This window comes from Cervus canadensis, chromosome 6 (assembly GCF_019320065.1).
Source record: "Cervus canadensis isolate Bull #8, Minnesota chromosome 6, ASM1932006v1, whole genome shotgun sequence".
In the NCBI taxonomy this organism is placed as follows: domain Eukaryota; kingdom Metazoa; phylum Chordata; class Mammalia; order Artiodactyla; family Cervidae; genus Cervus; species Cervus canadensis.
The window spans coordinates 55,864,252-56,366,799 of NC_057391.1; the positions used below are offsets into that span (position 1 = coordinate 55,864,252).

The 502,548-nt window shown below is 39.5% G+C and overlaps 3 protein-coding genes, 1 long non-coding RNA gene, 1 other non-coding gene and 1 pseudogene across 9 annotated transcripts; 3 read left to right on the forward strand and 3 right to left on the reverse strand.

Annotated features, from left to right (window-relative positions):
• The first annotated feature begins 795 nt into the window (after window positions 1-795).
• Window positions 796-5,926, forward strand: LOC122443620 (histidine decarboxylase-like). Its single transcript, XM_043472020.1, has 4 exons — window positions 796-906; window positions 987-1,085; window positions 4,529-4,630; window positions 4,764-5,926. Exons 1-4 carry the CDS (start codon window positions 808-810, stop codon window positions 5,493-5,495), a joined length of 1,032 nt encoding a protein of 343 aa, XP_043327955.1. The 5' UTR covers window positions 796-807; the 3' UTR covers window positions 5,496-5,926.
• Window positions 5,927-13,830: 7,904 nt separating this feature from the next.
• SLC27A2 (solute carrier family 27 member 2) lies at window positions 13,831-62,922 on the reverse strand. The gene is made up of 10 exons (XM_043472021.1): window positions 62,095-62,922; window positions 47,713-47,922; window positions 43,909-44,067; window positions 38,204-38,328; window positions 28,348-28,542; window positions 24,558-24,648; window positions 23,628-23,826; window positions 21,835-21,932; window positions 15,254-15,384; window positions 13,831-14,303 (listed from the first exon to the last, which is right to left on the reverse strand). The coding sequence occupies exons 1-10, from the start codon at window positions 62,570-62,572 to the stop codon at window positions 14,127-14,129; spliced, it is 1,863 nt and encodes a 620-aa protein (XP_043327956.1). The 5' UTR covers window positions 62,573-62,922; the 3' UTR covers window positions 13,831-14,126.
• Window positions 62,923-89,965: 27,043 nt separating this feature from the next.
• Window positions 89,966-90,162, reverse strand: LOC122444493 (annotated as a pseudogene).
• A 41,568-nt stretch (window positions 90,163-131,730) lies between these two features.
• ATP8B4 (ATPase phospholipid transporting 8B4 (putative)) lies at window positions 131,731-396,268 on the forward strand. 5 transcript variants are annotated; one of them, XM_043472025.1, is made up of 28 exons: window positions 131,731-131,845; window positions 149,524-149,592; window positions 173,449-173,507; window positions 201,844-201,957; window positions 204,864-204,962; window positions 209,773-209,834; window positions 252,479-252,551; window positions 260,643-260,713; window positions 265,681-265,763; window positions 275,908-276,066; window positions 283,619-283,707; window positions 284,875-285,071; window positions 290,732-290,940; window positions 294,254-294,297; window positions 298,515-298,680; window positions 307,061-307,249; window positions 316,498-316,613; window positions 319,719-319,883; window positions 320,849-320,960; window positions 325,129-325,234; window positions 334,473-334,620; window positions 337,406-337,589; window positions 338,237-338,460; window positions 364,053-364,136; window positions 369,933-370,178; window positions 374,866-375,004; window positions 377,876-378,006; window positions 382,221-384,403. In XM_043472025.1, the coding sequence occupies exons 2-28, from the start codon at window positions 149,565-149,567 to the stop codon at window positions 382,500-382,502; spliced, it is 3,579 nt and encodes a 1,192-aa protein (XP_043327960.1). In that variant the 5' UTR covers window positions 131,731-131,845; window positions 149,524-149,564; the 3' UTR covers window positions 382,503-384,403. The 5 variants fall into 5 exon arrangements, with proteins under 5 accessions (XP_043327960.1, XP_043327958.1, XP_043327957.1 ...); XM_043472023.1 differs by lacking the exon at window positions 131,731-131,845 and adding an exon at window positions 131,915-132,064; XM_043472022.1 differs by lacking the exon at window positions 131,731-131,845 and adding an exon at window positions 136,165-136,270.
• LOC122443624 lies at window positions 377,875-378,838 on the reverse strand. The gene is made up of 2 exons (XR_006270072.1): window positions 378,787-378,838; window positions 377,875-378,067 (listed from the first exon to the last, which is right to left on the reverse strand). It is a non-coding gene; the product is annotated as an uncharacterized LOC122443624 (long non-coding RNA).
• Window positions 396,269-463,900: 67,632 nt separating the features above from the next.
• LOC122444417 lies at window positions 463,901-464,007 on the forward strand. Its single transcript, XR_006270258.1, has one exon. It is a non-coding gene; the product is annotated as a U6 spliceosomal RNA (small nuclear RNA).
• Window positions 464,008-502,548: the final 38,541 nt, after the last annotated feature.

The window sequence follows — 502,548 nt, forward strand, 5'->3', positions numbered from 1 at the left end:
CAGAGCTTTCTGACACTTGAGGAGGAGGTCATTTGAACTCACAGTACTCATCAGGACAATTGCAAATATTTTCCAAACCCTTTGCTCTGTTTTCAGACCCTAGAGATCGGTGTGGAATTGGTTTGAATGTTTTCAGCTCTTTGGTGCCCGCAACCTTGAACTTTAAGCTCTGTTGGACTTGGTCACCAGGAGCAAAGGGTCAGTTTGAGTCTAACAGAGGCCGAGATGTGCTTGTTTATTTGAGATCCGAGGACTGGAATGCTGCCTCCTGAAGACATGGGGATGTCACAGGGAAGATCAGGACAGGACAGTAATATTAAATAACCATCATCTTGGTTCTAGGCAGAAATGCAGCTGTGACTGGTGGCTCACATTTTATCATCTAAATAGCCAACACCTACTGACAGTTTCCTGTGAAGCTCTTCACCATGGTTCTCTTCACGCCACTTCACTGGAGGTGCTGCTCATTCTTGTCTCACGAGGAGCCAGTGAGGCAGCAGTGCCCAAGGGCACAGGTAGCAAGAGGCAGAGCTGGAGGAGAAACCCAGGTTTTCAAGACTCAAGCATCTGAGCTCTTGACCCCCATACTTTACATTTTTGTAATAGAAACAAAACTTTATTTTCTGCAATTCAAGTAACTTAGGTTATTTTTAGAGAAAGTTGTATTTCACCCTATCTTGAATTTCAGCCTGGGATGAAACGTTTAAAGTAGCATTTAAAGCAAAATGTCTTCTCCTTGGTTCAGGGTCATGGACTTGGTGTCCACCTGTGCTGCTCTTAGGGCCAACTTCACTAGGGTTTGGTCACATGATGAAGCGGCCTCCGGGTAAATTGCCTGGCTTCTTACCAACAGGCTCGGGAGTCATGGTGACAGCGTGCATCCCTGGAGGGCTGTGTGGGCAACAGGTGATGAAGCCCGGGGGTGTGTGTGGGAGGAGCAGGGGTCCCTGTCTTTAACCACTGTGCACTGTGTTCCTTTGTTCTAGCACTGGCAGATCCCCTTGAGCCGGCGCTTTCGCTCTATTAAACTCTGGTTCGTGATCCGGTCCTTTGGGGTGAAGAATCTTCAAGCGCATGTCAGACATGTATGTAGTGGGCAGATGTGGGCGGAGCCTGGGCTCTCTTTGTAGCCTAGTGGGGAGGAAGGCTGGTTTCTGCTTTGCAGACCTGCCCTAGGGACTTGTGATGTATGACTCAGATGTCTGGGCCTGTTCCTGAACTCCTGGGACTTGATTATTCAGGGTGGCCATCTGTTTGTTAGCTAGAGGATCACTGAGCAGAACGTGACACCAAGGGCTGGGTGGTGTCTGTCCTGCCCACCTGAGTGTCTCACCATCCCTTCTGCTACTATCGAGCACCAGGGAGGCATGGCCCGAGAGCCTGGTTTGCAGAGAAAGAAAGAGAGAGTAAATCAAAAGGCGGCATGTCCCCAGGGTAGGAGCCTGTGTTTTAAATAATTACTTGGATCGTTATAGCTGTCTGGAAATGTTAGTCACTCTCATGGTTATGCCAGAAACCTGGCTCTCCTGGCTTATACATGTAGACTGACAAAGTCTGGAACAAACTTCCCTGCATTATGTCAATAGGTATTTACTGAAGGTGTATTTGGTACAATTTATTTCAACTCAATTCAACAAAAAAATTATTGGGTTAGGAAAGAGACCCAGAGGTGACTGAGATAGGTACAGTCCCTCTGTCATTCTTGTTTTTGTTTGTTTGTTTGTAAACCTTCATATGTATTAAACCTGCACATGTGATAAAATTGCACTGAACAAAATACACGCAAGCACACACACAGGTGAGTATTGGTAACTCCCAATCTATAAAATTCATAGATTGTGTCCATGTCAATATGCTGGTGATGATACTATAGTATAAATTTGCAGGCTATCATCATTGTAATAAAATGAGTAAGAGAGCATGTGGTCTCTCTATGATTTCTTACAAGTACCTGTGAATTTATAACTACTTAAAAATAAAAGTTTAAATTTGTTCAGACCACATTTAAACCTTGTCGGTAAATTTCGCAATGACAGTCTCACTGTGACACCTCTGTAGGGGCACTTCACAGGTAGGAAACTGAGGCAGGTGGGCGCAGTCTGTGTTATGTCTGAGATTTTTGTCAAGCAGCACTAGACAAAATGGCTAAGGTTCTGTCATATTCTTCCTGGAAGGGGTGGAACTTAACTAAGAATTTTTGTCAGCAGTGTTTTCCTCTCATTTTTACAAGTGCCCATGAGAAAGACAAGGTTGTTGAATAAAAGCAGCAGGCTTAATCCAAAAATGTCATCCTTTGATCTTCTGTGTGTCTTTTCCTGTCCACCTTTCCTCTAGGGAATTCCTTCCTCCTTTAACAAACACAAAGCCAAATGAAATGGCTGAATCACTAAGGATGACTGGCTTACTGTTGGTAATTTTACATTTGTTATTAATATCAAGGTGTTGGTTTACTGGGTGCTGATCAATGAGCCGCTGTCACCCAGCCTATTGAGGGACATGAAGCACTTTTGCTCTCTCTAGATTGATCTTCAGACTCAAGACTGAAATGTAGTTGCTAGGGGATGAGGTGGTGGAGGCTACAAGTTGTCAGGAAAATGCTTTTGCTTCCAACTTAGGACTGGATGTTGACCTGCAGGTGCTGGCCCACTCCCCTCATGCTGCCTCTTTCCAACTCAAAGTCCCCGATTCCCATCAGCTCCCTTTTTCCTGCTCTAGGGCCAGACTCTGGAGCCTGGCTTTCAAGGACCTGGTTATCAGCCTCTAAGCTCAGGCTTGTCCCTGGCCCATTCCAGCTCCATCCTCAGCGTGCCTCTGCACCTTCACCTGTGTGTCACCCTCCTGAACCACCCCCTCCTCTCCAAATGATGGAAGGAGATTAACTTCCGCTTCTCCCAGGAGCTTCCCTCACTATTCCACCTGCCGTCATCTCTAGATTTGTACCCGAGAGGTCTTACTCATGTAGATTTAAGAAAAATTTACACAGAAAGTTCTCAAATTGGTAGGGCAAGAAGGAAATGGGTTTGGAGGGAAGGAGGTACAGGGGGAAATGATGACAGAATTAGAAAGTAAATTGCAAAAGATAAAACAGTTAGAAAACACTTAGTGGAGTGCTTCCCCTGAGAGAGAGTTTTAGGACTTGAAAATGAAAAGTGCTTAGGCAGAGATTGGAGATAATTTTAAACAGACCATGCCTTGGAGAGAGAAAGTGGTTCTGGATCAGGTATGTAGCAAATCAAAAGGATTGTTGGCTAAATACTTTTGACTTCTCTTGAAATAGAGAAGCCAGTGTGAGAGTCAGGTAGTAGCAATTACTTAGCAAATAGTTTATTAAGATCCTTCTGGTTAAGTAGGGAAATTTTTAAAAATGAAAGAAAGGGCAAAAAAAAAAATAAAGGGCAAGTTTTAGCCTTATTTAGTTAATAATTCTAAGAAAAAAATAGGAAATTAAAAATGATAACTTCAGTGAAAGATCAATATGGTACAAAGCTTTAAAATTATTTTATTGTGGTAAAATATAGATAACATGATTCCTTAAACTTTAATCTTAAAAAAATTTTTTTTCTTTCTTTTTTTGAAAAAACTTATTTTGTATTAGGGTAGAGCCAATTAATGATGGTGTAATAGTTTCAGGTGAATAGCAAAGGGACTCAGTCATATGTATACATGTATGCATTCTCCCCCAAACTCCCCTCTCATCCAGGCTTCCATATAACATTGAGCAGAGACAACTCTAACCATTTTTATGTGCACAATTCAGTGACATTAAGTACACTCACAAAGTGTGCAACTGTCATTACTATTTCCAGAACTTTTCCTTCATCCCCAGCAGAAACTGTGTACCCATTAAACAGGTTTAAAGCCTTCTCCATGAGGATAATAGGTAAAAATATATTCTTTGTGGAATATCAGAAAAAAAGAGGATAAAGGGCATTTGAGGTGAAAATGTTCCAGAGGTTAGGGGAAGGTGGAGACTTAGGATACGGGGGCAGGGCTGTCAGCAGCCCACATTGTGCCTTTATGTGCAGGAGAAACAAATGTTGCTTCCTCTGAGCATGTGCACCCTGCAAGAGGCACCTGGCTGGGACTGTAGAATGTGGGCTGGGTGTGGGCCCTTGCCAGCCCCCTTGGCCAGTCTGGAAGGGCCATTGCCTTGATGGCAAAGCAAGTGCCTTCTGGGAATTCCTTGGTGGTCCATGGTTAGCACTGTGCTTTCACTGCTGAGGGCCCGGGTTCAAACCTTGGTTGGGAAACTAGGATCCCTCAAGCCTTCTCTTTCTGGGGGTGGGTTGAAAGAGGGCCTTGAGACATGAGTTTTCAAAGTGGAGCTAATGTGACAAGAAATACAGAGCCACTGGAGGTTTTACAGCTTGGAGCAAAATCAAATGGAGAAGAAATTTCAGGCAGAAGTCATTTAGGTCTCTATGGTTCAAAGGTGTGATAGCTTTAAACCTGTTTCCCAGGGTGAGGTTTATGCACAGTCTTCTCTTCCTGTTAATAATCTCAGTTCTCTTGATGTTCACAATTCTAGGGCACGGAAATGGCTAAGTATTTTGAATCTCTGGTCAGAAATGACCCTTTCTTTGAAATTCCTGCCAAGAGGCACCTTGGCCTGGTGGTTTTTCGTCTGAAGGTAATGCCATCTTCGGTCTCAGGTGGAGGGTGTTATTTGGTGACTTTCAGCCTCTTGGAAATGTAAATACTGGGCTTCTGGGGATGCTTACTGGGAATAATGTGGTATGCTCTTGTCTTTATCCTTCAAACAGGGTCCTAACTGCCTCACAGAAAGCTTGTTAAAGGAAATAGCTGAAGCCGGCCGTCTCTTCCTCATTCCAGCCACTATCCAGGACAAATTGATCATCCGTTTCACTGTGACATCCCAGTTCACCACCAGGGATGACATCCTGAGAGACTGGAATCTCATTCAGGATGCTGCCACTCTCATCCTGAGTCAGCATTGTACTTCCCAACCCAGCCCTCAGGGGGCGAACCTCATCCTCCAAACCAGGGGCCCCAAAGCCTTGGCCAAGGAGATGTCCTTTCCCCCTGTCAACGGGGCAGGCGATGACCCAGCCCATTTCAGCAAGATCGTCAAGCAGCCTCCGCGTGTGGGAGCCAGTCCTGTGAGCCGCCATCTTGAAACTCTGCAGCACCCACCGGATGACTGCTTCTCTGAAGAGGCTCCAGACGTCACCGAGCACAAGCTGTCCTTTCTGTTCAGTTATTTGTCTGTGCAGAACAAGAAGAAGGCAGTACGTTCCCTCAGTTGCAATAGCGTGCCTGTGAGTGCTCAAAAGCAACTGACCACAGAAGGCTCTGTGAAGAATGGCGGCTCCTCCCGGGTCAGAATCTTTTCTAGGTTCCCGGAAGAGATGATGCTGCTGAAGAAGAGTGCCTTCAAAAAACTAATCAAATTCTACAGTGTCCCCAACTTTCCTGAATGCAGCTCTCAGTGTGGGCTACAGCTGCCCTGCTGCCCTCTGCAGGCAATGGTTTAGACCAGGGGGTTCCGCCTGGGTCCATAAATGTGTTTCAAGGAGTCTAACCTCTTAAACTTGATTCTGAATTTATGTGCTTATATGTATGTGCATTTTTCTTGGGAAAAAGCCAGTGATTTCTCATGAACCTCATAGAGGTTCATGACCTATGATAGGATTCAAATAGAGAATTTAAGCCAGCATGGTCCAGAAGACTCCAGCAGGCTGGTCAGAGAGAAAGGGTCTAGGGTGGGGCATTGATGGGCAGCTTCTGTGGTTTAGCTTCTGACACTGAGACTTTGAAGTCTCATGAAACATAATGTGGAAATAAATTGTGCTTGTCTCTGAAAAAAATTATTCTGTGTCACTCAATTGACCACTGAAATACTTGTTTTTCTTTCTCCATTATGGTTTATTACAGGGTTTTGAATATAGTTCCCTGTGCTATGTAGTAGGACAGGGAAGGATTTTTTTATTTATCCATTCTGGATATAATAGTTTGTATCTGCTAATTCCAGATTCTTAATCCATCCCCCCACCCCTACTCCCATCTTGACAACCACAAGTCTGTTCTCTATGTCTGTGAATCTGTTTTTGTTGTGTAGATAAATTCATTTGTGCCATACTTTAGATTCCACATATAAGTGATATCATATGGTATTTGTCTTTCTATTTCTGATTTACTTCATTTAGTATGATAATGTCTAGTTGCATCCATGTTGCTGCAAATGACAGTATTTCATTCTTTTTTGTGGCTGAGTAGTATTCTGTTGTGTATATATATACACACACACACTGTATCTTTATCCATTCATCTTTTGGTGGACATTTAGATTGTTTCTATTTCTTGGCTATTGTAAATAGTGCTGCTGTGAACATTGAGTTGTATGTATCTTTTTGAATTATAGTTTTATCCAAAGATATGCCTGGGAGTGGGATTGCTGGGTCATATGGCAACTCTAGTTTTTTGAGGAACCTCCATACTGCTTTTTATGCACCAATTTACATTACCATCAACATGTAGGAGTGTTCCTTTTTCTCCATACCCTCTCCAGCAGTTATTGTTTGTGGACTTTTTAATGATGCCATTTTGACCAGTGTGGGTGGTAGCTTACTGTAGTTTTGATTTGCATTTCTCTAATAATTAGTGATGTTGAGCATCTTTTCATGTACCTGTTGGCTGGCTGTATGTCTTCTTTGGAGAAATGTCTATATAGGTTGGGTTGTTTGTTTTTCGTTATTGAGTTGTATCAGCTGTCTGTATATTTTGGAAATTGAGCTCTTGTCAGTCGCATTATTTGCAAATATTTTCTCCTAGTTTGTATGTTGTCATTTTTTTGTTTATGGTTTCTTTTTCTGACCACTAAAATATTGATTTATTAACCAGGGCATGTGCTGGAGCCTAAATGAATGTACTTACAGATTTTTAGTATGCTAAAGATCTGACTTTAATGTAAGAACAAGTTTGGAGAAGCCCTTGGTAGGAAAAATGCAGACAGTTTGAGCCAGACACTGTGACTTACAGTTTATAAATGAGGAAATAGAGATGCTAGGTCACACAACTTATAAATGGGCAAGCCCAGGCCTCCTTATCTTCATGCTATTCCCACCAGACCATACTGTTCAAGGTTGTCCTTGATCAGAATCTGACTATCCATCAGACCTCTCTAATTCTTCATTACAGAAAAATGTTCCCTCTCTAGGTTTGGAACTTGTGCATTTTCGTTTTTTTTTTTTCTGGACCCTGTAGTCAAATAAAAGTTTTGTTCCCAAGCAGCTTACCCATGGTGAGTTCTTTCCATTTCAGATGGTACTTTTGTAGGGAGTAGTTCTGAAATTGGTTATATTAACACTGTTAAAGATAAAGTGGCTGCTAATTAAAATGGTAAGGATACATTTTTTGCTTTTATTTTGGCTGCTGGGTCTTTGTTGTGTGCAAGAGCTTCTCTCTAGTTGCCATGCGCAGACTTAATTGCCCTGTGGCATGTGGGTGGGATCTAGTTCCCTGACCAGGGATGGAACCTGGATCCTCTGCTTTGGAAGGCGGATTTTTAACCACTGGACCACCAGGGAAGTCCTGGTAAGAACAGATTTTCAATCAGTAATAACTATTTGTTATAGAAAAATGAGTTCAGTGTGAACTAGGCTTAACTATACTTGTACAGAGGTCACTGGACACTTTAGAGGGAGGACGCCTGCAGGGGCTCAGTAGGGTTAGGGAAGTGAAAAATTACCAAAAACAGGAGAGGGGTTTGGTCCATGGAAAGCCCACCTGGGTTTGCTAACTGGTGCTTATCGAAGTGAGGCCCCTACCCTTCCACAGAGGTTGGGAGATAGGGACCCTATCTTCAAGTGTTGGCTGGAATAAGTGGTAAATACTTCGGCAGCCTTGGGTTTCTCAGGCAGGCACTTTAACGGGGTGTAGGATCATCCGAGGGGTGTGGCCTTGAATTCTTAGAAACTCTGCTGCTATTTTGTTCAAGTCTTTATAAGCCAAGGTTGTGGCCCAGTTGAGAAGAGGACTTGGAGGAGCCTAGGTAGAGTTTTGGTCAGGGTAAGAATCTTTGTCAAGAGTTTATACTTGCGTATTACCCTTGTTCTCAATTGGTGGTCCCTGAACTTTGCCCATACTGGAATCACCTGGGAGTCTTTTTTTTTTTTTTGATTTTTCTCAGCTCATTTTATTGAACAACTGAGTGTATAAAAACCACATAGAGCACATTACTAGAAAAAGTATTTTATTTTTCAAATACATAATGGATTCTTTACCCTCTTTTATCTTTTTATTAAGACTAAATACATATAAATAATTTCATCTTTTCTCAAATTAATGACAATGGTGTAATTGTGATTATCTTTTAGCAACCAAAGTCTATTTCCAGAGGTTTGAACTTGATATGAGAAAAACACTGCATCAAGTCCATTGTACCTGATTTGATGCTGAGGTTGAACTGGTGAAATGGTTTGCTCCAGGATCCAGAGGCTATTGTAAGCTTGAAAGCAAAGTGAAACGCTTAGGTTGACCTTGGCTGCTTAAGGATCCTCTGGATGGGGGTGAGGGGTGCCTGGTTCTGTTTTGCACAGGACGGCTCGTCCTCAGGCCAAGCTGGAATCTCTGGGAACAGTGTGTGTATGTGTGTGTTGCTCAATCGTGCATGCGCATGTGTGTGTGTGTGTGTGTGTTTGTTGTTCAATTGTGCCTGACTCTTCACAATCTCACGGACTGTAGCCCACCAGGCTCCTCTGTCCATGGGATTCTCTGGGCAAGAATACTGGAGTGGGTTGCCATTTCCTTCTCCACCTGGGAGTCTTTAAAAAAAAAAAAAAGTACTGATACCTGGTGCTCATTCCCAGAAATCTTGATCTAATTGGTATCAGATGGGCCCAAGGCTTTGGATTTTTTAACAGTTCTCCAGTGATTCTAAAAAGCAGCAGTGTTCTAGAGTCGCTTGCTGTTCCAAGAGGGGCATGTGCACCAGAAGCACTGGCATCCCCATGTACTTCTTGTGCAACTTGAAGCTTGAGAAGCCCTGCTCCAAGCCAGTGGTTGAGCCTGCTGCAGAGTCACCAGCAGGGCTTGTTAAAATGTAGATGGCTGGGCCTCTCCCCAGTGGTTCTGATTCAGTAGGTCTGAGGGGCCTGATAATTTGCATGTCTGACAAGTTCTCAGCTGATACTGATGCTGCTGATCTGGGAATACGTTCTGGTCTATAAAGAGCTGGTCTCTTCTGCAGGTGCTGGGTGGGAGCTTAATGATGCTAATGAGCTGCCTATATATCACCTCCCCAGGCTTTTGTTGTTGTTGTTTTTTTTTAATTAAACAAAGAGGTTTGACTAGACACGCTCTAGGATTGCTTTCGGTTTTGCTGTAGCAAATAATACGTGTATCTAGTAAATAGACACTGTCAACATGAATTTTCAAGAACAATTGAAGGCTAAAGATGATGAGTGCTGCTTTATGCTGGACCTTCCCTGACACCTGTACTTTGAGTCACTCCAAATATAAGATCTGAGCTTCAGTTAATGAAAGATAATCCACACCTGAAGAACTGAATTACACTAAGCACACATGATGTGTAATTCAGGAGGCTTTTTTTTCTGTGTCAGTGGTTCTCAAAATGCAGCCCCTGATCAAAAAGCAGCATCAGCATCACTTGGGAATTTGTTAGAACTGCAAATTCCAGTTCCAGTTTCAACTCTGGAGAATGGGTCCCAGCAGTCTGTTTCTTTTTAAAAATATATATTTATATATCTATTATTGGCAGGGATGGGTCTTCCTTGCTACGCAGGCTTTCTCTAGTTGTGGCGAGTGGGGATACTCTAGTTGCGGTGCATTGGCTCCTCATTGCAGTGGCTTCTCTTGTTGCAGAGCACGGGTTCTAGGCGTGCGGACTTCAGTAGTTGCTGCATGTGGGCTAAAAGTAGTTGCGGCTTGCGGGCTCCAGAGCACAGGCTCAATAGTTCTGGCACACAGGCTTAGTTGTCCCACAGCATGTGGGATCTTTCTGGACCAGGGATCAAAGTGGTGTTCCCTGCATTGCAAGGCGGATTATTAATCACTGGACCACCAGGGAAGTCCCAGTCTGTGTCCTACCAAAACTTTTTGGTGAAGGTGATTCTCAGTGTTCAAGTTTGAGACTCACTGCTGTACCTGAACTAGAAGACTCAGATCATCTATTTAGCTCATCCTCTCTGCCTCCAACACACCTCCCCACTCCCTATATATATATATATGTATATATATATATATATATATATTTATATAAAAGCTTGCATGTGGAACCAGATATTTATCAGGGTTGCCTGATTAAAAAAAACAAATAATTATTGCCTTCCATGTATAAGGCACTAGATATATAATGATGAACAAAATAGATGAACTCTCTACTCTCATGGAGCTTACAGCTTCATAGATGTATGACATCTGTGCAAAAGGAAATTGACCATCATAGTTGAATGCACCATCAGCTGTATATCCACATGACAACATGGTACTCTGTGCACTCTGGGGAGAAGGTACCCATGCTGACTAGAAAACCTGTGTCGGCCAGGCATCCAACTTCCCCCTGCACGGGGCTGCAGTGATCCTGACTGACATCTTTCCTCTTAGCTGTCTCTTTACAGTCTTCATGCAGACCCACCAACTGTAATGACAAAATAATTATTTTCAAAAAGTTAAAACACTTGGAGAAGACTCTGGCCTTCCTTCTAGGGGTCTTCCCAGTCAGCTTTCCTTGAAGGTCTGACCTGACTTCTTAAACAGCAGCTTGGAAAACTCTATCACACTGTGCCGAGCTTATCTGTTGGTCCTTAGCAGGGACCCACTAAATGCTTGTGGAGCTGGTGTACAAATGAGTAACACGTGTAACAGATCATCGCTTAGGGAGGGTCACTGTGTTTTTATACTGATTCTTCTTAGTTTCCATTTCAGATGCTGACATTCACTAGTTTTACCCCCAAATTATTTTGGTGCCTGTAGCAGCCTATCTATGCACTCATTATATGTCTCCAACCAGTGCACTTGAAATCAGAGACCTGTTGAATGATTTACATGGGTGGTGGTGGTTGTTACTATTTAGTCCCTCAATCCGACTCTGCAACCCCATGGACTAGCCTACCAGGTGCCTCTGTCCATGGGATTTTCCAGGCAAGAAAACTGAACTTGGTTGCCATTTCCTCCTCCAGGGGATCTTCCTGACCCAGAGATTGAACCCGGGTCTCCTGCATTGGCAGGCAGATTCTTTTCCCACTGAGCCACCAGGGAAGCATTTACATGGGTATCAGTGTATTAAAAAAATATCCATTTGTGCTTTCAAATCAAGAAGGTGATTTATACGGACAATTCTACGTACACAATTTTTGACCCTTTTAAAAGAGAAAAATCAGTCTTTAAAATTGATTACTTGTCACAGGATGGGTTGCTTAATTTTGTTTACACAAATGCAAACCCAGGTATTGAGGGTATTGTGGTGGTGCCTCTGTTCATCCCAACAGAGCTGTGGTTCCTGACTTGAATCTCAGAGGTTTGGGGAAGTGGGAGACTGAGGAGGTCATCTGAGTTTCTTGGGAAGTCTTAAGATGTGGGTCAAAGGTGGTCAGGCCCCAGCAGGTTTTGGTTCCTGGAACTCTAATGGCCGTGGTGTAAGTGCTGACCTCTCACCTGAAAAAAGGTCCCATGTGAGGCAGAATGACAGGACTGCTTTAACATAATCACTACTTACAACATGAGTCACTTTAACAAGATTCCAAATAACACAATTGCACAATGTTATATTGTCAAAAGCTTGGCGATCTCCCATCACCTGGGTTAAAATTTTCACAAGGAGATCAATAAAGCAAAGGCAGAGGTACCTAGTATTTTGCAAAAATTCCCACAAGCCACCATCATTCTACATTATTGGCAAAATTCACATAGATGCAGTGGCATACGGAGTTTTCCTTAGGCCATCCCCAAGTACCTGGGCTGTATAGCCCCATGACAATAATCAGCTGACTGAAGCTGTTCCGTGGCTGTCCCCAAGTTTTCCATGTTCATTTGTGACCTCTCTCCTCATTCACATTACCAAAACAAATCCTGAAGACACTTGAGTTTGCAACCCTTGCTATAGCTGAAAAGTTTGCTGAACACCTTTTTAGGTATAGAACTCTGATACTCTAGATTTAAGCCTCTTCTGAGACTAAAGGTGGCTTTATCACTTGGTGAATAATTCTGTAGACAGTGGCCAGGATGCTCTTGGAGAATAGGGTTGACCTTCCAGTAGATCTGGACTTCCATTGGGTTGTTCACTGGGGACCTGCCCCCTCACCTCCCACCTCCTTATCCTCCTTTACTTAAAATACCATTAGCATTATAAGTAGGATACCTGTGAAAAATGACCAATTAGGCTGTCAGTTTCAGGGTTTGCATTTATTTTTCAGTCTTGTATTCTTTCTTTTAAGATTTTTTTTTATTAGAGGATAATGACTTTACAATATTGTGATGGTTTCTGCCATACATCAACATGAAACAGCCATAGGTATACATATGTTCCCTCTCTCCTGAACCCCCTCCCATCTCCTACCCCATCCCACCCCTCTAGGTTGTCACAGAGCACCAATTTTGGCTTCCCTGCGTCATATAGCAAACTGCCACGGACTATCTCTTTTATTTCTGGCAATGTATGTATTTCAATGCTATTTTCTCAAATCATCCCATCCTCTCCTTCCCACATTATATCCAGATGTCTGTTCTTTATGTCCTTATCTCCTTTACTGCCCTTCAAGTAGGATCATCAGTATACCATCTTTCTTGATTCCATATATATGTGTTAATATACGATATTTGTCTTTCTCATTCTGACTTACTTCACTCTGCATAATAGGCTCTGGGTTCATATATCTCATTAAAATTGACTCAAATGTATTCTTTATAGCTGAGTAATATTCCATTTTGTATATGTACCACAACTTCCTTATCCATCCATCTATTGATGGACATCCAGGTTGCTTCCATGTCCTAGCTGTTGTAAATAGTGCTGCAATGAACACTGGGGTACATGTGTCTTTTTCAATTATGGTTTCCTCAGGGTGTATGCCCAGTAGTGGGATTGCTGGGCCGTGTGGTAGTTTTATTCCTTTTTTTAAAGGAATCTCCATATTGTTCTCCATAGTGGCTGTATCAATTTATATCAGTTTATCAGTGCAAGAAGATTCCCTTTTCTCCACATTCTCTCCAGCATTTGTTGTTTGTAGACTTTTTGATGACAGCCATTCTGACCAGTGTGAGATGATACCTCATTGTAGTTTTGATTTGCATTTCTCTAGTAATGAGTGATATTAAGCATCTTTTCATGCATTGATAAGCCATCTGTATGGCTCCTTTGGAGAAATGCCTGTTTCGGTCTTCTGCCCACTTTTTGATTGGATTGTTTGTTTTCCCAGTATTGCGCTGCATGAGCTGCTTGTATATTTTGGAAATTAATCCTTTGTCAGTTGTTTCATTTGCTATTATTTTCTCTCATTTTGAGGGTTGTATTTTCACTTTGTTTATAGTTTCCTTTGCAGTGCAAAAGCTTTTAAGGTTAATTAGATCCCATTTGTTTAATTTTTGTTTTTATTTCCATTACTCTATGAGGTGGGTCATAGAGGATCTTGCTGTGATTTATGTCAGAGAGTGTTCTGCCTGTGTTTTCCTCTAAGAGTTTTATAGTTTCTGATCTTACAATTAGGTTTTTAATCCATTTTGAGTTTACTTTTGTGTATGGTGTTAGAAGGTGTTCTAATTTCATTCTTTCACATGCAGTTGACCAGTCTTCCCAGCATCACTTGTTGAAGGGTCTGCATTTAGTATCAAGTCAGGAAAAAGTGCCATTTCATATCTTGGTGTTCATCTATTTTATTGTATATTAAAAAAAATAACATCCTCCCTCTAACAAGCTTAGTTTGTAATACAAACAGTAGGTGCAAATTGAAAAATAATTATATCTAAAACATTTCACTTACAAAGGTTCAGGTGTAATTTTAAAAAGTCTTCCCTTACTGCTATACATAAAAAAAAAAAAATGCACCATACAATCTTCAGTCAAATTAAAGTTGGATTATATCAACAGTTGGCTGTACTAGATCCATTCAGTTTCTTTTTGGAAATACATTGAGTTATCCTGCTGGTAATAGTCAGAGTTTCAGAATTTTATCACTAATTGCATTATAAATGTCCTCAGTCATAGGCACATACATTTCTGCTTTGTCATCCAAGAAATACAAGGCATCTTTGATAACTGCAGGGTTAAAGCCTTCTTCCACGAGGGTCACTTTTCGGTGTTTAAAAGTTCCAGTGATCTCAATGGTGTCCTGAAAAACATCAATCATTTGAGAGCTGTGAGGCAGGTTCTGTGTGATACCAGTGTAGCCTGTCTTCAGAACCTCCACTAGGGGGCCCTCTGTGGACGTATTTTTCCTTCCCTTAAAGCTTAAAGATCATTTGTGGGGAGGAAGGGGCTGTGACAGTGGAATATGAAGCAGAAGCATCTCTTGCTTGGCAAGCTTCAGGTATTGCTGGAAAATTCTGATTAATGGTGAAGTGGGGAAAGCAATCATCTACACACAGACAAATCTGCTTTTTCACACTGTTTCTTGTTTCTGCTTCAATAAATAGGTGTTGATTTGAGGATATTTCAACTCTGATGTCTCTCAACGTCTCATTGTAAAGCAAATGTCAGGGCTTCATGAATATCAACAGAGATAATTGTATAACCTTAGCAATATCTGGTAATCTAACACTGCTTGTCTTAAATCCTCAGCTGCAGAATCACAGCGCTCAAGGTCCAAAAGTGAGTTAAACTAAGGGGTTAATGTTTGAGAAAGAAAACAGCCCCTCTATCAGTGATAGCTTAGCTTTGGAGTTCCGACTGGCTAATGATGCCCAATTAAATTTCAGGCTGTAGACAGGTGCAGGACTTCAGTGCGTTTTTTTTTTTTTTAACAATTCTTTAAAACTGGAAACAATAAGAAGGTCAGAGCATTTCTATTTTATGTGTCTGTTATACCGCATCAAACAGACATTGTGAGTTATTTGCTAATGTTCTTGCTGAATAAGCTGTCTGTTGTTTTAAGGAGAAAGGGATTAGGATTTGGTTTCAGCTAGTTTTATCTTCTGGTATTTCTGCTTCCTCACTGAGCTTCCTGAAAAGGGTAGTGAAAATTTGGCTGGCAAGGTTGCCATGGTAAAGAAGAGTTGTTTGCTAAGAGGCAGGGGTCTCTAAGAGAAAGGATAACTGAACTTGATAACAACGGGGTCTCACCTGTATTCTTAGAAACCGCGGCCTTGCATAACTAGGCAGGTAATCGACCACGTGCTTAAATAGTTTCCGTCCATCAAATTCATGGTCTGCCTTTATCTTGATTGAGGCCATGCCAATTCGACCCTCATGACCTAGAGTTAAAGTGAATAAAAATTAGGTGTGTTGTAGCTAGTTTATTTTATGATGCTTTGCTAGGTCAGAAGATAGTGAACTGAGACAACATTATGGCATGGGTTTCTTTTGGATAGCTGGAATTTGTATATCAAAATATATTTTGAAGTTAAATTCTGAAGTAAATTAATGATAACAAAACAAGCTATACATTGATTGAATCTTTAGTATATGCCAGGCCCTTTACGAAGTGTGTTTTCGTATCTATTTATTTTTTGACATGTACACACTGCTATACTTATTATTTTTGGCTGTGTTGGGTTTTCCTTGCTGCACGTGGGCTTTCTCTAGTTGCGGTGCATGGGCTTCTCATTGCAATGGCTTCTCTTGCTGTGGAGCGCAGGCTTTAGGCATGCGGGCTTCAGCAGTTATGGTGCGAGGGCTCAGTTGTTGTAGCCCATGGGCTCAGCTACTCCACAGCCTGTGGAATCTTCCCGGACCAGGGGTTGAATCCATGTCCCCTGCTTTGGCAGGCAGATTCTTACCCACTGCACCACCAGGGAAGTCCACGAAATGTGTTTTATGTACTATCTCATTTAACCTCATGACAACCTTATGAAGGGGTACAAATGTTATCTCCATTTTACAGGTGAAGAAACTGAGGCTTAGTGACATTAAAAGACTTGTTCAGTGGATGAACCTAGAGCCTGTTATACAGAGTGACGTAAGACAGAAAGAGAAAGATAAAAAAAAAAAAAAGGAAAGAGAAAGATAAATATCATATCCTAACACATATATATGGAATCTAGAAAAAAAATACTGAAGAATTTATTTACAGGGCAGAAGTGGAGAACCAGACGTACAGAATAGACTTATGGACATGGGGAGAGGGGACGAAAGGGTGAGATGTACGGAGAGAGTGCCATGGAAACTTACATTACCATATGTAAAATAGGCAGCCAACGGGAACTTGCCGTGTGGCTCAGGAAACTCAACCAGGGGCTCTGTATCAGCCTCGAGGGGTGGGGTGGGGAGGGAGGCGGGAGGGAGGTTCAGAAGGGAGGGGATGTATGTATATACCTATGGTTGATTCATGTTGAGGTTTGACAGAAAACAGCAAAATTCTGTAAAGCAGTTATCCTTCAAGTAAAAAAATAAATAAATTGAAAACAAAAAAGACTTGTTCAAGTTTCTGCAGCAAATACTAGACAGGGCCAGAAATGGAACTGGGTTAGACTGCCTCCAGATCCTATGTTTATTGCTATCATCCTTCTTGGTGGCCTAGATGTAAACTACCGTATGGACAATAGGTTGAACTAGTGGCTAAAGGAAACTTTTTGAACTCTGATGAAAAACTCTTGTTCCCCTGTCAGGGATAACTGGGCTCAGGTTGTTCTTTAGTTAGCAGGTCAGATTTATTGTGCTTCCAGGTACAAATGTCACCTCTGAGACTTAGTTATTTAATTGTGGTTCCTAACAGCTTTGCCTCTGCATTTCAGAGAGGCTGACGGATGGGAAGGTGAAGGCAGATCGAGGGTGAGCAGTGTCACCGCTACCCTACCTTGCTGCCATCTAGTCCTGAGAGGTTGAACACTCCGCAGAGAAAACAGATCCTGTAAGGTTGGGCCGTTAAGTGGAGAGGCATTCAGAACAATTACCATTGTTTTCTTGTGAGGACAGTGGTAATTACTTATAAATACATCTTCTACCTGATCCAGGAGACCCAGAGGGAGTCTGGGTCCACTTTTCTGAACTACTTAACTGTAACCAGAGAAGAGATTAAGACACCCTTCGTCACTTGGGCCCCAGCTTTCGAAATCTCTCCCATGGTGATTGCATGTTTACCTACGACTCTAAAGAAAACAAGAGGAAAGATTACAAGAAAGGAAATGCATCCACATTTGCTTTGCCTCTTATCTGTGTGAGGCTGCCAGAGTTAATACCATGACGGGCGGCCTGGACCTAAGTTTTAGCTTCCCCCGAAATGGTAAGATTCCCTACCCCCATCAGGTAACCTGGAGCCAGCCAATCAATATGCGCCCAGTAAGAACAAAGGGAGAGCTGAAAAGCCCGCGAAAGTCTGTACCGATAGAATTACTTTGCAAACATGTAACCAATCCGCTTAAGCCAGCTACTAACCGCTTTTGCATATCTTATAAATTTGTGTACCTAGCTTGAGCTCGGCGCTTTCTGACCCTGCACCACTGTGATGTTTGTGGCAGAAAGCCCTGGCTCGAGACAGTAATAAACTTCCCTTTTTGCGAGTTGCATTGTCTTGGAAGCCTTCTCTCTTCCCGCTCGGGGATTCGGACATCGGGCATAACAATCTGAAGGAGGAAGGCAGGCCAACGGACCCTCTTTCTTTAGGGGCCCCTGGTAGCTGTGTCAAAGGCACTAGTCTCAGGAATCTTGAATGTCTCCAGTGAGCTCCTTTTAGAATGAAGGCAGAGGCTGATGGAACAGAAATCTTCAGTGTCAGCTGGCACTTTGCTTCTGAGAGGCGAATGGGGCTGATGGATCTCAGGTCTCTGTCCTGATTCCCAGAGGTTGGTTGGGGCTAGTTCAACTCCAGGGGGAAGGCTCCTGTCTGCAGCAATTCTAGCCAGGGGTTCTTTAGAGCTGTACTATCCAACATGGTAGCCACGGGTCACATGTAGCTATTAAAATTAATTAAATAAAATGAAAAAATTCAGTTCCTCAGTTTCACCAGCCACATTTCAAGTGCTCAACAGCCATATGGTAGCAATTGGCTGCCATACTGAGAGTGCAGATATAGAACATTTTCAGAACATTGCAGAAAGTTCTGTTGATAATATAAAGTTCTAGAGAGGAGTTTGGCAGTTCTGGTGTCATCTCTATTTTAGACCCAAACTTGGAAGTTCTCTCCTGGTTCAAAGCTGAGATCTGTGAAAGCCTTGTTCAGTCCTTTGGAACTGAGAATCACCCCAGCGGTGATTCTTATGTCTTTCTCTATATGGACCTGCCACATTTCAAGGCTGCTGGGATGAAGCACAAGCTGGAATCAAGATTGCTGGGAGAAATATCAATAACCTCAGATACGCAGATGACACCACCCTTATGGCAGAAAGTGAAGAAGAAATAAAGAGCCTCTTGATGAAAGTGAAAGAGGGGAGTGAAAAAGTTGGCTTAAAACTCAACATTCAGAAAACTAAGATCATGTCATCTGGTCCCATCACTTCATGGGAAATAGATGGGGAGACAGTGGAAACAGTGGCTGATTTTATTTTTCTGGGCTCCAAAATCACTGCAGATGGTGATTACAGCCATGAAATTAAAAGACACTTACTCCTTGGAAGGAAAGTTATGACCAACCTAGACAGCATGTTAAAAAGCAGAGACATTACTTTGCCAACAAAGGTCTGTCTAGTCAAGGCTATAGTTTTTCCAGAGGTCATGTATGGATGTGAGAGTTGGACTATAAAGTGGGCTGAGCGCCGAAGAACTGATGCTTTTGAACTGTGGTGTTGGAGAAGACTCCTGAGAGTCCCTTGGACTGCAAGGAGATACAACCAGTCCATCCTAACAGAGATCAGTCCTGGGTGTTCATTGGAAGGAGTGATGTTAAAGCTGAAACTCCAATACTTTGGCCACCTGATGCACAGAGCTGACTCATTTGAAAAGACCCTGATGCTGGGAAAGATTTAGGGCAGGAGGAGAAGGGGATGACAGAGGATGAGATGGTTGGATGGCATCGCCGACTCGATGGACATGAGTTTGAGTAAACTGTGGGAGTTGGTGATGGACAGGGAGGCCTGGCGTGCTGCGGTTCATCGGGTCGCAAAGAGTTGGACATGACTGAGCGACTGAACAGAACTGAGACTCACAGAATCTGAAAACAGGAGAGATGTTAGGATTTGTACCTGATCTTTCACTGCTGTGAGAATTCTCAGAGGATTCCTGGACAACCAGCCTCTTTACACATTGGTGGGACATTGTCTGTCTCAGGAATCAGTGCATTTTGTTGCTGGTCCCTCAGGTTACAGGAGAGTTCTCAGGCTAAAATTTGCTCCCTGGTCATTTCAATCCATCCATTTTCGTTCTGTTCTCCAGAGCAATATGAACACACCTGCTCCTTGTTCTATCTGATGTCTCCCAATCATTTGAAACCCTATTAGTCTCCCCTTCTTTGTTCTATATCAGTGGCTCTGAAACATTACTGGTTGTTAGACCCACTTGGGAAAAAAATTTTTAAAAAGACACAAAAGATTGAGTCCCAAATCCCAGAGGTTCTGATTCGTTAGATCCTGGCTTAAAAAGTTTCCCAGATGATTCTGAAGACTGGCTAGATTTTCAGAACCACTAGGCCTCCATGCTTCTCAGACTTTAGTGTTTTTTAAAAATTGTGGTAAAAAAATGAATAATTATTTTAACCATTTTAAAGTATACAGTTCAGTGGCATTTACAATGTCATGCAATTCTTACCAGTATCTACTTCTAGAAAATATTCATCACCTCAAACCAGACTTGATTGTTTTTAAGAATCACTGGAGGGCTTGTTAAAACACAGCTTCCTGGGGCCTAGCCCAGAGATTCTGATTCAGTAGGTCTGGGGTGGGCATTTTTAATGAGAAATAGCACATTTTTAACAAGCTTCTAGGCAATGATGCTGTTGATGGTCCAGGGACCCCACTGTCAGCCAAAAAAAAAATACGCACAATGTAAGTGGTGGTTTAGTTGCTCAGTCATGTCTGACTCTTGAAACCCCATGGACTGTAGCCTTCCAGGCTCCTCTGTCCATGGAATTCTTCAAGCAAGAATACTGGAGTGGGTTGCCATTTCCTTCTCCAAGAATTGAACCCAGGGATTGAACCCAGATCTCCTGCATTGCAGGTGGATTGGTTGTGAGTTAAGTTTTATTGGAGGGCAAAATGAGGACTATAGCCTGGAAGATAGCATTTCAAATGGCTCTGAGAAACTGCTCCAAAGAGGTAGCAGGGAAGATCAGTATATACGAGATTTTAGTGAATGGGGAGTACATGCAATCAAGCACATATTTTTTTTGACAGGTTACTGCTAGTCATGAGGAGCAGATGTCACCATGAAGAATTTTAGTGCTTTTCTATGATAAAGGAGATGCATGAATTGGGTTCATAAAATCATCTGAAAATATCTATCTGAAGACTGGCTCCACCAGCTTTTCCCAAAGCACAGATTGCCTAATTCCTGATCTCTATCCTGAACTCCAGCTATAGAAGCTCATAATGTGATCCTTGTAGAGGCAGATGGCAAGTGCCAATTTATAGGTGACACCACTTTGAAGAACATGGATTAGGCCTTTCATTCTATTTCCCATATTCTCTTACCTTGTCATACTCATTCTTTTATATTGTTACTTTAAAAAAAATCCAGCATTTAGAAGTGCATGCAACATTTTGGGTGGGGTCTGTGAGAACATGGTGTGATAGCTGACAACCAGGATATGGGCCCAGCCTGAAGTTCAACATGAGAAGTTGGACTTGAGTCAGACTCTAACCCAAGATGTGGCTACAGTTCCTATCATATCACTGTCACAGAGTTGGAGAGGAACAGGCAAGAGGAAGCCTCAAATAGTCTTTAATAAACAAAAGGACAGCACGATGTCATGTGAAACCATCATAATTCAAGAAAAAGGGACTTTGGGATTTCCATTCTGAATATAGATGAGAATCCCAAGTACTGAATTCTAGGAAACACCATTACCCCTAGTACCTTAGTGATTTGGAGGGTTTAATCCTCTTGACATCTATAATTATAATGATTTCATGACAACCCTCATGTACATATCTGATAAACATATATTTAGTATTTATGTAATTAAAATGAATTTGTTCTCTTGGCAATCTTAACTGCAGGGTTGGTATTATCCCTAATTTAGTGGCTTGCCTGAAGTCAAACAGCCAGCAGGTGTTGGAGTCAGGACCCAAATCAGACCCCACACTCCCCTCTCTCTCAGCAGAGGGTGATCAGCAGACAGAAGCTTGGTGACAACACTTTGTGTGACGCTTATCAAACTCAGTGGGGCAAGCACGGATCAGGAACTTGCTCTAAGAGTCTGGAAAAACTCAGCCCCTTCTTGGCTCTTTTCCTGTAGCAACTGCACTTGCCTGTTATTTGTGCCTTCCAGTTCAGAGGCCAAGACACCATTTCTAAACTCTCAAGTGTGACACATCTTTTCTCAAGGCATGCCAAATGCTGCATGGACCCTTCATCTCTGGGAGATCTGTCTTGCTGGAGAGCCTCAGAACAGCTTGGGGGCTGAACCACAGAGGAAGGCCAGGTTCAGAGGGACTCACGTGGCTGGTTTAGAATGCACACAAACCAGGCATGAGCCCCTTACTCCCAGGAGCTGGCAAAGAGTTGCTTGCTTTTCCAGCTGGCAGGAAAAAGTAATGACAAACTTTCCCTGGGGTTAAAATTATGTTCAGTTAGTGCAGGAGTTTTGGCTTTGATTTATAATGTATTGTGCATACCTGGCACAGACACACCATAAACATTCACTTCTTCGACGAAATCAACCAGTCCTACTGTGTCAGCGACTTCAGTGGTGGCCACATTTTCCCCTTTCCACCTGGAAGAAAAGGCAAGGTTAGCAGAGGTCACTGGTGGTCTGTGGTCCAGGTGGTCTGTGACAGGTGTTTTCTCCAGGTCTCTGTGGGGTGGCTGCATTTGTCTTCCTCCCCTTGGTCCTCAAACTCTCCAACTTAACTCATGGGAGAGGCATCCTGCTTGAGGCATGAAAGACAAAGGCCTAGACCTAAATAATAAAATGTGGAATTTTAACCTCCCAATGTGAAATGTGGTTCACTGAATGATGTTCTAATGTTAAAATACAGGTTTGGCCTAAGAAAGGCACTAGGAATAAAAAAACAAATCTCAGTGACTTTTTGCTGTGTTTAGGTCTCTCCCTCTCCTCATTCACTAACTTTGTTATTTAATTCAGTTAGCAAATTTCTATTAAATAGAATTTCATACTTGTATTTCAGGGTCTTATGTCTATGAAAATGCTTTTAGTAAGAAAGAAAATATCATACTTTATTTGTAGGGAGAATAAAATGTTGAATTTTAGTTAAATTTTGACTTACATTTAAAATTCTTTAGATCTCCCAAAAGTATCTTTTTAGTAACATGAAGGCAGCATAAACTAATGATTTAGATCCAGAGTCAAGGGATGTTAGAGATGGAAGGAACCCTAAGGATCATTGGGACCTTCATTTCATGGGTGAAGGGACTGAGGTGGAGAAAGGTTATCTGCCTTGATAATACATCTGCTCACAGGCAAAGGAAGCCTGGGGGCTGAGTTCTCATTCATATCCATGCTCTTTCTACTAGACAACTCCCATCTCTTCCTTATTCATTCATGCAAAAAGTAATCACTGTGTTAGGTGCTGGGGTCGGGGGTGAACAAGCAGACACAGAGTCTGGCCTCAGGGAGCTTATACAATAAGGAAGCTGGGTTAAACAAAGTGTCCTGAGGCTGGAGGACAGTGCTGTTGCTGAGAATTAATTTCATGGTCTATTACAATGATTTTCAATGTCCATTGTGCTGACGTGGGGGTTCTGTGGGAAACCATTTGGTTGGGGATGGAAAGTGAGAGGGAGAGGCCCAGGTGGGGCTCAGAACCCTCGCCTCCTCTTCAACTAGATCATCTTCACATTAATTTGCATTTGATTTTATCTGAAGAAAAGCCTTATGATAGAAAACAGGGTGAACATCTCTGGATGACCCGAGTGACTGGTAATAACTGACGATAAATGAGAGGAATTGAAGAGACTGTCATTGAGGTGCCCCAAATCAAGCACTAGCTATTTTCTCTCCTAGTCTCATCTGGTTGCTCAACCAAGTTCACTGCACATTGCAGAGTGACACCCAATGTATTTTGTTCCATATTTTCTGGGAATGTGTGTGTGTGCTAAGTTGTTTCAGTTGCGTCTGACTGTTGGGAGGCCCTGTGGACTGTAGCCCGCCAGGCTCCTCTGTCCATGGGATTCTCCAGCCAAGAATACTGGAGTGGGTTGCCATGCTCTCCTCCAGGGGATCTTCCCCACCCCAGTGATTGAACCTGTGTCTCCTGCATTGCAGGCAGATTCTTTACTGCTAAGCCACCAGGGAAGACCTTTCTGGGAATACAGGAGGTTGAACTGACATGACAAAGAGATAGAAGGAAACGGAACACCACAACCAAAACGGAACATGACTCTAATTTAGGAGTAGGCCAAATTGTACATGTGTTTGTTTTGGGTTCAATAATTCAGAGAAACCAACCGGAATGTGTCTCCAACTCTGTCGTGGAAGTAGATAAAATTTTCGTGGTCGATCATTAAGAGATCTCCACTGTTGAAATACAGGTCTCCTTTCTTAAAGACATCTCTCAGTTTTTTCTTCTCTGTCTGACTCTTTCCTCCGGCATAGCCATTAAATGGTGTGAACTGTGTGATTTTGCAAACCAGGAGTCCAGGTTCACCTAAGACAGAAGGAAGTACATAGCTATTTTATGTGCTGCTGCTGCTGCTAAGTCACTTCAGTCATGTCCGACTCTTAGCGACCCCATGGACTGCAGCCTACCAGGCTCCTCTGTCCATGGGATTCTCCAGGCAAGAATACTGGAGTGCGGTGCCATTGCCTCTCCGATTTTATGTGCTAGCAGTAGGCAAATTTTATTATTAACCTGCCTTTCAAACAGATGGCATACAACCCACTGGTAACAAGTTGACTGCAGAAAGTATCATTTTACATGCACATGTATGTGTATTTCCATGTACATCATACACAGACATATATACACCATGTACACACACACAGAGTACATATTCTCTATGGTCACACATTTGTAATTCTTTTAATACTAATATTTTACTGAATAATGATTTATACGCATAATTTGACAAATGTTTGGTAGTTTAAGCGTAAAAGTAAAAGCCCCCTAAAACTAGCTATAGTTTTGCAACCATAATTACATATCCCCTTAATAATTGAGAAGTTATTAAGCAAGGTTTCAAATTATAGTTATATTACATGTAGTAGTATATTATTATCTTTTGGAATTTCTCTATTTCCAGGGGTACAAAGTAAACCTCTTCCCCCACCCACTCTGAAAATTTTTACATGTTCATTTTAGCAGTGATATGTTAGTTCTTAAGGTTCACTCGGTTAAGATAAGACATGACAGGTTAATATAACAAAATTTTACTGTACCTTTGGGAACCTTGATGCAGTATCCATTTCCATCTCGAACAGGTTCATCTTTCTCTACGTCGTATTTAATCAGCTCAAAATTTATGACTTTCTAGTAAAATTAAAATGGATCATTTTGAGTACATATTCTTTCACAAATTTTTTGTTGTTTATTGTGTTATAGCATACAGAAAGTATATAAAGTACAGATACCTTAAGTGTACAGCTTGATGAATTTTTACATATGCATACACTTATTTAACTACTGCCCAGATCAAGATACTAAACATTTTCATTACCTTAAGAAGTTTCCTCCTGCCCCTCTCTCTCAAGTCACTATTCTGATTTTTATTACCATAAAGTAGTCTTAAGCATCAAATACATGAAATAAATATATGCCTTCGTATCTGCTGCTTTCACTCAACACGTCTGTGAGATTCCTCCCTCCCTGCTGGTGTTTCTGTCCGTGGTGTAGTTTTTATGCCATGCAACTTTCCTACTTTCCTTGTATGAATATACCATACTTTATTTATCTCTTTTCCTGTTAATGGACATTTGGATTATTTCTAGTTTTAGACTATTAAATATAAAGCTGTTATGAACATTCTCATACATGTTCTTTGATGGATATATCACTAATGGGCTTTTAAAGTCTTGTTTAATACCCACCCCCTGCAAAAAAAAAAATCTTGTTTAACCTTAATACACCACTGTTAAATGTTTTGTGTTCCAGGGTGTCCTCAAATACATTTAAGATTCAGTGGTACAATGGTATAATTTGTTTCATGCCATGGCTATAAAATTATTTAAATTCTACTGTATTTCTTGTTACTATAATCCAAGGGCATAAGAATTTAAATTTATGTAACTCAGTAACAGCAATAAGTATATCATTTTCTATACTTGCAGCAAAACACAAACATCATAGTATTTAGACTTAATTATTAACTATGATTACTACGTCCATTTCAAATTTATATTCAAATCTATACATAAATTAACTAATCATATGCTTTTGTAGTAGCAGAAAACCATTAAAAACCAAAAAGCATACATAGTCAACAAATGTATATCTTGTTTATTTGCAAGAATGTAAAAAAAATTAGGAGTGGTAACTATTGCTTCTTTCCCTATCAGACGTATGGTAATCTTTATTTTTTACTTAAAAAAATATGGTTTTGTTTAAAGTAGAAAATGACAAAACATGGCAATCAGTGGATGAGGAGGAAAGAACTAGTAATACCCAACACCAACTTCTCAAGTGCTCAGGTTTGGTTTGAATGTTTCCCTGCAACTCACTTTTTTAAAAGATATCTCTTTGGATGTGGACTATTTTAAAAGTCTTTATTGAATTTGTTATAATATTATTTGTTATAATAATTGTTATAATTAATATTTTATATTGTTTCTATTGTTATAATAATATTTGTTTTATGTTTTGGTTTTTCGGCTGCGAGGCATGTGGGATCTTAGCTCCTCAACCAGGAGCTGAGCCTGCACCCCTTGCCTTGGAAGGTGAACTCTTAACCTCTAGACCAGGAGAGAAGTCCTTGCAACTCATGTTTTTGAGTCAGTACTGCCCTGGTGGCTCAGACGGTAAAGAATCTGCCTGCAACACAGGAGAATCAGGTTCAACTCCTGGGTTGTGAAGCTCCCCTGGAGAAGGGAATGGCAACCCTCTCCAGTGTTCTTGCCTGGAGAATCCCATGGACAGAGGAGCCTGGTGGGCTATGGTCCATGGGGTTGCAAAGAGTCGAACACATCTGAGTGACTAACACTTAAGTGACAACATAGATATCTTGCACCAGGCCTCAACTCAGCTTTCTGCCCTCTCTTGTTTTTGAACCGCATTTATCCTGGGTCTCCAAGGTTTGGACTCATCCAGGTTGGCCTGACCCTAACTAGAGAAGATTGACCCTCTCAACAGTTGATTCTCAAGTCTGTAATAGAGCTGCCCAGTAGAATCGTCTATGGTGATGGAAATGTTCTATAACTGTACTACTCAACGTGGTAGTCACTAAACACATGTGGCTACTAAGCATTTGAAGTGTGGCTAGGTCAAATGAAGAATTGATTAAAAATTGACATAATTTAAATAGCCACGTGTAGTTAGTGGCTACTATACTGGGTGGCACAGGTGTAGAGGACAGTGGAGGGACATGTGTAATGTAGGCTTGGCTGTTATTGTTAGAGAGGTGCCTTGGACTTGGAAATCCCAGGAGATCAGGCCAGGATACAAAGAATGGAATGACAATAATCTTTACAGCTATTCAAGGCTATTATATGGCAGGCACTGGGCTATATTCTATCTAATATAATTCTTTCAACAACTCTTTCCCCTTATTAAATAAGTTTGGGCCAGGCACTAGGCTCTATATTTTCCCTTTTTGTTTTATTTCTGAAGTTGAGGCATGACCATGGGAAAAGGCATGACCTTGGGATAGTCTGGGATGGTAGTGGAATTTGGTCTCTTGGGCCAGCTCTCTTATGCACAAGGACTATTGTCCTGTGTACTTGGCTGGTCAGTCCCTGGGGGCATCAGTTGCCTGGGAGCCCTGGTGTGGCCGTTTCATGCCCAGTCAGGATGAGGTACTTGAGGCATAACAACAGTAATGACTGCTGAAGCCAGTGAAGATTCAGTATTTGCTGAATGTTTCTGGAATTTTGCAGAATAGGTAGTCATCTGGAAGACTGTTCAGACACAATAAAAGGCAAAGAGATTGTCTGGAGATGAGGCAATAAATTGACTGAGAGGGAAAAGAAAATGCTGCATGAGCTGGCTTACACACAAGAAACATACTTCTGGTATGGTTACTGTGGCGTGGTGCTAAGTCACTTCAGTCCTGTCCAACTCTGTGTGACACTATGGACTGTAGCCCGCCAGGCTCCTCTGTCCATGGGATTCTCCAGGCAAGAACACTGGAGTGGGCTGCCATGCCCTCCTCTAGGGGATCTTCCCAACCCAGGGATGGAACCTGCATCTCTGAGTCTCCTGCATTGGCAGCCGGGTTCTTTATCACTGGCACCACCTGGGAAGCCCAGTGTGGTTATCAGGTGAACACAATTGTTTATAAGATCCTAGAACGTGGATGCATCCTGGTTCTCTCAAAGGAGCAGTTCTTAATCTTCGTTAAATAGCTTTAAAAAAATACTACCTAGAGGGGTGGGATGAGGTGGGTGGGAGGGAGGTTCAAGACAGAAGATTGATCTATCTATCTATATACACACACACTCATAGCTGATCCATGTTGTTGTATGGCAGAAACCAGCACAACATAATAAAGCCATTATCCTCCAATTAAAAGCTTTATTTATAAAAATGCTAAAAAAAATACTGATGCCTGGGCCCACCCTCCTTGTGAACACAAAGGTGAACACAAGTTGTCCCTCCTTCCAAAGCTCTGGGGACAGGGCCCTGCACCTAAATGTATAAAAAGACCCCCCGACCAGCCTCTTGATGGTAACACACATCACAATGAAAGAGAAATACCACATTTCACAGTGTGTAGTTAACATACAGAACTGGTAACCTTCAAGTGTTTTAACGTATACAAGTATAAATGGCATTAGAAGACTTCACACAAGTTACAGATGGAAAATCATAGTGGGTTGTCATTAATAGAAATTAATATGTTAAAATTAAAGGACCCTGTCATTTTTAGGTCATTGTCATAGAGAATGAGCAAAACCTCCTTTGGTGATATGGATGGGTCATGGAATTCTAATAAGAGCATCATCATGATACAGTTTTCAAGAAATCCCCATGTACTGAAAGCTGGCTACAGATGCCCTCATTCTCCAATATACTTACTCTCTGTAGGTAGTTTACTCTTCCAACAGCACCAATTTTTCTTGTGTAATTCATAAATCCAATATTGCCTTCAGTGGAAGCATAGAACTCATTAATGTTAATATCCCCAAATCTCCTGACGAATTCTTTCCACACATCTGCTCGTAAGCCGTTTCCTAGTGCCAGTCTGACTTTGTGGTCACGATCGTTTGGTTTCTGTAGCAGGAGGAAGAGACCAAACTGAAACATCTTGGGAGGCTGTACTTGCATATTAACAATGGCCTTTGTGTTTCTTCATATTTATGTTGGTTATGAATTGACTTTAGTGCACGCCTTCATTATCCCCCACACATATTATACCCACCCCTCTCCCCGACTCCCAAACACAGTATGGGCCGACACTGGGAACTTTCCCATTTTGATTTTTAAGAGGTGATATGAGACAAGTGGACAGAAAACTAAGTGATGCCAGTATTTAATCCCCATCCAATCTGAAGCTTGAGTCATATGTTGTTTTCCTTTTAAGTTTTATATTGGAATATAATTATTTTACAATGTTATGCTAGTTTCTGCTGTACAATGATGTGAATCAGCTATATGTATACATATATCGCCTCCCTCTTGGACTGCCATCCTACCCCTCTAGGTCATCGCAGAGCACCAAGCTGAGCTTGCTGTGCATGTTGATTGTTCTCTTGATGAGGCTGGAGAATCTCAGTGAATTGTAGAGGTCTGTCAGAGAGTGACACAATCTGAAGCTATAGTCTTCGCTTGACATTGAAGAAGAAAATGGGAACACAGTCCAGGGAGAGGGAGAGAATCATTTTCTATAGAGTCATCCAAGAGCACGCATGTGAGGGGCTGGTGGGATTGGAGAGGACTCTTGTTCACGCATTCATTGTCTAGAGAGACCAGGTGATCACAAGAGCAGGTGGAGCTGAACCAACGGGGAAGGGGAAAAGGGGGAGGGAACTGGCTTCCAGCTGCCTCAGGTGGCCTGGAGGAATACGCTTTGCTATAAATAGAAATCACAATGGAAAAGCTGTTTTGAGTATAAGAACTGAAAGCTGAGCTTGTATCAATCAGCAAAAGAGGTGGATAAGAACTGGGCTGTTTTCCATTCAACCACATTTATGAGGCCCGACAAATATGTCTGAACCTTAGGTAATTTTAATGATATATTAATGAGGCATTTGATTGAGGTCAGGAGATCACAGCTTGGAGAGAGGGGCAGGTAAATAAGTATAATTTTAACTTGCAAAATGTGTAGCTTGATGACCTTTACTCTAAGAGAAAACAGGATGGACAGAGGTGAAAGTGCTAGGTGACTATGGTTCTCCTCTCCTGTCAAACAACAATCTCTTTAACTGAACAGCGATCTGCTTAAAAGAGCAAACATTCTGAAGAGCATTTCTACATTATTTCTTACTCTGTGAAATCACTGTGAAATGATTTTGGAATAAGAGACCTTTTTTTGGAAAAAAACTGTTTGCAGTGAGAGGCTGGCAGTTCTCTGACAAGGGGAGGACCTTTGATCTGGTGGTTAAAAACCAAACCAAACCAACCCTGAATGGTTTCCACGTGAGACGTGTCAAGGAGCCAGTGGAGCAGTGTGTGAGCGTTTAATTTTTAAGTAGCTCCTTGGTCAAAATTCAAGTGATAAAGTTCTTTCAGGAGACCTAATCAGAGAGGTGAACAATACCTGTCCCTAGTTAAAACCGGGCCCCGTGTGCAGTCTTATAAGGAGGAAATGTGTAGGCAGAGAGACAGACTAGGGGCTTCATGCCAGTGGCTCTTTTTTTTGGCCCCATCACATGGCTTGCAGGATATTAGTTCCCAATTAGGGATCAAACCTGCACCCTCTGCAGTGGAAGTGCAGATTCTTAACCACTGGACCACCAGGGAAATCTGAGCCAGTGGTTCTTAACCAGTGTATTGAGGAGTCTTACCTGAGAAGCCTTCTGAACTTGCACGAATCTACTTGTTCTGAGTGGGAACCTATTTTCTTCATCAGCTCTCTTGGTCCCTAGGTTACTTGGATCCCTTTTATAATTATCAAGTACTGATAAGTCAGGATGGGCTTTGCAGGTGGCTCAGTGGTAAAGAATCCTTCTGCCAATGCAGGAAGACACAAGTTTCATCCCTGGGTGGGGAAGATTTCCTGGAGAAGGAAATGGCAACCCACTCCAGTATTCTTGCCTGGGAAATCCCATGGACAGAGGAGCCTGGTGGACTATAGTCTACAGGGTCGCAAAAGAGTTGGACACAACTTGGTGATTAAAACAACAGCAGCAGTCAGGACACCATCCATCTGGCTTGCCAGGGCTGGTCCTGGTTTACACCTGTTGTTCCGATGTGCTTCTTAGCGACACGCCTTCTGCTCTCAAATGGCCCTGTTTGCATAGTGATTTATAGATAGGGTCACCTTGTCTATAAAGCACTATTGCTCAGCAAGGGCTGTCAGTTTTCCAGAGACTATCCTTGCCCCCACACTGGTGTGCCGCACTGCCACTCTGAGAATAAAACATCAAAAATGTTTGCTTAAAAATAACCACCTGACTTGGGGCTGACTTGGTCTCCAGGCTTGCGTGGAATGTTCAAGAGTAGCAATTCAGTGTGCAAAGCCGAGTCCTTACTTCTTCTACATGCAGCCCACCATTGCCCTCTTAGTTCATTTCTTTGTCTAATTAGACTGTAAGCTCCTTTGAGGCCAAATCTCTCTATATATCGTCCATAGTGCCTGGCCTGTGCTTTGCATAGAGTGTAATTCCTGTAGTAAAAGAAGACATAACCTCTGCCATGAAAACACCAGCCCACCCTGTTCAACAGCTCACAGGGGGGACATGCACACCAGGGAGGGCTCAGGCTGCAGGAGGCTGCAGCTCTGAAATGTGGGAAGCGGGCTGGCCTCACGGGTGCACCTGTCACCTGCAGCTGCCAGGTAGCTGGGCTCACAGTCACAATACCACCAGCTTAGTGTTCATCACAAACCGAGAGATCCAATTACACCAGCAAAAGGGATTAAGGCTGTAGGCCTGGAAATATTTGAGAGTTCCTGGAGCCTTCGGAGATGTCTGGTTCTCACCTAAGCTTTTGATCACCAAGGCCTGAGAGTAGCAGTATTTCTCTTTTTGGAATTTCCTTATCACCAGAGCCACTCCCCAAAGGAACTGTATTTTAGGTCAAGGGTCACCTGCTCATTTTCTTTTTTTAAACAAAGATCACTCTATTCCACGTTACAGGTGAGGTGCAACATGCAAACACACCCGGATTTTAATCCACCGTGGATTGAATGACTGATGAAGGGTCAGAGGTCAGGGTGTTCAGAGAGGGTGCAGGGTGCCAGGTAATCAGAGGAAGCAGAAGACTTTTATTGAGGGTTTTGCTTTGTATCAGGCAATTGCCCTGTATTATCTTAAGGTCCGAAGGAGCCCTACTGAAATGTGAGAGATAATCAAGTATTTGCCTCAGATTACAGTTGAGGAAACAGAACTTTGAAAAGTTTAAAGTAATTTGCCCAAGATCACACAGGTAGAAACACAGTTGCCTCAAAAATTCAAATCCAAATCTATATGACTACAGAGAGCATGCTTTTTCTTAGTTAAAAAAAAGCAACACACACACACACACACACACACACACACACACACACAGAGTTTAAGAACCCAAAAGTACTGAAAGGCTTTTACATGAAGAAATGTCATTCCATTTATCTGTCTTCATCCTTTGCCTCCAGCCTACTACCCAGAGGCAGATGCTTTTAACGCTTGTTGCTGCTGCTTCTCACCTCCATGTTTCTAAATTAAAAGATCTGCTATCTTTCGAGTAAACACGTTAGACATTATTTACTGATTTCCTATTGTGCTGGATGGGGATTAAACTCTCTCTCACTTTTCCAAAATCACAATTTTTGGTTAAATCAATATTCAATGTTCACATTATTCTGCCCCTAACTCACCACTGATGAACTCAGTAACATACTATGAACAAATTCTTGAACAAATGTTTGTTTTTCCTAGGAATAATTTCCTCCCTGCCCATTTGCTTTATTTTCTTAGTTTTTATTTGTAGTTCTTTCCTTATCCCCCCAAAGCATCTAAATACAATGATCCTCCTTCTATCAGATGATAGAATTTCCTTTTTTCCATTTTTCTTCCTTTTATACTTTTGTTCCAACCTGGACTAGCTGTTCTCCAGGCCTGGGAATATCCTTTGCCTCTTTTCCCTGGATCCTGGGTCTTCTTTTTTTACTCTCCTGTTTGGATGGAATACTTTCTCTAGGAACTTCCTAAAGGAGGGTATACAGGAGGTAAGGTTTTTTTTTTTTTAGACTTTGAATGTCTGAAAATCTTATTTTACACTTAATAATTTGGTTGCATATAAAATTCTAGATAGTTAATAATGTTTACTTAGAATTTTGAAGGCACAACTTCCTGTGTCTTCCAGCTTGAGTGTTGCTGTTGGCAAGTCAAATGTTATTCGTATAGAATATTCTCTCTCTCTTGATAGTCTTAAATAACATCATAGTGTAGTTTAAGCATTAAAAAAAATTCCACTCATTTTCTTAGGTATTCAATTAGCCTTTTCAATGCATCCTTCAGTTTTGGGAAGTTTTCTTGTGTTATGTCTTAATAATTTCCTCCTCTCCATTTTTGCTATCCATTCCCTAATGTCCTATTAACCAGATACTGAATCTTTTGGATCCTCTAATTTTCTTATTTTGTCTCCACTCATGTCCATCACTTTATCTTTCCTCCAATTTTCTGTAAGATTACTCAACTTTATCTGCCAACTTTTCTATGGATTAAGTAATTTTTAAATCATATTTTTATTTTTCAGGAGGCATTATTCTGGCTTTTTTAGTAGCATACTATTTTTGGTTTATGGATATAATATCTTCTCTAACATTTCTGAGAATATTAATTATTGATATCTAGAAGTCTTCTCCTACTGTCTGCTCTTTCTTCTTCTTTTTTTAAAATGATCTTTCCTGTTAGATATTTTCCTTTGGAATCTGTTCCTATTTAGGAGTAAGACAACCCAGGTGGCACTAAGTGGTAAAGAGGCAGGAAGATGCAGGTTCGATCCCTGGGTTGGGAAGATCCCCTGGAGGAGGGCATGGCAACCCACTCCAGTATTCTTGCCTGGAGAATCCCATGGACAGAGGAGCCTGGTGGGTTACAGCCCATGGGGTCACAAAGAGTCAGACACCAACGAAGCAACCGAGCACGCACAAGGCAACAAAAAGATGCTTGAGCTGCTCTGTCTAGGGAAGTGGTAGTGAGCCAATGTCCAGGTTCTTTTCTGGGAACGTTAAGTTCTCTCTAAGAATAACTCCCTAAGATGGCTGGATGGCATCACCAATGCAATGGACATGAACTTGGGCTAACTCTAGGAGATGGTGAGGGTCAGGGAAGCCTGGCATGCTGCAGTCCATGGGGTGGCGAAGAGTCAGACACAACTAGGGGCCTGAACAACAACAAAGAGTAACTCTCCTCCGACATCTTGCCTGCAAGCATCACTGACTGCTAGAGCTCTGAAAGCTGTGCAGGGGAAGGGGGCTGGTCAGGAAGCAGGCACCTACTCAACTGCTCTCAGCGCCTCAGCCCCTGCCCTCCTCTGCTCCTAGGGTCCTGGAGAAGTTCAGAGCTTCTCTAGGGCTTTCCCAGACAATAAGTCTCCTGTCTCAATAAAAGATTGAGAGGGGTCGACCATGCTGCTCAATGGTCAGAGTTCAGACCTGCTGCCTCCAGAGTCCTTGCTCTTAAGCACTACATTAAGTCTGTTGAGCCGGAACTGAACTCCCGCCCTGAGGAGGCTGGTGCATTTCTCCCCAGTCCTCTGCTTTACCAAGGGAGCTACTGAATGTGACTCAGAAAAGGGAGGAGAAGCATAGTAGCTTCCATCTTCTCAACATTGCCCCAGATTCTCCTGATGAACCAGGTCCTTCTGGGATGGGTGTCATTAGGTTCATATGCTTAGCTAGGGTAGGAGTTGCCTCCTTGATATCCAGTGCCTGGGGGCTGATGGCAGAGCTAGCTGCTCTAGGAGCAGCTTATTCCAGAAGCTCGAAGGCCGAGGGCATTTCTGATGACATTGATGCAGAGTCTTCCACCATCAGTTCTAGTTTATATCCACTTTTGTTGTTATTGCTGAAAATGGCAATATTTCATTCTTTTTTTATAGCTGAGTAGTATATTATTGTACATATATATCATCTCCTCATTTTTAACTGTTTAGTTTTTAGTGGAGTATAGTTGATTAACAATGCTGTGAAAGTTTCAGATGTACAGCAAAATGATTCAGTTATACATATACATGTTTCTAATCTTTTAAGAATTCTTTTCCCATTTAGGTTGTTACATAATCTTGAGCAGAGTTCCCTGTGCTATCGAGTGGGTCCTTGTTGGTTATCCATTTTAAATACAGCAGTGTGTACATGTCGATGCCAAACTCCCTAGTTATCCCTTCCCCTGCTGGCAACCATAAATTTGTTCTTTAAGTCTGTGACTCTATTTCTGTGTTGTAAATGAGTTCATTTATATATTTCTTTTAAGATTCCATATTTAAGTGATACCATAGGATATTTCTCTTTCACTGTCTGACCTACTTCACTCAGTATGACACTCTCTAGGTCCATCCATATTGCTGCAAATGGCGTTATATCATTCTTTTTAATGGCTGAGTAATATTCTATTCTATACATGTACCACATCTTGATCCATTCCTCTGTCGATGGACATTTAGGTTGCTTTCATGCCTTGGCTATTGTAAACTGCTAAAGTGAACACTGGGGTGCATGTATCCTTTTGGACCATGGTTTTCTCTCTGGATATAAGCCCAGGAGTGGGATTGCTAGATCAAATGGTAGCTCTATTTTTAGTTTTTTAAGGAATCTCCATACTGTTCCCCATAGTGGCTGTACCAATTTACATTCCCACCAACACTGTAGGAGGGTTCCCTTTTCTTCACACCCTCTCCAGCATTTACTGTTTGTAGATTTTTTGATGATGGCCATTCTGACCACTATGCTACCTCATTGTATTTTTGATTTGCATTGTCTATACAAAAGATCATAACATTTAAAAAATCTTTAACTGAAGGTTTTTTGAGATGACTTTGAGCATTTCTTACAATACTAATAAGTATTTTCCAGACAAACCAGACCAGAACTCAGGGGTGGGATATATCAAGGGCAAACAGAAACTCCAAATCTATTTCTAGATTAGAAGTTGTCCATGTACTACTACTATATACCAAATCATAATATATTTTGATGATGTAAAACCCCAATCAAACTGAATGTTTTCCAGCATCTGAGACAATATTAATAAAAAGGAAATGTGGAAGTGTGTGTATGAACCTGAAAAAATGACACATGAACATGTTTATTTTCCTCAACGCCAAAGGTGGTCTCCCTTAGAACTAACAGAAAAAAACCTAAATTCCCCCTCCCCCAGGAGACTTCTAACAGACAAGGAGGTGTTTTTAAGGCAGAGAAGAAAAGCCAAACAACAGGGCCTTATATGGATTTCTGGGGTTTGATAGAGAGGCATGCAATCTTCCAGACCAGGTAGAATATTAACGTGAAAAGCACTCAATAATGACATCAACAGAAATTGCTATGGGAAAGGTCCTCACCCAACTCATAGCTAATTATGACCCTCAGGAGTCTGTTGCATCTGCCTCATGAATTAGAATAATGTGTGCTAAGCCCAAATATTTTGGGGGAACACATTACTTTCATCAAATCAATTATACATCTTTCAGGAGCAAGAATTTAGAGGTTCATTCAGCAAAATTTGTTGATGCCTAGAATGTGCCAGATACAGATCTCAGTGCCAGATTCTGGCAAAACAAAGCCCCTGGTGATGGAGCTTTCATTTAACTGGAGGAGAAAGACAACAGTCACACTGCCCTGTGTCAGGAGTGACAGTGCCACAGAAAGCAGTAACCCACGAGATGCCCGGTAAGGGGCAGGATGGTACGTTTGAGAATTAGTAGGAAGGATCTCTCTAATAAAGTGATATGTGGGCAGAGACCACATGAAGTAAGAGGAGAAAGAACTAAGGCAAGAGCATCTTATACTTCTTTATGTCACACTGTTTCTATTACAGGCATACCCTGCTTCATTGTGCTTTGCAGATACTTCCTTTTTTTCCCACAAATTGAAGGTTGGTGGCAAGCCAGCATTGTCAGATGATGGTTAACATTTTTAGCAATTAAGTATTTTCAAATTAAGGTATATACACTGCTTATTAAAGATATAATGCTATTGCACACTTAATAGACTACAGCATGGTATAAACAATTTTTATGTACACTAGGAAACCAAAACATTCATGTGACTTGCTTTATTGTGGAATTCATTTTGTTGTGATAGTCTGGAACTGAATCTGCAACATTTCTAAGGTAGCCTATATATAAACTGAATATGACTGGTGCTTATAAATAGCAGTTGATCAACTTAGTGATCCTTTAAGTTTGTTTTCTTTTGATGAGTAAAAGGATTAAAGAAAGTAGAATCTGGTGAGTTTACTGTGTTGTCTAGTTTAGTGGTCCTAAGGAAGGGTTGATTTTGCCTGCCAGGGGATATCTGGCCATGTCTGAAGATATTTTGATTATGATGACCTGGGAGGATGGGGAGGGTATCACTGGCATGTCCTGCATAAAAGCCAAGGATGCTACTAAACATCCTATGGTGCACGGGATAAATTCATACAGTAAAGAATGAATGGGTGCAAAATAATGGGTGTAAAAAATTGGGACCTTGATGTGGTCCCAGGCACGCTGCCGTCTCTGATGAGAGCTGAGAACCTGGGCAGAATGAGCTCTTTCAAACAACCTCATCAAGGTATGTGGGTATCTACAGGCAGGGCAGATCCACAGTATTTGGAATTATTACCTTGGGACATCTGTTCTAAGCTTGGTAACAGATTCGGTCAGATGGTTCCTAGGTTTATTCACTAAGTAACATTAAGTAAAAGTTTTCTGCATGAATGTGGTATAAGAGAGGGCAAGGCGACGAGACGTGGTCCCATTGGAAGCATGAAGACCAACACCTGCAAAGTGACAAGGGCCACAAAGGAGGAGAAAACAAATGAGGCCCAGGAAGGAAGCAATGACTTCTGTTCGGGTGACTCACATAAGTTTAACATGTGAGGTATCACTGAAGCTGGGCTTTGACAGTGAGTAGGGTTTAAACAAGTAGAGAAGGAAGCAGAGGATATGCTGGGTAGAGGGTAAGATATGAAAACAAGTACAAAGGTAGGGAAAAATGTTATCACAGCAACTTTGCTTTGTGTGCATGCTCAGTCATATCTGACTTTTGTGACCTCAGGGACTGTAGACTGTCAGGCTCCTCTGTCCATGGAATTCTCCAGGCAAGAATACTGGAATGGGTTGCCATTCCCTTCTCCAGGGGTCTTCCCGACCCAGGGATTGAACCTGTGCTTCCTGCTTGGCAGGCAAATTCTTTACCACTGAGCTGCCTGGGAAGCCCTATTACAATGACTGCCATCAAGTAATGGCTTTCCTGGTGGCTCAGACAGTAAAGATTCTGCCTGCAATGCAGGAGACCCGGGTTTGATATCTGGATCTGGAAGATCCACTGAATAAGGGAATGGCTACCCACTCCATTATTCTTGCCTGGAGAATTCCATGGCCAGAGGTGCCTGACAGGCTAGAGTTGGGCCACTAACACATTAACCAACAAATTGCCTATTGCAGGTGTGGTGCCAAGAACTTTATAATGAAAAACTATAGTATAAACTGAAAACGGATATATAAGAAGCAGTTGAAACCTAGCATGATCCAAAGTGACTTGAATTCCCATCTTAAGCATTTCAAAAAGATAATGAAACATAGGAAGTGTTACCTGAGGACAGTTGCATAAATATCGAAGCAGTTCACCAATATACTGAATGACAGTGATGTTATATTTTCTGCAGTCATCCCAAAACTGGCTGGCTGAAAATTTGGTCCGCAGAACAAGAGTAGCACCTAGCGAGAAGGAATAGAAGGTACCAATAAAGGAATGCTACCAAAAAAGCCCCAAGTTATATTTTTCAGTTTTGAAATTTGTATGTGAATTACATTCATAAACAAGTGTTAGGGACCAACTATATTCAATGCAAAAAAAAAAAAAGAATAAGACATGGTTTTATTCAAAAGGAGATTGCAGTATAGTGGGGGAGAAGACATAAGGTTTTCTAGTAAAAGTCAGCTTGCAATAAATAAACACAGTTCAGTGAAGCCCTAAGGGTGTGTGTGTGTGTTGCAGGAAGGTAGATTAATTTTTCCTGGGCAAGGGCTGAGAAAGACATATTTTTTAAAAGGTAGGACTTGAACTAGGTCTTGAGAAATGAATATGGAGAAAAATGAGAGAATTCCTGGCAGAGGAAAAAACATGAACATAAAGACAGGACGGTCCAGAAGGTTGGGGGATGGCCAAGATTCAGTTGGTCTGTAACCAGAGTGGTGAAAGGTGGGTGGGTCAAAGGCAATGAACCTGGAGAAGCAGCTAGGGTTGCAATCTTGGAGAGTTTGTAAGTGTCAGGTGGAAGAACCAGACTTAATTTATTAGTTGATGGAGAGCCAAAGCCTTGAGCAAGCAGGAGATATTCTTCTATGGTGGGTGATATAGACAGGATAATGGTTCCCAAAGATATCCACATCCTAATGTTTAGAACCTGTGAATATGCTACCTTACATGACAAAAGGGACTATGTAGATGTGATTAAACTAAGGATCTTGAAAAGGGGAGATGATCCTTCTCCATGGAAGGGCAGACAGATTGAATACCACAATCACAGAAAACTAACCAATCTGATTACATGGACTACAGCGTTGTCTGACTCAACGAAACTAGGAGCCATGCCAGGTAGGGCCAACCCAAGATGGATGGGTCATGGTGGAGACTTCTGACAAAACATGGTCCACTGGAGAAGGGAATGGCAAACAACTTCAGTATTCTTGCCTTGAGAACCCCATGAACAGTAAGAAAAGGCAAAAAGATAGGACACTAAAAGATGAACTCCCCTGGTCAGAAGGTGCCCAATATGCTACTGGAGATCAGTGAAGTAATTCCAGAAAGAATGAAGAGGTGGAGCCAAAGCAACAGCAACACCCAATTGTGGATGTGACTGGGGATAGAAGTAAAGTCTGATGCTGTAAAGGGCAATATTGCATAGGAACCTGGAATGTTAGGTCGATGAATCAAGGCAAATTGGAAGTGGTCAAACAGGAGATGGCAAGAGTGAACATCAACATTTTAGGAATCAGTGAACTAAAATGGACTAGAATGGGTGAATTTAACTCAGATGACCATTATATCTACTACTGTGGGCAAGAATCCTGTAGAAGAAATGGAGTAGCCATCACAGTCAACAAAAGAGTCTGAAATGCAGAACTTGGATGCAATCTCAAAAACGACAGAATGTTCTCTGTTCATTTCCAAGGCAAACCATTCAATATCACGGTAATCCAAGTCTATGCCCCGACCAGTAATGCTGAAGAAGCTAAAGTTGAACAGTTCTATGAAGACCTACAAGAACTTCTAGAACTAACACCCAAAAAAGATGTCCTCTTCATTATAGGGGACTGAAATGCAAAAGTAGGAAGTCAAGAAATACCTGGAGTAACAGGCAAATTTGGCCTTGAAGTACAGAATGAAGCAGGGTAAAGGCTAGAAGAGTTTTGCCAAGAGAACACACTGGTCATAGCAAACACCCTCTTCCAACAACACAAGAGAAGACTCTACACATGGACATCACCAGATGGTCAACACCAAAATCAGATTGATTATATTCTTCGCAGCCAAAGAAGGAGAAGCTCTATACAGTCAGCAAAAACAAAACCGGGAGCTGACTATAATCAGATCATGAACTCCTTATTGCCAAATTCAGACTTAAATTGAAGAAAGTAGGGAAAGCCACTAGACCATTCAGGTATGACCTAAATCAAATCCCTTACGATTATACAGTGGAAGTGAGAAACAGATTCAAGGCATTAGATCTGATAGACAGAGTGTATGAAGAACTATGAATGGAGGTTTGTGACATTGTATAGGAGGCAAGGATTAAGAGCATCCCCAAGAAAAAGAAATGCAAAAAGGCAAAATGGTTGTCTGAGGAGGCCTTACAAATAGCTGAGAAAAGAAGAGAAGTGAAAGGCAAAGGAGAAAAGGAAAGATATACCCATTTGAATTCTGAGTTCCAAAGAACAGCAAGGAGAGACAAGAAAGCCTTCCTAAATGATCAATGCAAAGAAATAGAGGAAAGCAATAGAATGGGAAAGACTAGAGATCGCTTCAAGAAAATTAGAGATAGCAAGGGAACATTTCATGCAAAGATGGGCACAATCAAGGACAGAAATGGTATGGACCTAACAGAAGCAGAAGATATTAAGAAGAGGTGGCAAGAATACACAGAAGAACTATACAAAAAAGATCTTCACAACTCAGATAATTACGATGGTGTGATCACTCACCTAGAGCCAGACATCCTGGAATGTGAAGTCAAGTGGGTCTTAGGAAGCATCACTACACACAACGCTAGTGGAGGTGATGGAATTCCAGTTGAGCTATTTAAAATCCTAAAAGATAATGCTGTGAAAGTGCTGCATTCAATACACCAGCAAATTTGGAAAACTCAGCAGTGGCCACAGGACTGGAAAAGGTCAGTTTTCATTCCAATCCCAAAGAAAGGCAATGCCAAAGAATGCTCAAACTACCGTACAATTGCACTCATCTGACACGCTAGCAAAGTAATGTTCAAAATTCTCCAAGCCAGGCTTCAACAGTACGTGAACCATGAATTTTCAGATGTTCAAGCTGGATTTAGAAAAGGCAGAGGAACCAGTGTTCAAATTGCCAACATCCGCTGGATCATCGAAAAAGCAAGAGAGTTCCAGAAAAACATCTACTTCTGCTTTATTGACAAAAGCCTTTGACTGTGTGGATCACCATAAACTGTGGAAAATTCTTAAAGAGATGGGAATACCAGACCATCTGACCTGCCTCTTGAGAAATCTGTATGCAGGTCAGGAAGCAACAGTTAGAACTGGACATGGAACAACAGACTGGTTCCAAATTGGGAAAGGAGTACCTCAAGGCTGTATATTGTCACCCTGTTTATTTAACTTATATGCAGAGTACATCATGAAAAATGCTGTACTGGATGAAGCACTAGCCAGAATCAAGGTTGCCAGGAGAAATATCAATAACCTCAGATATGCAGATGACACCACCCTTATGGCAGAAATTGAAGAGGAACTAAAGAGCCTTTTGATGAAAGTGAAAGAGGAGAGTGAAAAAGTTGGCTTAAAACCCAACATTCAGAACACAAAGATCATAGCATCCGGTCCTGTTACTTCATGGCAAACAGATGGGGAGAGACAGTGGAAACAGTGACAGAATATTTATTTGGGCTCCAAAATCACTGCAGATGGTGATTGCAACCATGAAATTAAAAGATGCTTGCTCCTTGGAAGAAAAGTTATGACCAACCTAGACAGCATATTAAAAAGCAGAGACATTACTTTGCCAACAAAGGTCCATCTAGTCAAAGCTATGGTTTTTCCAGTCATCATGTATGCATGCGAGACTTGGACTATAAAGAAAGCCGAGTGCCGAAGAATTGATGCTTTTGAACTGTGGTGTTAGAGAAGACTCTTGAGCATCCCTTGGACTGCAAGGAGATCCAACCAGTTCATACTAAAGGAAATCATCCTGAATATTCACTGGAAGGACTGATGCTGAAGCTGAAACTCCAATAATTTGGCCACCTGATGCGAAGAGCTGACTCATTTGAAAAGACCCTGATGCTGGGAAAGATTGAAGGTGGGAGGAGAAGGGGATGATAGAAGATGAGACGATTGGATGGCATCACTGACTCAATAGACATGAGTTTGAGTAAACTCTGGGAGTTGGTGATGGACAGGGAGGCCTGGCATGCTGCAGTCCTTGGGGTCGCAAAGATTCGGACACTACTGAGCGACTGAACTGAACCGAACTGAACCGAACTGATTGGGAGAGACAATGTAATCACAAGGGTGCTGATAAGAAGAAGTCAAGAAGGTCAAGGGTAGTAGGAGAAAGCATGACAAAAACAAAAGACTGGAGTGAAGTGCTTTGAAGATGAAAAAAGGGGCCACAAGTCAAAGAATGTGAGAAGCCTCCAGGAGCTAGGAAAGGCAAGAAAATGGATTCTTCCTTACAAGCTTCCAGAAGGAATGTAGCCTTGCTGACACCTTGACTTTCGGACTTCTGACTTTCAAGAAAGGGAGAGACTCGACCTGTGTTGTTTTAAACCACAAAGTTTGTGGTCATTTGTTACAGTGGCCATAGAAAACTAATACGATAGGTAAAAACAATGTACCTATCATATCCAACCTAATATAAGCATGAAATGTAGTAAAGTGAAATAAAAATACCACAGATATTTTTCATGTTATTAGTTTATTTCTACTCCTAAACATGAAAAATCAAGTGTTTTAGGAGAAATTTTTAAAAAATACTATATTTTCCTTTTTAGCATTTATCTATTGTACTTAAGTAGATGTATGAGTGATTGATTTATCCCCAGGAGGGCTTCAGAGTCATTCTGTTTTTGAAGGGCCCAACAGTATGATCAGACCCAGGCATTCCTTACTGATTTGGAGGCTGGTGTTGATGCTGGATTAAGTGTTTTATAGCCGATCAGTAAGCTGATGAGGAAAAGGAGCAGAGGCTTGGGCAATCATGTGTATTTGTATATGAATTAATATATGCATATGTTACTATACATACATATATAATTACTTAAAATGTCACATGGGAAAAAAGCTAAGTTATTTAGTTTAGTTGGAAAGTTAGAGGTAGTCTCCTGGAAGAGGTGGATATTGGACTGAGACTTTATGTACACAAGCGGCAGAAATCCTGTTGACAGTAGTAAGAATGGCAATTCTAATTTAAATGGTAAAGTTTCAGAAGGAAAGAGGAGATGGGGAAATCTAAGTATTCTGACCAGAGCTGAGAGCCTGTGGGAGGAGGAAAGAATAAAGTAGAATGTGCCAACTGAATGAGAAGTTTAAACCAGGTGCTAATGGAGATCAACACGCAGATTTCTGAAGATAGAAATGACATAAGAGAATTATTTGTGGAATCGAAGGATCAAGTATCTTAACCTGTATAAAGACCTAAAAGATTTAAAAGAAGCCTGCTGTTTGATATGCTGAACAATTAAAGCATTATATTAAAAGACATGCAGGCATGAGGAAATAAAAGTTTTATTTATTTATTTATTTGGCCTCGGGGCTTGTGGGATCTTAGTTCCCTGATCAGGAATTGAACCCAGGCCCTCAGCAATGAAAATGTGGAATCCTAACCAATGGACCATCATGGAATTCACTATAAATTCTTTTAGATTTTGTTAGATGTTCTTTTAGATGTTTACTATGTGTAAGCCAAACAACCTCAGTATTAACATGGAATTAAACACTACTCCTAGCACACAGGAAAAGAGCAAATTTTGTATTACTTTTCCTTATGAGCACATTGAATGTGTACTGGGCTTCAATACCCTGTTGAGAGGAAAAGCTTACCAGTCACGATACACCCATGTAAGCCAATCAAAAGCGCAGCACTGTGGTACAGGGGTAAGGGGGTATAGATTACATCATCCTCTGTAATATCGCAGGCAAGAGCAAGGCCAATTCCGTACCAAATGCGATGATGATTGATCTTTGCAGCTTTCGGGAGACCTACATAAAGGCACAAGAGAAGCATGAGTGAATCAAGAGTGGTTATTCACAGACACATGGTCTGGGAGAGAGATGTGTCTTAGGAAGATTCGTCATCTAGTGATTAGAAGATTGCATTTGGTGAGACCAGAAGTTCAGAGTTTTTTCTGTAAAGGACCAGATGGTAAACGCTTTAGGCTTTGCAGGGTCATAAGTCTCTATTGCAACTACTCAACTCTGCTATTATAGCTGAAAGCAGCTAAACACAAAAAGTAATGAACTTGGCCCTGTGGACATGAAACTTTATTTACAGAACTGGTGGTGGTGTGGTGTTTGTGACCCACAGGCTATAGTTTGCTGACCCCTGAGTTAGCTGGTTATTAGAGTAGTAAGATGAGGAAAAATGAATGAATGTCTATTGAATTTCTGCTTTGGGTCTACCATCTTGCTAAGTATCCTTGAACGACAGGGGTTTGAACTGCTTGGGGCCACTTACATGAGGATGTTTTTCAGTGGTAAACACACCCATGGTTGGTTGAATCCATGGATGAAAAATTGCAGATGCAGAAGAACCTATATGGAGGGCCTTCTATAAGTTATATGTAGATCTTCTGCTGTGTGGACCCTTGTATTGTTCAAGGGGCAACTGTGTTGTCAAATTTTCACTCAATTCTCATAATTAATGATATAAGTAGAATTATATTCTCTAGTTCACAGATGAGAAAACTGAGACTCAGAGACAATACATGGCCTATCCATCCTATCTCTTTCCTTCATAGCCACGTCTATGAATTTCTTATGTACTTTTCTAGAGTTTTTTATGTAAATATAGGCTCATTTGCTCATATGTTCTTGCCCTTTCCCCCACTTAAAAAAAAAAAAGCATACTATTCTGCACTTCCCCCTTCACTTAACAAAGTATTTTTAAATTCTGTCCATATTTGTAAGTAGAAATTTCCCTTATTTTTTCATCCATTTATTCTCTCTGCATCTACTCCTTTGTGTGTGCACTTTATAGTTTGTTTACACTATTTTGCAATTTCAAATGATGCTGGTCCACATGTGGAAAAACCTGGCACTTCACACTGTGAATGATGCTCCATCTGTAGCATAAATTTGCTGATGTGAGACTGCTGGGCCAAAAGGTATCAGACCTTGTAATTTTGGTAGACACTGCCACTTTGCCAGTTATTAGAGCTGTCCCCATTGACTCCCCCCATCAGCAATACATGAGTGCACCTGTTTCCTCATAGCCCTTCAAAGGTGTCCTTTCAAATGTTGGAATTTTTGCCAATCTGAAAGGTGAAGAAATGGTATCTCAGTGTATTTTTAGTACACTAAGTACATTTCTATTTTCTTAACTATAATTTATGTAAGTTTTTTATAAGACTCAATTGAAAGAGTATGCTTATATTGTTGCCCATGGGAGTCAGTTTAGTTGGGGAGGGCATGAAGTCATTGCAAAGCAGATGGGTCTAGAGTTTAAGACCTGAGTGGGTCAACTGGCTTTGTGAAGAGAAAGGCAATTCTGTTTAGATTAAGATGCTTCAATATTTGATGGTATTGCCTAAATAAAAGCAATTTGTTATAAAACAAAGCAGTATGACTGGCAAACTACCACCATTGTAAACACAGTTCACAATTCATGGTCTTTGATGTCATTAGTATTAATGCTCCATTCTATACTAATAATGAGAAACAGAAGAAAGCACCAACAAATCAATTGTATTCACCTTGAAAAAAATATTATCCAGATAGTAAAAACTCAGAATTATATATTTTAAAAAAGAAACATCTTTTGCTGGTCTTAAGCACTTTCAGAAAACTTCCTAATTTAAACTTTTGTATTAATGAAGAAATAATATTTGGTAACTATTACATAATTTTGTGCTAATGACTGCCTTTGAGGAACAGAGAAAACATTTTGTTCTCTGATTGCTTAAATGAATTCTTTTCATTAATGTTTATGCGAGTAACTTGGCAGATATTTTATTCAGAGATAAGAAGAAAGGTAAAATAAACATCAACCCAATTATATTCCAATTAAATATAAATTCTGAATTATGGGATTGGATGAGAGTGCTTATTCTCTTTTCCCCCTAAAATGGGTTTTATACTTCATAGCAAACCTGCAGTTGTGAACAAGTTCTGTATTTATCTATTTAGTATTAAGACTAGAACTCCCAGTTACTAGTTAAAGGGCTTGTTTTACCTCAATTACTTCCCAAATCAAAGTTTCAGGTTAGTTTTACCATTCTATTAAAAATGAGGGTCTAAGTTCCATATATTGAGGTAGTTCTGGATGTAGTGGAAGCATCTGGTTAAACCATGTCATCCTACCATTCTGTTGACATGGTGAAATAGAACTTTTGACAAATAAAAGAATGATAACTATTATGCTCTGGAGATTAGTTTTAATAGGTCATCCCAAGCCACCCCTCCTCATAAGGCTCAAAGTAACCTTTCTCTCTAATGTTTGATTATTTTACAAGTAGAATGCATGCTAGAATTATCTGCTTGAGTTAAAATTTTAACCAAATGACTCACATATTCAACTTCCCAATATTATTAAGAATAATTAGGATACCGGGGGTAGCTTCCTATCCTTTCTTAAATGTATCTCTCAGTCTTCATATGATTACATTTTGGTAACATTTCCCCTGACCTTGAGTAGGCAGACACCAAACAGCTATCAGATGGATGAACTAGGAGGTATACCGGCAGAGAGGTCAGTTGTACGAGCTGTGGAGTCAGCCTAGCAAAGTGAAGCCTGACACTTCTACTTCCTATCTTGGAAAGTTCTTAAACTCTCTAGGCATCAGTTTCTGAATCTGTTTAAGACAGGAATATGAGTAGTACCTGTCTTAAGAGTGGTGGGAGAAATGTATGAACAAATGCCACAGAGCTCGTAGAAAGAGCACCTGCTACATCCTACCTTTAATGTTGCCCTTTCCACGTAGCAGTGTTCCAGTAATACTGACAATTGGCAGTGTTTTCTCCTGGCAGCTTATGTAAAATAATAGTATAGTTTACACCAAAGGTGTAAGACATCCTAGGTTTGACGAAATACACCATTTTAGGCCCTGAGCTAAGAGCCACTCTATGCCCACAGAACCAAACAGCTTCAAGTCATTGCTGCATGGAAAGATAGTGGTCAAAATGTTTGTACAAATATAACCCCATTATTGTTCTATAGTCTTCTTTGGTGATCCACTTATAATTGGTTACACATTGTATATGGATGCTGGATAGAGTATAATCAAAATGCTGGATAGAGTATAATCAAAATGCGATCATTAAAAAAATTCCAAAACCTGTTCAGTGCCAAATCTTAATCAAAAAGCAACAATCATTTTGAAAAAAATCCTAACAACCTATTCAGTGCCAAATCTTATCATCACCATAATTATTTTTGTAGTTCTTGGTTAACCTTTCTACCTGTTCTATACACCAACTGGGGGAAGTATGCGTACCTTAGAGAAACCCAAATGGTTTCATGTGCTATGGAATAAGATCATACTTCCCACAGGCAATGAGCTAAATCCCCTGAAGTATTAGTTATCTGATAAGCTTTGCCAAAGAAAGAGAGCATTTAAAAATCTAACCCAACATTTAACTCTTTCAGGATAGGTCCATTGCTTTGAGAATCCTCTCTTTATTTTTTACCTGTGGTTCCAGAAGTATAAATATATAAGGCAGGGGTGAAAAAGGTAACTTCCGACCTCCAGGATTCTGGGACAGGTTCACTTGACACTTCATCCACTTTGTCTAAGAAAGAGTTGACCCCATCTGTGTTAGAAGTTCTGCTCACATAATAGACAGCCACATCATCTTTCTTCAAGCTTGGCAGCACCTCTTCAACAGCGGCTTGTAGTTCTTAATTTAATAAGAGAAAAAAATCCAAGCAAATTAATTAGTCCATTCAAGCTCTATTAGTGCAATAAATTTTGTAGTGATTGTGTTTCCACTAAGGGTTGTTAAAACATGTAGACACAGTAATGTTTATAGTTATGTATTTTTAACATGGAATTTACCACATCTGAAAATATCACAAGATCCCAATATTTAAGGGAAGGCTGGGTTCTGATGGTTTAAAAAGCGACAGATAATTGAAATCTGTACATTACATGGCAAGTGCAAACAAAATGGATATAAGGGTAAAAACCAAGATTATATGTGTATGACTTATATGCATATCTGATATATAAATCTCAAAACACTCCAGAAATGAATTTAGTTACTCCCAATGTATGTCCCACAGGACCAGAGATTGAAAAAAAAGAAAATTTTAAGGAAAAAGAGAAATGAAAAGAAGGGAACCATGCTATTGAAAGGATAATAGAAGCTAACTTTATGTAACACATTTTTAAAATATCAGCAACAAGTAGTTCTACTAGGAAGGTTCAGCTGATCCGAGACATAAGCTCCAAATTTCATAAGCACATTATCTGACCTAAGAAAAAAAAGGACTGATTAGCATGTTTTTCAAACTCTGAGTCACAATACTGCAGTGGATTGTTAAAATCATTTAAAGTGATGATTATTCTAAAAAATAAAATAGAAAGCATATCACACATAGGAAGAGGTAAGTATTCTTTTTTTTTTTTTTTTGAGTTTCAGCTATGTGAGTGTGTGAGTGCTGAGCTACACACAAATGTAGTTTTTATAGGGGTCAAGGTAAAAAATTTTAAAGGCATTGATGTAATGTGCAACCACATTTCAGGTTTGTTACTTGAATTTTTGTGCCATTTTAAATTTTATTTTAAATTTTAAATCATAAGATGAGACACTCTTTAAGCTTCTTTGTCTTGAATTGTGATAACTGAAGTGAATAGGCATATTCTTAATAGGAAGGTGACTCAATATCCCAGGGAATTACCTTAGGGAGGCTATATCTGATTCATATTATATGCTTTGTTTTTCAGATATTTACATATGATGTCTCCGTCAAGACATGAGATAGTATCTGGACAGATGCATTTAAAAAATTTAAAAATTTTTTAACCAAAGCAGTCATGCACCTGATAAATATAAATGAAATAGTACAAAAGAATTTATAATGCAAGTCAGTAGGCCCTTATCTCACAAATAAACCTGCTGCCTGGAGGCAATGACTTTTAGGGATTTTTTTTTTTTAGCTGTTTCTTCTAGCAGTCACTTCTCCATCACCAAATTACATACTTTTCCTGCTACCTTGTGGCTTACCATTTTTGAAACCCACCCCCATTCCCCCCTTGTTCACCTTCAACAGTTACTATTTTCACTTTATGTTGTCAGGGTTAATGGTATTTTTAAATCTATTCTGAGACTACAATTCTGTCTTTCTAGCTTTGTCTATGTGTTGACTCTAGAAATTCTAAAATAAATAATCAGGATTGATGCGATTATGACAATGTAATTATTTCAAATAGGACTGTAGAGCCAAGTAACACACTATAATCATCTTTCCTTTCTTAAACAGTTTTCTCCTGGAGTGTCTACTGGCTATCATTCCTTAATGTACTATCTGTCTCAGTTCTTTTTCAACCTCCATCAGATCAGCTTATTCCTTTTGCTGCTCTCTTCTCCTCTTTCATTTTGAATGGTTGCTCTCTAGTTCTTCAGTATTTCGAGAAGATCATCAGAAATATTACTGTTGTAAAAACAGTAACTGGAGTGCTAAGGTCCCTTGCCAGTGCCGTGGTTCAGATTCTCATTATTTCCTATCGAAATTGTCACAATAGCTTCCTGACCAATCTCCTTGCCTCTAACCTCTCCCTGCTTCCAGTATCAGTGACACTACTGCCTGACTTCTTGTTCCTGCCTTGTTTAAAGTCCTTCAGTGGCTGCTTATCCCTTGTGATAGAATCTTTCTAATGCAGTAGATGGTTCTAAGGTTCTTCTCAGCCTACATCCCCCGCCCCGATTTTTCTGATGTCATTTTCTTAACTATCTTTGTCCCCTTTCCTCTAACCACACTGATTTAAGTGAAGTGAATGGAGCCATAATTCTCACATCTTATCACCTTTATCCAGGTGGTTTCATCTGCTTGGAATGCCCTCCTGCCCACCCACCCCCCCCAACCCGGTCACTGGAAAAACTGTTCATCCTTCAAAACAGCCTCATTGCATTTAACTCTGTGGTCTTCCCACAGGAGTTTGCATTATACGTCTAGCAGTGTGTTTAGTATGTAGTGTGACATGCTTCACTTCTTTTTCTCCTCTATTTGGCAGTGAAAACTTTGAGGTTAAGGGATTATAACTTGATCATCTTGCCCCTGCCATAAGTGCTGAACAAATGTTTACAGCTAAAAGAATCTACACAAAGTATCGTATTAGCCACTGGGGAAGAGACAGAGGAATAAGCTAAGGCTGTTGACTTTAAAGGATTTAGATATTGCAATACTGTGAGTTGATAAATCTCCAGTAAAATGCAAAATTAAATCATTTTTGTGATAGAGGTATGTCTTATATCCAAGTAAGGGATACGAAAGTAAATTAAAAACAAAACTACTATTGCTACTTAAAGAATTAAGAAATCTCTCTCCCTCCCTCTCTTCTACCTGAGACTGAGCCTATTTAGTTAAATAGTGTGTTCATAAATTACCTGGATTATTTCCTATTCCTCTCCTCCCTCTCTCCCAACAGTTACCTGACATCTATTTAAAGTGTGTCTCCTGTCTCACGGTTCTCAGCACTGGAAGCAACAGTGTGTACAACAGATACTGTTTTCACAGAGCCCAGGTCTAAGGGGGAGAATTAAGAAATAACCCATTAAAATAAGGTGTCATAGGTGGTGCTTTGGAAGCGCGGAGGAGGGGCACGAAAACAGCCCAGAGGAAGTGTTAGCTAAACTGAGACCTGAAGGGTGAGTAGGAGTTGGCAAGATGAAGATCCACTGAGATGGACTGAGCCTGTTTGCAGCCAAGGGACAGCTTATGTAAAGACTCACAGGCAAAGAAGTGAGCTTTAGTCACTCAGTTGAGTCTGACTCTTTGTGAACCCAATGGACTGTAGCCTGTCAGGCTCCTCGGTCATGGGATTCTCCAGGCAAGAATACTGGGGTGGATAGTCATTCCCTTCTCCAGGGGATCTTCCTGACCCAGGAATCGAAACTGGATCTCCCGTGCTGCAGACAGATTCCTAACTCTCTGAGCCACCAAGGAAGCCCAGAGGCAAACAGCAGGATGCCAGAGCAGCTCAAAGAGGCTAAAGCTGACTGCTACGTAGAATAAGAGGGAAAAGGTTGGAAGAAGAAACTGGATGTAGGCAGGGACCAGGTCTCTGGCTTACGTCAGGTACATGGGCTGGAGAAGGCAAGGACCAGAGGTAGGGAGGCCATTTGGTAGATCAAACTTTGCATTAAGGTAGCCACAGAGCATAGAGAGAAGTACATGCATTTAAGAGATGTTTGGGAGGTAGAACAGACAAGATTTGGTAAGTCTTGATGAGAGAAAAATTATAAGTCAAAAGAAACTTTAATTTTTTCTGTAATTTTTTGAAAGAAGATATATGCAGGCATTAGTGATATATCTAAAATTAGTAGTTTCTTATATAATTTATAATTATTATATAAAATAATAATAGTAATAATAAAATAAACAGCCAACTCATTGGAAAAGACTCTGATGCTGGGAAAGAATGAAGGCAAAAGGAGAAGAGGGCAGCAGAGGGTAAGATGGTTGGATGGCATCACCTGATTCAATGGACATGGACTTGGACAAATTCCAGGAGATAGTAATGGTCAGGGAGGCCTGGTATGCTTCAGTCCATGGGGTAACAACTTACTGACTGAACAACAACAACAGAATAATAAAGGTAAAAGGAAATGCAATTAAGCAGGTATCATTCTTGATCACAAATTCAAGTAATTTGGACAATTGTGGCTTCTGTTCCCTCATGTTTCCACTTGGTCCTCTGCATGCTTTTGGTTTAGAATCCCTGACCTTTCACAGAGATCATCTTATCTGAAGGGAAGGCCATTGACCCTGCCCAGCACAGTTTCTTTACTTGACCTCTGGGCTGTTGGTGTAGAATTTACGTTTGGATATTGACTTGAGGTTCCAGTGGCTCCCAATCATATCAAGGCATACCTCATATGTCCTATACTGACCTTTACTTTGCCTACCGGCTGCAAAGAGCCAACTCATTGGGAAAGTCCCTGATGCCGGAAAAGATTGGGGGCAGGAGGAGAAGGGGGCGTCAGAGGATGAGATGGTTGGATGGCATCACGGATTCAATGGACATGGGTTTGAGCAAACTCAGGGAGATAGTGAAGACAGGGAAGCCTGGTGTACTGCAGTTCATGGGGTGCCAAAGAGTCAGACACAACTTAAAGACTGAACAACATATGTCCTATGGTAGCAGACTTTTCCCCTTTAAACTAAAGATGCAATATTTATAATAAATACATCTATATACACATATATAAAGTGAGATTGGAAGGGAAATTCTGGATGTGAATGCAACTCATTAACTGTGTATTTAATATTTAATGTCTTTTCTTAAATCTGTTATAAATAGGGGACTGGTCCCACGTTTTCTGCTTCACACATGAATTTTTTTGGTAATTATTACTATAAAGTCTGCTTACTTAAGATTAAGTGAAAAGTGAAAGTGTCAGTTGCTCAGTTGTATCCATGTGCCCATACTGTTGTGTCTTTCTGTGCCCATGGACTGTAGCCCACCAGGCTCCTCTGTCTATGGCATTTTCCAAGCAAGCACACTGGAGTGGGTAGCCATTCCCTTCTCCAGGGGATCTTCCCAACCCAGGGATCAAAGCCGAGTCTCCTGCGTTGCAGGCAGATTTTTTACCATCTGAGTTACCAGAGAAACCCACTTAAGATAGATGTGGCAATCAACAAGGACATATAAGATCAAATAATTCTACTTGACACAGGTTGAGCTCCCTGGAATTCTGAGATTTTTGTGTAGGGGTACTCTTGGGAATGATGCCTGTGGGGCTGCAATGGAGACAGACTGGATGGAGCAAGAGATTGGAAAGAGATTGTGCTTCGATGCAGCCACACAATGGCCTCCCTCAGTTGATCTTACGGGGACTCTGGGCCCAGGATGGCCCTTCAGGCTGTCCCAGATGAAATGAAGTGGGTTCTACCTCTGTGTCTGCCCACCAACCAGTCACTGGATGCAGATTGGGGCGATAGTGCTTGACCTTGGGCAAAGCGGCTTTCTTCACCCAATGGCAAGTCCTGGAATGGTTCTCGGCTGACAGCTGGCAGTTGCCAATGCCTCCAGCAGCAGAGGAAGCAGCACCTCAGTCTTGGAGCGGGGAACTGGGCAGTGTATCACAGCATCCACCACACCTTTCATTCTTACTGATTAAAAACTTACAAATTTCTTTTGTGGAGGACAGCTTGTATAGTAGCTTTACATACATCACCTCATACAATTTTTACAACAACCCTGTGTTATAGACGATGGTAACCTTGTTTCTACAAATGAGGACAGAAGCTCAGTGAGTCTCTATATGGATCATTACATACAAAATGAAAAGAATTATACCGGGCTTCTAGGATTACCACTTTCTTGTACTAGTCATTCAAGTTCAAGTTTCGGTAAAGGACCTTGAGATTTTGGAAGAAAACTGTCTACTTGACATGCTCAGTGCTTGTGAAAGCATTCAGATCTGCCTTTCAATAGTAATATGGATCATCTCTTATTTGTCTTTCTGATGAAGAGAATCAGTTCAGTTCAGTTCAGTTCAGTTGCTCAGTTGTGTCCGACTCTTTGCGACCCCATGAATCGCAGCACGCCAGGCTTCCCTGTCCATCACCAACTCCCGAAGTTTACTCAAACTCATGCCCATCGAGTCGGTGATGCCATCCAGCCATCTCATCCTCTGTCTCCCCCTTCTCCTCCTGCCCTCAATCCCTCCCAGCATCAGGGTCTTTTCCAATGAGTCAGAATAACCTCAAGTTTTATGAAAAGCATGGGTATGAGAAACAGTATTCACATCAAGTTGCCTGCACCTGAAGGGTGTACAGTAGATCTGTCCTTTCTTCATTAGCCTGAGCTGAAATCATGGATAGGTGTAGAACCTCAGAGAGCCCCCTTGGTGGCTCAGATGATAAAGAATCTGCTTGCAATGTAGGAGACAAGAGTCGGACACGATTAAGTGACTAACACTTTCACTTTCACTTATAGAACCTCAGAGAAAGCAGTACACATTTGGATGATGGAAAATCAACTGATTATAAAATCTGCACTCCTTAAAATCCATTTTATAGAAAAGAAAAAAATCAGGTTAGCATATGAAGCTCCTCTCCCACTTACAACTTTTTTTTTTTTTTTTAAAGAAGGTCAGAAGAGAAATTTCTGAGGACACAGGCCCATTCCTCAAAAGCAGGTAGAGGGGGTGGGTAGTAAGCTGAATCAATCTTCATCACCAAAGTGGCAAAATGCTACTGGCTAAACCCACTGCTTTTAAATAGGAAAAGCATTCAATCTAGTAGCTTGTTTTGCTATTAGATTGCCTCATGGAGCGAATAACTAACCAAGTTAGTTACATAACACCCCAGAAATGTTTACCAATAAAGTAAGATTTGAAAAGAAGGCAGTGAAAGGAAATGGTTTTGATCAGAATTTCAGGATGATGTGAACTGGTTGGCGGATGAACAAATCAGGATTGAAGACTTTCCTTCAGTCAGAAAGGCAACTGAAACAAACTGGTTCTAACACAGATCATGGAGACAGTCTGAAAATAGTTTTAAAAATACAGTTTGTAACTGTGACTTCTCATTTCTATTACTGGCAGTTTGGAATTATAGTAATTAATAATCTAGCATATAGTCTGTACATCAACACAGTGTCATAGAACACCCTTCAGAGAGAGGCATGCATAACCTCCCCTAGGGCTTCCTTGGTGGCTCAGATGGTAAAGAATCTTTTTGTAATGCAGGACACCTGGGTTCAATCCCTAGGTCAGAAAGATCCCCTGAAGAAGGGCATGGCAACCCACTCTGGTATTCTTGCCTGGAAAATCCCTAAGACAGAGGAGCCTGACAGGCTACAGCCTATGGGGCTACAGCCCATAAATTCTCAGAGAGACACAACTGAATGATTGATACTTTCACTTTTCTCATACCCTCACCTTCCCTCCACAATGCAAATCACCCTGAGGTCAGAAAGACATTTAACCAAGGCTAAATCCCTCAGAAGCAAAGAAATTTTTAGCAGGGAGCTACACACTCATCTCATATTTATATAGTTAGATAATTTCTTAACATTATTTTTCACTTCTCTCAGTTAAAGTTCTTGGTCAAAGTATCTTGCTTTCTAAATAGCCCTAGAATCAAAGGTAATTCCTTGTCAGAGATTACCAGATCATACCAGGCCGTATATAATTATAATCATTTGATATCTGTGAGCAAACAAGTCACCTATCTACCAACTGTGTGCTTCCCGGTTTCTCAGAGGCTCTGGGAGGTCTTTTTCAAACACTGGCTGCTTACATTCGTTATGCAGAATAATTTGAACTCAATCCTTCTTCCGGATTCAATAACATTCACTGTGGATTTAGAATTTATTTTGTCTTTACCCCTTCACTCCTTTTTTATTGTTAAAGAAAATAAACATAAACATTCCCAAACATGCCAGCAATGTGCTGGTTTGTTTTTGAATGGAGATGGACAATCGTCCTCCCTTGCAAGCTCTAGTTATGAGCAGGTCAAGAAGAAAAATTTCACAGAACGTCTTTAAGCGAGCTCTCTCTTCAGACCGTGGGCTACTTGGCTGGGATCCTAGCTCTTGAATACCCTCCTCATTTGTTGTCTGGGTTTCTGTGCCCTTCCATCCTAGGCACAGACTCTCCCCAGCAGCCCATTCTGTGCCCATCACCAGCTCCCTCTCTGGCAGTGAGTCCTGGAGAGAGTGTCTCTCTTGTAGCCCTCTGCCAGAAGAAAACTGGGAGGTAAAACAAGTCTGTGATATAAAAAAGAATGAAATAATGCCATTTGCAGCCACTTGGATGGACCTAGAGAGTATCATACTGAGTGAAGTAAGTCAGAGAAGGAGAAATATTGTATGACATCCCTCATATGTGGAATCTAAAAAGATGATACAAACGAACTTACTTATAGAGCAGAAACAGACTCACGACTTAGAAAACGAACTTATGGTCGCCGGGGCGGAGGCGAAGGGTGGGGAGAAGGGATAGTTAGGGAGTTTGGGATGGGCACGTGCACACTGCTATATTTAAAGTGTATAACCAACAAGGACCTACTAGCACAGGGAACTCCGCTCAATGTTATGTGGCAGCCTGGATGGGAGGGGGATTTAGGGGAGAATGGATACATATATATGTATGCCTGAATCCCTATACGGTTCACCTGAAACTATCACAATATTGCTTGTTGATTGGCTATATCCCAATATAAAATAAAAGAAAAAGTTAAAAAAAATGTCTGTGGTAGGGAGAGGCTGGGCCTGGGGCAGATCGAGTCTAAATGGATTTTCTCAAATCAGGATATATTTGACTGTTTTAACATCATTTTTTTTCATGCCCTCATGACCATCCCAATAGTTCTTAAACTTCAAAGAAGAAAGCCTGTTACAACCAACCAAAATAATGGAACTTTTTTTTAATGGAACTTATTAATGCCACCAACAAAGGTCTGTCTAGTCAAAGCTATGGTTTTTCCAGTAGTCATGTATGGATGTGAGAGTTGGACTATAAAGAAAGCTGAATGCTAAATAATTGATGCTTTTGAACTGTGGTGTCAGAGAAGACTCTTGAGAGTTCCCTGGACTGCAAGGAGATCCAACCAGTCCATCCTAAAGGAAATCAGTCCTGAATATTCATTGGAAGGACTGATGCTGAAGCTGAAACTCCAATACTTTGGCCACCTGATGAGAAGAGCTGACTCATTGGAAAAGCCCCTGATGCTAGGCAAGATTGAAGGTGGGAGGTGAAGGGGACAACAAAGGATGAGATGGTTGGATGGCATCACCGACTTGATGGACATGAGTTTGAGTAAACTCTGGGAGTTGGTGATGGACAGAGAAGCCTGCAGTCCATGGGGTCGCAGAGTTGGACTTGACTGAGTGACTGAACTGAACTGATTAATGCCACAAACATTTACTGAGTGACCACTATGTGCTAGGTATTATTCAGGCATTATTCAAAGGTATTACTAAGGTATTATTCATATTATTATTATGAGGGAACTGTAAGCCGTTGAGACAAAGTACATTGAAGCAACACACCTAAGTTGCAACACACCTAAGTTACTCCTTGAGCAGCCCAGAAGAGGAATGGAGACAGGCTATCTCTATGCCCTGATTCTTGACTGAAGTTTGCACTAGAAAATTATCTCCTTACATGAGTGTGAGGCCACCACTGTTGGCCATTCCTTGGGTTCTCTGAGTCCTATTTTCTCTACAGTAGAGTTTCCTCAGTAAACAGTTTAAAAATGACTAACATTTAAGTCTAGCCTGCTGTAGTCCTTACATAGTAAAACTCTTTAACAAAGCATCTCATTGTGTTGGTGGTGGTTTAGTCACTAAGTCATGTCTGACTCTTGCGACCCTGTGGTCTGAAGCCTGCCAGGCTCCTCTGTCCATGGGATTCTCCAGGCAAGAATACTGGAGTGAGTTGGAGACCTGATGAAAAATGCCTCTGGGCTCCTCCTGCCTAGAATTCCCACTCCCCAATTGCACTTACCTAGCTCTGTTCTCACGGAGAAGGAAATGGCAACCCACTCAAGTATTCTTGCCTGGAGAATCCCGTGGGCAGAGGAGCCTGATGGGCTGCTGTCCACCGGGTCAGAGTCAGTCACGACTGAAACAACTTAGCAGCAGCAGCTCTGTAGTCAAGGCCCCCAAGAAACATTCATCCTCTGTTCTTTTTCCTCTACAGAATTCTGAAGCCCTCCCAGTATACTTATCACATTCTCCTGGGCATCCCAATCATTTGTGTACATGTGACTTAGTTCTTCAATTGGACTGTAAGATCCTTAAACTAATTTAGCTTTTTCTCTCTGCCTCCCACCAGGGCAACTAGCTTGTACCTTGTGGGAAATGTTTCTTGATATGATATCAAATTGTTATACCATCTGCTTTTCTGTATCTAACCTCAAAAGTTTACTTGACAAGAGTTCTCTTTGGTCCTGACACTAGTTTTAGAATGTTCTCCTCTTTTAGAACTTTCAGTGATGCAATACTTTTGAAAGCTACTGGAAGCATTTTATCTTATCACATTATTTAAAGGAGGTTAAATTTTATTTTTCACAACCCTGAAAGACCAGGTCAAAGATAATTGGGAACATTTTATAACCTCTCTGGATCACCATCTTGAAACACAAAGTACCTTTAATTGTTGCGTGCGTGCTAAGTCACTTCAGTCGTCTCTGACTCTGTGTGCCCCTATAGACTGCAGCCTGCCAGGCTCTTCTGTCCATGGGATTCTTCAGACAAGAATACTGGAGTGGGTTTCTGTGCCCTTCTCCAAGGGATCTTTCCAACTCAGAAATCAAACCTAGGTCTCTTATGTCTACCTGCACTGGCAGGTGGGCTCTTTACCACTAGCGCCACTTGGGAAGCCCATCTTTGTTACTAAAGCCTTATACAAGAGTAGTACCAACACTGGGGGTGCATGCATGATTGGTTGAGCCATGCAAGGTAGACCTGACCAGTGAGCTAATGAAGGAGTTATCCTTCCAGGAGAAGAGCTAGGTTAGCAACAATCTTAACATTAGCATAAATGGAAACAAAGCAAATTCACTATTTGGGGGACCCTTTTTAAAAAAAAAAATATTCTATGTTGTATGAAATTAAACATGGCTTCCTGTCTTCCCTGTTTTGGGAAACTGCTTGAAAAACTATTGGCCCAACAAATTGGTTTCTATCAACTACAACACTGATGGAGGTTCCAATAGCTGAAGGTAATTTACCATGTGATTACTTACATTAGAGCCTTCTATGGAGAAGGATCCTGAAATGCACCACACAGAGAATATCCTGTTCTCCGGGAGACGGGTGTTTCTGCTTGATGTGGGGAGGTGTTGTGAGTCTTTGGCTTTCTCTAAGTATAGTAAGTTCTGATGAAAAAAATTGGGCGCTGAAATGCCTGACAGGGTTGAGCCCTGTTAAGCTCTGTGAAGAGTCCCCCAGATTCATGACAAGGGGATCAATCTTCATCATAAACACCACTGTGCCAGTCCTTTGCATATGCTCCAGAATTTGACACAGTTGAAACTCAAGAAACTCATGAGCCCTGAGGTTGAAATTTGAAGTGAAGAATCAAACCCTGTTGAATTGTCACCCCTCCAACATTTGTAAAACTTCTCAATCTTTCTGTCCCATGTTTAGATGGTATAATAGAATATAAAAAGCATCCTAGAAGTGAGACAAAAATCATTGGGTTCTGTCTCCAGCTCTCTCTGACCCTGGGCAATTGATATCATTCCTCTGGGCCTTCGTTCATTCAACTATTAAACAAACAACTATTAAACAAAGTGGGAATTACCAGACTCAAAGCCTATTCCTTAGATGATCTGCTTCCAAATCATCTAGGGGTGGGATGGGGCTTGCTATAAAAATATACTTTCCTGCCTCCCCCACGGTCCTGCTGAATCAGTGTTTTTTTGGGGATGAGGCTCAGGAAATTGTTTTTTAAAATGAGCTCCCCAGGTGATTCTTCCACTCATTAAAGTGACTCTTCTAAACTTTTTACTGCAGTATAACACACTTGTTAAGAGTTATATAAACAACACACTTATTATATAACACACTTGTTAATCTTAGGATATCTCTAAGATTCTTTCCAACTTTAAAGAATTTGAAGAATCAGTCCACTCAACACATTTGCACATTTTGCACATTTGCACATTCAACACATGGGCACATTTACTAACCAGCATGCAACTTTGGACTCTGTTACCCCCATGGCAGTAACTGTTTCGGATCAGAGTAATTCTGCACGTGATGTAACAGTCTCTCAGTGATTTGGAAAAACAGAATGGTTTTCAAATGTGTGGCCTCTCTCAAAGGTCAGTTTACTGTCAGAGTGTTGTAGGTCCACTGGAAAGTCGTTCAAATTTGACCTGAATATTGGAATTTCATTATACTATCTATGTATGCTGACCAAAGCATAAAACTCAGTGACAAAAGACCGTTGCCTGGGCAAAAAGGGAGATATCTGGTTGTATTTCTGATTTGATTACAGAACCAAACTCCAGTATAGTCATTCAAATTGAAGCTTCTTTGTCAACAAAACTCCCAGGCCTTGACTCCCTCACGGGGGGACCTGGGATAATATGCAGGTAAAAAGTACTTAAATCCCTCCTGAAGTGGTACACAGATCACTGTGTTAATAACTTTCCTCTGAATCAACTGGTAAATAGGTTTAAGAGAGTCTTCCAGTTACTAAATAGTGAAGTTGTCTCTTTTCCCAGGCAACTAGAAATTGTTGGGAATTTTCTTCAAAAGGCTCTCCCTTTCAAAATAATGTGTGTGTGTATGTATGCATGTGTGCGTGTGCATGCACGTGCGTGCTCAGGCACTCAGTTGTGTTCAGCTGTTTGTGACCCCATAGACTGTAGCCCACCAGGCTTCTCTGTCCATGGGATTCTCCAGGCAAGAATACTGGAGTGGGTAGCCATGCTCTTCTCCAGGGTATCTTCCTGACCCAGGGGTTGAACCTGAGTCTCTTGCCTCTCCTGCATTCACAGGCGGATTCTTTACCACTATGCCACGTGGGAAACCCTCAAATAATGCCTTTAAAATTATCCCTTTCCTTTTCAGCTTTTATACAAAGCCTTCATTTCTTTTTGGATTATTTATTTTATGTCCGATGAAACAGGTGTGTAGTTTCCTGGCTTCCCAAAATGAATAGACATGTTGACTTACTGTAACTAGGCAAACTCCTTAGTGTACTTTAGAGTCCTCAACTATGAAATGAAGGTGGAGAAAAGATGGATGCTTAGTCTCTTCCAGCTCTAACACTTTTCATTTGTGAAGAGAAAGGTAGCATGGTGTAGGGAGAGTCATGGGCTCTGAAACTAGACAGATCTAGGCTGGAATTTTAAGCCTCAGTTTCTTCAGCTGTGTGTCAGGGGGTAATGATATATTAATTCTCAGGGTAATATAAGCATCCAGCATAGAGCTTGGCACAGAAAGAAAGACATTCCAGAAAGGTGAGACTTCCTGGCTCCCTATTTCTCCACATCTTTTAGCCCACACCTGTTTAGGCCTCCTCTTACTGAGAGAGTGAAAAGCAATCCCTGGTCCTTATTCAAGTGTAGGGACAAGCTTCCTGGGATAGGAAACCCAGCTAGTCCTTTGGGTAACAGGTTCTCGGATTCTTCCTGACCTGGTGACCACTGGAGCATGAAGTTACCATTTCAGGTCTTGCTGAAAAGTTGCAGGAGGCAACTACAGAACCAAAGGTCACTGTTGCTATAAACGTAATGAGGGCTCACTAGGGCTTGCAGCAGGTGATCAAAGTCTTCTTGGGGATCAGGTGGATTCTCTCTCTTTCTGCAGTGAGAATCCAGGGAGGCTAACAGAATTTGAGAGCTGGAAGCAGTCTTGAAGACCATTACAGAGGAGGAAACCAAGATATGGAGAGGGAAAGTGACTTGCCCAGGATTATACAGTCAATCAAGGAGCAGAGGGGAGAACAGTCTCTCTGGATCCTCTGGACTTCACACTCTAGACCCTCTGCATATTAATGCAGTTATTGTCAGCACCGGCTAGGAACTTGAATTCTGGAGGGAGACAGATCTAGTTAATCCCCTCCTCCCAATTCTGTGATCTGGGATATAAGGCTTCACCTCTCTGGCCTGAGTGGTCTCATCTACAAAGTCAACCCTATCTGTTTTAAGTATTACCAGCAACACTATATGTACTGTGATTCACATAGTGTCTGGCTTGGTCAGCTCCTACCACATAAGGTTCTAATGACCATTAATTAGCGTTTGGAGGAAGGACTGCCATCCCCTCTCTCTACATCTCCAGTTCCGATCTGAACCTTCGTCCCCCGCAACCCCTATGCCAGGCTGTCGAGAAGAGAAGGAGCCCAGTGCCAGGGTGAGGTGGTCCCCAGGCTCACCTGGTGAGACCAGCAGAACCTTCGCCCCAGAGCACTGAAAGCAGTGCAACAGGGACTTCCCGCGGATGTTGTAGTTGAGGCACGCCATGACACAGCCCAGCTTCATCAGTCCCAGCCACAGCCATATGTAAGCTGGTTCATTGCTCATGAAGATTGCCACGCAGTCTCCCTGGCGCAGGCCGAGGTGGTCGCGCAGCGCCCGAGCCACTTGGTTGCTGCGTCGGTCCACCTGCGCGTAGGTGAGCGTCTCGTCCCGGAAGAGCACGAAAGGCTTGTGTGGAATCTGCTGCACTTTCTCCAGAAAGGCGAGGAGGATGGTGCGCACCGGCCGGCGCTGCCCGTTGCTGCGCGCCCGCCGGGCCACGCCGGCTACCCGCAGGAAGTAGCGCAAGTCCTGGAAGAAGTAAGGGCAGCACAGGTTCACCAACAGCGGGAGCATCAACAACCCCGCCAGAACCGCGTAGACGACTGGCAGCATGACGGCGGCCGGGCCCCCTGACCCCTCCAGGGCGGTGGGCGCACTTCGGGCGTGCAGGGCGGCGGCGGAACGGGCTGCGGGCGGTGCGGGGATGCACAGCGAGGAGGGGGCGACGGTGGAGATTTGCGGCCGCCCGCGCACCGCTGCGGGATCTCTGGCCGAAGGAGCTGGGGTGTTTGCTGGCTGCTGGGTGTGACAGGCCGGCTGAGCCTGCCCCCACGTGAGGGTGCAGTCTCCCGCGCGTATGCCCCGCCCCGGCGGTCCTCCGCTGGCTGGGAGGGCGGCTCCGCGGCTCCCCGACGTGTGACCTTATAAAAATGGTGACCGTAAGACGCCTTAGAAGACGCTGAGAAGATTAGAGGGGATAATACAGGCGGAGCGCTAGTGTTCCTTTTAGAGATGACTGATGGTTATTACCAACAAAGTGCCTTATAAATATGAGAACGGTCCTGTGATTTCCTAGTAGCGGGTAGCAGGTGCCACTGCCAAATCAGAATCCCATCTCTTCTTCCTGGTCTCAGGGGCTTTCCTCCTGGTCTTTGTTTCTCACATTTGCTTTCCGCCACGCCCCCGCCCCGCGCCGGACCCCGCCCAACCCCGATTTAATTGCCAGGCAGGCTCTAGTGATAAAGAATTCAAGGGTGGGAGAAAAAAAAAAAAAGAAAAAAAAAAAAAAAAAAAAAAAAAAAAAAAAAAAGAATTCAAGGGTGAACAAAAGCGCCTTCGATTGCCGCCTCCAGCTCATCCCAGCCCAGGGGGCAGTTCGTGAGGCCCGGCGCTCTAATCCGAGACGTCCTGCAGGGCCCAGCTAGCCCAGATTAGGCTGGAGGTGGCGCCACACTTTGCCACATGAAATCAAGCTTCGGGGAAGTTTTGATTTGTTATGATACGTTGTTCTTTAAGTGCCCCCCCCCCCCATATAGAAAATTCTCAAGTATTTTCAGTCCAATTCAATTCTGTTTACTAAGTGGTTCCGTGAGAAACAAGCACAACGCAGAGGAAATGAAGCAATCGTTGGCATTTTTCAGAAGCCATTGCTTTGAGTGTCATCCTTTCTTTTGACTTCCTCAAGTGCTGCTTCTGTACTGAGTGAACCCTAGCTCCTTGCTATAGAGGAGGAATTTAAGTAAAGCAGCATTTTCCTCTCTTCCTCGCCTGTCTTCCTGCTGTTTATTCATTTTATTCTTATGCGACAACCAGGAGTAATGAATGCTCACCCCTCTCTGCTAGGGGCTTCCTTGTATGATATTTTTGGAGCCTCACAGTCATCTAAAAGTGGAATTTTCAAGCTCATTTATAGACAGGAAAGGGACACTTAGAGAGGTGAATTAAGACAGCTGCTAAGTGATGCTTGGGATTTGGGAACTGGTGTATCTGTTTGGTCCTGGGCCCATTGCTTTATTAACAGCAATGTGTTAGGCTGTTCTCTTCTTCTTGGGTTTCTTCTTTCTTTAGCAGTTTTCTCCCCCCACCTCCTATCACAAACTCCCCTTCCCTCATTTCTTTTTAATCCTTCTTTTTAAATCCCTGAACCTGCCGCAACGACCCTTTCTCTTTTCCATGGCTAAACCAGCTACTATCTAATGACTGGTTGCATCATTTCCCTTGGGGGTAAGAGGGGGAAGGAGCCCTTGGACTTGGTTATCCCTGAGGGGAAGGTTGCAGTGTTAAAGTAGAAGCCAGGACAGAAACCATTCAGGTGTGTACCTCTTCTTTTCATGTTGAAGCGAGATCCAGCCCTCCTTTTCCAGCCCAATGCCATCTGGTCCCTTCATGACCAGTCACTTTAGCATAGCCTCCTCGACCGACCTCTCTTGTCTTGTCCTTAAACAGTCACCTCTTCTCCAGAGTGCTTGATTGCCCCCAAATACCCACTTTCTCCTCTCTTACTCTGAGAATCACTTTAGCCTTGTGCATCCATAGTTTTTCAGTGGAAATGAAAGAGAACAAGACCCAAACTGGATTAAGCAGACATGGGAATTTAAAACTCAGGGTCCAGGGCAGGGCTTCAGGTAAGCCTTCCTCTATGGCTTAAAAGTACTGAGATCTGGACCCAGTTTCCCTTTCTCCATTTCTCTGCTCCATCAACTCCTTTCTCAGGTAAGCTCTTCCCTCACGGTCCAAAGATGGCTGCCAGCCCCTTAGAGTGACCTGTTTCCTGTGTCGACTTCAGACAGAAATGTAAGAAACTTTTCCTTAAAAGTCCTCATTAGAAAGAAGGAAAGAAAGAAAGAAAAGAAGGAAAGGGAAAGAAGAAAGAAAGCTCTTCCTGGGATATGTGTCTGTCTTTGTGGGATGGGGGAAGAGAAGTGCTGATTGATTTAAACCAGTCAGGACTCATTCATGGAGCTGAGGGGAGAGTCAATTCCATGTACACCATACTATGGAAAAATCAGGGTCTTATTAAAAAGGAAGTGGGGAGAAGAAATAAATTTGGAGAGATAATTAATGTTTGTTGTATATATCTTGGAACTCTTTTTACCAGTGGTTCTAGCTTCCAACTTGGGCTGTACTTAGTGCTCTACCACCAGCCTGATGGTCTTCATGGAAATGCCGCTATCATCAATCATCTCTCCAATGCTCCGTTATCTTCAGTGGCTGCCTCACTGCCTCCCACCCACTTCCACTCATGGTGGCTATAGACAGCTGTCATATTTGTTCAGCATACCAGAACACATCTAGGCTAGAGCTGGCTAGATGGCCTGGGTCCTGCCTGCCTCCCATGTGGAGGGAGAAGATTGGTAGCTTAGCACATTGGTTACACATTCTAGAAACATCTGCGGTAGGAGCTCTGGTTTATAAAATGAAGTTCAAACTTTATTTTCTGGTTCTTCTGATGCTGACTTGAACTTTCACTGCACTCAGTTAACAAATCTGTGTTGAGTTTCTACTATGAGCCGGACATCATTAGACACTAAGTATTTGAAAATGGATCAAAACTTAATTGCACTGTTTTCATGAATCTGGTCTATACCCTTCAAAAAAATGCCCTGCATATTCCTTTCTGTATGACTGTTCTTGCCTATTTCCACCCCTGAACTCTCTGTCCCTCTAAATCCCAACTCTTTAAGGTAATGGGTCATAGATTTCTGGTTTTCTCAGTCCAGAAGCATTTCAAAATAAAGCACCAACTTAAAAAATTTTCAAGAAAACTCAACTCCCCAGCCAACTATAGTCTGTTTTTACTACTATTTCATAAAAAAAGACATTTTAAGCATTAAAAAGGCAAATATAACTGAACTGTATACTCAAAAATGTTTAAGATGGTTAGTTTTATGTGTATTTTACCACAAAAATATACACAAAAAGGAAAGATATACACCAAAAGAAAAGTATAGACCTTTTCAAGGAAGGATGAAGACTACATTATACCAACATATACAAAAGATAGAACTTAAAATATTTTTGAATGCAGAATAAATACAACTTTTATTTATTTTTTCTCTATAGATACTGTTTCTATGTAAGTTTGAACATTTAAAAATACAAATTCAACAGTGACACATGAATTACAACCAAATCTCTTGGATATTAAGTCAGGATGGTTTCATCACTGAAGTCTCAATCATGGTGCGTCCTTACCCCACACCCTTAATGAAGCCACCTAGTTCCCTCCTCTCTAATGCCCCCATGTCCACTGAGCCTGTTACCTTCATCGAGAGTCTAGTTCCTTCCTGACCAGTCACTTCAATGCAGCCTCTTAGACTCCTCTTTTTCTTAAACTTTCTTCACAGAGCACTCTGCTGTGTTTAGTGACTCAGTTGTGTCTGACTCCTTGTGACCCCATAGACTGTAGCCCACCAGGCTTCTCTGGGGATTTTCCAGGCAAGAATACTAGAGTGGGTTGCCATGTCCTCCTCCAGGGGATCTTCCCAACCCAGGGATCGAATCCAGGTTTCCCACACTGCAGGCAGATTCTTTACCATCTGAGCCACCAGGGAAGCCCAAGAATACTGGAGTGGGCAGCCTATCCCTTTTCCAGGGAATTTTCCTGACCCAGGAATTGAACTGGGGTCTCCTGCATTGCAGGAAGATTCTTTACCAGCTGAGCTATCAGCAAAGTCCCACAGAGCACTAGGTTACTGCAAATCCCCACTCTCTTCTGATCTATTCTGAGTCACTGCAAGAAGAATTCAGGAGATAGACATGGTCACTGGAGCACATGTTGACACCTGCTAGTATTGGTCGGGACTTTCCTGATGCTTCACCCTCATTCATCCATCTCTGCTGTTGTCTTAGAGAAAGACTCCAAGTGGCAGTTCCCAAATCCCATCATGTCCCCAGTGTGTGTGCTAAGTTGCTTCAGCTATGTCCGACTCTTTGCGACCCAGTAGACTGTAACCTGCCAGGCTCTTCTGTCCATGGGATTCTCTAGGCAAGTATACTGGACTGGGTTGCCATTTTCTTCTCCAAAGGATCTTCCTGACCCAGGGATCAAAACCTAGGTCGCCTGCATTAGTAGGTGGATTCTTTACCACTAGAGCCACTTGGGAAGCCCCAGTGTCCCCAGTCCCAACCTCAAATGTTCTTCGTTGTTGTTCAGTTGCTAAGTCACGTACAACTCTTTTTGACCTTAGGGACTGTAGCATGCCAGGTTTCCCTGTCCTTCACTGTCTCTTGGAATTTGCTCAAACTCATGTCCATTGTGTCAATGTTGCCATTCAGCCATCTCATCTTCTGTCACTCCCTTCTTCTGCCCTCAATCTTTTGCAGCATCAGGGAGGGTCTTTTCCAATGAGTCAGCTCTTTGCATCAGGTAGCCAAAGTATTGGAGATGGTTTCTTTTTTTAAAAATTTTCCTAATTATTTTATTTTAAAATTTTATTTATTTATTTATGACTCTGCTGGATCTTTGTAGCTGTGCAGGATTTTCTCCAGTTGTTACGAGCAGGGGCTACTCTGCAGTTGTGGTGCCCGGGATTCTCATTGCAGTAGCTTCTCTTGTTGCAGCTCCTGGGCTCTGGAGCACAGGCTCAATAGCTGTGGTGTATGGGCTTAGTTGCTCTGAGGCATGTGGAGTCTTCCTGGATCAGGGACTGAACTCATGTCTCCTGCACTGGCAGATGGATTCTTTACCACTGAGCCACCAGGGAAGTCCTCAGATGCTCTTTAAAGGCGGATGGTCTGCCCTCCTACCACATGGTTCTCAAACTTTATGAGTGTCAAAATTACTGGGAGAACATGCTAAAACACAGCTTGCTAAGCCTCATCTCCAGAATTTCTGACTCATGCTTGGGTGGCGCCAACGAATTCACATTTCTAGGAAGTTACCAGAAATGCTATAGCTGTCAGTCCAGGGACTACACATTAGGGACCACCGATTTAACCCAGTGGTTTCCCAACTGTTCAGTGGAGCCTGAGGACTTCTGAGGAGCTGCTGAGAAGTCATTACAGAGCATGGAATAGGGCTCATGGAATAGAGCTCAGAGGAGCTCTGTGTGTATTTGTTTTACATATTGGACTTTCATGTAGACCTCACATGAAAGGAATGTTCCCATAACCTTCTGAATACTTTCTTCTAAATTCTCCAGATCTACAAGATCCCTTGTACTAAGAAACCTACTGCACAGCTTGGCTCTTTTTTTAAAAAGTTAAATTTTATTGGAGTATAGTCGTTTACAATGTTTTGTTGGTTTCTACTGTATAGCAAAATGAATAATCTATACGTATACATATATCTGCTCTTTTTTTGAATTTCCTTCCCAATTAGGTCACCACAGAGCACTGAGGAGAGTTTCCTGTGCTATACAGTACGTTCTCCTTAGTTATCCATTCTATACATACTGTCAATAGTATATACATGTCAATTCCAATATCCAAGTTCATCCGTCTACCCCACCACTTGGCTCTTGATTATTTCATGCCTGGTAATTTTGCCTTCCCAACTAGGATTCAGTTTCCTGGAATGAAGTAATGGAGCAGGAGCCTTGAAGTCAGTGGACCTTGGTTCACGTCCTCATCTGTCACATATTGGCTGACGACTCATAGGTAAGTTACCCGAGCTCTCATAGCACCTCGTATTAATTTTGTAGACCTCGAGGCACCTAATGCACAGGGACTATTATTGACAAAAATGTATAGGTTATGAAGCCTGTTCCTTATGTAACTGTGCTTAGTACAGATAGGAATTTTGTGTGACTGATCCATTCAGTTGTTTACGGGAAGGTTCATCTCTGTTTTCTGCCATGAATCAGATTATATTTCTTGAAATGTGGGTGCCTGCTACTCTGTTGAATGCCCAACGTAGTGGCATTCAGGAATAGATGTACAGGATGTGTAGGGAAATAGTAAGAATTTGGTGAAGATGGCATATGTTGAGATTAGCCCCTTTCTTGGAAGTTTTAGACATTAGGGAGCATAGCTCCCTCTTTTTTGGCATCCCATTGATGCTTACTACCTACATAATCACAACAAAATACAATTTGATAAAAAGGTGTTTGCTCTCATTAGTTCTAATCAGAATAGCTTTGATTTGGTATTGAATTCTAACTAGTGAGTTATTATTCCTTCTAGTGCTAACGTGTGCTTCACAAAATTTGGTTTCTCCTCATTCAGCAACCTTCTCTTTCCTCTTTCAGTATCTCACAACAACCCACAGCTCCCTGTCCCAGTCACAGCATACTCTTCCATTCCTGAATGTATGGGTTACTTCTTTACCCCTTTGTCCTTCTTTTTGTCTACTTCTTAAATGCAAAAATTTCTCAGGGTTGTGTCTTTCACTTTCTTTTCTCTGTCTCCTCTATAGGTAGCCTCATCTATTCCTGTTGATGCTGAGGACTCCCATGTCTAAATATTCAGCCCTCACTTTCTGCTGAGTTCCAAATCTGATTTGACATGGCACGCTGAATACCTCCACGTGAATTCAGTTATTCAGTCATTCACTCGATAATTTATTCATTTAACATTTATTTAAAGTGTACTAGGTGAACACTATTTCACAGTGAAACTGGTAGGGCAGATATTATTATTCTTATTGTCAGGTCAGTGAATTGAGATCCAGGGAGGTTAGCCAATGTACTGAGGGTCAGATAGGGCAAGTCAGCTGTGGAGCAGGGACTATACCCCCAGTTTTGTGACTCCTATAGGCACTAGTATATAAAGTGTTGTGGGTTGAATGGTGCTCCTGCCACAAACTCTCAGATCTTCAAATTATTGCCCCATAGCCCACTGCGTGGATTCTGCTTAAAATGGTGTCTTCTATTACCTTACATCATGTGGTTATTTCTTCTCCTTGCAAATCTTTCAGCGTGGGCTCTCTTCTTGCTCAATTACACCCTTAATTTTATAGCTCATCTTCTTTTTTTTATATTCATTTTGTAATTGAAGTATAGTTGATTTTCAATGTTACAGCTATATAGCAAAGTGATTCAGTTATATATGTATCTATTCTTTTTTTAGATTCTTTCCCATTATAGGTTATTACAAGATACCAAATATCTCGCTCATATTCTTGAGCTAACAAATTTGGTAGCCCAAGCAAATCACTTGTATACACAATAGTATAGAATTCTTAAAGCAAATATCCATAGGTTGCTGTCCAACCTATAGATAACTGCAGTTGAATTCTAGTCAGTTCTGTTTATTCATGGAGATGCAAGGAGGTGGGAAGAGGGAGGGGGTGGAGTCTCCCAATTCAAAATACCATCACTGTATAGGTACTCAGCTGTGGAAACTTGGCAGTTTTCCTGTAAAGGGACTATGGGCATGGTGTATGTGCGTGCGTGCTAAGTCACTTCAGTTGCATCCTATTTTTTGTGACCCCATGGTCTGTAGCCTCGCCAGGTTTCTCTGTCCATGGGATTCTCCAGGCAAGAATACTGGATTGGGTTGTTATGCCCTTCTCCAGGGGATCTTCCTGACCCAGGGATTGAAACTGCATCTCTTGTGTCCCTTGCATTGGCAGGCGATTTCTTTACCACTAGCGCCACCTGGGAAGCCCTAAAGATAATCTTGTCAGAAGGAAAAGAAAGAAAGAAAGTGAAGTCTCTCAGCCGTGTCCAACTCTTTGTGACCCCATGGACTGTAGCCTGTGAGGCTCCTCCATCCATGGATTTTCCAGACTGAAGTATAGTTGATTTTCAATGTTACAGCTATATAGCAAAGTGATTCAGTTATACATGTATCTATTCTTTTTTTAGATTCTTTTCCATTATAGGTTATTACAAGATACCAAATATCTCGCTCATATTCTTGAGCTAACAGATCTGGTAGCCCAAACAAATCACTTGTATGCACAATAGTATAGAATTCTTAAAGCAAATATCCATAGGTTGCTGTCCAACCTATAGATAACTGCAGTTGATTGCCATTTCCAGTGGGATTCAAACCCGTGCCTCCAGGGGAGACTGCAACCTTACATATTAATTGGCTTGTCTTATGTGTCTCTTCTGTTTGTTCAGATTGTAATGTCTCCACTGAGTTCTGACTACTATATACAGCAGTTATGGGTAACTACCTTCTATTCGCTAATAAATTATAATTGCCATACTTATGTGGCAAGATTATTTGTATAGATCCAAGTTTGGTATCATGGTCCTTCTGTCTGAAGAACTTCTCCTTAACATTTATTGAACTATAGGTCTTCTGGAAATAGATTCTTTCAGCTTTTGTTTTTCTGAAAAAGTCTTTATTTAACCTTCATTTCTGAATGGTATCTTCACTGGGTAAAGAATTCTGGTATGAACAGTACTAATCTTTTCGGTACTTTCAAGATATCACGGTTGCCTTCTGGTTTGCATAGTTTCTAACTGCTGTATTTCTTTTATCTCCTGGTAATTTTAAAGATTATTTTTATTTTAAAATAGCACATGAGCAGGGTTAAAAAAAATAAGAATAGTAAAAGTCAGAGTAGAAAATTGTGTAAAGTAAATGCTCCTCCCATCCTGAACCCAAGTCCCTCAGATTCTCCTAGAGGCAATTGCTGTTAGTAACTTGGTGGTGATGGTTTAGTCAGAGTCACGTCTGACTCTTTGCCACCCCATGGACAGTAGCCCTTCAGACTCCTCTGTCCATGGGATTTATCAGGCAAGAATACTGGAGTGGGTTGTCATTTCCTTCTCCAGGGGATCTTCCCAACCCAGGGATCGAATCTGGGTCTCCTGCATTGCAGGCAGATTCTTTACCCACTGAGCCACCTGGAAACTCCTAGTAACATGGGGACATACATAAATTTTGCTTAGAATCTTCAAAGATGAAAGAATGTACTTTTTACTCAAGAGAGTAGTCCATAATGAATTTAAGTTACATCATTTAGTAGGAATGACTGAAAGTGTAGAAATTACCATGAATGGCAAGTAGAAGAGTTTAGATTTTCCTTCAAAGCTGTTTGGACATAAAGCTGTTAGGTCTGATCACAGACCATGTTGAAAATATTGCATGGAGGAGACAGAAGTAGACTACTGAGATCAGTCCAACACAGCTTATTGAAATGAAGCCTCTGCACTTGATTGGAATTTTTCATTAAGACATAGGTACAAAACTTATGCTAATAATTTAGCTTGCAATTAGGAGCATTACCCTCTGTTGACTGCTTTACATATACTTTAAAATGTAGTTCTCTTAGTGCCCCTCCAGAGTATACATGGAGTAGCTCCTCTCGGCCCTCCTACGGCTGAGCAGCAGCTGCTCCTTGGAGGTGGGGAAGCTCCTCTTGGCTGCCGCCCCTAAATCCCAAAGAATGCTCAAACTACCGCACAGTTGCACTCATCTCACATGCTAGTAAAGTAATGCTCAAAATTCTCCAAGCCAGGCTTCAGCAATACGTGAACCGTGAACTTCCAGATGTTCAAGCTGGTTTTAGAAAAGGCAGAGGAAGCAGAGATCAAATTGCCAATATCTGCTGGATCATCAAAAAAGCAAGAGAGTTCCAGAAAAACATCTATTTCTGCTTTATTGACTATGTCAAAGCCTTCGACTGTGTGGATCACAATAAACTGTGGAAAATTCTGAAAGAGTTGGGAATACCAGACCACCTGACCTGCCTCTTGAGAAACCTGTTTGCACGTCAGGAAGCAACAGTTAGACCTGGACATGGAACAATAGACTGGTTCCAAATAGGAAAAGGAGTTCGTCAAGGCTGTATATTATCACCCTGCTTATTTAACTTATATGCGGAGTACATTATGAGAAACGCTGGGCTGGATGAAGCACAAGCTGGAATCAAGGTTGCCAGGAGAAATATCAATAACCTCAGATATGCAGATGACACCACCCTTATGGCAGAAAGTGAAGAGGAACTAAAAAGCCTCTTGATGAAAGTGAAAGAGGAGAGTGAAAAAGTTGGCTTAAAGCTTAACATTCAGAAAACTAAGATCATGGCATCTGGTCCCATCACCTCATGGGATATAGATGGGGAGACAGTGGTAACAGTGTCAGACTTTATTTTTCTGGGATCCAAAATCACTGCAGATGGTGACTGCAGCCATGAAATTAAAAGACGCTTACTCCTTGGAAGGAAAGTTATGACCAACCTAGATAGCATATTGAAAAGCAGAGACATTACTTTGCCAACAAAGGTCTGTCTGGTCAAGGCTATGGTTTTTCCAGTGGTCATGTATGGATGTGAGAGTTGGACTGTGAGGAAAGCTGAGTGCTGAAAAATTGATGCTTTTGAACTGTCGTGTTGGAGAAGACTCTTGAGAGTCCCTTGGACTGCAAGGAGATCCAACCAGTCCATCCTAAAGGAGATCAGTTCTGGGTGTTCATTGGAAGGACTGATGCTGAAGCTGAAACTCCAATACTTTGGCCACCTCATGCAAAGAGTTGACTCATTGGAAAAGAATCTGATGCTGGGAGGGATTGGGGGCAGGAGGAGAAGGGGACGACAGAGGATGAGATGGCTGGATGGCATCACCGACTTGATGGGCATGGGTTTGAGTAGACTCCGGGAGTTGGTGATGGACAGGGAGGCCTGGCGTGCTGCAATTCATGGGGTCTCAAAGAATTGGACACAAACTCAGTCAGAGTTCTGAACTGAGTGATAGTTGGAGCGACTGAACTGAACTGAAGAGAGTATACATCATTATCTCTGGTTGATAGATAGGAAAACTGAACGCAATTGGTCAATGACATTCAGGATGGATTTAAGGTTTGTCTGCCCCCAAAGACCATGCAAGTGAACTACTGCACAAATATGCCTTCCGAGCTGCAAGGCATGCTTTCATCCTCCCTTTTTCTTACTGTCCAGTGATCTATGACTATACTTCTTCCTCCTTAGAGGTATTTGACGATATCTAGAGTCTGTACAGTGGGTACACAAATAAGATTGAGCATGACTCCTTTATTTCGTATCTTTGTGTGTTTTGTTTTTTGTATGTAATTGATTTTTTTTTCTGGCTATCTTCATGATTTTTTCTTTATCTTTAGTTTTCAGCAATTAGACTAGTGGCATGTGTGTGTGTGTGTGTGTGTGTGTGTGTGTGTGTGTGTGTGTTTGTGTATGGTATTTAATTTATCTTATTTGGGGTTCTATGAAATTCTGATTTATGGTTTGGAGTCTTTCATAATTTTGGAAATTTTTTTATCATTATCTCTTCAAATATTTCTTCTGCCCTAAGTTTTTACTCTTTCCCTCTATGGCTCCAGTTACTCATATACTGGGCCATCTGACACTTTTCAACAGTTTTTTATGCATTCTTTTTTTAATTCTTTGTGTTTCAGTTGGGGGAATTTCTTGACCTATCTTCATATATTGAGTTTTCCCCTCAGCTGTGATAAGCTTATCTAAATAATTATTTCTTCCTGGTATTATGGTTTTTTTTTAATCCAGCATTTTCATTTGACTTTTTCATATAGTTTCGATTTCTACTAGTGTTCCTCACACTGCCCATGCATTTTTTTTTTTTTTTTTTAACAGTGGCTTTACTCTAAAGAGCTCTTCTCTACAGCTATTTCTTACCCACCTGAGTGGACTCTGGCACGATCAGAATTCTTGAAAGTTTAAAGCACATACACATATACCCCTACCCACTTGCCTTTTGTTTCGTTACAATGTTAGTTATGGTACTTCCCTGGTGGCCTGGTGGCTAAGACTCTGCACTCCCAATGCAGGGGGCCTGGGCTTGATTCCTGGTCAGGGAACTAGATCCCACATGCCACAACTAAGAGTTCAAATGCTGCAATTGATCCTGCATGCTGTTACTAAGACCCCGAGCATCCAAATAATAAATACATAAATATTTAAAAAGTACTATTAGTTGTCATAACTAGAAAAGCAGATCTTGTCCTCATTTCTTTGCAAGGGAGGAGGTCAGCTAGCTAAGAAAAGTTTTGACTCAACTAATGGTGCTGGGATTTCCTTTTTATCTTCTAGCTTGTAGCTTGCTCTTTTCTATCTACATGTTTCATGCTTATGACATGCTCCAGATAATATATAGGAACCTTCTGGGCACCATGGCAACCAATCATGACATTCTCTCCTAAGCATAGAATCATTTTTTAGGACCTCTTATATTTTTGAGATACACACTAGTTTGTTAATGGATCTTAATTTGCTGTTTTGGAGTAGAAAATGGCAACCTATTCCAGTATTCTTGCCTAGGAAATCCCATGGACAGAAGAGCTGGGTGGGCTATAGTCCATGGGGTCACAAAGAATCAGACATGACTGAATAACTGAGCACATTTGTTGTTTGGTTGCTCAGTTGTGTCTGACTCTTTTGCAGCACCATGAACTATAGCCTGCCAGGCTCTTCTGTCCATGGGATTTCCCAGACAAGAATACTGGAGTAGGTTGCCATTTCCTTCTCCAGGAGATCTTCCTGACCCAGGGACTGAACCCGTGTCTTCTGCATTGCAGGCAGATTCTTTACTGCTGAGCCACCTGGGAAGCCCATATTAATGAACAAGACCATGCTAAACCATTTGAGAGATAGTTACAGACATTGTGACATTTTATTCCTAAAGACTTCATCATGTGTCACCTAAAAAGAGCATTCTCTAATCTAGCTAAAATAGAAGTATAACACTTGGGAAATTTAAAATTGATACAATTCGATGATCTGATATTATATTTAATATCATTTCCTAAGATAAGTACTTATTTAAATGTCCCTAATTATTTCAATAATGTCTTTCATAGTATTTTAATCATCTAAGAGCCAATCAAGGATTACACATTGTATTTAATTATCTGTCTCTTTTTGTCTCCTTTAATCAAGAGCAGTTCTCCAGTCACTTTTAGTCTTTTATGACATTGATGTTTTTGGAGTCCTGGCCAGTTGTTTTGTAGAATGTTTTGCAATTGAGTTTATCTGATGTTTCCTTAAGAATAGGTTCAGCCCAGGCATTTTGGGAAGGAATATCACAGGAACGAAGTTGAATCCTCAGTGTGTCCTATCAAGAGGAGCCTGCTGATTTTTACCCATATTAAGTTCAATTACTTAGTCAAAGTGCTGACTGCCAGATGTGTTGTAAAGGTATATTTTCCTTTGTAACAAATCTATATCACTGTGGAGTGATGCTTTCAGACTGTATAAATATTCTTTTATGCCCCAGTGTTTCACTGAATGGTTTTAGCATGCTTTAATCATTCTTGCCTGAATCTATTATTCCTATGGTGGTTCTAGAATAATGATCTTTCGTTTTTATTATTCCTTCTGCATGCATTCATTGGCATTTGTTTCTTTTTTCCTTTCTTTTTAAGGATGGGTATACACTCATGGGTTTTCGAAGAGTTTAATGTGTAATTATTTTCTGTTGTCTATCTTGGCTGGCTTCTGTGTCCTTTTGCATGTCCCCCTCAGCCTGTGAGGGGCTTCCCTGGTGACTCAGTAGTAAAGTCACTCAGTCATGTCCGACTCTTTGAGACCCCAAGGACCTCAGCACAGCAGGCCTCCCTGTCCATCACCAACTCCCAGAGTTTACTCAAACTCACATCCATCAAGTTGGTGATGCCATCCAACCATCTCATCCTCTGTCACCCCCTTCTCCTCCCACCTTCAATCTTTCCCAGCGTCATGGGTTTTTCAAATAAGTCAGTTATTCACATCAGGTGGCCAAAGTATTGGAGTTTCAGCTTCAGCAACCGTCCTTCCAATGAATAGTCAGGACTGATTTCTTTTGGGATGGACTTGTTGGATATCCTTGCAGTCCAAGGGACTGTTAAGAGTCTTCTCCACATCACAGTTCAAAAGCATCAATTCTTCGGCTCTCAGCTTTCTTTATAGTCCAACTCTCACATCCATACATGACCACTGGAAAAACCATAGCCTCTTTTGTCGGCAAAGTAATGTCTCTGCTTTTCAATATACTGTCTAGGTTGGTCATCACTTTCCTTCCAAGGAGTAAGTGTCTTTTAATTTCATGGCTGCTGTTACCATCTGCAGTGATTCTGGAGCCCAAAAAAATATAATATCTGTCACTGTTTCCATTCTTTCCTCATCTATTTGCTATGAAGTAATGGGACTGGATGTCATGATTTTAGTTTTCTGAATGTTGAGCTTTAAGCCAACTTTTTTACTCTCCTCTTTCACTTTCATCAAAAGGCTGTTTAGTTCTTCACTTTCTGCCATAAGGGTGGTGTCATCTGCATATCTGAGGTTATTGATATTTCTCCCGGCAATCTTGATTCCAGCTTGTGCTTCATCGAGCCCCGCGTTTCTCATGATGTTCTCTGCATGTAAGTTAAATAAGCAGGGTGATAATATACAGCCTTGATGTACTCCTTTCCCAATTTGGAACCAGTCTGTTGTCCCATGTCCAGTTCTAACTGTTGCTTCCTGACCTGCATACAGATTTCTCAAGAGGCAGGTCAGGTGGTATTCCCATCTCTTTCAGAATTTTCCACAGTTTGTTGTGATCCACACAGTCAAAGGCTTTGGCATAGTCAATAAAGTAGAAGTAGATGTTTTTCTGGAACTTTCTTGCTTTTTGATGTTCCAGTGGATGTTGGCAATTTGAACACTGGTTCCTCTGCCTTTTCTAAAACCAGCTTGAACATCTGGAAGTTCATGGTTCACGAACTGTTGAAGCCTGGCTTGGAGAATTTTGAACATTACTTTGCTAGCGTGTCAGATGAGTGCAATTGTGCAGTAGTTTGAGCATTCTTTGGCATTGCCTTTCTTTGGGATTGGAATGAAAACTGACCTTTTCCAGTTCTGTGGCCACTGCTGTTTTCCAAATTTGCTGGCATACTGCGTGAAGCACTTTCACAGCATCTTCTTCTAGGATTTGAAATAGCTCAACTGGAATTCCATCACCTCCACTTGCTTTGTGTGTAGTGATGCTTCCTAAGACCCACTTGACTTCACATTCCAGGATGTCTGGCTCTAGGTGAGTGATCACACCATCATGATTATCTGAGTTGTGAAGATCTTTTTTGTATAGTTTCTGTGTATTCTTGCCACCTCTTCTTAATATCTTCTGCTTCTGTTAGGTCCATACCATTTCTGTCCTTGATTGTGCCATCTTTGCATGAAATGTTCCCTTGCTATCTCTAATTTTCTTGATGAGACCTCTAGTCTTTCCCATTTTGTTGCCTTCCTCTATTTCTTTGCATTGATCACTGAGGAAGCCTTTCTTATCTCTCCTTGCTATTTTTTGGAACTCTGCATTCAAATGGGTATATCTTTCCTTTTCTCCTTTGCCTTTCATTTCTCTTCTTTTCTCAGCTATTTGTAAGTCCTCCTCAGACAACCATTTTGCCTTTTTGCATTTCTTTTTCTTGGGGATGCTCTTGATCCCTGCCTCCTGTACAATGTCATGAACCTCTGTCCATAATTCTTCATACACTCTGTCTATCAGATCTAATCTCTTGAATCTATTTCTCATTTTCACTGTATAATCATACAGGATTTGATTTAGGTCATACCTGATTGGTCTAATGGCTTTCCCTACTTTCTTCAATTTAAGTCTGAATTTGGCAATAATGAGTTCATGATCTGAGCCACAGTCAGCTCACCATCTTGTTTTTGCTGACTGTATAGAGCTTCTCCATCTTTGGCTGCAAAGAATATAATCAACCTGATTTCAGTTTTGACCATCTGATGATGTCCATGTGTAGAGTCTTCTCTTGTGTTGTTGGAAGAGGGTGTTTACTATGATCAGTGTGTTCTCCTGGCAAAACTCTATTAGCCTTTGCCCTGCTTCATTCTGTACTTCAAGGCCAAATTTGCCTGTTACTCCAGGTATTTCTTGACTTCCTACTTTTGCATTCCAGTCCCCTATAATGAAAAGGACATCTTTTTTGGGTGTTAGTTATAGAAGTTCTTGTAGGTCTTCATAGAACTGTTCAACTTTAGCTTCTTCAATATTACTGGTCAGAGCATAGACTTGGATTTCTGTGATATTGAATGGTTTGCCTTGGAAACGAACAGAGATCATTCTGTCGTTTTTGAGATTGCATCCAAGTGCTGCACTTCAGACTCTTTTGTTGACTATGATGGCTACTCCACTTCTTCTAAGGGATTCTTGCCCATAGCAGTAGATATAATGGTCATCTGAGTTAAATTCACCCATTCCAGTCCATTTTAGTTCACTGATTCCTAAAATGTCGATGTTCACTCTTGCCACCTCCTGTTTGACCACTTTCAATTTGCCTTGATTCATGGACCTAACATTCCAGGTTCCTATGCAATATTGTTCTTCGTAGCATCGGACTTCACCCAACAGAACAATATTTCTAGTCAGTCAAAAGTGATTTGGCAGAACCACATGTAAGAGAAAATTAAAATTTAAAAATACTTGTGTGAATAAAAAATAATTTTAAAAAGTGAAAAACAAAATATATATGGTATACTACCTTTTATAAGAAAGAAGGTAAAATTTAAAAATATGTGCTTGCAGGAATTCCCTGAAGGTCCAATGGTTAGTGGCACTTTTACTACCATAGCCCAGGTTCAATACCTGTTGGGGGAACTAAAGTCCTGCAAGCTGTAGGGTGCAGCCAAAAAAATGTGCTTGCAATGTTGTATATCAATTGTATCTCAATCAACCTGGGGGAAATACATTTGCTTATTTTTGCAAAATGAAATGCAGAAAGGATAAACAAGAAACTAATGGGATTGGTTTCCTAAAGAGAAAAGAAGGAAATGAGTAGAAAAGATACAGAAAACAATGGAACTACTCTGATTATATATTTGATTTTTGAACCCTGTAAACATTTATATTTTTTAAAGATAAAATTAAACCAACAGGTTGCAGGACTCTAAATTGAACAGAAACAAACCAACCTGAGCATGAGCACATCAAAAATATGACTACTTATAAGAAGAAAAAAAAACTATTACAAATAATTTTTGAATGTAAAACTAACTTTCCATCTTTAGGGAGCATTCTAAGAATAATAAGAACTGTGAGAAAACCTTGAACCTGGTAAGTTTACTGTTGGCAGCAGTAATCATTCTGACTCTAGTTTTGTGTGTATATTAAAATGCCAAATAAATATATTGATATTATTGGAAACAAGTTTTCCTGGAGAGATTTTTTTTAAAGTCATGGAATGGGGAAGAAGATGCAAACCATAAGGCATTGGATTAAGGAATTAGTGGTATTATTACAAATCCATGTTTTTTAAAACTACGTGTTTCCACCTATATGGGAATAGAATCTAAAAAAGAGTAGATATATGTATACTCCAATAAAAATATTTTTTAACTTGCAGGCATCAAATATATAATAAAAGAAATTAAAGTATGTATTTCCTAGGTTTGTCTGTTGAAAGAGCTTAGACCCAATGAGTCTCCTGTAACAGGGAATACACCTTATATCCTGATCTCAGTGTCCAAATGCCACAGTCCAATGGAAGGAAGCAGGGTCCCATGATGAAGTAACTGACTCCAGGCTGAGTCAGGGTAATCCTGGAACATATTCTCATTTCAGAGCATAAGAATGTGCTCAAAGGCTGATCATTCTTGTTGTTATTTAGTCACTAAGTTGGTCCAACTCTTCTGTGACCACATGGACTGTGGGCTCCTCTGTCCATGGGATTCTCCAGGCAAGAATACTGGAGTGGATTGCCATTTACTTCTCCAGGGGATCTTCCTGACCCAGGTATGGAACCTGTGTCTCCCACACATTTCAAAGATGGCCCTAGTGACTGACCAAACATTTTCTATTCTGGGTGCACTGGAGGCAGCTATCAGGTAGAGGTACAGAAAAAGAAATGCATGGCTGCTTAGAGTGGTGGGAAAGTAGGGAAGAAAATTTGCCTTGAGAGAGCATTTAATACAATTTCCACTAGATGGCAGTAACACCCTAGGAATAAGTTTTCTAAGTTCTAGAAAGGGATAAACCTGCCAGGAAGGAACTGTGGAGCACGCCCAGTGCAGAAATCTTTTAAATGGATTTTCTTTTTTTTTTTTTTTTTTTAAATTTTTTTATTAGTTGGAGGCTAATTACTTCACAACATTTCAGTGGGTTTTGTCATACATTGATATGAATCAGCCATAGATTTACACTTATTCCCCATCCCGATCCCCCCTCCCATCTCCCTCTCCACCCGATTCCTCTTCTCTTCAGATCATACCAATTTAATTTTTAAAAAATCTCATGCTCAATCCTTTTCATCTTTCAGTAATCTAATATTATACCAGAAAGAGAGAGAGAGAGAGAGAGAGACAGAGACAGACAGACTGTGACCCTGAATCAATCTATTAGTCGTTGTTATTGTTGTTTAGTCGCTAAGTCATGTCTGACTCCTTTCCGACCCCATGGACTGTAGCTTGCCAGGCTCCTCTGTCCGTGGGATTTTCCAGGCAAGAATACTGGAGTGGGCTGCCATTTCCTTCTCCAGGGGAGCTTCCCAACCCAGGAATCAAACCTGGATTTGATCAAACCTCCTGCATTGGCAGGTGAGATTCTTTGCCCTTGAGTCAACAAGGAAGCCTGAGTTAATCTATAGGTTCTCAAATCAGGCAAGATGCTATAGAGGGAAAATATTAATACTAATTTTAAGATTCAGAAGACTGTATTTTAAACCTAAAGTTAATTGAAATTTCTCTATTAAAAGTGATCTTAACTCCTTTCAGTTTTGGTTTGAGCCTGATTTTTAAAAAAGTTTTTTAAAAAAAGGACAAAATTGAAAAGTAAACTAAACAACAGGATTCATTTAACTCAGATTAGGAGCTGGCAACTATTTTCAGAAATTATAGAGGTAATACCATACCCTGGTTAATTTAGCAAATCTCACAAAAAGTACTATTTAATATCACTTATTGTCTGTTGTGACTCTGTTAGGCTAGAAGGACAAAGTATCTTCCGATTGCAGGCTCATGTCAATAGCCAGGCAAGTGTAGAATTAGTCTTACCTCCAAAAGTCACATATTTGAAGGCTTGGGAACAGGCCTGGAAACTCCACATCAGTTATCAAACTGCAGGATTCCCCTACTTTTCATCCTGTTCTTTGTCTGCCTCCCACTTGCTAGCTGGCTGCTGAGAAGAGCTGACATGATAGCCCTGACTGGGCTGAGGCATGAAAGTGTGACAGTGTTAGTTGTTCAGCTGTGTCCCACTCTGTGAGACCCCATGGACTGTAGCCCGCCAGGCTCCTCTGTCCATGGGATTCTCCAGGCAAGAATCCTGGAGGGGGTTGCCATTTCCTCTCCAAGCCATGGGGGTGCAGCTGTTTAAGAAGTCTCCTTTTGTTGGTTACAGACCAGGGGACCCACAGGTATAAGCCACCTGGCCACCCTCTGGTGTCCCGTGGTGGCAGTCACAAAAAACTGGTGTGCAAGACAAGGGCACGAACTCCTTTCTAGGAGATGCCAGCTAATTGGAGCAAGGCAGAGTGAGATTGCAAAGACAGTGTCTCGGGGTTCTAGAAGTGTGCCAGAGCAGAAGCCTGGCCCTAGGCCAAAGCTCCTGGGCAAGCAAATAGGCCTCTTTCACAGAAAGACGGGGGAGTGTGTCAGCTGGCTGTGTGTGCAGTGCCCTGGGGGTACTAGCTTGTCAAGAACTGTCTCTCTGACGGTTCCTGTCCCATGAGACCCAGGATTGAAAGCCTCCTGCCCTCCAGAAACAGGTGATCAAGTGAATCCCCTTGTGGCAGCCACAAAAACCGGGCCATCAGATGTGAGTCAGAGGTCCACTGTAGGAGCAGTGGGGCTCTGGAGCGTGGAGGAGGGAGTGTGACGTTGACGCCCACCAGCTGGGATGAGGCAGAGAGATGGTGCTTGGTGGGAAAAGGAGATCAACAACAACAACAAGATCACACCCGCTGGCTGGAGTGAGGCAGAGGGAGCGCTCAGCATGCGCCTGCAAGCCGGCAGGGGCTGGGGTGTACTCAGTCAGATGCCTGTCTCAGCGGAACCTTTAGGATTAGCAGGTGAGTCTCATCCACATCAGATCTGGGCACCTGCCGCTGAGCCCGAGCCCACGGGCGGGGCCTTTAAGAGCTGCTTCCCCCGTTGCCTTGTGGGATTCCTGGGCGGGACTTCGCTTGGTTTTCAAAGCCAGGTGTTTTGGGGATGGTCTCTAAGGCACAAGTCTTAAAAGCTGGGGTGCCAGATATGGGGTTCAAACCCTTCACTCCTCAGGGGGAGGCTCCTGGTCTGAGTTCCTTCCCAACTCTGGGCTCTGCAGCACCAGAGGTAGGGTTCCTGGCAGAGTCGCAACCCAGGCCCTCCTACCCGCTTTCGTGTGGGCCTTCCCTGCTTCTGCCTGACGTGTAGGAGTTGTTAGACAGTTTTTAGGGTTTTTTGGCGGGGGTGGGGGTGGGGGAGAGGAAGTTGTTTCCCGTGTAGCCTTAAAGTCAGTGCTTCGCCTGTGAGGCGGTGAGTCCATCTTCCTCCCACGGGTGCCATCTTGACGCCATCAGCTCTTCATTACTGGAATTCCTCTCTGGCTCCTCTCTCTGGTGGGAAGCAAAAACCATGAACCAAGTTTGTGACGGTAAGGCCTTGGGCAGTCTGGAACCTTTTTCTCTCCCCTACTTTTTTCTCCTCCCACCTACCCTTGTAGTAACCGTCAGTTAACATGCCTTAAAAAGGAAGTGGCCTGCGTGCTGATTATCTGCAAGCTTAGCCAAGCCGGAAGAGGCAGAGGATTGGCTGCTCTTGCTGCAGTTGATTTTGGAGAAGGGCAAAACCCCAAGGGTTGGGGTAGAGGCAGGTTTTAGAAAAAGAGGGAAGAAAACCAAAAGAGGTGGGGCCTGGGAGGAGGTGTGAACCCGGAGTGTACAGGGGCTCACACATACTGTGGTGGAGACTTTTGACTCACAGTTCCTTCCGTGGTTGAGTTCTAAACGATGCTGGTGGCTTTTTGCTCTTTTGAGGACAGTCCAATAATGGAATGAGAGGCATCAGTCCTTATGTAAAACGTTTGTACTTCCCAAGCTGCCTGCACATTAGAATTGCCTTAACAAATTTATTTTTATTTTATTTTTCCCAGAAAGGGAGCATGGGAGTTAATTTATTTTAGAGCCTGTCTGTCTGAAATGTCTTTGAGCTCTCTTACGCATAGTGGGCTGTTTGGCTGGACATAGGCTTTTTTAAATTGAGATATAGTTGGTTTACAATATTAGTTTCAGATGTGCAACATTGTGATTCAAAATTTTTGTAGGTTATACTCCATTTAAAGTTATTATGAAATATTGGTTATATTTGTGTTGTATAATATGTGTGTGTGTGTGCTTAGTCGCTCAGTCATGTCTGACTCTGCGACCTCATGGACTGTAGCCCACCAGGCTCCTCTGTCCATGGGGATCTTCCAGGCAAGAATACTGGAGTGGGTTGCCACACCCTCCTCCAGGGTATCTTCCCGACCCAGGGATCTAACCCAGGTCTCCTGCATTGCAGGCGGACTCTTTACTGTGTGAGCCACCAGGAAAGTATAATATATACTTATATCTTATTTCTTTAATGTTAATACATAGTAGTTTGTTCGTGTTAATTCCCTACCCCATCTTGCTCCTCCCCCATTCCTCTCCCCACTGTTCACCATGAATTTGTTCTCTGTATCTGTTGAGTCTGATTATTTTTGTTAGATTCATTAGTTTGTTGTATTTTTTAGATTCCACTCGTACATGATATCATAGTGTTTGTCTTTCTCTGATTTATTTCATTTAATGTCATATCCTTTAAGTCCATCTGTGTTGCTGCAAAGGGTGAAATTCCATTCTTTTTTGTGGCTGGGTACTATTCCACTGTATGTTTGTGTGTATATTTATCAATCAATTGATAGATAATCTCACATCTTCTTTATCCACTTATCTGTTGATGGACATGTAGATTGCTTCCGTATCTTGGCTATTGTAAATTATTATGCTTTGACTATTGGGGTGTATGTATCTTTTCAAATTAGTGTTTTTATTTATTTCAGATATATTGCCAGCAGTGAACTTGCTGGATATATGATAGCTCTATTTTTAGTGTTTTGAGGAATTATCATACTCATGATCATGAGTGATCATAGAATTATCATACTATGATAGTATTATCATACTATTTTTTATTTCCCACAGTGGTTGCACCAATGTGTATGAAGGTTCCCTTTCTCCACACCCTTACTAACACTTGATAATTGTGTTCATGTTGATGATGGCCATTCTGACTGGTGTGAGGTGGTATCTCATTGAGGTTTTAATTTGCTTTTCTCTGATTCATGATGTTGGGCATCTTTTCAGGAGTCTGTTAGCCATCTGTATGTTGTTTTTAGAGAAATGTCTATTCAGGTCTTCTGCTTATTAAAAACATTTTTTTTTAAATTGGTGGAGAATTGCTTTACAATGTTGTGTTGGTTTCTCTCATGTAACAATGTGAATCAGTCATAATTATATACATATCCCTTCCCTCTTGAACCTCCTCCTGATCCCTCCATTAAAATTTTTTTCTTCATATTCAGTTGTATGAGCTTTTTGTTTTGGATATTAACCCCTTATTGGTCATATCGTTTGCAAATATTTTCTTGCATTCAGTAGGTTGTCTTTAGTTTTGTCAGTGGTTTCCTTTGCTGTGCAAAGGTTTTTAAATTTAATTATGTCTCATGTTTATTTTCTTTAATTTCCTTTGCTCTAGGAGACAGATCCAAAACATATTGCTACAATTTATGTCAGAGTGTTTTGCCCCTGTTTTCCTCTAGGAGTTCAGTGGTTTCAGGTCTTACATTTAGGTCTTTAAAACATTTTGAGTTAATTTTTGTATATGATATTAGAGAATGTTCTAATTCCATTCTTTTTTTTTTCTTTACAGTAGATAAAGTTTTATTAGACTGCAGAATGTTGTTTCATGGAAATTAAGATAAACGTGTTTCACACAAGACATTTTGCCATGAAGTGAAGTGAAGCTGCTCAGTCGTGTCCGACTCTTTGCAACCCCATGGACTGTAGCCTACTAGGCTCCTCGGTCCATGGGATTTTCCAGGCAAGAGTACTGGAGTGGGTTGCCATTTCCTTCTCCATAATTCCATTCTTTTACATAGCTGTCCACGTTGTCTAACACCACTTATTAAAGAGACTGTCTTTTCTCCATTGTATATTCTTGCCTCTTTTGCCATAGATTAGTTGATCTGTGACATAAACTCATAAGTGTGTGGTTTATTTCTGGGGTTTATATCCTGTTCCATTTATCTGTATGTCAATGTCAGTGTTTTTGTGCTTGTCCCGTAGTGTTTTGTAATGTAGTCTGAAGTCAGGTGTGTGATTTCTTCAGTTTTGTTCTTCTTTCTCAAAATTGTTTTCACTGTTTGGGGTCTTTTATGTTTCCATAGAACTTTTAGAATTTATTCTAGTTTTGTGAAAAATGCCATTGGTAATTTGATAGGGATTTCATCAAATCTGCAGATTGCCTTGCATACTATGATCATTTTAACAATATCCATTCTTCCAATCCATGAATGTAGTGTATCTTTCCGTCTGTTTGTGTTATTTTCAGTTTCTTTCATCAGTATCTTATAGTTTTCTGGGCACAAGTCTTTTACCTCCTTCTAAAGTATTTTAGTCTTTCTCATGTGATGGTAAATGAAATTGTTATCTTAATTTCTCTGTATGGTAGTTTGTTGTTAGTATATAGAAATGCACAGATTTCTAGATATAAATTTTGTATCCTGCTATTTTACCAGATTCATTGATGAACTATAGTAGTTTCTGGTGGTGTCTTTAGGATTTTCTATTTGTAGTATCATGTCATCTTTAAACAGTGACAGCTTTAATTCTTCCTTTCCTGTTTGGATTCCTTTGATTTCTTTATTTGTCTAGTTGCTATGGCTAGGACTTGAATAGTATGTTGAATAAAAGTGGTGAGAGTGAGTATTCTTGTCTTATTCATGATCTTAGAGGAAATGCTTTTAGCATTTCACTGTTGAGTATGATTTTAGCTGTGGGCTTATCATATATGGACTTTATTATGTTGAGGTATGTTCACTCTATACCCACCATGTTGGAGGTTTTTTTTTTTTGAATCATAAATAGATGTTGAAACTTTTTTTTAATTGAGAGATACTTTAAAAATTATTTTATTTATGCTTTCTTTTTTCCCAACATTTTATTATAAAAAGTTTCAAACATAGGAAACCATAGACGTGTATGATGAATTCCTGTATATCTACCATGTAACTTCCATGATTCACTTTACCACATTTTCTTTCTCACATAACTCTCTCCCATTGTTTATCCACAAATCCACGTAAGTTTTTGATGCATTTTTTTAATCTGTGTTTATTATATAACCAACTTTCAGTCAGCATTTTACTTCTATTTTTGTTTCCTATTAATATTTGTTTTTGCTTACATTTTTATCTCACTGCATCCTAATTTCTTTTCTCCCCCAAATTTATATTTGGTTTACTTTTTTTTTCATTTATTTTTATTAGTTGGAGGCTAATTACTGTACAATATTGTAGTGGTTTTTGCCATACATTGACATGAATCAGCCATGGATTTACATATGTTCCCCATCCCTATCCCCCCTCCCGCCTCCCTCCCCATCCGATCCCTCTGGGTCATCCCAGTGCACCAGCCCTGAGCACTTGTCTCATGCATCCAACCTGGGCTGGCGATCTGTTTCACCCTTGATAGTATACTTGTTTCAATCTATTCTCTCAAAACATTCCCACCTCGCCTTCTCCCACAGAGGTCCCAAAGTCTCGTCTGTACATCTGTGTCTCTTTTCTGTTTTGCCAATGTATAGGTTATTTGTTTACCATCTTTTAAGAATCCATATGATGTGCTGTTAGTATACTGTATTGGTCTTTATGCTTTCTGGCTTACTTCACTCTGTATAATAGACTCCAGTTTCATCCATCTCATTAGAACTGATTCAAATGAATTCTTTTTAATGGCTGAGTAATATTCCATGGTGTATATGTACCACAGCTTCCTTATCCATTCATCTGCTGATGGGCATCTAGGTTGCTTCCATGTCCTGGCTATTATAACAGTGCTGCGATGAACATTGGGGTGCACGTGTCTCTTTCAGATCTGGTTTCCTCAGTGTGTATGCCCAGAAGTGGGATTGCTGGGTCATATGGCAGTTCTATTTCCAGTTTTTTAAGAAATCTCCACACTGTTTTCCATAGCGGCTGTACTAGTTTGCATCCCCACCAACAGTGTAAGAGGGTTCCCTTTTCTCCACACCTCCTCCAGCATATTGCTTGTTAGACTTTTGGATAGCAACCATCCTGACGGTGTGTAAGTACCTCGTGTGGTTTGCATTTGCATTTCTGTGAAATTGATGGAGTTGAGCATCTTTTCAGTGCTTTTCTCTTTTCATGTTGTTGTTTAGCCATCTGTATGTCTTCTTTGGAGAAATGTCTGTTAGTTCTTTGGCCCATTTTTTGATTGGGTCATTTATTTTTCTGGAATTGAGCTTGCAGGAGTTGAAACTTGTCAAAAGATTCTCTGTATCTACTGAGGTGATCATGTGATTTTATTTTTTCAATTAGTTAATATGGTATTATACATTGATTTGTAGACACTGAAAAATCTTTGCATTCCTGGAATAAAAACATTTGATCATGGTGTATGATCTTCTTAATGTATTGGTGGTTTCATTTTGCTAATATTTGTTGAACATTTTGTATCTGTGTTCATCAAGATATAGGCCTGTAATTTTCTTCTTTCTTTTTTTTGTAGTATCTTTGTCTGGTTTTGCTATCAGGGAAATGCTGGCCTTGTAAATGGGTTTGGAAGCATTTCTTCTTCTGCAGTTTTGGTGGAATAGTTTGAGAATGATAGGTGTTAGCTGCTGCTGCTGCTGCTAAGTCACTTCAGTCGTGTCTGACTCTGTGCGACCCCTTAGACGGCAGCCCACCAGGGTCCGCCGTCCCTGGGATTCTCTAGGCAAGAACACTGGAGTGGGCTGCCATTTCCTTCTCAGTGCATGAAAGTGAAAAGTGAAAGTGAAGTTGCTTAGTCGTGTCCGACTCTTTACGACCCCATGGACTGCAGCCCACCAGGTTCCTCTGCCCATGGGATTTTCCAGGCAAGAGTACTGGAATGGGTTGTCATAGGTGTTAACTCTTCTCTAAATGTTTGGTAAAATTCACCTGGGAGGCCATCTAGTTCTGGACTTTTGTTTTCTGGGAGTTTTAAAAATCATTGATTCAGTTTCATTACTGATAATTGGTCTGTTTATATTTTCTATTTCTTCCTGATTCAGTCTTTGGAGTATGTACATTTCTAAGAATTTGTCCATTTCTTCTAGGTTGTCTATTTTATTAACATATAATTGCTTGCAATAATTTTCAATGATCTATGGTGTAATTTTTTTGTTTCTGATTTTATTGATTTGGGCCCTCTTTTTCTTGATTAGTCTGACTAAAGGTTTATCAATTTTATTTATCTTTTCAAAGACCAGTTCTTTTCATTGATCTTAGTTGCTGTTGTTTTTAGTCTTTATTTCACTTATTTTTGCCGTGATCATTATGATTTCTTACCTTCTACTAACTTTTGGTTTTTTTCTTTTTCTAGTTCCTTTAGGTGTGAGGTTAGGTTGCTTGAGATTTTTCTTGTTTCCTGAGGTAGGCTTGTATTGCTGTAAACTACTCTTTTGGAACTGTTTTTGTTGCATCCCATAGATTTTGGATTATTGTTCTTTCATTTTCATTTGTGCTCAGATATCTTTAAATTTCTTTTTTGAGTTCTTCAGGGACCATTGGTTGATTGTTTAGCCTCTGTGTGTTTGTGTGTGTGTGTGTGTGTGTTTTTCCTTGCAAATTTTTGTTGTAGTTGATTTCTTGTCTCATAGTATTGTGGTTGGAAAAGATGCTTGATATGATTTAAGTTTTCTTAAATTTATTGAGAATATTTTTGTGGCTTATTATGTGACCTGTCCATTAGGATATTGGGTTAGATGTCCTTTAGTACATTCTATCCAGTAGAATGTTCATGTGCACTTGAATAGACTGCGTATTCTGCTGTTTTTGAATGGAATGTTTTATATATATATATATATATATGTATATATATATATATGAATTTTGACCAATATATATATTAAGTCAATGGTTTTTTTTTTTTTTTCTTTCCACTCAGATGGTGTCCTCTCCCTCTTACTCTCCCAAAGGAAGAGAAGAACGATCATCAATGGCCAATAGCAGCTGCAAAAGCAACACCAAAGACCCGCTTCACGCTCAGGAGAGAACACTGCACCTCCTCCTCATGGTTTCGGGTGCTCTACACAATCAGAGAAGGTCAATGGTTTAATGTGTCATTTAAGGCCAGTATTTCTTTATTGATTTTCTATCTTGTTGATCTGTTCATTGATGTAAGTGTGATGTTAAAGTCCCTGACTCTTACTGTGTTGCTCTCAATTTCTCCCTTTATGTATGTTGATATTTGCTTTGGGTAAAAATACTTTTATTGGGTACGTGTATATTTACAATTTTCACAGCATCTTCTTGGATTGATCCCTTGATCATTATGAATGTAATGTCCTTTATTGTTTCTTTTTGCAGTTTTTGTTTTAAAGTTTATTTTGTCTGATATAAGTATTGCTGCTCTGACTTTCTCTTGATTTCCATTTGCATAGAATACCTTATTCTAATTCTCTCACTTTCAGCCTGTGTGTGTCTTTAGATCAGAAGTGAGTCTTTTTCAGGCAGCATATATATATATATATATATATATATATATATAACTCTTGTATTTATGTCCATTTGGCATATCTGTTTTTTTCTTTGGAGCATTTAGTCCATTTACAATTAAGATAGTTACTGATACATATGTACTTACTGCCATTTTGTTAATTGTTTTGGAATTGCTTTTGTAGTTATTTTTTGATTATTTTGTTCTTCTTTTGCTTTCTTCCCTATGATTTGATGACTATCTTTACTGTTATTCTGGGCTCTTTTCTCTTTTTTGTGTGTGTCTTTATTATAGGTTTTTGATTTGTGGTTACCATAAGGTTTATGTAGCTATCTATGTTATTTTAAGTTACTAATCTCATAATCTCTAATGCACTTTAACACCTCTACATTGTTAGGTCCCTCCCCTACAATTACTGTTTTGACATCATATTTTACATCTTTTTGTTTTGTGTGTCCCCTAACTACTTACTGCAAATATAGGTGGTTTTACTATTCTTGTCTTTTGACCTTTTTACTAATTTTGCATAAGGTTGATTTACTATCTTTACTAAATATTTCCTCTTACCAGGAAGCTCTTTCTTTCTCTTTCCCCTCCTCCTCCCTCCTTAGAGAATTCCCTTTAATGTTTCTTGTTAAGCTGAATTAGTAGTGATGAACTCTTTTAGCTTTTGTTTGTCTGTAAAACTTTTGATTTCTCCATAAAATCTGAAGGCAAACCTTAATGGGTAGAATATTTTGGTTGTAGGTTCTTCCCTTTCATCTACTTAAATATATTATGCTACTCCCTTCTCCCCTACAGAATTTCTGCTGAAAAGTTATCTGATAACCTTATGGGAGTTTCGTTGTATGTAACTTGATTCTTTTCCCTTGCTGCTTTTAATATTCTTTCTTTATATTTAATTTTTACACTTTCAATTAAAATGTGTCTTTGTATTGACCTCATTAGGTTGATCCTCTTTGGGACCGTCTTTGCTTCCTGGATCTGGATGTCTGTTTTCCTTCCCAGGTTAGGGAAGTTTTCAACCATTATGTCTTCAAATATGTTCTTAGTCCCTTTTTTCTCCTTGTGGAACCCCCATCATGCAAATATTAGTATGCTTGATGGTGTCCCTGAGGTCTCTTAAACCACCTTCACTTCTTTTTATTTTTTCTTTTTCTGTTCAGCTTTAGTGGTTTCCACTACTCTTTCGTTCCACTGACCTGTTCTTCTGTATCATTTAATCTACTGTTGATTCCTTCCTCCTTTTCATTTCAGTTATTGTATTCATCTCTGTTTTGTTCTTCTCTATATTTGCTAACTCTTTTAAGCACTTGTAACTCCTACTCTGTTCATCCAATCTTCCTGAGTTATTGGATCATCTTTATGATTATTACTTTGAACTCTATTGGGCAGATTGGCTATCTCTACTTAGTTCTTGTGGGTTTTTAAAAAAAATTATTTATTTAATTGGAGGCTAATTACTTTACAGTATTGTAGTGGTTTTTGCCATACATTGACATGAATCAGCCATGGGTGTACATGTGTTCCCCATCCTGAACTCCCCTCCCACCTCCCTCCCCATCCCATCCCTCTGGGTCATCCCAGTGCACCAGCCATGAGCACCCTGTCTCATGCATTGACCCTGGACTGGCGATCTGTTTCACATATGATGATATGCATGTTTCAATGCTCTTCTCTCAGATCATCCCACTCTTGTGGGGTTTTGTCTTGTTACTTTGTTTGGAACATGATCCACTGTCACGTCATTATGCCTGATTTGCTGGGTTTTATTTTTCCCTGTAATGTGGTAGATTGTTTACATTTCTTAACCTTTTGTAGGGTATGTCATACATGCCCCAGCAGTATAATCCTCTTTGATCACTAGAGCCCTGTGTTCTAGAGGTGTCATTCATCTGGCATGTGTGGGTCCTGTGTAGTAAGCTGACTACCATGGTGGTCAGGTGGGCACAGCTGACCCCTGGCCTAGCTGGTTGCCAGGAGTGAAGTCTGCTGGCCACTGGTTGATGAGGCTGGATCATGAGGCAGCTGGCTGTGGTTTAGAGGGTCCTGGAGCAGGTTCCTGCCTACTGTTGGCTGAGGCTGGTCCTGTGGCTAGAGCTCACTCACCTGTGGGTGACGTCCTGGGGTTGTTGCCTGCTCACTGGTGGGCAGAGCTGGGTCCGAGGGTTTATGCACTGGTATATGGAGTCAGGCCCTGGGCCTTCTCATGGACAGCACCATGTCCCGTGGTGGCTGTGGGCTCAGAACTTTTTAAGACAACTGTTTTCTGGTTGTTGGGGCTATGTTCCCACTCAGCTAGTTGCTTAGCCTGAGGCATTGCCCTACTGGTGCCCACACTCTGGTGGGCAGGAGCTGGGTTGTGTCCTGAAGCTAATAAGCTCAAGGGTGCTTGTCAGCACCAGTGTTTGCATGGTAGAACAACACCCCCCCCCCCAACCCAAAATGGCTGTCACCACTGTTTTTGTACCCAAGGTGAAGAGGTGGCTTCCCACCTCTCTGGGAGACCCTCCAAGATCAGTAAGTGGGCCTGACCCAGGTTTCTTTCAAATTATTTCTTCTACCCTGGGTCCCAGAGCATGTGAGATTTCGTAAGCATCCTTTAAGAGTAGAGCCCCTTGGCACTCTCAAAAGTAAGCCCTGCTGGCCTTCAGAGCCAAATGTTGCGGGGGTTTGTCTTCTGAGTGTAAGACCCCCTAGGGTGGGGAGTCTGACGTGGAGCTCAGACCCCTCACTTTGGGGAGAAACTCTGCAATTGTAATTATCCTCCTGTTTGTGAGTCACCCACCAGGGGTATATATAGATCTGACTAAACCGTGACTTTGCTGGTCTTATTCTCTCATTGTGGTTCCTTCTTTATATCTTTTGTTATAGAAGCTTTTTTTCTGCTAGATTCTGGTCCTTCCCATCAGTAGTTGCTCTGTAGATATTATAGTTATAAATTCTGTGTGCCCTTGAGAGGTGGTGAGCTTGGGGTCTTCCTACTCTGCCATCTTGGCCATTCCCTTGCCTTAGGAACTTTAAGTAGTACTTTAAGTACCCCTCATCCCCCCCATCCCCAGTCTGACCTCAGAACTACAGAATCAGAGAATCTCCAGAAGTACAGCTGAAGTACAGTTTTGAAATGTTCTGCCGTTGATTCTCTTGTAATTTATGCAGTTGGATATTTAGATACCATTGCCCTAAACATATTAAAACTTATTTGTAAGTAATTTTCCCTAGAGATGAAAGGTATGTTGTTTCACTCCATGTATATTTTAAGTTCAGGAATTAGAATAAATGAAGTCATATTATGACATTAACACATGATAAATATTGATCTACATTGACAAATAACATTGACTGAATAATGACATTTATAGCACTCTAAAACCTTCCCACATGCTTTCTTCTTTTTTATATTCTCATAACTATTCTGCAAGGTAATCAACCAAGGGATATTTAATGAGTTTCTGGTGGTGTTCAGGAACAGTGCTGGGTATACAGGGAAATGATTATTGGTCCCACATTACGCATTAGGATATGGATTGCGAGTGATTAAGTTTCCAGGGTCAGTTGATGGAAGACTCAGGACCGGCAGTTGATGGCTCAGTACATCCTAGGCTTTGCTGCCTGGAAACTTGCCAATTCACCTACTGCTGCTGTGATTACTCTGGGGAGTCTCCTAGATACCAGTGAATTCATCTTTCTTACCCTTTTGTTCTCTTTCTGTTGTATTCAAGCTTCCAATTATATATGAAAAAAATATTCTTTTTTCTTTTCCAGCCAGCTACCAGATCATCTCACTTTTCTTCTATTCTTTTAGAACAGATGATCTGTAACAACAAACTCTAGCATCAGCTTTCTCCCTTAGTCTTCATAGGCTCTTTCCTCTCCTCGTCACTCCACCCAGATAACTCTAATTCAGGTCACACAAATACCGTTCACAGTTAATCAGAACAGACCCTTTTGAAATCTTACTTTTCTTCTTACTCTTCTTTCTGAAAGAACCTTTCTCTCTGTCTTCCAAGTCCTCTGTCTGCATGTGCTGTCAGTCTTTCTTCAACCTCTCCTTTTCCTTCCTATTCTTTCCGTTGTTTCTCTAGTCATTCCTCACACGAGGACCTAGATGGGTCCCCTGCTTCTACTGTCCTCATTCAGTCCCACGTCACACACAGCTTCCAATAAATAATTCTCCTCAGCTAGTCATTGTCCAACCCAGAAGGCGACATGAGCTCTCTAGAGCCTGTGCTATTAGATGAAGTCTTACCCCTTAAGATTTTCAGTACCCTCAAGTAATTGTTGATTTATTCAACAACCTCATGCCTTGAAACCAACCCAAGCAAATTTCCCACTCCTGCCCCCTTCCAAAGCAGGAGATGTAATATGGGTTCAATCTCTGGTTGAGAAGATCCGCTAGAGGAGGGCATGGCAACCCACTCCAGTATTCTTGCCTGGAGAATCCCATGGACTGAGGAGCCTGGCAAGGCTATAGTCCATAGGGTTGCAAAGAGTCGGACACGAGTGAGCGACTGAGCACACACATACCATGTGCCCATCCCAGACGTGACACCCACCTTGCACAGAAGCTCTTTCTTATTGCTTACCAGGACATGTCACCCAGCATCAAACTCTTCTAAAAGCAGTGTGGAGTTCAGATAAAGCATAGCCTTTGTCCTTTTTTCCTTTTTTAAAAAATTTATTTTTAATTCAATAATTGCTTTACAATGTTGTGCTGGTTTCTGCCGTCCAACAACATACATCAATCATAAGTCTACATATATCCTCTTCCTTGAACCTCCCCCTGTCCCACCCCTCTAGTAGTCACAGAGCCCCTGGTAGAGCTCCCTGTGTTTACAGCAGCTTCCCACTAGCTGTCTATGTTACATATGGTAGTGTATATATGTCAATGCTAGTCTCTCAGTTCATCACACCCTCTTCTTTGTCCACTGTGTCCACAAGTCTGTTCTCTATGTCTGCATCTCTATTCCTGCCCTGTAAACAGGTCTGTCAGTACCATTTATCTAGATTCCATCAGTCAGTCAGTTCAGTCACTCAGTTGTGTCCGACTCTTTGCGACCCCATGGACCGCAGCATGCCAGGCCTCCCTGTCCATCACCAACTCCCAGAGTTTACTCAAACTCATGTCCATTGAGTCGGTGATGCCATCCAACCATCTCATCCTCTGTCATCCCCTTCTCCTCCTGCCTTCAATCTTTTCCAGCATCAGGGTCTTTACCAATGAGTCAGTTCTTTGCATCAGGTGTCCAGTATTGGAGTTTCAGCTTCAACATCAATCCTTCCAATGAATATTCAGGACTGATTTCCTTTAGGATGGACTGGTTGGATCTTCTTGCAGTCAAAGGGACTCTCAAGAGTCTTCTCCAACACCACAGTTCAAAAGCATCAATTCTTTGGTGCTCAGCTTTCTTTATAGTCCACCTCTCACATCCATACATGAGTACTGGGAAAACCATAGCTTTGACTAGATGGACCTTTGTTGGCAAAGTAATGTCTCTGCTTTTTAATAAGCCGTCTGGTTTGGTCATAACTTTTCTTCCAAGGAGCATTAATAGATTCCATATATGAGCATTAATATACAGTATTTGTTTTTCTCTTTCTGACTTCACTCTAGGTTCATCCACCTCAGTTCAACTGACTCAAATTCATTTGCTTTTATGGCTGAGTAATATTCTGTTGTATATATGTACCACAACTTCTTTATCCATTCACCTGTCAATGGACGTATAGGTTGTTTCCATGTCCTGGCTATTATAAATAGTGCTGCAATGAACATTGGGGAATATGTGTCATTTTCAATTATGGTTGTCTCAGGGTATGTGCTCAGTAGTGGGATTGGGTAGGTCATGTGGTAGTTTTATTCTTAGATTTCTTTAAAGGACTCTCCATACCATTCTTTATAGACTGTATCAATAGCTTTTTTCCTTTTTCATTACATTCCCACTAGCAATACAAAAGGGTTTTCTTTTCTCCACAACCTGTCCAGCATTTATTGTTTGTAGATTTTTTGATGATGGCCATTCTGACCGATGTGAAGTGATACGTCATTGCTGGCCTCTTTTTCTGCCAGGACCAAGAGAGGATCTTTGTCCACTGTCCATATACCATGAGTATATGATAAAGTTACTAGAGGTAGAACCCAGACAATTTTATCACGCTTCACTCCCCCCCCCCCAAAAAAAAAATTAAGACCTCTAGAAGTTCTCAGTCTCATGCTAATGCATACTCTACCTCCAGTAATTTTCCCACTTACCACTTGACTTCTTGTCACTGTATGACTCCAGGGGCTTCTGCTACAGTTCATGGTATGCAGCAGCTTCTGCTCCAGTGGAACAACCAAACAAATCTTGGGATTCGGGCATGATGACAAGAGATTAGAAAGACTTCCCTGGGTCCTGACTGTGGAGACATCGGTAACATGGTGGAGTAAGAGATTGCCTTTCTCTGCCCCTTTCAATCTACAACTGCATAGCAACCACAAGTCAACAAAGGTGCCTCTGGCAACACAATAGGATGCTGGATAACGGCCACACATCTGTACATATAAAGGTCGGTGATGGGAACAGATAGAAGTGGAACCGAGGGAACTGCGAAGTCAGTGCCTTCAGTCCCTGCCCTCTGACCATGCAGCTGACTCCCAGCTCCAGAGAACCTAGCAGCAACAGGTGAGGTGACTGTGCGTGACTCTGACCTCCTAATTACAGCAGCACCAGAGCCACAAGTGACTTGGCAACAATGGCAATGGGGTCGAGGATCCCATCCCTCCAGCCACTGGGCTGCCCACAATCCAGCCTCCACCTCCTTCTTCAATGGTGGAGCCCATGCACCTTATAGCACCTAAGAGGTAGAGGTGCCTATGCAACCTTGGCAACCATTCCACCAGTGTCCTCCTTCCCCCATGGCAGTAAAAGCTGCAACTCAAAGGATGCTGGATATGAGGGGAGAGCCCACCATGTCAGTGACTACAGTGGTTGTGGCAGAAGCAAGGCAGCAGTAACCCCAGAGGCATAAGAAACAATAATTGAAGGCACAGAGGCACACCTCTTTCAAAGAGGTGGAGGCTGGAAATTGCCCACTCTTCAAAGTGGAGTGGAGTGAAGGATTGCCTTTCTCTGCTCCTTTCAACCTACAACCATATAGCAACTACAAATCAACAAAGGTGCTTCTGTCAACACAATAGGTTGCTAGATAACCCCACACATCTGTACATTTATATATAAAGGTTGAATGCAACCAGGGGCAGCTCATTTAACAGAAACCAAAACTTGTGTTATAGCACCACCTACTGGAAACTTTGGCCACCGGATGCAAAGAGCTGACTCATTTGAAAAGACCCTGATGCTGGGAAAGATTGAGGGCAAGAGAAGGGGATGACAGAGGATGAGATAGTTGGATGGCATCACTGACTCAATGGACATGAGTTTGAATAAACTCCGGGAGTTGGTGATGGACAGGGAGGCCTGGCGTGCTGCGGTTCATGGGGTCGCAAAGAATCAGACACGACTGAGCGACTGAACTGAGACTGAGACTGGAAAACAGAAGAAAGTACTCTAATTTCTTAAAAAAAAAAAAAAAATAAGGTAGGGTGAGTATTAGTCACCCTGTATTCTGACTCTTCTTGAGGCCCCTGGACCTGTCAGGCTCCTCTGTCCATGAGATTTCCCAGGCAAGAACACTGGAGTGGGTAGCCATTCCCTTCTCCAGAAGATTTTCCCAACCCAGGGATTGAATCCAGGTCATTAATATATGATATTTGTTTTTCTCTTTCTGACTTCACTCTAGGTTCATCCATTTCAGCCTTGCTGTCAAGGCTGTATATTGTCACCCTGCTTATTTAACTTTTATGCAGAGTACATCATGAGAAGTGCTGGGCTGGGTGAAACACAAGCTGGAATCAAGATTGCCAGGAGAAATATCAATATCACATATGCACATGAAACCACCCTTATGGCAGAAAGTGAAGAAGAACTAAAGAGTCTCTTGATGAAAGTGAAAGAAGAAAGTGAAAAAGTTGAGTTAAAGCTCAACATTCAGAAAACTAAGATCATGGCATCTGGTCCCATCACTTCATGGCAAATAGATGGGGGAACAGTGACAGACTATTTTTTCTGGGCTCCAAAATCACTGCAGATGGTGACTGCAGCCATGAAATTAAAAGACGCTTGCTCTTTTAATTATGACCAAGTTATGACCAACCTCAGTTCAGTTCAGTTGTCTCAGTTGTGTCTGACTCTTTGTGACCCCATGAACTGCAGCATGCCAGGCCTCATTGTCCATCACCAACTCCCGGAGACCACCCAAACCCATGTCCATCAAGTCGGTGATGCCATCCAACCATCTCATGCTCTGTCGTCCCCTTCTTCTCCTGCCTTCAATCTTTCTCAGCATCAGGGTCTTTTCCAATGAGTCAGCTCTTCGCATCAGGTGGCCAAAGTATTGGAGTTTCAGCTTTAGCATTAGTTCTTCCAATGAATATTCAGGACTGATTTCCTTTAGGATGGGCTGGTTGGATCTCCTTGCTGTCCAAGGGATTCTCGAGAGTCTTCTCCAACACCGCAGTTCAAAAGCATCAATTCTTTGGTGCTCAGCTTTCTTTATAGTCCAACTCTCACATCCATACATGACCACTGGAAAAACCAAAGCCTTGACTAGACGGACCTTTGTTGGCAAAGTAATGTCTCTGCTTTTTAATATGCTGTCTAGATTGGTCATAACTTTCCTTCTAAGGAGTAAGCGTCTTTTAATTTATTGCTGCAGTCACCATCTGCAGTGATTTTGGAGCCCAGGAAAATAAAGTCAGCCACTGTTTCCACTGTTTCCCCATCTATTTGCCATGAAATGATGGGACTGGATGCCATGATCTTAGTTTTCTGAATGTTGAGTTTTAAGCCAACTTTTCATTCTCTTTCACTTACATCAAGAGGCTCTTTAGTTCTTCTTCACTTCCCCACTTCTTCACCACCGATAAGGGTGGTGTCATCTGCATATGACCAACATAGACAGCATATTAAAAAGCAGAGACACTACTTTGCCAGCAAAGGTCCGTCTAGTGAAAGCTATGGTTTTTCCAGTAGTCATGTGTGGATGTGAGAGTTGGACTGTAAAGAAAACTTAGTGCAGAAGAATTGATGCTTTTGAACTGTGGTGTTGGAGAAGACTCTTGAGAGTCCCTTGGACAGCAAGGAGATCCTAAAGGACATGAGTCCTGAATATTCATTGGAAGGACTAATGCTGAAGCTGAAACTCCAGTACTTTGGCCACCTGATGCGAAGAGCTGACTCATTGGAAAAGACCCTGATGCTGGGAAAGATTGAAGGCAGGAGAAGAAGGGGATGACAGAGGATAAGATGGTTGGATGGCATCACCGACTCAATGGGCATGAGTTTGAGTAAACTCTGGGAGTTGGTGATGGACAGGGAGGCCTGGCATGCTGCAGTCCATGGGGTCGCAAAGAGTCAGACATGACTGAGTGGCAGAACTGAACTCCTGCATTGCAGGCAGATCCTTTAATGTCTGAGCCAACAGGGAAGTCCTAGACCATCACTTAAATTCATATGCCCCAGCGAGGAACAATTCATCAGGCCCCATGAAGAACACAATAACGCTGTAACACAAAAAGAAAGTGATAATCCTTTAGAAAGGAAACTTAAAGTCATGGAATATTGTGATCTGACTGATAGAGAATTCAAAATAGCTGTCATGGGGATACTCAGTGGGCTACAAGAAAACTCAGAAAGGCAGTTTTGTGAACTCAGGAATAAAATTTATGAACAGAAGGAATACTTTATCAAAGAGATTGAAACTCTTAAAAGGAACCAAACAAATTCTAGAGTTGAAAAACTCAATAAATGAGATGAAGAATGCACTGGAAAGCAATGGATATAGAGCAGATACATGTAAAAAAGAATTAGCAAACTCAAAGATAGACATCCAGAAATGATACAAGTAGAAAAGGAAAGATAAAATATTAGAAAATTAGGAAATCCCGTGAGAGCAGACTTTTTTAGGAAAGGCAACATTAGGGGAATGGTTATCTGAGATGAGAGGGGACAGTTCTTAGTTCTCTCAGTTCTGAGTTTCCTCAGTTCTGAGGGAAGAGGGAACAGTTTATTTAAGGAAATAATAGCTGATCGAATTTCCTAAACTTGAGGGAGGAACTGCGTATACAAGTCCTTAAAGCTAAGAGAACACTTAATTATCTCAGTGCAAAAAGACCTTCTCCAAGACACATAATATTAAAATGGTCAAAAGTAAAAGAAAGCATTTTAAAGGCAGCTAGGAATAAAGGACAGTAACTCATTGGGTTATCAGCAGATTTCTCAGCAGAAATCCTCTAGGCCAAGAGAAAGTGGAATGGCATTCTCAAAATTCTGAAAGATAGGCTTTCACCCAAGAATACAGAGCAAAGTTGTCATTCAGAGGTGAAGGAGAAATACTTTCACAGACAAATAAAAGCTGTGGGAGTTCATTAGTATTAGACCTGCCTTACAAGAGATATTGAAAGGAGCTCTTCTAAGTTGATTAACAATGTGTTCATTTCAGGTGTACAGCAAAGTGATTCATTTATACATATGTATCTGTGCTTTTCCAAATTCTTTTCCCGTTTAGGTTATTACGCAGTATTGAGCAGTTTTCCCTGTGCTATACAGTAGATTCTGTTTGGTCATCTGTTTTAAATTTAGTAACGTGTACATGTCAAACCCAAACTACCATTCTCTCCTTCCTCCCCCATTCTTCCCTTCTGTAAGTCTGTTTCTGCTTTGTAAATAAGTTCACTTGTATCATTTTAAAAAAATTTCACATATATACAATATCATATACTTGTCTTTCTCTGTCTGACTTACTTCACTTAGTGTGATAATCTCCAGTTCCATCCGTGTTGTTTCAAATGGCATTGTTTCATTCTTAATGGCTGAGTAATATTTCAATGCCTATATGTACCACACTGTGTTTATCCTTTCATCTGTTGATGGACATTTAAAATTTAGGTTGCTTCCAACCTAGATGCCCATCAGCAGATGAATGGATAAGGAAGCTGTGGTACATATACACCATGGAATATTACTCAGCCATTAAAAAGAATTCATTTGAACCAGTCCTAATGAGATGGATGAAGCTGGAGCCCATTATACAGAGTGAAGTAAGCCAGAAAGATAAAGAACATTACAGCATACTAACACATATATATGGAATTTAGAAAGGTGATAACGATAACCCTATATGCAAAACAGAAAAAGAGACACAGAAATACAGAACAGACTTTTTGAACTTTGTGGGAGAATTGTGAGGGTGGGATATTTCAAAAGAACAGCATGTATACTATCTATGGTGAAACAGATCACCAGCCCAGGTGGGATGCATGAGACAAGTGCTCCGGCCTGGTGCACTGGGAAGACCCAGAGGAATCGGGTGGAGAGGGAGGTGGGAGGGGGGATCGGGATTGGGAATACATGTACATCCATGGCTGATTCATATCAATGTATGACAAAACCCACTGGAAAAAAAAATAATAATAAAAAAATAAAAATAAAAAAATAAAATTTAGGTTGCTTCCATGCCTTGCCTATTGCAAACAGTGCTGCAGTGAACATAGGGGTGCATGTATCCTTCAGTTTTACTTCTCTTATTCCAATTTGGATTCCTTTTATTTCTTTTTCTTGTTTGATTGCAGTTTTTAGGGCTATCACTAGTATGATCAAACCATTGATTATGGTGTATAACTTTTTTAAGGCATTATTAAATTTGTTTTTGGTAAAGTTTTGTTGAGGTTTATTTTTGCATCTGTTCTTCGGGGATATGGACTTTTAAATGTCTTTTTTTTTTGGCAGTGTCTTTGTTTTGGGTATCAGGATGATGCTGGCCTCATAAGTAAGTTTGGGAGTGTTTCTCCTTTAGTTGTTTAGAATAGTTGAGAAGAATATGTGTTAACTCATCTTTGAATATTTGGTAGAATTTACCCATGGAGCTGTCTGGATCTGTACTTTTTGTTGTTGTTGTTTTTGGGAGAATTTTAAAAAATTATTGATTCAATTTCATTATTGGTATTTGTTCTTTTCCTGTTTTCTGTGTCTTCTTGATTCAGTCTTGAGAGATTGTATATTTATAGAAATTGTCCATTTCTTCTATCTTGTCCATTCTATCAGAGTATAGTTGTTCATAGCAATTTCCAACTATCCTTTGTATTTCTGTGGTATCAGTAACTTTTCCTTTTTCATTCTGATTTTATTGATTGGGCCCTCTTTTTTTTCTTTTTGTTTTTGGTAAGTCTGGCTAATGGTTTATCCATTTTGTTTATCTTTTAAAAGAACCACCTGTTTCATTCATCTTTTCTACTATTTCATTTACTTTTGCTGTGATCTTTGTTTTTTCCCTCCTGTTAATATTGGGTTTTGTTCTTGTTTTTCTAGTCCTTTTGTTGTAAGATTGTTTATTTGAGATTTTTCTTGTTTCCTGAAGTAGGATTTTATCACTATAAATTCCCATCTTAGATATGGTTTGAGTGTGTCCCATTGATTTGGAGTCATTGTGTTTCCATTTTCAATTTTTTTCAGGTGTATTATAGTTTTCCCTTTGAGTTCTTTAGAGATGTATTGGTTTTTAGTAGCATATTGTTTAGCTTTATTGTGTTTATGCTTTTGCATGTTTTTCTTACAGTTGTATTAAAGTTTCATACCTGTTTAGTCAGATAAGATGCTTGCTATGATTTCAGGCTTAACATTATTGAGACTTGTTAGGTAGTTAGCGGGTGATCTGTGCTGGGAAGTGTTCCATGGGCACTTGATAAGAATGTATATTCTGCTGCTTTTGGATGGAATGTTCCATATATATTAAGTCCATCTGGTCTAATGTTTCATTTAAGGCCATTCTTTCCTTATAAATTTTCTGTGTGGGTGACCTCTCCATTGATATAAGTGGGGTGTTAAATTGCCCTAATATGATTGTGATACTGTCGATCTCTCCCTTTATGTTTGTTAATATTTGCATTATGTATTTAGATGGTTCTGTGTTGGTTACATATATATTTACAGTTGTTTACCTTCTTGTTAGATTGATCTCTTGATCACTTTGTAATTTCTTCTTTGCCTCTCTGAGGCTTTGTTTTAATGTCTATTTTTGTCAGTACAAATATTGCTACACTAGTTTTCTTTTTGTTTCCATTTGTATGGGAGACGTTTTTCTATCCTCTCAGTCTGTGTGTTTCTTTAGATTTGCAGTAAGTCTCTGGTGGGCAGCATATATGTGGGTCATTTTCTTGATTCATTCAGCCATTGCTTATCTTTGGATTGGAGCATTTGGTCCATTTATGTTTAAGGTAATTATTGATAGGTAAGTACTTACTGCCATCTTGTTAATTGTTTTTATAGTTCTTTTTTGCTCCTTTTTTTCCTCTTTTTTCTTATTTGATGACTGTCTTTAGTGTTATGTTTTTTGTATGTGTATCTCTTATAGATTTTTGGTTTGTGGTTATCATGAGGTATGTATGTCATTACCATGAGGTGTGTGTGTGTGTTTACGTGTGTGTGTGTGTGTGTGTGTATATATATATTTTTTTATATATATAAAATATATATATATTTTCTTTGATAATCTCTTAAGTTCAACCATATTCTAATACTGCATTTTTACTCACTCTTGCCCATGTTTAATATTTTTTACATCATATTTTACTTCTTTTTGTTTTGTGTATCCCTTAACTATTTATTGTTGATATAGATGGTTGTGCTACTTTTGTCTTTTAACCTTTCTACTCACTTTATAAGTGGTTAACCTGTTATTCTTACTCTATATTTGCCTTTACCAATAAGATTTTGTCCTTTAGTAATTTTTGAATTTCTAGTTGTGGTTTTTCCTTTCCATTTAGAGAAGTCAGTTTAATATTTCTTGTAAAGTTGGTTTAGTGGTCGGAACTCAACTTTTACTTGTCTGTTAAACCCTTTCTCTCTCCTGCAAATTTAAATGCTAGCCTTGTGGGGGCGAGTATTCTTACCTGTAGGTTTTTTACTTTTATCACTTTAAATACATCCTGGTCCTCCTGTTGGCCTGTAAAACTTTCACTGATTAACCTGTGGGAGTCGCTTGTATGTAAACAATTGTTTTTCCCTTTGCTGATTTAAGATTCTCATTCTATCTTTTAATTTTTGGCATTTTAATTACAGTGTGTTTTGGTGTGGTCCTTTTCCAGGTTAGGGAATTTTCAGCTATTATTTCTACTAAATTCTCTGCCCCTTTCTCTCTCTTCTCTTTTTGGGACCCCTATCTTTCAAATTTTTGTATGCTTCATGTTGTCTCACAGGTTTCTTTATCCTCATTTTAAAAAGTTTTTTTTTTTTTCACCTGTTCAGCTCATGTGGTTTCTCACTACTCTGCCTTCCAGTTCCCTGAATCATTCCTCTGTATCATCTAATCTACTGTTGGTTCATTCTAGTGTAATTTAAAAAAAATTTTACTTACTATATTCTTCAGTCTGTTTGGTTTTTCTTTATATTTTCTAATTCTTTGCTAAACTTCTCACTGTGTTCATCCTTTCTTCTCCTGAGTTCACAAGCAGCTCTATAATCATTGCTTTGAACTCTTGATAGATTACTTATCTTCGCTTAGTTTTTTGTTCTTTCATCTCCTAATTTTACCTAACTCTCTTTATTTGTATATATCAGGTAGGTTGTCTACATCTCACGATCTTGAGATATAGCCTTATGTCAGAGACATAAGGGGCTTTTGAGGCTCAGAATCATACTCCCCTCTTGTCAGCAGAGGTATATGCTCTAGTGAAAGTGAAGTGAAATTGTTGGTCTCTCAGTCATGTCTGACTGTGTGACCCCCGCCTGGACTGTAGCCCACCTGGCTCCTCTGTTCATGGAATTATCCAGGCAAGAATACTGGAGTGGGTTGCCATTTTCTACTCCAGGAGATCTTCCCAACCCAGGGATCGAACTTGCGTCTCTTGTGTTTTTAGGTCTAGCTTGCCTCCTTCTTGGTTAACCGACAGGTCTTGCCTTGTGCTGAGGCTATTGGTTACTGGTGGGCGGAGCTAAGTCATTGGGTGCCTGGCTATATGGGCTGGGTGTTCTTTGGTTTGGTGGTGGCCTGCCAGTGGGTGAGGCTGGGTCCTTGAGCAGCTGTCTACTTGATCTTAGGAGTCCTGGGACTGATGATGACCTGCTAGTGGATGGATAAGCTCCTGACACTAACAGGCTAGATTGGGGACTACAGAACGGTGCTTGTTAGCATCACTGTCCTTGTTGTAGAATGAGCTGCCAAAAATGGCTGCTGCCAGCCCATGTGTTCACAGGGAAAGTCCTCATTGTCTCTTGCCTCTCTGAGAGGCTTTCCAAGATCAGGAAGTGGGATGACTCAGTCTCCTTTCAAATTACTGCCTCTGTACTGGGTCTTAAAGTGTATAAGATTTTTGCTTTCACCTTTTATTATTTATATTTTTAGAAAAGATATTTATTTATTTGGCTGTGTTTCTTTGTTGCAGGATCTTCTTTCGTTGTGGTGCGCAGACTATTTATGGCTTGCGAGCTCTGGAGCGTGCATGCTCAGTGGTCATGGCATGTAGGCTCTTTAGTTGTGGCACACAGGCTAACTTGTTCCACGGCTTGTAGGATCTCAGTTCCCCAACTAGGGATTGAACCTGCATCCCCTGCACTGCATGGTAGACTGTCTATCTTTGGACCATCAGAGAAATCTCTGCACTTATCTTTTAAAAGCAGAGCTATCTCATACACAATTCCTGCTAGCTTTCAAAGCCAGTTCTTGGGGCTCATCTTCCCAGTGTAGGACTCCCACCCTCCCCTACCCCATCCAGCTTGAGAACCTGATATGGATCTCAGAGCCTTCACTCTTTGGGAAGAACATCTCTCTATCCTCCTGTTTGTGGTTGCCCACCTGAGGGTATGAGCCTTGACTATACCATGTCTCCACCCCTCCTACCCATCTTTTTGTATTTTCTTATCTAAAATATTTTCTGCTAGTCTTCAAGTCATTCTTATATAGTTGCTCTGTAAGTAGTTGTAATTTTGGTGTGCCCCTGGGAGGAGGTAAGCTTAGGGTGTTCATATGTACCATCTTGGCTATAACCCTCCCATCTTGGCTACTTCCTCCTCTATTAATATTTGCACTATTTTAACTGCATATTATTTTGCTTCACTTGTGAATTTTTGAAATATTTTATGTATGTATCTGTGAATAAACTGTGTTCCCAAGTAGACTGTGTTTAAATGCTCTTATTGAGTCTTTTGTTGGAGTTTCAGACAGTTTAGTACATTGTAGTGGGTGACTCAACATAACTTTCTTTACACTGGCAACTTGCATCACAGTATTTTTCTCCGTACTATCTCAGGTCTTGAATTTGGGGACTCTCTGAGGGTCTCTTTGCTCAGACTCTCTCTTGAGGTCTCCACACTGAGAATTGGAGCTCTATTGGTATTAAAAGAGGCAAGATAAGGAAGAACCAGTGTTGTTGTTGTTCAGTCACTAAGTCATGTCTGACTGTTTGCGACCCCAAGGACTGTGGCATGCCAGGCTTCCCTGCCCTTCGCTATCTCCCAAAGTTTGCTTAAACTCATGTCCTTTGAGTCAGTGATACCATCCCACCATCTTATCCTCTACTGTCCCCTTCTCCTCTTGCCCTCAATCTTTCCCAGAATCGGTGACACTTTTTCAGTGAGACTGGTAGATAAATACAGCCTGTGAGGAGATGAGGCCTGCACCAGGGGAAAGATGCAGCTGTTGCAAGTGAGCAGAGTGGAGCTTGCAGAGAGGTGGAAGCCAGCATGATTTGGATGCCTAAGGATGCTCAGAGATTGGACTTCAGTCCCTGGAGGTCGAGGATTGCCTGATAGGAGCAGAGTAGATCCCCAGTCTTCAAGGGGTGTATTCCAGACAGAGGCTGGGTGTGGGAAAGAAAGTTACCCAACTTCTGTGGTACTTGGAGGTTAAGGGGTTGCACTGAATGTCACAACAGTCTAATTAGATGGTAGGTTCTATTGGCAACAAGCCCCCCATGGTTAGATGCTCTCCAAAAGTCACCTCATTAACATAACAAAAGACAAGCCACCTCAATTACTCTTATCACTTAGGAAATTGCAAGGGTTTTAGGAGCTCTATGCCAGTAACAGGGATGAAGACCACATATATACTTCAATTAAAAAAAAGTTATTTGACTACATCAGGTTTTAGTTGCAGCTTGCAAACTGTTAGTTGGGGCATGTAGGATCTAGTTCCCTGACCAGGAATTGAACCGAGGCCCCCTGCACTGGGAGCATGGAGTCTTAGCTACTGTACCATCAGGGAAGTCCCTATTCTTCTTATTATAAGTCACAATATCCCAGGAACAAAATTGATTAAACCAGCAATATGCTAGGCATTGTGCTAGGTACTGGGGATAAAGCTATGAATGAGACAGACATAGTCTCTATTCTTAGGGAGTGTATAGTCTTAAGGAGAAGACATATTATTAAACAGAACATTACAGGTAATTAAATAAACACTAAGAGTAAAGGAGGTAGATTCTTCAGAAATGTATGAGCCTTGAGACTTAGTAAGAGGGAGATGTGCAAGATCAGAAAAGGACTGGATTGGCCCTGTGATCTTGTGGGTAGGGGCTGAGTTGAAGAGTCTACGGTCAGAGGAGGCTGAGCCCAGACAGTGGAAGCTGGGTTTTAAGGTTCTAGGTACTTCCTCTCAGAACCCCCAGGGGATAATCTTTCTGTACTGTTTGTGTTATCTTCTGTGCAAGAAGCTGCCAGTTTGTGCTTTTCCAAGTTTAATTTCTGCCCATCAGGTCGAAAATATCCTACTGTGCATGTGAACTCTAGGATTCAAGATAAAATGTGATTTCTAGTAAAAATACTTTCTCTAGAACATAGTGGTTAAATGAAGTTTCTTCTCCTAATATGTGTAGTCTAGGGTAATATGAATTTTCTCAAGTTCAAGCTTGAGGTTTTATAGAAGGGTGGTAGGCAGTGAGAACTATCTAATGTTTGCACTGTTAGTTTCACCCTGATACATCAAAGTCACTCAAAGTAGTATTGACTAATCTATAGAATGGATACATTTATTTATTCACACAGTTTTCTTCATACCAGCAATTGAGTCCTGTTCACGCCTACTTTGACTTTGGAAAGAAAGAAAGGATTTACAAGGCAGGTAGACTTCTCGGGTAATGAAGGTGGTGTGCTCTCAGTGGTTGGTATGGGGAAGGAATAAGAGTGGCAAAAGGAGAAAAGGCTATATATAAAAAGTGACAAAGTGATTTTTTTAATGTATTTTTTTCCTAATATCTGATTTGAAATTGGGATATTTGCAGTCAGTGAATTCAGTTGACTTACATGATAGTTCCTCCTTGGTATTGTATCTTCAATTCCGGTATCTGCCAGCAGTTGGGCAACAGTGCCTTTCAGGGTGTACCAGTGTGACTAACTGCCTAGTGAACACGTATTTCATTTGGTTATATATGTAGCTGAGCGCCAAAAAATTGATGCTTTTGAGCTATGGTGTTGGAGAAGACTCTTGAGAGTCCCTTGGACTGCAAGGATATCCAACCAGTCCATCCTAAAGGAGATCAGTCCTGGGTGTTCATTGGAAGGACTGATGCTGAAGCTGAAACTCCAGTACTTTGGCCACCTCATGCGAAGAGTTGACTCTTTGGAAAAAGCCCTGATGTTGGGAGGGATTGGGGGCAGGAGGGAGAAGGGGATGACAGAGGATGAGATGGTTGGATGGCATCATCAACTCGATCGACATGGGTTTGAGTAAACTCTGGCAGTTGATGATGGACAGGGAGGCCTGGCATGCTGCGATTCATGGGGTCGCAAAGAGTTGGACACCACTGAGTGACTGAACTGAACTGAACTGATACCTGTATAGGGCTTCCCTAGTGGCTCAGAGGGTAAAGAATCTGCTTGCAAAGCCAGAGACCCAGGTTTGATCCCTGGGTTGGGAAGATCCCCTGGAGAAGGAAATGGCAATCCACTCCAGTACTCTTGCCTGGAAAATCCCAGGGACGGAGAAACCTGGTAGGCTACAGTCCATGGGGTTGCGAAGAGTTGGACACGACTGAGCGACTAACACTTAGACTTCTCAGACCTATATATGAACTAGGGATGCCTTGTGATTTGCTAACCACATATATATATGTATACATATTTGCCACATCGCCGATCATTTCTTCGTGAACATTTCCAGAAATGGGAGGATTAAGTCCCAAGGTGGAACACATATGTAAGTTGTTTGGAACACTGCCAGGCTGCCCTACAGAGAGGCTCTACTCACCTCCAGTGTGAGAGTGTTCCAGCGTGGTTTATAGATTATAAAAGGAAAAAAAGTGATAGATGCTGTCAGTGATACTGAGATGAGCATTGCAGTTGGCAGGCTGTGCTCAGTCTTACCAAAGTCTTGATACTTAAATTGTGATCAGTGGGAAATTTGGCAGAAGATGTGCTTAGTTGCTTCAGTCATGTCTGACAAATCTTTAAATCTTGCTACAAGGTGTGATACAGTGGAAAGATCATTAAAGTGGCATTTGACATTTAATAAATGTTAGATTCCTTTCAGTCCCTCTCTATTACTTGTCTCTAAAATGCTGCCCCTCCCGCCTCTGAACCTGTGAACAGCTTTAAGGAGCACGGGCAACACTTCATGAGAGAAACCTGGTGAGTGTTCTTAACAGGGGAGAGACAGCAGACACTCATGGTGCAGAGTGACAAAAAAATGACACTATTTTTGTGCCTCTCTGCCGTGGACTTCCTGGCAATATGTGTTTATACCCTCAGAGGCAGTGAAAGTGTGATAATCGCTTAGTCGTGTCTGACTCCTTGTGACCCCGTGGCCTGTAGCCTGCCAGGCTCTTCTGCCCATGGAATTCTCCAGGCAAGAATTCTAGAGTGGGTTGCCATTCCATTCTCCAGGGGATCTTCCTGACCCAGGGATTGAACCTGGCATCCTGCATTGCAAGCAGATACTTTACCATCTGAGCCACCAGGGAAGCTGATGATTTCAGATCTTATCCCAGGACCGTGTTCACTCTGAGGAGCTTCCAATAACTGGAGCAAAATGCTGCTGGTAGTTGGTCAAGATGTTTAAATGTCACTTGGTAACTGATCAGTTTTGAGTCATGATGCATGTGATGCTCAGTCACACAAAGGCCCAGTGGCTCACCTCAGCCAGCACTGCACAGAGAGTTAGTTGCATAACTTGCCATCCCTTGGAATGTGTCCTCCTAGAACATTCTGGCATAGGGAATCTAAGCCTTTCTCTAAATGTTGCTTTTCTAGAAAAGTTTACTCATTGGTAAAAGCCAGGGATATTGGACAACTGCATTGGCTAGCCCATTGACTGGCACATAACAGGTGCTTATTGGGTGAACAAAACATAATGAGAGAATAAACAGGAGAGTATTCATGGAGACATTGACATTACGTTTTGCTTGATTTCATGTCTATACTGTATATGAGAAACCTCTGTCAGTGCTTGATGCAGAGGAGGGCATCAGTATTCCAAGTGTTCTAGTAAAGTATGAACAGAATCTATGGGAATAGAGAATTCAGAGTCCTCTCAAAAATAGATTCTATTGGTCCTTCAGGGTCTAATCCCTGAGGTGAAAAGTATATACATTTATTTCTTCTGTCTAGTGTTTCAGTTATAATAATAGTACTCATTGAATACTTTCCATGTACTATACACATACTACCTTATTCGGTCTTCACAGCTTGATAAGGCAGGATCCATTACAATCATCCCCACTTTACAGATAAGGCAGCTGAGACACGAAGGGTAACTTAGCCAGTGGTAATTGGCCCCAGAGCAGCAGGGGTGGGCTTTACCCGCCTCTGCTCTTACAAAGCCTGCTTTGTGTTCTCAGAACCCTGTCACAGAGATAATTCCCCCAAATGGGACATCTGGTCACTTTTAGAAAGGAGAGTGGAGAGGAAATGAATTCATTTCTACTTACCAATTAAACATCACTCATTTAGCAAAGGAAAAAATTAGGATAAAATAACTTGATCATGGAAAAATTAAATGGCCCTTTCAAACCAATATTTAAGTCACATTTGCTCCAGCCTGGCTCTCTCCCTGTATGGGTGGTAGACCAACTAGCCTTTCTATTTTACTCTTGGACATTTTGGCGTTTTATAGACATACAAAATGCGTTTGTGAAGTGCTCATAATTTACAGTCTCTGCATAGCACTTCTACCTTTATTCCCTGCTATGATAAACATAACCAGATAGCAAGTTCACAGAAGGTTGTGAGCTTTGAAGTCTTTGAAAAATCCGAAAATTATATGAGAATATTGTATATGTAATCACTGCTGAGAGCAAGCCAACATCTTCCCGAATGCCAGACACATGGCCCCTATAAATCCTCTGCTAAGAGCAGAGAGAGGTGGTCCTGTTTATTTAAACTCCAGAGTGGAATGGACATGGTTAGCATCACGATAATTGACACAATCAGGATATTCAAATAGAATTGCTGCTACTCATGTGTATTTAAATGTCATGCTTACATCAATAGTTCAGAAGAAGAAAATCTCCACACTCAAGGTTGGAGTAAATAAAACAGCTTCACCTTTCATTCAAATGTATGTGAGAGGATTAGTAAATGTCTGAGGACTGTATATTTAATCTTGAGGAGATAAACTTTTATCAGTGATAATTTGCACACTTTTTGAAGCTCTTTGAAGTTACATTTGTGTTCCCTTAACTGGATCAAAAGTGTCCTAGTTGAATACAAGAGGAGCCTAAGAAATTTCTCTTTATGGTGCTCTGCTCCAATGGCATCAGTATTTACCTGCAGTTTTATATATGTCAGGTTTCAATTATGATGATCTATAAATTTATGTCCAGGAAGGAGACTCCATTGCTCAACACAGAGTTATCTTCTTGTTGTGTTGCTAGATACAATCCTGTGTGGAATTCTTGAACTTGAATTTTCACTTTGCTCTCCACACTTTTGGAAAAATATACAATTTGTGCCCAGATTGTTTTAAACTTAAAAGACTCTAGGAGCATAGATAAATGTATACTGAAAAGGTTACCCAAAGCAATTTTGATGGACAGATGTGACATGTCAAAAGCTCTGGGTGTATCTCAATCAGTTCCCACAAACCAGGGTGAGAACGATTCATGGAAACAAGGTTAGAATGAAAGACTCTCTGACGTGTAACACCATCAAGTGATGGTGGTGTGGCTAGAGATTAAGAGCAATATGGAAAAAGACTATTCAGAATATTAACGGAGGGCAAAATCAAATCTAGAGTACCTCCTTGATCAATTTAGAAGTTGAGACTATGTCACGCTAACTTTTTTTTTAAACTGTGGATGAAACTGAAAGTTTGGAAATATGTCACAACTACGTCTCAAAAGAAAAAAGATAGCTTTCAGGTTTCAACTAGTTAAGGATTAAAGAGTGGGAACATAAAGCCTTGAAAACTTTCCTCTGAGGTTAGATTTTGAGGCTCTGAGTTAAGACTGAGTCATTCTAGACAGCCCACTTCAACATTTTCTTGCTCCTGAAAGATCTGGCTAATCACGTGTAGCTTTTGTTTTATTTCTGTGAGAGAAAGTAACTTCACCCTCAGGTCTAATGAATCACAAAGTGACTGTTGGGTTCCAAACATTGCCTCCTCCTCCTTGGTGATGAGTTAGCTGAGGCTGGTACATACAGCTCAAATAGATGGATCAGAACTCCTCCCATCGTCTTTCTCACGATTTTTGTCAAGGTCACCAACATTATCTTAGAATTAGGGCTCAGAACTCGGCATCTCTTTGACTTTTCCCCTCCCTCTTTCCTCCCTGTTGCCAAGCGTTGTTTCTATCTTTGGAATACTTCTTGAATTTATACTTTGTTGTGCATTTCCATTGACATTGCCTTAAGTTAGGTGATTATTACTACTTGCCTAGATAATTGTAAGAGTCTATAATCTAACCCTATGTTTTTCTTCCGTAATTTTTTTCAGTGTCTTCTGTATGCTCAATCTGGCAGACTGAAGCACGGTATTTGTTAATTCATGCCCAGACTGCTTTTTGATTCTTTCTGACTTTGCTGCTGTTCTCTCTGCCTGAATGATTTTCACCCTTGTTATATACATAAATCATACCAACCTTCAAAGCCCAGCTCGAATGTTTTCTATCCTGAGTTTGTCCTGATTATGAATCTCTTCTCTTTCCCTTCTTATTGCAACTTTTTTTCTCCCTTTATACAGGCGCTTATCACTGCATAGTTTGTCATAATAATTTATTTTATGTTTTATTTCTCTACTAAACTCCAACATTCTATGTAAGAATCTATGTCTAATTAATCTTTATATCTCTGGCACAGACTTAGGATAGTCAGTTCTGTACTTTTCATTATGCAAATAATGCAATTCAGGAAATAGAATACTAATTACTTAATAGTACAGTGTATGTCTAAATGTTGTCAATAAATTGTATATTTTTGTGTCAGTCCAACCATAGGCCAGTTGCTAAATTACTATTATAGTGTGACTGTTATCATTAGGCATAGAACCAGTGTTTTTTTCACATTAACATTTTTTAATCATTAAAGATAATTTTAATAATGCATTTTATTCAATTCAATACAGTATATCTGAAATACTACCATTTCAGCTTATAATCAATATAGACATTTACTAAAGAGATATTTTACATTCTTTTTTTTTCATACTAAGCCTTTAAAATCATGTGTCTATTTTATATATTTATGTACCTTGATCGAGGCACTTAATTTTCACTGGAGATATTTGGTCTGTTAAATTTCATAAAATTTACCACTGGAAAAATATATTCACATGCCCAAGTTGTTCCAAATATACTTCAAAGTTTTACAGTAACTGAATTGAGGATGGATCAGTTTTTAATTTTAGATTAATAATACATTTTAATTCAGCAATTAAAAAATTGAAGTATAGTTGATTTACATACTGTATTAGTTCCAGGTCTATAGCAAAGTGGGCTGAGATATAAATGTACATATAAGTGTATTTTTTCCTTCACAGTAACTTAAAAAAATAGCCTAAAGGACAAAGTAAATCTGATAAACCACATAAAAGTTTGGTCTAATATAGTCAGTTAAAATTTCTAGAACAGAACATTTTTATTTCTGATATTGGGTAAAAATCTGAGAACATGCAAGAGTAATAGCAGCATGATTTTATAATCTTTTTGAAGGTATTACTACTTTTAGTTGTTGCTAATTAATACATTAATACATATTGTTAGCATCATTCCTAATAATATTACTAACAGTGTGAAGAGGAGACTATTGAAGTATACCAGTGCTTTTAGATATTGGTGTTAAGGATTAAGTTATAATGTTTTGGGGTGCTGCTGTCTTTCAGTTCAGTTCAGTCGCTCAGTCATGTCCGACTCTTTGCGACCCCATGGACCGCAGCACGCCAGGCCTCCCTGTCCATCACCAACTCCTGGAGTCCACCCAAACCCATGTCCATTGAGTTGGTGATGCCATCCAACCATCTCATCCTCTGTCATCCCCTTCTCCTCCTGCCCTCAATCTTTCTCAGCATCAGGGTATTTTCAAATGAGTCAGCTCTTCGCATCAGGTGGCCAAAGTATTGGAGTTTCAGCTTCAACATCAGTCCTTCCAGTGAACACCCAGGACCGATCTCCTTTAGGCTGGACTGGTTGGATGTCCTCGGAGTCCAAGGGACTCTCAAGAGTCTTCTCCAACACCACAGTTCAAAAGCATCAATACTCAGCCCTCTTTGTAGTCCAACTCTCACATCCATACGTGACCACTGGAAAAACCATAGCCTTGACTAGATGGACCTTTGTTGGCAAAGTAATGTCTCTGGTTTTTAATATACTGTCTAGGTTGGTCATAACTTTCCTTCCAAGGAGTAAGTGTCTTTTAATTTCATGGTTGCAATCACCATCTGCAGTGATTTTGGATCCCAGAAAAATAAAGTCAGCCACTGTTTCCATTGTTTCTCCATCTATTTGCCATGAAGTGATGGGACCAGATGCCATGATCTTAGTTTTCTGAAAGTTGAGTTTTAAGCCAACTTTTCATTCTCCTCTTTCACTTTCATCAAGAGGCTCTTTAGTTCTTCTTCACTTTCTGCCATAAGGGTGGTGTCATCTGCATATCTGAGGTTATTAACATTTCTCCCGGCAATCTTGATTCCAGCTTGTGCTTCCTCCAGCCCAGCGTTTCTCATGATGTACTCTGCATATAAGTTAAATAAGCAGGGTGACAATATACAGCCTTGATATACTCCTTTCCCTATTTGGAACCAGTCTGTTGTTCCATGTGCAGTTCTAACTGTTGCTTCCTGACCTACATAAAGATTTCTCAGGAGGCAGGTCAGGTGGTCTGGTATTACCATCTCTTTCAGAATTTTCCACAGTTTATGATTATCCACACAGTCAGAGGCTTTGGTGTAGTCTATAAAGCAGAAATAGATGTTTTTCTGGAACTCTCTTGCTTTTTTGATGATCCAGCGGATGTTGGCAATTTGATCTCTGATTCCTCTGCCTTTCTAAAACCAGCTTGAACATCTGGAAGTTCATGATTCATGTATTGCTGAAGCCTGGCTTGGAGAATTTTAAGCATTACTTTACTAATGTGTGAGTCTTTACCTGATTGTAATGAAGTGAGTTTATATTCCTAGCACATTATTGGACAACCAGACACATCTTAGTTTTTGGAGATGAATAAATTCACACCAGCTCCTAGAAGGAGTGAAAGGAGGTTAGAAGCAGAAAGAGGTTAGACACATGGATTCCAGAACCAGACTTGCAGGTTCAGTTTCCAGTTCTAGCTCCTTCTAGCTCCTTAATATCTCTGTTTCTCCAATTTCTGATCTGCAAAAAAGGCTTATAAGTAAGTAAGTAAGTGAAAGTCGCTCAGTTATGTCCTTCTCTTTGTGACCCCATGGACTATCCAGTCCATGAAATTCTCCAGGCCAGAATACTGGAGTGGGCAGCCTTTCCCTTCTCTAGGGGATCTTCCCAACCCATGGATAGAACCCAGGTCTACCACATTGCAGGCAGATTCTTTACCAGCTGAGCCACAAGGGAAGCCCAAAAAGGTTTATATGTCACAGTATTGTTTTAAGAAAGAACTGAGTGGCTATATATAAAGCACTTAGAAAATTGTAAGTACTGTATAGCTATTAGGAGTTTGTACCTATTGCTGTTACTATGGAATGTTAGATTTAGGATGGTTGCTTAGGCATTGTAGTCTGAGACTCTTATGTTGTGGATGAAGAAAGTGAGACCCAAAGAGGGGTCATCAAGGCCTAGGAAATCTCTTCACAGGGTCCTGGGCTCTTATATTCCTTGATAGGCCCAGTGCTATGTGTGAGACCTTGAGTTGTGGGTGTTGCAGACCCTCAAGTGTTGCAGGCTTGGACAGGTGGAGATTACAGCAAGACCAACGCCATGATGGGCAAGTGCAGCTTCTTACTCAAGAGGAACTCCAGATTTCTTAGGTTCTTCTTCTCTCCCTGCCCCTTTCCAAGATGGCATCTAGGGAAATGGAGGACTCATTTGCCTCTGTGACAATGACAAGGTGAGAATCTTGGATCCATGCTGGTGATCTTGAGTGACCTCAGCCTGCAGCACCATGAAGCAGGATTTCAGTTCCGTGGCTAAAGGTTGAAGTCAGGTCATGACAGTGAAAGAACTGAATCTTAGCCACAAGATCACCAGGGACTAGAGATCAGTGACATGGCTCTGGCCCATTGGCTTTGCAGAAAATGACTTTTTACAAAGAGGCAGAAAGTAGTGAAACAAGCAAATGTTTATTAGGAGGAAAAGAGTAAGTATGGATATACACACAGGTGGGCTCAGAGAAGAAGTCACACCCTTGGGGTAGTTTGAATCACTTATATGGGGCATTTCTTCTGGGTTTCCTCTGGCCAGTCATTGTGCTTTGCCAGATTCTGTGTCCTTATTTGGTTTATCTCAGGGTCCTCCCAAGTGTGCATGTGCATCTCTTAGCTAAGATGGATTCTAGTGAAGAGGCCTATGGGTAGGTTGACATTACTTGCTTTGAGGTGACATGCCCTCTCTTTTGACCTCCAAGGAGCCTTTCTCACATGTGTGGTCAGGAAGGACTCCTTGACCTCAAGAGTGAGAAAAATGTGGTCTCTTATCTGAACAGTGTTCAGCTTTTCTTCCTCTTCATCTTGGAGTATCTGTCCACAGGAAACATTCTGGTTGCTCAGCCTGGGGCCCATCTGTCTCCTGCCTCATGAGGTCCTCTGGATTCTCTTTGTACAAGGAAATCTCTTCCTCTTGACCTAGATCTTGCTCTTCATCAGCAACCAGGAGGCAGGAATACAGGCGTAGGTGTCTGAAGCCACTGTCCTCCTCCAGTGCTCGCCTGCTGTTTCGTTCTCGCTGGATGCAGGGTCATGGTGGACAGGGCACCCAGTCTAGCTGGAGGACACAGGACACTCAGCCATATTTCCCAGGTGCCTCTGTATATCTCAACTCTCTCTTGAAAACTTAGGCCCAAGCTAGGAAAAGCCAGGACTTTAGTGTCTGCCTCCATTGTTTCTCTCTTCCCTCTGGTCTCTGGTGAGACGTAACCCCATATCTCATTCTCCTTTTCTGGGAATGTATTCTTGCCTGCTTCCCTTAAAAGACCAGATACAGATGAAACATTGGCTTACCAATAAGGGAACTTCTGAAAAACACCTTCCTTACCTAAAAGGATGCGTAGGAACATGAGGATGCGCCAGAAGTAGCTGTGTCATCCACTCAGTCAGCGTGGGTCCTAGGCCTGGAGACTGGAGCATGTTCTACCTCAAGGTGGCTCAGCATTTGTGGGGATGTGTTCAGAAATGGGGGGGGGGGTGTACTCTTTGTTATTGTTCATCTGGAATATATATTTTCCCAAAGAAAACCTTTAGTGGGGTCTGTTTACCTCCCTTAGGAGATATCTCTAGAGGGTGGGATAATCCTGTAGCCACTTCAGATAGCTTGGCCTCCCTCCTTCCATCTTGAGCTTTCACCGCCTACACCATGCCCCCTGCGCAGTATTCCAGCCTCACAGCAGGGTGCGTTTCCTTACACTCTACAGTATAGCACAGGGTCAGCACCTCATGCAGGTAAGAACACATTCATCTTGCTTTCCTCAGAGGTCGAGTGCTCAAGGCAGCACTTGAGGCTTTCAGGACTCAACTCCTGCCTAACCCCTGCCTGGTTTCTGATCCCCAGGACCTAGTAATTACCTTTACCGATGTGCTAAAAGTGATCACTTTTGTCCTCCACATTCATTAATGCTGTAGGATGCGTGACTCACGCCAGCCATTTGGAATGAAAACCCAGGTGGCAGTAGAGGGCAGCTGTTTTTTGAGGTGGGATGGAGTAGTAGATGAACAGAGGATATAAAAGCTACCAGTGACATTTTCCTCTTGGACTGTTAGCTCATGGAACTACACACATCCTCTCTACTCATCTCTTGGAATTCAGCTTCAAGTGATATCCAGAGGTTTCTCCCTGATGCTTCCACACCCACAGAAATAAGTTCTCCTTCTACCTATGTTCCAAAGCATATTTGGAATAGGGACAGTTCTCTTATTAGACTTTCTATTATATTGTATCAAAGTGACTTATTCAGAACTTCTTTCTCTTCCACTAGAAAGATTCTTTCTAGGGCAGAGACCAGGTCTTGGTTATCTTGGCATCCCTAATGTCTTACAGAGGTGTTGGTTCAGAATTGGGCCTTAGAAAATGGTGACAGATGTGTGAAATAGAGTTCTGATTAGGAGCCTGAATTTCTTTCATCTTGAACTTTGATCCTGCACTTTCCAAATGACATGCTAGGAGTAGGGAGTGTTCATACTTATTGATGTTGCAGGGTACGCTAAAGGGTATAGAAGTGAAAGGAAGAGCTTTTTAAAAGCCATATGGCCATAGTGCTTCTTTCTTCTGCTAAGAAGAATGTGGGGCTGTAGTGAGTGTCAAAGAGTGTCAGGCTACTCCTGTGTATTGAAGGTGACAAGAACCACTAGAACCCTGAAACCATCCAGATCGAATCCTTTCCAGATTGACTGCTCCTTTCTGGTAAATGCCCCCTATTGTTGTAATGGCTTATGATGTCAATCTATTAAAAAAAAACAGAGCCCCAAAATATCTCCTGGTCACTTATTGTGTTCAAAGAAGACACCATGCTCCCCTGATCGCAAGAGGTACATTGTCGTGGGGAGTGTTCCTCTCACTGGTGCCAGCAGTCTATCCCAGGATCCAGTTTTGTCTGTGGAGCATTTGGAAATGAACCTTTAGAATGACTCTTACAACTCAGGTGCCAGTTGTCTGGCTTGGATTAGGCCATCGGGTTTAGGGCTGGGTCATCTAGCTCTGGAACACATGATTCAGAACACATCTGAAAGGACAAGTGAAATGCAAATCACCTAGTTTTGGTGAGTGGCCTTGGATAATAGCAGACTTTCTGGACCCCTCTGTTCTGCCTTGTGTCTGAGTGACTGCACTGAAAGGGATATTCAGGAGAGCCCTTGAAAGACGTCCAAATTGCTGGGAAGCGTTGGTCCCCAGAAGTACTTTTAGCATCCAGGAATTTATGTATCTTATTTTGAAAATCATACCAGCTTAATTTTAGTATAGTAGTGGATTTATATTATTTTTAGTTTACTTTTAATTCCTGAAATTTTAATAGTAGAGGAGGAATCTCTTCTCTTCCCAAATCTGGGTCACTATGAGGGCCTAACTTATAAAGAAGTGTCTTTCTTCTTGCTTTCCCTGGTTTCCTTTCTGGTCTTTTTGTGAGTTAGTTCAGTAATAACTGAAACTCAACCATGTGTCTCTTCATCGAGGATGGAAAGTTCCACATAGGAAATTACTCTATCAGTAATGGGTTAGTCGTTGATGTTGACCAATGTAAGGAAACCTACTTCCTTACACAAAAGGTTAACTGACCAACGGGAAGTAATTGGTGGGGAGATTGGCGGCGGAGGAGGTGAGTTACAGTCTCACGGTGAACTTAGCTAAACACACCACGGAAAGTACCAGGCAGTAAATGAAACTATAAGAGGTTAGAAAACTCTCCCTCTTCTTTTGAAATTAAGGACCGTGAGGGTATGTATGATTTCTAAGTTTGGCGAACACGTTGCTGAATAGGAAGTGGGTAGGTTGCAATCACTGAAAAGAAAAGGACAAGGTGGGGCAGGAACATTTTCAGAGCACTTCTCTCACCGGCTGAGTCTTGCCATGGAGCAGTGGTTTTCAAACAATTCCTTGGAGTGTAGGAAGAAAAACTAAGACTTCTGCTTATCCTTACTGAGCTCATTCTTTACAACTGTCTGTTTCTTGTGCTGTTTTATGGTGTATTGAAAGGAAATGCTACAGAGAAGAGGAGAAAGCAGGTGGTTTTATCAGGATGGGAAGAACTGGAGATGTGGGGATAGCTCAGAATTTGGAAGTCTCCCCACTCTTCCAATCTGGGAAATGTAGCCATTTGGGAAGATTCTGGAGAGATAGCAGAAAGAACGTTGACCATTGCCTAGCAATGACCGTGTGACAAGTACTGGGGTTTGTGTTATTTATTCCTGTTTTATCACTGCACATGCAATTTGCTCATGCACTTATACTTCATATTCATTTATTATTTGTTTAGTGAATATCTCATTTGATCTAGACAGATTAAGAAGGTCTTAATTTTCCTAATTTTATAAGCAGAGTTTAAGGCAGTTAAGTATTTGCACAACACTGTATGATTTATAACTCAGCAATTCCCTTGTTTTGCTATGTAGGTTTAATGTAAACCTACAGATCGTTTCTCAAAGAGATTCTTCAGTAGGTTCAAGATGGCTTCTTGTCTACACATAGCAGGTGGATTGTTTATAGAGTCAAGGTATAATTTGTTCTGATTTTCTTTCCTTTTTTATTGTGTATGTCCGAATTGTAATATTAGGCCAGAGACACTTCCCTGTCATTCAGGCTGACACCAAGTTTTGGTTTGCTATTTCAGTCAGCTGAATCTTCCTTTCTGGGTATTAAAAAAGTGAGCAAAGAAAGAAAGAGAATAGCTTAAAACTCTTGTAATGGCTAAATTCCACGGAATCTGTTACCTCTTGGTCTGTTTCATTGTGTTGTTGTTTTAGTTGCTAAGTCGTGTCCGACTCTTTGCGACCCCGACCCCGTGGACTATGATCCACCAGGCTCCTCTGTCCTTGGGATTCTCCAGGCAAGAATGCTGGAGTGGGTTGCCATGTCCTCCTCCAGGGGATCTTCCCAACCCAGGGACTGAACCCATATCTCCTGCATTGGCAAGTGGATTCTTTACAACTGAGCTATTAGGGAAGCCCCCGGTTTTGTTGTTTTGTTGTAACTGGATTTCAATCAATATAAAGTGGCTGACACTCCTGTTCCACAGTCTCTTTCTCAATAGCAGAGCCTGCTGTTTTTCCCTTTCCTGGTAGAAACCTCTCATCTGCATGTCTGTTGTTTCCCAGCATATGACCAGGGTCTCAGGAGCAAAAGTCACATTTTGTTCATCTTTCTGTGTTTCACAAAGTGCCTAGCAGAGAGAGTATCTACATTTTTTGAATGAAAAAAATCTTCGTTAAATGCATTTCTTACAACCGTAGATTTCAACTTATGGATCAGTGCATTCCACTTGATGTATAGGTGATTATTCTGTTTGGTAAAGAATCTGCCTGCCAGTGCAGGAGATATAAGAGACATGGGTTCGATCCCTGGGTTGGGAAGATCCCCTGGAGGAGTGCATGGCAACCTACTCCAGTATTCTTGTCTGGAAAATCCCATGGACAGAGGAGCCTGGTGGGCTAAAGTTCGTGGGGTTGCAGAGAGTCAGACACAACTGAGCACACACGCAAGCTGTTTACTTAAAACAGTAATTTTTCAGCTCTCAGCTGTCTTGGTAGTAAAGCTAGACATATTCATAGGTTCTAAGAAATATAATGCTATTCTTTTCAGAAAAACTGTGGACTTAGAATCTTAAGTATAAAGAATTCCATCTCTTTCTTATGATGAAATGTGTGTGAAGTTGGAAGACCAACTAAGAGAGTGAGTAAATGAGGAAAGAAAAACTTTTCTCTCAAGTGTTCAGGCATTTAATCAAAATTCTTTTAACATAATTTACTGAATTGTTGTGAGTACAAATCAGAGCAATCATTGAGAAAGTTTTTTTGAAACTCTAGATTACAGACATGAAGGTCATTTGTAAAAAGTAAGGTTTTAAAGCAAAATAAGGCCTTCAGAAAACACAGAACTTTTGATGTATGTGTATATCAATGTACATGCTGACCAGTGAATATTAAAGATAAAACTGTGTTCAGGTAATATTATCTAAGGGGAATAACATAACATACACCATTTTAATCATTTTAAGTATATTGTTCAGGGACATTAATGGCATTAAAAATCCTGTATAATCATCACTATCTCCAGAATTTTTTCATGATCCCTATTTCTATACACTGTAAACAATAACTCCCCATTCTTTCCTTCCCCCAGCCCCTGGTAACCTTTTTTTTTTTTTTTTAACTTATTTTAGGTACATCATATAAGTGAAATCATATAATATTTGTGCTTTTGTATCTGGCTTATTTCACTTAGTGTGTATTTACAAGGTTTATCAGTTTAGCATGTATCAGAATTTCATTCCTTTTTAAGAATGAATGATATTCCATTGTATATTTATACCACATTTTACTTATCTCTTTATCCCTTGACAGACATTTGGGTTGTTTCTATCTTTTGGCTATTGTGAATAATGCTGCTATGGACACTGATGTACAGGTATCTGAGTCTCTGTCTTGAATTCTTTTGGTTATATGTACCTAGAAGAGGAAAAAACAGAACATTTAAACCCTTATTTTTGCCTGTTACTTTGCGCACAGATACACTTTTTTTGGTTATCCAGAGAAAGTGTAGAACCTCTGTTGGTGCCCTAAAGAGTGGTCCCCTGCTTTATTCACCTTCAACATGCTCTAGGCCTCTATCCTTTCTCCTTGCTGCCTCCTCCTCCTCCCCTTAATTTGATGCTTCAAGATGCAGCTACAGAGGATTCTGAAATCTGACTCTCATCACTACTGGTCTGTGGTGAAGTCTATTTAAATTAGGTCTGCCAACTGGTACTACTTTGGGGACTGATAAGGTGGACTGAGAGAACTTAAGTTAAGGGCACAATATAAGGGGAAGTTTAATAGAAATGGAAAGTGTTGTATAGAGCAGAGGTCCACAACCTTTTTTGGTACCAAGGACTGGTTGCATGGAAGCCATTTTTTTCTGGGGGGCGAGGGATGGATGGTTTACATGGTAAAAGTAAGTGATGGGGGTGCTGCAGATGAAGCTTCGCTTGCTTACCCACCACTTACCCTCCTGCTTGGGGACCCCTGATATTTGGAACTATGCTTGACAGAGTTCAGCTTTAATTCAGTTATGAATAAATTACTGTCTGCTGAGCACTGTTAAAATACAACAGAGAAGGAGATAAGAGCTAATGTTCTGGAGGGGGCTGCAGACATATTTACTAAGCAGCAAAGAACTATACGTTATTACTATCTGTTTAGTCAACATTCATGAAGCACCTACTGTGCATGGTTCTAGGCCCTGGGTATACATCAGTGAACAAGACAAAGTCCCTGCTCTCCTGAAGCTGACCTTCTGGAGGAAGAAAGTGGACAAGACAAAATACATAGTGTTTTTCCTGTGGAGAAAAATAAAGGAAGATAAGGGATAGGAAGTGATGGGGTGTGTGTGCTATTTTAGGTAGGTTGACCAGGGCAGGCCTCTCGGAGTGGGTGACTTTTTTTTTTTTTGACTTTTAAAGGAACTTTTATTTATTTATTTATTTTTTCTATTTATTTTTATTAGTTGGAGGCTAATTACTTTATAATATTGTAGTGGTTTTTGTCATACATTGACATGAATCAGCCATGGATTTACATGTATTCCCCATCCCGATCCCCCTCTCCCACTTCCCTCTCTACCCGATTCTTCTGGGTCTTCCCAGTGCACTTTGACCACAGATCTAAATGAAATGAAGAAAGTCAAGGGGAGATGTGGGTGATGAGAGTGTGGCAGAGGAATAGTGGCAACTGCTGTAAGCTTATATTCCAAAGATGGATACAGAGTTTTGGGACTTAAATTGATGGGGCAAATAAATCTGATGCTCTGTGATTTTAAGGACATAATCCTTAATAGAATATTGAGATTCCTTAAAAGAATATTTAGTGGCAAGGTACTTGCATTTTTAAATGAATGTTTCAAAGTCAGTAATCAGTGCTAGAAATCTCTCTCTCTCTCTCTCACACACACACACACACAAGCATGCATAATGAGAGCTTCTGTGCATGGCGTAAACATGAGTTAGGTGTTCGTGGTCTTGGCGTAGGTGTGGAAGCCCTTCTATACTTTCTCCTCCCATTAAGATTCCTCATTCTGTCAGTGTCATTGGTTAGGAAAAAATATTGTAACTTAATCAGAGAATAACTAGAGTGTTTTAGACCAGTTTAGATCTCTTAGAAGGATTTAACAAAAATATGCTTAGTAAGCCGAAGAAAGACATCTCTAGTCTTGAAATTATAGAAAGGATGACAAAAATGTTAGAAACTTTTGGGCAAATGGAAAAAAAAATCACAACATGTAGTTCCTTAACGTTGACTCTCTCCTTTACAGTATAAAACTGTGTGTGGCTGTGGGTGTGGGTGTGTTTATGTGTATGAGGGGGCTTGCAAAACTAAAAGCTCAATTCTCATAGTCCTACCTTAAGCAATGTATAATCTGGGAGGGAAGATAGCAGACATGATAGGGGAAGGGCTGGTGGAGAGTACCAAACCTAAATGTAGTCTCTGGCACTGCCTATGAAGGAGGGACCAGAGATTCTAGGAAGACAGAAAAGGCTGGAAGTGAGGAGGGAGGATGTGATCTGGTCCTTTACGGACAGGTTGAGAAAGGTCTCCTCAAAGGAGAGGATGGCCTGAGCAAAGATACCAAGTTAGAACTGTGCAGTTGATGTTTAGATACAGGAAAGGGGTCCCCATGGACTAGGGCAGAGGCTTTCTGACTTGGAGATTATAGGAATAACTTTGGAAAAATCAATAGAAAGCCAAGAAGAAAAAAAGAGCTCTGTGTTTTCCTTCTTTTGTAAGTTGTTTTTTGACTCATTAATTTATCTGATTATGGGGGAAAATCATCACTTGCTCCCCCATCTGTGTGCTGCTAGTGGGGGTAACCGTAAATCTCAAGATATTCCACATGAAAAAAATAATCACTGTTTTCTAGAACTGCATTTTCATTGGTTGGCATTCAAGCTGACTGAAAATTTAAGTAGTACAAAAGGGTAAGAACAAGTGCAACATTTCTCCCAGGGCCCACCAGGTCTTATTATTAATATACTACTGATCATTATTATTATAGTATTAATAATATAATAATAAATATTATCAATATATTATTAATATATTAACTATCTTCACCAGTACTTATTAATTATTTCTTCTTGCTCAGCTTTCTTGCTATCATTCATTCAGTCAACAATTATTTATTGAATGCCTATCATGGACATTGGTGATACAACAGTGAACACAAGTCCCTGCTCTCAAGAAGCTTATATTTTAGTTGGAAGAAACAGTAAGCAGCAAGCATATTTAAAATAATTTTACTAAATGGGATTATCTTATCTTTTGCAACTTGTTCTTTTCACATGACAATACATCTTGGACATCTTTCCCTGTCAGTCTGAAAATGCCTACTTCTTTTGTTGATAACAACTAATAATGATCGAGCATCTGCTATGCTCCAAGCACTGTCTTATTCACAACAATCCTCTGTTGTAAATACTATAATTATCACAATTTTACAGAGGAGAAGCTGAGGCCCAGAGAGGTTTGGGAACTTTCTCAGAGCCACCTGGCCAGTCACTAATGGAGCCATATCTGAACCCAGACCATCTGATTCTTCACTCCAGTTCGACCCCCTCCTGATGGCTGTGTAGTACTCCTTTGTATGAATATAAAAGTTAGCTTAAAGCTCAACATTCAGAAAACTAAGATCATGGCATCTGGTCCCATCACTTCATGGCAAATAGATGGGGAAACAGTGGAAGCAGTGGCTGACTTTATTTTTCTGGGCTCCAAAATCACTGCAGATGTCGATTGCAGCCATGAAATTAAAAGACACTTACTCCTTGGAAGGAAAGTTATGACCAACCTAGACAGCATATTAAAAAGCAGACATTACTTTGCCAACAAAGGTCCCTCTGGTCAAGGCTATGGTTTTTCCAGTAGTCATGTATGGATGTGAGAGTTGGGCTATAAAGAAAGCTGAGAGCTGAAGAATTGATGCTTTTGAACTGTGGTGTTGGAGAAGACTCTTGAGAGTCCCTTGGACTGCAAGGAGATCCAACCAGTCCATCCTAAAGGAGATCAGTCGTGGGTGTTCATTGGAAGGACTGATGTTGAAGCTGAAACTCCGATACTTTGGCCACCTCATGCAAAGAGCTGACTCATTTGAAAAGACCCTGATGCTGGGAAGGATTGAGGGCAGGAGGAGAAGGGGACGACAGAGGATGAGATGGTTAGATGGCATCACTGACTCAATGGACATGGGTTTGGGTGGACTCCGGGAGTTGGTGATGGACAGGGAGGCCTGGCGTGCTGTGGTTCATGGGGTCGCAAAGAGTCGGACACGACTGAGTGACTGAACTGAACCGAATCTCAGCTTACTTAGCCAATCTCCTATACGTAAGCCATTTTTAGGTTTTTTGCTATCACGGCACTATAACATTTTTATAGTATGTTTGCATATGTTTGTGATCATCATGTAAGGTAAATTCCTGAGAGAAGGAAACATACACATTTCTATATTTGACAGGCACTAATTTCCCTTTAAAATATTTTATCAATTTCTATCCCCACTAACAATGTAGGAGAAGGTGTAGATTTCCTTAAATATCCTTCAACAAAGGTAACTACCAGACTTGTAATAGTTGTCAATATGAGAGGTAAAAAATGGTATAAAGGTTATACTTAAATTTTTTTTAATTCAAAAGAGTTTTTCATTATGAATATTTAAAAGAAATGATTGCTTCTTCATATAGACTGTTCTTGGTCCTTTTTCTCATGCAAGGAAGGGAGCCATCACTCTTGATTCAAGAAGTTCAGTTCAGTCGCTCAGTCGTGTCCAACTCTGTGAGTCATGGACTGCAGCATGCCAGGCCTCCCTATCCATCACCAACTCCCTGAGCTTGCTCAAACTCATGTCCATCAAGTTGGTGATGCCATCCAACCATCTCATCCTCTGTCGTCCCCTTCTCCTCACGCTTTCAATCTTTCCCAGCATCAGGGTCTTTTCCAGTGAGTCAGCTCTTCGCATCAGGTGGCCAAAGTATTGGAGTTTCAGCTTCAGCATCAGTCCTTCCAATGAATATTCAGGACTGATCTCCTTTAGGATGGACTGGTTTTACCTCCTTGAAGTCCAACAGACTCTCGAGAGTCTTCTCCCACACCGCAATTCAAAAGCATCAATTCTTTGGCACTCAACTTTCTTTATGATCCAAATCTCACATCCATACATGGCTATTGGAAAAACAATAGCTTTGGCTAAAAGGACCTTTGTCGGCAAAGTAATGTCTCCGCTTTTTAATACGCTGTCTAGGTTGGTCATAGCTTTTCCAAGGAGCAAGTGTCTTTTAATTTCATGGCTGCAGTCACTATCTGCAGTGATTTTGGAGCCCAAGAAAATAAAGTCTGTCACTGTTTCCATTGTTTCCCCATCTATTCACCATGAAGTGCTGGGACCAGATGCGATGATATTCATTTTTGGAATGTTGAGTTTGAAGCCAGCTTTTTCACTCTCCTCTTTCACATTTATCAGGAGGCTCTTCAGTTCCTCTTCGCTTTCTGCCATAAGGATGGTGTCATCTGCATATCTGAGGTTGTTGATATTTCTCCTGGCAATCTTGATTCCAGCTTATGCTTCATCCCGTTTGACATTTCACATGATGTACTCAGCGTATAAGTTAAACAAGCAGGGTGACAATATACAGCCTTGATGTACTCCTTTCCTGTTTGGAACCAGTCTGTTGTTCCATATACAATTCTCACTGTTGCTTCTTGACCTGCATACAGATTTCTCAGGAGGCAGGTAAGGTGGTCTGGTATTCCTACCTCTTTAAGAGTTTCCCACAGTTTGTTGTGATCCACACAGTCAACAGCTTTGGCATAATCAATAAAGCATATGTTTTTCTGGAACTCTCTTGCTTTTTCGATGATCCAGTGGATGTTGGCAATTTGATCTCTGGTTCTTCTCTGCCTTTTTTAAATCCAGCTTGAACATCTGTAAGTTCTTGGTTCATGTACTGTTGGAGCCTGGCATGGAGAATTTTGAGCATTACTTGGCTAATGTGTGAGATGAGTGCAATTGTGTGGTAGTTTGAGCATTCTTTGGCATTGCCTTTTTTTAGGATTGGAATGAAAACTGACTTTTTCCAATCCTGTGGCCACTGTTGAGTTGTCCAAATTTTCTGGCATATTGAGTGCAGCACTTTCCTAACATCTTTTAGGATTTGAAATAGCTCAACTGGAATTCCGTCACCTCCACTATGTTCGTAGTGATGCTTCCTAAGGCCTATTTGACTTCAGACGCCAGGATGTCTGGCTCTAGGTGAGTGATCACACCATCTAGGTGGTTATCTAGGTCATTAAGATCTTTTTTGTATAGTTCTTATGTGTATTCTTGCCGCCTCTTTTTAATGTCTTCTGCTTCTGTTAGGTCCATACCATTTCTGTCCTTGATTGTACCCATCTTTGCATGAAATGTTCCCTTGGTATCTCTAATTTTCTTGAAGAGATCTCTAGTCTTTCCCATTCTGTTATTTTCCTCTATTTCTTTGCATTGATAACTGAGGAAGGTTTTCTTGTCTCTCCTTGTTATTCTTTGGAACTCTGCATTCAAATGAGCATATCTTTCCTTTTCTCCTTTGCGTTTTACTTCTCTCTTTTTCTCAGCTATTTTTAAGGCCTCCTATAGACAACCATTTTGCCATTTTGCATTTCTTTTTCTTGGGGATGGTCTTGATCATTGCCTCCTGTACAGTGTCATGAAACTCTGTCCATAGTTCTTCACGCACTCTGTCTATCAGATCTAATTGCTTGAATCTATTTGTCATTTCCACTGTATAATTGTAAGGAATTTGATTCAGGTCATACCTGAATGTTCTAGTGGTTTTCCCTACTTTCTTCAATTTAAGTCTGAATTTTGCAATAAGGAGCTCATGATCTGAGCCACAGTCAGCTCCTGGTCTTGTTTTTGCTGACTGTATAGAGCTTCTCCATCTTTGACTGCAAAGAATATAATCAGTCTGATTTCAGTGTTGACCATCTGGTGATGTCCATGTGTAGAGTCTTCTCTTGTGTTGTTGGAAGAGGGTGTTTTCTAGGACCAGTGCATTCTCTTGTCAGAACTTTGTTAGCCTTGCCCTTTTTCATTTTGTATTCGAAGGCCAAAGTTGCCTGTGAGGGATGTCTGGACTTCCTACTTTTGCATTCCAGTCCCCTGTGATGAAAAGGACATCTTTTTGGGGTATTAGTTCTAGAAGTTCTTGTAGGTCTTCATAGAACCATTCAACTTCAGTTTCTTCAGACTTAGTGGTTGGGGCATAGACTTGGATTACTGTGATATTGAATGGTTTGCCTTGGAAATGAACAGAGATCATTGTGTCATTTTTGAGACTGCACCCAAGTACTGCATTTCAGACTCTTTTGTTGACTATGATGGCTACTCCATTTCTTCTACAGGATTCTTGCCCACAGTAGTAGATATAATGGTCATCTGAATTAAATTTACCCATTCCAGTCCATTTTAGTTCACTGATTCCTAAAATGTCGATATTCACTCTTGCCGTCTCTTATTTGACCACTTCCAATTTACCTTGATTCATGAACCTAACATTCCAGGCTCCTCTGCAGTGTTGTTCTTTACAGCAGTGGGCTTTACTTCCATCACCAGGCACATCGATAGCTGGGTGTTGTTTTTGCTTTTGCCTCATCTCTTCATTCTTTCTGGAGTTGTTTCTTCAGTAGCATATTGGGCACCTACTGACCTAGGAAGTTCATCTTTCCATGTCGTATCTTTTTGCCTTTTCATACTGTTGATGGGGTTCTCAAGGCAAGATATTGAAGTTGTTTTCCATTCCCTTCTCCAGTGGACCACATTTTGTCAGAACTCTCCACCATGACCTGTCCATCTTGGGTTGCCCTACATGGCATGGCTCTTAGTTTCATTGAGTTAGATAATTCTGTGGTCCATGTGATCAGTTTGGTTAGTTTTCTCTGATTGTGGTTTTTATTCTCTTTTCATTGATTCAAGAAAGCTCTCCTTTGTTTGTGACTGTGGGGCCTTGGCATGGGAAGGCCCTCCCTTCTCTCTGATCTGGCTCTCAGTGGAAAGTTGAGGGCTCAGTGTCATGTTGTTTCAGAAGAGAGTTGACACAGGGGATCAACTTGCTCTGGTTAGAGAGATATGATTAAAACATATTTGGTTTCAGTCCTTAACTGCAAATCTGATGCAACTTCTGGAAACCCCATAAATGGCTTTAGATATACTGAAAAGTAGCCCTAATCCTTTCAAAATAGACATGGACCAAAATATTTTGTTTTTATCTAATCCCATGTTAAAAACCAGAACATTCTTAAGAAAAAAAAAAAAAAAGCACAACAACCAGAACCCTCTCTAAGTGATTCTAAACTAAAAAGTTTAAATCTGTTTCCATGTGCATTTGTTCTTCAGCATCTTTAGGGTTAATGGTTTGCTTCCTCTGAGCTGAAATTAAGGATGTTGGGGGAAAAAAGAAGTCCTCGGCTCAGCATGTTACATGTTGCTTGAGTGTGCTTAGCTTTCATCCATAAGAGAGTTGAAGTCCCCATCTAATGATTTTTTTAAAAAAATTGACATTGCTGATTCCTTCAACTTCGGCAAAAACAGGTAGGAACTCCAAATAAATTTAAGTATCTCCCTCAGTGGAGGGTTGATAAAAGTTTGATAAGTGGAAGCCATGGAGACCCCTCTCCTTATCTGCTTCTGTTCTTCTGAGCCCTTGATTCCCACAGAAAAAGCCATCCTGGGGAAGCCAGCCTCTAGGGAGCTCCCTTTTGTTTTTCCAAGATTAACCAGTTCTGCCCTGGGAGTAGCAACAGGCAGCTCTTCCAGGAGAAACTCTTCTGGGCTTTTGGTATGTTTCCAAGGACCGGTTTTTGCTCCCTCTGTTCTTCACTGGTAGTGAAGCTGCTTCCCTGCAACTCCTTCCTCCTTTTCTGATGAGATGCTACTTGTGATCTACCCTCGAGCAGCTTCCGGTAGTGGTAAGCGGCCAAGAGTGTTTTTCCGGGAGTTGATCTCAGATTTTCAAGAATGTCCCCTAGAGACCCAGTTTGTTTTCTATGTAATTACTAGAGCTTTCAGAATAGCCTGGCTTTTCTCATTGTTCTCACTGATATGGTCACGGACTGGGTACCTGTTTGATCTTGCTGCGTGGCTGGGAAATCTCCCTGTTAGGGGGAGAGGCTTAGGTTCAGGCTGAGGTGAGTCTGGGGAGCACTCAAGGGTTGCTGGGACCAGGAGAGTTAGCTCTGGCTCGTTTGGTGCTTTTCGTTTCTCTTTTCCGGGTTACTCTTTTGTTTTTATTTTCTGTGTGTTGAAGTTTAGCAAACAGTCTTTATTATTCTCCTCCCATTAAAAAATAATTTTGGGGGGAAGTTAGTTGGATTTGGAAAATTTTCTTTTTTGCTTTTGAAGTTCACATGTTGATTCTGTTAACATCATCTATTACATGGCTAGTGGAGAGGCATCAGTGCAACATTTTTTCTTGGTTTCTGGATACTTGTCACTTCCTTTGACCACAGTTGGTTTTAGATTTTTTTCCCCCCCCAGAGGGATCATAACTGATGCACCTATTCAAGATACTGTTCATTTTATGAGCAATTCTTCCTTTGGACATAAACAGTTTGTCACTAAACTCGCCCTCTAAGGCATAAGGGGTAGATATGTTTCTATACTGAAATTTCTCTGAACAGAGAAGTGGATTCTTCTAGTTGTTTTATTGATAGACATGAGGGAGTCTCATATCCCTAGTTAACAATGAGCTGTTTTGAAGAAAAAAGAGATGAGTGAGAAACATTAAATAGGGGCTGAAAACTTATCAGAAAGGAGGTGAGGAGATATGGTATCGTGTATGGGATTACCAACACCTGTGTTCAAGGCCAGCCACCTTACCTGTGTTGTTCCCTGCCTGCCTTTACAGCAGAATGTAAATTCAGAGGGATTTTGAGACCTATATTTGTCTGTCTTGTGTTTTTATATTGTTCCATCATCATGATGCATCTTTTAAAAATGAGGAGCCAAGTGATTTTTTTGTGTCGTTGGAGGATTTTTTGTGCTCAGAGGATTTTATTTTTTTCTTACATGATACATTAGAAATTTTCGTTAGTAGGAAAAAGAAACTTAACCTATTGTTTCAAATAAGAAACCGCTACTGTCCTTGAAATAAAACTTCTTTGTGTATACTAGATGCTTGCACAGCACGTACAGGAATCAGATGCTAGTATTTGCTTTCAGGATTTCTCAAGAGATGTCAAGGAAAACACTAAGCTCAAAATGCTCCATGTTTGTAGTGCATGCCTAAAGTCTTAATTCTTGGCAATTTTGAAAAATAAAGTTCTAATTAAATGTTAAATATAAACATTAAATATTGATCATTATATTTTTGGAAACAGTCCTTCCTTAATTTGAAGCTATCTTTTTCTTTTCTCTCCTCTTCTTCACTGTTAGTTTGCTGAGCACCTGCCTACCCTGCACCAGGCTCTGTGCTGCATGCCCTGAAGAAGAGGGTGTAGGAGGAAAGCTACAGCATTTTGTTCCCATATATCTTTCTCTGAACCTTCTTTTGAGGTTGGGTGTTCCCTAGGACCTTGTCCTCATCCTCTCACTGACTCATCCTCACCCGCTGGCCTCTCCTCACTTCTCTTCATTCTTCTTCTTTCTGAATGAGATCATTCATCCCCCATGACTTCAGTGCTTCCTTATATGTTGAAAATTCCAAGTCTACAAAACGGTCTCTTCTCTTTCATGCTGAGGGTATTTTCAGTGATCAAGAGGCATTTCAAGCCTAGTGTGCTCAAAGTGAACCTGACTATTGTTGCACCTCAATTCCTGCTCCTCCTCCTCTGCCTTCTCCTTTCACTGCTCTGCTTGTCATTTTCATTAATTATCCTCTCTTGTCCTGAGCCAAAAAACTCAGGAGTCATCCCAGATTCTTCCTTGTTTTGCGCCCCAGCATATGGACCATTTTTAATGTTTGTCAGTTTCAACTGCAGATACATTTCTAGAATCCAGCTCCGTTGCCTGTTGTCATTATTCCCCATCTCTTTCCATTCCTGTTCTTGACTGTGAGAGTAAAACCTTCCTAAAAGCTCTTGTCAGCTTACTCTCACATAGAGGGACACGAGGAAGCAATGACAGTGGACAAGGGGGCCTAGATTCCAAGCATACCTTTGTGCAGAGAGAACACTTCTGCCTCCCCAATACCTGAGGATCAGTCAGGATCTTGACTGTAACGATGTCCTGTGTCACTTCATCTATCAAAGGGGAGAACAGTAGCTCCTGCCCTTAACATTTTGGTGAGGATTAAATGAGAGGATACATTTAATCAGTGCTTAGCATGAGGCTAGGCACTTAGTGGACGGGAGTGATGATGCTGACAATGATGACTTCATTCAGACTCCATCTCTTACCTACCTTGGCAGCCCCACACCCACCACACTCCTCCATGCTGCCTGTAATCTGGTTGCCGTGACTGTCTCTGCTCCCTGTCACAACATTTGGTCTTTCCACTTGCTGTTCTTTTTGCCTGTACTTACCTTGTTTTATTGAGCAAACTCAGGACTTGACTGGGAGTTACTGTGCGTGAGATCGTAGCTGACTCTGCAAAGCAGACTTGGTGACTCCTGTCCCTCTGTCTCCATAGTTCTCAGTCCCTTCTTCTGACACAGACCTGCACTATTGAACTTTCTATGTTTCTGATCTCATCTACCCCAGACTCCTGGCTTTTGAAGAAATGATCCTTGCCTTCCTCTCCCCAGCCCAAGTTTGATGTAGAACAGGTGTCTGATAAGTGTTTGATGATTGAATGTCAGTAGAGATGCTCTCAAATTCGATAGGAGGTTTTCTACATATATAGAGTGAAGGATATATTTAAGAAAAATTAAAGTAATAGCTTTCCTTTCTTGAGTGTTTAACTATGTATCAGGAGGCACTGTGCTAATTTTTTTTTTTTTTACAGGCATGACCTCAGTTTGTTAAATGATCCCATGAGTTAGCTGATTGTCTCTGTTTACAGATGAGAAAACCAGGGCTTAGAATGGAGGGGAACTTGCTGGAAGGAGAGAGCTAACAGGATCAAACCTGGTCCTTTGGCTCCAGGCTAATGGAGAAGGGGAAGGAAGATGACCAAGCTGGAGGAGGCATGTTTGATAGAGAAAGGGCAGGATGAGGAAAAGGGTTTTATTTATTTATTTTTTTTTGGGTAAAGGGTTTTGAAAATGCACAAGAGAGGCAGTGAGAGCAGATGAGGAAAGGATGAGAAAGGAAAGAGAGAAGGAAACTGTTGGAAAATAAGCAGGACATAAACAAGAGGAAAAAGGAAGCAGGGTTCCTACCACTTTAGTATTCTGTGGCTGGGTAACAGCTGCACGCCTAACAGAATATAAACAGACTTCAGTGTCAACATAATAACTCACAACACCATCAATCTGATACACATTATATGGGAAATAGAATACTTTATTGTTGAGGCATGGTAATTAGATATAATTGGTAGGCAGTTTATACATTTGGCTGTGCTAACCATCACTTTGACAAACACATACACAGTCTGGCTTAAAGTTTTTTACTTTTATTTTTGCCCAGTATCTTCACTCTGCAAGCACTATAGGTGCTGGCAGTTGTCACTGACACCAAATATGATGAGAACATTATCTATACCTCCTACTCTCACATTACAGTCAAAGCTGCACACGTGTAGGACTGAGGCCTGGCTTATTCCTTACTTTATCCATCATTGGTCTAACCTCCCAAGGCTGAGATTTCCCTTTTGGACCAAAAATATCCCTTCTCTGGAGTTTCAGAGCTGTGCTCCTTACCCCACCCCATCCCTTAGAGGCCCAGAGCAGGGGGAATATTCTTGGGCTGATAGGCAGCGTTGCCAGCATATATGATTGCAAGGTCACCATGTCCAGAGGTGGGAGGACTCTCTGAAGCTTTGCTTTTGAGCTTCTGGGAACCTAGGGCCAGAGGGAGAATAGGGGCAGGGGCAGGACCAGAGAAGGTGGACAGCAGAGGAGGAAAGAAGGGACCAACTCCCTAATCCTGCCATCCCACTTCCCATTCTTAGGCCCCACTATTGCTCAAGCAGAGGGGTTCTTCCAGTCACCTAAGCCTCAGCCCACCTCCCCTCCTCTCTTGGTGGATTAGTCCTCAGAAAGGAGGTGGGTTGGGTTGGAAGGCAAGTGCCTTAGTGAGAAAGTGAAAGAGAAGGAAACAGGGAAAGGAAACTGAGAGAGTGAAAGCAGAGAAAAGGGGAGGGAGTAGGAGGAGAGAGGACAGATGGGGAGGAAGGAAGGAGGGGGAGGGACCACATTTTTATGGAGTGAGCTGTATATTCTCGCAACAGCCCTGGGAGGAAGGCATTATTTCTTCTGTCTTACAGATTCGGAGAGTGAGTCTTAGGAAGGGTAAGTGACCTGGTCAGAGTGACACTAGATAAAAGTGGCTGAGCTCGGATTGGGATCTGCTCTCCAGAAAGTCTCTCTGTGCAGGACAGTGCCTCCCAAGAGGAAGAGGAGGCAGAGCTGGGGAGAGAGGGAGGCAAGAACAGATGGAGACAGGAGAACAGACGTGGGGTGGGGGGCTGGAGTCCTCACAGGGGTGAGGGCTGGGGTCAGGCTCCTTGAAGCTCTCTGGGGTCTTGTTGCTGAGTCCTGAGAACTGGAGAGGATCCTCCTTGGGCACACCCCTGCTCCTCCCTTGACACTGAGATGAAGCCAGGCTGAGGGTGCTCCCTGGCAGCACTCTGGCGAGAAAGGAGAGCTGCCAGGAATCTGCCTGCCCTACTCTCCTGGCTTCAGCTGCTTCTCCTGTCCCTTCTCCAGCTGCCCCACCCCTTCTTTTCCCCTTTCTTTTCCAGTCTCCTCTGATTCCTTTGTCTTGCTGTCCCCCTCCCTCATATTTTCGTTCTCTCTTCCCACTGGTTTTATTCCCTCAATTTATCGCTATGGCCCTGGCTCCCCACTGTGAATACATCTCTTTAAAGCCTCATTACCCAGTTGCAGTTACCTCCTTTGCTGGAGAATGTCTTACAGGAATTACCCTTACCGTCCTCATTTTATCCTAATGTTTATTTAGACATTTTGACAGAAGAAGTTCAGAGGACTGCCTTCAAGATAGCTATATAATGAGCTCCCTTTTCCCAATGACCTGTCCAGGTATGTTCTGAGGCTTATGTAGCTTACCTGCCCTGGATTCTGTAATGCTGGTGGAAAAAGCAGGAATCCAAGGTCAGTTTCTTTGACTTCAAAAGACAGGCTTGTAGTTACCACATCCTGCTGCCCCTTGAGCAGATCAGCCAGCCCTGCCCTTGGTGGCCTGTTGGTGAGTTTATTATGGCCAGGGTGGGTCATTTGTCCTATATACTTTAGACCATAAGTCAACAGCATAGCAAAAACAGATCTACATTTCTGGGGAAGACTAATATAGCTCAGGAGACAGATGATCTAGACAGATGAACCACAATTTATTAATTGAAAATGTACAATGTAACTGTCAGGAGGACCAGAATGTTCACTTCAGCAGGCCTGGCTAGTGTACTCTTTCCCTGTAGGCAGACTTCTGTGGGAAAGCAAGTTATTATCAGCAGGTTGCTTGGTGATTGTGGAATTGGAGCAAGGGGAATTAACTATAATAACCTGATTGTTAAATGGCCTCCGATCTTTAAAGAGAAACTTCATTTTAATCCTTTACTTAAAGTGTTGAGTCACCTGCACCCTAGTGTACCCATTTTCATTGTAAAGTAGGGACCTCTATGAGGAATCATAATATGACCAGTGTGCCCCCTTATGCAGACAGCTGCTTGAGTAGCATTTCCAACTTGGATGTCTTTTTATGGCCCTTAATCTCAAGGTATCTGATATCAACTTATTTTTCCTAAACAAACTGGAGTTTTCTTTTGACTTTGCCATTTTTTTTTTCTATTAGAAGAATTACATTCTGTGCCCAAGATTCAAAACCTGAACTTGAAATTTAAAAAAATATATCAAATTCTTCATGCAAGCATCACTCTCAATCTTTTCCAAAAGAGTACTCACATAAATGAATTAATATAGGTAGAGTGCCTGGCTATTATTTGGGTTACATTTCTCTCTCTTCCTACTTTCCCCAGACCTGTCTTTCTTATAAAAATCCACCAAGACTTTGACACATGAAAACCACCATCTTAACCCCTTGCAAGAGATGAAGGCAAGGGTAAGATAAAACCTATTCAGCGACTTACCTTCTTCCATTTCTTCTGCTTTGGGGTGATTTCAAAAAAGGAACAGTGTTTTTATGTAAATAATGTTTGCTTCAGCACTTGTGAGTGGTTGAATTTCAAAATCCTAAACTAGATTTTATTTTAGCAAATCCTTCTTTATCACCTGTTTTTTTTTTTTTTTTCTTCCAGTGTATTTCCTTAGACCCTCACTGATCTGAAAGTTCAATAGAAGATGGCTTTTTCTTTTCTCTAACATCAGTGAGTGTTGGCTGGGGTATTTTGGTGAATTGGTAAATATAAGACAAAGGACTAAATTTTACTTCCTCAAATTTACACTAGAATCTGATATATTACTGTGAATACTCTATTAGATATATCTGGGTTGCTGCTCTTATAAAGAAAGATTGGATTGGAGAAAACGTGGACTTGAATTCTTAATTTTTGTTATAACCACATATTTTAGAGAGTAAAAACACTTGGATAAGATCATTAATAAGAAACAATTTTCACAAACCTCAGAGAAATGTTTAATCATACAACAGTGATTATATTATCACTCTGCATTAAATATGAAATAGAGCATATTTTCTACAAAGGCAAAAATGACTAAATTAAAAAAGATTTATTCATTATATTAAAAATAAAAAATTTCAAAGATATTTTGGAAGGTGGTATTAGAGAAATTAAAAGCATTGGAATAATTGTAAGGCTTAAAGGTAATTTTAGAAAGGATATGGTTTTGCTTTATGTTTAATTGTCTGGGGATTTTAAAATGAAAAGTACTTGTAGGAAGATCTAAAATAAGAGATGGAAGGGGTTACCTGGATATTTTCTCTTTAGTTACCTTTATATTGCACAAATATATATTAAGTTCATCCTGTGTACTGGCTATCTATTAGTGCTAATCCCTCAAAGCAATCTAGCAAACCAATAATGAGAAAGAAAGAAAAAGCTGGCCAGTGGCCAGTACTTCTAATAACTTCCTGAGAGATTGAATTTCTTTCTTCTTGCCTGCATTCTCATTGGCACCTGTCAGGGTAGAGAGTCCCTTTTGCCATCCTGCTTAAAGAACTGTTCTTCCTTTTACCTGCTCGAGGGACTCTGAGCTCATGAAAACAGAATGTTAACTTAATCTCCAGAGAGTTTTCAAGCCCTAACAAGTTGATTAACTTGCTGATGAGCCTTAAAACCCTTTGGCCAGATGGGGCCATCAGATCAAGGTGTCATTGCCACTGAATCCATTCATCCTTTCCCGTCGACATTTTGTATCGGTTGTGAATATTTGTTGGAACGAAAATAGCTCCTCATGGATAAAAACCCACTTTTGTTCATGTTTTTCTCACAGAAAGTCTTTTCCTTAAAAAAAAAAAAGTCCTTTTTGTGCATCTTCTTTTAGAGTCAGGCTGCTTCCTCTTGCCCTTCTACTCCCAGAGATTTGCAAATTTCCTTCTCCTTTCTCATGCTATTCAGTTTGCCTGCAACACTCTTCCTATTGCTAACCAAATACTTCTCAGTCTTTGAGGTTCTTCCTAGGCTGGAGTTGGGGTTGCACAGGAGGATAGGGACCAGCCAGAGAGAGAGCATGTCTAAGAAAGCCACAGAGGTTCCCAGTTTGGGAGGATCTAAAACTTTCTTGAACTTGGAGTTGGGGTCTACGAAAGGAGAGTTGCTAAAAGGGAAATGCTGTTTAGTATCAGGAAGCCCTTGCTTTATTCCTCATAGAAACTAAGAAATTCATTCTTTCATTTAGCAGATATTTATTAAGCACTGCCGCATGCCAGTTGTGCATTTGATACTGAAGATACAACTATGGACCAGACGGATCAGTTCTCTGCCCCACTGGAGTTTGTAGACTAAGGGGAAAACAGCTAATGTGATAGGCAAATAAATTCTAGAATTATAGGGGTTCTGAGATGGGAAGTTCTTGATTCTGTGGGCACACATAGGAAGTGGTCTTATCTCTGATTTGGGGGGCCAGGGGAGAACTCCTAGAGGAAGTGCTAGGAGTGCAGTTGGAATTGATATTGAAAAGATAGGAACAAATTAGTCAGGTGATTTAAGTATTCACCATGGGTATTAGATTATGACTGACAGAGGAAAGAACATGAATCATGGCCCTCAGATGGAAAGAGCTGAGTTGAGTATTTCTGTAGTATAGACATGAGGGGGTGCAAGGAGGAACGGGGACTGTAAGGAGACTGATGAGAAATCAGAGTAGAAAGACCAGCAGGGTCCAGGTTGCAGAGGGGCCACGGAATCATGTGGAATTTGATCTTTTTATTTTTTTAAGGCCAACAGGAGGTGATTAAAAGGTTTTAAGTAGGGGTGTGACATAATGCTGTTTAACTTTTATCAATATCACTCTGGCTTCAGTGAGGACCTGAGTCTATGGGTGGCCAGGGCTGGAACAGGGAAACCTATTAATGAAGGAATGCAGGGTAAAGCAGTAACTGGTCAGCAGGCCTGTCCTGGAGGCGTCTGCTGCCTAGGGCTGGGGAACAGTGAGGGGAGGGGAGGATTGTTTTAGGCAGCCTTGTAGCAGTTGGTAAAAGGCTTGGGAAGAGGAACAGAAGAGTTATTGATGGGTCTTATTGGAGGACCTCTCCTGGCTTCTTGCAGCACCCAGCAGTAGTAACCCCATCTTCATGTTGGATTCATCAATTTTAGTGACTCGTCCCTGGAAAAGCAGTGGGTCTTAGTGTTGATGGCCCTACATGTCAGGGACACCTTGAGGTGGGTGTTATTCCCTCAGCACTGCTGAGCCTGTGGCTTTTTCCTGGCTGTAGTGGATGGGAACTTGTGAATCTAGGTGCACAACAGGGAGAAATTCTGATAGTTTCAGATTATAGAAATTTATAGTAGAAAAATAGGTGTTGATGAAATTCCTCTGCATCCTCCTTTCTTGTAACTGCTAAGCCATAAGCATTGCTGGTCCTCTTTTTTGGTCTCTAGATGAGTGACCAGCTTCTTCTTTTGTGGGTGTTTAATGCATCCTGCCACACCACATCTTTGAGCAGGAACAAACAAGTCATTTCTCTTTCTAACCTAGAGAAAATGAATTCTGAAGCTCTCCTTATTGTCATGTGTTTGCAGAGGTGTCAGAGTTCATGTCCATGGTCTAATGAACACCCATAATTTCATATAGATAAACTTAAATCATTTTTCTTGTGATGAGAACTCGTAGGATTTACCCTCTTAAACGACTTTTGTACATAACATGCACTACTGTTATATTGATCATGGTTGTGCTTTACATGCCTAGTACTTATCTTCTAACTGGAAGTTTGTATATTTTAATCACCTTCATCCACTTCCCCCTCTTTCCACCCCTTGTCTCTGGTAATAACAAATCTGATCTCTTTTTCTATGAGTTTGTTGTTTGTTTTTTGAGGTATGATTAACCTATAACACTATAGTAGTTCCTGGTGCACAACACAATGATTCAATATTTCTATACATTACAAAATGATCACCATGATAAGTCTAGTTACCATCTATCACCATGCAGAGATATTATTATTTACTATGTGCCCCACACAGTACATCTCATTCTCATGATTCATTTGTTTAGTCACTGGAAGTTTATACTTCTTAATCTCCCTATTTCACTCATTCTCCCTCCCCCTGTCGCCCCATCCCTGCAACCACCTGTTTGTTCTCTGTATATGTGTTTCTGTTTTGTTATATTTATCCATTTATTTTGTTTTTTAGATCCCACATATAAGTGAAACCATGCAGTATTTGTCTTTCTGTTCTTTCACTTAGTATATACCCTCTCGGTCCATCTATGTCGTCAAAATTGACAAGATTTCATTTTTTTTTTATGGCTGAATAGTATTTAATTGTTTATATACACCACACCTTTATCCATTCATCTATCAGTGGGTGCTTAGGTTGCTTTCATATCTTGGCTATTTGCTTCCATATTTTGGCTATTGTAAATACTACTGTAATGAACATGGGGGTGCTTAATGTCTTCTTGAGTTAGTATTTTTATTTGGAAAAGTATCCAAAAGTGAAAAAATACCCAAAAGTGAAATTGCTGGATCATATGGTAGTTCTACTTTTATTTTTTGAGGAATCTCCATATTGTTTTCCATAGTGAAAGTGCATAAGAAAACTCTTCTCTGCATCCTAGCCAACACTTCCTATGTGTCATCATTTTTATAATAGCCATCTGACATGTGTGAAGTGGTATCTCATTGCAGTTTTTAAAAAATTTAGTTGATTTGTAATGTAATTTTTACTGTAGAGCAAAGTCCAGTTTTACACACACACACACACACACACACACACACACACACACACACACATATTCTTTCTTATATTCTTTTCTGTTATGGTTTACCACAGGATATAGTTCTCTATATGCCTGCCAATGCAGGAGACATAAGAAATGTGGGTTTGATCCCTGAGTTGGGATGATCCCCTGGAGGAGGGCATGGCAACCCATTCCAGTGTTCTTGCCTAGAGAATCCCGTGGACAGAGGAACCTGGCAGGCTACAGACCATGGGGTCACAAAGAGTCAGACATGACAAGTGACTTAGCCGGCACACATACTGTAGGATCTTGTTTATCCATTGTGTATATAATAGCTTGCATCTGCTGACTTCAAATTCCCAATCCATCTCTTTTCAATTCCCCTCCCCACTGGCAACCACAAACTTGTTTTTTATGTCTGTGAGTCTATTTCTTAGATAAGTTCATTTGTATCAGATTTTAGATGCCACATATACATGGTGTCATGTTATTTGTCTTTTTCTAATTTACTTTAGTTAGTATGATACTCTCTGGATCCATCCATGTTGCTGCAAATGACATTCTTTTTTATGACTGAGTAGTATTCCACTGTGTGTGTGTGTGTGTGTGTGTGTGTGTGTGTGTATAGTGCATCTTCTTTATCCATTCATTTTTCAGTGAACATTTAGGTTATTTCCCTGTGTCTTGGCTATTGTCAGTATTGCTACAATGAACATTGGGGTGCATCTCATTGTAGTTTTGATTTGTATTACTCTGCTGATTAGTGATGTTGAGTATCTTTCTTATGTGTCAGTTTGCCATCCATATGTATTTTTTGGAAATGTGTCTCTTGGGGTCTTCTGATCATTTTTTAATGGGGTTGGGTTTTTTTTTTTTTTTGGATGTTGAGTTGTAGAGTTCTTTGTATATTTTGGATGTTAACTCCTTATCAGATGTATCATTTGCAAATATCTTCCCAAATGCAGTAGGTGGCTTTTTTGTTTTGTTGATAGTTTCCTTCATAGTGCAAGTTTTTTAGTTTGATGTAGTCCCATTTTTCTTATGTTTTCCTTGCTTACTTCATACATATATGAAATGTATATGTACTTTTATATATTATATAGCACACATACACACACACATATGTACACCACACACATAGACTTTTTCAGATTCTTCCCCCCTTATAGGTAGGTTATTACATAGTGTTGAGTATAGTTCCCTGTACTATACAGTAGGTTCTTGTTGGCTACATGTTTTATACAGTGTGTATATGTTGGAGAAGGAAATGGCACTCCACCCCAATATTCTTGCCTGGAGAATCTCATGGACTGAGGAGCCTGGCCCACGGGGTCGCATAGAGTCGGACACAACTGAGCATGTATGTCTGTTAACCCCGCCTCCTAATATATCCCTTTCACTACCCCCTCTCCAAAGCTGAGTGCAGAAGAATTGATGCTTTTGAACTGTGGTGTTGGAGAATACTCTTGAGAGTCCCTTGGACTGCCAGGAGATCCAACAGTCTGTCCTAAAGGAGATCAGTCCTGGGTGTTCACTGGAAGGGCTGATGTTGAAGCTGAAACTCCAATACTTGGGCCACCTGATGCGAAGAGCTGACTCATTTGAAAAGACCCTGATGCTGGGAAAGATTGAGGGCAGGAGGAGAAGGGGATGACAGAGGATGAGATGGTTGGATGGTATCATTGACTCGATGGACATGGGTTTGGGTGGACTCCAGGAGTTGGTGATGGACAGGGAGGCCTGGCATGCTGCAGTTCATGGGGTCGCAAAGAGTTGGACAAGACTGAGTAACTGAACTGAACCCCCTCTCCAATTTGGCAATCATAAGTTTGTTTGCTCTCTTTGTGAGCCTTTCTTTTTGGAAATAAGATCATTTGTGTCTTTTTAAATTTTAGGTTTCATGTGGAAATGATGTTTGTATGATATTTGTCTTTGACTTACTTTACTTAGTACATGGTACTCTTTAGGTACATCCATGTTGCTGCATATGGGCATTATTTCATTCTTTCTTATGGCTGAGTAATATTACACACACACACACACACACACACACACACACACACACACACCCACACACCCACACACCCACACACCCACACACCCACACACCCACACACACACCCACATCTTTATTCATTGATCTGTCAATGGACATTTGGTTTGCTTTCGTGTCCTGACTATTGTAAATAGTGCTGCAGTGAACATTGGGGTGCATGTATCTTTTTGAATTATGCCCAGGGGTTGGATTGCAGGATCATAGGATAGCTCTATTTTTAGCTCTTAGGTGAACCTCTATACTGTTCTCCATGGTGGCTGCACCAATTTACACTTCCACCAAGAGTGTAGGAGGGTTCTTTTTTCTCCACACCCTCTCTAGCATTTATTATTTATAGGCTTTTTGATGATGGCTATTTTGACTAGTGTGAGGTGATAACCTCATTGTAGTTTTCATTAGCATATCTCTTATAGTTAGCAATGTTGAACAGCTTTTCATTTGCTTTTTTGGTCATATGTATGTCTTCTTTGGAGAAACGTCTGTCTAGATCTTTTGCTTATTGGGTTTTTGTTTTTGTGATACTGAGCTGCATGAACTGTTTGTATATTTTGGAGCCTGACCCTTTGTTGGTCGCATCATTTGCAAATATTTTCTCCCATTCTATAGGTTGTCTTTTCACATTGTTGATGGCTTCCTTTGCTGGGCAAAAACTTTTATTTTAAGTTTAATTAGGTTTGACTTGTTTATTTTTGTTTTTATTTCCATTACTCTAGGAGAGGGATCCAAAAAGATATTTCTGCAATTTATGTCAGAGAGTGTTCTGCCTATATTTTCCTCTAGGAGTTCTAGACTCTGGTCTTACATTTAGGTCTTTAATCCATTTTGAGTTTATTTTTGTGTATGGTGTTGGGGAATGTTCTAATTTCATTCTTTTATATGTAGGTGTTCAGTTTTACCAGCACCACTTATTGAAAAGAATGCTTTTCTCCATTGTATTCTTGCCTCCTTTGTCATAGATTAATTGACCATAGATGAGTAGGTTTATTTCTGGGCTTTCTATCCTGTTTCATGGATCTACAGTTCTATTTTTGTGCCAGTACCATACTGCTTTCATGATTATAGGTTTGTACAGTAGTCTGGAGTCAGGGAGTCTGATTCCTCCAGCTATTTTTCTTTCTCAAGATTGCTTTTGCTATTTGAGGTCTTTTGTGTTTCCATACAAATTAAAAAATTTTTTCTAGTTCTGTGAAAAATGCCATTGGTAATTTGATAGGGGTTGAATTAAATGTGTAGGTTGCCTTGGATAGTATTGCCATTTTGACAGTATTGATTCTTCCAAACCAAGACCGTGTTATATCTTTTGATCTATTTATGTCTTTGATTTCTTTCATCAGCATCTAATAATTTTTGGAGTACAGGTATTTTGCCTCCTCAGCTAGATTTATTTCCAAGTATTTTATACTTTTTGATGTAGTGGTAAATGGGATTGTTTTCTTAATTTTTCTTTCTGATGTTTCATTATTAGAGTATAGAAGTGAAGCTGATTTCTGTGTTTTAATTTTTTATCCTGAAACTTTACCAGATTCATTGATGAGTTCTAGTAGTTTTTTAGTAACATCTTTAATATTTTCTATGTATAGTGTCGTGTCATCTGCAAACAGTGACAGTTTTACTTCTTGGATTTCCAATTTGGATTTGTTTTATTTCCTCTCAGATTGTTGTGGCTAGAACTTTGAAAACTATATTGTATAAAAGTGACGAAAACTTGACATCTTTGTCTTATTCCTGATCTTAGAGGAAATGCTTTCAGTGTTTCACCATTGAGTGTGATATTAGCTGTGGATTTGTTGTATATGGCCTTTATTATGTTGAGGTAGTTTCCCTATGCCCATTTTATGGAAGATTTTCTTTTCATTTTATGGAAGTTTTTTTTTTTTTTTTTAATCACAAATGGATGTTTAATTTTGTTGAAAACTTTTTCTGAATCTATTTAGATCATGTGATTTTTATTCTTCAACTTGTTAATGTGGTGTATCACACACTGATTTTGCAGATATTAAAAAATCTTTGCATCTCTGTGATGAATCCTACTTTATCATGTTATATGATCCTTCTAAGGCATTGTTGGATTTGGTTTGTTAGTATTGAGGATACTTATGTCTGTGTTGATCATTGATACTGATCTGTAATTTTTTTTTTTGGTGGTATCTTTGTTTGGTTTCAGTATTGGGGTGATGGGGGCCCCATAGAATGAGTTTGGGAGTATTCCTTTCTCTGCAGTTTTTGAAATAGTTTCAGAAGGATAGGTGTTAGCTAATCTCTAAGTGTATAATAGAACTCACCTGTGAAATCATCTGATCCTGCCTTTTGTTTGGGAGTTTTTTAAAATTACAGGTTCAATTTCAGTACATATAATTGGTCTGTTCATAGTTTCTGTTTCTTCCTGACTTAATCTTAGTTGATTGTACCTTTCTAAGAATTTGTCCATTTCTTCTAGGTTGTCCATTTCATTGGTGTATAGTTATTCATAGTAGTCTCTGATACTTTGAATTTATGTGCTGTCAGTTGTAATTTTTCCTTTTTCATTTCTGATTTTATTGATTTGAATCCTCTCCTTTTTTTCCTCTTGATGAGTCTGTGTAAAGGTTTATCAATTTTATTTATCTTTTCAAAGAACAATCTTTAGTTTCACTAATCTTTTATATTGTTTTCTTTGTTTCTATATCATTTATTTCCAATATGAACTTTATGATTTCTTTCCTTCTACTAACTTTGGGTTTTGTTTGTTCTTTCTTTAGTTGCTTAAGTGTAAGGTTAGGTTGTTATTTGTAATTTTTCTTGTTTCCTGAGTTAAGCTTGTGTCACTATTAACTTCCCTCTTAGAACTACTTGAGCTATGTCCCACAGGTTTTGGATTATTGTATTTTCATTTTTATGTTTCTAGGTATGTTTTAATTTCCTCTTTGATTTCTTCAGTGGTCCATTGGTTGTTTGTAGCATATTGTTTAGCCTCTATGTGTTTGTGGTTTTTGCTGTTTTTTCTTGTAATTTACTTCTAGTGCTATGGGACTAGCTTGATATGATGCTTGATATGACTTCAGTTTTCTTAAATTTGCCAAGACTTCCTTTGTGGCCCAGCAGGTGATCTACTCTGGAGAATGTTCCATATGCACTTGAAAAGAAGATATATTCTTCTGATTTTGAATGGAATGCTCTATAAATATCAATTAAATCTATCTGTTCTAATGTGTCATTTAAAACCTGTGTTTCCTTATTGGTTTTCTGTCTGGATGATGTTTCTATTGATGTAAGTGGAATGCTGAAGTCCTCCACTATGGTATTACTGTCAATTTTCCTTTTATGTCTGTTTACATTTGCTGAATATATTGAGGTGCTCCTGTGTTGGGTGCATATGTAATTGTTATATCTTCTTCTATTGATCCCTTGATTATTATGTAATGTACTTTTTTGTGTCTTGTAACAGTCTTTATTTTAATGTCTATTTTGTCTGATAGGAGTACTGCTACTGTAGCTTTCCTTTGATTTCCCTTTGTATAGAATACCTTTTTCTATCCCCTCACTTTGAGTCTGTATGTGTCTCTAGATCTGAAGTGGGTCTCTTATAGATAACATATATATGGATCTTGTTTTTGTATTCATTCAGCCAGCCTATGTCTTTTGGTTGGAGCATTTAATCTATTTACATTTGTGATAATTATTGATATATATATTATTGCCATTTTAAAGTTGTTTTTGATTTTATAGGACTTTTAAAATTCCTTTTCTCTTTTGTTTACTTCTCTTGTGATTTGATAACTATCTTTAGTGTTGTGTTTGGATTCCTTTTCTGTGTGTTTATCTATTATAGATTTTTTGTTTGTGATTACCATGAGGTTTTGATGTAGTAGTCTATATGTATACATGATTATTTTACGTTGCTGGTGTCTTAATTTAAAATGCATTTAAACTATCCTGCATTTGTACTTTCCTCTTCTCTCAATTACTGTTTTGGCATCATATTTGTGTGTAGATGATTTCCTACTTTTACTATGTGTTTACATTTATTAGTGACCTTTACCATTTTGTAATTTTCATGTTTCTAATTGTGGCCTTTTCTTTTATGCTTAAAGAATTGCTTTAGCATTTGTGGTAACACTTGTTTGGTGGTGCTGAATTCTTTTAGCTTTTGTTTGTCTATAAAGCTTTTGATTTTGCCATCAATTCTGAATGAGAGTCATGCTGAGCAAAGTATTCTTGGTTTTAGGTTTTTCCCTTTCTTTACTTTAAATATATCTAGCCACTCCCTTCTGACCTGTACAGTTTCTGCTAAAAAAGCAAGTGATAGTCTTATGGGGATTCCCTTGTTTATTATTTGTTGCTTTTCCTGTCTTGCTTTTAATATTTTCTCTGTTCTTAGTTTTTGTCAACTTGATTACTATGTGTCTAGGCATGTTCCTCCTTCATTTAATTCTATATGGAACCGTCTGCACTTCCTGGACTTGGGTGACTCTGGAAGGAATCACACTTGGCACTTAAATAAAAGGCAGGTGTTGGAGCATCACCTCTGTAATATTCAAATTTACAGGGTTTTGGATATATTAGAAAATTTGGCTCCATTTTAACGCCAAATTTAATGTCATACTTGTTCTTACTTTGTTGTTCCATATATCTGCTATAATATAAATAGGTAATTTTTATATAGAATTGTTTCTCTTAAAATTTTTAATTGAAATAGAATTGATTTACAATGGTATGTTTGTTTCAGGTATACAACAAAATGACTTGGGTCTCTCTCTCTATATATATGTACATATATGTGTGTGTATACATATACACACATATATATACATTCCTTTTTAGATTCTTTTACCTTATAGGTTATTACAAGACATTGTACATAGTTCCATGTACTATACAGCAGATCCTTCTTGGTTATACATTTTATATATAGTAATGTGTATATTTTGATTGCAAGCTCCAAATTTATCCCTTCCCCCTTTCCAATTTGGTAACCATAAGTTTGTTTTCTGTGTCTGTCTGGTTAGATTTAAGTCTCATAAATGGAGTCTGTTATTCTTTGTTGTGTTAATGACTTCCTAGTCATCTAGATTTGACTAGGAAGAAAGCTGGATGATGGGAATTTTTGGTTAACGAGTGTTTCTCAAATACTAATGTTTTGTACATATCCTGTTTTCTTACATAGGCCAGCTGTTGAGGCCTGGTGAAAAATAATCAAGTGCCATAATGTTCTGCAGTAAGAAGAAATCATTTGGTAAGTATTGAGTTCTTCAGGAGATACAAAGCAAATATGATTTTTTTAGCATTCATTTTAATTTCAAGGAGGTATAATTTGTAAGCAAAAACCACATAGATCTTGAGTGTTTTGTTTGAGCTTTGACAATTTTATGTAGATTTGTAATTATCACCAAAAAGCAAGAGACAATATTTCTATCACTCCAGAAAGTTCCTTGTGCCCCCTTTTTTCATTTTCCCTGCATTGTACACAACCACCTTCTGATTTCTATTTGGTTGATTTGCCTGTTTTTGAAATTAATATAAATGAAACCATGCAGCATGTATTCTTGTGTCTTCTTTCACGAAGTGTAAGGTTTTTGACATATTTCCATGTAGTTGCATGTATCAATATTTTGTTATTCAGTTTTTTCTTGTAAAGCAGTATTCCATTGTATGACTACACCAACACTTAAAACTAAGATCGTATGGTTAGAAATAATTTAGGTTCATTATGGCAAGAAGCATTTGGTTTTTGGTTGAGCAATTTGTCTAGCGGAACAGTTTTAATAGTATTCTAGTTTAAGAAATACAGCATTGTGACCTGAGAGTATTAATCTTGTCTTAAACGTTGTTAGTCAGTGACAGATTATTGTGTAGTTTTTCCTTCAGTGGAAGTGTATTTGGTTTATTACTGCTGTTTTATTTCAGACTTGTTAGAGAGGAAAGTCTGGATTAGAGTATATCTAGTACTCTCCTTCTAATCATATGTCTGACAGTTGGTTAACTTACTTTGATAAGCAGTTATCTCTTGATGCAGTCTGTTCCCTTGTTGGACACATTCATTGCAATGTTCAGTCTCATAATGAGTTGAAATCTATCTCAGTGTAGTTTGCACCTGTAGGTCATTAGTGATGCTCTCTGGAGCAATATTTCCATATTTCCAGAGCCGATTTAAGAGTCTAGAATTATTGTCGTCATTTTTTCTTTTACAAATAAAGTGATTTATTTATATTTAGTCACTGGTATTATCTTAATAATGTAAACATTAGATTAACCAGTTTTGACAAGGACAAGTTTCCAACAGAATCTACTGTTGTGAGGTTTTGATAAGTTCAGTTTCACTCTTTTAAAATAATTTATGTGTATATATGAATGCATATGTATAAAATAAGCAATTTTTTATAAATAAAAATAAGAAAATAGAAGTAATTGTAATTGGACAATCCAGAGGTAACTGCTCCAGACTGCCATGTTGCCCAATTTAGAGGGTTCCAATCAGTGACCTCTATTAATATGTTAATGTATATTTCTACACATATCCCCAGATGGAGCTATGGTGTGCATTATTTTGACTGGCTCTTAAATCATAATGTTGTAATCATAGATACCTTTTCTACCTTAAACTTTTCTCTGTAACATTATGTTTTTTTATATTTTCCTCTAACTTTTAATTTTGAAAATGTTGGAACTTATAAAAAATTGGAAGAATGATAAACACCCAAATACCTTTCACCTAAATTCTACAGTTGTTACCATTTTGCCACATTTGCTCCTCTTTTTCCTCGTCCTTCCACCAGCACACACCCAAACACATGCATACACCATAAACTTTTTTGTTGTTGAAGACATCATGACTCTTATCCCCAAATACTTCAGCACAGATCTCCTAAGAAAAAGGACATTCTCCATCTTAACTGCAGTATTGTCACCACATCCAAGAAATGTAACGTTGATGAATAAGTAACATACATTCCATTTTTCAGTTTCCCCAGTTGTCCCCACATCTCATGTCACAGAGCTTGTTTTTATTTTTGGTATGATATCTAATTATAATGTTCACACATTGTGTTTGGCTTTAAACTCCTTTATTTTCTTTTAGATTTAGAATAGTTTGTCATCATATTGATTTTTGGCAAAAGTCCATTTGCTAAGAGTCGGACACGACTGAGCGACTTCACTTTCACTTTTCACTTTTATGCATTGGAGAAGGAAATGGCAACTCACTCCAGTGTTCTTGCCTGGAGAATCCCAGGGATGGGGGAGCCTGGTGGGCTGCTGTCTATGGGGTCGCACAGAGTCGGACACAACTGACGCGACTTAGCAGCAGTAGCAGCAGCAGCAGCCATTCCAAAAGTCATTCCACTCAGTCATTTTGGATTGAACATCTTGGGCACAAATACTATGAAATAATTTTTAAATAGGAAACTAATAAATTAGTTACTTGAACCACTCTTGATGGGGAACACAACTTGCTGATCTTCCTCATATAGAATTTCATTTTATAGACTTTCATAACTATTTGTAATGAGCTGTTAAGTAGCCCATTTGTAAATAGCTTTGTAATGAGATGAAATGTTGGGTCTATATTCACTGTGGTCCTAATTGGCAGAGAAAGCTGAGGCTAGTTCCTTCCTCTTGGACTTGTTACAGTGGCCACATGGCTTAAGGCACTGACTTTGGTGTCACCATCATTTGCATCATCATGATTGGGAATGTTACATCTTTAGATTATATCAGTTCTTGTAGATCTATTTATAGACTGGAGACCTTTGTTGTTTAGTTGCTAAGTCATGTCTGACTCTTTGTGACCCCATGGACTGCAGCACGCCAGGCTTCCCTATCCTCCACTCTCTCCTGGAGTTTGCTCAAGTTCGTGTCCATTGAATCAGTGATGCTGTGTAACCATCCCATCCTCTGCCGCCCTCTTCTCCTTTGGCCTTCAATCTTTCCCAGCATCAGGGTCTTTTCCAAATGAGTTGGCTCCTCGCATCAGGTGGCCAAAGTACTGGAACGTCAGCTTTGGCATCAGTTGATGCCGGAGACCTTATTCAACCTAAGATATTCATTTACTTACCATTTTGCCACATTTGCTTCCTCTCCTTCCTCTCCTCTCCTTCTTCTCCTCTCCTCTCTTCCACTATTGAGGCAGTCAAAAAATATTTTTGAGCACCTATGGTATGCTAGGTAATACCAACTTAACATAACTTTTTATGATTTAATAAAAACATGTATCTTTATACAATTAAGTTTACAGTAGCAGTGATAACTTAATAACAGTTTACCAAACATCACTACCAGTATGTTTTCCAGAGGAGCACAGACTAGAGAACTTCTAGTCAGCCTGCTATTGTCAGGGGGAGAATCAGGCAGAAGTGATATTTTACTTCAATGAGTTATTTAAGATCTACATTTAAGAAATGTGCACTTATATTTATATAAACTTTCACAACATCATCAGGAAGCCTGGGACATTGATGATGTATGTGAAAATATAACAAGCCAACCATTAAGTGTTGTGGGAACGCAAGAATTTTCTCCCAGATATATGCTTTACTATTTATTATCTCCATATCCACATAAATCTCACAGTCTTCAGCATGTGGAAAATTTTAGCTACCTAACTCAAATACTTAAAACATGCTTACCATCTATGTTTGTTTGTTTGTTATTTGTAATTCATCCTTTTGGTGTAAGCTTGAATAGGCGGTCCAAAGATGACCACTCTAAAGCATATATGTGCTTCATATTTTACATATGAACAACAAAGAATGTTGTTCATATGTAAAATACCTAATTCAGATTTTAGGTTGTTAGGTAATATGGGAAGCAAAAGAAGTAGATAATTGGAGGCTTTATTTAAGCTCTAAAGCTATTAATGATTCCAAAATGTGAGGGTTGTGGAGCAACATGCCTTATTCCACAGGGTGCAGGGTAGGAAGATCAGACCAAGGTCACATTATGTGTATCATGGGCCCTTTCCAGGCCCCTTCCTTCAAAAAATATTGAAAATTAAGTTTTACAATTGTGAGGGTTTAAAGACAAATATAATCCAGGTTGGACTCATTATTATGTATCCACTATTATTATATTCATTTTTCTTCTAACTTGAAATGAAAATTTAAACATTTTTGTGTTCTTTAAAAGTATTGTGGGCTCCAGGTGCTGCATATACTGTGCCTACAAAAGAGGTAGTGCTTTAGTTGAAGTTAAGATACCTATATATTATTTAGTAGGTACTGGATTGTTCCTATTGCAGAGGACTGGTGAACAAAAGATGAATAAGACATTCCATTTGTTTATTTTATATATATACTGGTTCTCTAGTGAAACTATCCATCTTGTTATCATAGTTACTTTAAAGTCCATGTCTGACAGTTCCAATATCTAGATTATCTGTGAGCCTGCTTATATTTTCTGTCTCTTGGTTTTCAATAGTTTGTTATTGTGCTGTACCATACCTGCTAGTTTATTATTGAAATCTATACATTGCATATGAAAAAGTTACAGAGCGTCTGGTTGTTATTTTTCTTCAGGAGATTTACCTTTCTTGCAGCAGGCAGTAAGAGAAGGAACAGGTCATTTTGATCCAGTCAGAGACTGAGACAAGTTAAGGCTGGGTTTCAGTGTTTATAAGACCTTGGATGCTTTAGTTTGTTCTCACTCTTAAGTCAATCGAAAGCCCAGTACATTACTAAGACCCTTCTTCCCTCCCAGACTCTGAATTCCAATTATTGTCTCATCTCGGGCAGGTTAGGAATTACCGAATGCCTCAATGGAAAGGAACAGAGTATCAGGTTTATCTCAGTATATTTCTCTTCTCTGCTGGAACTTTTAAAGTCCTGGGTGATTTTGTTGTTCTATGGTAGTTTCAAACAGCTTTGTATATGTCATCTTTTATAATTGTTCTCAATAGATGTGTTTTCCTGACATTTTATCCTGTTTTAGTGGGAAGCAGATTGTTTTAAAAGTCTGTTTTAGGTTGCCAGTCCAGGTTGGATGCATGAGACAGGTGCTCAGGGCTGGTGCACTGGGATGACCCAGAGGGATGGGATGGGGAGGGAAGTGAGAGGGGGGTTCGAGATGGGGAACACATGTAAATCCATGGCTGATTCATGTCAATGTATGGCAAAAACCACTACAATATTGTAAAGTAATTAGCCTCCAGCTAATAAAAATAAATGGAAAAAAAAATAAAAAATAAAAGTCTGTTTTATAAGTTTATCAGAAAGCTACATTATATAACATTATTCTAGTTGTTAGGTAAGTATTTTAGACTGTTAGGATTAGAAGTAAGAAATGAGCAAAATGAATAGTTAAGTTGAATAAGAAAATAATTGTTAATATGTTAATCAGTCTTCTTTACTAGAATGGGTTTAAGCTTTAGCTATGACACATATACAAATATAGATCTATTTTGAGCTGCCTCATTCCAGTGAATAATGCAATAATACTCAGAATTACATTATATGTCATACATGTTTATTGGTCTTAGAACATATTTCCAAATACATTGCTCCAATTCTCCATTGTATTATTTAGTATTCTCAAATGTGTAATAATCTAAGTGTCATACTTTGGTTTTGTAAAAAAAATTCTCTTAATTGAAAAATTCCATCCATAGAATTATAATAATTTACAATTAAATATGCTTTTATATTCCTTCCATAGACCCACACCTTAGAATAGTCCTTTAATTTAGCATTTGAGCCAGTATCTGGCATACAGTAAGCACTTACTGAATGGTTGCTGTTGTTGTTATTATTTTAAGTAGTCTTAGTAAATGCTGTGTGTGTGTTAAGTCGCTTCAGTCGTTTCCGACTCTTTGTGATCCTGTGGACTGTAGCCCACCAGGTTCCTGTGTCCATGGGATTCTCCAGGCAAGAATACTGGAATGGATTGCCATGCCCTCCTCCGGGGGATCTTCCTGACCCAGGGATTGAACCCACATCTCTTATGTTTCCTGCACTGGCAGGCAGGTTCTTTAACACTAGCACCACCTGGGAGGCTACAGAGATTTTGTCTATAAAATGTCTGAATCTCACTCCCCACGATGGCAAGAATCCCACACTTCCCAGCCCACAATCAGGATGGTGAACCTATTTCTCAAAAACATTACTTTCACTATTTGTTCAAATAGAGCTTTGTAATTTAAAGAAAATTAAGATTTTTTATTTCTAGTCTTAATTTTGAAATCTGGATTTTCTTTTGATGGTGGAATGAAGTCTGAAAGTTGATGAGGTAATCCAAAACATGGCATTTTTTATAAAGAAAAATACTTTTAATAATTCAGAAATGAAAAGCTTACTGTGAATTGTAAACCTGCCTTCATATGATGAATAAGCCAATTAAAACATCACATTTCAATGATTTTGACTGGAATGATCTTGTATCACTGTGGTAGTGCTGGTTGTCTTATGTTAATTTCAACCTTGACTGGTAGTTCATTCATTCACTTACTCATTTATTCACTCATCCAGTCAGCCGGCCAGCCATTCCACAGATACGTACTGAAAACCTCTTACGCACCAGACACTGTTCGAAACAGAAAAGAAACAACTGTGGACAAAACAGATTTTAAAAATTAAAAACTCTTAAACCTGTATGAAGCTTACATTCTTGTGGGGGAGGGGGAGAGATAGTTAACAATTTAAATGAATAAGTAAGTCGTCTTGTGTACTAGAGGTGTTGCAGTTTTAAAAATGATAATCAGGGAAGGCTGAATTGAGAAAGACATAGTTGAACAAATATCTGAAAGAAGTGAGAAGGGGAGTCGTGTAGTTACTAGAGGACAAGCATTTTAGGCAGAGAGACCAGCAAGTGTAAAAGCTTTGAGGTGGGAGTGTGCCTGGCCTATTAGAGGAACAATAAAGAGGCACTGTGCCTGGAGCTGACTGACTGAGCAAGGGGGAGGGTGGGTTGTCAGGGCTAGATCCAGTTTTTTATTTGAAGCTTTAAACTAATACAAAACTAAGTATTAAAGGTAATGTTCATTTAGCATGAGAAAACAAATCCTTATAAATCTCAATTTTGAAAATCCGTAACATACCATACATATCACAAAATTCAGAAAAATAACAGCTTCATTAATTCACTGCTTGATAGACCTTTATAGTACCTTTCTCCTCTACTTTTGGTGCCCTATTTTTTGATTGCCTCTTTTATGACCATGTTTTGTGCATAACTTTCTATAGAGATACTAGAAAGATAATTCAGTTTTTCCTCTAGCACATTAAAATTAGTTTTAAAATTATGATAGCCTAGAATAACTTTGCAACTTCGTGACTTCATAATGTCATGTCAAGATTTAGAATTGTTAACCTTGGGAAAACTTCCATCAAGTTTCCTTCATATCCGAGCTGTTACAGATGTACTTAACTATATATGATACTATTGCAAATGGGTTTGTGCTCTGTCAGCACTGGGATCTTAATAAATTTTATATGTTCAATCCTCATGTAAAGAGAAAAATGTATGATAGGCTTATTATATATAGTATCAAGGATACTCAAGCATTTGATTCTCCTAATACTACTAATGCGAGATAAATTTTGTTTTGACTAGTAGTTAATGAAAAGTAAACCTTCCATGTACAATTTTACATGTGTGATGATGGGAAGAATCCTGCACAGATTAACTTCTGGCTCAGTATTGCAAACTCTTGTTTCTTCCATGATTCACATACTTCCGGTTCCATGTGCTACCAGACACAGTCATATTGCCATGTGACCTTGGGCCCTATACTTTCTTCGTGCCATGCTAGGTAATTCCCCATGGAGACAGAACTATTCCTACTTTGGGGGTGACCGCCAGTAACGTTATACAGAAGTGACAGTGAATCATATAAATATACTCCGCTAAACACAAACTCTGTACTTTGAACTTGACAGTCTTTTATCCCAGCATTGTCTAGTACAAGGCAAAATGTGATGGGAGGAGATAGAGTGGAGACAATGATCTTAGCCCTTGTGGCTAAAATATTTTAATCTTGCACATCAAAAAACAAGACAGAGTGAAACAGATTTCTAGTGCTACTCCCAGGGTCTTGGGATGAAAAGTGCAAGTGAGGTAAGCTGAAGTTTAAGCTTCATTAGAAGAACTGGCTTCTCTCCTGAGCAAAACTGGACATTTTGTGTGGAGGACAGAGATGAGTCTTGTGGTAGGCAGATTCATGCCCTGCTCCTGCAAAGATAAAGGTGCCCATGTCCTAATCCTTGGAACTTGTGAACATGTGACCTTACATGGTAGAAGACACTTTGCAGATGTGATGGAGTTAAGGATCTTAAGATGGGATGATTATCCTAGATTATAAGAGTGGGCTCATTGTAATCAAAAGGGTTTCTTATAAGAGGGATGCAGAAGTCAGATGAGGTGATGTAATAATGAAAGCAGAAGTCAGAGTGATGCATGCATGACCAAGGAATTCGGGCAGCCTCTAGAGACTAGAAAAGGCAAAGAACAGACTCTGTCCTAGAGCCTCCAGAAGGGACTCAATCTTGATCAAACAGCTTAATTTTATCCCTGTGAGATCCATTTTCAATCTTCTGACTTCCATAGTAATAAGACAATACATTGGTACTGTTTTAAACAGCTACATTTGTGATGATTTCCTAGAGCAGCAATTGGAAACTACTGCAATTCTGGAACTGTCACTCTGTTCTGTTGAAAATAGATGAAAGGGTAGGAGTGAGGAGACCCAAGGGGAGGCTATTACCACAACCAGGAGGAGAGGTGAGGTGGCTTGGACCAGAGTGTGGGCATAAGAGGGGCAGAGAAGTGGGCAGACTTCTTTTCTGCTTAAAGTTCTGGCTCTCTTTCATCTCCTTTAAAATGTGTTTTATTTGGCTGCTTCATGAATAGGTTAAGAAATTAAGCCTCCTGTGTTTTTCTTTTCGTCTTTTCAATTGGTCCAATATTCTGCTAGAAGGTACAGCTGAGGAGGAACTGTAGATGTCTTCTTGCAAAGTCCATATTTCACCACATCTCAGGTGGCAGACCATCTCCACCAAATGCCTTCTCTTTTTAGTAAATGACTATGACTCAGCTTGGACAGGGTCCAACCTACCACACTCCACAGTTTGTATTCACCTAAGTTCCCTTCAGAGCTTCCCAGGATAGGTGGGAATGACTTTGACCCCCCACCTGGACTTGACTTTCCTTTACTCTGCTTTCTGTGGCCCTCTAGGCCTGTCTTCCACTTCCTTGCTGTGCACATTTACATGACCTTTGAACATGATGGCTGGCTTACTTATTTTTCCTTCACTGTCTAGAATAGAGCCTTTACTCAATATTTACTGAACTCCTTTGAATTCAGTAAATATTTCTGCAATAAATCACTTAGTCTTGGCTCCAGCAGATTTTATTTGCCACATGATTTCAGAAATTAAGGCTCAGAAACCAGTAAGTACTAAAGAAACTCAATTTATAACCCTACACATCTCAAAATGACAAACAAGCTTTGAGAAACACAGCTTCCTGTGTAAGCCCTGGGGTGTGAAGCAGATAAGAGCCCTCCTCAGGTTTCCTTCTCACATCTCTGTCTTTCCCACATGGGGTTCTTTCCTCTCGCTTTGTGACAGGTGGTTTGATTTCGCTTAAATAGCTGGACTGTGTCTCACAAAGAGAAATTAAATGTCCTTCAGCTTTTTCTAGGCTCTTGTGATCCTTGGGGTAGATTCTGATTTTTTTTTTTTTTTTAATTTTGAATGAACAGGCTGTGGGAAAATATAGCTATTTTTTATCTGTATAGAAAAAATTCTGATCCTGGCATAGTTCATAGCAATATAGTTTTTGCTGTAGATAATCAAATTGTAAGAGAATGTAGATAAAAATCCAGTTTTCTAGCATTGTATCCATAAGAAAAAGGTTGGTAAGGAAACAAGTTTTGGACAGGGGTTTGGGAAAGCCTCCAGTGAGAGGTCAGTCAGGTTCTCTGGGGGAGGGGGTTGGTGCTTCACTGTGAAGCAGAGAAGGCTGGAAGCAATGAAATGTAAGGAGTCGCAGGGCCCCAGGTTTGACTGGGATGGAGTCTGTGTTTTGGATGAAGTACGTCCTGGAGTATCACTTTGAAAAAAAATCTTTTGGCTGTGCCCCAGGGCATGTGGGATCTTAGTTCCCTGATTGAACCCACACCCCTGCATTGGCAGCAGGAAGCCTTAATCACTGAACCACCAGGAAAGTCCCCTGGAGTATCACTTTTGTTGAGAGAGGTCTCGTCTTCCTGTCCTTGACCTCTGGACACAGGCGTAGACCCATTCATGTGCAGGTTCCTCGTCATTTCTGCTCGGCACCACCCACCGTCTCCTTAGAATCTCTTCCAAGCTCCTTTTACATTCAGTGTTTGAAATCGGATTCTGTTACATAATTGTGCTAGGCCTTTATTTTTCTCACTTGTAAAGTGGTGTTAATAATAACGAGTACCTAATAGGATTGTCGTGAGGGTTAATGCATGTGAAATGCTTCATACAGCATCTAACTTTTAAGGAGTGCTCAGTACACATTAGCTGTTATTCTTTTCATTGTATTACAGTGAAGTCTTAAATCTCCAGTTGTGAATCTGTACTTACAGAAGAAAACCACACAGTGAGGGCTCGTGGGAAGATTCTGTCGATTTAACTTGTAATGCGTATAGTATAATTCATGTATGCTTGAAGAGAAGTGATTAGTAAAATATTTTTATATTTCTTTGTGAAGCTGTAGTAAGTCATGAGAGGAACAAAACTCAATAAATCAAGTTTTCCAAATATCTGGACCTGATAAGCAAATTGGCTCAACCCAGAGGAAAACAATCCCAAGGCCCTTTAGCATTTGTTGACTCCCCTAACTTTGTTTCCAAGCTCTTTTGTGAGCACAAGAATTTTAAAAAATCATGGAAAGATTTTTTTTTTTTTTGCCTTGATTCTCCCTTTAGTTTGCTTTTTAAATGTCAACAAATCCTCACAGATGCAGGTCACCACTGAGTTTCAGTAGAAAACCCTGATTCGGGACACACAGTTTTCAATTGTATTGGAATGTGCTCTTGGAGTCAAATCAGGAAATCTTGAAGACTGGGGAACTCTTTTTTTTTTTTTTTTGTCTTTAAAACCTTGCCCTGCTCATTGTTCTTTCCTCATGTCTTTAATGAATTACTTTGGCTCCCAACCACACAGGCCAGATTGTGAAGAATGAAAGAGCATTAAGAAGGGAAAAAGCTTAAGTTATTAATTTGGCTTGAGGGAATTTTTGCCCAGCCCAAAATCCTACAACCCTTAGACCTCAAGTGACACTCCATGTTTGGAGACATTCTTCAACTTCTGGACTGAGACCAACCTTCATGAGGAAATATTAGTCTGTGCTATCAGGATTTTACAGGGACACCCCCACATTCTCCATGGTGCTTCCTCATTTTATGGTTTGGGGGAGCTAAAGCCAACTGCCTAGAGACTGTCCTCTAAGCTGCTTTTGGTGAAGGACAAAATGCTCTGGAGTTAAATGAAGAAAGACAGTATGCTCACTAATTATGGTCTCATAGCTGCTGTGATCACTCATGGGCCCAATGGAAACCTACTAAATCTTCCCCTTACTCTTAGTCTTGTTAACAGAGTTGCTACATTGACTAACTAGTTTTAAACACTAAGGCACACTGACATTGTTTGGAGACAATATGCATTGTTCAGAGACAAACTCATCAAAAAAAAAAAAAAAATGTTTAAGTGACCTGTCTTCTCTTGCCTCCTGAAAGTTGAAGCTGGATAATGTGTAATTTATTATGTTATGAGGAGGAAGAGCCCAGATTAGGAAGTGGGTGTTGCCTTCAATAACCTAGCATAGAATCAATGGGTATTTGCCAATTTTCTACTGAAAATATTTAGAAAATTACTTCAGACCTTTTTCAGTTATAGTAATAATAGTGACATTGACTATATGAACTTAGATGATTTCCTCTTTTTCACCTCTTGTTATTTTTTTCATTAAAAAAAGGCATTTTTGAGTATTTTTCTGTTTATAAAGTGCTTTGCAAACATTTTATCACTAAATGATGGCACCATAATGTGGCATTCTATTACTGAGGAAGCACAGGTAAGGAGTGTTTCCTGAGTTAAAAGTGCTCACACAGATGATCTGGTGGAAGGAGATCTCAAATCTCTTGCTTCACTATCTTGACTTATTCTTCTGAGGGCTCCTTCATGAGACTCATTTAAAAATTATTTATTTGGCTGCACTGGGTCATAGTTGTGGCATGCAGGATCTTTACTTGTAGCATGTGGGGTCCAGTTCCCCCACTAGGAATTGAACCTGGGCCCCATGCATTGGAAGCGTGGAGTCTTAGCCACTAGACCGTGAAGGAAGTCCCCATTATCAACCTCATATTTATGAGTCTAAAACTTCTTGCTAACATGAGGACAGCATTGTGCCTACAATTAAAAATTTCCAGCAAAGTAGTGTTATGTCCCTCCCATCTTTTCAGCTTATGTCTTAGTGATCTGATAACACTTTTGGGTTTTTCTAGATGCATCTCCTCCTTCCATAAGGAAAGGCAAGCGTACATAATACATAAATGGATATGGTTTTATTGTCTGCAACCAAGTCAAACAAACTGTCAGCCCTATAAGAAAATTATTTCAGGGAGGGAGGGGGTTCCTCCAGGTCATATTTTGAAACTCAGGTTACTCTTTTTAATAAATGTTCCCTAACATTTAACTGATTTATAATCATTTCATAAAATAGATGGGGTAGCCTCATTTAGTTATCTTCTCTATGTAACAGGAAGCACATGGCTCAAAGATAAGCATTCCATGATATTTTGTTTGATTGAGGCAGACACATTATTTTGGCCTTGCTGAGATTTGAGGAGTGAAGTCTATTTCCAGCACCCTGTATGAAGAAGGACTTTGAGGGCTTAATGACCTCTTTGCCTCTCTTCTGGAGCAGATTAAAAACAATGTCTAAGATAAATTTGCTTCTGCTGATGGCTATTGTCTTGCCCACTGAAATGGTGAAGGATGGCTTCCTATCCAAGCACATGTCTTTGGTAGGCTCCTCAGCTGTCACAAAAGAATGTTAACACTGTTACCAGCTTGCTCTTCTGCCTTATACATCTATACTTAGCTAGCAACACAGAGTAGCAGCTTTCCAGGTATTTTCTAGGAAGTTCAATCTCAACCTTATAGTCATTTAGTGTTTAGCACAAGTGCAGTTGACAGGAATAATTTTTTAAATCTATAAAAATGTTTTATTATAGAACAGTAATATATTTCTTTTTATACAAATGCAGTAATAAAATGAAAATTTTAAGTTCTTTTTATGGTGAAAGGGGCCAACCACAGTCATCATATGGCCTTGCATGTTTTTTTTGCTTTCTCCATGGTTGTCTGCTTGGCCATATGTAAGTATAGCTAGGATCTACGGGGGGGCGGGGGGGGGGCGGGTTAACATCCCCTGGGGCAACAAGGTGGGGGATTAGGGTCAGGTAAACACTTTTGAGAGGCATTTTTATAATTTTCCTTGAAGAGTCAAGTCTCTGTTTCCCCTCTCTCACATCTTCACATACTTTGTAAAGCATGTTTATATACATTTTTCTTCATCTCTTTCTTGAAGTCAGTTTCTTACTTTATAGGTTTAAGGAACAGAAGTGAAGACTCTTGACTTGTACTTCACCAGCTGCTGCTGCTGCTGCTGCTGCTAAGTCGCTTCAGTTGTGTCCGACTCTGTGCAACCCCATAGATGGCAGTCCACCAGGCTCCCCTGTCCCTGGGATTCTCCAGGCAAGAATACTGGAGTGGGTTGCCATTTCCTTCTCCAATGCATGAAAGTGAAAAGTGAAAGTGAAGTCGCTCTGTCGTGTCTGACTCCTAGTGATCCCATGGATGCAACCTACTAGGCCTCTCTGTCCATGGGATTTTCCAGGCAAGGGTACTGGAGTGGGTTGCCATTGCCTTCTCCGGTACTTCACTAGAGAGGAATAAGAGTTAAGATGATTGCTCAAAGGACATGAAGTTCATTTGCACATTTAAATATCCTAAAATACATTTTTGAACTTCATCAGTTCAGCAGAGAACTGATATTGGGTCTTAGAAACTACAGTATGTTGGGCCTACAGAAACTCTTGTTGGGCCCTTGGAATTGTATTTGAGATATCCCTAGGCTTGTTATAAAACACAGTTCTAAAAATCTCACTTGATGTTATTTTCAAAAAACCAATTTATTTGTGTTTGATTGTTCTGGGTCTTTGTTGTTGCATGGGTGTTTCTCTAGTTGCTGCTAGTGGGGGCTACTCTAGTTGTGGTGTGTGGGCTTCTCCTTGCAGTGGCTTCTGTTGTGGAGCACGGTCTCTAGGGCATGCAGACTTCAGTAGTTGTGGTTCCCAGGTTCTAGAGTGCAGGCTCAATAGTTGTGGTGCCCAGATTTAGCTGCTCCACCGCATGCGGGGTCTTCCTGAATCAAGGATCAAATCCGTGTTTCCTGTAATGGTAGGTGGATTCTTTACCACTGAGCCACCAGGGAAGTCCTCACTTTATGTTCTTTATATCAAACAGTGACTACTTTATGTGGAGTTCTTAGAGAAATTATTGTTTTAGCCAAGAGCTAATACATAATGTACTTTCCCAAAGAAATTGGTTTATTTTACCTTTTAAGGTCTTCCCTGTAACTCAAATGTAAGAATCTTGCCTGCAATGCAGGAGACCCGGGTTTGATCTGTGGGTCGGGAAGATCCTCTGGAAAAGGGAATGGCAGTCCACTCCAGTATTCTTGCCTGGAGAATCCCATGGACAGAGGAGACTGGAGGTCTACAGTTCATGGGATCACAAAGAGGCGGACATGACTGAGCAACTAACACTACTACTACTAGACATGCCTTCCTTTTTTCTGTAGAATTGGTGGTCCACCTGGAACAGATGTGTGGGTCATCATGTCAGGCATTTTTATTTTCATTATGGACTCTAGCTGATCATCATCCTTCTATTTTTTCCTCCACTCAACTTTACTTTCAATACTTACACCATTATTCTTCTTCTTGTACATTCTTGGGTAGTTATTTTGGAGACATCTTATTTGTAAATGCTCTTGCATGTTTAAAGATGTTTTTATTGCCCCTTCATGATTGATTATTTTACTGGGTATAGAATTTTAAGTTCAAAATATTTTCCTTAAAACTGGAAGGCATCACTCCTGTGTTTTCTATTATCCTTGTTGCCAATGAGAATTTCATGTTGGTCTAATTCTCGTAACTCTGGGGCTATCCATTTTTTTCCTTGTGGAAGAAGACTTCTTTCTGGAGGAAAACTTCTTTCCTTCTGGGAGTTTTTAATGTTTTTATCTTTGTTTTTATAATTCAAAATTTTATGAATATTTGTAGGTTCATTTTCATTTATTCTGATTGGCACTTGATGGCCCTTTTGCTTTGAAGAGTTGCCTTATTCTTGTGCAGAGAAATTTTCTTCTATTTATTTCCTTCCGTCCATTGTTTATGTTTTTTCTCCCAAGTGTTTTTTTTCACATTTCGTTTTTGTCATTTTCATATATATATTTTAAGAGATTTCTTCAGTCTTAGTTTTCATTCTGTCTTTCCTGTTATAGTTTGTGCATTAAGTGTTTTTAATTTCCAAGAGCTTTTATCTTATCCTATATTTTCTTTGTTCCTATTAGCTTGCTCTGTTTCATGGGTGCCATGTCTTCTTGAATATCTTCAAGTTACTAATTAGAATTAAAAACAAAAACAACCCCCTTCCACCACCTGTTTTCAGCATTATCTCTTCCCCTTGGAATCTTCTGTTTTGTGTTCTTGGTTTTTCTCAGATGTCTTACGTGACTTATGGTTGCTGGTTTGTATTTACAAATGAAGGACTAGATGGATTAATGTGGTTTCAAAGTCTTTTTCCTGCCAGGCTTCTCCTTTAAATAGGAGGTCCAGTGATAGAGTCAGCTCACAGAGAAGTTTTCCCGTGTGTCTTAGTCTGTTCTGTTTGCTATAACAGGATACACGGACTGGGTGGCTTGTAAACAATATAAATTTATTTCTTACAGTTCTTGATGCTGGGACGTCTACGATCAAGGTATTGGCAGATTTGGGGGCTGATGAGAGCATGCTTCCTAGTTCATAGATAGTTGTCTTCTTGCTGTGTCTTCACATAATGGAAGGGGCAAAGGAACTCTCTAGGGCCTCTTTTTAAAAAAAAAAACAAAAAACCTTTTATTGGTAGTTGATTTACAATGCTATGTTAGTTTCAGATGTACAGCACAGTGAATCAGCTGTATATATATATATACACATATATCCACTCTTTTCTTTTTGCATTCTTTCCCATACAGGCCATTACAGAGTGTGGAATAGAGTTCTCTGTGCTGTACAGTAGGTTATTAGCTGTCTATTATATATATATGTATATTAGTGTGTATATGTCAATCCCAAACTTGTAATTTATTCCCCCCTCCTTTACCTCTTGGTGACCGTAGTTGGTTTTCTACATCTATGACCGTACTTCTGTTTTGTAGATAAGTTCATTTGTACCCTTTTTTAAGATTCCACATATAAGCAATCTATGATATTTGTCTTTCTGTGCCTGACTTCATTCAGTATGACAATCTCTAGGTTCATCCATGTTGCTGCAAATGGCATTATTTTGTTTGTTTTTATGACTGAGTAATATTCCATTGTATATATGTACCACATCTTTATTCCTGTCGATAACGATTTAGGTTGCTTCCATGTCCTGACTACTGTAAATAGTGCTGCAAGGAAGAATGGAGTGAATGTATCTTTTTGAATTATAGTTTTCTCCAGGTCTATGCCTAGGAGTAGGATTGCTGGATCATATGGTAGATCAATTTTTAGTTTTTAAGGGACATCCATACTGTTCTTCATAGTGGCTGCATCAATTTACATTCTTACTAACAGTGTAGGAGGATTCAGTGGGGCCTCCCTCTTTTATAAGGGCACTAATCCCATTTGTGGAGGCTCCACCCTCATGACCTAACTACCTTCCAAAGGCTTTCAAATATTATATCAGGGATTAAGTCTCAACATTTGAATTTGAGAAGAGATAATCAGTCTATAGTGTTGTGGTATAGTCAGGCAATCTGACGAATCCCACAATTACCCCAGGAAGGCAGGTTTTACCAGGGCTTAAGTCAGCTGTAGGTGCTGTGGAGGTTTGCAGCTGCTTCTCTCTAGGCCTGAACACCCACTCTTGGTTTCCTCCCTCAGCATGTTGCCTGCTCTCTTCAATGTGTGAGGGAAGGGTGTGTAAGAGGGCCCAACTGGCTCAATTACAATTTAATTATTTTGGTAATGCTCCAAAACTAAGGGTATCAGATAGCTTATGTTCCAAACTGGGACACTTAAAAAATTATTTATTATTTATTTGGCTGTATCAGGTCTTAGTTACAGCATGTGGGGTCTTCATTGTGGTATGTGGGATCTTTCCTTGAGGCGAGTGGGCTTCTCTCTTGTTGTGGCACATGGACTTAGTCGCACTGTGGTGTATGGAACATTAGTTCCCTGATCAGGGGTCAACCCTATGTCCCCTGCATTGGAAGGCAGATTCTTAACCGCTGGACCACTAGGGAAATATTCCCAAACTAGGACACTTCTTAGAGTAAAAGGCTATCCTATTAATCATTTTGCCAAGCTAATAGGCATAACTACAGCACACTCTCAATCTTTATATTTATTGGCTGAATTTGGAACTTGTATGGAGCACCATTGTGGAAAACTGCTCTTCTAATTCTTTTGGCTAGCATTGTTCCTATCTTTTTATTTTTGGGGGCAAATTGATTCCACCTGATTTCTATTTTATTTTCTAGACTGTCTTTAAAATATGTGAGCCTCTATTAACTCACATTCTTATTTTCTAACACAGTTATGTTTTTATTCTTTAGAAAAATATTTTCTGTCATTTCAGTGGGACCTGAGAGGAAAGGGAAGTAGAAGGACATGTTATCTTGAACTGTGAGCTCTTTCATTTATTTCACTGTGAACATATGCTAGCTTACTGTATTTTATAATCCATGTGTATCACTTTGCTTCTTTTTGGAACCAGACACATCTAGTGACACCAGTTGTGCAGGAATGAGCTTACCTTGGTAAATGATAAATCCCTTGGTGACCACTTTACTTTTATTACTCTCCCATCTCGAAGGATGCCTATGAAGTGGCAGGCATTAAGTCATTGAACCTCTGAGCAGTTCTCAGTGGGCATTGTTTATGGGGAATTTGGTCTCGGCTTCCTCTTCTTGGCAGGATGTGACTTATTGCCAACAGGGGTTTATATCCCCTCACATACTGTTGTAGTACATGAAAGAATGTCAATTCCTACAAAGACAATTCAGGCCTAGCATAAAAAGGTAAAAGGCAGAAAACTAGGAATTTAGATCCAAAACCAGAATTTTGCAGATCTTAAGGAATGGATGGAAAATCTGCCAGAATTTTTTTTCATGAAGACTCAGTTCAGAAAGAAAATGCTTACTGAAAGTATAGAAATAAAGATGAAGACTTAATAAGGTGAATTTAAAAGTAAATAGGGACTTCCCACGTGGCACAGTGGTAAAGAATTTGCCTGTCAATTCAGGAGACTCTAGAGATGCAGGTTTGATCCCTGGGTTGGGAAGACCCCCTGGAGAAGGAAATGGCAACCCACTCCAGTATTTTTGCCAGGAAAACTCCATGGACAGAGGAGCCTGGCAGGCTACAGTCCAGGGGGGTCACAAAGAGTTGGACATGACTGAGCTACCAAGTGAGCACACAGATGTAAATAGAAGAGAGGACCTCCTGGCTCTAACAAAGTCTCAAAGGGCAAGAGCAGTGTGAACACTAGGAGAGGATCCAGAATTTCCCAGCACAGAAATTACGCCTTTGTCCGCTTTGGGAAATGACTATTTTCAGTCCTTGGGGAGGTAGTTTCATGGAGATACTGGATAGGAATCAAGATTCTGATATTTAGAATAAGCAAAACTAGACATAGAACTATCGAATTCTGTGCTTGGATGCGCTTCATATAAATGCGTAATTTAAAAATGATCATCCTTACATGAAATCTGGAAAACAAAACAAAACAAAATGAAATGATCATCAACTGAATTTATATGATCTAAACTAAAGCCAATTAATATGAGCACATTTGATTTTTTAATGCTTTACTTTATACTGATGTATAGCTAATTAAAAATGTTGTGAAAGTTTCAAGTGGACAGCAAGGGGACTCAGCTGTACATATACATGTATCCATTCTCCCCCAAATCCCCCTCCCATCCAGGCTGCCATACAACACTGAGCAGAGTAGCACATCTGATTTTTAACTTACAGCTAATCTGGAAATCACATACAGGATGCCGGTGGGCCAATAACATCCGTTGTTTTCCTGTCAGCAGTTTTACTATGCCTGGGTCGATGTGGGGATTAATAAAAACATCATCTAGCTTTTTAAGTTTTTAAGTCTCCTTAGCCTCCAAAACTTCATTTTCGGCTTTGATATTTTTGCTCTTTGTTGGAGAATCAGCAGGAAAGAGAGGATGATGCTTTTACAGTCAGAGTTTGAAATCTTTCTTTCAGAGGGCAGTTGTTTGAGAGGTTGCTTCCTGGCGGGTTCTCAATTTCAGAGTTATACTCAGGGAACTGACTTTTTTCAATGGTAAAGAAGGAAGTCATGTAGGTGGCTATCAAACAGATAAATAAACACTACAAATGCTAGGAGTCCAATCATAACCAAAGATAGGGTATTGTTTGTCAGGAGCAGTCCTTAGAGGTGAACTTCATACCTGAAAGCTGAGCCAACACAGGGGCTGTAGAGACATTTAGATTCCTCTTAGACTTTTGGGAAATAGGAATCAGTTCTTATAAATCATGGTGCCTGGCATATAGGGTACAGGTGGTAAGTCATGTTCCTACCTTCCTTCTTTCCCTGTTCATCTCCTTATCTTTATCTCCCTTCTTAGTGCCTCCTCTTTGTTTCTCTCTTGCTGTTCCTTTCCTCATCCGGAATATGTGCCTGCAAGTTACTTCTCCTCTCCAGTCAACTTTATCTCTGTGGTTGTGTGTTCAGTTCAGTTCAGTTCAGTCGCTCAGTCATGTCCGACTCTTTGCGACCCCATGAATCGCAGCACGCCAGGCCTCCCTGTCCATCACAAACTCCCGGAGTTTACTCAAACTCATGCCCATCGAGTCGGTGATGCCATTCAGCCATCTCATCCTCTGTCATCCCCTTCTCCTCCTGCCCCCAATCCCTCCCAGCATCAGATTCTTTTCCAATGAGTCAACTCTTTGCATGAGGTGGCCAAAGTATTGGAGTTTCAGCTTCAGCATCAGTCCTTCCAATGAACACCCAGGACTGATCTCCTTCAGGATGGAGGGGTTGGATCTCCTTGCAGTCCAAGGGACTCTCAAGAGTCTTCTCCAACACCACAATTCAAAAGCATCAATTTTTCGGCGCTCAGCTTTCTTCACAGTCCAGCTCTCACATCCATACATGACCACTGGAAAAACCATAGCCTTGACCAGACAGACCTTTGTTGGCAAAGTAATTCTCTGCTTTTTAATATGCTATCCAGGTTGGTCATAACTTTCCTTCCAAGGAGTAAGCATCTTTTAATTTCATGGCTGCAGTCACCATCTGCAGTGATTTTGGAGCCCCCGAAAATAAAGTCTGACACTGTTTCCACTCTCTCCCCATCTATTTCCCATGAAGTGGTTGTGTACCTTCTCTAAAGCCAAACTCTTATCACATCCCTTTCCTTTTTACAATCTGTCACTTATCTAGGTGGAGAGCTGTGCGAGTAAGGGAATCCCAGGTTGAGATGGTCAAGTCAGTTACTAGGAGAGTCCAACACTGACATCTGTTACTTGACTGGTCTTTCTTCCATCGCTTTTATTGCTCCACTGTTATTACCCTTTTGTCAACTCTGAGTTCAGTACACATAGAGTGGGAATTTGCTACTCTTACTGCAGAAACATGCTCTGCTGATGTTTCTGGGGCACTGTCTTGTTTTGCCCTTTCAGTTCAGTTCAGTTCAGTCCCTCAGTCGTGTCCGACTCTTTGCCACCCCGTGAACCGCAGAACGCCAGGCCTCCCTGTCCATCACAAACTCCTGTAGTTTACTCAAACAAGTGTCCATTGAGTCGGTGATGCCATCCAACCATCTCATCCTCTGTCGTCCCCTTCTCCTCCTGCCTTCAATCTTTCCCAGCATCAGGGTCTTTTCCAATGAGTCAACTCTTCACATGAGGTGGCCAAAGTCTTGGAGTTTCAGCTTCAGCGTCAGTCCTTCCAATGAACATTCAGGGCTGATTTCCTTTAGGATGGACTGGTTGGATCTCCTTGCAGTCCAAGGGACTCTCAAGAGTCTTTTCCAACACCACAGTTCAAAAGCATCAATTCTTTGGTGTTCAGCTTTCTTTATAGTTCAACTCTCACATCATACATGACTACTGGAAAAACCATAGTTTTGACTAGATGGACCTTTTTTGGCAAAGTAATGTCTCTGCTTTTTTTTTGTCTCTGCTTTTTAATATGCTGTCTAGGTTGGTCATAACTTTTCCTCCCAGGAGCAAGCGTCTTTTAATTTCATGGCTGCAGTCGCCATCTACAGTGATTTTAAGTGAAGTGAAGTGAAGTCGCTCAGTTGTGTCCAACTCTTTGCGACCCCATGGGCTGCAGCCTCCCAGGCTCCTCTGTCCATGGGATTTTCCAGGCAAGAATACTATAGTGGGTTGCCATTTCCTTCTCCAGGGGATCTTCCCGACTCAGGGATTGAACCTGGGTCTCCCGCATTGTAGGCAGATGCTTTACCCTCAAAGCCACCAGGGAAGCTCATTTTGGATTTTGCAGCCCCCCCAAATGATGTCTCTCACTGTTTCCATTGTTTCCCCATCTATTTGCCATGAAGTGATGGGACCCGATGCCATGATCTTAGTTTTTTGAATGTTGAGTTTTAAGCCAACTTTTTTCACTTTCCTCTTTCACTTTCATCAAAAGGCTTTTTAGTTCTTCACTTTCTGCCATAAGGGTGGTGTCATCTGCATTTCTGAGGTTACTGATAGTTCTCCCAGCAATGTTGATTTGAGCTTGTGCTTTATCCAGCCCAGCATTTCTCATGATGTAATCTGCATGTAAGTTAAATAAACAGGGTGACAATATATAGCCTTGATGTACTCCTTTCCCAATTTGGAACCAGTCTGTTGTTCCATGTCCAGTTCTAACTGTTGCTTCCTGACCTGCATACAGATTTCTCAGGAGGCAGGTAAGGTGGTCTGGTATTCACGTCTCTTTAAGAATTTCGCACAGTTTGTTGTGATCTACACAGTCAAAGGCTTTTTTTGCCCTTCACAAATTTTAATTTCTGCAATATGATAATCTCTGGGTTGTGGTCCTATTATTTTGTTATTTGTACTTGCTTTCTGGTGATACAGAGATGTCCCCTGGCAGTAGACAGAAAAATTGGGCCCCAGAGAAGGGATAAGCTTGTTTCTGAAGATCCTGGTGAGCTGGAGTGAGGTAGAGAAAGAATGCAAAGACTGTGTCCTTTGGCCTCTATTCCCTGGGAGCCTCTGTATAGTCCCCTGTAAGAGTGCCAGACCAGAAGCCTGCCCCACAGGCCCAGGGTTTTAGACATGGAAGTAGTTCTCTTTCTCAGAAAGACTGGAACTGTGTTTTAGTCAGCTGTCTGTGCAGTGCCCTGAGGATGGTAGTCTGCCAAGAATAGAATCTTTGATTTTTATAGTCCCATAGGATCCAGGAACACAAGGCTGTGGCTTTCAGAGCCAGGTGGCCAAGGAGTGTTCCCTGGGTGGCAGCTGTAAAAAACTGGGACATCAGATGTAGAGACTGGGGCGCCAGGTGTGTTTGGACATCCCCTCCAGGGGATCCTAGAACTCTGGAGTGTGACAGAGGTGGAGTGTGAAGATAGCACCTGTTGGAAGATAAAAAGGGAAAAGAGAAATAGGAAAAAAAAAGACAAGGAGAAAAAAAGAATAAAGAAAGAAATAAAAGATGGCACCCATCTGCATTAGCAAGGCAGAGGGAGAGCAGGGAGATTGTACCCACCAACCACCATCTCTGGGGAGTATGCCAGAGGCCCCTGCCCCTAAGACCAATGTTTTAAAATTATCAAGTGAGTCTTTTTCTGGTGGTTTTCAAAAGGCTGCTTCTGTGCTGGGCCCTGGCGGGGGGTGGGAGGGGGGCCGGCGAGTCTGCCTGTAGGCACTTTAAAGAGCTGTGCTTCAGTTTGCCATAGTCCTGCCCTGTTGGTCTTTGAAGCAGATGCTATGGAGGCTGTCTCTCTGGTACCCATGTGGAAAGTTGGGGTATGAACCCTTCGCTTCTCAGGTTGAAGCTCTGGGTTTTGAGTTCCCTCCTCCTTTGTGTGGGGATGAGATTTAGAGTGAGATTGTGTCTCCACCTTTCCTACCTGCTTTGATTGGTTTCCCTCTTGTTTGCCTGATGTGAAGGGCATCTCTCAGCTAGTTTTTAGGTGTTTTTTGGAGGAACTTGTTCCAGGTATAGCTGTTGATTTGGTGTGTCTGTGGGAGGAGAGGACTTCAAGATCTTCATAAGTTGCTACCTTGAGCTGGAATTCTGCATTTGCTTTCTGAAGAGATTTTATTTTTTTGGTCATTTCGAGCTAAGGGCCGGTCTCAGTCTCCTGAAGATGTCAAGTTCCTCTCACTATGCATGGGTTGTTTAGAAATTTTAACCATTGACTCCATAACCATAAGGTCAGTGACCTAACTGGCCACTTCAGTATGGTTTTGTTTGGCTATTATGTCTTATAATTCTATAGCAAAACAAAATTTCCTTTCCAGTGTGGCATTTGACATAGCTTCTTCTTTTCTAGAAACTACTTGAAGTTAACAGAAAGGGTCTTTATGGAGTGAAAGGGATATAGAAATTGGCGACACATACTGTTTTGCTTTATGGCTGGCATTAGAAAGACAATGAAAAACACTTCAGCTTTCCATTTGGGGACTTTTCCGATACACGTTCCAACATTTAGGCTGGAAAAAAACCAATGCCCTTCAAATTTCAGAAGAAAGAATTCTTGCAACCTTGATGACAATCAAAGTAACCTATGTGATGTTAGTTTAATGAGTTGTATGTTTCTTTTGGTTGAAAATTTAATTTCTTACCTGATTTCTCTTTCTCTTTAGAAGTGGAACGGATAGTAAAAGCCAATGACCGTGAATATAATGAGAAGTTCCTGTACAAAGTGAGTAAAATACATATCGCGCACACAAACTGGGGTGGGTCTTATCTTAAGATAGTAGGGTTCATACCTTCTAGAACTTTGAGTTCAATAAAAACTTTGTTGGCCCATTTTAATAGCAAGGTGCCATATGTTTCAGATTTTTAAAAATAAATTTTAGTAATGTTTATACTCTTATTTTTTTACACATTAAGAGTGATTGGTATTCACATTGGTATGGGAATAAGATCTTAAGAATGATGCTTAGTTTATTCTGTTGCCCATTGGGCACTTAAATAATGTAAGAATACTATGAAAACAGGCCTGGATGGTAGTACTTTGTGATAGAAGTGGTAATAGTGGCTGATGGGGGATGAATAACATTTGGGGATTTTCTTTAAGCAACTCAGGCTGAGTGTGGAAAAGTATATGTAGGAGAAAGTTCGCCAAGCCGAATGATTGTATTTATCAAGTGAGCAGTGAGAATGATTATTTAAAATGTGTGAGCTTTAAGCTTGTACTGAACTACTTTAAAAAAATTATTTATTGAGCACACAGGATCTTTGTTGCGTCATGCAGTATCTTTTGTTGAGGTGCACAGACTCTCGAGTTGTGGTGCTCAGGCTCAGTAGTTGCCCCAAGGCATGTGGAATCTTAATTCCCTGACTAGGAATCCAACCTGTGTCCCCTGCATTGCCGGGTGGATTCTTAGCTACTGGACCACCAGGGAAGTCCCTGAAGCACTTTTTTTTTTTAACTAAGTTTTTTTTCATTTACATAAGAAGTATTTATTGAACATCTACTAAGTGACTGACACTCTTCTAGAAACTTGGGATACACTGATGAGCACCGTGAATTATGTCATGCTGCTGCTGCTAAGTTGCTTCAGTCGTGTCCGACCCTCATTAAAATCTCCTATCTTTCCTTGACTCAACTTAAGTTGCTACATGATCTTTTAAGATAAGTTCTAAGAAAGATAATTGGTAGAATTGATGCTGCAGTTGACATGCACCCTATAAGACCTGGTATGATTGAGTTACTAGCACATTAACCAGAGTCTGAATTCACAGAGGGGTTTGATGACTATTAAGACATAGCAATGTGAGTTTCATGGGACAAACTTTAGCAGTGTCCATCCAGGAACTAGCTAGAGGAGAGAGAATTTTGGCCAATGGATTATTTTTAGTATTTGGTTCCTTTTGGGAGGTCTTTTCCATTTGTGTAGATGAAAGCATTGGACTGTTCTAACTCAATACCAATAGAGGTAGCTAACCACTCCTCTTTTCTCTTGCTGTGCTAATCACGTAAACTTGTGATTATAACTTGGTGTAACTGTCTCTACAGGGAGTCAGCACACTGCCTCTATGACAGATTTCTCATTAGAATAATATATGGCAACTCTGATTTTATTCATTAATCTTATAAGCTTGGTTAAAGTAAGCCTGCCCATGAGAGAAGGAATCTCTCTCAGAAGGCTGATGAATGTATTTTCTAGCCTGGAGTGGGAGTGGGAGGATGACTTTCTCCATGGTGATTATTTGCACTCGGTGCAGCCTCCTGCCATCTGGTCATTTAGCCCAGCTGGTCATCACTAGACTTGGCCCCATGCCTTTCTATCCATTTTATAGCCAGTTCCTTACTCTAGAGGACGACCCTTGAAAGCCTTGACCACCAAATACTAAATAAGAGGAATAGAAGTCTATATTTTAAGACCTCAGGGGAAAAGTTCAGTAATCTACTACTGGGTAATCATGCATTTACATATTTGGCTATATCCTTATTTTTCCAATGTGTAACAAGTATTTTCATTCTGTGAGTAGTGACTGTAAAAGGAAAGCCATATTTTGTATGTTACTTGTAAGATGATACTGTCCTTTATAGTTATTTTTACTTAATTTATAAAATATTTCAAATTACCCAGATTAAATAGGTAGTAACCATTTGCCATGCTTGCTTCATCTTTCTTTTACTATTAATAATAATATGCCAATGATAACAGAGGTGTTTTTTTTCTTGAGCTTGCGTGATATTGAACAAAAGCACACAGATGTGTGTGTTTTCTGTTGGTCTTCTTAACAGTGACAAGGCAGTAGAACAGTATTCTGTAGCTGCAGCAGATGGAATAAGGAAGCTTCATCTCTGAGTTTAAACATACTAAGGAAAAAACAAAGTCCATTAAGGGCTAGGAAAACTAAGAATGACACCAAGAGTTGAGAGAAGGAAGCTGCAGAGCAGAGGGGGGCATGAGTATCCCGGGTCTAATGACCCCTCCCATGGCTCCAAGGGGATAAGCCAGGCCCTCCTAGAGTGAACAAGGGTCCCTACCAGACCTGGCTGATGGTGTGTTGATTTGGGAACTCCCAACAGGATGTCTGGCCACACATGAGCTGTAGGACTCTTCTCAGCCTCAGTCTATTCAGATAAAAATTATGGATAATAAGCGTACTGATTTCATAAACTTATTGTATGGATTAAAGTAGAATAACACACAGTGACCCTGTGAGCTATTCTTTGTAGAGATAGTATTTGAATCTATACCTATCTGATTTTTAAGGATTTTTAAGCACTTCATATGTGGACTATCCTTTTAGGAAAGGCAGAAGCCACGGGCCTTTCACTCAGTCTTGCGTAGCTTTAAAGGATATTACCTCAAATGGTTTAAAAAAAAACTTACAGATCTCAGGGAGAATGCTCTTAATAATTGATGAAGTAGTATTCTTCCCTAAAGGCTGAAAAGGAGATGGGGATAAACCAAAAATTAAAACAAATATGAAAGAAGAAATGGTAAAGCTTCCTCAAATGTAGTGGAGAGAGTGTTTGGGGATAAGATAGACCACAGTTTGAATCCTTTACTCTCTTTCTCATTTACTAACTTGTGATTTCAATTTATTTATTTTTCTGCATATCATTAATTTTACCTGTGAAATGGGGCATTTTCCTTACAGGATTATCTACCATAGGGTTAAATGAAATAATTTATATAAATGTTTGATAACAGTAAGACTAGGTAGTATATACTGGATGTGTACTATGTACCAGATCCTAGGCTAAACCTTTTTTATGAATTTTTTTCTTTAACATGACTGTGGGCAAGTATGCACAGTCAATTTTAGATTTCCTGTAAAGTACTGGATAAAGTAAGATATCAGTGAAAATGGCTTAGGAAGACACTGAGAAATTGGCTGAAGTTACTTTTTGCAGCAGATATCATGTCAAAAAGTTAGCAAGTCTGTGAAACTAAAGGTGTGGAAGTTGCTGATAAATTATGCAGGGAATGCAATATGGAGATACAGATGCACTTAAAACAAGAAGGCTAACAGTGGGAACGACTATGATTGTAGAGAACACCCCCCTCCAACCTGCCAACTAAGCCGTATGAAAGTGATAGTACGTAACTACTCTGTGCAATGCATTTGATAGGTTCAGGAAATAATCTTGATATTCTTAGTATGGATACTGACAGTGTTAATGATGATAATAGCTTACACACCTAAGTGCTTGCAGGGTTCTAAGCATTCTATTACAGTAAACTAATTTCATCTCACAACTCTGTGAAGAGAGCACTTTACTTATCTCACTTTTATTTATGAAGACTTTGATGCACAGAGATCTCAGGTGATTTACTCAAGGTCACAGAGCTGGATAATGGCTCATATTAAAACTGTCAGTCTAGTTGTGTACCAGGTACTTTGCACATATAGCTAATCTTCCACAAAACCCTAAGAGATGAAGTGGGGTCCCATTTGGTAACTTGTCTGAAGTCACACAGCTCATAGGTAGAATCCTAATTTAGATTGGTCAAATTTAAAGTCTGTTTATTTCCATGATACCCTGCTGCTCATTTGTCCAATCTTGAAAAACAGTAACAACAGAAAACCCACCAAACAAATCCTCTGAATTCCCTCTCCTCTTATTACATACCTGCTGGTGAAGTTTTTATACTCTGAAGACAAAGGTAGATAAAGGAGATACAAAATCTTACAAACGTGAGGCTAAGAATGACCTTAAATCCTACCCTTAGCATTTATAGATGAGAACTTGGGATAAAAAGTTACACAAAGCACAGATAAATGGTATAATTTCCACAAACACAAAGACAGGCCAAGCAAGCTTTTCTCTTTGAAGACTGCAAAAAGATATTTCAATACCTAGAAAAACCTTAATTTATCAACAAACCCTTAAGCTTCAAAGCAATTTATAGAACATAGGACAGTCTAAAAAATGACCAAAAGTGCTTTTAAAAGATAAAGGGTTTAGAACACAAACAAAAGACAAGGTTAATGATTCTAAGTAAAATTAGTTGGCAAATGAGACATGATATTGTGAAAACTGGAAGGTGGAAAACATAAAACTGCAAGTGGGATTTCAGACTGCCAAGATGTGTAACACAAAGCAGGACTGGAGTGGAGGAAGAGTGAGCCAAGCGCTAGACTTCTTATTCTTATTAGAAAGGAGTTCAAAGTTTTCTTGGTTAATAATAGGAATGAATAATAGAAGTAATGAGAACAGTTGTATTAAAATATGTTAATGTTAAAAACGTTAGGAAAACATAAGAGCAAGCCAGACAGCCACTCATGATCCCTATTAGGAGGAGTTCAGAATGAACGGTAGGAGTAGTAAAAACAGCCGTAATTGTATTAGAATGTGTTGATGTCAAAAATGTCAGAAAAAGTGTTAGATTAATTATAGCTATTTTCTGACTTTATTAAAAAATAAAGAAATATTGGAAAACACTGGTTCCCACTGTGTCCTATTATTATTCTTTATGTCAGCACAGGCATATCCCTATTCAATTCTCTTGAACTCAAACAGAATTTGAGAAGGGGGAGGAACTTGTCTGAGTGCTGAGAAACTTATCCTGCCTCCAACTCAGAAAGTCCAGTAAACCAGAACACTTAATAGCTTTTATCTGAAAATATTTCTTGCACAAAGTTAGATGGGAAGTTTCTAAAGAGTTTTTTCCCTGAGCTAAATTACTGGTCCTATTCAGGAAGTATACTGGCTTATACAAGTTGGTGAAAATTTAGCCAAGTAGTTTTGGATACTTTTAAAGGAGGTGTTCCTTCCCCAAATTTCAATTTGAACACCTTAATTTATTCTTAGAATCTTGAGATGGCTTGTTGATATTATGGTTACTAAATGGAAGCTCTTGTTGCTCTTATGAGTTTGTGATTGGTAAAACAATGACCATTTGGGTTTTCCAAAAAGTGTTTCTTCAGTGTGACAATATGGCGGACTCTCAGCAGTCAGTGCTACAATGACATCACCAAGATGCCCTTCAGCATGAGCCCGTTCCATTTCCCTCCCACCCACTGACTGGGACTTGTATGTTTACATAGTCACTTCTCTTTTAACTCAGAATAAGTGGTTAAGAGTGAAGTTAGAGATTGTGGCCCACTATCCTTCTGGATGTGTGAACTTGGACAGTCACTGGACCTCTTTAGGCCACATTGTAATGATGTGTCTGTGTTTCTCTGAGACCAGACTGACATAACAGTAAAACTTTCTATTCCTGTGTGTGGGTGAATTAATGCTTCATTGTCTCCTTTTTTAAAAAATAGAAATAAAAATGATTTTTAAAATTCAGTATGTTCACAATGTACCTACCTACTCTAGACCTAGCAGCATGTGTTCATTGACTTAATACTTTCCAAAGAGGTTCTGAGGAGATGTAGAAAAAGAATGTGAAGCTCAAAGGAGTAAAAATACATGAGGAAACTGGAATGTGTAGGGTACTTTTAGGTGGGCCCCAAACTGCATGCTAGAAGACCTTGTTGCTTAGACTGGCAATGTGTTGCGTGCTGAAAGTGAAAGTGTTTGTCGCTCAGTTGTGTCCAACGCTTTGAAACCCCATTGGACTGTAGCCCTCCAGGCTCCTCTCTCCATGGGATTTCCCAAGCAAGAATACTGGAGTGGGTTACCATTACCTTCTCCAGGGAATCTTCCCAACCCAGAGATAGAACGCGGGTCTCCTGCATTGCAGGTGGATTCTTTACTGTCTGAGCCACCAGGGAAATGCTGGGGTTACTTATAAAGGGGGTATAGATTCTGCTTTCCACTTTCAAGGAGCGTGTGTAATCTATTCAAGTAGAGAACACCAGCACGTAAGAACGAATTTGATAATAGGTGGTAGTCAAAAGGTAATGCTAACTTCTAATTGTGTGATGTGGCCTGTGTTAGGGAAATGAAGGTTCAGTATGAGTGAAGATGTTTGACAAAGTGTTACCAGAGGAAATGGGAAATGACTTGAGATATGTTTGTTTATATGTACCACCACTTGTTAGAAACAAGAGATGGGAGCAAAATCCTCAAGACTGATCTAATTGGTGGTGGGGATGGGTCATGGGAAATTATAGTTCAGGTAGGTGAGACCTGACTGTTTAAAAAAAGAATTTGAATATGAGGTATTAGGCTCTCAGGGGTTGAGGAGTCACAAAGTGAGGATTTTAGTAGCCCTCTGGATTAAATAGATTTGATAATCAAATGGTAATGCCCAGGTTAATAGGGAATGTAACTCGGGTGGGGTTAGAGCAGTAGATTAAGGATATCCATTGGAAGAAGGCACTTCAAGTTAGAAGAAAAACAGAACTTGTTAAGGAGTGATGGCTGAAAGGTGTAGGGGTGGAAACTCCCACACAGTTAGAGAGGGGAGTGCTGAGGAAAACAGAGAAAGGGTGAGATGAAAGCTGGGGTGGGTGTGGGGTACAGGGAGGAGCCCCTCAGGAAACAGGGAGTGGGTAACCGTATCTGAAGCTAGGTGCTCATGAACTTAGAAGTTGAAGCAGAGTATCTTTAAATCACATGGAAGCAGTTGGTGGACCTGAAGAAAGCAGTTTAATTTTTTTTTGGAAGTCAGAGGGCAAGGGAAAAAACATGCAGAAAAGAAGGGCTTACTTAGTTAATAATAAACAATAAAAAGAAAAATAGTATTTAAGCTTTCAGACTCACTGAAATGAAGTGAAGGATTTTTGAGTCAATTTTCTCACATTTTGACTACATACAGAAAGCCATGGGAAGGTAAAACTTTAAACATTTTCTTTGGAAGACTCTTGGGATATCTACATGTTGGGACACATCTTAGTCCTGTTTTAATCCACATGATTGATTTATGGATTACCTTCATAAACCATTGGCCAACAAAGGAAACTGCAGTTGTAGTTCTTGCTTCACACAGGAGGTTACTGGGAAAATTTGGGTTTCTCTTCTTTTTTTTCATGAGCAGTGTAGTTGCACTGCCAACATGCTGTAGATGCTCACCAAGAAGCCTGATGATTAAAGCAATTTATGCACCAACCAAAAAGTATGGATGATGCCAGGCACTGTGACAAGTTGCAATTAGTTGTGAAAAGTGCCAGTAACTTGCATTTGCTGTCTTTTCTGGTTGTCGGTTGTTGCGTTTTTTTGTATTGGGGCATTACTATAGTGGCAGTGACTTTTTAGCAAACATTGAAATGCTTTCTGTTTTGTGTGCTGTTAATATCCGTGTCCATTATTCTATGTTCTACATGACAGAGGTTTTATAAATACTTGTAGGAGAAAAGATAAATTTTGGATATCCCTCAAATTCATTTTCATTCTAGATTCAAGACTTTAAAAGTATAAATATTTTATCGTTTTGACATCTGATTTATTTAAATACTGTTATTTGGCTAAGCATTTGTTTGATTTTTTGTTTTGTTTCCTTAATTTGGTTGATCTGTTTTAACCTTTTGTTTTAGCCTCTGAATTAATCTATTTCTAAATGTTCTAAAATGGCACATTAAGAAAATTAAAAAATCCAGTTAAGCTCTATAATTTTGAAGAGTTTGCTTTTTACTTCTTCCAGGCTTGAGTGAGATAATTTCAGCATCCTCATAAGTTAGTTCTGTTCTATCTGCTCTATGAAGTAAGTTTCTTGTAAAGCCACGTAATTAGCTTCATTTGTTTATTTTGCTTTTACTTTATTCATTGCAATGATATAAAATTTAAAATAGTTTTCAAACAATATGTAATTGGAATTAAAAGAGTTAAAATAAGCTAATTTTGATGTTTGAATTTTGTAGCTTTGTTGTAGCCTAGCTCTGGTAGAATAGGTTTAAGCTAAGGCTGAGAAATGAGAAGATGGAGCAGGAAGGAAAGTAACCTCCTGTGTGAAGCAAGAACTACAACTGCAGTTTCCTTTGTTGGCCAATGGTTTATGAAGGTAATCCATAAATCAATCATGTGGATAATATTGGGCAAGTTCAGTAACAGTTGAGGGGCTAACGGAAAAACCACCAACCCAACCGTCTCAGGGTGGTTTTTAACCCTGTTTTGTAATTTTCTTTGCTGGACCAAAGAATTTGTTTCTGTGATTCATATTATTAAAAGTTAATAACTATTACATTTTATATTTTATAGTTGAAAGATTAATCAAATCATTTGTGTTAACAGTTTAGTCTCAAATTCATGTCTACTATTATAAAACCAGTACTAGATTACTACTGAATTTTGTATCTGACATTCTATATGCAGTTTCTTACGAAAGTAAACTATTTAGGCATTAAAGTTAGACCTGGAGATCACTTAAAAATGATACTAAGAGTTGATAAGGAGCCATATATAAAAATATTTGTGTGTTATGTATTTATGTGCATGTAGGGAAGGTTGTAGTTATAAGAACGTGTGTATATCTTTGTAAGAATTTTCTGGCTTCAGCTGTTTTTTGGAGCAGAGAATAGCAGATGCTTATATCTAGATTGGTGATCTAACTTTCTACCTGCTGATATCCTGATGTGACATCTCTAGTAGCACTGGTTGTTCTGGTTTTCATGTGTGCTCTTTGGTTGTAAAGTTTGCTGTGAATCAAGGTCACTCATAGCTGTGGCCTGTCCAGGTACAATGTATATATGTTGCAGTTGGTGACATCATTCTGTACCAGTAGTCTGAAAGTGCACGGAAGAGGAGTTATTTTATTCAAATGAGAAAACCTGACTGATACAGTAAGGAAGATAGCTGAAGTTCATCACAGAATCTCAGTGTAGAATTATCCTTTAAAGCTTTTCCATCAACTTCTACAGAATTTTCACTGACGACACATCCAGTCTGTGTTTGTATCCCTCTAGAAGAGGAAAACTCTCCACTTCTTAAAAGGGCCTTTTCTGTCTTTGCATAGCTTTGACCATTAGACAGTTTGTCTACTGATTGATGCAAAGTGACCTTCTTTTGCTCTGTTATCCTTTGGGTTAGCTTTTCTTCTGAGGCCAAAGCAGAGCAAATGCATCTCCTGTTTCCCATGACAACCTTTCTGATATTTGGCTCACTAAGTAAGCTTGTCTCCAGAATCACCTGCAATTCCCTTTCTTTTCAAAGAGCTTCAGCTTTGCTCTCATTTCTTAAAGTGGGTTGCTCCAAAGTCAAGCAATATTCTAAAGGTTATTTGACTAGCTTGAAGTAGAATCATTATTACTGCAACCCAAGATGGCACTAGTTTTTGATGATTGTTGATGCCTATTAATCTCATATTAACCTCATTTTCATTATTAGTGATCAGGACTGTGCCACACTTATTTCTGCATCTTGCTTGTTGTAGAACAGACCTTACTGTCCTGTGTCACATGTGGACTTATGAGCATGCCTTCTTCATTTTCACTGATACATAAGCTTATGGGCCAATCAAATCAGAGGCTCTGGGGGATGGAGTCTATGCGGTGGTATTAAAAAAAGAAATCCACCCATGTGGTTCTAGTGAGCAACCAGGTTAAGAATTACTGATGTTGTTATTCAGTTGCTAAGTTGTGTCCGATTCTTTGCGACCCCATAGACTACAGCACGCCAGGCTTCCCTGTCTTCCACTATCTCCCAGAGTTTGCTCAAGTTCATGTCCATTGAGTTCAAGAATCACTGATGTAAGTTCTTAATTAAAATACTGAGCACAACACAGTTGAGGACAGAGCCGGTGTCTTATCAGTAGATGCCTTCCAACAGGTTGCCTTTGGGCCATAATCATTATGTCTTGTTGCCTTAGTTTCCAGTTTCTATAATTAGCTCTCCTGGCTGCAACCCAATTTTTGTTTAATTGTGCTACATTACTGCTCTCTGTCTTAATTGGCAGAAAGCCTTTAAAGATATTAAATCTATTATAGTGCTGGTTTAGATAACTTATATGGAAGCAGAAGGATGGAATGAATAATTGAACTTTGAAGATTGCTTTCCAAATCATGTTTCTATCATTCTTGCAAACCATGTAGTCCTATACACTCTTGTATGCCAAATGCCACAAAAACACCATTGTTATAAGCAAGACATTCTTGAGATTAGAAGCACAATGGACTGAACTTCATAATGTTTTGCAGAGAAAGCATTGTTCAGACTTTTCGAGGTGAGAAAAATAAGGTAAAGAAATGTTTGATTTTTTTTCTTCTCCCTTACTCTCTGATGTGGAAATGTTAATGAACCACACAAAGACGTGCTAAAAAAATGCGAAAAATTTATGTTTATGCTAGAGCCTATCTTTCTTTGGCAAATGTACTTCTCTAAGTTATATACTGGAAATTACTTGTTTGTGTTGTGAATTGCTAACACTTATTAATAGCTCATGTTTGTTCTGATAAATGGAATTGCTTTCCCTGACATATTATTTTGCATTTAAAAAATTGGGTTTATCAGACTTACATTGAGTAGTAATTTTTATCACTTCATTAAATCCTTTAGAGATTTATAAACATATAAGATAGGATCTTAGCTCCTAAGGGATTTGCTGTCACCTTGAGATTTTATTAAAAGATGCTTACTCCTTGGAAGGAAAGTTATGACCAACCTAGATAGCATATTAAAAAGCAGAGACATTACTTTGCCAACAAAGGTCCATCTGGTCAAGGCTATAGTTTTTCCAGTGGTCATGTATGGATGTGAGATTTGGACTGTGAAGAAAGCTGAGTGCCGAAGAATTGATGCTTTTGAACTATGGTGTTGGAGAAGACTCTTGAGAGTCCCTTGGACTGCAAGGAGATCCAACCAGTCCATCCTGAAGGAGATCAGTCCTGGGTGTTCATTGGAAGGACTGATGCTGAAGCTGAAACTCCAATACTTTGGCCACCTCATGCGAAGAGTTGACTCATTGGAAAAGACCCTGATGCTGGGAAAGATTGAAAGCGGGAGGAGAAGGAGATGACAGAGGATGAGATGGTTGGATGGCATCACCGATTTGATGGACATGGGTTTGGGTAGACTCTGGGAGTTGGTGATAGACAGGGAGGCCTGGCGTGCTGTGGTTCATGGGGTTGCAAAGAGTCGGGCACGACTGAGTGACTGAACTGAAATGAATTATGTTTTAATGATAGAAGATGCTTTTGAAGCCTCTCTCTTCCCCTATTCCATGTAGACCGATTTCCTTCCTTCTTTCCCAACTTTTCCTCTATTCTTTCTTCTCTACACCTTTATTCCCAAAGAAAAACCACTCAACAAACAAAAATCATAAAGCCAGGTAGTGTGGGTTTAGGTTTAGGTTTATCAGCCTACCCTGAATGAGAATGGCCCAGAGACCAGGAAAACCCAGGAATGTTGGAGGAGGACATGCCTATGATCTGGCCCGAGGCCCTTGTTGCCCCAGCATCCTCCAGAATATAGGAACTCGGAGCTACACACATTTCTCATCTGATCTTTAGGGGTTCAAGAGAAAATTGCGTAGATCCCCAGAGCTGGTGTTATTTGTGCAGAACCCTAGTATAAGAGATAGTCTTAGGAAGGATCAGACTATTTGTAGTGTGTTACTATAACCCCTTGGCCCTTTGGGAAATTCTTTATGGATGCCTTTCCTCATTAACTGGACTTTTCCACTGTGCCTTTGTTATTGTCATAAATGCTGAGGTCCTGCCTGAAGTTTGGCCTTGTTCCCAGACTGTACAACATGGACTAATTTTTAGTCCTAATAAACAAAGCAGTTTGTATGCACTAAGTTATCCAAAGATACCCTTGTAGTTCAGCAAGCCAACTCCAGATCACCTCAAAGAAATGCCCGCTCTGGTTGTCCAAAGCCTTGTAAGTCCTGGACTGAGATGAGCCAGTGAGCCAAAGCTGGGGCCTGTTCCCAGCAGATATCAGACCATCAAGGTGGAGGCACTGAAGAGCTTTGGAAAACCAGAACTAGGAGACAAGTCCTTAGGGATGCCCTGTGAGAGTCCCACTGAAATACAACCTTTTATTTCTTTTTTCTTTTCTCTGCGTTTCTTTTGTTTTACCTCATATCTCTCTGGAGAAGTCACATACTGAATCTCTCTCCCTCTGTATAATTTTAAGAGTCTTTTTAGTCCTTTTTCAGATATCATAAAAGAAAAGTTAACATTTTATCTGGAATGGTTTAAAAGTCTTTTATATTGTATATGTCTAAACACCCTGGAGACAAAAAAATTAGTGTGATTAAATTAATCTCAGAGGGAAATTTAATGTGTTCCCTTGGTAATTGTCCAGTATTAGCTTTTTGTAGATAAATTACTAGTCAGAGGCCACTTACTAGCTCTAGAACAGTCCTTCAGATGCTGGAACGCTAAACCAAGGCCTGAGAGTGGAAAACAGAGCAAGGTTTATGACACTGCCAGGAAGATTTGCTCTGAGGTGAGACTGAGGCCTTCCTGAAAGCTTGCTGCCACTGTCTATGTTTCTGAGGCCTAGATGGGAAATGATGCTCCCCAGACAAGCCCTGTGATGCTCTCCCTAGATTGAAAAGACTGAGAGCAACTGTTCCAGCTGATTGAATTAGTGTGCATTGTCCACTGTGCTTTAGTTTAGGGAGGCTCTTTTCTTCACCAGTTGAAGAATGTTCTATGAGGATCAATGAGTTCATTGATCAAGAGGGAATCTAAAGACTCCTTGTTTCTTACTCATTTCTCAGGAAATACATACCATTAGGGAGAATACATAACTCCATGAAACATAGCTTTTATGAGCAATGCTTGCATTGCTGTAAGCCTAAGTTTCTTCATCTGTAAAATGGGCTGAAATTGTAACAGTTCACTGGTTTTTTCTCTTTTAAAGATCACCTGAGATGATGTATGTGCAGTGCTTAGCATAGTGCTTGCCATATGTAACATCTGTTAGCTGGTGTTATTGGGAGACACAGAAACACCATCAGAGACATAGTCATGCATCTCCATTCTGTGTCTAAGTCTTGATGACACATACTCAGTCTCTCAGTTGTATCCCACTCTTTGTGACCCCATAGAATGTAGCCCTCCAGGCTCCTCTGTCTATGGAATTTTCCAGGCAGGAATACTGGAGTGGGTTTCCATTTTCTTCTCCAAGGGATCTTCCCAATCCAGGGATCAAACCTACATCTCTCGAGTCTCCTGTGTTGGCAGGCAGATTCTTTACCACTAGTGCCACCTGGGAAGCCCTTGATGGCACATGGGTCATACTCATTTCCTTTGACTATGACAGTGTTTCGTCTGGCAGTCTTCAAACTTTTTGAACATGCTTCTTATAAAAAGAAAACCTTCCCAATATACTCATATATATATATGTATATATAATTATAATACTCGGGCATCCCTGGTGGCTCAGATAGTAAAGAATCTGCCTATAGAGCAGGAGACCTGGGTTCAATCACTGAGTCAGGAAGATCCCCTGAAGGGCATGGCAACCCACTCCAGTATTCTTCCCTGGAAAATTCCACAGACTGAGGAGTCTTACATATATATGTATTTATATAGATGTATTCATGTATATGTTTATATGAAAATGTGTATTGTTGTTTAGTTACTAAGTTGTGTCCAACTTTTTTGTGATCCTTTGGGCTGTAGCCTGCCAGGCTCCTCCGTCCATGGGATTCTCCAGGCAAGAATACTGGAGTGGGTTGCCATTTCCTTCTCCAGGGGATCTTCCTGACCCAGGGATCAAACCCATGTCTCCTTCATTGACAGGTGGATTCTTCACCACTGAGCCACCAAGAAAGTCCATGAATGTGTATACATATATAATAAAGACAATTTGTACTTTGAACATTAGGAACCCTTTTTTTGGGAAACCCTAACTTTTGAATGTTTTGTTAAAATATATATGGGAGTGTGTGTGTATATACATGCATATATATATATATAATTTATTTATTTATTTTTTTCTGCTATCCTGAAGGACTGTTTGGGGAATCCCTGGAAGACAGGTGCCCCAGCATTCTTATCAGATAGTGGAATCTTGAGGTTGCAAAGCCAAACAAGCAGCTTCTTAAAGTGACTCTTGTCAGGGAAGGGCTCCTGCTCTGTTGCTCACTGTTCTCTTCATGGCACTGATCACTTAATTTGTGTTATCAGTTTACAAGTTTATTGTCTGCCTCTCTCCCTACATCTAAAGTGCAAACTTCCTCTCAGAGGGTAGGGTCTCTGTTTATTCATATCAGTAGTCCTGGCTCTATGATCCAGTGCCTGACACATAGAAGAACCTAAATTAAATGAAAAGATAGGGGTTCGGGGACATGTCCCTCTGTTCTTTCCCTCCCACACATGCTTTTGTTCATGGCGGGGAGCCCAGGCTTAGGAGAATGTTCTGAAGCTGCTGATGGTGGTGGTGGTGGTGCTGATAATAAGGATTTAGCGGTTCTCAGTAAAGCCTCATCTGTGTGTTGACCCTCCCTCCACAGTTATCACTTCTCCATTCCTTCCAAATAGGAACTCTGTGGGCTCCTCACTGGGCAACTTTTGACTAATACTGAGGAGTTGTGGTTCTCCCTGGTACCAGTGAGGCGCCAGACGCCGGATCTCCACGCCCGCTTGCCCCATACATGCATTCTTTTGGGATCTTTGCATAAACATGGGCGTTTCACATATTTCCGTGTGATGCAAATGCCTTTAGGCCACTTCCTTTTTAATGCAAGTAGTCTGTGGACAGTCTTTTTTTGGCTTTCATTTTATGATTTAAAGATAATCCCTCCCTTAGGAGTCAGGGCTATTTCTCTCTCTGGAATCCAGGATGTACTATAACAATACTATATCTGCCTCCTCTTCTGGTAAGAAAAATAGGCTTTTTCCCCTTCAAGATCCTGACAGTTACTTTTTATAACTGTCATGGAATAAAAATGTTTCATCAAATTTGGGAGGATCTTTTGCTAGTGCTTAAACTTTGGTACTCATTGCGAAAGTTCCTGGGGTTTGGCCTGTGGGATTCACAGATGCAGGCGGTGTCCCCAGACAACCACCAAACGCGGTTAGGCTTAGCCTTCCATGACTCACTCTTTAAGGCAAATACAGAGATAAAAGTAAATTATTATATAAAAATGTAAACTGATCTTTTATGTATTATTAAGACTCTTACCTGGGATTTGATTGGTTGGGAGTAAAAGAAAAATCAACTCAAATTACCATAGACAATATAAGACATGGATGATCATGGAACTGAAAAGCTCAGAGGCAGGGCTCTTCTCAGAAGAGACCTGGTTTGGTTTCATTCTCGGTGTTCCTTGGCCTGCGTCTTCAGTGTAGAATGTATTCTTGGCAGCCTCCTCCATTCATGGTCCCAAGATGCTGTCAGTGACTCCTAAGGCTGCTTTCTTCCAGGTTGGACTTCAGTAGGAGAGAAAAAGCCTATATTGCCAGCAAATTCACAGAACTGCTATATTAGTAAGACTTTAATCACATGATGTGGGTCATGTGCTGATCCTTGAATTCAAGTTTGTAATTAGAAGGGTGGGTCATGTAATTGATTTAAACTAATCTGGCACCCCACTCCAATATTCTTGCCTGGAGAATCCCAGGGACAGAGGAGCCTGGTGGGCTGCCGTCTATGGCGTCACACAGAGTCGGACACGACTGAAGCGACTTGCAGCAGCAGCAGCTGCAGGCCTGACCTTGGAGTTATGGTTGGGAGTTCAGTCAATCTAGATCACAGGACTAAGAAATTTGAGGCACTGTTAGCTGAGGTAAAGGGGGAAATACTTGTTATACTTGGTACTGAAACAGGACTGGGTTGGAAACACTGAGGTTGGTTTTTTATTTTTACTTTTTGTATCTGTTGTGTCTTGTGCTCTTCAAATATTAGGGTTAGTTTCCATTTTTGGTTATGGTAGCCATTATTGATGTCTGTTAGTGTTTCTGGCTTTCCACCTTATGGACACATAGTTACTCTTTCTGGTCAATGAACTGTGAGCGTTTGGTTGAAGCATTAACTTGTGGGTGTGACACTATTCAGAGTGTTCTCTTTGCCTCCATTAATGCAATGGGAAGTGCTTGAGATGGTGGTTGGTCCATTATAAGTAACTATGATGAGCAGATCTCCCTGCTGGCTCATGCTAGACAAGTAGTATGAGTAAAAACAAACAAACAAACAAATAAACCCTTATTATGTTAAACCATGAAAATTCTGAAATTGTTGGTTACTGTGGCATAACTGGTTTATCCTGTCTAGGACACTGGATTTCCTAAACCCATTTGGGTTATTTGAGGGTTGCTCACAAATATCTTGTATATGTCTAATTTTTTTTTCAACTTTACAACATTGCTTTCATGTCTGTGATACCATCTTATCTCCACAATGATTGTATAAATGTAATGAGAAATATTATTTCTCCATTTTGCCAGTGGGAGAATTGAGGCAAACTCCTGAAATGCTCTACTAGTTTAGCAGTATCTGCTACTTTCTATTTGCTTTGTTTTCTTAAGAAATATGATTACATGATAAAATCAGATTATAAAAAATTATGCTTTTCATTTTATGAATATTTTATTTGATGGCCCCCTCTTGAAGAATTTGCCATTTTCTCACTTTATTCTTCGCCTCTACCAAGTAGTCAGTGTGTAAATGTTAAAGACTTTTGCTGCTTCTGTTGGAGAGCTAAATTAAGGGAGTGGTTAGCCAAACTATTTGCCTACATTGAACTTTGAGGGGGACTGAAAGGAGTTCAAGGAAGCTGTGGTTATACACTAGACAGTAGGTAACTGGGGCTCCTACGGATGAGGTTGACTCAAGAGGAAGGGGTAGGCATACAGTATTTCTTCTGGTCAGAAAATGGCAGCAGGCCAGAAATAGAGTACAGGAGAAAGCAAGGGCTGATTGCTCTGAAAGCAGAAGAGACATCTGCTTTGCAATGAATTGGGGAAGCATAGTGGTAAAGAGAATGGGCTCTGGAAGCAGAAAGCCTGGATTCAAATCCTGGTTCCACTACTTATAAGCTGTGCAATCTTGTGTAAACTACTTAATATCGCTGTATTAGTATCTTGGATTTCCCTTCTGTAGTTAGTTCAGTCGCTCAGTCTTGTCTGACTCTTTGCGACCCCATGAATTGCAGCTCGCCAGGCCTCCCTGTCCATCACCAACTCCTGGAGTCTACCCAAACCCATGTCCATCGAGTTGATGATGCCATCCAGCCATCTCATCCTCTGTCGTCCCCTTAGAAGGGCAATAATAGTACCTATTTCATAAGGATGTTACTCTTAGAACAATACACATAGTAAGAGTTTGATAAATACCAGAAACTATTATTATTTCATTGCCACCCTGCTGCCACCACCCCGGTCTAAGTCATCCATCATCTCTCATCTGTAAATAATTGAAAGACCTTCTCATTGGACTTCTCACATCTATTCTTTGTCATCACCATCTTTGTCCCAGCTGCCTCCCACTGTCCCTTGTAGTTAGGGTAATCTTTTAAAATTAGAACCTCATCAGGATTACTTAAGACTTTACAGTAAAGACTAAAATCCGTAGTATTGATTGTGAGAAACTTCTCTCTCTAATTAGTTTGTGCTGACCTGTCTAGTCTAGTTTCATAGTCCCTCTTTTACATCCTCAGGTGTGCCACCTTCTGCTCATCTCAGGGCCTTTGTTTTACTATACTTCAGAGAAGCAATGCCTTTACCTCATTCTGATGTTGCCTTCCAGGTGGAAAGGTCTCTACTGGGGTGATATTTCTCTGTCCACCCCTTTTCTCACTCTGCCCCATGAGATATGGAGTTATTTCCCTGATGTATCAATCTTGGGTAAATATCTGAGCTTCTTCAGCTCGGCTTTACCCCCTTCCTCTTGGAAGAGAGCTTCCTAAAGGAAGCAGGCGGTTCCTGATGCTTTTCTAGGGACAAGCTCTTTCTTACCATGTGGGAGGTCTGTCCTGGTCCAAGATTACTTGTGCCTGTGTGGTTAAACCTACCTCATTGTGGGGTCAGTTGATTAGTCCACTTGGCTAACAGACTAAAGCCACGACTTCCAGCCTGATGTCTGTCAACACTAAAGAAGCTCTACAGATTCCCTCCATGTACTCCCGTCTCCTTGGTTTCTTTCTCGTCCACTTCCTCTTTTGTTCCAAGTTGGGTTATTTCTAGTGGTCCTTGGTAGAAAAGTAGTGCGAAGAGGATAGTGGAGAAGCTCTTCCATGCTGTATTACAGAATGAGTTGTCCAGTATAACAGTAAGCCAGTAGGCTGGCTCAAAGAAATGGCCAAATATCACAGTCTAACCGATGGTCACATTCTTGGATAGGGCCGTAGAAATGGAAGCACTGTTTTCCCCTTTTTATTGAAAAACAAAGGTAAATGGGTGTGGAGTTTCTCCAGGAGGGGGAGCCCTCGTTCCTTATTCCCAGTCAGCTATGCGTGTTCGCATCATCTGTGACTAAGTCACAACAGAGCCAGTAGAACAAACGCCATCATTGCTATAAGTCAATTTAAACAGAATTGTCACAGTTCCCATTTGGTATTATCACTCTATCCCATACAATTTACTCTTCACCTTTGTGGAATTCAGTTTTATAGGAGTGTTTCTTTATAATTCCTGTCAGGGTTTAGAATGTGGTCCCAGCAAATGTTCTGTCTGTCCTTTTAGTAAGATACAGGCTTAACTTCTATTTTAGTTTCAACTTAGCAGGAAAATGTAAAACGGAATTAGGAACATGTGATCCTTTTGGTTAACTGTGTTTTCTCCTTAGCTTTCCTCTTTCCCATTAGTTTTCCAAGTCCGTTTTTTTAGAAAAATGTGTTGTGACCAACAGCTCTTCCTTCCCAGTCAAGTTTTTGGATAGAGATCTCAGTGCAAAATAATCATCATCAGCTTACAGACAGTTTTCAGCACTGTGCGATGCATCAGTCCAACGAAGCTGCAAATCCTTTTCTTGACACTTCTTTTACTCTCCCACAACTTGTTTCATAGAGCTGTATGCATTGATTCCTGATAAATGTTAAAAATGGCCATTTAACGGATGACAGTATTTTCTTTGGGCTTCCCTGATAGTTCAGTTGGTCAAGAATCCATCTTCAATGCAGGAGACCCCAGTTTGGTTCCTGGGTCTGGAAGAAGGGGTAGGCTACCCACTCCAGTATTCTTGGGCTTCCCTTGTGGTTCAGCTGGTAAAGAATCTGCCTGTAATGCAGAAGACCTGGATTTGATCCCTGTGTTGGAAAGATCTCCTGGAGAAGGGAAAGGCTACCCACTCCAGTATTCTTGGGCTTCCCTTGTGGCTCAGCTGGTAAAGAATCCACCTGCAATGCAGGAGACCTGGCTTTGATCCCTAGGTTGGGAAGGTCTCCTGGAGAAGGGAAAGGCTACCCACTCCAGTATTCTGGCCTGGAGAATTCCATGGACTGGATAGTCCAGGTAGTAGTGATTACTAGGCATCATTGTAGGTTCATTTAAAACAAGCCATGTGGGAGGAGGCTCCAGTCAAGATGGGAAAATAGAAAGATGAGGAGCTCATCTCCTCCACAAATATATCAAAAATATATCCACATGTGGAACCATTCTTATGAAATACCTGCTGAACGTTGGCAGATCTCAGAATGTCAAAATTGCAAGAAAGATCACCACATACTTGGGTAGGATGAAAGAAAAAAGAGAATCAGGATGGGATCCCTGGGAGGGAGCTGTGAAAGAGGAACCGTTTCCTCACCCTGGGAAGCCCTTCAAATGCGGGGAGGTCAGTTGGGACAGAGAGGGAGCTCCAGGGGCTCAGAGGAGAGTATAGCAGCTGGTTTGTGGCAAGAACAGAGGGACCAGTGCAGGGAGCCTGTGCCACTTCCCTGTTATCCCCGGCCCTAGACATGTGTCTGATGGTGTGTGGTGGTGCTGAGTGCTGAAACGTGGGTTTCCAAGGACAGACCCAGGGAGAGGCTCAGGGTTGGCTGCATGGAGACAGCTGAAGGGGCTGAAGTGTGGTACAGGCTGCAACCAAGGAGTACATGTATACTCCCAGCCTACCAGGGAAGTGAAGGGCTATTGTTAGTGGGTGCATGAAGATTGCCATAGCAGCCCCACTATTGGTATGCTCACAGTGGGTGTGGCTCTACCTTTGTGAGCTCTGGGAGTGTGCAAGAACCAGTGGATTACCCACATGTGGAGGTGGGGCTGAAATCGGAGCTGATTTGCAGGTGCTACATGATGGAGGAAGAAGGGCTGAAACTGAGCCCTCTCTCCATGGCTGTATAATCCACAGATTTACCACCCAGCCACTGGTGCCTTTGTAAACTCAGTGCTGCAGGACATCCGAGCGGACTGTGGGTGTTCCCGTGGCTTGGGCAGTTCTGACATTAGCAGCTGTGGGCTTTGCTGGCAGGCACATGCACGCTGGGGTGGGTCTGGGTCTGGGCTGCTTCCATCGCTCGCACGGCACGTCCAGGTGCACAACTACTGCGATCCTGGTACCTGTCTTAGGTGGAGCTGCACCTACAGATCTGTGCTGGTGGCTTTGTGAATATAGCTCCGGAGGAACACCAGGGCCAACCGATTCCCACGGTTGAGGTGGAACTGTGGACTTGGTGAGCCCGTATCACAGCTAACAGGTGACGCCATAGAGTGCACCCTCTGGTGGACAGTTCTGAAGGAAGAGATATACTCAGTGGCTCCTCCCACAACTCTAGTCCTGCCTGTTTCACATCACAGCTCAGAAATGGATCTGGGGGCTTCTACAACAACAACCGTGGTGCAGGCCCTGCCCCCAACAGGACTATGACAACCATAGAGCAAAGAGGAGGCCCTGCTCAATATCCAGTGCAGGCTTTTGTCATCATCACACCAGTCATATGTTCGTTCTACCCAAGAGATAACACACAGCAGACACTGGGGAAACATGCGGCAGGCATCTGTGCTAAAAACAGCCCACGCAGCCAAAAACGTTAGACTCATGTACACTACACAGGAACACTCCCACATAAAAACAGCCCTCCAAGACCACAGTAGATAACTGCTTCTCCTAAATTCATAAAGTAAGAGAAATATAAGTAATATGAAGAAGCAGAGGAGCGATTCCTAGTTAAAAGATCAAGAGAATTCCCCTGAAAGAAGAAACAGTGAAACAGACATCTCCAGTCTAATAGTCTCTGAGGTAAAATAAAGAGAGAAAATAAAAATAACAAAGGAATTAAAAAAGACTATTGATAGAAATGCATATTATTTTAAAAAGGAACTAGAAACTATGAAGAGGAACCAAGAAAAATTAGAAAGCTCATTTGGTGAGAGGAAAACTGAGCAAAAGGCAATAAATAGCAAACTGAATAATACAAAAAAATAAGTAAGTGATCTGAAAGATAAAATAATGGAAATCACCTAATCATAATAGCAGATGGGAAGACAAAAAAAAGAAAACAGTATACAAGATCTATGTAATATTCCCTGGTGGCTCAGATGGCAAAGGATCCACCTACAATGCAGGAGACCCAGGTTTAATCTCTGGGTCAGGAAGATCCTCTGGAGAACGGAATGGCTACCCACTCCAGTATTCTTTTTTTTTTTAATTCTTTTAAAATTGAAGGATAATTGCTTTACAGAATTGTGTTGCTTTCTGCCAAACACTCCAGTATTCTTGCCTGGAGAATTCTCTGGACAGAGGAGCCTGGTGGCTACAGTCTGCTTATTGGGATTGCAGAGTCAGACATAACTAAGCAACTAACACTTTTACTTTCACACTTTTTCATGGAATAATATAAAGCATGTCAATCTACACATCATAGGATCCCAGAAGGAGAAGAAAGAGAACAGGGATCAAAAACATATTTGAAGAAATTATGGCTTAAAAGTACCAAACCTAAAGGAAACAGAATTCCAGTTTCAGGAAGCATAGAGGGTCCGAAATAATATGAACTGAACAGACCTACACCAAGACACATTGTAATTAAAATGGCAAAAGTTAAAAGGAAGATTCTAGGGCAGCAAGAGAAAAACAGTTATTAATAGTTAACAAAGGAATCTCCATAAGGCTGTCAGCCTATTTCTCTACAGAAACATTGCATGTCAGAAGGGAGTGGCAAGATATATTCAAAGTTCTGAAAGGGAAAAACCTGCAACCCAGGACACTCTACCCTGAAAGATTATCCTTTAAAATAGAGGAGATGTAAAGAATTTCACAAGGAAGCAAAAACCAAAATAATATAGCAATAGTAAAGCTATTCTAAAAAAAATATTGAAAGGTTTTCTCTTAAATAGAAAACAAATAAGAATCTATAGGAAAGAGAAAATTACAACTGGAAAGTAAGTCTCTTAAATAAGCCAGTATAGAAGTTAAAAAAATTTTTTTTGTGAAAGTTATGATAGCCACAATGAACTGCAAAAGAAAAAACATGAAGATATAAAAAAGGGCATCAAAATAATAAAACATAGTCGAGGAGAGTAATAAAGTGTAAAGAAAATGTATATATTTCTAAAAAATAATGTGTTTGAGCCTATGTGACTACAAATTTAAAGCAACCAGATATAGGAATGTGTTAATATACTTTAAAAAGAAGGCAACCACAAATTAGAAACATACAATAGATTCACAGAAACCAAAAAGAAGAGAACACAAGTGTAATATAAAGGAAAACCATCACACCACAAAAGTAAAAACAAAAAGGCAAAGAAAGGAACAATAAGAAAGAAAATATCAACTGGAAAACAAGGTTTAAAATGGCAATAAATACATATTTATCAATAATTACCTTAAATGTCAATGAAGCAAATGCTCCAATCAAAAGACTTAGAGTGGCATATTGGTTAAAAAGACAAGAGCCTACAATATGCTGCCTACAAGAGACCTACTTAATAGGGCAAAAAAAAATACACATATGTCAAAAGTGATGGAAAAAGGCATTTAATGCAAATAGAAATGACAAGAAAGTGGGGGTAGCAATACTCATATGAGACAAATAGACTTTCAGACAAAATCCATAAAGAAAGATAAAGGACTCTATATAATGATAGAAAGATCAATGTAAGAAGAGGATAGTACATGCATTAACATATTCACCTAATATAGGAGCACCCAAATACATAAAATGAATGTAACATAAAACAAATGTGAAGGGAGAAATTGATATGAATACAATAATAGTAGAAGACTAACTTCTCACTCACATCAATGGACGGATGTTCCACACAGAAAATCAGCAAGGCAACAGAGATCCTAAATAATACAGTGGAACAGTTAGACTTAATTGATATTTTTAGGATATTATATTCCAAAATAGCAAAATAAATGTTCTTTTCGAGTGCCTATGGAACATCCTCTAGGACTGACCACCTACTAGGATGTAAAAAAGCCTCAACAAATTTAAGAGGGTAGAAATTATCTCAAACATGAAACACAAGAAAAGAAAATGATTTCATGGAAACTAAACAACATGCTACTAAAAAATGTCAGTGGGTCAATGATGAAATCAAGGAGGATATTGAAAATAGCTTGAGACAAATGACAATGAAAATACAACCATTCAACATCCATGGGATGCAGCAAAAGCAGGCGTAAGAGGAAAGTTCATAGTGATACAAGCCTTCCTCAAGAAATAAGAAAAGTCTGAAATAAAAAACTTAAAAGAATAGAAAACAAAACCTAAAGTCAGCGGAAGGAAAGGAAAAATTAATATCAGAGAGAAAATAAAATAGAAATTAGAAAAAATTCACAAAACAAAGAGTTGGTTCTTTGGAAGGGTAAACAAAATTGACAAACCTCTGGATAGGCTCACCAAGAAGAAAAGAGAGAAAAACCAAATAAAATATGAAGGAAAAGGAGAAATAAGTGATTCTGCAGAAATACAAAAAGGCACAAGAGAATGTTATGAACAATTATTTTTCAACAAATAGGACAGACTAGAAGGAATGGCCAAGTTTCTAGAAATATACAGCCTACCAAAACTGAATCAAGAAGAAATAAATAATTTGAACAGACAGATCATTAGAAGTGAAATGGAATCTGTAATTAAAAAAAAAAAGCAAAACAAAAAAAAACAACTCCCTGCAAAAAACAGTTCAGGACCAGATGGCTTCACTGGAGAATTCTATTAAATAGAAATGAAGAACTTATCCTGATCATTCTCAAACTCCTCCAGAAACTTGAAGAGGAGGGAGCACTCCCGAAGTTATTCTATCACACTAATACCAAACTAGACAAAGACACTACCAAAAAATAAAATTTCAGCCAATATCTTTGGTAAATATAGATGCAAAAATTTCAACAAAATTTTAGAAAACTTAATCCAACAACACATAAAAAAGATCATTTACCACCTTTAAGTTGGATTCATCACAGGGTCACAAGGATGGTTTAAAATACACAAATCAATGTGTGATACGCCACATCAATAAAAGAAAATACGAAAACCACATGGTCACCTCAATAAATAAAGGAAAAACATTTGATAAAATTCAACATCCATTCATAATAAGAACTCTTACCAAAGTGGGCATAGGGGGAACATATCTTAACCTAATAAAGGCTATTTATGACAAATCCATAGCCAAAAGTACATTCAATGGTGAAAAGCTAAAAAGCCTTGCTGCTAAAACATAGAACAAGACAAGGATGCTCACTCTCACTACTTCTATTCAACATAGTACTGGAAGTCCTAGCCACAGCAGTCAGATAGGAAAAAAAAATAAAAGTTATTCAAATTGGTAGACAGAGGTAAAATTGCCATTATACACAGATGACACGATGCTAAGGCTCTACACACAAACTATTAGAATGGATAAATAAATTTAACAAGGTAGCAGGATGCAAGATTAACACACAGAAACTGGCTACATTTCTTTACACTTTCAATGAAATATCAGAAAGGGAATGCAAAAAAATAATCCTTTTTAAAATTGCATCCAAAAAATACTTAGGAGTAAACCTCACCAAGGAGGTGAAAGACATATGCTGAGAACTATAAAATATTGATAAAGGAAATTGAAGATGATTCAAAGAAATGGAAAGGTATCCCAGGCTCTTGGATTGGAAGAATTAATATTAAAATTACTATACTACCCAAAAATCTACAGATTTAGTGTGATCCCTGTCAAATTACCTATGGCATTTTTCACAGAAATAGAACAAATAATCCTAAAATTTATATGGAACTATAAAAGACCCAGAATTACCAAAGGAATTCTGAGGAAAAAGAACAAAGCAGGAGGAATAACCCTTCCAGACTTCAGACAATACCACAAAATGACAGTAATCAAAACAGTGTGGTATGGACACGAAAACCGACATATGGATCAATGGAACAGAATAGAGAGCTCAGAAATAAACCCACACACCTATGGTCAATCAATCTTTGACAAAGACAAGAGTGTATAATAGAGAAAAGAGTCTCTTCAACAAGTGGTGTTGGGAAAGCTGGACATAAATCAATGAAGTTAGAAAACACCCTCACATGGTGCTCAAAATGGCTTTAAAGACCTGAGTATAAGACATGACACCATAAAACTTCTAGAGGAGAATTCTCTGACATAAATTGTATCAGTGTTTTCTTAGATCAGTCTCCCAAAACAATAGAGATAAAACAACAACAAAAAAATGGGATCTAATCAAACCTAAAAGCTTTTGCACAGCCAAGGAAACCATAAACAAAAAGAAAAGACAGCCTATGGACTGGGAGAAAATATTTGGAAATGATGCAACTGACAGCTTAATTTCCAAAATATACAAATATCTCATACAACTCAATAACAGAACAAATAACCCAATCAAAAAAATGGACATAAGTCCTAAATAGACATTTCTTCAAAGATAATATGCAGATGATCAATAGGCTCATAGAAGATGGTCAACATGGCTAATTATTAGAGAATCAAATCTATGATGAGGTATCACTTGACACTGGGCTGAATGGCTGTCATTTACAAATGACAAATGCTGCATAGGGTGCGGAGAAACCCTTCTATATAGTTGATGGGAATGTAAATCACTATGGAAAACAGTATGGAGACTCCTCAAAAAGCTAAAAATAGAGTTGCCATATGATCCAGCAATCATACTCCTGAGCATATATCCAGATAAACTATAATTCAAAAAGATACATGCACCCCAGTGTTCATTGTAGCACTATTTATAATAGCCAAGACATGGGAGCAACTAAATGTCCATCAACAGATGAATGGATAGAGAAGATATGATATATGTGTATGTGTATATGCTTATACACATAGCCACGTGTATGCACACACACACAGTGGAATGTAACTCAGCCATAAAAAGAATGAAATGATGCCATGTGCAGCAACAAGGATGGAAGTAGAGATTATCATATAAGTGAAGTAAGTCAGAAAGAGAAATACAAATACCATGTGATATCACTTATATGTGGAATCTAAAATATGACACAACTAACACAACATTGTAAAGCAACTATACTCCAATAAAAGTTAATTAAAAAGTAAAATACAGCACAAACAAGCCTATTTATGAAACAGAACAGACTCATAGACATAGCAAACAGACTTGTGGTTGCCAAGGGGAAGGGTGGTGGTGGATGGATGGATTAGGAGTTTGGAGTTAGCAGATGCAAGCTATTATATATAGAAAAAGATGTAAACAAGGTCCTATTCTGTAGCATAGGGAACTATATTTAATATCCTGTAATAAACCATAATGGAAAAGAATATGAAAAGGAATATAGATATATTTAAATTAATTATTTTGCTTCATACAAGAAACTAGAAAAACATTATAAATCAGCTATATTTCAATAAAAAATAAATTTAAAAAATCATATGGACTAATCTCCATTTTATGATATTAGTGGATAAAAATTCTCTGGGCATGCTGATTCTGAGTGTCAGTAAGATCTGTCACACCAAATTTCTTCTGCTTTGTTTGTGAATAAAATAGAGTGAAGTCTCATGAGAATGTAGTTAGACTTATAAGTTGTTAAATAAAATATATTTAATATGTTTTATGTAAACGCCTGAAAAAGATATCAACTATAGTCTGTGGAGAAATCTCCAGTATCTTGCTATAGTTTTATTTCTTTTATTAAATTTTTTTTTGTTTTTAGCTCTGTACTTTTTAATGAATTAGTTTTATATAGTTTTGAAAGACTATATAAAAGGCATGTGTTTGAAATTCTTTGATGACACAAAGTTGGGAGGAATATTTAGTGCTTTTGTGATAGCACACTCAAGATTAATTTTTTTATTTGACTTCTATAATAGGAATATGTGAAAAATCATCAGGACTTAAAAAAAGTAATCTGTGAATGTTTAGAAATGGGAGACCTGATTTAATAATGATTTATGAAGAAATGACCTTGAGATTTTAATTCATCAAAACAATGTGAATAAACAGATTAATTGACAAAATGCTAATGAAATTTTAAGGCAAGTTAGTACAATAATTCAGAACACAGAACATCAAAGTCTCTTTTGTATGTGGACCAGTTGAGCTAGATCTGCAATGAATATTTGCATTTGGACACCATGTTTTAAGAGAGAGGCAGAGAAGTTGGGTTGGATGCAGAAGAGGCCAACCAGGAAGAGATGTCCATGAAAAAGTCATGGAGAATGGCTAAGGGTTTTGTGAACACCTAGATTATAATGGAGAAGATTTAGGGGAGTCCTATGAGTCACCCTCAAGTATTTGAAGATTGTCAATATGGAAAGGGCTTAGAATTTATTTAGGTGACCCCAGGGATGGAATTTGGCACATGGCAAAATGTACAGGGAGGCAGATTTGAGTCTCTCATAATAAAGACCTTTCTATCATTTCTCATCCTGAAATGGAAACAGGATTATACCTGCCTTGTAAGGTGGTCAGTTTTCCACCAGAAGACTCTCAAAGATAGACCTAGGGGCCCCTTGTCAGAGTTAGCTAAAGGTCATGGCTTTGGGAAGGTGAACCAAGTGATTCTGAAGTTCGTTTTTACTTCACACGAGCTCAGTGTCTGTAAACAGTAGGTTCTCAAGAAATGGCTGCCAAGTGAGTAAGACATAAGAAAAAAAAATGTCAGGGGCAGACTTTTGCACTTGATAAATTTTTAAGTCATGGGTGATTTTATAACATTGAATGGTAATTTCACCTAGTATCAGCATGTCGTCTTGAGAAAAATGAAACCCTTGGCCCATACAGAGTTTAAAATTTCCTAGATAATCGGCTTATCTTTCTTGCTCTGGCATAACTCATGCTCTGTCTCATAAGTTTAGAGCTGTTTCTGATAATGACTCATGCCTCACCCCAAACTAATGTGATGCTGTTTCTTTTTCAGGATAATCGTATCCACACATCCAAGTACAACATTCTCACCTTCTTGCCGATTAATTTATTTGAACAGTTCCAAAGAGTGGCAAATGCATATTTCCTTTTCCTTCTGATTTTGCAGGTAATGTTTAGGCTGTATTTCTTCATCATCTGTTTGTTAAGAGTATTCATATAATTTGAAAAAATTATTTTGCTTATCTAAATGTTCATGCAAAGAAAGCAGCCTTATCAGATTTTTAATGTTTTTATTGCTGTTTCTCTTCACAAGTGTGGGAGGGTTAGGAATGGGTAAAAAACTAGTACATTCATCATTTTAAACACTGAGGTCATTTAAAAATGCTGCCTTGCACTTTATTTGAACCAAACCAGAGCCTAATAATTACTGTTCACAGCCTGCTTCCTTTCTTTATCTCCCTATCACATTCACAGCATGGGTATTGACAGAGTTGAAGCAAAGAATTTATCTGACTAGTGTTTTGTGGAACTTAATTTGCCAAATTTTATTTGCATCTTAAGAACAGTGACATATTTTTACACATATATAAATAAATGCTATATGTTATTTCACTGTGACTTTTTTATGGTTTTGAGTGATTCATTGGTAGTTGGTAACCTTCCTTTTTCTTCCCACTTGACTAAAATTTGAACCTAAGTGAAATTTCAAATTTTACTGATATTTCAGGAAGGAAAGGCATAAATCAAATATTTAGCATACATATAAGTGGCTCATATTAGCCGGTTATTTACCTCATATTTATTTTAGAGTAATCACATCAAACAGATTCTGAATCTGCTGGACTATGCATTAATCATAGGAGGTAAGAAGATGAACTGGATATATACAGTCTTGATTATAGCTTGAGCACTATTTTTTCTTTAATTAAACAACTATTTATTCAGTAGAATAACTGTCTTAAGAATCTTGGTTGTAAGTCGCAGACATCTAAATTCACTTAATGTAAGTCGCAGACATCTAAATTCACTTAATGTACTTTATGACAATTCATGAGTAAACTATTTCAACAGGATGTCACTTTTATTTTTTTTTATTCCCTTCATGTTTACTCTCAGGCAGACCCTCTCTACTTGGTGATTCTTGAAAACTTCAGAGTTTTATTTTCCTGGCTTCAATGCTGATGTAAAAGAGAGGCAGAGGGGGAGAGGGAGAGGCAGTGGGAGAAGAAAGAGGGAGAAAGAGAATGAAAATGAATCACTTTTTCTGTTCTCTAAAAAGTCTTGGGATTAGCTTTAATTGGACCATGCTGTTACCTTCCTTTTCCAAACCTGTCACTCTGGCACAGGAATTTAATGCAGTGATTGCCTTGACCTAGATCATATGCCAAAGTCCAGAAGCCAGTTGGATGGAATCAGTCTATCAAAATTATGTGTGCTCAAAGTAGAGGGATATTAAGAAATAAGGGAAGAGTTGAAAACAACTGGTTGTTCCTTCTGATGGAGGCCCAGCCCAGGGTTGGTGTGAGGCTGGTAGACCTGGTACACCAGACCAGGTCTCCCTGGAGTCTGATTGCTTTGGAATGCAGCCCAAAGTGGGTGGTAAACTCCAGCTAAGGCTAAATACCTGCACAAGATCAATAGTCACCAAGTACTGTAAGGGAAAGTTGAAAAGAACTTTGGAAAGAGAGTTTAAGAGGGCGTGAAACCATTAAGAGGTAAGCAGGTAGGGTCTGAGGAGTCCTCCTGGAGTAGGGAGAAAAAAAAAAAAAGAACTGGATGCTCAACAAAAGAAAAAAAAAATAGCACTTAAAGTACACCTTACAATTTTGGAAGAGACTTTTTTTCTCTTCCCCCCATGAATTTGCTTTTGGTGTCTTCGTAGAACCCTTTACACCACTTCTCTAATTTCTCTAATGGGTTTTCTTATTTATGACCAAAGGTTCCTGTTCACAGAACTTTATATCTAGAAGGGGTCTTTAGGATGGTTCAGTATAACCTCCTTTCTTTTATTGATGCAGAAATGAGATCTGGAGAGGTTAAGTGAGGTGTGAAGCTTTTACTATGTGTTAATGATAGAACTCTGACTAGAATCCAGGTTTTCTGCCACTCAGGCTGATGTTTTTGTTGGTCCTTCAGAGGCTTTTGAGGGTTTTTATTTTTATTTTTTAATCTTATGTGGAAGCTATTACATAAAATTTATTGTAGTGCTGTTTGGTTGAGGCCTGATCAATATACACTGACCATGTCCACCCATTCTTGCCTGCCTGATGGCCCTGAAGTAACTCCAAAGTGAACCCCACTTGAAGACTCCCTCTGTAAGAGTCATGTTGACTGTCACTCTGTCTCTCTGAGGTGGGTGGCTTTACAGGTAGAGCCCCAGGCTTTGGAGTCAAATGGACCTAGGTTCAATTTTTAGCAGCATATGTTCTGGGCTGCTAAATCAGTTTGACTTCTCTGATACTTTTTTTTTTATAAAATAGGAAAATGGTACCCAGGGTTGTGGCGTTTCTTGACTCGTGGCTGTCATTCACAGTGTATTCTGTGCTGTGCACTATTTACATGGAATATAAACATTCTAGATTTGTGCAAAACACCTCTGGAACAGAATCTAACTTGATAAACTTCTCTGAAGATCAAGTGATATCATATATAAAAGTATTTGGGATTGTGTCTGGTGCAAGGTAGGTGCTCAAAGATTCTCTCTTTGAGAATTGGTAAGGAACTGGTAAAACTGTGAAAAGTTGAATTGAGAAGCTGAGAAAAGATAGGTGACATTTATCATCCTGGGGAAAGATCATCATATGCGAAAGACTTCAAGAAGCTTTCTTCACAACTTGCTGTAAAAATTTAATTTTTTTTGCCAGGTAGTCTGAAAATTGTTTCAATGATTCTTTTATTCTGTGTGTCTTATATCTGAGTACAAGCACTTAAATTATTGAATGTTCTACACTTGTACAAAAATATGAATATCATTTCATTAATTTCTGTTGTCTTATGAAGTTGAATGACAAAACTTGAAAGCTATATTTATGAAACATAAAAGCACTAAACTACTTGAAATGTTTGTTTCAGCTGATTCCAGAAATTTCCTCCTTGACTTGGTTTACCACCATTGTACCGTTGGTCCTAGTGGTAACTATGACAGCTGTCAAAGACGCCACAGATGACTATGTAAGTATTTGCTTCTGAGCATTCCTGCGCTCTCAGTTTCAGTTGTGAACTCTCAGAAGTAGAAAATAGAGATCCATTTGAAATTTTTGAATGAAGTTATTTTGGCAAATATTTACCATAAGAAGCTTTATGGTTATTTGATGATTAATATAGAGGTCATAGAGCCAGAGCCTATTTATGGTAATAGCAAGGGGGCTTCAATAAGTAGACTCACTCCCTCATTTTATACATGAAGACACTCACCTATAAAGAACTAAAGATTTCCTAATGAACATACAACTAATTAGTGGTAAGATCAGAATTGATAGACAAACCTGTTTCCATTCAGTAAAGTATTATTTATCCTGTATCTCAAGTCTTTGTCTAATTTTTAGGAACTGGTATATATATTAGGTATTCTCACATCATCTGCTCCGGAGAAGGCAATGGCACCCCACTCCAGTACTCTTGCCTGGAAAATCCCATGGACAGAGGAGCCTGGTGGGCTGCAGTCCATGGGGTCACTAAGAGTAGGACACGACTGAGCGACTTCACTTTCACTTTTCACTTTCATTAATTGGAGACAGAAACGGCAACCCACTCCAGTGTTCTTGCCTGGAGAATCCCAGGGACAGGGGAGCCTGGTGGGCTGCCATCTATGGGGTCGCACAGAGTCGGACATGACTGAAGCGACTTAGCAGCAGCAGCATCCTCTGCTCATCATACCAGTTCAGTTCAGTTGCTCAGTTGTGTCTGACTCTTTGCGATCCCATGAACCTCAGCATGCCAGGCCTCCCTGTCTGTCACCAACTCCCGAAGTTTACCCAAACTCATGTCCATTGAGTCAGTGATGCCATCTAACCATCTCATCCTCTGTTGTCCCCTTCTCTGCCTGCCTTCAATCTTTCCCAACATCAGAGTCTTTTCAAATGAGTCAGCTCTTCACATCAGGTGGCCAAAATATTGGAGTTTCAACTTCAACATCAGTCTTTCCAATGAACACCCAGGACTGATCTCCTTTAGGATGGACTGGTTGGATCTCCTTGCAGTCCAAGGGACTCTCAAGAGTCTTCTCCAACACCACAGTTCAAAAACACCCATTCTTTGGCGCTCAGTTTTCTTTATAGTCCAACTCTCACATCCATTCATGACTACTGGAAAAACAATAGCCTTGACTAGACAGACCTTTGTTGGCAAAGTAATGTCTCTGCTTTTTAATATGCTGTCTAGGTTGGTCATAACTTTCCTTCCAAGGAGTAAGTGTTTTTTAATTTCATGGCTGTAATCACCATCTGCAGTGATTTTGGAGCCCCCCAAAATAAAGTCAGCCACTGTTTCCACTGTTTCCCCATCTATTTGCCATGAAGTGATGGGACCAGATGCCATGATCTTAGTTTTCTGAATGTTGAGCTTTAAGTCAACTTTTTCACTCTTTTCTTTCACTTTCATCAAGAGGCTCTTTAGTTCTTCACTTTCTGCCATAAGGGTGGTATCATCTGCATATCTGAGGTTATTGATATTCCTCCCAGCAATCTTGATTCCAGCTTGTGCTTCATCAAGCCCAGCGTTTCTCATGATGTACTCTGCATATAACTTAAATAAGCAGCGTGACAATATACAGCCTTGATGTACTCCTTTTCCTATTTGGAATCAGTCTGTTATTACATGTCCAGTTCTAACTGTTGCTTCCTGACCTGCATACAGGTTTCTCAAGAGGCAGGTCAGGTGGTCTGGTACTCCCATCTCTTTCAGAATTTTCCACAGGTTATTGTGATCCACACAGTCGAAGGCTTTGGCATAGTCAATAAAGCGGATATAGAAGTTTTTCTGGAACTTTCTTGCTTTTTCGATGATCCAGTGGATGTTGGAAATTTGTTGGCAATTTGTTCCTCTGCCTTTTCTAAAACCAGCTTAAACATCTGGAAGTTCATGGTTCACATACTGTTTGAAGCCTGGCTTGGAAAACTTTGAGCATTACTTTACTAGCATGTGAGATGAGTGCAATTGTGTGGTAGTTTGAGCATTCTTTGACATTGCCTTTCTTGGGGATTGGAATGAAAACTGACCTTTTCCAGTCCTGTGTCCACTGCTGAGTTTTCCAAATTTGCTGACATATTGAGTGCAGCACTTTCCCAGCATCATCTTTTAGGATTTGAAATAGCTCAGCTGGAATTCGATCACCTCCACTAGCTTTGTGCATAGTGATACTTCCTAAGGCTCACTAGACTTCATATTCCAGGATGTCTGGCTCTAGGTGAGTGATCACACCATTATGATTATCTGGGTCGTAAAGATCTTTTTTTGTATAGTTCTTCTGTATATTCTTGCCACCTCTTCTTAATATCTTCTGCTTCTGTTAGGTCCATACCATTTCTGTCCTTTATTGAGCCCATCTTCGCATGAAATTACAAAATCAAGTAATTTCAAAAGTCAAGCAACTAATGTAAATAATCAAGGTATAAGATGATAGAGAGTTTTGAAACCTCCATAATCCAAAGGAAGTCATTCAAATTCAGATTTAAAACAGTTTTGGGAAAACCAAGCATTCTAAATCCAGACAAATTCTATTCTCACCCTAGGTGACTGCATATACTCTATCCTCAATAGCTCTCTATATGCCATTGAGTGATAGGTTTATATATCTCCTGAACCTGTGATAATTGTTTCTAGTCCTCCCAAGCTCCATCTGTGTCAATGGCAAGATCCCTTGGAAAAGCCTGAGCATCCTGAAGCCCGGAGAGTAGGCCGCTCAGCTTTTAGGCAGTGAACTCTATAGTGATTTTCTGTGATGCCAGCCAGCTAGGCAATTTGTGTGCTTAGCTGCTTCAGTCGTGGCTGACTCTTTGCGACCCCATGGACTGTAGCCCACCAGGCTCCTCTGTCCATGGGATTCTCCAGGGAAGAATCCTGGAGTGGGTTGCCAGCCCCTCTAGGGAATCTACCTGACCCAGGGATCAAACCTGCATCTCTATGTCTCCTACTTGGGAGGTGGGTTCTTTGCCACTAGTGCCACCTGGGAAGCTTGTTCAGGTTAGATATAGAGTCTCCTTTTGTCTCTTCTATAGTGAATGCTTGAATATCTTTTTATTTTTATGATAATATATCTAGTTTAACAATAATATCTTTATCAGTTAGAGTCTTGGCAGGAAACAGATGTCACTGTGGAATGGGGGAAGATTGGAGAAAGATTAAAAATGAAGGGATTATTAAAAGGGTTGTGAGTGAGGAAAAGTACCTAGGGTAGCAATGAAGGTGGCAGTACTACTTCTAGGCCTGAAGGGGCAAAGGGAGGAGGCAGTTCTCAGACCTGGAGCTGTAGTTGAGGGCTATATATAGAGGAAGCACCCACTGCTGACTCAGTTCAGTAGAAACCAGGAATATATACCCCCATTTTACTCTCCTCTGACCCCATGATTTTCTGTCAATACCACCCAAGCCCAATCAGTAGCCAAAAGGCAGGGATTCAGTAGATGAGCATCCCCTGGCACAGGGCAGAGTGTAGAAGGATGAGGTATAGGTATGGAGGGAAAAACAGAACATCCACCCCTTTCAGATTACATATTCTCACAGAATAACGTTTCCATTCTTATTGCTGGAGAGAAGTGTGCATGCCAATGATGGGTTGACTTAATTTACTCTTCTAGCAGTGTTGTAAAACTCTTTCCCTGTTAACAAAGGCTAAGTATCATTTTTCTTTAGTAATATTCATTTACTTATACATGGCAATCAGTGTAATTGTATGCACTGAGCATAGCATAACAGAAAGAATGGGATGGATTTGGTAGGGATGTTGAAAAGGGGAAGGGCTGATTGAAACAATTTATATACTGTGATATTAATACAATGCTAGGTGTTTTTTTTTTTTTAAGGAAAAAGTGATAATCCTGATGATTAAAATCTAGAAATCAAAATTTCTTATCTCCTGATACTACCGCCTCTTCATTTGTGCATTTAGCCTAATCAATTGAAATAACATTTTATCTCTACTTTAGCCTGTTCCTATCTGAATGGCTGCTCATTTACTAGTTTAGCAGAAGGCTCATAATGTGTGGATTCTTCTAAGCAATATAAGATATTTACATTACTGATACAGCATAAGAAATAGGATCACTTGGGCGTAAAAACATAAATCCACACCAAATGTGGTTCAGTATTGTATTTTGATTTTGTTTTAAATGTTCAGTATTTCATAAGATCACTGTTAATAATTAGAATTTCTGGAGAATAAGAATACATGTTGTTACAAGTAATTGCTTGACTTCAAAGAAATCCATAAAACAGAATGGATGATGTTCAGTAAAGTCTTGAGCACATATGTGAGAAAAATGGAAGCCCCCATTCCTTGTTGAAGACATCAAAATTCATGTATGGTTTTCTCTGGAACTATGTGACAGAGTAAAGGGCACATTGTCTTCTTAGAAGACAGCTAAAAATGTGTGGGAATTGCAAGAGCGTGTGGCCAGACTTATTCCATTGGTGACACCCAGAATGAGATTTAGTGAGAAGGGTCTTAATTTAGAACACATGGAGCTGTGGCCAAGGTAAGCCTAAGTCATGCTCATTTTAGACTGATGATGTTGTTTTCTAAACAGATGAACTCAAAGTATTTTCAGTGTCGCTATTTGTGCTGACAAAGTATGACAATATGTTTTAAAAATTTTTTATTGGAGTATGTTTGTTTTACAATGTTGTGTTAGTTTTTGCTCTACAGCATTGTGAATTAGCTGTACATATGTATACATACATCCCCTCTTTTTGGGATTTCTTTCCCATTTAGGTCACCACAGAGCACTGATTTAATATATCTTTTCACAAACGCTTTGATTTTCAGTTTCGCCACAAGAGTGATAATCAGGTGAATAATCGGCAATCTGAAGTGCTCATCGACAGCAAGTAAGAAATACATTTTTTAAGTTACTTTTAAGATTTCTGGTCATCAAGCAGGTCTTGATCATTGGTGACTTTCTCTTTTAGTTGAATATATGTTTCTTCCCCCTTTTAACTTGTTAAAAATTGCAGTGTAAGTCCTTTGTATCTTCATCGCTCTCTTTTATGTTCAGCAAATGCTTGTGCTACCCGCTCAGCTTCTACTTCAAATAAATTTCTTTGGGGTTTCCTTTGTCGAATACAGACATGCTATAGTTACTTTTTCATTTCTAGATCTAACCATCTAACACTGTTTGGAACTGGCACACATATGATGTCTTTTATGTAGTAGACGTTTAGTAAGTATTTGAATGATTTGATTTGGTAATTTCTGGGAATATTGCTAGAGAGACTTCAACACATATAAAGTATACTGATAAGAACTTTGTACCAACTTGATGGTTGAGTTTAGGATGGATTATCCACCATAACACAGATGTTTAATTGCTGTAAAATTCATCCATCAATAAAAAAATATATACGGGAATGGTTCTTGACCCTGAAATGGCTTAAAATGTGTATTTACACACAAACAATAGCAAAAATGCCTTCAGAAAACTTTCAAAAAGGTAAATTTTAAACCTTCATTTCATTGTTTCTTAGTCTCTTTGTCCCATTTTTTCTAATAATAACATATGGCAAAGAAAATTTATAACATTGTACTTCAGTCTGGCAATCAGTCATGTCTGCTGATGATTTTGAAGCATTTGGATACTGTGAAGAATGTAGTTTTTAAAGGGAATATCATAAAATGAATTAATCACATGAGATGGAAAAATTCCAAGAAATGGACATCAAGAAGGGCTAGGTAGCTTAGACAATAACTGGTAGGATTAAAGTAATCTCTTTCTATAAGTAAAATATTGACTGATTATTTACAGTGCAATGAATACGTATAGTTTTCCTTTATTAGATTATTTTAGAAAATGGTGTTAAATGCACAGTGAAGAAAAATGATCTTAATCTAAAACCACAGTTATAGAAACAGAGCCTCTTGAGAGTATGATCCTGGTGTGACATGGACACGTCCTAAAGATGCTTGGAACCATGTGGTTCGTTTCCAGTGTCAGCAGATTTTGAATTGAAATTTGAAACGCCACTATAGCATGGCGTTTAAAAGCCTGGGTTTCGCACTCAGAGAGACTTGAGTTTAGTCCTGACCCTGAGTACTTTTGTGGTGATGAGCAAGTTCTTATGAGGTGGTGACTTTTTGTAAGCTGATGTAGTGTATGGCTTTGAGTTGGACTGTTGCCTATCTTGAATTTCTCAAGCCTTGCAGTTCTGACTGGGAATTAGATCTGATAATATGATCTGACTAATTCCCCAAAGAACATTTGATAATCAGTCTCATTACTTTGAATTATCATCTCATATGGAATATGTTAAAAATATATGCAATTACATGATGAATTTGAACTAAAGCCTTCAGTGTATCTTTTAATGAATCTCAAATTACCAGTTAAATTTTGTGACCATATTTGGGCAGTGAAAGATATTGAGGCCTCTACCTGGAGGCCATGGGAGTAATCCAGTAACTTATAGATATTCAGAAACTTGATGGTTGCATGTGTCCCACACAATAATCTTTGTCATGATTATTAGAAGTAGCACTGGCTTACTTGTGCTTTCATTTAGCTCTTTGTCAATTCCTTTTGAGGTAGCATCTCTTTGTAATTTTATATGTGTGACATTTTGAAAAGTACTGTTGCTGATTCTGTACAGTTGAAGGTGGAAGCACACATCCAGAATGGAGCGTTCTTTTTTTTCAGAATATTTATTTATTTATTTTTGGCTGCATCAAGTCTTAGTTGTGGCATACCGGATCTTAGTTCCCCCACCTGTGATCGAATCCGGGTCCTCTCCATCGGAAGGTGGATTCTTAACTGCTGGACCATAGGGCAGTCCTGAGAATGGAGTATTCTTTAAGATATGGTTAAAAATCACACTGCATTTTCCATTTTTAAGATTATCTACTACTGTGAACTCCTTTAGGCCATCTCTGTTGATCATGTTTGTGTCCCTTGAGCCTAGCACAGTGGCTGAGTGGCTGTTGAACTTTCAAACTGAGCAGTAACAAGTATTCTTGCTGAGAGGGCAATCTACCAGAGGAGCTTTATCTGTAAAATGTTGCAGAGTCCCTTTACTAGCCAATACCAGTGGCTGGGATTGTGGTCTTCACAGAATGTACTGTGGCTTTCAAGATTGGCTTTTTACTTTTTGGGACTTGCAAAGTTGGAGACATCAGATGGGCTTAGATTTGAGAAAGCCCAGGGAGCTCTCAGTCCTCCTTTGGAGCTGGTGATTGTAGAGGATGCTGTGAGGGACGTGTCAGACCACTACTGTGTTGCTGGGCTCACCCTGGGCTGCTGTCTGCATTGCTTCAAAGGGCTTGCACTTGCTACTTTCTTCAGAGCACTGCCCTCAGACTACTGGAACCAATGACCAGTTAGTGCAAGAGTAAGAAAGAGCAGTGCCCCTACCTCGAGTTGGATAAGCTCTGAGGTTTACTTTGCACTGCAAGTGCGTGTTGAGATCAGGCTGAAGGTGGGACTTTGCCTGCAGTCATACCCTTGTGTGGCTTCTTCCCCTTCCATGTGCTTCTCATCTTCATTACCATTTTCTCTCAGATGTGCTTTCCTAATGAATTCTTTGTGTATGAATCCTCGTCTCAGGATCTGCTTTCAGGGAAGTTGACTTAAGAGTTGTTAATGCATGTGTAATCCCATGGCAGTGTTAACAGAAAATATTAGGAAAGTGCTTTGGTGTCTATCTTAGGCACCTGTGGGTCATGACACGGGGTTAAAGTAAAAAGCCTGTAGAGAATCACAGGTGTCTGGATGTCACTGGAGATGAGTGTCACACTGGGCTGGGTACTGCTAGGCACCTGTGGCTTCCCTTTGTGCTTCTGGCAGAAGGCTTGAACTTGAGGTTCATACTAGGGCATGGGAGGTATCATCAGCTTGTCCTGGAGGGAGGGGAGGCATGGTCAGTCTTGGGGAGGAGATCCCTGAGAGGAAGGGGGTGTGATGAAAGCACAGTCAGAAAACATGATCTATGTAAGTGATCGCTATGTGATTTGGGACAATTAATTTTCCTTCTGGCCTTCAGGTATCCCTTCTGCTGCTCTCAGAAGTGAGGAAGGTGGGCATTTACATTCAGATTCAACACATACTTAATCAACAACTACCATGTGTGGGCTCCATGCTTCCACATTTAATTCTGATAAAACCCCAAGGTGTGGTGATAGTGCTTCTTTTTAGAGATGCTGAGATTAAGGTCTAGAAAGGGAGTGGCTTGTCCACTCCAATTCCATGGCAAGTAAGAGCCTAAATTAGACTTCTAACCACTCACAACATGATGTGTAAATGTAGACTTTGTGGTCAGATCACATCTTCTCTATTTATTTTGCATCTGAAGGGCTTTGCATATAATTATAGAAATATAAACATAATAATATAAACTACATATAAAATAGAGATGATGTAGTCAGACCACAAAGCCTACATTTTTGTATTATGTCATGAGTGATTAGAAGTCTAGTTTACGTATATGTATATACATATGGTTTCGTGGGCTTCTCTGGTGGCTCAGAAGGTAAAGAATCTGCCTGCAATGCAGGATACCTAGGTTTGATCCCTGGGTTGGGAAGATCCCCTGGAGAAGGGAATGGCAATCCACTCCAGTATTCTTGCCTGGAGAATGCCACAGACAGAGGAGCCTGGCGGGCTACAGTCCATGAGGTCTCAAAGAGTTGGACACAACTGAGCGACTAACACACACAATATATATAGTTTATCTAAATATAATATGTATGTGAATAAGCATATATATCCTTACTTTTAGTGCCTGGAGCATTACTTCTCTACATTCTTAGCATGGGGCAAGCTAATGAACATTATTAACCTAAGCCACACAATAATTAGGGAGACAAGATTCTTTCTTTATAAACTTCCTTTTCAATTTCATGTTTTTGATTTTGTTACTTATGTTCCTTTCCAGTCAGGACCAATCTTCTGCATCTGTAGTTTGTTATAATATGTGAAAGTGCTTAAGAAATAGGTGTTCAATTAACCTTTGAGAAAATCTTGTGGCGACTTTAGTGTTAAAACTAGGCAGGAGTGAATGATTCCATGTTGTAGAAATTGCTGTGTCTGATGTATGGGAAGTAAACGTTCTCTTCCAGGTTATGAATGCCGTCTGCTGACTCTACCTCTTCCTCTTGAAATACATATCAGGAGACACTCAGTGTTTCTCATGAGGGTTCTTCAGGGCATGCTAACATCCTGGGCCAGTTGCCACCATAGAAACACCCAGGCTGTGTGAACCAGTCTGAAGGTTTCCACAGAGGTCATTCCATCTAGCACTGCTCAGCTTGGGCTGTGTGTTGTATCTGTGCCCCACCCAGTCCCAGAGCAAGTAAATGAGTGGCTTGCAAGGGAGGCCTTGGTGTTTTGTTTTGTTTTGTTTTCAAGTTTCCACGGTGATTCTACTATGCAGACACATCAAGAACCTCTAGGCAAGGCCATTTTTTAATCCACACTTCTATCTCTATGCCTGTATCTCTCAAATTGTAAAAGACATCCAAGTGAAAGAATTTCATTGATTTTTTAAAATGATAGTATAACTTTTTATATGAAAGTGAAAGTGTTATTCGCTCAGTTGTGTCTGACTTTTGTAACCCCATGAACTGTAGCCCACCAGGCTCCTCTGTCCATGGAACTCCCCAGGCAAGAATACTGGAGTGGGTTGCCATTCCCTTCTCCAGGGGATCTTCCTGACCCAGGGATCAAGCCTGGGTCTCCTGCATTGCAGGCGGATTCTTTACTATCTGAGCCTCACAAAAGAATAACTCTGTAATGCTGATTTACATTTTCTTGTAGTAAGGCTCACAGTTTTATTCAAACATATGGCCAATCAATGATTATACTCTACTAGCTTTTCTTTCAGAAATTTAAATTTTCCTCATTTTCATCTTTTCTTTCTTTCCTGTTACATGTATTGTCTTCAGCGCTGAATTGTTTCTTGACTTTCATGTATTTATGCAGCTTCCAATTTTTGTCCTGTCCCATCAACATTTCTAGTCGTATGGGTTTGGGACAAGGAAAGGAGTATGGAAGTCTGCTATCCAGTTAGATAGCCGCTAGCTTCATGGGCTCCTGGGCACTTGAAATGAGGCTGGCTCAAATTCAGATGCGTTGTTAAGTACATTGTGTATGCCAGGTTTCAATGACTTAGTACCAAAAAGAGAATGTAAGACGTATCATTAATAATTTGTTTTAAATTACTTTTTGAAGTTATATTTTGTATACACTGGGTTAAATATAACATTAAAATTAATGTACCTTCTGAAAAACTTTTTTGAATGTGGCTACTAGAAAATTTAAGATTACCTTTGTGGCCCACATTTGTGGTTGGCATTCTATTTCTATTGGGTGGCACTGCTCTTGGTTAAGATGAGAAAACAGCAAAGAGGAAAATGAACTCTCTGCCATGATACCTTCTGGGTTCTCAACTCAGGATTCTCTCTTTTTGCTTTGGCTGGCTGTTGGCCTGGTGGTTTGTATTACTATGAACAAATTGAGTCAGTGTTACTTTTTCTTAGTATTTGTTACTTACCTAGCATCTTCTGAATTTACACTTCTGTACTGGGACAATCTGAGCTGGCCCTGCCCTCCTTCAGGTGGGACACTTCCCTGACTCCTCTAGATATCAGTTTGTTCTTGCCCATCAACTTTTTATGTAACACATTCCACTTTTTATTTTCCTGAGCTTTGGCACACTTGGCTTAAATCTCCCAAGCTCTTTCACAGAATTCCTCCTGTCAATCTTCTTCAATCATTTTTCATTTGAAATTGAGTATTTTTAGGGAAAGACAAGGGCTTTCTGTACTGCAGAGTATTGTCTTCCCTCTTCAAGGCTGATATTCCTAGATATGCTGCATAATTATGAAAACAAATGTATTAATTCAGTAGGAGTAAATTTTCTCCTTGTTTAATCAAATTTTCTAGTTTGATATCTCCCATTGGATATTAGAAGAGAAAATTTCCTTTCTTTTTCTTTCATTTGGTATTTTTTCCTGTTATAAAAATAGCATATGTTTACGAAGAGAAATTTGGGAGGTAGAAAAAAGTAGACGGGAGAAAATAACATTCATGCTTCCACTATCCAAAAGTAATTATTGTTACTATTTTCCTATATTTCCTTTCTGTTTTTTTCTTCTATCTCAAGATTTTTCATAATTGTGTATATATGTGTGTTTTTACTCTTGTTTTTACTTAACACCATGTCATTACCATTTTCCAAATCTCTATTTTTATATATGTAATTTTTAAGGGTTGCATTTTTTAAAATTTACTTTTAATTGGGGAAACATTACAATGTTTTGTTGGTTTCAGCTATATAGCAACACAGATCAGCCATAATTATATATGTACCACCTCCCTGTTGAGCTTCTCTAAGTGTTGCATTTTTAAAGACTGTATTCCTTTGAATTCATATCTTATAACTTACATAACCATTTCCTCACTGCTTGATATTTACTCTGTTTTTAATTTTAAAGTATAGTTTCTTGATCTTTCTAAATTGATAGTTACCCTTTTCCATAAGACTGGGTTTTGTGATGTATTTACCAAATCCATCTAGAATGGTTACCCTGAACCTGTTATTTCCTATATTAAGTAATTGAAACTTGAAGGATTATTACTCAGTCCACTGATAGTAACTTTTGTCAGAGTATCCCGGGTTTAAGTGTGAGCAGGACCAGGTTGGGTATGTTGACCAAAGTGTGGGAGGTTTCAGTTCTACCACACATGGGAGTTTCCTGAAACAAGGGTTTCCTGTCAGACCACCGCCATCAAATTTCAAGTTTATCTTTTCTTAATCACAGTACAACATGAAAAAAAGCTCCAGAATATTCTGCTTTAAAAAATGTGTTAGTGACACATGTAAATCCCCAAACATCAATAATTTGAAATGGTTTGAATATAAGTTTTATATTGCAATTATGAGCTATATGGCACTCATATGCCTCAGTTTTGGTTTGCAGAGTTCCTTGAGGAAATTTGGATAGTGATTCAGAAGGCTAGCAGATCCTTTAGGCAGCTAGGAAGGAACTCTTCCCATATTTGTACTGCCAGATTAGAGGTATGTAGACCTATGGTCTGGAGAAGGAAACGGCAACCTACTCCATTATTCTTGCCTAGAGAATCCAGTGGACAGAAGAGCCTGTTGGGCTGCTGTCCATAGGGTCGCACAGAGTTGGACAGGACTGAAGCGACTTAGCATGTATGCATGCATTGGAGAAGGAAATGGCAACCCACTCCAGTATTCTTGCCTGGAGAATCCCAGGGACAGAGGAGCCTCGTGGGCTGCCGTCTGTGGGGTCGCACAGAGTCGGACACGACTGAAGCGACTTAGTAGTAGCAGCAGCAGACCTGTGGTGAAAAGATCTATCATTTGCTGTTGAATTCTTGGCAATAACTGACTCAGGAGGGGGTAATTCACATATGTCATCATCCTTTGTTGGATTATGATCCAAAATGTCAGTCTTGGGTAAGAGCGGATTATTATTTCTTATTAAATACGCTCTTTTTGCCCTTGAGCTTCCTTAACAAAAACTAAGTGAGGTCAATGAACTTAATGAATCTGAAGCTGATGCATATTTAGTGTGTCTGTGTGCTGCTTGTAATTGGGTGAGTGGGAACATGCAAGGTTCTGGAATTCTATTCATTTCATGGGAGAATGGATGAACTCTGCATTGAGTTATCTTTTCTTCATCAGGGCCCATGGTTTGCAACCAGAGTGGAAACTTCTGTGTTGAACACAAGACAGAGCACCGAGTTTCAGTGTTATTAAAACCCTCGAGCCCATTGTAGATAATTTATGTTATAATGGCACTACTGGGTCTAGGGGACAGCTATTCAGGGTCTATATGAATAGCTCTGCATATTGGGAAGGAAAATTTGACGTGAAAAATATTGATTCTTCTGTTTTTAAAACTATGTTAATAAAACACACTATTATGGGCTTAAATGACAATGAATTAAAAAACAAGCTAGTGGGAGCAGTCTCAGTGCTTTTTGGACTCAGTGGAAATGGTTTAAAATTGATTTAATTTTAGATCACACTGCTAACTCAGAGTAAAAGAATAGTTTCAAGGAGTTTCACCCTCAAATTAATTTCAGTTTAACTCTTAGACTGATCATTTCATGGGCGATTCTACATGTCAGTTTTGCAGATGGACTATACTGATTTTTGTATGTAAGCTGTGATGTTGTAGTTCTTATAAATGATTTTTCCATTGTAATCAATTATATTGAATGAATACAATTTTTTAAGTGTTGAATTTCTAAATGGTGACTATTTACCTAAATGAGGTACATCTTGAAATAACAGGAAATTATAGCACTTTCAAAACTCTGCACATGGGCTTTTTTTCAGAGGCCTCTCCTAATTGCTTTTTAAAGTTTATATAATCCAGATGTTAGCCACTTTTTTTCCCTCTTAAAACTCCCTTGAAGAACCCCCTGCTCCTGTAGATGAAAACATTAGAGAGCAAGGTAAAGTTGAATGAAGATTTTGGAGGGGGTATAAACGAGGAAGTTTATTTCTCAAACTCCATAGCAAACAATGTGAAATTGCATTTTAACATTTTTCGTCCTGAGTTCTCTTTCTTGGCTGTTGGCCTGTATCATTTCTCCTTGCCCCATCCAATGCTCAGTATAGCTGACTCCAGTCTCCTTCTCTCAGTTCTGGGGCTTCTCATATTTATCTCCCTTTTATTACTCAAACTAGTTTGGTTCTTCCTTGGCTCTGAACACAAACTTTGTTGCAGCTGCTCACAAAATATCAGGCTCTTCTGTAGCTAGTACCCACTTTATCTGAGATGACAATGGAAGCTAAAAATACACCACATTCTATGTAACATTTAAAACTTGCTTCTCTTTTTTAAAAAATAGGTTTATGCATCACTTCTCTGTTGTCATGAGGAGATATCTAGAATTTCTTTTGAAAAAACAAACATAAATCTAAATCACAAAGGCCTTGGAAATGTCAGAACATTAATTTTAATAATGTAAAGCCTTCTTAAGATAAAATCTGAAAGCTAAAAGAGATCATATTATTATAGTAAGTAAATTTGGCTTCAGTCAGAGCCCACTGGTTTGTCTAAACCAAACCCAGGAAAAATTCTGACAGCATTTGTTGATTAACTGTGTACATTTCTACCACAAGGGCATTTTGCTTTAAATCTTCTGAGATTAATCTCAATGTGTTCACTTCTCCCATGCATTTTAGATTGATATATTATCTGTCTTTTGTGGGTAGAAAATGAAGACAACTTAAAAAGAGTATAAAGAGAGGATAGATATTTCTCTTGATTCCACTATCCAGATCAGTGTTAACTGCAATGAACTTGTGAAGGCATTTTATTGCTCCCTTTTCTCTTACATCTGAGTATCTTTGTTTTCTCCTCTTCTTTTCTCTTTCTATTCCACATACTATCTATTTAAAAAATAATTGCGATCATACTATACCTTATTGTCATGGCTTGAATGGTGCTCCCCTCACCCCAAAAGCTAGATCCACTGGAAACTGTGTATGTGATCTTATTTGGATAAAGAGTCTTTGCCTATATAATTAAGAATCTTGAGATGAGATCATCCTGGTAATCCAATCACAAGTGTATAAGAGAAGAGCAGGGAAGAAGATAGACAAAAAGATAAGGTGAGGATGGAGGCCGAGATTGGAGCTGTAGAGCCCCAAATCAAGGATGCCTGAGGCTATTGGGAGCTGGGGGAGAGGCATGGAACACATCCTTTCTCTAGAGCATGTAGGGAGAGCAGCACTGTGCATACCCCTTGATTTTGGACTTCTAGCCTGTGGAACTGTGAGAGAGCAACAATTTACTGTTTTAAGACCCACTTTGTGGTCCACTGTTACAGCGGACTTAGGAAACGAATGCTCACTGTTTTTTAGCTTTTAATCAGAGGTTGTATGCTCTTTATTTGTTAATTTTTTCTTTTCACTGAGGCATTTATTAAACCCTACTGTGTGTCAGGCAGAATGCTATGTGCTGGGGATGCAGAGTTAAATAAAAGATAATTTCTGCTCCCAATAAAATACATTCATGCATATACTGTATGTAATAGGTTTATCTCTAGAATTGCTAGGATACACTCACATTTCATTGTTTTTACTCACAGGTAAGGTGAGTGAACAAAACAACTCATCTCATTAGGAGTGTGCAGCTTTCTAAATTTTTTGTCAGTATACAGACAAACTGATGCCAAGTGACAGAAAACCTCAGTAGGACTTGGGAGCCTGGGTGGAAATGGGGCCTTAAAGCTGTAATTCAGGGAATATTAAACCACCTTTAAATTTGAACAGTATTCTCAAAAACCAAGATCTAGTTCCTTATTCCACGTTAGGAATTTAAAAAAGTCTTTCTTGGTTTCTGGCAAGGAATAGATTTATAATAGTGACAGGAAAAAGAGAGGTCAGTGTGAATAGAAGTAAGAGTAATAATCTCTAAATTAGAATTAAAGACTCAAAAGCATCTGAGAATTTGAGGGCTGTAAGAGTGATATTGTCAGCAACCCATGAAAAGAAAAACTCTGACTGGGGCATTGTGGACTAGTTCCTAATGGTAGGAAGAAAGGGAAGTGTAATTAAGATTGTGATGCTGAACATTTCAGAAGGAATTGACTCGGATGATGGGGAAAGAATAGTTTTTAAAGATGTGAAAGAAATTGTTAGCATTTTTAATGAAGAATGTATGTGCGAAAAGTGTACTTTCTCTAAGCTTTAGAAAAGAAAGTGAAAGAAAGTGAAGTCACTCAGTCATGTCCGACTCTTTGAGACCCCATGGACTGTAGCCTGCCAGGCTCCTCTGTCCATGGGATTTTCCAGGCAAGAGTACTGGAATGGGGTGCCATTTCCTTCTCTAGGAGATCTTCCCAACCCAGGGATTGAACCCGGGTCTCCTGCATTGCAGGCAGACACTTTATCCTCTGAGCCACCAGGGAAGCCCAAGCTTTAGAAAAGTACACATTAATTCAAAATAAATATTGGGTTTTAAACTTGACTAATTTCCAGTGTTAAGCCCAGTATGGGGGTGTTCCAGGGGTAAAGAAGAAAAGTAAAGCATTGAGAAATGGAGAGATTAGAGAGGGCTTTGTGAAGGAGAATGCATAGACTACAGTGAAGATTGAAGGGGACTGTGTTGGCAACAGGAGATGTTTCATTTAGATCTAATTTTCTCTGTGTGTCAATCAACACACTCCTGGGCCTCATCAGAGATAAGAAGTAGACATTTTACAGGAGCCTTGAGAGTAGTGGCAGGAATTCATGTTTACTACTCACCTATCTATCATTAAATCTACGTTTATGTAACACCTCTGTACCAGCCACTATGCTAACACTAGGGATACAGGGATTATTAAGAACCATGTTCTTTCCCTAGAGTCCAGAGGAAAAGGTGGACAAACAGACTATTATTTTACAGCAGTAGGTGCCATGATAAAAGGAAGCATGATGTGCTCTGGGAGAATATGCATTGTTTTTGAGTCGCTAAGTTGTATCCGACCCTGCAACCCCATGGAGTGCAGCATGCCATGCTTGCTTCCCTGTCCTTCACTTTCCCAAGTTTGCTTAAACTCATGTCCATTGAGTTGGTGATGCCATCCAGCTGTCTCATCTTTGGTCACCCCCTTCTCCTCCCGCCCTCAATCTTTCCAAAAATCAGTTTCTTTTCCAATGGGCCAGCTCTTGGCATCAGGTGGCCAAAGTATTGACCACTTCAGCATCAGTCCTTCCAGTGAATATGCAGGGTTGATTTCCTTTCGCATTGACTGGTTTGATCTCCTTGCTCTCTAAGGGACTCCTAGGAGTCTTCTCCAGCACCACAGTTTGAAAGCATCAATTCTTTGGCACTCACTCTTGTTTATGGTCCAACTCTCACATCTGTACACAACTACCAGAAAAACCATAACTTTGACTATACAGACTTTTGTTGGCAAAGTGATGTCTCTGCTTCATAATATTCTGTGTAGGTTCATCGTAGCTTTTCTTCTAAGGAACAAGCGTCTTTTAAAATCATAGTCTGCAGTGATTTTGGAGTCCAAGAAAGTAAAATCTTCCACTGTTTCCATATCTGTTTGCCCTGAAGTGATAAGGCCAGATGCCATGATCTCAGTTTTTTGAATGTTGAGTTTTCAGCCAGCTTTTTCACTCTTCTCTTTCACCTTCATCAGGAGGCTCTTTAGTTCCTCTTTGCTTTCTGCCATTAGTGTGGTGTCATCTGCATATTTGAGGTTGTTGATATCTTTCCCAGCAGTCTTGATTCTAGGTTGTGATTCATCTAGCCTGGTATTTCACCTGATGTGCTCTGCATAAGCAGGGTGACAGCCTTATTATACTCCTTTTCCAATTTGGAACCAATCCATTGTTCTGTGTCTGGTTCTAACTATTGCTTCTTGATCTGCATACAGGTTTCTCAGGAGACAGGTAAAGTGGTCGGGTATTTCCATCCCTTTAAGAATTTTCCACATTTTGTTGTGATCCACACAGTCAAAGTCTTTAGCATAGTCAATGAAGCAGAAGTAGATGTTTTTCTGGAATTCTTTTGCTTTTTTGATGATCCAGCAGATGTTGGCAATTTGATCTTTTGTTCCTCTGCCTTTTCTAAATGCAGCTTGAACATCTGGACATTCTCGGTTCATGTACTGTTGAAGCCTAGTTTGAAAGATTTTGAGCCTTTCTTTGTTAGCAACTGAAATGAGTGCAGTTGTATGGTAGTTTGAATATTCTTTGGCATTGCCCAATATTCTTTGGGATTGGAATGAAAACTGACCTTTTCCAGTCCTGTGGCCATTGCTGAGTTTTCCAAATTTGTTGCCATATTGAGTGCTGCACCCAAAGTGCCTGAAAAACTATGGGTGGAGATTTGTAACATTGTACAGGAGGTGGTGACGAAAACCATCCCAACCCTCTTACACTGTTGGTGGGAATGCAAACTAGTACAGCCACTATGGAGAACAATGTGGAGATTCCTTAAAAAACTGGAAATAGAACCGCCATATGACCCAGCAATCCCACTCCTGGGCATACACACCGAGGAAACCAGATCTGAAAGAGACACGTGTACCCCAATGTTCATCACAACACTGTTCATAATAGCCAGTACGTGGAAGCAACCTAGATGCCCATCAGCAGACGAATGGATAAGAAAGCTGTGGTACATGTACACAATGGAATATTACTCAGCCATTAAAAAGAATTCATTTGAATCAGTTCTAATGAGATGGATGAAACTGGAGCCCATTATACAGAGTGAAGTAAGCCAGAAAGATAAAGACCAATACAGTACACTAACACATATATATGGAATTTAAAAAGATGGTAACGATAACCCTATATACAAAACAGAAAAAGAGACACAGGTGTACAGAACAGACTTTTAGACTCTGGGAGAAGGCGAGGGTAGGGTGTTCTGAGAGAACAGCATTGAAACAAGTATACTATCAAGGGTGAAACAGATCACCAGCCCAGGCTGGATGCATGAGACAAGTGCTCAGGGCTGGTGCACTGGGAAGACCCAGAGGGATGGGATGGAGAGGGAGGCAGGAGGGGAGATCAGGATGGGGAACACATGTAAATCCATGGCTGATTCATGTCAATGTATAGCAAAAACTACTACAATATTGTAAAGTAATTAGCCTCCAACTAATAAAAATAAATGGGAAAAAAATAGGGTAATTAAAATTAAAAAAAAAGAAGGCAAAATGGTTATCTGAGGAGGTCTTACAAACAGCTGAGAAAAGAAGATAAGTGAAAGACAAAGGAGAAAAGAAAAGACATAGACAGCTGAATGCAGAGTTCTAAAGAATATTGAGGAGAGATAAGAAAGACTTCTTAAGTGAACAATGCAAAGTAATAGAGGAAAATAATAGAATGGAAATGATTAGAGATCATCCAGAAAATTAGAGATACCAAGGGAACATTTCATGCAAAGATCAGTTCAGTATCAGTTCAGTCGCTCAGTCGTGTCAGACTCTTTGCGACCCCATGGACTGCAGCACGCTAGGTTTCCCTGTCCATTACTAGCTCCTGGAGCTTACTCAAACTCATGTCCATCGAGTTGGTGATGCCATCCAACCACCTCATCCTCTGTCGTCCCCTTCTCCTCCCGCCTTCAATCTTGCCCAGCATCAGAGTCTTTTCCAATGAGTCAGCTCTTCGCATCAGGTGGCCAAAGTATTGGAGTTTCAGTTTCACCATCAGTCCTTCCAATGAATAGTCAGGACTGATTTCCTTTAGGATGGGCTGGTTGGATCTTCTTGCATTCCAAGAGGCTCTCAAGAGTCTTCTCTAACACCATAGTTCAAAAACATAAATTCTTCTGCGCTCAGCTTTCTTTATAGTCTAACTCTCGGATCTGTACATGACTGTGGGAAAAATAATAGCTTTGACTAGATGGACCTTTGTTGGAAAAGTAATGTCTCTGCTTTTTAATATGCTGTCTAGGTTGGTCATAACTTCTTTTCCAAGGAGCAAGTGTCTTTTAATTTTATGGCTGCAGTCACCATCTGCAGTGATTTTGGAGCCCAAGAAAATAGTCTCTCACTGTTTCCATTGTTTCCCCATCTGTTTGCCATGAAGTGATGGGACTGGATGTCATGATCTTTGTTTTTTGAATTTTGAGTTTTAAGCCAGCTTTTTCACTCTCCTCTTTTACTTTCATCAAGAGGCTCTTTAGTTCTTCACTTTCTGTCATCAGGGTGGTGTCATCTGCATATCTGAGATTATTCATATTTCTTGCAGCAATCTTGATTCCAGCTTGTGCTTCAGCCCTCCCAGCGTTTCTCATGATGTACTCTGCATATAAATTAAATAAGCAAGGTGACAAAATATAGCTTTGACATACTTCTTTCCCGATTTGGAATCAGTCTGTTGTTCCATGTCCAGTTCTAACTGTTGCTTCTTGACCTGCATACAGATTTATCATCAGGCAGGTCAGCTGGTCTGGTATTCCTGTCTCGTTCAGAATTTTCCACAGTTTGTTGTGATCCGCACAGTCAAATGCTTTGGCATAATCAGTAAAATAGAAGTAGATGTTTTTCTGGAAGTCTCGTGCTTTTTCGATGATCCAACAGATGTTTGCAATTTGATCTTTGGTTCCTCTGACGTTTCAAAATTCATGTTGAACATCTGGAAGTTAACGGTTCACGTACTGTTGAAGCCTGGCTTGGGGAATTTTAAGCATTTCTTTGCTAGCCTGTGCAATGAATGCAATTGTGCGGTAGTTTGAACATTCTTTGGCATTGCTTTTCTTTGGGATTGGAGTGGAAACTGACCTTTTCCAGTCCTCTGGTCACTGCTGAGTTTCCCAGATTTGCTGGCATATCGAATGCAGCACTTTCACAGCATCCTCTTTTAGGATTTGAAATATCTCAACTGGAATTCCATCACTTCCACTAGCTTTGTTTGTAGTGATGCTTCCTAACGCCCACTTGACTTTGCATTCTAGGATGTCTGGCTTTAGGTGAGTGATCACACAATCATGGTTATCTAGGTCATGAAGATCTTTTTTGTATAGTTCTTCTGTCACAAAGCAGGCCAAAGGCTAACAGAGTTTTGCCAAGAGAACGCACTGGTCATAGTAAATACCCTCTTCCAACAACACAAGACTCTACACATGGACATCACCAGATGGTCAGTACCGAAATCAGATTGATTATATTCTTTGCAGCCAAAGATGGAGAAGCTCTGTACAGTCAGCAAAAACAAGACCAGGAGCTGACTGTGGCACAGATCATGAGCTCCTTTTTGCCAAATTCAGACTTAAATTGAAAGTTGGGAAACCACTAGACCATTCAGGAATGACCTAAATCAAATCCCTTATGATTATACAGTGGAAGTGAGAAATAGATTCAAGGGGTTAGATCTCATAGACAGAGTGCCTGGAGAACTATGCACGGAGGTTCATGACGTTGTACAGGAGACAGGGATCAAGAGCATCCCCAGGAAAAAGAAATGCAAAAAGGCAAAATGGTTGTCTGAGGAGGCCTTACAAATAGCTGAGAAAAGAAGAGAAGCTAAAGGCAAAGGAGAAAAGGAAAAACATACTCATTTGAATGCAGAGCAAGGAGATATAAAAAAGCCTTCCTCAGTGATCATGCGAAGAAATAGAGGAAAAATAACAGAATGGGAAAGACTAGATATCTCTTCAAGAAAATTAGAGATACCAAGGGAACATATTATGCAAAGATGCACACAATAAAGGACAGAAATGGTATGGACCTAACAGAAGCAGAAGATATTAAGAAGAGGTGGCAAGAAAACAGAGAAGAATTGTACAAAAAGTTCTTAGTGACCTGGATAATCATGATGGTGTGGTCACTCATTACCAGACATCCTGGCGCGTGAAATCAAGTGGGCCTTAGGAAGCATTACTACGAAGAAAGCTAGTGGAGGTGATGAAATTCCAACTGAGCTATTTAAAATCCTAAAATATGATGTTGTGAAAGTGTTGCACTCAGTATGCCAGTAAATTTGGAAAACTCAGTAATGGCCACAGAACTGGAGAACACACATGGGAGGATCTTTACCCAAGTTTTGGGAGGCTAGTAGCAGAGATACCATTGTCTCAGGATAAATCATGGAAAAATTGACAGTAGAGAATTAGGGAAGGGTCCAGGTCATGAAGGGCCTACCAGGTGGCTAAGTGGTAAAGAGCCTGCCTGCCAATGTAGGAGATGTAAGAGATGTGAATTTGATCCCTGGGTTGGGAAGATACCCTGGAGGAGGAAATGGCAACCCATTCCAGTATTCTTGCCTGGAAAATCCCATGCACAGTGGCGCCTGGCAGACTGCAGTCCATACGTTTGCAAAGAGTCAGCTTTGCAACTGACTGAACGGCTGAGCATGTACAGGTCATAAAGGTGACTAACACCTGGAGCCTGAGAACATGCTGGATGAAAAATACAGATAGATGAATTAGCATGAATCCATTCTCTCATGTGTGAAACTACCTGCTTTGGTGAAACGTGGTCCATCTGTGACTGTCATTGTCATGTATAGACATCTCATCATAGGAGTATTGAATGACACAGGAGTGTGGTTATCAGGGACAGTCCACCAGTCTAGTGTCAGGAAGCTGATGTCTTATTTCTGCCTTGTCACTAATTTGCTGTGTGACTAAGGACCAAGGACTTCAATTTTCTCATCTATAAAACAAGAGAGTGGATATCAGTGATTTAAAAACTTTTTCCAACCAGAAGATCCCTTTCAAATGAAATCTTATATAGAAGTCCAGTGTATAGAATATATACAAGTATAGCTGGGGTCCTCAGCTGCCTTCTTACCCTCTGTGGTGGCCCCTGAGGGGCCAGCACAAGCATTTCTGGACATATATAGTACTTCTCTCAGTGAGATCTGAGGACTGCTTTTACCAGACCTCCTGAATCAAAATCTCTGAGTCTGGGAGAGGACTCTGCTAGCACCTTATGGGATTCTTATGCATGTTGAAGTTTGAGTACCATTGGGTCAGATAGTCAAGGTCCTTTCCAGCCCTTAGGACTAAGGCTCTGTGATCCTCTTCATCTTTGTGGTGATGGTGAAGATCTTAAAAGTGAAGTCAGTATAAAAAGACTTAACACAAAATGGGAGACTGGAAATGTAAGGATGAATATAATGGGAATAAATATGATGATGGGAGAGGAAAGTTAGGTGTGAGAGTAAGTTACAGAATATATTAGGGAAAGAAGAAAGGGATTTTAACCATAGCATCTTCCAACAATGAGAATATTGTATTCCAAATGGGAGAAAGTGTAGCATGAAGTGTCAGAAAACAGTTCAGAGCATGATGTTCCCAGGGTTAATGCCTTGACCAGATGCTCCCAAATCCTGCTTGTCTCTATTACAGCACATAGTGTCATGATGGTCTTCTTACATTTGATTTATTTGTATTTTTGATGCTTATTACATCAGTTACTGTTAGGTACCAGAAATTGAGTGAACCCCAGTAGATATGGTCTCTCCAACCATAAAGACAGTATCTAGTGGGAAGGGTGGACTTAATAAAATACAGTGGTGGTGGTTTAGTTGCTAAGTCGTGTGTGACTCTTGGACCCCATGGACTGTAGCCTGCCAGGCTCCTCTGTCCATGGGATTCTCCAGGTAAGAATACTGGAGTGGATTGCCATTTCCTTCTCCAGAGGATCTTCCCAATCCAGGAATCGAACCCGGGTCTCCTGAATTGCAGACAGATTCTTTACTGACTGAGCTATGAGGGAAGCCTTATCTAGGACCACCCCCTCTCCCCCATGGCTGCCTGAAATCATGGACAGTACCAAACCCTATATATGCTATGTTTTTTCCCACACATACATAATAATTATGACAAAATTTTAAAACTAGGCACAGTAAGAAAATGTCTGAATTGCCAGCATCACTATTCCCATGCTTAGGAACCATTATTACGTAAAGTAAGGATTACTTGAACACAAGCACTGCAATGCTGTGACAATGATCTGATAACCTAGGTGGCTACTAAGTGACTAACGGGTGGGGTACACTGAACAAAGGCCTGGTTGATGTCCCAGGTAGGATGGAGCAGGACAGAGCAAGATTTCTTCATGCTACTCAGAACAGTGCACGATTTAAAACTTATGAATTTTTTCAGAAATTTTCCATTTGATGTTTTCAGACTGTGGCTGGCTGCCAGTAACTAAAACTGCAGAAACTAAAACCACAGATAAGGGAGAACCACTGCAGTCACGCTAAGTGGTGTGTAATTATGAGCCAAGGCGGGTGCTGCTGAGGAAATGTATGATTCTGAAGAATGGGTTTTTTTGGGTGTGTGTGGCAGGGGGAGTGGACAGAGGTATGGAAGTTTAGAAAAGGGCTCTTGGCAAAAGTAGTAAATTTAAGCTGAGAGCTTATGACAACTAGGAGTTAATTAGATGAGGGGTGGGGTGATGGGATAAGGAGGAGAATTACAGACAGAGGGATCAGCATGTACAAAGGCCCTGTGGTGGAAAGGAGGATGTGATCATGTCAGACGCGCAAAGGGCAAGACTGAGAGAAAAGCAGTGTAAAGCGAGGCTGGAAAAATGGTCCAAAGTCAGAGCCTGAAGGGCCTTGAAGACCACATTGAGAGTTTGAGTGTTTTCCTAAAAACAGAGAGAATATGTGGAAGGATTTGCTTTTGGAAAAGTGCATGTTTGTTGCATGGAGGAAAAGCCAGTGGAAGGGGGTCATGATAGATGTGGGAGAGGGGAGTTGTCCTGCTCTGCTTGTTTGTCATGTCAGTTTAAGTTACTGGAGGCTGAGACAGTCTCTGTATTTGCATCACCTGACTAAGCAGCATCCTGCATGGAGTTGAGACTCAATAATCATGTGATGATCCAACCAGTCCATCCTAAAGGGGATCAGTCCTGGGTGTTCATTGGAAGGACTGATGCTGAAGCTGAAACTCCAATACTTTGGCCACCTCATGTGAAGAGTTGACTCATTGGAAAAGACCCTAATGCTGAGAAGGATTGGGGGCTGGAGGAGGAGGGGACGACAGAGGATGAGATGGCTGGATGGCATCACTGACTCGATGGACATGGGTTTGGGTAGACTCCGGGAGTTGGTGATGGACAGGGAGGCCTGGCGTGCTGCGATTCACGGGGTCGCAAAGAGTTGGACACGACTGAGCGGCTGAACTGAACTGAATTATGTGATGGATGAACTAAATGCATTTAAATTAAACAGCTCACTTTGAGGCAAGATCAGAATATCTTTTTAGTATTCCCTATCCTTCTTCTTCCCTGCAACTAATATGGGAAAGTGGGGTATCCACATATTGCATATTCTGTGCACATCATTGTCTGCTGTCATCGCCACTGGAGAATGGTGTCTGCTGTGGGGTCATTGGATGTCAGACCAATCTTTAACCCAAATGCCTTGTGTTATTTGGAGTCTCCCTGATGTTGCTGTACTTTAAGGTGCCTGAGACTGTGTTTGACATTAAAGAAAGGGAGAGGCTTTGGTCCATCTGGGCTTCATTTCTGAATTAGCAGAGCTCCAGGAAGCATTTGAAGCAATGCTTACTGTTTGCTTCTCAGCTGTCCCCAGGTTGCAGCATGTCAGAAAAACAAAAATGGGGGATCCCTGGCCGCTCTCAACACTGGGGATGAGGATGTGGAGATGGGTTTCCTTGTGTCTGCATCTGATGTTGCCCTCCAGCAGGACTTTGTGAATTGCCTGCTAATGAATCCTGTTAACCCAGTTTGCCTCGTCTGGTTAGCTTGCCCTTTTCCAGACATTTGCATTCAGGCACACTTTCCCCCTTCACACTGCTAAATTTATGGCTTCATTTTCAAATCAAATATTCATCTGGCTGGCTGCCTGGTAAATCACATGTGGAGAGCTGAGAGACCCAGGCATGGAACTGTGCCCTTGCTTCTGGAGAGCAGGTCTGGAAACCATATGAACTGTAAGTCATTTTAAAATGTAGAAAAGTAAAGCTTTCTGCCAAAAGGGGGAAGCTGAGGGTTTTTTTTTTTTTTCTCTTTCTAGACTCAGTTATTAGATATGTGTTGAAAGTTACTGACCTCTACCATATAGTCTGTTTACTGTCTCTATCAGCAGGGCCCGGAGCATCCAAACTTAATCCCCTTGAGGCTTTAGCTCTGCCAACGCTTGCTTTATTAGAAATAGGTTTGGGGGTCACAGCTATGGAAGTTATTAGGTCCATGGCTTTACTGGAGATTTGCCTTCTTTCACTTACTATTTTCTTCTGAAACTTGGGTACTAAAAATAGATTATTATTATTTTTTTAAAATAATAGAACCTAATTTTCTTATAAGAGCAAGAAAAAGAATAAATAGAAAAAGGGACCTGTCTTCCTCTATTTGCTCCCCCTCAGGTAACTAACATGCTACAACATCACTTCCCACTTGGAGAAGTACTGCTCAGTATCTGTCCTATTTTCTGTTGGACTTTCTCTTTTTCACTTGACACTTCATTATAGAAAGTAATTCCATAAGACCTTTGCTTTTCTTTTTTGCCTTTGGCCTTAATTCTTTTGGGTGCCAAGGCACAGAGATGCCGTCACTCCTTATATGTAGACTATCAGTGAGGACCTTTTATTGTGTTTTGGTGAATCACTTCAGAGTTTTCTTTTTTTCTTCACTCCAAATTTTGTCCTTTCTTTGTATCTCTTTGCTCACTCTTCTAGGAGTAAAGAAGAAACAAGACTGGAATTGAGATACAAAGAATGATAAGAAAACAATATTCAATGTAGGCCTTGTAAAGTAGAGAACATTTTTGAATACTAGATGTCTAAAAAGGTAGAAATTGTAATAGCATATGCAAATTAGTGCAAAGTATCACAGCATAAGTACTTCGAATTGGCATGCAAATTTGTTCATGCCAATTTGTCATGAAGTTTCAAATCTGGTACTGATAATGTCGAACTAATTTTAGTCCTACTGAAATGATACCTAATTATTGACCACCATCCCTAGCGTAAAAATCTCCCAATTAACCAAGTCGACAACATAGTTCCCAGCAGTGGCTCTTATGATTAGGAAAGAAGTTCAGAAGAGAAAAGATTGTTATTTACATACTTGCCTATGTATTGTTGTCCAGTTGCTGAGTCATGTCTGACTCTTTGCGACCCCATTGACTGTAGCCCACCAAGCTCCTCTGTTCATGGGATTTCCCAGGCAAGAATACTGGAGTGGGTTGCCATTTCCTTCTCCAGAGAATCTTCCTGACCCAAGGATTGAACCTGTGTCTCCTGTATTGGCAGGCAGATTCTTTACCACTTAGCCACCTGGGAAGCCAGATATATATTAGCAGATTACAAATAAAACCATAAAGCCCGAACCCCCCTGATAGCTAGAAAATATAGAGGGCCCAGGGAGTGTGAGACCAGCGTGTCATTGCTCTGACACAGAAAAACTTTATCCAAGAGCTGGGTGGAGCATGCAGTGTAGAATATTTTCCAGAAAGTAATTCACAGGGCAACTTTCTGGTGGAACGTTTTCATCTTCTTAATAGAGAAAACTGGAGTCTACTCTGGACAAAAAAAAAAAGGATCATCTAGGTAGATCCAGGGGTCAGAGAATTTTAGAGACTTTGATATTTGAGGAATGCCAGAGAGAAATAAAGGGATTGTATTATAAGGCCTTTCCCACCCCTCTTGCCTCTAAAATATGAGAAATGGAACTACTATTTAATATTCCAACCCTCAACCCAAAGTCTTTAGCTGTTCCAGGGTTGTCCAGAGTTGTGGTCCATGGAGTAATGGATGGGGCAGTGCATGTATTAGGTATACACCTTCACCAGAAGCTGGGTTTAGCTAGGCCTACAGGTTCCAGGAAGAGTGGATTAGTTTGGGAGTTCAGGTTATTGTCCTAGGTCGTGGCGTGGGAGAATGTTGAAGTTCCTGCTTACAACTAACACTATTGGCCTGGATAGGGCTCAATAAGAGAGCCAGTCAGTCCTATTGGGACCACTTGAATTATTGTTCCAGCACTATTAAAACCAGACATGTAGCTATTCTGAGCCAAAGAGAAATGTTTAAGTCTGTCTTAGTTCCCTAAGTTTTAAATATCTTCAGTGTGCCAGAGATGATTAACATGCCATTTCTAGTTTCATGAATTCTCATTTTGTGGGGAGAGAGAGAAACAAGTAGATAATTTCAGTATAATGTGGACGATGATGGGGATTTTCATGAACTGTCATAGAGACACTGAAGACAGAGTACTTAGCCCAGTCTAGAGGTCAGAGAGACTTCCTGGAAGAGGTGAATCTTTAACTAAAATTAATCAATTCAAAATATAATAACACAGAAAAATCAAAATTTCTACTTTTTGGAGTAAAGTATTATTCCTTGTATTTTTTGTTTTTTTGTATATATGCAAAAAAACCCATGTAATAGCTTTGTATTTTGCTTTTTTCTTTTGATATGACTCATTTATGTCATTAAAAATTATTTGAAAACTTTTTTTAGTAGTTAAATAATAGATATGCTATAATTGATCATTCCCCTATTAGGAAATTGACTTGTTTCTAGTATTTTGTTTGAATATATAATTCTAGGAGGAGCATTTTTGAAATGTTTCATATGTATCTTTATTTCTTTAGGTTATATTTCTTTCTTTTCTTTTTTTTTAAAACTTTTATTTTGCGCTTTGGTATAGCTGGTTAACAATCTTATGATAGTTTCAGGTGAGCAGTGAAGGGACTCAGCCATACATATCCATGTACCCATTCTCCCCGAAATTCCCCTCCCATCCAGGTTGTCTGTATTTCCTGTCCAAGCTGTATTTCTAGGGAATCTAGACTTTGTCCTTTTTAAAGGGTCTTAATAATGTAAAATTGCTTTCTAGGAAGTTTGTGCCCATTTATCCTCCCATTTGAACAAAGTGGTTTTTCCACAATACCATCACAACTTTGAGTATTATCATTTTGAAAATCTAGGCCAATTGCATAAATTGTTTTGCATAACAGATGCACAACAGATGTCTTGTTGTTTTAAAAATATGTTGTTTTCCAGAAAGTGAAGGTGATTATATTTTCAAATATTTATTAACTGTATCATTTCTATTTTTAGTGATTTGTCTAATTCTCTTCATTGTCATTTGTTGGTCTACAGTATTTTTTTGAGTTCTGTTTGCGAATAAATTTTAGATTTTGTCTTCTAGTGAATTTTCCAGTGGGAAACAATGATATCCCTACATGGTGTAGAGAGATATTGTTTTAGAGTCTCTGCTAGTGTAGTGTGCCTGTATAGTTTCTCTAAGCAGGATTGGGTTGTGCTAAGCCAAATATATTCCTGACAGTTTTCTTTCTACAAAACGACTCAGATCACAACATATTTCTGTTAAAAACTCCTTGGCAACTCCCTACTCTGTCCTTACCATCAAAGTACTTACTCTGTCAAGCTTCCAGCTAGTCTTTCTAACATTATCTATAATCACATAGAACTACTTGCCTTACTTCAGCCTGCAAAGCTATGCTTTCCTTTTCTTCCTTTTTCATCCATTAGGGCTCAACTCCTGTGTTAACCATCTCTGGAAAACCCTTCAGTATCTATTTCAAGCAGGTAGAACTATCCGCATCCTCTTTTTATTCCTATAGCATGTACTTGTCACCAAGCTAGAGTTAACCACAGCACTTAACAGTCCATTTTAGGCTTCCCCTTTGACTGGCAGCCTCTTCAGGGTATATTCACAGTGCTTCTCTACTGCCTGACATGTAGTAGGTGTTCAATATTTGCCCAATTCAGCAGAATCCACATACTTTTTCCGTTGGCAACATACATTCATGATATAGGTCATAGTGAAGAAATTGGAAGCATAAAGCTATGAAAGAAGTTGGCGTCCCTGTGGGATGTACCACTTGCCTTATAGCTGTGAAGAAATGTAACTCAGAAGTACACACTCTGAGGAAAGTGAATAACATTTGTATTTTCTAAACTGTTACCCTTTGCCCTGCAAGGATTCATTCTATGTGTACTCTTTCTGCACCTTGTGCTTTTCTCTACTAGATTTTTAGGGCCTTCCCACAGACAGGTGTAGCCATATGGAACTATTATTCACTGCAACCCTAGAGCTAAATGTGTTAAGCACACAGTATGAGTAACTATGTAAGTAACTAATCCATTCAAATATTCAAACAACTAATATTTATTGAGCCCCCTATATATGCCAGGCACTGTTTTACCTGGTAGGGACGTAAAAATGAGCAGGAGAGACAAATCCTTGTCCTAAGGAGTGAACTACATAGTGGGGAAGATGGACAATAAACAAAATATTAATAAGTAATATGGTTTCAGGTTGTTATAAATGCAACTAAGAAAACAGAATAATAAGAGTAGTAAGATGAGAGATTGGGTAGATGATTTTAAATAGTATGGCCAAAGAGGCCCATGAAAAGATGCTCAACATCTCTAATCATCAGGGAAATGCAAAGCAAAACCACGGTGAGAAATCACCTCTCACCTGTCAGAAGGCTATCGCCAAAAAAAAAAAAAAACCACAAATAAAAAATGTTGGCAAGGATGTGGAGAAAAGAGAACCCTCCTACACTGATGGTGGGAATATAAACTGTAGCATCAGCCACTGTGGAAACAGTATGAGGATTTCTCAAAAAACTAAAAATAGAACTATGTATGACCCAGCAATTCTACTCCTGGGTATATAGTCAAAAAACCCTCTGAAAACACTAATTTGAAAAGATACATGCACCCCAATGTTCATAGCATTCTTGTTTACAATTGCCAAGATATGGAAACAATCTTAAGTGTCCATCAATAGATGAATGAAGAAGGAAGATGTGATATGTATGTGTGTGTGTGTGTACACACACAGTGGAATACTCAGCCATAAGAAAGAAGAAAATTTTGCCATTATACAACATGATTGGACTTGGAGGGCATTATGCTAGGTGAAATATCAGACAGAGAAAGACAAACACTTTATGATGTTACTTATATGTAGAATCTAAAAAATACAACAGATTAGTGAATAAAACAAAGAAGCCAGACTCACAGGTAGAACAAATTAGTAGTAACCAATGAAGAGAGGGGAGAGGAGGCAATAAAGGGGCAAGGGATTAAAAAAAGGGGGGTTATTATGGGATTATATGAAATCATGTGTGTGGAGCTTTTGAAAATTATAAAGCACTATAGAATTTAAAGAATTTTCATTCAATTAAAAAGATAAAAGGGATTCTTCAAATCTGGAAACCAAATAAACAAGGTGACCAAAGAAGTTCTCTTATGGAGATGTGATTTGATTTGAGAGGGAGCTGGCCATGCCAAGATCTGGGTAAAAACAACAAGTATAAAGTGTCAGTGAACTTAACAGTAAGAGGTCTACTCTAGCTAGGGTATTGTGATAAAGGGGAGTTCTGAGGGGTTTCCAAGAGCCAATTCTTATGGATCATGTTGGAAAATTCCAATTTTATACTAAATGTGATGCGAAGCTAGTTTTAAGCAGGAGAATTGCATGATGGACAAAAATACTTCTCTGGCTGGTGTGTGGATAGTGGACAGCAGAGAAGGGCAAGTGTAGAATGGTAGTGACAAATTGTGAGTTTTCTACTGTTGTACAGATGATGATGGTGCCATCATCAATTCGTGGTAGTAGTATAGAAAATAAGTGAAATATATCTTATTATGGATTTTTAAACACATGAAAATAGAACAGTACAGTGAACTCTTTTTTATATATTACCCAGCTGCAGCCATCATCAACTTTCTGCTATTTTTGTATCCATTCTCACTTTTTATTATCTGGAATATTTTATTAATAAAAGTAAACCCTATGTGTCATACCACATTGTCAGTAATTACTGCTTTAGTGTTTCTCTTGAACAGATAAGGACTTATAATATATTTTGTCAAAATACCGTAACTACACTTAATGTAATAGCAGTACTCATTTAACATTATCTAATACCCACACTTTGAGATGTATTTTGAAGTTAGAGCCAGTAGGAGTGCTGCCATATGGAGGTGTGTGAAGAGAGAAAGTAGGAGGAGTTTTCTTGGGTGAGGTCCAAGACAGGAAAAACTGGGAAAGAAGCATGTTATTGTGACATTGTTTTATGTTCTGATTTTGACTAGACTTGGAAACCAGAGTTCTAGTGAGATAGTAACCATTCTGTAGAGATGTAGGTTGAGCAGAAAAAGCTTAGGGGAGAATTCTGATCTGAAGATATATGAGAAAGTCATCTGGCCACTTAGAGTGAGACTCCAGACTCTAGATAGCAGAGAGAGGAGTTCTGAAGATGGGAAGAAGAGAAAAGTAGCTAAGGGCTTAAGAAGGAGTGACTAATGAAGTAGGAAGAAAACCAAGGGAATACAGTGCTCTGGATTTAAAGAAAAGGTGTTTGAAGCAGGAGGGAATGGTTAACTGTGCTGGGTATAGTGAAGACTGAGAACTGATCCTTGGATTTAACATCATGAAGAGAGATTATAGATGGAGGGATTGAGACAAAATTCTAATTGGAGAAAGAAGCATGGGCAATATGAAGTGGAGATACTAAATATAGATAGCTCTTTAAAAGACTTAAAAACTGAAATGTACCATTCTTATAATGAGGTACTTTATAGTAATAAGAAAGTAAGCACAATACTTTAAGGTATATGTTATTTTATAGTTTATAAAATTCTTCATAAACTTATATAAAATACATAGGTGTCATCAAAGATACATGTTTCAATGTCAGGTGGGTTTATCACATTTTAAATCCAATGGATTCTGTATAAAGAAGCATTCTGAGGAGTTGGTATGAGCCAATTATTGTAGGTCATAGTTGGGAATTTCAGTTTTGATGAACTTCTTGCCCAAGTGACATGGCTGATTGGTAGTAGACCTAGGCCCAAGTCTGTGTCTTCTGGTTGTCATGACATAGGCTCTTTCAACTATGTTCAGTTCAGTTCAGTCGCTTAGTTGTGTCCAACTCTTTGCAACCCCATGAACCCCAGCACGCCAGGCCTCCCTGTCCATCATCAACTCCCAGAGTCCACCCAAACCCATGTCCATTGTGTCAGTGGTGCCATCCAACCATCTCATCCTCTGTCGTCCCCTTCTCCTCCTGCCCTCAATCTTTCCCAGTATCAGGGTCTTTTCAAATAAGTCAGCTCTCCACATCAGATGGCCAAAGTATTGGAGTTTCAGCTTCAACATCAGTCCCTCCAATGAACACCCAGGACTGATCTCCTTTAGGATGGACTGGTTGGCTCTCCTTGCAGTCCAAGGGACTCTCAAGAGTCTTCTCCAACACCACAGTTCAAAAGCATCAATTCTTTTGCGCTCAGCTTTCTTCACAGTCCAACTCTCACATCCATACGTGACCACTGGAACCATAGCTTTGGCTAGACAGACCTTTGTTGACAAAGTAATGCCTCTGCTTTTTAATATGCTGTCTAGGTTGGTCACAACTTTCCTTCCAAGGAGTAAGCGTATTCTAATTTCATGGCTGCAATCACCATCTGCACTGATTTTGGAGCCCAGAAAAATGAAGTCAGCCACTGTTTCCACTGTTTCCCCATCTATTTGCCATGAAGTGATGGGACTGGATGCCATGATCTTAGTTTTCTGAAAGTTGAGCTTTAAGCCAACTTTTTCACTCTCCTCTTTTACTTTCATCAAGAGGCTTTTTAGTTCTTCTTCACTTTCTGCCATAAGGGTGGTATCATCTGCATATCTGAGGTTATTGATATTTCTCCCACAATCTTGATTCCAGTTTGTGCTTCATCAAGCCTAGCGTTTCTCATGATGTACTCTGCATATAAGTTAAATAAGTAGGGTGACAATAAACAGCCTTGACGTACTCCTTTTCCTATTTGGAATCACTCTGTTGTTCCATGTCAAGTTCTAACTGTTGCTTCCTGACCTGTATACAGGTTTCTCAAGAGGCAGGCAGGTCAGGTGGTCTGGTATTCCTATCTCTTTCAGAATTTTCCACAGGTTATTGTGATCCACACAGTTGATTTGGCATAGTCAATAAAGCAGAAATAGATGTTTTTCTGGAACTCTCTTTTTTGATGATCCAGCGGATGTTGGCAATTTGATCTCTGGTTCCTCTGCCTTTTCTAAAACCAGCTTGAACATCTGGAGATTCACGATTCACGTATTACTGAAGCCTGGCTTGGGGAATTTTGAGCATTACTTTACTAGCGTGTGAGATGAGTGCAGTTGTGCAATAGTTTGAGCATTCTTTGGCTTTACCTTTCTTTTGGATTGGAATGAAAACTGACCTTTTCCAGTCCTGTGGCCACTGCTGAGTTTTCCAAATTTGCTGACATATTGAGTGCACCACTTTCACAGCATCATCTATGTTACATCATGTCCTTCATAAACTTAAGGTTGAGATTCTCCTCTTGATAAGTGTAAGGATTCAAAAAAATTGATTGCAACTTCTGGTCCATTCTAAATAGTATTCTGTTTCTTCAAGTATCAGGATTGTCCCTACAATGTCATCCTCAAAGGACAGAATCTTTACCTTAAAATTTCCTAGTTTTTGTTTAAACAATCCGTTAGGCTTTGTTTCTCACGAAGTTCAAATATTACCTTGAACTTTGTTTCTCCTCATAATGAAAGCATCTAGGGTCCAAAACTGATGGCCCAATGAAAGGATGTATTCTAGTAATTACAAGCAGTAAGATTTATCCTGGTCCTGAGAGAAAGATGTGAATGACATAATGGTTGAAATCTCAGAAAGCAGAGATACTTTACTCATGACCACAAGTAAATCCTGATTGAAATCTTTTGGCATGACTTTAAGTCATGATTCTGAGAAGCCAAGTCTAGAGGGACCAGAGTAATACAGTCCAGGCATATAGTTTTCTGATGAGCTCACTGTGTAAGGGCACAAAGCTGAGAATATCTTGAGGAATGAAAGTTAATATATCCTTTATTAGACAATTTCTCTGGCCTATCAATTTTCTCAATTTTCAGCTTTTGATGACAGCTGTATGGCAAATAATCTCACACTGAGGTCATTCTCCTGAATACAGGTATTTCTCAATGCTGAGTGGAAGAATATCCACATGCTTCAGGTATTAGAAGGCAACAACGATTTAATTGGGGTTATTGAAGAGCCATATTCATATCCCACTAGTCTCTAGGTTTCTGGAGACCATAGTTTGTGTCTAATTTTACTTGTAGCTTCAATACTCACTGCCGTGCCTGACTCAGAATGCACATGCTGTGTGTATGGAGCAGTCTCGAACTCCTTAAATGACGGATGATAGTACCTCCCATGCCAGTTGATTTTGATTGAATAAAAAATTCACTATCCTCTTTCTGAGGAACTCACACTGATAAATAGTAGAGCCTACTTTAAAGTAACATTTTAACATTTTCTTTAAAATTGTTTAGGACTTAATATGACTGCAAATCCTGTAAGTACAGTAACTCCCCGTCTTTCAGTGACATCCTCAGCTGTGCTGTCTGCTGCAGGGTCGGGAATGCTGTTTCCAGAGATGCTGTGTTCTCTGATTAGAGCAAACCAGGTCACACCCGCTAGAGACACCTTTGCTCTGTGTCAATATGCCATGTATTATTACTTGATATATTAAGCAACTAGTTTTTTCTGGTTTAACCTATATTTGCTTCTCTCTTAATTTGGCCCTATGTTTGAAAGATGATTAAGAACATCATTAGAGGCGATGGGAAAGCAGACTGTAGGCCTTCAGTCCTGGTAAAGTTCCCATGTGCTTTGCTGCCACCCCAATTTCTCTTCCAGAATGCAGAATGTATTTCCCCAAGCTGGGTGTGCTGCCTGCACACAGCCCTCAGCTGTCAGCTCTCTCTGGAAACTGCTCCTGGCTGAGGAGCAGTTTTTTGTTTTTAAATTAAAGTCTCTGCTTGTGTCTGGGACCGGACTGCATCCAGTGACTGGATATGCTAAGGTATAAAGGCCAGGAACCCTTAATCCAACACTAGAGGCCCATTCCAGCTCAGAGCTCCCCTGGGGTTGGCTGTGCCCTTATTGTGGCTGCAGCAGCAGCCCAACTCCCCACCCTGCCCAGTGCTTTTCTTCATGCCCTACAGGTGTTATTCCCAAGAGAACTTGCTGATCAACTTCTTGCACACAGATTTTCCTCCAGACTCTGCTGCCCAGGAACGTGACCTGGACCTAAATAACTCTGTTTGCTCCATGGTCAAATGAAAGTATTCCTTCAACATTCGTATATCAGAGCAGATGGAATAGTCTTCCTTTGAGATAATTTTTTTCTAATTTCCTAGGGGTTGCATCATCTATTAGCCATCTATTAATGGATTTCTACCAAGAAATTGCAGAAGATGGGCTCTAGGGAGAATAATTCAGGAGATATGTTTCAGTTTATAGAAATGATTAAAGACAATAGATTTTCTGCACAACTGTCAGTGGCTTATTGCTCAGGTAAAACTTAGTAAGTGAATTGTTCATTCTGTTTTCAAAATAGTAAGACCAAATTGTGTGTGTATTTCTGCATCCAAATGATGCTCAAAAGACTCTACAAGCATTTGTATAAATTGTTGTTGTTGTTTAGTCATTCAGTTGTATCTGACTTGTTGCAACCTCATGAACTGTAGCCCACCAGGCTCCTCTGTCCATGGGATTTCCCAGGCATAATACTGGAGTAGGTAACCATTCCTTCTCCAGGAGATCTTCTCAACCCAGGGCCTCAACTCATATCTCCTGTTTGGCAGGTGGATTCTTTACCTCTGAGCCATCTGGGAATACCTTTGTATAAATTAGGCAAGGCATTTCTAATACTGCACTTTTTCTCATAAAATTTCTAGACCAAACTATCCATGCTGTGGAATTATTAACTGTAATCATTTCTCCCTCTTCTCACCCTTTCTCCCTCCAAATTGGGAGCAATACCATGACCTCTATGTGTGGTTCTGCCTCAGCATCAGCATGGTGCTAAAAAGAAATGAGGACAAGAAGGAAAACATCTGCATTCTTCAAAATAAATAGATTCCAAAGATACGAGTCTTACGTTCAGTTCAGTCACTCAGTCATGTCCGACTCTTTGTGACCCCATGGACTGCAGCATGCCAGGCTTCCGTGTCCATCACCAACTCTTGGAGCTTGCTCAAACTCATGTTTGTCTAGTCAGTGATGCCATCCAACCACCTCATCCTCTGTCGTCCCCTTCTCCTCCCACCTTCAATCTTGCCCAGCATCAGGGTCTTTTCCAATGAGTCAGTTCTTTGCATCAAGTGGCCGAAGTATTGGGAGTTTCAGCTTCAGCATCAGTCCTTTCAATGAATATTCAGGACTGATTTCCTTTAGGATTAACTGGTTGGATCTCCTTGCAGTCCAAGGGACTCTCAAAAGGCTTCTCCAACCCAACAGTTCAAAGGCATCAATTCTTCAGTGCTCAGCTTTCTTTATAGTCCAACTCTCACATCCATACATGACTACTGGAAAAACCATAGCTTTGACTAGACAGACCTTTGTTGGCAAAGTAATGTCTCTGCTTTTTAATATGCTGTCTTGCTTTTAGACAGCATATTGGTCATATGCTTTTTGGTCAAAGCTATGTTGGTCATAGCTTTTCTTCCAAGGAGCAAGTGTCTTTTAATTTCATGGCTGCACCGGCAGTGATTTTGGAGCTCAAAAGAATAAATTCTCTCACTGTTTCCATTATTTTCTCATCTATTTGCCGTGAAGGGATGGGACCGATGCCATGATCTTAGTTTTCTGAATGTTGAGCTTCAAGCCAACTTTTTCACTCTCCTCTTTCACTTTCATCAAGAGGCTCTAGTTCTTCTTCACTTTCTGCCATAAGGGTGATGTCATCTGAAATATCTGAGGTTATTGATATTTCTCCCAGCAATCTTGATTCCAGCTTGTGCTTTGTTCAGCCTGACATTTCTCATGATGTACTCTGCATATAAGTTAAATAAACAGGAAGACAATATACAGCCTTGATGTACTCCTTTCCCAATTTGGAAACAATCTGTTGTTCCATGTGAAGTTCTAACTGTTGCTTCTTGACCTGCATACAGATTTCTCAAGAGGCAGGTCAGATGGTCTGGTATTCCCATCTCTTTCAGAATTTTCCACAGTTTATTGTGATCCACATAGTCAAAGGCTTTGGTGTAGTCAATAAAGCAGAAGTAGATGTTTTTCTGGAACTCTCGTGCTTTTTCAGTGATCCAGTGGATGTTGGCAATTTGATTCTCAAGGCAAGAATACTGAAGTGGTTTGACATTCCTTTCTCCAGTGGACCACATTTTGTCAGAATTCTCCACCATGACCCATCCATCTTGGGTGGCCCTACATGGCATGGTTCATAGTTTCATTGAGTTAGACAAGGCTGTGGCTGTCTTATGCTCAATCTCAGTGTAATGAGATCCTGTTCACCAGTCTGATAGAGGATTAGGGACAAACTGTATCTCTTACTTTAGTGTGACTCTGACAGCAGGGGGATTGAAAAGAACCAGAGACTGCTGCTGTCCATTGGACATTTGTGTCAGGGGACCATGCCTGCAAGCTGGCTTTGAATCAGCTGTATTTAAACACTGGGAGCCTGCACTACTGCTGTGCTTGAATCTCTTCAACTCCTTAGGAGCCATCCTCTTTCTAAACAGACAATACATAATTATCAAAGAGAATAAAGTAAAAAAAGAGTAATGAGTATAGATTTATTAAGAACATGGCTTTGTATTCAGGCAGAATCACTTTGCAGTTCTGATTTGCTACTCACATGTGAACTTGGAGGAGTTTTCTTCTATTTTTACTCCCCATTTATCTTTTAAAATATCAATATGTGTAATCCAAAAATTCAAACATACTGGAAAAGTATGCAATGAAATGGATTCTCCTTTACATCCCAGTTCTCCTTTTAATTTTCTTTCTCTAATGGCAACCACTGAACAGTTTCTCATGTATCTTTCAAGAAATCTTCTATGTGTATAACAGCAGACAAATGCAAATGTAAATCTTTGCTCCAAAACTGTTAGAATCTTTCAGTGCATATGAGTGTTCTGCATGCGCTCCTTTTCAACCTAATAATGTAACTTAGAGGGTATTTCACATCACTGCATATAGATCTATCTTATTTTTTTTTTAGTGGTTGCACTGTATTCCAGTGAGAAGATGAGGCATGATGGGATAGATGTATCCTGGTATTTTTATCTAATTCTTATTGATGGGCACTTATGGTTTCTCATAGATTGCTATTACAAATAAATGTTGAAAAAAATCCTTGTATATCCTTGTATAGGTATGATTAGTTTTTTAAAGTAGAATGTCAAAGTACGTGGGCGTTTGAATTTTTTTTTTTAATTTCTTTTTTTTTTATTAGTTGGAGGCTAATTACTTCACAACATTTCAGTGGGTTATGTCATACATTGATATGAATCAGTCATAGATTTACATGTATTCCCCATCCCGATCCCCCCTCCCACCTCCCTCTCCACCCGATTCCTTAATTTTTGATAGATGTTGAAGACTAGGGCAAATGTCCCAGTCTCTATGAACTTCAGCTTTTTTTTCCGAGTAAAGTTAATAAAATGGGAGTAGCAATAGTACCTATCTCTTAGGGCTGCTGGGAGGATTAAAAAAGAGATAGTTGTTGCTAGATATAGCAAAATATAGGCCCTCTGGTTAAATTTGAAATGCAGATAAACAATGACAATATTTTAATATAACTGTATCCAAAATGTTGCATGGGACACACTTAAACTAAAACATTATTTGTTGTTTGTCTTAAATTCAAATTTAATTGGATGTGGCTCAGTGGTAAAGAATCCACCTGCCAATTCAGGAGATGGAGGAGGCTCAGATTTGGTCCCTGGCTCAGAAAGATCCACTGGAGAAGGAAATAGCAACCCACCTCATTATTCTTGCCTGGGAAATCCCATGGACAGAGGGGCCTGGTGGGCTACTGTCAGTGGGGCAGCAAAGAGTCAGACGCAACTGAATGACTGAGCACTCACACACTTTTTATTTGGCAACCCTGTACATTGAGGAACCAACACAGTCCCTGGAAGCGTTAAATAAATTGTTCGTTGCTATAATTCTTATCAGACATTCAGGGAAATGCTATCATCAGCAAATGTTTTTAGAAGTAATGATTCTATAGTTATTAATTTACTTATTCATTCAACAAATACTGAGTGCCTACTATAAATTAGGCATTAGTCTAGGTTCTGGTGGTGCAGTGGTAAAGAATCTGCCTGCAATGCAGGAGACCCAGGTTCAATCTCTGAGTTGGGAAGATCCCCTGGAGAAGGGGATAGCAGCACACTCCAGTATTCTTACTGGGAGAATTCCATGGACATAGGAGCCTGGGAAACTACAGTCCATAGCGTTGCAAAGAGTTGGACACAATTGAGCAACTAACACATACAAGGATACAGTAGTGAATGAAACAAAGTCTGTATGAGCAGAGGAATGCTTTTGTATGTTATAGAGCTGACATGGGCTTGAGATTAAGGAAGAAACCAAGTTCACATGGATTGTTTGGTTAATTAGGTGAAGTCAATTACACTGGCCTTCTTTATTATCTTCTCTATGTAGTACCACAGCAAAACTTTTGAGGAAATCTTTTCAGGATAATCTGTGTTGCTCATGGCAGTCAGGAGCATTAGATTCTGGAAAGGATGACAGGAGCCTTGAAGAGACCGATGAAGATCTCCTCTTTCTGTCCCTTAAGCTTCAGTAATGGACTTGGGATCTTGCTCAAGGTAAACAGATGATTTCTAGCCTCTAGTGTCAATAGTTCAGTGACATGGAGAATGGTAGGTGCTGTCTCACTCTGATTTCTTTAGGCAGTTTCTCAGCAAATCGTAACAACTCTTAGTATGCCATGCCTCATCAGAAAAAAGCAGATTCAGGGACTTCCTGGTGGTAAAGTGGCTAAGACTCTGCTGCCAATGCAGGAGGCCCAGGTTCTGTTCCTGGTCAGGGAACTAGATCCCACATGACACAACAAAGAGTTTGCATGATGCAACTAAAGATCCCACATGCCAGATCAAAGACCCTGCATGCTGTGACTAAGACCTGGAACAGCCAAATAAACATTTTTTTAAAAAGGAAGAATTAGGTTCAGACCAATTTATCAATAATTTTTAGATACTGTGGTTATCTCTCATCACCTTTTCTCAGAACTCAGATTCTCTGATGTTCTGAGAGTAGATATATAGCTAGTGGGTGTATTTTTAAAACTTCTTTCCTCAAAATAATTCTAGTCACTATTCTGTGACAGGTTAATGCCATATCTTCTATGGCATCTTTGGAATTTAAATTTTATGAGTTCTTATCTTGAAGTTTGGCTTATTATGTGGTGATTGGCTTTGTGCTTATAAGGTAAAGCCTAATGTATTACCGTAACTGTTTTTGAATTATGTCAGTTTCAAAATCTGAAGCAATTCTGTGATCCTGAAAACTGAAGCATATTTCAAAATCTTGAAATTTCTTGATTCAGTACAATGAATTAACTTGCTTTCCGAGTATTTGTATACTGCAAATCCTCTCTTAAAATGGGAGGGTTTTTCTTGACAAATGTAAAAGCAAAGTTTAAAAATACTGAGTCTGTGGAGCCAAGTGTCATTGTCATGGTGCAGAACATCCTGTTTTCCCTTCACGGAGCTATGAGGGACACTTGCTTCAAACATGGCCCTTCAGAGCAGTTGCACCACACATGGAGAGTCAGGGAGTGTCCGTTTTGTTGTGTCAGGACGATGACAAAATGAAATGACCACACCAACCAAAATCTTAGAAAAAGTCTATAAGTATTTTGAAGATGAGCTTTAATGGAAATTTTCCTGTCTGTCCCTCCAGCCCTTGATATGTCTTTGATGTTGTGTGGTCAGTGGTGGTGGTAGTGGGTAGGAAAAGAAACTATGGTGGGATTTAAAATCTATTTAATTTAAATTCCTTTGCAGATCTTTATCTGTTTATATTTGTTAGTAAGTTTGGTACTTCTATAGTTACGATCCTTAGTGCTCATTGCAGTGTACTCTGAGGTCCTAGTTAAGTGCAGTTATAATTACCTGGTAAGAAGGAATAGGAAATAACATTAACAAACTCCTCCAATTGTATTATACATATTGATTGTTCTGTAGATATATATTCAAATGAGAGGCTTAACCAAGAACATATGGTTTACCAGTGTCTCCAGGCCCTTTTTTTTTCATGACCCTAATTATATCTGTAGAACATTACTTTGTCCTCTGCAAAATAATGTTCTGTACTTCTTCCTCCTCTTCTTGGTTCAGTTTCTGGTAGCCTTTTCAAGTCATAACTTTTTTTTTTAAGGGATTTGTTTGATGTGGAACATTTTTAACTCTTTATTGCATTTGTTACAATATTCTGTTTTGTGTTTTGTTTTTTTCTTTTTTTTGACCCTGAGGCATGTGGGATCTTACCTTCCTGACCAGGGATCAAACCTGTGCCCCCTGCATTGGAAGATGAAGTCTTAACCTCTGGATCGCCAAGGAAGTCCCAAGTCATAGCTTTCTATCATAATCATCTTTGTAAGGGTTATGCTGTCTACTTGGTAGGAGGCCATCTGAAAATCTGGCAAATGTGTTGTTGTGTCAGTTATTGATGAAGTAGCTGGATAGTGCTAGGGTCAGGGTCAACATTCAAAGAATACCACTAGCTGTTTTTTTGTATATTGGTAATTAGTTTTGATAATAATTGTTTCGAGGAAATATCTCCCATGATTGTGTACCTTCAAAACAATATTTTACTTCAAGTTCAGAAAAATTTTGTGTCAGCATTGTTGCCTTGTGTTCTCTTTGGCTCATTGGTCACAGAGGTGATATTATGTCCTGTGAAATGTGTGCATGCATATCCCAGAAGGTTTTTAAGATTCAGATGCTGTTAGTCATAGACTTCGGAAGCCAAGTGTTTGGAGTGCTGCTTCTTAGGGAAGGACTTTACATTGGGATAGGTGGAGATGGATAGGTGACCAAGGACAAGAGTAGGTGTTCAGAGGTATCTGGAGTTACAAAGGGGCCTTTTGGGAAGAAGCGCTCCAAGGTACATGTTCTGGGAAGAGGGCAGACAGGTGGCAAGAGAAAAGAAGGAGTAGAGTGAGATAAACTAAGGGAGACTGGGTTCATATAGGTATTATTAATCTTTTCTGCCTTTTTGGCCTGTTGGATGATGTTAGCAGACTAATGGTCAGATCTTGATAGAGAATGGTCAGATGATTGATTCTAAGTGTTTTACTATTTTTAGAAATATTTAATAAGTTAGAGAGTAGAGGGTAAAATACAAATAGGGGTGTGTGACTCAATATGCCAGCAAATTTGGAAAACTAAGCAATGGTCACAGGACTGGAAAAGGTCAGTTTTCATTCCAATCCCAAAGAAAGGCAGTGCCAAAGAATGCTCAAACTACTGCACAATTGCATTCATCTCACATGCTAGTAAAGTCATGCTTAAAATTCTCCAAGCCAGGCTTCAGCAATACGTGAATCGTGAACTTCCAGATGTTCAAGTTGGTTTTAGAAAAGGCAGAGGAACCAGAGATCAAATTGCCAACATCTGCTGGATCATTGAAAACGCAAGAGAGTTCCAGAAAACCATCTATTTCTGCTTTATTGACTATGCCAAAGCCTTTGACTTTGTGGATCACAATAAACTGTGGAAAATTCTGAAAGAGTTAGGAATACCAGACCACCTGACCTGCCTCCTGAGAAATCTGTATGCAGGTCAGGAAGCAACAGTTAGAACTGGACATGGGACAACACACTGGTTCCAAATAGGAAAAGGAGTACGTCAAGGCTGTTTATTGTCACCCTACTTATTTAACTTATATGCAGAGTACATCATGAGAAACGCTGGGCTTGATGAAGCACAAACTGGGAATCACGATTGCCGGGAGAAATATCAATAATCTCAGATATGCAGATGATACCACCCTTATGGCAGAAAGTGAAGAACTAAAGAGCCTCTTGATGAAAGTGAAAGAGGAGAGTGAAAAAGTTGGCTTAAAGCTCAACATTCAGAAAACTAAGATCATGGCATCCAGTCCCATCACTTCATGGCAAATAGATGGGGAAACAGTGGAAACAGTGGCTGACTTCATTTTTCTGGGCTCCAAAATCAGTGCAGATGGTGATTGCAGCCATGAAATTAGAATACGCTTACTCCTTGGAAGGAAAGTTGTGACCAACCTAGACAGCATATTAAAAAGCAGAGGCATTACTTTGTCAACAAAGGTCCGTCTAGTCAAAGCTATGTTTTTCCAGTGTCATGTATGGATGTGAGGAGTTGGACTATAAAGAAAGCCTTGAGCACACACTGAGGAAACCAGATCTGAAAGTAGACACGTGCACCCCAATGTTTCATCGAGCACTGTTATAAAAAGCCAGACATGGAAGAACCTTAGATGCCCATCAGACAGAGATGGTTTAAGGAAGCTGTGGTACATATTCACCATGGAATATTACTCAGCTGTTAAAAAGAATTCATTTGAATCAGTTCTAATGAGATGGATGAAACTGGAGCCCATTATACAGAGTGAAGTAAGCCAGAAGATAAAGAACATTACAGCATACTAACACATATATATGGAATTTAGAAAGATGGTAACGATAACCCTATATGCCAAACAGAAAAAGAGACACAGAAATACAGAACAGACTTTTGAACTCTGTGGGAGAATGTGAGGGTGGGATATTTCAAAAGAACAGCATGTATAGTATCTATGGTTTGAACACAGATCACCAGCCAGGTGGGATGCATGAGACAAGTGCCCGGCCTGTGCACTGGGACAGACCCAGAGGAATCGGTGAGAGGAGTGGGAGGGGGATCGGTGATGAATACGTTGTAGTATCTATGGCTGATTATATCAATGTATGACAAAACCCACTGAAATGTTGTGAAGTAATTAGCCTCCAACCTAATTAAAAAAATTAAAAAAAAAAAAGAAAGCTGAGCACAAAAGAATTGATGCTTTTGAACTGTGGTGTTGGAGAAGACTCTTTTTTTTTTTTTTCCATTTATTTGTATTAGTTGGAGGCTAATTACTTTACAGTATTGTAGTGGTTTTTGCCATACATTGACATGAATCAGCCATGGATTTACATGTGTTCCCCATCCTGAAACCCCTCCCATCACCCTCCGCATCCCATCCCTCTGGGTCATCCCAGTGCCCCAGCCCTGAGCACTTGTCTCGTGTATCCAACCTGGACTGGCGATCTGTTTCACACTTGATAGTATACATGTTTCAATGCTGTTCTCTCAGATCATCCCACCCTCGCCTTCTCCCATAGAGTCCAAAAGTCTGTTCTATACATCTGTGTCTCTTTTTCTGTCTTTCATATAGGGTTATCGTTACCATCTTTCTAAATTCCATATATATGCGTTAGTATACTGTATTGGTGTTTATCTTTCTGGCTTACTTCACTCTGTATAATGGGCTCCAGTTTTATCCATCTCATTAGAATTGATTCAAATGTATTCTTTTTAATGTCTGAGTTAATATTCCATTATGTACAGTACCACAGCTTCTTATCCATTCGTCTGCTTGATGACATCTAGGTTGCATTTCCATGTCCTGCTTTTATTAAACGTGCTGCGATGACATTGGGTGCATGCGCTCTTTCGATCTGGTTTCCTCCGGTATGTATGCCCAGGATTGGATTGCTGGGTCATATGCAGTCTATTCCAGATTTTTTAAGAATCTCCCACACTGTTTGGAGAAGATTCTTGAGCAGTCCCTTGGACTGCAAGAGGAACCAACCAGTCCATCCTAAAGGAGATTAGTCCTGGGTGTTCATTGGAGGGACTGATGTTGAAGTTGAAACTCCAATACTTTGGCCACCTGATGCAGAGAGCTGACTCATTTGAAAAGACCCTGATGCTGGGAAAGATTGAGGGCAGGAGGAGAAGGGGACAACAGAGGATGAGATGGTTGGATGGCATCACTGACTCGATGGACATGGGTTTAGGAGGACTCCGGGAATTGGTGATGGACAGGGAGGCCTGGCGTGCTGCAGTTCATGGGGTCACAAAGAGTCGGACATGACTGACTGAACTGAACTGAACTGAACTTAGGGTCAGAGAAGAATGAGCACAAGGATCTAGCATGAGGAAAGCGATTTTCTCTGCTTTGTCACTCTGATTTATTTTCCCAGTAGGAATCCATATTGGCCATATCAGATTCCTCCTTTTCAGGAATTCTTTCCATGACTTGGGATTTTGCAGATTGTTTTCTTAAGGGGATTTTATTCCACTATTGTTACAAGTGTAGCAGTTAATTCAAGTAATTCCCAAGGATAACACCAGACTTTTAAAAGCATCTTTTCCAATTGCTTCGGTTTTATGGGGGGAAATATTACAACACTAGAGAAAAACAAGTTAGAGTTAAGTAAGAAAACTCAGGTTTTGATTTATTCCCCCCAAATAGTGGCTGTTGTTACTTATCTGTGTTGTTACTTAATTCTCAAATGTACATTTTGAAATGTATAAGAGATCCTATAGAGTTTCCTTTTAACTTGGGTTGACTTTTCCATTTGGGTGGAAGAGGTAGGATGTGGTCCTTCCTAGAGCTTAGAGTATACAGGTAGTAGGAATAAGAGTTTGCAAATGAGAGTTAGTGCCTTCTCAGCATCTTCTTGATGCAGAGGTACTTTTAGTAGAGACTTCAGGGAAATTCAGTAGTAGTGCAGTTTCCATAAATAAAGACATGGTCTCTGTCTTGGTCTCATTTTATTTGAGATACTGTTCCCTGAGAAATGTCACTAATGCCTCAAAGTAGATACCCCAGGAAAAACAGACCAACACATAATCTATTCATACCTGTAAAAAGAAATAAAATGAGATTTAAAGGCTTCCTAGGTTCTCTCATTGTCATCAAACTAGATAAAGTGCAGAGAAGTATGGCACTGGAAAAATGAATGAATTCTGGCTAGAGATGAAAATGCTTCAATTGAAAACTTTCCAGAACAACATGTACTTGGATCTGTATTAAAGAGAAATTCTTTGAGTGTTTAAGCCAAATGACCCAGCAGGGTTGATAGTGTGAGGCATATTTCACAGTTGTATAAATATTTAAAACTGTTTTCCAGCCTATAAAACAAGTAAATTAGGTTGTTTTTCAAAAACTTCACAATGAAATTAACCTGCCCACCTTAACTTGTTGGGAAACCTGCCCTTCTTGTCGCAGCCTTCTCTTCTAGAAGGAATTGCCAGGAAAGAGGTGTGATGAAGCTTTGCAACTCAGAAAACAAAGCTGGTTTACATTTCAGAGAACTTCAGAAAGAGCATCATTGATACTCACAGGTGGTGTGGTTCCAGATGGGCTGTCATCCTAACTTGTTGAGAGGGGCCTGACCAACGAGACACAACAGCTTTTTGTCATAAACCACTTTGAACTTGGTGAAGGTAGACTTGGGACTCCATTATATACTTGAGCCTCGAAGAAAACAGTGTAACATCTTGACCATGTTCTCAATTCTGAGCTGTTCACCCTAGCTGTTAGAATGCCACCAAGCCTGTCCTTTGGCCAGGGTCCTGTGATGATTTGCAGGTGGTCTTTCTTGTTCAGTCTTCCAAGGCTTCTTTTGTCATTGATTGCTGCTCTTGTCCTTTCCAGAATTTTTATTCTTTTCCTCTTGCATTCTAGCTGTTGCCCTGGACTACTGTCCCTTGCCTCTGTCTCCTTCATATATTGCCTCCAGTTAAACAGACTTCTGAGACAACAGCCGTGATGTTTTTATATTTATTAACATAGAATTTGAAAAGAGTATTAATGACTAAATTTATTCCCTTCCTTTCCCCTGAGCTTTTTTTTTTTTTTTTTAATTTTCAGCAAGTAAGAGTTAATAGCTGCTATACAAAGCTGGCACCATGGAGTGGTGGGAAGAGTACACGCCAAGAGTTAGGCATTTTGAGTCTAGCTCTAGAGATAACTAACTCACTGGGTCTTTGGGCAAATCACTTCACCTCTCTTGACCTCTCTCTAGTTCCCACATCACTCAGGTAAACGACTTTGTTATGCAAGGCTCTTTGAATTGAGCATTCTAGGAAAAAAGTTTTACTTGCTTCTTCTGTTATATGATGCTGTATTGTGAATACATTCTCTTGATTCTTCTCTATTCCTGAAAAAAAAATTAATTTTGTTTTTGTTCTTAGATTGCAGAATGAAAAATGGATGAACGTCAAAGTGGGAGACATCATTAAATTAGAAAATAACCAATTTGTTGCTGTGAGTATTTCCTATTGTTTAAAGAAGTTGTCTCAGGTTAAAATAGCATATGTACTAAACTATTTACACTTGCAAATTCAGCAAATCTGTACTAATTTAGCATAACTAAGGAGGGAATACTAAGAAGCATTATTAAAATGTCTCAATTATAAGATACTTTTAAGGACATATTGATTAATTACTTTCAATAACATGATAACTCAGACAAGGCTGAGTGATTGTCACCTTGTTATTTTCTTTGGGGTCTTTTAAACTAATAGATAAAAAGATTTAAAATCGTTTGATGTAAATAACAGCTTTTAAAATGCTCCAGAATACTTTAAAAATAGTTCGTTCCCACGTAGTTGGAATACTGTCCCCTAATAATGGAATTAATACTGTTAATTTGCAGAATTTTAGGAGAAAAGACTAGATAGAGAAAGAGGAAAATGAATGCTCTTTCCTGAATAATCACAATCAGAAAATATTGATTGAATGTTCTCACTAAATGCTATTTTTGAGGTTTTACTTTGTCTTGCAAATGCACTATAATTTATGTTTTCAAGATGCCTGTGTTACAGTTCCATTAATAAAATTCAAGGGATCAATTTAGACTAAAATATGTGACTAACTATAGATCATATTAAATGCAATGCTATATATAAAAGCTATTCAGAACAGGATTAAAAATTCTATATAGTCTTTATGTCAAACATATTAAATTAGTCAGGAAAATTTTTGTGTTAATACCATTTTATTTATCAAGTTGTGTTCGTCATTAAATCTGAGACATTTTCCCACAGGATAACATAAATGGCCCCAAGATCTAATTATAAGAACAACTCAGTTGAGACTCTTAAATATTCACTTTCAGAAGCAGTTTTCTTTCATTAAGTCATTTTCTGTGTATAGTGATTCTCGAGAGCAACCCATGCTAAGGCAATTAGTCTGTGAACAGGACATTCAATAAAAGTTCACGAGAATTTGTTGTATGGCTCAAGAATGTCAAACAGAGGCTCTGGAACAACCTAGAGGGGTGGGATGAGGAGGGAGGTGTGGGAGGGAGATCCAAGAGGGAGGGGACACATGTATACCTATGACTGATTCATGTTTGGCAAAAACCAGCACAATACTGTAAAGCAATGATCCTTCAATTAAAAATAAATAAAGTAAAAATAGTAGGATTAGCACACTTATAGAGGAGACAACAGAAAATTCCCTCACCCTTTCTGCTACATGGGGACACAGAAAGAAGATGGCTGTCACTGAATGAGGACATCCTGCAGTGAGTGTCTTGATCTTGGAATTCCCAGCCTCTGGAACTATCAGAGATAAAATTTCTGTTGTTTAAAAGTCAAAAAAAGAAAAAAAAAAAGTTCACACTTTAAGTAGAGAAGTGCTTATTTCTCTGACCCCATAGTATATCTGTGTTCCAACTTGCCTTCTGAAGCCTTAATATTCTAACTTGCACTTTCCTTGGTCTTTGTTTTTAATTTAGTTGTATTTTCTGTGTTATAGTATACACACTGCTGCTTATTGCAAACCTTTCTGTGGAATGAAACATGGAGTCAAGTACAAGTGCAGGCATCACATGGCAGGAAACCAGTTCCACAAACACATCGTTAGCATTGGTTTAAAATGAATCCACATTTAGATGAGTTCCCGTGAAGTCAGTGACCCATGTGTCCCAGCACTGTCCAGTAGAACTTTCTGCAGTGAAGAAGATGTTCTATGTTTGTGCTGTCCAAATATAGAACAGTCAGAAGCACCTTGTGGATATGGAATCCTGGTAATGTGGTTATGCAACTGAGGAACTGAAAATTAAGTTCTATTTAATTTTAATTAATTTAGATTTAAACAGCCACGTGTGACTTGTGGCTTCCTTATTGGGCAGTGCAGATGTAGCCTTTTCATTGTGGTCATGCGATGGGGCAGAAATGCTTATTTATTCCCAACCGTTCCCTAGGTCCTGTTGTTCTTACTTTCACTTGGAGGGACAGCAACAAAATAACACTGCATCTTGCACCCCCTTGCTTGCTCCCCTCTCTTTCCCAGGAGTGACTTCTCTGATTGTCAAGTGTGGGGCAGTAACAGGTGTGCATGACCTGGCACTTCCTTCCTTCCCTTTCTCTTCAGGCTCTGTCTGTGTACAGAGAGAACATTCTGACCTGCTTGGTCACAGCATTCATTTTATAGGAGTAAATCCCCATGGTGGGGGTGATGGGAGGGTCTGGGTAGTTTCGATCCTCCAGAGAGCTTCATCTATGGCTGGATAATCTGTCTATCCAGAGAGAAGTATTAGCAAGCCCACTAAGCCCACAGACCTAAAGCCTGGTCTCCATCTGCTTGGTCAGTAGCAGATGATATTTTTCTAATTTCCAGTCATGTCTGTCTGACTCCTACAATTATAGCTCTGTTGGTTTAGTCTTTGGATAAGTGAGGGGGTCCTCCCAATGCCAGAACACTTCAGTGCCTCTTGATTAGGTCACTTTGTTCAAAAGTTTTCCATGTGCAGCTACTCAGCACCTATGAAGCTGTTTTCAAGGACAAATAAATGTTTCTATGGGTGAACTGCTGTAATCACTTAGAAGTGCTAATATAACTTCCTACTCCCTGGCATCAGCTGTTAGAGGCTATCAGAGAGCTTACATGTGGCGAGCAACAATCACAGGTCTCTGAAAGAGACTCACTTCTGAGTTACTGCACTGAGGTAGAGCCTGGGAAACCAGATCATGAAGATCATGAAAAATCATAGCTAGCCTTTATTGACTACATGCCACATATCAGATAATATTATAAGCTTTATACAGCTTAACTTATTTAATCCTCACATTAGTCTAATGACAGCAGGTTATGTACTATTATTGTTCCCATTTTACAGATAAGAAAATAGAGGTACAGTGCCATCAGATAGCTTGTCAATAGGAGGGTTAGGAGTTAAACTCCATCTGGGTTTTAACCCCACTCTTTACCACTACCATATGCAGCTCCTGCCTCCATTAAAAGACCTGTCCTAATTACCTTGATTCTGGGCTTCCAGTGTCAGAGCCTCTAGGCTTGGACGCTAGAAGTGCTGCTCCCAATTCTAATACATAGCCTCTAACTGTCAAACTTAGAATTTCTAACTTGACTTAAGCCACCTATCAGTACACATTAAGCAAGGAAAGGAGCTTGTCTGACTTAACCAGTTAGCTGGCCTGTTAAGAGTTACCTCTGTTTTCCAGATAAGGAATCCTTACTGCCCTTTACCTTAAAAAAAAAAAAAAAAAATCTAAAACACTTCTGGACTGAATTTCCAGAGCTCCTATTTTTATTTTAGGACCAAGAAAAAATGGAGAGCATAATTCAGTTATCATGATGAGACTGACTTGCATTAGATGAATCCAGTAAATGGTGTGAGAAAACCACACTGCAGAGTTCCCGATACTGGTAGACCCTTGTCCCTGGGAACTCTGCCTACCTTCCTCCTTTAATTGACTGAAGTGCTATTTTCCTGTTTTGCTTTTCTTATCTGGTGGTAGAAATAAACCTTTTCCTGGACAGGAGCATATTTGAATTTCACATGAATTTAGTTGTTTAGCTTATTTGGAAAAAGCTCTCCCTCCATCCCCTCCACAAAATGGCCTTTGTGTTTTAGATGTCTACAACAGTAAATTTTTGCTTTAGAACAAAGGCATTCTTCTGCTACAGAAACTGAAAATTTCACCTTAAGAAATGAAAGGACTAGTTTGACCTAAACTCCAGTCCTGACCGCTGACAGGCTTTGTCTCCCTCTGGACCCATCATCAGGGCATCTCATCCAGTGTTTTTTCAGCATCTTTTAAAGGATATCCTTTTAGGGAGGCCATTTTGTGGCTGAATTGCCTTTTCAGTTATTTTAACTTTTATAACTTCAGAGTTATTTGTTTTACTCTAATTGCTGAAATAAATCTTCCTCTTTTTTTTTTTTTTAAAAAATGTGAAATGTTCAACATGCATTTTTGGATTTGAAATTTTAAAGAAAAATATTAACTATAATCTTACACATTTTCATTTTTATGACTTCATTCTGATTTTTGTCCATATCAACATATTTTTCCATAAGTCATTCATGCCGCATGAGCCATTTTGGATTTTTATTTTTGGATTGTAAAAGAATAAAAGAAGAGATAATTTTGTAGATGATAAAGAAGAATTCCATGGTTGAGAATGGCTTAAAAAATGAAGAGAGATCCAAATATGATGTTTCAATTAATTCTACAAATTTATCTTTCCATTTGGTTATGAATCAAATCCCAATGTTCTTTCACCCTCGTAGTTTTGATTTTTGAACACTAGCAAAGCAAAATGCTGTTTATTATTTATAGTTGTATTCCGGTCATTCTGTAGCCAACCAGAAGAAAAAGTATGCATTTTGGGACCAGAGGGCTGAGTTCTAGTTCTAGCTTTGTGCGTTAAGCTCCATATGGTCATGAGTATGGCTTTAAATCTCTTAGAGCCTTGGGTTCCTCTATTAGACGTGATGAAGCTTTCACCATGACTTGCTATGGGCATTGCGTGAGTTAATTTAGTTCATCTAGTGCTTGTCAGGCTGGAAATGACCTTCCCAGGTTTCTTATCCACACAGTAGGAACAACATTATCCCCTAATGAGACTGTTGAGAGAACAAAGTGATACAATTATGTGAATGTTTTGTTAGCCCTTAGCTGCACAGCTTTTAGATGTTATATAATTGCTTGAGGTTTAGCTTCATTGGCTCTTTAATTCAACAAACATTAATTATGCCTAATAAATCTAGGAGTCTAGTGTCATTGGCTCTTAGAACTTACAGATGTGCAGCAGATTCTTTTCAAGAGTCCTCTGGCTGGTATATTTGTTTCAGGTCTCCATGAAGCTGCTACTTGGGCTTTTTGTTACCTGTGGACGGTGGCTGAAGAGTCACTGTGTTAAAAACAGTCTTCAATTCTTGAGAGATATAGTTGAGTCTTTCCTGGGAGGGCACAGGGAAAAGGAACCAGTAATTGACAGAACAAAGTATTGGGTTGGCCAAAAAGTTTGTTCGAGCTTTTCTATGATGTCACTTGGAAACCTAAACTAACTTTTTGGCCAACCCAGTACAAATAAGAGTCTAAGGAAGATGGGTATGGTTGGGATTAACTGCTGCATGGTCCCACTGTGAGTTCCAGTAATCACACTTTCTGTTACTGTACTTCATTCCTGCTAACATCTCTGCCTGCAAGGACCTGCCCTCCATTCCATCTGGAATCTTCCATGAAGCCCTTCCTTAGCTACCCATCAGATACACCCCTTTCTCACTTGCATTCCTCCCATAGCACTTTGTTAATAAGATACTTAGAACCCTTATCATAGTCTGCCTTTACTAAACTATAAAATCCTTGAAGTAAAGGAGTTTTCATTCTATTTAGTACTCCTGGCAGTATATGCCTTGAATTGCCTAGATTCACATCCTAGTGCCCTACTTTGTGGCCTCAAACAAGTTACTGAACCTCTCTGGGCCTCACTTTACTCATCTGTAAAGTAGAGATAGCAACAAGATATACATTTAGGGTTTCTTTGAGTTAAATAAAATGCTGCATTAAGGCTAGGTGATATAGAATAGTGCCAGACACGTAGTAAGAACTCACCAAATTTTGGCTATGGGTATTATAAACACCTCCAACTCAAACACAAGTTTCTGGATTAACTAGGAATTGGGTCCCTGAGAGATATTGAAGGGATCAGCTTAAGGAGGACTGACCTGAGACTGACAGAGTATTGGGGCTTGTTGGGCCCTAAGACCATCCATGTGTTGCCCCACTCCCTTCTCCAAAGAGCAGAGGGCAATCCAATGCTAACAAGGCTGTTACTAAGCTCTCCTGCCCTTCTTTCCAAAAGGACTACCGAGCGCATGTGGAAGTAGGGCGGCATGATGGCGAATTAGCTGGCCACTGCACATTCACACATCCTCTTCCGCTACGATGAATGAACAAAACTTGAGAAGTTAGCAAAAGGAAATACCAAAACTCAGCAGTTGGGCCGGGAGAACAGGAAGAGTGAGGGGAGGCAGGACAGAGATTAGGGAGTGGGAAAACAGGAGGAAGGTTCAGGGGACATAGAAAAAGTTGACAGTGGAGGTGACGGGAGGAGGCAGGGAAGGTAGATGGAGGGAAGGTAGAAGTCTCAGCTTCCCAAGGTATAGAGAGAGCAGTAAGCTAGCCCAGAACCTGTGAGGTTTACACTTTCTGCCTCTAGGAGGTTGAGTCCCTGCTCAGGAGAGATTTCAGTCACCAGGTGGCAGTGGTGCCTCAGTCACATGTTCTGAGCCAACTGTGGCCAACAGTCCCTCTCCTTATTTACTGAAAATATGTGTTAAGGCAGCTGAGCTCAAAATTACGCAGTAACATTGAATAGTTCTTACTAGGCAGGATTTTGAAGAAAAGCAACTGTAGGTACAAATGGTTATCTTTCTCTAAACTTCATAACTATTTTTTAGTCACAGATGGTAGCAATTAGAGAATTCTGGATTTTGTTTAAAATGATCCTGTTAAACTCAGGGAGGAGAACCATAGGCCAAAGAGTGTGAAGCTCTACTGCTGTTGTGCCTTATGCCTTTATTCATTGTAATGCAAATGTGAGAAATAAAATCAAAGTACATTTTTGTAACACTTTTTCACTTTAAAAATGTTGGCTTATAACTGGCATATACTCTTCACATGTCCTCTTCAGAGTGAGTTTGCTTTGGTCATGTTGTGAGAAGTCAGAAAGTAAATAATTTCTGCCTTGACAGACGTCTGTGACTTTTTCATCCAGAGTTGAAGAACCTTGATAGTACAAACCCGTTTATTTTGTTAGGGGTTTGTCACTGAGTTGTTTTTTCAGTTCTGTTTTGTTATGACTTAGACAAAACTATTCCCCCATACATGCAGCTACGCCTGGCCTATTTTTGAGTTGAAAATTTAAACACTTGAGAGAATGAAATGAGAAGTTTGATTCTAAATTTAACCTCCAGGCTTTTATAATGGGATATTTCTAATACTTAAAAACCAAAGGTAAGAAAAATGTACAGTTTTGGAATGCCAGTCGTACATTTTGAGGTAGAAAATTGTAAAGCTAATATGTCAAAATAAATTGCTATAATTTTAGTCAGTTCTTTGTAGATATTCAAATCCTTAAGAATTTCATAAAAACCTTTATTTTAAAATTAATTTTGAAATTTCAAATAAACAATTTCCCAATGTAGAAAGCTACTAGAATTCTAAAACTGAATCATGATCAGTCATTTCCAATTTATCTCTGTCCTAGACCAGCTCCTCACCTCTGAATGCTTTCTGTTTTTACTGTGGTTTCTATTCTATCCAGCCCTCTTGCTTAACCCCTGCTTTTCTTCTCTTTCTCTTTTCATATACACCACCATCTTTTTCTTTTTTTTTATCTTTTAAAAAAAATATTTATTTTTAATTGAACGATGGTTGCTTTGCAGTATTGGTTTGATTTCTGCCATACATCAACATGAATTAGCCATAGGTACACATATGTCCCCTCCCTCTTGAACCTTCCTGTCATCCTGTTTATCTTTTCAAGTTTGTTTTTCCTTTAGTCCTTTTCTCTTTCCTTGCCTCTCATTTTTTTCTATTGTTTTCAATTTTCTCCTGCTCCTTCACTTTTGTCTTTCCCCATTTCTTTGCATGCCCTCTGCTCTTAACTGATAACTGAAGAATTAGTGTGTGCATATAAGTGTTTCCAATTATCTTACTTATTGGAGAACATTTTCTATGAGCAATTATCAAAGCAAGAAAATGGAATTTTATGTGTTTCTATAAAAGACATAAATTTTATATAGGAATATATAAAAACTTTATACATTTCTATTAAAAAATAAAGTGGTTGTTAATTTATATGCTGTATCCTGCCCTTGCTTATGTTCTGATGGCCAAGAGAGTGCAAAGCAGGAACAAGGGAGCAGAGGGTGGTTTTGATTCAGGGCATGTGTCAGAGAGGTGGAGCAAGACTTCATGTCTCACTTGTTTTCTAAGGCTCTGCTGACTCATTAGTAATGGAGGGGTGATACAGTGTTGAAGGTGTTCAACCAATCTTCCCCCCTCAAATATTCTTTATCATGGTTTTTCAAAATAGGCTGATCTCCTTCTTCTATCAAGTAGTGAGCCACATGGTCTCTGTTATATTGAAACTGCTGAGCTTGATGGGTAAGTCATTACAATTCAAATAATTGTTTAGATTGGTTTTTCAATTTATTTAAGAGCAATAGCTTTAGAAACAAGACCTAACTTAAATCCTAAACCTTAATCTTAGATGCAATGTGTATGTGTGTGTGTGTGTATGCATGCCATGGAATATTAATCATTAAAAAGAATGAAATAATGCCATTTGCAGCAACACGGATGGACCTTGAGATTATCATACTGAGTGAAGTAACTCAGAGAAAGACAAATGTCATATATTGCTTAAATGTGGAATCTAAATAAATTGATACAAAGGAACTTAGTTCGAACAGATATAGGCACAATTATGATTACCAAAGGGGTAAATTAGGGATTTGAGATTAACAGATGCATACATTGCTATACATAAAACAGATAAACAGCAAGAATCTACTGTATAATACAGGGAACTATATTAAATATAATAGCCTGTAGTGGAAAAGAATCTGAAAAAGAATATATGTGTATGTTGAATGACTGCTCTACACCTGAAACATTGTAAATCAACTATACCTCAATCAAAAAAACCTGAAAAAAAAACCCTTCATTTTATATTCTTGGAAGAAATAAGACTGTTAAATTGCAAAGTCCATTAAAAATGTTTTTTTTGGTGTGGACCATTTTCAAAGTTTTTATTGAATTTATTACAGTACTGCTTCTGTTTTATGTGTTGGTGGGTTTTGGCTGTGAGGCACATGGGATCTTAGCCCCTGACCAGGGATTAAATCTGCACCCCCTGCACTGGAAGGTGAAGTCTTAGCCACTGGGCCATCAAGGAAGTCCCGCTTAGTCCATTTGCTAGTTACTTTGCATCTTGTTAAAACTCTGTCTTTTCTCTTGAATTTATTTCAGGAACAATGAGCTAACTATATATGTGAGTAAGATGTAGTTTACATAGGGATTCTTCACTGAGATTCCCTGAAAGGGTTTCTTTGTTTATTTGTTTTTAATTTCAAGTGCTTTTCTAAGGAAAATGAGAGGAGTGGCAATCAAGATCTCTTGAAGAAAGAAGAACTGGTGTTACTTTATAAGGCAACTTTTGGAACTTGGTCAAGTGAGGATGTAGAGAGAGAAGAGAGAAATGAAGTAGAATGCAGTTTTGACAGATGCTAATTTGGAATTTAGCTATAGATCATATAGTAATTTCATTTCAATGGATTCAGTTAGTCTGTCTGACATTAAAAACATTTATTGAACACTTACATTTTAAAGCATGTGCTTGAGATGGATTCTGTCATTTAATCCTGACATAGGTACTATAAGCCCTGTTGTATAGGCAAGGAAACAAAAGCTTGGAGAGATTAAAGAATTTGCACCAAACTTCTAATGAATGAAACCAGGACTCAAACCTGGCAGCTTGACAAAAGAGCCCGTGGTTTTAACCACTTCCTTCTAAATCATTGCTGTACTGAGATATCCAAATAGAGATCAGCCTGTGTGATCCTACCCTTGGTTTGGCAGAAGCTAAAATAGTGCTAAGAGGAAAATTTATAGCTGTACGTGTATATACTTGAAAAGAGAAAAAAAGCCTCAAACCAATGATCAGATCTTCCATTCATAACCTAGAAAATAGCAAAATAAACCAAAGCAAGTAGAAGGAAGGAGCAAAGAGAAAAAAAATCAATGAATTTGAAAATAGAAAAAGAATATAGAAAAAGAAACAAAGAGCTAGTTCTTTGAAAACATCAGTAAAATAGACAAACTTTAAGAAGACTGGGGAAGAAAAGAAAAGATACAAGTTAACAATATCATGAATGAACCAGGGAGTATTATAATAGATCCTGAAGTCATCAAAAAGATATGGAGATACTATGTATAACTCTATACACATTAACAACCTAGAGTAAATGGACTGCTTCATCGAAAAACAGTCAGAACTCATCCAGTACGAAATAATTTGAGTAGTCCTGTTATTGTTAAGGAAACAATTCAAATATAAAACATAAAACTATAAAACCTTTAGAAAAAACATAGTAGAAAGTCTTGAAGATTTAAAGCTAGTCAAAGAGTTCTTAGATTTGACCCCAAAAGCATAATGCATAAAAGGAAAATTTGACAAACTGGACTTGGTCATGTTAAGTTTTTTTTTTTTTCTGTGCAAAAGACTCTGTTAAGAGTATGAAAATAAAAGTTACAGACTAGGAGAAAATACTTGCAACCTATATATCTGACAAAGGACTTGTATCTTGAATATATGAAAAATATTTAAAACTCCACAGTAAAAAAAATCCAATTAGAAAACTGACAAATGATATTAAGGGACAGGTCACCGAAGATAACTTACAGATGGCAAATAAGTACATGAAAAGATGCTCAACAACATTAGTCATTGGGATATTAAAGTTAAAACAACAATGATGTATCACTTCCCACTTATCCTATCAGAATAACCAAAATAAAAAATAGTGAGGACTCCAAATGCTGGCAAGAATGTTGAGAAACTGAGTCACTTACACATTGCTGGTGAGAATATAAAATGCTACAATCACCCTGGAAAACAGTGTGGCAGTTTCTTAAAAAGCTAAACATGTAGCTCCTGTATAATCCAGCAGTTTCATTACCTGGCATTTATCCCAGAGAAATGACTTATGCTTACACAAAAATTTGTATACAAACGTTTAGGGCAGCTTTATTTGTAATATCTGCAACTAGAAACAACTTATATGTCTGTCACCAGGCGAATGGTTGAACAAACTGGAATATCCATATTGTGGAATATTACTGAGTAACAAAGAGGAATAAACTATTGATATATGCAACAACCTGAATGTATCTTCACAGAATCATATTGAGTGAAAAAAGTAAATATCAGAAGGTCACATACTGTATTATTTCATTTATATAACATTTCTATAAAATTAGAGAAACAGATAACAGATTAGGGATTGCCATGAGTTTAAGATGGGTTGGAGGAGGCAGAGAAGGTGGTATGTCCATAAACGGAACCCAGAGGAATCCTCGTGTTGATTGAAGTGTTCCGTATCTTGACTATTAATGTCGGTATCCTGGTTGTGATATTGTGATACAGTTTCGTGAGATGGTACCATGGGAGAAGTTGACTAAAAGGTGAAAAGGATCTTCCTGTATTGTTTCTTATGTTGAAAATCATTTTGAAATTTATCAAGATATTGACCAAAGTGACTGTACCATTTTAGATGTCACTATTAGTATATGAGATTTTCAGTGACTCTCTATCCTGGTATGATCAATCTTTAATTTCAGATAGTTCAGATAGTAGGCATGTAGTAGTAGTAGTATTTATACAGTAGGCATGTAGAAGTATCTCATTATGGTTTTAATTTGCATTTCCCTAGTGAGAAATGATAGTGAAAATTTTTTTTTTGTTTATCACTGTATTTCTTTTTTAGTGAAGTGTCTGTTCAGATCCTTTATGCATGTGTTATTTTATATTGTCATTTGTACTTCTTTTACAGATTAAAAAATATTATTTGAGAAAAAAATCAGGAGTTTTGGGAAAAAAAATTTATCAGTGAGGACTCTGTGTGATTATTCTTCCTCTTTAGTTTCCATGTCTGAATATGGAAGTGAGATATTAGAATCCTGAGGAAATAAATTAACATGATGATGAACTTTGATGAGTGACAGCATATATGGAATAGGGCTGAGGAATGAGAGCTGTCTGGTCCAGTTGGTGTGATTGTTTAAATTATTTGAAAAGTCGTTTAAAGGGCAAACATTTGTCTTTTAATCTCAACACCACTGTCTCATTCTTTTCCATCAAGCCCAACTCAGTTTCTGCCTCAATTATGAAGTTATTTTTGACTGTCTTTACTCATCTCTGCCTCTTAGAATTTGTAGATTTAGATCAATAAGATCTAAATGACTTGAACAAAGTTATTTCAATTATACATTCAGCTTAATGTTTTCTGCAGAAAGCTGTTTGGCTAATGGGCATTCCTTGGATTCAGTTCTTATTGCCATAACATCATTGTGAAACTTAATCATGGAGAAGTTTAGATTAAATCAAGTCTCAGGTATCTGCTCAGTTCTCTAAGTTCAGTTTTTCATGGTTTGGCATGCACTTCCAAAAGGTGATATTTGCTTTTTTACCTACCACTTGTTTTCCTCAAGAGGACAGTAACCTTCAGGGCTGCATTGAGTTTCATGGGTGACTGTGGTATGTATTCAATCGATATTTGTTGACCCACTACTACTGAACCCACTACTAAACATTTCTGTAAAGACTAAACTCGGACAGATTCTCTTAAGCTATGGTAGAAGAGAATTTGGTTGAACTCAGTGAGGAAACTGACATGACAAACTCCTAAGGAGACTTGAGTGATGGCCATAGAATCTTCACTGCTGGTCATTTCATGAGTACCAGACAGCCATCTGTCCAACATATACATGGTCTTGCTTGGAAGATGACCAGCTCCTTGTGATCTACTTAGTTCCTGTCTAGTTTTATGGTTCTAGATGTATGGGATTCTTGGCTTGATTCTTCAAGAAAAAGAAAGCTGTATTCCTTTTCCCATTTGTATTTCAGCTACTGTGAAATTAGCTATGACCATCTCTTACAAGTAAAACTTCTGCATAGATACCAGATTCTGGAGTGATACTGACCTTCTTTAACTGGCAACTGTGTTCCTATTCCTAATGTGTTTTGTAACCCACGCATGATGTCTAAGAATGTTCTAATGCAACCATATTTATTATTAATACGTCCTCTGTTTTTCCAAATAGCCAAACAGATCACTGTTGTTACAGAGATGTGCTGTGGATGGAATGCTAACCCTTAGGAGTCTGCAAAGACTTGTCCACTTTCCCGAGATAGTGTGGGAGGTGCGAGTGACATTCAGAGGGAGTTTCCTGAATCTCTTGTGTTGGATTTTGCATGTGCTAAAATTGCGGAAATGCCCCTGATTGCTTTGTATAAGATACTGTTGGGCTGTTTCATTTACAAGTTTATGTCATGTCAATTAATTTCACAGGGAAACAAACCTTAAGGTGCGCCACGCGCTCTCAGTTACCTCAGAACTTGGAGCAGATACTAGCAGACTCGCAAAGTTTGATGGTAAGTGTTTAAAACTGAAAAAGACAGACCTCAAAACCAAAAGGCTTTTGTAACAAAGCCATGTAACAAAATAGTTATATGAAATTCAATTTATGTTTCTTCTTATTTGGTGGAAGGACATAAAATTCTCCAAGCATCAAAGCCTGTGATCTCTTCTCACGCTTAAGGGTAAAAGTGTTTAACAAGGGGAGAATGGCTGTATCAGTTCATTGTTCCTTTCATTCTTGTTTTTCCTTCTCTAGACCTCATTCCCTCTGGTCCCATAATACCCTTCATTTGCCTGACCTGGGTCTCCCTGGAGCCTCATACAGACTTGCTGAGGATGAGTAACAGGCCACACTCCTATTTCTAGCTCTAACTAGCCATGCATTCTCTGGCTCCATAACAAAGGCCAAACCCTAGACTACAGATTTGATGAAGACAGTAATTCTGCCTCATTTAGTTCTGTGTTTTTCAGAATGCCTGGTATAATATCTTAAAGATAATAGGTGTTCAAGAAGAATATTATAATTTATTAATCAGTTGTCAACTGTTGCCCTTTATTTTAGACCAGGGATTTGTTATCACCATCTTCACATCATTCAACCCAGTCCCATGCTCCTCAGCATGGTCTCCTCTGCCTATTCTACTCCATCTGTGTCTTATTCTTTTCTATTAAAGCTGTCACAGAGTAGCAAAATTCTTCTAGTCAAAGGAAAAATAATTAATGGTAGGACTTCGGGCATCCTGATAGGTGATTGGAGAATCTATGGGGTCTTCCTGACACCCCCTCAATGGTCTCTTGCTTTATACACATTTGTATCTGGACTTGGATATCAATATTTCCATACAGATTTGTTTTATTTATTAACCCATATTTATGAGTTTGAGGCTATCTTTCTAAATGTTTTCTTTGGAGTCTACTAAAGGAAAATGTGGACAAGCATGATCCCGTGAGTTAGAGCACAGACAGCTTTACATTTTAAAGTTTCTCAGGGCACAACTTAGAGCTCCTATTGCTTGTGCTTTGCATTTGCTTGTAGACTCCATCTGGATACTGTTAATATTTTAATCTTTCTTAAATGAGTGCCATTGTAACAAGTGTTTACAGAAAAAAAGTATTCCTCCAGTTTGAGATTTAAGTCAGGGGAATAGCCAGGAAACTGAATGGCCCAAGAAATATTTTGATTAGATTAAAATAAATTACACATTTTCTACTAAGTAATTTTTTCAATGAAATTTTACTGTTATGTGAATCCAAAAAAGTAAATTGTGTTCATGAATCAAAACACTTGCTTAAAACACGTCACGGAATATTCATAGAGTCCTAAAAGGGCAACCTAAATGTAATTTACTCATTTCTTTTCTGACAGAAGTGTACCTTTACACCTCTGTTAATCTATGAGGAGGTAAAAATTCATGACTTCTTGCTTACTTTACTGTTAAAAAGCAGAAAATTATGTTATAATTGCAAGCTCGTTTTCTTTCATAGATACTGGCACAGATAGCCTGTGCTGTGATTTAGTTACAAACAACCCTGAAATCATAGTGGCATAAACAGTAGAAGTTTATTTCTTCCTCATGTCATATCTGATGCAGGTTGGATGGCCTTCTTCATCTTGTAGCTATGATGCCTAGACTAATGGCCCTTAAGGTGAGCACGTCAGAGTAAGGATGAGATGAAAGAGACAAGCTAACTTTTAACTGCTCTTCCTCTTACGTTTCATTGGCCAGCATGGCCAGCGTGAGTCACATGGGCCTGACCTAACTGCAAGGGAGGAAATGAGTATGGAGTTGAGTTGAGTGCTGTTTCTGCCACACCCCGTGACCAGAGGTCAATTCCAGGATTGTGTATAAAGGGACATGCTGGATTAGGTAGATTTCTTACTGGGAACTGCAGGAATGGGGCCAAGAATCTGCCTTCTCAACATGACTCCTCATACCCCTCTCAATCCTCCCTGGCCTGCTTTACTATTTCTTTTTCTCATAGCACTTATCACCATCTGGCATACTCTACAAAGTGCTTATTTTCTGCTTGTTATTTATTGTCTGTCTCTACCTGCTGCAGTGTGAGCCGAACAGGGATCTCTGTTTTGGTCACTGATAAATGCCGAGTCCCTGGAACAAAGCATGGCACAGAGTGATTGCTCAATAAGTCCTTGATGAATGCATGAATAAATGGTGACAGGTGCCAGAGAGTGGGGGACAGGATCAGCCTCAGGCCCCAAAAGACATGGGAGAGCAAAGGAGGGGTGTAAGGTAAGGGGCTGGGGGTGGAGTATGAAGTGATGGGTGAAGAAGAGGCTTCCTGATGGGAATTTGTAAGACAAAGCAAGAGTGCGGGGTCCCCTTCTCTTGGAGGGCAGTGGCTGGGAAAGGGGCCATCTGCTGTGGTGGTTTTATAATGACTTTCCTCAGAATCTTTCCACCAAACAGAGTTGAACACAGAAGTCTGAAATTTAAACCAATACAAGTGGTGATGCTTGGGCTAAAGCAGAAAATACTTCTTCACCTAAAATAGTTCTTTTATCACAGATGGAATAACAGGTCCAGAGAGATTAAAGGACTTCTGTGTGTGTGTGTGTGTGTGTGTGTGTATGTGTATGTATATATATACAGATAAAGTCTTTATTAATACTTAATAAAATTTACTTTAAAAGTGTATTCATAATTATCACTTAATAGTTGTGGCCTGCATTTGCTTCACATAACATAGGTAAGTCACAAAACCTCTAATATATAATAGTTTTTGCCAATAAAGGCAACACAGACCTCTATTGTCTTTCATTTATACATAAACTGTGATCACTTTTCGGAGAACATGTAATGCCAAATTTATGAGGCAGGTACACTTCTGGGCTAAATATCAGATCTCTGCTAAATTTACTTTTTCTTCTTAAATCTTGGGTTGAATTTCAATCTACCATAACATTCAAGGCAACAGGATGTTCTATGGGTTTAGCCATATTAAAATATGACTTCCTATTTCCAAGAAAACATCTGAAAAATGAATAGAGGGATTAAAGGGAAATAAATTCGATAGAATATGAAAATTAGTCTCCCCTCTTAGCAGCCAAATTTAAAGACCAAGGGAGTGATACAATATGTGGAAAAGTCTTTGAAAGAGTTGGAACAGTTAACAAACCCCAAATCTTTCCCGCAATTGCTTTTGCTTTCTTATAGCCTTCAACTTTTCCTTCATTTCCTAGTTTTTAAGCCTTAGTTTTAATTTCATTCTTTCCCTACCTCTCTGACATACACGCCCACACACCAATACTTCTACTATATACACACATTTCTCTCATGATTCTAGCTATCGTTTTTCTTTCCTCCCTTTTTGCATTATTTTTAACTATTCTCTTTGCATCTTTCTCTTTCACTCTTTGTTTTTAATAGTTTATTTATTTCCTCTATCTGAATTCTCTTTTTTCTATTATTTTAAAATCTTTTCTATTTTCATCACTCTCTCTGTATTATTAGTTTATTAATTTTATGGTGGCATGGTGGTAAAGAATCCGCCTCCCAGTGCAAAAGACACAGCAGATGTAGATTCAGTCCCTGGGTCAGGAAGATCACCTGGAGGAGGAAATGGCTACCCACGCTAGTATTCCTGCCTGGAAAATTCCACGGACAGGGAGCCTGGCGGGCTACAGTCCATGGAGTCGCAAAGAGTTGGATACAACTGAGCATGCATGACATATCACGTCAAGTTTATCATTAAGCACTTCTAAGGACAAGTTACAATACAAAGTATGTAGAATTACAACATATCTTCACATGTACTATCAAGATTCTTTTGATACTTCTCCTCCATTGTTTTCCTATCCCCTCTTTTAGGTCTCCTCTGTTAACCGTTGTCATAATGGGATTCAATAGATTTCAAGTTTTCCTCTCAGGGCTAAAAAAATTTCTTTCAATCATAGGAATTAAAACCAGATATTGCATCCTTTAGGTTTCCCAGATGGTTAAGTGGTAAAGAATCCACCTGCTGATGCAGGAGATGCAGGAGACATGAGTTGGGTCCCTGGGTCGGAAAGATCCCCTGGAGGGGGAAACGGCAACCACTCCAGTATTCTTGCCTGGGAAATCCCATTCTTGCCTGGTGGGTTACAGTCCATAGGGTCACAAAAGAGTCAAACAGGACTGAACTACTGAGCACACAACACACACTGTATCCTTTAGCTTAAATTAAAAGTATGATGTCAGCATTGTGTACATCTGGAAGTGCCCTGCCTGGCTATGGCAAGGTCTGATAGATCAGACAGATGTGTGAGGCATGCCCTTTCTGCCTTTGCTGTGTGTATCTTTTAGCTTGTGACATCTGGGCAAATCTGAGTAAGGTCTTGGTTTTGCTTCTAGTTACCATGTATTTTTTCTCCTGAGATTTGTGTCATACTACTATCTTTAGCACCGAACTACAGTTTCAGTCCTGTATCAAAAGGACATATCATATCTTCTAAGTAGCTGATTACCCGAGTTTCCCAGTCCTAACCCAAGAAGCCCCCATTGGGAACTCCAAACTGGGGACAAGAGCAAGCATCAAAACTGAGGTGGGAAGGCCTTAGGATGTCTCTTGTAAGTCTCCCTGCCTCCCCACTTTTGCTCTTAAACCCAAGGACAGCAACTTGTTGGTGACCTCTTAAGGCATGGCATGAGCTTTCTTTCTTTTTTTTTTTCTTTTATCCATTCACTTGGTCACCTGTTCATTTACTTACTAAATGTGTATTTAACACAAAACCTAGGGATTTGCTAAGCCCGGAGATACAGTGGTTAACAAGTCAGACCCAGGCCTTGCTTTCATAGCACTTATAGCCCTGGGGAGAAGACGGATTTGAACAAGAACTCATCCTCAAAGAAACCTTTAATTAGATAAAAGTCCTAAAGTTCCCAGGCCTACCCATGATGTTGACACATGAACAAGTAGTCACTATGTACCAGGCACCATGCTAAGTAATTGCACATTTTATTTTATTAAATCCTTACAGCCCCAGGAGGAAGAGGTTACTATTACTTCCAATTTATGGGCAAGGAAACCGAGACCCAGATAAATTGAATAAGTTCCCCAAGGTCACATGGTTACTAAGTGGAAGAAGTAGAATATGAAGCTAGGACAACTGGCAAAGCCTTACATGAGAGGCTCTAAATTGCAAACAAAAAGGCAGCATTGGAGAGTCAGGGGAATCAGCATGACTGCTTAGCTCCCGATCAGGGTAAGATTTTAATTTTAAGAATACTTTAAACCTGAAAGTGCAAAATTAAATTCTGGAGATCAAGTCCATCCAGGACCCAGAGGATATCACCATGTTTTTTAAAAAGTAGCAAAGTTCTCAGTGATCTTGAACGTCAGGATCCCTGACAAGAGTTTATAGAAGAGTTGGCCAAACATAGAAACCAGTACACACACGACGGAGTTGGGTTTTGGTAGGTAAATCCATTTATTTGAAAAGTTCTCATATAAATATTTTTATACATTTCAAACATCAGAAAAATTGATATGTAGTCTGTTGAATTGTATAAAAAATGATATATAACTTGGCCTAATATTATAAAAAGTATAAAAATAGAGTGGATCTTGATTTTTCATTTTGAAGTCTTTTAGGAATTGACAAGTTTTTATAAATAACTGGAAATAGTTTCAATTATACATTTGTAAACTGGTCAGTCTTATGCCTTGGGGAAAGCCCCGGATGTAAATTGTCTAAATGTGTTTAAGAATCTTTTGCATATTGTTACTGGACTAAGATCTGTTTTTTTGCAACAATGACAAGTTTACATATTTTGTATGACTGTTAATACTGAGTTGTGAAGCAGGGAAAGGTTGACTCTTTATTTAAGGAATCTTTGTGTATTTTTGTGGTTCTTTCTAAAGAAGAGCATGTGTGTAATTAAAACACAGAAAAACAAGCATCTCTTTTTGGTTAAAAAAATCCAAACACACAGAAAGTCTTTGTTAGAATCTTGTGACTTTTTAAACTTACCAGATCAGTTTTTCATTCACCTGGATAGAAGAACAGCTCAGTAGCAGAGCTGACGTGACTGTGTGAGACGCAGAAGCCTTGTGAAGAAAAGAACTTTTTTCTTTACTGCTGGTGTTGATGTGGCCATTATGGTGATGATGATGGGTAGCTGAGGCTTATGGTTGAAGAGTAATGAGGTTTTAGAAAATGGGAAGGTGACATTTTTCTTTCCAAGAAAAAAATATTTATCACAATCATCAGGGCAACAGTAGAGGGCAGTCTTCTAAACTCTAATAAACGCTTGGCTAGAGCACTCTTGAACGGCAGCGATGTCTTAATTCAATAGCTAATTGTCTTCGAGAAGAGTTGGAGTGCAGATAATCAAGAAGCATTGCTAACAATGATAATATCCATAAAGAAATAAAGTCAAGTACTCTGGAAAAATCTTGAAATATGGGACACTGAATTCCATTTTCATGATAAACTATAGATTTCGACTCTACAGTGGAACACTTTAGTTTGAGAACATTATTAGGTTGTTAATTAACTAACAGTCCAGCTGACTAAATTTAGAATGCCAAGAGGGTTCAGAGTGAAATCTTGTAGATTTTGTTTGGTACAGGCCTCGAGTATTTCTGTGTGATTGCAAACTGGATGAACTGCTATCTGCTTTCACGTCTGTTTTTTTCAGAGAAGCAAACAACTGTGACTGACTAGTTTCATTACATTTATACTTCATAATTGACATGATTTTTTCCCCAGTTGTTTTATTGCTCATTAAAGATGATTTTGTTCTCTGTACATGTGTTCCGTGAATAGCTATGTGAGAAACAATGCTCTTTTTTCTAAACTGTTTTCTCATCCATTGTCAAATTGTTGCCTGCCACTTATTCTTTGATTCAGTTAGCAAAGGGAAGAAGGGTCCTACAGTTTTTCTCTAATCCTTATTGTGCTTTATGGCAGGGATATATTCTTGCTTGCTTCTAACATGCTTGAAGTTGCCTACTTTATTTTCAGTGTTCTCAGATCTATTTGTATCCCTTCAGAGTTAGGCCAACTTAAGTGGCCCACTGTGGCTAGACCCTTTATCATTATTACCATGGAAATATACCACCACTTCTTTCATTCATCTTAGATCTGCTCAGATACCCACATCACCTTCCCAGCTCTCTCTTGAAATCATCTTTCTATCCATCTCTCCAACAAATATTTATTAAGTTCCTATTATGTAGGTAGTATGATAGGTTATGGGGATACAGAAGTGAATACAGTGCTCCATTAAAAGGAGCCTGTTTACCCCTTTTGGAAAGAGGAAGAAAAAACATTGGAAAACTTGTGTTTTGTGCTAACAGGACTAAAAGGGAAGCTGAGCACTTCTAAAGATTAAAAAAAAGTATCTTGGCTTTGTTCATGCCACTTTATTTTCACTAGGCCCTGTGTTTAGTATGTACTTAAACCACTGGGCTCATACTCTTCCAGAATGACTGAATTGGTGCTGGGCCTCCAAAAACTGAGGCATAGCCCCTTGGCCTTACTGTCTGTTCCTGTCTAGAACCACACCCTTGTTGTCAGGCCAGAAATGGATGAACCTTGGGGCCAGAGAGGAGCCAGCCAGCATGTTCAAGGCATATTTGCCTCCATGTCAGTCTTTGCTTGCGACAATAAAAATGACCAAATGAGCCTGTTTTTTATATTCCTGTTGGCAGGGACTGTGTATCTTATTGTTTTTGCCCAAAGCACATTTTTTTTTTTTTTTTAGTGGCCAAGTTTGAAGCCGGAGAAATTGAGTCTTGAATCTGGAATAAGCTTGAAAGTTTGCTATGGACCCATTATTTTATGTAGGTTTTGCTAGGGATGCCTAATTCAAGGTTCTATAAAATTTGTGAACATTGATTATTGCTCAACAAAAAAAGATGTTGAATCTTAGAGTTTAGAAAAAGTCTCCTCTTCCACAATGGAGTTGTCAAATAACTTGGGCCAGTTGAAATCAGTTTTTACTTACTTTTGAATATCTGTGATATGCTATAATAGGAGCAAACGAGGACTTAGCCATTTCTGTTCATATAAAAAGTGACTTTGTATGGATTATTTAGCCTCATCCAAATCCTTCTGCCAGCACACTCACAGTTAGCAGTAGATGTCTGGGAAGAAGCCAGTGTGTGTCCCAGTCGGGATGTTTTGGTGGCAATACTTCAGTGATTCTGGGGAAAGGTAGATGGAGTCGGAAAAGCAACCTGAGCCCTTGGAGTCTCTCATTCCTTTCAGGGTTTTGTTTGTTTTTTCAAGCAAGGTCTATTCACTTTAGTAATCTGGTTGGTTAGGAGTGATCAGGTCATGTGAAAACTGGTTGCCGTCATCTAGGTTTGTTGTAGTGTTAGTTGCTCAGTCGTGTCCAACTTTGAGACGTTATGGACTGTAGCCCATCAGGCTCCTCTGTCCATGGGATTCTCCAGGCAAAAATACTGGTGTAGGCAGCATTTCTTTCTGCAGGGGATTTTCTCAACCCAGGGATCGAACCCGACTCTCCTGCATTGCAGGCAGATTCTTTACTGTCTGAGCCACCAGAGATGCTCCCATCACCTATGTCTATGAGCTTTAAAAGAAAAACCTATCATCCTGGGAAGGAAGGGAGTCAGGTAAGAAGTCTCTAAGTTCAGGAGGTGTTTGATGGGGGTGTAACAGTGCAATACGGAAGTTCTGTAGGCCCGCTGGTCTCTCTTCCCTTCAGTCAGTGCTAAAGACATACTTCCCTTTTTTATTTTCCAAATGTTGCTTTCTATGTTGCAAAATACCCTTTCGGTTTCTGATTAAATAAATGTATCTTTATTGTTTTGGGGAGAGAATTTTGTACACACCAATGGTACCCCTGGCTGGCTTGAATCTTGTTTGGATCTATTCTCAATTATCTTTTTCATTCCTTTCCTCTCTTTTCCTTCTTCTGTCCCTCTGTCTTTCAAATCTTTGTACTCAAAAAGTTAACCCCAACTATGTGCAGTGCAAATGTACTTAAATCTAATAGATATACTTTATGACAAAGTCAGTGAAAGATTATTTCTGGTTTCTTTTTCTATCAAGAGAACCCTCATCCTAAGAGTGTATTTTCTTTTTTTTTTTTTTTTTGAAGAGTAAATTAATTTTATTGACTGATGAAAAACTAAAGTGATAAGTATGAATAGAATACAGGTAACTTCACTTCATGCTGCATTAGAACAAGAAAGATCTAAAGTGAAAGTGTTACAAGCAGAATTAGCCAAATATCAGGGTGGCAGAAAAGGGAAAAGAAACTCTGAATCCGACCAGTGTAGGTGATTCCATTAGCCTTTGAGGTCAACACAAAAGAGTGTATTTTCTTATTGAAATAATGGAACAAATTGATTCATTGATTTGGAATGGGCATGCCCTTAGTTTGGAGTGGAAGTGGTATTAAAAAACAAAAAAAACTAGAAACATCTTTTGGACAGTTTGGGGCAAGTTATATGGTGCCTCTGAGAGTCCCCAGAAGTCTGAATCTAATCAAGATAAGAAGCATGGAAGAGCTGAAAGGAATCACATGCATTCTCAGGCACATGGGGCAAAAAAGGCCCAGGTTTCCTGTGGGTGGAGTATAGTAGGAACCCGAAATTCTGATTATAAGCCTGGAAAGACCCAATTAACTTTGGTTGTGAAACTAGAAGTATGCCTCTTAACCTGTGTGAAAGTTATATTAAATAATAATAAAAAAAAGATGAAATAAAAACTTTTAGAATCACCCCTGCTTTGTCTTTCCAAAAATCATTTGTTTCAAACCAAAAGTAGAGAAAAGTCACACTTTTTTAAAGGAAAAAACATCCCATGGCTCTTGGGGTTTCTATTCTTGTTTGGACAGTGCAGAAAATCATGTTTCACAACATTTGTACCCAGCCCCAGGTGATTTTTCCTAGCATGACTTTGTGTGTGTGTGTGTCGAAAACGGTATGGCAGTCTACTCCAGTATTCTTGCCTGGAGAATTTCATGGACAGAAGAACCAGCAGGCTACAGTCCATGGGGTTCACAGAGTCGGACACACCTGAGTGACTAACACTTTCACTTTTTCATATATGACACTGGGCTGTTGAAAAGAGAAGGAAAATGAACTGTATGTCAGAAGTAGGCTGCTAACACATTATTGCAGGCTTCTAAAGAGAGTTCGAGGTGAGGCATAAAGATGTTTGTTTCTTGTATTTTACAGGGATTGTTGTGTGTGAGGCGCCTAACAACAAGTTAGATAAATTCACCGGAGTTCTCTCTTGGAAGGGCAGCAAGCACTCCCTCAACAATGAGAAGATAATCCTGCGGGGCTGTGTCCTGAGAAATACCAGCTGGTGCTTTGGAATGGTTATTTTTGCAGGTACAGTGGACTCCCCAGGGTCTGTCATGGGTGAACCCTTCCTGAGAACTGCATGGGCACAGTCTATGGCTGTCCAGGTTGGATGAGCATGCAAAGTGCCCTTCCAAGTTGACCGCAGAGTGTAGAGCCCCAGGGTAAGACGCCGCTGCTCTAGAAGCAGTGTGCCTGGCCCCACTCTGTGAGGAACCACTAACATCGTGAACTTACTCTTGAGAGTGCATGGGCCTTAATCACTCAGATGCTAGATACCTAATGTTTATTTTCTTATTCTCTAACCCCATCTCAATCATCCCTATCATTATATGTATTAATCAGCCTGCCTTTAAAGTGGAGGACAAGCATGAAAGAGTCCTGGCTCTGGTGTTGATTTTGTAGTTCGCCAATTTCAAGCAATCCTTTTGGAAAAGCCTTGTTAAAGATCCTGGAGTTGTTCCTGTGTATACTTCAGAGCTTCTTCTACTGTTTGTCAGCAGGACAGCAGATTCTGGAAGGACTGTGCAGGCTGGAGGTGGGGGTAGGGCTTGAGGGAGGAAGGGGAGCGTCTCTTACTCTTCCTGCTGCTACTTTTCCTGTCTCTAATTTATCTCTAAAGGGCCCAAGGTGGCACTGTCTTGCCAAGGAAGCTTACAGTAGCATCATTTCATAAAGCCTCTCAATTTTTACTCATGGCTTCTATTGCCAGCCCTTGACTTTTTAAAATCCTGTTTCTTGTGACACCAAATTAAGATGTATTTTGGGCCCATTGACTATATGTGCAATCAAAATTGGAATGTTCTTAACTGACTTCCTTCAGCAACAACAAAATGTTCATTAAGGACTCAAAAGTGTTCCAAATCTAGAAAAATCCTCTGAATTCCTCCTAAATATTCTCAGCTGTGAGTGTTAGCAAGGCTCTCACTGTTGGGGCATTGCCATTATAAGGACTTGAGAAATCCCTAGAAATGAGGCAGTATATGTCATTTTATCTGGGGATGAATCTGGTTTCATAATGTTTTCATCCGATGCTTTCATTCTTTAGTCAGGGGAATAAACCCTTGATTATATATTTCCTTATTTTGCATCTTGTATTGAGAAAAAGCATGCTTGTCTTATACATTAACCTCTCTTTATCTTCCCACTTCAATTGTCACACTTAATGAAGAGATTTCTTGAAGGTCTCTTTTATTATTGTTATTTTTAATAATTTTATTTACTTTTATTGTTTTCTGGCTGTGCTGCTTCATTGCTTCATTTTTCTCTAGTTGTGATGAGTGGGGATTACTCTCTAGTTTCTATGTGTGCAGGCTTCTCATTGCGATGGCCTCTCTTGTTGCAGAGCATAGGCTCTAGGGTGTGTGGGCTTCCGTAGTTGTGGCTCCTGGGCTCTAGAGTATGGATTCAGTACTCATGGCACACAAGCTTAGTTGCTCCGCCACGTGTGGGATCTTCCTGGATCAGGGATAGAACCTGTGTCTCCTTCGTGGCAGGCAGATTCTTAACCACTGGACCACCAGCGAAGCCCTTCAAGGTCCTCTGATGAGAAAGACCTTCTCAGTTTGTTGCCTGTCATTGGAGAAGTGGAAGTGTATCATCCTAGGAGTGGGCTGTAACCCAAAGTTTTGTTTGCATTTGTGTGATCTTGTTTGGAATGACTCATTCAGGACAGTGGTTCAGCTATAGCATGTTATGTTAGGACAGCTGCTGTGAGCCGCTCAGAGATCAGGTTTTCCTTCATCATGTTGGCTTTGTGTGGAAATGCTCCTACATAGAAGAAAGTGGAGTGGTAAGTTGAACAGGTCCCCCTCCGAAACAGTATAACAGAAAGTTCATAGAATTTGGGTTGGACAGATCTGGGTTCGGATTTGTTTACCAGCTGAAGGATGTTAAACCGTGGTTACTTAAAAGTCCTAAGCTTTAGTTTTCTCTGCTGTAATGTGGGTATTGTACATTAGAGAATCACTATAAAGGCTCAGAGAGGCAGTGCATATGGAAGAAAATGCCTCACAATTGCTATTTTCCTTCCTTTCCTGCTTCTTCCTTCTTTTGGCAACAATTCAGAGCACACTCTCTGCTCCATAGGCCAAGAGTTGGGATAATGTACTGCTCTTGGATCTTGGCAGGGAGAAATGGGGAATCACCCTCTTTTGTGATGTGACCTTAATGTTCACTGGCAGAGCATTTATTTACTAATATATTTATAAAGCAGAGCATGCCTATATTAACTTTCATCTAGGCACAAGTATTAATAGAAAGCTTAATTAGAATAATTGCAGGCAGAGGAATGATTGATTTCGTCAGTGCTAGAGTTCAACGGAGTGTCTCAGCACCCTAAGTCTTGAGACATCTAATTTCGGGAACTAGGTCCATGTGAACACCTAGATCTTATGAAAGTTATCGCAAACAAATTAACTCTTCTTTCTGTATTAGTACTCTAGTTATACCTGCCCTTAAGGATTGTGTAAGAAATGTAGTTGACATAAACAAGGTTTACTTTACAAATCTATAATTTATGAAGATTTCCTAATATACATTAACAGCTAGGCCATGCCTCCCGGGAATGGCTTTTCTTTTAACTCACGACAGGAGAAAGTGCTGTTTCTAAGGGTAGAAGTCTTACCCAGGTAAGGAGTCCATAGGAATCAGCACCATCTTGGTGCATAGTAGGTTTTTGTGCTGGCTGTGTTCCACTTGCCCCTGCAGATCTGCTCTTACCGTTTCACCCTCCTCTCTCTAACCTGGGAGGCTGACCTGCATGGTTTACACTCAGGTTTCCTTGAGCTTTGGTCCTGTCTCTGTGGATCCCTGGGAAGAAATCAAAGGCAGAAGACTGAGGTCATGGCATTTATTTCCCCAGCTGCCTCCCTTAAAAAGCTGGCTGGGTCCCTCAACATAAAGTCACCCTTCCTTTAGAAGCTGCAAACTTTGCACAACCCTCTCCTTTAGGGTATAATAACCACCCCTCCCTTCACGTCTCCCTTCTAGGATAGATGAAGAAACATCTTGATTGCCAGGAAGTGCTTCGTTACTGTGTTAACATTTTACTTCTCCTGTACCTCCTGTACACCCACCAGGACTTTTGTGAAGAGTCTCTTTATAAGTATACCTTCCTCTAATAATCCTTGTTAGGTGTGTCATCTAGTTCCTGTTTGAACTCTGAATGAGTCATAGTCTTACACACTGATTGAATGAGTCAGTGAGTTAATGAATTAATGGACTATTTCATATGTCTTTAAAAATAGTGGTTAAGAGCAAAAGCTTTAGAATTAGATGTATCTGGGTTCTAATTTTGACTCTGATGCTTACAGGCCAAAAAAAAAAAAAAGAAACCTCAGGCAAGTTACTTAAATTCTTTAATCCTCAGTTTCATTGTTCGTGACATAAGGATAATAATACCTAATTTATTGGCTTGTTTTAAGCATTAGTGAGATAATAATATGTGAAAAGCACGTGTAGATATTTCCTAAAACATTGTAGGTACTTAATAAAAAAATTCATTCATTAAACAATTACTTACTGGGTACCTGCTATGTGGCAGGCACTATGCTACTTACTTTTTTGCAAGAATGTGATCAAAAAAAGTGCAGTCCCTTCACTCATGTGATTTGAGTCATGTAGGAAAGAAAGACATTACTCTTAAATAATTATAGTAATGAGTGTATAATATCAAACTGAGAAAAGTACTCTGAAGAAAAAGAACATGAACTCACAAGAGTATATGGTGGAGGAATCTGAGGGGAAAGAATAAGCTAGCTAAAAGGCACACCATAGGCAAAGGCTCTATGGTGGGAATGAGGCTGGGGAGGTTAAAAAAAAGCAAAGCTTAAGGCCAGTGTGGAGCTTGGAAAACTTGGAGAATGGAGGTGGGCGTGTGCCTAGAGACAGGCATAGAAGTTGGACCATGCACGACCCTTATCGTCTGTATCCAGAATTTTGGTCTTTATCTTGAGAGCATTGAGAAGCCATTGTGAATTTTTCACACAGATGATGTGTGCATGCATTAAACTGGAAAGTTTTGCTTTTGCCTGTAATATTTTTAAAGTTGGTCAGTAGGATCCAGGAAGAAGTGTATACATAGGATGGTAGCAGATGCAGGAGACAAAATTGCTGGGCTTTTCCTACATACAGTCAAGTTGAGAGATGATGATACTTTGCATTAGAGTGGGAGTCATGGGATAGATTAGACTCTGAGGTTTCTTCCACCTTTCACAACTGAATGGAGAGTGGTGCCGTTCATTGAGATAAGGAACCCTGGAGAAAGAACACAGGCTAGGCTGGACAAGGGCCACGTGAGGGGCCTTAGAAAGATCCAGGGGAAGATATCATATAGACAATGAAATATATAAGTTTAGAGCTCAGAGGAGCCATCTGAGCTGAAGATACACATTTGGTCTACAGTTGTTAATTGGAGCTATGATCTTAGATTTCTCAGGGAAGATGGGTTGAGAAGGAAGAGAAGATGGTCTGTACTTAATTCTTAAGAAGTCTCACTGTTTAATGGTTGAGAAGAAAGGAGTGAGCATAATGGAAGACAAAGAAGAAGTTATCAAAGAGGTGGGAGGAAAAGCAGAACAGAAGCTAAGGGAAGAGTGTGTTTCAAAAGGATGAAGTAGTCAACAGTGTTGAAGTCTGCTGAGAGGTCAAAGAAGGCAGGGAGGATATAGATGACAATGCTGGATCTGTTTGGTGGAGTGATTGGCTCAGAAACTAGCTTGAGAAATGAGTTGGAGACAAAGAATCAGAGGCTGAAGGGTATAGAAAATTCTTTCAAAATCTTGACTATGAGGGGAAGAAGAGATGTGTATATCAACATCTGTGGCTATATTTAAATAAGTACTTAAGAACTCATTAAGCAGATTCTTTGTTAGTCTGTGTGTATGTATGCCTAAGAAATGTAAATTTTTAGCACAAAGCGGGTCTGTCAATATTTCAGCTTTTAGCAATCACAAACTTTATTTGCCCTTTGTGATCTTTACTAAAAGAAATGCTTCCCACCCTCAATGTCCAGATGATTTTAATAAACGATTCTTGGAAAAAGTGGGTGGTCTTCTTTGCCCAGCATTGGCTGGGAAAAGGACACTGGGGTACAATTTCTAACTCAAGACTGAATTGTTATGAGACCCCAGTCTTTACTCCAGTTTGTCATTTAAGTAAAGGAGTCTTTTAGGGATGTTCCCATTGTTTCTTGACTTCTAGAATGATGTATAATTCCATGTGTACCCCCTTTCTCTCCTTTCTCTCCTTCCCCCTCTCCTCCTCTATTAAGTGGGTACATGGATTGGTGGTAATTGTGGGAAGATGGGGTAGAGAGGGAAGACTAGGGAAATCAGATATAATTAAAATGTGATCACTTCTATTGAGCATCTTTGTTTATAAGGAATTTACTTAGCAGTATAATCTAATATTCTTTGTTAGTCATCTAATAATCTAAGCAGCTAATAATATTCTTAGAATTTCTTGAACAAGGCAGTTAGTAAATATTTAACATGGGGTTTAAAAGGATTACTTGAAATAAATCTCAACACCATATTTAAGACAATTCTTGCCCTTACAAAAATGCATATCATATAAACAGTGTGCAATACCCAATAAAGGTTTAAATTACTTGCTGTTGTATTGTTTGGAGTTACTGGAGTTTCTCCATTAAAGCCACCAAAACTCTTTTTTGGGAAACAAATCCAGCATTTGATTTCTTTTCTTAACTTTCCATTTTTGACTTCAGTGTTCTGAGTTGTGTTTATTACTACATTCTTTTAAACATTTCCAAATCATTCCTCCATTTGATTGACTTTATTTGCTTCAAACTATAAGCACATCCATACATAGACTTTTGGAAAATAGCAATTCTTAAACCTTTTAGCTACAAATTATGTCTAGATTTATCGCATTCTAAGGGGATCAATTCTCTTGCAGTTTCCAGGGTTGATATTAAAGACACCAGTTGAGAATCAGTTGTTTCATCATCAGTTCAGTTCAGTCGCACAGTTGTGTCTGACTCTTTGCGACCCCATGAACCGCAGCACGCCAGGCCTCCCTGTCCCTCACCAACTCCCGGAGTCCACCCAAACCCATGTCCTTTGAGTTGGTGATGCCATCCAACCATCTCATCCTGCATCGTCCCCTTCTCCTCCTGCCCTCAATCTTTCCCAGTATCAGGGTCTTTTCAAGTGAGGCAGCTCTTCACATCAGGTGGCCAAAGTATTGGCATTCCAGCTTCAACATCAGTCCTTCCAATGAACACTCAGGACTGATCTCATTTGGGATGGACTGGTTGGATCTCCTTGTAGTCCAAGGGACTCTCAAGAATCTTCTCCAACACCACAGTTCAAAAGCATCAATTCTTTCGTGCCCAGCTTTCTTTATGGTCCAACTGTCACATCCATACATGAGCACTGGGAAAGCCATAGCTTTGGCTAGACGGACAGTTGTTGACAAAGTAATGTCTCTGCTTTTTAACATGCTGTCTAGGTTGATCATAACTTTCCTTTCAAGGACTAAGCATCTTTTAATTTCATGGCTGCAGTCGCCATCTGCAGTGATTTTGGAGCCCCCCAAAATAAAGTCAGCCACTGTTTCCACTGTATCCCCATCTATTTGCCATGAAGTGATAGGACTGGATGCCATGATCTTAGTTTTCTGAATGTCGAGCTTTAAGCCAACTTTTTCACTCTCCTCTTTCACTTTCACCAAGAGGCTCTTAAGTTCCTCTTTGCTTTCTGCCCTAAGGGTGGTGTAATCTGCATATCTGAGATTATTGATATTTCTCCCAGCAATCTTGATTCCAGCTTGTGCTTCTTCCTGCCCAGCGTTTCTCAGGATGTACTCTGCATATAAGTTAAATAAGCAGGGTGACAATATATAGCCTTGATGTACTCCTTTTCCTATTTGGGACCAGTCTGTTGTTCCATGTCCAATTCTAACTGTTGCTTCCTGACCTACATACAGATTTCTCAAGAGGCAAGTCAGGTCATCTGGTATTCCTATCTCTTTCAGAATTTTCCACAGTTTATTGTGATCCACAAAGTCAAAGGCTTTGGCATAGTCAATAAAGCAGAAATAGATGTTTTTCTGGAACTCTCTTGCTTTTTCGATGATCCATTGGATGTTGGCAATTTGATCTGTGGTTCCTCTGCCTTTTCTAAAACCAGCTTGAACATCTGGAAGTTCACAGTTCACGTATTTCTGAAGCCTGGCTTGGAGAATTTTAAGCACTACTTGACTAGCATGTGAGATGAGTACAATTGTGCAGTAGTTTGAGCATTCTTTGGCATTACCTTTCTTTGGGATTGGGATGAAAACTGACCTTTTCCAGTCTTATGGCCACTGCTGAGTTTTCCAAATTTGCTGACATATTGAGTGCAGCACTTTCACAGCATCATCTTTTAGGATTTGAAATAGCTCAACTGGAATTCCATCATCATAAACAACTTAATAATCCTACCCTTAATAAAACTCAAATTATTTTGGAAAAACATTGTTTTCCTTTCAGGAACATTTTATGTTCTTAGAAATTAATAATAATAATACATACTGTAATCATTTCAAAGTTATTTTTCTTTCCTTTTTTCTTTTGCAGGTCCTGACACTAAACTAATGCAGAACAGTGGTAAGACAAAGTTTAAGAGGACAAGCATTGATAGACTGATGAATACTCTAGTACTATGGGTAAGTTATTATAACAAAATTAGGCAATATCACAATTATTATTTTAATATGTTTCTTACATTCTGATGAGATTTCTTTCAGAAATCTTCATTCTTCTTATGGAATTTGTTTTTGGAGATTTTGCATTTGGGGCCTCGTTACCTCCAGAATGTTTGCTTCACTAATACTGATAGAGTATTTGCAATTGTAGGAGTTGGCTAACAATTTTGAGGTTGCTTTCTACTTTTTTTTTGAATCTCAAAAGTAACCGTAAAAGTTTTAGTGTATGTCATGCAGTATTTTAACTAACCCTTATCTTTCTTGTTGACTTCAAGTAAACATTGTGCAGCTAGATCTATAGCCAAGAGACTTGACTAGTCTGAGACTATCTTTTATTACTGATGTTTTCTTCCTTTTGCTTTTGTGCCTTGGGTTACCGTATAATTTATCATTCACCAGGATGCTTTTGAAGGTGAAAGAAGGGAATACTGTTAATATTTCAGCTGGACAGTAGATGTAAACTGGAACTGACTAGAGCAAGTCAGGACATATGATCTTCTTGTACTTCTCTGTGTGTGTGTGTGTGTGTGTGTGTGTATGTGTGTGTGCACTCAATCATGTCCGACTCTTTGTGAGCCCATGGACTGTAGCCCTCTAGGCTTCTCTGTCCATGGAATTTTCCAGGCAAGAATACTGGAGTGGGTTGCCATTTCCTACTGCAGGGGATCTTCCCGACCCAGGTAGGGAACCCATGTCTCTTGTGTCTCCTGCATTGGCAGCAGATTCTTTACCACTGCACCACCTGAGAAGCCCTTAATCTCTGGAAGCCACTTAAACACATGCATACTTCACAAATAGAGGATGTGAAGTTATCAGCATTGTGGCCATAAACAAGTTATATAACCTGTCTGTTTTTTATTTTGTTTTTGGCCTGTAAAGTGTGAATGTTTTTTCCTATCTTAGAAAGTCAATGGGAGAATTAAGTAAGAAAATGTATATGTAAAACATTTAGCCAAGTTCCCAATGTAAGCATATTACATTTTACTCGTATGATTGATGATCAGTTAGATGAGCTTTGTATAGCTTGATTTTCAAATAACAATTGGAATTAGAAGTGTAATTGCATTGTGTTGATATGACTAGTTGGGATTCAAGTTAACCTTAACTGGACTTCTATACTCATTTCAGATTTTTGGGTTTCTGATATGCTTGGGAACTATTCTTGCGATTGGAAATTCAATCTGGGAGAATCAAGTTGGGGACCAATTTAGAACTTTCCTCTTTTGGAATGAAGGAGAGAAGAACTCTGTGTTCTCAGGATTCTTAACATTCTGGTCATATATTATTATCCTTAATACAGTGGTACCCATTTCATTATATGTGAGGTAAGATGAGAGTTTTTTCTTTGAAATCATTTTGTCAAAAGCCTGTGTTCTATGTAATCATTTTTGTTTGTCTTAAAATTATAGCAGTGAGATAGAAGTCTCTAACTGCTCATGATCTGCCACATCTGTTATAAATGAGGCAACTAAGCTGTTTAATCTGCTTAAGTTTTACATTTTCAAATTAGCAATAGATGCATTTTATTTTCTTCTTGATTTGATTTGGTTTCTTAGGAATGTTTTCCTCTGGAATACATGGACTACCGTGTAGTCTCATGCAACCTAATGAATTAGAATTGGGTTGATGTTGGGAAAGAAACAGAAAAATATTGGGGGAATCTATTGAGATGATGCCTTCTTGGTACTAGTCTGGCTCCAGATACCAGGATTTAGACCCCATGCTACCACTTCCTATTTCCATAACCTTCAGCAAGTTACTTTACTTCCTGGTACCTCAGTGTCCTTGTTTTATACATGGAAAAAGTAATAGTTCTACTTTATAAGGTAGTATAGAGAGTAAGGAAACCTGTAATGCTCTTAGACAAATGCCTGGCACATTATAAGAGCTCTATGAATATTAATTTTTTCTATTTTTGTTAGTAACTATCAGCAAATACATGAAGGAGTTGAAATATAGTCGGTTGGTGCTTATTCATTGTTGGAAAAGAAGTTTGGCTTATTACTCCCTCTACAACTTGATTTGTCATTTCTAGATTTGGTCCTATAAACTAGAGCTAAAATGATCTACCTATCTATCTATACATAAGCACTCTGTGAGTGTGTGTGTTTATGTATGTGTTTGATAAAAGTTAGAAGTTGGCCCTAGAATCTGTACCTGAGACAGTTTTGATCCTAATCCTGCCAAGACTGAGGCGGACAATCCCAAAGACAGTGGAGCCAAGATGAGACTTGGTTGTTTGACGTTCCTCATCACCAGTATTTTAACAATACACAAAATCACCAGCTCTAAATCCCTACTAATTTTTATGAGCTTCTTTTTCTCTCTTTCCAAAATCCTAGCTCTGATGAAGCTAGGGAAGTTTAATGCACAAAGTCCACCCTTGTTTTGGAGAGCAGTCAGGAAACTGAAATGTCAAGTTGTGGGAAATTGACTTGAAATAGTGGCATGTGGCCACAACACCACAAATTACTTTGGGCCTTCTGGAACTGTGGTCAGAGCGGGCTCTATTTAAAATGTATCCTACTGGCTTGTCTTTGATTCTGAGGACCTCTCATGCTTGTATCCAATTATAAAGTCTGTAGTAAATCTTGCTCTTTGCCAGAGGAGCTATGGTCAACTTTTATAGCTTTCCTTTTATGTGGAAATGAACAATAGATGCTCAGAGTGACTTACCATCTGCACATGTGCAGTTTCATGTGTCCTCACAAAGGAAGTATATTCTGTATATACTCTTTCTTTGAAGTGTATTGGCATTTTTCATTTTATGATTTCTAATATTGTTTTTTAAAGACCAAGATTCCCAGGTCCTTTTTCCTTCTAATGTGTTCCCTGCAGTGGCAGAAAGAAAACCTGTTTGGAATAGTCCAGGTTCACATTTTGATACTATCATTACCACTGGTAGCTGTGTGACCTTGGAGAAAGTACTTGGCTTCTCTGTGCCCTAGTTTGCCTAGGAAACGCTTGCTGTAGAACGAGAGGATTAAAATAATTGACTTGTGAGTTACTTTCTGCTCCAAATAATATAACCTTACCTCTAGACAATTAATGTAAAATAGACATTTGTATTTTACATAAAGTGCTTTCATATACATTGTCTCATTTACGTCCCCCCCTCCCAAAATCTTTTGAAGTCATTTCTGTTGGACTTCTTTCATAAATGAGATGATTTTCTCAGGATTGTAAAGCTGATTAGGAACAGAACCAAGATCCAAACCCAAGTCTTCTAACACTTGACACAGTGTCTATGTGTAAGTTGTACATGATTTATTAAATCAGCCAAGACATCAAAAGAGACTAGAATTTTCTACCTGTTGGTAAGCCATGGTATTGATGAAGATAATATGAGCTTTTTCCCTCACCAAGTAAGAACAGTGATCTGAGGTCAGCTTAACACAAAGTTGAGGCAAAAAGCATTCTGGGGGATTTCAGGTTGCTCACACCAAGATCTAGAAAAAGAGAAGTCCAGGTATTTCTGATTGGAGGGAGGAAGGTTTTCTACAAAAATTTCCAAAGGTTCAAGGAATAAATTAGTGCTGTGTCACTTAAGGATAGTGCAGAATTTACATTGAATGGTTAACAATTCCATGTGAGCATAATACGTTGATTTTCTCAGGGTATTTCTATGCTGTCAGTTTATCTGTAGTGTTAACCAGCTACAGTTTTTTAATACATCAGCTTAAGAAATGTAATTGCTGTACTCCCAAGGAATTAGCTTTTAAGTGTTTTTTTCCCCCCCCAAAGCAAAAGAAACTCATTTCCATGTTGCTTATTTTGCCACAGAATGGGGGAAATCATAAGCCCTGCTCTTTGAGCATCCAGGCAGAAAACACTAAGCAGCCTGATTATACTAACTCTGGAACATTTGTCTCCTTTTCTCTGCTATTATAAAGCAAAGGGCTGAATGTTCCATTGTAACTCTCCTAAATCCTCCTTTTCCAAACAAAAAGGATACCTTCTTCTCTACAGACTCTTTTAAGGTCTAAGAATTAAAATTAATTTAGAATACTTCCACCAACTTGAACCACAACACAGGATTAAATTCTGTTCTTCATTCATTTTGCTTAGATTTTTAGGGAGATTCTTTACCTTTAAATAAATGAAAATGTCAAGTGATTGAACAGTTACTCTCATTATGACAATGCATAATGCCATTTTTTTATGGCACTCTCCAGGTCTGGTATGCATTGACTTTACCAGATGCCTGAATCTAGTCTTGGTTCTGTGATTAATTGTGTGACCTTGGGTTATTCACAACCTCTGTAGGTCTTAATGTCCTTACTGGTGAAATTGGGGAATAAAGGGTCAGGATTCACTTATTCAACACTGACTGACTGCCTATGACAGGTCAGGCATTGTGGCTAGTTTATAATAAGTGCTAATGCTTTCTGAGTGAATGGAATACAGCTAGCAAGGAACTTACAAGGAAGTGGGGTGGGAATGAAATTAAGATTAGATTGTAACTGGGTAATGTATAAATAAATACATGACATTTGTTTTTATGATTCTACAGAGTTACAGTGTGCTTTTTTAGTTTGTGTGAAAAAAAGTATTACCATTTAAATAGAAAATGAACTGACACCATACCATTTCTGGGGAGGAAGATGTAGGTATGTCATGTACTTACAGAACTAGATGTATAGGATTTAATGTGCAGAAAGAACTTGGGTGTCATCTTTTGTCTTTAAGGAGATAAATGTTGAGAGTTAGCATAATCAGGCTGCTTTCAACTTAGTTTACAGATGAGAAAACCAAAGCTTAATTCCCACTAAGATCAGGAATAAGCTACGAGTCCTTGCTTTATCATTACTATTTTATACTGTTCTGGATGTCCTTGTTAATGTACTAAGTCATGCAACTAAAATATTAATGAAAAAAATGAGACATGAAATCAAAATAAACCTTTTAGAGAGGAAGAGCAGAGAAAATGTGATTATAAACCTCGAAAATCCAAAGAATAACTCTGTAAAACTCAGTAAAATAATTCAGTGAAATGTTGAATTATGTCACATAATCACTTTTTTTTTAATATTAAGGAAAGCTTATTTTATCAGTTAAAAATTATCTCATCAGTAAAAACATAAAATGTCTAGGAATAAATCTGTCACGCTATGGTGTGGACCTATGTGAAAAAACAAAGTGAAACAAAACAAAACTAAAACTCTTTACCAATAGAAGTACTTTTTCAAAGTTGAACTCCTGGGAAGATTTATCCTTCTTTAAGTTGTATTTATTATAAAATATTCATTCTTTTCAAACAATAGAGTTTAATATAACTTTAATAGAAGTCTCAAGTAAGTTTTATGAGAAAGTTGATACAGTGATTCTAAAGTTTATTTGATGAACACATTGATTTTATCAAGAGGAATAAAGTGATTACTGGTAAGAATTTTTTTAAAAGAAGAGAATGAAGATTTTCTTACCTCATATGCCAAATTTTATAAAGCTACAATAATGAAAACATGAGATAAATTAAATCACACATTAAGGAACAAAATTGAAATGCCTGAAACAGATTCTAGTGAGGAAGTAATTTATATGTGACATGGAGTCATCTTGTTGATTTCCCTGGTGGCTCAGATGGTAAAGTGTCTGCCTATAATACGGGAGACCTGGGTTCAATCCCTGGGTCGGGAAGATCTCCTGGAGAAGGCAATGGCAACCCACTCCAGGACTCTTGCCTGGAAAATCCCATGGACGGAGGAGCCTGGTAGGCTGCAGTCCATGGGGTCGCAAAGAGTTGGACACGACTCAGCAACTTCACTTCATTTCACTTGGAGTCATCTTAACACAACAGGGGAAAGGATTCATTGTTCAACAGATGGTGATGAATACATTTGGTAAAAATTGAAATTAGCTTCTCATATGCATGTCATATTTCAGAAAATTCTAATTGCGAGAAAGAATTAAATGTGGAAAAAATTAAAGAACTGGAAGAAAAGTATAGATATCTGTATATATATAATCTTGCCATAGGGAAGGCTTATCTAAGCAAAAATTCCCCCAAAGAAGCTATAAACAGAAACTATAAACCATTGATAAATTTGATTGATTAAAAAGGGAAAAGTTCTTTGTGTCAAAAATAGTGGAAACAGAATTAAAAGATGAATGATAAACTGTGTAACATATTAATATGTATGTAAATATATATTCCATATATACAAATCAATAAGAAATAGACTAATACCTGAATAGCAAAGATGAACTAGGAAGGTAATGCAATTAGATAATTGCAGGAAGACATATAACTGGCCAATAAAACTTGAAACAGATATTTAATTCATTGATAAGAAAAGAAATGCAATAAACAGTAATAAGATGCCATTTGACTTGGCATAGACTAAAAGATAATTTTCAATAATCTAATGGTAGAAACTTAAATGGTTGTCATTTTTTTGAAAGTTGATCAGGCCTTGTGTGTGACAAAGACTGAAAAATATTATACTCTTGGCTTTAGAAATTCCACTTCTGGAACTGGAGAGTCATAAATCACCACTAGATCACAAGACAATGCTCTTTTTCTGGTAAATGGGCAACATAGTATGACAATACACCCTGATTTTACTCAGTATCTACTCTGGTTTGCTTCATGCTTCATGGTGGGACTCCTTTCTACCTTTTCCTACTCTACTCCTTTTTACCTCTTTTGGTAAAGTGAAGTCACATCAAATAACTGGTAGGCTACACAAGAAATCTCCACTGGGCCTGGGCCTGTTTAATGTAAATAGAGAAGCATGGAACCTTCCTGAAGGCCTTATGCCAAGTCAGCCCATTGTTTCAAGGTCCTACGAGGAAATGACTTGGAACATTTTATGAAAAGACTCTGCTGAGATGCCTCGGAAGGTCATTAGGACCTGGAAATAGAGCATCCACATTTTCTTCTAAACTCTGAAGGCATTGGCAGACTTCTTGCTTTGGTAAAGCTTTGTATGTTCTGAGATTGATGGAGTATTTCTCTCTCTTTTTCCATTTAAATGGATGAAAGTGTGGAAGTAATTCGTCTGGGACACAGTTATTTTATAAACTGGGATCGGAAGATGTATTACTCTAGGAAGGCAACACCTGCTGAAGCTCGAACGACCACACTCAACGAGGAACTAGGCCAGATTGAATATGTTTTCTCTGACAAGACGGGTACCCTCACTCAAAACATCATGACTTTTAAAAAATGTTCCATTAATGGGAGAATCTATGGTAAGAGAAACCTTTCCTTTTTGTTGTTATTGTTAACAGTCCTGAAAAAATTAAGAAACCCTATTTTTTTTTTTAATAAAAAAATCTCTGGCTTTCTTATTAATATGGAGACCACCAGCATTTACCAGAGTGGTTGGCACATAATAAACACTTGCTAAATATTTACTGGGTGAATGTTGAATAATTCAGATAAAGCTTTGGATCTGTTACCATTCATGTAACCCCATGAGGCTTAGTTTAGATACTGTCCAAGATTCCTTTCGTTGCTCAAACTGTGTGATCTCTGGTGCTTAAAAGACCCATATCCCAGGGAGGAGTTCTTCAGAGCCTGATTTATCTCAGTAGAAGTAGTATTTTATACTTGCTTCCTAACAGCCCTCAATTGATGTTAGTGTTTGTGTTTGTAAGAATTTACGATTCATTCCTGAGAATTCACACTGCACAGGGTTACCTTTAGTGGTCAGACAAGCTGTTTCATCAATATTGAGTTCCAATTTGTATGCTTTTGTTAGGATACCTGCTCTGTTGGGGATTTTCAGCCTTTCTAGTTACATGTGACCCTTGTCACCCCGACTTAGGCCAGTTAGCAGACAGTTTTCTTTCTGCTGAGAGCATGGAAGCTCTCCGGAGGGCTCCTGTCAGGTTCCTCTGGATTCCCAGTATCACTTCAGTGAACTCGAGTGTCCAGTTTCTCTACAAAAATCTCAGGAAGTAAAGTAGATCCAAGAAAGAGAGAGAAACCTTTCCTTTGTCTCCTGATGGGAAACTTCACACATTGCCAAATATTTTAAAGTAAGATTTGATCCTGAGCAAAACCGAGAAATATAAGAAGTTGATTTTCATACTCTCCTGTCTTTTGACCTCCCTCTGCTATTCCACTCTCCATAACCCCTGGTTGCCACGGTTTTCTCACTTTTCCATCCACACCTGCCCCACCCTTCTCTGGTAGTAGACCAGATAATTTTCAACCTGGACTTCCACATGGCCTCAGTTACCTTGTGCATTTTTCTTACATCACTATTAATATTTATGAAGATGCTAAATAAAATAGAACCTTTTCTTAAAATTTTTTCTTTTGATATTATTTTCAGACACTTATGATAAATACAACCCAGGAGCAGTTTAAATGAAAAAAATTTTGTTAGAGTATTGGAGTCATTTTGAATTTTGTAGGCCTTTTGTATTCTTTTGCCATGGCACTTATTAGTAATATAATAGAAATAATATCACTTCTAGGAAGTTACCCTAAGGAAACTTTAAGACTGTGGACCAAGATTTATTTGTAGATATGTTTGTCACAGGGGCTGTTTTTAGAAAAGTCCTTGGATTTTTCCAATGTATATATCCCAAGATCTTTGCAAATCTCCAAATTTACAAATCCTATGATATTGATAACTTGTAATTTCCCTCATAAAAGGCAGGAAAGTAACTGAAAAATTTCATTTTCAGGCCTTTAGATCTTTAATTTATAAAGCTCTTCCAATTTATAATAATTTATTATGTCATTAAAATATATTCTTACTAAAAACTCATAGATTGTTCCAGAATCATTTTCCCCCCATTCAGTTGGCCTTGTTTATGCCATAGATCCAGGCCTTGGGAAGTTTTTATAGTCTATTCTTATTTGCCTAAAGCTTCTATTTTCTTTCTTGGATCTATCATTTTCTTAGACTTCAGTTTTTCTTTGCTTCATCACCAGCCTTATGAAGAGGCTTTCTTTGAGAACACCATTTTACACAAAGACAGTTTGTTTGCTTTTATAATTTATCAGAGTTATAGCATAGGGGGTAATGACTAGAACATAACTGTGGTGAGTTTGGTATTTAAATTCCAGGTTCTGGGTGAGGTTCATTCACTAGCTCAGGGATTCCTCCCATACAGCAGCCTCACTATATTCTAGATTTATACCTGAGCCCCAGAAAAACAACCAGTAACTCTTTATCAGTGCTTTTTTGGGTCATACTGTTGTATAGTGAGGGGCTTCCCAGGTGGTGCTAATGGCAAAGAACCTGCAGGAGATGTAAGAGATGCTGTTTCAATCCCTGGGTTGTGAAAATCCCTTTCAGGAGGACATGGCAACCCACTTCTGTATTCTTGTCTGGAGAATCCCCTGGGCAAAGAAGCCTGTCAGGCTACGGTCCAGAGGGTTGCGCATAACTGAATCGACTTAGCATGCATGTCTGTATTGAACAGTGAAAAGAGAGAGATTTGAATTAAAAATCTACTGTGGGCTTCCTTGGTAGCTCGGAGGATAAAGAATCTGCCTGCAATGCAGGAGACTTGGGTTCAATCCCTGGGTTGGGAAGATCCCCTGAAGAAGCAAATGACAACCCACTCCAGTATTCTTGCCTGGAGAATTCCATGAACAGAGCAGCCCGCTGGGCTACAGTCCACAGCGTCACACGTCTACACAACTGAGTGACTAACAGTACTACTATACTATGCTGACTTTTTAGTTTTAGTTGAATCATGTGGGAGACCAGGGCTTGATTGCTGGGTTGAGAAGCTCTCCTGGAGAAGGGAATGGCTCCCCACTCCAGTATTCTGGCCTGGAGAATTTCATCGGCTCTATAGTCTATGGGGTCGCACAGAGTTGGATGCGACTGAGTGACTTTCACATGTCACTTTATATTCTGTTCTTCAGTTCTGTCATCCATGAAACAGGAATGAAAATCTTTTTTTTTTTTTAAGATTTTCATTTTTGTTTTAAAAGTCCTGGTATTTTCCAATATATTTGTAATAAGCACATATCGGCTTTATATTAAGAATAGTTACTTTTAAATGTTTGGCACATGGGTGGCTGTGTTCTCTGACCACAGAGGGCTCTGACATTGTTTAATGTTTACATGCTAATTTGACCTTGCCATTACAGATATTAAAGATGTATCTGGCCCAGACCAAGATAGACAAAGATGTACTCACCAGGCTCTAGCACTGATGAGAGTAGGTCTGTCTTGCATACCATTTTGGATTCCCCAACAGTGTGTATAAAGTGAAAAACAAAAGTTTGCCTTGTGCAAACATCATAGATAATGTAACAACAGAATGATAAAATTTACAGAAAAACAGAATTATGACTTATTTTGTGTTAATGTGTGTTGATTTTAGTTCTGTTTTGGGCAAATGAGTATCTTTCTGGTTAATTGCCATGTCTAGCGTTAGTGTTTGAAAACACTCTTAAAAATGTCTAGGTTTGAACTCATAATGTCATCTAGTAGTGGTACTTTAATAAATAAGTATGTTTCTTCAAACTAAATGTATAAATCGAGTTTCAATTTCATCTATTTTTAATTCTCAGTTTTGATTTTGGCAGGCGAAGTGCATGATGACCTGGGTCAGAAGACTGACATGACTAAGGTGTGGAGGTGATTAAGTTCACTCTTACTTTTAATTTCAAATTGTACATGCTTTTAAAAAATGATGAGTTCCTAGAAGCCTAATTTCCACTATGACCAGATTAGATACTTAATATGTAACTTTAATAAAAAGATTCATATGGTTCAAAATTCCTTCTTAGCCAGGTTTCCCAGTCACAGAGTTCACTGTCTTTTTTTCCTCTCTATGTACAATCAAGTATATTTCTCAAATTTACATAGATGGTAGTGAACTATATTTATTGTGCTTAACTTTCTTCCTTAGCAATGATCAAGATCCTTCTGTATCAGTGGGGAAAAAAGGGCTCCCTAATTCTTTTTATGGTGAATAATATTTTATTATATTGATGTTCCTTAACTTATGTAAGGAGGTAGGAATGGACATTCAGAATATTTTCAACATTTTGCTTGTAAAGGAAATGCAACAAAAGTAACCATGTTATATCACATGGATCCTATACTCTCTAACAAGTTCCATTTCTAGAAATGGGATTGCTAAATCAAAATGTATGTGCATTTGTAATTTGATCAGTATTTCCAAATTGTCCTCTTTAGAATTTGCACTAATTTACCCTGTCACAAGCAATGTACAAGAATGCCTGCTTTCTCCTACCCTCCACCAACACAATGTTTTATCAATTTTTTTATTTTTTAAAATTAATTTTTATTGAAATATACTTGACTTACAGTGTTGTATTAATTTCTGCTATACAGCAAAATGAATCAGTTATTTGTATACATTTATCCACCAGTGTACCCTGTCACAAGCAATGTACAAGAGTGTCTGCTTTCTCCTGCCTTCACTAGCACAATGTTTTATTAAAGTTTTTGATTTTTGACAAGACTATTTAAAAAGTCAGTTTGCTGTACAGGAGAAACTAGGCACAACGTTGCAAATCAACTGTACTTCAATAAAATAAAATGTTCTCTCCCTTTTCTGTACAAGAATTTGTGGTTATTAATTTCCCTCTGAACACTGCTTTAGTTTTATTACATGGATTTTGGCCTGTAATATCTTTATTTTTGTTATATCAGTTTGAATAGCCACGCTGAACCATGAGAAGAACTAAACATTTTGAAGAGGTTGGGACTCACCGCTGCCTTATAATATTTTTAATAAAAGAATAGATTTGTATTTCTACTTTGGGGGATTTATTCGGGTTTTCTTTGTGGCTTAATATGATCAATTTTGTCAGTGTTCCAGGGTCCTTAAAATGAAAGTTTATGTATTTTCTGTTTTCAAGGTATAAACTTAGCTGTATTGTCATTTAATTCTACCTTATTAATTATATTATTTAGGTCTTCTGTTTCATTATTTTTTTGTTATTTGTTTGGATTAAAGAGGTTAATAAAAGTGTTCTGATAATTTCTCTGTCTCTCTCTCTAGCTCTCCTATATAGCCTGAGTCTTCATTTTATAATTATTGATGCTATTGTGAGGTGCACTGATGTTCATAGTAGTTATATTTTTATCATGAATGTGCTCTTCTTTGATTCATTTAATTCTCCTTGTCCTGGATGCAACCTTATTTGATATTAAGATCATGTCTCCTGGTTAACTTTTGATTTGCATTTGCCCACCTTTTTATTCAACATTCCTGAATAACTTTGTTTTAGATATGTCTCTTAAGAATGTACATCATAGGATTGGATTTTACTTTACATGCAATTTTTTAGTAAGTGACTTAAGGACATTACATTGGATCTGTTAAATATTTTAGATTATACTTTATAATTTTTAATAATTCTCTGTATGGATTCTACAGACTATGTGTTTGCTTTTCTTATAGTATCTAGGAAAATATTTCATTGTTTCTCCACTGTATACTCTTCAAGAGTTTGTATAATACTCTTAATACTTTTTTTGTAAGGAGTATCTATCAATTTCCTAATATGAAAAATGGTGAAATTATTATGTTTATCTTTTTTTCCCTCACATTTTCCTACTATTTTTATTAATGATGCTTCTTAATCTTAGGTGTACATAGATTTCTCTTAGTTGATTTGAGTTTTTAAATGGTATCTTCTGACCTTCAAATACTAAAATGAGGACATCAGGATCTTCTAATTTTTAAGCAGTCTTTCTATGTAGTCAATGTATATAGCATATACATTTTATTTTATAATCCTAATCTGTTTCTTTTATATTTAGTTCTTTAGTTAATAAGATTCAGTGCTTACCACTAACTACTTTTCCCTTTCCCACTGTTTTTCCAGTTATCTTTTATTTGGCCGAAGTGTATCCTCCAGTTGCAAGAAGGGTTCATGAGAAATAGCAGTTCAGAATTATCTGTTGACTTAATCATTGAATGACATTACTAAATTCATTGATTAGCTCTAGTAGTTTTCTGGTAGCATCTTTAGGACTTTGTATGTACAGTATCATGTCATCTACAGACAGTGACAGTTTTACTTCTTTTCCAATTTGAATTCCTTCTATTTATTTTTCTAGTCTGACAGGCTAATCTTTATGAGTCACGGTTTCTTCCCTGTGTGTCGGGGCGGGTGTTTAGGGAAGTCTAAGGCCAGTGTGTATTTTACTTCTTACTAGTGAGTTGATCAACTTTTTCTCCTATTGGGTAGTTGTTTTTAAATTTAATACATGAACAAAACAATCTTTGATTAAAATAAGTCTCTATGATTCTGAAATAAACACAGCTAATGGACGGACCACCTTGTATACTGGTATGTATTCTCATGTACTTGGATATATTAAGTATTATATTTAAAATATTATTTTGCAGTCTCCAAGACAAAGTGTATTTGAAAAGTATTTTCTCATCAGTTGTTCTTGCAAAGACCTTATCATAGGTCTAGTCCTTTGAGTAATAAACTTTTAAAAATTAGTAGTATGTTTTATGCTTTTCATCAGTCAGTGAATTAACAGAGATCTTATTTAATATTAAAATTATCTTCTGTTTTGTTCTATCTTTAATCCTATTTCTTTCATTTTTGTGATCAACAAATTTTTAAGTGGACAGTAAACTAATATTAACAATGAACACAGTGTGTACTGCAGATCTCTAGAACTTTTTCACCTTGCACATCTGAAACTAATTTCTCATTGAACTGCAATGCCCCACTTCCCCATTCTTCTAGTCCTTGGAAACTACTGTTTTACACTCAGTTTTTGTGAATTTTACTATGTTAAATATCTTACATAAATAGAATTATGCAATATTTATTCTTTTGTGAGTGATTTATTTCTCTTAATGTAATGCCTTCAAGGTTCATTCATGTTGCAGCATAAAGACAAGGTTTCTTTTTTATGGCTGAATAATATTCTTTGTGTGTGTGTGTGTGTGTATGTGTGTGTATATAGATATATAAAACCACATATTCTTTATTCATCAGTTGATGGATGTTTCTTTTGTTTCTGAAGTGAAGTGAAAGTGTTAGTCACTTAGTCATGTCTGACTCTTTGTGGCCCCCATGGACTGTACCCTGACAGGCTCCTCTGTCCATGGATTTCTCCAGGCAAGAATACTGGAGTGGGTAGCCATTCCCCTCTCCAGGAGATCTTTCCAACCCAGGGATCAAATCCAGGTCTCCTGCATTGCAGGCAGATTCTTTATCATCTGAACACTAGGGAAGCCCTATGTTGTTTCTACCTTTTGGCTATTGTGAATTATGCTGTAGTGAATGTGTGAGTACAAATATCTCAAGATCTTGATTTTAATTCTGTCGTAATATTTTGCAGTTTCTTTAGTGAGATCAGAGAAAGTACACTGTAATCAAACACATTAATATTTTTATATCTTAAAATATTAATTCATGCTAAGTAGACTTTAACAGGTCTATAATTGCATACATACTATTCCAGGTCAGATACTGCTGCCAAAATGAGTTCAAGTCAGGTCAAGTTTTTCCATCAAGTAGGTTTTTAAAGCAACTTTCAATTTTTAGGGCTTCTTTGTATTTTGAAGTTGAAGTAAACATTTGAGAATTTGTACAGCCATTGGATATTTTTCTTCCCCATATGCTTTTGGAAGGTTTATTGCTCTGGTAATGAAGGCTTACATGGCTCTGAAATGAGAAGATGATATTTAACAGTAATGAGGAACCAGAAAGCCATTTTAGTGCCAGGCTTTGGAGGCTGAAAAGTCATACAAACTCTAAAAATACTTAGAGGAAGTGTTTTTGAATTTTAAAAGACTTTTGTTGGAATGAAGTCTACAGTTTTGTTGTTGTTCTCCTACAGAAAAAAGAGACTGTGGGTTTCTCAGTCAGCCCTCAAGCAGACAGAACATTTCAATTTTTTGACCACGATTTGATGGAATCCATTGAACTGGGGGATCCCAAAGTGCATGAATTCCTTAGGTTACTTGCACTCTGCCACACTGTAATGTCAGAGGAAAATAGTGCAGGTAAGTGCAAAGTGTGTCTGAGTCTTGTTTTTTAAATCGGTATATATATTTTCATTAAAATGTTTGGAATTGGAAGGATTTTCTAATCCAAAATACAGCATCGCATGAAGGCTTTACCTGTTACTAGCTTTTCTTTGTATTTATTTGTATACTGAATGTTTTCCAAAAGTATGGAGAGGCTTAAAAGAAAAGAAAAAATTAGGAATAGTAAAAAGATGAGGGCCTAGATAAGCCAGTTAAAAGGGATAAATTTTTTTATGACTGAACATTGTATTTGCATACAACAATGCTTAAACTGATCTTTAATACTAATGCCAATAATGATATTTTTATCTGAGGATATCACAATGCCTTTAAGTAAATTTTTTTAATCTCTGCCTTCAAGTTTATTTCATTTTTTAAGCTCTATTTTAATAGCGATCTGATTTTATTTTAATAATATGATATTTTCTTAGATCTCTTTGAGGATATTAATTATTCTTAATTTGAAATCTTTTGTTTCCTCTGCTGTGTTTCATTTTATGGAATGTTGTTTTTAGAGTTCTGTGTCTAACTTTCATGTTGTTCTCAAATGTTTTTTTGTTTGTTGTTGCCTGTTCTTGTTTGTGTTTGAGCATCCCAGTTTGCCTCTTGGTGAATGTAGCTTCTGATAGCGGCCTGTCTCCCAGAATTGTTCGGGAGAGTCACAAAACATTGCTTGTCTTTTGGGCATGAACTCCCTTCCTGGAGTTCATCTGATACCTGGGCTTAACTTATTTTTTCAAATCTAGTGCTAGGATTCTGTGTCAGAACTCTCATTTCAGAGAAAGTTATACTTAAGGTCTGGCCTAAAAGAAGGTATCACAGTCATGGACTCCCTTTCTCTTGTTAATTAATTTCTCTTATCCTTGTGGGATTCTGAAGCTATTTCTGGCTGTTTTCAGCTTTGGTCTCCAGCCCCAGCATGAAAACCGTAAAGGGTTCCTTAGGTGGATTGTGTACTTAGTATAGAAGAACATTTTCAAGGTTTCATCTTGAGGCAAATATCACTGTAGCCTGTTGTTGGAAGTAAGCTGGCAGGAGGAGGAGCCCAAGTGGTCCCGGCAAGCTTGAGTGGAATTCTTCAACTCAAGATCACTTCTGCTCTTCTCATTTGTTGATTCTGATTTGGAGAAACTTTGGGAGTTGCTTTTAACTCTGTATTAATTTTCTTTTTCAAATTCTTTGAACTGTTTTTCTCCTTTCTTATCTATTCATTTATCAAATCTACTTTTTATCTTTCAGACATTTCTCAAGTTTCTGGTTCACTGAAAATACTCATTCCTCTTTTATGGTATCACTACAATTTTTTCATATTGTGATATTTTAATATATAAATTAATTTTTAATTGGAGGATAATTGCCCTAAAATATTGTGTTGGTCTCTACCATACCTCAGTACAAATCAGCCATGGGGAAACATGTCGCCTCCTTCATGAGCCGCCCTCCCACCCCTTTCTACCCCTCCAGGTTGTCACAGAGCACCTGATTTGAGCTCCTTGCATCACATAGCAAATTTTCACCAGTTATCTAATTCTACACATGGTAATGTGTATTTTCAATGCTACTCTCTATTCGTTCCACCCTCTCCCTCCCTCACTGTGCCCCAAAGTCCATTCTCTCTGTCTGTTGTTATATAATTAAAATGCAATAAAACACAGATCTTAAGTGTATTGTTTGATGAATTTTGACCATTATATACACCCATGTAACCACCACCCCGATCAAAGTATTAATCTTTTCCATCATTCAAGAAAGATTACTTATGTTCCTTTCTAGTCCACATCACCAACCACTGCCCAAGCAACCACTATCCTGATTTTTATCATCAAAGATGAGTTTTGCCTGTTCTTATATTAATACTTAATATAAATGGAATCATACAATATGTATTCTTTTGTGTCTGGCTTCTTTCATACAATGTAATGTTTTTGTCATTCATCCATGTTGTCATATCAATCAGTGGTTCATTCTTTTAAATTTGAGTAACATTTCATTGTGTGAATATGTTTACCACTTTTATTCTTCCCCAGCCCTCTGTTCAGACATTTAGGTTATTTCTAGCTTTGGATTATTATGGGTAAAGCTGCCATAAACATTTTTACGTCTTTAAAAATGTTAACAAGTTTGTTTTTCGTAAATACTTAGGAATGGAAATTGCCTGATCATAGCATTGGTATGTTTAAGAAACTGCCCAACTATTTTCCAAAAATGGTGTATCATTTTACATTCCTACTGTCAGTATATGAGAGTTCTAGTGTCTTTACATTCTTACTAACATTTTAGTATTATTACTATTAAGTTGTACCTATTCTCATGGATATGGACTGATCTCTTCTGCCATATAAAAGCATTTTGAAGTGAAGAGAAGTAAATGTGTGTATCATTTCAACTATTTCAGTTTTTTTCTTTGAGATTTCAAATTCTTGGTGAAGGATTACAATACTAAATAAGGGGAAATTACATTTTTTTCTCCTTTTAAAGCTCTAATTATAGGATAGATGACTTAAATCCATGTATGTTCAAGAGCACTGGAAAATATAAACTTTACTTACATAAATGTTAGTTATGATAAAGAACAGAACCCAAATCTGATGAACTTAAAACTACATGACTCTGTAATTTATAGCTGAGGGTATTGCTTTTATTTTAGGTGAGTGCTCTTTGTTTCATGGAGACATTTGGGAAAGTTGATATTCTCATTCCCTTTGCCAGGATAAAATTTCAGAAGCGAGAAGTGGAAGGTACAAAGGCTTCAATACAAGTTTTTTTCTATTTAGGTGGACATCAGTTAAAGAGATAAAAAATTTAGAAAATTTTTCTTATTGCCTTAAAATCAGTCCTTTAAATTTGTTGAAGCTTGCTTTATGGCTTGATATGTATTCAATTTCTGTGTTTTGTGTGTGCTTGAAATAAATGTGCATTATCCAGTTATTGAAAATGGGGTTCTTAATATATCTACTAGATACTGTATGTTAATTGTATTGTTTAATCTTCTCCCTCTCTGGATTCTTTTGAGTACTTGATTTCTTGATTAATGAGAGTGTATTTAAATCACTATTGTATAGTGAAAGTGAAAGTCGCTCGGTCATGTCCGACTCTGCGACCCCGTGGACTATACAGACCATGGAATTCTCCAGGCCAGAATACTGGAGTGGGTAGCAGTTCCCTTCTCCAGGGGATCTTCCCAACCCAGGGATCAAACCCAGGTCTCCCGCCTTGCAGGCGGATTCTTTACCAGCTGAGCCACAAGGGAAGCCACAAGCATGGTTAGATGCACTGTAATTGTGTATTCATTAATTCTACTTTGTTTTGCTAATGTTTGCTTTGTATGTTTAAGATCACATTATTAGATACCAGTTTAGAGTTAAATTTTTTAAAAATGAAAACATCTATCAATGTGTATTTACCCTTTTTATCATCTCTAGTAACATGTTTGCCTTAATGTTTATTTTGTCTGATGTTAGTATAGTTATAGATGTTTATTTTGTCTGATCCAGTATAGTTACTGATGTTTCCCTCTTGTTAGTATTTGCATTGTTCAGCTTTCCATACTCTTTCCTGCCATTCTTTTTTTTTTAATGTTCTAGACACATCTCTTGTAAATGACAAAATTTTTGATATTTAAAAGAATATCTAGTTTAACCAAACCAAATTGTAAATAGAACATTTAGTCAATTACACATTGTTGATTATCAATATGTTTAGGTTCTAAGTATTTAATATATGGACTTCCCTGTGGTTCAGTGGTAAAGAGTCCGCCTGCCAATGCAGGAGACACGGGTTTGATCATTGAGCTTAGAGAAGAAAACTGGCAAACCACTCCAGCATTCTTGCCTGGGAAATCCCATGAACAGAGGAGCCTGGTGGGCTATAGTCCATGAGGTTACAAAAGAGTCAGATACAACTTAGTGACTAAACAACAACAGCAACAATTTAATATATAATTACTGTAATTACTGATAGATGTCTTTCTACCATCTTATTTTGTATTGTATATTTGCCCTATCATTTGTCTGCCTCTTCTAGTCTTACAGATTTAGGTCAATTTTAATTCTATTGCCTTGAAAATAATATACATAGAATACAAATCTTATTTGTATTCTAAGAATTGAATTTGTATTCTTAAAATACAGATAAGATTTGTATTCTTAGTTAATAGCCTAGAACTTTTCGCATAATTGCTTCAACAAAGCCTAAGCCTTTTTGCACAAAATAAGGACCTTAAAACACTTCAATACTAATAAACCCTGTCCTTATTTATATAGTATTTTTGTCTTATATTTTCTTTTTCAGTCCCTCCAGAGGTTATTTTTATGGTTTTTACAGTCAGTTTACTTAGATCTATTCATATATTTACTCATTTCTATGCTCTTTAATGCTGTCCAATCACTGAGCTTCTGCTGGTCAAAAATGCATTCTTTAGAATTTCTTTTAGGCAGAAGCTACTGGTAGTAAGCTCTCAAAAACTTTAAAAACAACTTTATTTCATCTCTATTCTTTAAAAAAAATTTTTTTTTACTGAAGTATAGTTAATTTAAAATATTGTGTTTAATTTCTGCTATATAGCAAAGTGACTCAGTTACATACATATATATATACACACATGTATATATGTATATATATGCATTCTTTTTTATATTCTTTTCACAGGATATTGAATATAGTTCCCTGGGCTATACAGTAGGACCTTAATTTTTTATCTATTCTGTATATGATAGTTTGCATCTGCTAATCCCAAACTCTCAATCCTTCTCTCCCACAATCCCGCTTCCCCTGGCTCATTCTTATTCTTGAATGATGTTTGTTGTGTGCAGAGGTTTAAGATGACAATTTTTTCAGCACACTGAAGATATTTAACTATATTTTGACTGCTATTTCTGTTACTGCATGGTCAGCTGTTAGTTCAGTTGTGACTTGAAGGTGATCAGTCCTGGGTTACTTTTGAGATTTCTTCTTCTTTCATATTCTTAGTGTAGGTATGAATTTTTAAAATATTTGTATTGCTTGGAATTCATTGAGATTCTTGAGTCTATAGAATGTTGTCTTTTATCACTTCTGGAATTTCCTCAGCCATATTATTTCTTCAAGTATGGACTCTGACTTATTTTCTCTCTTGTAATAGATCTTTAGTGTGTAACATTCTCACTTTATTCTCTATGTCTTTTAATAATTCTTTGATTTTTTCATTTCATTTTATCTTTGTCCCTCTGGGGTATATTCTGGAATTTTCTCCATTTTTTACCCTGTACACCAATTCTTTCTAGTAGTATTTAATCTTCCCAGTCCATCCTAAAGGAGATCAGTCCTGGGTGTTCATTGGAAAGACTGATGCTGAAGCTGAAACTCCAATACTTTGGCCACCTCGTGTGAAGAGTTGACTTATTGGAAAAGACCCTGATGCTGGGAGGGATTGGGGGCAGGAGGAGAAGGGGACGACAGAGGATGAAATCATTGGGTGGCATCACCGATTCGATGGACATGAGTTTGAGTAGACTCTGGGAGTTGGTGATGGACAGGGAGGCCTGGTGTGCTGCGATTCATGGGGTCGCAAAGAGTCGGACACGACTAAGCAACTGAACGGAACTGAAGTCTAATTCTTTTTTCGAATCTGATTAATTTTGTCCCTTTTTATTTTTTTGAAATCCACCTTTTATTTTTTTGAAATCCATTAAATATTTGTTTGTAGTATTTCTGATAACTTCAATATCTAAAGTTTTTAGGAATATTATTCTCTCTGTTCTTTCTGTTGGTTCTAATTATATCTTGGCCATTTTATTTGGGACTTCATTTGTAGAAATTTTTCAGGTTCTGAGGCTAAGACTGGTTTCTCCAAGAAAGGATTTGCATTTCCTTTAGACACTATTTGGGCTTCCCTTGTGGTTCAGCTGGTAAAGAATCCACCTGCAATGTGGGAGACCTGGGTTCGATTTCTGGGTTGGGAAGATCCCCTGGAGTAGGGGAAGGCTACCCACTCCAGTATTCTGGTCTGGAGAATTCCATGGACTGTGTAGTCCATGGGGTTGCAAAGAGTCAAACACGACTGAGCAACTTTCACTTAGTCACCAGTGTATATTTGTATCCTAAATTCACAATATCTGTGAATTTAGGATGCAAATATACATGAAAGTCAATTTTCTGTTATAAATTTTCAGCATAGTTTTTTTTTCTCTTATAAATAGTTTTCCTTATAGGCACTCTTAAAATGGGCACTGTTTTCCAGTTTACCTTCACACTGAGAGAACATCCTTTTGAGTGGGGAGGGTGCTCAGTTTTAAGAAGTGGTCTCCTATTATACATCTTTCCCTGGCCTATGTCTTTTCTAACCAAAGCCCTGAGATACTGGAAACCAATTAGTTTCAAAAACGCCCATCCTTTATTCCACCTGTATTTTTTTTCCTCAGTCTTTGACCTGAGCAACTGCTGCTTTCTTGCCAGTCCTGGGTACATGCAAACATGTTTAAATGCTTTTTATTTATAGAATCAATAGCTGGTTCTAACAGAGGAGATTGATCCTGGAACCTAGTCCACCATGTTTCCAGAAGTGGAAGTTATTAGTGTCATTTCATAATAGATGAAGTAATTGCTTCAATTTTTTTAATTTCAAAAATTAATTTATGCCTATTGTAGCAAATGAAGCCATACAACATAAAGATTTATAAAGGCAAAGGTAGTAATTTCTCCCCTGAACTTTAATTAAGTCTCTAGAGAGGTAACTAATGTTAACATTTTGTGGACATAATTTCACATTTTCTACTTGCTTATACATATATGCATATATATATATAGATAGATATGTAGGTAGTTTTTTTAGCAAAAACAGAATTCTAGTACATAGATTAATATGCAACCAGTTTTCTTAACAATTTATCTTGGACGTTACTATAAATCAGTAAATATGGATCTAGCTTTGCCTACTTTTTTCTAATTTATTTTTACATACAAAGATAATTTTATATAGAAGGGCTTGCTTTATTCATGCTGGTTTTTAAGTGTATTTTAATTTTTTCCCCCACTCATTCTTTTCCTCTCTTCTCTCCTCTTACTCCCACTCCGGCACATACTCAATACCAGGTACCAATCATTAATATCCTGGTTTGATTCCTTACATTTCAAGGGATTTTTTTTGATGTATTTTCATAAAAAGATCATTAGTAGCAGACTGAAGAGGAATTTGTGATGTCTGCTTCATCACTCTGGTTGTGTTATCTTGCAAAAGTCACATAACATTTTCAGTCATAAGTTTTACCAGTATAAAATGGAAATACAGGCATACCTCATTTTGTTGTGCTTCACTTTATTGCACTTCACATATATTGTGTTTTCTACAAATTGAATATTTGTGCCAACCCTGCATCAAGCAAGTTTATTGGCACTATTTTTCCAACAGCATTTGCTCACTTTGTGTCACTATGTGACATTTTGGTAATTCTTTTAATATTTCAAACTTTTTCACCTGGTGACTCAGCTGGTAAAGAATCTGCCTGCAATGCAGGAAACCCAAGTTCGATCCCTGAGTGGGGAAGATCCCCTGGAGAAAAAATGGCAACCCACTCCAGTGTTCTTGCCTGGACAATCCCATGAACAGAGGAACTTGGCAGGCTACAGTGCATGGGGTCACAAAGAGTCAGACATGACTGAGTGACAAACACATATATTTCTCATGGTAATCTGTGATCAGTGATTTTTTGATGTTACTACTGCCAAAATCTTATGACTTACCTAAGACTCAGATTATTAACATTTTTTTCACAATATTTTTAAATTAAGTATGTATGTTTTTTATACATAATGCTATTGAACATATAACAGACTACAGTATAATGTAAATGTAATTTTTATATGCACTGAGGAACCAAAAAGCTCATGTGAATCACTTTATTGCAATAGTTGCTTTATTGCAGTGGTCTGGAACCAAATCTGCAATATTTCTGAGGTATGCCTGTAATAATTTTAATAATCTCTACCTCATTGCCATGAGGATTATGTGAGTTAATTTATATTAAGTGTTTTAGTTTGTGAAGCTTTCTTGGAATGTTTCTAGTCACTGAAAATACAAAGGTGTGGTCTCTGACCTAAGAAGCTTTCCACACAGGAGGGAGGCAGCTCAGGAATGAGTTTTTTCCTGTAAGCTGACAAGGGCTCTAGTAGTGTTATACATGGTGTCCTGAGAGTTCCGCAGGACAGGTGTCTGGTCAGCTGGTTAGTCAGTGGAAAAGGTCTAATTTCTACAGCTAACACTTGGGTTGGGTCTTATAGAATGAGTTGGAATTGATGTTGGTGTTCTGTGAATGTTACTATTTTCAGTATTAATAATCTGTTTCTTTTTATTATTTAATCCACTTGTTTCTTTTCCTTTTAGGACAGCTGATTTACCAAGTTCAGTCACCTGATGAAGGGGCTCTAGTGACTGCTGCAAAAAATTTGGGGTTCATCTTTAAGTCTCGGACCCCAGAGACAATAACAATAGAAGAATTGGGAACACTAGTTACTTATCAATTGCTTGCCTTTTTGGATTTCAACAATTTCAGAAAAAGGATGTCTGTCATAGGTATGTCATAGGTTGGTGGCTGAGAGTATTTTCGATCTTCTGATAATGCTATGGTTATATGGAAACTTCTCAAGGATGATTTCACTCTAGTTATGTGCTGAGAGTTGTCATATGTATTAACTTTTTGAACTTGTGTCATCCTCAACTTAGCCTCAAGTTTGTAGCAGTGAGTATAACTAGTGTCACAAGTGCTTATTCTATGTCCAGCACCATCACCTTACCCTTTTCCCCATTTTCCTCCTTCATCCCCAAGCTATGATTTTACTGTCTGTTTTCTGCTTCAGAGAAAAATTGCTCTTGTTCCTCCATGCTAAAGGTTCTACCTGTTCCCATCTATTTTCCTTCCTTACTCACTCCCTTCTCACTTGCTTGTAACTTCCCTTTCTTCTTCATCACTGACTTCTTTCTTCAGCCTGCAACTCTATGATCATCTTTGTTTCCTTAAAGATATTGTTCATATTCTGATCTCCACTGATTTTGCCACCCAATTTTTCTTCTTTCCATCACAACTTAATTTTTCAAGGTCAGTTTTTGATCCTCATCTTGGCTTCTCTTTTCTGCCTATAAGGGTCAGGCTTCTGCTCTACTCTTCAAGAAGGAATTCCTTCTCAGCAGTTTGACATCACCTCTTAACTACCCAGTGCAATGACCTTCCCCCTCTTCCTTCTTTCCTCCCTTCCTCCTCCTCTCCCTCCTTCCCTTCTCCTTATCTATCTACTATCCATCTGTGGATCTGTCTATCCTCTGTTACCATCTCTATCTCTTTAAACTTAGTGACATTTGATACTGTTAATCTATCTGCTTCTCTTGACACTCCTCTTTTGGCCTCTTTGACCACACTGGCTCCTGGGTCTCCCCTTGTCCTGCGCTTTCTTTCTCAAGCTCCTTCTCAAGCTGACTGTTCTTCCTCATACTCTTCAGTGTTGGTGTCCTTTTCTCTTCTGTGCCCTCCTTGGATAATCTTGACCACTCACATGGTGGTAGCTACTGCCTATATTTTGTGTCCTTCCCATATGGTTCTTCAGCTTCAGTCTCTCTCTGAGGCCTCCACACACATTTTCAGGCTTCTTTTCAATTCTGTCACTGGATTATACTACAGTTATCTCAAATTTTGTATGTCTAATATAGAACTTTGTCACAACTATGTTCTTATTAAAATTGTTACCTATCTTTTGCTATATGCCAGTGTGAGTGAACTGAACACTTTACAAATATTTTATTAAATTCTTGTAATAGTATGTCACCCCCAATCAGGAGATGGGACATTTAAATCTCAAAGATTTGAAGTATCTTTCCCAGTATTGTCATGTATCTTGTTACAAAGTCAGTAAGATGCAGACCAAATATTTGAATCCAGATTTGTCTTTCTCCAAAGTCTGGCCTCTTTATCCCTGTTGTAGGTCACACGCTTTTGATACCTCCATCTACTTTGTGCCCCTAGGTTACTGGCTCTCAAACTTCAGCTCCCATCAAAACCACCAGGAAGACTTGTTAAAATGCAGATTTTATTTATTTATTTTTGCATTTTTAGCTTAGCAGTATATTTAAGAACTCTTTCCTTATCAGTACACAAAAAATATACTTTAAAAATTTTAAACTATGTAAATCTCCACTTTATGGATTAAGTCAAAATTTATTTTGTCCCTTGTAGTAGTAGTATAATAGTAGTAGTGCTAGTTGCTGAGTCTCCCTGAAGGAGACCCAGGTTTGATCCTTGGGTCAGGAAGGTCCCCTGGATAAGGGAATGGCAACCCACTCCAGAATTCTTGCCTGGAAAATTCCATGGACAGAGGAGCCTGGTGGGCTACGGTCCATGGGATTGCAAAGAACTGGACACGACTGAACGACTAACACTTTCATTTTGTCCCTTAGTGGTGGCCGTTTATGCTATCCTCAGACTTTTGCTTTTACAAGTACTGAAATGAGTAGCCTTGTACTTATTTCATTTTGTACATGTGCAGTTATTTCAGAAAATTTATCAGAAATGAGATTGTTGGATAGGATAAACATGTTTTTAATTTTGATGGTTCTTGCCAAATTGCACCCATTGCAGATATATCATTTTACAATCCCACCTCCATAGTATGAATGCCTTTCCCCCTATATCCTCATCAACATCAAACTTAAGATTTTTGTCAATTTTTAAAATGGCATGTAACAGTAGTTTTAGTTTGTACATTTTTATCATGGATGAGGTTGAGTTTATTTCCTATGCTTGAGATACATGTATATTTTCCTTCGGTACAGTGTTAGTACTCTTCACTCATTTTGCTGTTGAGCTACTAGATTTTTTTCTTGTATATTTATAGAAGTCCTTATATATTAGGGAGAGAAGCCCTTTGTGATGTAGCTTGCAAACTTTTTTTCCCGTTTGTTGCCTGACATTGGATAGTATTTCTAGCCATACATATAGTGTTTTTCATGTACCCTTCTTCTGTTTTTCTTTTAATATGATTGAATTATTTTAGGGCTTCTACAGTTTGAATCATATTTAGGAAGCACCTGGTAATTTAGAAGATAGGCAAATATGTGATTTGGAAAGATAAGTATAAAGTAAAATGCAGATTTTAAATGCTGTTAAAGTGCAGCCCTAGAGTGTTTGATTCAGTAGGTCTGGGGTGGGGCTTAAAAGTTTGCATGTCTCATAAGCTCCCAGGTGTTGCTGCTGCTGCTGCATCACTGTTTGGACCACAGTTTGGGAGCCATTTCCTTAGACTAAGATCCTCAGATACTACTCTTTATTCTCCCCTGAGATACTCAGCATGCCTTGTACACTTTCTCACTGTTTGCATGGACTATTTCAATGCAGACCTCTCCTGTTCTCTTCCTTTCTCAGAAAACTCCTAATCATCTGGGAATATTGATTCAGGTGTCACCCATTCTCTTCATTCTTTTCCTCCTTTCTGAATAACCACATTTTCCTCTGTTTCCCAGAGCCCCTTGTTCGAAGCACTAGTGTGATACCAGTCCTGTGATACTCACGACTTTTTCCTGTTAAAGTCATGCTACCTGAAGGCAGGGACTGTGCCCTAATCTTCATAAACTACCCAGGGCCAAGCAAAGTGCTTAGCACATAGTACATTCTCTAGGAATATCCATTAAATAACATTTAACCCAACATTTTACAACTTATGAATATCCTGATCAACATGTTAAATCAATTCTTACTCTGAAAAACGTGTGTGTATGTAACAGTAGGACTTTTGGTGTCTTACTACTGGAAACTAGCCCTGGGAGTTTGCTCTTAGCAGGTAAAAACCAAACATCATCTGAGGATGTTTATTTTTATTTTTCTGACAACAGGCTGTAGGCAGTCATTGTCAGTGTTACTAATGAGCACATATGCTGCTCTGGGTGTTGACCTGATGTTGTATCAGCAGGGACTATCTTCTATTTACAGCTTCAGGGAAGTGTTATTGATGTTGGGTTGGCCCAGAACTGTCTTCTCTTTGCTTTGAGGGTGTTGACAAAACCTAAGATTGCTACACAGGGAAGCTTTTGGCTTTTCCCCAGCATCAGTCACTATTACAGGGAAATCACAGCCTAACCACAAATGTCACATGTTTGCCTTAATGGATCCCATATGAAGAAAGGTAGTGTTCCACCGCAGAATGCATGGAGGCTTGGGGCTTTATGTTTGTTCTGTTTTTTAATCAGTTCTGTTTGTTTTTTAATCAGAAGGAATTTGAAAGAGAGACTCCATAGACAAGTCTATGTTTGATAATAAGACCAAAAAAACCCAACAGTGTCAGACTCATGATTGTCACGGGTTTGGTGGGGAAAATACCCCAACACGAAGTGTCAGACATTTGTTGCTGTTTCTTCTCCTCCTCCTCCTAGGTCTTCTCCTTCTTCAAGCCTGTTTTAGACAATCATTCATTGAATCATGAATGTATAGTTTCAGTACTAGTGGTACTTTCATTCTGGGGCAAGAGCCCTGATTTATTCAGAGGTTTTAATTTATTCTAAATAAAAATAGATTTCTGTAAGTAATTTTTTCAGAAGGTATAAAAGATACAATATTTTAGCCACCTGATGCAAAGAACTGACTCACTGGAAAAAGACCCTGATGCTGGGAAAGATTGAAGGGAGGAAGAGAAGGAGACGACAGAGGACGAGATGGTTGGATGGCATCACTGGACATGAGTTTGAGCAAATTCCAGGAGTTGGTGATGGACAGGGAAGGCTGGCATGCTGCAGTCCTTGCAGTCACAAAGAGTTGGATATGACTGAGCAACTGAACTGAATTGATAAAATATACTTCATAAATAAATACATGGGTGCAATCATGAGAAGTTTCTTCAGTTGTGTCCGACTCTGTGCGACCCAAAGAATTGTAGCCTGTCAGGCTCTTCTGTCCATTGGATTCTCTAGGCATGAATACTGGAGTGGGTTGCCATGACCACCTCCAGTGGATCTTCCCAACCCAGAGATCAAACCTGCCTCTCTTAGGTCACCTGCACTGGCAGCAGGTTCTTGCCCACTAGCACCACCTGGGATGCCTTGAGAAGTGTATAGATCTCATTATATAGTTTTGGAAATATGTAAATAGTTATTTACATATTTACTAATTATGTAAATAAAAACATAAAATTCAAGGATAGTTATTAATAGGGCCAAATGGCAGATAATTATTAAAAAAAATAAATTACAGTAGCTCCTTGTAAAGCCCTTACCAGATCTTTACATAAAGGTTTCTCAACTCTAACCTTTTAAGGATTATCAAAGTACAAATCACACTGAGATGTGACAGGCATTTCTAACCCAACTGCAGTATGGCAAGTATAATTATTCATCATCCTTCATGGTATTACTATTGTATTTACTCTTACAGCAGAAACCTGGAACCATTCCTGAATTTTTTTCTTTTCTTTCTATCACAAAGGTATAACTACTGCTTACAACATATTTTTCATAATTATAATTTAACTCAATCAAGCAAATATTTATTAAGTACCTACCATGTTCTAGGAACCTGAAGCTGAAGTAGAATATGAACCTGAAAACTACTTTGTGGTTGCATCCTGGAGAAGATGGTGAAGCAGGGTAGGAAATAGGCTAAAAGGGGGCAGATCTAGATGATTTCTGTTTTTGCCACATTAAGGAGTCCATTATTCATTGGAAGGACTGATGCTGAAGCTCCAATACTTTGGCCACCTGATGCGAAGAGCTGACTCATTAGAAAAGATCATGATGCTGGGAAAAATTGAAAGCAGGAGGAGAAGGGGATGACAGAGGATGAGATGGTTGGATAGCATCACCGACTCAGTGGACATGAGTTTGAGCAAACTCCAGGAGATAGTGAAGGACAGGGAAGCCTGGCGTGCTGCAGTCCATGGGGTCACAAAGAGTCAGACATAACTGAGTGACTGACAGAGGAGTCAGACACAACAATAAAGGAGTCCAGACTTGATCTAAGGGCAAAAGGAAGCAATTAAGGGATTCTACACAGTAGTGTGAAGATGATTCACACTGTGTGTGATAGCTGTGTTATAGAAGAGTTTGGAGGGAAACAGGACTGGGATGAATAAAACCAATTAGGTTAATATGATAATCTAGGAAAGAGAGAAGGTGGCAGAGACCTCTTTGTTTCAACTGGATATGAGTGTTGAAGGGGGAGGAGATTTGAGTGTTGGCCAGATAACTAATTTGGGAGACTGAGTGGATTGGTGAAGCTGATATTTCAAACTGGAGACAAAAATAAATAAGACCGGAGACATAGGAGGAATAATTAGTTATTGGTGATAGACAATGTATCCAGTTTGAATTTAATGTGCTCGGGCACATTTAAGAGGAGATGTCCAGTTGGTAGTTAGATGTCCAGGCAGAAGGGAGCACTGGAAATGGATTTAGGCAGGAGATACACATTTAGAGCAACCATCCTATAGCTGAAGCCAGAAAAAGAATGTGACAGCCCGAGGAGCGTGTGAAGGATGGGATGAGAAGTCAGTCTGGGGTAGATCTCTGAAGAACACCAGTATTTAAAAGACAGGCAGTGGGAACAAATTCTATAACTAAAAATCTATTACCTTTGTCCAGGCTCTGTTTATTTGTTATTTCAGTCATTTAAAACTGCTATGTTATTTTTATTTTAAAAAGCTAACTTCTGAAAGGACTGAGATTTTATTAGCCTAAAGATTTCCTAGCAGAACTGACTAGAAGCCTTGAATGAAAAGGGATATAAAACTAGCTGAGCTGCTAAAAGAAATGTTCAGTGAGTAAAATTAAGCAGGATTCCATGAAATTGAACTGTGCAAACTCAAATTTAAAGGAGTTAATGCTGGGATAAGAGAAGGCATCAGATATGGAAAAGCTTTACTAAATCAAGAAATTGTAGAGCTGGAAAGACATTAGAAATTAGGTTGTTTAAATATCTCTTTTTCACAATAGAAATTGAGATGGTAAGACAAAGAGATGGTAAGGAATTTGCACAATTCATAATCAGTTTGTGATTTCCCTAGACCAGCGATTCTCAATGAGTGGTCTGGGGAACCCTAGGAAAACTTGAAAGATTTTCAGAGGATTCATAAGGACAAAAGTATTTTTATAACAATGCTAATGTTATTTATCTTTCAGTTTTTTTCTCATGAGTATGTCACAGAGGTTTACAAAAGCCACATGACATGATACCACAGCAGATTGAATACAGAAAGCAGATATGAGAATACAACCATCTTCTACTAAACCAGACATTAAAGAGATCTATAATCATATAGAACATTTGCCAATCCCCAAACTATTTTGTTTTGGAAAAAATGTCACTTATGTAAATATGTAATGTTTATTGTTTTTATTGATATAATAATTACATTTTGATTAATATTATTAGTGTCATAAGACTATTGATATAATTTTTTCAGTTTTAATTTCTAATGTAAATATTGATAGATAGGACCCACCTGTAGTCCTCATGAAGTTTTAAGAGTGTAAAGGGGTTCTGAGACCAAGAAGTTTGAGAATCAATATCCTACCTTGGACTTTAAAAAATTAACAGTCATAGAGAAGTTTTACTAGTAAGTGGAGGATATACACCCTTTGACTTTATAGCTCTGGTAATGGAAGGAAGAAAATGTGGGGGAAATTAAATTGGATTGCTGTATAAGAAAAGAAAGAGAAAGCCTTTCCTAGGAGTAAATGTTTTCCTCCCACTTGATTGACTAGATATAAATTGCATTTTTTTCTCTTATTTTCCCCACTGTGGACATTAGAGACAGAGTACAAGAAAAATTGCATGAGTTCTAGAAACTATGAAAGTTGACCATGAGTCCTAGAAGAGAAGACAACCCATAGATAAATCTCAATACAAAAGTTTCCAGGGTGCATTAGATTTATTCAAGCTAGGAGGAAATTGGGTTAAATTGGATTAGATCTAGTGTTGACTAAGGGTCATTAAAAATTAGAGGAAGCAACCTCAGTGTTCATCAGCAAATGAATGAGTAAAGAAGATATGGTGTACATATATAATGGAGTACTGCTCAGCCATAAAAAAGAATTAAATTTTGTCATTTGCAACAACATAGGTGCACTTGGAGGACATTATGCTAAATGAAATGTTAGACATAGAAAGACAAATACTGTATAATATCTTTCATATGTGGAATCTAAAAAATACAACAAATTAGTGGCTACAACTAAAAAGCAGATTCACAGATATAGAGGAGAAACCAGTGGTTACCAGTGGGGAGAGGAAAGGGAGGAGGGAAATTTTAAGGATAGGGCATCAAGAGATACAAACTATTATGTATAAAATAACCCACTAGGATATATTGTACGGCACAGGGAACATAGCCAATATTGTAGAATAACTTCTACAATATTGTGAATAACTTCTGAGTTTCCCCCCTGGCTTAGTGGTAAAGAATCTATGTGCAATGCAGGAGCTACAGGAGACACAGGTTTGATTCCTGGGTGGGGAAGATCCCCTGGAGGAGGGCATGGCAACCCACTCCAGTATTCTTGCCTGGAGACTCTCATGGACAGGGGAGTCTGGTGGGCTACAGTTCATGGGGTCGCAAAGAGTTAGCCAGGACTGAAGCGACTTAGCATGCACATATATAGAGTAACTATAAATGGAGTATAGCCTTTAAAAATGGTGAATCACTGTATTGTACACCTGTAACTTATATAATATTGTACATCAAGTTTATTTCAATTAAAAAAAGATTATGGGGGAAAAGTAAATTATTGTACTGTGGTATTTATTATATTCCTTTAAATCAAGCTCTGAACCTCATATCCTCTTAAACTAATAGTAGTCAATATTTATGTTCATCTGTTTTCACTCTATTTTTAGAGAAAAGGTACAACGGAGTGGAAAGCATATAATAATCTTAGACTCAATGAAGCTTGTGAGGGTCACTGTTCAAACCATGAAGCTGTGACATGAGCAGTTGTCCTAAATTGTATTGGTCCTTTGAAAGTAGTAGGGGAGAAATACATTTCTATATCATTCATCTGTTTAATAAATAATTAGGTGCCTGGTATGTGCCAAGATGTAAAACCAAGCCTACAAAAACAGGTCAAGTATTCTGTGGCTTAAAGAAAGATTTGTCTGACAGCAACATGTGTGACACCCAGGGGAGGAGTAGAGGATTGTATATGAGGGATTGGAGCCTCGTCAAGGCTATCATTCCCAAACCTGGGTGGAGCAGGTTAAAACACAGCCCTACTAATACAGATTTCTAGTGGGAAGAAGATAGCAACTTCAATTTTGAAAGCCCCCTGAGAATTGTGCTTGTAGCTAGGATTATGACCCAAGAGTAAAAGAGCTTTTCTAAGGAGTAAAGGTAGTGAAGAAATATGTCAGCAAGGGCTGAGAAAAATGCATAAACCCTGACTTTGAATGACTCAAATTCCCTATGGTGATCATTTGGCATAATGTTGATAGCTGATTCCTATAGTCAGTCTTGAATTTCACATCAGGAGACAGGCAAACAAAGCTCACAGTTCTGCTCAATACAGAAGGCTTAAATTTAAATGCATCAGCCCTTCAGAAATAGTAAGTAAGGAAAACAGGAAGATTGCATGCATCAGAACAAAAATACTTGTTCCTGTAGATGGAATATTTCTAAGTTAACAGGAGTAAAGTGAGGTGACTTAGGTAATGACCTTTTAACCAAAGGCACTGAGTATCTTATGATTGCCTAAAACACAATGCTCATTTCCAAACTGCCTGGCTGGAGGCCAAGGAGAGTCTAATTTTGATGGATTTCATTGATTATTGTCTACTTTCCCAACTTTCTTTTCAGTTCGAAACCCAGAAGGACAGATAAAGCTTTATTCCAAAGGAGCAGACACTATTCTGTTTGAAAGACTTCATCCATCCAATGAAGACCTTCTGACTTTGACTTCAGACCATCTCAGTGTAAGTGCCCCTGTGGTAAAGTTAGCATGGTGGCCCTTTGGTAGCTTCCTGTGGTTAGGTCTTCTTTTTAAAATATCAGCTAAGTGATCTGATTTCTGAAATAGAAAGTGTGTGGAGAATGGCTCCATAGGAAACAGTGCCAGTGAACGTTTAGAAACTGGCACATGGACCCACCCCCTGCCTTGCTGAGCATCAGGTTAGTCTCTCCCAAGGTGGATGAACCCACAGCCGATGAGAAATAGCCACTGAGCATGGGCTCCTGAACACTGGTCAGGAGACGACTCAGGACACCAAGGGAAACCTGCTCTGACTTCCTTACAGTTGGGGACTGTTCCATCTGGGTGACTGGACTGGTTTTAGTGAAGAGGAACTGGAGAATTGCTTTCCCTTGGGTTCTGTTGTGTCTGGTACTAATGGAATCTCTTATGGTTACTCCCCTCCACCCAGGTGATAGTTTAGGGTCATGTTTATATGGTGAGAAGAAAATAATCTTTGTAGCCAACTTTCTCCTTAAAGGGTCTTTTAATTCAGGTCATATATCATGATGAATCACTAATGTTCCCTGGGTTGAAGTTAGCAAATGCATATAGCCTGAGACTATGCAAAGTTTCTTTCCAGAAGCTTCCTAGAGGGAGCAGGGATGATCTTTGGCATACGGTTTTCTTTTTGCAAAAGAGTAAGAGTCTAAGAATAAATATGAATGTTATCTGATTTAAAAACCTGAGATTTCAATGGTCATTCTAACATTTGTTTGAGGTTCTGTTAAACCCAATATGAAATTTAAGGGCAACTGCTGAAAACTCTTATTTCCTCCTTGGTTTCTCTCCTTTAAAAAGCAATTGAGGGTTCATTTTCTTTGCCAAGCCCTATATTTAATATAAACCATTCCCTGAATCTTTAAAAAACAAACAAACAAATAAAAACCTCTGCCTGACTTTAAAGAATGATGGTTTGGTAATATTGGTTACAAACATAGCTATTGTTTTTGTCTTCCCAATAGAGCATTCTTGATTTTCTTTTAATCTCTTCCAGAAGGCCATCATGGTCCTTTTAAAAAAAATTTTTTTTTTATGAAAACAACATTGGAATCATAAGCATTTGATTTTGCCATTGCTCAAACACCAAGGTCCTGGATTTTCATATTAAAGTATGGGAAACCTAATTTGATCTTTCTACATTTCTATGTAGATTTTTTTTCAGGTAGTATCAATTTGACTTGCTTTTGCTTCTTTCACTTTATTCATTTTGACTTCTAAATTCTGAGGGTTTAAATTTATATTTAGTTATTGATTTTTGAATGATTTAATGATAGGAAATGATCTTGCTAATGTTCATTTAGGATTCAACTTGTTTCATGCACTAATTAAATAACTTAAATCATCTGTCTGCTTTTGTAGTGTCATCTTAGCATTGATTCACTGCTCTGCAGAACAGAGAAAAGCACTGGTAATGCCCAGGGGCGCTGCAAGTCAAAGTCAAAGAAGTGTTTGTGGGAATTAAGAGGACAAAAGATCATTATAAGGCAGTAACTAGATTTTCAGATCAGTTGGGGACCCAGTGGTGGTTTTGGAAGGGAGGGCTTGTACAGTGTGATTGCAATATCCAAAGTGCTACCAACTGCCTACAAGATAAATTTGGATAATTTTTCTCATGCTCTCTCTGAGCTAAACCACATCACCGCAGTGGGCACTGATTTTCCATTTACCTAATTAGGGTGTGTCAAAGTTTAATTTGTGTCTGATCACCAACCTGTGTCTGTTCCATAAGCTAGAATACAACAGAGAAGACATGTTTTGTGGCAATGCTCAAAGGAGCAGAAATGGCTATAAAAATGCTTCCAGTATAGAGGCCCATAAAATGGCCACTAGAGAGGCCTGTGCAAAGTGGGAGGTTTTTAGCATTTATCCAAGTTTTCAACATATATTTCTAGCTGTTGTGACTGTTTGAAACACGTAGCAACTACCACTCTCCTATGTTTAGTGAATTATTTGCATAATAGAAGGATATAGCAGTCGAGGTATTATTTCAGACTCTCAGTTGACTGAGACACTAAAGAAGGAGTATCATCCTCCGATAAACTTGACCTGTTATTAAATACTAACTCTACAGAAGATAGTTTATTTAAAAAAATGATTTTTAAAAAGTAACTGGGCTTGATGATCTCTTTAAAATTTCAAGCAATTTTATTTTTAAAATTAGACTTTACTACAGCAAAAAAATATTATAAAAGTTTTAGGATGAAAAGTAAAAGTCAGCTTCAACTTCTAATGGATTTGAGCAAATTCTGGGAGATAGTGGAGGACAGAGGAGCCTGGAGGGCTGCAGTCCACAGGGTCATAGAGTTGGATACAACTTAATGACTGAGCAACAACCACCACCACTTCTAGTACTGGTTCCCAGAAGTGAAAATTTGTATTAACTTTCCTGCCTTTCTTTCTCACTTTTCCTCTAGAGTTATTATTATAATGTTAATTAATATCCTTGAATTTCTATTGCATAACATTTATTTATTCATCTTTATTGAATACATTTACTTTATTATTGGAAATCTTCAGACATAAACATAAGTTAGGAGGGAGTTAGTTTTAGACATCGCTATATTATTAGGGGGAAGGTAGCATGACTTTGGTGAGATGTCATGTTGCAGCCCCTTGGGAGAGCCCCCTTCCTTTGATTTGAGAGCCATGGCTCCTCTGAGGGTCCTTTCTTCTCCCCTGAAAACCGAGGGCCATGGCCCATAAAACAGGCTGGGTCCCTCTCATCACTAGCAGTACTTCCTTCAGGCAGAATATAGGTTAGAAACCAGCATATTGCTTTGAATGGTTACCTCAAGTCACACACACCATTAATCACCTCTCAAAGAGGACCCTTTAGTGGGTGTTTCAGCAGTCTTAAGGGGGAATGTTTCAATCCCATTGAAATAAAATACAAAATAAAAATATCTCCCATTTCCAAGGGGACTAAAAAGTTGGAGTCAAGAGGACTAAATTGTGCTCTTGGGCTAAAATGAATTTGAGTGCATAACTTCTTACTCATTCCTTTTGTTGTTTTATTGTTGTGATTGTTGTTTGGGGATGGTTCCAAGGTCTCTGTCTGCCTTGGCAGGAATTTGCAGGAGAAGGCCTTCGAACCTTGGCCATCGCATACAGAGATCTGGATGACAAGTACTTCAGAGAATGGCATAAGATGCTTGAAGATGCAAACACCGCCACAGATGAGAGGGATGAACGGATAGCAGGGCTGTATGAAGAAATTGAAAGGGATTTGATGGTATGCATTTAGAAGCATGGTGGTTTGTGTTTACACAAGGGGTAGTATGTGTTTAGAGATCTAGCAAAGGAATAATCCACTGGCTAAATCATCTTGCACACAGCAGATGTTACTCTTTCAAACTTTGAATCATGCTTTATACGTTGGCTTTGAGCTTGCCATATGTGGCCAGAGGATTATTTCAGTTAGCAGTAGCTTATGCCGTTGGAAGTCCCCCAAGATTGGAAGATAGTAGACTCAATATTCTTTGTCAGCCTCTGGTATGTCATGTTTTGTTTGATGTTGTGTTTTTTCTTCCTCCATGCTGTATGACCCACCTTTTTAGAACAGGGAAACTTGCTGTGAAGAGTGGGGATCCAGCTCTAAACCAACCCAGACCCATGAGATGCTGATGATATCTGTACTCTCCAGAGCGTGATTTATTCTAGAAACCACTCTTCCTTAGGGCCCCAGTGGCCAGACTGTTTAGCTGTTGTGATGTACTAGGAGTCACACCTCGATCATCTTTGGATGAAATATTGCACAAGAACCTTCACTTTTTGGTTCACAACATCTGATGGTTTGTTCATTGAAGAGAATGGTTCTACTTTTTATTTGGAGGTCCTGACTCTGAGATGAGGGCTTTCCTTTGATATACCCGGGGGATTCTTGAGGCCTTACAAGCCCAAATGGCTTCTGATCATTTATGCTAATGTTTTATCTGAGCATGTCATATCCCTCATGTAAATTCTAACTTCTAGGATCTCTGCACTAATTGGCATGCCCACCAGTTGCCTGGATTAGGGAACCTTCTTCTGGGGGTTTTTCCAGCCCACCTCTGTACATAAGGGATACTTGCTATATCAACACATCCTAATTTCCATCTTTATGTACCTTGACCTCTAAACTCTGTGATTAAAAGCCATAGATGTTATGGGTGTTATATGCATGCATTAACATAAGGTATTCTCTATTTTTCATTGAAGCTACTAGGTGCCACTGCTGTAGAAGACAAGTTACAAGATGGTGTGATTGAAACAGTTACAAGCTTATCACTAGCCAATATTAAGATCTGGGTCCTAACAGGAGACAAACAAGGTAATTTGAAAAAGATGATGATGTTTAGAAAAGAGGATGATCATTTTTGTGGTAAAATTTTAATGAACCAGGAAGCTTATTTAATGAGACATTTGCCCAGTACTCCACTTAGGAAAGAGTTCGAAATACAAAAAGGAAAGCTAATATATAACAAGAATTTACTATCAAACTAACCAAACTTATTGCCAAATTCAGACTGAAATTGAAGAAAGTGAAGAAAACCACTAGAACATTCAGGTATGACCTAAATCAAATCCCTTATCCCTATGCAGTGGAAATGAGAAATAGATCTAAGGGACTAGATCTGATAGACAGAGTGCCTGATGAACTATGGACGGAGGTTCATGACTTGTACAGTAGATAGGAATCAAGACCATCCCGAAGAAAAAGAAATGCAAAAAAGCAAAATGGCTGTCTGAGAAAGCCTTAACAAATAGCTGTGAAAAGAAGGGAACTGAAAAGCAAAGGGGAAAAGGAAAGATATACCCATTTGAATACAGAGTTCCAAAGAATAGCAAGGAGAGATAAGAAATCCTTCCTCAATGATCAATTCAAAGAAATAGAGGAAAATAATAGAATGGGAAAGACTAGAGATCTCTTCAAGAAAATCAGAGATACCAAGGGAACATTTTATGCAAAGATGGGCTCAATGAAGGACTGAAATGGTATGGACCTAACAGAAGCAGAAGATAAAAGAAGAGGTGGCAAGAATACACAGAAGAACTGTACAAAAAATATCTTCAGGACCCAGATAATAATGATGGTGTGATCACTCACCTAGAGCCAGACATCCTGGAATGTGAAGTCAAGTGGGCCTTAGGAAGCATCACTATGAACAAAGCTAGTGGAGGTGACGGAATTCCAGTTGAGCTATTTCAAATCCTGAAAGATGATGCTGTGCAAGTGCTGCACTCAATATGCCAGCAAATTTGGAAAACTCACCAGTAACCACAGGACTGGAAAAGGTCAATTTTCATTCCAATCCCAAAGAAAGGCAATGCCAAAGAATGCTCAAAGTGAAGTGAAGTGAAGTGAAGTTGCTCAGTCATGTCCGACTCTTGGCAACCTCATAGACTGTAGCCTACCAGGCTCTTCCGTCCATGGGATTTTCCAGGCAAGAGTACTGGAGTGGGTTGCCATTTCCTTCTCCAGATGATCTTCCTGACCCAGGGATTGAACCCGGGTTCCCGCATTGTAGGCAGATGCTTTACTGTCTGAGCCACCAGGAAAGATACAAGAATGCTCAAACTACCGCACAGTTGCACTCGTCTTACATGCTAGTAATGCTTAAAATTCTCCAAGCCAGGCTTCAGCAATACGTGAATCGTGAACTTCCAGATGTTCAAGCTGGTTTTAGAAAAGGCAGAGGAACCAGAGATCAAATTGCCAACATCCGCTGGATCATTGAAAAAGCAAGAGAGTTCCAGAAAAACATCTATTTCTGCTTTGTTGACTATGCCAAAGCCTTTGACTGTGTGGATCACAATAAACTGTGGAAAATTCTGAAAGAGATGGGAATGCCAGACCACCTGACCTGCCTCTTGAGAAATCTGTATGCAAGTCAGGAAGCAACAGTTAGAACTGGACATGGAACAACAGACTGGTTCCAAATAGGAAAAGGAGTGCGTCAAGGCTGTATATTGTCACCCTGCTTATTTAACTTATATGCAGAGTACATCATGAGAAACACTGGGCTGGAGGAAGCACAAGCTGGAATCAAGATTGCCGGGAGAAATATGAATAAGCTCAGATATGCAGATGACACCACCCTTATGGCAGAAAGTGAAGAAGAACTAAAGAGCCTCTTGATGAAAGTGAAAGACGAGAGTGAAAAAGTTGGCTTAAAGCTCAACATTCAGAAAACTAAGATCATGGCATCCGGTTCCATCACTTCATGGCAAATAGATGGGAAAACAGTGTCAGACTTTATTTTTTTAGGCTGCAAAATCACTGTGGATGGTGATTGCAGCCATGAAATTAAAAGATGCTTACTCCTTGGAAGGAAAGATATGACCAACCTAGACAGCATCTTAAAAAGCAGAGACATTACTTTGCCAACAAAGGTCCATCTAGTCAAGGCTATGATTTTTCCAGTGGTCATGTATGGATGTGAGAGTTGGACTGTGAAGAAAGCTGAGTGCCGAAAAATTGATGTTTTTGGACTCTGGTGTTGGAGAAGACTCTTGAGAGTTCTTTGGACTGCAAGGAGATCCAACTAGTCCATCCTAAAGGAGATAAGTCCTGACTATTCATTGGAAGGACTGATGCTGAAGCTGAAACTCCAATACTTTGGCCACCTCATGCGAAGAGTTGACTCACTGGAAAAGATTCTGATGCTGGAAAGATTGAGGGCAGGAGGAGAAGGGGATGACAAAGGATGAGATGGTTGGATGGCATCACCGACTCAATGGACATGGGTTTGGGTGGACTCTGGGAGTTTGTGATGGACAGGGAGGCCTGGCGTGCTGCGGTTCATGGGGTCGCAAAGAGTCGGACAAGACTGAGTGACTGAACTGAACTGAACCAAATATCTTCTGTAGTACACCCTGGAGTCAGTTGAGTTTCAGTTCAAATACTTTTTAAAAATAATAGTTATATTCATAGGCAGCAATGGTATTAAAATGTTTAACTGTTTGTTTGTATGTGCACTGATGCCAGTTTAGAACACAGAGTGGCAGAGCTCTGAAGCAGAACATTGGAGACTTCAGCATTACTTCTTTAGTTTCTTCTTGGTAGGGACGTTTGGGAATCTTCGAGGAGGGGTAGGCTTTGGTGAGACTCAAGGAAGCAGCTTTTTATCAACTGGTATGAAAGTATTTTAACAGCCACCACAACTGTACGGGTGTAACCTGGCTGAATTCCTAGATTGCCCATGCAGTTGGACATGAAGAGCTGACCCACTTTCAGGCATAACGAAACTCCAAGTCATCAGATAAAGAGTCATTAGATTCAGAATACCATGTTTCCTAGGAAAGAAAAGGGAATCAATGCAGTTTGGGTCTATTGCTAGCAGTAATGGGTAAAACAAAAATGATTTTCTGCTTGGCCATCAGTAGACCAGAAATATTCAGTTAACTGGCACACATGTTTTTAAGATTCTATTTACCTGTTAGTTACTTTTTAGAACATTGGAGGATTTGCAGACCTGATAAATCAGTTCTCTGTATGTTTACTCAAATCACTGACTACAAAATGTAAAACACAGAGAGTCGAGCTCTGTGCTGTTAGAATAGAGACTTCCTAGAGTTTGATGTTGATCAGTGGGTACAGCCATTCAATTAGTTATGAATACTCATAAGTTTACTATTTAACATTAGTTTCTGTGGTTTCTACAAAGGATATGCTGAAGTTTTATCAGTTGTCTTCCTTAATTTAGGACAAATCTAATGACGCCATAGAATTCACAAGAGTCTAACAAATCAATAAAATTAAAATTGAATGATTGTATTGAAGATGGAAGGGGTACTTAACTATCCTAGACTCTACTTGTACAAAATTAGAGGTAGGATTGGTCAATATCATGTAATACTCTAGTTATCTAGTAGCAGCAGTCCTGGTTTGTTTTTGAGGTGCTATTCAAATTCCCAATTTCTGTTCACTTAATGGAAATATGGCAATGTTGTATGTGGGAGAATTTAAAAAACTTAAAAGGTCATTTTTTTTTTTGCTGTTCAGCTGAACATTTGGGGAGTTTTCAATTTGTCTATTAGATTGAATAATAGCTTAGTATTTCAGCCTTGCAAAGACAGTATTCAAGACTTCTGGTAAAATTTTTTAAATGTATCCATTCAGTTCAGTCGCTCAGTCGTGTCCGATTCTTTGTGATCCATGAACCGCAGCATGCCAGGCCTCCCTGTCCATCTTACTATATCACAAGATCTTGGGATCTTTTCATGAGTACTCCTTTTGGAAATCAAAAAGTTTTTTTTAAAAACTAGATGAGAATGTTGAGGATTCATAGATGTTGGTATTTTTTTGTGGATTTAGCAAAACTTTTAAATTTCTTCCTCGATCTCGTGTACTTATTTTATTACTAATCATACTCTCTCTGAAGTTAAGGAGGTCTGTAAGCCTTAAGGAAATATGGAGAGGCCTCAAAACTCTTATGAAAAAGATACTTATCTTATTAAGTAATGTTCTAACTGAAATGGGCTTTCTTTTGTATCAGAAACTGCCATTAATATTGGCTATGCCTGCAACATGCTGACTGATGACATGAGTGATGTGTTCATCATAGCAGGGAACACAGCTGCGGAGGTCAGAGAAGAACTCAGGTGAGTGTTAAAGAGGAAAGGAGGAGAAAGGAAGGAGGGAAGGAGGGGAAAGGAAAATCTGAGAGTTGAGAAAGAGTCTGCCTAATTATTTCCCCAGAACTTTAGAAAGTTCATTCTTATAACTGGTTTTGCTTTCTCTAAACTCAGTCCATTTGGGGTCTGACCAAATGGCTTAGAGGCAAATGGCTTGCTACTTGCTCCAGTCCTGAGGGAGCTAACACAGCCCATTCAACACAGCTCACTCAACACAACAGTGGGGCACCGTGAGCTTCCTTACTGTCTCTCCATCATTTAACCTTTGTTCCTGAACCTTGAAAAGAAAGGAAGTCTAAATTGTCAGCACTGCCACTTAATACTTGTAGATCAAATCTCCCAACATTTTTACACTGTCTTACTCACTGTAGAAAATGTCTATATCATACTCATTAGAAGGTATGGCTGGAGACCGCATATGTATTTGACAAGTAAAAGTTGGAAAATCTAATTATTACTGATATAATTTTATTATTATTATTTCTATAAGTTTAATTATTGGGAAAATTAATAATTAATAATTGTTGTTAAGTCACTAAGTCCTGTCCGACCCTTTGCGACCCCATGGACTGCAGCATGCCAGGCTTCCCTGTCTTTCACTATCCTGGAGTTTCCTCAAATTCATGTTCATTGAGTTGGTGATGCCATCCAACCGTCTCATCCTCTGTCTCCTCCTTTCCTCCTGCCCTCAGTCTTTGCCAGCATCAGGATCTTTTCCAATAAGTTGACTCTTCGCATCAGGTGGCTCAGGACTGAGCTTCAGCATCAGTCCTTCCATTGAATAATCAGGGTTGATTTCCTTTAGAATTGACTGATTTGAGCTCCTTGCAGTCCAGGGGACTCTCAAGAGTCTTCTTTAGCAACACAGTTTGAAAGAGTCAGTTCTTTGGTGCTCAGCCTTCTTTATGGTTCATCTTTCACATCCATACATGACTACTGGAAAAAATCATAGCTTTGACTATATGGATGAAAGTAAAAGAGGAGAGTGAAAAAGTTGGCTTAAAACTCAACATTCAGAAAACTAAGATCATGTCATCTGGTCCCATCACTTCATAGCAAATAGATGGAAAAACAATGGAAACAGTGACAGACTTTATTTTCTTTGGCTCCAAAATCACTGCAGGTGGTGATTGCAGCCATGAAATTAAAAGATGCTTACTCCTTGGAAGAAAAGCTATGACCAACCTAGACAGCATATTAAAAAGCAGAGACATTACTTTGCCAACAAAGCTCCATCTAGTCAAAGCTCTGGTTTTTCTAATAGTCATGTATGGATGTGAGAGCTGGACTATAAAGAAAGCTGAGTGCCAAAGAATGGATGCTTTTGAATTGTGGTGTTGGAGAAGACTCTTGAGAGTCCGTTGGACTGCAAAGAGATCAAACCAGTCAATCCTAAAGGAAATCAGTCCTGACTATTCATTGGAAGGACTGATGCTAAAGCTGAAACTCCAATACTTTGGCCACCTGATATGGAGAACTGACTTATTGGAAAAGACCCTGATGCTGGGAAAAACTGCAGGCCGGAGGAGAAGGGGATGACAGAGGATGAGATGGCTGGATGGCATCACTGACTCGATGGACATGAGTTTGAGCAGCCTCCAGGAGATGGTGATAGAGACGGATGACTGGCGTGCTGCAGTCCGTGGGTTCACAAAGAGTTGGACACAACTGAGTGACTGAACTTGAGCCAATGCCTTGGACACTGTAGTAAGCAGTAGGCATGTATTCTCTCATTTCATTCTAAAAGCAACCCAGTGAAAGACATCACCATTATCCTTGTTTTGCAGTTAGCAGGTGAGACACACAAAGGGTAAATAACGTGCTCAAAGTTTTACGGCTAGTCAGTGGCTCAGGTGGGGCTGAGTCTAGGCAGCACGGCCCCAGAGCCTGCGCACCCATTCACTTGCCACATTACAGAGTACTCTTACTCTGTAAATAATTAATATAAAAAACTCAGTTGTTGAAACATCTGGTTGCTTCCCTTGAGGTCAGACACCAGGCTGGCAACTACAGCAGAATGGATTTCAGGGAGAGACAGCCAGCATAAGGGGAAAAGTACAGAATATATGTTGACTTGTGCCATGTTGGAATCTTGTGTCTGTGCTCTGGCTGGCTAAGTGATTTTTGATACACTATTCAACCTCTCTGTTTGTTTTCCTCATTTGTAAAATGGGAAAATATGCAAATACCAACCCTATAAATGATTTTATTTAGGGATTAATATAAGAGCTTAAAGCTTTATGACCATTCATTGAGCATCCTTCTTGCCTTCCCTCCTGTCTTTCCACTTCCTTCCTCCTGCCCTCTTTCCTTAGCCATTGTTCCCAGTCTTTCAACCAACAAGGATTATTTTTAAAAAAATATTTTTCCAATAAACTTTGGAGTCTATTATTAAGATCATATAAATAATAATGATAAAATTATTCAGTAACAATTAGGTTTTCTAATTTTTATTTGGCAAAGACACATGTAATCTTCAGTTACGGCTTCTAACCAGTGTGGTATAGTGGTTTTCTATACCAGGTTGATATAAAGTAGCTGAAAGTAAAACAAAGCTTTAAAGAATTAGAGAGTCTTTGCATTCTCATCATAGAAAAACTACACTTTTCATTAACCTTAAGATACTGAAAACAATATGCTGACCCACATTACACATTTTATGAATCTTCTTCGTCTGTTGATTACCTTGGATAACAGTATTGCAGGGTGATGGAATAGCATACACAAAGGCACACAGATGAGAAAGACACCATGTTATGTTTCAGGAACCATGTGTCAAGTTGTAGTTAGAGTGTAGCATAGAGTTATGAGTGGGGACAATTTTTCAGAGATAAAAGTGGTGATAGACTGAGTGATAAGCAAAAGTGAATATACTTTATCTTGAAGGTATTGGATGGATATGGAAGACTTCTAAGCAGAAGAGAGACAAATCCAATTTTACAGTTTAGAAATAACACTCGAGTGACGGGATAGATGAAGTATGTTTGACAGAAAAAATGAATGGTATGGAGAGATGCCTTGCGAAGCTGTTGGAATACTCAAGTTTGGGAATGTTGAGGGTTAAACAAAGGCAGTGAGGTTGTAAGAATGGGGAAGGAAAGAGTGGAATGAAATTAACAGCTGTTTTGGAGGTATAATGGATAGGACTCAGAATTTTATTTGATGTGAAGGAAGAAGAAGGAGGCTCTGTCATTTCTAGCTTGTCTGACTTCACAGCCTGGAATATACTGAGCTGGACAAGAACAGAAACTCATAAAATTTTCTAAAACTAGACTTGAACCCTTTTCTGCCTGATGACAGAACATTTAAATTAGGCACTATGGGTACATTTGGCTCAAGGCTAGGCTGTGCTATTGCCTTCCTGTCACTGAGGCTCAGCATCTAGCCCGCTGGCATCTGGCACTTCCCACTTCCTTCTCCCTGCAGGCTGACTTCCACATCCTCCTGGGGAAACTTGGGCGTCCAGGGGTTCTTCCTCGCTTCTCTGTGTCTGAGAAGTGGTCTCACATGGAGCCTCTTTTCCTGAAATCCCTTTCTTCTGCTCCCCTCCGTGTCACCATGCTTTAGTGACTACTGCTGCCCACTCAGATTCCCCAAAGCTACCACTCCCGGGCCAGAGTGGGAGCAGCACCTCGGCTTCTTTTAATGATTGATTCATGAGCATCTAATCTCCTCTTCAGTCTCTCTCCTTTAGGCTAGATAGGAGACGGAGAAAAGGAGTCTTTTTTTTTTTTTTTCCAGTCTGTCGCTTAGGGCAGCATTTTATGCTCTGATTCGTTTAAAGATTAATTTTTTGACACTTGAAGAAACTCTTCTCTTCCCTTTCAAAAAGCCCCATTATTAGAATTCCAGATTGCTGGAATTCAGGATGGCAATTCTGCTTTGAGTTTCAAGAGTCTATTTTCATACTCAGAAAACAAGATATCGACTCTTGTTTTCTCTGTGTTTGGCTCTGTCACATCCTCCTGAGGCAAGGTATGTTTCTGAGTAAACAGAGAGGGTCGTCTGTGGTAGCAGTGGTGATTGCAGAAGGGGTGGGGAACCGAAATTAATACCTCAAGATTTTATTCAGGTACATGTGGTTGACTAAGTGGGTGACATAACTGTAGTGATGTGGAAGGAATGTGAAGAAATGTGAATTCTTATATACCGTCAGGAGCGTAAGTTGGTAGAAACTTTCTAGAGGGTGAACTAGCAATATATTTCAAAATTATATATGTGTACAGTTTTGACCCAGTGGTTTTTACCTCGAGGAATTGCCCTTAAGATAATAAATGGACAAGTGTATGTAGTGTGTGCATGCGTGTTTATATGCATATGTATATAGATATTGCGGCATCAATTATGATAATAGAAGATTGGAAATTGCTCAAACACCCAGCTACCAGGATTTTGTTAATTTGTATGATATATAGATGTGATGAGATACCATACAGTCTTAAAAGTAATTATGTGTTTTTTGACATAGGAAGATGTCTATGATAAGTGAAAAGTGAGATTATGAAACATCATGCATAACATGATCCATTTTTCTAAAAAGGCATATATGTGTATATAAGTATGTATGTATGTGTATAAAACACTGCATACATCTATATCCATACCTATCCACCTACCTCCTCATGTGGTTCTCTCTGGTCATCCAGAATTATGGGTCATGTTTGCTTTCTTATTTCTGGCACTTTGTGTTAATGAAGTTGTAATAGTAGTCATACAGTAAGCCGAAAGATCATCTGAGAAGAACAGTATATTCAGAGGAGAAAAATATTTTCCATCTAGACTAAGTATTTCAGGACTCTTGAGGCCCTTTTCTTACCTTGCTGGCAAATAATATTTATTTCAACCAAGATTTGGAGATTACCCAGAGAGGCAGTACATAGTAGAAAATTCTGTGTGAGAAGAATCAATGTATTTATAGTATGCATTTTCTTTTATTAGGGGGGAAAAGAACATCCAAGGAAAGTTATTACTGGAGGTTCTCTCTACAATCCTAATCTTGGCTTCTTATATCTAACCCAGGGTTTTAGGGATGGAATATTGAAATTATAAATTTACACTGCTCAGTTTTCCTATGTTACATGTTTCAGTTCAGTGGGAGTTCATGCAAAAATATTTTAAAAAGTGTATCAGAAGTACAGGATCTAAGTCAGAGGTTCCCAACCTTCAGGCCATGAACTGGTATCTCCTATCAGATCAGTGGCAGCATTAGATTAGAAGTAAAGTGCACAATAAATGTAATGTACTTGAATCATCCTGAAACCATCCCTCCTCCGCATTCCCAGTCTGTGGAAAAATTATCTTCCATGAAATCAGTCCCTGGTACCAGAAAGGCTGGGGACCGCTGATCTAAATGATGGTAGCTCTTGAGGGAAAATGACCTAAAATACTCATATTTAAACCCATCAAATGTGTTTCAATTATTTCAAAAACAGTGATGTATTTTCATGCATATCATGAAGATGTTTGCTTCCAGTTTAATGTCACATAAAATTTTCAAATTTAATGTCATGAAAATGTTTAAGCACATTGAGTCCTGGGTTAAGTTTGCTGCCATAGCTGCTTTGGTATTAAGAGCCTGTCCAGAAATCTACAGTTAAACCCTGTTAAGGTTTCTTTGAAGATTACTGCACTGATTACATTTTACCAATATATATGTCTTCTGCCCAAAGAAAAGCAGACTGAGGATTTAAGTTTGCTTGGGCCTACAAGCAAACCAAATCCATGTCCCATTTTTGTTTCACTGATCACATATTTTATTAGAAAAATTAACTAAGCCATGAAGAGACTCTATTACTTCTGAGTAGTGTTGCAGTGATGTACCTAGGAACTGATGTTTCCTCTTTAATCAACAACATGCGTATTGCAATTTTTTATACACCTCTTTGGTGGAAAGTTATTGTTTGAATGGGGAGGGGTCATAGAAGCAAATGGGTCCAGGGTCAGAAAGGTAATGGTGGTTGTGTGATCTCGACTGTACAAGGCATTAGTGGCTGGGGGTTTGGTGAAAGTGAACATCATGTTGTCCATAAATTCATACAGATTCTTTTTAAACATTACGCAGGCCAAACAAAATGCCCCTTGTTCCTAATTCCCAATTTCTAGTCCCCTGGCAAAGTGTTTTAGTATGTTTAGTTTCTATCATAAATTGTAAAATTTTAGAGCACTTAATACTGGAGACCTCCTAGTACAGCCTGGTAGAGCTGCCCAGGTGTTTGTAACGGTATCAACAAGTGTGAATGACTGGTACCATTCACCTGGATTTTAATAAAGATACTGGTTCAGGGGTTGAGTATTTTACAGGTCAAATTAATAAGGGATGAAACTGGGGCTTGATGTCAAAATTTCATGTACTTTCTCTTTGGTTGGCAGGATAATGTTGTCCCTTAGCTGCTGCTCTAGCACTGTGTCTTTGTCCCAGCCTAGAGGCAGCCTGTGGCTAACTATGTAAGCTTTTTGATATAGTAGACAGAGGACTAGAAATCTGAACACCTGGGTTCTCCCATGGGTCTGTGACTGACTAATCAAGTGGCTAGAGGTCAGCAAACTCAGCTGTGGGCATATGACATGTCAGAGGCAGACCTTGGGGCTGAAGCCAGATCTCCAGGTTTCAAGTCCTGTGTTCATGTCAAAGTCAAAATTGTATTCTTCTAAGCACAATGTTGGGGAGGCCTGGCGTGCTGCGATTCATGGGCTTGCGAAGAGTCGGACACGACTGAGCGACTGAACTGAACTGAAACACAATGTCATAGTTTCAATTCATTTTCTAAGAGGTCCTTTTAATGTTTGAATACAGAGTGCCTTAAGAAGCCTGACAAAATGACTCTTTTTCCTGCTATCTCTTTATAGATTGCATGTAAGCCAACATGGGCCTAACTGTGCTTTGCTCTGTTTGTGGTGAGGTTTCAGTGGTTGGTGTGGGGCTGTGAATGCCAACCAAGGTCGTTCTCAGACATTAATGCGTTTCTGTATGCCAGCATTGTAACAGACTGCCCTTCATTACAGAGCTTGGAAAAAACAGGCACTCTTTTTGTTTTAGCATTTGTAACTTGTATTCTGTGGTAAAGCATTGTGTGTTCATTGTATAGTTCATATTCCTTGAAGGGAGTTATGTGTCGCTTTTCTCCTCCTAGTAAATTGCTTTGTGAGAACTAGCTGGTGTTTAAAGAGCTAAGTTCTGGGAAGGAAAAGAAATGACAGCAATAGAGCATGGGCAAACAGAGGCTCTGCAGAGGGAGTGCAGTAGGAATTTAAGCAGGGCCAGAAACACTGTCCCTTTTCTGCCTGGAAAAGGGATCATGTGAGATGTTAGGAAGACAGTTTAGGCGAAAAAAATCCTAAGTAAATAGAATTTCAGCCAATACTTTCATGAACTTCACCCTTCTTTGGAATGTTTTCATTCTCTGGGGGGAAAACAAGAGTTTGAGTCATTAATACAGCAAATGAGAACTTAACTAAAAAGGAGACCTCAGGAGATATTGGCCCTTTGGTGCTTTCTGAGGACCTAATTCATGAACTCTGCAAACCTGTCAGAGAAATATGTTTGTTTCAGAGCAACTTGTCTCTCTTGCTTTCTTCATTACCTGGGACTGTAAATTTTCATGATGGTGAGGAGGATTCCCTTACATGCTTATCTGATGCAAAAGTCCTGTGTCCCCCACTTAAAGCAATGATTTTTCATGTCTACTCCTCCCTCACTCTCCCCACCCCAACTCCCTAAATTTCACACATAGCGCTCTGACTCTATGAATCATTTTCATTCATTCTGCAAACTGACTGCTAAAACATAGAATGTCACCCCTGGAGCCAAGGGCATGTAATCTCAGGATTCCTCGTGTTCTAAATGCAGGCTGTGATTTTGGTCTTGAACAGCAGAAGGAGATGTTGAGCTAGAAGATGTGTGTGTGTGTGTGTGTGTGTGTGTGTGTGTGTGTGTTTCAGTTTAACTTGTAAACAATTAGTGGTACATTTTCAAATAATTAGAAAGCTGAGGGCTAAAATGGTTGTTTTTATAATGTGAACATTCTCTTCCTTCAGAGGAGCCACAGCAAAAAACAAAAACAAACAAAAAAACACAACCATTTAAGTAAATTTTTTTTTTTTTTTAAACATAGGATGAGCCTTTGGGGGATCATTTCATTTCACTCTAAGACAAAATACCCATTTTCTGGCCTCTCACTCCCCATTCTGTCCTGGGTGCTCATTTTGCACATGCATGTTGTGGCCCAAAGTGTTGGTGTCTGGCTTTGCCACTCATCTTTGGGAGCACCTACTGTGTGGTTCCCTGGTTGTGACTGAAATTTCTAGCAGTCATGTCCCCTCACCCTATGTTACTTCAAAGCCTATTATCCAAGGGATTCGGTGAGGAAATTTTCCTCCCTTTAAAGGCATTGTCTTTCCATTTTGAAGGGAAGACTAAAATGCCACTTCTAAGGAAGAGTATTAAGTCACCATACAGTCTTCCTCTTAGACAGCAGCGATGGATGTGGGCAGGATTATTCTAGTGCTGATGAGATCTAGGGCACTGGAGGGAGTTTCCATTTGGAACTGCCCTCGACACTTTGGTGTCTGTAGCTCCTTTCTCAGAAGACTTACTCTATTGTTGGAGCTAATGAGTACAATTTTCACTTAAAATATCCCACTGTATTATAATGACTATGCCAATTCAGTAAATGCCACTATTTGTTTTTGTCAAATTTCTAAAAGATGTGTTTCTCAGAAGGCTGCTGTTTTAAGTGGGATTGTATTACATTGCTCTACAAGTTGATTAATTTATGTACAGAATTTCCTGGAATTCCTAGAAGAATTCATCAGTTGTCTTCAGTCTTTCCCTTTCCATTACTTAACAATATCATGTGCCAGATCAGTGGTTCTTAAGTCCATGAAGCTCAGGTAACCTTATATATCGAATTTATCAAGAGGCCCTGGTTCCAACCCAGCCCACAATGATGATTTAGCTTTAAGGTAATTTAAAACATTCAAGATGATTCTGTTTTCCTTGTGTTTACCCTCCTACTTTCTGCAAATTTGCTATAGTATCCCCCATCACAACGAATCTTCCAGCTAGCTTACTGAAACTGAATCTCATGCAAGCAGCCTGTCTGAATAGTGACGAAATGAATTTACCTCTAGGCTAGCCTCTCCTTTGAGTAAATAGGTATGCTCCGTATACATTGTTATGATTTGCCTTCCTCCGTTCTCCTTTAAGGAAAGCAAAGGAAAATTTGTTTGGACAAAACAGAAGTTTTTCCAATGGCCATGTAGTTTTTGAAAAAAAGCAGTCGCTGGAGCTGGACTCAGTTGTAGAAGAAACCGTAACAGGGGATTATGCCTTAATCATAAATGGCCACAGTTTGGTGAGTTTGCTTAAGGCTTTTGTTATTTCTTTTTCTCCACCCCAATAATGAGTTCTTTTGTGCTGTCATAATGAAATCTTCTTTTGTGTATTCAAAACAAACGACACTGCTAGAAACAGGGCATCCACAATGATTTCCTGTTTGCAAAGGAAAGGGAAACTTCTAATATATATTTCATACATTATTGCTTGAACCATCACAGTGAAGGGGAGGATCTGAAGAAATGCTGAACTCAGAGAATATCAATCTTGTCTTAATGACTGTAGACTGTTCAGCAGTATTGTTTAAATGCTCTTCTCGGGGACAGTATCACAGTTCCTGTTGTTTAATTAAAATAATGCAACTGGATGGATGTATTGCAATTATTGCTCTTCCTAACATTTGAGATTTGCAGAGCACAACCTGACCTTCATATAATTACCACACCAAATTACTGCCATTAAGATACCTCTAGTGGTTTTTCTAAATAGCAGCATTTTAGAGCAATGCCAAACAATTTGCTTTGATTAGGAAATCTGGTTCTTGTCGTAATAGAATAAACTTCCATTGTGCTTTTAATGTAGTTCAGGTTCCAAATCTTGAACAAATATCAAAATACTCTTCTGAGTTTCTAACTTAGAAAACAAAAGCTCTGATTGTACTTCAGTGAAATGATCATTTATGTGCACAAAGAGCTAATCTCACATCTTTTTCCGGCTTTGATGATCATTTTTCACTTTCAGAGTTTGGAAAACAAACGGATCTCCTTGTAGACTATTTCTTAGAGGACAGAAGAAGTTGGACAGGAGTATGTTGTGTTTCCCCCCTTGTAATCAGCTGTCTGTTAGCTCTTAGTGTTTAGAGCGTTGTCCAGCTGGGTTCCAGACGAACTGATGTGTTGTCTTCTACACCATGGAAAGTTACAGAGCTCCGCTGCAGGCCAAGCTTAGCTGAAAGCTTGTCCAGATGACACGAACTTCTCTCTCGCACAAATGAGCAGCAACTGAGAATTCTAAGCCTCTCAGCTGGGACTTGGAGCTGATGGCCTTCGTTGAATTCCCCAGGGACCACGATAGCGAAATATTCCCTAAAGACTCGTGCTCTGACTTTCTCTCAGGTTCGAGAGGCCAGTGTGAGGTCAGTTAGGGTACTCAGGTGTTGACACACATGTTTCTGTCTCTGTCTCCAAATATGTTGAAAGAAAGATCTAAGATAGTTGCTCTTCAAGAATTCCCTCAGCTTCAAAGCCTGAGCTTTAGAAACCATGAAATATCATCTTTCATTTAAGGAGAATTGGCTGTGTTTCTCCTATTATGGTCAGAAGTTTTAAAAAAAAAATCATGATTCCATTTTGCTAGAGCTTAATGCTTTACAGAGTGTAATTGGATCTTTTTTCTCACAGTCTGTGTCTGTTTTCCAGTTGTTGATAATAAAGAAAAAGGAAAAGAGAGAGATGGGAACCATTCTGAGCAAGACAGCCAGTTACCAGATTTCTGTTTCAGAGAGTATAATTATATTTGAGAATGCTAATTCACAATTTCCCCTAAAAATTCTAGGCCTTGACATGTGAATTTTCTACCTTAGAGTTATGTTTTTATACTCATTCACCCATCTTTCCATTCATCCCATTAACATTTATTAAGCATGCCCAGGTCATAGTGCTAGAGCCTGAGAATGGATAAGGATATGAAGAGAACAGTCTTTGTTTTAGAGATTGTCATCTGGTGGAGAGCTAGTAGCACAGTATTGTGATAAATACTAGACAGAAGCATGGACATGGTGCTTTGACAGCATAGAGGCAAAGCAGCACATTTAGTTCCTCATGGGAAAATCAGGGAAGACTTCCTAGAGAGAGGGATATTTTCAGGTAGAGGAGACAGCAAGTGCACAAGCACAGAGGCAAGAAAGAACCTCTTAACTTGTAAAAACAAGCAATTTGGCACGACAGGAGTAAAGAGTAAACTTGAAGGTGGTGGTAGAAGACAGACCTCAAAAGGAATATAGGGGCCAGAATGTGATAGGCTGTGAACATCTTGCTAAAGATTCATTCAAAGATAATTCCAGTTCAAAGTTTAGATGGGTTCCTGTTTTCTCTTAATGCATTTACTAAATAATATAGAGTGAGATGTTTTCTAGAAAAAAAAATTATACTTAATTGCAAAGGACTATGTTCTCTTTTTCAATCCTTTCTTGGTGTGTCTAAAGGCTCTGATGTATTTGGGGAGGAGCAAGGGTGGAACTGGTTGACGCACCCTGTCTGAGATACAGGTTGCCTGCCACCCTTTGCACAGGCCTCTCCTGATTTCAGTCACTATACTCTTCAAGGACTGATCTCCAGATCATTTGCACCTCATCTGCCCTCACATCAACAACCACAACAATAAACACTAAATTACAAAACAACAGTGCAAAGGAAACGAAAATGTCACCATTTAGAACAAACATCATCACTTTGTAGTTCATTCTAAACTTGGTGAAGTGGTAGATTGGGCTGTCCTTCACTTTCCCATATTTTAGTGGGTTCTGGAACTTCCCTGGCATTGAACTGTATCTCGCCAGCACAGCATGATAATGCACCAAGGCGGACACACAGGGCACTGTGTTTTTGATTTTTATGGTGAAATTCTCTGGCACATAGTAGGCATTCAGTACTCTCTTCTTTTGTCGTTTGTGTGACCCCGAGTCAACATGACTTATTGAAGTGAATTAAACTGTTTAGAAATCAGTTGAGAAAAAAGAAATCTGCTTCCCAAATGACATCTCTCTTGTTCTATTGTGGATTTTTTTTTTTTTTTAAATAACCTAGGCCCATGCCCTAGAAAGTGATGTCAAGAATGATCTTCTAGAACTTGCCTGCATGTGTAAGACGGTGGTTTGCTGCCGAGTCACCCCTCTCCAGAAAGCCCAAGTAGTAGAGCTTGTGAAGAAGTACAGAAATGCTGTCACTTTGGCCATCGGCGATGGAGCCAATGATGTCAGCATGATCAAAAGTAAGGAGACATTTGCTTAGTGGGGCACACTGCAGACCTGGAGTCCCAGGTTCAGCGTTTGGCAATATATAATGGAAATTGCATTGAAATTTAATTTTCCCAGTGGTTCTAAAATGAATACTTTCTGGTACAATGCATCCACCATTCATTAAAAAAAAAAAAAAACCCTCTGTCTTCAATTAAATAATTTGTGTATCTATCACTATTTGGAGAAGTAAGTAGCTGTGGTGTAGAGGAATGAACACTAGACACATAGTCCCAACTGTTACATTTTGCCACAAATTGTAAAACTTTGTTCAAGTTACTGAACTTTCTGAGCAATTTTCTCTTATAAAACTAGGATAAATACCTAACTGTCAAGAGTGTTTCATGAGATAATATGTGGGAAAAATGATAAATGCTATAGTTGTTAAGATTTCCATGAATAAATAATAGCATCACAAGAAGATTGATAGGGGAATTCCCTGGTGGTCCAGCTGTTAGGACTTGGCGCTTTCACTGCTGAAGCCCAGGTTCAATCCTTGGTTGGGGAGTTAAGATACCCCAAGCCATGCCGTATGGCTATAAAGAAAGAAAGAAAAAGGAGTGATAGTTTCCGCAGAGAGGTGTCTTTGCCTGGGAAGTGAAAGTGTCCTTCTTCTTCGTAGGTGCTCACATTGGCGTCGGCATCAGTGGCCAGGAAGGGCTGCAGGCAGTCCTCGCCAGCGACTACTCATTTGCACAGTTCAGATACCTCCAAAGGCTTCTCCTTGTTCATGGAAGGTGGTCCTACGTCCGAATGTGCAAATTCTTATGCTATTTCTTCTATAAGAATTTTGCCTTCACACTCGTGCATTTCTGGTTTGGTTTCTTCTGTGGTTTCTCAGCCCAGGTTAGCAAAAAAAACCAAATTTTTTTTCTTTTATAAGATCCCCTGGATTGTCGATGACTGTTCTTCATGGTTCTTTATAATACACAGAGATCATTTTCATACGTCTAATACAAATGACAGTGTGACAATTATGGAATTCATAGTTGACTTGAGCTTTCAACCTAAAAAAAAAAAATTTAGCAAATTTTTATTTTTTGCTTATTTCATAGTAACTAATGAGTACACCTTTCTGTGCACTTTTATGTTTTTTTTGAAATGTTGTGTGATAACAGGTAAGCTTGCTGTAGAGTTTTAATTGAGGATTAGAGAAACAATAATAAGAAATGTTGAAGCATATCTATTAGGAAGATGGTCACTCACCCAACACACTAAATGTAAATATTTCAAATCAGGGGAAGAAATTGAAACCCCAACCTCAAGGCTGTTTTGACAGCAATTCATTAGCTAAAAATGATCTAAAGATTATGTTGGTGGCAAGGAAGAAATATTAGCAAATTTGTAAATTAGGATTCTATTTTTATATGTATTTATAGCCATCTTAAAGGTTACTTAAGCCCACATCTTGGATATCAGGCAAGTTTTGACCCTGAGAATCAACTGTGAAATGTAAGACTTACAACATTTAAATATATTTGTGAATTAAAAATGGCATCACTATTTTAGACAACAACAAAAGAAAAAGGTTGTTCTTGAGAATGATATGGTAACTGTAACTATTATTGGAGATTTCTTCAATTCTTCTTTCCTTTTGGTTTTAGTTACTGGTTTCAATGGTATATATGGAGCTATTTTTTTCAGTTATTTCAGAAAAATTGAGTATGAATTAAATTTTGGCATTTATGTTAAATGTGCTCAGGGAAATTAGTGAATCCTTGTGGTAATGAAAATAGGTATTGTACATTTTTCCCTTTCTCTGAGAAGTTGAAATTTCTTAGACTAAGGCACACCTGTACCTGAATTTTCTCTCTTAATAATAACATTCTCCAAACGAAAAGCAGACTCGATATTTTTGTTGATATTTTTGGTAATCTCTAGACAGTTCAAATAAAACAAAGTCTTGATTTTTCAGTTCAGTTCAGTTGCTCAGTCGTGTCCGACTCTTTGTGACCCCCATGGACTGCAGCACTCCAGGCTTCCCTATCTGTCACCAACTCCCGGAGCTTGCTCAAACTCATGTCCATCAAGTCGGTGATGTCATCCAACCATCTCATTCTCTGTCATTCCCTTCTCCTCCTGCCTTCAATCTTTCCCAGCATCAGGGTCTTTTCCACTGAGTCAGTTCTCTGCATCAGGCGGCCAAAGTATTGGAGTTTCAGCTTTAGCATCAGTCCTTCCAATGAATATTCAGGACTGATTTCCTTTAGAATTGACTGGTTTGATCTCCTTGCAGCCCAAGGGACTCTCAAGAGTCTTCTCCAACCCCACAGTTCAGAAGCATCCATTCTTAGGTGCTCAGCTTTCTTTATAGTCTGGCTCTCACATCCATACATGACTATTGGAAAAACCATAGCTTTGACTAGATGGAGCTTTGTTGGCAAAGTAATGTCTCTGCTTTTTAATATGCTAGACTGCATATTGGTCATAGCTTTTCTTCCAAGGAGCAAGCGTCTTTTAATTTCTTGGCTGCAGTCACCATCTGCAGTGATTTTGGAGCCCCCCAAAATAAAGTCTGTCACCGTTTCCATTGTTTTCCCATCTATTTGCCATAAAGTGATGGGACCAGAGGCCATAATCTTAGTTTTCTGAATACTGAGTTTTAAGCCAACTTTTTCACTCTCCTCTTTCACTTTTAACAAGAGGCTCTGTAGTTCCTCTTTGCTTTCTGCCATAAGGGTGGTGTCATCTGCATATCTGAAGTTATTGATATTTCTCCTGGCAATCTTGATTCCAGCTTGTGCTTCATCCAGGCTGGCATTTCACATGATGTACTCTCCATATAAGTTAAATAAGCAGGGTGACAATATACAGTCTTGATGTACTCCTTTCCCAATTTGGAACCAGTCTGTTGTTCTATGTCCGGTTCTAACTATTACTTCTTGACCTGCATACAGATTTCTCAAGAGGCAGGTCAGGTGGTCTAGTACTCCCATCTCTTGAAAAACTTTCCATAGTTTGTTGTGGTCCACACAGTCAAAGGCTTTGGCATAGTCAGTAAAGCAGAAGTAGATGTTTTTTCTGGAATTCTCTTTTTTGATGATCTAAGGGATATTGGCAATTTGATCTCTGGTTCCTCTGCCTTTTCTAAAACCAGCTTGAACATTTGGAAGTTTACAGTTCATGTACTATTGAAGCCTGGCTTGGAGAATTTTGAGCATTACTTTACTAGCGTGTGAGATGAGTGTAATTGCGGGGTAGTTTTAGCATTCTTTGGCATTGCCTTTCTTTGGGATTGGAATGAAAACTGACCTTTTCCAGTCCTGTGGTCACTGGCGAGTTTTCCAAATTTGCTGGCATATTGAGTACAGCACTTTGACAGCATCATCTGTTAGGATTTGAAATAGTGCACCTGGAATTCCATCACCTCCAGAAGCTCAAAGGCAGGTAAGGTGGTCTGGTATTCCCATCTCTTTAAGAATTTTCCAGCTTATTGTGATCTTGATTTTACCTTCTCAGAAATAAAAGTTTTCTTAGCACTCCCCCCCAAAAGGCACCAGGGTGGGGATATTTACCTGCTTATAATTCCACCTTAAGTCCAACAAAGACAAGTATAAGTGTGGCCTGTGCCCTCCTGGGCTGTTGGCTTTTCCTCCCCTTGAGAATGAAACAAGGCTATTTGCCAAGTGGTGTTTTGAGATTTCCAATTTTCATAGTGCAAATGTTTGGGGGTTTTGAAAGATCATAAGACACTGAAGAGATGTCAACTCTTACTTAGACCTCTTTGGATTCAGAGGAGTAGTTAATGATTTGAATGTGCAGACACACCAAGCTTGGATAGGAAAGTTTACCGCCAGAGTTGTCTTTGTTTAAACTGTGAAATTGAAATGAATATTCAATGACTTGTAATCTCTACATTTGTGTGATTTTCTGCTCTGTTTTCAGGATCTGATAAAACTGGTCAGAGTAAGATGTTAAAGAACTAGATTTTTAATCTTCTCAACAGTATTTTCAGTTTGAAAGAGAACAGCAAGGGGGAAAATTGATTGCACTAAAGACATGAGTACCTGATGTAAACTCAGCTATGAGGCACATCACCCATTTATGATTAGGTTTCATAAATGGTTGATTTAATTGAGTATGTTTCTTTTCTGTGTTCCTGTCTTCTCTTTTTTATTACTTGTTATTACTGGGTGGGCCAAAAAGTTCATTAGGGATTTCCCATAAAATCTTACAGAAAAACCCAAATGAAGTTTTTGGCCAACCCTATATTTTTTTTTTCTGGAACTCTCTTGCTTTTTCAATGATCCAGCGGATATTGGCAATTTGATCTCTGGTTCCTCTGCCTTTTCTAAAACCAGCTTGAACATCTGGAAGTTCTCGGTTCACGTATTGCTGAAGCCTGGCTTGGAGAATTTTGAGCATTACTTTACTAGCGTGTGAGATGAGTGCAGTTGTGCGGTAGTTTGAGCATTCTTTGGGATTGCCTTTCTTAGGGATTGGAATGAAAATGGACCTTTTCCAGTCCTGTGGCCACTGCTGAGTTTTCCAAATTTGCTGGCATATTGAGTGCAGCACTTTCACAGCACCGTCTTTCAGAATTTGAAATAGCTCAACTGGAATTCCATCACATCCACTAGCTTTGTTCGTAGTGATGCTTTCTAACGCCCACTTGACTTCACATTCCAGGATGTGTGGCTCTAGGTGAGTGATCACACCATTGTGATTATCTGGGTCGTGAAGATCTTTTTTGTACAGTTCTTCTGTGTATTCTTGCCACCTCTTCTTAATATCTTCTGCTTCTGCTAGGTCCATGCCATTTCTGTCCTTTATCGAGCTCATCTTTGCATGAAATGTTCCCTTGGTATCTCTAATTTTCTTGAAGAGATCTCTAGTCTTTCCCATTCTGTTGTTTTCCTCTATTTCTTTGCATTGATCACTGAGGAATGCTTTCTTATCTCTCCTTGAAAGGAAATTTATGACCAACCTAGACAGCATATTAAAAAGCAGAGACATTACTTTGCCAACAAAGGTCTGTCTGGTCAAGGCTATGGTTTTTTCAGTGGTCATGTATGGATGTGAGAGCTGGACTGTGAAGAAAGCTGAGTTTTTGCTGTGTGTTGGAGGAGAAGACTCCTGAGAGTCCCTTGACTGCAAGAGATCCAACCAGTCCATCCTGAAGGAGATAGTCCTGGGTGTTCACTGAAGGACTGATGCTGAAGCTGAATCTCCAAACTTTTGGCCACCTCATGCGAAGAGTTGATTCACTGGAAAAAGACCCTGATGCTGGGAGGGATTGGGGGCAGGAGGAGAAGGGGACGACAGAGGATGAGATGGCTGGATGGCATCACTGACTCGATGGACATGAGTTTGAGTAAACTCCGGAGTTGGTGATGGACAGGGAGGCCTGGCGTGCTGAGTCGGTCACGACTGAGTGACTGAACTGAACTGATATTATTTTTCACACTGAAAACTAGTTAACTGCATGGTCTTCTTTTAAATCCATTGTCAGTCCAGACTGGCCCTCTGTATTCTTTCTGACGGTGGTGAGTTGAGCTGGACCAATGGTTCTCAAGTTTTAAGTTTTAATGGGAATTACCTGGAGGGCTTCTAAAGCACAGCTTCCTGTCAAGTTTCTGATTCAGCAGGCACGAGGCAGAGCCCAGGAATTTGCAGTTCCAGCAAGTTCCCTGTAGATGCTGAAGCTGCAGGTGGGGGACCATACTTTGAGAACCAGGGGGCTAGCCAATACAGAAGAAAATCTGAAGGTATGCTTTTTGAACTCAGAGCCCAGAGTGAAATCCAATCTACTGATGCTGTTTTGTCCATTCTAGAATCTACTTTTCTTTTCTGAGGCAGAGGGGCCACTTAAGCCAACATCTTATCACCCGTCCCAATAGAATTGTTCCGGAGGGCTTAGAATCTCCTTATACACCTTGCCAAAACTTTGGCGCCTGAGGCTTATGCATGCACTAAGACAAGGTCAGGAGAAAGCAGGGCATTTGTTTCAGGAGAAAGGATTGCTTTTCCCAGTTCACTCAGTCTATTATGATTTTATCTAGCTTAACTCTGAGCTCCTCCAGGAAAGAAAGGACATCTGAGTTGTGCACACATGACTATTTTATTTATGTATTGTACTTATTTATTTTTATTTGGATGCATTGAGTCTTGGTTGTGGCATGAGGGATCTTTGTTGTGGCACATGGGCTTAGTCACCCCATGGTATGTGGGGTCTTAGTTCCCTGACCATGTATTGAGCCTCGGTCTTCTGCATTGGAAGGTGGATTCTTAGCCACTGGACCACCAGGGAAGTCCCTCAGCCTACACTCTTGAATGACATCTGGCACATAGAAGGTGTACAGTCATTTCAGTTTTGTAGGATGTCTCTAGAGTCCTTTCTTATGTTGCCTGAGGCAGATCCATCAAGGAGAGTCCTTCCTACTTGCCTCCGGTCACTCCTGCAGGTGCCACTTACTGTACCTGCACCAAGGGCCATTTCTACAGGCTTCGCCTCTGGTCTGTATAAATAAGTACAGCCTGACCAACACTGTGGTGTCAGTGTCTTAAGATCTTAGTGTGGTATGGCATTGACTCCAGAAAGTAGAAAGATGTTTTTTCAGTTGTGTTAATATGATATGATGGTTAATTGGGCCACAGGTAATATTTCTTAATTATTTATATATATATTTAGCTTCATTCTAAAAAAGACATAGAGTGGATTTTCCCTGGTTTATTTTGCTTTGCATGGATTTGGGCTGATTTAAATAAGGCAGGGAACATCCTCTTTAAGCAGAGGAGTCACCACATGAGACCAATTGGGCTACTGAGTAGAAATCTTGGATTGCAATCATGGATTGCTATTAGGGCCGTTTGCCCTAATTTTTATGATGATTTGATTAAATTGAGACTTAGATTTACATCTACTGGAAAGGATACTTCAGTCTTACCACTGAAGGCTTTCATCAAGTCAGTGAATATTTACTATGTGTCAGACTGTGATGCCTGCAGGAACTGGTATCTTAGGTACAGAAAGGGATGTCTGAGAGGTGTCTTCTTGGTGGACTTGGCAAACTGATCTCACAAATTTTATTAGCTATCCACACTGTGGAGAATTTAAAGTTCCAATTCAGGGATTTTCACAAAGGTAGATAGGCTTGTCAGCAGAGTGGCAAGTAGTAATTTGTTACTGTCTGTTGGAGAGGAAAAGGCAGCAGGTCAATGACAGTACCCTTGTAGTGACATCAATGCTTTGATGTCATCTTCTAGGTGGAGTCATGTTATTGTTGATACCAACAAGTAAGGATAAAAGCAAATTGTAATTATAGCTAACACTTAAATATCACTTACTACGTGCCAGGCATTGTTTAAATGTTTTACCTGTATTTGTTCAATTCTTATAATAATCATATGAAGTAGGTCTTTTAACTATAGTCTATGTCAGCTTTTTAAAAATAACTTTAAAATATTTTTAATTGTGCTAAGACACATAAACATAAAATTTACTGTCCTAACCATTTTATTTATTTATTTTCCATTTATTTTTATTAGTTGGAGGCTAATTACTTTACAATATTGAAGTGGGTTTTGTCATACATTGACATGAATCAGCCATGGAGTTACATGTATTCCCCATCCTGATCCCCCCTCCCACCTCCCTCTCTACCCGATCCCTCTGGGTCTTCCCAGTGTACCAGGCCCGAGCACTTGTCTCATGCATCCAACCTGGGCTGGCGATCTGTTTCACTATAGATAATATACATGTTTCGATGCTGTTCTCTCAAAACATCCCACCCTCGCCTTCTCCCACAGAGTCCAAAAGTCTGTTCTGTACATCTGTGTCTCTTTTTCTGTTTTGCATATAGGGTTATCGTTACCATCTTTCTAAATTCCATATATATGTGTTAGTATACTGTAATGGTCTTTATCTTTCTGGCTTACTTCACTCTGCATAATGGGCTCCAGTTTCATCCATCTCATTAGAACTGATTCAAATGAATTCTTTTTAATGGCTGAGTAATGTTCCATGGTGTATATGTACCACAGCTTCCTTATCCATTCATCTGCTGATGGGCATCTAGGTTGCTTCCATGTCCTGGCTATTATAAACAGTGCTGCGATGAACATTGGGGTGCACGTGTCTCTTTCAGATCTGGTTTCCTCGGTGTGTATGCCCAGAAGTGGGATTGCTGGGTCATATGGCAGTTCTATTTCCAGTTTTTTAAGAAATCTCCACACTGTTTTCCATAGCGGCTGTACTAGTTTGCATTCCCACCAACAGTGTAAGAGGGGTTCCCTTTTCTCCACACCCTCTCCAGCATTTATTGCTTGTAGACTTTTGGATAGCAGCCATCCTGACTGGCATGTAATGGTACCTCATTGTGGTTTTGATTTGCATTTCTCTGATAATGAGTGATGTTGAGCATCTTTTCATGTGTTTGTGTCCTAACCATTTTAAATGTACCATTCAGTATATTAAAAGTACTTTCACATTGTTATGCAACAGACCTTCAGAACTTTTCATCCTATAAAACTGAAACAAACTCTATATTCTATTGAACAGCAACTCCCTGTTTCCTTCTCTCTCCAGCTCATGAAAATCACCATTTTTGCTATCTATTTCTTTGAGTTTGACTGGATAATTTCAAATGACCTATGTTCTAGTTTACTGATTCTTTCTTCCACTTGGTTGATGCTCTCTATTGACATCTTCAGTCATTGTATCCTTCAGCTGTAGGATTTTTGTTTTGATGATTTCCATTTCTTTGTTGAACTTCTCATTTTTTTTTATGTATTGTTTTCTTAATTTTCGTTTCCTGTGGGTTCTTACAGTTCACTGAAATTCTTTAAGAGGATTATTATGAATTCTTGTCAGACAGTTCATAGATCTCCTTCAGCTTGGAGTACTAGATGGGTCAGCTGGCAGCATCTGTGGGCAGGTGGGGGGTGCTGTCAGGGTCTCTAGTTAGGTGAAGTCCCTGCCTGTGCTCTGAGGTCAGGGGGCTGTGCTGGCTGGGCTCTGTGATTGCTCATGGTAGATGACATCTCAGGCTGTTTCCTGACCAGATGATGCTACTGGCTGGATTCTGTGTAGAGCCACCTGCAGGGCTGTAAGTTTGGAGGGACCTCAGGCTGTGCTCTGTGATTAGGTGGGACCAAAGGGTGTGCCCCAAAGCTGGGCTGAGTCCCTATCTGGGTTCCCTCATCAGGTGGAACCCAGAGGTGATTTGCTCCATGCTTGAGTAGATGCACTAGCTGAGCTCCCTTAGTGGGCTGGGTTATAGGCAGTGTTTAGCAGTTGGGCAGTTCTGTATGTTGGGCTCTGCTTCATGGTGGAGCTGTAGACTGGGTTCCTTGACTGGGTAGTATCACAGGCTGGGCTTTGAGGCTGTCCAGGGTCACTGTTCTGACTCCCTGGTTGTATGGGGACAGAAGCTATACCTAAGATTTGGGCAGACCTTCTGATCTGGGTGTCTGTATAAACAGGGCTGTAGGATGGAGGGCTCCGTGGGTTCACTGCCCAGGCTTCCTGGTTCAGTGGGACTGGGGGCTATATTCGGCAGTTAAGTGAGGTTATAAGTTTTCTCTTCTGCCAGGGTGAGGCTACAGAACAGGCTACACAGCAAATATAGCTTGTTGACCGGGTACCCATATCAGGCAGAACTGCCTGGACCAAACAAGATTTCCTGGCCAGAAGGGGTTACTGGCTCAGCTCTGCAAATGGGCAGAGCCCCTGGCTGGCATCTCTGCTTCAGTGCTGCTGAGTACTGACTGCTGTAAGCCCTGTCTCCCTTACGTCTCTATCTGATCCACCCTGGGCTCTCTTTCTCCCACTGGAGAAACCATAGGCCCAGAGGGGCCCTTTTGGTGCAGGACCATGCCAGCCTGGGGGAGAGGTGACGGTCAGAGTGTAGTTGTTCCTCTTTCCCTTCTAATGTGATCCTTCTCGGTCTCTGTGATCCAGTGGGGCACTCACTCCCAGTCCTGGGGTTTCCTAGTGCTCTCTTGGCTGTGGACAGTTGCTGGATGGCCTTTTTGTGAGGGGAACTGAAGCTGGGGATGACCTAAGCTGCCATTGTGATCACATCACTCCTGAGTCTCTTTTCTAGAGAGCATTTGTGTGTCATGCACTGATTCCCTGAGGACACTACCTACCTGAGATCTTTCTGTTTTAGGATTTTTTTAAATTTAGATTGCAAACTCTGCTGAATACCATCTGAGATTCAGGTTTTCAGGAGAAATTTTTTTTTTTTTGTCTCTCCATTTAGCTGGTGCCAAGGCTGACACAGGCAAATTTCCTTGCAGTCCCTTTCTGCGTGAAGATTTATTTCCTCTGTACTCTCACACTAAGGATTCAATCCTTTGCTGCCTTGGCTTTATGAGAATGTTAGATCTCCACTTTGATTTAATCTTTGCATTGATAATGCTGTCTCTTATGATAAATAGTCTTAGAGTCAATGAGATTTGGTGTTATTACCCAAACTCACTTGGCATAGAACCCTGTTTTTTCCAAGCAATATGCATAAAGTCCTATAGAACAGGTACCATATAGAACCCATCTTTGGGAAATTCTGGAATAGATGTCTCTGTGGTAACAGTTTCAGAACTATTTATCATAGTTTCAATGTTTTGAAGTGGTAAGATGTACAAAGCACAAAATGATGCTAAGAATATTTTTCCTAGGAGAATAGGCTATTTATGGCCCTCTCTTTCAAAAACTTCTATTTTATTAATTAGCTCTAGTCTAGGGATGAAATAACCCTGTCTTACATGGTAAAGTAGGGACAGGGGGTTACATCTAAACTTTTACAAACTCATTTTCACTATCCTCAAAGTTTTTTGTCCTTATTATAAAAACAAATATATGTGAATGTATATCAATTATCTGAGAACATACATTTTGTACTTTCTCATCAAAAAAACCATCACATTTTTGAGAAATCCCTCTTGTTTTACATTCTTCAAAAATGTTATTTTTCTTAATGGCACTCTGAAATGTACATTTATTACAAATTGTTTACTCTGATTTCATAAACATTTAAATTTTTGTCATTTTACATTGAATAATTCATCCCTTGCGCATAGCCATGAGTCACACGGCATTGTCAAGTTGCTAGTAAAAATGCTTGTTTACTGACTTGGGAAGAGAAGATAAAATGATGAATAGGTCAAGTCCCTACCCACCATGTACTCATTTTCTCATTGGGAAATAGACACATGCACAAATATGTCTCATAGAAATACTGAATTTTAATAGGAGAGCAAGGGAAAGGGAGAAATCTATGAGGATCTGGTGTGACTTCGGGGGCTCAATTAAATCTCAAGTGAGAATATGAATATTTTCAAAATTAAGTGGAAGTCTGGAGGCCTAAAAGTCTGGCTACCTCAGGGATGCAGGGGCTGGTTTGTATAAAGTTAGAAGAGTGTGTGTGCTCAGTCACATCCGACTCTTGGCAACCCCGTGGACTGTAGCCCACCAGGCTCCTCTGTTCATGGAATTTTCCAGGCAAGAATACAGGAGTGGGTTGCCATCTCCTTCTCCAGGTGATCTTCCCGACCCAGGGATCAAACCTGCATCTCTTGCATCTCCTGCATTGGCAGCTGGATTCTTTATCTTTGTGCCATCTGGAAGCAAAGGTATAACATAATTGATTGAAAGGCGGAAAATCCTCCTGTCACGCCTGAATACTTTCCAACTGACCTGCTGTTAGTGGAATTTAAAATCTCTTTTTAATTTCTAAAATTCCACTTAAAATCAACTAATTCAGAAATAACTTTTAAAAACTGCATGGTATTACTTACTGTATAAAGCAAGAAGCATATTCTAGAACAGATGTTGTACTTCCATAAAGATGAAAGCACTGGTGTTGCTCCATCCTACCCTGGGCTTCCCAGGTGGCGCAGTGGTAAAGAATCTGCCTGCCAATGCAGAAGACATCAAGAGATGTGGGCTAGATACCTGCATCAGGAAGCTCCCCTGGAGTAGGAATTGGCAGCCCACTCCAGTATTCTTGCCTGGAGAATCCCATGTACAGAGGGGCCTGGTGGACTCTAGTCCGAAGGTCATGGACTGAGCGACTGAGCACACACGCACGCTCCATGCCACCCACGTGTGAGTGGGCTGACGTCTTAGTATTACTAAGAACTGGCTGTGAGGGCAACTTGAATATGGAATTGGGATTGGCTGGGTTCATGGTCTCTTTTCCATTCCCTGTTTTTCACTAGAAACTCCTGATTAACAACAGGTTTAACTGAAAAAATTCTTTGGCTTTTTTTCTTAGCCCTGTTTTTCTAAGGACAATATGCTGTAAATGAGGCAAGTGAAAAGAAAACAACATTTTGGGGAGAGACACTAGTCTGCATAGAACGAGAATTTTTGAATAGGGGACATTTTCTCAGTGACACCTTTTCACCCACTGAACTCATTGAGCTGGCCTGGGCCTCCAAAGCCACATGTTGGGTGACAGGCTTTCTTAGCCCTTAGAGTCCATTAGAAAGCTGCTTACTTTCAATCTGTTAATGAAAGTTGGCCACCTGAAGTCTTCCCACCTCTGCCATCCTTCTCTTAAATTGCTTCAGTGGAATTAAAAGCTCCACAGTGAAATGGAGCCAGTAGTAATAAAACCTCCAGGGCCCCGCAGATGCAGTAACATGAGGCCCAACCTTGGGCAGGCCTGATCTGCAGTCACCTCTTTAGTCCCCACAAGATTGAGACTCACTGACATCCTCTAGCACAGAACCTATAGTCTCTGAATGCTCATTCATTTCAGAAGAGGAAACTTGAGTGCCAGTTTGAGGCCAAGTGCTCTGTTGGCCTCCAGCGATAAGAGAATGAACCAGAGGGATGCAGTTCCTGCCCTCAGGGAACTTAACAGCCTGGGAACGGTTTCATTTTCATAAATATGAAACTGATGTCGAGTAATTCTGTAGTCACCTTTCTTTTATTTTTCCACCAAGGATTTTTTAAAATTAAATTTGTCATGGATGGGACGTATCTTGGGGTCAACCCTGTCCAATCTCAACATGATTCATAAACACCTAAATATTTCTTTCCTGCCTTTCTGAACAGACTACTTTGAAGTAATCCACTCTGCAGCTGAAAACATCTGACCAAACATTAACAGATGTGCTTCCATAGACATGTTGTTGACTTTTAAGACACCAGTTTAATTACTTAATGAAATGACATGTGCTGTTTCTTTACTACCTTGGCCTGTCTCTCGGTGCCTGGTGAATTTTATCTAGGCTCTTATTCTCTGATGAGAGCTCCAGTAGATTCCTGGTAGGTGGGTTGGGGCAGATGTGTGAGCCCATTCAGCTGTGACGTGCAAGGTTCCCAGGGGCTGATGGGTGGGACCGCTCACTGCTTGTGAGATGGTGGCACTTAGGTCACTGGGATGGATGATGGTGTGCTGCAGGCTGGTTGTGCTTGGTTTGTGGACTTTCTTTTGCTTAACCTCAGTGGCTCGCCTCTGTTGTAACAGTTTCTGGACACATGGGGAAAGAATATGCTGGGCAGGGACCAGACTCTTTTTGTTCACTTTGCTGGGTGAACCTTTCCTGGGGGAAGCAGCTGGGACACAGAACAAAATGTGTGTGCCTTGTTGAAATCTAGAATCTTTGCTCTGGCAGGGAATGTCACTGATACTGAGTCTAGTTCCTTATTTTATAGAGGAGGAATCCAAGTTCCCCAAGAGCTGAGGATCAGCAGTAGACAAGGCTGAGACCAGAACTCACCATGCCTTCTGACTTTTTCTTCAGTGCTCATTCTGCTCTGCTTGATGAGTGGCCACTGGAATTGTTACAGACTTGAGAGAATGGCTGGTGGTGGCAATTTAGTTGCTAAGTCGTGTCTGGCTCTTGCATCCCCACAGACTGTAACCTGCTAGGCTCCTCTGTCCATGGGACTTTCCAGACAAGAATACTGGAGTGGGTTGCCATTTCCTGCTCCAGGGACCTTCGAGAGAATGGCTATATCTTCAAGAAAAAACTGTCTTCTCCTAACCCCTAATCAGGCAAATGTTTGCTTTATTTGGAATCTAAAGGAAGGAGAAACATCCAGAAACACTCAGTATACTGTGACTATGGGGAGAAAATGAACTGTCTTACTGAGAGAGAGAGAGACCTTGTACTGTAGGGAGTGTCTCCCACAACTCAGATCCTTAGAAAGGCCAGGCCTGCCTCTAGGCAAACTGCCTCCTGGAATCATCTGGAAGCTGAAGGCCACCTTCTGCCAACAAACTGCCACTAAAAAGACAATTTAAATATAATCTCAAATATAATCTCTCCTGATGAGATTTCCAACCCGATTTCTGGAGCAGGGGGATTTGGAGAAAGATCAGATAAATCTTTAAACTGAACCATGGATCCTTTCTAAGGACATACCTTATTCTAATCTATTACCAAAGCCTGCATGGTTTTCATGGACTCCACTGTGGGCTCATGTATACTATTTATCTGCGTAACTTATTTTTAAAGTACCTTATGCCCTCAAGACTTTTAATAAAGATAAACTGTCCCCAACCAGAGATAAGCCCCCCACCCACCTCAAAAAAACAAAAAACCACTCACAGGAAAAAAAAAAAGAAAAAACAACAACCCATTGGTTGAAGCCCTGTTTAGGAAATTCACATTTGAAACCATGCAACTACTGGCACTGTGTACTTCTGATATTATCTGATGACAATTTATCATTGTCAGTAAGATACAGGGCTGTGTATGTTTTTTTAAAAGTTCTGCTGTGATATGGAAACGATTATCTTGTCAAGGCTAGAAAAACATTAGTTCTGTCAAACAGTATAAGAAAACTCATAATGAAAAGTTTGGAAAGTGACGTGAAAGAGTGCGACTAATCTCAAGGCTTGGCTGACTTCATGGATTGGTTACCTGTAAGCCCGTCTCAGCCTGGCTGGCAGTTCCCCGTCCGCCCCTCCTCACTCCCCTGCCTCACTCACTCGCCTTCCAGATGTGCTCTGGGGAAAACCCAGGGAGGGGTGGGTGCTCAGGCCTGGGCCGTTACTCCTGGATCCGGCTAGTGGGTTTCTGTTAATTACACAAATCAGTAACAGATGTGTTGAGGCTGAGCACCTCATATTTATCCCACAATGTGTTTTCTTTAAATGGCAAATGTTTTTTAAGGCCAAAAAGAAAAAAAATATATCATTATATAGTTCTCCTCTGAAACACACAGCAAAAGGGATGAATACATGTCTCCAGAGAGGTATTTCATCCTGTCATTTGAACAAGGAGCTAAGCCAATGGTCTCAGAATAGAAAGCCCTTTGTAACTGTCTGAGATCCTTATTAAAGTTTATTTAAATGTGGTATTCTATAAATCATAGCTTTTGTGTTCCCCAAGCTGTTAGATTGTAATTTGTAGCTGGGGTATTTTTACTCTATATAAAATGGTTGATAAGGTTGATAAATTGCTCCCACAGAGAAGGGAGCAAGGAGGAGCTTTCCCTAAATAGGAAAACAGTGAGGCTGGGAAAAGGAACACTCCACTTTTTTTTTTTTTTTCTGATCTGTGAAGAGACACTTTTAGGCTTCCAAACAGATTAGTAGCATCATGCAGAACAGAAAATTTGGAAGTAGAGGTGGTATGGCTGCACCTAGGAGGATGCAGTTCCTAGGACAAATATTTTTGTTCAGGACTCCTGTTTCTATAAACAATTTTGAGTCACCCAAAATCAGAATGTCAGCAGTGGTCTGATCTAGTCTCAGGCCAGAATGCTGCTCACACGAGAGGCTGCAGAGGAATCCTTCTTCCTACTTCCTTTACCCCTCCCATCTCTTTGGGGCGTCTGGTCAATCCATAACAATGGGGAAGAGCAGAAGAGAGAGAGAGAGAGAGAGAGAGATGGGGATAGTGGAGGTAGTAGAGGGCTTGAGGATGCCTCGAAGGGGAGAAACATGGATGGGAGTCCATGTGAGTCATGATCTGGCTAGTATGTCCCTCTCATCTGGTCCTAGTCATCAGAAGGGATCTTTAAATTTTTCTGAATGTAGCTAAGGACTTAAAGGGGAAGTGGAGCATTTACTAGGATAACTATCTGAGCAGTTGGAGATCTCTTGCAAAGAAAGGAAGAAGCCTGTAATAGTAGAAATACTGCTTGTGACTTTAGTTTTTTTAATCATTTCAGTTCAGTCACCTAGTTGTTGTGTCCAACTCTTTGCGACCCCATGGACTACAGCACTCCAGGCTTCCCTGTCCATCACCAACTCTTGGAGCTTGCTCAAACTCATGTCCATTGAGTCAGTGATGCCATCCAACCATCTCATTCTCTGTCATCCTCGTCACCTCCTGCCTTCAATCTTGCCCAGCATCAGGGTCTTTTCCAATAAGTCAGGTCTCCGCATCAGGTGGCCAAAGTATTGGAGTTTCAGCTTCAGCATCAGTCCTTCCAATGCATATTCAGGACTAATTTCCTTTAGGATGGACTGGTTGGATCTCTATGCAGTCCAAGAGACTCTCAAGAGTCTTCTTCAGCTCCACAGTTCAAAAGCATCAATTCTTTGGTGCCCAGCTTTCTTTATGGTCCAACTTTCACATCTGTACATGACTATTGGAAAAACCATAGCTTTGACTATATGGGCCTTTGTTGGCGAAGTAATGTCTCTACTTTTTAATATGCTGTCTAGGTTGGTCATAGCTTTTCTTCCAAGGAGCAAGCATCTTTTAATTTCATGGCTGCAGTCACTATCTGCAGTGATTTTGGAACCCAAGAAAATAAAGTCTGTCACTTTATTTTTCTCCATCTATTTGCCATAAAGTGATGGGACCAGATGCCATAATCTTAGTTTTTTGAATGTTGAGTTTTAAGCCAGCTTTTTCATTCTCCTTTTTCTCTTTCAAACCCCTAAAGCCTAAACTGTGCTAATCAATACATATAACTGGGAAAGGTGTTTTTTAAAAGTGAGTGACTCATGAATGACATTTGTAGAGGCAAAACTAGAGTTAGAGTAAACAGTGGTTGATATAATGAAATATCCATGAGGAAAGTGCATAATTATATCAAGGTATTTCATGTTCTTTAAATCATGCTCTAATTTTCCATTGATTTCATTAATATAGTAGTTTGTTATGGGTACAAATATCTTTGGTTGTAGCAATAAAGGATTGTATTTCCATAAAAAAGTATAATTAGTAGGAAAATGCACCTTTTTAAAAAGATTGTTAAACATACGACTTGAAGTTTGACATGATTCTTCCTCCCTCTGGCCCTCCCTGTCTTCCTTCCTTCCCTCCTTACTGAGGGTATTCACTTATGGGCACTATCCATTTGTCAGAGACAGAGTTTTAGGTGCAGTAGTAAAGAATCACTTTATTACCTTGCCAGGCAAAGGGGAACACAGTGAACTCCTGCCCTTGAAAACTGTGTGTCCCAACCTGGGAGGATGTGGTGAGGAGTTTTATAGTAATGGTTCAAGGGGGGAGTTGCTGATAAGGGTCAGGGTATGTGAGGGCCTGTATTCCATTAACCTGGTCTCAGGTAATCTCTTGATGCATTTCTCTGGTTCTTTTAATCTGGCCTCTGTGGTCTTCTCTGGAAGGAAGAGTGCTGACATCTTGCAGGTGGATAAGGAGACGACAAAGGATGAGATGGTTGGATGGCATCACCTATGGACATGAGTTTGAGCAGGCTCCAGGAGTTGGTGATGGACAGCAAAGCCTGGCATGCTGTCGTCCATGGGGTCACAGAGAGTCAGACACGACTGAGTGACTGAACTGAACTCCCTTGAGGTGGAACCAGGACCTTGTCCCAAGCAAGCTTCACTGTTGTTTCTTGGCTTTTTTACCCTGTCTCTGTGTCCTGTTCCTGATTAACAGTTGCTGGAATCTTCCCTTTGGAACTCAAGGAAGGTCACAGAGGTTGGAGCTGTTCCCTACAAATAAGAAATGGGGGACATGGAAAGGCTTCCATGCCCAGGAGCCCCATGGGATCCTGCAGTTCCACCAAGAAGCTTGAAGTCGAGTGGGGAGGGCCTGGGAACCAGCACATAGATAATTATTGAGTCGACAGCTGTGAAGCAGTGAGGTATGGAATGTCATGGAACTACTGGCCTGGAACCCAGCTATGGAAGATGGCAGTGGGCAGAGCTCAGAAAGGCTTACTAGAAGATTGACCCTGGGCTGACCTTTCAGGGATCCATCAGACTGAAGCAGGTGAAGGGGGAAAGGATGGGAATCCCTGGTTTGGGATCTCCATCCCAAACTGAAGTGAAGACTGGTTTGGGCTGGAACACCACCCATCTGGCATGGTTAAGTCAGTGGGGTTTGGGATTAATTTAATGTGGGGTGTTGGAGAGAGGAAGAGATAGCAGATTTCTGACTTGGGCTCTGGGATGGAAGTGGTAGTGTCAGAAACTGATTTAGGGAACATAGGAAGGAGCCTGGTTAAGGGACTGTGAGGATGAGTCCAGGCCTGGACACTCTGAATTTGCAAAGCCCGTGGCATGTCCTCAGGGGAGGGTCTACTAGCAAGTTAAATGTTTAACATTTATAAAAAGTTGTAAAATAGTCAAGAAATCTTTCTAGAGCACCCACCATTGGCTAGACACTGTTGTAGATATGGGAGTTATCACTGTGCATAAGTCTCTGTTTCATGGAAATTATATTCTGTGTTGTGCTTGGTCAGTCTGTCCTGTTGGACTTTGTGACTCCATGGACTATAGTCCACCAGGCTCCTCTGTCCATGGGAATTCTCCAGGCAAGAATACTGGAGTAGGTTGCCATGCCCTCCTCCAGGGGATCTTCCCAAACCAGGGACTGAACCCAGGTCTCCCACATTACAGAAAGATCCTTCACTGTCTGAGCCACCAGGGAAGCCCAAGAATACTGGAGTCGGTAGCCTGTCTCTTCTCCAGGGGAACTTCCTAACCCAGGAATCGAACTGGGGTCTCCTGCATTCCAGGCAGATTCTTTACCAGCTGAGCTACCTGGGAAGATTATATTGCAGTGGGATGAAAACAGATAATAAAGGAGTAAATTAGTGAGATAATTTCAGAATTGCTATTAAGAAAGCGCTGGGTATTGTAGAAGTTCTCATTGGGAAGTTAACACTGGAACTATGACCTGAGTGTTTAGAGGGAAATGTTCGTATGAATACCTTGGGGTTCAAGTATTCCAGACAGAGGGCATAGCAAGTACAAATGGCCCCTGACATAGGAATGAGCCTGGTAAATTAAAGACAGTCGGTGAAGTTGAAGCTCTGTGAGTGAGGACGAGACTGCAGTGAAGCAAAGTTGAAGAGGTAGGCTGCATCGATCAGGAAGGGCCTTAAGGCATGGTACAGAGCCTTAGAAGTTCACTCTAAGTAAAATGGGAAGCCACTTGAAGGTTTTAAGCTAATGGTATCATTTTAAATGACAAAAACCAGCATAGAGAATTGTATTTGTTATATATAAAATGACATGAGCAGGGAAGCTTTTAAAGAAACTTGCCAAATGGTACCACGAATTGAGCAGTGGTTTCATGCCATGGTCAGTGCTGTGAATGCTGAGTACCAGGGCTAGGAGTCGGTCCTGACACTTGATAGACCAGCAGTTTTCCAACTCTGTGATCTCAGGACTCTATCAATATTTATCATTTGTTGTTATTGTTTAGTTGCTAAGTCATGTCTGACTCTTTGTGACCCCACAGGCTGTAGCCCACCCAGGCTCCTCTGTCCATGATATTTTCCAGGCAAGAATACTGCAGTGGGTTGCCATTTATTTCTCCAGGGGATATTCCCGACCCAGGGGTCAAACCCACATCTCCTGCATTGGCAATAAATTAGGAATTAAAATGGAGGAAAGTTAAACATTTATTAAAAAATAACACACCCATGACATGCTTATCTAAATAACATATTTTAGTGAAAAAAATTGTAGTACTTTTCAAAATAAAAAATTAGTTGTGAGAAGAGAGTAAGTTTTTATACTTAAGTTCTTACTATTTAGCACAATAGGAGGCACTTGGGTTCTCACATCTGCTTCTGCATCCAGTTGGTTGTGACATCACAAGTCATATATACTCAAATGAGAATGAGAGTAAAGAGGGAAAGTAAACAGCTTCTTAGCACCATTCTGATAATAGTTTTGACACTGTGGATCCCCTAAAAGTTCCCTACACCACTTTGAAAATCTTCGTGTTCAGTGGCATTAAGTTAGGCAGTCTCCTAACTTAATGGGCCTCAAACTAGTTTCCCTGTCTGTAAACTGGTAGCTGTTAATAGCTCCAACCTCACAGGATTGTTGTGATTATTTAATGAGTTAATAACATCTGGCCCATAGGATGTTCCATACATATCAGCCAGCTCATTTTTGTTTTCTTTTTGTTGTGATTCTGTGTGGCAGCAAGCCCTCTTGCAAGAAATTGTAAAAACTCATTTAAAATTTATTCTCACTAATTTTCCTTTCCTGTCCTCTCTTGCTCAAGTTGTGAAATGAGGCTTCAGGTCTGAATACCAGCTTACAAACGCTACCATCAGATAACTGCAGCTTTAATGCTAGGCACTTTGTGGTGATGTTCATGGCTCTTTAGGCCAGACCATCAGTTACTGATTGTTTTGTTGTTGTTTAGTTGCTAAGTTGTGTCTGACTCTCTTGCGACCCCATGGATTGTAGCCCACCCAGGCTCCTCTGTCCATAGGACTTTCCAGGCAAGAATATGGAGTGGGTTGCCATTTCCTTCTCCAGGAGATCTTCCCAACCCAGGGATCAAACCTGTGTCTTTTGTATTAGCAGATGGATTTTTTTTACCACTGAGCCACCAGGGAAACCCCACTCACAGTTTAGCTTGTCATAATTTTCCAGACTCTTTCTTTCTTTCTTGTACCTGAAATCATCTCTCCTCAGTGAGGAGAAGTTGGATGGTGGATGAGGTGGAGGAAAAAGAGATCCAACAGTGTGAAGTTTTGCCTGGGGTTATCAGACTTCAATTAAATTGCTTTCCTCCTCTTATATATTCCATGCTTCAATCATGAAATGAATTGATATGAAACCATCATAAAATACTTGAGAGTTTGTGTCAGCTACTGCTTTCTTTCTGGATGGGATAAGTGAAATTCTCAATCTTGGCTTCACAGTGGACTTACCAGAGAAATCTTTTAAATTATTGATACTTTGATCATCCCACCTCCAAAGACATTGATTTAATTGGCCTGGATATGGCATGGGCATCAGGATATTTAAAATACTCCCAGTGCCCAAAGTCCCACCAGACTGTGACTAAAGAATAAGGTCATGTGTTTCCCTTTTATTGTAAAAAATAACAAATCTACAAAAAAGTACATAATATATAAATGTCAGCTTAACAAATTGTAAAATGAACACTCACATCCCCATGATCCAGTGCAAGAACCAGAAGGTTGCCAAACCCCAGAAGCTCCCTTGCCTTTTCTCAGTCACACCTCATTTTCCAACTCTCTGGAGGTAATCATTGCCCTGATTTTTTATAATCATGTTGTTTTATAATTTTACCATATGAGTATAAACCTCTAAACATAGATTGGCACATTTTTAAACTTTACTGAAAGGGAATCATACTCTTTTGCCTGGCTTCTTTTGCTCAACATTGTATATATTTTTTGATTCATTTGTGGTTTTGGATACAGTTATATAGTTCCTTGCTTTTCATTATTTTGTAGAATTCTATGATATCAGTATACCACAGTGTCTGCCATGAATGTTTCTGGTTTGGGGCTTTTATAACCAGGGCCGGTATGAGTGTTTTCATAAGTCTCTTGGTGCCGGAAGGCAGGCATTCTGACATATATTTCTAGGAATAGACTTGTTGGACTCATTGGCTCATCTGAAGGAAGAGAAAGAGGCTGAGCAGACAGCAGTTCGGCAGATAGGAGGTGGTATCTGCGACTCTGTTAACACTGTACTGTGGGCTGGGCCCCTGGAGGGTGGCACTGCTCTGAGCCATGTGCCTGGGGATGCTGAAGATTTACAGAAGGCAGCTGAGGAGCTCAGGACCCTCTGCTTTTAATCATTTTCTGAGACTAGAGGGATAATGTTCCCATCAAGGGTAGAGATCCTGTTGACATACTTCCCAATCTGGATAGCCTCCTGAGATTAGGGTCTACGGCAGGACACCTGATTGGCCCACAAAACATCAGACTTTCATCCCAACCTCAGCAGCTGATAGAAAGAGATAAACATTGTCTCTGGAGGAAAAAAAAATCATCCTAGGCCTTAAAGTGGTTCTTAAATTCTCATCCTCTCCCTTATCTTGATAGGTATTCCCCATTCATTAGTTCATTAAGGCTTTGATGAAGATACTTTTTTCTTACCCTTAGTTTTTGTTGTTGTTGTCTTCAGTGGGGAATTTGGTATTAATCAATTGTTATTGATGACACATATCTCTGTCACATATAGGGTTTCCCAGGTGGCTCAGTTGTAAAGAATCTGCCTGCAATGTAGGAGATGCAGGAGACGCCAGTTCAATCCCTGAGCCAGAAAGATCCCCTGGAGAAGGAAAGGGCAACCCATTGCAGTATTCTTGCCTGGAGAATTCCAATGGACAGAGGAGCCTGGAGGGCTACAGTCCATGAGTTCACAAAGAGTGGGACACGACTGAGCATGCATACGTGCATCTTCAGTGGGGAATTTGGTATTAATCAGTTGTTATTGATGGCACATGCTCCTGTCTTATATGAGTACCATAAATCCAGGCTTCTTTCAGATACCTCTGCTAGAATATCCTGGGGTTACCAGGGAATGCTGACAAGCTTTTCTGGTCTATTCTTATGGTTGCCTGACACTCCAGGCAATTGCCCTGCCCTTCTGCAGGTTCTCTCTTGCCACACGGAGTCTCAGATCCTCTAGAATCTGTGCTGTTTGTACTACTTTGCTCCCAGCATAAACATAGGCTGAGGTATGCTAGAGTTAGCCCATACTGGTCCCTAAGAACTGCTTGTTAAATGTGAGCCAGTGGTTAAACACAGTTGTTAATGAAAATTAAATTCTATAAACTTATAATTTAAATAAACTATATGGAAAACAAAGTTCATAACTACTCCAAACTCATCACTTTAAAAACAATTTTTATTTAATTGGAGGACAATTACGTTACAATATTGTGAGTATTTTTTGCCATATATCAGTATGAATTGGCCACAGGTATACATGTGTCCCCTCCATCCTGAAGCCCCCTTCCACCCTGTCCCCATCCCATCGCTCTAGGTTGTCACAGAGTCATGGCTTTGGATGCCCTGCTTCATGCATCAAACTCCCACCGGTTATATATTTTTACATATGGTAATATATATGTTTCAATGCTATTCTCTCAAATCATCCCACCCTCTCCTCCCACTGAGTCACTTTTAAATGAGTTTACCATCTTTTGCTGATTACGCTCTTGAGGTTCATTGTATCTGTTGGATTGATGTGGTTTAAATACTATACAGTGGTGTGCTATGGCACATCTCTTCTTAACTCAGTGATATGACTGCTTGAACAGCCAATGGAGAATATTTACATCATGGAAACTGGTAAATGTTACAACTCAGGCTTTTTCTTTCTTTTTTTAAGAGCTAGTTGTTTACACTATGTATGACAAAACCCACTGAAATGTTGTGAAGTAATTAGCCTCCAACTAATAAAAAAATTTAAAAAAAAAAAAAAAAAAAAGAGCTAGTTGTTAAACACCTAGCATATCACTGGACATAAGGCCCCATTTCAGATCCTGACAGCAGAGTTCAGACAATTTAATAAGCCTCAAAGTGGCGCTAGTGGTAAAGAATCCATCTGCCAAAGCAGCAGATGTAAGAGATGCAGGTTTGATCCCTGGGTTTGGAAGATCCCCTGGTGGAGGGCATGGCAACCCACTCCAGTATTCTTGCCTGGAGAATCCCCATGGGCAGAGGAGCCTGGTGGGCTACTGTCCATAGGGTAGCAAAAAGTTGGACACAACTGAAATGACCTAGCATGCATGCACAGATAACAAAAGAGAACTTAAAAACTGGTTACTAGAAATGGTTATTCTGAGTCACAAGCATAAACCTCTTGGTGGTCCCTAATGTTGCCCCTTTGCCTAAATCCTGTCTCAACTGTTTATTGGTAGTAGAATTCAACTTTCCTGCCTTGTGTTTGGCATACCCTTAAAGAGAATGACATTGAGCAGGTCTTTCCTATGTAGATTCCAGGCCTCAACTCTCTGAGATATTCAGAGAATAAAGCAAATTCCTTCCTTCTCTCATCTACCCCACACCTCCTTTTTTCTGTTCTCATTTTTTTTTCTTTTTTTTGCCCTAAGAATGAACTCTCCTTGAATTGATTGACATGTCCATGCTCCTTACTTCTTACCAAGGGACTAACCTTGCTCAGAATACAATAATCAGCATTTTTCACAGTGTCTGGTTTATTCAGTGTTGCATTAAACCACCTGTGGAGCTTCAACAGAAATTTCACATTGAGATTTGGCCTTTGACGACTGGCTTCCACTTCTTTCCTTGAGCAAGTATACACCCATCTCAAGAACAAACAGCAATGCAAAGACATATAATAGTCCAAATCCAGATTTAGCAATAAAGCCACCAAAATATTTTTTTCTTCTATATAATCTACATGTACAGGACATGATTTGAAAGATTGCCTTACCTATATAACTATGTAGAACCTACCTTTAGCTTCTCTGCCTGGAACATTTGCATTTAAGATTCCTGTTGCTTTCAGAATTTCCCTAAGAAGAATGTGTGCTTCAGAAAATATTCAGAATCCAGCACTTCTTTCCACTGATCATCTGATCCAGTCATCTTCATCTCTCATCTGGAGCACTGCACTAGCCTCCTAATTGGTTTCCCAACTTCCACAATTGTACCTCTTTTGTCTATTCTCAGCACAGAATGCAGAGAATCAGGTTAAAGTAAAAATCATGATGTTCCTTTGCTCAAAATCCTCTAATGTTGTCATATTTTATTTAGGGAACAATCCATAGTTACCTCTATAGGATCCTCCTGTAATTATTTCTTTGAAATTCATGATACTCCCTGTAGGTTGCTTTGCTCCAGCCAAATGGGCTGTCTTGCTGTCCTCTGAACATGCCAGATGCTTTCTTGCCTCACAGATTTTTCATGTGATCTACTTGCCATATGAAATGTTCATGTCCCAGAAAGCTGCATATTTTGATCCTTAATTTTATTCAGATTTTTTTTCTCAAATGTTACTTCTTAGTGATACCTTCTCCAATCACCTTACAGCCCTTCCATATTTCCTACCCTCTTTCTACCCTAGTATTTGTTACTTTCTTACTCACTCATTTACTCATCAACTATATATCTTGTTTATTATATAAAATCTTTTTTGTTGTTTGTTTCCTCGGCACCATTACAGTGAAAATTTCATGAGGAATTTTTATCTGATTGTATCATGTTAAATTATCATTGCTGAGAACCTGGTACCTGGCACATAGTGGTTTCTTAATAAATACTGAATGAATGAATGATACAGTGGTAGAACAGACATTGATTAGGGGCTGGAGACCTATGTTTTGTTTTTAAAATATTTATTTATTTTGCTGCATCAAGTCTTAGTTGTGTCATGTGGGATCTTTCATCATGATGCATGGACTCTCTGGGTGTGGCTCGAAGGCTCTAGAGGGCACAGGCTTCAGTAGTTGCATCACATGGGCTCAACTGGTTGTGGCACACAGGCTTCAGAGCATGTGGGCTCAGTGGTTGTGGAGTGTGGCATGTGGAATCTTAGTTCCCTGACCAGGGATCGAATCTGCATCCCCTGCATTGCAAGGCAGATTGTTAATCACTGGAACACCAGGGAAGTCTATAGAGCTGGAGACCTATGTTTTAATCTTTCCCTTTGCCTGTGATAAGGTCTATAATACTTTCTCCATTCTGTTTCTACATTTCTATGTACTTATTAATACAAAGGAGATATAAGGACTATTTCACATGCCTCACTTTTAGTGAGGTTCATGCAAGGAAACTGTTGTCTATAGGTGTGAGGGGTATTTTTATTGTCTGATTTATATCCAGTGTAGCAAGCAGCTAGCTCCATGCCCACCTTGCTTTAAACCACTCACAAGAAAAAGTTCTCCATGTGAACAAAGGATGGGGCTGACAGGTTCATTTCTCTATCTCCCTCTGAAGATGTTCATGGATCCTTTGCTATTGCTTAGCAGTTCAGGTAATTGGACTTATTAGAAGACATTGAAAACCTAAAGGATGAAATAACCCACCAGAGGGGCCAGAGCTCGTGTGCATCCAGCACTGTGTGAGGTGTTCTACATGTCTGATGTCCTTCTCCCCAACTGAAATTCTATAAGGAAAGTATGATTTCATTTTAGAGATTAAGAAATTGAAGTTTAGCGAGATCTAGTGTCCCATAAGCAGCAAAGCTGATAAGAGACTGAGCCTGGGGAGAACTCAGGTCTGTCTGACTCTAACATCAAACTCCCATCCACTTTAGGAAATTGAGATAGTTAGTCCAAGAGCCTACAAGTGAATATTCTCACACCTATGTATGCTGTTTCTCACTGATGTGTTAATTTTGTTTCAGACTGTCTACGACCAGTGGTTCATTACCCTTTTTAACATTGTCTACACATCGCTGCCTGTTTTAGCCATGGGGATTTTTGACCAGGTATGTGTTTTCCTCTGTCTTTGTAACTTACTTTGCTCTGTTGATGCCTTTTAGTTGCTTTTAGCTTCTAAGTAGAAGCTTTTGAACTGTGGTGTTGGAGAAGACTCTTGAGAGTCCCTTGGACAGCAAGGAGATCCAACCAGTCCATCTTAAAGGAAATCAGTCCTGAATATTCATTGGAAGGACTCATGCTGAAGCTGAAATGCCAATTCTTTGGCCACCTAATGTGAAGAACTGACTCATTTGAAAAGACCCTGATGCTGGGAAAAATGGAAAGCGGGAGGAGAAGGGGACAACAGAGAATGAGATGGTTGGATGGCATCACCGACTCAATGGACATGAGTTTGAGTAAACTCCGGGAGTTGGTGATGGACAGGGAGGCGTGGCATGCTGCAGTCCATGGGGTTGCAAAGAGCTGGACACGACTGAGTGACTGAACTGAACTGAGAAGATCCAAATCATGGAAAAAGTCCTAAGAATGGAGTCGATACCTTAATAGGTATCACATGGATTAAAAACCCTTCCAACTCCCCAAAAAGATCTCTGATCAGAGCTTGATTACTATCCTCTTAAAGACTCACACCCTACATTGTTTTCTCTAAAGGCTCTGAGAGGTCCTACAAGAAATAGTCTCTTTAATTACACTGTAGCCCAGAATTTCCCAAACTCATAGGACTGTACGTTTACTTACTTATTTTTCATGTAGAACTGACCAATATGCCTCAGAACTAGTCTCTCTAGTTTACACACTGGGGAATCCTGTATTAGCCTCTGAGAGTGCAGAGAACCATGTGAGGTTACATAGAAGATCATGGAGCTGGGCTGGAGTGCAGAGAGCTAGCATCTGCGGTGAAACTGCCCACACGACTCAGAACAGAAACTCCAGGCCAGAGGAGCGCCCTGCCAATGGAGAGGGAGACACAGAGCCCCAGAGCCATGGAGAGAGAAAGGGCGTAGTTTTCTTTAGTTTAGCTCAATGTGCTTGGGGGAAGGGGAGGGAGGGAATCAATTATAAAATGGTAGGTCCTTGGCACACTCAAAGCCTTGGAGGGTACTTCCTGGATGGGGGAAAAGTCTGGCTGCCCATGGGGAAGTGAAAGACTAGCCAGAGGAGTTTCCATGGCACAGTTAGAGTGTATTATTTAAAAAAATTTTTTGAAGTATTTTTAAGGAGACCAGATTTTCTCCAGGCTGTTGTTAGATCCATTTGCTAGGCCTCATTTTCTGGCCCAAAGCCATCTATTGCAAAATATAAATCTTAACTTTATGAGCTCATTCTGCTCTCCCATTCTGAAGCTTTGTAGTCAGTTGTAAGCCTCACTTCTTGTATGTAAAAAAGGAAGATTGTGAACAACTCATTTTGTGAAATTCTACAAAAAGCAATGAACTCTTGAAGACTTTGGTTATAAAGGATTAAGCTCATTCATTTCCAAGTGCCCATGTTTACAAGTGTTCCTTTTCTTGGTGCTTTGTAGCTGCCCAGAATGTGGAATAAAATATTAAAAATAAAACACTTTCTGGGAAAAGATGGTTATTGTGCAATATGAAAAAAATAGAAGGGGAGAGTTCAAGATGGCGATAAAGGAAGATCCTGAACTCACCTCTTCCTGCAGACACAGTCTACAACTACACAAGGAAAAATTTTCTCTTAAACAACCCTAAAGGCTGTCTGAGTGAAGACTATACACTGAGCAAACAAGAAGAAAACCATATTCTTGGAAGCGAGTTGGAGAGGCTGGGACACAATCTTACCATAAACCCTACCCCCACCCTCAGCATGGCAGTCTTCAACCAGGAAAAAACTCAAAGCCTGAAGTTCTTCCCTTAGGAGTGAAGGGAACCCCTTCATTGAGCACCTTAACTTTTAAAACCCACAGCTGAGAGATAAGCCCCCCCAACCAATGGGGCTTCTGTTGCAAGGCCCACAAGACTGAAACAATCTAAGAAATAGTTCTGAATGGCCCATGTGCTCAGACTCACTTGCTCCTGGGCCCAGTGCAGACACAGCAGATCATGCCAGTCACAGAGGCTCACCTGCTTATATTAAAGTGTCGGCCTGGGGGCAGGCATCCAATTGAACACACACGTCTTGGAGTCTGCTGGAACACACTCCAGGGACAGAGGGTCGGTGTCATCCTTGCATGCTCCCTTTGCCAGACTTCAGAGCACCAGTATCTCCTGAACATGTGCTGGTACATGTTTCTGGTACCCCTATTTTTGTGGCTGCCACCCAGGGGACACCTCTTGGCTGCCTAACTCCAGAAGCCAGAGAAACTTGCATTCCTGGTCCCATCAGTTCAGTTCAGTCACTCAGTCATGTCTGAATCTTTGCGACCCCATGGACTGCAGCACATCAGGCTCCCCTGTCCTTCATCAACTCCCGGAGATTGCTCAAACTCATCCCAGTTGAGTCGGTGATGCCATCCAACCATCTCATCCTCTGCCATCCCCTTCTCCCCCTGCCCTCAATCTTTCCCAGCATCAGGGTCTTTTCAAGTGAGTCAGTTTTTTGCATCAGGTAGCCAAAGTATTGGAGCTTCAGCTTTAGCATCAGTCCTTCCAATGAATATTCAGAGTTTATTTCCTTTAGGATTGACTGGTTTGATCTCCTTGCAGTCCAAGGGACTCTCAAGAGTCTTCTCCAACACCACAGTTCAAAAGCATCAATTCTTCGGCACTTAGCCTTCTTTATGGTCCAGCTCTCAGATCCATACATGGTTACTGGAAAAACCATAGCTTTGGCTAGACGGACTTTATCGGCAAAGTAATGTCTCTGCTTTTCAATATGCTGTCTAGGTTGGTCATAGCTTTTCTTCCAGGGAGCCCATGAGACTATAGTAATCAGCCTGACCCAGAAAGGAGCTCATACTCCTGTTGGTATCCTTATTTTTATGACTGTTGCCAGGGAACACTTCTAATGTGTGTGCAGACACACACACACATGTATATAAAATAACATACATTATTACATGCATATATAGAATAATATATAGAATACAAGGAATATATATAGAATATATATTCTAATATATGTATATTCTATATCTCTATATATTCTAATATATGTAGAATACTCCCTCCAAAAGCAACAGAATGCAAATTCTTCTGAAGTGCACAAGAAACATTTTAAAGGACAGATCATTTATTAAGCTACAAAAAGTCTTAATACATTTTACAGATTGAAATTATATCAAGTGTCTTTTCTAACCACAGTGGTATAAAACTAGATATTAATTACATGAATAAAGCTGGAAAATTCACTTATATGTGCAGATTAAGCAGCATGCTCCTGAACAACAATGGGTTAAAGAAGAAATCAGAGAAGAAATTTTAAAATACTTTGAGACAAATTAAAATGGGAATATAAAATATCAAAATTTGTGGGATAGAGTAAAAGCAGTTCCAAGAGGGAAGTTCATAGTAATAAATGCCAACCTCAAGAAACATGAAAAAACTCAAACAACCTGCCTTTACACCTCAAGAAACTAGAAAAAGCACAAAGCCCAAAGGTGGTAGAAGGAAGGGAAAAACAACAATTAGAGCAAAAATAAATGAAATAGAGACTAAGAAAGTGATAGAGAAGATCCATGAAACTAAGAGCTGATTCCTTGAAAAGATAAAATCAACAAACCTTTAGGTAGACTCACCTAGAAGAGAGAAGACTCAAAATCAGAAATAGTAGAGATTACAACTGACCACAAAAATACAAGGATCATAAGAGACTAATGAACAGCAACAAATTGGACAATTTAAAGAAATGAATAAATTTCTAGAAACATACATCCTACTAAGGCTGAATTATGTTTAAGCAGAAAATCTGAACAGACTGGAAAACAGTATAGAAATCCTGCAAAAAATTAAAAATAGAGCTATCAAGTGATTCAGCAATTCCACCTCTGGGTATTTATCCAAAGGAAGCCAAAACATTAATTTGAAAAGATATATACAGTCCTGTATTCATTGCAGCATTATTGATAACAAATAAGATATGGAAATAACCTAAGAGCTAAAAGATATAGATGAAAAATATACAGTTGACCCTTGAAACAACACAAAAGTTAGGGGTCCCCCTCACCTTGGCCCATACCCCCACACAGTCCAAAATTCTCCTGTAACTGTAGAGTGGTAACTCCATATCCACGGTTCTGCATCTGAGATTTCAACTAAGAGTGGATCAGGTAGTACATATTTATTGAAAAATTCTGTGTGTAGGTGAACCTACTCACTTCAAACCCATGTTGTTCAAGGGTCAACTGTATACACAATAAGGCCCCTTATTGCTATCAAGTTGAGTGTCTACCCCTCCCCTTTTCTGCTTTGTCTACTCTGACCCTTAAAATGATCTTCTGATCATGGGATGCTATGCTGGAATGCCTCAGTGACCATCTATGACTCTGCTTATTTTATAAGGAGGAAACTAAAACTCAGAAGCTAAGATCATTCTCCTAAAGTCATACAGTCAAATAAGTGACAGACCTCAACCTAGCACCAGGCCACTTGACTCTGAGACTGTAACACTATTGTTACTATTACTGTCATTATCTTGTTATTATTTATAGAAGCATCTTGTTTTTAAATTATATGAACTGTGGCAAGAACTCTGTTGAATACATACCCATTTCATCATGACAGTGATCCTATGAGGGAGATAATGTTGTTTGCACTTCTGAAGATGAGGAACCTGAGGCTCAGACAGGTTAAGTGATGGGTCTAAGACTACACAGCTGCTAAGCAGCAGAGCTGGGATTTGAACTCAGGATTGTCTGGCTTTGAAGCCGGTTGTGGTGTTTGGCTATGGTGCTCACAGTGTGGTCACCAGCATTGCTTTGGAGCTTGTTGGAAAGGCAGTCTCCGGCCTCACCCTAAACCTGCTGAAGTGCAATCTATTCCCAGGTTATTAGTGTGCACATTAAGTTTGAGAAACACAGCTTTAGCTTCTCCCAGGACCTGGCTGGGCCCAAACATGATGCCTTCTCATTCTGTCTAAATTCTTTAACCTGAGCACCTGGTAGCTGCCTATGGAGTCTTCCCTGGGTAGAACTCTCACTTCTGCAGGCTCAGCTCCCTTCCACCTGGAATCCACATTCTGTTCCCTCTTTCCCTGTTCCTTTCCTCCTGCGCACACTCCCCCCACCAAAGTTGGGAACTCAGGTGGGCCTTTTCTGACTCAGGCTGTCTGCTGGCATCCCCTGTCACTGCCTTGGCAGTTAACCCCGGGACCCACTGGCTGCACTGGATGTACTAGAATTCTGGGAACATGAGTGCAGTTTCAGGAGAATAGAAAAGAAACTTCAATTTGAAGCCAAATATGCACATGCAATCACGTTCTGGTTCTGTTATAAAAGCTGTGTGGCCTCTCATCAATCTCTCTTGGAGACTCAGGTTCCTCCTATATAAAGTAGGGATAATTTTAATATCCTTTGGGTTACTATGAGAGTGAAAACAAAGTAATGAGTAGTGCATATTAGGGCATGCTTAGATAGTGCATGCGTGCCCAGTCGTGTCCAGCTCTTTGCGATCCTATGGGCTGTAGCCTGTCTGGCTCCTCTGTCCATGGGGTTTTCCAGGCAAGGATACTGGAGTGGGTTGCCATTTTCTCCTCCAGGGGACCTTCTTGACCTAGGGATTGAACCCTCATCTCCTGCGTCTCCTGCATTGGCAGGTGGATTCTTTACCACTGAGCCACCTGGGAAGGCCATGCTTAGATATGCACGTGCTATTTCTAGAGACAGGAAATTCGGAGTTTCTCTAACTTCTCCTCGAGCCTCCTCCACTAAAGTATCTCTCTGTTGACAGGATGTTAGTGACCAGAATAGCATGGATTATCCCCAGCTCTACAAACCTGGGCAGCTGAATCTACTTTTTAACAAGCATGAATTTTTCATCTGTATGGCACATGGAATCTATACCTCATTAGCCCTTTTCTTCATCCCCTACGGGGCCTTTTACAACATGGCTGGAGATGACGGACAGCACACTGCGGACTACCAGTCCTTTGCGGTGACCATGGCCACGTCTTTGGTCATTGTGGTCAGCGTGCAGGTAACCCTACTGGTGAAAATATCTTAACTGGATGGCTTTACAGCTTGTAAAATTCTGCTTCATTTGTTGGCAGTAATCTTAGTAGGATCCTCAACCATTTTGGCACCAGGGACTGGTTTCATGGAAGACAATTTTTCCACGGGCCAGGGTGGTGGGGGGATGGTTTCAGAAATGCATTATATTTATTGTGCATTTATTTCTTGTATTATTACAACAACCACAGATCGTCAGGCATTAGATCCTGCAGGCTGGGGACCCCTATAATACTGGGATTTTCTTTTTAACTACACATTCTAAGATGAAACAGGAGGTTTTAATAAATCCCCAGATGTAGGAGATTAGCATTTTGTGTCTATAACCTCCATGTTAGTAGAAACCTCACAATGAATCGGGCACTTCTTGGGACTGAACACTGTACGTAAAGAGAACTGATATACTACTTTCTCCCTGTGTTTCCTTCTTGGGAGGAAAAGTTTCTAATGGTAATGATAATAGAAACTTTCCCATGATTTCTGTAAGAGTTAAATAACTTCTAGGTTTTTAAAATTTATTTCACTCAGAGGATAATTACTTTGCAATGTAGTGATGGTTTTTGCCATATATCAACATGAATCAGTCATAGGTATACACATGCCCCCCCCATCCTGAACTGCATCCCCCCTCCCTCCCCACCCTACCCCTCTAGGTTGTCCCAGAGCACCAGCTTTGGGTGCCCTGCTTCATGCATCTAGTTTTATAGTGAGATGTAATGTTTATTTGGCAGTACACTTCTGTATTCAAGAGGTTGAATGTTAGGTGTGTGGCACATTTGAATCTCAAGTTCATATAAGCTTTTCTGGTAGGAATAATTTTTTTAAATTTATTTTATTGAATTACAATATTATACTAATTTCTACTATACAGCAAAGTAATTCAGTTTTATATATATTCTTTTTCATATTCTTTTCCATTATGGTTTATCACAGGATACTGAATATATTATACCTTCCTGTGCTATGCAGTAGGACCTTGTCATTTATCTATTCTGTATCTTGTAGTTTGCATCTGATAATCCCAAATCCTAATCTATCCCTCTTCTAAACCCCCTCCACCTTGGCAGTCACAACTCTGATCTCTATGTCTGTGAGTCTCTTTCTGTTTCATAAATTACTTCATTTGTATTATATTTATTTTCCACATAAAAGTGATATCATTTGGTATTTGTTTTTCTCTAACTTACTTCACTTAGCATGACGATCTCTAGGTCCATCCATGTTGCTGCAAATGGCATGATTTCATCCTTTTTATGGCTGAGTAGTCTTCCAGTGTGTGTCTGCATGTGTGTGTGTGCATGCCACATCTTCTTTATTCATTTATCTGTCAGTGAACACTCCGGTTGCTTCCATGTCTTGATTATTGTAAACAGTGCTGCTATGAACACTGAGGAATCTGTATCTTTTTGAATTACAGTTTTGTCCAGATACATGCTCAGGAGTGGGAGTGCTGAATCACATGGCAACTTTACTTTTAGTTTTTTGAGGAACCTCCATATTGCTTTGCATAATGCCTACACCAACTTACATTCCCATCTGGTAGGAATGATTTTTGATGATCCATTGATCATCATTGGACATCTTGAGTTGGTTTTTTATTTCTTTTTTAATGCAAATGGTGGACAATACTATTAGATATTGAGTTAGAGTTCACAAAAGCTTTCTAATCCATTAAAATCTGTACCTCTGGATGGATACAAGAAGCAGTGTGACCTCTGTTCTTTGCCTTTGTGTGCATTGTAAGGGGGAAAGTATCAATCAAGGGCTAACTTTTTACAGAGTTTGAATTGTCTTTGGTCAGTCCTTTTTCTATCCTATAAATAATCTCTTTTACAAATCTTAGCTACTTATATCAACAAAAGATCTCGTTAAACCCCAGACTTTCTCTTCATGACTCAATATTTATTAGACTGAATGAGTCAAATGTAAACATACTGCTTTTAAATGACATCTCTGCCGTTCCTTGGTCCATCTAAGTGAGTATCATTAAGTTCATACCAAAGCCATCTAACACTTGACATCTTGGGAGTTCAAAATTCAGAGTCAGATAGCATCCAAAATCAGAACCAGATTTCTCCACTCAGAGGAGTTCTGTTTGTCTGTTTCACAACTACATAAAGCATATTGATGCTTTGTGAACCCTCCATGGCTAGGTCCCCTGTGTTCAATTCTGTAGCAGAGGAGGAAACAACAGAGTGAACTGGAAGTATCTGACATTGCTAACGCATCCACCATGAAATCGTGGCTTCAATCAGAAACTGCTGTCTTTAGTACCACAGAGTACATTTCAGGAATTTTGTGAATAAGCTCATTTTGAGAGTGGCATTAACATGTTTTCCTCTCTAAGCATGAGTAATTTCTGCAGAAGGAGTACATAGATGTTACTCTTTTGAGTTCAAATCTTTATCTTCACAGTTAAATCATATATTGGATGGGCATAAGACTCTTGAATCAGAGTGTTTTAGGAATTCTGTAAATGATTTTCCACTACATCTCTGTTTCAGTGTAACAGCTTGATATTAAGCTGATTCTCTTTCCTTTGTAAATAGTATCTTTTCTCCCTAGAGGCTATGTTTTTTTATCCTTGGACTTCACAAATGTTACCAGAATGTAACTTCATTCATTGATTTGCCTATAATTTAGAGTACCCTCCCAATCTGAAAATCTTTGCTGCTATCACAGAGCAGTGTTCTTCGTCATTTCTTTGATTGCTACTTTTTCTTTTTCTAGGATGCCATTATTTGAATGTTGGGCCCATGGATTGGACACCTATGGATTTACCATCCATGTCTCATATCGTTTTTGCACATGGTTCCCATTTCTTAGAGTTTTTGCCCTGTTATGAGATGTTTCCATTTGTTTTTTCAGAATATTCAGTTCTAATCAGTGACTATTCTTATTTGGTTTCTCTATTGAATTTTTAAATTCAGAAATAACACTTTTTTTCTTCCAGAATTTTTTTTTCTATGATCTAATTGCTTCTCCTTAAGAGTTCTCATTACTTTTTAAAATTATTGGTATAGTGCTTGTCTGTCTTCTTCATTGTAGGAACTACTTTTATTTTTTTTTTCCCTCAGTCGAGTCCTCTTAAATTGGTTGTGATTTTTCTTTGCCTACTCATACCTACACAGGTCAAACTATTGGTGTCTTTTAATGGTGATGAACTAACAGATGGTGAAAGTTAGAGCTAGGGATTTTGGTCAGCTATCTTGAGGAATGAGCAGGGAAACCAGCAAGTCTTTCTTTGCTGAGGTACGTAAGGCAGGGCTTTCTTTCTGTTCTCAGGCTTCTTGAGGAAAGAAAAGGCTGTCCTTTTGGCACCCCTGCAGTTTCATCAAGGCAGCTAACATTCTTTTTATGGGGCATCATTTTTAAGGACAGTAACTTCGTGTGGGAAGGGAAAGTATGTCTCTATATGCAGAAGAGTCTATTTACTGTGTAGCTAGAGCCCCCTTGGGCAGGCAGGAAACCTGTGGTCTTCCTGAGACTCTGCTAGAAATCTAAATTTTCATTTGGACCATTTGGAACCTCTGAGATGCAAATAAGGTGCTAGAACCTACTTTTAAAAAAATTGGAAAAACTGGAGTAAAACTGCTTTACAATGTTGCATTACTTTCTTCTGTACAAGAATGTAAATCAGCTATATGTATGCACATACCCCTTCCCTCCTGAGCCTCCCTCCCACCTTGCAAGGTCATCGTAGAACCGAGCCGACTGAGCTCCCTGTGCTATGCTGCAGGTTCCCACTAGCTAGCTGTTTCACCCACGGTGTAGTGTTATATCAGTTACTCTGAATTCACCCCACCTGCATCCGCGTGTACATTGTGTCTGCATTTCTGTCCCTGTCCTGCATCAGTACCATTTTTCTAGATCCCACGTATATAAGCTAATACATGGTATTTGTTTTTCTGACTCACATCACTCTGTGTGGAAGACTTTAGGTTCATCCACATCACTACAAATGACCCAGTTTCACAGAACCTACGTTGTTTTCCTCTGAGAACTGAAGTGTTCATATTCACCAGTGGCTTCCTTAGTTTCCCCCTATCAGATCACTCTTTTTCAGCTGTGCTGTCATAACAAGTTATTGGATGGGAGAAGGGCTTCTGAACATGCTCCTAGATCACCATGAAGCCCAACTTCTGATGCCAAAAGTGGATTAAGGATTTTTGTTATTATTTGAATAATTTAACAGAAATGGTAATCAAAATGAATTAGAATATTGATATAAAACAGACTATACCTGTGTCAAAATCGTCAAATGAAAATCTATGTACAGATCTTAAAATGTTGCACTTTCTCACTATGAAAAAGTTTTCCAATAGACAAATTTAGAGAGCAATTTGGAAAGTAGCATTGAAATTAGAAGCCACTCTGCTTCTTTCTCATTTAAAGTTTATCATTTTATTTCCTGATTTTCACTCAATATTGTTAGATATAATGGCTGGCAGATACAAGTCCTGAGGTCAGTTTTCTGCCAGAAATGTCACATCAGTCTCCTGTGTTGTCCAGAAAGTGGTAGGGCCTGTGGTTGGCTGGTAACTAGACAGGTACAATTGTCTTTTCACAGAAGTGTCCTGAGGAGACGTTACTCAGTAAAATGATGCTCTTTTCATCCTCAACAATCTCCCCTTTGCATTTGACTTTATTTACAGATAGCCTTGGATACCAGCTATTGGACTGTCATTAACCATGTCTTCATCTGGGGCAGCATAGCCACTTATTTCTCCATTTTGTTTACAATGCACAGTAATGGCATCTTTGGCCTCTTCCCAAACCAGTTTCCATTTGTTGGTAAGTGAGTCATATTATTTGCTGGGGCATAGTGTCAAGATGTCATTTGTCTTTGTAATGTATCTTCATTTTGGTGGGACTAGGAATGACCAGTAATTCTGTCTCTAGGAATTGACTGAATCAGACAGCTGGAGGTTTACATTTTCCTAACAGTGCAGATGCAGCAGACTGTCCCTTTTCAAATTAGAGGCATAGCACATATTTATTAGAGCTGCCTGAAAACCATGAAGTTCAGGTATATGATAGAGGGGAGAAAAGAAATGCTAGGCTCTCCCTTTTATGCCACATTATAACCAGCATTTATGCCAAAGTTCACCTGTGGAACTTTTCACTTAGAAAAGAAGTGTATAATTTGTGTGTGTGTTAAGTGGGCTTCCCTGGTGCCTCAGAGGGTAAAGCGTCTGCCTGCGATGCAGGAGACCCAGGTTTGACCCCTGGGTCGGGAAGCTCCCCTGGAGAAGGAAGTGGCAACCTACTCCAGTACTCTTGTCTAGAGAATCCCATGGACAGAGGAGCCTGGCGGGTTACAGAGCTGGACAGACTGAGCAGCTGACACTTTTTTTTACTACTAGTGTCACCTGGGAAGCCCAGTGTGTAATTTAGTCTTTTAAAATTTCTGGGCAGTAGGCTGTAAGTGGCACAGACAGCCAGTGTTCTCTGCCAACGTATAAGATGTGTGACCTTAGGCAACCTTCTTTTCCTTTTTATACCTTCTAAACTTGGGGATATTCATAGTTCCAACTTTTATAGGGAATTTGTGACGGTTAAATGAGATAATGCATGTAAAATGCTTAGCATGCAGCTTGGTACATAGTACTTTATCAATAAATGTTAACCATGATAATGATGATTAAAGCAAATGTGACTTGATTACTGGTTGGGGGACATTGCAAGTGATTTGAACAGCAGATGAGTAGCAAAAGGCCTCCTAAAATCCCTTGAGCCCCTGATATTCTGATTCCACCAAGAGTATACATCTGGCCTACCTTTGGAGTATACTGTCATTGCCCCCCAAATTTCAAAATGATTCCCAGCAAAGGCCACTGAGTTTTACACAGTGGGGCTATTAATAGACTTTGTAAAGAAGTTTTAAAATCTCTAGTGTGTGTGAAATAAGCTGGTAACAAAGATGTTTCTGAGTTCATCCTGGGAATGTGGAAAAGAGATGCACAGTGACAACCTTCTTGAGTTCGATTAGGTAAGGCTGAGATCTGCATCTATTAGTTGGGAAACTGAGTCTAGAAAAACAATTATTAGAAGACTGATTCATAGAGAAAGCAAAATAAGAGCAACTATCGGGTTATACATTTCCAAGATTGTAATTGTAATTGAGATTAATTCCATTAAGATTATAGTTCCATTTAAGTGCATATATACATTTAAGAGTATTATATTCAATTTTTGTCTTGCTCTGTGTACCTGGAAATATATAAATTGCACCACTCTTACTTAATATAAACTGTTAATCCTTTGCCCACCAAAAGGTTCCAACCATGTAGAAACATGATGGTTGTGAATAAGAATAAGCATATTAGGGGGAAAAAAGAGACATTTAAGTTTTTCCTTTTCTGTTCTCTTTGGTGCCAAATCTGAAAGTTCAGTGTGTTGACCAGAAGACTTCCAGTCCTAAGAGAGTGTTCGCACATGCATAATGAGACTGGAATGCCTCAACTGGAGAAAGTAGTCTGTGTGGTGACCACTCTCTCCAGCTAAGCACATACCATTCCAGGAATTAATTACTGAGTTCCAATGAGACTTTTTAAAAGTTAGATCAACACTGAGGTTTAAGAAATTTTTTTTCTTAGTAGCCAGCAGCAAACAGGAGTGTGGTTTTAAAGTGATGGGTTTTTTTTTGCCCCAGCCATGGCTGTGGGTACTGAGCTTCAAGAAGCTCAAAGAGTCATTTAATTTATGGAGTTGTTCATTTCTGCCCAGGCAGTTGGAATCAAGTGGTCTTTGGTAGGCAGTGTCTATCCTACGAAGACAGGAAATGCAGACATTCCAATAAGTAGCCAAGCCCTCACACCTAAAGCCCATTCAAAATAGTGGTAATGCTGTAGGATTGGGAGGGATAATTGGAGGTATCATGTGCCTAGAAAAGCAACAAAAGGAACAAAGGTTCATTTTGGCAGTGTAAGCACGGTTGACATCTTCTGTATAATTTGTCTGTCGGCCCCACTGACCCCTATTGCTTTGTTTAGACAAACAGCCCAGGATACAAGGTGTGAGTGTAAAATAAAAACACTGGCTCGGGAAGGAATCTCACTATTCTCTAGAACTAGTATATTGAATGACTGCATCAGTGGTTTCCCAGTGTGGAGAATGCCCTTTTCACAAACCCAGGAGCATCTCTGATCACCTTGGGACCTTGAGGACTTCATATCCATGGGAACATCAGAGAGATCAGCATGTCCACTCGAGGCTGTTGCCTGGATTTAAAAGGTTGATCCTGTCATAGATACAGCTTACCTTTTATGACCTAGCCAGTGGAGACCATCATTTGCGATTGTACCTGCATCTAGAACATCTACTGTGTCATTTGATATGATGGTTTTAAGGGTAAATGTGACTTTAGTGACTCCTTTGTGGTTGAGGCATCCTGAAACTGGATGAGAGAATGCTGTTCTTCAGTGAAGGTGGACTGAACCTGGATCAGACAATGCATGTCTCTGCTATCAGTCTCCTAGTGATCAAGCCATGAAGCAGTTCCCAAGAGCGATCTTACCATTGTTCTTGCCCTTTTCTTATCACCACTGAGCATACTATATGCTGGGGGAAGATACCCAGTGTTTCTCTCTAGGAAATCCAAACAATTAATTCAATAATTGAGTCCGATTTATAACCACAGTGTTTATTTTTCTTTAATAACAGGAAATGCACGACATTCCTTGACCCAGAAGTGCATCTGGCTTGTTATTCTCTTAACAACAGTGGCTTCAGTTATGCCTGTGGTGGCATTCAGATTTTTGAAGGTGGATTTATTCCCAACTCTGAGTGATCAGGTATGTTGCAGCACTGATGGGTACTTGAGGGGTTGATTCTTTGCTCTTGGAATCATGTCCTCTGCCTGACAAAAAGTCCAGGGAAGAGCTAATGAAGTTTTCATCAGCAAACACCTACAGGTAGGTGCATAGCATCACATTGCAGTAGCTGGAACCGTCCACATCTGAATGTACTAGCACTGGGAGTGCCAGTGGAGATAACTGTCTACACTAAATGTGGGTGAGGAGTCATAAATTACAAGTTAAGTTGTGTGTTTTTTTATATTGGCACATAGTTGATTAAAGTGTAGTTTCAGGTACACAGCAAGGTGGTTCAGTTATATACATGCATCTATTCTTTTCCAAATTCATTTCCCATTTAGGTTATTACAGAATATTGACAAGCATCCCCTGTGCTACACAAGTCCTTGTTGGTTATCTATTTTAAATACAGCAGTGTATACATGTTCATTCCAAACTCCCAGTCTATCCTTCCGCCCAAACCCCAACCACAGACTTACCTTTCTGAAGCACCTACAGCATCCACAATCAAAGCAAACGGCACACTTAACAATCCAATCCAATAAGCAATTCAAACATTGATAGAAGATTCATGCACCAAATAACAGTAATAGGAAGTCAACATCACATTTAAAACACTTTGTACTACTAACATATGCCTCTACACAAATTCACATCATCACAGTTAAAACAATGAATATAATAGATTTTAAAAAGCACTCTAATAACAGTAATTTTGATAAGTATAAACACATAGTTATATCTGTGAGATATAAGAACCTGCCTTTCAATGCCAGTGCAGGAGACGTAAGTGACTCGGGTTCAATTCCTGGGTGGGGAAGATCCTCTGTAGAAGGAAATGGCAGCCCACGTCAGTATTCTTGCCTGGGAAAATCCTATGGACCAAAGAGCCTGGCAGGCTGCAATCATGGGGTTGCAAAGAGTTGGACACAACTGAAGCAATGTAGCACACATATAAATTTAAAGCATAACTTCAGCTAGTTATCAAATACACAAATTTACAATACAAAATATTAGTACACAAAATCTTTTAGTTTTATAAGCTACCAAGGAATACCCTCAAAAGGAATTTAAGAAGAGAGTTCCATTTTAAATAATGTCAACATAATTAGAGAATGAACTTAAAGCTATTGTTAAATATTCTAAGTCTATGAGTCTGTTTCAGTTTGTAAATAAGTTCATTTGTATCATTTTTTTAAGATTCTTCATATAGTGATATCATATTTGTCTTTCTCTAACTTCACTTAGTATGATAATCTCTAGATTCCATCCATGTTGCTGCAAATGGCATTATTTCATTCTTTTTAATGACTAATATTTCATTGTATAAATATACCATATCTTCTCTATCCATTCATCTGTTGACGGATATTTAGGTTGCTTCCATGTCTTAGCTACTATAAATAGCACTACAATGAACATTGGGGTGCATGAACATTTCAAATATGGTTTTCTCTAGATATATGCCCAGGAGTGGACTTGCAAGATCATATAGTAGCTCTATTTTTAGTTTCTTAAGGAATATCCATACATTCTCCATAGTGGCTGTACCAACTTACATTCCAACAACCACATAGAAGAAGTAAAACTGTCACTGCTTGTGAATGACATGATATCATACACAGAAAATCCTAAAGATGCTACCAGAGAAGTAGTAAAGCTCATCACCGAATTTGGTAAAGTTGCAAGATACAAAATTCATACACAGAAATCTGTTGCATTTCTATACACTAACAAAAAAAGATAATAAGGAGAAATTAAACAATCCATTTACTGTTGCATCGAAAAGAACAAAATACCTAGGAATCAGCCTACCTAATAAGGCAAAAGAACTGTACTCTGAAAACTATAAGATGCTGATGAAAGAAACCAAAGATGACAAGTACAGATGTAAATAGATACCATGTTCCTGGATTGAAAATGACTATACTACTCAAGGCAATTACAGATTCAATACAATCTTTATCAAATTGCCAGTGGTATTTTTCACAGAACTAGAACAAAAAAAATCTTAAAATGTTTATGAAGACACAACCAACCTTGAATAGTCAAAGCAGTCTTCAGAAAGAAAAACAGTTGGAGGAATCAAGCTCCCTGACTTCAGACTACATTGTAAAGCAACAGAATGATATCGGCCCAAACACAAAAATAGAGCTCACCCAAACAGGATAGAAAGCCCAGCAGTAAACCCAGGTACCTGTGGTCAGTTTGTGGCAAAGGAGGCAAGAATATACATTGGAGGAAATACAATCTCTTCAATAAATGCTGCTGGGAAAACTGGACAGCTACATGTAAAAAAAATTAGAACATTTCTTAACACTGTACACAAAAACAAAATGGATTAAAGACCTAGAGGAAAACATAGGCAGAATGTTTTGCCTTTGACATAAATTGCAACAATATATCTTTTTTTGGTTTGTCTCCTAGAGTAATGGCACAGCAAAGGAAACCATAAACAAAATGAAGAGCCAGTCCACAGAATGGGAGGAAAAAATTGCAAATGATGCTGCTGATAAGGGATTAGTCTCCAAAATTTACAAATAGCCCATGGGACTCAATATAAAAAAACCCCACCCAATCAATAAATGGGCAGAAGATCTAAATAAACATTTCTCCAAAGAAGGCATACAGATAGCCAAAAGGCACATGAAAATATGCTCAACATCGCTCAGCATTAGGGAAATGCAAATCAAAACTACAAGTATCATCTCACTCCAGTCAGTGGGGCCATTGTCAAAAAGTCTACGAACAATAAATGCTGGAGAGGGTGTGGAGAAAAGGGAACCCTCATGCACTGTTAGTGGGAATGTAAATTGGTGCAGCCACTGTGGAGAAGAGTATGGGAGTTCCTTAAGAAACTAAACATAGAGCTACCATGTAACCCCTGGCAGCATTTTGGACATTTGCTCCCAAGGCAAAGGGAAGCTTGACGGAAATTTACTGACTTGGGAAAGTAAAGGGTTGTAAAAAGAGAGACAAATAAGGTATGCGGTGAAGGGGCTCTAAATATCTGTAGAAATATATTAATAGTAACAGGAGGAGTTGACGTTCATAACAGCTGGGTTGAAAAGTACAGTTAGAAGAAAAACAGAATAGATTATAGAACTATCTAGCCAAGGGATTAACAGAACATATTTAGGTATTTCATGGAAAGAGGAGTATAAGCAACACAATGTCAAGTTAGATCTGGACCCAGAGAGGAAGAGAAAAGGAGAAAGAGGGGACACACATTTGTAGCCACATCATGAGAAAGGGGAAATACTGATGAGATGAGCGACCAGGCTGATGATGCTAAGAACTGAGGTAGAAATTCCCTTATCATGAAATCCTTCCTGGTCTGGGGCCAAAGTGCCAAGAGATTCCTTCTGAAATGACTCACTCATTCCCCTCTAATGTTTGCCCTTTTCCTTTGGCCTTGTGAGCTCATTCTGATGTAAATCCAGACAATGATGGATGAGCTGAAGGAAGATGACGCTCATTCCTTCCTTTGTTTATGCACATCATGATTTTCTGCTTGATGACTTTCTCCTGACGTGAAAGTCAGAATCCAAGTGATCAATCAGCTCATCTAGAGAACAAGGTGCTAAGCATCAAACCTTGGATCTTTTCTCTACTCAGCATTACAGGGAAATGAAATGCTACAAACCCATTCAAACAATGTTGAGCTCTTCAAAAGGTCACCAGAAAACCCACAAGAAATCAAAACCATGACAAATCTCATGGTACTTGGACCTGTCACAAGAGTTTAGAAAATGAGAGTCATAAATTTCAAATTTTCTTAGTCCAATCACCACTGACTTTTTGGAGCCAGAGAACATCTAAAAGAGAAAGGGAAGGCTGATTTGGGGGAAATGGGACTGTAAATTGTTATACTGAGTTTGGGTGGTGCAAGTTACAAAATCATTCTGTGCAAAATATGGTCCTGTTCATTTAAGATGGATGTAGGAGATGGAGACAATTCTGAAATTTGTCTTAACACTTTTTATTTGCTTAATAGTCTCTTGAAGAAATAAAAACTGACCAGTATCCAGTTTTCCTGGCTTTTAGGTAAAAAACTAGATTTTGCAGTGAAGTTGAGTACTTGGTTATTACTGATGTTTTTACAGAAAAGGTTTTTACCTCAGGAAGTGGCCCACTATGTGGAGTCTGTCATTTGGATGCTCCGTCTCACTCTGGGTCTCCTTTGTCTCCAGATCCGCCAGTGGCAGAAGGCTCAAAAGAAGGCAAGGCCCCTGCGTAGCCGAAAGCCTCAGACTCGGAGATCAAGCTCGCGAAGATCTGGATATGCTTTTGCTCACCAAGAGGGCTATGGCGAGCTTATCACATCTGGAAAAAACATGCGAGCTAAAAATCCACCCCCAATGTCAGGGTTGGAAAAGACACTGTATAATAGCACTAGCTGGATTGAAAATTTATGTAAGAAAACCACAGACACAGTGAGCAGCTTTAGCCAGGATAAAACAGTAAAACTGTGAGTCAAGATGAATTTGAACCACACAGTTATCTTTTCATTTCAGCTGGAGCTGAAATCAGCTGGCTCCAGGGTTTGGGGTCAAGGGCTAGGCTGGAGCAGATGGCCTCACTTATCCTAAACCTGTGGCAAACAGCAGCCAGTGCCCATCAGAATAGAGATGCACTCTACTGACAACCAGGCCAGAGGGCACTGCCTAATTGATGAGTTGGTGGACAAAACTCTCAAAATACTAGCACAGATTTCTATCAACCTAGATACCAATCAATCTGTACTTTAGAATCTCATTTATGGAGAAACACTTGTAAATCTGCATACCCAGAGAATGGATCTTCAGATGGATAAAAGGGTACATTCGCAAGCTGTATATCCCAGCTGTGAAAAGCATCCTTGTGACACATTAACACTTATATGTAAGGTCAGCTATTTCCAAGATACATGTTTAAAATTTTAGAGGTACACATTGTACACGAAGGTGATTTCAGACTTACAGCAGCTTGTCACTCTCCAGTCTTGATCTCTACCTGTGTGTTCAGTCAGAACAACAGATACCCTTCATGCCTAAAGAGAAGAAAAACATGCTGGTATTTCACATTTTTCTACTAGTCTGGAGACAAAGTAGACTGAGCATCTTTACAGTGGGTAGGCTGACAACTTGTTCAAATTTATTCAAGAAATTCTCAGGGACATACATGTTCATGAAATGTCAAAGAGAGACTCTAGATAGAAAGTATTCTATGTACTTGTCAATGACTTTTATAACAAACTCAGTAGTTATTTACTCTGTCATCCATAACTGTTGATGGACTCAGCAAAGCACTGAAATTTCACACTTTGATGATAGTATTTCATGTAATTAATGTATCTGCAAATACTTTCGTTATTTCCAATTTTGAAAAGCTCAGATTTGAAGCCAAACAAGTAATCTCTTTAATTGCTATTTAAGTATGCAGGTTTAGGTTGTTCACCTGCCATAATTCTAACATATGTGTTGAGTTTCTGGAGATGTACCAGCCCAAATTTCAGTCCACGTGTGAGTCACCAGTGCAGTAGCTATAAAAAGAATTCACTCATATTCATGTTCAAACTCCAGTTCTACTACTTACCTTGGTAACCTTTGGCAGGTAACATGCCTCCTCTGGGACTCAGTTTCTTCCTCTGTAAAATGAGGATTTTCTACCTACCTCATGTGGTTGTTTGAGGATTGTCAAAGCACAAATTCTTAAATCATTAAAAACAATTCTCAGTGAATAGATGATTAGGTAAGTGCCATTTAACTACTAATCATCAGAATAACAGAGTTTGAAAAGAGCAAATGTGAAGAACTGGAACTTAAGTAATCAATGGGAAAGGCCTTGATCAAATGACATGGTAAAGTAAAAGCCTTACTTTGGTTAGTATCCTAAAGGGAACTAACCTTGGCGGTATTTCTATATAACTTTAACCATGAAGGTAAATTTCTCTATAAGAAAACAAAAATCATGTTTTATCAATTTTCTACAAATCAGTTTCCAACTTTATAGAATCTTTAATCTGGTCTTTATTGAATTATTAAAGTTATATTTCTGGAGAGAGTCAGATGGCCCTTGGGTGAGCTTGATGGCTAATAGGCTAGCAAGATATTAATGGATCACACAATCCTTTTTTTTTTTTTTTTTTGCTTTAATTTCCAAGTCTGGGATAATGTTTCCTGAATGGGATCAAATGAGATATGTATAAAAAAGCCTAATGCAGTGCTTTAATCATAGTTAATGGTTATAGATTTACCCTTTTCTCCTAATGCCTGAGTAGATTTATCCAATGTTAGTTTTTAGTGTCTAATTTGTCATTAGTTTCACTGTGTTTGCTTGCTTTTTGTAACATTTTTGAAAGATTTGAAAACTCTCAGTAAATATTTTGGCACTGTTGGTGTTTGATGTGTTGTTTCTTTATTGGAAACCCATTGGCAAAGTTTTTGTTACATTGATCAACTAATTATTTTTTCTCTCTTAGGGAAAGTGTACATCATTCTTAGGATCAGAGTCAAGAACAAAATGAACCAGTGCAACCTATGTTTAAGGGATGGGAAAGATTAGGAATGGTCCACGTTTGCAAATTCAGTTCAAATTAAATAAGGCTGTTTATAAACAGATAATGTGGATAGCTGTGAGAGAAACACATTTATCAGTTTACTTTGGCCATATGAGATCCAAATAAACTCACACACCCATTGCAAGGTTGTTCAAGTGCCAAGGATTATTTTGACCCAGAAGATAAAAAGCCTGAAGGGTGTTGGTGATGCTTTGGGGAACAGTAAAATTTTAGTTTTATGTAAACCATCAGATTATTGGGAAAGAAAAAAAATTAATTCTATATTCAGGACTAAAGTTGATAACTTGTGTTTTTAAAGTCTTTGTCCAAGTTTTGAGCTCTTAATAGACAATTACAAAATTGTGTTTTCCAAAGGAGGGCTCAAGATGGCAGAATGAGAGAATGTGGCATTCACCTTCGCCTCCAGACACATCAAAAATACATCTACATACAGAATAATAGTTCTCATGGAAAACTAGTTGGAAACTGACTGAAGAACTCCTATATAGCCAAAGCTGCAAGAAAAATCTCCACCTAACAAGGTAGGAAAGAAAAAAGACATAGGATCAGGATCCCCACCCCTGAGAATAATCTGAAAGGAAGAGAATCCTGCATTGGTTGGATCCTCATCTAGGGCTGCAAGCAGTTCGAGCCACAGTCCGGGTTTCCCAGGCCTGGGGAACAGCATGGAGAAGACAAGCCCTGTTGGCTAATGGCAGAACTGCTGAGACAGACAGAAGGGCTGTAGAAGCTCAGACTCAGTACCAAGGAGTCTGCGTGTGCCGGCTTGCCAACAATCACGGCAGAAAGAGCCTTGTACTGGCAGCTGCCACCTTGCTGCCTTTCTCAGCCCGAATGGGGCAAACAACTCCAGTACTGCTCACTCCTCACCATAGCTTTGTATGAGACCTGGGCCAGCTGGCCCTGAGGTTTGTATAACTACACAGAGACAGGTCTGGGATGTGAGCTGGCTAAGGCAGCAGTGGTCACTGGCAGCGTGTGCTTGGGCAGTGCTGCCAGTTTGCCACAGTGAGCCTCCCAGCGCAGTGTTCCAGCCCCACCCATGCCACACTGCAGCTGAGCATGGAGGCGGAGACGGCCCAGATTGCTGGCAGCAGCTCAGCCGCCTCCGTTTCTGCAGCCACAAAGCCCCGTGACTGGTGAAGGCCCCAGCCACTCCACATCGTAATATTGTACTAGATCTGGGACTAACATGACAGGGAAGGGATGTGACCTTGGGCTGCATCCCAGGGGAGCTGCAGAGGCCTTCACAGGCAGCACATCATTCCTCTGTGAGTGTGTGGGCTTAACTTTCTTTAGTGATCACTTCCTTTGGGGCAGGGCACACACTCAGGGGGAATGGAGCTTGACTGGGCTCAACCAGCCCGCTTCTACTCCATCACCTGGGGAGCAGGCCCCGCCCCTGACAGAATGGCAACAGCCACAGAGCAAAGAGGAAGTCCCACTTCATACCCAACACAGGCTTTAGACCCTCCAACGCCACCACACGCCCTATCAAGGGGAAAACAGCCAGCACACCCTGAAGAAAGATGTGGCTGGTGTCCATATTAAAACCAGCCCTCTCACCAAAGACATTACACACAGTCTACACAGTGATGCTTCCATATAAATATGCCCTTTAAGAACCCTCTTACACTGTTGGTGGGAATGCAAACTAGTACAGCCGCTATGGAGAACAGTGTGGAGATTTCTTAAAAAACTGGAATTAGAACTGCCATATGACCCAGCAATCCCACTTCTGGGCATACACACCGAGGAAACCAGATCTGAAAGAGATACGTGCACCTCAGTGTTCATCGCAGCACTGTTTATAATAGCCAGGATGTGGAAGCAACCTCGATGCCCATCAGCAGACGAATGGATAAGAAAGCTGTGGTACATATACACCATGGAATATTACTCAGCCATTAAAAAGAATTCATTTGAATCAGTTCTAATGAGATGGATGAAACTGGAGCCCATTATACAGAGTGAAGTAAGCCAGAAAGATAAAGACCAATACAGTATACTAACACATATATATGGAATTTAGAAAGATGGTAATGATAACCCTATATGTAAAACAGAAAAAGAGACACAGAAGTACAGAACAGACTTTTGGACTCTGTGGGAGAAGGCGAGGGTGGGATGTTTCGAGAGAACAGCATCGAAACATGTATATTATCTATAGTGAAACAGATCACCAGCCCAGGTTGGATGCATGAGACAAGTGCTTGGGCCTGGTGCACTGGGAAAACCCAGAGGGATTGGGTAGAGAGGGAGGTGGGAGGGAGGATCGGGATGGGGAATACATATAAATCCATGGCTGATTCATGTCAATGTATGACAAAACCCACTACAATATTGTAAAGTGATTAGCCTCCAGCTAGTAAAAATAAGTGAAAATTTAAAAAAAGCCCTTTAAGAACACAAAAGCTAAGTTTCTGTGTCTCTCTGAATTTAGGGGAAAGTTAAATAAAATTAAAATGCATAAACCACTCCCAATAAGAAGAGCAAGAGAAACTCCATGGAACAGAACTCACCAGCGTACCAGATCCTGATTTCAAAAAGGTGGATTCATCTCTTAGAGTAATGGAAATAAAAGCAAACATAAATAAATGGGACCTAATTACACTTAAAAGTTTTTTCACAGCAAAGGAAACCACTGACAAAAGAAAAAGATAACCAAGGAGAAATATTTCTAAGAAAAAATATTTGCAAGTGATATGACTGATAAAGGATTAATAGCCAACATATATAAGCAGCTCATACAATTCAACATCAAAAACCAAACAAACCAATTAAACAATGGGTGGAAGAACTGAATAGACAACTTTCTGAAGAGGAAATTCAGATGGCCAAGCACGTGAAAAAATGCTCAACGTCGCTAATCATTAAAGAAGTGCAAATCAAAACCACAAGAGATATCATCTCACACCTGTCAGAATGACTATCATCAAAAAGTCTACAAATAAGAAATGTTGTCAAGGTTGTGGATGAAAGGGAATCCTTGTACGTCATAGGTGGGAATGTAAATTGCTTCTGCCACTGTGGAAAACAGTATGGAGGTTTCTCAAAAAACTAAAAGAACTACCATGTGACCCAGAGATTCCACTCCTGAGTATACATACAGAAAACCGCAAATCACTAATTCAAAAAGATACATGAACTCCAATGTTCACAGCAGCATTACTTACAACTGCTAAGACATGGAAGCAACCTATGTGTCCATCAACAAATGAAAGGATAAAGATGATGTGGTATATATTTATACAATAGAATACTATTCAGAATGAATATTTGCCATTTGCAGCAACATGAATGGACTCAAAGGGCATTATCCTAAGTGAAACAAGTCAAAGACAAAAGCTATATAACTTATATGTGGAATATAAAAAATAAACTAGTGAATATAACAAAAAAGAAGCATACTCACAAATAGTGGTTACCACAAACTAGTGGTTACCAACAGGGAGAGGATTTGGAGGAGTAATACAGAGGTGGAAGAGTGGGTAATACAAACTACTGGGTGTAAGAAAGGCTACAAGCATATACTGCACAACATGGAAAATATAGCCAATATTTTTTAATAATTAGAAATGTGGTATAACCCTTAAAAATTATGTAAAAGTAAACAAATTTTTAAAAGTTACTCCTTAAACTTATATGGAATCACAAAAGACCCAGAATTTCCCAATCCTGAGGAAAAAGAACAAAACTGTGGGTATAATCCTTTCAGACTTCACATTCTGTCTACTTCAAAGCTACAGTAACTGAAACAGTATTGGCACAAAAACAGATATAGAGATCAATAGAACTGGAGAGAAAACTTGGAAAGGAATTCACACACTTACAGTCAATTAATCTATGAGAAAGGAGACAAGATTATATAATGGAGAAAAGACAGTCTCTTCAATAAGTGGTGCTGGGAAAACTGGAAAGCCACACATAAAAGAATAAAATTAGAGCATTATCTAACACCATGCACAGAAATAAACTCAAATGGAGTAAAGACTAAATATTCATACTATAAAATTACTAGAGGAAAACATAGGTAGAACACTTTTTCACATAAATGGTAGCAATCCTTTTGGATCCATCTCACAGACTAATGGAGAAAAAAAAACAAAAGTAAATAAATGGGACCTAATTAAACTCAAAAACTTTGGTATAATAAAGGAAACCATAGAGAAAACAAAGAGATAACCTACAGAATGGGAGAAAATATTTTCAAAGGATGTGACCAATAAGGGATTAGTCTCCAAATTTTACAAACAGTTCATGTGGCTTGATAGCAAAGAAATAGCCTGATCAAAAAATGGGCAGATGACCTAAATAGACATTTCTCCAAAGAAGGCATATAGATGGCCAAAAGGCCCACAAATGTATACTCAACATTGCTAAGTATTAGAGAAATGCAAATTAAAACAACAACAACCAAAAAAAAAAAAAAAAACTACAACAAAGCATCATCTCACTCCAGTCAGAGTGAGTGAAGTGAAAGTTGCTCAGTTGTGTCTGACTCTCTGAGACCCCAGGGACTGTAGCATGCCAGGCTCCTCTGTCTTGGGGACTCTCCAGGCAAGAATACTGGAGTAGGGAGCTGTTCCCCTTCTCCATGGGATCGTCCCAACCCAGGGATTGAACCCAGGTCTCCTGCATTGCAGGCAGATTCTTTACCCGCAGAGCCACCAGAGAAGCCCAAGAAAACTGGAGTTGGTAGCCTATCCCTTCTCCAGGGGATCTTCCCAACCCAGGAATCAAACTGGGGTCTCCTGCATTGCAGGCAGATTCTTTACCAGCTGAGCTACCAGGGAAGCCCTGGTAAGTATTACAGAAATGCAACTTAAATCTACAATGAAGTATCATGTCAGTCCAGCCAGAGTGGCCATCATAAAAATTCCTCCAAATAATAGATGCTGGAGAGGGTGTGGAGAAAAGGGAACCCAAGTACATTGCTGGTGGGAATGTAAATTGGTACAGCCACTATAGAGAACAGTATGGAGTTTCCTTAAAAAAACTAAAAATAGAACTACCATATGATCTAACAATCCCACTCCTAGGCATATATCTGGAGAAAACCATAATTCAAAAAGATACATGCACTTCAATGTTCATAGCAGCATTATTTACAATTGACAAGATATGGAAGTCACCTAACTGTTCATCAACAGATGAATAAAGAATATGTGGCAGGGTGTGTGTGTGTATACATATATAAAAATGCCAAGATTTCATTTTTTATGGTTGAATATGTTCTTTATAGAGAGAAGACATAGAAGACATAAAAATGCACCAAAGCAAAAATTGCATGCTGAAAGTCAGACTCACCTTTCCTTGGTTCCCTTTTCTCCAGTAACTTGACTCAAGTCCTGGATGTTTTGTTGCTCTCCTTCAGTGAGACTACCACAGCACTAGGCCACCACTTTCTTCCATATTTCCACGTCCCATGATTTGAAATGAGAAATGCCCCGGGGGGGACAAACAGTGTGAAATATGAGACTCCCTCAATGCATGAAGCTACTCTCTGAGATCTTGGCCCTCTAGTTCTGGCTGCAGCAATCCCACTGCTGGGCATATAGCCCCAAAAGGTGAAAACTCTAATTAAAAAAGGTACATGTACCCCAGTGTTCATAGTAGCACTACTTACAATAGCCAAGAAATGAAAGCAACCCAATTCCCATCAACAGATGACTGGCTTAAAAAATGTGGCATATATATATATATATATATGTATATATATATATATACACACATACACACACACACACACACAATGAATTATAACTCAACCTAAGAAAAACAAAATATTGCTATTTCCAGCAACATGGATGGACCTAGAGAATAATATGCTTAGGGAAATATGTCAGACAGAGTAAGACAAATACTACATATCATCACTTATATGTGGAATCTAAAAAATATTACAAATGAATGTATATACAAAAGACAGACTTTTTTACATAGAAAACAAACTTATGATTCCCAAAGAGGAGAGGGAGGGGCAAAGGGACAAATGAGTATAGGATGAACAAACTGCTATATATATAATATATATATAAATAGCTAGGATTTATGGCTTACCAGAAGAAATTATACTCAATATCTTTAATGACCTATAATACAATCTAATCTGAAAAAAAAAAGAACTGAATCACTATTCACCTGAAACTAACACAATATGGTAAATCAACTTACTTCAATAAAAAAATAAATAATTTAAAAAAAAAGAACAAATCGTGTTTTCTATTTTTCTCTCTCTCATTTGCCCCCATATATATCTATGATCTAAAGACAGAGAGGGGTGAAGAAAGCAAGAGATAAAGAAGGGACTGGAAAAAGAGGAAGGGAGATAGGAGTTTCCAAATATGTATCACTTAAGGTGATATGACTTCCTGCAAAATGAATTTAACTCCTCAAAGGAAAAAATGTTAGATTGTATTTGAAACACAAATAACAAAACCTCCTGCATAGTTAATGTGAGGTCAAGAAAATTTCATTAGTGAACTCTAATAGTTTTCTGGTAGCATCTTTAGGGTTTTCTATGTATAGTATCATGTTATCTGCAACAGTGAAAAAAACCTGTTTTTTAAACAGTTTAAGAAACTTAAGTTTTTTTAAACATCATAAGTTTTTTAAAAACATAAGTTAAAAAACATCTGCAACAGTTTTACTTCTTATTTTCCAGTTTGGATTCCTTTTATTTCCTTTTCTTCTCTGATTGCCGTAGATAGGACTTCCAAAACCATGTTGAATAAAAGGGCAAGAGTGGACATCCTTGTCTTGTTCCTGATCTCAGAGAAAATGCTTTCAAGTCTTCATTGTAGAGAAGATGGGGTACATATATACAGTGGAATATTAGTCCGCCATCACAAAAATGAAATCACACCGTTTGTAGCAACATGGAAAGACCTGGAGATTATGACACTAAGTGAAGTAAGTCAGACAAAGACAAATATTATATGATATCACTTGTATGTGGACTCTAAAAAAAATAAATGAACTTATTTACAAAACAGAAAGAGAGTCACAGACTTCGAAAACAAACTTATGGTTACCAAAAGGGAAATGTGGTGGGGTGGGGATAATAAGAGTTTGGGATTAACATAAACACACTCAGTTCAGTTCAGTTGCTCAGTCGTGTCCGACTCTTTGCGACCCCATGAATCGCAGCATGCCAGGTCTCCCTGTCCATCACAAACTCCCAGAGTTTACTCAAACTCATGCCCATCAAGTCGGTGATGCCATCCAGCCATCTCATCCTCTGTCGTCCCCTTCTCCTCCTGCCTCCAACCCCTCCCAGCATCAGGGTCTTTTCCAATGAGTCAACTCTTCGCATGAGGTGGCCAAAGTATTGGAGTTTCAGCTTCAGCATCAGTCCTTCCAATGAACGCCCAGGAACTATCTCCTTCAGGATGGACTGGTTGGATCTCCTTGCAGTCCAAGGGACTCTCGGGAGTCTTCTCCAACACCACAGTTCAAAAGCATCAATTTTTCAGTGCTCAGCTTTCTTCAAAGTGCAACTCTCACATCCATACATGACCACTGGAAAAACCATAGTCTTGACCAGACGGACTTTTGTTGGCAAAGTAATGTCTCTGCTTTTTAATATGCTCTCTAGGTTGGTCATAACTTTCCTTCCAAGGAGTAAGTGTCTTTTAATTTCATGGCTGCAGTCATCATCTGCAGTGATTTTGGAGCCCCAAAAAATAAAGTCTGATACTGTTTCCACTGTCTCCCCATCTATTTCCCATGAGGTGATGGGACCAGATGCCATGATCTTAGTTTTCTGATTGTTGAACTTTAAGCCAACTTTTTCACTCTCCTCTTTCACTTTCATCAAGAGGCTTTTTAGTTCCTCTTCACTTTCTGCCATAAGGGTGGTGTCATCTGCATATCTGAGATTATTGATATTTCTCCCGGCAATCTTGATTCCAGCTTGTGCTTCTTCCAGCCCAGTGTTTCTCATGATGTACTCTGCATATAAGTTAAATAAGCAGGGTGACAATATACAGCCTTGACGTACTCCTTTTCCTATTTGGAACCATTCTGTTGTCCCATGTCCAGTTCTAACTGTTGCTTCCTGACCTGCATACAGGTTTCTCAAGAGGCAGGTCAGATGGTCTGGTATTCCCATCTCTGGAAGAATTTTCCTCAGTTTATTGTGATCCACACAGTCGAAGGCTTTGGCATAGTCAATAAAGCAGAAATAGATGTTTTTCTGGAACTTTCTTGCTTTTTCGATGATCCAGCGGATATTGGCAATTTGATCTCTGGTTCCTCTGCCTTTTCTAAAACCAGCTTGAACATCTGGAAGTTCACGATTCACGTATTGCTGAAGCCTGGCTTGGAGAATTTTGAACATTACTTTACTAGCGTGTGAGATGAGTGCAATTGTGTGGTAGTTTGAGCATTCTTTGGCATTGCCTTCCTTAGGGACTGGAATGAAAACGGACCTTTTCCAGTCCTGTGGCCACTGCTGAGTTTTCCAAATTTGCTGGCATATTGCGTGCAGCCTTTCACAGCATCATCTTTCAGGATTTGAAATAGCTCAACTGGAATTCCATCACCTCCACTAGCTTTGTTCATAGTGACGCTTTCTAATGCCTACTTGACTTCACATTCCAGGATTAGGTGAGTGATCACACCATTGTGATTATCTGGGTCGTGAAGATCTTTTTTGTACAATTCTTCTGTGTATTCTTGCCACCTCTTCTTAATATCTTCTGCTTCTGTTAGGTCTATACCATTTCTGTCCTCTATTGAGCCCATTTTTGCATGAAATGTTCCCTTGGTATCTCTAATTTTCTAGAAGAGATCTCTAGTCTTTCCCATTCTGTTGTTTTCCTCTATTTCTTTGCACTGTTCACTGAGGAAGGCTTTCTTATTTCTCCTGGCTTTTCTTTGGAACTCTGCATTCAAATGGGAATATCTTTCCTTTTCTCCTTTGCTTTTAGCTTATCTTCATTTCACAGCTATTTGTAAGGCCTCCTCAGACAACCATTTTGCCTTTTTGCATTTCTTTTCCATGGGGATGGTCTTGATCCCTGTCTCCTGTACAATGTCAGGAACCTCTGTCCATAGTTCATCAGGCTCTCTGTCTATCAGATCTAGTCCCTTAAATCTATTTCTCACTTCCACTGTATATTCATAAGGGATTTGATTTAGGTCATACCTGAATGGTCTAGTGGTTCTCCCTACCTTCTTCAGTTTAAGTCTGAATTTGGCAATAAGGAGTTCATGATCTGAGCCACAGTCAGCTCCCAGTCTTGTTTTTGCTGACTGTATAGAGCTTCTCCATCTTTGGCTGCAAAGAATATAATCAATCTGATTTCGGTGTTGACCATCTGGTGATGTCCATATGTAGAGTCTTTTCTTGTGTTATTGGAAGAGGGTGTTTGCTATGACCAGTGCATTCTCTTGGTAAAACTCACTACCATGTGTAAAATAGATAATCAGTTAAAACCTACTGTAGAGCACAGAGAACTCTATTCAGTATTCTGTAATAATCTACATGGGAAAACAATCTGAAGAAGAATGGATATATGTACATGTGTAAGTGAATCACTTTGCTATACACCTGAAATACAACATTGTAAATCTACTTTACTCCAATACAAAATAAAAATTAAATTTAAAAAAGAAAATTTCATTGGAATATGGGTCATGAGCTCTGACTTCTTATAGCAGTGATGCTACTGACTGGTGTGAGGCGGGGCATGCCACCCAACTACCCTAGACCTTAGGGTCAGTTCATCAATGGAGAAAATGGCCAGCATGGTCTCAAAGACAGTTTCTTATTCACACATTCTATAAGTTGGTTTTGCCAGTACTGCCTGCTATGTATTTGTAATTGTTTTTGATGGGAAGGAGGGAGGGAGGAAGGGAGCAAAGAAGAGTGAAAGGGAAAAAGATCAAACTGGATGCTGTCTTGAGGGCAGGGCTTGGTTCTGGCACTGGCTTCTGTTTCTCTACAACAGTCCCTGGTGTCCTTCTATCTCCAGATCTTTCTCAGTCTCACCGCTTAGGGGTGCTAAACCCCATAGTAGTGCTTCTGTATGAGTCAGTTGAACACAGTTTCTTCCTAGTGATTCACTGAGATCTTATAACTCCTTTCCTCTCTGCCATTTTTAGTATCAAAAGTATAAGGAAATAAAAGCAAGACACTCATGCCAGGTAAAAAGAGGGCCTCTTTAAAATTCTCAATACCTTATTCCTGGGCTTAGAGGAGATTCTTTGGGTCCCAGTTTCCTCAAGATTCAAGTTGAAACAACAGAACTTGAGCTAGTGCCTTCCTAGTTATATAGAATTTTTCAGTCTGTGTATTCTTTGAGCCTGACACAACCCTGTCAGCTGGGCAGAGTGATCATGTTGAACTCACTTTTAGGAAGAGGGAACTAAGGCACAGAGAGGTTAAGTGCTTTGTCCAGGGTCACACAGGAAGTGAGAGAGCTAGAACTCACCGAGTGACAGCAAGTCTGCAGCCTCTTACCTGCACGTCTCCATTCTGGCACCAGGCTCTCCTTGGAGATCTGGGATATCTCAGCAGTCTCTCCTCCTAAACCAATCATTTTGCTTAAGGATACAGATTGGGGGAAGCAGTGCAAACAAGTTCAATGTATTTTGAAACATGTATTTCAGGTGTTCTCTTTCAGTGAAAATTAGCAAGATTTCCACCTTTCCCTTACGCATGTCATGAAGTTATTAATGGATAGTGGTGGAGTATAGACAAGGAAAATGTGCCTGACACTATTTTTTTTTTCAGTTACTAGAAAACAACAAATCAGAAAGACTTTACTTCTGATTTTTACAGCCAGGACTTATATTACTCTGTTAGTATATGCACAAAATGCCTTGAGATTTATATAATCTAGTTACCTCAGTTAAATAACTCAGAATTACTATTTTAGATTTTAAAAATTAGACACAAAGTTTAATAGTGGAAGAAGCCAGAAATGATGATGACTTCTGGACTGTAAATGGCTTTTGTGGGTCAGGGATCAGATAATTATGTGAGGCCACAATTTTCCAATTTTTACATTAACATCTGGTATTAAATGTCTGCACTGTGCTCTCCTGCGTCACATTTCATTCCTTGGTGAGAAATCATAAACTTTTGCAATTCTCTAGCCTAAGCATTTTGCCGAACTGCCTGGAAGCCAGAATTAAATGACCCATGTGTTTAAAAATGCACATTGCAAAAGATCTGGAGGGTCCGGCTGGGCTGATCTGTAGGACTGGAGCTGTGATTTAACCAAGAAAGGGGCCTATCTGTCCTCGGGTTTCAAAACTTCCTGGCAGATCCATTCCTGTAACTGGTGCAAAATGCAAATCAGCTTGGAGCTGCATACGTAAGTGTCCAGAGTTCAAAAAATAATCATGATGAGCTGGCCAGAAATCTCTGGCTATCTCAAGTTTGGTTCCCGTAAGGTTTATAAGGGCAAGTTTAAATTTTTAATAAACTGCATCCCTGGGTTTATAAAAAAAAAAAGTTATTGGATCAGGATGCATAGTGAGATGGTGGTGAACTTACTTTGGAAGTAATAAAGGAGAAATATAGTCGCTTCATCTTTGTCACAAATGTTTCTATGTTCCCTGTCTTCCTGAATGTGAGCAGAGAGGAGGATGTTTCTCTGATGTTGATGGTTTTACTTCTGGTCCCCTCCCTGCCGCCCTCAGTGTGCAGCACTGAATAAATATGTAAGTACAAACTAATGGACAGAGATTGGACGGGAATTACACTGACTCTAACACAGCCTCAGAAACTGTTTTGAATAAAATCTGTATTACTTTCTTGAGACGATGACACTTTTATTAAGTAATGATTGAAAAATAATTAACTTAGGATCATGATTAGGTGATTGGGAGAGAGATTAAAATCATTATCAATATGTTCAGCAAGGACACTGACCAGTAAGAATGGACAGAATCATTAACGACTGATGCTTCCCTACTGTTAATTGTGGCTGGCATTCAGCCCTATTCTGATCACATTCTAAGTCACATATGAAAACTATACCTATTTTTCTTTATAATGTGCCTACTTGGTCTGATCCCTGGGTTGGGAAGATCCCCTGGAGAAGGGAAAGGCCACCCACTCCAGTATTCTGGCCTGGAGAATTCCACGGATTGTATAGTCCATGGGGTCACAAAGAGTTGGACATGACTGAGCGACTTTCACTTTGCTTGGTCTGAACTAGATAAAAACAAAATTTCTAAGCTAAGTAATTCATAGATACTATAGGGCAGGTGAAAATATTTTCTTGGTATTGCTCTGCTATACCAGCTAATTGTTTATATTTCCTAAAGCTATAGAACTATGTGTTTTGAACAATAGGAATAGTTTCTAACTGTATAACATTAATGACAAACTATCCTGAGGTATTATGAATGGTTTCTTATCTTTATGAATTACTGACATTATTGATAGAATATTTTTATAAATAAAAGTCTTATAAATAATTAAGCAGCTCATACCAGAAAAACAAATAACCCAATCAAAAAGTGGGGAGAAGACCTAAACAGACATTTCTCCAAAGAAGACACACAGATGGCTAACAAACACATGAAAAGATGCTCAACATCACTCATTATTAGAGAAATGCAAATCAAAACTACAATGAGGTATCACCTCACAGTGATCAGAAAGGCTATCATCAAAAAAATCTACGAACAATAAATGTTGGAGAGGATGTGGAAAAAAGAGAACCTCTTGCACTGTTGGTGGGAATGTAAATTGATACAGCCACTAAGGAGGACAGTATGGAAATTCCTTAAAAAACTAGGAGTAAAAGTACCATATGACTCAATAATCCCGTTACTGGGCCTTTTCCCTGAGAAAACCATAACTGAAAAAAACACATGAACCCCAGTGTTCATTGTAGCACTCTTTACAATAGCTAGGACATGGAAGCAACCTAGATGTCCATTGACAGATGAATGGATAAAGAAGCTGTGGTACATATATACAATGGAATATTACTCAGCCATAAAAAGGAATGTATTTGATTTGAGTCAGTTCTAATGAGGTGGATGAAACTAGGGCCTATTATACAGAGTGAAGTAGGTCAGAGAGAGAAAAATATATGAATGCATATATACATGGAATCTAGAAATATGATACTGATGAACCTATTTGCAGGGCAGCAGTGGAGATGCAGACATAGAGAGCAGACTTGTGGACATGGATTGGGGGAAGGAGAGGGTGGGATAACTGGAGAAAGTAGCATGGAAACATATGCACTACCATATGTAAAATGGATAGTGGGAACTTGCTGTTTGATGCAGGGAACTCAAAATGGGGCTTAAAAGAGGGGTGGAATGGGGAGGGAGGTGGGAGGGAGATTCAAGAGTCAGGGGACATATGTATACCTATGGCTGATTAATGTTGATGTATGACAGAAACTAACACAATATTGCAAAGCAATAATCCTTCCATTTAAAAAATTAAATATATACATAACTAAAAAAAAAAAAAAAAAAAGAAAACAATTATGGCTCAGGACTTCAGAGCAATAGTCCTTGTCCCTGTAACTTTGTGACCAGCTGGGAGAGCTAGACACCACAGAGGTGACATGGGAGCTGTGGGAATAATGACATTCACTAGGGACTAGGGGCTAGGCCTGCTCCTGGCTGCTGGGACCAAGTAAGACTTGAGATTCTTACAGAAGCCAAGGGAATGTATGGAAAGACTAGAGCTTGAGAGCTAGTCTAACCGGAGGTAGAAAGATAAAAGAATGTGACACTATATACATCTCCAAGTTTCTGTGGGGCAAACCCAGATGCACTGAATAATTCTTTGACTTGCTATTTTATATAGTAATCATTATTATTAGCTCATTCTGAGAAGTTCTGATATGAGGTATGTGTGTCCAGTCTAAGCTGCCTGTAGGTCTCTTGTGCTCTTTATCACTCCACACATTATCCCCAGTCCACCTCCTTTAGCTACACTGGGGTGGTGTTCCTTGGTCCATCTACCCATTAAGCTGAAATCAAGGGTATCAGATACCTAAGATACGTTAGGTAACCCCCAAAGGCTATTCTCAATTATATACTCATCAACTGCAGCTTACCCTTCACTTTTGGCTTTCTATCTGATCCTCCAGGCCTGAGGACTTTCTCCAAAATAGCACCATAGAGCAGCCAGAGGCATTTAGTGGACTTGCTGCTAGATGGAAGGGCTCCCTGGTTTAAAAAAAAAAAATGGGGTGGAGAAAATGAGTAGAGTGCCTTCTCTGAATCCTGGGCACCTGGGCAGCTCCAAAGAGGAACTGTTTCTTTGGAAATATGTGATGACTGAGACAGTGTGGTAAGGTGGCTAGTTTGTCTTGAGCATCTCCCTTCACTCAGCCATACTCTTTTCACCATCAAACACCCTATCCAGGTTGCCCTTCATAGTCTCTCTGTTATCTCAGAGATCTGCTAAACATCTATAGCAGACATCTGGTGTTATCTCAGACATCTGCTAAACATCTGTAGAACTGTTCCATGTGACATTTCTGCATTCTAACAGGGGATAGTATAGTTTCTACTTCATGCAGGAACCCTCTTCAGAATAAGCCTACAGGTGGCATTCACCCTCTGCCCACGTGTTCTCAGGGATGCAGTGTTCACTAGCTCAAGGCAGCCAGTCCCCTAAGAGTACAGCCCCATTGTGAGGAAATGGCCCCTTCTCCCAATCTGAGATCTGATTACCCCCAGTCACCAGCCAGTGCCTGCTTCCACCCTTGGAGAGTATGTTGAGTCAGTCTCTTCCTCATGATAGCATCTCAAATATTGGTGCTCTTCCTTCTGACTTCCTCTCTTCTCTGAGTTATACCACAGGTTCTTTTGACTGTCTGTAGTCTTTAAAGTGATCTGTGGCCTGATAATGGAAGTTGGAATAATCCGTGATCTCTAAAATGTTTTCATCTTCCCTGAGAACCTTGTCAAGATCTGGAAGGGAGTACCTTGAAGCTGAAAAAATATGGAAAAATAGACACAAAGATGATGATGAGAGGGTGTTAAAAGACTGGCAAGCTGTCATCCACATAGTCAAAGTGGTTTCCCTAATACTAGTGCTTAGTGGGGGTTGTCCTGGATGTCCTTGGCATAAACAAGTTGATGAACAGTATCAAGATGGTGGAATAGGAGGATGTGGAGCTCACCTTTCCACATAAAAGACATTAAAAATATGTCAAAACATGTGGAACAATTTACATGAAAAACTAATGGAAACTGGTAGAAGAACTTCTATGCAACCAAACCTGTAAGAAAGATCTCCATGTAAATGGGTGCATGCTAAGTTGCTTTAGTTGTGTCCAATTCTTTGTGACCCTATGGACTGTAGCCTGCCAGGTTCCTCTGTCCATGGGATTCTCCAGGCAAGAATATTGGAGTGGGTTGCCATGCCCTCCTCCACGGGATATTCCTGATCTGGGCAGGTGGATTCTTTTACTGCTAAGCCATCAGAGAAGCCCGTGTAAATGGGTACCATGGAGAAAAGACATAAAGTTGAAACCTCTGTCCCTGGGAGGGATCTGAGAGGCAGAATAGGTCCATAAAGATGAACCCCTACCTTGGGGAGTGAGTAGATGAAGCCACAGAGTGGGCCTCCCAGTCCTGGGGTCTACATGGAGGATACAAGCCTCCTTGGCTGTTGAGAGAGCTGTTGGAACAAAAGAAAGGACTGGGGAAGCCTATACTTTACCTGCAAAGAATGTGTGAGTGCTGGCTGGCCAACAATCAGGTAGAAAAGAACTTTGCACTGGTGGCTGCTGCCTCACCATGCTCCTGAATCCAAGCGGGGCAAACACCCTGGCCCTGTTCACTCCCCACCGTAACTTAGTGTGGGATCTGAGGCAGCCAAGCACTGGGAAAAGACTTGATATAGCTAGTCAGAGACAGCCCGAGGGCCTGGAGTGCAGTTGGGGTGGGACAGTAGCAGGCATTGGCAGTGATTACAGTGGCACTGGGAACTGGTGCACCTTGGTCCCTGCTCCTGTCCCCACTCCAACCCAACAAAGGCTCTGGCCCTGCTCACTCCGTGCCGCAGCTTGGCTTGAGGTCTGAGCCAGCTGGGCCCAGGGGGAACACTTGCTCCAGCTGCTCAGGGACAGCCCAGGGAGCCTGGGATGTTGTCCAGGTGGGGCGGTGGTGGCCACTGTTGGTGCTTGCTCAGGTGGTGAAGCGGGAGATACCTTGACCTGCAGGCCACGGTCTATCTTCCAGCCAGTGAGTGCTTTGACCCCCTCACCTCACACCACAGCCTTGTAAAGGATCTGAGATGAACACATGGGAGAAGAGATGTGATTGGGCTGTGTTCTAGTGGAACCACAGATGCCTACACAGGTGGCACGTTAGTCGCCTGTGAGCTCATGGGCGTCATCTGGCTTCAGTGATCACCTCCTCTGAGGCAGGGCAGGCATTCAGGGGAAATGGAGCCTGATCAAGTCTGACCTTCAGGATTTCTACTGCAACATATGGTGAGCAGATCTAGTCCCTGACAGGGGTAGCGACAGCCATGGAGCAAGAAACAGTCCTGCCTTACACTCTACATAGGCTTTAGGTCCCCCAAAACCAACCACATCCCTATCAGGATATAGTGGCCAACACACTCTGAGGGAAGACATGGCTCGTATCCTTATCAAAACTATGTCTTGCATCCAACATATTAGTCACACACAGTTTACATAGTGATGCTCCTACATAAAAACACCTCTTAAAGAGCACAATAGATAACTGTTTCTCCTAAATTCATAGAGACTGAGAAAGTTAAGCAAAATTAAAAGGCAGGGGAACAGCTCCCAATTAAGAGAACAAGCAAAATCCCCTGCAAGAACAAATAAAATAAAGCTCACCAGTATATCACGTCCCGAGTTAAAAAAGCTGGTAACAGAAATGCTAACTAAATTAAAAAGGATTACTGAAAGAAACAGAGATCACTGAAACAAGGAATTGGAAACTATCAGGATAAGCAAACAAAAAAATTAATTTCTGAGATAAAAAACAATCTAGAAGCAATGGATAGCTGACTAAATGAGACAAAAGAATGAATCAGTGATCTGGAAGACAGGATATTGGAAATTACCCAGTTAAAACAGCAGACAAAAAGACAAATGAAAAAAAAAAAAAGGAAGCAGCATTCAAGATCTATGGGTTAATATAAAACATGCCAACCTACACATAACAGGGAATCCAGAAGAAGACAGAAAATGGTATCAAAACGTATTTAAAGAAATTACATTCTTTTTGGCTATCCATTCTTTGGAGAAATGTTTATTTAGATCTTCTGCTCATTTTTTGATTGGGTTGTTTGCTTTTTTGGTATCAAACTGCATGAGCTGTTTGTATATTTTGGAGGGTAATTCCTTGATGGTCACTTTATTTGCATATATTTCCCTCAATTCTGTGGGTTGTCTTTTTATTTATTGTTTCCTTTGCCGTGCAAAAACTTTTAAGTTTAATTAGGTCCCATTTGTTTATTTTTGTTTTTATTTTCATTATTCTAGGAGGTGGATCCAAAAAGATTGCTGGAATTTATGTCAAAGAATGTTCTGCCTCTGTTTTCAACTAAGAGTTTTACAGTATCTGGTCTTATGTTTGGATCTTTAATTCATTTTGAGTTTATTTTTGTATATAGTATTAGAGAGTGTTCTAATTCCATTCTTTATATATGGCTGTCCAATTTTCCCAGCACCACTTATTGAGAAAGAGAGACACAGATGTACAGAACAGAATTTTGGACTCTGGGAGAAGGCGAGGGTGGGATGTTTCGAAAGAACAGCATCGAAACATGTGTATTGTCTAGGGTGAAACAGATCACCAGCCCAGGCTGGATTCATGAGACAAGTGCTTGGGCCTGGTGCACTGGGAAGACCCAGAGGAATCGGGTGGAGAGGGAGGTGGGAGGGGGGATCGGGATGGGGAATACGTGTAAATCCATGGCTGATTCATGTCAATGTATGACAAAAACCACTACAATATTGTAAAGTAATTAGCCTCCAACTAATAAAAATAAATGGAAAAAAAAAGACTGTCTTTTCTCCATTGTACATTCTTGCCTCCTTTGTCATAGACTAATTGACCATAGGTGCATGAGTTTATTAGTGGGCTTTCTATCCTGTCCCGTTGATCTATATTTCTATTTTGGTACCAGTACCATACTGTTTTGATTATTGTAGCTTTGTAGTATGGTTTGAAGTCAGGGAGTTTGATTCCTCTAGCTCCATTTTTCTTTCTCAGGATTGCTGTGGCTACTTGGGGTCGTTTGTGTTTCCATACACATTAAAAAATATTCTAGGTCTGTGAAAAATGCCATTGGAAATTTGATAGGGATGACATTGAATCTTGGGTAGTAAAGTCACTTTGACAATATTGATTCTTCCAATCCAAGAACATGGCATATCTTTCTATCTGTTTGTGTCATCTTGTATTTCTTTCATTAGTGTCTTAGGTCTTAGTGTCATTAGGTCTTTTGCCTCCTTAGGTAGGTTTATTCCTACGTATTTTATTCTTTTTGATGAGATGGTAAATGGGATTGTTTCCTTACTTTCTGTTTTTAGTCTTCTGTTGTTCATGTACAGAAGTGCAAGAGATTTCCGTGTATTAATTTTGTACCTATATCTTTACTAAATTCATTGATGAGCTCTAGTGGTTTTTCTCACAGCATCTTTAGGATTTTCTGTATATAGTATCATGTCATCTGCAAACAATGACAGTTTTACCTTTTTTCCAATTTGGATTCCTTTTATTTCTTTTTCTTCTTTGATTGACATAGCTAGGACTTTCAAAACTACGTTGAATAAAGGTGGCAAGAGTGGACATTCTTGTCTTGTTCCTGATCTGAGAGAAAACACTTTTAGCTTTTCACCATTGAGTATGATGTTTTCTTTGTCATATATAGCCTTTATTATGTTGAGGTAGGTTCCCTTATGCTGACTCTCTAGAGGATATTTTTCATAAATGGGTATTTAATTTTATCAAAAGATTTTCTGCATCTATTGAGATGATCATATGGTTTTTATTCCTCAGTCTGTTACTGTGGTGAGTCACACAAATTGATTTGCAGATATTGAAAAGTCCTTGCATCTCAGGGATAAACCACCTTGATCATGGTGTATGATCCTTTAATATATTGTTAGATTTGTCTGCTAGCATTTTGTTGAGGATTTTTGTGTCTGTATTCATCAGTGATATTGGAAAAATGCTCAACATTGCTAATTATTAGAGAAAAGGAAATAAAAACTATAATGAAGTATACACACCAGTCAGAATGACTGTCACCAAAAGTCTACAAATAATAAATGCTGGAGAGGGTGTGAAGAAAAGGGAACCCTTCAACACTGTTGGTGGGAATGTAAATTGGTACAACCACTATGGATAACAGTATGGCAGTTTCTTAAAAAACTAATAATAGAACTAACATAAGATCCAGGAATCCCACTCAAGGTCATATATCTGGAGAAAATTATAATTTGAAAAAATACATGCACCCCAATGTTCATTGCAGCACTATTTGCAACAGCCAGGACATGGAAGCAACCTAAATATCTATTGACAGAGGAATGGATAAGGAAGATGTGGTACATAAGTATAATTAAATATTACTCAGCTATAAAAAAGAATGAAATAATGCCACTTGTAGCAAGATGGATGGACCCAGAGATTGTCATACTGAGTGAAGTCAGACAGAGAAAGATAAATATCATATTATATCACTTCTATGTGGAATCTAAAAAATTATACAAATGAACTTATTTACAAAACAGAAATAAACCCTCAGACTTCAAAAACAAACTTATGATTACCAAAGGGGAAAGGTTGGGGGGGTTAAATTAGTAATTCAGGATTAACATATATACACTACTATATATAAAATAGATAATAAACAAGGATTTACTCTATGGCACAAAGAATTCTACTCAAAATTCTGTACTAGCCTATATGGGAAAAGAATCTAAAAAAGAATGGATATAACTGAACCAATTTGCTGTACACTAGAAACCAGCACAACACTGTAAATCAACTATACTCCAAAATAAAATAAAAATTATATTAAAAATTATGGCCCCAAACTTCCCAAACCTAAAAAAGGAAACATATGTCCTGGTACAGGAAGCACAGAGGGTCTCAAACAAGATAAGCCCAAGCAGTCCTACGCCAAGACATGTCAAAATTAATATGGCAAAAGTTAGACATAAAAGAGGATTCTAAAGGCAGCAGGAGACAAACAAGGAGTCACTTACAAGGAACCCTCATAAGGCTATCAATTGATTTCTCTGCAGAAACTTTGCAGGCCAGAAGGGAGTGGCATGATATATCCAAAGCACTGAAGGGGAAAGCCCTGCAACATAGGATACTCTACTCTGAAATATTATAATTTAGAATAGAAAGATAAAATATTTCTCAGACAAGCAAAAGCTAAAAGGATTCAACAATACTAAACATATCCTAAAAATAAATATTGAAGTGTCTTCTCTAAATAGCAAAGAAGAAAGAATCTATAAGAAAGGGAAAACCACTATAAGAAAGGCAGATATAAAGTAAGGATTAAAGATTACATAAATAATCAGTACATACATTAAAAAATATAAAAAATTTAAAAGTGATTATAACTACAATAAGCAGTAAAAGTATAAGCATGAATATATAAAATAGGACATCAAAACACAAAATGTGGAGAGCAGTTAATAATAGATCTTTGAGAATGTGTTTGAACTTGAATGACTATCAGTTTAAAGCAGGTCAGTATAGTTTTGGAACAACATACATGACCCTATGGTAACCCAAATCAAAAACATACAATAGAATCATTAAAAATCAAAAGAAAGGAACTCAAGCATATTACAAAAGAAAATCATCAAATCACAACAGAAAAAAAGAAGAACAAAGACAACTACAAAAACCACTGGGAATCATGGAACAAAATGGCCCCCAAATACATACCAATCAATAATTACTTTACATAGCAACAGAATAAATGTTTTGATCAAAAGACAGACTGGCTGATTGGATTTAGAAAAAAACACTAAATATCTGCAATAAGCTGCCAGTAAGTGACTCACTTCATGGTAAAAAAACACACCCAGAATGACAATGATGGGATAGAATAAAAATATTTCATGCAAATGGAAGCAACAGGAAAGCAGGGGTAGCAATACCCATATCAGACAAAATAGACCTTAAGGGCTTTAACTAAAGACAAAGAAAGGCATTATATAAGTATAAAGGGATCAATACAAGAAGATATTATAATTGTTAACATGTATTCTTGCCTGGAGAACTCCCATGGACAGAGGAGCCTGGTGGGCTACAGTCCATGGGGTTGCAAAGAGTTGGACATGACTGAGTGACTAAGCATAGCACAGTATGCACACAATTCATGAGTATCTTCATATATAGATAAAATACTAAGAGACATGAGAGAAATAGACAATAATACAGTAATAATAGGAGATTTTTAACACCTCACTGACATCAATAGATCATCCAAACAGAAATTCAACAAGGCAACAAAGGCCATAAATGACACTATAGATGAGTTGGGCTTAATTGGTATCTACAGGATACTACATCCAAAAGTGCCTTCATGCAACACTGCCTTGTCATGATGAAGGGGCTTGCGTAGTTCAGTGATGCTATGAACCATGCCATGCAGTGCCACCCAAGACAGACAGGTCAGAGTGGAGAGTTCTGACAACGCATGGTCCCCTGAAGAAGGGAATGGCAAGACACTCCAGTATTCTTGTCATGAGAACCCCATGAACTGTTTAAAAAGGCAAATAGATATGACACCCAGAGATGAGCAACCCACCCACCCCCCCAGGTCAGAAGGTGTCCAATATGCTACCAGGGAAAAGTGAAGGACAGTTACTAATAGCTCCAAAAAGAATGAAGTGGCTGGGCCTAAGTGGAAACCACACTCAGTTGTGAATGTGTCTGGTGATGAAAGTAAAATCCAATGCTGTAAAGAACAGTGTTGCTTAAGAACCTGAAATGATAGGTCCATGAATCAAGGTAAATTAGATGTGGTCAAGCAGAAGATGGCAAGAATAAACATCAACACCTTAGGAATCAGTGAACTAAATGGTTGGGAATGGGCAAATTTAACTCAGATAACCATTATATCTACTACCGTGTGCAAGAATCCTGTAGAAGATATGGAGAAGCTCTCATAATCAGCAAGAGAGCCCAAAATGCAGCACTTGGGTGCAACCTCAAAAACTACAGAATGATCTCAGTTCGTTTTCAAGGCAAACCATTCAACATGATAGTAATCCAAGTCTATGCCCAAACCACTGAGGCTGAAAAAGCTGAAGTTGACCGGTTCTATGAAGACCTACCTGACCTTCTAGGATGAAGACCAAAAAATATGTCCTACTCATCACAGGAGACTGGAATACAAAAGTAGAAAGCCAAGAGATATCTGGAATAACAGGCAAGCTTAGCCTTGGAGTACAAAATGAAACAGGGCAAAGACTAACAAAATTCTGCCAAGAGAATGCACTGGTCATAGCAAACACCCTTTTTCAACAACACAAGGGGTGACTTTACATATGGATGTCACCAGATGGTCAATACCAAAATCAGACTGATTACATTCTTTGTAGCCAAAGATGGGGAACGACGCTCCAGTCAGCAAAAACAAGACCTGGAGCTGAATGTGGCTCAGATCACCAGCTCCTTAAAACAAAATTCAGGCTTAAACTAAATAAAGCAGGGAAAACCATTAGGCCACTCAGTTATGACCTAAATCAAATCCCCTATGATTATACAGTAGAGGTAATGAATAGATTTAAGGGGTTAGAGCTGGTCAACAGAATGCCTGAAGAACTATGGACAGAAACATAGTACAGTACTATGTACAGGAAGCATTGACCAAAATCATCCCAAAGAAAAAGAAATGCAGAAAGGCAAAATGGCTGTCTGAGGAGGCTTTACAAATATCTGAGGAAAGGAGAGAAGTGAAAAGAAAAGGAGAAAGGGAAAGGTACCCACAACTGAATGCAGAGTTCCAGAGAATAATAAGGAGAGACGAGAAGGCTTTATTCAGTGAACAATGCAAAAAACAAAACAAAACAAAACAACAGAAGGGGAAAGACTATAAATCTCATCAAGAAAATTGGAGCTATCAAAGGAATATTTCATGCAAAGATGGGCACAATAGAGGATAAAAATGGTAAAGACCTAATAGAAGCAGAAGAAATCAAGAAGTGATGGCAAAAATATACATAATAACTATACAAAAAAGATCTTAATGACCCAGATAACCACAGTGGTATGGCCACTCACCTACAGCCAGACACCCTTGAGTGTAAAGTCAAGTGGACCTTAGGAAGCACTGATTCAAATAAAGCTAGTGAAGGTGATGGAATTCCAGCAGAGCTATTTAAAATCCTAAAAGTTAATGCTATTAAAGTGCTACACTCAATATGTCAGGAAATTTGGAAAACCCAGCAGTGGCTACAGGACTGGAAAATGTCAATCATTATACCAATTCCCAAGAAGGGCAGTACTAAAGAACTTTCAGACTACCAGACAATTGCACTTACTTTCCATGCTAGTAAGATTATGCTCAAAATCCTTCAAGCAAGCCTTCAGCAATACTTGAATTGAGAAATTCCAGATGTACAAGCTGGGTTAAGAAAAGGCAGAGGAATCAGAGATCAAATTGCCAACATTCTCTGTATCATAGAGAAAGCAAGGGAATTCCAGAAAAACATCTACTTCTGCTTCATTGATTACACTAAAGCCTTTGAGTGTGTGGAGCATAACAAACTGTGGGAATCTCTTAAAGAGATGGGAATACCAGACCACCTTACTTTTCTCCTGAGAAACCTGTATGCAGTTCAAGAGGCAACAGTTAGAACATTACATGACACAACTGACTGGTTCCAAATTGGGAAAGGAGAATGAGAAGGCTGTGACAATATTGTCACCTGTTTATTTAAATTACATGCAGAGTACATCATGCAAAACTCTGGGCTGGATGAGTTACAAGCTGGAATCAAGATTTCCAGAAGAAATATCAACAACCTCAGACATGCAGATAATTCCACTCTAATGGTAGAAAGTGAAGAGGAACTAGAGTCTCTTGATGAGGGTGAAAGAAGAGAGTGAAAAAACCAGATTAAAACTCAACATTAAAAAGACTAAGATCTTGGCATCCAGTCCCATCATGTCATGGCAACTAGAAGGGGAAATGGCGGAAGCAGTGACAGATTTCCTCTTCTTGGGCTCTAAAATCAGTGGATGGTGACTATAGCCGGTAAATTAGAAGACAATTGCTTCTTGAAAGGAATGTAATGACAAGCCTAGACAGTGTATTAAAAAGCAAAGACATCGCTTTGTCAACAAAGGTCCACACAGTCAAAGCCATGGTCTTTCCGATTGTCATGTACTGATGTGAGAGTTGGACTATAAAGAAAGTAAAGGCGCTAAAGAACTGATGCTGTCTAATTTTTGTGCTGGAGAAGATTCTTGAGGTTTCCTTGGACATCAAAGAGATCAAACCAGTCAACCCTAAAGGAAATCAACCCTGAATACTAATTGATTCTGATGAATGACTGATGCTGAAGCTGAAGCCCCAGTACTTTGGCCACCTGACGTGAAAAGCCGACTCTCTGGAAAAAACTCTGATACTGGGAAAGATTGAAGGCAGAAGGAGAAGAGGGTGAGAGATGATGAGATGGTTGGAGGGCATCACTGATTCAATGGACATGAACTTGGGCACATTCTGGGAGATGGTGTAGGACAGGGAGGCCTGGCGTGCTGCAGTCCATGGGGTCACAAAGAGTCAGACATGCCTTGGCAACTAAACAACAACAAGGACAACACATCCAAAAGAAAGCAGGATACACATTCTTTTCAAGCCTGCATTTAATGTACTCTAGGATAGACCCCATACTGGGACACAAAGCAAGCCTCAAAATTTAAGAGGATAGAAATTATTTCAAGCATCTCTTCTGATCACAAAAATACAAAACTAGAAATCAACCACAGAAAGAAAAAGAAGAAAAGAACAAATATGTGGAGACTAAACAACATGCTACTAAAAATCCAATGGCCATGATGAAATCAAAGAAGAAATCAGGAAATACCTTGAGACAAAAGAAAATGAAAACACAACTTTACAAAATTTATAGGATGCAGCAAAAGAAGTTCCAAGTAATTCATAGTGAAACAGATTTTCCTCAAGAAACTAGTCTGAAATAAAACAACATAACCTACCATCTAAAAGAACTAGGAAAAGAACAAAGCCCAAAGTCAGTAGAGGAAACTAAATAATAATTAGAGAGTAAATTAAAAAAAAATAGAGGTTAAAAACCAATAGAAAAGATCATAAAACCAAGAGCTGTTTTTTTCTAAAGACAAAATTAACAAACCTCTAGTAAGGTTTATGAAGAAGAAAAGACATAGGATCCAAATAATTAAAATTAAAAATGACAAAGGAGAAATAACAGCTGGCAGAACAGAAATACAAAAAATCATAAGAGAATACCATGAACTCTTACATGCTAAATTGGACAATCTAGAAGAAATGGGATTTCTAGCAACATTCAGCCTGTCAGGAGTGATTCAAGAAGAAACAGATAATTTGAACAGACCAATCATTAGAAGTAAAATAAAATCTGTAATTTAAAGAATCTTCAAACAAATGTCCATGACTGGAGGGATACACTGGTGAATTATACCAATTATATAAATAAGAACTTATACCTATTCTTTTCAAATTATTCCCAAAAACTTGAAGAAGAAGGAACATTCCCAAATCATTCTACAAGGCCACCATTAGAAAACCAGACCAAGACACTACCATAAAAGAGAAGTACAAGCTAATATCTTTGAGGACTATATTAACAGATGCAAAAATCCTCAACAACATACTAGCAAACCAAATCCAAAAACCAAGAAAAAAAAAACACACATAAAAAGAATATACACCATGATCAAGCTGAGTTCATTGCAGGGTTGCAAGAATGTTTCAACATATGCAAATCAAGCAATGTGATACTCCACATTAACAAAAGCAAAGACAAAAATATGATCATGTCAATAGATTCAGAAAAAGCTCTGATAAAATTCAAGAATCATTCATGATAAAAGCTCAAAGTAGATATAGAGGGAACATATCTCAACATAACAAAGGCTATTTATGACAACTGACAGCCCCTGGGCTTCCCAGGTGGCTCAGTGGTAAAGAATCCACATGCCAATGCAAGAGCCCTAGGAGACACAGGTTTGGTCCCCGGGTCAAGAAGATCCCCTGGAGGAGGAAATATCAACCCACTCCAGTATTCTTGCCAGGATAATCCCATGGACAGAGGAGCCTGGCAGGCTACAGTTCATGGGGTTGCAAAGAGTTGGATGCGACTGAGCATGAGCATGCATAGCCATTATAATACTCAATGGTGAAAAGCTGAAAGCCTTCCTACTAAATTCAGAAGCAAAACAAGGATGCCTGCTCTTAACACTTCCAGTCAATACAATATGGGAAGTACTAGCTGTAGCAATCAGATGAGAAAAAGAAATTAAAAAAAAATATCTAAATTGGAAGGGAAGAGGTAAAATTGTCACTATTTTCAGATGACATGGTACTCTATGTAAAGAACTCTAAAGTCTCCACCCTAGGACTATTAGAATAAATGAATTTAGCAATGTAGCATACAATTAATAAACAGCAATATCTTGCATTTTTATACACACAGATATCAGAAAGCAAAAGTTTACAAAAATCTCATTTAAAATTACGTCAAAAAACTACCTAGAAATGAACTCCACTAAGGAGGTGAAAAACATTTATACTGAAAACTATAAAACATTAGTAAAGGAAATTAAAGAGGATTGAAAGATATCCCAGTTCTTGGATTGGAAAAATTAATATTTTTAATTTTTAGTGATATCACTCAAAGCAATCTATAGATTTAATGCAAACCCTATCAAAATAACAAAACAGGTTGTAATGATCTGGATAACCACAACAATGGTGTTGTCACTCATTTAGAGCCAGACATCCTGGAAATCAAGTGGGCCTTAGGAAGCATTACTACAAACAAAGCTAGTGGAGGTAATTGAATTCCAGCTGAACTATTTCAAATCCTAAAAGATGATGCTGAGAAAGTCCTGCACTCAATATGCCAGCAAATTTGAAAAACTCAGCAATGGCCACAGGACTGGAAAAGGTCAGTTTTCATTCCAATCCCAAAGAAGAGCAATGCTAAAGAATGTTCAAACTACTGCAAAAATTGGCTCATTTCACAAGCTAGCAAGGTAATGCTCATAATCCTTCAATCTAGGCTTCAACAGTACATGAACCAAGAACTTGCAGATGTACAAGCTGGACTTAGGAAAGGCAGAGGAACCAGACATCAAGTTGCCAACATCCATTGGATCATAGAAAAAGCAAGAGAGTTCCAGAAAAACATCTACTTCTGCTTCACTGACTATGCTAAAGCCTTTGACTGTGTGGATCACAACAAACTGTGGAAAATTTTTAAAGAGATGGGGATACCAGACCACCTTACCTGTCTCCTGAGAAACCTGTATGCAGGTCAAGAAGCAACAGTTAGAACCAGGCATAGAACAATGGACTGGTTCAAAACTGGGAAAGAGGTACCTCAAAGCTGTATATTGTCACCTGCTTTTTCAACTTCTATACAGAGTATATCATACAAAATGCCCAGCTGGATGAAGCTGGAATCAAGACTGCTGGGAGAAATATCAACAATCTCAGATATGCAGATGATACTATCCTAATGGCAGAAAGGGAAGAGGAACTAAAGAGCCTCTTGATGAAGATGAAAGAGGAGAGTGAAAAATCTAGCTTAAATCTCAACATTCAAAAAACTAACATCATGGAATCTGGTCTCATCTTCATGGAAAATACAAGGGGAAAAATGGAAACAGTGGCAGATTTTATTTTTTGGGGCTCCAAAGTCACTGGAGATGGTGACTGCAGCCATGAAATTAAAAGATACTTGCTGCTTGGAAGAAAAGATATGACAAACCTAGACAGTGTATTAAAGAGCAGAGACATCATTTTGCTGAGAAAAGTCTGTCTAGTCAAAGTTGTGGTTTTTCCAGTAGTCATGTACAGATGTGAGATTTGGACCATAAAGAAGGCTGAGCGCTGTTGAACTGTGGTGCTGGAGAAGTCCCTTGGACTGCAAGGAGCTCAAACCAATGAATCCTAAAGGAAATAAACCTTGAATATTAATTGGAAGGACTGATGCTGAAGTTCCAATGTTTTGGCTACCTGATGCGAATAGCCAACTCATTGGAAAAGACCCTGATGCTAGGAAATATTGACAGCAGGAGGAGAAGAGGGTGACAGAGATGAGATGGATGGATTGCATCGCCAACTCAATGGACATGAGTTTGAGCAAACTCCGGGAGGTAGTAAAGAATGGGGAAGCCTGGCATGCTGTAGCCCATGGGGTGGCAAAGAGTTGGACATGACTTAGTGACTAAACATAAACAATCAAATACCCATGAGATTTTTCATAGAACTAGAACTATAATCCTAAAATTTCTATGGAGCCACAAATACATAGAATTTTCAAAGCAAACTAGAGAAAAGAGCCTACTGGAGGTATAACCCTTGCAGACTTTACACTATACTACAAAGCTACAGTAATCAAAACAGCATGGCACAAAAAAGATATACATATATACAAATACATGTAGGTTTATTTCTGCACTCTCCATTCTGTGCCATTTATCTAGAGTACAGAAATAAACCTACACACCTCTAGTCAATTTATTTGTGAAAAAGGAGGCAAGAATATACAATGGGGAAAAGACAGTGTCTTTAACAAATGGTATTTGGAAAGCTGGGCAGCGACATATACATCAATGAAATTAAAACATTCCCTCATTCCATACAGAAAAATAAACTCAAAATGGCTTAAAGATCTAAATGTAAGCTTTGACACTGTAAAACTCCTAGATAGGAACATAGGCAAAACATTCTTTCACATAAATTATAGTAATAATTTCTAAGATCACTCTTCCAAAGCAAAAGAAATACACAAATGGAAGCTAATAAATCTTATAATTTTTTGCATAATGAAGGAAATCATCAACAAAAAGATAGCCTACAGAATGGGAAAAATATTTTCAACTGATGCTACCAAGAAGGGGTTAATATCTGACATATAGAAACAGCTCATACAAGTCAATATTGAAAAAACAAAGAACCCAATCAAGAAGTGGGAGAACACTTAGACATTTTTCCAAAGGAGGCATACAGATGGCCAAAAGGCACATGAAAAGATGTGCAAAACTGCTGATTATTATTGAAATGCAAATAAAAGCCACAATGATGTATTTCACATCAATCAGAATGGCTATCATCAAAAGATATAGAAATCATAAATGTTGGGAAAAGTGTGGAGAAAAGGGAACCCTTGCACACTATTGGTGGGAATGTAAAATGGTGCAGCCACTGTGGAAAACCATATGTGGGTTCCTTAAAAACTAAAAATAGAGCTATCATGGGATCTAGCAATCCCACACCTGAGTATGTATCTGGGAAAAGTAAAGCTTTAATTTGAAAAGATACATGTTCCCAGATGTTCAGAGAGGCACTATTGACAAGAACCAAGACATGGAAACAACCCAAAGACCCATCAATAGATGACTGACTTAGGAAGATATGGTAAACACATACAATGGAATTTTACTCAGCCACAAAAAGATGAAATATTACCATTTGCATCAACAAGGATAGACCTAGGGAATATTATGTTTAGTGAAATAAGTTAGAGAGAGACAAAAATTGTATAACTTACATGTGGAATCTAAAAAAATTATACAAACGAATGCACATATAAAACAGAAACAGACTCTCAGATATAGTAAACAAACTTGGTTACCAGAGGTGAGAGGGAGTGAGGGAGGGAAAAATTAGGGGTACAGGATTAACAGATCCAAATTACCATAATAAAATAGATAGACAACAATGACTTACTCTATAGCACAGGGGATTATACCCAATATCTTATAGTAACTTATAATGGAATAGAATTTGAAAAAAAAAAAGTTAATCAACAAAATCCAATGACAAAAAAAAATATATTTTATGGTAAAAGGAGGGACTTTAGGATCATGGAGAATTAGAAAGGAGGAATCATTGGGGAGAAAGTCATGGGAAAGACTAACTTTTGGGACTATCTACACTGTGAACAGTCTGGATTCCTGGGGAAAGGAGGGGAGGGAGAACGCAGGGTGTGGTTGTCACTTAGAAAGCCCATCACCCGTGGGATGTTTAGCTAACACTTAGCTTCCCCAAGCCATGAAAATGAGGATCGTTGGACATTCCATGCAGGGTTGTGAGAATTATATGAGAGAATGCTTATGATACAACAGCTGAATTATTTCTTAACATTTAGTAAGTGCTGGTTATTATACTAAACCTCATAGGCATTATGCCACTCAGTCCTTACAGCCTAGTGAGGTAGGTGTCATTATCTTCCCCATTTTCAAGTGTGAGAACTGTCAGTCATCTGACCAGAGACATACAGTGGAGGAGCTGGGATTCTAACCCCAGGGGTCTGGTTCCCCTGTGGCCTGAACTCTTAATGCAGTGTTATCTCTCATAGACACTTAAGTCTTAGGGTCAATCTTTCTAGTTCCTGGTGGCTTAGTGTTTGGTCACAAGTGTGCACACTTCTCTTTAAAATTCTCCACTTAATCTGATTCCCTGATATACCTAGTATTCAGTAATTCTTAGATTTTGTGCACACTTCTCTTTAAAATTCTCCACTTTATCTGATTCCCTGATATACCTAGTATTCAGTAATTCTTATATTTTAAAGGTTTTTTTTTTTTCCAACTTCCAACCTATGAGTTAATGCAAGGATAAATTTTCTATTACTTTCTTTAAAAGTTACCTTACCTGCTTTTGCTTCTACAGGAAAAACTCAGCATATGCCTTGAGCTAACACTAAGCTTATATCAATTTTCCATGAAGCTCTGCTTTGGGAGTTCTCCAGACACATATACTGGAATCAATCACAGTAAGTTCCATATGCAGGTTGCTTTTGCAACTATTGCTTTGTAAATTCTTCAGTATTCATACTAAATTTTTTTATAGCCATTAACATTTTCTTCAGCCAGAAGAGGTTGCTCCCAATTTTTGAGTCTTGACCAGAGATCCAAAGAATTAAAATATTTGATCACTTTTGTCACCAGCTTCCAGTTTTTTGTTCTGATAACTGCACACACATCATTTCTCATCTCTCTCAAGATGCTAGAGTTTTGTTTTAAATGTGGTCATAGGTGGTTTGAATGGATGCGTAGTCTTTTAGAAAGTTGATTTTGATTCTGAACATGTCTTTATCATATGGAGAATTGTCAAGAATAAAACACTTATGCCATGCCAAAAAATCAGCCTCAATAATCTAGATAAAAATATTTGCCACAGCATTCCTTTACATTCTTTCAGCTTCTTCCTGTTGGCCATCATTTTTAAGCTGAAACTGCTGCCTTTTGCCGGCCTATTTCTCCATGTGAATAAGAAATGTTGGACTGTTCAGCAAGTCACCGCTTCACTGAGGGTGGCCCCTTCAACCCAGGACCCCAGTATCCTTGTAATTAGATTGTGTTGGTTAGAAGATAAGAAACAGCATAATCTCAGTGAAGTGGTTGTCCCCATTCCTGCATTTACACCCCTTATAGACACCTCTAGAATCTTATTACAGTTGTGTTGATAATTTATAAGCCTCTTATATAGAGGCTTATAAATTTTGTTTGTTCCTCTTGACAGAGAAGCCCTGTGGGAGAGTCCATGTCTTATGGGCCTTCAAATTTCTAGTGTATTTTCCAGTTCCTGGCAGATGACTTATTGTCACAATACTTGCTAAATGAATGAATGGACATGATTCAGACTTGTTGAAATAAAAATTCTGTTCTGCACAAAGCATTGACGTGGTCTTTTGGCAACATCAGTCTCGGAGGACACATTTCCCTTTTAACCACAGATGCATAAATACAGTGTGTTGACCACATCCTGGAGATAAATTCTACAGTTTGATTGCTTTAATCATACTTCTGGGTCAATATCTGGCATGGAGTAAAGCCCCAGAGGAATTACTGAGCCCTTAAAAATACCTCATCAACTGAACTCCACAGATGGAAGAAGATCTATTCTAAATGCACTGCAATGTTTTGGGCTTTAGGCAGTGTTTCTTCTCTAATAAAATATTTTCCTTGGCCTTTTATATTTACATTTTTCCCATCCTTGGTTATCTTCATCTATTTATATTTTATCTCTACTTGTTGTTATCTATTCATATTGCAAACCACTCTGAGTCCTTTGGGAAATGAGGTCAGCTATGACTAAATACATAAAAAAGACACTGCTATGTCATAGGTAGGTGACTTGGATTCAAATCAGAGACTTTGGAGGGAGGCAGATGGAAAGTTTCTCTCTTCCATTGGTTCATTTCATGATCTTAATCAGGTCACTTAATTCACATTGGTTTTTGTTTCTGTTAGCTGATGTAGATAGTTGAGAATCATACCTTCATAAACAGTGACCGGAAGGCTTTTTATTTTTTTAAAGAGCATGACTTAGTCATAGCACTAGAAAAAACCAGTCATGCCTCCTCAGCAGTTCCTTCCAGTCCCCAAAGTACTGCAAGTGTTCTTACTCATGTCCTTAGGGACGGGATTCCTCATGAGGCTATTCTTGCTACTTCTTGGCAAATCAATTAATAAAGACACAGGCTCCATATCTGGTACATATGGGGAATACAGGAGAAACATAAAAACACAGTCTGTACCCTTACAGGACTTTAGGTGACCAAGGAACAAAGCTTGACACATGGTATATGACAGGAGTAGAAATAGTCCTGCACTCGCAATCAAAATAGTTGGGTTTCTGGCTAGGCCATGAGGTCCTGAGCATCTACCTAATTTTTCAGACTTAATTCCCTTGCTTGTCAAATAAAGCTGACTGCAGAGCTATAGTCAGGATTAAATAAGAGAATGAACAAAGAAGTTTACAGCTTGCAGAGTAACAGCAGTAGTACATGTTATAATAAAGGAATAGTGTTTATATTTGACATAAAATGATGCATTTGAAAGAACTTTCGAGGCATGCAGATTCATATGTCCTTACTAGCTAGCTGGTCCAGGACAAGATACTTAACATTTCTGAGTCTCACTTTCTCAATCTGTGCAACAGGTATATTGACCTCTTTGTGAGCTCTTGGGAATATTGGTGACAATGTACAGAAAGCAAAAAGCAGAATTGCTGGCACATAGCATACACTGAAGAAATGGAAGTTTCCATTTCATGATGACTACAGCATAACAATAGAAATCACATGTAACTTGGTGCTGAGGCATTTACCTACAGCCTGTAGGCAGTGTAGGAGTTCAGAGAAGATGTATGCCAACTGCCTTTTGGGTCTTGTTAAAAAAACGTTTCATGGAGGAGGGGTGATTTGAGACTGGCCTGAAAAGGGGAGCAAGCTTTGCTTAGGTGGAATAAACAGTAGTATTTACCTGGATTAACCTTCTGGGGAAAAATGTTAGTCAAGATTTGTATTCTTGTTAGACGATCTATAGCATCTTGCACAGGAGCTTGGGAATTATTTATATATTCCCCAGTCCCTCTGAATTCCTGGAAGAAAGGGAACACATTATTTTCACCTTTATATTCCTTAAAGTACAGGCTCTCAATCTTGGGCTCTCAATCCTGTACATGTCATCTGGAGAGCTTTTAAAAATACCCGTGTTGGGGCCTCATGCCAGGCCCACTAAATACAAGTCTCAGGGTATGACTACTAGGTGTTACTGGTGTTCTTTCAAAGCCTACCAAGCATTTATAATATGCATCCAGTTTGAGAACCATTGCTTTCAAGCATCAGCTACACATGAGTAGATGTGTGTTCAGTTGTTGCGATGGTTGTGTGGAATGGAATATGCCAGAAAACGCCCTGGACTGGGATTAGGAGTTACAGGTTCTGGCTGCGGCTCTGTCCTAATTGCTGGTCGAGTCCTTTGGAATCCCTGGGCTTTGTGTTCTCATCTGCAAAACAGGGAGAGTGCACTCTTTGTCTCCTCAAGCCCTAATAGCCTGTGATGTAGCCAAACAAGCATCGTTTGGCTGGAGGAGGGAGGTTTTGATGGTGGAATCGTGGGGGGTCTCCTCTCACTTTCCATGTAAATTCACATCTCCCTCCCCATGCCAGCCTCATCCAAAGGTGCATCAGAGGAGCTCACCGAGGACGTTTGGAGATGGTTTCCCTCTTCTCTTGAGAAACACTGTGACATTGTCAATCTGGGTTTGTTTTCTTTCTAATGAAGGAAATGTACCCCCTTTGTTGGAAATGCCTTTTGGAAGGAGGCAGGTCCTCTGCCTGCACTCTGGCAGCTGAGAGTGGGGCTGCTGGCTGCACCCCACCTGTCCCCGCAGCTGAGACTGACACAGCTCCAAATGCTTTCCACGCCTAAACCTTTGTGAAGTTTCCTGTGGACCCAGTGCAGGTTGGGCCCCAGTTGCTGTTACTGGCCAAGATAACTTGAACCACATGCCTGGAGGGGAATCAAGGAGAGTATGGTTCCCCTACAGGCAAGAAGTAAACAAGTGGCTCCTTCTCATCTTCGTGGTGGACACCCTCCTATGGACCAGGCATTGCTCAAGCCTACCAAATAGTAATCACAGATTTCAGTTATTAGAATCATTTTGCACTTGGACTAGACACCTGAAAAGGCAGCTATCCATTTTCACTCCTTAATAAGGAACAAAGGAGACTGGGACTTAGAGGGAAAGGAGTACACATGTGGTGGTGGTGGTCGGGGGCGGGGGTCCTCATTTGGCAACCCACTCATTTGGCATCTCATTTGGCATGAGTTTAGAGCCAGAGTTGAAGCACAGATGGGGTCTATGCCCTGGTCCTTGAGCTCTTTCTTGGGTGCTGAAATGAGTTTCAGAGAGCCATGCTGGCCGGAGCTGGGAGCCAGACCCACTCACTTATTTGTGAGGGTTTTGAGGAGGGACATTTGGCCTGTTGTGGGTGGTGGCAGCAGTCATTCTGAGGATAGCAGTTCTTAAAGGGACAAAATCAGTAGCCCTGGCATCTCTCAAGAACAGACCCTAACCATGCTGCCCTTCTAGTGATTTGTAAATATTTCCTGTTAGAGACCCAATTTGAGCTTCGGCTCTGCATGATGCCGGGGAATGTGCTCAGACTCTGGAACCAGAATAAATTCATGTCCTTTCTAGTTCATTGCTTCTGTATCTCATCCTGGTCATTTAACAACCTTAGAACTTCAGCTTCCTCATCTACAAAATGGGAGGGACAATAACCACTGCAAGGACTTTTGCAAGGATTGCTGTGCTGTGCTTAGTCGATCAGTCATGTCCGACTCTGTGTGACCCTATAGACTGCAGCCCGCCAGGCTCCTCTGTCCATGGGGATTCTCCAGGCAAGCACACTGGAGTGGGTTGCCATGCCCTCCTCCAGGAGATCTTCCCAACCCAGGGATCAAACCCAGGCAGATTGGGCTGCAGGCAGATTCTTTTCCATCTGAGCCATCACTTGTATATTTAAGTAGTTGAATGGGCTCTGAAGCCAGGCTGCCTGAGTTCAAAGTCCTCTCCACCATATTCCAGCTCTGTGACCTTGAGCAAGTTAATCACTCTTTCTCTGCTTTGGTTTTCTTACCTGTAAAATGTGATGGTAATAACAGAACCTACCTCATGAGATTGTGCTAAGGATTAAAAGAGTTAAATCTTCTGAAGTTCTTGGAATAGTGGCTGGTACAGAGTAAGCACTCAATAACAGGAAGAGTAAATGTTTACTGTGCATTGCAGCCCTCCACACAGTGGCTGGCATACCGGATATGCCCGAGGGCTGCTGGTTATTATAACTACCAGGACTGTTATCCATTCAGCTGGGGGAAAGGATATCTGCGCTCACCTCTCATTTCCTCCCTGTTGACCTCCTGATACCATTCAGATGTGAGTCCCCTAAGGTGTCATCCTGGCCCTGAGGAAAGAGCCAAGTGAACAGAGCAGAGAGGCATCAGGCTAGTGGCCCACGCCCATGGGAAGCCCAGGCTCAGGATCAACTGATCTTTGCACAGGAAGAGGAGAAACCACAGCAGCCCTCACTTTCCCTGGGCTCTCACTGAGTCATGCTCAGTCATTCTTGGGTCTCGTGCCACGGAGAGAGATATTTTTGCAAAATGTATGCCTACAGCCCAGGATCTGTGCTCGGACCAGCGTGCTCTGATGGGCCTGACCGGGTCATGGGAGAGGAGAGGGTTCTGGCTTCCAGGGGTCCTCCAAGCCACTGTGGCAACTACAGAAGAGGCCGAGTACCTGCCTCACAGGAAAATGTCCTCTTCTGAGACAAACAGGGAGGAGAAAGAAGTCTCTGGTCAGTTCTTTAGCATAATTGCTGTTTTTGTCTCTAAAGTTTGCCCATGCTTTGTTTCCACAGGAAGATGACTGTAATGTGCATTCATTTATCCTATAAATACTGGAGGACCCACCGTGTGTCAGGCACAGTACTAGGGAATACCCTCAGAGGATTTCATGAAATCCTGTTATTACTGGATAATATTTTGTTTGTAATAGAAGGCTATGACAAACATAGACAGTATATTAAAAAGGAAAGACATCACTTTGTTGACAAATGTCTGATAGTCAAATCTGTGGTCTTTCCAGTAGTCAGGTACAGATGTGAGAGTTGGACTGTAAAGAAGGCTGAATGCTAAAGAATTGATGCTTTTGAATTGTGCTACTGGAGAAGACTTTGGAGAGTCCCTTGGACTGCAGGGAGATCAAACCAGTCAATTCTAAAGGAAATCAACCCTGAATACTCACTGGAAGGATTGATGATGAAGCTGAAGTGCTAATACTTTGGCCACCTGATGCAAAGAGCCGACTCACTGGAAAAGACCCTGATGCTGGGAAGGATTGAAGGCAAAAGGAGAAGAGGGTGACAGAGGGTGAGATGGTTGGATAACATCACCAATTCACTGGACATGAACTTGGGCAAACTCTGGGAGATAGTGAGGGACAGGAAGGCCTGGCGTGCTGCCATCCATGGGGTTGCAAAGAGTCGGACATGACTTAGTGATTGAACAACAGTAGAAGTAGGTTCAAAATCTGATGGGGGCATAGTGGGAAGGAGGCTCACACAAGGCTTTACAGAAGAAATGACTTTGGGGCTGAGCTGTTGAATCTCAGAAACAGATCTACCTATGTTAAAATTTTACCTCTGCTGCTTACTCTGCTATCTTAGAGAAAGTTTTTTTTTTTTTTAACTTTTTGAGCCTTGGTCTATCTGTCAAATTAAGATAATGGCACAATCTTAAAGGGCTTTGTGTGTGGACTAAGTGACATAAATCATACAGAGTAGTGTATCAGGAACATAGTTAAGTAAAATAGTAGCCATTAAAAAAATTTTTTTTATATATAGACCATTTTAAAGTCTCTACTGAATTTGTTATAATATTGCTTCTGTTTTATGTTTTGTTTTTTTGGCCACAGGCATATGGGATCTTAGCTCCGTGACCAGGGATCAAACCCCCACTCCCTGCATTAGCAGGAGAAATCTTAACCACTGGGCTGCCAGAGAAGTCCCAGTGGTGGCCATTTTTGATCACTGAAAATCTGCATATACCTAAAAATTCCATGTGGGTTCCCCCCCCCCCCCCAAGAGTAAGGCACACTTGGAATTTGCTGTTTAAGTTTTTGTTTCATGGATGATTGGACTTAAGCCTATAATCCTACAGGCAGGACCACTCAAGACTATTGGGGTGACCCAAGTACTCAGGATTGAGTTCAAGAGGTAGATCCCAACACACATAAGAGCAAGCAGAGTTAATGAGTAGGGCTTACACTCACAGGCTCATGCATTGTCTCTGATACCCATATGACCTGTCCTTACAGGAAGTCTGCAGGGGCCATTCATACAAATTGGTTGCATCTTAAAGTTAGGGAGGAAAAGAGAGACAGACAGAATCCCTAAACAGGGCTTCAAGACACCTCGAGTCCATAAGCTATATAATTCCTCCTATGGAAATCTCTATCCTCACAGTGGGTGAGGATCTCCTAGATGATGAATGAGCCCTCCTGAAACTGTTCAACAGGCGTCTACTGACCATGAACTTGTGTCAGGCATATGAGTCACATATATGTCTGCCATCCTCTATCATTTCCAAATAAAATGAGCAGAACTATTCCAGTATCACTGAACAGCAGAGTTTCCTTGAAGTATCTTTGGTTCTTCTCTTGCCATCTTAAATCAGTTTCACAGATCCTTGTCTCCATTTCTATTTTTGGAGATCACTTCGTCCCTTCTTATTATCCAGACTGTACCACAGACATCTTTGAAAGGACTGATACTCATTGGCTAGTCAGAGAGGCTTGAAAGTGGGCTTTGAGAGAACCAAGACAAAGAGGGATTTACTCATCATTCATCTCCCCTTTATTCTCTAGGGTTATTTAATTTTGAGTTCTCTACTGGCATTTTCAGGGCTTGTTTTATTATTTTATGTGCACTGTGTCACTGTGATTCAGAGACTTGTTTTTCCATGATAAGTCCCCAACTAGAACACATACTCTTTGTGGTTATGGGCCATTGTCTTTTCATTTTTTCATGGTCTTGATTTCTCTCAAGGGTGCCATCAAAGCAAGCTTCAAAAAACAACTCCCTAAAATAGGACCAAAACGTATTTGAGATCTGCTGGGTTGTAATGCCACCAAAAGAATGTAGTTGTAGCTCAGAGACTTTCTGGATATTTTTGAAATGACCATTTTTCAAAGTTGGCCTAGAATAAGATAGAATCAAGTCTGACCCTTATCTACCTCTCCACTCATCTCATATCACATTCTTCTTTATTTTTCAATCTCAAGATTCACTAACTCTCTTCAAGTACTTCAAAGACTACTTTGCACATTCTGTTCCCTTTGTCTAGAATGCTTTCCTCCTCCCTCCATCCCCAACCCCCTGCTCACTTTTGCTAAGTTAATACCCACTCACCTTTGAAAACTTAACTCAGTTATCACTTTTTCTGAGCATCTCCCCTGATTTCCCTTAAACTAGATAAAAACCAGTATTTCTAACCTGCTTGCAGCACCTTTACCTCTCCTTCAGGGAAATTAATATCTAACACATTGGCTATGTAATTTACCAATGCAAATATCAGTCTCCTTCTCTAGATGGTAAGCTCCATGAGGGCAAGACTTGTGTATATTTTTACTTACCAATTCATTCTCAACACCTACCAAAGAATAGATATTCAATAACCCTTTTAAGTAAATGATATGAAATGAATATTTACATTTAAATCAATCCACAATTATTTACTGAGTATCTGCTATGGAGGAATGTGATAAGGCTCACTGATGATAAGAAAATGCTATGAGCTATTAAGGTGCAACAGAAGAAACAATTTTGAATGATGGCAGGGTAGACTATGGAATGGGCCAAGAAAATATGGAAATTGAATGACATTATAAATTAAGTAAGGACTTCCCTGGTGGTCCAGTGGTTAACAGTCCACCCTGCAATGCAGGGGACGCCCATTCAATCCTCGGTCAGGGAACTAAGATCCCGTAAGATCCCACATGCCATGGAGCAATTAAGCCTGTAGGCCACAACCACTGAGCCTGAGCGCCACAGCTAGAGAGTTCATGCACTGCAGTAAAAGATCCCCCATGACACAATGAAGAGCTTGAGTCCTATAGCTAAGACCCCATGCAGCCAAATACATGTTTATTAAAAAAAAATAAAGGAAGTACACAGATTGACATGAGCTTCATTTACGAGGGTGAAAGAATGCAGGTGGAGCCAGTGAGATGAACTGATGTGTTGCAAGGTTAACTCTGGCACAGATGAGTAAGAATTTGTGCATTAGTTATCTATTGCTATGTAACAAATTATCCCCAGACTTAGTGGCTTAAACAATACTTACTATCTTATATTAATAATTTCCCTGGGCCTGACTTAGTTGGGTCCTCCACTCTGGGTCTCTCACAAGGATAGGATTAGTTTCACCTGAAGGCTTATTTGGAGAATATCTACTTCCAAGCTCACCCATATCATTGTTGACGAGATTTAGTTCCTCGTGAACTAAATCTGTTAGACTGAGGCCCTTGGTTCTCCAGTGGCCAGTGGTATCCTTTGATTCTTTGCCTGTGGATCTCTTTGAAGAGTAGTTCACAACATGGCAGCGGGCTTCACCAGAGTGAAGAGGCGAGAGGGTAAATGAGGGTGCAAGTGAGGGAGTGAGAAGAAGACAGAAATTACAGGCTTTTGTAGTGTAATCTTGGAAGGGACACTTATCATTTTTGCCATATTCTATGAGTTAGAAGCAAGTCCTCAGATCCAGATCATACTTGAGGGAATTACACAGAAAGTGAAGATCATTGGAAAGAGGAGTGGCATTTCCAAAGCTGCCTACCACAGTCTACAGTTGCTATTGCCAGCTAGAACTGGAAAGAAAAATAAGATCATTACGTTTATATTTGAGGGTTACCTGGAATTGTGTTCCAGGTAATTTGCAGGTATAAAAGATGAGGTGAACTAGGAGAACATGGCTCACACACTTGTACATTGTAGAAATTCAAGTGGAAGGAGAAGTGGTGGGCCAAACATTACTTTCTGTTTGAATCTGTCTTAGGAAATGCCTCTGAGACAGAGGGAACAAATGGTGGAAAAAGATACGGAGAAGAAAGGCACGATTTCGAGATAGGTGTACCAATCAAATTCATGCTCTGAGACCAGGGATAAGCATTTAGAACAAATCCCCTTGTTCCCAGTCTTCACTTGATTCTGCCACACTCCAACACTATCTCTATGGTCCTTTCCTAGTCACTTTTGAAAGTCAAGAGAAATGTAAATCACATCGGGAACTTTGTCATTAAGGACTTAACATTTATTTTATTAACTCTCTATTCAACATGAGCTGATTACAAACTGAAGACTGTAACTAAAGGGGTCAGTCTGAATAGGACCACCTCCAACAGAGAGCAGAAGGCTCTTAGAAGCATGGCTGTTTCGATGAGAATCTTTTCTACCTTGATTATTTTCTTGCTGTGGAAAAGAGCTACATGTATAAATCTCTCTTTCCTGGCATGTTGTGGCTTCCCAGGGTTATCAGAGCTGGACTTCAGTCAGGTGAAATTGTGTGTACTGCAGCATGCAGGAGAGAACTGTAACCCAACATCAAAGGAGGGATTCAGAATGGTTACAGGAAAACTGTGCTTTCTCCAGTTGTTTGCCAGTTAATATACTGGCTCTGTCCAGAGGACATGGATTAAACTCTGGAAGCTGAGCTTGGAGATGGGAAGCTACATTCTCACTTTGGTGATGAGTTGGTAGCCTACAGGTTTTGAGAAGTGTAGTAAGACTAAATTTATGGTTCACTCTGCAAATAGTGGAGGATTGACTAGATCAAAGAGAAACCAATCTGGAGGAGCATGGCTCTTAGTTTCTGAGCCCGAAACAATTCCATTTGTATTTTTTACAGGAATTGAAACACTGGTCTGCATCATAGAGCAGACCTGTGGGTCTCTCATAATAATACACACCAAAACCATGGGTTCTTTAGGTACCTTGGATTCATTTAGATCTTTAGCCAATCAATTTCCTTACTGTAATCCTTAGGGCTTTAACGGATTAAGGTGTCATATGTGGGGATAGTAGCTAGAACACAATTTTCGACCATATACCCACAATCTCGGCCAAAGCTGAGCATGAGGAGTGGAGGAGAATTGCAAATTATGAACTCTTTTTAGCACTTTTTTCAATTATAGAAATATGAGCAAAGCAATTCTGAAATTATTTTAGATGCATTATAGGATTGAGAAAATGGGTTAATGTTGATGAAAGTCAGAATTCCCACTGTGGAAGAAGGGACATGCAAATATAGAATGAGAGAAGGCAAGAAAGAACTCTACTGGTATGGATTGAGACTGGAGGAATCAGTGTGAACAGATATTTTCTTATAATTTTGTCTATGCATGTAATATGCACAAGCAAACATACAAGTATATATCATTATGTATTGTGTTTATATGTATGTTTGTGTAGGTATATGTATATGTACAGGAATATTTACATGTGACTATTCCCTAGCTCTGCCTGTTGAAATGGCTGAGAACCAAAGACCAACTTAGTAGCAATTATCATACCTAAAACCCAGACCCTGGTCTCTAATACCATTATCTACTAAAAGGAACCAAGGCTCTTTGGATAAATAGCTAACTCCAGGGATGGGGCAGTGTAGGTAAAATGTGAGCCTGGAACATCTTGTTATTCTTAAAAGTAAGAAAGCATTAAAAAAAAATGATATCATGTCACAAGGACCAAGGTAGTAACTGAAAAGGTTTCTAACTGGCCAAATGTGGGATAATTTGAGCACCAAAATACTTAAGTTTGATGATGAACTTTTGAAAGAAATTAAAAGCCATTCATCCATACTAGTAATACATGAATAAATAAGAGAGCATGGAGGGCCCATGCTTACCAAAAAATACTCAGAGCCAACTTATAAATGTGGAGAGGGAATGGGAGCTGGAAAATTAACATTTTGAATCATCATAGTACAGAGTGCATCAGGCAAGAAACATCAATAACTAATAAGTATGTGGGAAAGATTTGATGAAGAGAAGAATACTTGCATGGTCTTAAACCATCCACAGCTGAGTTATTTCAAATTCTAAAAGATGATGCTGTTAAAGTGCTGCATTCAATATGCCAGCAAATTTGGAAAACTTAGCAGTGGCCACAGGACTGGAAAAAATCAATTTTCATTCCAATCATAAAGAAGGGCAACACCAAAGAATGTTCAGACTACCACACAATTGCACTCATTTCACATGCAAGCAAGGTAATGCTCAAAATCCTTCAAGCTAGGTTTCAACAGTATATGAACCGAGAACTTCCAGATGTACAAGTTGGATTTAGAAAAGGCAGAGGAACCAGAGATCAAATTGCCAACATCTGCTGGATCATTGAAAAAGCAAGGGGATTCCAGAAAAACTACTTCTGCTTCATTGACTATACAAAAGCCTTTGACTCTTTGGATCACAAGAAACAGGAAAATTCTTCAAGAGATGGGAATACCAGACCATCTTACCTGCCTCCTGAGAAACCTGTATGCAGGTCAAGAAGCAACAGTTAAAATCAGACATGGAACAACGGACTGATTCCAAATTGGGAAAGGAGTGTATTAAGGCTGCATATTGTCACCCTGCTTATTTAACTTATATGCAGAGTACATCATGTGAAATGATGGGCTGGATGACTCATAAGCTGGAGTCAAGATTTCCAGGAGAAATATCAATAACTTCAGATATGCAGATGATACCACCCTTATGGCAGAAAGCAAAGAGGAAGCAAAGAGCCTCTTGATGAAGGTGAAAGAAGCTAGCTTAAATCTCAATATTCAAAAAATAAGATCACGGCATCTGGCCCCATCACTTCATGGCAAATAGATGAGGAAAGAATGGAAACAGTGACAGACTTTATTTTCTTGGGCTCCAAAATCACTGTGAACAGTGACTGCAGCCATGAAATTAAAAGATGCTTGCTCCTTGGAAGAAAAGCTATGACAAATCTAGTCAGCATATTAAAAAGCAGAGACATCACTTTGCCAACAAAGGTCTGTATAGTCAAAGCTATGGTTTTTTTTTTTTGTTTTGTTTTTGTTTTCAGATAGTGGAGTGCAGTTTATTACACCGGCGGGCCCAAGGCAGAGTCTCCTCTTAGCCAAGGGCCCTGACCAGCATTTGTGAAAATCTTTTATACCCCATGTGTACGTGTCAAAGCTATGGTTTTATCCAGTAGTCATGTATGGATGTGGGAGTGCTGAAGAATTGATGCTTTCAAACTATGGTGCTGAAAAAGAGTCTAGAGAGTCCCTTGGACAGCAAGGAGATCAAACCAGTCAATTCTAAAGGAAATCCACCCTTAATATTCATTTGAAGGATTGAAGCTGAAGCTCTAATACTTTGGTCACTTGATGCAAATAGCTGACTCATTGGAAAAGACCCTGATGCTGGGAAGGATTGAGGGCAGGAGGAGAAGGGGGTGACAGGGGATGGGGTGGTTGGATGGCATCATCAACTCAATGGACATGAGTTTGAGCAAGCGCTGTGAGATAGCGAAGAACAGGGAAGCCTGGCATGCTGCAGTCCATGGGGTTGCAAAGAGTTGGACAGGACTGAACAACAACAACAAAACTATCCACAGATTGCCTATCAGTTGTGAGGGAGTAATTGCATAGTGGAGAACCCGAACAACTTGTCAGAGTAATCAAAATCAACATGACTACTGAGATAGATGGACATCTTGTGGCTCCATGAGATATCTTGAGGAGGAGACATCCATCATCTATGCAGTGTTCTGAGAATATATGACCTGAGTCTAACCATAAGGAAACATAAAAAAAAACAACCTCAAAATGAGGAACATTCTACCAACAACAATAAAAAGGAGAGGGACTAGGTTCCTTAAAAATGACAAAGAAAGCCTGTGGAAATGTCTCATATTGAAGAAGGTATCTCAGTCCTTGTGGGCTGCTGTAACAGAAGTACCGTAAACGGGGTAGTTTTTCTCACAGTTCTGGAGGTCGAGGTGCCCGTAGAGTCAGTGTCTGGTGAGAGCTCACCTCCTGGTCCACTTCCTATTGTCCCACTGTGTCCTCACATGTATGTCAAGCATTGTGTCAAACTACATATTAAAAGTATCTGCATGGTTCTCACAATGACACATTTTACATGTAAGAAAAACTAGGCTTGTAGATATTAGAAAGTCTTGTCCAGTATCATAATTGATTAACGGAGGAGGCATGGTTTAACAAAAATTATGTTTTCCCCACTCTGTCATGTCAAAACCCAAAAGAATAGTTTCTGAATAAAAGCACCCCAAGATGTTTTTTTCCCTTGCCTTTCTTCCTAAGGGATGCAATAAAATACCAAGGATGTTATTAAATTTCCATGGTCATGGTAATAAAAGTACAACCTAAGCATGATTTTAATTGTCTCTCTTGGGTTTACAAACTGTGGTCCACCAACTGCTTACAGTCTGTAGGTGGAATTTCCTAACTCTCCCCAGAAGGTGATAATTGTACAGCAGAGAGATCCCTGAAGCCAGAGGGCTAGGTTCCATCCCTGACTCTGCAGTTAAATGGCTGTAAAATGGTACCTCACAGGGTTTCTGCCAAGGTTGAATGAGATAACATATTTGTAAGCACATACAGATGGAGGTGTGACTATTACTATTTCATTCGGGTATCTGTGCTTCTTAACTCTTCCTTGCCAAAACAATCCCTACTCATTGACAACAAAACAAATTTTAAAAACCGGGTCTATGGAAAGCAAAGACTTCAGTGAGATCCAGTGACTCCCACAGTTTCCTCCAACACCATGTCCAGAATGTTCCTCTCTCATCAAGGAGTCGATCAACTGCATCTGGGTCAGAATTATAAACCGCTGGAAAAGAAGTGTAATCATAAACCCCCTGAAAAGGGGCAGAGGCTTGGCAGTGATTTTCTCCAAGGCCTACAGTCTGAACTTGATGTCGTTAGTCTACTTCAAGGAAGTCAATCTCATTTTGATTCTATCACCAATGACCTCACCTCCCCCTCCTTGACCTCAGTCTCATCATCTGTAAATGAAGGCAGGGGCTGACCTTCCGGAGCCAATGTTGATCACAGCCGTCTTTCCAGATCACTTTTAGTGAATCAGCTGGGCTGCTTTGTTAAAACACACGTATTCCCCAGGTCCTACCCAGTAGCTCCCAATTTAGAACCTTTGGGCAAAAGACCTAGAAATCTTCATTTTACCCCCAACCACCAAGTAATTCTAATGCATACAAATTTGAGAATCACTGACCTAAACTCCTTTTCAGATAAAGATTTCTGGGTAGGGTTCATACATTTTAATGAATCCCTTGATGAGCTTGTTAAAATGCTTGGTCTGTATTACTATTAATACTACACCCTCAGGCCATGCTACTGGTTCCTGGACCACACTCTAAGTAGCAAGGCTTTCTGTAACAGGACACAGACACAGAGGAGGTTGATTGACTTTCTGGGATGAAAATAACAGGTAGTGGCTCAAGGATGAGAGAAAGGCTTATGAATGGGTAGAAACCCCGAAGATTTGCTTGGCTTGAGTGAGGACTTAGTTGATTGATCACCTTTGGATGACTTAGGTCCTTATGATAGAGAAGACACAAATGGAGAGATAACTGACTTTGTCAAGACCCCCATTCTGTCACTTCCTAGACATGTAAACTGTATATATCCATTGAAGCTTTCAGAACCTTAAGTTCTGAATCTGTGTGAATCTGTAAAAACAGAGACAATAAGATACCCATCTCATAGAATGGCTCTGAGCATTAAATGTGATCACGTATATAAAATTCCTAGCCCAGTACAATTATATCAGTCCCTCTAGGTTTTCTGGAGACCCTTCCTAAGCCTTTACCTACTTCTCTGCGTAGGACTATCAGCTCACTAGAACCTGTCCCTCTCCCATAGCCATCACTAGCCACCTCTCTACCATGAAAAAACTCTTGACTTTCCCAGGCCACTGAGTGATTTATCACACAGCCACTCTCTCAGACTTGGAAGGCTGACAGCAACTCTGCTGGAGACAGATGGGAGAGCTGGAGTCCAGTTGCTTGTCAGTGATGTTCAGGGGACACATTCATAAGGCTTTCCACACTTTTCTGGCATCTTCCACCATCAGCAAGACAACAAAGGCAGTCCACTGCACATAACATGCTGGCAAGGAAAGCCGTACGCACACGTGCTGGCTGGGGCCCCCAGCACAGCTTCATCTTTCTCTCCTGCCTCCTTTTATACTCATTTCTATGTGGTTGTGGTCAACATGCCACCTGACTTTTCATGCAAAGTCCTTTTAATTTTTTTGACAGGCACTACCATCTTTTGCCAAGTTACCCCAAGTAACTCACTGAACAAGGAGCAAGTTGCTGTAATATGGACTTAATGTGAAGAGTTTTCAACTCTCTTCATCGTCATTTGGAGGGATTATCAACAAAAATTTCTTGAGCAATTGCAATGTGCCTAGAAGCATACCAGGTGCTTAACAGAGCCTATAATCAAATCATTTGTTAAGCTGCTTGGTCAACCTATAGGAAGCGAACCATGAATGTGGTTTTCTTTTTCCTTGAGTCATCCTCAAGTTTATCTGTCTAGGAATCACCTAGAGAGCTTTAAAAAATCCTGATGCCTTAATCCCAACTCAAGAGATTCTGATTTAATTGATCTGAATGCAGCCTGGGCACTGGGGAACGTAAAAACAGCCAAGATTGAATATCGCTTTCTTAGGAATGAAGAAAATCTACACAGAATCTTCCCAGGTTGTCTTAATTCTGGATCACCAATTGTTTTCAAGACTACCCATTACAAAAGTTTTTGCAGATAAATCTATTTAAGCCTTAAAACAACCCCATGAAGCAGTTCATCTGAATTTGAGTATTAGTATATTTATACACTTGGATATTTGTCTTGATTTTAATATTTTAAAAATGAAGCTCAGAGAGGTTAGGTAACCTGTCCTCGGTATTCTTGTCTGGAGAATCCCATGGACAGAGGAACCTGGCAGGCTACAGTCCATAGGGTCACAAAGAGTTGGACACAACTAAAGCAATTTAGCACACATACCTGGGATAGACAGAGGGTAATGACAGGGATAATCCTTGAATCCATGGTTCCAGGCTCCCACTGTTCTTTCCATTATTTTGCAACTCCCTAAATTCAGAGTCTGTCATTGGACACCACTCATCAGACCATAATACATAACACATTTCTACCCCAGACTGTGTAAGTGTTAAAAACAAAAACTCATATTTCCTTATTGACAAATTTAAGTAATAGTTGTATGGAAAGAAGGGCAGTGCTAATGAGATGATAGGGCCTTCCTGCTTTGGTGGCCAATATACACGCATGATGTACATAACGTGTTAAGTGTCAAGAGACATTCAGTACATGATGCTACTTACTGGGGAGGTCACTGTATGTCAGCCAAGGGCTGGGTACCCAGAGCTCATCTCCAAGAACCATAAACTATTTCAGGAAATAGATCACAACATTCTTCCTTCTGTGATGAAAGACATTCCATGTTTTCTGGAAGGTTGCATAGACTCTCCTCTGAAGACAGAATTGTCTGTCAATTCCTATAAATACAGGGATTAGTTTGAATGGTGCCTTCTCTCCCAAGCAGGCAGGATAATACATTGATTTGCAGTCTCCATGCCTGAGTTATTGTTCACTTGACAGGAAATGATACAAATATTTTTAAAAACTATAATTCTTTGGTGACATGAATTTATCATTTTATCTACAACTCCTGGAGTATTTTATTAACCATGACAGGATGGAATGGAGTGGGACTGGCTGATAAAACAGATTCTCTAAACCACATTTTAGGGAGCCTAAATACTGGGTGTCAGGCTCCTTTCTCAGGCTGATGCCACAGCTAATGGGAAGCTTATGGTAAAGAGTGCCTATTGATCCATGAGTCAACTTAGGACAGAAACTTAATGACCTTATTAAGGTGGCTCATGGCATTGGTCCAGTTAGGCTTCCACAGACTTCTGGGCTATAGAAAGACACCATCCAAGGAAACCACCAGTCATTCTGAAAACAGTTGTCTCAATTAATTCCAACATATAGTTTGTAGTCATTCTATTTTTCTAATCAGTTTGTATATGTGAGGCTACATCCATGAATAAAAGTATGGATATAGCCATAAATGAAGAGGATATACACATTAAGCTCACAAACAGGACTTTTATAATTACTAAAATCACTCAAAAAGCCAAAGAATTTTGAAACCGAAGAAAGATTACTTGAATCGATACTTCTTAACCAAATTTACCAAAATTAGCCATTAACTAAATCCTTAATGCAGTTAAAATCTGATTTCTGTCTGCAGTGTCCTATCTCAGAAATCCTGGAGACAGGTGTCTAAATGCAGACCTCGTAAACTCCCTCTAGAGATGATGACCTTTTGGTTGAACCAGCTGTATAATATGTGAGGCCCAGCATAAAATGAAAGTGCAGGGCCTTTTGTTAAAATATTAGTAAGAACTTAAAGATGATGATAGCAGGACATTCAACCAGGCATGTTTGATGACACAGGGTATAAACCCACGAGGCAGGCCCTGTCCTCAGGAACAAGGCCTCAGGGTTGCTGTACTCCAGACCCCCTTCTGTTGAGCCACCAGGAACACGTGACATTTCACTATGTGTTTCCAGCTGTTATGTGAGAAGATGGTCCCGGCTGTCTACAGGACATCTGCAGGGACAGCCTCAGGAGAAAAACACGATGGGAAGTAAATGCAGTATGTCTGTCAGAAGTAACAGTGGTAAGACAGAGGTTTTATACAGTTGTTATGAAAATCAGAAAAAGGTCAGGTGGCCACTGAAGACCCAACCAAGTACCAACACTGAATAGAGAAGGCCTTGGATGTTCTCATCTCTAAATGAGGCTATGTGAAAGCACATCTGGAGACGTTCTCTCTTTTCCTTCCTTCCTTCTGCTCCCTCCCTCCATTGCTCTCTCCCATCTTCCCTCCATTTTTCTTTCTTTCCTATCTAGATCGGCATAGGATGTCTAGCTTTGTACCCCAACCCCAACCTAACAGTTGGCTCTGAGCTCATGTCAGGAGAGCTATCCACCAGTACATAAAGAAGAAAAGTATCCCATAGCTGCAAGCTATGGGTAGGTATGCAAGCCTAAGTCACAGGGAGAGGAGTGGTGAATGAGCATAGCAACTGGCCAGATTCATGAAGGCAGGATTTACTGCACTTAAGAAAGGCATTTCTCCTGGTATTGCCTGAGAAATGAGGGAGAGAGAAGGCAAGTACAAAGGCCAGTGTGTCCTTGATTGAGAGGACATATACCCCACCATCCCAGGAATGGCTGCACAGGCAACTAGGCTGATGGAATGGCAGCCAGCCTCGGCCCTGAGTGGGGTCTGGGCGGCAGTTGAAAGCTTCCTATTTTCTGTGAATAGCACAGAAGTAGCAGACAGCATGCTGGAAGTGACAGAGGATATCTCACTGGCAACTTAGGTAGCTTGATGGTACAGGATCAAGGACCATATGACATATAATGTGACCCCCACCCCCACAGAATGGCTTTGCATAGTGTTCCAGAAATCACTGGGAGGAGAGGGGAAAAAGGAAAATGAAGTTAAGTTTCCCAGTAGCTTGGTAGGAGGAAGATTAAGAATAAAAATTATGTTATTAAAAAAAATCACTTTTCTTGTACACCTGTGTTTGTGGACTGAAATTCCCTGTAACTACTTTGCAATGACATTGCTTGCCAAGCTCATCCATTTCCCATTGCTTTTACTCTGCTCTCATTGAGTAACTTTTTAATCTTTAATTTGGTTTCCAGTTTAGACTTTCCCAGCAGGAAGAACATGTTTGGGCTGCTGGGAGTATTGCATTTCTCTTGGCAATGAAAGCTCTCAGTATCAATGAACAAAACTGACATAGTTCTGACTTATAAATTAGTCAGTCTCTTGTGAGTTTGGTTAACATGGCTCAGTTCCCTGGGACCTGGCTACACTCATTACTGTCAGGCTAGAATTTATGAACTTGCAAAATAGAAGACCATGATGACTACTAAGTTGCATATACTCCATGAAGACTGATGACTAAAAAGCACCCCCCCCCACAATATCTCTCTATTGGTATTTTTTATTATAAAAATTATAACATGAAAATGACAAAGAATTTTTAAATGTTATATTAGTACAATATAGTAGTTAAGAATGAAGGCCCTGGAATCAGATTGCTCAGTTTTTTCAAATCCTGGCTTTGCCACTTATATAAATTGTGATTATATATAATTATGATTTCTTATATATAATTGTGATTTCTAGCAAGTTCAAAGAAACTTAATAGGGATTGTTCTGAGGAATAAAGGTATTAATACATGTAAAACATTTTGATCAGGTGCCTTTTAGCATTTGTCAGGTGCCTTTTAAAATGTTAACTCCTAAAAAAGTTTTTTAAATGAAAAACAAAAACAAACAAAAATGTTAACTCCTATTTCAAAAGCTTTGATGTTATTATTTTAAGTGTTTCCTTCCAACCTATGTTCAAATGCATGGGTATCATTTCATATTGCACATAATTTATATCCATCCCTTCAATTTAATACTATGTCATAAATACTTCATGTGTTTCCATGTAGGATTTAATTACTATTTTTACTAGTATAACTTGACTCAGTATTTAAGCACTCATCTTAAAACTGACCCCAAATGTGACAGGAGTATCAAAATGATGATAAACTAGAAAAACTGGCAAAAAGTGACAAACAGGTAACAGGCTAAAAAAGAAATATAATTGGCCAAATGAGAGGTTAACCCTAACAAGAGGTCAGGAAGTGCAAATTAAAGTGATAATTACAATGTTCACTTTGCAGACTGGCAATATTAGAAGGTTTCATAACACCCACTTTAGTGTTGAGCATAGGATAATGGAAGCTGCCCTCTCTTGCTGGCCAAGTAGAAGCCAGTGCATCCATTTAACTATTATCATGGGAAATGTACAGACACTCTCCATTCCACTATAAATCTCATTCTTCTAGATCTGCCCTCAGGAACATGTGCTTCAGGAGACAGAAACAAGGATGTTCACTGTAACATTTGCAATCTTGATAACTGAAAACCACATAACTGCTCACCAATACTGGGAATGGTTAGATAAACTGTGATACATTCATTCTTAAAAAGAATGTGTTGTATCAGTACTGACCTGGAAACTTTCCAAACTTAGCTGTTGCTAAGAAAACAAGCCAACAAACACATTTTAAAAAAGTTATAGAAGGTATGGACAGTCATTAAAAAACTAGGAATAAAAGCACCATATGACCCAGCAATCCCAGTCCTGGGCATATACCCTGAGGAAACCAAAATTGAAAAAGACACACGTGCCCCATTGTTCATTGCAGCGCTATTTACAATAGCTAGAACATGGAAGCAACACAGATGTCCATCGACAGATGAACGGATAAAGGAGTTGTGGTACATATACACAATGGAATATTACTCAGCCATAAAAAGGAACGCATTTGAGTCAGTTCTAATGAGGTGGATGAACCTAGAGCCTATAATGCAGAATGAAGTAAGTCAGAGAAAGATAAATATCGTATACTAATGCATATATACCAGAGAAGGCAATGGCACCCCACTCCAGTACTCTTGCCTGGAAAATCCCATGGACAGAGGAGCCTGGTAGGCTGCAGTCCATGAAGTCGCTAAGAGTGGGACATGACTGAGTGAGTTCACTTTCACTTTTCACTTTCATGCGCTGGAGAAGGAAATGGCAAACCACTCCAGTGTTCTTGCCTGGAGAATCCCAGGGACGGGGGAGCCTGGTGGGCTGCCGTCTATGGGGTTGCACAGAGTTGGACACGACTGAAGTGACTTAGCAGCAGCAATGCATATATACAGAATCTAGAAAAATGGTACTGAAGAATTTATCTGCAATGGAGATAAGGGCAGCAATGGATAAACAGACATAGAGAATAGACTTACAGACATAGGGAGAGGGGAGGCAAGGGTGAGATGTATGGAGAGAGTAACATGGAAACTTATGTTACCACATATAAAATAGCCTGCCAGGCTCCTCTGTCCATGGGATTTCCCAGGCAATAATACTATGGTGGGTTTCCATTTCTTTCTTTAGGGAGTCTCTCAACCTGTGTCTCCTGCATTGGTAGGCAGATTCTTTACCACTGAGCCATCTCGAAAATCCAGATATGTGTATATGAATATGTAAAGTATATATGTGTATATGTGTAAATATACTAAAAAAATGTCTGGGGGAGTCTGTACCAAACTGCTAACAGTGGCCACCTTTAGACAGGAAATTAAATTGGTCATTTGGTCAAGGGGACTCTAGTTTTCCTGTATTTTTAAATGTCTTAAAATATTCTTTGTATAATTAATGGTGAACTTTTAAAAATTAAAAGATGAATAAGGTACAAAGTTCCTGAATCTCAACTTTAATATTCCATTGAGTAGATGTTTAACAGTTTACTTAGCCATTGACCTATATTTGGCAATTTAGGTTGTTTCCATTCTTCAACATTATAGTTCCTTATACAGTGCAGCTTCTTTTTCTTCTGTTGATTTATTTCTCTAGGATAAATTCCAAGAGTGGGATTACTGGATAAAATGGTATAAACATCTTTCTGGCTCGTGATATATTTTTCCACACTGCCTTCCAAAAATGTCATGCTTCTTTTTCCCCTATCATTACTGCAAAAAAAAAATGACTGTGCTTTCCTACCACCTGGCAGCAATCTACTTTTCTATGGCCATCTCCTTGTTCTCAGGCATGAGCACCTTTCAATTCCGTTTTCAACCTGTTTTTAGAGCTGACATCTCCGAGAGGACTGTCAGCTCAAAATCTTTCTCCTATACTGAGGGTGTGTAATATATTTCTGAAAGACAGACAGGCCTGTTACAGGTGAAAGCACTGAGGCTCACAGAGGTCAAGTAACTTGCTTGGGTCCCAGAGCTAACAAATGGTAGAGTCCTTACTTTTAATCAAGTCACTCTACTCTGCATCTGGTGTGATTCTCCATCAGATTGGTGTGAACAGAGTTGGTTTGAACCCAAACCTTTTGCTTACACATAGGGTCCACTGGTGTCCCAGCTCTCCTACCCCATCTGGTCTCTTGGTACCAGTTCATTTTTGCATCTTCACTACCTTTCAGCCTGTTTTTCTCTTTGTGGTTCTCAGATGGTCAACTTGTGTTTCACACACACAAACTCCATCCTTATCTGTTTTCATCTAGTTTGACTGAAGATACTAGACCAGTGACTTTCATTTTGGGGGGATTTAAAACAAAATGAACCAAACAAACTGAGCCTGGACTTGGTCCCCAGAAATCCAGATTCATTGATATGGGGGACAATCTGGGCATGAGTCTGGGATATTTTTCAAATTTCTCTGGGAAATTTGAGGTAAGAACCTCTGCCCTAGATTCTATTCTTGATATTTGCCTCTAGGTCTAGGTAGCAACGAACCTGGTTTATGTTTGTTTCTTTGTTTTCCCCAGACGGGCAATCACTACCACCTACAGTCACTTAACTGTCTGCTTTGATGTCATTCTACCTGATCTGTTCCTTTGTGTCCTGCCCAAGCAAAAGTATCTTCATGTTCTTACTTTCAAACCTTTGCCCTGTTCTTGCTGCTGCCTGCAACCAATCCTCTCTCCTCTCTCCTAACCCTGTTTGGGCTTCCCTGGGGGCTCAGTGGGAAAGAATGCCAATTCAGGAGACTAGGGCTCAGTCCCTGGATCAGGAAGATCCCCTGGAGAAGGAAACGGCAATCCACTCCAGTGTTCTTGCTGGTGAAATCCCATGGACAGAGGAATCTGGAGGGCTATAGCCCATAGGATCACAAGAGTCAGACATGACTTACTGACTAAACGACGACAATCCTGTTGGGCCAAAGTTTTGCCCCCTCTGCACAATTCTATTGCATTACAGCCCACACAGGTGCCTGCTGCTTTTGAACTATTTCAATTCTCACCTGCTTCATTCTAGGAGCTTTTCATGTAGTGATGGAAGGTAGTGTGCGATTTTCTTGTATTTATAGGAGGAAGATCTCTTAACAGTGGTTAACAGCACAGGACTGAGAAGCAGAAAGGCTCGTGTTACAAATTCCAGGCTGCTGCTGATGTAACTAACTACTTCAGTTTTTTCGTTTATATATTCATGGTAACAATGATATCTATCTCATATTTGGATAAATGCATGAAAAGCATTTAATACAGTGCCTGCTATATGAGAATTTTTAGAAATATATATTTAGGAATAGATGCTAATTTTAAAAAACAGGATATATACTAATGAGAGTGGTTTCTTTCAGCCAAACTAGTGGAAATTAAGAACTTATGCATCCAATGAGCCATCTCCCTTGTCAACTTCCCCACAAATATTTGTTATATGAATGAGTGAAAGATACCCATTTATTCTGATGATGCTACATTGCCCAGTTCTCTTCCAGATATCCTTGTTTTGAGTTACCTACAGAGCCAGTTTATGAGTCAGAAAGAAAAACAGTCCTATTATTCTTCTCTCTGCTTCTTTTTACCAAAAAAGGTACTTTTCCAGTTTCATTGCCCACTTTATGGTTTGGTGACAAATGACTTCTGGCTTTTTTTTTTTTCTTATGAGTTAAATCTAACCCAAGAGGATGAAGATGCCATGACTAAGATTATGCACTGAATGTGTTACAATTCTTAAGGAATTTCTAAACAAAAGTTCTTTAAAAAGTTCTCACAAGGAGGCTGCAAATACCTTGAGAACAGGGACCTTACATACAAGTTTTTAACCTGTAGTTAACTGAAGTTGGGTGCAGAATTTTATCTTGTATATTTTTCCAGTGAGAGGAAATGTTATTTTATTATTTTTTCTAGGTATTTATGACAAAAAAGAAATAAGAATCTTTTAAAAAATATTTTACAGATGCCAAGGTTCCTAAGAGAGTGCTATAATATAAATAATAATTTTAAATATTTAAGGAAGAAAAACTATGCTATCTTTCACATGCTAAAGTGATGATATTTATCCATTGTTATAGCATATATTTATTGTAATGGTGATGGATGGGTTTGAATGAAACTATAAACATTCTTTTAGCCTCTCTTCCTTGACATGTACATGTGTTCATGAAACAGCTGCTAGTGTTCTAGTGTATGGAGTGTGACCTTGGAACAAAGGCTGTTTTTTCTCTCTTTGAAAGAAGAAGACTGAAGTGTCTGGATTGATGCAGTTACTTTTCTGGTACTCTAGTGACACATTCTAACACATTGCTGCTGCTGCTAAGTCACTTCAGTCATGTCCGACTCTTCACAACCCCATGGACTACAGCCTACCAGGCTCCTCTGTCCATGGGATTTTCCAGGCAAGAGTACTGGAGTGGGTTGCCATTGCCTTCACCATCTAACACATTCAGTTAACTCAAACAGATGACACTGGAGTTATAACTTGGAAGAACTGAGAAGTTAGTTTTCCATTGCTTTTCTTCCAGTTCCCAATACTATATTTTTAGAAGCATTTATTTTCAGTGGAGAGAGTCCAAAGGGAAAACACAGCTATCATGATTAAAAAACAAAATCAGAACATGGGAATTAGGAGGATTCTTTTATCCATATTTCTCCCTAGTGGTATGCTGGTAAACTGCCTCTTTAAGAGGAGAAAAGCCCTGATCTATGTTCTTTGCCAATTTCTGTGGTGTAAATACTCCCACCATGGCAATTTTAAGCTACCAATCTGAGGCCACTGAATGGAACTGAGAAGAGATGCACAGAATGTGCTCGTGAGCAAGTACAAGTTGGCCTCCATAAACTATTGCTTGTAACCCTTATAAAAGGGGAATTCTAAGGGAAAAGGTTTTTAGGAGAAGTTGTTTTATACCAGCACTGTTTGGAAGAAGTGTAGTCCAATTAAAGAGAAAGAAGTAATTAGAAATGATTTCTGTTGAAGATCAAAACATAGCTTAAAACATATTTCTCAAACTCTTTGACAAAATTTATCCTCTCCATCCCACACCACCTAGACTTTTTCTCTTCTTTGTTCTCTGTCTACCGCCATTTTTCCTTTGTTTTTTGTGTTTGTTGCATTTTTTAAAATTAGATTGGTTACTCTTCTGGAGGAAAGAGATCTTCCTCTTTAGATCCTAATTGGAGTAGGGTGAGGAGAGATGGGCTGCTTTTGAAGGACAAGAGGAGGGGAGTTCTGGGAACAGTAGGACACTAATGATCTGTATTTTATCATGTTACTTTCCTATGTTTAAAGAAAGAAAAGACCGAAGGGGAAAAAGTAAGACTACCTTCTCTCCAAGTTTATGGTCTATGAATCAATAAGTCTTTATAAACATTATCTTTCAGAGAAGAAAAAGCAGTATAAATATGATCCAAGTCTTTTTATTTTCTTTCCACTCACTTATGGGCATTTCTTAATCTGTATCTACATTTCTAAACCAATTTGACTGATCAAGTTTGAGTTAATAAAAAGTTAAAAGCCAAGCCAATGTTTGTCTGTCCCAGCTAATTTTATTTTGGCTATCTGGTCAAACTTGCAATGTACCCGTGAGCAAGTAATTTGACCTTTCTGAACCTCAAGTTATATCATCTAACAAACAACAGGAGTGAAGTGAATGATCTTTACATTGCCTTCTAGCCATGCGAGTTTGTGGTACTTATATTGAATTAAATAAGCACTTCACAATTTCCTCTTATGAAATAGACTAATTTCTACTTTTAAAATGCCATAAATCTGCTAGTTTGAATAAGTGGATATATTTTATCTGACTTGACTAGTTAACCCAGGACTCTATTGCCAATAGAAAGAACCTATTCTTTAGACTCCAGTTTTCTCTGTTGCCCTTCCCAGACTTTGAGATTCATCATAACCATCTGGAGGAAGAAACTCCTGTGGAATTGGAGGATGGTGCTCAGTACAGATTAAGGATGCTCCACTAATGGTTATCAGCAATCTAAACTCTATCCCTAGACCATTCTGACCCTTGAAGATTCATATTCTTTCAACACACTCATCTTCTACATGTTTTCTTCTCTGTTTCTGCCCCCCCCCAACCCCATCCTGCCCCCCTCTCAAGGCTTCTTGGTGATCTAGGAAAAGGATAGCAAGTATAGTCAATAGGCATGTCTTTCCATCCTCTTTGGCATTATATAACTTGACTGTGCTGTGTTTAGTCACTCAGTCATGTCTGACTCTTTGCAACACCCTGAAGTGTAGCCTGCCAAGTTCCTCTGTCCATTGGGATTCTCCAGGAAAGAATACTGGAATGGGCTGTCATGCCCTCTGAGTTGGGGATCTTCCCAACTCAGAACCCAGGTCTCCTGCATTGCAGGAGGATTCTTTACAGTCTGAGCTACCAGGGCAGCCCAAGAATACTGGAGTGGGTAGCCTATTCCTTCTCCAGGGAATCTTCCTGAACTGGGGTCTCCTGCATTACAGGTGGATTCTTTACCAGCTGAGCTACCAGGGAAGTCCATATAACTTGACTCTTCCCTGTCAAATACCTGAAGATACATTTTGTTTAGGAGACTTCCACAAAAGTAATCACAGCAACCACAATAGCTAATATTTACTGAATGCCTGTTATTTGCTAAGGACTTTACAGACATCTCATTTAGTTTCTAACAACCATATTAATTCTAACCCCGTTCTATCTATAAAATATATTGAAGCTTAATGAGGCTTAACCCAAGACCAGAATGAGTGACCGAAGCCAGATATAATAAACCATCCTAGGACTGCTTGGCCTGTGCTCCTAACCCTCATTTTTACATGGTTATATCCAAAATTTCTAAAAAAAAAAAAAACACCAAAAAACAAAAACTGGGGTGCAGGGGCAGTGAAAAGCATCGGCCAAATAAAAGGTCTAAGATGGGGAGGACTAGGTGGGAACTGCATTCTACAAGTTTTTCTAGGTGAAGAGAAGACTTGGGCTGCTTAGATGAAGGGAGCCACACACAGCTCTGAGGACCTGCTTCTTTCACTTTCCTCCTTAACTTATTCAAGGGTCTTCAGGCTCAACTCTAGGCTCTGACTCCTCTGATTATCAGACTCAATATAGGCAGTTAGTAGTGGGGTGGGGGGGAGGTCAAGACTCCCTGTCTAATTATCCTTGTTTCCTTGCCCTGGTATCACTCACTCAGGTATGTGAAGACTCGTCTTGTGAGTAAACACTGGCAAAAGTTATCCCCAAACTATGCGTGTAGGGCCTTCTCTACTGGGCAGAAACACTGACACTAGGATCATGACCTCATTTTTTGTTCCCAAAGACTTTGAAACTCGAGTCCTAAGGAACTGATATATTGCAGAAAGTATCCTGCCCTTCAGGAGCTACGAAGACACACATCTTAAAAGGCTCCTTCATATATTCTTCTGTTTGGAGACTAGCAGTGTCCTGAGTTACCAGAAAAGACTAAGAGCTGTCCTCCAGCTTGACTTAACCCTCCACTTGGAAGACAATAAAGTTACAGGGATAAACCAAAAGATTTTAGTTTGGGGCTAGATTTTTTTGATTGACAAGAAAATACAACGGCATATGTAAGTGTGGGAAGAACTCAGGAAGAAAGAGAAGATGCCTTTTAAATAAGTTTTGATGAATTGTTTGTTTGATGGAGAGACTCAAATAAAAAACTAAATTTGATGCTTCTTTAGAAAGGAACAGCTACCCACTCCAGTATTCTAGCCTGGAGCATTCCATGGAATGAGGAAACTGGCAGACTACAGTCCATGGTGTCGCAAAGAGTCAGACATGACTGACTTTCACTTTCACCTTAATTGTACTTTGATTTTAAATGAATTAATGGATAAGAGAAAATCCAGGGGTAAGTAGAGTCCAGGACAGATCTGGGTTTTGTGGGACCTGAATCTTATATGACTTAAAGGGGCATTTTTAAGAAAAATAATAAGAATACAGAATTAGGTATAGAACCTTGGACAAAGTTCATACAAATGAAGAATTTTGAGATGAAGCTTAATTTACTTCACATAAAATTCTTCTATGGTTGAGATAGTTTAATTTTTTTTTCCATCTAGCTGGGAACATGGACACACCACTCAGAGATTCCACACTGAGAGCCTGAGGGTTAGTGAGAAAGGTGCAAAGGAAATGATAGGAAGAGGCCAATAAAATGCAGGGGAGTTACAGGGAGTTTACTAGGCAGTGTGAAATATTCAGAGAGAAAGCTATATGTATATATGACTTTAAACACCTGGATCTCCTTTAAGAAAAGAATGTGTAGAGATGCCGACATGGATCACCTATGTGGTTTTCTATGGTTTCCTTACCCAGAATTTGAAAGTGGAGATAAGGGTCAATAGCTTTGGGGCCAAAGTTACTTTTCACTGTCTCTTGGTTTCCTAATCGTGTTTTGTTTTATACATTTATTCAGCATGGGCAATACAAACAGCTAGCACGATTCATCTTCTGTCCACCTCCCCTACTTCTTCCATTTTTTCCTAATTATATCAATTGATTTTTAACTGTCAATATATTTCAACTCAGGAATGAAAAGGCATTTATGAAACATGTAGAATGTTTTAAACTTTGAAAACATTTCAATCTCCATCAAATTTTTTACAACTATTTTCAGATATCTCAAAGTGTAGGGTTAGACTAAACAGGCAATGCCCCTTTTAAAATCTGGAGCAATATGAAAAAAAAAAAAAAAGGTGTGTGTGAGGGGGCTGAGATGGTGCCAACTCTCCAGACTGACCAGAGTTGTGGAGAATTCTAATCTTATGGAGTGGGATTGATTTGGATGGTCTTGTTACTAGTCATAAGACTCTTAAACCCATTCAGCAACTGACAGCCTGCATTTAAATTGGAAAAGAAAGACTGTTAGAACCTTTAGTGGTGACAGCACAATCCAGCAATAAATTCCACATGAGTTAAAAGTTACAGAAAAGATGGTACCTTTAGAGGAAGAATGAATGGAATTCACAGAAGAGTCACTAAAAAACAAATATCTAAGCTTTAAAATATTTTACCAGAAAATGAGCACAAAATATATTGCAGATCAAACACAGATGGGAGTCCAGAGATGGTTTCAACAAAAGCAAATGGGCAAGGGAGCTTGGGAGACACAGTAATAGGTTCTCTCTGTCCTGAAGGGAAGCCAGTGGAGGGCAGGAAGGCCAAATTTCTCTGAAGATTGGAATTCAGCTCCTCATAATAATCAATAAAAGGAATTTTGGATGTCTCATCTCTAGTTCTTTTGAGATTGTCCAAAGTGCCTTGGGCCAAGAACCTCATGTAGCAATAAGGGAGTATAAGGAAGGAAGGAAGGAAAGCCTCTGGACACCCCTGACCTAATGCAGGGGGGAGGGAGTCTTTCACTGTGCTTCAGTTCACACCCCTTTTGATATGGCCCAAAAAGAGGGGAGCCCAGGCAGGGAAAGAGAATCTTCTAACATAAGAGATGTAGGTATGACCCTCTTGGCAGGGGACACCAGAATAGCATTCGTAATTTTGGTCCAAAAGGAGACTGAGTGACCTTATAGGTAGTGAGGATGAAAGAGGGAGTAGCTTTCCTTCTGTTCTTTTTTTCCTTCCTCCCCTCAGTCCTTCCTCTATTGTTCTCTTTTATTTGTCTTGTATTCCTGGAAACTGCTTGATTTACACACCCTAGAGTCATGGTCTTACAGAGTATGAGGCTTATCTAATTTTTTTCCCAGTCATTGTATATAGGCAGGAGTCTATTACAAATCAGAGAAGGCAGCCTGCTTGTCTATTCACCTATCTATTAACTAATTCATGCATTCACTAAGCCTTTATGGATAGCCCTCCAGGCTCAAGGTAGTATTTTTAAAATATCACAAGACACAATTCCTGTCATCAAGGAAAGTATGGTCCAGTTCAGGGCTAAGATAATTTTACAGTCAACATTATTAAGTGACAAATGAGTGATATGGACAACACAGATCACGAAAGGCTTTGAAAGGCCAGAGAGGGCTTAAAAGGGAGAAAGGGACTTGATCTAGAGTCTGAATGGGTGGGAAAACTGAATATCCTGTAGAAGGTAAGGAACGGTCCTTTGGGTAAGACAACAGCATGGAAGCCTTTACATAAACCATGGACTGAACCTTTGTGTTCCTTTAAAATTCCCATTTTAAGAAGGAGTAGTTTTCTTTGAGGGAGTAGTGTCATACTGAGGCTCTAATCCTCAGTATGATGGTATTTAGATTTGGGGCTTTCAGAAGGTAATTAGTTCATGAGGGTGGAGCCCTCGTGAATGGGATTAGTGCCCTCAGAAAAAGAGACACAAGAGATCTCTCTCTGCCATATGAGGATACCATGAGAAGGTGATTTGTCTACAAGCCAGAAGGCATGTCCTCACCTCACAATTGATCTGCTAGAACTTTGATCTTGGACTTACCAGCCTCCAGAATTGTGAGAAATAAGTACCAGTTTATTGAGAAATAAATATGTGGTACTCTTGTTATACAGTCTGAAGGGACTAACACAATGTATATGGAGTTGGGAAACCCATGTAGGAAGGAAAATGGGTGTCTGAGGGTTAAAGGAGACTTGAGTGCAAAAGTACTCGTAATTCTGTGTGACCCATACCCTTTGCAATATGACTTTGCAGCTCTTATCATCAAAAGATAAAATCTATTTCTTTATCCTTTCAATTTGAACTTGCATTACAATTGCACTGACAAATGAAATGAGGCAAAAGTAGTTTTGTGGCAATCATGAGCCTAGAATTCAAGAGACCTTGAATCTTTTCCACTCTCTTGGAACCCTGCTAGCTGCTATGAGACTGAGTCCAGCTAATAGGCTAAAGGATAAGAGATCATATGGAAGAAATCCAATTGTCCCAGCCAAAGCTATCCTAGACTAGCCAAGAACCAGCAAACTCCAAAGACAAGAGATAATACTGTATCTGTCAGCAGAGCTGCCTACTTGATCCTTCACTAATTGTACACACATGAGGGGGCAAAGCATCCAACTGACCTATTGACTTGTGAGAAATGTTAATTGTTTTAAGCCACTGAGTTTGGGGATGGTTTGTTACCCATCAATATCTAACTGACATAAGTAGCAAGCTAAGAAACTGTGATCTTTGTCCAATAAGCATTATGAGGATTATTAGCCATAAGTATTAATATAATAAAAAACTTAATTAGGGAGTTTCCTGTCACCATAGTAGTAGTGGAATTTAGTGATAATTTTAGTCTAGGAAAAAATTGTAATTTTTATCAAAATAATGCACATAGTTTAAAAGGTTAAATAGTACTATAAGGACTATAAAGGAAAAATGTAGTCCCAAGCTATACACATATATATGTCCAGTACTATTTCTTGGTTTTCTATTCTGGAATGTATCTTCATTTCTCTATATACTATGTTTATATTCTTTACAGAAATTATCCGTTGACTTCAAGTTATGCCAGGTGAGAATTTTTCTGTTTCTTCTCTACTTGATACCTTTATGTGAATCAATCCATTTAATAATTGACATCAGAAATTTAATGCCATTAAAATGAAGCAGGGCAAAGGTTAACAGAGCTTTGCCAAGAGAACACACTGGTCATAGCAAACACTGTCTTCTAACAACACAAGAGATGACTCTACACATGAACATCACCAGATGGTCAACACCAAAATCAGATTGATCATATTCTTTATAGCCGAAGATGGAGAAGCTCTATACAGTCAGCAAAAACAAGACCTGGAGCTGACTGTGGCCCAGATCATCAGCTTCTTATTGTAAATTTCAGGCTTAAATGGAAGAGAGTAGCGAAAATCACTGGCCCATTCAGGTATGATCTAATCACAAATCTCTTGCGATTATACAATGGAGGTGAAAAATAGATTCAAGGAATTAGATATGAGAGACAGACTATGAACAGAGGTTTGCAACATTGTACAGGAGGCAGTGACCAAAACCATCCCAAAGGAAAAAAATGCAAGAAGGCAAAATAATGCCTTACAAATAACTGAGAAAAGAAGAGAAGCAAAAGGCAAGGAGAAAGGGAAAGATATACCCAACTGAATGCAGAGTTCCAGAGAAGAGAAAAGACAGATAAGAAAGCCTTAAGTGAACAGTGCAAAAAAAAATAGAGGAAAACAATAGAATGGGAAAGACTAAAGATCTCTTCAAGAAAATTGGAGATACCAAGTGAACATTTTGTGCAAACACAGGCACAGTAAAGGACAGAAATGATATGGACCTGACAGAAGCAGAAGAGATTAAGAAGAGGTGGAAAGAATATACAGAAGAACTATACAAAAATGGTCTTAATGACCTGTATAACCATGATGATCAGGTCACTCACCTAGAGCCAGACATACTGGAATGCAAAGCCAAGTGGGTATTAGGAAGCATTACCACGAACAAAGCTACTAGAGGTGATGGAATTCCAGTTGAGCTATTTCAAATCCTAAAAGATGATGTTGTTAAAATGCTGCACTCAATATGCCAGCAAATTTGGAAAACTCAGCAATGGCCACGGGACTGGAAAAGGTCAGTTTTCATTCCAATTCCAAAGAAAGGCAATGCCAAAGAATGTTCAAACTACCAGATTATTACATTCATTTCATATGCTAGCAAGGTAATGCTCAATATCCTTCAAGTTATGCTTCAACATTATGTGAACTGCGAACTTCCATATGTACAAGCTGGATTTAGAAAAGGCAGAGGAACCAGAGATCAAATTGCCAACATCCATTGGATCATGGAAAAAGCAAGGGAATTCCAGAAAAACATCTACTTCTGTTTCATTGACTATGTTAAAGCCTTTGACTGTATGGACCACAATAAAGTGTGGAAAATTCTTCAAGAGATGGGAATACCAGACCACCTTACCTGCCTCCTGAGAAACCTGTATGCAGATCAAGAAACAACAGCTAGAACAAGACATGGAACAACAAACTGGTTCAAAACTGAGAGAGGAGTACATCAAGGCTGCATATATATTGTCACCCTGCTTATTTAACTTATATGCAGAGTACATCATGTGAAATACCAGGCTGGATGAATCACAAGCTGGAATCAAGATTTCTAGGAGAAATATTAACAACCTCAGATATGCAGGTGATACTAACCTAATGGCAGAAAGCAGAGGAACTAAAGAGCCTCTTAATTACGGTGAAAGAGTGAAAAAGCTGGCTTAAAACTCAACATTCAAAAAAACTAAGATCATGGTATTTGGTGCCATCAGTTCAGTTCAGTTCAGTTGCTCAGTCGTGTCCAACTCTTTGCGACCCCATGAACCGCAGCACACCAGGCCTCCCTGTCCATCACCAACTCCCGGAGTCCACCCAAAGCCACGTCCATTGAGTTGGTGATGCCATCCAACCATCTCATCCTCTGCTGTCCCCTTGTCCTCCTGCCCTCAATCTTTCCCAGCATCAGCGTCTTTTCAAATTAGTCAGCTCTTTGCATCAGGTTGCCAAAGTATTGGAGTGTCAGCTTCAACATCACTCCTTCCAATGAACACCCAGGACTCATCTCCTTTAGGATGGACTGGTTGGATCTCCTTGCAGTCCAAGGGACTCTCAAGAGTCTTCTCCAACACCACAGTTCAAAAGCATCCATTCTTCACCACTCAGCTTTCTTCACAGTCCAACTCTCACATCTATACATGACCACTGGAAAAACCATAGCCTTGACTAGATGGACCTTTGTTGGCAAAGTAATATCTCTGCTTTTCAATATGCTGTCTAGTTTGGTCATGACTTTCCTTCCAAGGAGTAAGCGTCTTTTAATTTCATGGCTGCAATCACCATCTGCAGTGATTTTGGAGCCCAGAAAAATAAAGTCAGCCACTGTTTCCCCATCTATTTGCCATGAAGTGATGGGACTGGATGCCATGATCTTAGTTTTCTGAATGTTGAGCTTTAAGCCAACCTTTTCACTCTCCTCTTTCATCAAGAGGATTTTTAGTTCCTCTTCACTTTCTGCCGTAAGGGTGGTGTCATCTGCATATCTGAGGTTATTGATATTTCTCCCAGCAATCTTGATTCCAGCTTGAGCTTCTTCCAGACCAGCATTTCTCATGATGTACTCTGCATATAAGTTAAATAAGCAGGGTGACAATATACAGGCTTGACATACTCCTTGACATACTTTGGAACCAGTCTGTTGTCCCATGTCCAGTTCTAACTGTTGCTTCCTGACCTGCATACAGGTTTCTCAAGAGGCAGGTCAGGTGGTCTGGTATTCCCATCTCTTTCAGAATTTTCCACAGTTTATTGTGATCCACACAGTCAAAGGCTTCGGCATAGTCAATATGGCAAATAGATGGGGAAAAATGGCAACAGTGACAGACTTTATTTTTTTTTGCTCCAACATCATTGCAGAGTGTGACTGCAGCCATGAAATTAAAAGATGCTTGCTCATTGGAATAAAAGCTATGACAAATTCAGATAGTGCAGTAAAAAGCAGAGACATCACTTTGCTAACAAAGGTCCATATAGTCAAAAATACAGTTTTTCCAGTAGTCATGTATGGATATTAGAGTTTGACCCTGAAGAAGGCTGAGCACCGAAGAACTGATGCTTTCAACCTCTGGTGCTGGATAAGACTCTTGAGAGTTTCTTAGACAGCAGGGAGATAAAACCAGTGAATCTTAAAGGAAATCAACCCTGAATAATCATTGGAATATGATATTCAGACTGATGCTGAAGCTCTAATACTTTGGCTATTTGATGCAAAGAGCTGACTCACTGGAAAATACCCTGATGCTGGGAATGATTGAGGACTGGATGAGAAGGGGACAAAAAAGGATGAGATGGTTGGATGGCATCATTGACTTCATGGACATGAGTTTGAGCAAACTCTGGGAGACAGTGAAGGACAGGGAAGCCTGATGTGCTGCAGTCCATGGGGTTGCATAGATTTGCACATGACTTATCAACTGAACAATTATAGCTCTGGGCTTCACAGGTGGTGCTAATGGATTATATCTATATAAACATTGTTCATTATTTGGCAGATATAGTATGACAATATTTTTTATAAAATTTTGTTTTTCTACATTATTGTTTTATTCTTTTGCTTAGTTATCTATATACTTTTTAAAATATTTTAAAATTTTAATTAGAAGATAACTACTTTACAATATTGTTATGGTTTCTGCCATGCATCAACATGAATTGGCCATAAGTATACGTATATCCCCTCCCTCTTGAACCTTCCTCCCACCTCCTTCCCCATCCTACCCCTCTAGGTTATCACAGAGCACCAGCTTTGCATTCCCTGAGTCATAGAGCAAATTCTCACTGCCTATTTTACATATGCATGTACTTATTAATTTTCCCCAATATAGTAATAGATACTAAAAAATTCTTTCAATTCTATTTTTCACAAGAAAAGATGATAGAGTCAAAAGATGACAGAGGATGAGATGGTTGGATGGCATCACAGACTCAATGGACATGAGTTTTAGTAAACTCTGGGAGTTGGTGATGGGCAGGGAGGCCTGGTGTGCTGCAGTCCATGGGGTTGCAAAGAGTCAGACATGACTGAACAACTAAACTGACTGACAAAATCATGAGTAGTTTATTCATTTCATCCTGGAGTCCTTTTGCTCTAACTTCAACTAGTTTTCTAGCATTTCCTGTGTTGGACACCCCATTTCCAAGTTATCTTGTCTTTCTCTCTTGATTGAACTTCTTATGGTAAAGCATATTCCTCAATAGCTTCTGGAGTGTAAGAACTTGCGTGACTGAAATATTTTTATCCTACCTCAAGCTTGTTTTGTAAAAATTTTATTTATTTATTTGTTTTTTATTCAGCTGGGTCTCCAGGGCTATTCTCTAGTTACAAAGAGTGAGGCTGATCTCTGATTGTGGAGCATGGGCTCCAGGCATGCAGGCTTCTCCCAGGCTCCAGAGCATGGGCTTAATAGTTGTGGTGCACAGGGTTAGTTGCTCCGCAGCATGTGGGAACTATCCAGATCAGGGATCAAAACCATGTCTCCTGAACTGGCAGGTGGATTCTTCACCACTGAGCCACCAGGGAAGCCCAAGCTTAATTCTTTGACCAACAACAGAAAATAATTTTACCTCAGAATTTCTAATGTGCTGCTTCACTGTTTTCTGCCTTTTAAAGCCACTGTTGACAAATTCCTCAAAAGTTACAGACTATCAGAGTTTACTCAGGAAGAAATAAATAACCTGAGTAGCTTTAGTTTTATGAAAGAAATTTAATTCATAGTTTATAAAACATCTGACAAAGAAAATACCAGGCACAGATGATCTCTATGGATGAATCTACTAAACATTTAATGGAGAAATAATACCAAGATTACACAAACTCCTACAGAAAATTAAGTTGGATAGAAGAAAATATTTCCTGATTCATCCCATGAGACCAGCATTATCCTGATACCAAAAACAGACAAATACAATGAGAAAATAAAACTACAGACCGATATCCCTCCTGAGCACAGATGTAGTAATCCTAAACAAAATTTTAGCAAATGAAATCCAGCTATATATAAAAATGATAATCTATTATGATCAAGGGCTATTTGGCTTGTGGAGGAACTGGAACTTAGACATTGCTGGCAGGAATATAAAAGGGTGTAATCACTTTGGAACATAGTTTGACAGTTTCTTAAAAAGTGATGGTTATACTTATCATATAATCTAGTTGTAGTTCTAGATATTCACCCTAGAAAAATGAAAGTACATGTCCATGAAGAGACCTATCATGAATGTGTATAGCAGCTTTATTTGTTATAGCCCCAACCCAGAAACAACCCAGTGCACATCACCTGGTGAATAAACAAGTTAGAATGTCCATACAAGAACATACTGCTTAGGAAACAGAAAGAAAATAACTATTGATAAAATAGGAATATAGATGAATCTAAAATTATGCTTAGTAAGAGATGACAGACAAAAGAGGTCATTCAGTGATTATAATTACATAAAGTTCTAGAAAATGCAAACTAAAATGATAGAAAGCAGATCAGTTGTTGCCTGTGGACAAGACAGAGGAATAGGGAAAATAGGAAGGAAGAGATTTCAAAGGGACCTAACGAAAATGTGGAGGGTCATAGATATGTTCATTATCTTGATTATGGTGATGGTTCTATGGTGGTGGTGGTAGTTTAGTCACTGTCATCTCTGACTCTTATGACTCCATGGACTGTAGCCGGCCAGGCACCTCTGTCCATGAGAGCTTCCAAGCAAGAATATTGGAGTGGGTATCCATTTCCTTCTCCACTATAGCTGTATACATATGTCAAAACTCACATATGCATTTGTTTGTATGTCAATTATATGTCAATGAAACTGTTAAAAATGTGAATCATTTTCATTTATTTGGCTTGATAGTCATCTCTATTCTGTTTTATCATTCCTTTGAAATACTCAGTGGTACCCCTAGTCTGATGTAGACTCTTCTTTGTGACACTTTAAGGAGATGGGAATGCAGCATCATGAAATCACATTTCAGAAGGACATCTTAAAGTAAATGAAAAAAGTCAGATCAAGGATATTCTTACTGGTTTCAGTTATCTGTATTTATTCAGTTATCTGTATTTATACTGGCAGTGGAATTTGCTAACATTAATCTCCTACTAACTGGAGACCTGAAATTCAAATTGAACCAGTCAGCCAGACTTGGATGACCATGTGAATCACTTGCTGATCCTAAAATAAAAAAGGTTTGCAGCCCCCATTCCTAGAGATCCTAATTTAGTAACTCTGAGGTGGAAGTCAATGATTTGCATATAAACCAAGATTAGAGACAACAGCATTATGCAAAATTAGCATTCTCACCCTTGTCTCCACTAGAACCCTCCATCAGATTCAGACTGCTGTCCTGTCTCCTCCTTATACCATGTTAAATCATCTCCCACTTGCCTAATTTCTACCTCTGCAAATCAGTTAACTGCCCATCACAAATTCCACCTCTTCTTTTATGACTAATCATCTCTCTCTCCTTCATTTCTTCTCACCTGTCTCCAAGCACTGTGGCCCTTCTGATCCTTGAGTCAAAACAAAGATCCAAGGCTTATCAAAGAGATATTCTTTTCTCTGGGTTCCAAGTCACTACACAGAATGAAGGCTCCAGGGTTTTAAAACAATGATTTATTTTTAGAAAATCAGCTCTTTTGCATCATCCAAGTCACTGAAACAAGTTCTCTTATGCACCACCAGTGTATTTTCACTTGCTTACTGCTTTGGACTCTATGGACACTAGTACTATTCTGTTTTGGTTTTAGGGAAAATGATTAAGGCCTAGAGCCAAGTTGTTTATTTTTGCCATCCAGATTTCTGAGTAGAAGATACTTTAGATAAGCAATTTACCACTGTCTTTGATCTCAAGCTATCAGCTTCAAAGTATAACATTTAAAAATATTTTATGTGGTTTCTATTATTTTTCTTGCCTTGCATGCATTGAAGCTTGTTTTAAGATGTCTCTTCTGTTTTTGAGCATTTTTGTAAGATGGTCAAATTAGATGTTTGTCCTTTGTGATAAAATTCAACTCCTTTATAGACATAGTCCAGACTTTTTGATTATCATATCACACAGTGGTAACATGAATGCATTGCTTTTCTCTACATGACATTTACTGAGAGTAACAGGGTTGATGCCCACTCTTAATCTTTCTGGAAGAGCACTGTCTTCTGTTTTTTTTTTTCCCCCTCCACTTTGTAACTACTCTTGAAGAAAACAATATTCCACTTTGTATATCTAACACACTTGGTATAAGGGAGGGAAGTTAACACTTTTTTTGCATGATGGATACAATCTTTTCAGTTTTTTGTCAGATCCAAAAAAAAAAAAAGGTCTTAGAGATAGAAAATTTGGACAAAATGTTTCAGAAGAGATGTAAATATATCATGAAGGTCTGGTCAAGTGTTCATAATTGATTTTCTTTTATTCTGGTTAACAGTCTTAGAGACAGCATAACAAAACACTGATAGCACAGCCTTTGAACTGTGGTGCAAGAGAAGACTCCTGAGAGCCCCTTGACAAGATCAAATCGGTCAATCTTAAGAGAAATCAACCTTGAATACTCACTGGAAGGACTGATGCTGAAGGTGATGCTCCAGTATTTTGGTCACCTGATGTGAACAGCTGACTCGTTGAAAAAGTCCCTGATGCCAGGAAAGACCGAGGGCAGAAGAAGAAGAGGGTGTCAGAGGATGAGATGGCTGGATGGCATCACTGATGCAATGGACATGAACTTGGGCAAACTTTAGCAGATGGTGAGGGACAGAGAGGCCTGGCATGCTGCAGTCCATGGGGTTACAAAGAGTTGGACATGACTGGCCAACTGAACAACAACAACAAGCACTTAGTTATCTGTAACTAGAAAAACTAGTTTCAAAATTCAGCTCTTCCACCTATGTGATCTTGGGCAAGATTCTTCATTCTTTTGTTTATTCATTTATTTATCCCATAAGTATGTCTTACATATCTTCTGTGTGTCAGCTATCATGAAAGCTCTGAGAATGGGTAGCACATGCCCTCTGCTCTTATAAAGTATGGCAGGCATAAAAACGTGCCTCATAGGTCTCCAAATATGGTAGTATAATTGACCAAGCACCTCAGATTCTGTACTCTGAAATCTACTGCATCCTTTGTAGCAGATCACAGTTTGAATGGACTGCTCTCTGCCTGTGACTGGCTGTGACTGTCCATTCCTAGGAGACAGGGTATTCTTAAGATGATGAACTATGACTTGAGAGCTCATCAGGGGCCTTACTGAGCATTCCTTAGACTGTATAGCAGTCTAGTTCACTTCAGCCTTACCTTCTTGCCCTCTCTCCTTCCATCAGGTTCACACTTGAATCAGGTTCTTGTGACTCTCTCAAATCTGTGTTCCCTTCCCATTTTACCTCTTGGACATTTTTCTTACTTAAAGCCCTTGCACATCTAATCCCACCTTGGTGCTTGCTTCTTTGGGAACTTAGACTAACATATGGAGTATATGTTCTAGTGGATGAGACAAAAAAAATAACATGGTTGAGACAAAAAATAATAATAATAATATGGTGAATCCACGGACAGAGCAGCCTGACAGGCTACAGTACATGGGGTCGCAAGGAGTTGGACACAACCTAGCAACTGAACAACAACAACAAAATTTCAGATAGTGATAACTGTAGGTAACAAAATAGCATAGTGGCATAGATGAATGCCACAGACAGAGACTTGGGGGATGGGGGTAGGCACTTTGTTCTTTAGCTTACACAGCCAGGAAGGATGTTGCTGAGGTTATATTCCAGCTGAAAGTTGAATAATGAGATGTGAAGATGCGGAGAGGAACAGCTGGGCAGTGTGAAGGGTTGGAGCCCAGCAGAACCAGTATGTTTAGGGAATATGAAGACAGGGATTTTATAAGCATCATCTATGACATCATGGAAAGAGGGAGTATCAGAAAGGAAAATAAAGGCTGGTTCCATAGGACCTCAAAGTCCAAGGTATGGAGTCTATTAATACATTTTATTCTAAGTGCAATGAAAATGCACTGGAGAGTCTGAATAGAAAGGTGACATTATTTGATTTACATTTTTGAGAGGTCACTTTGGTTACTGAGAGGAGAAACTGAAGAGGGATGGCAAGAGTGAATACAAAATAGAGCAGTTAGATTACAAGAATCTAGGTGAGAGTTGGCATAGGCTTGGATTATGGTAGTGACAGTATTGGTAGGAAAAATAAAAGCATTCAAGGTATGTTTTGGGAGGACACAGCACCCAAGCATACAGAGTGTATATTTTGGGGGAATATATGCATGTGAAATCTGTGTTCTCAAGGATCTATTTTCAAGTACTGACAAAGGACCAACCAAGAAGAAAGAGAGTAGATGTTTGGGGAGACAAGATGATGGAGCAGAAGGACATGAGCTTACCTCTTACTATGAAAACACCAAAATCACAACTAATTACTGAACAACAATCAAATGGGGGAAAAAAACAAAAAAACAAAAGATACCTGACACCTAAAGACAAAGAGAAAGCCGCAATGAGACAGAGGGAAAGTTCTGAGCCCCAGATAATTCTCCCCAGCCTGAAGGTCTGGCAATGGAAGGAGGAGCCTCCGGAGAATCTGGCTTTGAAGGGCAGTAGGATTTGATCCCAAGAATTCCACAGAACTCGGGGAAACAGAAATTCCATTCTGGGAGGGAATATACTAGGTCTCATTCATATCAGTACCTTGGGAAAAAAGCAATGGTCTCATGAAAGATTAGGCCAGACCTACCTGCTAGTATTGAGGGTCTCCTGCAGAGGCAGAAAGTGTCAGTGACTCACTGTGGGAATAAAGACACTGGCAGTGATAGTTCTGGGGAGTACTCATTGGCATGAACCCACCTTGAGGCCACCATTTTCTTCCAAAGACTTAGCTCCACACAACAGCCTATAGGCTCCAGTGCTGGAACACCTGAGGCTAAATAACCAACAAGGAAGGAACAGAGCCTCACCTATCAGCAGACAGAGTACTTAAAGTCTTTCTGAGAACAGCCTTGCCCACCAGAGGGACAAGACCCAGCTCCACTCACCAGTGGGCAAGAACCAGTCCTGCTCACTAAGAAGCCTGCACAAGTCTCTAAGACAGCCTCATCCACCAAGGAGCAGACAGCAGAAAGAAGAAAAACTACAACACTGCACCTGGAGCAATGGAAACTGCAACCACAGAAAGTCAGACAAAATCATACAGCACAGGACATGTTTCTGAAGAAGGAACAAGATAAAATCCCAGAACAGCCAAGTGAAGTGGAGATAGGAAATCTACCCAGAAGAGAATTCAGAGTAATGATGATCCAAGATCTCAAAAAATAAAGGAGGCATAGATCAAAAATAAATTTACAAAAAAAAAGAAATGTTTAATAAAGACCGTAAGAACTAAATAACAAAGAGAGATGAACAATATAATAACTGAAATGAAAAATATACTAGAAGGAATCAACACCAGAAAAACTGAGACAGAACAATGGATAACTGAGCTGGAAGACAGAATGGTGGAAATCACTGCCATGGAACAGAGAAAAAACAGAATGAAAAGAAATGAGGACAGCCTAAGAGATCAACATTAAAAACACCAACATTCACATTATAGGGAGTCACAGAAGGGGAAATTAGAGAGAAATAATATGAGAAAATATTTTAAGTGATAATAGCTAAAAATTTCCCTAATATGGGGAAGGAAAGAGTCACCGAAGTTTAAGAAGCACAGAGAGACCCAGGCATGATATAACCAAGGTGGAACATGCTAAGACACATAGTAATCAAATTCACAAAAATTAAGAACAAAGAAAAAATATTAAAAGAAACAAAATAAAACCAAGAAATAATATACAAAGGAACTCCTATAAGGTTATCAACTGATTTCTCAGCAGAAACTCTGCAGGCCAGAACAGAATGTCAAGATAAATTTAAAGTGATGAAAAGGAAGAACCTACAACCAGGAATATTCTACCCAGCAAGACTCTTGTTCAGATTCAACAGAGAGGTCAAAAGTTGTACAGTCAAGCAAAAGCTAAGAGAATTTAACACCACACCAGACCAGCTTTGCAACAAACACTAAAGGAACTTCTCTAGGTGGAAAAAAATGCCTACAACTGGAAACAACAAAATTATAAATGGGAAAGCTTGATGGTAAAGGAAAACATACAGTAAAAGTAGGAAATCATCAGCACACAAATATGATATTAAAATCAGCAATTTGAGAAGAGCACAAATATAGTATACCAGAAATGCATTTGAAATTAAAAGACCAGGAACTTAAAACAATCTTGTTTATATAGACTTCTATATCAAAACCTCACGATAACCACAATCTGAAAATCTACAATAGATAAACACACAAGCGAAAAGGGATCAAACACAAAATTAAAATTAGTCATCAAATCACAATAGAACAGAACAAATGAGGAAGGGAAGAAAAAAGGCATACAAAAACAAATCCAAAACAATTTAAAAATGGCAAAATAATTACTTTAAACATAAATGGGTCAAATACCCCTCCTGCAGAGGCAGGAAGTGGCTGCGGCTCACTGTGGGGACAAAGACACTGGCTGCAATAGTTCTGGGGAGTATTCATTGGAGTGACAAACGGTGTGACGTTGGCATGACAAAAACCAAAAGACAAAGACTGGCTGAATGGATAGAACAACAAAACCTGTATATATGCTGCCTATAAGAGACTCACTTCAGATCCATGGACACACACAGACTGAAAGTGAGGGGATGGACAAATGTACTCCAAGCAAATGGAAATCAAAAGAAAGCTAGAATAGCAATACTCATGTCAGGCAAAATAGACTTTAAAATAAAAACTGTTACAAGAGACAAATAAGGACACTACATAATGATCATGGGATTAATCCAAGAGGAAATAAATACTGTAAATATATATGCACCTAACATAGGAACACCTCAATATATAAGGCAAATACTAATAGCCATAAGGAGAAAAATCAATAGGAACACAATAATAGTGGGGGACTTTAAAGCCCACTTTGATCAAAAGACAGATCATCCAGACAGAACATCAATAAGGAAACATAGGCCTTAAATGAGGCATTAGAGCAGAAACTTAATTGACATTTTTATAGCATTCCATTAACAAGGAGCAGACACCTAAAGCAACCGGAGAAAGAACAACAATCCACCCCCCCCCCCATTAAGTTAGTAGAAGGAAAGAAATAATAACGATCAGAGCAGATATAAATGAAACCAAAAGAAAGAAAACAACAGCAAAGATCAATAAAACTAAAAGCTGGTTCTTTAAGAACAAAAGAACCATTCTAGCTAGATAAACCTTTAGCTAGACTCATCAAGAAAAAAAGGAGAGGACTCAAATCAATAAAATTAGAAGTGATAAAAGTTACAACTAACACTGCAGAAATACAAAGGATCATAAGACACTACTACAAACAACTGTATATGAATAAAATGGACAACCTGGAAGAAATGAACAAGTTCCTAGAAAAGTACACCCTTCCAAGTCTGAACCAGGAAGAAATAGAAAATATGAGCAGACCAATCACAAGTACTGAAATTGAACTATAGTTAGAAAATCTTCCAACAAACAAAAGTCCAGGACCAGATGGCTTCACAGGCAAATTCTATTAATACCAACATTTAGAGAAGTATAACACCTATACTTCTCACACTATTTCCAAAACAATAGCAAAGGGAAAAAATTCCCAAACTAATTATATGAAGTCACCATCACCCCAATACCAAAATCAGACAAAGATATCACAAAAAAGAAAATTATAGGCCAATATCACTGATGAACATAGACACAGAAAGCCTTAACAAAATATTAGCAGACCAAATCCAACAATACATTCAAAGGATCATACCCCATGATCAGGAGCTTCTCTAGTGGCTCAGTGGTAAAGAATTCACCTGATGGGCGAAGTCCATGGGGTCACAAAGAGTCAACACGACTTAGCGACTAAATAGTGACAACAAAAACCCCATGAGCAAGTGGGATTTATCCCAGGGATGAAAGGATTTTTCAAAATCTGCAAATCAATCAGTGTGGTAGCTAGTGTGTTGATCAGTTGTGTCTGACTCTGTGACTCCCAATGGATTGTAGCCCAGCAGGCTCCTCTGTCCATGGGATTCTCCAGGCAAGAATGCTGAAGTGGGTTGCCATTCCCTTCTCCAGGGGATCTTCCTGACACAGGGATCAAACTCAGGTCTCCCACATTGCAGGCAGATTCTTCACCATGTGAGTTACCAGGGAAGACCATCAGTGTGATACACCACATCAATAAATTGAAGAATAAAAAGCATATGATCATTTCAATAGAAAAAGAAAACATTTTTGACAAAACTCAGCACCCATTTATGACAAAAACTCTCCAGAAAGTAGGCATGGAGGGAACATACCTCAAGATAATAAAGCCTGTATTTGAAAAACCTACAGTTAACATCATACTCAATGTGAAAAGCTGAAAGCATTTCCTCTAAGATCAGGGACAAGACAAGGATGTCCATGCTCACAAATTTTATTCAACACAGTTTGAAAGTCATAGCTACAGCAATCAGAGAAGAGAAAGAGAATCCAAATTGGAACAGAAGAAGTAAAACTGTCACTGTTTGCAAGTGATATGATACCATACATAGAAAATCCTAAAGATGCTTACCAGAAAAGTACTAGAGCTCAATGAATTCAATGAACTTGTAGGATGCAAAATTAATACACATAAATCTGTTGCATTTTTATATGCTAAAAATGAAAGATCAGAAAGAGAAATTAAAGAAACAATCCCACTCACTATCACATCAAAAAGAATAAAATACTTAGGAATCAACCTACCTAAGGACACAAAGGGCTTCCCCAGTAGCTCAGCTAAAAAAGAATCTGCCTGCAATGCAGGAGACCCTGGTTTGATTCCAAGGTTGGGAAGATCTCCTGGAGAAGAGATAGGCTACCCACTTCAGTATTCTTAGGCCTCCCTGGTGACTCAGCTGGTAAAAGAATCCACCTGCAATGAGGAATGCCTGGGTTCAATCCCTGGATTGGGAAGATTCCCTGGAGAAGGGAAAGGCTACCCACTGCAGTATTCTGGCCTGGAGATTTCCATGGACTGTATAGTCCATGGGGTCATAAAGAGTCAGACACTACTGAGCAACTTTCACTTTCTCTTTTCACTTTCAATGACACAAAAGACCTGTACTCCAAAAGCTCTGAGATGCCAATAATAGAAATGAAAGATGACCCAGAAAGATGGAAAGATTAAACCATCTTCTTGGATTGGAAGGGTTAATATTGTCAAAATGACTATACTACCCAAGGCAATCTACAGATTCAATACAATCCCTACCAATTACCAGTGGCATTTTTCACAAAACTAGAACAAAAAAATCTTAAAATTTGCATGGAGACACAAAAGACCCCAAATAGCCAAAGCAATATTGAGAAACAAAAATGGATCTGGAGGAATCAGGATCCTTGACTTCAGACAATACTATGAAGGTACAGCCATCTAAACAATATAATACTGGCACAAAATAGAAATATAGATCAATGGAACAGGAAAGAAAGCCCAGAAATAAATTCATACACTTATAGTCAATTAATCTATGATAAAGGAGGCATGAATATAAATAGAGGAAAGACAGTCTCTTCAATAAATGCTGGGAAAACTGAATAGCTACAAGTAAAAAAACATTAGAACATTCTTAGCACCATACACAAAAATAAGCTCAAAATGGATTAACCATCTAAATGTAGGAGTGGATACCATAAAACTCTTAAAGGAAAACATAGACAAAAGGTTATGTGACATAAATTGTAGCAATATCTTTTGTGGTCTCTCTCCTAGAATAATGAAGATAACAAAAATAAACAAATGGGACCTAATTAAGCTCAAAAGCTTTTGTACAACAAAAGAAATCTTAAACAAAATGTAAAGACAACCCACAGAATGGGGTTCTTTTGCAACCCCAAATTGAAAACGATGTGGCCTACTTGCAATTAATCTCCAATTACAAATAAAATGTACAAATAGCTGATACCAAGGGAACATTTCACGCAAGGATGGGCATGATAAAGGATAGAAGCCATAAAAAGATCTAAGAGAAGCAGAAGAGATTAAGAAGAGGTGGCAAGAATACACAGAAGAATTGTACCAAAAAAAAGGTCTTAATGACCCGGATAACCACGTTGGTGTAGTCACTCACCTAGAGCCAGACATCCTGAAGTGTGAAGTCAAGTTATGCCTTAAAAAGTATTACTACGTGTATTTACATGTATTAATACATGTAAATCCATGGCTGATTCATGTCAATGTATGACAAAAACCACTACAATATTGTAAAGTAATTAGCCTCCAACTAATAAAAATAAATGGAAAAAAAAAAGGAGGAAAAAAAAAAGCATTACCACAAACAAAGGTAGTGGAGGTGATGAAATTCCAGCGAAGTTATTTCAAATTGTAAAAGATGATGCTGTGAAAGTGCTGCACTCAGTATGTCAGCAAATTTGGAAAACTCAGCAGTAGCCACAGAACTGGAAGAAGGGAGTTTTCTTTCCAATTCCAAAGAAGGGCAATGTCAAAGTATGTTCTCACTACTGTACACTGAGCTCCTTTCACATATTAGTAAGATTATGCTCAAAATCCTTCAAGCTAGGCTTCAGCAGTACATGAACCAAGAATTTCCAGGTGTACATGCTGGATTTAGAAAAGGCAGAGGAACCAGAGATCAAATTGCCAACATCCGCTCAATCATAGAGAAAGCAAGGAAATTCCAGAAAAAAAATCTACTTCTGCTTCATTGACTATGTTAAAGCCTTTGACTATGGATCACAACAAACAAATTTCCACCCTGTGGAAAATTCTGAAAGAGATGGGCCTACCAGACCACCTTGCCTGTCTCTTGAGAAACTTGTTTACCGGTCAAGAAGCAACAGTTAGAATTTTATATGGAACAACTGACTGGTTCAAATTAGGGGAGTAGTAAGACGATTCCTTGGAGGAGGGTATGACAATCCACTCCAGTATTGCCTGGAGAATGCCATGGACAGAGGAGCCTGGCAGGCTACAATCTATACAGTCACATAGAGTCAGACATGACTGAAGCGACTTCGCATGTACAGCACATGCACGACAAGGCTATCTATTGTCACCCTGTTTGTTTAACTTATATTCAGAGTACATCATGCAAAATGCCAGGCTGGATGAATCACAAGCTGGAATCAAGATTGTCCGGATAAATATCAACAGCCTCTGATATGCAGATGATACCACTCTAGCGGCAAAAAGTGAAGAGGAACTAAAGAGCTTTTTGATGAAGGTGAAAGAGAAGAGCACAAAAGCTGGCTTAAAACAACATTCAGTATTCACTTTGGCAGCACACATACTAGCACTGGACTGATACAAAGATGACTAGCATGGCCCCTGTACAAGGATGACACACAAATTCGTGAAGTACTCCATATTTTATTATGGCCAATTCATATTGATGTATGGCAAAAACCATCATAATATTATAAAGTAATAAATGTCCAATTAAAATAAATTAAAAAAAATTTTAAGTCATGAAATACACTTTCCAAGTAAGGAGCTGAGAAGAAAGCTCATTTTACATATCAGAAACAGAGTGACATAAAGTTACTAAAATTAATATTTCAGACATTATACTGCTATGTGCACTTTTTTTGTTAAAAGAAACTATTCTACCTAAGAAGCAGAATACACCATGGTTTTATTTTGAAGAATCAATTAAAGGTTATACATTTAAGCTGATTGCTTTTTTAAAAATTAATTTATTTATTTTAATTGGAGGATAATTACCTTACAATATTGTGGTGGTTTTTGTCATCCATCAACATGAATCAGCCATGGGTGCACATAATTGCTTTTTAAATGAGTTTGGTTGACATTTAAAAATTTTGAAATACAGTCACTAAATTTAGTTTTACTATTTTGTTTTGGTAAATGCAATATTCAAAGTTTTCTCTTGTACTCCATATGCCTACTGGAGAAGGAAATGGAAACCCACTCCAGTATTCTTGCCTGGGAAATCCCATGGGCAGAGGAGTGTGGTGGGCTACAGTCCATGGGGTCACAAAGATTCAGACATGACTAACACTTTTCCACATGCTAATAAAGTTTTTATAAATATGTTGTTTACTTGACCTAAAGGGATTCAAAATAATTCTTATGTTCTTCAATTTATTCTGAGACTTATATTGAGAGAGTCTCATGTTTAATAAACTTAATGAAGTAGCATTTGATCTCAACTACATTAAAGGAATATCTTAAGATTGGAAACAAACAAAACTCAACATTCAAAAAACTAAGATCATGACATCCAGTCCCATTAGTTCATGGCAAATAGAAGGGGGGAAAGTGAAGACAGTGACAGATTCCATTTTCTTGGGCTCCAAGATCACTGTTGATGGTGACTGCAGCCATGAAATTAAAAGGTGCTTGCTCCTTGGAAGGAAAGCTATGACAAACCTAGACAGTGTATTAAAAAGCAGAGACATCACCTAGAAAGGTCTGTATAGTCCAAGCTATGGGTTTTCCCAGTAGTCATATATAGATGTGAGTTGGACCATAAGGCAGGCTATTCAGTTCAGTAGCTCAGTTGTGTTCCACTCTCTGTGACTCCATGGACTACAGCACGCCAGAACTCCCTGTCTATCACCAACTCCCGGAGTTTACTCAAACTCATGTCCTTTGAGTCGGTATGGCATCCAACCACCTCGTCCTCTGTTGTTCCCTTCTCCTCCTGCCTTCATTCTTTCCCAGCATCAGTGTCTTTTCAAATGAATCAGTTCTTCACATCAGGTGGCCAAAATGTTGAAGTTTCAGCTTCAGCATCCCTCCTTCCAATGAATATTCAGGACTGATTTCCTTTAGGATGGAATGGTTGGATCTCCTTGCAGTCCAAGGGACTCTCAAGAGTCTTCTCCAACACCACAGTTCAAAAGCATTAATTCTTTGGCATTCAGCTTTCTTTATAGTCCAACTCTCACATCCATATATGACTATGGAAAAACATTAGCTTTGACTAGATGGACCTTTGTTGGTAAAGTAATATCTCTACTTTTTAATATGCTGTCTAGGTTGGTCATAACTTTTCTTCCAAAAAGCAAGTGTCTTTTCATATCAGGGCTGCAGTCACCATCTGCTGTGATTTTGCAGCCCCAAAAAATAAAGCCTGATACTGCTTCCACTGTTTCCCCATCTATTTGCCATGAAGTGATGGGACTGGATGCCATGTTCTTTGTTTTCTGAATGTTGAGTTTTAAGCCAACTTTTTCACTCTCCTCTTTCACTTTCATCAAGAGGCTCTTTAGTTCTTCTTCACTTTCTGCCATAAGGGTGGTGTCATCTGCATATCTGAGCTTATTGATATTTCTCCTGGCAATCTTGATTCCAGCCTGTGTTTCATCCAGCCCAGTGTTTCTCATGATGTACTCTGCATATAAGTTAAATAAGCAGGGTGACAATAAATAGCCTTGACATATTCCTTTTCCTATTTGGAACCAGTCTGTTGGTCCACATCCAGTTCTAACTGTTGCTTTCTGACCTGCATACAGATTTCTCAAGAAGCAGGTCAGGTGGCCTGGTATTCCCATCTCTTCCAGAATTTTCCACAGTTTGTTGTGATCCATACAGTCAAAGGCTTTGACATAGTCAATAAAGCAGTAATAGATATTTTTCTGGAACTCTCTTGCTTTTTCGATGATCCAATGGATGTTGGCAATTTGATCTCTGGTTCCTCTGCCTTTTCTAAATCCAGCTTGAACATCTGGAAGTTCACAGTTCATGTATTGTTGAAGCCTGGCTTGGAGAATTTTGAGCATTACTTTACTACCGTGTGAGATGAATGCAATTGTGTGGTAGTTTGAGCATTCTTTGGCATTGCCCTCCTTTGGGATTGGAATGAAAAGTGACCTTTTCCAGTCCTGTGGCCACTGCTGAGTTTTCCAAATTTGCTGGCATATTGCGTGCAGCACTTTCACAGCATCATCTTTTAGGATTTGAAATAGCTCAATGGGAATTCCATCACCTCCACTAGCTTTGTTCCTAGTGATGCTTCCTAAGGCCCACTTGACTTCACATTCCAGGATGTCTGACTCTAGGTGAGTGATCACACCATCGTGATTATCTGGGTCATGAAGATCTTTTTTGTACAGTTCTTCTGTGTATTCTTGCCATCTCTTCTTAATATCTTCTGCTTCTGTTAGGTCCACACCATTTCTGTCTTTATTGAGCCCATCTTTGCATGAAATGCTTCCTTGGTATCTGTCATTCCCATTCTATTGTTTTCCTCTATTTCTTTGCACTGATCACTGAGGAAGGCTTTCTTATCTCTCCTTGGTATTCTTTCTAATTCTGCATTAAAATGGGTAAATCTTTCCTTTTCTCCCTTTTTTTGCTTCTCTTCTTTTCACAGCTATTTGTAAGGCCTCCTCAGACAGCCATTTTGCTTTTCTGCATCTCTTTTTTTGGGGATGGTCTTGATCCCTGCCTCCTGTACAACATTGCGAAACTCCATCCATAGAGAAAGACAAATGTCAGATCATATTGCTTATATGTGGAGTCTAGAACTAATGATACAAATGAACTTATTTACAAAATAGGAACAGACTCCCAGAGAATGAACTTATGATTACTAGGAGGAAAGCTAGGGGGAGGAACAGACTGAGAGTTTGATATTGACACACACACATATTTAAAATAGATAAACAAGGAGGACTTACTGTATAGCAGAAGGAACTCTGATCAATATTCTGTAATAATCTAAATGAGAAAAAGAATTTGAAAAAGAATATATACACATATATGTATAGCTGAATATCTTTCTGTGTACCTAAAACTAACTCAGTGTTGTTAATCAATGATACTCCAATGTAAAATAAAAAAAAATTTAAAGATATGGTTTGAAGGTGCATTTGTTAAAATGTTTTGCTTTCTGTGCCTTAATTTCATAATTTTAAAAATGGAGTTACTACCTGCCTTATGGTAGGCTACAGTAAGGATTAAATTATATGTGACATGTACAATGTTCAGCATACTCTAAATGTTAGCTTTTCCTCTTGTGGAAAGAGTACTGGGTAGAAAAGAATAGATCCATGCTTTAGTTTCGTTCAGCTATTAACTCAAGATATGGCCTCAGTTGGGAAGGGATGGTGATTATAAATCACTGACTATTAGAGCTGCATGGGACCTTTGGGATTATTGATGTCATTCTATCAGTAAGGAAAAGCTAGGCAGCACAGGAAAGTAAAACCATATCCTGTAGGAAATTCTTGGCACTGAATATGGGGTCCAATAAGGCCGTTCCTGTTATAAAACTCCAGTGATTCTAAGTATTCCATAATGTTGCTGACAATTCTTCTATATAAGGGCTCTCTGGGGCCTTTCCTAGTAATTGGGTCATTTTGTTTCTGTTCTAACTTGACCTGAGTTCACAGGTTTCTCAGAAACAAGCCAGAAAATAATATGTCAAATCAAAATTTATTTTCTGTTCTTTTGTTCCACAATTGTGCATTTTCAATGACTCAGTCCACTGAGAGAAGTTCTACTTTCAACTCCCCCTTGAGGTACTGATTTCTGCCTGGGCTGCTTGAAAATCTCTGACCAAGTGCTGTGATCAGTCTTAATATCATTAAAAGTGGAACAACAAAATATCGTGCTCCTTTTGCAGCACCACTGCTGAAGTAATCGTTCCATTTAAACATTTTTATTAAGGAAAAAATAAAACATTTTCAGGAGAAGAGAAAATACTACAAATGCTTTCATGTACTTTCAACTGAGATTCAATTTCTACAGTGGGTAAATAGCATGGAGGAAGGTGGAATCATTTTAAATTAAAAGATACTTAACAGGGTGTTGCAGTTTCAGAAATAGTGGAGACTCTGGGTGGATTTAACTGTTCCTCAGATGATAACTGTAAAATCTGGACCTCCCCCCCACCCCAACACATATATATGAACTGGAGAGTGACCAAAATCAAAACTACAGGGAAGAAAAATTTCCATGAGTGTGATTTGAAGATTTTAAGACTTCTGCCTACACAGCTATACAGCAGCAGAAAGCCACCATCTTACTAATCTGAGCTATCAGATACAGTTTGGGGCTGGCAAAGCAGAAAGTTAGGGGAATTATCCTGGAAGGGAGGAAACTGCACAAGGTGAAATCCTTGAACATATACATACAAAATCTGCCTAAAACTTTGGATGATCACTAAACTATACATGGCCAGGGAAGACCTGAAGGGGTCTTGAAATATACAGTAGCTGAGAGCTGAATAAACTGAGTGGGGAAATCATTTGCTATCTACCACAAGGAAGACAGAGTTCTGAGTTTGAGTCAAGCCAAAGTAACTAATTGCCTTCTAAATTAAGACTTACTGTTCAGAAGAACATAACATAATCCAGATACCCAACCCTCTATAATTCAAGGTCTAGTTGCCAATCAGAAAAGTCCCCGGAAGTACAAAAAAACAAAAACAAAAACACAAACCCACAAAAAAATCCACAATGAGTGAAAATGAGGAAGAAATTTTAGAAGACTTTAAGGTAGAAAAAAAGAAAACCTCTCCAGTCCTAGTATCTGTCCTATGTGCCTAGACTTGAGGCATCTCTACTGATACTAGGCTCTAATTTACTCTCACTAGGCATTATGCATTATGGATCTTCCCTTGTAGCTCAGTCAGTAAAGAATCTGCCTGCAATGCAGGAGACCCAGGTTTGATTCCTGGGTTGGGGAGATCCTCTGGAAAAGGAAATGGCAACCCACTCCAGTTTTGTTGCCTGGGGAGTCCCATGGACAGAAGAGCCTGGCAGGCTATAGTCCATGGGGTCTCAAGAGTTGGACATGACTTAGTGACTAAACAACCACAGGCATTATGGAAGCACAGTCAATAATATCCAATATAGTATCACCTACTCCAGTTGATGCAGGTCTGATCTCAGTGGGATAGTAGGTAAGACGATGGTATTGATTATGTGGTAGTGTTAACAATGTTGGTAATAATGGTGGCAGACAGAACTGAAATTCTTATTGAACATCAGGATGTAAGAGGAAAATATTCTAAATCTTTGTTGTTTAGTCACTAAGTTGTGTCAGGGTCCTTTATAGCTGTTTAATCTCATTAAATATCACTTAATGAATCCCAGACCTGGATTGGGTTTTTCCAATTTCTTATCTTGGTTATAAGAGTGACTATCCTGCTTACTCTATAGAGCAGTTATGAGAAAACAGAAGAAATAATGACTGGAGTAGGAAATGGCAACCAACTCCAGTATTCTTGCCTGGAAAATTCCATGGACAGAGAAGCCTGGAGGGCTACAGTCCATGGAGTTGCAAACAGAGAAAAAAAAAAAAAAGAAAGAAATAATGACAACAATAGCTTACATATATTGAGGAATTAACATTTTCCAGGCATGGTTCTAAGTTCTTTCTTTTTATGTATTAATTTATCTACCACTAATAACAATGAGGTAGGTAGCATTTTTACTAGTCTCATTTCATAGATAAGGAGAGAGAGATTAAACACATTGCCAAATTAATAAGGTTTAGAGGTGGGAGTCTGTCAGTGAAGACATATGGATCAAGTATTCTCAGCACTTTTGCCTCTGTTGTTAAGATTTTAAACTGATATAACCACTATGGACAGCAATTTGGAAACAGTCTTACAATTAGATACTCACTGTTATGAACAGGTTATTTCACTCATGATATTCACTAAGAGAAACTCTTGTATGTGTACAACAGGAGACATAGAAAAAAATGTTCAAGGAAACATTATTTGCCATAGGAAAATAAACCTAATTGTCCATCAATAAGTGAATGGATATACCAACTGAGATGTTCCACAATTAACTGCATGTATATCAATACAAATAGATCTAGAATTGTGCTCTCCATTATGGTAGCTACTAGCCACATAAAGTTAATAAGCACTTGGAATATGGCTAAAGATATATATTAGAAGAATAATGTTTTGGACATATTTAGCTAAATAAAATATGTACTAAAATTAATTTTGCTTCTTTTTGCTTTTAGGTGTGGCTATTAGAAAATTTTAAATTAATATGTGGTTCAATTACATTTTTATTGGACAGCACTGATCTAGAAAATATAATTTGAGTTAAAATAAGCTATGGAAAAATTTGTAAGCACCAGAAAACATATAAAACAATATTGTCTACTATTTATAGAGCACATATATGCAATTACAATACAAACATGTGGATTGAAATGGTACCCATCAAATTCATAATAATGCCCGCCCATGGAGAATAGATAGGGGATGGAACCTGGAGAGGAAAACAAAGGGAACCTGAATTTTATTTGTAATATTCCAAATACTTTAGTTAGATAAACAACGTATCTAAAGCCAAAAGGACTAAATACTAATCTGTGATTGTTCTTGAGAGTAGAATATTTTTACATCTTGGTAGTTTAACATTTCAAAAATGAAACAGAGCCAAAAAAATTGAATATCAATAACGTCACACATACAGCACACATTCATTTACACTTTTAACAATTCTTCCATCATTAGGTGCCATATTTAACCAGAGGTTCTGGCAAAGATAAGGTCAAATGAGGACATTAAGGAGAGAGGTTAAAGTCCACATGCTGTCATAATTGTGTATATGAGTATTCATAAAATCCAATGATTTTTGTTAACTATAAGAGTAATATGTGACCATTGCATAAAATTTAGAATTTAGGAAAAGTATAAAGAGAACAAACAACATTTTACCACAATCCCTTCACTAATAGAAAGTCACTGGATATTTTGGTTTATTTTCTTTCAGTCTTTTTGAATATTTGGCTTTTTACTTTTGCTAATATCTGGCAGATATTTTGAAACAAACCCCTGAATGAAATATGATTGTTTTGTCTTTGATCAAAATAATGTTTGCCTTGGGGCTCCAGATTTGGCTTCTGATATCTTTCTTTTTTAAAAATAAAAACAAAAAACTAATGGGTAATACTAAAGGCTGTACCCAGCACACTAAGCATGTTACATGCATTATATAATTTAAACCACTTTCCAATGTAGGAACCATCATAATTCCTATTTTATACAGAGAAAAATGAGGCATAGAGAGGCTTCCTAAACTGCTAAGAAGGCTCTTGGATGAGATGAAGTTTCAGATTCTAATCCACAGAGTTTGATAAATTTCTCTCTATCTCTGTGACATGCTCTCTAAGAGAGTGGGTTTATACTGAATTTAGATGTGTGTGTGTGTGAGTGTGTGTGTGTGTGGTGGTGGTGATTGGGTAGTGGCATAGAACATATTCTGTGGCCATTACATGCACCCTACACCTTCATTACACTAACCTCAGACTAAAAGCTGTATCTGGCCCATTCTAGGGAGATTCAAATTTCAGATAAGCCGTGAAAATGTCCTCTTGAGGTTAGGCAGCGAGTCAGTCCTCAAATACACTTTGTGTTGTTTTAGGTTCAGAGATCTTCTCTGTGGCCATTGACCCATTCCTTAACAACCCTCAGCAGGCTGCAATTGGAACAAAGAACCTCAGAGTCCCAGAGTTATAAGTGTCAGAGACGACATACTACTTCTTGTATCTGGACACATAAACAGGTATAAGTGACTCAGGTGAACTTTGTTCATGAAAGCTGTTGTTGTTCAGTTGCTAAGTCGTGTCTGACTCTTTGCGACCCCATGGATTGCAGCACATCAAGCTTCCCTGTCCTTCACTATATCCCAGAGCTTGCTCAAACTCATGTGCATTGACTTGGTGATGCCATCCAACCATCTCATCCTCTGTTGCCCCCTTCTCCTCCTGCCCTCAATCTTTCCCAGCATCAGGGTCTTTTCCAGTGAGTCAGCTCTTTACATCAGGTGGTCAAAGCATTGGAGCTTCAGCGTCAGTCCTTCCAATGAATTTCCTTTAGGATTGTTAATGAAAAGATAATTTTATCTCACATTAACATTTGTTGAATCCTCATTATACTTTGCCCTGGACTAAGTACTTTACACATTTTGCAATGCACTATTTCATTTAATCTTTGCAACAATCCTATAATGAAAATTCCAATATGATTCTCAATTCACTGATAGAGAAACTGAGGCTTACAGAGGTTGAGGATGTTGCTGAGGATATAGAGATAATGGTGGCGCTGTCCACACTTCCAGTCTGAGGACTATGAGCATCAGAGGCCATACTCTCCCTCTATCTTTAACCACCCACACCCCTAGCATGGAAAGACTACTTATTTCTCTTTGCTAAGCAACGTACTGTGACAATGTTTGAAGCCAGCAGAAGAAATATATTTGATATAGAATCCCCCAGACACTGGTATAGCCAATCAGATGGTTCTTATCTTTTCCAAATACATCTTTTCCTTCAGTTTCCCCCACCATACCTGCCAAGTTTGGGCTGGGTATCTGTTACCAGCTCCTGGGCCTATCTAGTTGGTATCCAGAATGGTCCAGAACCCAAAGAAACAGATTTTAAATGACTTGTTTTTGTGTTGCACATTGCAGCCTAGGAGAAAACTGGATGGTCACCAGCTTATAAAAATAAGGAAATGAGAACCATGCTTAAGAGGAATGAGGCCTGCCAGTGAGCAAAGACAGGGATTAAACTTTCAAAATATGATGGGCGATGGGGGTGGGGCAGGGGATGGGTAAGACCAAAGGCAGGATGAAGTCAAATGTACCTGCTGCTGGGACTCAGCCACCTCTTTGACCTTAAAGCAGCAATCAACGCAGTAGCCTCCCACCGTATTGTTAATATATGTCCCAATAATCACTATCCCAGGTTCTACTAAAGGCCTGAGTCTTTATAATATTGCTTACACATGGTGAGTATCAGATAGCAAGAGAACACCACAGTCCCTGATGAGATGCAGAACAGTGTCTCTGAGGTCAAGAAACTAATGAATGGGGCATGGGTTCCAAGCCTGTATCTGAGAACTTGATTATTGAATCAGAGATAAAGTGTGCACAGAAAAAAGAGTAAAATTAAAAAGTGAAGGGAAGGAATCCTACTTTTCCCACTCTTCATCCTTTAACCCAGATCAAGGAATAGGAATTAAGCTTCAGAAGTATGTATTTGCATCAGTTCTCTCTCTCTCTCTCTCTCTCTCATCAAGGGGTCGTATTACAGGAAGAATTGTGTATTTTAAGAGCAATGCAGCCAATCCTCCAATATTTGACTGAAAGAAGAAAAAAAAATGGCAAGGCAAGGAGGAAAATAAAGAACTGGAAAGTAATGTCCTGAAATTTCCTCTGCATATGATTTCCCAGGCTCTAAGAGCAACATTTGTCCCTGTGTTCCATGTGCAGGCTTAAAGTGAGTCTCCACAGTCATCTAAACATCATAAAAAGCTGTTTTCATTATTCCCACCCTTCCTAGGAGGGGATTAAGTCACTGATCTGAGACAGCCCTGCCAATTACTCTGACCTCTTTCTATGGGAGCTGTTGACACTTGCTTTGTTTCCTCCTCCTATAGGAAATGGGCTTCCCTTGTGGCTCAGCTGGTAAAGAATCTGCTGGCAATGCAAGAGACCTGGGTTTGATCCCTGGGTTGGGAAGATCCCTGGAGAAGGGAAAGGCTACCCACTCCAGTATTCTGGCATGGAGAATTCCATGGACTCCATAGTCCATGGGGTTGCAAATAGTTGAACACAACCGAGTGACTTTCACTTTTCCACAGGAAAGTGGCACTGTATCTGTTTCTAAGTGCAATACTGTCACTGGCAAGGCCTCCAAGAATAGAAAACAAAACAACTAATGACAGGAAGGGGATAAAAAACTCATAAAATGAGACTTGGCTGAATCGAGAATTGACTCAGAGTACCAGTCGCTCTCTCCAGTGACAACATGAACTCCCAGAAGTCATCAGATAATGATTAGACTAATGGGAAATGTATGTTTCTGGGCTGCTGAGGCACCCCTCTCTCTGTACATTTCTGAAGAATTCATGGACCTACTTTATCCTGATTAAGTGACTTTGGAGAAGAGAAAAGTGGTAACTTCTTATGGAAGCTTAAGGCTGGGCCCTATTCAAAGTGTTTTCTTACAAAGAAGAACAGTATTAAATCAACTGGACTTTCCACTCATAGTCTGCTGTTTCAGGAGGAAAGTTTTGTGGCCCTTCCTTTTTGGCTGTGTGCTTGGCATTGTCACTCTTCCAGAACATCTCTGTAAGCAAACACTCCTTTGAGGTTTCAGTATACTTGTTCTTCTGCTTTCTTTAATAGAATGCATCCTTGGAATTCAGAGAATTTGCTCATTTACTTATTGGCTTAAACATATATAGAAAGATATTTCTATTAGATACATAGTTTCTGCATTCATCAATTCTACATGCATACTATTACAACAAACATGTTCTTTTGGGCACTTACGCAGTTATGGAAAAATCTTGCCCTTAACATCAAACCTTTATTAAGCACCAGAGAACTTTCTCAAAGGTGAAACTGGTAAGATGAATAATGTGGATAAGAATTAGGCTCTGGATTCAGACAAACTGAGGTTCACTCTTTGCTTTGTCACTTAAATTGCTGTTGCTTTCAGGCAAGTTACCTCACTTCTCTGACTTTTTCTTTAAAGTGAGCATGACAAATGACTATAATAAGGGTTGCTGTGAGGCTTATGCTATATGCCTGGCTCATAATAAGAGTGCAATATTACTATTAAAAAAATGAAACATGGACCCTAATTTTGTGGAGCTCACAGTATTATTTAAGGGAAAGAAAATATTTAAAGAGATAAATAACACATCTGGACAAAAGTGCTATAATTGACATGCTTAAAAAAACAAAACAAAACAGTAAAGCACAGACAAGATAATCATTCATTTTTGTCAGAAAGGACCATGAGTCTCAGGGAGGAAGTCCTATTGGGTCTCACTTGGCTGGTAAGTGAAGAAGGGGGTTCTAGGCAGAGGAAACACAAGAGAAGAGACAGAAAGCCATGAAGCACAAGAGAATGCAACCATATGGAGTTGATAACCCTGTCCACATGAAGAAATGCTAGGCTTTCTGAACTTTGTGAACGATTAACTTCCATTAATTTACAGGAGTCAAAGTGTATATTTTTCTTTAGCCTGATGACCAATCTACTACAGAAGATGAATTGGCCAGAAAGGGAAGGATGGAGACACTATGGAAGAACTACGATGATGAATACCCATCCACCTTTGGTCCAGTCAGTCAAAATCCAATCAAATTTGGCTTTTGACTCATTGACTTTTCATCCAAGAGCACCACATTCTAATTGTGTATTGTCATTCATTAAGTCAGAAAGGGCAAGAGCCATGAAAAGAGGCTTCCCAGTCAGTTACTTTAAATTTGTTCATTAACCAGCTCATCTGTTCATAGAACATCTTACTTGTCACACCACTCCTTTCAGTTTGTTGTTTGTTCAGCCTGATTCTCCAAAAGGTCAGGGCTGAATTGTTTGGAACACGGCCTGGATTAAACATGTTTGCAATGTCCAACTGACTTTTTTTTCCTTTACATTTACAAGCAAATATACACTAAAAACTTACAAAACTTCTTCTAGGTTTTCAAAGAAGTCAAAGAAATGGGGAGACTTGCAGTGAAAGTCAGAAGAGCTTTCTCTTTCTGCAGTGCAGGAGAAAACTCAGTCCTTGAGAGGACAGGAGAATCAAGCTTAACAAATGCATTAATTAAAGCACACAGAGAAATCCAGAAAAGTTTCAAATGAAAAATGGTGACTGAGCCAAGGTTTTGTACATTTTCTCAATGCTATTCAACATGTTCTTGCCTACATATTGCCAAAAGTCCTTCTTAAAATTTTTTTTCTAGTTATTTTAGGAATAATCTATATGTCCCTAGTTTGTTTCCATGGTGGTCAGGAAAATTAACTTTACGACTTCAATTCTTTACTGTTTATTGGAAACTATTTTATTTTCCAGCATATGGTCATTTTGGCAAATTTTCCATGTGTATTTGAAAATATTGAGCATTCTGTAGTTATTCTATGCATGACTATGGAATCATTTATTTCTCCATTTAATTCTGTTAGTTTAATCTTAAAAATAAGGCTATTTTAATTTCACAATTTGTATGGAAATACAAAAAACCTCGAATAGCCAAAGTAATCTTGAGAAAGAAGAATGGAACTGGAGGAATCAACCTGCCTGACTTCAGACTCTACTACAAAGCCACAGTCATGAAGACAGTATGGTAATGGCACAAAGACAGAAATATAGATCAATGGAACAGAATAGAAAGCCCAGAGATAAATCCACAAACCTATGGACACCTTATCTTCAACAAAGGCGGCAAGGATATACAATGGAAAAAAACAACCTCTTTAACAAGTGGTGCTGGGAAAACTGGTCAACCACTTGTAAAAGAATGAAACTAGAACACTTTCTTTTTTTTTTTTTTTGTGGGTTTTGTCATAGATTGATATGAATCAGCCATAGATTTACATGTATTCCCCATCCCGATCCCCCCTCCCACCTCCCTCTCCACCCGATTCCTCTGGGTCTTCCCAGTGCACCAGGCCCGAGCACTTGTCTCATGCATCCCACCTGGGCTGGTGGTAGGATAGAACACTAACACCATACACAAAAATAAACTCAAAATGGATTAAAGATCTAAATGTAAGACCAGAAACTATAAAACTCCTAGAGGAGAACTTAGGCAAAACACTCTCTGACATAAATCACAGCAAGATCCTCTATGACCCACCTCCCAGAATATTGGAAATAAAAGCAAAAATAAGCAAATGGGACCTAATTAAACTTAAATGCTTTTGCACAACAAAGGAAACTATAAGTAAGGTGAAAAGACAGCCCTCAGAATGGGAGAAAATAATAGCAAATGAAGAAACAGACAAAGGATTAATCTCAAAAATATACAAGCAACTCCTACAGCTGAATTCCAGAAAAATAAATGACCCAATCAAAAAATGGGCCAAAGAACTAAACAGACATTTCTCCAAAGAAGACATACAGATGGCTAACAAACACATGAAAAGATGCTCAACATCACTCATTATCAGAGAAATGCAAATCAAAACCACAATGAGGTACCATTACACGCCAGTCAGGATGGCTGCTATCCAAAAGTCTACAAGCAATAAATGCTGGAGAGGGTGTGGAGAAAAGGGAACCCTCTTACACTGTTGGTGGGAATGCAAACTAGTACAGCCGCTATGGAAAACAGTGTGGAGATTTCTTAAAAAACTAGAAATAGAACTGCCATATGACCCAGCAATCCCACTTCTGGGCATACACACTGAGGAAACCAGATCTGAAAGAGACACGTGCACCCCAATGTTCATCGCAGCACTGTTTATAATAGCCAGGACATGGAAGCAACCTAGATGCCCATCAGCAGACAAATGGATAAGGAAGCTGTGGTACATATACACTATGGAATATTACTCAGCCATTAAAAAGAATTCATTTGAATCAGTTCTAATGAGGTGGATGAAACTGGAGCCCATTATACAGAGTGAAGGAAGCCAGAAAGATAAAGAACATTATAGCATACGAACACATATATATGGAATTTAGAAAGATGGTAATGATAACCCTATATGCAAAACAGAAAAAGAGACACAGATGTACAGAACAGACTTTTGGACTCTGTGGGAGAAGGCGAGGGTGGGATGTTTTGAGAGAACAGCATTGAAACATGTATATTATCTATGGTGAAACAGATCACCAGCCCAGGTTGGATGCATGAGACAAGTGCTCGGGCCTGGTGCACTGGGAAGCCCCAGAGGGATCAGGTAGAGAGGGAGGTGGGAGGGGGGATCAGGATGGGGAATACATGTAACTCCATGGCTGATTCATGTCAATGTATGACAAAACCCACTGCAATGTTGTAAAGTGGTTGGCCTCCAACTAATGGAAATAAATGAAAAAAAAAAAAAAAGAAAGAAAGAAAGAAAGAAACAGGGGGATAATCTTTTGGCCAGAGGGAAAAGCTACATTTGGGGTTTCTTTTTGATGATATAATGTATTTTTCTGATTTAAGATGTGTCCTTTTAAGAGCTGACAATGCAAAGATAAATTTGCCTTTTTTTCTTTTAAAAAAAAAATAAGGCTATTTTACTAGTTGGATATAAATTTAGGTTATACTTCTTCCCTTTATTTTATCAAAATGAAATGTCCCTCTTTATTGCTATTAATATAAAATAATACAGAAATTATCTCTAACATTTAATACTGAAATATTTAATCTTCCTTTTAAGGAAGTATTAATTCCTTTAAGTATTAATCTTCCTTTTAAATTTGTCAAAAGGAAATCTTTAAAAAATTGTATTGGAGCATAGTTGATTTACAATGTTGTGTTGTTTCAGGTGTGCAGCAAAGTGAATCAGTTACACATACACATATATTCACTCTTTTGAAATCTTTCTCTCTAGAATTGTTGAGTTTAGAAATTTTACTTCATGTCTAGTAATAATACTACATAGTAAAGTATTTATAATTATTCAATTTCTTTCCTTATTAGTTGGCAACACTCTTATTTTGGATCTCAATTACTATATGTTTAATTATAATACCCTTTGCCTCATATAATTACAATTTTTCTCAATTGAGAATTTTTAAGATCTATTCCCTTAATAATGTTCAAATATACAATACAGTATTGATAACTATATTTTTCATCCTGTATATTATGTCACTGGAATTATTTATCTTATAACTGGAAGTTTGTACCTTTCGACCAGTTTTACAAATGAGGTGATATTTCATTGTGGTTTTGATTTGCATTTCTCTAATAATGAGCGATGTTGAGCATCTTTTCATGTGTTTGTTAGCCATCTGTATGTCTTCTTTGGATAAATGTCTTTTTCCCGCTTTTTGATTGGGTTGTTTGTTTTTCTGGTATTGAGTTGTATGAGCTGCTTGTGTATTTTGGAAATTAATCTTTTGTCAGTTGTTTCATTTGCTATTATTTTCTCCCATTCTAAGGATTGTCTTTTCACTTTGCTTATAGTTTCCTTTGCTGTGCAAAAGCTTTTAAGTTTAATCAGGTCTCACTTGTTCACTTTTGTTTTTATTTCCATCAGTCTAGGAGATGGGTCATAGAGGATCTTGCTTTATGTCATCGAGTGTTCTGCCTATGTTTTCCTCTAAGAGTTTTATAGTTTCTGGTCTTACTTTTAGGTCTTTAACCCATTTTGAGTTTATCTTTGTATATGGTGTTAGGAGTTTAGTGTTAGTAGTCCAGTGTTAGTGTTCTGGTGTTAGGTGTTAGTGTTCTTATTTCATCCTTTTATATGTAGCTGTCCAGTTTTCCCAGCACCATTTATTGAAGAGGCTGTCTTTGATGGGCAGATCATCTTGATCTACTCAAGGCTGGCCTATTTTAATCGGCTACTAGTTTTAGAGTATACCTTTTTTGAAAATCTCAGTTGAGCAAAAGATCTATACTTGGAAAGTTTTAAGAAACTGGTTAAAGAAATTGAGCAGAAACAGATATAAAGATATACTGTGTTCATAGATTTCAAGAATTAATATTGCTAAAATGACCATACCACCCAAGACAATCTACAGATTCTATGTAACCCCTAAAAAATTACCATTGGCATTTTTCACAGAACTTGAAACAAAATTTTAACTTTGAGTGGCAACACAAATAGCCAGAGAAAACTTCAGATAGAAAAATGGAGCTTGAGTAAGTAGGCTGCCAGTCTTCAGATCATGTTACAAAGCTTAAGGAATCAAAAAAGTATGGTACTGACACAGAAACAAATATAAAACAATGGAACAGGATAGAAATTCCAGAAGTAAATCCATGTACTTACAATCAATTAATCTATAACAATGGAAGCATGAATATACAGTGGAGAAAGGACAATCTCTTCAATAAGTGATGATATGAAAACTGGACAACTAGATAAAAAATAATGCAGTTAGAACATTTTCTAACACCATACATAGAAATAAACTCAAAATGGATTAAAAATCTAAAATGTAAGGCCAGACACTATAAAACTCAGGGGAAAACATAGGCAGAATGCTCTTTGACATAAATTGTAGCATTATCTCTTTGAATCCACCTCCTAGAGTAATGGAAATAAACAAATGAGATCTAATTAAACTCAAAAGCTTTTGCACAGGAAAGGAAACCATAAACAAAAGAAAAGACAACCTATAGAAGGGAGAAAATAAATGGAAACCATATGACTGACAAGAAATTAATCTCCAAAATATTTAAATTACAAAGAGCTCATACAGTTCAATATAAAAAAACAACAACAACAACAAAAAAAAAAAAAATCAAAAAATGGGTAGAAGACCTAAGTAGACATTTCTCCAAAAGACATACAATTGGTCAAATAGCACATGAAAAGATTCTCAACATTGTGAATTATTAGACAAATACAAATCAACACTACAATGAAATATCACCTCACTCTGGTCAGAATGGCCATCATAAAAAAATCTACAAACAATAAATGTTGGGGAGGATGTGGAGAAAAGGGAACCCTCTTGCACAGTTGATGGGAATGTAAACTGATACAGTCATTACAGAGAATAGCATGGAGATTTCATAAAAAACTAGGAATAAAACTTCCATATGACCCAGAAATCCCACTACTGGGCACAAAGCATGAGAAAACCATAATTCAAAAAGACACATGTACCTTGCATGTGTTCATTGCATGTGTTCAATGTTCATTGCAACACTATTTACAACAGCCAGGACATGAAAACAACCTAGATGTCCATCGACAGATGAATGGATAAAGAAGCTATGGTACATATCTATGATGGAATATTACTCAACCATGAAAAGGAATGCTTCTGAGTCAGTTCTGATCAGGTAGATGAACCTAGAGACTTATACAGAGTAAGAAAGAGAAAAAAAAATATTGTGTATTAACACACACATATGGAACTAGAAAAATGGTACTGATGAACTTATTTGCAGGGCAGCAATAGAGACACAGACATAGAGAGCAGACTTTTGGACATGGCGGGGAAAGAGAGGGTGGGACAAATTGAAAGACTAGCATTGAAACATATACATTATCCTATGTAAAATAGATAGCCAGTGGGAATTTGATGTATGATGCAGGGAGCTCAACCTGGTGCTGTGTGACAGCCTAGAGAGGTGGGATAGAGTGGGAGGAAGGTTCAAGAGGGAGGAGACACATATACACCTATGGCTGATTCATGTTATTGTATAGCAGAAACCAATACAACATTGTAGAGCAATTATCTTCCAATTAAAAATAAATAAATCTTTAAAAAGTCTACAACTAATAAATGCTGGAGAGGGTGTGGATGAAAAGGATCCTTCAGACATGGTTGGTGGGGATGAAAATTGATACAGCTAATATGGAAATTATGGATGTTCCTTAAGAAACTAAAAATAAAGATACCATATCATCCTGCACTTCTGGGCATATATCTGGAGAAAATAATAATTCAAAAAAATACATGCAACCAAATGGCCATTGCAGCACTATTTACAATAGCCAAGACATGGAAGCAACCTAGGTGTCCATTGAAAGATGAATGGATAAAGATGATATGGTACATGTAAGAACAATCCCACTACTGAGCATATACCCTGAGAAAACCATAATTTAAAAAAAAACACATGTATGCTAGCATTCACTGCCGCACAATTTACAGTAGCCAGGACACTGAAACAACCTAGATGTCCATTGGCAGATGAATGGATAAAGAAGTTGTGGTACATATATAGGATGGGCTATTACTTAGCTATAAAAAGGAATGAATTTGAGTCAGTTGACCTGAGGTGGATAAATCTCTTATTCAGAGTGAATTAAGTCAGAAAGAGAAAAATAAATATTGTATATTAACACATATGTATGGAAGGTAGAAAAGTAGTACTGATGAACCTATGTGCAGGGCAGGAAGAGAGATGTACTATCTTATCTGTCTCCTGAGAAACCTGTATGTGGGTCAAGTAGCAACAGTCAGAACATTACATGGAACAACTGATGGTTCAAAACTGGGAAAGGAGTACAACAAGGCTGTATATTGTCACCCTGTTTATTTAACTTCTATGCAGAGTACATCATGTGAAATGTTGGGCTGGATGAGTTTCAAGCTGGAATCAAGATTGCAGGGAGAAATATCAATAACCTCAGATATGTAGATGATACCACTCTAATGGCAAAAAGCAAAGAGAAACTAAAGAGCCTCTTGATAATGGTAAAAGAGGAGAGTGAAAAAAGCTGTTTTAAAACTCAACATTAAAAAAAACTAAGATCATGGCATCCAGTCCCATCACTTCATGGCAAATAGAAGGGGAAAAAGTGAAAGCAGTGACAGATTGCCTCTTTGTGGGCTCCAAAATCACTGCGGATGGTGACTGCAGCCATGAAATTAGAAGACACCTGCTTCTTGGAAGGAAAGCTATGACAAACCCAGACATCATATTCAAAAGCAGAGATATGACTTTGTGAACAAAGGTCCATATCGTCAAAGTTATGATCTTTCCAGTATTCATGTACAGATGTGAGATTTGGACCATAAAGAAGGCTGAGCACCAAAGAATTGATGCTTTTGAACTGTGGTGTTGGAGAAGACTCTTGAGAGTCCCTTAGACAACAAGGAGAGCAAATCAGTCAATCCTAAAGGAAATCAACCCTGAATACTCACTGGAAGGACTGATGCTGAAGCTCCAATACTTTGGGCATTTGATGGGAAGAGCCAACTCATTGGAAAAGACCCTGATGCTGGGAAAGACTGAAGGCAAAAGGAGAAAAGGGTGGCAGAGGATGAGATGGTTGGATAACATCACCAATTCAATGGACAAGAACTTGGGCAAACTCTGGGAGAAAGTGAGCAACAGCGAGGCCTGGTGTGCTGCAGTCCATGGGGTTGCAAAGAGTTGGACACGACTTTTGAACAACAACAATAAAGATGTAGACATAGAGAACAGACTTGTGGACACAGCAGGAGGAGAGGGTGGGACGAGTTGAAAGAGTAGCAGTGAAGCTTATACATTATCATATGTAGAAAGATAGCTAGTGGGAAGTTGCTGTATAACACAAGAAAATTAACCTGGTGCTCTGTGACAACCTAGGGAGGTGGGATGGGGTAGGAGGTGGGAGGGAGGTTCAAGAGGGAGGGGACATATGTATACTTATGGTTGATTCACATTCTTACATGGCAGAAACCAACACAACATTGTAAAGCAATTATCTTCCAATTAAAAATAAATTTTAAAAAGTACAAAAACTACAGAGATGTATTGCAGAACACAGAGAATACAACCAATATTTCACAATAGCTATAAATGGAATTTAACCTTTAAAAATTATTAATGGTGCAGTGGTTTAAGAATCTGCCTGCCAACGCAGGAGACGCAAGAGACTCAGGTTTGATCCCTGGGTTGGGAAGATCCCCTGGAGTGGGAAGTGGCAATCCACTCCAGTATTCTTGCCTGGGAAATGCCATGGACTAGAGGAGCCCAGAGGGCTCCAGTTCATATGGTCGCGAAGAGTCAAACACGACAGCGCACTGTTACCACCATGTTGTACACTTGAAACTTAGGTAATATTCTACATCAACTTACTGCAATAAAAAAGTTTGCTTAAAAAAAAATGATGATGTGGTATGTGTACACACACACACACAATGGAATACTAGTCAGCCACAAAAATGGATGAAACTATGTAATTTTCAGCAACATGGATGGACCTAGAAATCATACTAAGATACCTAAGTCAGAAAAGAACCAAATTATCATATGGTGTCATCTACACATGGAATCCAAATAAATTTACAAATGAACTCATTTACAAAACAGAAATAAACCCATAGACACAGAAAACAAACTTATGGTTACCAAAGGGGAAAAGTGGGGAGGGATAAATTTAGCAGTTTGGGACTAACATATACGTACTACTATATATAGAACACATAACCAACAAGGACCTACCTACTGCGTAGCACAAGGAGCTATACTCAATATTTTGTAATAATCTATAAGGTAAAAGAAGGTGAAAAAGAATATATATATGTATACACACACACATATATATCACTTTCCTGTATACCTGCAATACATTATAAATCACTATTCTTCAATTAAAGTGAACCAAAAGTAATATGTATATATAATACTTGTTACATGTATATAAATATGTAAATATAACAGCTTATACAACTCAACAGCAAAAAATCAAACAATCCAATTTAAAATTGCACAGAATACCTGAATACACATTTCTCCAAAGAAACCCTACAGATAGTCAACAGGCACATGAAAAGATGCTCAACATTGTTAATCATCAGAAACACACAAATCAAAACCTCAATGAGATTGTACCTCACATTTGTCAGAGTGGCTATCATCATACACCTACAAAATCTACAAATAACAAATGTTGGCAAGGATGTGGAAAAAGGAAACTCTTGTACATTGTTAGTAGGAATGTAAATTGGTTCCACCACCGTGGAAAGCAGTATGAAATTGTCTCAAAAGCTAAAATAGAACTACCCTGTGACCCAGCAATTCCACTCCTGAGTATATATCAAAAAATCAAAAATTCATAGCAGCATGATTTACAATTTACAAAATATGGAAGCCACCTAAGTGTCTATCAGCGCATGAACAGATAAAGAATATGTGGAATATAGGTATAATAGGATGCTATTTGGCCATTAAAAAATGAAATTTTGTTATTTTCAAAAACATGGATGGATTTGGATGGCATTATGATAAGTGAAATATGTTAGGGAGAGAAACACAAATAGAATATGATATCACTTACATACGAATCTAAAAACTAAAGTGAATGAATGAATATAAGAAAAAAGGAAACTCGCAGATAAAGAGAAAACACCAGTAGTTACCAGTGGGAAGAGGGAGGCAGGGAGGGGCAGGATAAGGGTAGTGGATTTAGAGTTACAAACCACTATGTACACATTAAGCTACAAGGATATAGTTTGTATATATTTGTATATACTGTACAACACAGGGAATATAGCCACTATTTTATAATAATTACCAGTGGAGTATAACCTTTGAAATTGTGAATCACTGTTACATACACCTGAACCATTCATAATATTGTAAATCAAGCATTTCTCAATAAAAGAAAAAAAAAGTCAGCGGGAAATTTGGGGTATTTCATTGGTCTTTTCTACTCAGAAGGTTCTGAACTCCAACTTTTCTATATTCTTAGCACCAGCTACTAAACTTTGCTTAGTATTTAGCCTCTTGCCAACAGCTTTCTGCTTTGATTTTCAGTCTCCTAACATACACATATAGCTTAGAAGACACAATGCATCAAAGCAAAAATTGAACACAGAAAGTCAGACTCACCTTCCTCTGGCTCCCTTTTCTCCAGTACCTTGACTCAAGTCCTGGATGTTTTGTTGCTCTGGCGCAGTGAGACTACCACAGCACTAGGTCACCACTTTCTTCTGCGTGTCCAGGCCCCATGATTTGAATTCAGAAATGTCCTGGGGGGAAAAGCAGTGTAAAACACAAGACTCTCTTAATCACGCTCCTGTTCTCTGAGATCTTGGCTCCTCTAGTTCTGGCTGCCTTAGTTGCCCTCTTTATAATCTATTGTCTAATGGTATTTTGTCCAACTTTTATCATGTCTGTCCTAAGTCTCTTCAGTAGTGTCCGACTGACTCTTTGCCACCCCATGGACTGTAGCCCACCAGACTACTCTGTCCATGGGATTATCCACGCAAGTTTTAATTGTTATCAATCACCTGGAGAAGGAAATGACAACCCACTCCAGTATTTTTGCCTTTAAAATCCCATGGACAGAGGAGCCTGGTGGGCTACAGTCCACAGAGTCGCGAAGAGATGGACACAACTAAGTGACTGAGCACGCACGCGCTATCACAGTTAGTGATGTAAATGTGTATACTCTCTGGAAGTACTAATTTAGAACTTTGGTATTTGTTTAGAAAGTCCAATTATTTCTGTAAAACCCTGGTCCTGATGTCTAGTCTGAGCTTGAACTGAACAGCAACATAAATGATTCCTAGGATTATTCTTTATCCAAACCTTACAAGTAAGTCTCTTCGTTTAAACTTTTATCTTTGAATGGTTTTTGTCCTAACTGTATCTGAGGAATATGTACTTAATCCTTTCTACCACAGCCCTATTTTTCCTTTCAATTCAGTCGCTCAGTCGTGTCAGAATAATTGTGACTATATGGAATGCAGCATGCCAGGCCTCCCTGTCCATCATCAACTCCCAGAGTTTACTCAAACTCATGTCCATTGAGTTGGTGATGCCATCTAACCGTCTCATCCTCTGTCTTCCCCTTCTCCTCCCACCTTCCATCTTTCCCAGCATCAGGGGCTTTTCAAATGAGTTAGTTCTTCATATCAGGTGGCCAAAGTATTGAAGTTTCAGCTCTAGCATCAGTCCTTCCAATGAATATTCAGGATGATTTCCTTTAGGATGGACTGGTTGGATCTCCTTGCAGTCCAAGGGACTCTCGAGAGTCGTCTCCAACACCACAGTTCAAAAGCATCAATTCTTCGGCACTCAGCTTTCTTCACAGTCCAACTCTCACATCCATACATGACCACTGGAAAAACCATAGCCTTGACTAGACGGACCTTTGTTGGCAAAGTAATGTCTCTGCTCTTTAATAAACTGTCTAGGTTGGCCATAACTTTTCTTCTAAGGTGTAAGCATCTTTTAATTTCATGGCTGCAGTCACCGTCTGCAGTGATTTTGGAGCCCCCCCAAATGAAGTCTGTCACTATTTCCACTGTTTACCCATCTACTTGCCATGAAGTGATGGGACCAGATGCCATGATCTTAGTTTTCTGAATGTTGAGTTTTAAGCCAACTTTTTCACTCTCCTCTTTCACTTTCATCAAGAGGCTCTTTAGTTCTTCACTTTCTGCCATGAAGGTACTGTCATCTGCATATCTGAGGTTATTGATATTTCTCCCAGCAATCTTGATTCCAACTTGTGCCTCATCCAGTCCAGCATTTCTCATGATTAAATAAGCAGGGTGACAACATACAGCCTTGACATACTCCTTTCTGGATTTGGAACCAGTCTGTTGTTCCATGTCCAGTTCTAACTGTTGTTTCTTGACCTGCATACCGATTTCTCAGGAGGCAGGTCAGGTGGTCTGGTATTCCCATCTCTTTCAGAATTTTCCACAGTTTGTTGTGATCCACACAGTCAAAGGCTTTGGCATAGTCAGTAAAGCAGAAGTAGATGTTTTTCTAGAACTCTCTTGCTTTCTCGATGATCCAACGGATGTTGGCAATTTGAGCTCTGGTTCCTCTGCCTTTTCTAAATCCAGCCTGAACATCTGGAAATTCAAGATTCATGTACTGTTGAAGCCAGGCTTGGAGAATTTTGAGCATTACTTTGCCAGCATATGAGGTGAGTGCAATTGTGCGGTACTTTGAGCATTCTTTGTCATTGCCTTTCTTTGGGATTGGAATGAAACCTGACCTTTCTCAATCCTGTGGCTACTGCTGAGTTGTCCAAATTTGCTGACATATTGATTGCAGCACTTTCACAGCATCATCTTTTAGGATTTGAAATAGCTCAACTGGTATTCCATCACCTCCACTAGCTTTGTTCATAAGGCCCACTTGACTTTGCATTCCAGGATGTCTGGCTCTAGTTGAGTGGTCACACCATCGTGATTATCTGGGTCATGAAGATCTTTTTTGTGTAGTTCTTCTGTGTATTCTTGCCACCTCCTCTTAATATCTTTTGCTTCTGTTAGGTCCATACCATTTCTATCTTTTATTGAGCTCATCTTGGCATGAAATATTCCCTTGGTATCTCTAATTTTTCTGAAGAGATCTCTAGACTTTCCCATTCTATTGTTTTCCCCTATTTCTTTGCACTGATCCCTGAGGAAGGCTTTCTTATCTCTCCTTGTTATTCTTTGGAACTCTGCATTCAAATGGGTCTATCTTTCCTTTTCACTTCTCTTCTTTTCTCAGCTATTTGTAAGGCCTCCTCAGACAATCATTTTGCCTTTTTGCATTTCTTTTTCTTGGGAATGGTCTTGATCATTGCCTCCTGTACAATGTCTGTCCATAGTTCATCAGGCACTCTGTCTATCAGATCTAGTCCCTTGAATCTATTTCTCACTTCCACTGTATATTCATAAGGGATTTGATTTAGGTCATACCTGAATGGTCTAGTGGTTTTCCCTACTTTCTTCAATTCAAGTCTGAATTTGGCATTAAGGAGTTCATGATGTGAGCCACAGTCAGCTCCCAGTCTTGTTTTTGCTGACTGTATAGAGCTTCTCCATCTTTGGCGGCAAAGAATATAATCAATCTGATTTCAGGATTGACCATCTGGTGATGTCCATGTGTACAGTCTTCTCTTGTGTTGTTGTAAGAGGGTGTTTGCTATGACCAGTGCATTCTCTTAGCAAAACTATTAGCCTTTGCCCTGCTTCATTCTGTACTCCAAGGCCTAATTTTCCCGTTATTCCAGGTATTTATTTATTTCCTACTTTTGCATTCCAGTCCCCTATAATGAAAAGGACATTTTTGGGGGGTGTTAGTTCTAGAAGGTCTTGTAGATCTTCATAGAACCTTTCAACTTCAATTTCTTCTGCATTACTGTTTGGGGCATAGACTTGGATTACTGTGATATTGAATGGTTTGCCATAGAAATGAACAGAGATCATTCTGTCATTTTTGAGATTGCATCCAAGGACTGCATTTTGGACTCTTTTGTTGACTATGATGGCTACTCCATTTCTTCTAAGGGATTCTTGCCCACTGTAGTAGATATAATGGTCACCTGAGTTAAATTCACCCATTCCAGCCCTAAATGTTCACTGATTCCTAAAATGTCGATGTTCACTCTTGCCATCTCCTGTTTGATCACTTTCAATTTACCTTGATTCATGGACCTAACATTCCAGGTTCCGATGCAATATTGCTCTTTATAGCATTGGGCTTTACTCCCATCACCAGTTGCATCCACAACTGGGTGTTGTTTTTGCTTTGGCTCCCTCTCTTCATTCTTTCTGGAGTTATTTCTCCACTGATCTACCATAGTATATTGGGCACCTACCGACCTGCGGGATTTATCTTTCAGTGTCTTATCATTTTGCCTTTTCATACTGATCATGGGGCTCTCAAGGCAAGAATACTGAAGTGGTTTGCCATTCCCTTTTCCACTGGACCATGTTTTGTCAGAACTCTCCATCTTTGATGGCCCTACACAGCATGACTCATAGTTTCACTGAGTTAGACAAGACTGTGGTCCTTGTAATAAGATTGATTAGTTTTCTGTGATTGGGGTTAGTGATTGTTCCTTTAAAGCTTCTTATGTATCCACCCTTATACATTTAAGAAAGTGTATGACCTTCTCATCATTACTCTTTTTTACCTAGCTTTAGACAATGAGAGAACAACTAACCCTGCTGGTACAAAATAAACACAAAAGGAGCATTGAAAGAAAGAATAAATGAATAAATAAAGTTCATTATGTGAAACAATAGTTGAGATAGTTATTTTATTCTTCCCTTTCATTGTTAACCTATCTCTTATTTTAATAAAAAGTCATCTAAAGTATGCAATAACTTGAAGCCACCCTCCCAGGCTTTATATTTAGTGAGATCCAAGGGACTGAATTTCTCAAATTCTTAGTCCATATAAAGGCCCATAAATTCATTTATTTACTCTGAATCATTTATTTACTAGTCATTTAGATAGTCATCCAGAAGTGATTTTTGACAAAAATCTTATATACACTTAGCTAATCTTGACTAGTATAAACAGTTTTTGTCATGTGAATTTCTATTTGGGGATATGACATAGCTGGTGAGACATTGCTAGATTGTTCATTGCCTAGTCTCATTTTTAAAAAGTGCCTCTCTTAAATTTAGAAATAGGAACTCACTGTGTTATGCACTTCTGCCAGTTATGCACAACTTCTGCCAGAGCCTGCTCTTCCATGTTTCTAGAACTTTGACTAATTTTTTCCTATGCCTTGAATTTCATTCTCCCTTTTGTCTGTCTGATGAGCTGCTTCAGTGCTCAAAAACTCTGCCTCCTTTGTGAAGCTTTTCCTAATATCCCAGCAACATTATATGCTGCTGCTTCTGTTGGTTTCCCTTTTTTCAGGTTTTTCATTATAGTAAATTATAGTTGACCTTTGGACAATGTTGAAGTTAGGGTGCCAACCCTCTGCAGAGTCAAAAATTCACATACAACTTACAGTAGGCCAGGGTCAACTGTATTTACATCTTTCTTTTTCACTAGACTCTCACAAGGGGCTGGAGCATACCTCACTCTTCTAACTTCAGTGCTCAGCATAGGAACTGATACTTGCTAGATCCTCAGTACAGTTTTTTCTTAAAGGTAAAATCTACCCAATGCCAAATTCATCCTAAATTTTAAAGTGTACAATCCAGTGTTTTTTAATTCAAAGTTGTATCCATTACTCACTGCTACTGCTAATGCTAAGTCACCTCAGTCGTGTCCGACTTTGTGCGACCCCATAGATGGCAGCCCACCAGGCTCCCCCATCCCTGGGATTCTCCAGGCAAGAACACTAGAGTGGGTTGCCATTTCCTTCTCCAGCGCATGAAAGTGAAAAGTGAAAGTGAAGTTGCTCCGTCGTGTCCGACTCTTAGTGACCCCATGGACTGCAGCCTACCAGGTTCCTCCATCCATGGGATTTTCCAGGCAAGAGTACTGGAGTTGGGTGCCATTGCCTTCTCCACCATTACTCACTATCAATCTTATAAGATTTCATGACCCCCAGAAGAGATCTCAACCCGATAGCAGTCACTCCAAATTTTACCCTCCCTCTAGCTCCTGCCAACCAACTGATCTGTTTTGCATCTCTATGGGTTTACCTATTCTGAACATTTCAAATAAATGAAATCATACAATATGTGACTTTTGTGTCTGACTTCTTTTACTTGTCATAAAACTTTCAAGGTTCTACCATACTGTAGCATGAACCAGTACTTTATTGCTTTTATTGGTGAATAGTAATCTTTGGTACGAATGTAGCATACTATGTTTACATAGTCATCAGTTGATTGGCATTTGGATTGTTTCCACTTTTTGACTATTAAGAATAATGTCATTATGGATACTCATGTAAAAGTTTTTATATTCATGTGCATGTGTGCATGCTCAATCGCTCAGTCCTGTCTGATGCCTTATGACCCTATGGACTGTAGCCCACCAGGCTCTTCTGTCCATGGGATTCTCCAGGCAGGAATACTGGAGTGGGTTGCCATGCCCTCCCCTCCAGGGAATCCTCCTGACCCGGATTGGGGTATCAAACCCATGTTTCCTGCATTGCAGGCAGATTCTTTACCCACTGAGCCACATGGGAAGCCCCTTTTATATGCATATGTAGTTTCAGTTCTCTTAGATACAAAGGAGTGAATTTCCATTAACTCTGTTTAACTTTTTGAGAAACTGCCAAACTGTTTTCCAAAGTTGCTGTACCATTTTACATTCCTACCCATAGTGCATTGTGGACTCCAATTTCTTAGGATCTTCTCCAGCACTTGCTACTGTCTGTCTTATTGATTATAGCTATCCTAATGGATATGAAGGGCATCTTATTGTGATTTTGATTTGCATTTACCTAATGAATAATAATATTGAGCATCTTGTTATGTGCTTATTGGCCATTCATGTTTTCTTTGGAAAAATTATTTTCAAATCATTTGCCCATATTGTTTTTTTAGTGTTGAGAGCTCTTCCCAGGAGGTGCAGTGGTAAAGAATCTACCTGCCAATGCCAAGAGAGAGAAGAGATATGGATTTGATGCCTGGGTTGGGAAGATCCCCTAGAGTAGAAAATGCCAACCTGCGCCAGTATTCTTGCCTGAAAAATTACATGGACAGAGGAGACTGGTGGACTGTAGTCCATGGAGTCACAGAAAGTTAGACACCATGAACAAGTGCACACAAACACACATTGCAGATGAGTTGCTTATATAGTGTGGATACTAGACCTTTATCAGAAATGCAATTTCTAAATAGCCTATTGTTTCCTCCCAATGTTACCTACTGCTTCAGGCAGCCATAGCTGCCTATGATTGTTTTTGACAGACACCCTTGGAAAAAGTTGTTTTCAGTGACCAAGTTCTAGGTCAGGTCAATTAAAGACAGCCTTGAAGTGGTATCGTCTATGGAACCACTGAACAGGTCAAAACTTCTCCAGAAAGGTAACTTTGGAGGAGTTGCAATCCCACTCTGTCTTCTCCAGTTGCTGCCAAACTATTGGTTTTCACTGTGATTGGTGGCCGTAGGGTTTTAATGCTATCACAGAGTTGGAGCACTAGGGGGTTGGGGTGGACTAGGGAACGTTAGATCACCACAAGGTTTGCTTTTATTATCAGGCTTTGGCCATTTTCTTGAATAATTGCTCCCCAGGTTACTGTAAGCCTTCGATTAATTTCCAGAGTTCTATAAAAAACTGATCTTGATTTTCTTCTTTTTTTTTGCCAGTGTTTACACTTTTAAGGAGAAAAGGTTTCTTTGGAAGCCCTTCCTCTGCCATTTTTTAACTGACATCCATAGGAAATGGTTTTGAATAAGTGAATGAATAAATGAATTACTTATATGCATGCTCACCGAAATGTCTTCATACTCCCCAATTCAGCCAAGATATTCATTTTCTGAATTGACAAATCTGCTACAACCTGAAGACTCTTGGTTAATTGAGCCTTGGAACTGACTGCTCTACCAAAAAGTGAGAGGGGATAGAAGTTGTTCTCAGTATTGAGGTGCTTCGTATTGGTTGTCCACATTTTTGCTAAGTATGGAAGGGTACCACTTGTTGCATTTCCTGTGATGCAATTATTTCCTGTGTTCTTTCTAAGGGGATTCCCAGGTGGTGCCGTGGTAAAGAATCCACCTGCCAATGCAGGAGATGCTAGAGACACAGATTAGATTCCTGGGTCATGAAGATCCCCTGGAGTATGAAATGATTTTCAACTATGGTTTTTGATCTTGTATTTAGTATTATATACTTTCAGTTCTTTTGTTTTTGCCTTATTTGAGCAGCTATTTTGTCTTGAATTCAGACTCTATGAAGTCCTTGCCTTATTACTGTATTTTTTGTATTCATTATGTTTTCCCAAATATCTTAATGAATTTTGAAGTTGAATCATCATCTTGTTTTGGTGTTTCTGATCTTCCTTGGCCATCAACCTTTCCATTTTTCTGATCCTGCCTCACTGCTACCCTTGTATTTTTGCCTTGGAGATGATGCTAAACCTTGCACCCCACTTCTTAGTGATCCTTTGCCACAAGTGACCCTGCAATGACACCCCCTTAGCAAAATGTAATCTCTCCTAAGTGCTTAAGTCTTTTGGCCTAACACATGAAGAATTATGTGACTAGCCTTTTTGAGATATACTAAATCTTCCTGGTCACTAGGATCCAACACACTGAATGAGTGAGTACCTTTTAAACATGTTATTTTTAAAGCAAATATTTGTTTATCAGACTATATTTGCTCATTTAAATGTATTCTAATTCTGGAAATCAGTTCCCATCAATGGAGAAATTATCCTTACATTAAAAGACAAGCTGAAGTACATTAAAATTTTGGAGTTTATATGAGTAAACACTGATTTGAATTGGCTAAATGCCAAACCAAAAATAAGTAGGAAATATTCAGTGGCTAAAGAGTTTAGTCACTAAAGAGTGACTTTAAGAGAAAGTCTTACAGAGCAGACACAGAAGCAAAGCAAAGCAGTTATCTGATTGGCTACTGCTTAATCTATTGCCTTATTTGGGAAAGCCTAGTCAGTGTGATTGGTTGTCCTTAAGTTTCAATTTCTTAACCTTGAGGCACTTACAGTAATTGGTTATCACTTAGGTTTCAGTTTGTTTACTTAGGCTGCCAAGATATTAGAACCACCTTAGTCTAATAAGCTCTTTGTTTAATTACTTTAACACTTGCATACATTTAAAATAATTAAAATTCCCTATTTTGGAATCCTTGAAAAATGCTTTTTGTTCTTGTTTATTGTGTCAACTAAGATTATATTTTTTATTCTCTTTCTCCTTTCCAAATTTCTCTTAACTTCTGTGTACAATGAAAAAAGCATTCAATCTAATTAAATAAGTTATTGCTTTGTGATTTCTTTTAATTGACTAATTGGTTTTCAATAGCTATGAAATCATCAAGTGAACAGCCTGTTGCATTTAATTTACATATGCAATCAGGAGCCAAATGTACTCTTATTTATATAATGTCATAATTACATTAAGAGTTCACACAGATTGAATAAAATACCTAGGAATAAACCTACCTAAAGAGGCAAAAGACCTGTATGCAGAAAACTATGATACTGATGAAAGAAATCAAAGATGACATAAACAGATGGAGAGATATACCATGTTCTTGGATTGGAAGATTAATATTGTGAAAATGACTACACTACCCAAAGCAATCTACAGATTCAATCCAATGTCTATCAAATTACCAATGACATTTTTCACAGAGTTAGAATAAAACATTTTACAATTTGTAGGGAAATACAACAGACTCCAAATAGACAAAGGAATATTGAGAAGAAAAATGGAACTGGAGGAATAAGGGTCCCTAACTTTAGATTATACTAAAAAGCTATTGTAATCAAGACAGCATGGTACTGGCACAAAAACAGAAATATAGATCCATGGAACTGGACAGAAAGCCCAGAGATAAACTCACACACTTATGGTCACCTAATCAATGACAAAGAAGGCAAGACTATACAATGAAGAAAAGACAGTCTCTTTAATAAGTGGTGTTAGGAAAACTGGACAACTACATGTAAAATATTGAAATTAGAACATCCTTTAACACCATATACAAAAATAAACTCAAAATGGATTAAATATCTAAACGTAAGGTCGGACACTACAAAATTCTTAGAGGAAAATATAGGGAGAACACTCTGACATAAATTGCAGCAAGACCTATTTTGACTCACCTCCTAGAATAACAAAAATAAGCAAATGGAAACTAAACTTAAAAGCTTTTTCACAACAAAGCAGAACAAACAAGATGAAAAGACGACCCTCAAAATGGGAGAAAATATTTGGAAATGAAGCAACTGACTGAGGGATTAATCTCGAAAACATCTCGTGCAGTTCAATATCAAACAACCCAATTAAAGAATGGGCAAAAGACCCAAGTAGACATTTCTCCAAAGACGACACACAGATGGCCAAGAGGCACAGGAAAAGATGTTCACATCACTAATTATTAGAGAAATGCAAATCAAAACTACAAGGGGGTATCACTTCACACCAGTTGGAATGGCCATCATTAAAAAATCTACAAACAATAAATGCTGGAGAGGTTATGGAGAAAAGGGAACACTCTTGCATTGTTGGTTGGTGGAAATGTAAATTGATACAGCCACTATGGAGAAGAGTGTGGAGATTTCTTAAGAAACTAGAGCTACCATATTATCCAGCCATCCCCTCCTGGGCATATACCAAGAGAAAATAATTTAAAGAAAACCGTGTATTTAAAAAGATACGTGTACCACAGCTTTCTTACCCATTTGTCTGCCAATGGACATCTAGGTTGCTTCCATGTCCTAACTATTGTAAACAGTGTTGCGATGAACATTGGGGTACACGTGTCTCTCTCAATTCTGGTTTCCTCGGTGTGTATGCCCAGGAGTGGGATTTCTGGGTCATATGGCAGTTCTATTTCCAGTTTTTTAAGGAATCTCCACACTGTTTTCCATAGTGGCTGTACTAGTTTGCATTCCTACCAACAGTGTAAGAGGGTTCCCTTTTCTCCACACCCTCTCCAGCATTTGTTTGTAGACTTTTTGATAGCAGCTCACTACAATATTGTAAAGTAATTAGCCTCCAATTAAAATAAATTAATTTAAAAAATGCATGCATCCCAATGTTCACTGTGGCACTATTTACAATAGCCAGGACATGGAAGCAAACTAAATGTCCATCAACAGAGGAATGGATAAAGAAGATGTGGCATGTATATAAAATGGAGTATTGAAGTGAAGTGAAGTCGATTGTTTAACCATAAATAGGAATGAAACTCTGCCATTTGCAGAGATGTGGATGGACTTAGAGACTGTCATATGGGGTGAAGTAAGTCAGAAACAAATATCATGTATTGATGCACATATGTGGAATCTAGAAAAATGGTACAGATGAACCTATTTGCAAAGCAGAAATAGGGACACAGAGGTAGAGAAGAAACATATGGACACCAAGGTGGGACAGGGAGTTGAAGTGAATTGCAACTGACATATATACACTACTAAGTATAAAATAGATAACTAATGAGAACCTATGGTAGAGCACAGGGAACTCAACTCAATGCTTTGTGTTGAAAAAGAGGGAGTTGAATATTTGTATACATGTAGCTGATTCACTTTGCTATACAGCAGAAACTAACAACATTGTGAAGCAACTAAACCCCAATAAAAGAAAAGTTCATACAGATTATCAACCAATTTCTTCATCAAGTACTTAATTCTTACCTCAGTCTCTTAATTTATCCTTTATATGATTTAATATTGAAATAGCTAGATAAGCAACATTGTTTTGAGCTCTGAACCCCACTCCAAATGTGTACATGGAGATGCTTTTATTAGACTTGACTCAAACATTCATTACCGAATGTCTGGTATCTAAAAACATTGTTTTTAGATACATGGAGATGCTTTTATTAGACTTGACTCAAACATTCATTACCGAATGTCTGGTATCTAAAAACATTGTTACTACCTTTCTGAGGAAACTAGTCTTGCTTTTATTCTAAAAGTCACACCACAATCACTTTAGTTGTATATCCTTGATTATTTTGGAAATTCCTTGTAGATATTAACTTACTGGAAGCATTAATTCTTTAAGAGAAGAAAATGAGTTCCCAGCTTGGCTCCTCTAAGGATTTACTTTTATTTCAGCCAAAGAGATTAGACCAGGAGACCTGGACCAAAAAAATCCATACAACAAATTATGGTGTTCATATCTTAAATTTGTATGCAGTCCAAACTCTACTAAATAAAGTGTAAAGCAAGATTAGTTTTTAGTGCAGATTTCTCCTGCTATTCATAAATTAACAATTCCCTTCTTTCTACCCAGTAAGCCATATTTTCCAGATGTTGATACTGAGGTATGGAGAATTTGGATCAACCTCGTTCTTCAGAAAGTAATTCAGTAGGAGAGAAAGGAATAGCTGAGACAAGCATCCTGTCTATGTGTGTTCTCCAGGATTCTCACACAAAAACTACTTAAGATTTGTTACAGTTCATACAGTTGGTAGGAATTCAGGTTTTAGTCTTCTTCCAAATAAACAAACTTGCTGCCATGGGTGGTGGGCAGAAAAGTGACTTTTAAAAATCCATGCATTTTATCTACTGTGGTTCTTATTTTTTGAGTATTGCCAACCAGATTAAGTAAATGTCAAGTCTCTCTCACAACTCCAGTGATAAAAAGGAATTTAAAGCCCCAGGTGCTACCACAAATATTGAAACCTGTTTAGTTTGGATGCTACCAAATGTAACATGGAACATGGAAACTCTTCCAGCAAAGCCCTTCTTTCATATCCTCAGAATGAATTAAAACATGATGAAGAGATATCAGAATTAGTCTCTTGTCTTTTGACTCCTTGCCTTATAAAGTCAGACCTATGGATCTCCCTGTGATTTGAGATTTGGACTAGTGTATTTAAGGAAATGAAGAATCAATGATGATTTATATAACATATTTAGAGACCAGCAATAAAATCTACCAGATTTGAGGCCTATCATTTAAAGGACATAAATAAATTATGATAGCTTCTTCCCTGGCTCAGATAGTTTATTAACTAAAGGAAAATATTATGAGTTTGTAATTTAACTTGACCAGTACTCCAAGAATTTTCAAATAGTGTCAAGTGCCAAGAAGAGTCTATAGAAGTTTAAACAAAATAAGATCCTCATCAGAGGAAACTTCTGCTACACAGATGATTAAATCTGCATGCTTTTTGAAAAAAATTGTAAATGGGCAGAACAAGGAGAGTTAAATATGTTGGTGAAGTACTTTAAGACACCATTGTTGGTTCACTTTTGCCTTCTGCCTAAGGCCATGGTTTTGATGAGAAACAAGGTTATTTGATCATGATCCTACAGTTTTAATTAGAATCCTACCAAACATGCACCAAAACATGCAGTCTGTTTTCAATTACCCTGACAAGGGCACAGATGTATGAAGCAATACATGATATCTATTTGGTTCTTTTAGATTAAGGAATTCACACAACTCACATTGATATTGCTTATAGAAACTAAAGTTGTCAGCTAATCTTCCTACATTTTTAATGTGCTATTGAGCCATTAAATCACTCACACCCCAGTCATGAGAATGTGGCCTTTATCTTCTGATATGGAAGTAATATTCAGACAAAAGTTATATCTAAATATTTTTAACACTTCCAAGTTTCCTGTAGTCTCGGGATTCCAAATAATCCTATACACCACAAAGTTTTTCTATTGTCATTGAGAATTGATTATTTCTACAGAAAACAGCCTATTTTACATAAAGTCATTGGTTGAGTTCTTCGAGCAGCACTCTATCACCACCTGTACTCCACCCTTCTGAATATATGAGCTTCCCAGGTGGCCCTAGAACTCACCTGCCAGTGCAGGAGATGTAAGAGATGTGGGTTCAATCCTTGGGTTGGGAAGATCCCTTGGAGGAGGGCATGGCAACCCACTCCAGTATTCTTGCCTGGAGAATCCCATGGACTGAGGAGCCTGGCGGGCTACAGTCTAGAGGGTCGCAAAGACGTGGACACAACTGAAGTGAATGAGCATGCACTTTTGAATACAGATTCCAGCTTCCTCATGATTATCTTTCATGTAAACACAACCCCCGACCTGAATTTGCTTTCTTCCTATAGATGAAAAAAGTGAGGGAGAGTTTGGAGACAAACCAGCCTGAGTATTTTACTATGAGTCACAAGCAAGAACAGGCCACACTCAGTGGACAGTGATAGCTCTGTGTTCTCTGACTTGGAAGCACTGGATTGTCCCACTACAGAACTCATCAGCCACCAAGTGGTGGCTATATAAAGATCCTAACCCAGCCCTCCCACATAGCTTCACAAGTCTCCATGAAACAACCACCCAACCCGTCATCATTCAGAAAGAGTCACAGTTTGAATCAATTCAAGCTTGGAAATGATTCAATAGTCATTTGGATCTGGAATAAGGATCTTATTAAATGAAAATCCAAACTGGTTCAAATATTGGACCAATTATAGTCTGATACAAACTACACGTGGAAATGGTTTTAGATTTGAATTCCTTCAGACACTGAGCATATTCAACCCAGTAAAAATATTAAGTATCATCAAAGTATCTGAGGAAAAACAAGAAGCATCTCTTAACCAATCTTCCCCGTTGCTCTACCTCACATTCCTATATCTTATAAGCATTTAACATGGTTATGTTGTCGCAAAGACACACTCAAAGCTGGGTTTCTTGGTTGATCTGGCCCACTCCCTAGGATATCAGCTACCTCCTACAATTAAAAAGGCATTAGCGAAGATGGCGGAGGAGTAGGACGGGGAGACCACTTTCTCTCCCACAAATTCATCAAAAGAATAACTGAACGCAGAGCAAACTTCGCAAAACAACTTCGGATCGCTAGCTGAGATCATCAGGCGCCCAGAAAAGCAGCCCATTGTCTTCGAAAGGTGGTAGGACAAAATATAAAAGATAAAAAGTGAGACAAAAGAGCTAAGGACGGAGATCCGTCCCGGGAGCTCTTAGGCGGCATTGCTTGGGGTAGGGTCCAGGCCCGAGTGCCCTGAGGACAATCGGAGGGAACTTCTGTGAGGTGCCAACTTGAACTGTGGGAGACCAAAAGAGAGAGAGTAAATTAACCGGCCCGAACACACTGCCGGCCGTTCGCAGAACAAAGAGACCGAGAGGGTCCAGAGAGGAGCTCGCAGGCTGCGGACCGGCCCAGCCCCGCCGGAGGCAGGAGGAAGGGGGGAGGGGAAGGTCGCGGCGAGACACAGGGCGCAGGCACCCGACCGGCGCGGGCGGGGACTGGGGCTGGGGACGCGGAGGGCGGAAGGCGCGCGAGCCCGACTGGCGCCAGCGGAAACTGAGTCTGGGTCCGCGGAAGGGAGGGGGCGCGCCACACCTGGGTAGAGTGCGCCCACCAAGCCCCTGGCTGCCTGGACCGCTCTGACGGGGAAGGCACAGAGAGCAGGCGCAGCTTTTCCTTCCGCGCTTTTGTGGAACACCCGAGGGCTGGAACCTCGCGCAGCGCGGGGCGCGCTCCATATAGAACAGCCGGGAGCCTGAGCAGCACAGACGGAGAAAGCAGCGTCAGCCCCTCCCGGCAGCCCCAGCCCATCCCCGCAGCGCAAGCCTGTCCCCATAGCGCCGGCCCCTCCCTGCCCCGCAGAGCGACGGAACTAGCTACCTGAATAAGAGTCCACCTCCGCCCGCCTGTGTCAGGGCAGAAATGAGGCTCTGAAGAGACCGGCAAACAGAAGCCAAATAAACAAAGGGAACCGCTTCAGAAGGGACTGGTGCAACAGATTAAAATCCCTCTAGGAAACACTGACTACACCGGAGGGGCCTGTAGATATCGAGAAGCATAAGCTGGAACGAGGAGCTATCTGAAACTGAGCCGAACCCACACTGACCGCAACAGCTCCAGAGAAACTCCTAGATATAATTTTACTTTTTTCTCTTTTTTTTTTAAATTTTTTCCTTTTTTTCTTTTTTTTCTTTTTTCTTTCTTCTCTTTTATTTTCCTTTAAAATCCCCTGTTACTCCCCCATTACTCCTTAACTTTCATTTCCACAGACTTTTATGATTTTTTAATTAGGGGGAAAAAAAAATTTTTTTTTCTTTTTCTTTCTTTTTTTTTCTTTCCTTTTTCTGTTCTATTTTCTATTTTTCTTTTTCTCTTATTTCTTTTAAAGTCCTCTAGTACTCCTCTACTACTCCTTAATTTTCATTTTCAATACACTATAACCTTACAAAAAAAAAAAGAGAAGCCCTATTTTTAAACCGAAGATTATTCTCTCCCAATCTTGACTCTCTGTTTTCTACCTCAGAACACCTCTATTTCCTCCTTTCCCCTTCTCTTCCCAATCCAATTCTGTGAATCCTTGTAGGTGACTGGGCTACGGAGAACACTCTGGGAACAGACAGCTGCGTAGATCTGTCTCTCTCCTCTTGAGTCCCCCTTTTTCTCCTCCTGTTCATCTCTATCTCCCTCCTCCCTCTCCTCTTCTTCATGTAACTCTGTGAACCTCTCTGGGTGTCCCTAACGGGGGAGAATCTTTTAGCCATTAACCTAGAAGTTTTCTTATCAGGGCTGTATAGTTGGAGAAGTCCTGAGACTACAGGAAGAATAAAACTGAAATCCAGAGGCAGGAGACTTAAGCCCAAAACCTGAGAACACCAGAAAACTCCTGACTACATGGAAACTTTAAGTAATAAGTGACCGTCCAAAAGCCTCCATACCTACACTGAAACCAACCACCACCCAAGAGCCAATAAGTTTTAGAGCAAGACATACCACGCAAATTCTCCAGCAACGCAGGACCATAGCCCTGAACATCAACATACAGGCTGCCCAAGGACACACCTAACACATAGACCCATCTCAAAACTCATTACTGGGCACTCCATTGCTCTCCAAAGAGAAGAAATCAAGTTCCACGAACCAGAACACTGACGCAAGCTCCCCTAACCAGGAAATCTTGACAAGCCAATCGTCTAACCCCACCCACTGGGTTAATCCTCCACAATAAAAAGGAACCACAGACCTCCAGAATACAGAAAGCCCACTCCAGATACAGCAATCTAAACAAGATGAAAAGGCAAAGAAATACCCAACAGGTAAAGGAACATGAAAAATGCCCACCAAGTCAAACAAAAGAGGAGGAGATAGGGAAACTACCTGAAAAAGAATTTAGAATAATGATAATAAAAATGATCCAAAATCTTGAAAACAAAATGGAGATACAGATAAATAGCCTGGAAACAAAGATTGAAAAGATTCAAGAACTGTTTAATAAAGACCTAGAAGAAATAAAAAAGAGT

Excerpts from the sequence above, each read along its gene's own strand:
- LOC122443620 (XM_043472020.1), top strand. The coding sequence starts at position 808 with ATGATGAAGCGGCCTCCGGGTAAATTGCCTGGCTTCTTACCAACAGGC. Across the intron at positions 907-986 it reads GAGGGCTGTGTGGGCAACAG|CACTGGCAGATCCCCTTGAG; the intron begins GTGATGAAGCCC and ends CCTTTGTTCTAG. Across the intron at positions 4,631-4,763 it reads TGGTGGTTTTTCGTCTGAAG|GGTCCTAACTGCCTCACAGA; the intron begins GTAATGCCATCT and ends TCCTTCAAACAG.
- ATP8B4 (XM_043472025.1), top strand. The coding sequence starts at position 149,565 with ATGTTCTGCAGTAAGAAGAAATCATTTG. Across the intron at positions 265,764-275,907 it reads CAGACTCGCAAAGTTTGATG|GGATTGTTGTGTGTGAGGCG; the intron begins GTAAGTGTTTAA and ends TGTATTTTACAG. Across the intron at positions 338,461-364,052 it reads TCTGTGGTTTCTCAGCCCAG|ACTGTCTACGACCAGTGGTT; the intron begins GTTAGCAAAAAA and ends ATTTTGTTTCAG.
- SLC27A2 (XM_043472021.1), bottom strand. The coding sequence starts at position 62,572 with ATGCTGCCAGTCGTCTACGCGGTTCTGGCGGGGTTGTTGATGCTCCCG. Across the intron at positions 38,329-43,908 it reads ACATGGGTGTATCGTGACTG|GTGCTACTCTTGTTCTGCGG; the intron begins GTAAGCTTTTCC and ends CCTTCTCGCTAG. Across the intron at positions 14,304-15,253 it reads CGCGGTTTCTAAGAATACAG|GACACCATTGAGATCACTGG; the intron begins GTGAGACCCCGT and ends GATGTTTTTCAG.